Raw genomic sequence first — 494,918 nt, 5'->3', positions numbered from 1 at the left:
ACACCTCCCGGCGCGCCCCGGACAGCGGGGGGAGGCGGCCGGAACGCCCCCGCCTCGGGACGGGCGGGCGCCAGGCCGGGGCTGAGGGGGAGGTGCGGCGCATGGCCCGGCCCCCAGCGACCCTGCGCGGGCGAGGGCCGGCGGCCACCATGGAGAGCTCCGTGGGGCCGGCCCGGCTGGGGAGCGGTGCTGGGGGGGGGCGAAGCCCTCACTTCCCAGCGCAGAGCGAGGGGCCGCGCCCGGCCCTCAGCGGGCGCCAGCACCGTAGAAAGGGGCCCAGAGGGAGGAGGAAAGAGGAGCTCCCCCTCAGTAAGAATCTGAGCACAGCTTGGGGCGAACTCCCAGTGACAGATAATTCAGCCAAACGTCTCTGCCTGCTCCCTGGAGCTGAACAAGAGTGAACCAAAGAGCATGGATGGCCCTGGGTACGGCGGCAGAAACTGCCCCGCTCATCCCCCAGAGCTGCGCAGGCTGGCAGGGGGGCAGAGCGTCCCTTCCATCGCAGCCCTTATGTTCTACACAAACCAACAGCGAAGTTCAGATGCGTTATTTGTACCGAGCTGTGCAATCTATTCCACATAATAAACCAGGAAGTTAAGAAAGGCCATTCAGAAGTACTGGTTTCCAGCAAGGTCTTGGTTCTTGCCCCATTAGGGTCCAAGGCAAAAGGATGACACCGAGATAAGGATCTGCCATGCTTAAGCAAAAACACATTGAAATTGACACATTACCCAAGTGCTTGGATTAACCTTGCCTTTTTTATTTTACAACCAAGACAGTACAAACAAGAAACTTTGAATGAAACATTGCATAAAAACACTCAAGGAAGCAAACGAAATTTTTAAGGGAATAAGAATTATAAACCCTTGGGGTATTTATAGTATGCATGCAACTCCAAATTTTTGGAAAAACAGAATTCTAGTAATTCCAGGCCCACAAGTAGAATGTGTGCATGCATGCAAAAAGAGAACTGGGATACATTAGAGTATCATGGAAAAAAATACTGGATGACTATTTTGGATGTAATTGCTAAGCTTTCCAGCAGCAGGAATTACTCCTTTATACCACATGTTCTGCACATGTCTGTCATTGTACAATCAGTTTAAAGGGCCTGGTTTTTAAACAGGACAAAAATTATTTTTCTTCAATAGCAAGGATGTGTATCATTTCAGTGTATGCAGGGTGAGCACAGGATAGGAAGGGCATAAAGCAAATATCACTCCTTCTGATTTTAACGTTACCTTAAAGTAGATCTGCTGAAACAAGAAGCAGGGGGAATTAATTCAGTCTTTTATTTAAAATCAGGAGGAGCCCAGTAATAAATGCAGCATGAATTTCTGACAGCATGAAACAGCAGACTCCCATATTATAAAGAATTCATTTATCCATACATTTCCAAACACACAGGGAGCCAGAGACCTTCCTGAGTGTTGTCAGGAATCTCCTCTTCACCTCACCTGAAGTGCAGTTGCAAGAGAGATGCCTTACTTATTTGAATTGTTCTCTTCTCCCAGGAGCCTGCAGCCACATTCCCTGGGGTGTGAAGTAAAAGGGGCTGATGCAGTCAGAATGCTCATTGAGGAAAAAGCACAGCATAATATTATTTTGTTATGATGCTGTGCCAGAAGGGGACATTATCAGCCTCTCTGCAGCATGCCTAGTGCCCTGCAGGCTGAAACACTTCCAGTTACATCTAGGCATTACCTGAAGAAAAGGCACATATGGAAGAAATCTTGCTGGGTTTGCTCCCCCAATACATCAGGTTGATATGAAAAATAGTATTATGTCTCCCTACAAATCACACATCCTAAAAGCATTAAAATTATTTTCTTACCGTTTTCATTGATAAAAACAGCTAGAAAAAGAATCTGGCTAGCACAGTTACCTTGGCATTTTAATTCCATTTTTCTGACATATTCTATATTAGCTCATTAAAATGCTAAGCCTGTGTGATTCTCATTAGGACAATACAAAAATCTTCATTAGGCAGAAGTATGTAGTTGTCTCTCTCCCTTAGCCCTTTACTGAAGCTTTTCCATGGGGTCTCTCAATCTGCTACAGACTCTGGAAGGGACACTCACAGGGTCCCAATTTGGTGAACCTCATGGCAAAGGCAAAGATGACTGGTTTGATACATCTTGTTTTCAACAAATGAAACATCTGCCACCAGCACCACAAGTAGCATTATGACTGCAGGAACTTCAGAACACAATTACAAACAGAAACACAGCCTTGCAGGTAGAAGGCAGTGTGCCTTTATAATCCTGTGAGTTTCCCACAAGTGCCAAACAAATCTGAAAAGCAGAGCCATGTTTTACTTCCTGTTCAGCTTTGCCACCAAGTGGCCATTCCATTCCTTGGAATGGAATGGGAAAGAAAGGGATAGGGAAAGGAGAAAAGAGAAACAATCTGATAAATGCCTATTCTGATGGGATATTCCAAACCATTACCTACCTGCTAGCACTGAACCACTTGCTGAACAACTTGCTTTCATAATGAAAAAACAGTTCAGCAGGAGAAACGCATGGAATAACCAAACTAATCCATCTTCTTCTACAGCATGGGGAATGGGACCATTTGGGATGCAGATACCTGATTTCCTTCTGCTCCATCTCAAGGCAGTACCCACTGAAGCAGCATGCAAGAGCTGTTTGAACAAAAGGTGCTATGTTAAACCTTGACTGTTCTGACACTTCCCCTGATGGAGGGCTGCAAACTACAGTAGTAGTATATAGCAGCACCTACATTTTAGTTAATCATTGCCCCAGACAGGTGCTGCTTATTGCATTTCAAGCAGAAAGAAATCAGACATAAGAATGATTATGTGAAATTTTGTAGCCATCTCATCCAGCAGGGCAGATATCAGAACAGTATCTTCTGACTCGAACAGCGACATACCTTAAAAACTGGCACAATGTCCCAGAATCATCTAATTACCCAACAAGAACTTTTTGAAAACTAAGAAGGAAATTGATTCACAGGAGAGAGAGATATATTCCAGATCCCAAGAGAAAGATGCACAGAACAAATCTTGCAAAGATAAACCAGGTCTGAGAGGGGAAGACGTGATATGAGCAGGAGAGTAAGATGAAGACAAAACTTTTAAGATGTTCCATTTCATTGACTCTCACTAGTGACTGTCTGAAGCTGTCCTTTCCTAAACACCATAAATGGATCTGAGGTTGGTTTTGAGGCAGTAGGACTGCCTCAAAACAAGGCACATATTATTTTAAATATATCTTGACATAGTGCTGCACTGAGTTTCAATATCAACACTTGAAAGCTTTCTTTTAAGAGGGCACAAGGCTTCCCTGCTGTACCAAGTCAGCTATTTTATGTCAAATCTTATTATCTGTAACACAGAAGCATTTTTCAGAAAGGTTGAAAGCATTGTCTTAAGTCATTATCACTGCAATACTCCAGCTGCCAATGTCATCCAATACTGAGAAGCTGCATTGACTTCAAAAGAGAAAAAACAAAACCAAATTATTACTGGGTTAACCTTGATTTTTAAATTTTTTATATATATATATATATACACGATAGTGGTTGTATATTGTGTATATATATACTAGATAGTACTAGTATATTGTATATGCTGGTTTATTGTGTGTGTGTATATATATATATATTAGACAGTCCTGGTATAAAATTACAAGCTACTTTACTCTTACAGTGCATCCTGTTCCACTTTCTCCCTGCACACATATCCCTCATTGCCTGACCAACTCTGTGAAGGGGCTGAGGAAGTACAGACTACATTAAAAAAGTTAGTCAAGGCCACAGGCATTACTTGCACCATACCAGAACTGTAAAAAAAAAGGATAAAGCAACCCGACTCCACAATTTTAGGTAATTTCCACATACCAAATCCTACCAGACACATATTTGATTTAAATTTCACACCTCCAGAGTGATGGTACCTCAAACCCTTCCTTAGGTTCCTCAAAACATCACTTTCTCTGCTTAAAGCATTCCTTCCCCTGCCCTTATTATCTAGTTCAAACTTTCTCTTCCTTAGCCTTAAGCAATTGCTCTTTCTCCTACCATCTGAGACCAACCAATTCCCTCTCTTCATTTACCTTACTACCTTAATGATATTAATAGACTATTAATAGTCACCTCTACTCACTCTAAAAATTGAGTTCACTCTGCTTTTTGCTGTCCTCCTTTGTGTTCTCTCATTTCCTCAGTGCCTCCACAAGCAAGAGACTTAACTGACAAAGTACTCATGGTAAGCAGGTCTATGTATAGGAGCTTGCAAAAACCCCCCAAACTTACTACTGCTCTGTAACAGGAACTATGATAGAAAACAGTGTGAGATATGTTTTACTGTGTTTTTTAACTTTGTCGTCCATGAACATGTCCTACAGATCAGAGAAATACCATTAATCAATTTTAAAGGAAAGTGTCAGGAAATCAATTTTTAAGGAAAGTGTCACAAAAACCAGATATGACAACTCAGTTGCTGAAGAGTTCATGCACTCTTTTCTCACAAATGCACCCAACCATCGAGACTGTGAGGTGAAAGTGCAACTATGTTTTCAGCCTACCTCTCTGCATCTTTGAAACCAAACACCATGAAGTACTAATAAGAATTAACTGTTAAATTAGGATTGGATAGGGTTGAAGAAAATGTTCAACAAAAAATTACCTTCATAATTGGGCAACCCTGAGGTCATAAAAATGAATGCCTAAAAGGATCTCTCAAGGATATATCAAAATATCCACATAAACATTTAAAAGCTCTTCCATGTATTTTGTCCCTGTAATAAGTTAATAGACAATTCTGAAACCACTGGAGAGATGTGGGCTTCCCCCCAACCCACCAGGAGACATCATTCCATGAGAAGTCATCACAATTTTATTTTCATACCTGTACCTCTGAGCTCTTTACATGAATTACAACCTTGTGTTCAAATCAGCAGCTGACTGATCAGTCAAGGCTCCCACACAGACATCTTCTTCTCTCTCTTCAGAGGAGTATGGTGTCAAAAACCTGGCTTGATTCATCTGCTACATTAAATAGCTTTTTTTACGCCTCGAAGGACGGTTCTTCAAAACCAGTCTACAGCACTGAAATGGCTGTTTAATGTCAACTGAGATTTTTTTAATCTATCTGGAGAAACTAATTGAATTTCAAAAAAAAAGGTAATGTATGCATTATTTCATCCTATTAGGAACAATTAATACATAGTGCCATGAACAACTGGTTATTTCTTTTTAAATATACTTTTAAATACATATCTGATTTCTGAAAACTTGTAGCTGAGTTAACAGTAATGTAGGATTAACTTCCATTTGATTGACATATTTTAGATCTTAAACAAAAGTCAGTCTTAACCTTCACAGAGATACTGTGTTAACATGCTCGTGCTTTAAGGTGCTTTCAGTAATTTAAGGCTACCTCAAATAGTTTTTTTTCTTTTTTTGTAAGCAGCAAAACTTCTATGCTTGGAGCTCCCTCAATTGACAGTCACATAATAATTAAACTGGTATAAATTTTGAGTAAAACCCTGGAAGGATAGCTAACCCTAGACTGTCATCAAAATAACTTCTTCACTACTCAGGCAAAATTAAAATTTAGCAATGTGAAAATATTCTTATGGTTATTACTGAAGTACAGCTTATTGTATTCACTTTTCTCATGTGTTCCTATTTTAAATTATTTTGATTAGTGATACATACACACATTAAACTTCTTAAGCCTGTGATTAAGTGGTGAATCATCTGGGACTGGGCCAGCCAAAACTTAAGATAATCCTCTTCCAACAAACCTAATATAAGTTAGTTTACAAACAGACACTTGACCTTCTTATTCATGAGTATATTCAGTGTTTACTCACTCAAGAAAAACAATTTTATTGATGCCAATAAGGAAGTTTGTGTTTCTTCAGCAGAACTTTTCCATTTGTATCTGCTTCCACAAACATGCTAGTGAAAATATCAGTGCTCTCAAGTGACTCGATAGCTGGTCTTAGCATTTTTCCATTAATGAAAAAGCAATCTTAAAAACCTTTCCAAGTTACACTGCTTTGGTTTTAAAGAATAAAAAAAATTCACTCAATGAGCTAGAGGAATGATGCAGATAGCAAGAGAATTAAAAATTGATCTAACATGCTTTTTCTAAAACATTTTCTGAAACTTTAAAGGTTATGCCATCAGCTATGTAATGTATTCTTCAGTAATGGTGAAGAATTAGACTTTAAAAAGCCATATAGACACATAACTAGACTTGAGAAGATTCTGGACTATGCAGTGATAAAATGCTAGAGGCAAGAAGGACAGATGGATGAAAATATATTTTTGCTTTTTACCAGCCACAGTGCTGAACAAGAGACAGCACAGTGGTAGGAGACTCCAGAACACACCTAACTTCAGTGAGGTGTTTGTAAATCCCAAGCACGTTTTTATCCTTGTCCAAGCTCACACAATCACTGACTTGTCCTACACTGTTTGTCCAATGTCTGTGTATACATACAGCAGCAGTACCTAAGTGCTTCTGCACAGTTTCATTTACCACAGCAGGAACATCACCAAAGACTGCTCCAAAGAACATTCCCTATTCTCTCCATCAGTCAATCGTCCTTTCTCAAAAGCTTCAGCACCCCATTGCTGCTGAGGACCATCTCTGTACAGGAATCTAACCACTGAAAGAAGGAAGGAAAATTTAGACTGATTACTGAGTGTTCCTTAAAAAGGCACACATCTGAGCGAAGATATGCACACATTTCCCTTCATTCTGCCTTTTTCACCTATCCATCTGTTCCTTCCTATTCCAATCCACCCTTTCTTTTCCTTTCCTCCTTCACTTCTCCCTATCCCTCGGCCCTACCCCTCTCCCTATGTAAGATTAGATCCAAACCCTTAATGAATTCCAGTATTCTGGAATCCTGCTTATACTTTCTATGTCCTACCCAACCACCACTGCTAAGTCCATTCCAACAACGTTAACAATCAGGGGAAATTATCAGTAAGACAGTTCCTTCCCTCTTCCCAAATCTTAATGTGGGTGCAGTAGCCTTTCTTAAGAAGAAACAGGCACTTCCCTTCTTGAAAGCAGAGCACATTCTGGTTAACTCCCAAGTGCTGCACACTCCATTTGAGCACATGTGCTGCTCAGCAGGTCTAAATATGATTTCCACAAACAGCAGGTACAAACTTGGTTGCCTTTGAGAGAAGGAACTGTGCTAGGTAGTTCCTTTTCCAAACACAGAAGGATCATACTTGCATAACTTTGCTGCTGCTAGAACACCAAGTCACTCTTCATTTTATTATTGCCTTCATTTGCTCCCTACCCAAGGTCTAAATGTGTATTACAAACAGAATGAATGGTCATAGAAATACAGGGAGAAAGAATTTTATATTTAGGAGAACTGACATTCACTTACTTTAAAAAGGTCAATTTAAGTATGTATGGCATTCATGTCATTTAATTCCATCCAATAACATACTCTTCAGCCAGGGACAAAGAAAAAGGTTATATTGCATCAAAGCTTACAAACTGTTAACTCTTAAGAATTTTAAATAGCTGCTGAATTCCTGTAGGAACCCCCTCCTCACCCTTCCTATAGGCAACAGTGAACTTTAATAAGCTATTAAATTACTACATAACTGATTTTTGTATGGTATAAATATCACAGAAAAGACAAGTTAGTCAAAAGAATTACAAAGTAAATATTATCTTACTGACCTTACTAAAATTTGCAGGCACAAGCTGAATCTGAAGTAACAGTATTTTTCCAGTCTCACACTTGATCCCATGTTAAATATATTGCTGAATGTACTCCACTTTGTTTCTCTTCAGATGTACTAATATACTGCTTGGTATGGGCCCAGTTTTTCCTTTTAAGGCCTCTGGTTAACTTCATACAAAGCAACTGATATACAAAGGACAGTTTTTAAAAACAGTTTTGAAACCTGGTAGCTAGAACTGTAACGGAATAAAGACAACAGGTCTCTTTAAAAAACCCACTTGTTACTACTGATTATTTTAATAAATTCCGTCAATTCAGAATCATTCTGCAGGGCTTTATGTAAGTATACTTCCATTCTTCCCTGGTCACAAGAACCTGAGAAAGCTAAGCATGCACATTGTCTCCAGTTGCAGAAGTTTCATACTTTATATTGATTCTTGAAGCGATGACTTTGTACTTGGGCAGCTTGTTTTCTTAGATTACCCTGTTATTCACAGGGCAGTGATGGGGCAGAGCAGGGCAGCACTTCCACCAGCACTGGCACCACCACAGCTCCAGCCCTGTTCCCAACAGAACCATGTACCAGGACAAGCATGGAACAGATCCCCCCCTCCATGCTTCTGAACACCTCATAACCACCACACCTGAAAGCATCTGCAGAAGCAGGAGTGCAAGCGAGATTAAAATGACACTTCTCTCCACACCAATAATTTCTAATGATTTTTCTGTAGATCTGCATATACTACCATCCTGTACAGATGTAGTAGTTTTTCTTAAAACAAGTAGTCAGTCTCAATATACTTTTTGAAGGACACTTAATAATTGTTCATCATGAGGAGAAACTTAAGTGCTAATGTAATAGTGCATTAAGTAATAATGAAACACATCAAGTTCTGAGTCAAAATTAGGCATGTCCTCCAATCTAAGTCTTTATTACATAAACTTAGTTAATGCACTAGAATAAACAACTTACTTACGTTTGTTCATGTGTAAGAAAATTAATCAGAAGTTCCCAGCCAACTGAAAAGTAAGGCTAAACAGAAAAGAAACCTCAAACACAGACAGGTGAATAGAACTATTTTCATAGATTTATTTGAAAAATACTTACAAAAGCAAGTATGCTTGACACTAAAATAGTTAAACTTATTCTGTGTTTACATTGGTGTAGTTAAGCGTGCAGCATTAACAGTCTTTTCTGTTTGAAGCATCATTAGTTTGCTTTAAAGAAGTGGAGAAAATTGGGGTTTACTGTGAACAATGTCTCCCTGTCACTTCCTCTGCAGCAACTACAGCTGTGATCTCTGTATGAGATCTCAGAACATTGAAAACTGTGCTTGCTTTACCAACTACCACCTGCCAAGTGCAGATTTACTGGAACCTGGAAGGCGGGTCAGGTTTTTTTCCCTTGGAAGGAACAGGAGAGAGGAAGGAGAAGAAAACAAAAGGATTGGTTTCTTTTTTGTGAAGAATTTACCAAAGCTACATTTCATGAAAAAGAGTCCTTAAAAATGTCCTTTTGTTAGTTGCCATCTTCCTTCAAAACGTGTGCACACTTCTGAACTTACCCGTAAGCGAATTACCATTCCTATAGCACTTGTTTGCTAGGAGAGGCCAGGACTAGAATAGATAAGATTCCCCATCCAAACAGCAGTTCAGTAGTGTCAGAAACAAAATACAGTGCAATTAGTTTCCACATACTGTACAGCTACATCTTAAGACAAAACTGGCACAGATACTGTTCGAAAGAGTCTCCTGTCTCCATGCAATCCACACTCTGGCAACAACCATAGTCCACAGAGTGGTGTACATGGGCACGTGGAGTGAATGGGATCTCACCAGCCATTATTTTGCATGGTGCCAGTAGCTGCTGCAGCTCGAGCCAGCGTATTTCTGTGTGCCTTGGAAGCAGAAGAAAAAGTTCCATCCACCACATGCACTGGCAGCATTCGCCTTCTGCCAGGCTGAGGGGTGTAGCTGCTGTCTCGCCAGTCTTCTTCTGGAGGCATATCTACTCTCCTTGGACCCGGGGCCTTCACACAAGAGGGGGGCACAGGGCAACCTTGAGAAGCACCGGGATCCCAAGAAGGCTCACGTGGTATTCTTAAAGTGCTGTAGTCTGTGCTGGCTGTCAGTCTGCAACCGATGGCATGAGATTCATGCACGTGATGTTGTGAAGGCTGCTGGAGGAAGCTTTCCTGTAAGCCCTTGCCTGGCTGGCCAGCATGTTTCCCCCAGAGCATTGTTCGCTTATCTGGTAACGTGGCTGTTTGTGCAGCAGGGTAACTTGTGTTCAGCAAACGGCCAGACACACTCGATGCTCCACCTCCTAAATGCAAATTAACAAGAGGCTTTTGCCCCAGGGAGAGGGTGCCTTTGGGTACACAAGGGAGACTCCCATAGCTCAGTGCCACACCTGGGTAGTCTTCACCTTGGAAAGCTTCACCCCTGTCAGGCACAACCAGAAGTTTCTGGATGATGTTCTTCTGATCTCCTGAAATAAATTTTTTAAAAAAGGTTTGTTTAGTTATAATTTTTGTTTCATCCTCTCTGAACTATCAACTGTGGCCAGCAGGTGACAGAAGAACAATGAAATCACTAGTACATCCAGTTACTGGCTGACATGCAATTCTGAATAGAAGCTAGCTGTACCTTTTCCAGCATTCATTTTCCTCACTGCATTTCCTCTCCTTATCCTACTTCAGCTGCTGTCACAGATTTCTTTATTAGCCCCTTGTTTCATAATAGAGGAGCCCAACAAAGTATTCCAAGGGTGGTAGATCAAACTGGTTTTGATGCTGTCACAGGAAAATAATTCTCATGCAGGAAGTAGTTATTTCTACTGGCACACGTGTGATTTGTGGGAATGTGGAAGTACTCTTATACATGGAAACAAGGTGGTGGGTCTTACTACTACTTTAACATTAAAGAAAATAACTCATAAAAATATTTACATGACTTTGTATAAAGCCATCATAATGTTTCCATAAAGGTTATTGGCTTTGGTTATGCACAGTTAGCACAGAACCACAGAAAAATTCTGAAAGACAGAGAAGAAAAAACATGATTTGTCCTTCCAGACTTCTGGAGGAATTCAGGCAGATAGTGAAGCTCCATTATGAAAGACAAGAACTGAGGAGCTTGTACTTCAGCAATATTTCTGATCATGAAGAAGGATGAAAAGTCCTGTGATTATTACCTGACAGTTTACGTGCCTTGCCCACCATGCTGGGCATCAGTACATCATGGGGTGGGTGCTGCACCTGGTTTGGGTTGTGCTGGGGATCAAAGGGAAATACAGGAGGATCATGGGGGAAAGGAAGGGAAGTGGAGCTGGAAGAACGGTGGCTGGTGTCCACTGGCATTTTCCTCGTATTTGGTGCTTCCTTTTGTAAAATGAGAAAGGAGAAGAACAGAACATAAAATGATGAGTAAACACAGAGTTGGGTTGAAACAAGCAAAGGTGGTGTTGATCCAAGGAAGAAAGGGATGAGTCACTGGAACAAAAACATGCATCTGCATGTGAAAAAGACAGACAGACAAAAATTGCATCAATCCAGTAAGGCTCTTACTGAAGTGGTGGGCTACATAGGATCATTAGACTGGAATTGTAACAAAAAGAAAAAGCCAAAACAAACACAAACCACTCCTGGGGGTTTGGCTGACAAACTGAATACACAAAACTATGTCAGGCCAGTCAGCATTGGAAATGGCATGCTACACAAGCCATGAAATACAGTATTGCTGATTCGTCCTTTCTATTTTCTACCAGGCTTTACTGAAAGCTCCGATTCCAGGCTGTGAACAGATTTACCTGTCACAGCTGAAGTATTTCCCTGTGCTGTACCATTTGCCTCTATTAGGAGATAGCTACCCCAAAAAGCAGGGATGGCTGAATGGCACAACACCAAACCATCACAGACTTGAGCGCAGTGCCTTACTTGAAACAGACCACCATCCTACTGGCTGCTTGTGTTGTGGGGATAGAAACCTTGGCAGAAAGAGGGGGTCTTGGACAGCTAGAGGTTTGTAATTGCTTCTGCCAGCACTTCCAGGTATGTCAGAGCCCCTAACTAAAGCATGCTGATGAGCAAATTCGTCAAGTTCGAAATATACTTAGTTTATGGTACACAGCAGAGAGGTGCAAGTGGAGCAACCTGTCGAACTAACTGATCTTGCAACTGAGACTCTTCTATACATGTTACACAGTTGGTTTCAAACAGAAGTTTGAGTAGAGTTTGCAAAAAATTCAGTCCAAGCCAAAACTTGACATTATATCTAGCATGTTGCTAAACACTGTTATTCTTTTTCTGACACTTGAAAATTGCATCTAAGACTACTTAACAGAAAGGTCAAAGAAAAGATCAATCCCCTTACTTTTATTTATTTTCTGTACGTAACTGTCTGTACGTAACTGCACCAAGTCTTGAACTGCATCCCCTTCAATGTTTACTTTTATTCTCTAAAAATGCTACTTGCTTAATAAACTCACAAGAGAGCAGAAACTTCCCTATTGGAACTGGTGCGTTTTTGAAATTATAGGTGTATGAGAAGCTTTCTTGAAAATACTTTACGTCAACTGAAAAAAGTGCTTATACTAGTTGTTTCTGCATACTGACAAGTAATGTCAGCTGACATGCCTATGAGCTGCAGCAGCCACCACTCTGCAATGATACCTGAAAAAGACAGCTTTGCTACGTACATAAAAGTTCATTCTTCTTCCAAAAACAGAACAAAAAAGACAGGCTATTATCATGGCTTATTACTGAGTTGTCTTCTGTCTTGTTTGTTAACTACTAAATGAAGACAAAGAAAACAGCAACCCTACACACAGATGATAGCTCTTTGGAAAGCTGCACATCATTCTACTTACAAAACTGTGAGAAGAGACCAAGGTCTCTTCTCTGTTAGAGATAACTGTCCCGCTGAGACTGCGAGCAATGCGACGGAAATTCTCTGCACTGTATGTTTCCTCCTCTTCTGGTTCCCTGCTATGTTCTCTGGTATATGTGACCTGCAGACAATAACCCACATTTCAGACAAGGTTTTTCATAACATCAATCTCGTACAATAATTATAGGCAACAGATGAATAGAAATATAATGGAGCAAATTTCAATGATATTTAATGATCTTTTCTTTCCTAAAGTCCTTCAGTCAGGTACTACTTTGAAAACTTAAGATAAATGGGTTTGTTTGGATCTGCTGATTAAAAGTATTATTCCTTGTAGTATTTCTTACCTTAGTAAATATACAGAGATTGATTTGACTAAATGAGATACATTCTTTTGTAAGTATCTAGAGCCAGAACAAAATGTCTTTAGTGGGATGAATCCACCTAAAGGACTGACTGCTTCTACAGGCATCACTGCCCCTGGAGAGATAATCATGGCTGCAGCTGACAGTCATCTTATGATACTACATACTACAGTCTTCTCATAACAAAAAAAAAAAATAATCTAGGATTATGTGATGAATGCTGGAAGCTTGTTAATCTTATGCTACCAAGGGAAATGTTGATTCCACCTTTCCTTTCTTTTGCTCTATAAAGGCAATTTTGAGCTCCCTTTAACAAGTACAGAGATATTACAGGAAATGCCATTTCCCCTTGAAAATTCTTTCATGTCTTCATATACAGGCAGTGATATGTAACTGCCAGTTATTTCAACAGCTTCTTCCCAGGAAAAAATGAGAAAGAATGTTCTCCCACTCTGAGGTGACTAACTACCAACTGTAGCAAATACCAAATTATCACCCACTTTAAAAATATGTAGTGACACAGTGGAAAAAAAAAAGAGCCTGTGCCCCTGCAAGTGGCAAAATTAAGAAGTAGTTATCATCAGCTGTGATGAAAGGGAATTCATGTCACTAAGTTGAAAGAGACTAGATCTTAATGTTTTCAGGAGTGTCTTCCTCCAAGCCAGAATTTAGATCATTTGACTGCATGCAGCATGAGTCACTCATATTTTAGCTAGTTAATCCTGAGCTAGACTGCACTTAAAATTCTAACATTAATTCAATGACCCCAGTATCTTTTTCATAACGTACTTCACTTATCCCACTGTAAATTCTTTCTTGCACAGGGCGAGCCCTTCCCCCTCTAGTACATCTTAAGTACCAAAGTGTCACCTTGGAGACAGAAGAGACACTGGATCCACACAGACTGCGCTCGATCTCCGCCGTTGGGGTTTTGGACAGACCCATGCCAGCTGCAGCAGGCAGCTTCCTCACACCCGGGTTCACAGAGACTGGCAAGGAAAACACTGATTAAATTCAACCCCTGATTGCATGTTATGGCACATTTCTGACTACCTCAGGTTGACTCCAGCAAAGACAGAAGGACTATACACACAGAACAAGAAGTCACAGATCCTTGGAACATGAATACATCAGCTAACACCCAACATTTCAGGGGGAGACAGTCTATCAGGATACTACGCCTACTTCCCTGGCCATTCTGCAGGCTTCAGGGGAGCAGTTAATTGAACTATTTAAGATTTAAATGATTTAACTGCACACCAACACCTGCCTGATACAGAGGTGAGATTGTTTAGAGGACCCAAGAAGACAGAAAATCAGCTACTGGAAGGAAGTTACCTAAAGTTATTTGGGATAAAAAAGTCAGTCTCAGGTTCCCTCCCCACACATTCATCTGCTCCTTCCCATTCCGTGCTACAGTTTCTCAGCCATTTGCTGTGCTGGTTAAATAGTTAAAGGTGTTATTTTAACTAGGATTGCTACAATTCACTTCAGTGCAATCCCCATCAACCAGTGGCAATCCTAAACTTCCTCATGGAATAGACAGATCAATGGCCTAATTTAAACTGGTCACAGGGAGTTAGTGCCTCTAAAAAGGAAGAAAGGTGATATGCTGATAACACCACCTTTTGTGCATTGAGGTGGTTGCATTTGGCTTGGCTTTAACTGTGCTGTAAAGCCCCTCTAATGAAACAGAGGCATTTCAACAAGATTCTGACTGAAAAGGTCTAACAAAAGCAGTGGATATAGGTCAAACTTTCAACAGCATTTGAAAATTAATATATAATCCAAGTTAAAAGAAAGAGCAGTCCTAGACCTAGGACTAGGTCTAAAAAAAAAAAAAACAGGTGAATTTCCTCCAGTTCATCACAGGAGATGCACTGATTCAAACTTTTCAGTTTTATACAGAATTTGCAGAACTTAGGAAAAAACAACTGAAAGTTACAGCAAACCAGAAGATCTTAAATACAAACTTCACTTTAGAAGAATATCCCTATCTCATACCATATATGTGGTGGGAAAATAGGCAAGAAAAGTCAGCATAAGAAATGGGTCATTTGATGACAGCTCTGAAACTCCAGCTACCACTAGAGCAACTGGGCTTTATGCTGGTAGATTTCCAGGAAGAACTTCCAAAATCAGTCAGCTACGTAGGTATATATAAGACCTTCTGATTCAAGCCCATGCAAGACAGTATCTGCAAAGTTGTGAAGTCAGATCCTGACTAACTCTGAAAGTAAACCAAAAGGACAACAAATGGTAAATGACATTTCAATGTCTTAACTGATCTGCAAGTGGACTGCAAGGCATGAGAGTTCCAGAGAAAACTCAAGCTGCTCAACAAAAACCTGCTCAAGACTTTACTGCAGTACTCACTCTGGTCACAGCCAGGTCTGACATTGTCAGGAATGATGGGGGCTCCACTGCCACGGCTGCAGGGCAGGGGAAAACCTGTCCTGTGTATTCACTGCAATATACATCATACATGTACAGCTATGTCTGTGTCACTTTGGTACCCATCCAATTTCAGGCTGCCTTGTATTTAACCAGAAAATTCATAGCTTTAACGCTATGACACAGATTATAAAGAAATTTGCTTCACTTGTGTAGCAGAGAAACAAGGTTGCCCTATCTCACACAGGAGATTAGATCAGCTTAAGTGGAACCAGACTGCTGTCATCAGACACTAATTGAATGTCTCCAGCAACAGCTGGATCTCCTCACTGATGGAATCTGCTCATTTTCTTTTGGCACCAACTAATCCACAAGGTCTCATGGATCCTCATGTACCTTTAGTGCTGCTTTCACAAGTAACTTTCCAGAACTTAAAGCAGTCAGTCCTTAGCAAAACACAGATTCAACTCTCAGATCTTGATAAACTTTTAAAAGTTATTTTCTTGAACCAGATACAGACCAAATTTTCAATTACAATACAATCAGTTAAAATTCACCAGTGTGCAGAACATTAGCATCAGGGATAGAAACAGTTTAATACATTCCAGAGGGGGTGCAGGACTTTCAAACAGCAAAATTCATTAGCCTAACATAAGCAGCTAGCTCTCTACTTGAAAACAAGATCAATTATTTCTAGGTTGCTCTTAACAGATGTTTGCCATGATCAACAGCTACTCTGCAGCCACCCCAGGCAGTGCTATCACACTGCTTTCTCTAGTTAGCTGGAACATTTCCAGAGTCTACAGCCTCAATTTTTCTGCATCTGTGCACAAATTAATACCCATTTAACTAAATTGACTGGAAAACACATCTTCACCTACACTGGAGTACATAGGCAGGTCAACCAAGAAAAACAACTGCATCATTCTTACCTGATTGGTCAAATGGATACCTAGCACTGTCCTGTCTTCCCAAGAAAGGCCTAGTGGCCTGAGATGCCTGCAGACTAGTCTGATAGAGGGATTCCAGTTCTGAGAGCTCCTGCTCTGTGTCTTGATTCCACTCTGGATGCAGGTGCACTGGGATCCTGCTCAAGTCATCTCCAACTGCTCTCTGATCAGAAAGGAGTGGACTCCTCCCAGGTACAGGAAGCCATTCAGTATTCTTATTAGCCTTCTGAGAACTGTAATACCTAGTAACATTATTCACCCAACGGTCCACAGGCATAGAGGCAACCATGCTACTAGCAGCTCCATCATCCACCTCTTTCATTCCTCCATCATGACAGTGCCTTTCAACGTAGGGTACAGGGTCTGCTATATTCTGTCCACCTCTTCTACACAGTTCTTCACCGTGAGAACAAAAACTCACAGAAGCAACATGTTGGGCACTAAAACCCTTCAAAGAAACTACCCCGTCCCTAATATCCACAGTTGAGTGTAATTTTTCAGAAGACTGGTTTTTATTTTCTTGGTTTTGATGGATTAACTGTCTGTAACCAGAAGATGAATGGTTGATGAAAGATTTTTGTGTTAACTTTGGAGACTTCTCATCCTGACACACTGCAGTAATCCAGTCTTTTTCACGAGTACCTTTTCTCTGGGAGACTGCATGCATTTTCTGAAACTGCTCTGCCAAGGAGCGAACATGTCCCTTTGTACTAAAAGCCTCAGATTTACAACCGTCTGCTGTGCCATATTCACCCTGTGAGGGAAATAAAATCTCCTGGCTGTTTGCTCTGTAGTACTTATTTTTCTGCAAAGGATCCGAGGAGCACTGCTGTGTAGGGGATGAAGTTGCAGGGGTTATTGCATGGTAGGCCCCTACAAGATCAATGCTGGGCCGCACTGGAGAGCTTGCAAGTTTGGAACAAGGACTGTGCTGGCTGTCCTTTTCAGGAGATGCTGCTTGTGGTGGATGTGGACAGGGAAACAGTGTAGGCAAAGACCCAGAGTTTACTGTGTTAGCCTTGGATTGGTACTGAGGTGTGAGAACAGGCATTATGTTATGAACCTCTTCTAACTTGCTGCTACTGCAGCAGTCCCTATAGTCTTTGAGCCCTGTGGCTGTCGTGTCAGCAAATTCCCCACTCTTGTGGGCTCCATTCTCAGTTCTTGCAGAGCCCTCTGCTAACCCTTGCCTATAGGGAAAAGAGGGAACTTGGTCATGAAAATCAGCAGAAGCAGACTGGAAGTTTGGAGAAATCCTGTTGGATGGATTGCATTCAGAAGGGGGCAAGGAGGAAGACTCTGGATATAATGATGAGTGCAATTCATGGCAGGAAGCAGGTGGGTGGAAGAAAGAACTGGACCCAAATTCCACTTCTTTGTTGGGTTCCAGTGGTACCTCCTGGCTCAGCAGTACTTGGAGCGGGCCAGTCTGTTCACTAAAACACACAGAAGAGTAAATGATTAGCAGTAGTCATTGCTTATGTTATTCCTAGGGTACAGACCCTGCACTGGCTGACATACAGCTCAACACACTTTGCTCACTGTATTCTGATGAAGACTTTGCATTAATTCACTAGACATATTGTTAGTCCTTTGCTTCTAACTTTGTTTTCCTACTCTAGCAATCTGGCTCCATTTCATATTTTTAAGAGCATTTTGCTACAATTAGGCTTTATATGAAGTACTCTTGTACAGCACCAAAGGCATTTCAACCAGTACACTGAGTATGTGAGAAAGGATAATTGTAAGAAGAGTAAGAATAGCATTTATATAAAATAAAGTAACTGTTTTCCACAGTAACATCTTAGATATCTTTTAAAATGCTTTGGGCAGGTTTGTGATCTGAACTGACAGTATTTCTGTAAGGTCCCCTCTCTCTCAGCAACTTCATGAAGAATGACTTGACAAATTGAAGAACAGGTTGAAATTTTTCTCATATCATTTTATAGTCTAATTTTTTGAGCTATTTATCTAAAACATTAAATAAAGTTCAAGCTAAATACGTAACTGTTACTCTGCAATAATTTGTATCCTTAGCATACTTCTGGAAAATAATGTTCATTCTTTTAAGTGCCAATGCAAGACAGTTATATTCTTGAGTCATACATGTCCCTGGCATTTTTCTGCATTCAGTTAGCATTTTAATATACAGACAGAACAAGCAGTAGTAAGTCCACAGCCTATGAGAAAATGATAGGCTCCAGCATAAAATTTAAGGCAACTGTAAAATTACTGCTTTGTTTCCTCCTTGAGATGGAGGAAATGAAAGTTGCATGGAATGAAAGTTATCATGAAGACCTAGTTGATGTGTGCAGCAATAGAATATTATTTGTGAGGAACTGCAAACCTTGTACTGTCTACAATGTTATTTAAATCAAGGCTGGAGTACAGAACTCTGGCCATGAATAAGGTTTCTTTTTCCTTGACTGAAATATTAACATTCAGTTGGATATAACATTTTGCAAAATTAACACTCTTTTCACAGAGCAGCCGTGAGTTTAGCACTAGCAAAACTAGTTAAGAAAGTGCTTTTCATTTTCTTAGAATCTGCCAAAATGCCTAATTTGAGCTCTACGTTTCTCCTGTAAGAGAGAATATAATGGACCCCTGATTGACAACAAGATCAGCTTTCATTACATGTAATTCAGGTACTGCAGGAAAAGAAAAGAATGTTATGAACTATAGCCTGGCAGGTGTGCAAATTAGCTGGGTTTGGATATAGCTGTACTCTGCATCTTACAGAAAGGAACAGAAAAATTATTCTGATCTGAGATTTTATCTAAGCTTCTGGTAATACAACATGTTAGAAAGGGGAGAGGGAAAAAAAGTAACAGTTCAAGAAATACCCTAGAAATTGGATAGGAATGTTCTAGTGCTAGGAGGGAATGGCATGGGAAGAAAGAAGGATTAAGCTGCATGCTAAAGACAGTAGGAAGAAAGGATCAGGTATAGCAGAGAGTTAATTATGCTGTAGTTAAAGTCAGTATGGAAGAAAGAATCATGAAGAGACACTGAGGAGGGCTGATAAGCCAGGCTACAGGATGCTAGGAAGCACAGAAAGAAAATGAAGAATGATGGAGTAGTCAAGGTGACAGGATCAGGATCTGGATTCAAGAGTTGTACCAGTGCACCACGAGAGAAGTGGACTAGAAAGAAAAGATCTGTCTACTTGACAGTTTTCAAACTACAGAGCACTAAATGCACTTGCTGATATTCCCAACATAAAACCAACTATAGCAGAATTTTGACTGCAGTACAGTCTTTTACTGAGTCCTGAAACTGCTCCTGATTATAAACAGTCACATTTTATCCTAACGAATCCCCATTTTTTTAGCCAGATTATTGTCTATTGTATTTTTCCCTTGGTGCATGAGACATCAGTGCTGCCAGGCACTGACTGCTACAATTCTGTGTCACAGATCACATTATGAACACATGCACATTGGACTATTCTATACAGGCTGGGAGAAAGGGTGGTGGGGAGGGGGAAAAATGGAGTAGTTGACTGTTTTACAATAGGATTTAAGCCAGAGAAGAAAAGAACAGGTGTAACACAGTAGGACTCGGACTATCTGGGGAATAGACATAGTTTGCTATTTCCTTGCAGACTGCACAGCTCAGAGATGCAGCCCAGGCGAGGTGCTCGCACTACCTTGTAGACTGGGCCAAGGTGCCCTGGGCTGGGGGGCAGGCCGGCGGAGGCAGCGGCTGCGGTGGCTGTTGGTGCTGCATGCGATCCTGGAGGCTCCGGGCTTTTCGGATACTGATTTGCAGCTTCTTATCGACTAGGGCTCTGCTGTGAGTGCTAGCGCTGGCATCATGCATGGCAAGTCTTAGTTTAGCTAAAATGCAAAAGAAAACATAGCAGAAAACTAACAGAAAAAAGGAATAAAATTGAAAAAGAAAAAAAAAAGAAAAAATGCAGCAGGAACAAAAAACATGGACCATGCAAATACTGCCACAAAAGAATTCACAAGGCTGCTACTGTTTCCATTAATGCACATTCAGCTTAGCCAGGTGTACAAACACATTAATTGAAACTAAACCAAAATAAAATAAAAACAATATCCTTGTTTTAGCCCAATTTCTCATCCCTTCACATAGGCTCTTTCCAGCCCTACTACAATGATGCTTCATTCTGTCATGTACTCTTCTCCTGCATCCTCCATACCTGGGACTCCCTTTGTGTGCAGGAATATCCAGCAGGGATTTGAGATTCCTTGCTGGAAAGAAAGCTAATAGAGCTGTCACTACAGCTGTATGCTGCACCCTTTATTCTGCATTCCATAAAAGCCAATTTCTAAATGAAAACAGCACAGGAGCTACTCACCCTGTCTGCAGCCATTCTACACAGACAGAGGGGAGCATGGGGTGAGACAGCCAGCCAGTCATAATGGAAAAACACCAAAAATAAAATGAAATCATACAGCACACATTCTCAAAGGTCACAATGCATTTAAGCACTTCAATGTCCTAATGCTTTTTTCTTCATGAAAGTTAAAGTACAGCATAGTTCACTTCTGCTAATCCAGAATACTCTAGAGTGGGCTACCATTTTCTTCCTATGCTACACCCTCCATGAAAAACAGAGGAGCTTAATGGCCTTTGCAGTTTGGCTGATGATGGAGAAAAATTGTGAGGACTGAGTGGGAAGGGGAACCATCTACTAGGTGCTTGTTGAAACATAACAGCACCAAAAAGGGCACATCAGCACCCCAGTGCTGTTACTTCCTCAGCACTGGAGAGAACAACAAAATGAATGTAAACATGAAAAAACAGAGATGAAGAGGAATAGTACTAAAACCCCCAAATGGGAATGCTTATAAAAATGAGAAATTCTGTCCATCTGCATGCTCCTAAAGAGCAGCTGGACACCCATATCATGACCTGACCACTGACTGTGATGTGGTGTTTCAGACTCTATTCCACATTAGTAAACAGTCAAAGCGCAGTAGCTCAGGCGGTTAAGGTTACTTACATATAGCTTCGTTACAGAGAGCCAAAGCTGCAGCACAATCTCCCTTCTGCTCCTGATTCAGCGACTCTTCAAAGATTGAGTCTGCCTCCTGCATCGACTTCTCAAAGCCATCACTCCTCCCTGCAAATGGGCAGCACCCTTCATTTTGGTTTCATTATTGCAGAGCCCTCACTTACCCTCATCCCATTTGTGATCACCAAATCCTTCCACACACGGATTCTTGCAGAGGCTGTGCGTATCCCAGACTGCAGCACCTAACCTTTCCTAAGCAGAAGTACCTCTTGAGCACCTTGATATGCTTGACATCCACACAGTAAAACAATGTGAAATGGATTTTTTTCCCTCAAATTTTCTTTAGTTGAGAGAGATGTACTGGCTTATTCTACTATTTTCAACACTTTAAGTCAGTATAAAAGACAGTACAGACATAGAACAGAGTCAGTTCAAATGACTTCTGTCAAGAAGGAATTAAACTGAATTTAGAACAAAATCTAAACCAAAATATATCAGTAAAAGAAATACTGCAGATTAGGATTTTTTCATTGTATGTTGAGTATCCTGACAAAATCCATCTTGTCTCCTCTTCATCAAAATGGAAACAAACTGAAACAACTAACATGGCTGGGGAAGAAATCTCAGAGTTGACTGTGAACATAAATGCCTGCATGAAATACTTCTATAAACGAGTTTAGTGCATACATTTAATGCTGTAAATCAGAATATAAAAACCCAACAGTCTTGCAACTTGAAAAACAAGGTGGTGGAAACTGAGAAGAAAGGGACAACTGTCAAGAATTCCTTTTGCAACAATTTGGAAAACAGTGCTGGAGAAGAGAAGGATAAATCATTTTGGACACAAAAAGAAACTGCATCCTGGCATCATAACATCCATTTCTGAGAGGAAGAAATGCCCAAACTATTCTGTCTGTGCCACCTATTAGGCATTAGCAAATCATGCACTAAAATGTAAACATTCGAATGAGGCAGGGAAAATAGAAAATAAAACTTGACTGTTTAGGGCTGGGTCTTTTTTAATGGAACATCTCTGTCATTGTGGCAGAGAACGTGAGTACCTTGGTCACCCAACAATAAATTACATTCTCTCAATCTGCATAACACAAGCTGTGGCCTGACCTGCTCTCTAACATTGCTGTGCACAGATGTAAATACAAACTCTTTTACCATAAATCCCAAAGAATCTGCATTAAAAGCTAGTGCTGGAGAGAGAAGTGAGAGTTGTTAGAGCAGTAAGTTAATCAAGCAGCACCTTCAGCTTCAAAATCAAGGCAACTGAGGCTTGTAATCAAGGGCAGAATACTAAAGTTAGCCTTCTTTGCATGAATTTAGCAGTTTTCTTGAGGGGAAAATGAGTCACAAGTGTTCTGGAGTTCTGCATACCAGCAAGCCTTCCAGGCAGTCCAGCAGTCTGTTAAACTATTATATCTCTGACTGGGGTGAGGAAAGACTTAAAAGGAATAAAGAAAGACGTCCCTAGATCTCAAGTCAATGCATCTGAACTCCTCAAACATTCTACTAAATTCTTTTTCGATTAAGCATCAGTCTAGTTTACTTTCTTTTCAAGAAAAAAAAAGCAATCTTTGCTTCCATCAACTAATAAAATAGATCAAAAAGAGGGGTAAAGTATCAGAGAATATGCTGTTTTCTTTCATGCAGGAGAAGCAGAGAAGACAACATGCTCAGCAACAGAGGTTTACTTTTCAATTTTTAAATCACTGGCATTTATGTTACAAAAGTAAACACTATACTAATAGAAAAATATATTCGTCTACTCTGGTACATCAGAATTTTTCACCTGGTTACCAGCAGGCCATAGTAGGACTCTAAAATATAACTAATGGTCAGCAAAAATTATACAAACATTCCCAGTCAGACATTCTCATGGAGAGCATATTGTTCAGCTGCCACTGGCACAGTGTCCTTCTGCCTGCTGAGCAGTTGGCATGGCTGTAGGTTGCAAAGCACAGTTGGGATCGTGTCCAAAACTGGCACTGCTGTGGGCTGCCCCTCTCCTTCCTCTCCTTGAGCAGCAAACCAGCAACCTCAACTCCTTTCTACATCAGGTCGGAGGATGCAGCATGGGGATGCCAGGAGGCCTGGAAACACAGGATACCACAGCAGGACTGCCCTGATCATATATACATTTGTTGGGCCATTGCCCAGGTGTTCACCCTTCTTGGTTCTGCTCACCCTCCAACAATCCCCAGTTAAGTGTTTCAGCAGGTTTCAAGGTTCACTCTTGACTGGGTCAGTGTACTTTATCCCACCTTTCTCCTGAATCCTCTTACTGGGTAATAGAGATTCAGGACTAAAACAAAGTATTACATATAAATCTTATCATGTTCCCTCTGCTCCAGCTGCATCCTTCCAATTAAATCTGTTTTGCTGCCACCTCCTGCCAGAAAGATGAGGAGTCATGGAAAAGACCATCAAACTTAGTATTTGGTTTTTAATTTTTTAAAAATTCTTTTTCCGTAGCAAAGATGAGCAACCTAAACCCAGCTCAGATTTTCAATTAGATCCAGCCAGAGTATTTGTCCCGACACCTGTGCCGTGGGTACACAGGCAGGCAGGGAGAAAGACTGCAAAGCACAAGGGCAGGAACAAGTAGAATTGCTCAGGGCTGCGTAAGTACTAAATTCAAGCAGAAACAGAACACTGGTTTATATTAATCACCTCTGCTGCAGGTGAAGCTGAGGTGCCTGAAAGGTAAAAACAGCCCTGCTCATTCCAACATGCTGGTTAGAGACTTACAGCTAAATTAAGGTATCAATACTATCAACAGTGTATATCACTGAAAAAATGGAAAAATGCAGATATATTAAGAATATCTCTACAGTACTTTGTTTTTTCATTTAAGAAGAAATTTGGTCAAAATACCAGGTTTTTGACTTTCTCCAGGTTTGAAATGGACAGTATTTCACTTCCTGAAGGTACAAAACTGTAATGGGGGTGGATGTGGCGAGAGACACACACACACACATATATGATTAAATCAGGAAATTACATTCCAAGGTTCAAAAATCTTTAGTACTACCATCTTGTAAAATGTACTGCATTCCAAGGTTACCCTGATTCTGAAGTTCATCTAGATCCATGAACCTGCTGGGACGGGGATTAAAGCCCATTGCTGCCTCCATTTCCTTTTCTCTTTTTCTGCGTAGTTCTTGCTCATGTGCTCTCCTTGCCACCTCTTCTTGCAATTCATCCAGCTCACTCTTTAAAGGAACAAAGATGTCTCCACCTTCAAAACAAACAAACAATGCTTTTGATAGCTACATATGTTAAAGTATCCCTTAAAAGACAAGGCAATATTACTGGAGAATTAAACTAACATTAGGTAATAACAGTTGGAGACCACAGAATTGTAAAACATAAATTTTGTTTTGTTAAGTTTTACTTATAAAAATACAGTATTGCTTCAAGCTCCCCTGCAGCACAGCCCATGGATTCACTGACTCACAAAAACAGCATACAGAACCAGTGGAAGAAATAACCCTAAGCTGATGATGAAATCTTGAGGCTTCTTACTGTGTTTATAACTTGTAAATAAAGCTATGTCAAATTAGCCAGATCACTAGCTCATGGAAGTTAAATGGATTCCAATGAGATATTTTTCATCTAACTGCATGAAGTGGATGAAAATGGGAGGAAAATAAAGCACCTCAATATCCTGCACAACAGAAATCCATCAGTTCTCATTCTCATTGCAACTATTACTGGTATTCAGAAAGTGTCTCCCCTGCTGCCTTTCCTTCCCTCTCTGGAATAAAGTATTTGCTTAGAATGACATATAAGCAGAAAACCTTAGCCTCAGCCCAAAAAGCTTGTAAAAGAACATTCACAATTCTAACAGTTTTGAATTTTATACAGAATTACAAACTGGTTTTCAGGACTCTACTAAGTTATGAGCTATGCTTGGGATCGTTTTTTTGACAGATAGCAGAATATTGAGTTATAAGAAAGAATACAAAAAATAGCTCTATTTTATCATTTAAGTCAATACACAAAAGACATGCCAGAGCAACATGATCAAAGGAATAGTCCAACAATGTCTTCTGAAATCCCCTTTGGTAAATCTTAGAATTATTTCTTGTAAAACTGTTATGTTCTTCAAAGTTGCTTCTCCCTTTCCTTATAATTTCCCTATGAACACAAACATCCAGAAAGTAAAGAACAACTTGATACATTTCACCTTGCATAACCACCCCTACAAAGTGTATCTTACCATTTCCCATGGTGTGTGGGCTGTTTGTCCAGCTCCCAATTGATGAAGCCGACTCCACTTCCAAGATGCTGCTACTGTGAGACTTTGGGATGCTGCGCCAAGCAGGAACAAAGCCACCTGCTCTCTTCATATGAACATCCCTCCAAGAAGAGAGTAATTATAGTTTACCATTTGAATAATTTATCCAGGAGAAATTGTATCTATCTTTTTTGTATTCACACAAACATATACTCGCATTTTAATCTAATTTTAAAAGAAGTCTACCATAAGAAAATCTTGGGAGAAACAGGAGAAGGGAAAGTTAACAAGGAGGACAGAAATTCTATTCTCCTTCATAAGATGATGCAATTCATATTAAAACTGTGGTCCAGGAGTTGTTCAGAACAGATTCTTAAATATTGTTTATTGGCCATAAACAGTGCCACTTTCTGATTACCTGAAGCTTCTGAAGTAATGGAAAAAAACACACTACTATTGATTTTTACATACAAATATAGCAAATATGTCTGAAAACAAAGATTTCTATATGAGGCTACTGACTTCTCATTTTGTACAAGGTGTCTATGAATCAATGGTTTAATGGAAACAAAAAGGACTATGAGCTACTCAAAGCACAAGCTTTTAAATCACAGACTATGGGTACAACTATTTCAGATGCATCACTTTAGATCACATTTCTTGCTCATTCAAGCCCCGTTTTTTTCTCTGCTCACCAGCAGTAAGTTATCAATACACTGAGAAGAACAGGTTCCCATTTCCCTACTATTTATCCCCTGTCCCAGTACAGCTGTATTTAAAACTAGGGCCACTGTTTTGCAAAATGTTCTGTACCATCATGTAACTACAAAAAAGAAATCAAGACTTCAATCATTCCAAACATGAATTTTGTTGAAATGTACCTGTGGGTGCTTGAGCTTTCAGACAAGGGCATGTCCAGGCTAACTGGGCTGTTGCTGTTGCGCTCACTGCTTTCATAGCCAGACTCCATCCTCTGTATTAGATGAGGATGCTGATCCACCACAGGGTGCTGGGTGCCCCGGCCCAGCACACCACGCTTGTATCTGACATTTGACTGGCTTGACCTTGTTTCGTGAGCAGTGTGCTCCTTCACCTCATTCTCACTAAGTTCTTTACCTGTCAAGATAAACAATACAGCTTGCTAAAAGACCTAAGCTTCAACACCAGCAAAACATCCATATACGTTAGCTTCTCAACTATGTTTCAATCAGAAGCATCATCCTTAATTTTGTGTAAAACCTGCAATATTAAGCAAGAAAATGCAATACTTTTACAGCTTTCCTAGTTATTTTAAGCAATAACCTGTTCACAAATTTATCTTTGAATCTTTCCCCTTAACTATAACTTACCATATTCCCCCTGAGGTAACAATTAAGTCTGGAATGAAAATCCTTTCTTCCACATAGTAATTTTTATTTGTACAAGATAATTTTACAGTATATCCAATTGCATTTCCATTACTCTGTCATATTGATTTCAGATGCTCTCATTTTTTACACTATTTATTTTGCTATTTATGATTTGTTGTGGCTTATACAGAGGACAGGAAAACTTGGTTTTTTTTAAGTTCTCCCTTATACATTTAATGGTCTTTCCACTTAATTCTTGTTTGCGTCCCTTCCTTCCCTGGAGGTGTGCTCTCTTCCCCTTCACCTTCCCTTTACATTTCTCTTTAGGCTTCCCAATTCTTTTCAATTGTCAAAACCAGCAAAGTCTCCATGTACAAGCTACATGGCTGTAAAATCTTCCCAGATAAATCGTCACTGACTTCCAGGCTGTTGTCTTCACAACAAGACCTCTGCACTGATACACAAAAGGTACTTTCTGTACCATACTGTGAGCCATCAAGTAAAAATACATGATGAGCCAGAGGAAAAACCAGAGCAATACAAAAGCTCACTCCAAAGGACGAACTTGAGACACTCAGTAATATAGCCTGTGTCCTATTTAAGCAGGGTAGATGGTATTGTTTCCCTTCATTTTTCCTTAGACAGGAAACATAGGGCACAGAAACCAAACAGAATTACCACACATGCAGTATGAATACCCACACAGGATTTAGTCTTCACAGACATGACTCACCACTGACCTGAATTCCATGTTCAAATTTCCACTTCCCACACATTCTGAAGTAAATCTTCTCAAAACTCTTACCTGCTTCTTCAGAGAAAGGGCTAAGCTGAGTGTAGCCACAATGTTTCCTCTTGTCTTTACTGAAGATGCTGTCTATATTCAGAGACTCTCTTTTGGGTCTCCACGTTGGCCGGTACCTGCTAGATGAACTGGATTTAGACTCACTGCTGGTACTCTCCACTTCCCAGTCTCGAGTGTGTGCAGGCAGGCTTTTTGAGGGTCGTGTTTCTGCCTGATCCACACTATTCCCTCCACGAGGGGAGTTCTGGATGGTTTGGGAAATCTGCTGTGGTCTGCTGTGGATCATATTGCTCACTGTCTCTTTAAATTCTCTCAGTCTGCTGGTGCTGCTGGATGGTTTGGGGGCAGTTCTGGGGGCTTGTTTCTCCTTCAAGGTTTCCCCTGCAGTTTGTAGAGACAGCAAAAGCCACAAAAATAACTTCAATTAAACTAGCAGCCCTACTTGCAGCATCTTCATGCAGACTTTGAGAAGTGCAATCCAAAACAACAAAATTATAATATAAAATCCAATATTCTCTAAACAAACATCCAACCAAAACAGAACTAAACATCAAAAAGCAAAGAGAGGACTAAATAAAGACAAAAATGGAAGAAACAATGAGGGAAATACACGTACACACTGAGAACATTAAAAACATTCAGAAAGATACTGATATTTAAAATAAAGTAACATCTCTTGCCTTCACTATGGTATCCTGATGACTGAGCCTCATCTCCTTTCCGCCTAGACCGGCTAGAACTCCTCTTGCGGTCTGCCAGCGAGCCCTTCTTTGAAACATGCCTCTGATTGCACTCACTGTCAGTCAGGTGGCCTGGAAGGAGAAAGAACACAGCAGAGATGACAAGAGCCTTCAGATCAAGTGCTCACTGTGCTAAGAGCATCAAGACTCTTGCTCCTTAGGAAGTGCAGACACTCCAACACTAACTGGCAAGTTTAGGTAATTTTTGTATCCATAAGTTTTTGGTTTCATCTTGGAGAGGATGTTCCATTTTTAAGGTAATAAAAGAACAATACAGCCCCTCCAATAGTTAATGACAGCTTATCCAAATGCCGAGGAAAAGGTTTACTCTGCTTTGTCTTCTAATAGTCTAAGGACATCACTTTCTTGCTGTCAGTTTTAATGACCATGAACATGAAACTCTTGAGGACAGCTGCCAGACATTACTCTGTTGAATAAAGACTCAAACACATGAACAAGTTACCATCTAAGAATAAATTACTGCACATCATCAACTGCTCTGCACTAACTATTCATCTCTTTGCCTCTAGCAAACACTAAGTAATCTGAGTTAGCCTAGTCTACAGTGAAGAAGCCTCACCTGGCTCTCAAGGGCCAAGCCAGCTAATTCACATCTGCACAAGCTAAGAGCACACCCACAAACTATGAACATGGATCAGCTGACACATAACACTCTCTTCTTACAGCTTAAGCGCCTGAGTGCCAGTATTTTCTCTTCAACACAATTTACTCCCCATTTCCTCACATCAAGTGGGAATTAAGACTATTTGACATCACAAGTTTTCTGTATTGCCTTTGCTCAGTTCTATGGTTCTCACACAGTCACAGTCCTAAACCTGCAAGCACAAACACACACATGGCTTTACTCACGTGAGTGGTCCCAAGCAGAGATGCAGGATAAGAAGGGAATTTATGATAAGCTACAAGGACTTTTTTCTAGCCTTTATATCGCAAACTTCTACCCCGCATAGGATGATAGGAAATGAAAATCCCTAACAGCAAGTAGTGGTCTAACAGCCACCAGACTGCATAGCTGGCCCTCCTGAACCTTCTCCCTGTTCTAGAGATTAGCATCAAAATCAACAATATTAAAAGCAGATCCTACATATAAAATTGTACCAGCAACAGTTAAAAAAACAATTCACCACAACTACAATTGCTACAAAGATACTACAATAAATGAGTAGGAAAGAATCCAAACAATAAAAAGCAAGCTACACAAGTCTCACTTTTCATTTGCAAAGACAAAAGTGATTTTGTGACCAAATTTTTAAGAAACAAGCACACTACATAAAAGAAATTAAGGAAGCAAAAGAGAAACGTTGGCAACAAAGATAAAAGATGTGTAGCATTTTGGTAACTGAACATAAGTCTGTGCTTTGATGGATTTTTTTTCCCCTTCACAGCATGGACTGCCACTATCTTTCAGGAACTCCAACAACAATATTATCCTTACAGTGGCTCCCCTCAAGACAGAAGAGAGTGATGTTTCATTTCATCATGCACAACTTCTCTAGTTAAACATTCCAACCTGATAAAGATTGTTCAATTAGCCTCCTTAACTACCATGAGAGAAATTATTTTACAGTATTTAGTGCTACATGCACTAAGTGAAGGTTTGCATTGAATAAAGCCCAGCTCAGTCTTTTAGAATGAAGGCTGCTAGCTTTGCATTAATATTTTCTTCTCCTTTCAAAGACTGCAAATACTGTCCCATTGTCATCAGGCATTTAATAGCCATGGAGGAGATGTAAAGAATCAGAAGTCCATAGGACACAGGCTTTATTGTCTTTATCTGGACACTCTGAAACAAAGACTAAATCCAACATAATGCATGTTAATAGGAATTAAAATCTCAAGAATATCAGCTAGCACTCAACACTCACATTTTAAAATTCAAAATTTTAAATTTTTAAAATTTAAAATTTAAAATTTTTTAAAATAACAATCCAGCACTTTTGAGTGCCTAACGATGCTTAAAAGTTGTCTCTTGATGGATGTATAATTTAAACACTTCATCTTCTAGACTTGGGATGGCTTCACAAGCAAACAGCAACATTCAAAGGAAAAGTTTGGTTTTGTAGGAGTTGTGCATGTGTCTAGGAGCATGTCAGAGAAGGAAATGAAATCAAATGGGTTAAGACAGAACACCCTCTACTCCCTCCCCCTGAAATCTCAGTTGCCTGAATACGCACATTTTTCTCAGCAGCACAGGTGGGTAGGAGCAAAGAGAGGGCTTGTGCAGCCACTCTTCTGCCCCCATTCTGAAGTACCCAGGAGCCTGAGGACATGCAACCCAATGGTGCAGCTTCCCTGGAGGATGATGTGGGATAGGGTCCATAACTTTCTGGGCTGGAGTAGTGGGTAAATGGCCATTAAATGAAGAATCCTGCTCTTGCCCAGAAGGATTCAGTTGACAGGTCAGTGTGGACGGCTTCTTTATAGCCCCACGGATCACCATTTGATGACAGAGCACTTGTATTAGTTGGCAGACTGACTTTTTTTGGAAAGGTAGTGGGTAGGTAAAAAAAGAGGGGAAATGCCCAGACAGGTGGTTAGCTAAGGGGACAGACTGACTATAGCTAAGGCTGAATCAGGGAAGATAAGGACAACTGAATTTAGGTGGAGAAATGGGCTAAACTGAAGGGAATAACACAGGATAGAATCAATAGGAGAAGAAAGAAAAAGAAAGGACAAAGTCACTAAGAATGACAGAACAAAAGGTTACATGCTGAACTTCATGCTTACATGTTTGTGACCATCCCCTTTACTCTCCTTTTCTGCCAACTTCTGCATGGCAAGTTTTGCAGCCAGGAACTTAATCCAATAAAATCTGTGCCATTTTTGCAGACTATTTAAAAAGTATACCACTATCTCTTTCAATTTTCTCTTCTTTGTACTCCAAAGACAAACATACGTTTTGTTTCCACATCACTCAATTTCTGTTCCAACTTTCTTTTCTTTCTCACACCCTACCTAAGACTATGACTGGTCCCTACAGCACTAAGTATTTGCTAAAACACTGGAAAGATTGTTGGGCTATTTTAAACTGTGTATTACAGTTACTCAGACTTCTGATGAAGAATTAAAGAATACTAAATAAAATGAACTTGAAACATTGTTTTCAGATTTTGATGTACCATAGATTTTTACAAATGAACCAATTACGCTACAAAAGAGGAACAATTTTACCCAAAAAAAAAAGACAAAGCAGTCTGACAGCTTTGACACTCTGGTGCAAGCTAACAACTGCTGATTCTACTCTTAGTTCTTCTTAGAAAATCTATTTATGGCACAATAAAGTAACTTTTCAAACAGAAATAGCAGATCCTATTTCTGATGCTACAGAAGTCTGACCTTAACTTATGCACTACTTTTTTAGAAGTGATGTTAGAAGTTACTGCATGCAGAAACAGGCTGACTGTGGACATTGGCCATCAATAATTGAGGAGATTAAGTCTTTAGACTTCCAGTTAACCTCTTTTCAACTAAGGAGTGTGAAGGCAGACTGTTCAGCTGCCCAAAGGAACATATATACAGACTGTATTCTCACTGGATATTCACTGGAAGCTTAACTTACTTCCATGGCACAGGCAGGAAATTATCTTATGCTCCTCACTGGTGCAGTAAATACTACTAGCACTCACTTACACCAAGTCCTTAGTTCCCAAGTATGAGGGACTCTGGTGATAAAAGCACCTTTTCCACACAGCTGCAACTCCTGAAATGAAGTAACTGCCCAGAGATGAGTAAGCAGCACACACGACAATTACCAAACCCTACAACAGGGCCATGCAGACTCCAACTCACAGAATTATGTAACAGAGCAGGCAGTACTGTGGATAACAGAAAAACAAATCTGTAAATGCTTGTCTGGCTAGACACAGGTCTACAGCAGCCAAAAAGACTTTCAAATCATGGGGGTTTTTTGGTGAATGCCAACTGTTTATTACAAATCAAAAACTCAGGATATTAAACACTGTTCACTATTCTGTCAAAGGTTGTGTGTATATACAGAGATATTTTCAACTGGAATCCACTGCAGTCATCTTATCTAGTGACAACGATCACACACAGATGTAATGGTGTCTGCTACCTGTGTCCCTGCTGCTTTGTGAAGCGGCATCATTCTCCACATTGTAGATGACTGTGCCCTGGGAGTCAGAGGAGAAGTGACTGACCACAGACTCATGGTGTGCCTGTTTGTAAGGATAGCTGTCTGTAGAGGAATCTGTCCGGGTATCACTCGAGATGGAAGGTTCTCTCCCTGGAGAAAAATATAATGTCAAATTTCAATCTTTTTCTGCTATTATAAAAGTCAAGAAAGACTAAGAAAAGAGAGCAGGAGCAACTATACAGAAGTTAACAGAAAAACAGAATACCAAAGATATCAACTCAGATTCAAGAACATCAGAAATTATGGGAAAAGCCTGCTCCTTTGGAAGCAGGGAGACAGTGTTATTCCTTCTAAAAACCTGTTTCTTTCTTCCTCTTTTCTACGTCCAAGTTTATAAAACCTTTTTAATATGCAAAATTAAACTACATCAATTGAACTGCAAAGTACACATTAGTACCATACTGAAATTATTGTTCAATTTCAACACTGTTGAGTGCAACTACAATATGAAACACTGCTTTGGGGAAAGCAAAAAATAATTACTCAAGTACAAAATATTAATAAGTGTAACAACAACATCATGTTATAATCATTCACGGGTTTCATCTATTACAACTCAAAAGCTATCTGGTATAAACTTTGTAGTGAAATACTTTTATCTAAAGCAAAGTAACCTACTCCTTCTCAAGAAGCCAGCATTGATCCCCTACTGTAAAGTACAAAACATCATGATTCAGTTTCAATACAGTAATACTTGAACTCCTGAGAGAAGGTGAAAAGGGCAATCTCCTTCCTCCACTTTCACTAAATAAAAGTAAAAAATCTGAACAGTTTGAAGACTGTAGCTAATTTTACATATGTGGTGTATATGTATACACTCCTTAATACACTGGATATTATTTTCATACTCATTTCTCCGTAGAAAAATTAAAGAAGAAAAAAATACAATAAAGAAGGAAGTTGTTCTTAGGTTTAACTGCAAACGCTGACCTTGAAGGCACTTTGTATTTTTGGTGAGAACAAGCCCTGCAGTAAATGTCCTATTTAAGGACAGTTCAGATCTTTTGAAGTCAGAAACTGCAGTTATTGAAGTCATCAGTTAGTGTTCCTTTCTACATCCAAATCATACCAGGTCCTTCACTTAAGCCCATCCCCCAATTTCTTTCTCCAAACTTTTTTGGAAAAGATTGCTATCCAAACAATTAACAGTGTTAAACCAAGAGAGAGGTTCACAGATAAAACACTGGAAATCCTCTTCAGAATTCCTGATCAGCTTTAACAAGCAGCAAAGAGCCCTACTGACAATAATACTCTCCAAAGAAGGAAAACATTTCGCATGCCACATTCCAGGGTGCAGGTACAAGGCACAGAGCCCACGTGCTTACCTGAGTCCTCGCTGTCATAGCAAGTCCTGCTATATTGCTGTAATTCCACCTGAGGGGGCAAGTCTTGTGTTGACACTGGAGTTCCTCTTGGATCTGCATAGAGCAGCAGCAAAGGCTGATAGTGACCTTTAATGCACTTTGTCACAACATCTTTCCATTTTGGACCAATCTGAATTGACAAGCAGGAAAAAAAAAAAAAAAAAAAGTTTTTGTCATAATTTTCTATAACAAGTTCTTTTTTCCCCCCCATCACAATTCTTTCAGAGTTTGATTTTCCACTGACATACTTTAACTCTTTCTATACCCAGCATTGACCTGGACTCAGCAAGAAAACTCCTGAGCCAACCTAATTAAAATCCAGGTATTCATCATCCTGTGGCTAAATTGATTACAATTCCTGCTAAAAGCACAATTACAAAAATAATCATTCCCTTTCAGATGTTTTTTCCATAAAAAACTTTTCATCTTCTGGGATGTTCTAACTTTGCATCAACCAAAAAGCAGAATTTTTAATGAACAAAATGACAATAAAGATACTAGAACAATAAATTCAAGTCAAAGCTAAATACTTCAAGTGTGTAAATCTTTCTGCTGTGACAGAACCTCTGTTAGCACTAGTAGGCCAGGCAGTTAATTCACATAGTAATACTAATCTCAAAAATCTTCCCCATGTACTAATACAGGTTTCACCTGATAAACTGAACATTTACTCCAACAAATTTGCTCCATACATGAGTATTCTACTAAAGCACTGCAGTACCTATCCTTGTAAATTTTTCTGCTAAGAAGTACGACTGAATATATGCATTAACAGGTTTTCACCCATTGACACTGTGTTTGGCATGACTACAGGAGAAAATTTTCCTCTCTCACCTTTGTGATTCCATGACTAGAAGGAAAAAAGGAGAGTGGTATGAAATAATGCCAAACAATCTAATAGGTTATAATGTCCTGCCAAGATCTCAGCACTGGTGTCTTTAATGTCAAGGACCTCATGCTTGGTGAAAAGGCTAAAAAAAAGCACTAACAGGAGAGCGGAAAATTTGTTCTTGGCAGCAAGCACTAGGGAAGATTGGCATGTAGACACTCAAGCAGAGTTCAACAACAGGCACTAAACAGCTATACTGCTTGTCAGCAAGGGAAAGAGATGGGTGTTAGCTGTATGCACAAGCAACTGTACATTTTCAAACAAAAGCATAAACACAAGACTGGGAGCCAACAAAACAGAACTAATAATAGGGTTTCTGAGATTCCTGCTGTGCTTTTCTAAAAAAATATTTCACTTTGCTGAGAAAAAAAGGAGTAACAAATTTGTGGATCTTGAGTGGAAAATCAGCAGAAAACCCTCTCAAAATCTGTAGAAAACAGAATGGATTTACACACAAGCAGCTAACAAATTTCCAAAAGAGTGTTTTCCTAAACATTTTTTTCTCACCTCTTTGACATGAGCATCATCAAAGTACATCCACTTGCGGATTTTAGTCTGGAAGAAGAAGGTTGAATAGTGTTTTCCATAGTAACAGATCATTCCCACCAAATACAGCTCCGAGTGTTTTGCTCTGTCATCAGTTACTCTGAAGAAAAGCTTCAAGAAGGGAGGTAAAAAAAAACAGAAGGAGGAATTAATAAAGTGCTCAGAATTTTACATACTGCTTTACGTTCAAAGACCTTGAAGTACTATAGAAAGGTGTCAGGCTTTTATTTCAAAAGATAGAGAAAACAAAGCAATAAGTAAGTAATCATACAATGTTTAAGTAAACTCAAGAGACCAGAAATGGATTCTGACCAACTCCCCAGATGCTCATAAATTGAGCTGGACTTGGAGTATGTGTATACTTGAAGGAAGACATTTACAACAATGATAAAATACCTGTTACATAATTGGAATGTGGTTCTATTTAGAAAATTTGTATTCTGTGTCATGCTTGCTGATTATATCAAATACTGTTTAAAACATTCATTCCTTTTTGCAGAAACAAGGCAGTTTAGACAGTAAACAGCCTGGCATTTATGCTGACTTCAGCAAGGGCTATCCACAATTTAGCAATTTAGCAATTAGAATTTAAGATGCTAACACATAAAAGATGATCTGAAGACATCAGCAGATCGAAAGAATTCAGCACACAGGAAAAAAAGAAGTCTTTTCTATTTAACTGAATTTTGTTAATTTAAATTGCACAGCTCTTATGCTTTAGTGCACTACTGCTTTACTACATAAAGACCACACTGCTTCATAACCACATTTCCATCAGCTCACACTGATTCTGGTACACTATGCACTGGACAATGCTTTTTTTTTTTTAAACATAATGTGTATATATATATTAACTATTTTATCTGGTATCTCAATGCTACAGTAAGACACAGTTACAGTTTGGCGTACCAATAATTCAGCTCTAAAGCATCAGTTAATGCAGAATAAGTGAACCCTCCAGAGAATCCTATTTAATTCAGTCTGTCATTCAATCACACAGTGGCAGCCACCACCTCTTAGAGACTGTTCAGTCACAAATAACTCTTTAGTGTTATGACCACATATTTCACCAAAAAGAAAAGCTAAAGGTAAAAAAACAAACCAACCCCAAAGACACTAAACTACATTTTGTCTTCAAAAGAAACAGAAATAAACTTCTGTTCTTTAAAATGAAAGAGCACATATGTATTTTCATAGAAATAGCACAACCGTGATCCAGAATTTCCTTTCACTTGAAAGTATTTTTAGGGTTTCAGACATTTCAGAAACTCAAGAATATATAGTTCACAGGTTTTTGTAAGGCTTTCAGAGGCAGGTCAGATCCTTGGTTCTGCCCTCTATTCCTCTTTTTTATGGACCCCAAAAAGGTGAAGATGGAGACTTTATATTTTTCTCCATTTGCTACTGTAGACTACCATGAAAAAGACAGTCTTTGTAAGTAGTGCCAAAATAAAAAAAACTCACATCTCCCAGTTTAAGGCAAGTTCCCAGACTGTGAATCACATCCTCAGCCAGATCAGAGTGGTCTGAGTCCCAAACCAAGCCAATGGTGATGATCTGTGGTGAGTTCATCAGCACACGACGAATACGGATCTTTTCCCCACAGTTACTCTGAGCACATAAATAAAACAAGACACTGAATATCATTCTTTGCTTATTATAATGTTAGGGCAAGGCACTGACAAGTATAAGTCTCAGAATTACAGCTTGCAAAGAGGAGGTGGTGAAACACAGCAGATATGCTCAGTGCCAAGGCAGGAGCTTCTCATGTCATAGATGAGATGTGCTATCAAGACTACCCTGCATTCTCAAGCTTTGAAGTGAACACTGCCAATTCTTCCTCCTGCTATTGATAATGATTAAAACATAGAGTGCAAAACCAAGCTTATTTAAAAAAAAGTAAGTAAACATACATGAAAGATCCCAGTAACATTCTTAGGAATTGGACAGAAAGGTCACTTTTAATCTGAATCTCAGATTAAAAATTGTATGTACAGAGACTGATGGCTTATATGACAATGTCAGGAAAAATTTTCTGCTCTGCTGAAAAAGCAGAAGTAATCCTGCTTTGCTGTTAAATTTGAGTGTTTCTACATGGTACCTCAAACATCCCATCTTAGACAGTATAGTTAGGTTAGTATTTGTATAAATACAAGAACAGCAACTGAAAGATGAGGAGAGTAAGAGTCATTTTAATAATGCAAAGGAGTAATACAATTATTTTTTCCTGTTTTGATTTTTCTTCCCATTTTTAATAAGTACTAGTGCACTTTCCAGGAGAGAGGGGTGTCAATGATGCAGTGGAGTGGGGGGGGACACAACAGAAACTATGACAAAGTCCATTCGCAACATTCATTTTTTTCCCTGAGGCACACTACAAAGGTACCCCTATAAAATGACAAGAAAAAAAAACCCCTTTTCATATTGAGAATCACTTCTCTTGTCTACAGAGTCCAGTTTCACAACTGGATATAATAATTTCTGAACACTAAAACCAGGGAAGAGATCACAAAACACCTCTTCCCCACAGCAATTTAGAAAATTTAATCAGAATTTCATTCCCAAATATCACTGAGTGAAAAAATTAAAAACTAAAAAAAAAAAAAAAACTGTAAAGGACTCTGATGTTTAAATGTAGATGTGAGGTTTTAATATTAAGCTGACTTTTTCACACATATTTTGAAAGAGTCATTTAAAGTACAAGCAATTCTGTTTATTACCTCCCAACCTATCTTACTCTCAAATTGTCTTCTTTGCTTCAGCATTTTCAGCATGACAACTGGAACACAGCATCCTGATAAAAAGCTTCCTTAGCATAACTTTGAGGCCACACTTAGCTAAATCTCAATAGAATTTTTTTTTTTTAGTATAAAAAGAACAGGACAGCAAATGCCAGTATACAATTTTATCCAACTGATTATTTCACAGTCAAAGAGCAGTTTGCCCTGACCAAGAATGTATTTCTATGAAGTTTCACCTTCTTCAGTTATTAAATAGCTGGACTCATACGCACCTTTTAAATGATAATAAAATATCTTAATTTCTTTACTTAGATAAGTAAGCCACTATTCACCAATATTAAAAAGTATATATTTCAATGGAGACTTTAACTGAAGGTTTCAGTTATAAATTGAGAGGGGAACCAGGAATAAAATGGAAATACTTACTCTGGCCCCAGGGACCAGGTACACAAGCCCTCCTGGTAAAGCTAATGCACCAAAGAGTAGCATTACATGAAGCTGCAACTCTGCAGCTGTTTCCTGCCCTACCTATTCATCAACATGTAAAAAAAGTTTGATGTTAACTCTTTTTGCATATTTATTAAAAGGCAGAGCAAGACAGTGAATTCTTTAGAAATCTAGCACTTATGATATACATAGAAAATAACTGTCTATTCCTGTCTTTAATACTTGTAGTTGCAGCACCCATCATCACTAAGCTTTCCCTTCCTTCACTGAGTACCTGTGAGATACTGAAGTCACACCCAAAGAGAACCAAGGCTACTCACTGGACAGTTCCGCAGGTCCCCCATGGTGCTGGCATTCTGCAGGAGCTCTCCAAACATATCTGGAGTTGGCTTCTCCCGCCTCTCCAGCATACAAATAGCTTGATTGCTTCAGTATAGACAACATATGAAGTTTAATGAAGTTTAATAATAAAATAAAAACACAAACCTACACTAATCTTAATTTTTTTTAAGTTAAGAAACTTACAACACAGCACACTTTTTATATTTAATATTGTAGTACAGAAAAAAACCACACAGTTAATTCTGAATTATTCCATCTTCCACAAAAATACTGCATAAAGAAACAAGCAGAACTCGAAATAGAAATAGATTGTTTGGTTTAAATTTTGTATCTTAAAAGAAAATTTAAGCATTTTGATAAATATTTGGTTTCATAATGAAATATTTGCTTCAAAATGTGCTTCCTTCAATAAGCACAATTACAGTAAAGTAGCACAGAAAGATACATTCTGAATAAAATTAAAATTACAAACAAAAAATAGCACAGTACCCAATTTATTTCACTGTCCAAGTTGAAAGAAAGATATGTAGACAAGAGTATTAGTGCTCAAAGCATGTTCAAGCTTAAAATGGTTTCAGAGTTGAATAAATATATTAGTATGTATTGGTATTTCTAAAATAACGCATGACTTAAGATCTACTGTGATATTTCCTAAAAAATACTGAATGCCATTTACATAACTATTCTGCCCTTTTTCTAATAAATAATATTCTGATATACAGTGTCTGCTGGAACCTAATGAAAATCTGCAGCTCGATGGAACAGCAGGCAGCAGCCACAAGGGGGATGCTTCACAATACTCTTGGCACACAGGTAAAGTGGTGCGACCTAAGAGATCTGCACGTGAAGAGCAACTAGCAGCTTTCATGACAATTTTTTCTGTAACTACAGATATCACTGTAGCTACATGTCTCACATGCCAGACATAAAACAAAGAGAAGTTCTAATCCCAATAAAGATTTCAAGACAGAAACAACAGATTCCTGCCTCAATCAGATTTAAAACAGCTTTTAACTGAGCAGCCATCTACTCAAAGAAGACTTCTCCAGCATCATTTCAAACAATCTGCTACAGACTTAGTGCTCATACTCTGTGCACCGCCTTTAATGAAAGGTTACAGTGACCAGGGAAGCTCCCCCGTAACTAGATTAAACAAGAGCTATATATTCATCCAAGGAAAGAGGATTTGAGGAACTACAGGCTGGTCAGACTCACTCCACCACCTGGGGCATGACAGGCTAAATCAATCCCCTTGGAAATCAGCCCCATGCATGTGAGGGATAAGGTGAGTCAGAGCAGTCAGCACAGATATACCAAGGGCAAACCACGTCTGACCTCCAGTGAGAGCTTCCCCTTCTGCATCTTGCCCTAATTATTGGGAAACTGCCCTGGTCACCATGAGGGAGGAAAACACCTTCCAGTTCAGAACTGCAACAGGCAGCCCAGAGAAGTAATGGAATTTTTGTCCTTTAACTTTCAAAATTCAGCTGCACACAACCCCAAGCAGCCTAATTTAGCTTTTAAGTTAGCCCTGCTTTAAACAGGAGGATGGAGTAGATGTCCAAAGGTCCCTTTGAACATAATTTTTTTGTTGTTTTTCTTACCCGTCTTCTTAAATCAACTGCTCACACATTAAAGTCTTTCAAAATGTACATGTGTCCTTGCTACTACAGTTGTCAAGACTCGGAATCATAAACAAGCAGACACACTGATCCATGCCTAAACTACCATCTTCTGCTTCACTAAATCCTCATGTTCTTTATCACAGTTATCAAAGCTCTGCCAACTTTGAACAAATCATGTTCTAGACATTTAATCAATAAAGATCCAACAGCAATACCAGGACAGGAGGAGTGAAAAAAAGAAAAAAAAAAAAGAGTCCGAGGGGGAGGATACCTGTGAAAAACTCAACTCACCAGAGAGAAGTTGTGGAAATATAATGTACCATCTGGATGAAAGGTAATGGGTCAGAGGTGGCACCACAACTGGTACAAACACACTAAAGAGAAAAAAAATGTAATACATTTACAAGATTAAACAGGTATTTCCACTGCAACACTTCTGCCTGTACGTTTCTTTACTGTGGCAATGCATGTTTTAGAAATGAAAACATAAAACTTGAGAACTGGCCCTTGGCATAAAGCACCTATCTTTACCTCACCTGTTCAAATAAAGTCATTGCAAACTTCTGGTGGGAAACACAGTGTGGTGCAGTGCAAATGTCTTCCTTTGTCTCATCTGCAATGTGGAAGTGAATCCGCATTAACAGGTTTTCCTAGCCAAAGGAAGAAAGGAAAAAAATGCATTAGATAATTTCAACTGCAGACAAAAGTTAAGATATAAACCACAAAGCATGCCAGATGAAACAATGTTACAGACAGAAGGCTCCTGCAAATTCATAAAAGTTACTTCAAAAACAAAGAAGTTGGTATTTCTTGGATAAAAAAGGAAATGTCCTCCTTCTGATTTGAAATGCTGGATGAGGTAACCATTTATTTTATTTAATAGCACTGATGAAGACTCTGCTGCTGATTTTTCTGTCCAGTTCTCAAGCATCCATGGATAAGACCAAATGTAACAGAGTACCTTTGCAGTTTTAAAAATCACTGGATTGACACTAGCTTCTTGTCAACACAAAATAAATTAACTTCTACATTCCATGAGAGCTTTGAAATATGTCACATCCTGCCACATCTACATTCTATCAAAAAGGGGGAGAACTAATAAATGAAGAGGCAGACTAAATTCTGTATTAAACAAAAGGACTGAACATTTCCTAGAAATTAATTCATACAACTGCATCTGTTTTAAAGTTCCCAGAAATCCTTGTCCCAAGACCTTTTCTCCTCCCACTGTTGCCAACATTAATCTGTGGATGCCGGGAATCTCTTGACAACTCTTCCGGCAGAACACTTTTCACTCACATTACTAGCTGCCTGGGTGTTTTATAGGCCTGCAACAAATAGGTCAAGATTAATTATTTGGAAAAACAGCTCTAACATTATACAATTTCCCTTGAAAAATTTTCCTGTGGAAATGCAATTTCAGAAAAACTGGCAAATAAAATGTCCTTTCACCCTTTTGTGGGGATCCTTAAAACTACAATCCTTGATCATTCTTTTAGTGTAATTTTTTCATAATTCACATCTAAAGCACACTGTAGAGGGCAAGCAGTACACATGCAAAATAAACTGTAAAAACAGTTACCAATGCTATTACCATTTCCAAATCGTTAGTCTGGATCTCTCAGTACACTTTCCCAGGCCAGACATGCAAAGTCTGTTGCAATTTAGGAAAAGGAGAAATTGAGGGGGGGGAAAAAAAAAGGTGAAAAAAAAAAATCAGGGAAGATTGGGTAGTGGTGGGCCACATCTCTGCCTGCCAAACCATCTTTCAGTCATACTCACAAAACATTCAGCAGCATCATCCATGATGCCCAGCTGGAAGCGTTGCTCATCCTGAAATGTCTTTGCAAGAGCAGTGCGCAGGGCATCAGAAGGCAGTACCTTCTCACTGCTACATTGAAACTGGTTGAATATACCCTAGTAAAAAACCAGAAAGATAGTTAAGTTACTGCATTTTTCAAAATATGACTCAATTTATCTGAAAACAAACAGCAAACATTTAACTGGTTTGGATCCTGCAACACAGAGATACTTGTACAGTACACAGATTACAAGAAAAATCCTAAAAGTTTCTCCTTTGAAATCATACGCACCTTTGCGTATTTCTTCCTTTCCTTTCACATATACAAGAGAGGGTTAGGAATTTAGGATGAAATTTCCCTCAGTGTCAATCCCCCCTGGATCTATTTGTCTTTCTCCAAATCTGATTCCTGAAGCAATGAACACCAAAACATCATGGTTTTTATTTCTGTCTCTCTGTCTCAATTTAACTTTCTCACTTCCAGCTTACCCATGCCACCTTGTTCCCTCTTTTAAGCAACATCTCTAGACCTTAAACAGCCACAACTTGATACTTGCACACTTGAAGAAATTTACCTTTCCTAAGTCCAAGTGGGTAAGAATTAGATGACTTATGTATCAGCATGCAGGAGGGAAAAGGCACGACGTGGATAGGAATGGCAGCTCCTATGTACAGCCAGCTGTTCACTTGCTGCCATAAACCTGCATTTTCATAACTGTAACTCACACTTGGGTAACAACCATTTGCAAGGATGAGTAGCTCTAAAAAGACACATTATTTTCTGAAGTGTGGGTTATATGCATGGAGGTTCCGTACATATTCCCAACTGATTAAACACCCACATTTATTTTGTGTGCTTGCGTGCACGTGTGTGAAATATCCAAAACATCATCTGAACAGTTAACTTTCACTGTGCCCTTCCTACAAAAACAGGAACATAATTCTGTATGCAAGATCGTCAGTCTAAGTAAAAAACTTCTAGTCCTTATTTTAATACAAGACAACTCTCCATCACCACTGTGCTCTACTTTCTACCTCATTTCATATGACAAGCAACCATCTTCATCAGTGTCAATCTCAAAATTCTGCCTGTCCTTTCCTATAAAACTGTCCTTATAACTTCTCTAAAGACTGTGGAAAAGCTGAATTCATACTGCAAGAGAGGAAAAAGTAATCAGCAGTCTGCTTTTCTGCCTTCTAAACTTGATGAGGAAAAAAATCCAAGTGTTTTTCCTGTTTGATTTTCTTTCAGACCTAGATTAATCTGAAGTGATTCACATTTCATGTAGCACTTTTAATTACAGAAACCTTCTCCCCAACATACCTAGGATCTACAGTAACTGAAAATAATCTAAATCTCTCTCTCCTTAAACAATTTTTACTTGTTTCTCATCAGGAAACGAGAAGGTAAGCTAGGAGGTTTGCCAAATGGTATAATCTTGTCTGTTTTGAGGAAGCTGGAAAAAGTGCCAAGCACAGCTGTCACTGCACAGACAGCAAACCAACCTCCATTGGCCCCTGCCATTTCTGCTCATAGGAATGGTACAATTTATAGTGTTGGCATAATCTAAAATAGATGTAATATGCCTATCTCTCTTTACTGCAACTTTTATTTTGGTGGTCCTCAAGGTGCTCACTGATGTAAAACAGCCCATTGTGCTGAAGCCCACAGCTCTTCTATTATTGTCTTTATAGAGTATTACAGAATCATGAGAAAAGGGTAAAGAAGAGAAAGCCATGAGGCAGTATCATACTTCAGGAACTACAGACAAAACCCCCCTCAGTTATCTTTTATATATACATACATAAAACAGAAAGAACAACGAAGTGTTTGCACTTAAACTTGACTGCCATTTCTGTCACTCTGATAATTGAGCAAGTTTCATGTTTCATTAGTGAATTTTCTCATTTCAGTGACCCTTAAAAAAAAAGACAGTGAAACGTAACTCCACCCTGCTTCACATTTTTCATTAAACAATTTAAGAGCACTCCAAAATATTTAAAACTGAGCTTCAGAAATGTGTTTATTCTATTTATTCAATCTCACTTAATAGATCTGAGACTCTTGTCTAGCAACTGGGTCCACAACCTCACTACCCTGAGCTGATGGGCAGGAGCTGGTTTGCTTCAATGAGAGCCCTGAAATGGCTTTGCACTCCTGGGGAGTGAGAAACAATGCAGGCTCTAAATTAAGTAAAAGGAGAAGCAAACAAGGAAACTGAAACTCTTCTTTTAAACTTCTATCTTTAAAGAAACAGTATACTTACCATGGAACAAAAAACAATTAAGCAATGTCAATTCTGTGAAGAATGCAAAAGTCAGGATGTACCAGATCCCAATATTACATGGAAGAATGCTTCCTCAAATTTGTGACGACATAGCACACAAGGGTATACAGTCTTATTTGGATTACAAAAGAGGAACAAAATCTTAAAACCAGTGAGCAATTGTGCATTTTAATCTAATAAAGATCAAATCTTATTATGGCATTGCACAGTACATTTTAGAGCACACTGGAACCCAGTGCTTGTAGGAAGTCCCAAAACCATCTCAAATGGAATCAAAAGCACTTTAAACACAAGGGAGTTTGGTTTTTCTTAGGTTTCAGTCACTGGGGCTGGGTTGGGGTGTTGAGGGGAAGATGGGGTTGTTGGGGTTGATTCCCCTTTCTTTTTCAAGATAGGTTCTTTGCTCCCCTTCAGAACAAGTCTATCTTGTCTCTCAACCTTAGAGGGACAGGTGTGGCATTTCCTGCAATTTCATCACTTCACATGATCTAAGTCAGATCACCCTGCTTAATTTAAGGACTTGCCTGTGAGTGATACTGTTAACTGCTCAAACACTGGTTCCCTACACAGGTATGAAAGCCAGCTGGGTGCAGACCAGGAAAGCACTCCTCATTCTGCCCCAGGGGTTCTCACAGCACCTTTCTCCTAAGGGACTAGGGAACATGAGAACTTCATAAATTAAACATTCAAACTTCATTCTCCTCCGAAAACTTCAACTGCTTCTGAAACTGAAGATGGTGGAAATCCCATCAGTGTACTCACTGCACTGATGATCTCTTTCAATGACTACATTCCACCACAAATGAGCGTGTCCCTAACAGTGGCAACAATAAGAATGGACACTGCTAAAAGCCCCATGAAACTGAAAACAGGTAAAACATAAGAAACTTTGCATTAACTAAAATCTAGAAGGCAGAACAAAAAAAGAATTAGCTTAACATAAAATCTAAGAATTACTAATACTGTATTAAAAGCAGTACTTTGATTTCTACACTGAGGACCAAATAGTTCTTGGCATGTTGGTCAGTCTGCAAGCTAAGACAGAACAGTGTGAGCAAGGGATTTTTCAGATAGGAAGTCTGTGTTCTGGTTATACTGCATTCCTGTGAGAGGTCTATGAGAGGAAAAGAAGCCTATCTCCCTTCACATCCCTTCCCTACAGCTCTTCATAAGCCTGGAAAGGCTAGCAGAGAATAAATGAGGAAGCACATGTGTTCTTTAAGACCAATAAATTTGCTAAGTCCTCCTAGTTGCATATAGTCCTTCCCCAAATACTAAGATCGACTACATTTTTATCTTCCACCAGCTTGCTCTCAGATGGGTCCAGACCCAGAACTTCCTTGACCACCTCACACTATCAATTGTAGAACCTCACTTCATTTTTTATTATTCAGAAGGCTTTTTCATAGTTTTTTAACTGAAGGCTTCATATGCTTTCTAGTAGTACACAGCTGGGCCTCTGACACACATCAGAATAAAGTCTTGCAGCCAGTGGGCTTCCACAATAAGGTACTCCACTTTGGGAACCGTGGGAGTGGGGATCAGTATGAACTTTCTAGAAGTATATTGATCAAGGATCAAATAAAGGAAAACAACCTAAGTTTTGAGACAAGGTTTATTTATCATGTAGCACTTCAAGAAACCTCGAAGATCTTTCGGAACACTAAAATTCACATGCATGATCATAAACCAAGCTTTTTCCACCTGGTTTAGAGATTAAAGATAGCAAGTACTTTAAATTAATCCATGGGATTGACATGCACTCTTGGGAGTTCTTTTAAAGATCTGAAAGTTGCCCCCTACTGTAGTTAACAAGATCTGCCCCCAATTATCTTTAATAGTGTTTGGAATCAACTTCCTCCCTAGGAAAGAAATATTCCATTTATTTGGGGTAAAATGACATCTGCAGTGTATAACTAACCATACTGATGAAACAAACCAAACTTATACACATTGAACATGTGCTTTTTAATCAAGCATGCAAACGTAGGCTGACATAAGAATAAATTGATGGGTGAAGACAATAGGGAACAGCTACTGAATCAGAACAGTGTTTATGCACTGTAATTTTGAGTTGTGTCCTTGGCAGCTTTCTGGGAACTAACCCTTCCAGAATTACACAGAAGCTTCTTCTGTATAGGGGTATCACTGCAGCTGATATCCCTATACAGAAGAATACCCTAGTGGTAGGGTATTTCGAAGAATAAAACATGTTCCCCTCACCTTAGTATTCCCTATACTAATCAATTGTTTCTGGCTTTTGATGATAGGATTTTTGTTTGCCTAATCTTTTTAAGCTTTCTCTCCATTTCAACCGCATGCCTTTCTCACCCTGCTCAGTGCACCTTTTTTTTCTTGCCTGTAGTACCTAATATCTCATTCAGAACGTCACACTCTCCCAGTGAAGCCTCATACTCAGTACAATAACCTATTTCAAATGGTCTGCTAAAAATGACTTTTCTCCTACCTAAACACATCAGCCTCCACCCAACATTATTTCCACTAGCTCACATTTCTTCCCCACATTTCCTCATGTTATATTCACCTTCAAGGTTGCCACAAATTCCACATCTGTTTGGTTTTGTGTCTTTTGATCTCTTTTCAAACCTCCAAGTCTGGTAACAATCAACCTAGATTTCCATTTATTCCCTTCTTTTTATGTATCTTCCATTTGTACTCACACTGTACCCTGAATATTAAGATCAGGTCCCCAGTAGAGACTGCCAAGTCAGGCACTCCTGGCTACTACCAAAATCAAGTAAAAATAATACTTTCCACAAGTGTTGTTTAGGAAGGTGGCAGGAAAAGAAATTCAAATCATAGAATGTGCACATCTACTACGTAACAATTAATTAACTGCTTGATCAAGATCAAAACAGACAATTGTTATTTGAAAGCTTCAATTACCAGTTTATTAACTCAGGGAACTGTACTTGCTGCTAGTTTATTTGGCAGGCAGTTAACTGCAAGTGTCAACAGATGAAAAACGTTCAAACAATAAAAGTAATTATTTTATGTATTTTGAATACTATTTTACCTGAAATACTACTGTCATTAGAAAAAAGCATAAAACAAGAGGATGCAATCTTTGCAACCAACTTATTATGGTCTCAACCACATGATGAACATTTCATAATAAATCACTCAATTTCAAGCAAGTGGCTTATGAAAATCAACTATAGTCATTCCACTTGATTAAAGCGCTGTAAAACTGTTCTCCATTTTCATCTTAAACAACATCATCTCTACACAGAAAATTCACATTCTTCCTGCTTTTGTTGCACATGACAAAACAATAGAAAAGACCAGTCCTATTAGAATGGATCAATCAATAGAACATTCTTCTTTGTGACCTACAAAAAACACTCTGTCCTGTATCCTGGCACTATGGAGCTCCCAGTACAATCCCTGGAAGGAGAACAAACTCTCTGTGGCATGCTCAGTACAGTGGACGGATTTCCCCCTTCCTACCCTCTTCCAGCTGTGATAAACACCAAAGCAAAGTCATGCTGAAAAAAAAGGAAAATAAAACAAATCATAGTAGACTTCAGCATAAATAATAAATCAAAAAGCTGTTCCAGTGTTATGGCAGGCAAACCACATAGTGGTAAGGACAGCTTGTGTATTGAAAAAAATACTTAAATAATGCCACATTTTAAGGAGCAGCGTTTGGGGTTCCAGCACAGAATCTGCAACTCTCCTTTTTTATAGCTGTTGATGCAAGGTAACTTCCAAATAACCAAGGAACGCATATCTGGAATGATTTCAAGGTTCATTTTCTAGCTACATAAATACAGTCAGGTAGCACATCAAGTTTTAAAATTACGTCAAGAATTTTTGAAATGGAAGTCTTCAATGTGGTACAAAAATAAAAAGTGATTTGATCCGGTATGACATCAGTGTCCTGTGATCCCATATTTGAAGTTACAAGTAATATTTAGAGAGCTAACTGAGCATTTACAGTAAATACTGCGCATGACATCCAAATGCCTAGAAACAGTTGCAACAAGACAAGAAAGTGTGGAAAAAATACAATTTCTTCAGTGTTATTCCATGGCTAAATTTAGCTTAGAGAAGACTATCTTCCTCTAGAGTCAAAAGGAAGAGGGTGTCACCTTCAGAGCAGGAGAAGAGCATGAACCATCTCTATACAACACAGATGGTGTCAGGTATGCTGTGAAAGGACCCTGAAGTGAAGAGGGGAACATGACAGGTTCCTCCGCACAAGTATTGTCCCTTTCCCAGGCCAGGCTGGAATCTGATTGTCAGGTATGCTGTGAAAGGACCCTGAAGTGAAGAGGGGAACATGACATAGGCTCCTCCGCACAAGTATTGTCCCCTTCCCAGGCCAGGCTGGAATCTGAACATGCCAGCATGCTCTGAAAAAGGGTGAACATGTCCTGCCTCCACCTTGCTTGGTTTGGACAAGTGTTTTGGGCAGATCCACCTGACAGCATGCAAGGCTAATTACCTCTCCCCAGACCCTAATAGGAGATTTTCGCATGGTATAGAGCTCCAAATTCTGGTGTTCCCACTGGATCCAGCCACTTCTTCTCCCTCATCTTAGCAAAGCCTAAGGCAAGATTCAAGAAAAAGAGGATGTCAAAGACCTGGAGGCTAACCCAGCATTACTCTGGCAGGACAATAGTTAAAGGCTTCCAGAGCAGAAAGGGGCAGGGGAAGAGATGGGCACAGAAGGGAGGGGATGACCCTGCTGCCCTGGAACACACAACATGCTCTTGGTGATGCTTGTAGCATTAGGTGCACATTAAGCTCCCACTTGTCTTATAGAAGTTTACACATAACATGTACCAGACAGACTTTTACAGGAGGAAGAAAATAGAGCAATTTGAAAACACTGATCCAGAGGGCAGCAGAGAACGAGTAAACACCTCCAACAGCCTTTTCCCCCCACTTCTAACGCCTGCTTAAGGAGTCTGTGAAGATGAATGTGACCATCTCCATGGTTTGGGGCTGTCCCTTGTGAATACCTCTACCTTTTCACCTGCTTTCAACCAAGGTAGCTAAGACTTCTGATGCCCAGAGGTTTTTTTGGGGATTGAGGGGAGGTTTGCACCCCCAATTTCACTTAGAGTCAAGTAACAGCCCTTATAACTCACCTTTATAATAGTATTTAGCTTGATAACAACACAAAAAGGGGGTTGGGGGAACTTCAAATACTTATGTACACACATCAACATTTTACACAAGATAAGAAAAGTGAAAGCTTGGCACAATACTACCCAGAGAGTTTCTGGAACAGGCTTTGGTAGGACACACAGTGATCTCCCATGAAGAACAGACTGCACATACAGTAGATGCTAACTTTTTCATTTGGATCCAGTTGGAATCTATTTACTTTTCAAGTTTTGGTTACTGCCCACACTCATAAATAATTGTCTAGGTAATTCTTCAATTGCTTATGTGTTCTTTAGAGTTTTTGTGAGCTCTAGGAATTCTGCAAACAACCAGATGCAAGTTTCCCAAAATGTGCAAAAGTAGTAGAGGATTTGGTGCAATATTATTGTTTTATTGGAAATTAAGGGTTGTAACAACTGCCAGCTAGCAACATTATTGCTAAGAACTTCAGGTTAAAAAAAACCAAACAAAACCAAAAACACACACACAAAATCTTTGCAGGTATCTGAGAGTGAAAAGAGACAGCAGCAAATTTTTCAAAAGCTGCTTAATTTGAAAAATAAACATATGGCTGCATGCATAGAATTTGTGAATTCTGCCACACCACCTGTCATTTCCAAGTTTATAATAGCACACTACACACTTCAAGACATCAAAAACAAGGATTTTACCAACAAAACTAAACATTCTTTGACCCAATGTCTGCTTTTAATACATATATTCCAGAGATCCTGTCATCTTCCAGGTTTCCTGTAGTGCTTTCCCTCTCATTCCGGTACTGCTAATCCACATGCATCTTTGTCTGCAGTTCACCTTTCATGACCAGTACCACAAAGGTTCATCCTCTCCTTTTTCCTGTAATACTCTTTCACATCCCTCTCCCTCTTTTCCAGTATTCTATACAGAAAGGCTTTTAACTGTTATCTTCATATTAAAACCTGGACTCTAGTGCAGAGTTGAGAGCCTGCTTTCATTCACGGCAGAACCTGTCTGATCTCCTGGTATTTCCTTGATCATGCTTTTCAGTTAAACCCCAGAATGGCAAAAGCTTACATTCATGGTAAATTCCTAAATCCTTTTCTTTCTGACCTCATCTTGGCTAACAAAGTATACCAACAATCACTTGACATTACTTGAGGGCAGGATCCAAAAAATACCTTTAAATTATCCCACTGAACTTCATGAACTCAATCCAGATCATGACCAAGTCTTGGCATTCCCCTTTAAAGAAGGGGATATATTTAATACTCCATCTTTTCTGTGTCTGAAGAGCTGTATCTCACTTTGGATGCACTACCTTGCTCCTAACCCACTGTTACATCCTCTTCTGATGACACTGCTGTAAATATCATCCTGTCTCATTATTTCAATAGATAGGTCTTGAGACAAATTTCCCCTCAAAAAAAGATAAACTCTCTTACTTCATGCTTTAGTAGTCTCCCCTTTGCTGTTCATTTGCCCCGGAAAACTCCTCAACAACAGCCCAAAAGCTCACTAGATAATTCATTTCAAGCCTGTCTCTACCAGAGCACCTGTGACGTTACTTAACAGCAGCAAGACAGCTGTTATACCATAAATATTGTCTGGGAACATCAGACTATCTTAGTTTAAACCTGCACTCTCTATTTTACCATTTTTGACATGCTGTCTCGTCATTTTCATTACTATACACAGAATTCATAACACAAATTATCCCACAATTAGTTTATACATTTAGTTGGATTTTACAACGCATTTATGACCAAAGAAGACATTTAAGTCTCAGTTTCAGAAAGGAAAAATCACTGCTCAGGAAGATTAAAACTAGGTATTTTCATCATGTTTGCATCATGCACATTTCTCCTGCAAAAAGCGAGGGGTTTGAGCTAGCAGAATTTAGAAAGGAGGTCACAAAAAAACCCCAGAATGCAACAAATTAATTGATAGAGACAAACAGAGACACAGGGTTGCACAATTTACTCAAGTACATAGCAATACTCTAAATCAGAGCTAGCATCTAGATCTTACTGTCCAGGCAGCCTCTATGACAGCCAGTTATTGAATCTGCAGCTACAAACAGAATTGATGTTTTTTTTAAAACAGAGACTACAAAGAGCTGAGCCATTTAATGCAGACATCAATATTTACAGCAGAAAATAGCCTTTTAGTCTTACATAATCAACAGTTTTGAACAGAAAAGCTTAGCTAAATGGCCTTCCCCATCCTGACATTTAAAGTAGTTCTGAAAGGAAAGGTAAGTGTTGATGAGCACACTGACTGTGTATGGTATTATATTTGTATGCCAAATGATAAACTGGAAAAAATAAAGCAAACTTATATTTTACTGCCTGAACTAATGGAGACTCACAATGACCTGCACACCATTAAGAAGAGTCCTTGTACCTGAAATTTTACCAACACATTTGAACACATTTTAGAAACTGGATCTTGGACCACTAGCTATCACATTCACCTTATTCTCATACACTTTCAGGTGCAAGTTTGATTATAAACATTAATTAAATATCATAAATATTTCTGCTCAAATTTTTAAAAAATGGTTTTCAATGTATTTCTAACTTTTACCTTAAGAGCACAGAAGATGCAAGAATCACCCATACATTTGTGCGTTGTGATCTGCCGAAAACTGCGGCGAAAAATGTCCAGGTGCCAGAGAACCTGAAACAGAAAAGGGGGCACAGCCAACTTTATGAATATATAACATAAAATATTGCATAAGCTTCTGATTAAACTGCATATGCTGAATAATCCAAGAAGTCTACCAATGTCATCAGTGATCACCTTCAAAAGGGATGTCTTTTATCTAACTGCAAGTTGATATTTTCAACTTTCTTCTTTAGCTGCAACCTTCACATGCCAATTTACAGTGTGACCTTCCTCTGAATTTCTTGCCATGTGCTTTTAGATCACAGAACTCACTTCTTCATCCATGTGGCTGTGCTGGCTTAAACAGCACCTGCTCTGACTGCTCCACTGCGCTGGCACCAGGGCCGGCCACCGAGCAACTGCACCATGAAGCCGAGCAGAGCTGCCGAGGACACCCCCTGGACTGATGGGGATGAAACTCATCCCTTCTTCCAATTCTACACAGTTTTCTTGTTCCCAGCAGAAAGCCCAAGTGATGAAGAAATGGAGCACCAACAGCATATACATAAATGAGTTAGTGCAACAGAAAACAGGAGAACACTAAAATCCGTTATGCCCAACATTAACGTTACTAAGTGTCCTGACAGGCCATGATTACTAACCCTAGCCTGTTAGGGCAGTTACATCTTCCTCTCAGGAGAATTATGGTGGTAATACCAGGTGTGTGAATAGGTAGGGTCATAGCACAGGAAAGCAAGCAGGCTTTTACGTGTTCTGCTAGCAACAGTGAGAGGTGACATCTGCTCTAATAGCACCATGTTTTTTTATGCTTCAGTTTTACCACTAAACCTGTGCACTCCTGGGAAGTTATTCAAATTTGTATCTGTAAAATAGCAATAATATCCATGTCTGAGGTGTTCTACAGAGAGCTCTTTATGTATAAATGTGGTCAGCACTGCTATTTCAGCTCTAACTAACAGTAACTGGACTTTCCAGCAAACCTCAGTCACCAGCCTTCCTGAAGGCAGAAGTCTGGACTGAAAGAAGCCCTGACCTAAATCACGTCCTACCAGGTTCCGGACAGAGCAGCAAGGTCCAGGCTGACATGTGACTGGCTAAATGCTTCATTAGCACAAACAGAGGAGCCAATCTTCTTATTTTCTGATGAATTTGCCTTGATGAACTGGCTAGAAAAAAATTAGCACCCTGGCAAAAAAACCTAGTTTCAAGAAGTGATTCCAAATGGAACAATTTGTTATTTAAACCACAGTAATATGTAATATTCAGTAAACACACTTTTAAATATAATCTGTAAGTTTCCCAAAAAATTCATAATTGCTATAGCTATATTTATAGTCGAACTATCCCTGTACTTAAGGCCTGGGAGGAAACATAAGCCTTGAGAACATCTGATTACACACAAGCATTCCTGAAGAACTACTGCAGACTTTACAAAAGGACAAAAAAATTATGTTTAGGAATGAGTCCAATTTTTTTATATAATTGCCTTTGGAGTATAGCTTGAATGTTTATACAAAATTGTAAGACTGAGGAGCAACAAACATTCAAGAGCATTTCATACTAATTGTTAAAAAATTAGGATAAACCCCAGAAGTACGTATTTTAAGAAATAATTACCATCTTGCCTTTTTTGTTTAATTCAGCTCTGATTGTAAGTACTTTCAGTATCCTATCTCTCTTCAGCTTTAGAAGAAAAGGGCTTCTGTAGCAGATTAAAGACCAGGTCATATGCTTTCATCTCCACGTATGGTATGCAGCTGGTATTAGGATCTACTTAGTCCAGACCTAGGTTCACTAACTCAGTATTAGGAAGCAGCTGGTCATTACACCTTACAGCTTAATAAAAGTAATTGATACAGAACATCACTAGAAACTTCTCTTTGCCCTGTCATTCCTAACATATTAAGCCTACTGAGGGTCACAGATATATATATATGTATTATTTGCACTAGGGCTATATAGAAGCCTGAAGTTAGTTGAGAAGTTGATTGTGCCCATGGAAAAAAAACTAAAGAGAAGTCAAATCCATAGTGATACAGTCTGTTCTGCACAGACAAGTCATATGAAGGGATGGAAACTGACGTGAAGGGGTTTTAAGCCCTGCTGCCAAAATGACTGAATCTCAACCATCAGATTTTCAAAGCATCTAAATGGTGACAACACCTCTATAGCAGTGATATCACTCCACTGAATTTGGCATCAGTAAAGGTTTTCCTTCTAAATTAAAAGGCAAACACCCAGTCATTTAAACTAAGCTACACAGCAACAGCCAGAAAGAAAACTGAGCTACATAAAATGGATCTTGTATAGTTATTATCAAACCTTGACTAGTTCAACAAAAAAGTTAAGTTTACTTTTAAGGAGTATGCATTCTGCAAGCTATGCAATATCCTATTATTTTAAAACACATTACATATACTGTGTATATTTTTAGCTTTGGTTGACATTCTACAAGCTTACACAAACAAGACATTCAAGTAAATTATGACTGTGCAAATGCTATTGAATTCACTAGGAAAACCTGAAAATTCAAAAGCTGTTCAATAACTCAATCTGCTTTTCCAAATGTAGCTTTATTCTATCTAGGCCCATCAACAGTTATGTACTCGAGTTCAGCTATATTTGTTGCAAGTGCCTAGGAAAATACTGCAACAGAGGGCAAAACCAGAACCATTCTTTATTCTGTGCTCTTACCTGTAGCGCACTATTCAGGAAGCAACTGTTCTGTCCTGGTTCATTGCTGAGACCTTTACTGGGTGCTATTGAGGTGGTATTTCGTGGAGTAAACATGCCCTGTACATTGCCCCGACCCACAGAAAAGTAATTTCTTTTCCAAGACATTTTCCAGTTTCGGCTGTAGAAAATGCAGGTTTAGGCTGGCAGATTATTTGACTTGATCAGATGCTTCCCTTCAAAAAATTTGAAACTGGAACAACAGTCTTCCTTAAACTATAGTTTAAACAGTATTTATCCTTTTGCCAGGACTCAAGGAGCTTGCTTCTTTTAAATCCAGCCTGGGATGTTATTCTTCATTTGCTGCTTATGCATGCAAAAACCTCCTTTAAAAGCAGCCACATAGAACATTTGCAAAGGGATTGAATCCATGGTTGTGCAAGTTCATGTTAAGCTGCTTCTCCCTTTTCCAAATAGGCAGCAACTTTAGAGAACAAATGGCAAATCAAGGAGGTCGCAGACTCAGGACGAGAAAAACAACTTCCTCCCACAGCCCCAAAAACGCAGCTTCTGTAATCCTTCTATAATCCTCCAGAAGAACACGGGAAAAATCCAATTAGTAGGGGTGCAAAGAAACCAAAACACAACCTTGGTAGCTCGCTTTCAGTTACATGTGTCTTGGGTAATGAAAGAGACATTAGCCTCACAAGGGAAAAAGAAGTAACTCCAGAACTTGAGAGCGAAGAGCTTTAAAGAAGGAAGACGTCTCCGACACAGTTCTTCTAATTCTGCATGCGATCTTTAGAAATTTCTTCTCCCGATCCTCCTTTTGCAATCGGAATGCCCAGCCGTGCCAGAAAGCTTGAGAGAGAAAAATAATCAAAGGCTTGCGTCATTTAATTACTCTCTTGGTTTTGTGGTGTTCTGCCAAGACCAGTGTTGCCTCACCTCCCACAATACACTGAATCTTCAGAGACAAAGCAAAAAATATAAACGTTCCTCCACCCAAAAAATAAAATAATACGGAAAAGAACAGAGGATTCTGAGAAAAGCATGTAAGAACAAGGAAGTTTGGAGTACATTGGCACGGTTAAGAAGGAAACCAGATTAAAAAAATAAACCACAACACTCAAGTAAACCCCATGGCAATAATCAAACATATCCTTTACAATCCTGTAGCATTATTTTTTTTTTAGTATCTTATTCATTCAGTTACAGGAGGATCTGTGGTTCTATGAATACATGCTAGCACATTCTCCACCCTAGAACTGGGATTTTGCACCAAACGTGGAAGGCACACGTCATCCGTGACCAGGCAACCCGCTGCACTCTCCAGAAAAAGAACGGTCTCCAAACTTCCTTCATCAGAAACTATGTGTACCTCTAAGATACTACTTAATCTAGGTACATGGGATATATGATGTCTTATAAAAGGCACGGAAACTTCAGGAGAAGCCAGATCAATTATTCAACACAAAGTGCTCTTCCCACCACAAGTTCACTTTTTCCCTCATCTACAAGAATCTGGAAAAAAAGATTTAAGAAATTCCTAGAAACAGGAACTAGAAGATTCATGACAATACATTTTTTTAAAGTTCTCTCAAGTGTAGTCCACCCATTTTTACAGAAATTTGCATAGTATTTTCCAGGGACTTTCCCAATGACATCTAGAATTCTACCACTTTTGATACACATAACAACAATTGAAATTACCTATTAGGGCTAGTATGAGCAAGATGACTCTAATCCAAATGTACTTAAGTATTAATTGCAGCATGAAGTCACTACAAAATAGATATATGTAGGGTTTGTACATCAGCAAAAATTAACTGAGAGTATAATACCCTACAAAGATACCCTGGGTATCCATGAAGGCATGTTCTTCATCTTCCACACAACTATAAATTCTTCATCTCCTGTCAAAACACAGAGAACTTCCTAAATACCTCCAAATGTGTTACAGCAGCCTAACACATTCCCTTCTAGTAATATTTCATTTGTACTTCTGTTAAACTCATTCTACAAATATTAATGAAGTCTCAGCACTGCTGTAAGGCAGGCAAATATCTTCTCACAGATGAGTAGTCCTGGTTGCCAGTGTGCCATGCAAAATTTCAGACATGCTTGCAAGCCTCCAGGCACCGACCATTACCCTGCTCGTTGCACAACATTCCTGTGTGCTGAACTAATACAGGAGTCATTTCAAAGCAATTTCAGTCTCAGGCCCCTTTCTTTGCTCAACCCCTTAATGAGCCATGAGCCAACCATACTGTGTGAGCTATTTAGGGATCAATTTAGGGTCTCTGTAAAGCAACATCACTTGCAATAGGTGCAGTGGCTAAGCCTGTGTGCCACAGACAGCAGTGCTGAGTTAACAAACCAAGACAGGCAGGCTCTGTGCTGCCTCGCAAAAACCACTGAGCCAAACACTGTCTTCTTTCCAAAGCACCTACAAACAAAGAAAAATACAATCCAAAACATGCCCAAGACACAACTGAGAGCTGCACCTATTCAGTGGACTTCAAAACAAGACTCTGCTCTCAAAATGGACTGCAAAACTAACTTTTGAACAAGTTTTGAGCAAAGCTACATCAGATATGACAAAGTGAATACATTTTTTCAAGTTTATTTTTATTGTCTCGGAACAAAATTCAGGACTAGAGGTTCACAGTTCACCTGCCATTGCAGCAAGACTACTTCAAGCTGGCCAGAACCCTTACAGTAACCATGTAAGCTTAACCCCTGCACTGCATCTGCTCAGGCTTAGCAGAACTGACTTCCTACCACCATGACTGCTCACAGGAGCACGTTCAGTTTGCTCATTTGGCTACATGGCCTTTGCAAAGCTAAGAACAAGCAAATAACACTTAAGCTGGTAACCACCCAGTTAGGACAAAACCAGATCTCCAGACCACACCTTTGCACTGTGCCAACCTCTAAAAAACTTACCATGAAATACAACTCAAATAAACATTATACAAATTTTTAATAAGGAGTAAATAAAATATTAAAAATAGATAAAGAACATATAACAAAAAGAGCCAACCCAACATTCTAGATCTTCCTGCTGCTTTGTAGCAGCTTCCTTCGGGAAGGTGGGAGGGCTGCCAGCCACAGACAGGCTCAGCAGATGAGAGAGGCACAGGCATCACTGCAGCAGCAACAGCCCCAGAGCAAAGCTGGCCATGGTTCAGCACACAATTCTGGCCTGAAGAAATCAGAGTCTGTCCTTTGACAGCAGAGCACAACACTCTACAAGAAGCACTACAGAAGATGTCAAGACCCTGTTTATCCCCATATTCCCTTGCTAAATCAATCACACAGAAACTTAACATCTCAAGTTGCATCCTTTATTCTCTGACAAGGTCCCGCTATCATTGTTCATTTTTGGGGGGGAGGAGGAGGGGTGTGTGAAATGTAACACATCTCTTCCACTGCAGTCTCATGTCACCAAACATTTTAGGCTATTGCTTGAACCCCCATCCCAAGCACGTGGGTGAATTAGAACAACCCTGTTTAGGAACAAATATGCTTCCATATAAGCACTAGGCGTGGCTGAAACCACCAATTAAGTATTTATCACACTATTAAATAAAAGCAGAGGTCTGGAATTTAGTGCTTATCACTCATGTTTCTGTTCTGTGTTTTGAAAGTTTTGTCAAAGTAAATGCTTCAATGTGTGAATGTGTCTGATTTTAGAACAGACTTCTTTCCCCCAGTATCCTATCACCTATTCTGTGGTAGGGAGTAGATTAATGGTTTTGAGAGCAAATCATGCATTCACATGCTGCAACACCTCTGAAACCTAAAGAGGTGAGAAACACCTTTGAAATCAAGATCTTTTGATAACAAAAAAAGACAGACTTGTCCAAGACAATGGATGTTGTTGAAAGTTTTCACCCAGATGGCTCCTGAGTTTGACTCTTTCAGTGAAGAGACGCAAGAATAATCCCATGGCTGTTCTCAGATAGATGGAAAGTTTGTAGAAATAGAGGCTTGAGAACACACTTTCTCTATGTACTTGCAATAGTGGAAGTATTTGTGAATTTCTGCAGGGATTAAATTATGTTTACTTGCAGAAATATCAATATTACAGTCTTCATTTAGTTTAGACATCCCAAAAGATAGACAGCTTTGCAAGTCAGTTTAAATTCAATCTTGACAGTAATAAAATAAACCAGAGGGGTGGAAAAACTTCCCAATACCAAATACCCATCAGTCTGGATGAAGAAAACAGTGAAGAGGGCAGTGACCTGACAGAAGCAAAAGAACATGATTTCCTCCTCCTGAGGATGCCTCTTCTTTTTGAGATTCTTAGCCAGCCAGAAATACGAGACAGATGCATTTGCTCACCTAGACAATAAAGTGCAACTACAAAAAGGTAGATTTACATTCATCTCTGTTGCCAAGAATTTTTTCACAGTACAAATGGGACAACAGAGGGGGAAAAAATTCTGCTTTATGCATGCATTTCTCTATGCATTCTGTTGCCAAGAATTTTTTCACAGTACAAATGGGACAACAGAGGGGAAAAAAATATGCTTTATGCATGCATTTCTCAGCCTTGATGGCTCTGCTGGGAGAAAGGGGCAGGGAAAAGTCTGTAATACTTTTGCTGTCAGGCTTGCACCCATCTGCCAGTTTTCCTCTTAAATGAGCAACCTCATTACCTGGCTCTGTGCTACTTGTGCCTACTGGGTGGAACCAGGAACTGGAACTGACAGCACCTCACAGTACCACTGGTGCCCACAACAGACTCATACTGGCCTTCCTTGTTTTCCATGTGCTACTGCACAATTCTCAGTCCCTGAAGTGTTGTAAAGACAAAGCTTTGAGTACCAGAGACTGTAGGCTAACTTCTCAGAGCCTTTTTGGAAAATAGAGTTTGCTAAGGTTATGATAAATACTCTTTCAGACACCAAAGAAATCCTTCCATCTACTGGAAGCAAATTATACGAATGTCTGGCTATAAAGTGGCTGATAAAGACAATCAAAATGATCCTGGAGTGAAGACTAAAAACACGCTTTCCAAATCCATGGATGTACTTCTTCAGAAGTACTGATACAGCAAGCCTGATCAAACACTACAGGTTTCTCCAGAAGACACAGCGAGGCCATTTCTGAGAGACCACCTCAAGATAATGCAAACAAAACCAGAAAAGACTAGACAGAACAGCAAGCAAAACTAGCACAACAAACATTATTTCTGGTCACTACCACTGTATCAATACACCCTATCAACCAACAGAAGAAACTGTAGTCAAAATACTGATGGGTAAATCATCTTTTAGGAATGCATTTCCCCAGTGTGGGAATGTTGCCATTTCTATAGATAACTCAATGCTTCTACAGTCATAGGAAGAAAAAAAATGAACAATTTTATGAAGAAATAATATGTTTTTATACCAAATTTTCAAGCCAACAACCAAAAAACCATGAAACATGAAAACCAACCCACTCAACATTCCTGTTAATTCCTCAGACCAACAAAAGGCATGGAGAGAACACATTCAGCAGAAACACTCCAAAGTGAGACTCTCTAAGCTGCTGGGGTCAAGTATAGCTTTACACAGCGTGAAAACACTCTTTACAGCAAAACATTCTCCAACTTCTCATCCAAAATGCTTGTAGGTTTTATAAAACTCTGGTGGACTGCCCCTTAAAGCAGTGTAATGAAATCTTGCAAACACTTACCTAATCTGAATCATTTGATTTTAAGCCTGACAGTCAGCCAAACCTATTTAAAGAGCATCTTTCACAGTTAAGGAAAAAAACAACCAAAAAAAAAAAAGAAAAAACCAAAAAAAACCCCCAACCACCAAAACCCAGCAGAACGCCATCAGCTTTGAAATGCAGAAGATTCTCCTCCAGGGTTACAGTCTTAACAGTCTTTTCTGAAGCCCTTTCTGAAATAAGGACATCAGCTGATAAACACCTGTGTTCTGTGCTGACAACCACACAGACTTTTGTTCGGAAAAGTATGTCACTTATCCTATACAGCTATTGAGACAGTAAGGTAGCTGTGCCCAGACTTTCATAAAACAGTTAAGAAGACTCAAAATATCTAGCTGCCTCCCAAATAATGAGAGGAGCTATTAAAACCCATTTGGTAAGGAGCTCCAGTACAACATGACAATTATTCAAAGGCAATTTATAATTAAAAATAAATTAAAAGTCCAAATACAACTCTCAATACCTAAAGCCAGCATTACAGTCTTTTCTGATCAACAATGACTTAACCTGTAAGATGATTTACAAGTTTCTAGAGTAAAGCATATCTTCTTAAAGACAGCAATTGATGAAAGCACAATATAAAATAAAGGAGTAATACAGGGCTTCTGTTCAAAGACAAACAACAAGGGAGTGGAGGGCAGACCTAAAGATGCAACTGCCACATTATTTACTTTCTGTGGGACTTATTGCCAAAACACATTTTGCTCCCCAGATAATGGTTCTACTGACAGAAAAAACATTATATTAATAACCATGGATCTCATGCATCTTGGTACTTTCAGCACATGAATTTGCCGTGGAGGTTACAGGGAATGAAGGCAGACAAGCCCACTGGTTTTTATTGCCAGCTGGGGGCTATGTACAAATCACCAACAGGGTGGGACTTCTGAGGAACACATCTTGAGCTGTTTTATTTTCCAGCATCAGTCTCATGACATGGTTATGACAATGGGAAGATGCCATCAGCTCACATCCTAGGCAGCAGACCTAGAACTTAATGTTGCAACTTACTTTATAAGTTTTTTGACCAATCACACAAAGTAAAAGTATACTGACAGTTGTTCCATCCAATCACTATAAGCACACGTACCTTTGGTTAAAACAACGCTTGCTTATTTTGAATACAATACCTGTTTGTAAGCCTTAAAACACAATGGACAGAGCTCCATTATTAAGCTTAGAACTTCCTAATATCTTGCTAGATATACTTTTCTGCACCTCAGGGAGTTATTCTAGCCAAGTGTTAATACACAGACCATTGTTCTATTTGTCCTTTCTTTTCTACATCTTACATAATTTTTCTGCTGAACTATCTTATGGCTACTGCTTAGCTCTAATCACAGTTCTGCTGTCTCTGAGGCCTGACTTTTGCAGCTTTCCCAAAACCCTCTGATTTTATGAATTCCCACAATTTTACTTCCAAAATCCTTTGGAAGCAGCAGCCAGCTCTATGCTACACAACCCTGTTGTATCAGCAACTTTTCTCTGACACTTGGAGAGGCAAGGAATATATATAAAATTAAGAAAGTCTGCCCAGTCCTAAGTAAACTCAAACTCTTTCAAAACCATCTGCATTCCTTTCAAATCTACCCTGCACAGTTGTTCAACTCTAAGACCGCTGTACATGATAATAAAAGCCTACATTTTAACTCACTTGGATTTCCAAAGTGCTTATCCTCAAGTTTTCTATTACTTTCTATATGAAATATACGTTTATTCTCCCAAGCTTATATTTAAAGAAACACTCTACCTCACCCCAGGCTGGTGCTGGAAATTTCTCAAGAAAGAAGGGTAGAGTGAAACCAGCTTTTCATCCCACTCTACATGGAACTTGTGGAATTTGGATAAATGGAAAAACACAGCAGCTTCAAATGTTATGCAATTGCTCAAAAGTAGTTAAATATCACTAATCAATCACATGTAACACAGGAAAACATGACAAACAGGCAGCTGTCAGCCCTCTGGTGAAATGGAAGTTTCTGGTTTGACGCAAGCAAGAGCTCAGCCAGGCTCTTGCTACCAGTTACTCTCTTCCCAAATCTTTACCTCGACTTTCCAGAGCAGAGCTTCAAGATTCATTTAGTATTTGATTCAGTCTCCAGATATAAACATTTTGATTGCAAAATTCTGTATTTTACAGCCATCAGCTATTGCCAAATGCTTTCAAGGCCCATTTTCATATGGCACTTTATTAACAAACTATCTCATCTCCCTTCACAGCTAACACCACTGATCCAGAAAAAAAAAGGGATTTGTACTCTGGCTTGTGAATCGCAGGCTAACAGTAACTTAAGAGCCCTAAAAGATTTCAGAAGTAGTCTTCAGCAGTATTCAACAACATATGGCTTAATGACTGGTAGCTTTTAAAATCCTACAATCCTGCTGCCATTCTTTTCCCGACCTTGCAGATTTTCACTGCTGAACAGAAAAATTCTTCCTCATCTGTAACTGCTACCTTGTTATAACTCTGAGTTCTCCCATCAATCTTCACACCCCTTTCTCTTCGCTTAAAACAGAAGTCAGTAGCAATCAACTCCCAAACCATACGCTGTTCACATTACAGCACCACAAACCCCTCTATTTCATTAAACTCTCTTATAAACCAATGATTTCTGATACTTTTGAATGTGGAAATACACACACATCCATACAGAATAACAACCACACAAGAATCATTTTTTGCAGGAAAACAGGCAAACAGAAGAAGTCCGTCCCCATTAGTACTTTTGATTTCAAAGGAAACACAACAAAGATTAAGCAAAGGCAGCAACACACTGAGAGTAGCAACAAACTGAGATCAAACAGATGGACGGCGTTTGGGTGGAAAAACAGGTTGATGTTTTTGATGTGCTAAGAATCTCAAAGTCAAATACTGCAATGCACTGTTCTTTCCTGGTAGTGCTCAAGGGGAAAGATGACATCCAGGGCAGAAATCAGTTTCCTCAACACATGCACATAATGGACCTTTTGATAACACTGGCTAGTGAAAACTTCCACAGAGGTGGGCAGACAATTCCCACCTCCCTTGTGATCAACAGCTGGGGCCAGATAATGTATTTGTTAGTACCATAAAAGCATTTATTTCTTCCTTCTTTGCTCTGGACAGTATTTGGTATTAAAATAATAATTCTAGATGAAAGTATTAGTTCATTGTAGTTTGTGTTTTATCTATACCACGATTATCATGTACCAAGACAGATTGTAACTCTCAGGTTCTTGACAGACTAATAGCACACCAAGGTGCAAAATTAAAGCAGTACAGGAGAACTCACAAAAACAGAGTAAAGGCAGAGTGAGCAGCAGTTTATGATGCCTTTGCTGAGTCCCAGTATTAAATGCTTACATCATTTTTTTCCTGTTTTGCTAAAACTGACAAGCAGAAGGAGCACTGCTGCACTGCAGAACATTATATAGATTCATACTTCACATAAAAATATAAAGCAAATGCTCTCAGCATGCACAACATGCTGATTATTCCTCTTTTTTAAGCAATCATCTGTGCTGTATAGCTATAAATAACATTTCAGCAGAATCACGAGTGTGCACACACATGCACAAGCTGAGTTTAAGATCATTACTATGTAGTTTTAGAGGAATAAGTATAACTAATAAGAACAGGGAAACTCATTTTTTATTCATTTGGCTCTGTATTGAGAAGCATTTGCTGTGAAACTCACTGAAGGCTACAAAACTTGAGCAGGAAAAACACTTGCACACACCACAAGAAAAAGCTTACTTAATCAGAACATCCCATATCCAACAGCAGCTAATAGCATATGGAAGAATAAAACAAGCAGGTTGGGGGAAACATGCTATGACACCTAACACCTCACCAACAACTACCCATGCTTGGAACAGACAAGCATGGGTAGTGGAACTACACAACTAGGAGGCCAGCAGACGAAAACTTCTGATCAATGCATTTAGGGAAAGATTGTCCCTGCAAGCTGATGGGCTGGGTCCTGTCCTTTTCTGAGTATGAAGCAAATAGACATAGCCATACCTCAAGGCTTTTCAACCCAAACTAGCAAATAGTGTTTATAATATGCTGCCATGGCCTCCCTGCAGCTCCTGCAGCCCACAACTAGACCAGCCAACAGCCATGGGCACACTGTGCTTCTCCCCAGCTGCAGACTCAGTCCATCACAGACCTTAAAAAGTAAAGAGCCATTTTGCAGGGTTCTGTGAGTTTTGAGAAAAAAGAGGATAATAACTTAATGCACAACAATCCTGAATTCACAGTTAAATATCAAATATAGGCAAAGTCATGAAATCGTTCTTACAAACACAGCAAAGGAACCCTTGTGTAAGAGGATGTTGAGCTACGTCCATTACTTGACATTTTACTTTCATTGAGAAGCCCCTTACAAACAGATAAATTGCTTGAATTCTTCTGGTATAAAACATCTTCTAAAGATAGTAAAAAAAAAGCCTTAAAGTCAAGTTTAACAGATCTCACAATGTGAAAGAATAGATGGCTAAAACAGGCAAAGGATACTTTCTTTGTCAAACATTTCAGAAACTCAAACACTAGAGAATATGCCTAGTACACAAAAATGAAAGCTTCATGTGTGCAGACTGTTGTACAAATACGTTTTCTGAAATATGTATCTTTTATTTTATGTTAGAACTAATAATAAGGTGAAGCCATGAGATTGCATATGAACTTCCACAAAAATCTGGCCTCACTGAATTCAAAATACAAATACAATTTTTAAATTATGATTCAAAAGACTTGGTTCTCTAAGTCTTAACAGACATCACCGTAAGAAACTAATTACATGCTGACTTAAACTTATAAACTTTCCAAGATTTTAAAATATTAAAATCTGTAAGTAATGTGCTGGGGAAGAAAAACCCAAACAAACTACTGTTCATTTTATAAGATGCAGAAACAATGACACAATTTCCTTCTATCAAAACCAAGCTTATGGAGATGATGCTATTGTTTTCATTCAGAAAGGTTGTTTTATCTTCACTAGAAAAGTACTGTGAAACTACCAAATGCAAAAGGGATTATTTTGTGTCCTGCTGTGGCCTGGAGAGATCCACAAAGCATGAAAGAGACTCTTGTTAAGCACAAGCAGGCTCTGTCCTAATGGGTCATAGAAGCAGAAGCTGTGCAAATGCAGTATAATACAAGCTGAACAGATCAGTTGGGTGTTGGGGTAAGAAAAAGAAGAATGATGTCAACAGCTTTGATTTTTTTTTTTCTCTGCCTGGCAATGAAATGGCCCAACTGAGTGACACCAGAAGCTCCCTACAAAAAACCCACCAAAAAACCCCAAACCCATCCAAACAAAAAACCCAAATCCCCCTACCTCCACAAAAAAACCAAAACATCTCCCAGACAGAAAAAAACCCAAGCCCCAGGAAGCACTCAAGAGGAAGTATATACCCTGAAAGGGGCCTTTCCAAATTATTTGTGTGTTGCTCATGGGCAGAAAAAGATCATGAAGAGACAGGTCACAAAAGCTCTTTTCTTAGCAACTGAAGAAACCTGTTAAAGATAAAATAAAAACAATTCTGAAGGTGCCCAGGAAAGTTATAATACATTTAACCAACTAGTACATGTGGAAAGGAAAACACCTCTAATGAAACTCCATGCTGTTATTTTAAAACAGACTGACAAGGAGCAAATTTTAGGATATGTACACATGCTTTCATACACAAAAAGGAGGCCTGTCCTGACAGGACTGCAAAGTACCCAGCCAACAACAAATATTAAAGCCACTAATTTCAACACTGAAAGAGTACCTAGAAAAAACTGCAGTCTAGCTCAACATCAGACAATAAGATATCAACCTGCATGGTAAAAAAAAGTACGCTTTTAGAGATTCAGTTTAATTCCTTTCAGCAGTAATTCAACTTTTTCAATGCTTCTGTGGGTCTGAGCTCCACAAACAAAAAAAAAAAGCAGCTACTTCTGTTACTCTCCCAAATCTGATCTTGCATTGGCTGAAATCACTTGTGAAACTAAACACAACCCACATACCCTTTAAATAGGGACTCCCAGGAGTGCTGCAATGTTAAGCGCAAAGGATTAAGCAGCTTCTGGCTTAGTCCAGCACAGAACACATGAAATTTAGAAAGCACAGCTTCCTAAACTTCTGTCTTCTATTCTGTGTACTCGGTTCATCCTTCTTCTTCTGCCACAGAGAAAGAATGCCCAGCCTACAATGATGTGTGCCACTCCCTAAGCAAAGTACCTCGGGGAACAGCACTGGAGCACAGAGAAGCTTTGGGGAAAGGTCTCAGGCAAGAGACAACAGCAGCTTTAGGGGTTCTTCCACTCCATCACACACAGTAGGAAACAGGAAAGTAACTGGGTCTCAGGATGATAACATTTATGTAAGCATTTGGTTTCTGGCTTCTAATTATGGGTGCCATACTTTAAAGTGCGGCTATGCCATGTAACACCCCTGGGGCAGGGGTAGTCCCTGTCCTGCCCTCGTGGGGAGGTACCAATGCTGTTCAAAGATGAAAGCTCCAGGGATTGTGTGGTATGGCTGTCTTAGCACAAAATTGCCAGTAAGACATTTGGGGCCATTCAGTGACTGACAGGCTGGGCAAGTGAGACATAGTTGGTAACAGGAAACTTGCACACAAGCCTATTTCCATTTTGTCTTCCCCAGATTTTTAATTTTTTTTCTTTTTAAAAAAGTAACATTTCTATTACTATTTAAATAAAATATAGCTTTTCTGATGTTAAAATACTTTCAGTCTTTGGGGAACTCACCAGAGCAGAAGGGTTAGGCACATCCATCACAAAAACTGTGGAGGACTCCATACCCTGCCATGGCAATCTAAAATGGTCCCTAAGGCTTGCTTCCTCCTGCAGGCTCCCGTACAGGTTATACACCCACCACTCCCTACACTGGGATCCCCTAGAGCTGGTCACAGGACAGAATCTTCACCTTCCAGTTGCAAAGCAGTCACATGTTGCCCACACCTTCTCTTGCCAAATCCTGTTAGTGCAAGACCAGCTGATATTGCTCCAGGCTCGCTTCTACAAGCATTGTAAGGCTGTACAATAGAACTTGTTTTCCCCAGAATTCCCCAGACAATATGCTGGCAAACATAAGAAGCTGCTGAAGAGATGCAACTGTTGCGTTAGCAACTTGAGGCAGAAAAAAACTCAGATCCAGAACAGCAGCAAGGCAATAAAAGGACAAAATCAAACACTGTCCTGTTTTAAAGTCCTCTCCCCCCAGAATAACTGGGCTTCAAGGAACAATCACCAGACATCTCAGAAAGCAACATCTGTAACAGCTATCCTTATCAAGAAGGGTGAACACACCACAATGGTATTTTCAGTTATTACACCATGACTTTTTTTGAGAAATCATTTACAAAATTCTCCTTCAATACTAGACAAAAGCATTCAGACACACTGTTACTATAATCATTATTCATTGCTTAACCAGCGTTACAAGTCTTATATAGCACTTCCTTACACACACACCTGTAAAGGAAACAGGAAAAAATAAGAATTTTTTATCCAGATTAAGAGTCTATGCATCCTTCCTCTGTGATTAAAAAAAATAAATCATGCACACATGTGCGTGCACACGTGCAAGTAAGTGGATGATCTGGAAAAATCTTACATTTCTCATCCATCAGAACTGAGCTCACTCCATTTAAAGTTAAACTGTTCTGAGCTTGAGTGAAAAGGTACAGTATTAGAGGCATTTTCTTTGCTAGACTGAAATAAAGTTTCTCCAGCTTTTCAGCATTCTCATTTTTTCCCAGTACACCTAAGTTCTCCAATTCCAATAGACTCTGGCAACCCAGGTACTCAGCAATTTAGCTCAGCAATAGCCTCTTGTGAAATCATGTACATGAGATGCTCCAGAGAAAGTCTGTATAAATATGTATGGCATTACACATCATTTAAAAAGACTATTAATATGACTGTAATCTGGTCTCACATCTTAATCTGTGTCAACTTCTAGGAGAAGCATCAAGGGAATAATATCAGTTGGAACATGGTGGAGTTGAAAAACTGTCATACGAAAAAACATTTTCCAAATGCATTTGTTTATTTTGCTTCTTAATTATGTTTATGTCTACTCAAAGGGGCAGTATGAGCATTAGTATTTCTCTAACACATTGCTTTAACTCTACCCAACCATTCCCCCTTCCCATGGTAAATCAGTCTCCCTGCACTCCCTTCTAAGGGCCCTCAAGTCTAGCATAATATTGACTTCCACGTTTCTAAGTGCATTATTAAATCCTGCCCCAAGTTTATGGTCCCAGTCTTCAACCAGCCATTAGTTACATTATAAAGCAAGTGCTTCTGTTTTCTCTCCCTCAGAGAAGATGGAAACGTACCAAAAACATCTAAAAATCTATCTGGTTATCCTCCAAATCACTCCTTTCCTGCCAAGCACACAGAGAAGCTCAGCAGCAAAGCAGCAGGTGTGCCAAAACCATTGTTCAACCTGACAGCCACCACAGTCTGCTTCCTTCACTCCACAGGCTGTTTGTCATGTTTCTCTGGCCTTAAACAGAGAACTCTTTAACCTGGAATCATCCTGTTTGGGTTTTTAAGATACCTAAAACTCTTGAGACCACTGTCATAACCTACAGACATAACTCCGTCATAAATTAACAACTTCAGAAAACACAAACTTCTGTATATCCACTGCAACACTTCTCCATCAAAAAACTCCAAGAGGTTTCTGAACTGTCAGTCATAATAATAGTAATAAAAAAGCCTATGGCTTCTCTAACTCCCATGAAATACAGTGTTCTAGAAAGAGGATGTATAATCTCAGACAACCTCTGAGAGGAACCTTATTAAATTAACCAAATGAAGCCAAAATCTTGGGGCCACCATAGCAGAGTGAAGAGGGCACTTCTCCCTCCACATGAGTACTCTGGGGCAGGCAGTTCACACTTAGGCTCACAGAAGCATATTCAGCTCACAAAATTAGCACATTTGGAGAGATAGCAAGGGGGGAGGAGGGGGTTTGCTTTATGTCCTACTATGTTAGTGACCTGAATCAGCTTATCAAGAAGTCATAGTTAGGGCAAGGACACTGGGACTTCATCTTCCAGGTACGGATCAGTTGAATCCTGCCTCTGAAGACTATAATCAATGTCTTTGTTTTCTAAGGAATGTCTTCTCAGGCAGCCTAAACAGACAAGAATTACAATCTGGAATGCATTAGAACAGGCAGAATGTTTATTATACTGAATGTCAAGTATTGGAACTGATACACAGATTATTCCCCTTTCCTTCACCCTCTGTGATGACAAAGTCTAGATCAGGATTTATAATTTTGTGGAATTAGAACTTCTGCTTAGTGTCACCAAATATATCAAAATAGTGTGAGGGGTTTTGTTTCTTTTTTTTCAAATCTAGAAATTTAAACAAATACATACTTTTTGCTAAGCTGAACTGCAAAAAGTATGAAACAGTAGTGACAGACTTCAAACAATCACAAAACTATTACTATTTTTGGAAACAAGACGCTTAATAGAAGGCGGGGGATCAGGAAAACATAAAGCAAGTTGACTTTTATAAATCAGCACATTAAAATAATATAAAAGCTCTGCATGTGTTTAGTACCTCATTTCATTATCAATTTTCTTACACAGGATCCAAGAAGGAGAGGGAAGGAAAACCACATCTAACTTATCAAAAAAGCAGTCTGGAGCACTTCTGACTGAGTAATTCTTATACCGTAAAATAAGTGGGATGGGAAATGAACTGCCAACATCCTTTCCAGCTGTAACAATTGATATGGTGAGAAGAGATTCTGACACGTTTTATCTTCAAATTTATCATGGATACTATTAGACAGAAAAAGTTATGGTATGGTAGAGCAGAGGCAGCTTATGTCTTAGAAAGTACCCTTCACAGAGGCAGAACATCATAAACAAAGTGCATACATATGAAACACCATTAGCTAGCAGGACTGGAACTCTGAAAAGCAAACTATTAACTAACTGAAGCAGTATTCTTTCTTTGTATCTTAGAAACAAAAGCCAGCCACATTGAAAAGCAGAATTTTCTATCTTTCAGTACCATATGTAGGAGAGAATTCCTATGACAACCTGAATTCAATCAAAACAGTCACATCACAGTGGAGGTGATGTTGAATTAAAAATCAGAAAGACCTACCTTCAGAAGCTGCTTTCTATTTATTGTGTGAACTCCACACTGGTATCACAACAGAAGCTGGAGAACAGAATGAGTTAGGAAAACTGAGGACTCCCTGTGAGAGTAACTGCTCTGATTAATACTTGCACTGAAAAATTATTTAAGGGAGGAGGAAAGAGCTAGAATAGCATGGGAGGGGATAACCTGCTGTTCAAACAATAGGAAGCTGTTAAAACAAAAAAACAAGGGCCTCCCTAAGCACAGGAAAGTCTCATTCAAAAAGCATTGCCCCCACTGCCACCTACCAGGCAGGCAGCTCTGACAACAGAGATAAGGCCAGAGGCCCAGCCCTGCTCACAGACACAACCCCCTCGGACACAGGGCCAGGCAAGGAGGAGGAAGGTTTTCCAAACCCTTTTATAAGAGAGACAGACTGGGGGCAGAGGAGGGGAGACAGAGCTGCAAGGGCTGACTTCATTTTACAGCAGCTGCCTGCCTGTGCAAGGCAGGGCTCCCCTCAGTGTGACAAGTGAGCTGGAGAGGTTCCTGCAGACTCTGCAGTTAAATGTCAATGATTGTTTTCTTGTAGAAGAAATTGATAACCAGGAGCAACATGTCACCGTTTAACAGAAAAAAATGGAAAGGACTCATAAGATAGATTCAGTTTTGGTCCCTCCGTTTACAGCCCTGCAGTTTCAATACAAACTTAAAAGCAGCTTTTCAAAGAACAATTATTGCAGGACACTTCCTGGAACCATCCCCAAAGCCAATGATAAAGATCACGGAAAAAAGAAGTTTGTTCAGAAAAACTGCTTCCTATCCCCAAAACCTCCCATAAGCTCAGCATTAGCAATACTACACAATTCTTCCCAGACACTCCTACAGTACAGCTCCAGGACAGGGCTGCCATCTGCATTCAGCATCAATTTGTTCTTCTAACACGGTCACGTTTACAGCACAAACAGGGAGACTTACTGTACATCCAAGACCAAAATAGCTGTAGAGAAGGCTTTGGTTATGTTACCAAAAAAAAACCCCAAACCAATGCACACCATTGTCTTGCTGCCCCAGCACAATATAATGCTAAGAGAATCAGACTGAAACATAATAATGCTTTGGACATACAAGGAATTGAAGATACTATCCCCACTGGGACCATTTACCTAATAGAAACAAACAATGCAAAAAGGAAGCATTTGGAATACAATTAAACTGGTTTGCCTTAAGAACAATTTAGTCTTGCAGGATAGAAGGGGCAGAGCCAAGTTTTAACCATGTCTTTCCATAATGACAGACTTTTGGAGGGACAAAAATAGGAGAACAAGAAAGGAAAAATATAGCAAAAGCACAATAGTCGAAGCAGTTTTAACCTCATGATGCTTCTACACAACTTTAAGATTTAGTGTGAACAAATTTGAAATAAAGTAATTTTCTGAAGTGCACTGACAGTGCCGTAATTGTGAACAAAAACCAGTCCAATGTTCAGTAATCATGCTGGGCTCAAAATCTCCTCCACAGCTGTGCGTGGTTAAAGCAGCATGTTAACTCTGTAGCACTCTTTCCTCAAACAGCTTGTTTCAAGGAAGCCAAATCACTTAAAAACACAGTTTGCAACACCAACACAGACTTGTGCCAGGCAAAAGCAATATGCCAAACCTCATTTTTAGCATACAGAAAGAGTGACCAAGTCTTCCAGGTGTCTCACACTATTTCTTGGATCTGCGTGTTTATTCTCAAATATCTGTAGAATTTTACCAAGAGTAAAGTGGCTTGTTTCCACAAAACAATGACCCAAGGTTGGTAAGCACCCTTGCAGAGAAAACACTGGTCTCTACACTCCTTTAGTCCTCCTCCTTCCAAAGCACAAAGCATTTGCCTTTCCTCCTCAGACACAGAGACCACATACATCCCCCATGACTCCACTGACCTCCTTGATGAGGTGATGCTGGCCAATGCCCACAAAAGGGCAAAAGTATCTAAATCAGTAACATCAAGAGCTTTGTGGTGCTGATGTTTGCAAATTCCTATTTGCTTCATCCTCAGTTTCCATAATTTTAGAACTCGTTTGCAGCTTTTTGATAAAGTGCTTCAGTGTCCACACATACCTGAGTAACTGCAAGAAATATGGATCCAATTGTGGAAATTTTCAAACACTTGCTTTGACATAATTTTGCACAGTCCCTCAGCATGTGGATAGTGGAGACTACCAGTTACCTGTCTAAACAATAATGAGTTCTTCAACACTTCAGTGCATGAAGAAAGCATAAAAACTATTTCTAAATCTTCCCTTGAAAGCAAGATCAGTTCTGTTTCCATCACAGAAAACCCTTATCGTCCTTTGCTGCTGTATGATTCTAAAAATTAAAACTTTTTAGAATCATACAGCAGCAAAGGACAATAAGGGTTTTACTACTAAAACAAATCCCTCTGCATTAGACAGAAAATAGGAGCTCACTCTGGGCTGGTGAGGGTCAGACAGTTCAAACAGCAAGCAGGGCTCCATGCCTTGAGCAGAAGCAGGGGGACAGGTCCCCAGCTGAAGAACTACAGTGCTACTGCACTCACAAAAGAAAACTCTGCCAAACATACCAGCTAAGAATCTGACTCACTGCCACAAAACTAAGACAGAATTCAGAGCAATTACCTCACTTCTGCACAGAACAGGAAGAAAGGGGGGGGTGGGAAATCATTTCAACTCTTCTAACATTTCATCTAAATTAGTACAGCACAGCAACCCTCAAACTGTTCTGGTCAAGTACTGCAACCCTCAGGGCAACTGGGAGAGCAATGGTAGCAATTATCCAGCCATCCACACAGCTACCTCAGACAGAACTGAGGCAGGAAAACGAGGCAAGCTAAATCAACAGAGACAAGCCCAAAATCTCTGCCTTCCTTACTTTTTTGCTTTGGTTCAGACATCAGCAATCTGAAGCAAATGTATTTGCAAATAACCCCATCTGTTAGAAGCATGCATGCCAACAGCATACCTTCACAGCTGGCAAGATAAAGAGAGATAGCCAAGAAAAATGAAAAAAGTGTAAGTTAAAAAAAAAAGAAAAAGCATAGATGACAGAGCTGAAACAACCATTCTCTTAAGACTGAGAAGAGTTCTTTTCCAAATGTCTGCAGTCATATGATTTTGGCTTCCTTCTGCTTTTGCAGATCTTTTAGCTTCCTACCTAGCAAAGGCTATGCTAGCCCTTCCCTTCACCTTCATATAATTACCCACCACAGCACTCCCACTCATAGAGCTGTAAATGCCAGCACACTTAGTACAGTTTAAATACCCTAAGTTTGTCTACATGGAGAAGTTTGTCAGGAATAAATGCTACATGGTAAAGATTAAGTTTCTTGACTGCCAACAAAAAAGTTGGCTGCAGAAGATCCTGCTAAACTTTCACAGAGCAGTTCTAACTATTCTCATCTGATGCTCTGCAGGTGGCAACCAGTATAGGACCACATTACAAATTGCCTCATGAAAATTATGTGGGTTAAAAATAACCAGAAGATAGAAGTATGAAGTGGGCTACTTTTATAATTTCAGTTATTCAGAATACAGAGTAGTCCTGCAGTATGCACATGTAACTGGCACAACACAGATCAGCAAACTACAGAGGGGTACAGGACCACAGAAACAGTAGTTACAGTTTCTTTATGAGCTTTGTCACCAAAGCCAAGACACCATGCAGATGCACTAGCCACTAATTTCTAGCACAGGTACCTTACAGTATGTTTTATGATACAGCTGTGCCAAGCTGACAGCTGCTACCAGGGCGGATCTGCTCACCATCACGCGCCCGTTCCACTCCCCTTATGCTAACACTGCTAAGTTTGCAAAATGACGTGGAAAGGACAGCAAAAAACAGTTGGCAAAAAACAACTCTATCAATGGAAATTTTATTTTTTCATTAGCCTTCTCACTCAAAAGCAGGAAAGTAGGCCGGGTGAACAATGCTTTTGACAGTGGCCTGTAGTTAGATCCTCCTACCCAGATAACAAAGCTGCCCCTCCATCTGCAGTCAGATGGCTGCGCGGCAATCGGGAACACAGACGGAAGGCGCAGTTTCATTTAACTCAGGGAAACAGCAGACTCTGTCAGTCTGTGTACTTTCCCTGGCCTCACACTCCCACTGCTTTCAAGAACTGCACTGAGCTGTGAGCCACTTGCAGGAGCCACTTCAACCAAGAGCTGAACAGGGAGAGAGGAGGAGGCCCCAGCCCAGACCCAGCCACCTGCCCTGCCCTGTCGTTGAGCAGCCACAATGAAGCTTCACTCCAGGAGAGATCAGTTCAAAACAACTGATGCAAATTAATCCCCCCGGTTAACCTTTTCTAGCCTCTTTCTTTTGAGTAAGTATATTCTTCTGGGACACTAGTTTTTAACTTGGAGAATGCATCCCCTGGACTTTTAAGAAGTCTGAAAACAGATGTTTGCCCTCTTCACTGAAAACCTCTGAGGTCAAAAAAGTTAATTCTGTGGATAGAAAGCATTGACCATCAACAATTTCTTTTCTGGGGTCTGAGGAGGGTGAAGAAGGTGGGTTAAGAAAGAGAAGCTCATGTTGCCACATCAGCAGTGCAATTTTCAAGACGATGGAAAAAAGACCAAAAAAATGTAACAACAGTCTTAACAAACTTTAGGGCAATGTGTTCAAACATATTGGGCAAATACATATGCTGTACTCAGCTGACCTTTTCCACATGGCATGACAACTGTTTAAATAAGGTCTGGGGAGTGGGGAGGCACAACAAAATCTTGCTTTTACTTCATCAACATAACCTTAAAATCAAATGGACTCATATTAAAAAAAAAAAAACATTCTGTTTTCTCTTACCATGCAAGTTACTTTTTTATTAAAGTCAGGTAACTCAGAGCTATTTAAATAGCTTGTAAATTACAAGATGAGCAAAAATGTTTTTGCCTTTTCTCATATAAAAGAATAACCAAACCAAGCATAGTGCTGTTTTGGTAGCTACCAAAAGAGAATCAGAAATATTTTTCAAGACTACTCAGGCACTGACTAATGTGAGGACAAAGCTTTTACGCCCCCACTTTCCTTCAGCCTCCCAACTGCTCATTCTCATCCTTGTGCAACCCTTCAACATGGCAACACAGCAACCTGGTCAGGGTAAACAGCAGCCAGGTGGAAAGACAGGCCAGGGTGGTTTGAAGTCAGATCTGTTCCTCAATGTTCCCTACATAGCCTCCACAAGCATTTTCTGTGGAGCAACTTGGGGTGCTAGAACCAGTTAAATTAGTTTAGACTACATCTGTTCAAATAAAACCTAAACTAGCTTCAAAAACAAGCTTGGGAGCAATGAAGTGGAAACAGTTTCTTCATAGGTGAAGTCCAGTCATTGCTATCAAGAGTACTGTTGTCATAATTCCATTACAAACCTTATACTTGACAAACTAATCTGGCTCATTTATAATCTTAAGAGTAAAAAGTTGGTATATGCACTCAATATTTTCCCCTTAACTGATAAAAGCTATTTTATTTCTTATGTTTATGTCCTACAAGGCAGAGTGCTTCTCATCGAAACTAGTCTTTCTTTTGGCAGATGATTCAAACAAACAAAAAAAAAATACTAGGAGAAAAACTAAGTGCTAATACTCTCAGCACATTACTATGAACATATCCTGCCAGCAATTTGACTTTCTACATCTAGGAACTCCTAAGAGTGACTCAAACTAGTTTTACCTGTAGCACTGGGAAGTCTCGAAGACTACAAAAGCCAGGGCTTAAAAGTTACCAAAGACAAGCAAGAATCTAAATACCACTCTTTACCACAGAGGTAACACCACAAATACCACAAATAACTGCACTTCTTGTTTCTACTACCCTCCCAAAACCACCACAAAAATAAGACAAGCAATTCTACTGCATACTTACTCCCAGTGACTGCCAAACACAGAGCACTGCGCTTAATCCATCCTGCTTTTTGTGACTTCCACCTCAGTAAGTGGACCCAAGCCAAAAGAATGTTTTATAAATACCCTATCAAAAAGGGAAGGCAAAAGGTCTTCTTGACTGCAAGTAAGACACCAGGTTATAGATGCCTGTTAATCAAGCAAAGCACTAAGTTAAATTTCTTGGTCAAAGCATAAGCACATTCTTTGAGTGACTGTGATGCCATGCTGTGTTCAAAGCAAGTCTCCTGTCACCTCTGCAGCTGGCAAAGACACACATACAGAGTTTTATGCCTTAAGAGGCGTGGTACAAAAATAATTTTCCTGTAGAAAAAGGAATTTCCTTATTAATATGATCACAGGTTATTGAGGAATTAATTTGACTAAGTTTGACTAAGTCAGGAATCAGGAAACTTTTCCTACATAAAGCACACATATGGCACAGAACCAGCATAAGCGGAGTGATAAATCTGTATCCATTTTTCCTACACTAGTCAAGAACTTCCATAATTTTGTGACCCTAAATTGCAGCACACAATCTGTAAACCTTGAATCTTAGCAATACTGTGATACTTGACAAAACACTTGCAAGAAGTCTTGAGAAAGGAAATTGTGCAAGTTTGTTTCACCTGCCTGCATCAAATAAAACCAATGCTTTTCAGCCTCTTATCTGACACAAAAAGGAGATGACAGGTTGAAGGTGTAAGATTCACTTTGGAAAATATCTTGCATCACTGTGAAACCCAAATGAAAGTAAGCTTGGCTGAATTACTTTATTTTTGTATCACTTAACAGAAAAACAAGATCACAAAGCCACAGTAATAGAGAAGGTGATGAGACTCGTAAAATATTCTCTTCCACAATTTCACATTCTGCATTAATTATTTTTCTGTTCTATTTTTGTCCTATGACTGAACCTTGGCAGACTGATATGCAGTCAGGATGTACATATATAGCATGGAACTCCCAAGAGCATTTAAATCCATGCCACGACACTGATGAGCTGAAAACAAAAGTCAATGCCACACATGATTCCAGGAATCCTCCCAGTCACTATGGGGGAATTAGTATCTTAAACCAACTTTTATTTGCAATTCATAAAACTAAGTCCTCTATGAAAATAAGCCATTAGAAAGAAGACGGGAAGTAATACAATTCTTGAATCAGCTTTCTTTTCACCTCAAAATATTTTCTAATGATTTCATCAGAACAGCCATTACTTCTTAAAATTTCAAGCACCTAAAAAAGCTGTTGCAGATGGTTACATTTCAGTGACTTTTTCAACAGTATACACAATCACATCTCATGATGGCTATTGTTTATTTCACAGCCAGTGAAATTAAACTGGCTTAAGATGCTCAGTGTGAACAAGAAGGGTAAGAAATAAGTGATGACATGCAGAGGAAACAGTAAGCCACTTGCCAAAAATCTATGGAAAGTCACATTTGTTATAGTAATAGGTGCTGTAATGAAAAAATACACTTAAAAGTTAAAGAGATTTTCAGGTAGAAAAGTAATTGACCAGATTGCACCCTGTGGACTAATCCTGCTATGCCCTGGATTACCTACTTGTTCACCTTAGCCTGGTGTCCCATGGAACATCCCACTGGACTACAGGCCTGCTTCTGACACAACACCCATACTGTCTGCATAAATAGGAGAGGAAAAAAAAGAAAAAAGAGTAGTAAACACTAGCATAATGTGTCATTCACTCTGTTTCCTCTCCCCGAGGTGTAAGGCACACATGAAGAGCAAGTATACATTAACAGACCTAAAGACTCCACCGGTCTTAAAGCATGCCAGATTAACATATTCATCCCTTTAAAAAGCCCACTGTTAATATGTCATTTGGGATGATGCATTTTCCAGGACAAAGGCCATCGGGGCTGATCTATCTATGCAGGATGCCCTCTACAAAGACCAATACAGAATACCAAGTAGTATATAAACATCAGCAGCTAAATTTAGAGAGCAAAAACATCACCCATTGAATACTGATTAGACTGAAATGCTATCAAGACAATAGAAAAAGAAACCTGCAGAATGATGGATTCAGAGGTATGCATTCAAAACCAAAAATAGCACAACTCTTAGCATATACATACATCCATACAAGTAATTTTGTTTATTTAAACAAAGACTTACTCCAGAACCCTGCTCTGCAAGATCAGAAGAGACTAAATCTACTTTGGAATCTAATGCAAAAAATTCGATGTGGTAGAGATGGGCATTTCCAAATCAGGACTTCAAAGGGAAGTCTTAGCCTACATTTTTAGCATAAGAATGCCCAAGAGACTTTTCTCTAGTTCTTAAGAACCATGCCTGCTAAACCCATGTTTTACTTGGTCACATCCTTCTGCTACCCAGAAAATTACAGAGGTCCTCCTGCCAACTTTATCTTCACATGATGATTCCCCTGAGCAGGGAATTTTTTTCTTTATTTCTGCCAATTTTAACTTATCTGGTGAAAAGTGAACATATTAGGCAAAAATTAGAACTACAGATATAGAAGTCTATTTATCATGAAGATTAAATGAATGTTCAAAGAAAGGTTTCAATGACTCCCCTCACCTTATAAAGAAAAAAAATCCCAACCAACCAACAAAAAATACAAAACCAAAACCCTGAAACAAAGCTACAAGCAATCCTTTGCCTTTCTTCTCCAGAACCAGCAAACACAATTCCTATGTATACAAATAATCAGGCGCTGTAAATTCCACACGGGCTTACACATTCCCACCTAACTGGCAGAAGGTCTAGTCTCTTTTCCATACAGGGGGGATATAATCTTCCACTGGCAAGGGAGGAAGAGCAGCTCTGTGACATCTGACATCCCTTCTCTGGTCCCAACCCGAACGTTTGGATTTGCCTTAATTTACCCAAGTATAAAGAGTGGAATTTCGCGCAGCACTTTCCATCAAGGACAGTAGGTACACAGCACAATTCATCATCATGGAAAACACAATCCACTAAGGCAGTATCTGCTGCTCACTTACCAGCTAAGCAACAGTTTAAACAAGCAAATACAAATGAAACATACAACACGATGGATGGCCGTATTACAATAAATAAATAAATAAATAAATAAAAAGACCCAGTTAAATCTGCAAACAATTAAACACCCCGCACACAGCACATTTTTCCCACCTAGGCTGCTGACGGAGAAAAGCTTTCAGGTGCTTGTCGGGCAGGCAGCCCCACAGCAGCCGAGCCGACACCTGCTGCAGCGGCCCCGCACCGGGACCCTTCCCGACCCTCCCCGCCGCTCCCGGCGCTCCCGGCCCGCGCGGCCCCGCGCGCTCTCCGCCGCCCCGCGCACGTGCGCAGCCGCCGCCGCCCCGTCCCGCGGCGCGGGCAGCGCGAGCGGGAGCCGCGGTCCCGCCCCATGACGTCATCGCTCCGGCCGCGCACCTGATCCCGGCAGGTCGCGCCTTAAAGGGGCCGCTGCGGCCGCAGCGCTCGGCGAGCAGCGCGCTTGCCCCGCAGGGCACGCCGTGCGCCCCGCGGCCTCCCGCGCCTCCCCGCACCGCCCAGACACCCTTCGGCCGCGCCCTGCCCTCGGACGCCTGCAGCCCTCCTCCCCGGAAAGAACTACCGCAGGGTGCCGATTATGGAAATAATCTGGGCGAGCAAACCACTCACCTGGTGGATTTTAGCAACACACCTCAAATCCTTTCCCATTGCTCCCACAGCTCTTTTTAAGAGGCGGCCGTGGCCACAGTAGGATGTGCCTCCGATTCTTCCCATGCAAGAATCCAAAGAGCTACAGTTTCTAAGAACATGAAGGCCACAGCTTTCCTCTTTTAGCCCAGAAGCACAACAGCAGCTTGCCCATTCTCAGCAGCATGTTCAGAACCAGACACTGAACAAGAACTGCTGCATTTCTGCCAGGAGAAACCAGCCAATGTAACATGGTACAAAACTGATAACCACTTAGTTTGTATCATCAACAAACAAGACACTCAAAATGCAATTGGGGCAAATCAAACTTATCACTGTCCTCTTCCCTAATCAAAATCAATTGTCCTTTTACCATGCTCAGTGATCCTCTGTACTAAGGAAATTTGCTGGAGGACAAGAGACCTTTAAATCAGTATCTGCATCACTTCAACTCAAGGCAGGCAAATAACATGAAATGGGGAAGAGAGGATAATGAAATGGAAGATACAAATACTAAAAGTTCCTACTCAAAACACAAATTTGAACAGAAACATGGCAGTTTCTATACTGCCATCCTTCTTATTTCTATCTACACACATCTATTTATATCCTATTTATATCTAATCCATACAGAAAAATACTATTATTACATAGCCAGACATGAAAACACTCTCACCTAAACCTCAAAGAAGTTGCTGGAAATCTCAAGGTGCAAGCACTTTTTGAATTCTCTCAGTACTGTTATCAGCCACCAGTCTAGACAGTCCACCAGGATTAACCATAATCTCTTCCAACTTTCAGGGCAACTTCATGCAAATGAATTCATCACTGTCTGCTCCAATTCCTCATCTCTAAATGGACAAATGACACTTACTATCCTAATTCTCACGCATGCTCGCAGGGATAGTTCCTCCTTGTAGATATCAAAAATGAAGTAATAATAGAGCACAGTGTCACTCATCCTCCAACTAGTATCAAAAACCTTTATTTAGCCTTCAACAGCTGTTTCCAAATAATTATTTGATTCTGCAAAAGTTCCCCTTTATCTTTGTTTCTGTGTATGGGTTCCATCAACAATTACACCAGCACTCATCAAAAACTGTGTTGGCCATTGGAAGTGCAGCATTCAGAAAAGAGGAGAGACAATTCTGCTGTGCATATGGGAACAGGCTGAATTGTACTTCAACAAAATGTATTACAACCTCATACATAAGCTTTTGCCTCTTGCTTTGTTAATAAGGAGATACCATAAATATACACGTAATCAGATACTTCAATTCCATTCAACTCTTGTTTTCCCTTACAGAGATTACGGCTCCCCCCCGCCATGACATTTGTAGGCACCCAGATGTCCAAAACCATTTTCTTTATGTTTAGACCCCTTTCTTTCCCCCCACCCCCATTTCCCTGAGTACTTATAAAATCTGTGTTTCTACTCTAGTGAGCTTAGTTGCCTAAGATTACTATACTAAATAATCCAGACTATTTTCCAGAAAATGATGAATGTGATACGGCATGTTTTCTAAAATAGAATTTCACTTTCATACTAATCTCAGATTGCATGTAGACAGAAGTTATACAATCTTATTTTATTTAGTTACTTTAAAAAAAGTAAATGCTTAATGCTTCTAGAACTAAGGCATCTCATCCCTTCAGCTCCCTCGGCTATTATTCAAATGTGAACATGTTTTGCTTTTTATCTTTCATTCTAAGTTGAGAAAGTGTGTGGAACAATCTAAACAGTTATACTACACTAGAATTAAAAAACTCTACTTATTGTCAAAAGCTAGGTTGCCAGTTCATTAGTGCTAGTTTCAATTCAGCACCTCATTTGCTAAAATTTTAGTGGCAAATACATAGTGGGATTTTATTTTAAAGTGTACAGACTTAAATATTGATAACAATAAATGTGGAATTTAAATACACTCAAATACACTTTCCCCTAAATAAAAGTAGCTTTAATCAGTTTAAAATGTAATATTAAAAAAATCCCTTGTTTGATTGTTATCCATCCTGTTTGGTATCTTTTTGATCACTGAGCTCCCCCCCTTAGAGAGATGTCTGTGCAACTTCAATTGGAGCCTGGAAGTCAGCTCTTCACAGCAGACTATTGTCTGAGACATGTTTGCAGGGCTATTGCTTATCCACACTATTGTGTTGCCTTCCTGTTGCCTTTCCCTAGAACTATTAAATTAAACCAACATATTTACACATATTACCATCCAACACAGATATCCCACTCATAGTGTTGAATAAGCAAGACTGAATAAGTAAAATTGCAGCTCAGTTCTGTCTTACACAGTGAAATCATGACAAAATCACTTCTGAACTTTATTTTATGTATGGAACATTGGATTTTTACCCACATTTCAATGGTTTAAATAAATTTAGTGTACATGTAGTCCTCTAAATAAATTTATGTCACTTCGGAGCACTTAAGCTACTAAGTTTCTACTGTAACATGAACTTCATTTACTTCTGTTGCAACAAGATAATTCAAACTGCGCTTTACAATGAAAGGGGCTGCAGCTGTCTTACTAAATTTCAAGTTTGGATTGTAATTCTGCTACAGAGTCTTCAAAACACCACACCTTATGCTTATAAATAAAGCTTCTATTATGCTTTATGTTATCCTACAAAGAGACAAACACTAGGTACTATGACATCCAAAAGCCTAATCCAGCATTCTGCACTGAGCAGCATTCTTCCTCTATCAAATAAAGCAAAGCAAAAGTAATTTTTGTTGGTCCAAAGTTAATTATCTTCATTAAGTCAAGCACAGAAAGTACAACATGATGCAACATAAACAGTAGGTAAGACAGGTCTGTGCTTCCTCAGTAGATTTGCAAATGCAGCTAAACAAGGAACTCCAGCGCCAGAAACCTACATTATTTAAGGCATGTACATTCCAGGTCTAAAAAAAATAAAGGCATGAGTTTTCTGATCTGCCTACAGATTTCAAAAACAATAGATAAGCTACAACATGAAATTATCCATTGATGAGCAGCCTTTGCTGCCGTAAATTTCATTCCAACCATGCAAGGGAAAAGCAGCTCTTGCGTCCTAACCTCAGGCACTGGCATCAGCTCAGCTCCAGCTCAGCAGCATCACAGCACTCCTAAACCCCAGGCCTTCTTAAGTGCATCATGTGAATCACACCAAATGCTGGTTTGGCCTCCTACACCCAGTACTTAGAGCTGGTTGATGAGGCTGCAACATCCTGCAAGTTCCATACTACGGCATCTCTTTATTACACATCCCTCCTACGTAGCAGTCTTACCCTCCAGTTCCAGTGGCAGATGCTATTGGCATTCTCTCTGAGCCTTAGTATTTGGGGTATATTTTTCAAAGATTATTTTATCACTGAGTCTTCATGGACAATAACTGTCTTTGTTTGCATTCCACTACAGTAAGGGTCCTCCTGTTTATTCCTAGTATTGATATCACATACTAGATTCATACAGCTAACTCTATATTTTCTACTTTAAAGCAAGAGTTTCTGGCTCTAGTGGTTAAAAAATATACCATTAAAATATGGCCAGAGCTTGAAAAAGCACCAATCTGTGAGTTTTCCACATAGATTTGTCTGGAAATTTGAAAGCTGATTATGAATATTTAAATAATCAATGTCAACAGTAACTTTTCTTGCAGATAATATGGACACAAACATCCATCTAGGAAAGCAAGGTATGTGATGCAGTAAAAATAATAACAGCACTTAGCCCAAAACAGTAGCAGAGGAGAGAGAGAGAGGAGTTCAAATGATCCCCCCAAAACCAAAACAATTTTTTTCAAGTCACCCTGATCCTTTCTGCAATATAAAAAAATCTCCACCTCTTAAAAGCTCCAGAGTGTCTCCCTGCAGGATGCTGTACTCCTAATGCTTCCAGACCATACATCTGCCCTGTGTGTAAAGACTGCCCATGGGAGAAAGGAAGGGAAATATTAGGCAAAAACATAAATTGAAAAGACCTCTTACTAAGTTATTAGAGAGAAGGAATACTGAAATGCTGGTATTTCCTTCACATTTACTTAAACAAAAAGCTCCATTAAAAAGCGCTTGGAGCTGTGACAAATTCCATTCTCAGGCGCAAAATTCAGGTTTGGCTGGCTACACTGTACACAGGCTGCTGGCTTTGACTCACAAAATCTCTCTGAGCAAACAGAAACTAAAAATGCTAAGTAAGGTAATTTCCAACTGTGATGATTAAAGACACGTATTCCAGGGTATAACAATGCAAATAGAGACTCGAAGTATACTAACAACATATGTTACACCCCCAGGTAACTGAAGCTTGTATTCATTTCTTGGTGGAGAAATAGACAATGGAAACTGGGAAAGATTTTATAAACAAAACAATTACCAACAGTACACTCCTTGTTTTCATATGCTAATAATTCGTCCAGTACCCAGAGTGCTGGAGAAACAACTGAAGTCATTAAGAAAATGAGAAAGAAATAAAAGTTAACTACTGACAGGCTTGTTAAGGGCCCTTGAAAAGGAAATAAGAGCTGAAAATCTTGTGTGGTACAACTCTTACTTGCATAGCGAGACATCAACAAATAAAAAGATGAGGCTACTGAATTAGAGGACGTTAGAATTCAAAGGACTGGCAATATGGAGACTGATTGCATCACAATTTTGTCAAGTGCATACTGTCAAAGGGTAAATTGTTTCCATGTACAAAGTGTTAATTTTTTACTCAGGAACATTCCAAAGGCTATACGTACTGTTCATCAATCTTAAAATAATGTTGTTCAAAAAACAGCTAAATAAAATTCTTGAGGAGAAAGAACAGTCAGCTATCACAGCAACCGGTCCTTTGTTCATGATGAGACCTAAGCTATGGGTTTTGCAACATTTCAAGATCACTCATCTTACCCTTTTTCTCATGGATGGGCTTTATAGCAAACAACTTTTTACCTTCCTGAAATTGCCTACCACATATACACAAAATTATGCCTTCTGGCTCTCTTTTTGTCACTTGCACACTCACTCCTCTCCCCAGTTCAAATTATTTCAGTCTTTCTAAATTAGGACTCATTTTCTAGACCTCAAATTATTTGATTACTCTTCTCCCAAACTCTGCTCAGGTGAACTCTATTTCATTAAGACATTTGCCCTAGTGAGATGCAACACTTCAACAGAGGACTTACTCATGGATAAAGAAAAAAACAAAAAAAGATTGTTCTGTATCTTTTTATCCCTTATAAATTAAAGGCCTATAACATCAGGAATTCTGGAGAATTATCATCTAATCACTTGTTCCCTACAGTCTAATTCTGTATTCATGATTTCTGTTAAGTGTAGAACTTCAATCTGTCACTATTTATCTCCTAAGATTTTTTAAAATTTCTCAAACTAATTTTGTGCTCATAAAATTGTGTCCTATGTATATATATTCCCTCCAAGTTTCACGGGCATTTTTAGTGAATCAATTTTGTAAGCACACTCTCTATTCTATCATCAAGGTCATTAACAAGAAGATTGAAATGAAGCAGAATGAGTACAGACCCAACAGACCGTGGCAGATCCGCATTCAATACAACCATTTCATTCTGACAGACGATCATTAGTAACCACCTACTAGGCACAGTCATCCACCAAGTCTTGCTCCTACTCTACAAGAGTTTCTTTCAGGTCACATTTCTTCCCTTGTTTGCAGTATTATAGCAAGAAACACTGCCAAAGAACTCGCTAACATAAAAAATACTAACAGGCACACTTTACTTGTCAATTCCCTGGCCTTATTGTCATGTTACAGAAGAAAATTAGACTGGCATGACTATTTACTCTTCCTAAATTCATCATGCTTGTGCCTCACGTTCCTGTTGTCTCCCTGAGGCTTATACTTTTTGCAAGAATTTGTTCAAAATGTGGAAGACAGGAGACAGGAAATTATAGACCTTTGCTCTCTTTACATTTGCAAGTGTTCCAGCATCTCAAAGGGCAGCTAGCTGTACTGAGATAGCTTCCATCACTTTTTTTTTTCCTTAGCCAGTCAAAGGATGCATGTCATCAGGATCCAGCCTAATAAATAACCTACCCCAGTAGGTTTTGCATTCTAAAAAGTACATGTTTTATTTCCTCCTTGTTCTAACTGCTGCTCACTTATACTCCTCTTTTGGTTATGCTTTAAGGCTATTTCCATAGTTCTTACTTCTAGTCCATCTGACAAAACCGTGTGGCCTATGAAACCCCCTAACTGCAGAGCCATGGCTCTGCGGCTGCTGGGAGGGACTGCGGTGAGTGCAGCCCAGTGGGCAGCGATGCTCCGGGGCAGCCCCAGGCTGTGCAGCCCCCCGAAAGCTCGGGACACGGCCCTGCAGAAGGAAGGGGCACCCCCAGTGCAGGAGGCTGCACTAAGGCAGGAACACAGGCAGAGCTCTGCAATCCACTCAACAACCACACCAGCGAGGGGAGGACGATTACCAGATCGTTTGCTTCATATTAGCGTGGTTTCTGTGCCCATTGTGAAATCTGTCTCTACAGCCAGCCGGAGCTGGGTTGGATGGGACACACACACACAGTACTTTGTTCACAAAATTCATGCACATACACTGAACAAGGGATTGCAGATCAAAAAAAACCCACCAGGATTAAGCCTGACACAAATGATCCTGCAGATACGACGGCTCTCTGTGTTGAGAGCCCAGAATACAAACCCAGCAACCCTTCTGTACATTTCTACATTGCTGTACTATTACTTTTAAAACGTTAGTAATTTGATGTCCTTGCCCAAAATTAAACTGCATATAATACCCTTATTATAGTACGTGTATATGTGGCAGTTTAAGATGTGAATATTTGATTACATTATTTTAAAATAGCAACAAAGAACAGGAAGAAAAAAGTTTAAAATACATGAGTTAAAGATAACTAACACCTATGTTTTCTTAAGTGTATTGTAGGTTATTCACCATGCACCCAAATTGTTTATTTCCTTTTCAGAAGAATTATACAATGATTACATAAAACTGAAAAACTGTTCATTATCTTTCACATACACTAAGCATATCCATAGCCTTCTAGCCCTTCCTTTCATTGAAGTTTAATCTTCCCAAAAATATCAGAGACCAAAACAAGCAAGATAGCGTAATACAACTGCAAATTACTAAAAATACTTAGGATGCAAAAGTATCTACAAAATTAATTAGTTCGCCTAAGATTATCCAAAATTCATCTGACACATTGTATAATGTTATGACAATACTTTATAAAACAGCAGAGCAAAATCTAACAAGGTTAACATCAGAAGAAAAATAATAAAAATATTATTTGTGTAGGTGAATGTAGCAAATGAATGCTTAGCTGTTGTGGAGTATCTGACAGCATTTCATTAAAGTGCAAAAACTAATGTTTTTGAAAGGGACAAAACTACCATCACAGACATGCCTGCTTTATCCCCCCCAGAAGGAAAAGGGTAAAACACTGATTTATCATGACTTAACAAGCTACTGACCACCAGCTGAACTCCATTAACCGACTAATGTATTTCTAGTCCAATTACCCGAGAAGCAAAACAACTTAGTATAAACCACCAGTGAATTAACTATATATATTCTCAGTGGAATCTCAGACAATGTAACAAAAGAAAATTTACATCGAAACTCATCAGTCACTAATTTACATCTTATTTCATTTTTCCTGAAGAGATAAAGTAGTTTACAAGTACAAATATTCAGGTTTCAACTGGTGGGATTTCAGAGAAGGATTTTGTTTGTTTGTTTATTTGCTTTTTTACTATAGGCACACTAAAGAATTAATGTTTGGAAGGCAGAAAAAATGTTACAAATTATATTACTCTTGAACACTAATATTAATCACTAATCACAACTAAATCACTAATGGGATAGCATTTTACTGGCCAATTTGAAGTGGGCTGGCATTCAGTATATTTTGGAACAGATATTAAATACTAACTGTTTCATTTTTCTTTTACATGAAGTAGATTGATTACTAGTTTCCATAACAATCATTTCAGCTTAGAGCTCAATAACTTAATGTGTTTAGGAAAATTTTCATCATAAGAGGCACATTACCTTGCAGACTTTGTACTGCTGCCTCATATATGTGACAGCTATTGATAGAAAAACATCACACTGATACATGATCCTAATATTACCCTTAAACTTGGAAAGAAGTAAGAACTCTCTCCTATTTAGTTCACTGTCTGCTACATGATAGCATGTGAATACAACACATCTGCTATATTCACATTCACACTGGAGAAATATTTAGTTTAATAATTCTTTTAACATAATTTGAACAGTTAGTACAGTCTGTATTTACAGTGCTTGTTTAAGCTTAGTTTTAGCTGCAAGCTCAGTTGCATCCTGTCTACATGGTCAGGATCCATAACAAGAAATAATTACTGCTGATTACTGTCCAGAGAAAGCCTGTTCTGTAAAGGTGATCTTTGTAATTAAATCTAATTTTTGTCTCTTGTGCATAGGTATGTACACAAGTTACACTAGCAAAATGATTTGCTAACTCAAAAGAATTAATTGTAATGTTTCATTATGCTACTTCACACATCCTCCAAGAATTTCCACCCCAGTAGAACGTAACAGATTTCAGAACTATTTCTGTAAGAAGACAGACAGTTCAAGATCTGGTTCCTCCTCTCACTGAACTGGGAATGTGACAGCACCGGAACAGCCAGAACACCCAAATTTTATTCCGAGTTTTACACTAACATCTCCTGACAAGCCAAGTCTCTGTGCCCATCAATTCTGGCTACTTATGATATGATGCCAAAGTTAATTTTGTTGAAATATCTGCATTGAAAGACTTAAAGCAGAATTCCAGTAAAAAAGAAAAGCTAAACCACATGTCTAGAACTGAGTTCACCAGGATTAATCTGAATTTTCAAACAGTAAAAAGAATTCTGCCTGCTTATGTAGCAAAGACAAGAAATACATCTTTAACCCCTTGCTTGTCAGAGGAAGCCTTGTTTGTGGATGTCCCTCACAAGCAGCAAAGGAGTGGTGCCATATAAAGCAGTTGACCCTGACTACAACACATGCATTACCATGCCTGGGTAACAGCTACATGCAATTTGACAGGGAAGGCTGGAATGGATACTGATGTAATAAGTACTGAGTAGAAACTAATGCAGTAGTGGCCCAGTTCTCATTCCTCTAAAATTTTAACTGTCATCATCTTTTCCACAGTGCCAGCCCACCAACAGCTACTATTTGAATGAATAAGCTAAATATAAAGACATTATTGAAGCAAAATAAATTGTGCATACCTCTTTCTTAAGTATTTACCAGTCCACCAACCTCCTCTCATTTGTATTTGCTTCCCCTTTGATAGATGAACAGCTTTGCAACTTAAAAACTGGCTGTAAAACCTGCAATGAGCAAACTCAGTATTAAGGCTCACAAATGTCTGAAATCAAAACACCTGACTCAAGTTCTTCTGAATTTTCCATTGTATTTTAATTCTCCTTACTGCAAAGAATACAGAAGAGCTGAGTAAGCAAGTGATGTCACTAGACTTTACAAGAGGTAGAAATTGCATGAAGTGTAAAGATGCAATGCACATCAATTTATTTCCCAATTACTTATATAATAGATATTGTAGCTTTTTGTTATTACATCTTGCAAATTACACCATTTTAAACATGCATTCTAATACTTTGCTTAGAAATTCTACTTGATTATCTACTAGGCAGAGTTATATTTCTAATTATAACATAACTTAACTTGCAATGAAGTGACACATAAAATTTATGTCATTCATAACACAAAGCTTTCAGTATTGGTGTCCTGGGTGTATCCTGAAATCCAAAGGTACCAGTAAACATATCTTCCTGTTATGCCACTCAATAGGAATAAAAAGCTCACAAGGCTGAAATTTAAAGAACCTAAGAAATCAGGACTGATTCCAGCTGTAAACACGTCTGCAATTCCAGTCAGGGGTTGCTGCCTAAGGCAGCAACAGCCACTGAAATCACAGAAATTTCCTCCTCGTAGAAACTTCTGTCTGCAAGAAAGAGGCTACTCTAGTTGTGGAAGCAGAACTGACATCATTAAAAAAGAGACAAATCCTGCTCTACATTATCTTAGTCTAAATTCCAAATAATTTTGGCACCACCAGTATGCATTTAAAAAATCTTAGTGCAACAGAGGAAAAATTTCCCTAACAACTCTTTTCTCTTTTAAAGAATCTCCAAAGCAATTCTGCCATGAAAATATACAAAGTATACTCCAGCACAGATTTCTTTATAAAAATGTCAAATGGATTTTTGGCAGTGATAATTTTCCTACTTCAACTTTCAATTTTCAAAATCATGATTTCAAAGACCTCAATATGCAAATGGGATAAGCTGTGACATTAAGTCCAGGCAAACTTAGAGGAAGGCACTAGATGTGGACTGCATTTCCCAAAGAACATGCAGATGATGTGCAAACACACACATGCTTCAACCTCTGTCCCCACATTCAGAAATCAAGACATTTAAGTGAATGCCTTTTGCCTTTGAGGCAGAAGAACATTATTTTCCCCACTCTAAAGTCAGCTGGATAATTATACCCTGCAAGTAGTGCTAAACACTTAAAGGAATTACTAAGTAATTAGACTTTGCAGGTGTGCCATTTATTTTGTAAAGCCCAAACAGGAGAAAAAAGTTGACACAAACACTTGTTTGACCATTAGCTTTCCTGGGAATTTCTGACTAACACCGATAGTTACAAGCGTCCATGTTTCAAAAGGCAGAATTCCAGTGATTGGCTTTGTCTAGACTTATCTATGTAGTGTTACATCAATATTACTATGTTTCTCTCAGGTCAATAATAAAATCCTTTGTGAAACTGACTGAAAAACCACAATGACCTACATACCAGCTACTGTTGCAAACACACTTTTTGTTCAAGGAGTACATGGTGCTACTTTTTCTATTTCTTCTGAGGAGGTAAACTGCTTCGGAGAGGAAAAGTTAAGGACAGCATTATTAAGGACAGCACTGGTAACTAAGAGTCTTCATTCTGTCCTGAGTTAGGGCACCCAGGAAAAATAACATAAAAATGCTGGCCTTCATTAAAGGAGACTGAGGGTTTATCAAAATCTAGAATTTTTCCACAACCTCTTTAGAGCAGCCCAGAGTTGGCCTTCACTAGTTCTTAACGGATTCAAAATCATGATCACTGTTTCTCATTTATATGGGAATATTATCAGTCGATGGAAAATTCCTTTGGTAAGCAGCCAAGGCAACTTCTCCCCACCCTGACAAAGAAAAAATAAACATATTTTAAAACCCACACAAACCAAACCAGTTGATATTAATAAAAAGGGGGAGAATTGAAGGTTCTTTATTTCATTTGACACCCTTTTCCTTTATATTCAGTAGCTGTCTGGATTTTTATTTTTTTAAGAAAAAACAATGTTGGCAGAATTAAAACTGCATGACTACACACCTAAATAATAGAGTGGGCAGAGGAAGAAAAATTCAAACACTAATTTATGTGCTAAAATGCTATTCATTGCCTATAGTCATCATGTGGGAGGACAGATACCGGATCATTATTGGGGAAAGTAAGGGGCAAGATATTTTTTAACTGTTTTTCAGTTTGTACCACCTGTGTGCAGTCCAAAACAAGCAACTGGATCTCACTTTGGCATTCACAGCAGAAAGCACTGCCATCACCTCTTTCTATCAAAGTGATTTGGCAAAGCAGACCAGCAATGCAGAACATCCCCACACAGCACCAGCAGCTCTGCTGGGGCAGGCAGGCCCTCCACCTGGAGATCTCCTCAAAAATACGCACATGAAAATCAACTGTTTGATCTTCATCCTACACCAAAAGATAACATTAGAATCAAAGCTGAGTATTTAAAACAAAAGTGACCTGATTTAAGTCTAGGACCAGTTTTATAAAAAAAAAATACTATTAGATAGAGAAACAAGACTTCTTTCTCCCTGTTGTAACCTAAATCAGCTATTAACTTCTTCATAAAATGCCATTAGTTATACTTATAGGCATAAATTATTAATGTTTCTATATTTTTTCCTATCTCATGACAACTTCGACTCTGAAGTCAAAAGCATTGTTTACGGTCTCAAAAAAATCTCCCATAGAGATTATTTTTTAAATCTAAATGCATGTGTTTTGTCTTATCAAAGAATCAAAAGTAACTGACAATGCTATTCTTGAAAAACATTTATGCAGTTCAGTCTGCTCAACAGCTGACAGCAATTTAACAAAATTTCTTTTTGGCCTCCTTCTTTGTTTATATCAGTAAGAAAAGGAAAAAAAAATAAAAAAGGAAACCAAACACATTTAGTTGCAGCAACTATCTCAGCAACAGGCACATTATACAATGCCTTGGTGACTTCCTGCTTAGGAACCCTACCAAACTCTTCAGGCACATCTGAAATTTTGTCTGTTTTATTAGAAGAAAAAATGTGCTGGCTCCCTTGCTCTAATTCTTCTTGCCTGCATAACATCCAAGTTATGCTATGTCTTACTCATAATTAGAACTTGTTCTGAATATTATACAATGTGTGAGAAAAATCTGTTTCTTGTACAAAAATTAATGTTTGTTTAGTCAAGGTCCTGAATAATTTATCAAAATTTAGAACAAAGAATTTCATTGTTTGGTTAAGTCCTCTTAGGAAAATGGCTTAACCTAGACTAAATCTTCACAGAAATATTCTTTAAGGCAGGAGTTAATCTGTCCTCACTGATTACCAAGACAGTTGGACAGCAATTTGCTGCACTCCCTTTCCCCCTGAGCTGGTGCCTCAAATTCTCCAGTCTCATGTGATGCCATTCTTACCAAAGGAATTCATTGAACACTCCAAATGAACAGCTCATGCATTAAGAAGAAAGAATGCTGAAAATGAGTGTGAGCAACAAGTACATCAGAGCCACAGAATAATTGAGGCTAGAAAGGATCCCAGAGGAGGTTTATCACCGAACCTCACACCAAAACCACGACTAAGAGGTCAGATCAGGTTGCTCTGGGGCTTTATCCAGTTGGGACTTAAAATCCTCTAGGGACGTAGACTGGATTGCCTCTCATTCAAATGCATGGCTGTCAATGGAGTGGGGGAAAATATCCTCTTTACCAACAGTCAGAACCTTTCCTGTTTTAATTTATGTCCATAAATTGATAACACACTTCACATGCTTCCTGACGAAAGTTCCCAAGTCATATTTATGAGTGATTATCACAAACCAAATGAAAACATTGTTTTGATTGGACAAGTGAAGACATTTTTATATCCCATTTAAAGCAGAGACATATTGGCAATCCCATACCAGCTCAACAGGCTGGCATTACACAGAACGACTGAAAATTTAGTATGCAGAAAATAAGAAAAAAACACTCACAATTCTCAGAATTCACCTCAAGAACAGTATTTCAATTGTTTTCTTGAAGTAACAATCAAAATTTGAGTGCTATTAATACTCAAGACCATTTCCAAGTACAGATGAATATCATAAACATAAACATTCAAAGATGGATATCATAATTTATTTACAACTTGGGATAAGGATGGCATTTTGTATATATGTCATTACTCAAATTAACTCCTGATAAGCTGGGATAGGAAGGAAGAAAGCCAAGGAACAACCTGGAATATTGTTGCACATTTTTTACTGATACCATTAACCTGAAGTGGGACAGTAGAGATACCGGGGAAGAGCTACACCTAAGACAACCATTTTCAGACCTACCAGAGACAGCTATGTTTTAGTATTGTTCTACTTCAAATAAGTTAATATTTTATGTTTTCTGTAAAGAAAACCCAAATTTAATAATCCAAATATTTTTAAACAGTTTAAGATTGATTAGAAGTCTAATTTTAGGCTTTGGATTCTTGTTCAAACAACTTTAAATATTTTTTTATTTATTATGCATACATGAGATAAAATATATCAAAGGTTAAAGTTTATTGACAAATGGCATATCAATTCTAACTCCTGTACAAGCAGTACACACATTCCTTATCAGAAGAAAAAGAACAAAACAAGTTTGTAATCAATACCTGAAGTATTGTATTTCAGATTTTGGTAGGGTTTGGAAGAGAAAACATGGAAAATGTTTCAGTTGAGCATGACACTGCAATAGTCATACATTTTCCATGTTTCCTCTCCCAAACCCTACCAAAATCTCAACTGTTCCTTTGCAGAATAATCCTGAAAAATAAGATTTTCCCAGTACTGTCGCTTTTGTCTAGAAATGTTTCTGCAGCTATGCAATCAGAAAAAGCAACTTCAAATTGAAAATGTCCCTCTTTATCCCTGAGCCTGAAAAATTCTCTGTTCTCGTGAAGATAACAAGATTCTACCATCTTCTGCCTGTGGTTGCTGCTGGCTCCTACCAGGCAAGAATTGAATACAGTGGAATTGCCCAGGTACCTTTCCAGGCTCCAGCTGCAATATCAGACAAACAGGCTGAGGAGAATCCATCATCACATGCAGAAATTAACAGAGGAAAACATAATGGGTAAGTGGTAAATATCTTCATTTATGTGATAATTATACAGCTGACTATCACTGCTACAATTATTAACAACAATATGCGGACTAATTGAAGAAATACATCACTAAATTAATTGAACTACCTTTCTATCTCTCCCAAAAATGAAGAGCCCTTAAAGAAAACACATTTGCACAACAGAAGATATTTCTTAAAAGACGGCTATTTCCATAATAAACTTACAGTCTTAAACCAAGCTAGTTTTTGCTGACAGGAGAGATTCTCTCCTTCTCCATCCTCTCCTGAAGCAATGCATTTTAAGAGAAGTATCTAAAGTGAAGTTTTAAAAAGCTTCCTTGAAAAATCCGTGGAAGTTGGCCGTCTTCAAGAATTTAAACAAATTAGGAATATCATGACAACACCACTTAAATGAAAACAGCAACATTGCCAAACTCACACCACAGCATTTTTTCCTGATTTGCTTTGAGAAAAATAAATAAATCTCTATTTAAAATCTATCAAGCATCCATAATCAAAGAACCCTAAAGTCTTTGCTGGCAACACCTTTTTTTAACATACTTCAAAAGTATTTACATAAAGTCCCCAGATATCATCAGTTACAAGTACTGCACAGATTGTTGTGGTGTCCTTAACAGACATCAGCGAGAGTGCTGCAGTGTACTATCCCAATGTTTATGAAGTTTTGCTGTCTGTTCATTAGCACACTTCAGATGCAGCACAACCAAAAAGTTTTAATGAACAGGAAGAGTAAAAAAAAAATCTAATCTTTTTTCTCTTTTGTTTTCCCTCCCCTTCCCCTACACCATGACCTATTTTCTTGAATAACATGCAGATCTACTGAGGACATTAACCTGTTTCCATGTCACAGCAACAGCCCATGTATGAACATGCTGAGATGCATTAGCTGTTGTTTATTGATCCATTTATAAGTTCATTGTACTGGGAATACAAACTGTGGGATTATAAAGTCTCTGCTATCCTCTGCTTTGTGACACACTTTACTGATTAACTATTCCCCAGAACACATTTATTTCCATGTTTTGTGGAAATACTTACAGAAGATTCCTCCTCTTCAAACAGTCTCCCACATCTGAGTCACTCTTACATATTTTTAGTCCATTCATTATTTTCAAAACTCAAAATGTAATAAACCACATATCATTTTTTAAAAACTAAACCATGTGAACTACATCCACCAAACAATATCTACTACAAATACTGATTTACATTTACCAAGTATGAGAAATAAACAAGCAGATAGGATAAAAAACAAACTTGATTCCCTGTAGGCTTCTCATATGTGAACTCTTCCCACTACACACACGACATGCTGCATGTACCTCTGCATAACTGTTGGTGAGCCAAAATGTCCCATCAAAAAAGCATAATAGTCAAGACACTAATGTGTGACCATTGGTTATGACAGTTCATCCTACCTGCTTCTACCTTTGAACCAGTAGTTAGTTACTGCTTATTTGTAAAGCACATATTCAAACCTGCTCTTTTGTGCCAGTTTATGGCACTACATTGTTTATACCATCTAGCAAGCTTGACTACATTCTAAAAACAGGTATCTACAATAAATCCACATTCACTGCTTCAATTTAAATAGGATGGGAAAACAGCTGAAGTTTAACTGCCTGAATTTTCAGAGTTGTAAAAGACAAAAGAGAAAAGCAGTTCCAAAAGCCGGACTTCTAGCCTTCAAATTCAAGGACTGCATGCTTGATCAAATCCACACATCAAATCAATTATGGCAGAATGTAAAAAGCCATAGCCTTCAAATTCAAGGACTGCATGCTTGATCAAATCCACACATCAATTATGGCAGAATGTAAAAAGCTGGAGTTTATTGCAAAATAATTAAAAGATCACCAGGGTTCATGTTCTGTCACACTTTTACAGACAACCACAATTCAATGAAGTCTTATCTGCATTAAAAATAAAAAAAAACAAAACCAAAACCACAAAACAAAAACCACCCAAAGGAAAATAAAACAAAACCAAAAAAAGGCATAGTTTCAGGTTTGGAGAGATAGTTGAAAGAGGGAAGCATTCATAAATTGTATCTATGAGTTTCAAAACCCTAATTTCTACAGTTCTCAAAAACCCATAAGGATTCAGATATTTTGCTTTCAATAACAGAACTCTTGGAAGATGACGGCAGTGCCATCAAAGGTGTGGGGGAAAAATTACAAGAGACACAGCTCATGTCCTGTCTACTAGAAATTGCTATGCAAAAAGGAAAATACTGCCCCAAGAGGGATGATGATGCTCTATAGAGGGAGAAAACAAATTGAACCAAGGATACATCACACAGCATAATCATATACCTTGTTTCACTAGTAACTTGGCAGTAATTTTTTTTTTTGTTGCCCACATATGACCAAAACAAGTTTCCTACTAATACCTTTTGAATCAGTTGGCCAATTTTCAACATTTTGAAATAAAACCCCAAGAGATCTCAAAAATAACTTATGTTCCTATAAACTACATGAAAATTAATGGCTGGTAGTGGAAAAAGACCTAATTTTCTCTCACAGTGAGGGGAAAGTATGAAATTCACCTCTTTATATTTCATTTGGCAGCAGATCAATCTGTTCAGAAACAGCAGTGTCTGATATGAAGTTGATATGAAGTCAAATGAGATTAAGGATTGGAGGAGAAGGGATAAAGAGATAAAAAGACAATCCAAACAGATATAAAAGTTAATTTTATTATTTCTGTAGCTCACAGAAACTGTGACTTGTAGACAGTAACTCAATAGCCTTAGAAACTAAGAATCACTTGCCCAAGTATTTACATTTGTTGACCTCCTCCTGCTCACTAGGTTGCCTAGGAACATCTTACCTCAGAATGAATGGGAAAATAGTTTATGAGCCTGTCTGGGCATTTCAAATTATTTTTTAATCTATTTTATTAAATCCATTCAAATGGTTTTCCATTACGCTTTTTTACAGCATTCAAGATACTCAATGAAAAAAAAAGTAGAGGAGTAATAAAGATAATATACTCTGAAAAGGCTTTCATAGATAAATACCAACTTGGATACAACATGCAGAAGTGTTGGAGGGATGACTCAGCTCCTAATGATATTTTAAGTTCATTTTCTTAGCAGTAGCCTGATGTTGTCAATAACTCCCAGTAGGCTACTTAGAGCTGTAGATTCATTTTCCCATTAATGGCAGCAAAAGGTTCTTTGTTAATGGTTTTAGGATAATGCTGGGTTTTGCCATATGGCAGGATTTGTATGAGGGCTTCTCATGAAAAGCCAGAGAGTGTAAGAAATTGTTACTATATTTAACTGCAGTGTCCTCACATGCACAGCAGACAACTGGAATGGACACTGTTCTAATATTTACAAGTGCAAACAATGCTCAATATTTACTGCATGTTCTGTTTAAGAGGACTACAGGGACCTTAAACAAGAGAACATATGGATAGATCAGAGGATTCGTAATACAATACTGAGCTTTTCACCTCTAGGTCATTGGTTCAAATCTAAACTGGTTGGTAATGAAGGCAAGCTATTATCATCTGACAGCCCTGGCCTTTGCAAATTGATTTGTCAGGCTCAGTCCTGCTCTCATCAAGCTCAAAATTCACAACATCAATTTGCATCTCTGAAAACAACCCCAGCAACATAACAAAAAAATGAACAAAGAGAAGTAATCTCTTCCTCCTCAGATACTATCTCCAGACCAGAGTCTCTGGAGAGTGCCAGAGCAACACTGCAAATTATAGCACTAGTAGCACAATACATCATTCTGTGGAGAAAAGTTACTTCTGACTCTCAGATACCCAATTATGATTTCCTCCGTACAAGTACAAAGCTTTCAGAGGTTTCATTAATAAAGAAAAGACAAGAAAGAAGAGACCAATATGCAGGTCTTAAAGCTGAAATTTCACAGTCTTGCTTAAAGATCTCTTCAGATACCTTGTTCAAAGGTGTGTTTCTTAAGGTTGAAGGTTTTGAAGAAAATGGTCACAGTACTCTATAAAAAGAATATCAAATTTACCTTCCACATTGTTATGGTGTATTTGTAGTCAAAATGTTTAAACACCACTTGCAGCAGCAACATTGTATTCTGTTACTTGAAGACAGCTTTAATTCAGAAACGGATTTATTTACAAGTTATCATGAATAATACTAGAGAAGCCATATTTATACAGTATTTCTTCAAAATCATGATAGACAGAAAAAGTATGGATTATGCTATAACAGTACATCATTTTCCACATGCTTTCATAATTTGAACAAAAATGGTCTTAAGCTTGAAAACCACATCCAGCCCTTTTCTTTGCCTCTTACTAGTTTGGGAGCAATCACAAGAAACACTCAGCAGGTACCACAATCCTCCATTTTACTAAGCAATCACTGCTACAGGACTGAATAGACACACCAACTTTTAACGCAGCACCTTTAAGATCACCTTTACATCAGAAACTTAGGGCACTAGACAACAAAATCTACTGAAAGTTTTACACTCTATGAACATGAAATATTACTCCTAATATCTGAGATTGCAACAGAACACATACAACTCACAAATGTTGGAAAATATCAAAAAAGTAAGAGCCTCTTGCAGGTTCCTGGGTTTTTACTAAGGTGCTGATACACTGAAGTTTTTCCTTTCTTTTCCAATAACTCCAGATATAAAACAGTTGCTGTAACTTCAGGAAAGGCCCAACAGGTTAATTCCCAGCTGAATGACTGTATATAGGTTCTGCAAGCTGAGCAATCAAGCTGTGTACAGACTACTGCTATAAAACCAGAGTAGCACAGCCAAGCCATATCCAAACATTAGACCCACAGTGTCCCACGGGCAGTGGCTGGGGAGATGCACCCAAACCCAACCTCCCCCTGTCCCAGAACAAGAAACCCCATGCATGAAGTGACATAACAGAAAAAGAGAGAAACAAACTGCACACTAAACTTGTATGTCAAGGGACACAATAAGAGACCAACTACACTGTGACATTTGTCTTCTACACCAGGAGAAAGCTCCTCCCAGCAGTGTCACACACAGAGCAAAGGCCTAGGGGATGGGGCTGCCTACAGATGAAGGGAAGAAGGCAAAATCACCCTTGCACACCCTAAGGACTGGGGATTGCCTATTACTTGACTTGCAATTAACAGAACCAAGAGAGATCCAAGCAAGCCAATCAAAATTCTCTGACAGTCAGTAATAACATTTCATGCTTTTCCTCTCTGCCATCAAGCACTGCGTATCTTTTCTGGGGAATGACCTTCAGTGACAGAATATAAGATGTGCCTGCAGCCACTACAGACAGAAAATAGATAAATTTAAAAGCAAACAAGAAGTATTTCAGAGAACAAATTAAAATAAAGTGTTTGAATAAATGTGTGTGGAACATATGTCAGGAAACTAAAGGATGTATAAGGTATTCAGAAGGCTGCAAGAGGAAAAATGAAAATACTAATAAGCTCTACAGGTATCAACAGATATGTTAATTATAAGATAGTTTTGTTGGTTCTGAAGTTAGGTAAGCAGTTAAAAAAAAACAAGCAAAACAAAAACAAACAACAGCTGTGACTTTAACTTATTCTTTCATCCCCTTACCTCAGGTTTGTTTTTTTTTTTTAATTTTATATCATCTGTTGCAATTTGCACAGTTAGACCAAAAGTGATTCTGGACAGCCACAACTGTTCTTTACATAGGTATGTTTATAGAGTCCTGAAACTCAATGAGCCTCTCAAAGTAAGAAACTTTTCGAAGCTCCACAAACAGGGAAATAAACACACTTTCTCTTCTATGCACTGTCCATGAAAACTCGCCTAAGCACACTTAATCCCTAATAACATCCCCAAGACTAGACAGAGAAGGATTTAAATTCCCATTATCCTTTTTAACGAACTTGTGACTACAGTCTCAAAATAGACACTTAAACCAGAATTGAGAGAAGAACTGGCATATTTCTTACCTGCAATGCCTGAAAGAAATGAAATGTAAAAGAATGTTTTACAGCTGCCTCCAAAACTTCTAAATTCTCTGGGATAACTGTAAGTTTGTCTGCACTGGACAAATCAGGCACACCCTTACTCCTCACTGCACCCCAAGAACATTGGGGCAAAAGACTTCATAGGTGACATTACCAGGTGAGAAGGAAACAAATGAGAAAAAAAAAACAAAGCTCCTATTTAATTCAGCCTGAATGATATGCAGCATGCTTAATTAGATATAGTTTTTATTAGGTGATGGAATAGAACTGACAAATTATCCTATCAAATTAAACTGTTATTATTTCTATCACTTCCTAAATGACAACAGTTTTCAACAGGCTGACAAATATTTTTCAGCTCACAAGACATTTTTCTAATTATTTTTAAAAGCTGTCACATTCAAGACATGTGTTACCTCAGCAGCTGAGTTCTCAGCACAGCAGCACCTTCCTTCACTCTGGAAGCAAACACAAGACTATCTATGCTGCTGCTGTTTTCCAAAACTGCTACTCAGTGTCAAGCATCTCACAGCACAAAATCTTTCCGTTGTAGATTTTTTTCAAGTCTGAAAAGTAGCACAAGCTTAGAGAAATTTTTTTCAGTACACATGTTTTTCTTTCAAGCTGGATGAAAAATACACAGCTAATTTCCCTCCTTTTTCATACGCATTTTTTTCCATGATTAAAACCCTCAGAATTTGTTCTGAAATCTGAAAAGCTTTTTCTATTTTTTTAACACACAATCAGCCATTACAATACCCACAAGAAGTTCACGTAGCTGAAAGACCAGAAAGCCATTGTGCCTGCAACTTTTTGAAAGCAGAGGGTGTATATTGTTATGGTTTCTATTTATGGCTGTAATCCTCATGAATGTCCACTCGTAATCCTTCCACTCAAAGAAAGATTTCAAGAGAAATCCGACTCTGGCAAAGCAAAGAGCTTCTGCTTTCTTTTAAAAAAGGGGGTTGAAAAGCACATGGTTTTGCCTACCTGGGACCAACATAGTCAATTAAATACTGAGGACGTTCTTCCAACCAACAGCAGCTCCCAAGCAAGTTTAACTTTTGACGGCAGCGGATTATTAACCAAGACAATACAACATCCTGGGTTAGTAACCAAGATACTACAACACTCCTTATTCTTTCAAAGACCCCCGCTAACAAAATACCTTTCTAGCCTCTAGCATTCTCTTTTCCCCGTACCTGCTACTCCTTGTCTCTTCTGGGGGCGAGCAGAGCAGAGGGGCCGTGCCCTGGCAGTCCCGCCGGAGGCCGGGCCGGGCCTGGGGCCGGTCCCGCACGGACCCCGCCGCGGCCCGGCCGACGCGGGCGGGGGCTGCGCCACAGCGCAGAGCGGGGGTCTCTCTCCGCCGCCGAGGATCCGGCCACAGGGTCAAGCAGCCCGTGCGCAGCTGGGTCTGGCCGCGGCTTCCCCCGAGGGGCCCGGACGGGAGGAGACCAATGCCCGCGCCCCGGGAGCGGCTTCAGCCCCACCTGCACCCGCGCACGACTCCCGCCGGGCGCTCATCCCCCGCTGCCATAGCTACGGGCAGCCGCGCCGCCCGCCTCTCGCGAGAGCCGCCATCTTCCCGCGAGAGCCGCGGGCGGCGCCGGCGGCGGGCGCCTCCTGTGGCGAGAGGGCTGAGGGAGCGCGGGGCGGGCGCGGCTCTGCCCGCCGGGACACACCGGGAACACCGGGACTGCCGGCCGGGACACACCGGGAACACCGGGACTGCCGGCCGGGACACACCGGGACTGCCCGCCGGGACACACCGGGGCTGCCGGCCGGGACACAGCGGGACTGCCCGCAAAGCCTGGCCGCTGCCGGCTGCGCAACACGCCTGGAGGAAACAGACGCGCTCATGTCCAGCAACAGTTCGCTTGTCGTTCATGTGAGCTGAGTTAGCTGACAGGCTAGAGCCAAGACATGGGATGTTCAACACCATGCGTTCTTCAGGTTGTGAATTAGACCATCTCAGGATGAGGGGAAATTGAGTAAGATGTTTTAGAAATTTGTAGTGTGATTTTCTGAATACTAGACAACGTGTAAAATTACTATAAATCTCGCATTCCCTGAACTGTGTCAACTGTACATTGCAATCTCTGATTTTCCTGTCACCAGTGTAGATTTACAGTAATATTAACTCTGGTGTAATGGTGTTGATGTAATCTTGGTGACACCCAAGAAATGCTTTTCAAGCCCTTGGAAATAAATAGATACTTCCCTATGAATCATGCACATAGAGAGAATCTGAGGATAACTGTGGTGACCACAATTCCATGACCAGCTGGTACCTCAGTGATACCTGGGTAAACAACAATAGTAGTTACTCAGAAACATGAAGATGTCAGGGCTAATACATTTTCTTTTCTGCTCTTTTATTTCTAGTGTTCCCAGAATCTGAGAGATACAGCTTTTGTAACAATTCTTAGAGAAGTGCCACCACCTCTGTAAGTGTACAGGAAGTTCTTTCTATTTAATTGTTGAGGCCATTTTTGCATAAAAGCAGTGAGTTGATGCATAATGTTCTGTATCTAAAAGATGTATGCCAAAATTTCTGCTTCCGATAATTCAGGTATCCTGTTAGTGGTGTACCAGATGACAAAGTGTGCCTGGGGAACTGGGACTGTTGTTTGTTCTGCCTAGAGCAAACAAAGCATAGAGTCTGTGAACATGCATCTGCAATAGTGTTCATGCTGCTGTTAATATGGCATCGCTAGCACCACTAAAAATAAAAGAAGGTTTGTGCATTTGGAAGAACATTTGTTTACTTGTGTCTTCTCATCCCATTTCAGTCTCTTGCTCTGGGAATCTAACCAACCATAGTGGAAAAAAGAGCAAATGAGGAAGGCCTCAAGCCTCTCTTAGGGACCAAAGATAATTAACAGGAACATTTAGAGGGAGAGTAGATATAATGAAGCCCTGAATATGTGCTAGCTTCAGGCCCATGAAAGTATGGCTGTTTTTGTAATAGAATATAGAACTAATTGCATGTCTGAGGCAGGCACTGTGGGGTTTGACTGCAGCACTCCTCAGTGTAATTGAATTTGTGTAGCATCTGTGAGCAGGGGAGGTCCAGTGCCACAAGGCCCAGAGGGTGTCCTTAGGCAGCCCAGTGAAAGTTTCTTGGTTGTTTGTCCCTCCTTCCAGGGACCACTTTGTTTTCCCCACAGTGAACGATGTATGATGGGATTGTTGCTTAAAGCAGAAGTTCTCCCAGTAAGAACACAGAGTCCTTATTTACCCTTTTGTGTAGAGGGGTGTTTTGGAGCAGGAGTGCACCATTGCTTAGCTTTTTCAGCTTTTTCACTGCTCTTCATGTCCTCCTTGTATGCTTTTCTTCTCCCTAGCTGCAAATACAGGAACCTGGAGTAAAACAATGATGTCTGAGCCTGGGAAGAGGTGAGACCTTTGTCAGCCTTCTGTAGTACAATTACACTGTCTCTGTCTGAATTTCTAGAAATTATTTGCTCCCAGTAAGCCCTGTTACAAGAACCAGGAAGAATAACTATTTTGATTTGGCACCTGAAGAATTTATAACCATAAATTAATAGAGCTTGTATGTTTATTTGTTCACTTTGGATTTTTGAAAGGCAAATGTTTGTTTTCATTCTGGCTTGAGCTATACATAACTTCTTTGATCCTTTTTTTTGAAAAGCATAGTCTGCAAATTTATTTGTATCAATTCTCTCTGAAAGTATTTGTTAAATGAAAAACAGACTTTTAGAACTAAAACTGCACAAAACATTTTATGTTTCTTTTATTCTCAATCAAAAGATCAAAATAAACACACAAAAAAGAACCCTGCAGGTTTTCTTTAATATAGTTGGACAATATGCTTTAAAAATTTTTATATAAATAATGTTTCTAAAAATTATAATTAAAAATCAAAGTAAGAGTTTATATTTGAGAATTTGTTTATTAAGCTGACTGAAGTTTAGGTTGCATTTTAAAAGCACTGCTTCAGGGTTGTTTATGTAGTTCTCTTCCCTTTACTGCTTGTCTTAATTAACACAAAATATATCTGAGCAAGTACTTGTACTCCTTAAAGCTTCATGTAAGTTGTACTGCAAGCAGAAGATGATCATCAGAGAGATAACACTTACTGTGTGCTAAATACTTAGAGAGCAAGAACATAAAGGCACTGCTAATTAATTACATTAACTGAAGAGACTTTTACTAGTAGATATATGATTATAATTAGTATCATTAATAATGTTTCAAATTCCACATACTCTCAATTCACAAAACTTTGAGAGTTCCACCAAATGTGTGCAATCTTGCTTCTGTGTCTGCCTGCAAGTTCTTGATTATCTGTGGGCCTGCTCAGGCACATCTGCAAGACAGAATAGGCAACTTGTCTAAATTAGTTTATAACCTGCAATTGGGCCATAGATGAGATTGCATATAAATGTCTCAGTGTGCTGTGAGCCAGCAGGATGGCTTGAAAACTTCTCATACTGAATCGAGAGAGACTCTTCTATGTGCTGCTGGTGGGCAGCAGTGGCCCCTGTAAATGGCCAGAGCGGTGTTAACAGCATTGCTGTGCCAAGGGGCAGTCCTTTATGATCACATCTGTAGCACTCTTCTGTGGAAGAGAGCTCATACTTGCAGACCAGCTAGTTAGGGGGAAAAAAACCTCAGTGCAGTGTATGTTCAAGCCTTGTGCCACAAAACTGCTTCCCATGGAGGGATGGCCACGCGCAGACCTCTGCTCCATAACAGAAATGCCATGGGCAGTCTGGTGCCTGCCATCTTGTAATAAGAAAAATGAATACATTTTATATAGTCACAGTATGGTTAAAAAAAAAAAAAAAAGTCAAAAAGGCAAAGCACATATTCTCTTAACAGCCTGAAACTCTCCGAGATTTTATTTCAGAGAGAGTAAGTCTGATGCCAAAGCCATCTCTTCTAAATGACCTGTCAATGATCTGTCAAACTGTTCCCTTTGATTAGGGAATACATTGCAGTCAAATGAAAGGTTTTCTGCACAACACAGAGAATCAGGCTAACTGTGCTGCTGCTTGCCGAATATTTATGCTATCAGCTATAACTTCAGGCAAAGTTTTAAAACATCTGAGACCATATTTCTGGATAATAAGGCTGAGATTTTTTGTAATGCTTTTTTTAACATTAAAATGTGGGCACTGTTTTTTAATGCATTTTTAGCATGGCTTGGGTTCTTTATCATAGAATTTGTCTTCATGAGGAACATATCAAAGTTTAGAAATTGTAAAATAGTATTACTAGAAATAACAGTGTAAATAACTAAAAATGTGAGAGCTTCTTTTTTTTTTTTTTGAGTGAAAGATCTGAATGTCACTAAATTCTATGCAATCCATTTTTCAAGGGTGAGCCCCTCCTGGTTGAATGGATTTTTAGCTGTTGTTCCATGGAGTATAAGCTTGATATCCAGTATATCCTATATAAGGGACCTGTGGCCTTTTCAAGAGGATGAGCTCAATAATTTGTTCTTTTTTATCTCTATGATGATCCTGCTTAAAAGCAGATGACTGACTTTCCATTCTGTAGCTATTCTACTATGTGGGAGAAAATCCACTGTAATTAAAGCTAATAAAATCCTCTAATTCCCAATATAAACATTTCTCTGACATAGACAATTCTCCTGAGTCTACATCACAGCCCAAGGAAAACAAAGAACAGGAGCTGTTTCTTACTTCCTTTTAAATATCTGATTATTATGGACAAACTTCTGCCCTGATTAACAGTAGCTGAAAGCCTTACTCAAAGTAATTATTTTTGGGACAGAATTTGGATTACTGATTTTTTTCTCACTTGTAATGTTACTTTGCATAATGGCTAAACTAGCATGTAATTTAGGCTGTGTAAACAACAAGACAATAGTTGTCTGAATTGTTCTACAACATGTAGTGTTGTATTTTTCATTTTGTAGTAGAAACAAAAGCACATAAATCCTGCTTGACAGGATTTGAGATTGAAAGTGCACTGGCAAAATAAGAACTATGTGCCTTATTAAGCAAATGTACCAAAACTGAGGCAACAGCTTACAAGTATGGATTACAGGAGTATTATTAATACTTTTCAGTGATGCAGTACTAATTCCAAGGGCATTGCAACGTCTATCTCCATTTATGGTTTGGGTTAATGGGATGTGTTGACAAAACCCCTTGTCCAACAGTACATTGTGAACCAGACAGAGCTTTGGGTACATGCCCAGCCCTTTAGCACCTGCGGGATTGTGCTGCTTTCCTCGTACCTGGGAGCTTTGAGACTACACCACCCACCAGAGAGCACTGTGCTATTTCTGCATGTCTTCCTTACCTGTCTCTGTGTGTTTAAGGACCTATTTTATTCAATCTTTTTTTCCTGTGATACAGGATACAGAACTCAAGTGGTTGTTGTGATTCTGCTGGAATTCCCAAACATTTTGCTGTCGTTGTCCTGTGTGCACCCTGTGTGCAGCCCTTCCTTGACCTGACTAACCTCATCTGGGACCTTTATCCCACTTATGGCTCAGAAATCTCTTTTAAGCTCAGACCCAGTCCTGGGGTCCTTTGTGTGAGCGATGTTGTTGAGGTGCTGGCCTGGACTCTTGTCTCTTGGGTGGACCTGAGACCTGTGCTGTGATTGTCTGGGGCAGCCCCTTCTCGGAGCAGCCAGTCCTCTCTGCACCTTGACATTCCTTAACTGGAATACCTGCTGCTGGAAATACATCGTGACATCTGCCTACCCAGCTATCTCGTTTCTGATATTCCTGACATATTCATCCAAAAGCATAATGTATTTCACTTTTTAAAAAAAAACCCATGTAATTCTATATTGCAAAAGGATAAAGTCTGTGTCAGAAAAGGGGGGGCAATAAACGGCTTATTTATTGGGAGAATATTTTGTTTAACGTCACTTTGTTTTCTCTGAAATTTCCTCTGACTTTCTGAATTTCTAGCTTTGTCATTGTGGATTGGATTATTGTATTAAAGTACTTCTGAACTGAAAAAGAAATCCATCCTCCTTAATTACAATGCAATGAAAAAGCTAAATTGATTTAAAATATTGGAAAACAGCAACTTTATCTCCAAACAGAGCTTTTTCATTTTTGTTGAAATGTTCTCCAGATCAAAGTAGCACCTTAATATTTTTAAGTTGAGTCACAGAATTGAGTTATGGATACCTCTTAATAATAGGATATATAATAAATGTTCTTTAGCCATTGCTAAAGAACATTTAGCAATGCTTATTATTAGCATAATTTTACAGAGATCTCACAGTAGCCCTGTCAGTAGCTTTATAGAGGCGTGTAATAAAACCAACCACATAAGTATCCCAACAGAATAAAAATCAAATATGTGGCTGCAGGATTTTCTAGACAAGGAGGAAAAACTCCTAAATTAAAAGTACTTCAGTGGAAGCTGTCCCCATGAATAAGCTGTTCAGCCCTGCTTACAGGAGGAAATGTTGAGGCACCAGAACAGAATTCCAGACCTGTCTCCAAGCAGGAATTCTTTAGTGGTTTTCCACAGCACCTGCCTTTCTTCCTATTTGTGTGGCATTGCAGAAACTGCTGCAAGAAATGGAATAGACTTTCATGGTGTGTATTTGAATAAGTAATGCACTGTGGTAGATGTCAAATTAGCTCTGTTGTTATTAAAGAATTTGTTTTCTTGCTCTGTCAGTATGGGCAAGCTACCTTACTTGGGTGTGCCTCTGTTGCTTCCCAACCTGTTAACTTTATGTCCACTGTAAAAAAAAAAGAAGGAAAAAAATAACCAAAAACTGTTTAAGCTGTCACCTAGTTTATACTCTGGAGAACTGGGGAATCTTAGGTGACAGTGAAATACTTTAAGCTGTTTGTTTTGCTGACAGGCTGACTTTCTATTTAATTTCTGATGTTGTTCTAATTTCCTCTCAAAGTCATCATCCTTCCCCATCACTTTGGCAGTATTTTTCCAAGCCATCTGGATGTATATGGATCTTATGACCATCCCCATCAGTCCCTGATCTTTTGTCCCAGGATAATAGTCTCATTGTGAGATTGAAACTTTTGTTATTGCTAATCCCCAAATTCTTTCAGCAGCACTTTTTATGGAGAAAACACAAAAGCTGTTTTTCATCTTGGTGTTTTATTTTTTGTTAACACATGACAAAACAGATTTATTATCAATCATACAGGCAGCATGTAGCATTGCTAAACAGAAAAACACTTCCTTAGTCTTGGCCTCTTACATGCTGGTGAATAAAAAGCTCCTTTTTTTCAAACTGTGTCTGATTTAGATTAACAATACAGTGAAGAGAAGTTTAGAACCTGCTTGGGACTTTCTTGGCTACAGGCAAAAGAAAAAAGAGCTGACAGAACTAGAGTTGCACTTTTCCACTCCTTACTATCAACTTGCATATAGAAAGGGCTGACAAAAAAGGGAAGGTCTTGGCAGTGGGGATTTACAACTCTTCTGTTTCACCACTCACTGGCACATTGACTGCAGTCTGGTACTCTGAGAAGTCTCCTGACGGCATCCAAGGTATTGGGGTTCTGTTGAAGGAGGGTCTTTTGCTGAAATTTTGATTATATATCATGAGAGATTCTGGAAGCAAAGGGCAGATATCAAACTGAGGCACTTTGAAGGTCATCCGTTTGGCTGCTTTTTCAAAACCTCCGTAAGGCATGGCAGTCCTGGCATAGGGGAATGCATGGAGTTAGCAAACAGAGCATAGGTAAACAACAGGATTTATAAAATAAACAGTCAAAGTTATCAAGATTCTAAATCTTGCTACTGTTGCAGTTGGCCAACACATCCTTCATGAGAACATATTTGTATCCATTGCCTATGTACTAAAAATTATGTAAACACACACCTATGCTGCTGTGCACTTCCTTCACTCTTGTTGCATCAGTCTCCATCAAACCATACACCTTTTACACCTGGGGTTAGTTTTCTGTACATGTATCAGGCAGAGACTGCATTATTGCAGAAATGAGTGGCATGTGGGTTTGTTCTTGGCACTGATGACCTGAGGCTATGGAGGTGGATGGCAAAATTGTATAGAGAGGTTAACAAAAAATTGTTGCTGCCCTAGAAATATTTGTAAAACTTTCAGTGCTTATCAGAAACAGCAGAAACATCCTGATTTGTATATGAAGTGCTGTGAAGTATATAGCTGCTGATCATAAGTATTTTTCATGACCTCTTGGACTTCAAAGGGTTGCAGTAAAAAACGGTGGCAAACTACATCTCCTGGTCAAATGGGGAGAGAAAGAGAGGCAAATAGGATTAAAGTCCTCTTATCCAACTGCATTGGTTTTCTGTGCATAGTCTGAATTTAAATCTCTAGCTCTTAACATATTTTGTCTTTGTAGTCTTCCAAACATTTCATCCACTGGAGACTATGCTAAGTAAAATGAAGTGCAGCTAAAACTTATTTACAGTGCACAAGGCAGGAGGGCTATGGTCAGCATTATTGTGTTTCCTCTTGCTGAATAAGCTGCATTGAATATCTAAGAAGACTTACCGGTTAAAAGACTTGTAGTGGGGGAAATCAGCTTTGGGGCTGTATGACAGTAAGTCCGTGGAGAACTGACTTTTGTCCTCAGGGCTGATACCCATCGCTCGTTCCCAAGGGGAAATGTAAGTTTTAAATATAGTAACTTTTTTGCCTCCTGACTTCCCATCTGTAAACAGAGGAAGGTAAAGCAGTCTAGTTAGATGGCACTCTAACTGCATTGTGCTTCTGTATTCTGCTACTGAAGCTGAGGCACCAGCTTTGTTTCCAGATTCTGTAACTCCTACATCAATACAAGCTTTTGTGGTTAGATTTCTGTTTTAAAAAGATGATCATATACCACTTCTGTTCTTATCCACAAAAGCAGATAGTACCATAGTCTAAAGCCACTCATCCAGGAATTTGCATTAAAACATGTATTTGGAATTTTTCATTCTTCTTTTTGGTTGGTCATACAGAACAAACCACAGTCCTCACCTCATCATCTCTTCCACTAATAGGAGGGAAGCTTTATATGAGGAAAAATGCAAATAATTTCTTCATTTACTTTATTTTCTGTCAGATCATAGCAGACATGACACGGCATTTTCTTTGTGATTGCATGAACAGACATTCATCTTTTTCCCCTTCTGAACTGGGATGTTAGAGACAAGTTTGTCTCAATCACCTCAGGATGGCTAAAAGCAGTTTGCAAATATTATGTGGTATCTTACTTCAAGTTAAAATCCTATCAGTGAGTAGAGCTGCACTTTGTTGTAAAGTCAGACACTTGATTGCTAGAAATTTTAGATTAGCTTCTAGCTGCTCCATTAGGCAAATGAGTTTAGACAAGGGATTTCATTCTGCATTTCCCTTCCCTTCCCTTCCCTTCCCTTCCCTTCCCTTCCCTTCCCTTCCCTTCCCTTCCCTTCCCAAGCTGTGTATACCACCTTGCTAGTAAGAGTATGTTTTGTATTGATATGTAGCACACTTATAATATTTTCCTCCTTCATAAACCTTAAAACTCCTGAGCAATGACATCTGCTTAGCTTGATTAGGGCAGATGAGAGTAATAGATTAATGGAGAGAGACACTCTGGTGCCTTCTTGGTGCTACATTTTGTGTAGAAAACAAATCCTCATGAAGTAAGTGGCAAAGAATGAACACTATTATCTGAATATTTCTTCTTTATCACACCTCCTTTGTCTGTCTTGCTCATTTCAAGCCATGCCAAGTCCTGGGTTTCCCTGCTTTCAGAGAATTGCAGACATTTACAAGAATTTCATTTTCATTTAAAAAAATAAATACAACTGCTCCCCCCTTTTTTGTGAAGTATTTAAGCTAAGCAGTTTACCAGCAAATTGATTGCTAGAGTTGAAACATAAAAGCAGCTGGGATCTGTCTCTGCAGTGAAAGCTATAGGATCGTATTAATCCTCCTCCCTGAACACATGATAACAATGAAGAAAAATCTCCTGTAAGAAAACTATATGAGTCTATACAGATTGCTTTTTCACAGGAAACGTACAAGCTGATTTTGATATAAAATGCAAATTATTCCAGAATGTAAATGAAAAAACTTGGATTTTACAAGTCATTCATTTGGTTACTCAAGGCAGTTATTCCTGGTTCCCAAGCAAATATGATTTTTTTTTTTTTTGGGTAAAAACCTATAGGGACTGTTAAAGTTATGATATCATCTGCATATTCTTATACTAGGTATTTGTTTCTAGAGATTTCTGGCCAAACTAAACAGAAGATGAAATCAGGCAAAGACTTAATTGAATTAAAACTACTTTTACTCATAAAGATATTGCCTCAGTGGCCCAGTGGTGTTTACGAGATAACTTCTAGAAATATTGCTGTTCCTTTCTGGAGATTATCCAAAAAATGTTCTTTGTTTTGGTAGAAGCTTGGATTTGAAATCAGGGCTCGGGTATTCAAGTCTGATACTCAGATCAGACTACTGATCTAAAGAGTTAATACCAGTCTCTCCAGTAGTGATCAGTGTGAACCCCTTGAAAGGAAGGAGTGCCACACTGGCCTGGCATAGCTGTACTGGCCTACTGCTCTACCAGCCTCGGGAGCTCAGCACATAAGTTTTCCTGAAATTCTGTTGCCCTGTCAAGGAAGGTATTTCTGCCTCCTGCCTGTGGTTGAGCAACATAGAAACATGCAAACAAAACCATCAAACTCAAAGCAGTTCAACTCTTCTAGGTGTTACACTGGAACTTTGTTTGGAAGAATCCAAGATTAATTTGCTTTTCCTTAAGAGTAGGCTTGGCATGTGGCCTGATAGCTTTAGTTTCTTATTCTCGCAGAGAGACACTTGCCTTTGTCAGTACCATTGCCTCCTTCTCCACCAGTTCCAGATGACTTCCCTGCATGCTCCCCTTCACCATCTCCAGCACCTGCTCTGCTTCCAGGCCTGGGAGGGACCCCGGGCTGCTGCTGCGTACTGGAGCCGTGCTGCCCAGCTGCCATTCCTCCTACCATCCGCCCATGGGCATAGCCATGGGCATCTTCCCCATAACTCCCTCCTGGTGGGATGAACTTCTGGAAGTGATCCTAGGGGAGGAGAAAAGAGTGTGGTTGAATCTGTTACAGGACATGGTGTATTCGTGTTTGTAGGGCTGGGTCCCAGAACGTGAACTCCTGAGTCTCTGTGATCTGACCAGTTTCTCTTACAAAACCAGTAGCAGAACCTCATGTGAGTTATTCCCTTTATTCAGTATAGCAGCAGCTGTGGAACAGCAGAAGTGGCAATGGAAGCACATTTGCTTCATAGTCATTTTATGTGATCAGGGTGTTGTTGTCCCCAGCAATGATGACTATGAAATAGAGGAGGAGGGGAAAGGAAATTTAGCTTTTGCCAGAGCAAGCAGAAGTCCAAACAGAGATAACATTGCTAACCTGTGGGAAACCAAGCTGGGCAAGAAAGTGTTTTCATGTCAAAGTTAACATAACCCCAGCTCAATTACAGTGTGGGAATTAAGTGTTACAAGCCACCAGAACAGCAGGGTATCTGTGACAACACAAAAGCCAGGGAGATATCTGCCTTTTAGCCTGTTTTCTGTGTATGTGAAGATCTGCTTGGGGAGGAGTATTTACATGTTGAGAAAAACTGAAGAAAATAGCAGCCTGGGAAAACAGAAAATACTTCCTGGAGACCACAAGAGGGAAATGACAAAAAGGAAGAATTTTGTTTATAGCAGTATGTGAATTACCAAACCAAATCTAACCAGTGACAGAGTAAGAAAGAAAGAAAGTTGTATCCATCAATAAAATTAGGTTGGTCTTATTTGCAGACCATTCACTCTTCCTTGGTCAGGCTAGAAGGCACAGTCTCTGCAGTATATAGTAAAAGAGCAAACAATTCATGCAGGATTTATTGACTTTGTGGTGTACATTTTGGCACGATATCCTGTCTTTGCACACAAAAACTTTCATAAATGCTTGTGTGGAATACAAACTGATATAGTATGTTTAGAAAAATGCTTCACATATTGTTCATAGGTGACATCAAAACTTGGCTCCTATCAGACTTTAAAAGGTACCTCTTGTGTAGTGCAGCCCACACAGCTATATAATACATGTAACCTGGGTTATATATCACATATAGTCTTTCCTGTTGGACTGGGAGATTGGCTGTTAGATGCACAAAGATGCAACAAATACACATGAATTAACTGAATGAATCTCTGGTTCCTCATACTGCGAGTCTACCTGTATAAATTAATCTCAGGCCTGAGAGATGGCTCTCAAAGGGTTAAGGCTTTCTCAGGGCTCTTACACCTAGCACAGTTTAGCAAAAAGAAGCTTTCCAGGCTGTAAACAGGCTTCCAAGGCCAGCTGTTCAGTCAGCTAAAAATAGTCAAGAAGTGAAAACCCCACAAGGCTCAAGGCAGAATTAGCTAACCCTCTGCTCCCTGTGTCTCCCACAACAGTGTCCAGGGTTTCACAGCAGGTCACCAGGCTGCAGCCCAGGCAGGCAGCCAGCTGCAGGCTGAAGTGGCAGAGCTGGTGCCCCCAGGGCCTTTAGGGACTGTCTGTCCTCCTAGCTGCAGGGAGTTCCCTTTTTAGGAACACAGGAGATAATGTTCCCGTGAATGTCAGGAAGCACGAGAGGGGAGAGGATTGTGAGCATTAAGCTGTACACAGGAGCTAACTGGGCAATCTGCTCAATTATGTGTGGCAGCTCTGTAGCTGTAAAAAGGCAAACTGAAAAAGGGTATTTTGAGGGTTAGGGGTCAGAAAGAGGTTATTTTCAAAATGTCAATATATATGCAAGGGTAATGCTTCTACTGATCTGCTCACTACTTTCAAAACAGAATTTGTATCTGTTTTCCTTCAAGTTTCACCCATGCTGTGTGCCCTTTCTGAGAATTAAATGCTTATGTCTCCTTTCCTGTGGTTACTTACATGCCTCTCCTGCGAGAGCAAAAAAAAGTCACAAAGCATCAGCATAGCATGAGCTGCAGTAAAATGGACTGTTCTGTTTCTGCTCACAGCAGTATTTGATGTGACTAGGGAGAAGCATCATTGTCATCTGGTGTTATTTTAAATTAAGGTATTATCACTAAGTAGGAATGAAGTTTCTCTGGAACAGAAGGTCTGTATCAGGAAAGCCACTCCTAAATCTTATTTAGCTGCAAATTAAATTAGTTTGATTTGCCTTAAGCTAGTTCATCATTCTTCATGGGCCTGCTGAGAAAACATCTGATCTGCCAAAAGCAGGCAACTCTATTCAGATAGGAAACACATGTTTTCCATGCAACACCCCAGTTTACTCACCTAGAACAAAAATATAATTTTCTTTAGTTTTGGTCACCACAATTGTTTGTCTTGTCAAATTAACATGAAGCAAAGGGAAAATAATTTTTTGAAAGATCTTCCAAGCCAGTGGAGCTCAGGAATGACAGCCTCAAGCAGGAGTCTCAACATAATCAAAGCTGCACAGGCACAGCTTTGTCTCCAGTACTTGGAGCACATCTCTGGTCAGAGTTTTAGAGTGGAGTTTTAGAGTTTTGGAGCTCACACTTGAGGAGAATGCATGACGTGGGCCACTGATAACAGCATGTGGAACTTCTACATATATGCATATTCACATTATAAAACCAGCCTCTCAGTTAGAATTGATTGACTGTGTTGGTGGGAGTTCCAGGAGAGAAGTCCAGGAATGTCAGTTGAGATGGCTGACAACCTTCTCCTGTTGGCTCTGGGGACAGATCACAAGGCTCCTCCTGTCTGTGCATTGTTGGAGGCAGTGGATATTATCAGTCCCAGGGCGTCCCTAAATCCACTCTAATAAGAGAACACTTGTTGCAAGTTCATGTGATGGGTCCCCTGGGCTGGCTAAACAAATTGGGCTCATGTCTTTGAAGTCATTAGTGCTAGCAAGCGCCTGCTCTTGCAGGCTGAGTGCTTAGATGGACAAATTCTGAATTCTCTAGAGCATGTGCCTAATAAAAACTAGATAATGAAAGATGATCCAACTAATGGAGCTGAGATCTCTATGTATCTCAAGGCCCTGACGTCACTGCAGGCAGTCCCCGGGAGAGACACTGTGTGCTCCCCTTCAGCTCCTTGCTGTGCCCTAAAGAAAATGATTGAGGCCACCAAATGTGTTTCTATTTCCACCTCACTGATAAAGAGCTCCCCAAATGTTTGATGCCTATGCAGTTACTAACACTTCTGAAGTTACTGGACTGCGTCGTCTCCGTGGCAGCCACTCAAATGCTCCTTAATGGCTGGATGGGAGATTTAAAATTCAGACACTTGGAGAGTCTCATAGACTGCCTGCTGTTTTTATCAAAGCGTGGGCCTCAGTCCTTCATTTGGAATTGCATAGCCTTAAACCTATGACTCATTTTTTAAAAAAGGGTGAAAATAAGAAGCTGTAGAAGCTTCTTACATTTTTTTTAAACTTGCTACCTCGAGAGGCACAGTAGATTGAGCTCCCGCTTTCTATTTCCAGGTCCATCTCTGACTTGCTGTGTAATCTTAGACAAAATATTTTTTGCCTCCGTGCCTGAATTTATCCATCTAAATAACAGGAATTTTTATCTAATGCTACCCAAAATTAGATATATCTTATTTGTATATTTTATATCATCTTTGCCACATTTTCTTCGTGGATGAAAGAAATTGTGTTTCAGAATTTTGGTCCAGAGTTTTCTCACAGTGCACCAACAAATTGTTGTGGAAAATAAAAGGCTCTTTTTTTTCTGTTACTCTGCTTTTTCCACACCAGTCACTTCTTGAATAAGAATGCATTGGCCTCCATGTTCACTCTTACACAGCTTTGGGTACAGTGGGGCCTCTAGGTTTTCTGCACCAATCCAGCTCCAGTGCAGCAAGGCTCATTTTGTTAAAGTTACAATCTCACTCAGCTCGCTCCACTTAGGTCATAACCTGAAAATTGTATCTTAGCCTGCAATTATCCTGTACTATTTGATTAAGAGGTTTAACATTGTATACAGAACAGAACTCCTAGAAAAATTATTTTCCTAACATTTCCTCCTTAACCTTACCTCCACTGATCTTGATTGATATTCATCTAAGTACATTAAAAGTCATACAGAGGCATCACTGCATGCTGTGTAATAAACCAAGGAGCTGCATGATAACCTTTCTCCATCATTGTTTTCCTTCAGACACTGTATCATGCCTGGCTATTCATCATGTAAGATCTCGGAGGCAGGTTGGTGGTGTACTGCTGTCTGCTGTGAAGCAGCACTTTTGGTTTGTAACATAATCACTTCCATTTTCTTCCTGCTACTTCCTCCTGCTTTGAGTTCTTGTCCAGCACTGAAGAGTACTGAGTGACTCCTGCCATTATCCAGAAGAGCAGTAATCCAATTCTTTAGACTTCTTAGATTTTGTTTCACAGTTGCTATCAGCTTAAAAGAGACCTCTTGACCTGACGTCCAGCAGAAATTGCCAACACATTTTAGTTTGTTTTCATACAAGCTTTGCCATGACTGGAAACTGCATTTATTTTAACTTGTGGATGAGTATAAGAAAGCACCAAGCTGGGGGTTTTGGTTGTGGGTTGATGTGGTTTTTGAGGTACTACTGCTCATAATTGTCTCTTTAGATATTGGTTAATTTACCTTCCTAATTGTTTTAAGATCTGATAATAAAACATAAAAAGGAAGGGGGGAAAAGGAAGGTCTCCTACACGTAACCCAAATCAAGCCACAGGTTTTGACTAGCAGAAGGACCATATTTAAGGATTCTTACTGGAAGAAAGAGTAATGGCAACACCCAAGACACATAACTATGGCTTTTTTTCAGTTTCTCCTTAATGCCTGCCAGCCAGGAGTTAGAAAGTTTCCACTTGATGAGAGCAAGCTCTTACACTGAGGTTCAAAAGCAGAGGTGGGATGTTGAAAGGAGTTAGGGCGATAATGAGTGAGGCTGCAGGGCTAAGAAATACTGTTTCACATGATCTAAATGTGTTTGAGGCCAAACAAATTTAGCATTATGAAGGAAAGGTCTATGAACTGCTGATCTATTAACTGCTGAACAGTGAAGTGGGATTTAGGAGATCCAAAGACAAGACTGAGACCCTATCTGTGATTTTGGGTGACTCATTAATCTACCCCATGTTTCAGTTTCACTGTTAAAAAATAAATGTAGTGATTTCCCTCATTCTCTAGATGGCCGGAGGATACAGTAATAGAGCACACAGCAAGATAGGGTTTCGTCATGGCCTTTAGTCAGTAATAAATTATATCTTGCAGCTCCACAATGAAGTTGAAAATATCCTCTGAGACATGGAGATAATCACAGTTCCCGTGGGTGGCACAGCCTGGGGTGAGGAGAAGAAATCCTACATCCTACTAGAGAGGGCTCAGAAGAGCCCAGCTTTTCCAGTGCAACACCAAACAAGGAGGATGTTGCCCAAATTCTCCCTGTTTGGCATGATATTGGTGTCAAACTCACCTCTCCCTAAAACCTTCCCCTTGTACTGTATATTTGCAAGCAAAGAGAGTCACAGTATTGAAAACAGCTCTACAGTAGGTAGTGCATTTCATTTTTCTCATGTTAGGAATGGTCAGTTCTTTTGTTTAAACTGGGGGTTTAGCTACCATTTGTCTTTAACTGGGTGGGTAGAGCTGCAGCAGTGGCAGAGTGACAGGTTTTCACTTTTGCATGGAGCTGTCTGACATTCATGTGCACACAGTATGCATGTTTCCTCTGCTACAAGTAAGGAGAGTGATCTGATTGTCCAGTGTGGATTTTTGGCTGGAGGAGAGAAGCAGAAGGGTGGGTCAATGACACATGACTGCTGAGATCTTCTCCCTTGTGTGGAAGGTTTATGGCTACAGCACAGGCTATTCTGGAACCCCTTATATGGTTTGGATTTGTTTTTAATAACCTTTCTCTTTGTGTGTTTTTATATTACATTATCTTGCTGGTAAATTTCTTTTGTGGGAAAGAAACAGTCCATACTCCATTCCAGACCTGCCTTGCCCTGCTTTCTTAGGTGTGTCCTGAGAATATTTTAAAACAAGACAGTTAAGAAATCTGTGATATAAAAACAGAAAACACACCATCAGCTTCAAATTCCTTCTTTGTCCCACAGCCTCAAAGACACAAGAACTTCTTTGGGATGGGGAGCAAAGGACATGGGAAGTTAGTTGGGAGAGGGAAGTAACTGGGTGTAGCAGTAGGACTTCTTACTCTGCCATTATCTTCCTCACACAGTTATCTTTTGTTTAAGCTTTCTTTTCTGCATCTGCCTTTGAGCAAATAGAGCAGCAAGAAAGGAAAGGAAAAGAAAGCTAATCACATACTGCAATCAAAAGGACTTTTGGATGAAAGTTATTTGGTGCTAAGGTCAGGCACTGTCCTGATGGTTTGGAAGATAACAGGCCACAGATCTGTGGCCTTTACCTGCTCAAGAGCACCCAGCTCTCAGAGACAATGACTCAGGTGCTGTGATTGCTCAGCTTTTCTTAATGGTCTGACTGCAGCAAAGCTGCTCACTCGTGCTGCCTGCAGTGATGAGAACAGTTACCCACAAAGGCAGTGGATGCAAGCAGCGAGCTCGTGGAGCAGCCAGAAAACAGGAACAATTATGTTTTGGTCTTGCTAAACTGACCCCAAGCGAGGGCTGCAGGGCAGACCGAAGTCTTCCTGCACTGACCAGTGGAGTTTTGTTATCTGTTGTCTCTCCATGGATGTGGAGAGAAGACCTCTAAGCAAATCATGGAGGATTTAAAGCAGAATGCCAGCTGGTTTGGAGACCATGCCGTGGTTCTCCTACAGCAAAGCAAAAAAGAAAATCCTAGCTTTTTAGAGTATTTTCTAACCCCCAACTACATTTCCCCATGGCACAGGATCTTAACAGTCATGCTGAAAGATCTTGGGTGCAGATGTGTTCTTAAAAAAGAGAGATCCACTACAGAAAGGATATGGAGTGAAAGTCAGGCACAGATTAATAAACAAAGTAGGAAAAGCTGCTAACAAAAGAGAAGCAATTGTCATCAGCATTTGTAATGTTAGTCATGAAATGACTGTGCATGTCCAGTCTTGAGTCAGTTTGTCACAACTTTTTTGTTTTGAATTGTTCTGATTGGACATTCTTTAGTGACACCCTCAAATTTTTGACACTTTGGACTCTAGCCTTTTTATTCCATCAATTTATTATTTTCTCACTTCTCACTGCAGCAGGTTCTCACATATGAACTTGGCCCTCATATGTTTTAGAAACTCTGAGGTTGCTGAGTATTTGTAAAAACAGCATGCATTTCTCTAGGATATTCATCTGTGGATTCCAAAGTTCAATATAGCATTCATTCTCACATTCTTTCTAGGAGATAATTGACTGAAGGAATTAACTACCTAAAGCACAAAGAGATGAAGAAACTGACCAAAGTTTAACATCACAGATATGCTTGTTACATCTCTGGTCTCCCTCATCTGTAATCTTACTGTTTAATTTTAACTTTTATTTGTTAGGCATCTTTCCACATTCTGATTTTCAAGCTGTCATTTCTAGAAGTTAATTGCAGATATTTTCTTATTGCTGCTTTTAAAAACATCAGAGTGCTAAAAGCTAGTGTGTTTTGGTTTGTCAAAATGTTTTCTTCAGCTTAACTTTTATTGTTTTCCTTTAATTTCCTTGGACTGGAAAATAGATGCCATAAAGGGATAAAATGTCAGCAAACCAACTTTAAAGAACATCAGAAGATGAGGTGGTACATCAAAATGCATATGAACCTTAAACATTTTCTATTTGTTTTACTGAATTCTGATAATCATGTGAATAGACTTTCATTTGTAAAAGTTTTGGTGTCTTCAAAAGACTACACCTGCAACTAGCTGTAGAAGGGAGTTTAAATAACAGTTCTAATGCAGGGGGAAAGGGAAAAGAAAATGAATGTCAGTATTTATATACCATATCTGAAAGGAAAATGTTTTAGAGGAAAACAAACTGGGCTTCTAGCAAATTCACTGAAAATATTTCAGAGTCTGGTTAGACTTGTGGGAAGCTCACTTGTGGAACTTGCAGATATTAGCAGAGGACTCTGTCCAGCAGAAAGCATAAAAGTATCCTAGACTAAAAATAGCACTGGTCTACTGGAGCTGGATGGATCATTGCCATCATGCAAAGAAGATATGGAATGGGTACAAAACCAATTAGCCCTGCCCTGAGTTCTGAACACTTGCCAAACATGCAGCCTTCCTTCATCACTCAGTACTGAATTTTGTCATGCTTCTGTATATGTGATACTAAATATTTGCCAGAGGAGACTAATGCTGCTGCCAAAAGGAAATAAAACTTGTGTATTTATGTAATTTTGTTTTCTTCTTTCACTGCTTTGCTAGTAGACCCTCCCTACCCCCTGCCCACACACATTAAAACAGAAGAGAGCTTGGGCACACTCCATTCCTGTTTTCCCTGTGTATGGAGTAGCATTTTAGTCCTAATCTTCAACTTACCACAGAATTGTCAGTGAAGGCATCAGGGTTATTCTCATAAATGAACTTCTCCACTCTTAGCTGACGTAATTTGAACATCTTTGATCCTTTATTAGTGAGGAGAGAAAGCTCTTCGAGCATCACATCTCTGGGGATGCTGATCTTCTTCCCCAGGTTCAGCTTGGACACCTCTTGTGGCATAGCTACAAAACATATACAGTGGGACACTTCAGGAAGTACTCTGAGCTATGTCTTTTGTCTGTTGCCTCCTAGCATCAGAAACTACTACTACATCACTGCTTCCTAGTAGTGACTTCAAGCACCCAAATTATCGTCTCAATTAAGATTTTAGGACATTATCTATGCGCCAAGTTTTTACATTGATGGCACTTTGGATATAGATCTTTGGTATTTACTCTGAGCTGTTATCAAGGCAAATCTACAGAGAGAAGTTGCATGGTGCAGCTAGATGGGTGTCTGCCACATCTGAAGCATCTCAGTCAGTGCAGCAGAATTTCTTGGTGCAGCCTCAAATGACTACTTTTCCAAACCTCTAAAACCTTCCTCATGCTGTCAAAAGTAAAGAAAGGATAAGGACATCACGCCTATTTACAAGTTACCCTACCCAGTACACACATATTCTGTAGAAAGAAAACTGTTAGTTCCAGGTTATATTCTTTCTGGTCTATTAACTTTAAGAGATTTTGTCTTTTTCAGCTAATGAGTGCTGGAATCAAAGAAGGTCTCTCACACAGAGAGAAAACAAGTATGAAAGAAAGGTTGTAAGAGAGAGAACAACATAAAATATATCTAGGCACTGCAGTATTGACACCTGTAAAAGATCATGTTTTCTGTCCATTTACACTGATGTGCTTCCAAATTAACGCTGCAGGAGAATACAAGTTTTCAGAGTGCAATCTCAGTCGACTTTTGGCCTGAGTGTGTGCAATGCTTTTCAGCTGTAAGATAGAAAATGTGACGTGGTTGAAGGCTGGGCTTCAGTAAAATTTGTGGCTCTGCCTCCTGGTATGCTCACTGCATGTCTTGCTTTGGGAGTTCAGTTAGATAAGGTGTGAAATTTTAAAGGTTGAAATTCAAGTTGAAATCCAAACAATTCTTACATGTGCAGTTTTGCATATCTTACCTTCATGTGTCAGCTTCCCAATGAGTTTAGTGGACTTTTTCCTTTTAACAGGAGCAGGAGTCCCTGCAAGGGGCATTCCCACAAAGGGTTCTCTGCTTTGCTCTAAACACACAAGGAAATGGAGAATGAAACACTGGAAATTTATTTCTTGCCTCTCTTTTAGTTGCCATCTACAGGTAAAAGATACATAGCCTTTCTTTTACACACAGGTTCTTTTCTATCCCTTCCCCATGATGGAGCCAGTGGAAGGTATCATCCCATACAGGATGTCATCATCAGGCCATTCTGGGGTTCTCTGGAGACTCAGCACTCTGACAAAATATGGCAGCAGATCCCAGCAGAAGCATTGCCAAGGTGCCCTATAGCACTGTCATCCAAAAGAGGCAATTTAATTGCAACAAGGCAGTCTCCCAGAATCCTCATGTGTTGTAGGGATACTCTCTTATCATCTTGTGCTGCAGTAACAGGATGTCACTTGGAAAATTTTCTCTTTGATGCAATGTTATAACAACATGCAGTTATCATTAGATGGTTATATATACTTTTGGATAAAGATTTGAGGTCTGTGCATGGGTTATTTGGAGCACTTTGCATCATGTGTGCTTCTGGTTTGGATATTTTGAGAGTCCTTTTAGAATGGGAATTCAGAAAGTCACTAGACTGCAAGTTTAGAAGGGAAAAAAAAAAAAGAAACAAAACAAAATTCTAAGCATTTCTGTCTTTTATGACTGCTACTGTTTTGTTACCGAAGGGCTGAAGGAGGAAGGCACAGGAAAACCTGTTAAAAGTTGTTCACCCAATTTTTTTAAGTCACTTGCATCTATATCTTATGTATTGATCTTATCTGATACCATTTTGAAGGGGGAAAGAGGAGAAGAGGGAGATTTCTTCTGGTACAGTGTTCCCCATCTCTGTCCCCAGATAGGATGAGAGATCTGAACTGCAAAATCAGGCAAAATCAGGGAAAATCAGGAGCAATCTCAGCAATTCCATTTTAGGCAGCTTTTGAGAGTTCTTCTTGGGGGTTATTACACATAATGTAAGTAGAGCAAATGTCTTGCCTTCACTTCAGCACTGTCCATGCCCAAACAACAGCATATAGGGCAGAGATCTCCACTTAATATTATGCAATACAATACAAAGAAAAATGGGCAAACACCCATTGACTTCAGCTGCAGCAGTAACTACCACCTCTGTCCTTGTGGTTCTTTGTACTTTACTTGCTTAAGATTTCACAACTGAAAAACTTTGAACTATGAGTTATATTTTAAAACTAGCAAGCAAACACCTGTAACTGGAAGTTTGTATACTCTCTTCTGACCAAGACATTTTTATCTCCTGTGTATTCTGAAGTATCATTCCACCATTACTTATTTTGCAACATAATTTTATGTGATGGAGTTGTGATAATTGTTAAAAGAAGCCCAGCCACAGCAAAACAGTGCCAATCACATTGGCAGATACTTCCTTGGATAGCTTTTCTTTGAGATTTGCAAGTTTTTCCTTTTACTGAGATGCTGCCTGCATAAACGTTCACGTCATAAACGAGCCCATCCTGGGGTATTCCCAAAGCAAGTGTGAGCAGGTGCAGCCATGATGCACACGCTGCACATTCTCTTTAAGCAGCCAGACATCTGCTTGGCTGTATAAAAAAAGCAGGCCCTGCTTGACAGGAAAGGGGCAATGCTGCCAGGAAACAGCAGAGGTGAGAGGTTAGGCCCATCTGATGGGTCCTAGAATTCTCAAAACAGAGAGAAATCATCTGTATGCCACAAGCACGGATTTCCTGGGGCAAGGCAGAAAGGAACAGACACAGTGTAAAGCTGTGCTCCTTGCACTAGTTCCCAAGCAGCAGGGAGGACAAGTCTACCCCATTCTTTACTAATCCAGCAGGACTGAAGATTGAAAAACCCACTGCATGCAATTGGTCCAGCATAAGGAAAGGGACAGCAGTCTCTCACTATGAACAGGGTCCAGAGTTACATGGTACTACTGCTCTCTCAGCCCTCCCAGAAGCTGCTGGAGCCTCAAACCCCATTCTCCTCACTGTGTCAAACACAAAGCCAGGGCTTTTTTTCCTCAGCTCTGTCCCATTGTTCAATTCCTCTGTCTTTTTGTGCACTGATCTTTGCAGCAGTCATTGGTGCTGCAAGCCAAACCAGTCTTTACTTCTCCAGCACCTGCACTATTTTGCTGCCCAGTCAACTCACCTCAGGTTTGCAGTGCCAGGCTCAGACCAGCTCACACACCTGCCCCAGAGCTCGGCAGTGCTGCTTCCTCCCAGCCTGTCCCTGGGTGCTGCCTGGGGAGGCTTGTCCAGCAGCCCCACTCTCCCAGGGTGCCTGGGTGCAGGGGAGCTCTGCCCAGCACAAAGTGCTGATGCAAAGTGCTGTGAATTTGACTCCTGAAGGCTGCTCGCACAGGCATCCTGCAGTTATTAATAGCCAAAGGCCCAGAGGGCAGAGTCTCAGATAGCACTGCTGCCATCCCTGAGGAGAGCAAAAGAAAAGGTTGCACCTCAGGTCTCCTGCAGTCACTGTCTCAATGTCCAGGAAGGCACTCCATAGGCAGCTCATGTCTTCCTCCTCTTTATTCAAACAAACATGCAGTTCCTCTTCCTCCTCCTCCTCTTATAGATTCTTGATGCAATTCATAAAACCTTGTCAATGTCCTGTTTGTCAGTAATGCCTCAAAAGCTATCTTGAGTCTTGCTCTGTTTTACACCCTCCTTCTGTCCCTTAATCATTCATCCCAGTGTCCTCTAGGCTGTCATACATATTTCCTAAAATGCTTCAGAAAATACAGAAGCAAAATAATGGTATGCATGAAACAAGAAGTAGTAGGAAAAAACACAAAGTCTAGAAAGCTATTTACAGAATTCTAGGAAGTAGGTATTTAATATGTATGGGAAACCTAACTGAACCAAAGAGCAAGGAAATTAATTTCCTGATTAATGACATAAATAGGGTTGATAGCCTGCAGCTTTGTACATTCAAATAACTCACCTTAACTGCTGTTCATTATGAGGTGACTCTCCCTCTTTTTCCTGCCTGCCCAACCGGGTTCTGGTTTTAGGATGAAGAAAACATATCTTATTTTACTGGAGTACTCAAAGATGAACATTCCTTTCAGTTTCTGAATAAGGCAAAAATCCTCCAGAAAACATTGTCTTACTATTTCGCATTGGAAGATTGAATCCCTACTGGATCAAATTCAAGTTGTCCATTGAATAATCCTAGAGTCTAGTGAAGAGAAGAAAACCCAAAACACAGTTGTGATTATAGTAGAAAATCATTTGCACAGAGAATTGCAAGCAAAGTTGATATGACATCAGGAGATAGCCACTTTCCTTTTTTCCCACACTTTGCTGTTGCTTTTTCCTGCACCAAATGCATATCAAACTGTGCAGTGTGATAACTGGGTTGAAAGCACTATGTGTTAATCCCCAGTACTGTTAAGAAGGTCCTGTAGAAGCCTGCTGTAACATTCCTATGGGCAATAGGAAAACAGCTTTTATATCCTGCTTGGAGTTAGGGCACATATGGCATTCTCCTGGCCTAAAGTTTCCCATTTTCCTCTTGCTTGCATCCATATAACCACAATGTATACCTTGCATTGTGCCTATTTCACAGCTCTGATTCTCCCTCATTTATATCTACTGTGACAGCATGGTGTACACTTTCCACTGCCCACGAGAGCACTGCATCCTTCACTGAGCTGGGATGAGACACCAGAGTGTGATGTCCAGCCTAGATCCTGCCCTCACACTCCCATGCCAGTGATTCAGGAGCAAATCCCTGGAGCAGTTCCAGTGTAAAATAAGCACAATTAAACTGTAAACACCCACTGCCTGCTCTGGGCACCATCACAGAGCTTCATGCCTGGTGAAGGCATTTACATCTGCACAAAGCTGGAGGGTGTCAAATGCTACTGTCACAGCTGACCATCTGTCCACACATCACACCCACTGTGCACAAGTGCAGGTGGCCCTAGAGGAGTGGGTCTCTTGGTGCTGCCAAGCCCTGCTCACTGCAGATTGTACAAGCAGGAGTGTTTTTCTCACCCTGTTAATTCTGGATTGGTTTAGTACCGTGCTTGACTTTTGGCCAGAGTGCCCAGTGTCTGCTGCAACGTCCAGTTGTGCTCCTTGAGATGCTGCTCTCCTATTCAAATTCCTGTGCTCTGAACACTCATTCATCATTTATCAAGGGAGACACCGCCTGCCACAAGGTGCTGGCATATGGGGGAACAGTGAGAACAAACACAATGTGCTGCTTTATTGCTTAAAATCAGAGCCCTTTGCCTCTCCTTTCCCAAAAGCATGAGGTAAGTTACCTCTAAATTTAAGCTTCTAGCTCCATTTTGATAATCATCTGAGGAATTAATGTGATTTATATCATCAGGTGAGAAGTTGAGAAATGCAGCTACCATTATATGGCACCTTTTTGCAGTAACTAGGCTGATGCTAAACTCTGCCTCCTCTCTACTTGCTTCCAGCAGCTGTTTTCAGGCCACTCTATAGCTGTTGTTTTATTTCTCCAGTCATCTCCTGGGCCTTCTTGAGCACAAATTACACCTTAGGGAACAGTTTGGGAACAGTTTATGCCAGCTGGATATCATGTGGGAACCTGATGGATTTTGAGGCATGGTGTAGCTCCAAAAGATTATGTAGCAGGGAAGTATGTGATTGCTCTTCTCTGTCACATGACCTGGTGCCCCTCTGCTTCCTCCCACCCCAGGCAGCTGCAGAGAGAGAAGCTGAGCATACTGGAGGGAGCAGAGTGCCCCATGGTAATTGGAAGTGAGCAGGAAATAGATGAGATCCCTCTTATAGAACTCAAGAGAGAGTAGGGAAAAGCAATAGCAAGATGAAGAGAAGGCATGCTGTGTCAGGATCTCAATCAGACTGTGAGCAGGCATGCCCTGCAATTAGGGCCAGGAACAAGGCACTGACAGTTCAGGGTGAGCCAGCTCCAGGAGACAACAGTCTGCTGTGGATCCCCAGCCCAAAGGGCAAGAGGCAGGCAGAGTCAGGGTCAAGGCCAAGGATGCTAAAGTCCAGATTTAAGGAGTGATGGGAACTATAGTCTGATGGGAACAAAACATTTGTTTGCCTAGTCAAGGTCTCATGTGAGGAGTATATATATACCAGGTGAGAAATAGGACCTTAGAGTGCATCTGGAAGGAACTGAATGGAGCCTGAGCCCTGAACCTGTTAGTATGGCACCAGGATTTATAGGGTGATTTGTATAAAGCACTCTTGTGTCTGACACTTAAGCACCAAGACACACCTTAAACTGAGATTCTCACCTCCTACTCTACTTCAAATAAAATTATATGTCTTTATTTTCAGTTACCACACTGAGATCTAAATCCTGCTCATTTCTCCTTTCTGTACAGTTTCTCCTGAGACATAGGAATGTCTAGTTCACAAGTCTATAAATGTCAATTGGGGGTCTAGCAGAGACTTCACTTGTGTCCTGCCACGGTGCCAGGTTCAGGAGATCAATGGCTTTTTTGCACTGGAATATTGTAACAATCTGCTATCCCCAATAACAATAATGCAATGAACTCAGAAGAAGATATCTGTTATCTTACTGTTATCCTACCCATTCATACTAGTCAGTGCTAAGGGTTTTAAATCACTACAAGCTGTGCTTAAGATGGTTTAGTTCTGTTTAAGGAAGGGTTTACCTGGACTGTGGTGTGGTTTGGTGGCCAAATTCAATCCTTGCTTAAGTACATTTACATTAAGGAATTTACATTAATGCCAGTGGGGTAGTATATGTGCTGCCTGTAGGACTTTTCACCACTTCAGAGTTTATAATCACACAAGAAACTGTCTTTATCTCACTGTGGCCACCTTCCTCTTCCCAAATATACCTTTCATTTAAGTGATCTGAGGAACAGCCTAAACCAAGCTTTGCTTTCTCTGACATGTGTCTTCAAAATTAATTTATGTTCGCTCTACATTCTTGTACACCTAATTTCAAATGGTCTAACTTCAAGTTGTCAATGCCTACAAAATTATTTAAAGAGTAGCATGTGAAATCTGCCTTATTATGCTGCTAGATGGACACAAGCAGTACTTCAGTGAAGCATCAGCAGCAGAGCTGTGTCCAGAGCACATTTTGATCATGTAGAAGTCAGGAAAACAGCATCAGTCTTCACCACTTCAATTTTTCCAAGATGGAGAATTAAACCTTGCCCTTGCTCTTCTTTTTCCCTCATGCCCAGGACTGATTTTTGTTGAAAGTATTCATAAACAGCAGATTGCAACATGATTCAACCTGTTCTGAAAAAAAGTTGCGAAACTCTTGATTTGGTGCTTTTTACCTGGTTATTGTTATGGTGATGATGATGATGATGATGATGATGATGATGAAATAAATATAACTTTTGTTATTGTAAAATATTTAATGTGTTCTTAACCCATTCCAGTTTACACAGACATCAGAGAAACCTGTAGCACCAAAATAGGAGAATAAATATAACTTTTGTTATTGTAAAATATTTAATGTGTTCTTAACCCGGTCCAGTTTACACGGACATCAGAGAAACCTGTACACCAAAATAGGATAAATAGTGAATGCCACGCTCTTTTGTGCCATTGAGTGGGCTTAATGCACGATAACACATAGGACTGGGACAGAAACACGTAGGATTTGACCACAGAGCTGGGTGTGTGTGGAAATAGCTGCCGTTCCCGTGTTTGTCTGCCTGACCCAGGAATTCCCTCCAAGCTGCAGCAAACCCCTCGCTGCCAAAACTCTCTGGTATGAGCCTGACCTTCTCCTGTGGTATGTGGGACTGAGCAACACCATATGTGAACGTCAAAAGAGGATAGATTAGGAAGAAAGGACTTCCTAAGATTTTAAACCCTGTAGACTTAACACCACATCAGGCGAATGCCAAAGGCCCAGGTAACTCAGAGCAGAGCAGTGGCAACACCTAGTGGTCGCTGAAGCTGTAGGTCTGAGCTGTCGGGGAGTGAATAGCCTTGTCTTTCCTGTATGCCTCGTGCTCCCCTGCTGTGCTCTTTGCTGCACATTCTCCTTCCATCGGGTGGGGTTGTTTGGGGGTAGATATCTCCGCTAGACACCTTGCTATTTTCTGGTTTTAACTTCTCTCTAAGATGGGTGCTGAGGGCCAGGTTAATCCCTGGGCTCCTGCACAGCTGCTCAGTAATCCTTTGGCTTGGCAGGCTCCTGTTGCACCTTTCAAAGTCTGTTTGTCTGGCTCCTTCTGACATGATCTGCTCTGAGAGGAAATGACTCTCACTTGAGAAGGTTACAGAGGTTAACAGGGAATTTAATTAAGAGCCCTAGATACAGCAGCCGTCCTGCAATGTGTCAAACCATCTGGAGCAGCTCATAATCCTACTATGTCAGATTTATTAAGCAAAACAAGATGCAGTCCTAATCTGCAGCCTGTGCATCTGTATACTCACTTTTCTGGGGGCTGTGCCTCTGGTTGGACAGAAGCTTAGGTTGGGCATCAGCAAACATTGCTGCCCTTTTCTGCATTTTCTGATGACAAGTCAATCAGAAATATGCTGGATATTCCTACAACCTTCCTCTGGGCCACTGCAAAAGGAAGTTCTCCTTGCAATTAATCTGACAAACATCCACAAAATTATATTTGGACAAATGTCCAGGACCTGCAGTCTAATCCTACAGTTGATCCCAGAGTCTTTTGCAGTGCTTAGGAATTGCTATCTGTGAGTGAGATATGTCTGGGAAAGGAAACCTGCTAACACTTGTCCTAAACTGAACACAATGAACCTCTTAGGACCCAGAAACCGAATAGGCTTTAACATGAATTGGGTTAAGTTAATTTGGAGCCAGAGAATACAATGGGATATATTTGATTTTCTGACTGACTTGTTTGATATCTTGTTTAATATTAAATTTAATTGTTCAGTGTGAGTTTATATTTGTATTTATCAGAGCTGATCAACTTCCACTGATACTGGATTTACAAGCAGAGGGTAGGGTTTAGGTTAGAACAGGCTGAGGGGCAGTGATGGAGCAGGCCAGCTCAGGCTGGTCCACAAATATCTTCAACCTGTCAGTGAGTGAGTGTTTTATAGTCTGTAGTACCAAAGTTTTGGATCTCACTTAAGGTTTTGCTTGCAAAGCAAAATTTTAATGTATAGAGGCTTTCAGTCCAGCCTAGGTGTTTTTATTGCTGAGATATCCCATCCTTTCTTGAACTCCTTATCTTCTCTTGTCCTTAGCAATTTGTAGTAGGTAGTGCTGAATACATGGGCTGTACACATAGCAATTCCTCCCGGGTGCAAAGCAAAGAAAGTGACAAAATGCCACATGTAAAGTGCATATCACAAGTTTATTTCTCTGCACAAACAAATAGAAAGTGATTGTAAATTGGAAAAAAAAAAAGACAAAACAGAAAAGGAAAAAAGGTGTTTCCATAAACAAAGATGCCAACTCTGTTAATCTGGGGTCACTTCTTTCACCAGACAGAGCACTGCTGCTGGGCTCCCATTTTCAGAGCACTGATGGGTCTCTTCAGGGTTTAGTAGGCGTGCTGGATATTTAGCAGAAAGGGAGCATATTCTTTATGAGGAACAAATTTGCCTCACACTGTGCTCATGTCTGGTGTCAGTGACTCCTCATCACACCAGTCTCTTCTGAGGTGCTTCCTCCCAGCTGCTGCAGGATCTTGAGGTTATCTCTGGTAAGTGTTCCCATATATTGAGAGGGAAGGGACTGTTACTTCTGAAGCAAAGATAAAACCCCCGAGTTGCCATATCTGCAATGTGTAGCCTGCAGCATGCTAGAGAGGAGGGATGAGAGGCAGTTTTAAATCAGAGCCCATGAAGACATCTTCAAATACTTAACAAGGGAACACTGGGGTTTGGCCTACCAGCTTATAACTTAGCATGTGGGAGCTAAAACTTGTCAAACAACTGTTTATGTCTGTGCTTGTTCAACAGCTGAGGAATTAGACATTTGGAAAGGCTCAAGACAAGCTTAAATTTCAAAAGTATTCCTTGTAACCTCACCTGTGACCTTTCTAACAGTCCAGCCACAGTATTTTCATGAGCAAACATTAACAGAGCTGCTTAAAGCCAGCAGTAGATCAGTTTTCTTCTTTTAAACTTAACAGATGCATCCCAGTATTATTTCTCATCTCATGCTACTTGCAGCTACAGGCTTTATTTGGGATACACCATGAGCACTGTAGGCCTCATCTGCAACAGCGTCTCCTTCTGCAGATCAGTCCTGTGTCAGCATAGGATCCAGAAAAGTTTATGAGGGGCTGAAATCCATTAAACTACTTTGGTTTTGCTTCTAAACATAGCTTTGAAACAAGGATGTAAGTAAAATGCAGGATTCCCAGCCTCCTGGCTATTTTCCTTGCTCTTATATTTAATATTTGTTCTCCAGTCAAACCTAGAATTTTCATTTTCTGCCCATTTCTTATCAGAAATGATGGGGCAAATGCATTTATTCCACTCACTTGGATCATGATATCTAACATTGAATGGTGTTTGGCAATCAGACCTCAGCAGAAACCATTGTCTCCCAGAAATCTGGAGTGGGATCACTAAAATACTAAACCCATGCAATCTCCCTTACATACTAAGGCCAGACTTCTCTATTTTTCCCGTGGCAAAATGAATTTCCTGAGACTGTCAGGCCCTGAGAGCACTTAACTTTAGGGGCCTGAGGGAAAGGGATACTGGAGTAAGATTCAGACTTTCTGAGGTTGTTTCTTGACTGCAGAATTATGTTGAGCACCCTTCCTCTGGTCCACACAACCCCTCTCTACACCTGAGTTTGGTAATGCATTCAGCCTGGGCTAGCTTCTCTGTCTAAGGCTAATGGCTTGAATCACTAGCCAGGGACAGACAACACTCCACAAGGTGAGAGACAAAGCTTTTGGAGCACTGCTACTTCTTGAGTTCCTTCGTAGAGCTTTCCTAGATAAAATAGAAGATTCCTCCCTCCATGTTTGGGAAGAGTCACAGAGGTTCAGTTTGCACACAGGTTTGTTTGGTTGGTTGGTTTGGTTTTTTTAATTTTTTTTTTAACTTTTTTTATCCTTTTTTTTTTTTTTTTCAGAAACACTGGCAATGCAATGCAGTACAGGATGAGTGAGAAAGCAATAATCTGTTTTATAGTATGGCTGCTCCCCTTCACTGGAGCTAAATGGATTCCGGTGATCTGAATTAACTCTGCAGTGATGATTTCTCCTAAGACATCCTCTCTGGGGCTTTTCAGGGACACAGTCTCCTCATAATTCAGGTTGGCTGCTCCTATGTGATGCAACCAGATGCAGCATCTCTTCTGACTCAGCCTCACCTTTGTCCATTAATCTAAGGTATTCCCATGGCTTTTCTTACAATCCTCTCCCACCGTTGATAGTGTGCCAAATAAGGTGTAAGTTCTGTCCTCCTCTCTTCCCAGCATGCTCATGATATGTTTCAGGGCCACTAGGAATGTGCACTGCAAACACAGGCGTGCAAAAAGTCCAGCCAGAGTGTGAAGGATTCGAAGGCAGAATTGTGAATTACTTCTCCTTGTCTCTCATTCTCTCCCTCCCAAGCTTGTCCAGGATCAGAGGTGCTGGCTAGGTGTTCCAGCCTTCTTTTTCTTCATAGGAGAACACACATGAAAAATCTCCAGGTTCTCACAGACAAAGACTTTCAGGCCTCCAAGAAAAAGTAGAGCCCCAGCTATCATGAAAAGGCTACACATCATAAGCTCTTGCTGTGCACAGGAGGGTTGGCTTAGATTTAATATAAAACAACACTAGCTGCACTGCATACAGATGGTTTCAGACCCACTTGCATTCCTTTTTTCCCCCAGAACCTACACTTTTGTATATGCAAAGTTTGTGCTCAGTCCAGTCAGAAAATGGCTACTGCTTGAAGCAGAAGTGCAAGTCTAATGAGAGGGAGACTTGTCTCAAGGGAGACAGGGCTTTGAGACCCTCCTTCCACCTCCTGTACACATTCCTCTGGGTTTTGCAAAAGCCTAGGCAACCCTGACCCAGAAAGAGGTGGCAAACCCTATCCCTGCAGCTGGGGCATCTGCTGTGTTTGGAGCCAGTGCTACAGCAGTAATGTTTTCTTGGTGTACTTGTGGGATCGCACTGGAAAAGTGGCTGCTGACAAAGGAGGATCACAAGCAGAAAGTAAATGGCTGGGGTGTGTAAACCAGAGTACAGATGACATGCACATACACATGCACAGTCCCTACTGAAATGCTGAATTCTTCCTTGGGAAGGCAGTGCTTTCTTCCTGTATGCCTGCAGTGTAGAGATTAAGTTGGGGGCTAGCCTGGGACATTCAAGGAATAACCAGTACTGTTTCCCCAGCATCACCAGCAAACTGAACCCTGTATATGTGTATGAGTGCAGCTCCTCTGGGATTCTCAGACCACTTCAGTTTTTACCAAATAGACCCCACAATAATACCTAAGTCATTTTGTATGAAGTTTTACTTGTGACTTTCTGTTTTCCCGACCTCCACTTCCATGCTGAGAATGTCTGTAAAAGCCCTCTGTTTTCCCCTCATCACAAAGCTTTCAGTAAGTTTTATGTCATGACCCATTTCTAATCTAGCCCCACTTCTGTCCTAAACTAAATAAAAAGATCATGAACAAATGCATATTCAGTCCTGCCTCGTTTTAAAGCCAACTGTACCTCTTCCCATGCAATCCACCTTTCTACTTACAGCATCCATATCCTATTCAGTGGGACTGATGCTGCAGGGCCTTTCTTTGTGCCAACCAGACACTGCCTGAGCTTAACTTTGACTTTGTGTATCCTCAAAAATGGATACTTCCTTCTGCAGTTCCTGCAGCTGGTGATAGCCCCATCAGGTGCCCTCAAAGCCCCTCTTGGGCAAACTATTTCCAGACCTGACAGTGGTGATTACTACCAGCTAGAATAATTCTCCTTTTTACTCCCAGCGCTGGTGACTGGAGGAACAGGCACACATGGGCACTCTCAGGCACAGGCCACACTGCCCACATGTTCATGGTCAAACACCACTGCTCACTCTGCTCTCTTGCCTTTTTTCCCATGAGGGAATTCTGGGAGAAATGTCCCAGGTGAGGCCCCACTTGTCCTTTCACTCCCTGCTGAGTGTTGCTGTGTGCACACACAAGTGAATGTGTACAGACTGGGAGGATCAGAGAAGAACAGTCTCATGGGAAAGCTGGGGCTTCTGCTCTGTAATCCCACCTCTCACCCTTTCTTCCTGGAAAGCTCTTGCCTCCTACTTTCCTTTCATACAGGGGTGACTCCAAAGCCCTTAGGAAAGGAAAACTACTGCTTCATGTGTGTCTCCATGTGAGATAATTTCTGCCATTCACCCCCTCTGGAGGTGGGTTTTACTGCTGTGTACGAGTTCCCAGTCTTTGTGTACCACACACGTGCCCTCTCTCCACATTCTTCCTCCTACTGTAGCCACAGCCAGTAAGCCTTTCCATGAAGCATCCCATCTGAGACCAAAGGGAGGCTGGGGAAGGGAGTGGTGCAGAAGGGCAGTAATTTTTTTGAGGTTTTTTTTCTTCATTTTGTGTCACTCATCCCAATGTACTGAGCTGACATGAAAGACAAAACAAGCACTATCTCTGCGGGGCCACAGACAGGATGGGAGGGGTGCCTGCCTCAGTGATGGCCAAAACTTGGCCTCCACACATTGGCCTGCATGCCTGTTCTTGCTGCAGAGAATTTGGGCCTGGCCACCTGAAACCGAGAGGCAGAGGCTGAGTTTGGAGGAGGTCCCTGTCCCACCTGTCCAGGCTCTGGGGAGCTCTGATATGGCTTAGGGGAGGGGCTGAGCTCCACCTGGAAGGGTGCTGGTGTAGCAGGGGCAGAAGAAGCCATTTCTGTTCTCCACAATGGCTCATCCAGCGTGGTGGCTGAGCGGGGCACAAGCACAGTGGGTGCCAGGCTGCTGGAGGCTGGCATGGGAGCCGGAGTGGAGAAGCGACGAATCTCCTGGGTCTTGGCTATTTTCACAGGGACCTGCTTGGCTGCCGTGAAGGATGAGCTAGCCTGTGGGGTTGGCTGACCAGGAGTATTCTGAGTGCTGGGGCTGGGGGGATCCCCAAAACAGAACATGGCTGACTTCAATTGATAGGGCTGGTGGCGCATTAAATCAATGACCTTGATCCCTGATTTCTGGCCAGGTGCCTTTTTCACTTTGCTCTCTGCTTTGCTAGCCTGAGATTTGCTGGCTGCCAGGGGATAGAAAGGGGAATGCATTGGGTTGTAAGCTATGGGAGGGGGAGCTCGGATGTTGGGTGAATATTTCCAGCATGAGGGTAGAGAAGGGGATGGAGAGGGGGTCCTGGGCTTGTAGTCTGGCTTCGGTGTTGTTTCTACCACAAATTTGTCCATGCGGCTCTGGCGTTTGGCAAAGAGCTCTGCCCCCTTGCCTTTAAGCTGAGGCATGTCCTGGGCCCCATTTACCAATCCAGCATCTTGCTGAGGCTTGGGGGCCACTGGAGGTGGGGTCTTGAACTTGCGGCCTGAGGACTGCATGAAGTTGCAGGCCTCAGCACCCAGGCTGAGGAAGTCCTCCTCAGGCCCAGACTCAAAGCCTGCCGCAGGGTGGTCACCCTTTGGCTTCTCATCCAGGTTCTGCACCAGAGACAGGAGCTCAGGGTTGGGTGAATTCTTCTTCTTCTCCTCAATCTTACTGAACATGGGTTTTTTGTTGCCCCGTCGGCGAGCCTCCTGCAGGATGCCTGTGCGGGGAGCTGGCACAGCAATCCTCTGCTCCCTGGAGGTTAAGGGCTCTGAAGGAGGTCGTGGCATTGCTGGAGTGATGGCAGGAGAAGGCTGTTTTGGCACAGGGGAACTGCTTCTCATGTGCTGTGATGGTGCTGGACTAATATACAATGAAGAAGAGGCTGTTCCAGGGACTCGTGGCTGGGATGCTGCGGAGGCCATATCCCCTCCTGGCTTTGAGGGAGCTGACAGAAAGATAGAGGTGGTGGATGTCCGGGCAGTGTTGGCAGAAGGCTTGACCTCTGAAGCGCCTCCTCCCACTTTTGGCTGTGACTCCAGTGGTGATGTTGGTCTTCCTGGTGCAGGAATATACAGAGATGTGGAGGAGCTGACTGGACCACGCTGTGTTGGCACTGGTGCATTGGCCGGTGTTCCTGGAACCAGAGGTGAGAAAGGAGGAACCACTGTGCTTTGCCCACCCAGATTTTCAGTGGGTTTTTTGGGTGCAGGTGGCCTAAAGATGACAGAGGATGTTGCTGGACGCTGGCCAGAAAAGCCAGGAGTAAAGGGCCGTGCAGACCTGTTGAACATGCTTGTTGAACTTGCAGTGAAGGAGTCAGGGGTGCTTGGGGGAGGAGGGAAGAAAGTGGGGCTGGGGGCAGTCAGGAGCTGAGTGGGGACAGTGGCTGGCTGCTTGCTGGGCACTTGCACAGCTTCCAGGTGGATGCTGAGGGGCACATTGTCTGCCTTCTCTGGCACAGGCATATCTCCGTTCACTGTGCCCTGCTTTGGCTGGGCAGCTGGGGCAAGCTCTGGGCTCTTCTGCACTGGAGTTTTCTCGACTGTGTACTTCCCAGCCCGTTCCCTCTGCTGCTCAAATAATCGTGCTCCTTTACCTGAGGCCTCACTCAAACCTTTTTGCTTCTCTTCCTTCTGTTCAGAGTCAGATTTGGATTTTTCAATGTCTAGGTAAGTGTTGTCCCAGTCTGAGTGATTAGTTAGGCTTCGGGCATCAGAGAAACCTTCCTCATCAAATTCAGACTCACTAGTTGGAAAAACTCCGTCTTCCTCCTCGTAGGAGCGGTCTTCATCAACACTGCCAAAGCTTACCAATGTATACTTCTTAGCCCTCTGCCTGCGTTTCTTAAACATCAGCACCCCTTTGGAGTGGGGGTTGGGTGCATCTGTCAGCAGGGATGCAATGGTTCTGCACTTGGTTTTGGCTTCTTTCACATTCTTCTCCTGGATGCTTTCGTGGCGGTGGAGCTCTGAAAGAGATGGAAAGAGGCACTCTGAGAGATCAGAAAAGGTTGGGTGGGCAAAGGTGGACAGTGAAATGCCTATAGGTGCTCTAGTGCACGTAAGAGGAAACACATCCCTTGCCCTTCTTTTTCATTCCACTTTTGCTGGTTATATAAACTGTCTTTATAAACGGTGTCTTTATAAACTGTTGGTAGAAAATCAGGAGCAGTTTTCTCTTTCCCTGCAAACACAATGCAAGAAGTCAATGCAGGTGTGGGGAGGGAGCTCCTCCCACTCTGATGGCCAGTCTAAGTTTCCTCATTAGACCTGGAATTTCCTATTTCTGAAGCATGTGAACAAGAGACCCTGATGTTTTTGTAGTGCTTGCCCTTGCTTGTGGAAATTTTTACCATTTATTTATCACCCTGAAGGAGGAGCCCTGCTTTCTGTTCCTTCTACCATATAGAGGATTGCATGTGTGCAAAAGGAGAGGTGCTCTGCAGGCACAGCAGGGCTGCTCCTGATCTAAGCCCTGCAATGTCAGCTACAGTCAGTGTTGTGCAGCAGCATTGTGTGTAGGGCTGCTTGCTCTGCAGCAGCCCTGCCACTTCAGGAGGCAAAGGAAGAATGATTTCATCCTTGCTGCAGTCTCTTCCCTGTGCTCCATGCCTGGCAAGAAAGAAGAGTATTTGCTCCAGAGTAAGAATCCCAGATCCCCACAACTGATCAGCCAAACCAGAAGGAAATCCACTTAGACAGGCTTACTTGGAAAAGACACTACCTGTTGGGACATGGGCATAAAAGTGTGGGATAATAATTTTCCACCTGCTCTGTGGTCAGTAAAGCCCCAGGGAGGAACATTGCATCCTCTGTCTTTGTGTGCAGGGAAAGCAGGTAGTGAACAAGATTCAATAGTAAAACCAGATCTCTCTGCCCTATTGAAAGTATGGACATGCCTTGAATCACTGTTGAAGTGACAGAAGTCAGCACTAGCCTTGCACAGAAAAAAAGCCCCACATACCTAAACAAGACTAATTTGTGATGCCTTTTGTTTCACCCTTTTCCATTGTCTTTTTCCCAACATGAGAGCACACATGAAACAACCATCCACTGCACATATCTAATAATTTGTCAAAAAAACCACCTTGTCCAGCCCTTACATTCCCAAGAGAGATGTAATAAATTCTGTTGTGCTTAAGGGAGAGGAGAGGAGAGGAGAGGAGAGGAGAGGAGAGAGCTGCAATGCAGTGCTGAGGGATGATGTTAGCTCAAGAGAGCTGCTCAGTCCTCTCAGGATCTCACTTCTGATCATTTTATCACAAAGCACTCATTCAATGTGAACCTGTTAATGTCACAGAGTCACTCGTAGTGAGAGACAGGGTGCTTAGTTTGCCTGAGGGCTGCAGTCTCCCAAAACCTTTCTAGTCTACACAATTGTGGCATCATCATTCAATACTGAATCAGTGTAACCACAGCAGAAAGAGATGCTCTTTCCCACCCAATGCTGAAAATAAAGTGTTGATTTGCAAAGCAGTCATCCTTCCAGGAAGCTCTCAAAGTTTGCAGCCTGTCCATAGCACATGCTGCTGCTTTGGGATTTCAGCAAGGAGAATTCTGTGGTTTGAGATCACATCATGTGGATGCACAGTCCATTTAGTGTTCTTCAGGGCAGTCACAGACTTGCCTTCAAAGACCTGCTCTCCATGGTAGAAACAAACTACAGTCCCTGAAGGTCTGCCCATTTCATTTACAAATCTGCATGCCTGGGTCTCTGGGGGTTGTTGACAATGGAGAAAATAAGGGAAGCTGCTACAAACAATCTTACTAAAAGCTATACCTCACCTGGTGGTATTTTGCTTCTAAGTTTACAAGGAGAAAGAGCAGCACCACAGAATCTTAGTCAAGTGCAGAATATGGAAACTCTGGCTGAGTGACTCAGAGGAGGATTTCTAGCATCAGGAGCTACCAGATAGGGAGCAACACCATTCAAAGGGATGTCTGCACAGCCCTTTCTGACAGCAGACTGCCATGGAAGTGCCAACTCTAAACTCTGGGCTAGCAAATACTGGCAGAGAAAATGTAACAGAAGTTGGTCTTGGCTTTAACTCCACCAGCCTGTAGTCCTAGCTCAGCATTAGGATTCATGTACCACTTCCCTAGAAAGTTGCTCTGAACTGTCCTGTGCTCTAAAGGAGCTGGCAAATGGGGCCCTCTGGGACTGCTTCTCACCTCCCTTTCTTCTTCCTACCTTTCTCCTCATCAAAGGCTAAAGCACACGACTAATTACACCAGTTCTCCCCACAGAAAAATGGTCATGCTATTCAAGCTACAATCTTCCATAACAGTTTAAGAAAAAACAGGAAGAAAAATCTTCCTCAGATTACTTGTAGAAGGTAAAGAGCAAGAATTAAATCAGAATAGGCAAAAGAATGGGGTAAGGAGAGTAGACTTAAAAAAGTAGAGGAAAGGAGAGAAGGAAGAAAGAAGAGAAGAGAAGAGAAGAGAAGAGGAAAAGAAAAGAAAAAGAAAAGATTTGTACCTGCATAAGGCTGATCCAAGCTTGAGAAAGTAGAGTCCAGACCTGGAGAACTGGGCATGTCACAAAGCCCATTTAATTCACAACTCCCCATAAACAGAAAGAGAGACAAGGAGAGACGAGCAAAGCAAAGCTCTTCTGGAGCAGAACCAAAACTCTGAGATGTCCAAGCTCTTTGCTATCAGCCCACAAGCCTTTTAAAGCCTCTCTTTTGTCTCGTAGGCTTTGCTGCTGAAAGCCATGAGGTCACTTAGTCTATTTTTGTCTTCATAGCTTCATCACTGAGCAGTGTGATGGACATTGTCACCTGGCACTTAAACTTATTCTATCCCCCTCCCTGTACTCCCTGTATGGAGAAACTCCTATTTTTTATTTTTAAATAAGCAAATATACTCAATATTATCACAGCTTCAATGGTGCACGCTTTAGGCTAGAAAGGTGCAGGCTTCAAGTTAGTGTTACCAATGCCTCAATGTCCAGCATTTCTGTGCCAAAGAGCCCTTCAGAGAGATAAAACTAACACAGTGTGCATGTCCAACATGGAGAGGCAGAAGAAACCTGCACAGAAGAAAAATAACTTCCCTTGCCTGAAACTCTCAGAGAGCGCTCAGCTCCAGGTAAAGAGGAAGAAAAGAGAGAGCAGGGGCTTTCCTGTGTATATCAGTTTTCTTCCATGTCTGAGGAGAGCCAGTCCATGATTCAGTTTCTGTTGTGTACACAACTGAGGAACATTTAACAGAGGAGCATTAGGATTCTGGATGCCTGCAGTAAAGTTGTTTAGCTGAATTAAACCAGCAGAGGCTGTTACCTACACTGAAAGCATGGTTGTGCCCAGGGAGGATGACAGTGTTTGGAAACCAGGGAGTGGTGTTTTGGCAGCACCATTCAGAGCTCCAGCACAGGAGACTGAGAGGTGTTGAAAGATAAGATGCTGATAGTGAGGACTGTGTTGGATGGGAAGGAAGGGAATAGATGGTGCTGGGAAGTCTGCAGATCTCTGCAGTTGTGGCCTGCTCAGCATCTCTTCACACTTTGTCTAGGTCCTGTCTTACCACTCCTTTCTGTGCTCAAGCAATAGCTCCGGTGAGACAATCCCAGAGCTGTGGCCAAGGGACACCCTCCCATGACTCTCCCTCCCAGCAGCCCCAGCCTTAGCAATTCTGCAGCCTTGGCAGACCATTTCCAGTGTTAGAGAGAGTGGAAAAACAAAGGTCTGACCATACAAGCTGAAATCCAGCAGCCATCACTGCACACCAAGAAGACAACTCCCACAAGGGAACACTGCTGTACAGAGACCTGTCGTGTCATACAGAGGCTCTTAGAGCAAGAGCAATGAAAGTGGCTCAGTCTCTTCTTTGATGAATATTTACACATATTGGGATATATGTATATATATGTCTCTTTGGGGAAACCTTGTAATATTGATACATACCACTGAAATGAAAATACAGCTCTGTCTCTTGTAAGAACATTCAAATGGAATAGATAAAAGAGTAAAAGGAAGGGCTATAAAACTCCCATAAATTCTGTTAACTTTTCGTTAACTTCTAAAGCACTTATTTCATGTATACACTGAATTTTGTTGGAAAAAATCCACAAAAAGGAAAAATTTCTATTAAGCAAAGTCTATGGAAGTTTTCCTCTTAACTAAGTTTCACTTCAGTAGAAGTGTTGAAAAGTACAAATCTTTTCAAGATCAGACTTCATTAAAAGAAGGCATTTTAATGCCCAGGCAAGCTACTGAACAAGCAGGCTTACATGAGGTCAGATACTGTTCATGTTCTCTACAAAACAAAAAATGGTAAATTTTATTACCAAAACCAAATTCTAGCCATTACTATAAAAAATAAGGTACTCTTGAACAAGCAGGCTTACATGAGGTCAGATACTGTTCATGTTCTCTACGAAACAAAAAATGGTAAATTTTATTACCAAGACCGAATTCTAGAAAAGCCATTACTATAAAAAATAAGGTACTCTGCTACTGCTAGAGATAAAGAGCCTGTTCCTCTCCGATGAAATGCTACTTGTCAACTGCTTTTTTCATATGCGGTCACCTCGAATTTTGCTTCCAGCTATTTATGTTAGACAAAGTCATTTTTCCATGGCTAACGTTGCAAATATCTCAGTAAGTCATTAGAGGCTACAGACATCTCATACTTTACATACCTGAAGTCCTTTCAAAATGAGATTTGGATAGGTTATATTGACCTTCTGAGTATTTCCCTGTTGAAAGTTTCAACCTTTAAAGCTTTGATCAGTATTTAAATTGCAAACAGTTAAGCAGAGGAGTATATATTCTTTTCCCTCAAAGTAAAGCTAAAACTCTTGGAATAGGAAATATTTGTCATTCTTGGATATTTGCACACTTCTATCACATAACCTGTGCATAATATAAAACACAGATATGGCTTCAGTTCCAATTTAGGATGCTACAGACAAATGCTGCAGTCCTACTCAAGTCTGCAACACTTTAGCATGTATCTGAGGTTAAATAGTTAAAATACTTGTCAAACCAGTATTTCTTCTTAAATGGCTAGTGATTTTAAGTGTGCCAGTGAAATACTGCCCCACTGCAATCTCCTGGTTTTGGAAAAACAAAAAGAAATAGGCTTTTCTGAAGGTAAGTTAACAGCCCAGGGGAAAAAAACACGCCCATTCATTTTGTAGATTTTTGAGCATTCTTAGCCATACTGCTATTGGAGAGCTCTGCTAGGCAGAGAGGGTGTAGAGACATCACTGTGCATGGCTGCAATATTGTAGTCTCATGGTATCCTGCTGGAGACTTGAATAGCTTGTTCATTCAAAAAAATCTCTCAGCTGGGTGATAGTTTGCTCTTCTTTCTGAGCTGGATGGAAAAGTAAGTGCAAAAGTGCAAAAGATAGCACACATGGCCAGTTTCTCTGTGCTGACAGCTCACACCTGGGCCCTGGATATTCCCTACATAGCCTTCTCCTAAAGGAGAACTTTCTTTTGCCAGGACAGCACTTGTTGAATGTACCAGTGAATCTGTCTTTTGCAGTTTTAGCCCAATTTCCTGTGAAAGGTTTATGCAGTCAATGCTGCACGTCTTTTGATCTTACCCATTTCATGCTCCATTTGATTCCATTTGCTAATTTTAAGAGTCTGAAGTCACAAAGATACAATGCTCCTACAAGTTTACATGGAAATAGGAGGCTCAGCAGAGGAGAGACACCTCACCATAAGAAGTGAGAAGCCTGAGTGCAGTCTTAATTAGGCATCAAAAACTGAAGAACACATACACACAAATGCTTTCTCATTTTGAATGTGAGAGACAGACAGATTTGCATTTACTAGACATGAGAGAATGAGATATCAAATACAAAACATCAATTAAAAGGATGCCAGGATCTGCTAAGTCTGCTGCTTACAAAGTTGATGTCTGACAGCAGGATACCACTGATTGATCACATCTTTGTCTTTCTGTCTATCCAACATCTACTCCAGTAATACAGACAAGTATATGTTCACCATCTCACTATGTGGACTTGATTAATCCACTTGCCATATAGTCTCATTAACCAGTTGATTTTAGTCATTTTCTGCAACTATTCAAGCTCCTGCTACGTTAAAAATTCTAGCCTTTCATGAGACAATTGTATATCTTCCATGTGTCATCTGCCAATTAATACACAGCAATCTCCACTGAATCCCTGTGACACCCATTACAAATGGTATTATTGCTATTTCCTGTTACTGCTTGCTAGGTACAACACCCAAGAGAAACAGCCACATTTACAAAGCTTCACTAGCAAGAATTAGCATCTGAAAAAAGCAGATAGGAAGACAATAGTGGTGTACCTGGGAACACTTTTGAGCTCCTCAGTCCAGGTAACCCCCTTCCCTCCCCTGTGTCCCCCACACACCTGGGTTTCTCTGGGAAGAAAAACCAGAGAGAAGCTGCAAGGTGTCTCAGCTACGTTCCAGATCTGAGTAACAGCAGTTTTGGGGCTGTGGTGTGCCCCACAGTACATGCTGCTTGTTCCGTCTAGATGCAGCCAGAGGATAAGATCCACTGACAGAAGAGAAGAGGGTTGGGATTTTTTATCATCTGTCTCCTTGCCAGTCATATAACATTGAGGTGGAGAGGACCTTTGATTGACGTTAGTGTTTAAAGCTCTGTGGGTGAAAATATAGAGGTAGTCCTGTTAGATTCAGAGGCCAGTGAAACACTACTACCAATTTAGCCAGTTAGCTCATCTGACATCATGAACCATTAATAGTGATGTTTTCTGTTCTATTCTTAGCCAATTGTGTGGTCACCTTACGGTAGTCTTATCTCATCCATATTTCTCTCATTGGAAAAGTCTTGTGGAACTGTATCAAGTATATTATAGAAGTCAGTATATACTGTGTTCATGTTATTCTTTCAGCCATGAAGTCTTATCTTACTGAGCAGGTCAAAGACTCTTTCTACTTTTTATTAGTCCATGTTGATTTTACTTTTCATTTTGTTTTCTGCAAATATGCACAAAAAAAATTACTTCATTTACCTAATTGAAGGTAAATGATTATTTTTTCTTATTGTCACAGCCTATGTCTGCTGTAAGGGTATATTATTGGTCTTTTTCCCTGAGACTCTTCTCATTTTTCCAAGGTACTTGGCAAGGACTGAGGACCATTCTGATACAAGTTTCATTAATTCCTTACATTTGACCTCTACAGAGAAGCTGACTGAGCCTTTTCTTTCAGTATAGTCAGTGTATCAAGATATGCTGAATCTACTCACCCCTGTTTCTGCTCCTCTTTCTTTCTGCAAAGAGTGAGATTCTTAGTTCATGTAAGTGATAGATACTGATGACAGTAAAGCTTTACACATTTCCCAGCAAACTGATGTCCCTTCCTACAGTGGGTTTAAGTGAACCTGAAGAACAAATATTAGCCAGGTTGACAGCTTTCTCCTTCCTAGCTATAATTTTCTCTCACTTCTCTTGAGTAATGGCTGTTGTTTAATCACTTCTTGTCAAAGTCCTTTTATACCTCACCCTTTTATGCCTCTCCCTCATCCATCACTACCACTTTGTCTCAAAAACATTTCAGTGCTGTCCCTGAGCAGACTTGTCCATACCTTGTCAGCAACCTTGTCCCATATCACTTTCAGAACTGATGGAAACAACTGGATGGGGAAAGGTACTCCTGTTGTCTGTTTGCATTACAAATTCTTTCAACTAATATGTCAGAACCCTGGAATCTAAAACTACCAGCTTGATTAAGACAGTCTGTGGGGTTATACGTATAGCTGTTTCAGTGTGATTATTGCTTTAATCACCTCTGTGATCTGAGCTATTGGCAAAATTTTGATTTAATGACATTGTTTCCCATCAGCCTTACACAATCTAAGTCAGAGTAGAAGTGCATGTGCAAGGCCAGGCTATGTTAACTTAACATATGGGACAACACAGTCTGAAAAATCACTAACTGGGGCTCTGCAAGGACCATGGAAGTGTCAGCTTGGAAGCAAACTCTGACAGTGCTTCACAAGCAGCAGGATGATGAATGACCTCTGATCATGTCTGAGGAACTGTGACCCAGAGTCAGAGTCCCTGTGCTGACAATAATTACATAGAAGTAATGTCTGAGTAACTGATAGTTTTAAAAAGGTGCTTCAAATGATATCTCATACAGTAGAAATACCAGGACAAATGAGAGTCCACACCTTTTCATTTCAGGGATCACATAGTTTTCCTCCATACATCTTTAAATGCTAAAGATCTCTCCCCTCCTAGAGAATATTAGCTGCAGCTAACACATGTTCAGCTAAATTTGTGTCTCTGTCAGGCTCTGGGGCAGCAGGATTGCAGTGAGGTGTAAAGGTAGAGCACAGCAGAGCTCTATCAGCTTTACTTCCAGTGCTGCAACCCACAACATCCTCATTGAAATGCTGGACAAGAGTGATGCCTGAGGGAATGATTCTGGAGGTCTCCAGTAAGAATACCTGAGGAAGATGGCAAATTACTTGTGACAATTATGAGATGACTCAAGAAGGAATGAAAAATTCATCCACACTAGCTGAGACAGGCAATAAGACAGTAGTTTATAATCTGGCTTCTGCCCCGTTAGTATATCAGCCTGAAAATATTACCTCTGCTTTCCACAGAAGGACGTAAACTGAAGGAACAAGATCCAAAAATTCATCCACACTAGCTGAGACAGGCAATAAGACAGTAGTTTATAATCTGGCTTCTGCCCCGTTAGTATATCAGCCTGAAAATATTATCTGCTTTCCATAGAAGGACATAAACTGAAGGAACAAGATCAAATGTTGTACTCAACCCTTAAGGTGGAGAAAGAGGGCTCTAGATGCCTGGTGTTTATCTCTCTAGTCTTTAATAAATGCCTTCCAAGTGGCAGAGAATTCTAAGATGAATGACAGTTATGAAGTATTTATTTTCCTAAACAAACACATACAACTAAACTGCTACTGGAGTGTATGCAAACTGATTTCCCAAGCGGAAGCAATTTGCAGTTTCATGCGTGCTGAAATGAGATCAGTCTCTCCATCTGTGATTCAACCATGGAAGCGATTGTCCTTGTTTTCCAAATGGCTGGCTGCTCACTGAGTGGCAAGGGCCAAGGGTGATTCAGCATGGCTTCACACTGCTAGGAACAGACTTCTGTAAGATCAATAGTTCAGGCAACTAATTTTAATCTCCTGATATAAGCAGATTGCTTTTCTATTTTACTTTAAAGCACGTAGGATGCAGTAGTAGTAGGCTATTATCCTAAACCCATTGGTCTAGACTGCAGTGAATGACAAAACCAGTTAGTCTAACAGTCACATGACTGTGGTCATTAGAGTTACAACTGTCAAACAGAGTTTGACAGTCATTAGAGTTACAACTGTTTCTATTTGGCTGAAAGCCAAATAGAAAATGTGGTGCAATAACTTCAAACTGCCATTCAGATACTTCACCTTGTTCTATACCAGTTGTAACGGGCTGAGAGATGGCTTGCTGCACTCACCCCCTCTGCAGAGAAATGTGGCTGCAGTCACTCTTAGAAGAGGTAATCTCTATGACCTGCTGATGAATAGGCCACTTATTTATAAGCATCCTATCTTTCCAAGTGATGCTGCTGTACATCCGCTTTAAACAAGAAGGATTTCCTTTTCTGATATGGAATGTAGTAACTTTGATGACTCTGCACAGGCAGCCAGGCCCATATAAAGCAGAGGAGGAAATTTCCCCACCCAGTTTTCCCTCCCTTCCTCTACCATACATGGAGAGGCTCTTGAATCCTAGGAACTAAAAATAGTTCAGCAGATAAGTTTAAATTAAGATATTTTGAAGCACTTCTTTCTCTGACACTGTGTGATAGCAAGTTAGGAATAGACTGCTGTCCTGGAATGTCTATCCTATTTCCAGTTGTGAGAAAGGTTGAGCCTTTTGTCCTGTGAGATGATTCAGGATGGGGTGAAAATACAGTGCACCTCAGAGAGCACAAGTGGCTGAGAAGAAGCAACTGTGGCTACAGATGAATCCCAAGCCTCCAAAGGTGGGGTGAGAAGAGAAAGACTGCAGAACCTATGGAAAACCAAAAAACCTCACTTGCAATTACTTGTGACAACTATAGTCTGATTCTCCCTGCCACAAGCTCCCACTTTCTGCTAACCTCCTGAAACTGATGTAAAGTTTTTAATTTGTATTTTCTGTATAGAGATAGGAAGTAAAGAACAAAGCTACTGAAAACCCAAGAGCTGACAGCAGTACCAGTGTTACTGAGATCCTTGCAGGGCAACAGAGCAGTGAAGAATGTCAGTTGCCACTCTTGGTGATGTGCAAAAGAATTATTATGTATCTCTGTTCTTTTTTTGGGATTTCAGTTATTCATATAGAAGTTTGATGGTTCTAAATACTCATCTAGAAATAATGTACCTTCAGTTCTGTTTGCTTGAGGTGCAGGGAGTAGTGGGAAAGGAAGACAGTCTCTGGAGCTTAAAAATTACAGTGAAAAGTTAGAAAGAATTAAAACAAAGGATAAGAGAAATACCCCCAAAACTGAAGTAAACATCAGAGCAGACATGAGAAAGTAGTACATTCTAGAAAGAAAGGATAAGGAACCATATGGGGAACAGTCCCAGCAAAACAAAAATCAGTTTTTCACATTCTTGTCATGCAGGGATGGGAGAAGAAGGCTGTGGCAAGGCAAGGAGGGTGTATTAGCAGATGCACTGGGAATATATTTAAATAGTGTTTCAAAAGGCAGCCATCTGCATAGGTATTCACAATGGCTCTCAAATGTCTCCTGCCTGTATATCGATACTTAGGCTCTCACAACTGATAGTCCAAGTCACTTCCTGAAGCTAACACAGGTTTTAAAACCCTGCCTGACTTCTAAACCATTATTTCACATTCCTGTTTAGCAAAACCCAGGAGTGTCTGTGTCCCAGAGTAGGCTACTGTGGATATTGCTAAGGAAAAGCAGAGCTTTAAATGCTGCTGTCTTCATGGGAGCCTCGAGCAGCAGTAGGAGCTGGAGCAATGCTAGCCCAGACATCCTGACCAAGGCTACACCTTTCTGGCAAGAGATGCTCTACCATGTCCTCCCATGCCAGTCCAAGCAGCCTCCCATGGAGCCAGTGCAGCTCAGCAGTCCCCCATCCTCCAGCTGTGTTTATACCTGTGTTTATTCTAGGTATAGGTGTTCTTTAGCTCTGTTCACCACGTAATGAACACCTTCCATCCCTCTTCCTTACTTGCTTGCTTCCCTCACAGTCACTGGCTGCTGAACTGGACTTCTGGTTTAATGGCTGGTCTGCTCCAGCAGGATCAGGATGTAGAATTTTGCCTTCTCATTTACTGATAAGATCCCTAACGCAAGAAAAGACCCTGTGAGTTACCATCCCTGGCAGAGTAACTCCGACAGAAGGACACCCCTGGCCAAACATAAACCAAAAAGAGGGTGAGCAGTGAAGGAGTGATAGGAGAATAAAATATTACCTCAGTCTGCAGTGCTTCTGGGAACCCTAACTCCAGCTGGCAATATTGTTGCATCATCTCCTGCCATGGGATATTATCTTGCCATCAGAAATGCTCTGAATTAAATACATAGTTTTTCTGGGATCCCTCTGTACTGATGCCGTCCATGGAAATAAGTCTTGATGTAAAGCAATTGCTCTTCTACTGCTAGGACTATCGGGTGGCAGGGAGCAGCTGAACATGCCTTTCTCAACATTCACCTCATGCCTGTACATTATTCAGAGGGGGAAAAAATAGCTTCATCTTTAGGGAGCCTGAAATTGCTGATTTCTTTCCTATCCTAAGGAAAATGAGAGCTAAAGACTAGGAAGAAGTAGAACAAGGCATCAGGTCAGGTGCACTGCCCAGCAGAGCAAGACATAAGGGACCCAAGTGAGCCTCCCCTCTAACAGTGGAAAGAGCAGTAGGACAGTGCCCTGTCTGAAGGAAGCACCTAGGTTTGAAAGTTACCTCTACAGGACTCCTTAGGCAGAACAGATAAAAAAATATTTACCCCAAGGATAAAATAGAGGTTTAATAATTGCCTTGCAGTATTATCTGTCCTGGGTAAAATGTCTAGCATTTGAAGCAGCGGATCAGAAGTTAGAATCCATGTTTTCTTTCTGATTCAGTCTAGTAACTTTTCTGTGTCTCTGTTTTCCATTCTGTCACTTTTTTAAAGTCACTTTTTAAAAACCTGCTTTATTTTCAGGCTCAGAGAAATGTAGTGAGTTATAGTACACTAAGGCATATATATGAAAATAAGTTTATGATTACCTTGTTTTTACTATTACTAGATAGATCACAACTGTGAAATCAGATAACACTTTGTTCTGCCCTCATGTTTTTGCTTTAAATACTTTATGTGTAGCAGAAATCAGGAAAGATACCCACAATCAAGGTCACTTCAGGTCCATCACCCATATACTACACTACATTTTTCAGTACTTTATTCCACATGGAAAGGTCTTGACTATCAGGGATGGCACTACAAGGAACTGTTTCAAGAGCTAATTTACTGTCTCCTGCCTGTCCTTGCTGGCAACCCTCCACTGCCAACACCTAAAAAATTACAAATTCTACCTGAACTGACCAGCTGCTACTAGCCAGACCTGGGCATTCTTGCTGGAGTGAGTGCCTGCAGGGAAAGTTGATGTAGAAGAGTCCCTCCCTGAGATGGACAGGGTGAGAGAAATAAATCAGTTTCTGACAAGACTCTTTTGCAGCTACAAATTATCTTTCATCATCCTTGATTGTGTAATACTGCATGCCTCTGTGTCCATGGAGAGCTGAAGTGAACAGAGGGCTCCTTGGGAGCCTCTTGAAATGAGTGTTCTGTGCTTAACACACAGGTAGCTAAGGAGCAAACTGAGCTTCCATAAGATCTCTGGAAAGCCAGGGAAATTTAACCTCCAAGATATTTCCTGACACCATCATGTCACCTGAGTCTTCTTAGCCCAAAGTGTTGAAGAAACCAATGACATACATCCTTTTTCCAGCACATAGAGGTACTACAGCACATCTGGTTGAATGGCTGCTGCCTCTGTGAGTGACTCCCAGACCCCTGGCCCCAGATCCTTTATCTTATCTGTTTCTTAGGATGCCTTGGGTGAGGTATACCCCAGGGCCAAAGCTGCAGCAGGAAGCCCTGGTCTCTGCAGGTCTGATTTGACTCCTTTGTAAGCTAGAGGAGCTAACCCACCTGGCATTTGCAGGAATCAGACTTTTGGAAGGAGAATCCAGCCCAAGAAAAAGGCATGGGTGAATGGCAGTTTAGAGGACTTACTGGCCTGCTTAGCTTTCTCTGTATAAGTGGTGGTTAGGTCTTCATCAATGGGATGTTCCACTGGCCCCACCATGGGGATGAGATGGCGTTCTGCTCGGATAGCCTTGGTGGCGTGGGGCAGGAGCATTGCCTCTGGAGAAGGCTCCCGTCCCTCTGCTGACGGCAGCCGCAGCTGTCCCTCGCTGTCTGAGAACGGAGTGTCTGTGCGACTGCCCGGCAGGCAGACAATCTCCCTCTTGGCCACCCCGCTGGAGCTGGCCAGCTCTGCCCCTCCCTGCGCAGCAGCCTCCGGCATGCTCTCGTAGCCACTCTGTTCAGACAGGGACACCTCGTCCTGAGGTGCATCCGCCCGGCCGGTGGTGCTGTCAGGTGGGGAGCGTGGGCTCTTCCTGCGAGCGCGGCGGTGCTTCTCCTGCGCCACATTGTCAGCATCGCTGTCTGTCTCGCCGTAGTAGGCCTCGCTGTCCGGTGGGGACGTGAGGCTCTCCAGGTGCCTCTGTGACCTCCATGCCTGTGAGGGCTGTGTGGTGGTGGCTGGGGCTCCTGCTGGTTCAGAGCTGAGTAACTGTGCTGAGGGGGTGGGCGCAGATGGTGGAGAGAGCACTCGCTGCCCTGGAGAAGGGGAACGCTGGAGCCACGGGCCAGTCTGGTCCCCACCAACTATCCTGTGGGGAGAAGGAAAAGTGGTAAGCAAGATTTGGTTTGTGCAGCTAAACTGGAAGGAAACCCTGGAGTGAGAGAGGGCTATGGACTGGGACAGTGTTACAGGTGTTTTTCAGGTGGTACAGACACCTGAAGTGTAGACACCAAGGACACACTTATCTCTGACATCAGCTATGTGCTCTCATTCTGATTTTCTGCTTCACAGCTCTATGGAAACCAGGTGCTAAACATTCAAAAATCAGAACACCCTAAAACCATAAAAAAATCTACCAAGCTTAATCAGCTCCCCAGGCATTTCTCTTGGAGAGGTGAATCCTGCATAGCAAGCATTCCCCAGGACAGTGAGACCTACCCTTCAGCCTGCAGCTTGTCAGCAGAGAACGGCTGGTGCTCAGCCAGAAGATTTCCTATTATTACACTGCACTCCAGCTGCTCCTGCAGCTGAGCCTGTGTCAGAGCTGCAGATCCAGGCACCCCCAAACTGCTTTAGTTCAGACTGGGCTCCCAAGAAGTCAGTGCTATTTGTTTGCTCTGACCTCTCTGTGGGAGTAAATAGCAAATACTTAGGATATAAGGCCCAAGTGTTTTTTGGGGATAGGACTATGGTATCCAGTGGTAGGAGACCACTCTAATATTTAGCCTGCTCACTGTGGTGGGGCTGCTTCACAAGCTATCAGACCTGGGTTTTGACAACCATATGCAGTCATGCTGGCCAGCCCAATCCATGGTGGCATTTGCCTTTGGTTTAGACATAGCAATTTCAAGCCTCTAAGACGTGGAGGGATGACTGGAGTAGGTGCCAGACAGACTGGGGCAGTTAACCCTGCTGCTGGCTTCCAGAGGGAAGGAGAATTGGCTGTGGTGACAGAAAAAGAGCCCATTCTATCTTACCTCTCCTCAAGAGTGAGTCTGAATTTCCACAGCAGTTTGACTCCAGCCCACACAGATGGAGCTGGGAACTTGTTCCTTCTTTGTCAGACTCACCAGGGCTTATAAGAGCTATAAAGTAGTCCTAAGTATTTGCCTTCTGAACAAGCATAGCATGAAGCCAGGTAGACAGCACTGCCACTGTAAAGCTGTGCAACTGATGACTTGGATCCCAATTCGAAACTGAAAAATTTTTATTTATGTCAAATGCAAACTTTTGTGGAAGCTAAGGGTGGGAGAATTTCTTTGGCAGTTTATTTTTTTAATACTATTTGCCATTATGAAATCCCACTGGGGATCAACCTCAACATTCCACAAGCAAAACAGAACAGTCCCTCTTCTTCTTTAAACAATTGATCAGGTAACTGAGAAGCATAACTTTTTGTAAGCGAGTTTCTCTTGTTCTGTATTGTCAGGTCAATATCTCTCCCTTCCTCTTTTTCTGAAATACACACACTCCAGAGTCATCCAGGTACCTCTCCTTTCTGAACAGGAGTGATTGGTGTTTTCTCTGTGAACGTAAAGATGAAGTAGGAATAGACATGTGATCAAGAAAGCAACATTTGATGATTTCTCCACTACTCCAAATAAAGACAACTGATTTCATTATTTCCAAACCATTCAGTGTTGGCTCCATCCAGAAGGATGCAAGAAGCCTGCCTTTGTCACTTTGTTAATTCAAAGTGTGCTGATCTTGACCGATTAAAATTTGCCCAGGCACCTGTTTGCTGCAGATAGGCTCCAATGGTGCGAGATGAGGCCTTGGCAGGGGACCAGGAGCTATTCTGGACACCTTGTACAGAACTTACCCATCCCACTTACTCACAGTTAGGGTAGAGAGTGAGCACGTCAGAAGGCACCAGCACTTTTTCTGAAACCAAGGGGAAGATCCTACATGCTCAGGCTTTCCTTCTCTGAGCACTGCCCACCTCTGCTCCTGCTTTACAGATGACAGCAACCAGCATGGCTGTCCTTTCTCACAGTGCTCTCTCTGTCTTTTCAGGACTGTAGAAGATCACATATCCCAGCCCCCTTCACCAAGGCCTGATTTTCTGAGGGTGACTTCTGTTTAGGCAGTAGTGTGGACTAGCTAGAACCTCACACAGCTTTGCTGCCTTCACCTTTATAGGATTATTCATTTGTAGCTTGGGCTGCATCCAGCATGCACTGACGCACTGGGTTAACTTAGCACAGGGAGGACAAGGAACCTTACTGGTACTATTTTTTGTCCATAAATTTGAGCCTGATCTCCAGTATTCCCCTGAACTAGAGACTGGCACAGATATTTCTTCCTATAAAAAAGGGGCCTAGCCACATACCTCTCATCTTTGTGGGAGTCAGTATACAGACTGTTGGACTACAACAGCCCACTGTAAGACAGGGCAAAACATTGAGATGTCAACATGTTAGCCAGGTTAGGACATGGGTAAGTCCTCCTAGTACACCTTGCAGTATGGTGAAACCAAAGGCTTCCTGACTGTCTTGTTTCTGCTGGATGTGGACAGCTGCTGTACTGGATGAAAGCACCCTACTGCCTGCACTGTCACAGCACTGGCACTTGGGAGCAGGTTACCTTTTCACACGGATGTTGAGCATGCCATTGGAGGAATCGATGATCTGCATGGCATTAGCATGGGACAGACCAGCACATGACTTCCCATTGATAGATACTAGAACATCATTTTCCCACAGGCCTCCACGGCACGCTTTGCTTCTCTTTCGAATCTGAAAAAGCAGGAGAGAGGATAAGTATGATGGGAAGAACAGCAGCTATTTAGTTTAGTTGCTGGCCCTTCTATTGCTCCATTTTTCACAGAACAAAATAAGGCCTAAGACTACTGTGCTGACAGAATGGAGTTGGATGAGCCCTGTCTATGCCTTTTGGTCTCTGTATCCCTGTTAATTCGAAGAATCACTCTGCTGAGCATAGGCCTGAACTGATCACCAACCCCGTTCAAGTTCTTTAGTGCAGATGAAAGACTCAAAAATATCCACATGATCTTCTCCTCTTGTTCCCTGTCTCCTAAGTTGGTTAGGGAGTCTGTCTTTCAGAGAACAGACTATGCCTGCACATGTCCATGTGTCCTTCTGCATGCCTCTACTGTACTTCCTTGGTATGATTCCTGACTCATGCAGAGCCTCTGCAAGCACCATCCTCAGGGAAGCTGACACTGGGGAGAGGTGGTGGTTCAGAGGCATATTCTGGTGTTAAGCATTCCTGTTCCAATGGCTTTGGTCAGTGTATTTCTGGACATCTGCATCAGGCTATGTGGTGTCCTATTACACAAGTGTAAACTTGGAATAAATCTTTAGCCTTAACAGGAGTTGTGCAAGATATGCATTGCTTTATCTGAGAAGGGAGTCAGAGTCACTGGCTCCAGGCAAGCTCCTAGATCTGTCCTCTCATGGCCATCTTGCACCAAGTGTTTACTCTCTGTTTTATTCCATCATCCATCAGTTAAACTTCTTACCAACTCAGCCTAGCCTTTCTGCTAGGGCAAGCAAGAAAGCAAACCAAATGCCCACTCAGCCAAAAACCACTGACCTCTCCCATACAGGCAAGCAATGGGGCTACTCTTGTAGGACAGCTTGGCACCCATAACGTACTCATTTTTCACATAAAAGAGTAGCCAGGTAAAATCACTGGGTCAGAGCAAGTCAGAAACAAGGTAGCATTACACTCTATTTGTAGATTCTTCTACAATATTTCTTCAGATCTTGCAGTTAAGTGGAAGATAAATCAGTGCAGAGCTATTTAACAAAGGGTGCAGTGAACAGATTTTGTCAGATCCCTGCAGAGAAATAATACTCAACAGGGCACCTTTGTCCCTATCTCACAGCCTTGCTGCTTGACCCACCAGACTCATCTCTAAAGTTACTTTGCCCACACTCTCATGGCAGCTTCATGAAAGACAAGTGAATGTGGAAGGATTGCTGCCCTGTCATTGTGTTTGCAGAAGCAGCAGGGGAGCAGGAGGGGAGAGAGCTGGATCCCTAAGGAAGTCCCATGGCCTGATTGCCTGGCCTTAGTGGCCCAGGCCCCCTGCACCTATGGGGTGTGTGAGCGCCTTGGGCTTGGCCCTCCTGGCCTGTGCTGAGCAGACAAGAGCAACACTCCTCCCAGGTCAGCCTGTCAGCAGGACTGAGAGGTGTTGGGGAAGAAGATGGAAAGAGAAGGGCTATGCTTCAAGTTGTTTTTGTGTTCACTGGTACTTTATCACTCTGTAGCCTTTCCAACTTGACCCCAAATCCTGCCTGCATGCTTAAAATAGGGACTGGCTCATCCCAGCTGCCACATCCATCAGCCTGTGTCATTTTAGTCCTTTATTTCCCTCCTTGTTAATATAAGCCTGGAATGAGCATGTGTAGGTCTGTAATGAACTACTGCTGAAGAACCACGGTTACAGTATAAATGCTGCTTCCTGCTACTTCATCCAAATGCAGCTGTTAGCTGAGAAGGTAAAGAAGACACATTTTCCAGTGCTGACTACTGACACAACAGCTAATGAAAAGAGTTAGGATGTTGAAAAGAGGTTAAAAGGAGGATTTCCCAGTATTCCCCAAAAGACCAGCTGCTGCTCCATAGCCAAGTACTTGGTACTTAGCACTGGATGGGAACATACTTGCTGAGTATCTCTCCCAGTTGTAAAGTGAGGGGATTGGGGGTTGAAGGCTGTCAGCAGGTGCTCAGAGCATTCCTCACATCCCATGGTATTCCTCCCTGCTCACTGGAACCAAGGATGTAGGCTGATGACCAGCCAGAACAGCAACAGTAAAACTTCCTGCAATTCTCTAGTTCCTCAGAGACTTTGCAGGCAACTGTTTGGAGTTCCCAGGCAGGAAGGATGGGGCTGTGCCCCCAGCACTGCCTGATGCTGTTTCAGGTACCTTTATTCCAGAGAAGACTGGTGGGCCTCAAGCAGGCCATGTGGGCTGATAATCATGAGCAGGCAAATCTTGCCTGTGCTCAAATCTTACTGGACTGACAGAAAGCATATGCACTAAAGCAACTATTGGTATTTCAGTGCTCTACAGTCCAGGAGGGACTTTTCCATGTCTTCATTCCTTTCTGGGAAAACAGGACCAGGTCTCTTCCAGTGCAGGAAGAGACCTATAGAGTCTGAAAGTAGCATATGTCTGGCTCAATCTTCCACAGATTTATAAACCCTCACTGGAAGTTTATGAATTTGCTCCTGGGATCAGAGGGAAATGAACTATCCACAGCTTCATTTTTACACCAAACCACTACCCCACTGCATTTGCCAGGGAGGAAGGCAAAGGGGTTAAACACAGAAGAGGATTGTGCAGAGAAAGAAAGACAGGACAGGACTTAATCCAAAGCTACAACAGCAAGGTGCAGTGTGCTGAAGGCTGCAGAGCTTCTGGACAGAGACCAACCTAAGCCTGCCAGTTTTTATATGACTCACAGTCCCTACTGTGCTGTAGAGACTCTAATGACAACCCATAACCTGCTCATCTTGAGTACAGCGAGAGCAGCACTGAGCCTTTGAGGCCCCAGGCCAGGGTGGCTGCCCAGTCCAAAAGCCAGGCTCCCTGCCCATCCTGAAGGTCAGACTGCCCTCAGGATCAGCCACTTGCTCCCCATGTCCAAAAGATGCCCTCTCCTGGGCATCCAGTGAGCCACATGAAGTGTCACTAACAGGGAGCTTCTGCTTAAGCTGCAGAAATCTTGGAAGGTGTCACCCAACAGCTGTTCTGAAAAGGTGGGAAAAGTTGGAAAAAGTGGTGTTTCAAAGAAAAAACTCTGCTTGCTGTAACACATACCTGAAGAGCTTTCTTGTGCAAATGAGAAGCAGCACTGACAGACTCTGACAAGTGGTAAGGGTTGGCCCCAGACCTGGCCCTGGGGGATTGCATTGTCCATCTTTCTAACACATACCGGTGAGGATTGACCTCTCCTTTTGTGTGAGGAGCCCCACAAATTCTGTGAGCCTCTTGTAACTGACTGTTAGACTTTCCACTCCATGCCTCAGTAGACACACTCTCCCAAGGCATATTCACATCAAGGTATGTCCTGTATAGATTTCAGATGGGTTTAGGAAATCCCAGTTTCAGTCTTTGGATTTATGCTACTGGAAATACAAATCAGTGTGAAAAACTGGAACACATTTATTCAGAAAATTGTCCATCTCCCTGCCCTCTCAGCAGGAGATCTGTAGTGACAAAAGAGCTCTTGTCAGAGAGGTTTGGGTATCTGCAGTACATATGTACATGCACATACACACATGTTTTCTTTCATTACTTTGCCTGCTTCCTCCCATTGATCATGTTCAATCAGACAGAAGGGAAAGGACAGAGGCAGCTGAGATGGAAAAAAAAAAAAGGGAAAAGAGTAAGGCACCAATTGAGAAGGAAAGGAATAAGAAGAGGTGGTGAAAGGAAGGTCAGTGCTAGGAGAGGCCAGGAAGGCCAGGGTTGAGATCAGGCTTTAGCAGTACAGTACAGGTTTCCTTGTACAACCCTAGGCAGACAAAAGGACATGCTGATTGTTGACGTGTCTTGGGGAATTCAGCCTAGCTTTCAGGAACAGAATGCAAGAGAGGAGAGGGTCAGATGCAACTTGGCAGCATCTGTCCTTCAGTAGGGACTATATTTAGATAGTGGTATGTGGGGGCTGAACACATGCTGGGATGCTAAGAATAGAGTAATCCCGATAGTAACTCAGTGGCTTCACATCTTGCCTCAGTACAGCCCAGGGAATGTGTCTTGAAACTTTGCAACCACTCTCCCTGCTGGCCAGCCCTCCTTCTTTGTAATGAAGTAGGCTGTGGGTAAATAGAAGTGGTTTGCAGTGTAGGCTCATCTCACCCATCTCTCCCCTTGCCTTCCCATGCCACCTCCCACTTCCTCTCACTGGGAGAGCTCAGCCTATAATGTAGGAAGATAAATTTTATTATCAGTCTTCACCTAATCTCCTACAATCTTTCCAGCAGAAACCTAGCAGCCTCAGTCCAAGTCAGAGTTTAATACTGAATACAATTCACCTTCCCACCCAATGCCCTTCCACTCTCTGATTGCATCTCTCAATGAGCCATCCCCTTCCCCCAGAAGCTAGAGTGACATGGGCTCCAATACTCCATACAACCTGACAGTGTTTAAATTTTATTCCCAGCCTTCTGTGGTATGCAATCCTGTGACAGGGTTCTCACAGAGAGATAACAAATTACTTTTTGTGGTATAAAGCATTACTAAAATGGAATGACTCAAGCAAGAGCCAACCAGCATGTGGGCCTGCTCCTCCTAGAACTTCCTGCTCAGCTGAACCACAAACAGAGCAGTGGTTAGATGCAAAAGCAGAAACAAACACCCTCCATCTCTTCTTCTTTCTGAAGATGTGTATTCATACAATTTTACTTTTTGGGCCAGTTTGGTTTTTATCCAAGGCCAGGGTTTACTCTTTTTGTGTAAGGAAGGATACTGATGTGGCTAGAGTAAGGAGATGGCTAGAGGGGGTAGATGGCTACAGTGGGTAGATGGCTACAGTGGGATTCAGAAGACCTGGATAATTTTTTGTGTGACCTTGGAGAAGACACTCAGACTGTGAGCCATAAAAGGCAGGAGCCTGGAAACCAGGACATTTTCCAACAGTCTTTCTTTATCTCAGTTGCCTACCTGAACATAGAGATCCAGTGAGATACTTTCCCTATGCCTTATCTATTAAGTAGCAAATAACATCACATCTTCACGTCAATGCCATGTTTTTATTGGAAGCTATTTTACAGGAGAATATCCATAATAATTACACTAAGCATTACAACTACACAGGAAGTTATTTCCAGTAATTTCCTGATGAAACATCGTGTTCCTTCTTTAGAGATGAACTGGAAGACTTGCCTCTTGGTAAAGTAGGCCCACTGTCCCTACAGAGCTACTTCACAGGTCATCCATGGTGGAACTTAATTAGAGAGTCTTTATATAAAAAAAGAGGGAAGAGAACACATATTTTGTAGGATGGACACAGCAAGGGAGAGTGATGAAAAGATGTATCTTAAGTGGTAGGACAGACTTGGGTGGCTTCTGAGCAAGGGGTTTAACAATGAGAGCTGGTAGTGGATGAGGATCCTAGTGCTGCTCAGTTGGTTAAGTACATGACAGACTACAGTAAAATATGTTACTGCCTAGAGTGTACTGGTGCAAGAATGAAAGAACAAGTTCTTAGATGCACTAGATTTAATTCTGACTTGTGCCAGGGGATACAAACTGATATAAAACAAACACAAACAATCAGGGACTGTTGACTGTTGGTTTTCTCCCTCTGTCAGTTTTCCCTTACTGAAATGAAGTGCCTTAAAATTAATTTTTTGTTGTGGTTTTACAAGAGAGGGAAGAGAAAAACAACCTCAAACAATCCACCTTCTTTTCCTAAGCAAAAAATTTAGCACAAGTGTCATTGTGGGGAGCAAGTTTCTAGCCAGAGGTGGCTCCAGGTAGATAAAAAGAGGCAGAATCTCCATAGCTATTTGTTACTTGATGGTAAATCAGCTGAAAAGTAATTGAAATGTAATATCAATGACAAAGAATAATGCCACATGTACTAGAATAGAAACTAAAAGTACTTGATAAGCATTTTACCCTCAACAGAGTAAGCAGCAAGATATCAAGTGTTTTTTATATGAAGCAAGGATTCAGAAAAAACAGATATATTTGTCAAATATTTGTACCAGGTCCCACATTTAGGAGCTGTGAGAAAAGCAACTGAATGTTCAGAAAAAACATGCTTATACATGTCCCATGCAAGTCCTTTTTCTAGAAACTCATCCTGGTTTGTGTGCCATAAAAGATTTTGGGATCTAAACCTAATGAAATTGAAGCTCATAAGCAAGCCTAGCAACCAAAATGTCTTTCTACAGGTCCAGGCACTGAACTGGGAGAGGAGGAAGGAAAGATGCTTGAACACAGGGTAGGGTAATCCAGAGACATGGCTTCAGTCCTCCAGAACAAGGTGTTCCCAGCCCTCACACCGTGTGCTGATACTGCGCTCTAAGGGGCCGTGAGCATTCACAGCCCTGAATAAAAACCCTTCTCAAAACAGAAGGCTCTTTTCAGCTGCTACTAATTGTTGAACAGCAACAGTCTTAAGTAAATTATGCTTCCACAGTATTTATACTGAGAGAGGGCAAATTAGATGAAATTATTTCAATAGAATGAGGGTCACTTTGGTTTGCAAAACAATATTGAACACAGCATCCATAATATTGCAAGAGTGGGTTATTGCACCAAAAGACAGCACTCACTAACTCAAAGGCAGCCTCTCAGCAACAGTCTGAGGAGGATAAGCACCATTGCTCTGTGGCAGCAAGGACAGGATCAGCCACAAGTACGGATTAAAGTACTCCATTCACTTGAAGGATCTAGGGCACTTAGGTACAGAGATCTTCCCATTGCCTTGCAGTATCTTTGTAGTCATCTTGTAGGTATGAATGTACATCAAAAACCAGGCTCAGCCTCCACAGATGTATTCAGTAGTTCTAGCCAGTAGAGGCTGAATAATATCAGTGAATAAACCTGAGCTCTGGAGTACAACTACTGTGGTAAAATGTTGAAATTATCCTAGGCACATCTTTGGCTGAGATTGGCTATTGCTGTCCTGAACAATTCCCAGGCACAGTCTGAGAGCTAGAACAGACCATTCCCAGAGCCACTGCCTATGGGCATGTGGCCATTTTGTTTGGAAGAATAGAAAATGTTAATTGCTGGGCTTCATTACACTCTGTAGCAGCTGGCATGAGTGCCAGAGAATGGTCCCAGGTACATTTAATGCACCAGGTATAGATGGTGCACGTATGGTTTCACTGCAACTTCTCATCAAGAGATTCTTGCAGACCCTCGGAAAGTTCCACTCTCTGTGCTCCCTCACTAGCAGCCAAACACAGCACCTGCCTAAGTGCCAACAGGCCATAAAATATGTCCAGGACTTCTCCCAAAGCAGCTTGAGGCACTCCAAAAACAGCATTAGTGACTGCTACAGACTAGCAGTGCTTTTTTAGGTGTGACAATAAACATTTGTGAAAACAGATGAAGAACGGGCTGCCCACTGAAAAGGGGAGAGGAAGAAAAGGTGCTCACAAATCTGGAAGCCATCAGGCCTATTTGGGTTAGAGCTGGCACCTCCAGCAGGAATAATGTCACGTGAGCATAGGAGAATGGCACACAGCAGCCAGGCTGTGTGTCACAGGGAGCAGTGACATGGCAAACAGGCAGCAAGGATATCTTGCAGAGGAGAGAGCAGAAACAGTGAATTATCAGCAGAGAACCATAAAGAGAAAACTGGGAATATGTGGGAAAGAGCTAAAAAGGAGGTTGTGATGAACTGCTCTTAAAAAAAAAAAAAATAAATTTGGTTTTAGAACCAATACAATCCTGTGTTACTGCTTCCCCTAACAGTTCCCCTAATATTGCTGCAGAGTATTTGCACGGAACAGCCAACTGAAAGGAGTCTCTTGAGCTACCAGGGCCAATCCTCTGTAGTTTTCAGAGGCCATATTGTTTACTCCAGTTCATAAACTGACTCAAAAGATTTTCAATTCTTTTTCTAGATTGGAAAGTCATTGCTGAACCTTCCTGGTTAGTTGTTCTGGGCTGTCAATCCTGTCACCTATATTTGAATAGTGTTGCTGGTATTTGCTCAACATCTACTTGAAGATTGCAGTCACCTCTTTCAATATATTGCTAGTGAAATAAGCCTTCTCTCCTTCCTCCTTTTCTATGGCTGCTCTATCTTACATTTATTTTCCTTGAAAGGAGCTGATTCTTTAAGTATAGTATTTCCAGTGAATTCCTCCTTGTGCATTAGACACTAATATCAACACCTTCCTATCTCTGTTAGACATGTCTACCTGAGGCTCATTTGTTTATGTTTGCCTTTTTTTTTTCCAGAGATTCATAATTTTGCTAGTTTTAAAGATTTTCAATTCTTTTTCTAGATTGGAAAGTCATTGCTGAACCTTCCTGGTTAGTTGTTCTGGGCTGTCAATCCTGTCACCTATATTTGAATAGTGTTGCTGGTATTTGCTCAACATCTACTTGAAGATTGCAGTCACCTCTTTCAATATATTGCTAGTGAAATAAGCCTTCTCTCCTTCCTCCTTTTCTATGGCTGCTCTATCTTACATTTATTTTCCTTGAAAGGAGCTGATTCTTTAAGTATAGTATTTCCAGTGAATTCCTCCTTGTGCATTAGACACTAATATCAACACCTTCCTATCTCTGTTAGACATGTCTACCTGAGGCTCATTTGTTTATGTTTGCCTTTTTTTTTTTTTTCAGAGATTCATAATTTTGCTGGCTTATTATTGGCGATGCACTAATATGCCCAGGTCCTTTGCCTCTACTACCAGCACCAGCTGTAAAGATTCAGTTTCCTCTATTTTGTCAGTATTACTAGTACTTGTGCTAGAGGTAGAAGTGCCTTCCTTGCTTTTTATAGAAAGTAATCATGTTTGCCCCTCATTGAATAAATCTAGTTTTGTAGCAGGATCCCTAAAGTCAGGTTTGCATGTACTTGCACTATCCTAAAACTGTCCTGTTCATCTTCATAAAAATTATTTCCGTAATATAATTTCATGCTAGGTTTCTACTTTGGTTGATTAATACCATTAGTGCTCACAACTTCTCTCAGACTAGCTATTTTACATTTTGTTTTGTTTCTAAAGCATTTGATGCATGTATCCTTACAGAAAAGAAATCCTCCAGGAACCTGACAGTATTGTTCTCCCTTAATCTCTTTACAGAATGGGTTAACTTTCTCATCAGTTACAGCTACATGTGAGGACCATGTACTTTTCCTCAGCATTCTAAAATAAAATTTTACCATCTATGGATACTTTTTGCTTCTTGTGTTTATGCTTGTTCTCTTTCTTTCCTAAAGACTGTTTCTGGTCAAAGATTTCTTGTGTTGTGTTGTCATTTGCACCACAGCTACTGAGCCAGACCAAATCAGCTTTATTTTGTTGAGGGGTAGTGTAAACTCCCACTAGAGTTTAACTGCTTCATTAGGTAAGAGGTAAAAGATACATTAGGAATCACAATAAGCCAATATGAATCCAGAGTAGCTCAACTGCTTTCACTTAGAAGGACATTGCTGTAACTAAGAACAAAATTAAGATTGTCCTTTGCTTTTTGTCTTCTCTAGTCTTTTTTTGTCCCTCTTTATTTGTTTCTCTAGTTCTCAGTATTCCTATCCTTTCTAATTTCTGCAGAATTATTCTGAATATATCAACAGAAATGTCCTCTGTTGATGTTTCATCGTGCTGTGTATCTGCTTGCTGAGCATATCAATGTCTGCTTTTCTTTCAGCTTACTCATTACAGTGTGATACTTTAATACAACTCTCATTGAAAAGTCATCTATTCTTTCTCACTGAAGGCTCCCCAGACACAAGTTTTCTTACGTTTATTTTTTGGTCTCACTCTCTACTCTTATAGTATCTGTTTTTATGAGATTAATTATTAAGTCCCTCTTTATTTGTTTCTCTAGTTCTCAATATTCCTATCTGTTGGTATGCCTTTCAAATACACATCAGTATGGTAGCCTTCAGATTCACATTAGGCAATTTTAGCACCTGGACACTGCAAATTATTGTTTTGGTGGAACAAAAGAGTCAGTATGTGCTCTTGTAGGCAAGTTTAAAATGAAAGGAATAGACATTTGCAGTTACAGATCTGGAACCATATAATCATTTGGTGTTAATGCTAGCATTTCAATCTTTCTTGTGCTTTTTCCTCAGTATCCACTTGGCACTGCTGGAAGAAGCAATGTTCTGATCCCAAGGCTGGTTTGTCCCCATAAGTTTACTTGAACACAGAATTAGTTATCATAGTTATCATAGAATCATAAAATGGTTGGAAGGCCTCTTAAAGATCATCTTGTTCTGACTCCCCTTGCCACGGGCAGGGCACCTTCCACTAGACCAGGCTGCTCAGAGCCCATCCAATCTGGTCTTGAACACTCCCAGGGATGGGGCACCCACTTCTCTGGGCAACCAGCTCCAGTGCCTCACTACATCTAATCTAAATCTCTCCTCTCTCAGTTTAAGATAATCCCCCCTTATCCTATCAGTATCTATCCATCTAAAACATATCTCTCCCTCTTTTTTATAAGTTCCCTTCAGGTACTGGAAGGCCACAAGGAGGTCTACCCAGAGCCTTTTCCAAGCTGAACAATCCCAACTCTTTCAGACTGTCTTCACAGGAGAGCTGCTCCATCCCTTGGATCATCTAGATCCTCTAGATCCTAGGAATTACACGTTTCCTGCACTGAGAACCCCAGAGGTTTATGCAGTGCTCCAAGTGGGCAGAGGAGCAGAATCTCCTCCTTCCACCTGCTAGCCACTCCTCTTTGGGTACAGCTCAGGATGCTGTTGGCCTTCTGAGCTGTCAGGGCACATTGCAGGCTTGTGCCCAGCTGTATCCAGCCCAAGAGACTGTCCACAAGGATGTAATTCCAGCATCATTCTCCAGGTGTGTCCCTGAACCCATAAGCCACAGGCAGTTATTGAATGGCACAGAAGCTCTGTGGCAGCTGCATCCAGCATGTGAAGATAGAGCTGCTTTTCTACCCCTTTGTGGCAGCTGGATTGAGGTTTAGAATTGATCCCTTGCTTGGAGAAACAGTTGAAACTACAGCTATGCATCCTTTTACCCCTAGAAAAATGGGTTCACACCCCACTTCCACCATGTTTATGTACTTTATTTTGTTACAGCCAGTTGAATACTTTGCACTAGAAAACAGTTTCAAATGCATATATTCACTGTACATTTTGTGTTAAATGCAATTTGAAAAAAGCCAATAATTTAAGCCATCCTTGTGAACACCTTATGAGAGCAAAACCAATTAGAGTCCCCACGGAAAGGAAAGGAAAGGAAAGGAAAGGAAAGGAAAGGAAAGGAAAGGAAAGGAAAGGAAAGGAAAGGAAAGGAAAGGAAAGGAAAGGAAAGGAAAAAGGAACCATGCAGCACACCCAAAAAATTTTCAGGAAAACAAAAAAAAAGATACCAAGAACAGCAGTCAGTGATTAATTTTATCCTAATATCCATAAAAAGAAACAATAAAAATATTATGGTGATGTAAACTTTAGAAATCATAACGGCAAGAAGACTATGAACTGTGTACATGGGTCATGTAAGATGAGGAATTGTGAAGGGCTTTGTGATACAGCAAGAGCGACTCAAGCAGGAAATCCCACTTAGTGCAACCTTTACTCTTTGGAATGCCTAGTTGCCTGGTGTTATCAAATCTTCATTAGGAAATCACATAAGACTTAGGCAGGTAAGGTACGAGTTATTCAGAAACAATTTTCTGTTTATCTATAGGGTAAACCACTAGGACTACCAATTTTTAGATACTTCCCAGGGCATGCTGATACCCACCTGAGGGGAAAGGGTTTCCCTCCACATTGCATTACACAAAAATTAGATGCATTGCGAAATTTACAACTTCCTCTGAAATACTTGCAGGAAACACAAAGGAAGCAGGAAGCAGGACAAGAGGTGACTCTTAACCTGGTTTGGCTTGGCAAATCCAGCATTTCTACCAAAGTACAACATGTATCATTTACATATAATGCATTTGTTATACTTGATTAATTTCCCAAATTAACTTTTTATCACTTATTCATCATTTGACTCAGCATCCAAAGGTAAGCATCTTTCCTTTGTGTTACTACTATGACTTTCTAGCCTAGAAGTTGAAATTGTCTATAATGACAGCACTGGAATCTCTGAACACAAACAGTGTCCACTCAGTTATCTCCTGGCACCAATCAGCTATTCATGGCTGTATGCTCCATCACATGACACCTGGCAGTTTATTCTCTTCTAAGCAGGTTGCATTCAGATATGATCTTCCTGAGTACCTGGTAAGGACCATCCATTCTTTGCAGACTATTTAATTGGTGTTGCCTTTGAGATAATATGTAGGGTCATTGGATGCTATTAAATTCTGGGTGATAATAGACAAAAAAGATAATTATAAAATTAAAATCCTGCCTAAAGAATGATGTATACTTTGAGCCTCAAATGGATTTGTATCAATTATACTTTCCATAATTATTTTTTAATGCAATATCCAAGTATTGCAAAATTATTTATATTTGTTTTCCTAGACTTAAAGTACAGCACCCAATTCTGGGTAAAAGCTGCTACTAGTTAATACCTTCCTGCAAGTGCTACTAATCCTTGAGCAATATTCCATTCACCTTAAGGTGCAACTTAGCCTGGGTAATGACTAGTTCCTCCTGTTCAATCCTGAGTAATCTTTATAGACACTCACAATCTCCTCCCTCTTCAGTACCAGTTTCTTATCCACTGAGGGAAAAACAAGAGTCAAAATAATCTTAGACCATGCAGACTTAATGTAGCCCCTGAAAATTCCATCTTCCTAAGAACCACTGATGCCAGACATCTGTTTAAAGGATATTGATTCTTTCTTTTTAACCTGAAACTCTATGAGTTTGTGCAGAAGTTGTTTTTGTGGAGAAAAATCACCTTTCCCTATATAAGAATCATTCACTTCAAGGCCAAGCTATGGGATTGCAAACAATTTGGCAGAAGTTACAAGCACTACGTGATCTGGGGTGAGCCAATTGACACAGAACATTTAATTTCGAAATTCTGTCAGAGGCATGGTCTGCTTAAGGAAACAGAAGGAGCTGGGCAGAGCACTTTTTCAGTTCTGCTGCTGGGTGCTTTCCAGTGAGATATCCCAAGATATCATTGTGTCAAGGCTAATGCAGCTGTCTTGAGCTTAATAAAGAGGATCTTTTCCCCCTAGTTTTCAATCTATTCAGTAGTCTTTCTGAAAAGACAACAGTAACAGCTGTTTATCAAAAGTAGTGCAACACAAGGTTCATGTTTATTCGGTTTTTTTAATCTCCCATTCAAACAACTGTTTTTCTTTAATTCTTGAAATTAAACCAGTACTTGCTGCATAGAGTATCACAAATATTCATTTCAGACAGTGCTGAAAAACTTTCACCAACAGAAGAGGCACTAAGAAATGTACATCTCTTTTGAAAGCTGGAATATAGTAATGAAGTGTTAGGGACAGTTGAATTAAAAGTATGGCTTTTACTGCTTCAATTTATTTTTCTTTAGTTGGATGTCTTACATGGTTATTGAAGTTTCCATATTTGAGCCCTTTTCCCTGCACTGTCACTATGGTTATAGCTCTGCTGACAACTCAGGAGAGCTGTACAGCCTACAAAGCATCTGAGCTGTACAGACCTGCACTGGAGCAGATCTTCACCTGACACTTGTCTCTACCTCAATTGCATCTGTTCCAGGACCCACAGCCCACCTCACACCCTGCTTCAGCACACCACCCAATTTTTCCTTTTAAGATCTGCTGCCATGGGAAGGAGTTCCTGATTCCTTGGCAGTAGTGAAAGATGCCCAACTCATTAGGGATATCTTAGTTCAGCAGAACAACCTTGCTCTCACAGTTTGCACCTCAGGGTCCTACCTTTGATACTTGAAGGGGTCTTTTCTGCTCTGAACCCCCTTGCAGGCGGAAGCCCCAGGGGGCACCTCCAGACAGAGTGATGAGCATTTCTTCTTCAGCTCCCATGATTTCTGTGCTTTAGATATTTTGTCTTCACAACTTCAGTACAGACTCCAGTTCTTAACAGGCAGAATCTTCTATTCCCATATTCACAATTCACACCACCACTCTCCAGTCCCCACAAGGCCCTCTGCTCACTTTCTCCTTGAAGTTCTCACACACACACACAAGTTGAGACTGTCAAGCCCAGCCTTCACTGCTCTTCTGAACTCTCAGCTGCTGCTCTGCCTATGATTAGACATTTGATTCTGCCCTTGGTAAGGGGCCAGAGTTGTCCTACACACGTGTCATGTCAATCTCACCCTCTGTGCCCCCCCGCATACATGATGGATGTCTCACCGGAACGTGGCTCAAAATAGCACACCTCCTGTCTCTCCAGAGCTTTGTCTGACACTCTTAAAGCTGGAAGCATTTCAGTAAAAATTTTATTTCCACTTAGCATTCCAAATGCAAATCTTAGAGTCACTCAGTACTCAGGATCCATTAGTTTGAGTTTCAGGCAAGGATGTGTCACAGGCACAAACTTGTACAAATCAGGTGATAGCACCTGACCCTGTGAATTGAACAAAACCAGCTTGCAATTAATGTGCTCTCCACTTCTATTTTCTCCATGCAGCTAGTGTCATTACACAGCAGCACTATGTGCCTGTCCCAAAAGCCACAGGCAGACTACAGAGGTGCAGTGCTCCCTCTGCAGCGTGCTGCTCCCTGACATCCCCTACATCCACTCGTAATACTAGACACTGGGACCAGAATAGCTGGGATTAGCTACACACACAGGATTCACAGTTCTCTGCAGGGCACTGCTTACATAGACTCAATGGCCAAGAGAGCCCAACCAGGTCATAGAATCAGAGAATCAGAGCATCAGAGAATCAGAGAATAGTTTGGCTTAGAAGGAGCTTTCAAGGATCACCTAGCCCAATCTACTTGCAATGAACAGGGACATTTTCAACTGTATCAGATTGCTCAGAGCCCAGTCCAATGTGACCTTCAGTGTTTCCAGGGATGGGGCATCTGCCACCACTCTGGGCAGCCTGTTACAGTGCTTCACCAGCTTGGTAGCAGAAATTTTTTTCTTTCTATCTAGTCTAAATCTACCCTCTTTTCATTTAAAACCATTTGTTTTATAACTATAAGCCCTTTGTCTTATAACTATAAGCCCTACTAAAAAGTCTGTCTCTAGCTTTCTTAACAGCCTCCTTTAAGTATTGAAAGACCACAATAAGGTCTTCTCAAAACCTTCTTCAGGCTGAACAACCCCAACTCTCTCAGCCTTTCTTAGTAAGAGAAGCCTTCATCCCTCTGAGCATTTTCTTGGCCTCCCTCTGGACCTGCTCCAATGGGTTTATATCTTTCCTGTACTGAGGATCTCTGGATGGGATCTCACTAGAGTGGAGCAGAGTCTTTCAGTGGTTTTTCTTTAGGATCATGACAGACACAACCTTCTAGCCCTCCCAAGCCAGGGAGTTACATAAGAATTAAAGTCCATGTTCCCCCTTTCCCAGAAGGTATAAACTATAGTTTTCTGTTAAGGTCCTGAGGACAAGCTTACCCTTACCTCTTCCTTATTCTGCATGTGCTTAGTTCTCAGTGACTAATAGCCTAATGCTGTAACATCCAGAGGATGTACTTTTGCGGTGATGCCATTGCTTGGTTGCCAGTACTACAGCAACATTCATCCAGTGCCATTGCATATTGCTGGTGGGCACAAACCAACACAATCACAGAATCATCAGGATTGGAAGAGACCTTTGAGATCAAGTCCAACCATCCACCCAGCCCTACCACTGTGACCCCTCAACCACTAAATCAGATCACCCAGCACCACATTCTGATGCCTCTTAAACACCTCTGGGTTGGTGACTCCACCACATTCCTGGGCAACCTAGTCCACTGTCTGACCACTCTAACAGTGAAAATGTTTCTAATATCTAATCTGACTCTCCTGTCTCAGCTTTAGACCATTTCCTTTTGTCCTCTGTAGCCACAGAAGAGACCAGTCCCCACTTCACAGCAATCTCCTTTCAGGCAGTTGTAGAGGACGATGAGATGCCCCATGAGCATCCTCTTCTTGAGACAAAACAATCCTAGGACCCTCACCCATTCCTATAAGACAAGTTTCCTAGACCTTTCACAAGCTTTTGCTCTGGAACGCTCCAGCACCTCAGTGCCTCTTCTGAAGTGAGAGGGCCAGTAAGGTCTGCAGAAGGCAGTACTTGAGCTGTGGCCTCAGCAGTGCCGAGTACGGAGGGACCATCACTCCGCTGTCGTTAGCGGGGAGTGAACAACTCTGCACCTTGGTGCAGAACTGGCCCTGTCGCTCCCCTGTCGCGGTCTGTCAAGGCCGCTGGTGCGACAGGCGGCCGAGGGCACCGTGCTCAATGGTGGCCGCGCTCAGCGGCGTTCGGCTGTGCCGCGCGTACGCCGCAGCCGCCCGTGCGGACAGCGCTGCTTTGGGCCGCGCGAGAAGCAGCCCCGTGTCCCTCCCCCGCGGCCGCCTCCCGCCCCAGCCCGGACGTCAGCGGCCGGAGCCTCCCAGCGCCTGCGCCGCATCCGGGCCCCGGCGGGCGGAGCGCGGACGTGGCAGCGACAGGCGGGGAGCGGCGGGCGGGGAGCGGCGGGGCAGGAGCCGGAAGTGGGCCCGGCAGTGGCGGCAGCGGCGGTGAGTGAGGCCTGAGGGGGCTCCGGGTGGCCGGGCCCACCGGGCCCGGCCGGGGCCCGGAGCCCGGAGCCGAGGCGGTGCCGCCGCTGCCGCCGCTGCCGCTTCCTCCTCCGCCGAGGCCCGGTGGCGCCCGGTCGGGTGATTCGTCGGGCCCACCGTGCTGCGCCACGGGAGGCTCCGCAGAGCCCCGGGGCTCCCCGGAATGCGCCCGGGCGGGAGCGTCAGCATCGCCCGCGGCCCGGCCGGTGCCGGCGGCCTGCGGGGCCGGCCGGCTGTCGGCGGGCCTGCACTTCCAGTGCCTGGGCTGCCCCGGGAGACCCGTCGGTGTCCCGGCGTGGCGCGGCGACACCCGGCGGCTCCGAGTCGGGCCGTCGGTCCGGCACAGAGAAGCGAGTGCTTCTTTTTGGTCGGGGTGCGCCGCGAGTCGGATACCCCTCTCTGCAACCTCTCTAATCTCCTGTAATCCGCGGATCCTTCCCCTGGCGTTTGTGCTGTGCTGTTCGCGCTTTCATTCATTCGAGCTTTGCAAAGGATGGTCATTCCTGGCGGAGATCTGGTGGCTGAGATTGGTTGGATTTGGTAGTAAAACGTAGTGGTTGTGTGGCCGTGAAAAAAGGAAAAAGGAAAGTAAAGGAGATGGCATGATCGAAATACCAGTGTAGTCTTGAAAAGGTGGTTATGCAAGATGGGACTCTTGCTTTCTATGTAGATGGTGCTTTAAATGTGTTTTCTGTTGTTGGAATTTGCTTTCACTCTTTCTGAGAAATGCTTTTGAGGGAGTACAATGAAGCTTAGTTTCCTTTAGTTCGTTTGGCTTTTTTTTTGGAATGCACTGATCTCTGAGAGGGACTGCAAAGCACTCCAAACTGGGCTGTAGTTCTTTTTAAACTTACTGGCTAAAGGAAGTGCTTGCTGGGGTGTAAAAGAATTACACCTATGTCAGAAGTTATCCACAGGCATTAATGTTTGTACTGTTGTTGAAAATACAGATTTTTTTTCCCCCCAGTTTGGTACTGAGTTGATTGTTAGCTATTAATGTGATAATTCCTTGAAAATAATTCTAGATCTGTTTCTGTTACAGGATTATGTAGTTGACTTTACCAAATGTTATGAGGAATGTTGGACAGAAATCACTATCTGAGGCAAAACATGCAAATGCTTTTTTGTTGTTTTTTACAGGCAGTGTAAAATCACATCACTGAAATGGGACATGACTACTGATTTTGTTCTAAAATCTTTGTTCTTTATTATGTGAAGTTTTTGTGAGTAAATTTAGGGAACTCTGGCTTTAACATTGTTTTTTTCTTTCCCACAACCTTCTCCTAGAGTAGGTGTTCCAGTTGTGGTTATGTATATTTCAATCTGTGAACAGATTGAAATATACGTAACCAAAAACTTCCAAGCTTTCCTCTCTAAAGGAGACTTACTTTCCATCACATATATTCACTCTGTGAAAACATAAATATTTCTATCCATTTTCATGTGGAACAGGTTCTTGCTAATGGAACTACCCTTTTTGGCTTGAAGCTGTGCCATTCAGGATTCTTTTGTTGGTGTAGACAGTATGATGAGGATATCAATATAAAGAATATGTAATTGCTTCTTAATATGCTGTCACACTCACTCCAGGTTTTCATTTCATGCCTGAAAGCTGACTTATAAAAGTCAACAGCTATTTAAAAGATTATTTCTTTGATGAGTGGTTTGGTGCTTGTACTTCTTTGAATGTTTTTTCCTGCTGTGGTAGGATTATGTTATCTTCCTGTAACACTTATTATCAGAAGGAGGGTCAAAAATCAAAGGAAGAATTGATGGTTGGCTAGAGAAGGGCAAGGTGCAGAGTCACCAACAATAATCGACAACAAGGTCTCTGCAGAAGAGAGGTGCATGTTTCTTGTTCTTTAGATTTGAAAAGATGTGTTAGAGATGAATTGTGAAGATAAAACTTGTTTTTATATGTTCAGCAAGATTCATTGTTAACACAGAAAGCATTAAAAGGCAGTGTAAACTGGCAGTAGGTGTTAGGAAAAGCTAATTGTGATCTTTTTTTGTTTCTTGCAAGTGATGGAAATTGTGTCGTGTATTTGTGGAGAGGAAGTCAGAGCACAGAGATGGCAAGTTTTACAATGTATGTGAAGAAAACTTGCTTTTTAGTCTTATTCTGTAGATTCCCTTTCTTCCTTCTGGCCTTTTCCCTAAATTTGGAACTGTTCATGTAACTTTTTCTAATCCATTATGCTTGTGCAAGAGTCACAAAAATTATTCAGATTACTTCACTCATTGTAACGTACATCCACATGTGTGTGGAGGTAGCTAGGAAACAGAGATCCTTTGCTGTGGTTTTGTTGATGCTGTATTGTCAGTGACTTTTGCCTCCATGGGGTTGCTCTTTAGAAGCCATGCTCATAGCAGAGCGTTTTTCAAATCTTTTCTTACTTAGGGCTTTATTGCAGTGATAGAGACGTGAATCAGTCCCACCAGGAGACTTGAGTCAACAAATTATAAAAGGTTCTTGAAGTAGAAATCTGGTGGTGATGGCAGGGGTTGGAAGTATTGGTAGTTTTAAGGTTAGGTCGAGACTAAGCAGGGTTTTTTTTATTCAGTTTTTAATCACTTTCACTCTTGTAACTTGTGTACTGTATTGCACCTTGCCCAGGATGATGAATCAGCCTAACAAAACTGGGTTTAATGTGGCCTTCTTTAGAGTAATATGGAAGTGATCACACCTTAGATTCACTTTGAAAACTGTGTCTTACACTTTTTGTGAATTGTTAAAAAAAATGTTTCTGGCAGTAACTCAAAATGCTTAGATGAAGAAGATGTTACCTGTGGTGTAACAGGTTGAGAATCCACACAGGCAGGAAGAGAGAGTGCCATGTATTACAGCAGATTGGAGTGGATTCCAGTATTGCCATTTGGGTTGATTTGGACAAAGTGTGGGAGGCATTTGTTACAGTGGCCTGTGAGCTTACAGATTAGTTGGCAGTTTCTGACTTCTAGGAGATGAGTTTCTTTTACGAGATTTCCTACAGAAAAAAAAAACAAAAAACAGCCAGTAATTTTTTATATGTGAAAAGAACCAAGTTTTTACGAGATTTCCTAAAGAAAAAAAAAAAAAACCACCCAGTAATTTTTTATATCTGAAAAGAACCAAGGGTTCCATGAGTGCTCGTAGAAGACCTAGTCAAGCTGTCAGTGAAACAAAAGCAAGGATATTTCCCTTTCTGAAGGGTGTTCTTAGCTCCAGAGTCAGGTCTCTGTAAGAATAGCAAAACCTTGCTGCTTCCAGAAAGTTGCAGAACAGAAACATTAAAAGTAGTTTAGGCAATACTCTGAATTACTGGTGCTCTCCTTCTATCCCATCTTCTGGAAATAGTTTTGATTTTTGTGTTAAATATTTCCTTCGTGGCCATGTGGTTGACTTGAGTTGTGTATTTTTTTGTTGTTGTTGTAGGTTCGTTTTTTTAAAGTATCAGTCCTCTCTGAAGTTGGAACAAACAGGCTTTTTCTTTCTCTGGGTCTAGTACAAGAGGCAATAGCACCTTTCTGAAGGAAAATAATTTTGTGTATGCCTTTCCTTTAGAAAATTAACAAGAACTGATGAGATCAAGCTTTTCACTTTCAAAAGGGAGTTAACAGTGAATGCAGACTATAAAAAATTATGAATATGAAGTTTTCAGTGATTTGGGAGATTTGCTCATTGAAATGAGCTCATATGAATCACTAGATTTTTTTAAAGCTTGTCATAAAAACTTCACTGTGGTCTGATTTGTTTGGATACTAAGTAATCTTGAAGCTATTTAGATATTCAGCACCTCCTACATTATTCCTGTGTATTTTCCTCCCATCAGTTCATTACTGATCTTCACTGCTTTTCTGTCTTGTACAACACCCTTCTCGTGTAATTGTAGCTTTGTAACTGTGTTGACCAAAACTTCATGGTCAGCTGCGTTTATACAGAGGAATAGAAAATGGTATAGAGTGATTGCTTCCTGCTTTGCAGGAAAATTGTTTATGGTAATGATCACTTCTCATAGGATTTTTTTCTCTAGCATCAGTCCTGCTTATTTGAGCATTGTATTGTAACTGCTGAGTAGTAATATGGTCTTCAACACCATGTGTCAGTATTATGTTTGGCTTAGTTTTGGTAATGTGTTGCTTCATGCAAAGAAGTATCCTCAGCATTTTTATCCAGTGAAATGGCCTGTTATCTCCATTTCTCTCTGGCTGATATATGTATTATTTCTGTCATTCTCCATACCCCAGCCACCCTTCATGTCATAAGACAGAGCATGAAATTCTCCCTTTCTCCATATCTCTTCAAGTGACCAGGTTCTAATTTACAGAGAGATGTTTTCTGAGTGGAAAAAAAATGAATGTTTGGTACAAATAACTTGTACTGGGGAAGAGGGAAAACAGATTCACTCAGTGACAACTGTCTTCCACCTTCTCAGAGGCAAATACTCTTGGTCCTGCCTTATGGTATTTCAGTGATGAGCAAGTGTGCCACAAACCTTATGTTCAGAGCATGTTGACCACCAAAACAATGAAGCAGCCTTGTCTGCAGCTTCAGCACTGGCCTTGTTCCTAAGTCTCCCTACTTGACCCTCTGCCAGTGTAGACCAACCATCAGCTTGTGCTGTGGTGGAGGTGAACGTGTGCTGGCTGGCACATGGGTTAACTAAAGGTCTGAGGTGTATTTACCTTTCAGTTGGGACACTGAAATAGAACCATCTTGTTTGTGCAGCTACTTTTTCCACAAAAAATTTTTCTGTGTAAGATGTGCATTAAATCAGCTTACCTCTCAGTTTTGGTATTGAGGAGAGAGCAACAAGCTACAGATCCACTTGCTCAGGCAGGAAATACTGATACTCACATGAGGGAGGGAAGGCTGAAAAGGGAATAGTAAAAGATCATCAGGTGAGATTATTGAGTGTACACTCGCAGCAGTAAGTCAGAAGTGGTTTACAAGGGATGTGCTTGAATTCATATTCTATTGTGCTTTAGAAAAACAGGAGAAAAAACATTAAAGATTCATCTTCTGCTCTGTAGTAATTCCTAGTTCGAACATTAGATCTGTTCAGGGATTTCTGTAGGTCTAACTTGTGAAAAGTGTCTTAGTGGTTATAGCTCAGGAGCTATCCTGTGGAATACTGCTGCTCCTCTCTCTGGAGGAGAGACCTGTTTGCAGGAGCAGTGACTAGAAGCTAGGTTTCTCATGTGCAATCCAGTAAGCAGAGGCAGAAAGAAGAGAGCATAGCCCTCCTTCCTTGTCAGAAAGCCCTGCCCAGATGTTCCAAGATGTGCAGGTAGAGGAGTCCTCCCAATGTGTTCTGCCTTGCCTGCACTCCCACCTTTGCAGGAGGCACTCTCTTGCTTTGCTGTTCATACAGAACAGGAGGTGATGAGTCTGTCATTCCAGTGTGGTCACACTGATTGCCTGCCTGGGCAGTAAGAGGTTAACCTTTCAGGGAACTTGGGAAGGGAGCAGGTCCCAAAGTCCAGACTTCCTGGCCACATGGCTGCTCAGGTTAGACTGTTTTGCAGAACTAAGTCAAAGGTAGTGTGGGAAACCAGAATTTTTTAGAGATTACATGTTATAAACGTGACAGTAAGAGAGTAATCATTTTTAAAACCACTGCGGGCTGATGAAAAATTGTCATGCTCTTGTAAGTTGTTGCAAATGACATGTTAACTTTCAAGAGCAAATTACCTTTAAATATTTAAGAGGAGATCTTTTTCTAAACAAAATCCCTGTCTTTACCTTTATACAGTTTGGAGAATAAAAATGTAAAACTTCATTTATTTCCTTTCATAAAAGTTTAAAATCTAATTTCAGAGTAAGTGTTAGTATTGATATTTGTCATGTTTACTAGCTGTAGGAGGTTAAATGTAGTTTTATGTTTTGTGCTAGTTTCTTTTGTAAGTAATTAAATCTCTCTGTTATTATATATATTTTTCCCTTTATGGTATGTATGAAAGAATTTCTTCATGTGGATGATTCTTACAGAGCTGTAGTTCTTCCAGTGGCTTTGCTGTACAACTGTGGTGTCAGTGGCTGGAATAATTCTTTAGCATCATACTTTTGGTGATGTGAAGCACCAGCCTTAGCATTGTTTGGCATGTGGTAATCAGTGTAGGCAAATCATTTTGGAGCTTTGATACCTGATTGAGTTAAGCTGCAGATTCCTGGTCAGGCTTTGCTTCTGGTGGCTGTTGCACCTGTGTCTCCTGTGTGTTGAGATTTACTTTGTAGCTCTAATGCACAAGTTCGTAGTAGAGTTTGGAGAAAAATGTGAGGGCAACATTAGTCATTTATTTTACTTTTGCTTTGCATTTTTATATGAACTGGTGCTTTTTAGTGAATAATTTAATTGCCCTAAACATGCTTCTTTAGTGTTAGTGTAGGTAGTCTTAGCTGAAGAGGCTGACAGTGACATGGAATGTCCAAAGAAGTATAGGTGATGCAAAATATTCTTACGAGAAACACACCATGAGGGAATCTCCTGCCCCTGCAGTCATCTCCTCGATTCTCCACAAATGAAAGTCACCATGGATTATCTACCTGCTTGCTGTTGTAAAAATTGCCCTTTGGTTTGGAGTCTTACAATAACAGTTCTGCTTTTCTTGTTATAAAGCTAGTCCATTTCTTTATACGGTTAGTTAGGGGAGTTGGGAATCTGTCTGTTGAGCAAGATTTCTTGCAAAAGGTTGATAAGAAATATCTCTCCTGTCTGTGACACTCTGTTTCAGGTCTTACACTGCGGTAAAACTCCTTTAGTGCCATCTTTGCTTATAGTTACTTTTCATTTTTAACACCTTTCATAGGTGAAAATTTTGCTTTTTGAATATCTTTGTTTTCTGAAATGTGTGTACATAGCAAGGACTTTAAATCATCTATTGCTAAAAAAATAAGGCTATAGCCCCCTATGCTGGTCCTGTTCTGGATTCTATCAAAAACTTCAAGCTGCTGCCTTTGTGGATGGTGCAGCTTCCTGCTTGTAATGAGGAAACGTGATCGAGTAAACTGACACAGAGGTGACAGCTGAACTTGTTCAGTGTTATTGAAGTGTTATGTTAAGGGATCACTCATCTATATAATGAAATCTATTTTCTGTTGGTCTGATTCTGTGAAGTGGAAGTAATTCTAAAGGTTTCTCAGGAAGCTTGATAGTAATCTGCTATGGAATGGCAAATTATGATATTTCTGTCTAAGGTGATGATCACAGGTCTAACCAGGACAAAATGCTGACTAAGTTGACTAGAAAACATAGTTTCTGAAAGTGCTGTTTTATATAGCTCTTGTAAAACATTTATCTGACTTGCTGTGCAAGAGTAAGTTATCATTAATGTTTTCGCTTCCAGGTATCTTAAGATCTCTCACTTATTTGAAAACAGTAGGGAAGCTGACCAGTTTGGTTTTATATCTGCTTAAAGTCATTTTTCCCCCCCTTTTTGCAGGTGAGGTTAGGTTGGGGATGTGAATACAATGAGTGTAAACCAGCAAGCTCACACGGGGCCTCCTTATGGGCAACCTCAGCCTGGATATCAGGGATACCAGCAGCCTGCCTACGGAGGACAGTCATTGCCAGGGGCTCCTCAGGCGCAGTATGGAGCTTATAATGGGCCGATGCCAGGATATCAACAGCCAGTCCCTCCACAAGGTACTGCTCAGTCAATACTTACTGATTGATAACCTGTGAATGATGGCGTGCGTGGAATTTTTGCTGTATGCTTCACAATGTCCTATTGCTATATATAATATCCTATTGTAAGTCTTTGGCTTTTGTTGTGGTAGTGATTATCTTTTTTTTCTCTGTGTAATTTGCATGATGCTAAAAATCATGTCGTCCCATATTCTGAGGATATTGCGCTGTCTCTTGTCCAGTTTAGTAGGGTTTACTCTTCTTTATGTCTCTAATTCTGAGGATATTGTGCTGTCTCTTGTCCAGTTTAGTAGGGTTTACTCTTCTTTTGGTAGCTCATAAAATTAAGATGTTGAGAAACAGCCTGCTTTGTTCTCTATGTCCATGTCCCTATGTTACTGAAGCACCTGACTAGAAGAGTCTCCCTGATGAGGTTATGTTGAGAGGCAGCAGTTAGGGACTGTAACAGATTTATATTGAAACTGCCTTACATTATTATATAGAAAGATCTGCACTCATCCTGGAAGATTGACATACAACTCTATGCAGAAAGTGTATTTCAAGCTATTTTCTCTAATGTCTCTGAATTTGATAATAAGTTTGTGGACATGGGATAAGCTAATGTATTCTAGAATTTCACTGATTCTGCAGGATCCTATCCATTGTTATTTTTGTCTGTTAAAAAAATAAAAGTAATTCAACTATTATTTTCCTGTTTTCAAAAGAAAATCTGACTTTTATTAAAGAACTTTTTGAGTCTTGGTTTTCAATTATGTTAATTGCTTTGGGAAATCAATAGTGACTTTAACATTTGAAATGTAGAGGAGAAAATACTATTGCTTTGAATAGAAGTGTGTGCCTTCTCAGATCACAGGGATGAATTCAGTTTTGCTAAAATTCGCACAACATGAACTTTAAAATATTTGTTTAGGTTTCAGATAGGTGTTCTAAGGTGATTAGGACTGTGCTGGTCATGCTAATTGTCTCTGTACTATTCCCCCCTGCAAGTACATCCTCAGTCTTTTACAACTTCTCACATTTTGACCCAGACTCAATGAGAAGGATAGAACAATTGAAGTGCCTCTAGTTGCCTTGAAACTAACAGAAGTGGGGGACTGGAATTTGGGTGCTGAATAATTGCACTGTTGGATTTTTGTCTAGAGTTAGTAGAGTAGCATAGCAAAAGAGTTAAGTGTAGTGTGCTAAAGAATAGGTCATTCAGGTGCTCCATCTTCCTTTTCTTTCCTTAATCCTCTTCCTCCCATGCTGTCAATAAATCTCTTCTAACAGCACCTTTAATCGGAGAGTTTTGAACTAATTTCACAGGAGTGAAGTTTCACAATTTCCTGTGAAAGTAATGAAAATCATCTCTGAGGGAGGAAAGAAACACTGCTTCCTGGGAGAGCAGAGTTAGAGCTCAGCCACTGAGCGAGCGCTCTGTGTCTGACAGCTCGCTGTAGCCAGCGACTGAATCGTGTTTTCTGGCCGGTGGAACAATGGGGAGAAATTGGACTTGCTTTAGTGAGGGAGAGAAGGGGATTCAAGGAGAACAAAAATTACCACTGATTTGGAAAAGTTGCATCAGTGCAGCTCTTTATAGAAAGAGGCTTTAGCTATAAACAATGTGAAGAATGATTAGGGTATTTGTGAAAAGAAACTGATGAGCATCTTCTATCAGATACTTCAAGAATTTTCAGACTTCACAAGCCTTAAAAGCATTGCTTCTTAAGGGAATTAACTTTTTTTTCTAGACTATTTATGGTTTACCTTTTTTCATTTTGGGACAGCTGAGTAAGGACATACCTAGATACCTTGATAACATTCATATAAACTTGTGCAGATTAAAAATGCAGATTTTGTGCCAGTAATGATTGAAAGGTGGTGTGAGACTGAGGGCAACAAGGTGGTCTCATTTGAACAACAAGACTGTATTGCACTACTCAAGTAATATCTCATATATTTTATTGTTAATTTTATTGTTATTATCAAGCAAAGGCCATCCACAGTTTGTGGAGATTTTTTCCCATCTTTTTTTCTGCAACCATCATTCCTGGACTTAGGCTGTATTAAGGAAATCTCAGTTGTCAGGCTGTGCATTTTGGACCTGCTGTTTAGGATTCCTATCTTTAGAAGAAAGAAATGTAAAATTCAGAGCCTTATACAACAGCTAGAGGTTGACCTGTCAGTGGCTGCTGAGTATGAAATCCCTGTGGAAGAGGAAGTCAAAGGAATAACCCATTATCAGAGACATAGAGAGGTTATAGTAAAAATAGTGACAGTTATCCTTTCCAGCACCACCTCGAACACATTATGTTTACTGCAAGTCTTTGTGGCAAGACCTATTGTAGCTGCATAATAGAGAGGAGAGAGAATTAATTTCAGAGGCAGAAATTTAGGAAGCACTGAGGGGTAAAGGAAAACTGCCGATGTTATTCTGTAATTTCAAAGTAGTTGTCCTAGGGATTTATTTTTAAAATAACAGTAAAATTGCTTGGGGGGCTGAGTGGAGAAATGTTGGGAGTCGATACAATCTTTAGTCAGGGAGTGTTTTACTACTGATTTATGTGACAAACCCTGACTCCAACTAAGTGGAATCATGGGAATGCTATGGCAGTGGTGATTGTCTTTTTTGAGGACCAGAAGTGGAGTGCTGTGGTGCTAGCTGAAAGCAGCTGCTTCCTGCTATGAGACTATTGAAAGAACCAGGACAATTTTGTCCCAGTCCTTTAGTCAGTCTATTGGTTTCCTTCAGATGAGGTTATGCAGATAAAAGTGCAAGCACAATTATCTGAATACCAGTAACCTTTAGGCTGTAGATTGTTTTACATAGGCTTGCTTTATGAAAATGTTGACACTTGTGTAAAGACTGCATTTGTAATATGTTGTGCATGGTAGAAGAGAACAAGCTTAAGGAACAAGGTAGATGACACGACACTTGTGTAAAGACTGCATTTGTAATATGTTGTGCATGGTAGAAGAGAGGGAGTGAAGCTTAAGGAACAAGGTAGATGACATGAATTTTGTGTATGAGATATTTTCTGGACTGCAGACTGTCCTTAGCATTGGAAAGGCTGTCTCTCAGTGCTTTCTCTCAGGCTTGATTTACTGGTGTATTCTGTCTTTCCAGGTTATTTTCCTTCCTTGGGGTTTCCTTCGAAGGGCTCTCCTGTATCTCTCAACTCTGACACTTCTTCTCTTGCACCTAATTTCATAGGTAAATAGTGTCCTTTCTGTGGGAGTGTTTGTGCTGTGTCACTTCTTCTGTGCCAAGTTCCCATTTAATATGGATACTTATCTCAAAGGTTGGGTACCTGATTGTTCAGGCAGAGGTGGGTGGGACATTTCCCAATCTATTTGTAGGCAGCATTCCAGAAGCATAAATAGGATATGAAGAAATAACTGTAGTAGAAATCCCTTATGCATGCAGATTCATAGATAAAACTTGACTTGTGACTAATGTTTTCTGAAGTCTGATTTTAAAACCTGAATTGACCCATTCAGGCTCTGTCAGGTGCAATCCTTAGTTTAAAGGAACTCCATCTCATCCTTGAGAGGGAAGGTGAGGTTTGATATGATAGCATTGCAAAGAAGTGAAAAATCTCTGCAAACTACCAGGAGATGGTTACTGGAAATCATGAGATTTGTGGAACTTTTGCTTTTGTTTAAGGGGAAAAAAAAGTCTTTAACTTCTTTGACTATACTTAGAATCCAAGTATATGTTCAGAATAATTACTTTTCCAAAAACTATGGCTTGAAGAAGGAAATATCTTTTTGCAACTGGCAATCAAAATATAAGAATTAGAAATGCTGCCAGAAACTGTATTGTACTTTTCCTTTTATCAAACTAGTGGTATTTTGGAAGAGCTATTTCTGGAGGTGTTGATTTGTTTAGAAGGGTGTCAGAAGACAACCATATAGGCTCAGGGCTATTTCCCATTTTGCTGTAATGAGTAAGAACATCACAAAGATGTTGAGGATTTGTCAAGATTAATGAATCTTAGGCTAATAAACCACTAGATACATATACCTGTTCTGGTTATTTCTTTTTCAGTGAATGTTTGAGGGGTCTGTAGTAGGTGTGACAGAAGTATATCTATGATGAGAACTAGGAAAAAATACTTACAAAGGTTTTTCTAAAGTAAGCACATATTTGTCAAATGATATGTCTGTTAAATTTGAGGGTGGAGGAATTTAACTTCATGTGTATTAAAATAGTGTGTAGGGTCCCTCCAGAAACTGGATTAAATGTACCTTCAAAGACAAAAGATAAGAAGGCCAAACAGTTTACATGTACTATCAAAGGAAATGCACTGGAAAAATAGATGAGAGGTATCACAAAAGAAATTCAAAAGAAGTAACATACAAATAGTTGGAGATCAGGAAGTGCTTAGCCAGAGGAGCAGTAAGATGAAGGTGCTGTAAGAGTAGTTTAGAAAAGATGAGATTAATGAGATATAAGTATATAAAAATAATGAATGTCTTTAGGAGTAATTAAATCCTGTCTCAAAATGAAGAACAGGTGAAAGTTTAGTAATAAATAAAGAAACCCAAGAAATTATCAGTTATTCATACAAGGTCAAATTCCTTCCTTGACTTTACATCCCCAGGTTTGCTAAGAATTGGATGTAGTAGATAAGATAAAATATATGAGTTGAAACCTCATGCTTTAGGGTATAAATGGTACTGTAGAATTGAGAAATGGCTCCCCTTATTTCCTATTTTGTAATGATTCCTCACAAGAAGGTTTCAGAATCCCTTTGAAACTTGCCATGCCAGTCACTATGAGAGTGACATGACAATGTGTATGTGTGGGCCTGGTCTCACGGGGCAGTTTTAGTCACCTGTACTTAATGATACCCTATATATGTGAAATAGGTTCCCTAGTGGTTAACAGGCATGGTCAATTGTTCTAATTACCAGCATTGTTAGTATAGTTTTATTAAAAGGGGAGTTTATATTCTCTTTTTTGGAAGTAAACCTGCAGTTAGTCTGCTGGTATTGTATCCAACATTTTGTGGTCTGTGGAAAGACTGGTTTCTAAGGCAAATATATTTGGGCTGTGACAACCATCTCAGTCTGAAAGATGGGAAAGCATTTGTGTTAGCTTCCAAGCTTGAGGGGCTGGAGGGAATGGTCTGTGGTGGCCCCCATTATGCTAGATATAAATGCAGTAAGTCTTGCAGTTTTTCAAAACAGAATCTGCTTGCGTAGCCTGCTTACCTTTGAGGTAGGGAAAACTCACCTGTAATGGACATTAGATTCCACTGAATACTCTTGGTTTAGATAAAAATAATTGGACTTGGAGTGGAAAGGATTCAATACCTTACTGACAAGATATTTTTTTTTCTTCATAAAAGATGAAGTTGTCTTTTGAAGACCTTCCACAGCACATATTTTCTGCTTGATCTGTGTGGAGATGGTAACTAGTGACACTGGCTAAAAATATTTGAGCATAAATTATTTGTTGCTCATGGAATATTGTTATAGAAATTCTGCAGATGAATTTTTCATGGTAGCTGGTTCAAGCCCTTGTTTCTATAATTTGTGATATTTTAATTTTTTTCCCTTATGTTTGTAGGTTCATTAAGAGCCCCACCAACATCTGGAGCTCCTCCTCCTCCAGCCTCTGGAGCATCTCATCCTTCTGGCCATGTGGCATACAGTCAATTTGAACATGGAGATGTGCAGAATGGAATTCCAGCCTCAGCAGCTCCAATGCAGAGGTGCATATGAGAAGAGTGAATTGTAATAAAATTCCACCTTGGTAGACACTTGCTAGGTCTAGACTTCTTAGATCTAAATCAAACTAAGTTCTTTGGGGTTTTGTAGGATATTGACTTTTTTCATTGTTATTGTTTTGGAGCAATGTTTTGCCACAGGGATATTCATTTGACAGTGAGTATATGTGGAGATTAAAAACTTGTGAAAGGATGTGAACAAATGTCAGTGACTGATGAAAACATCTCCTCCTCCTAAGACATTCTTTGTGGTTTTCATTTTCCCCTAAAAAAAATCGGTTGCATCCACACAACTGTAGTATATGTTTATTGGCAGTGTGAAATGATCTCTGGAGCATGTGGCAGTCTTTACTGAATAATTTCTTAGTATTGGTTCTGGGCCCTCTTCTGTCCCTTATGAATCCTTGAGTTACTGTCATCCAAGGCTGTTGAACATCTTTTCCAGAAAGATACTGCCATAACCTCTGTGGTGAAAGTGACAATAGTCCTGGCGAGTTCAAATGTTTTGAGTGGCAGAATGTTCTTACATAGCTGTGCAGGCCTTACTGTTGCTCACCCTGTAGACTCTATGCAGCGTCTCTGATTTGTTGCGATAACTGAAATGGAATTAATAAAAATACACAATTTTTATTTTAAGAGCTAATAGATTTTTTTTTTGTTTGATGAAAGGGATTCAGATGCATGCAGAATATGTATTTTTTTTCCAAAACTGAGCTACAGTGTTTCATGTAAATATCTGAGAACCCAGATAGTGTTTATGTGCTAAAACAATTTTAAAAGGCACAGGGAATTGTAACTTGTATAATGAGGAATCAGCTCAGTTTGTCATCTTCCCTCTCAGGCCACCTGCTTCTCAGCCGTTTCTGCCAGGCTCAGCACCCACGCCTGTCAGCCAGATGTCTACCTTCCAGCAATATGGGCCCCCCCAAGCCAGCGTGCAGCAGCTCAGGAATCACATGGCAGGGATGACAATTGGCTGTACTGCAGCCTCTGCTCCTCCCCCAGCTGGACTGGGCTATGGTAAGGTTTCCTGGCTACTGAAGTATGCTATTGATTTTCATTTTTGCTAGTAATTTCATAATAGATTTTTTCTTGTCAGTGATTCATTACCATATGGTTATGGGAATTCTCTGGGTGTTTGTATCTGCCAAAGTAAACAGTAGTTTTCTTAACTAATAAAGTCATAATTGGGGAAAACAGGACTGAGACTGTTGTAGGGAGCAGTGCTGGCACTGCTGGACATGAATAACAAAGGAGAGTAGTAACATTGGTCCTTGGCTAGGTGACTTGTGAAACACAGTTGACCCCTGAGTCACCTGTTGGAGACTCTACATGTCTTGCCACTTTTGTACAGCAGCCCAGTCAAAAAAAAAAAAGGAAAAAGGGCCCTGTAAATCCTGTAAATGTAAATCACAAAGGGCTGAAAGTACTCTGAATGATTGTGTATAGGGCTCTGCTAGAAGTCAAGAAGACACTCAAACAGTAGAAACTGAGTAAACAGTAGAAACTGAATTTACATACTTTGTTCTATGGTATTAGTTCTACAGTCTCATTGCTGTAGATTCGGGGACTTTTTAAATTGAAGACTAGAGTTTTGTCTTTATGTGTAAACTGGTCTGACTATTTAAAAATTGTTTTGCTAAAGTACTTTTTAACAAGGATCTCGTAAGATAGATTTTCTAGGAAAACTAGGAATAAGTAGGGCTTACAGATTTCCTTGGCCATTTGGCAGCATGTTTGTCAAAAATTATTCTCAGAAGTAGGACAGTCCTGCATACAAATGTTGCTATTTTCATGCTATTAAAACCACAAAGCTCAAAACCATTCTTGATCTACAGGCTCCCACTGAGTGTGGAGTTTAAGACAGAAACTTAGTTCAGAAAGTCTGTGGATAGACTTGTGGTGGTTCATGTTTTGTGTATTCCTGACTTTGCCCTTTTTTTCTGGCCCTGAATCCTGAAATGTATTCTGATTATGTAAAATACGTAGCTCAGACTTTGAGAGAGAAGGCAATGAAAGAATTATTGAGTTTCAGATCCACTGAAGGAATTTCAGCTCTCTGTTCAATCTAGGAGAATGGTCATTTAGGGTTTGTCTCTGCTAGCACTGATAAGTTCATCTGGAGATGAGAAAGTTGTAGATTTACTGAGGTGATCTGGAGCAAATGGGGTTTTTTTGTATCTTAATTGTCTTGAGGATAGAAGAAAATGATGTTACATCTTTTTTTTTCTTACCGGGTCCCCCAGCATCGGTTCCTCCAGTCTCAGGAAGCTTTAGTGCAACAGGATCTGGTCTCTACACACCTTCCAGTGGGAGCCAAGGACCCCCTCTTACCAGTGTGTCTCAGGGGCTTCCTTTGGCACAGCCTCCGTTTCCTGGTCAGACAATACCAACTCAGCGCCTGCCTGCTCAAGTTCCTGGTTTTACCCCACCTCCTCCTTCTACAGGGGTTGGACCTTCCTCTTACCCTCCTACCACAGGTGCTCCAAGGCCACCTGCCATGCCAGGCCCACCACTGCCTGGGCAGACAGTTGCTGGACCACCATCATCCCAGCCTAATCATGTTTCCTCACCACCACCTCCATCAACTATGGCAGGGCTTCACCCTGGGCCTCCCATGAGTGGTCTCCATGGACCACCTCCTCCCACTCATCCTCCTCAGCCAGGATACCAAATGCAGCAGAATGGTGAGTATTCCCAGTATAGGAATTTTAAGTTAAGTATTCTCTGTATGCTGCAAACTGAGAACTAGATTTCACATTGTCACTTGTGGGCTCCTGGCTGCACATTAAAATTTCCCTCTTGTTTCCCTGTGCTCATGTCTCTGAGGTAATATTGTGTGTCATTCTAAGGTATTTTATAATACCAATTTTAATCAGATTAATGTAACTTAAAGAATTCTAGCTTGCTTGGCCAAAAAACTGTTTAGCAATTAGTACCATAATACTAATCAGAATTTTATTATGGACTCCAGTTTGATGTCTGCAACTTCATCTGTTCAAAAATTGGAAATACTGAAAAGCCTTGTTTTATCTTCTTTAAATTTGTGGCTGCTGTACATATGCGGTGTGTGTGAAAGGAGTTGTTAAACATTGAAAAAGGAGTTGCTATGTTTTCTCCTTTAATTTGCATAACCATATTTTTTTCTCTTGTAGAAGCTTGCACATCTTAAATGTACTTAAAAGTAAGACCAGTTAAGCTTTCTGAATGAAAACCAGTCTTGGCTGGTTTTTAATCAATAACACTTAGAGATAGCTGGCATAAAGTAATCATGTGCAAATGTTAGGACTGAGAATCCCATCCCCCATGCAGTTTTGCACAGCTGGACAGGTAAATTACTTTAAAATATTTGTTCAAATTCCTATGAACTGTAAAAATACTAATGGGTTAAATCATGCTGTTACTCTGTAAGTGACTAGAATTGTCTAAAATAATATGAAATGGCTTCAGGTAGTTACAAAACAAAAGAGAAAATCACACGTTAGCCTATTACTGTAATTTCAAACAAGCCAAAACTGCCCAAGGGAACTCCTTGCATATCTTTAATTTGAAGAATTAGGGATCGTCCACTAGCTCATTTGGCTGTTCTGTGTGCATTTTCCATTAGACAGTTCTGCAGGTAAATAGTCATAGTGCATGATCTTAATGTGCATTGTAATCAACAATTAGAAGCTCTAAAACTTTTACAGTAGTGTGCTGGCTTGGGCTGAGCTGGAGCTAATAGAGTTCAGACTAAAAGCCTCTGTTTCCTTAAGTCTAGTTTTGTGGACTGTATCTATCAGTTTCTTGGATTGTTGACAGAAATCTACCAGTCTAAGCTGACCACTGTAATAAATATGCTTAATCACAATTAACTGAAAGGCACCTGACTTTCATTTTCTTGAGGGTTTTTTTTTAAAATAATAGCAGGAAATGGGGGAAGTGCCAAATGAAGAAATTCCTGGTATTAAGGCACTGTTTGATTTTTATGTTCTTTTCTTGCTAAGGTTCCTTTGGACAGATGAGGGGTCCCCAGCCAAACTATGGAGGAGCCTATCCAGGAGCACCAAATTATGGAAGTCCACCTGGACCACCACCTCCACCAAAACGCTTGGATCCAGATTCCATTCCTAGCCCTGTAAGCTTACTTGTTCTTACCAGTGTCAACTCTTCTGTAGTGTCTTTGCATAAGACAACTGACAAAGACCAAAGCTGAAAACAGGTTTCTCGTTCCAAGGAACATCAGTGTGTTTTCCTGTTTAAGTTTCTCTCTTCTATCCACCTTCAGTGTTCTGTGATGAATAAGCCCAGAGGCAGTATTTTTCTTGGTGACGAAAGAAAGGCACTGCATATGGAAATCACTGCTCTAATTCCTCAGGTCTTTTTCTGTACTGTGTTATCTTTTGACGATCCTTGAGGGCTTTGATTAAACATGCTTCTCCATTTCTGGATTCTTGCATAATGACTTTCCAAGGTGAACTAATTTTGGATTTTGAGGCGATAGTCTGTGAACTGTGTGATCTATGTTTAAAGTATGGTTAGTAGGAGGTGATTGTAGTGCTTTTCCTATAATGTGTCAAAAAGCTGGTTTATGGTTTTTTTTGGGTCATGAAGTCATGATGGTACATCAGTCAAATATGGACAGCTTCTGAAACTGGGATTGTCTTTCAGAGTGGAGGTTCTGAGACAGGATAAGCAGTTATATGTAATGGTTACCAATGTTGAGTAGTATTAAGCCTGGTGGTGTTATTGCCACTAGTCTACAGTGCTGTTCCTTCCACTGCTCTTGATGCTGTTTCAAAACTATGAAATAATGTAGTCTTGAGTTAGATTAGAACTGATGTTATTCAGAAGGTACTTCTTTTTAAAAAAGGTTACCTATTTAGATTCCAGGTTTATGTAAAGGTTACTACTGGATTTTTTCATAGTATATTAAGTCTTTAATTGCTTGTCTGCCTCTCTTTTCTTCCACTAAATGAAATCTCAAGTGGCTTGTGTCAGTTGCCTTCATGTTAGCATGTTCTTAAAGCATAAATCCTCAGTTTCTAACCAAAATTAGCAGGTGAGCCACTGCCTTCATTAGCAAGGTGTTCAGAGCCAAGCCCAATATCCTGGCAAGACTGGTTTTGGGATCAGTGTATGCTGCAGATGCTGATGTGTCCTGTTGCATGAACCAGTATCTAAATGTATCTAATTCCAGTGCTACAGGTTTGGGTAGAAAGAAGTAACACTGTTACTTTTTGGTTTATTATTCTCTTTTTTTTTTTTTACACTCTTATTTCTTATAAAAAAAAAGCAACTTAATGAGCTGCCACCCCAGCAGAAACCCAGGCACAGAATAGATCCAGATGCAATTCCTAGTCCAGTAAGTGCTGTATATATGTCAGTTGTAGTCTGTGTGTTGGTGACCATCTGTGCATGCCTGAAACCTGAACTTCACCTTGCTAACCCTCCATCATTAATCTTTTACCCTTTCCTTGCTGTCTTCTGCTTGCCTTATCAAAATGAGTAACATTACACCACATGAGGCTGTTAAAATCTACTGTGATGAATGGTGAGGCAATAGAAAGCAGTGTTTCAGAAACAGATCATGAAGAATGTCTCCCCTTCACTTTCTCTGATCTTTAGGCTATTGCCTTCATCAGATTCCAGCTGGCATTTTCAGTGTAAGCCAGTTGTGTAATTGCCCATACAAGGTGTGTCTCATGTCAGCATGCACACAGCATGAGCTATTGTAGCCATGTTTTCTACTGTGTTTTGATCAGAATTTGATTACTGTTTCTTGCTGATATACCAGTACTGGGTCAGTGCTCTGGAGTTCTAAAATTGCAGATAAACTAGAGTTTTTTTAATGGTAATTCCTGATACAAATCTTCTCGTATGAGGCATGGGGAGCCATAAACATTCTCTCATTATCTGTGCTCATGCATAACCATTAAATTTTGAATTTGAAAATTTAATGTTTATGTTGGAGAATCTTATCTAAAGAAAGAAAAAAAGAAAAAAGCAGCTACCTTTTGGGTTGGAAGACAAAAAAAAAAACCCAAAAAAAAACTTTTTGGTTTTTGTTACCCTGTGTCACTTCTTCCTCATGCAGTCAAAGTTCATAATTTAACAGGTACCAATGGTGAGATCACCAATGTCAGTCACCCTGTAAACTTTTGTAATGGGACTAGATTTATTCTAGAGTAGTCACTGAAGCTGTGGGAGGCATTCTGCTTGCAATCTGTAGTGAGAGGGTGGAAGTTCTGCCAAAGAAACTTCAGAATTTACTCTAGGCAAGGGCAGGTGTGTTTGATGGGAAAATAATAGCAGAAGAATGATTGCTAGCTTTAATTCTTTCATTCAGTCACCACTAAGGAAATTTAGTTTGAACTGTGCACAGCTACAAAGGTCAGTGAATATTTTAGTTAAGGCAAACTATTTAATACATTTCCGTTATCTTAAGCAAATTTGCAGTTGTGAAGAATTTGAAATACCAAGAAATTTAAGATTTTTATAGGCTTTGAAGTTTGATTCATTGACAAGTCTATTGAAATTTCACTTTCCACATTTGCAGAATTCAAATCACAAACCCTTGAGCACCACAAAGTAATGAAGACTTCCACCTGAGCTTGCAAGCCATCTGTCTTTAGGCCAGAGTTACAGTGGTTAGAAATAAAGGCATACTATAAAAACAGTGAGACCATAATGGAAAGAAAAAGTCAGGTTACCTCTAGGGCTTCAGCTTGAGGCTTACAGAAGCTTCTAATTCTTACTTGCCTAGAACTGTACAGGGGAATACTACCAAAAATTCCTTTATTGATCTGAGTTTGACTTTTATGAGTTCAGGTCAGACTTGAAAACACAACATATGCTACTACTTAAAATACTTGGGGAAAAATACTATTTGCAGCTTGTAATTTATTGTTAGTCAATAAGTACTATTTGAAATCAAACTGAGAGGTGACTGCTTGACAAAATTTACTTGCACTTCCTATTTTTAGAGATAGTAATGTTTGCCTCAGGTCCCCTTTTTACTGCCTTAGAGATTTTTTATTTTACTTATTTTACTTTGAAACCAAGCCTCCACATAATAACATGGTATTTTCCATCACAGATTCAAGTGATTGAAGATGACAGAAATAACCGTGGGTCAGAACCATTTGTCACTGGAGTGAGAGGGCAGGTCCCGCCTCTTGTTACTACAAATTTCTTGGTCAAGGATCAAGGTAAACTACTTTTCTTTTCCTAAACAAACAAACAAAACACAAAGAGTCAGTAACTGTACAGAACTGTATCTTTAAAGGAAATGTGTTTTACCAGCAGAAGCTTAGCTTCAAGTCCTGTGTTGATTTGATCTCAGTTTCGATCCTCCTGATTGTTCAGTAGCTAGTGACCAATTTGCAGGTAAAAAATGTTTTCCAAGGCAGATAACAAGGACCAGCATTAGCAGAGATATCAGAAAGCAGAAAATGAAGCCTCTTCTTAGAGCTTTATAAAAAACATTTAAGAACTGAAATCTACTAGCAACATGATTAGAATTGGACTGGCAACTGTGTTTTTTAAAATTAAGAGGGATGTAAATTGGTCTGTGGGCTCTGTAGAGAAAAGATATTTCATATTTTAATTGCCGACACTTTTTTTGAGTTTCAAAGTTCCAGAAAAAACTTGAGAATCTGATACTATAATCAAGTATTTTTTTCCTCAGCCCAAATTACAAAACAAAACAATAGAAATGTTTGAGTAGATTTTTATGTCTACATTATGTTTTAGTCTGTGAATATATGAAACAGAAATGCTTTTTTGTAGCTTTAGGTTGACAGGGAGTCAAGCTATTTGTTTTAAGGTCTTTTATTATATATAGTTAATCATGAAGAGGTATGTTATTGGGAATTCAAGTTTTCCATAGGTTAAAACTGAATAAAAAGCCCATAGTGTCTGTGGCTTAACAACACAACTTAAGGTATCTTTGTGTCGGTTCTTGAATATGAACTCAATTTGTACTGAAATTTGTGGGGCTTTTTTATTTGTTCCCAGGTAATGCAAGCCCCCGCTACATCAGATGCACATCTTACAATATTCCCTGCACGTCTGACATGGCCAAACAATCCCAAGTCCCCCTGGCTGCTGTCATAAAGCCGCTGGCTACTCTGCCACCAGAGGAGGTGAGAGCCGTGCTAGAGTTACGTGTGCCATGTGCACGCTCAGGTGGCAGCATTTAACAGAGGTGTTTAGAAGGCATGTTGAGGTGATGAAGTCCAGGTAAACATTGATTCTCCAACAGGTATGCAATAGATATCTGTAAAGAGGAAAAATATTGTGTTCAAAACATTTAGTGTTTTGACTGCCATGATAATTTCAGCTTTTTTGCAGTAGCTGTCAAGCACTGTGATTAAGTGACCAAAATACTAGGATGGTCACAGAGGCATACACTTCCAGCTGATCTCAGTTTCTTTCTTAGTCTAACGTATTTAAATGTTTGCTAATCATAGGTATTAAGTCTTTTCTAGAATGCCATTTGTGAAATTGGATGATAATGTATGGAACAGCACTGGTTTGGCTGTCTAATATGCATGTATATACATAGCATTGTGTGGGATGACAGCACAACACTAACTACTGAGCACTGCTGGGCTGTGCTTGTATTTCTGCCCTTTCTCTCTCAGCACTTATTTCCTTCTAGGTGTAACCTGTGGCTGTTGAGCCTTTTACCCACTCGTGTTTGGTTGCTGAGAGCATGAACGCTCAGAGACTTTTACAGAGTTTAACATTTTTTTAAGTAGTCTAAATATTCTGGATATTGTGTAGCCTTAGCCTGCTTGGAGCTGTGACATGAAGACAAAAGGGCTTGTTGAATTTGAATGCATAGGTCTGCAGTGTTCTGTGCCCTGTTAAACCTAAGTGTAGCATCGGCTGAGGAAAACAATTTCCTCTGGTCTTTTAAGGGTGTTTTTCTCCTGTTGCATTTCATTAGTGTCCCTAAACTATGGTTTGAGTTTTAAAAACTGGTTTATGATAAAACTGATCTGTGGCTGAAGTTTAAAAGGACCGCAATAGGAGAATAAGGTCTTACTTGAGAAACTTGGAGTCTTGTAGAAGTACACATTTTTAGAGACACTTTACAAAGAATAGTTGTTTGGTCTCCTGGCGTATTTATACTTCAAACAAACACTTGGAAAATTGCTCTGGAGACCAGTCATCTTCTAGTATTTGGAAGTTCTTAATGGTAAGGGCAAACTCACTCTGGAGGGGCCCTTCCAACAGATGAAGACTCAGCTGTTCAGAGCAGCAGGACTGTAAATAGAGCTAAAGCTTTGCATAAAAGAAAGGATAAATGTTTCATGAAAATAATATCTTACAAAACTGAAGCATTCAGATAAATTTAGGATGTATAAAAATTGAGCCAAATCCAGCCTGGTTGCCAAATCCAGGACCTTTGCCCAATGTTATGTGCTGTTCAGAAAACCAAGCTTGAGGCTTTGGAAAGAAGTATCTCTTGTCTTCTGGGAGTAAGTGGTTAATGACAAGTTATGTATTGTGCTGCCTGTTTCCAGCACCCTGGTAGTTTGTTTACATGTTACAGAAGGAGAGGCTGAGGAAAAGAAAATTGTGTTAGTTGTCTTGAAGTACAGTACCAACATTGCGTGCCAGTCAGGAAAATTGAAAATTTGCTTCCTCTGAAGAGGTCAGCCTGGGCTATAAGAAATGAGAAATGTGGGCTGCAAAACCATTGTAGTGTCATTAAATAATTGGTGGGGTTGAATAAAAAGACAACACATGTGTGGCATGAAGATGAAAGTGACTGGAGCATTTGCTCATCATTCTGCTCAATGAATATGTTGTCTCTTAAACATAATCATAAATTTAGGGTAACTGAGAGAATTAACACCAGACGCCTTTATTGGCAGAAAATTTTAAAACAAGTAGTTACATGTTTGAGCTAAGTTCTTAGCTTAGTGTGTAAACACAGGTACTTTGCAGCTTATGACTTGTATGAGTTCTGTCTCAATTGTTTTCGAGTGCTTCCCCCTCGTTCTGATATTGAGAAGCTGCAGAAGTTGGCAAGTATCTTATTCTAGTTTCGGTGCAAAAAGAACATGATAAGTAATAGTTCAAAAATGGTGCCACTATATAACAGTTTTGAGGATTTGCTGTACAATGGGGTCAATACACTAAGACCTTGTGGTTATAATGTACTTCATGATGGAGTTCCAAATAAGTCTTACCAGATGGAATTTTTTGAGGTAGATACTCTATATTCTGGAATATATGGAATGCAATGACTTGCTTTGCTTTTGTCAAAAAGCTTGCTTTTTATAAGGGAAGAGATAAGAGGTGAAGAGTCACTTTCAGTCTTTTGTGTTCACTTGGGATACATCTGGTGGTGCAATGTGGTCGTGATCTTCCAACAAGCTACTGGCTAGGTGGGATAGCCCATTAAGGACTCTAGCCCTCAAAATACTGCTGTGCTAGAGCTTGAATTGAAAAGCAGTTAAATACTTGTTCAGGCTTCCCACATCCCCTGCACTCTCTCCCACAGCTGCCAAATGCTAAATCCTATGCACTGTACAGGAAGATAGAAATGACTACTCAATGCAAAGCTTAAAGCTTTCTCATCATCATGAAACCTTTCTTTTCATGGTTTTTTTCTCTTGCTTCCACAGACCCTTCCTTATTTGGTAGACCACGGAGAGTCCGGTCCTGTCCGATGTAATAGGTGCAAAGCTTACATGTGCCCTTTTATGCAATTCATAGAAGGTGGAAGGAGGTTCCAGTGTTGTTTCTGCAGCTGTGTCACTGAAGGTAAGCTTTCTTCTGGAAATGCCTCTCTGGGCTCTACTGGAAAGGTCTTTGGAAAGATGCAGGCAAATAAGTCTTTATCATGTTATGATCATTTATAATGAGTGCTGTCATTTAGTATGTGTCTAGTCTTGTAAAAATTATTGGAAGGCATGTTCAGTGTTCAGTTATGAAATTGTGTTCAAAAAGGTGCTCATGCGTGGTAGTATTGTAGCACATTTTTAAATGAGATATTTGTAGCATAATGCCTGGTGGTTTAAAAGTCTCTTGTATGTTCTTAGGATATTTCAAAAGTATGGGGTTTTTTAACAGGCTGAGATATACATCTAGTCAGTAGCATGGACTAGGATTTTTTCTTTTCTCATAAAGCATTTTTTTGTCTTACTAACACTCCTTTGAGATGAGATTGCAGTTAGATCTGCTACAGCTGAATAAGAGTGTTTAGTAAAGGCCAGTTAATATTGCTCTTCTAAATGAGTACAAAACATGCTTCCTTTTAAGCAGAAGTCACAATGAGCTGCTCATAGCATGACATTTGCAGATTTGTTTTGAAGGCACAGTGGAAAGTAAGGTACAAGAAACCTATGTTTTCAGTGTTCCATTTGGTAGCACTGATGGGTTTTAATGGACTGTTCTTACCACCTCAGTTATGCTGTACAACTGTTTGTACTAACCAAAATGGGGATTAGAAATGGCCAAGTTTAAAAAACAATTTTGTCTGGTGATTTTCTGCCTGCATACACTCCCTGTCCTGCTTACTCAGCAGCTGTGTGAAGGGCTATACCTGTAACAATTGAGCAGAGGCAGAAAAGGGAGGGATGCTGAGATACTGCTGATGAAAGCAATACTGTAGAAACACAATGTAGTTGTACCTAAAACTAAATAACAATTTTTGTTTTATCTGCAAATACCATGAGGTATTTCTTCTTTGCAATACCAAATTAACTTGTATAGGATGTATACTTGGAGACAAGAGTGATAAAAGCTTATATATAGTCTTAATGATATCACTTTGTTTTCTTTTGAACTCTTGAAACTTGGAATGTTTAGAATAGTTTAAATGTGGTGAATAATGTCATTCCAGGTAATCTCATTTTAATCTCCCCTGGGGCTGTATAGACAGCTGTACAGAGCTATATAGACAGCTATGGCTGGAATAAATTTTGTCACCTGAGCAGGTGTGCAGGAGGGAGTGTCTGTCATGGTAGTTCTTGGGGCACAAGGGAAATGCTTTGTTTCTGCAGCTGAGTTTTGTAAGCAAAATATAGCTTAACTCCCATTTTATTTTCTTATGCCTTGTACCAGCACAAAAGTACTTGGTTCTGAGCATGTGGTTACACTTCTGTTCCTCCTTAATCCACTGTAAGAAGTACTTTGTCTATTCTGATAAAAAGATTATGGGAGTCTCTGCACGTGAGAGTGCCTGGAGGCTTCACTCTTGTGCAGCGCAAGAAGGGAAGGAAAAACTAACTTATATAGCAAAATAAAGAGCTCAGTGTTTTAGTAAGCTTGACTTGAGTCAGTAATGCTGTAGCCTGTAGTTTGCCTCAAATTCTCTTTAGAGTAATTTGTTCCTACTTATAAGGGATGATTATATTTTTTTTACTAGATCCTTCAGAATAATCCTAAAAGTGTATTGTAGTGATGTTTCTAATATGAAATGTAAAATGAAATGGAAAGGAGATTCAAGAACAATATAACAGTAACTGTACTGTGTGCTGTCTGGTACATGAGACAAACTGGAATAAGTTTGTATTGTTTTGCTTTAAGATATTCTTAAATTGCATTAATATTTTTAGTACTTGTGTGCTAGCCCAGAGTGCTAGTTCACTTTCCTGGAGTTTTGTTTGAAACAGTTGTTGTCATGTTGGCTCTCTAGGTACAGTGTTTACTATGGGCATATTACTGAACTTAATGATTTTTCCTTTCCCAGTTCCACCTCACTACTTCCAACATTTGGATCATACTGGAAAGCGAGTAGATTTCTATGACCGACCTGAGTTATCACTGGGGTCATACGAGTTTCTAGCAACAGTTGACTATTGCAAGGTACAGTAGTCAGTTTTTATTGCTGTATTTATTTTGCTTTTAAGTAAAAAGACTGTTTTCTTGAGAGTAAGAAAGACATGAATTGTCTGGGGCTGATTTCTAGCTGGCAGAGGTAATTAGCAGCATTAATCCAGCCCACTTTATTGTGTAAAATAACATGCTTGTTTGCTTACTGACAAAACCAGTGGAGGTCCTGATCACACATGATGTAATATAATTTAGTAGCTGTCTCTATAATTTTTTTTCTGGAGCTATATAAGCAGCTATAGCTGCACTTACCTTAGGAATTCTGCAGAAGGGATTCTTGTGCAGTAGTCCTTGGCAGAAGAAGGAATTGTAGGAGAGGTTCAATGCAAGTACAATAGTAATCGTGCAATGTGCCACCTGTTCCACAAGGCACAGACCTTACCTATTCAGTTTCAAATCCAGCCATAGTGATTAAAAGCACAAGAATAGTGTGGAAATGTATTTTTCATAGCTGCTTTGCTTTTAAATTAAAGATTTAAATAATAATTAACTTCTAAAGAATAGGGAAAATATGTGCAAGGTATTTATTAAAGCAACTTATATCTCTGCTGAAATATTATGCTGAGAAAATAGATGCCTAAATGTTGCGAGTTGATACTGGTTGCCTTCTAATGCCTCTGCTTTACTTTGAGTTAAGACAAAAAGTCCAATTATTTTCTAACATGACAACTCTGGTCATGGTCCAAAGTCTTGAGAACTGGCAGAAATCTTCCCTATCTACTTTTCCAATGTAGCTTATTCATGTAAATAGATTATTTAGTTATAAGCGTTCTTCTCTGATCAATGTAAAGTCAGTCTAGGGCAGTTAATACCAGTCCATTTCAATCATAGTATGATTACATGTGTGTTAGTTGGAAAGGGATAGGAGAGTGAGCTGAAGAAATAACTGCTGCTCATGGTTACAGACGTGCATGAAAGCAGCTAAGCTTTAACCAGCATTGATCTGTCTGTGTTATGGAGCTGTTACGTGAGCTGCATGACATGGCAATAGTGTGATTTCTTCCCTCTCTTCCACAGAATAACAAGTTTCCTAGTCCACCTGCTTTCATTTTTATGATTGATGTGTCTTACAATGCTGTGAAGAGTGGCTTAGTGAGGCTAATATGTGAAGAATTAAAGTCACTCCTAGATTATCTGCCCAGGTAGGTATATTGTGACCTACTGTAGTCAGTGCAAGTGGGGGATGCTGTTATTTTTTTCTCTTTAAAAGATGCTAGAAGTTTAAAAATTACTTGATAATCCTGTCAAGCTTTTCTTTAGAAAACGGCCAAGCAGAGCATCTTTCTTGATACCCTTATTGATGAAAATAAATTCTACTTCCTTGCATTTTTCCCTTAATGTGTTTGTTACCTGTAATGGTTTATCTGTCTTCTTGGATGTGAAGGCAAGTCTGTCTCTTCCAGGGAAGGGAACATGGAGGAATCAGCCATTCGAGTAGGCTTTGTCACCTACAACAAAGTTTTACACTTCTACAACGTGAAGAGCTCACTGGCACAGCCACAAATGATGGTGGTCTCAGATGTGGCAGATATGTTTGTGCCACTCCTTGATGGTTTTCTGGTGAATGTGAATGAGTCCAGGACGGTTATTACCAGGTAATATAAATTGATTTACAATGTGTGTAGTAAAATACTCGTTTGATAAATTCAAATGCTTTTTCAGTGCTTAATTGTCATGTTAAGTCACTCCATGTATTTTAACTTACTATACTCTTTGAGATTAATCTGGCACAGTAGGATGGGGAAATGGAAGGGCTAAGGGATTATTTGGCTCATAGTCCAGCTTGGCAGGAAATGTATATAAGGTGAATTAGTGCAGAAGGGCATTTCTGGGGAGAAAAAAAGGAAAAACAAACAAATAAAATCCAAGCCAAAAAACCAAAGCAAAACAAAAAACCCCCACCTAAAATAAAGCCACAACAAAACACAACCAGGATGATGTAGAGTGAGAGCTGTAAAATACTGAATCACTGCCTTTAAGTCAACTGCTAAATAACTGCAAACTGAGACAACAGGGGTGTCCAATTTTGGTTCTGTGGAGAAAACAGAATAAGTGGAATAGAGAAGATAAAATCTAAAAGGAAAGAAAGAATCTAGCAAAGTTTTGGCAAACTGTTTATCATGGTACTTGAACTGTAGTTAATCTATGGTGTGTAGCTAACTACATTTTTGGGAAATAGACCTGGAATTACATGTATTTGGAGAAAATTTCTAGCCTGCTTTTTAATGCATTACACAAGCCTTAATACAAAACTGTGGATTAAACCAATAATCTGTGAGTAGTACACAAGTTGCTTAGCAAACAGAGGCCAAATGTCACCAGTATTTCCTAGGAATTCACTTACCTGTGTATATTGGAATACAATAAAAGATAAGAAATACAGAAGAGCTGTGGAATAGGCATCAGTTGGGGCTGTGCAGAAGGCACTGAGGATATAGATGAGAGAAGCCAATGGAGAACAGTACAGCATTTTTTTCACAGATGAGATGCCAAGTACTGTAAAAGTTATGCAAATTTACAGATATGTTAGGGACTTCTGTTTAAACCACTTCACTCCTATAAATCATCCACTACCACTGTGTGGCTTTTCTTATTAAATGGGATCTTGAATTGCTCTTTTTTTTTCTTGTTCTTTGCTAGTTTGCTGGATCAGATTCCAGAAATGTTTGCAGACACGAGAGAAACAGAAACTGTTTTTGCACCTGTGATTCAAGCAGGGCTGGAGGCACTGAAGGTTAGTAAATGCATTTCTATGACAAATTGTTTCAGCCAAGTACTCTGAAATTCATATTCTGCTAACACACACTAATAAGACAATTCTAAAGATTTTGTAAGCTCATTGTAGTGAATGCACTGCATGTAGAGAGTATTTGGCTCATTGTTGAAGTGCATGAACCTTCTGTTTTGTTCAGCTATCTCTATGTTCTTTACCCAATTCTTTTCTAAATATTTTTTTCAAAGTGCAAGAACATGGCTTACTCTCAGTTGTCTGTCTAGGTTTTACCTTAAACAGTTTATAGAACCTACAGGAAAAATAAAACCCTCCAGCATTAAAAAACAGGTGCTGAAGTCTATTAAGTCTCATGGAGGTGTTCTGTAGTTTGGTGTCTTTTTAATCCTGTACTCTGGTAGAATCTTAAATAAAAGGAGAGAATGTCATCTGTTGAAGTTGCCTGCAGCAATGTGCTAACCAAACAAACTTTTCCTAAAGTTTTGCCATTCTTGTACTTCATCCAGACATAATTACATGCATGGTTTAACTCTGATTTGCATCTACTGATGAAATTGATTGCCTATGTGACCTCACTCCAAACTGGTGACACAGCTCTGTTTGTCTGTCACATCAGTCAGCGAATCATTTTTGTTGGAAGAGACTTTTATGATAAGCCCAACCTTTAACTCAGTACTGCCAAATCCTCCACTAAGTCATGTTCCTATGTGACACTTCTGCACATCTTTCAAATACCTCCAGGGATGCTAACTCCACCACTTCCCTGGGCAGCCTGTTCCAGGCCTTGACAACCATTTCCAAGAAGAAGTTTTTCCCAATATCGAATCTAAAACTCCCCTGCTGCAACTTGAAGCCATTTGCTCTTGTCCTATCTCATATTACGTGGGAGAAGAGGCTGACTCCCACCTGACTACAACCTCCTTTCAGGTAGTTGTAGAGAGCAAGGAGATCTCCTCTGAGCCTCCTTTTTTCCAGGCTGGACAGCCTGAGTTCTCTCACTCACTCCTCAGCAAGAATTGTGCTCCAGACCCTTAACCAGCTCCATAGCCCTTCTCTGAACATGCTACAGCATCTCAGTCCTTCAGTCCTTGTAGTGAAGGGCCCACAACATCAAGGTGTAGCCTCACCAGTGCTGAGTACAGGGGGAATGATCCTTAAAAGTCTTTCTTAAACTCAGTTTTTGTTATAATTGTTCAATCAAGAAATAGTAAAAATTGCTAATTGACTTTTTACATACTGCATGTGTCAGAGAAAATAACACATTAAACATTAGCTAATGTTGGCATAAGGTGTTGATTTAAAATTACTGATCGGTTGAGGCTCAGATTACAAAATTCTTTGCCATTTCTGTGACTTTTTTCCACAAATCCAGTAGCTGCAAATCAGGGAAGAAGACAGTGCAACACATTTGCACAAAACCTTTTGTATCTGGGTCCTGCTCTGTCTCCTTGGAGAAAGTCCTTTTCTCCCTGCTGTGGCATTAACACAAATCCAGTAGAACTCAAACTTGCTCTTCTATAAATGACCAGTAATTTGTGCTCTCTTCCTTGGACGCCAGTCACATAACCAAGTCACAGTGAGCCTGAGTATCTGGTAGAATCCCCCTGACATTAGAAGAGTGATGAGGTTGCTTGAATGTTTGTTCTTGAATCACAGCTTCCCTTATAATTTTTGTAAGTGTTTCTGACCTCTGTTATTGCACTCACTTTCCTGCAGGCTGCTGAGTGTGCTGGCAAGCTCTTCATTTTCCACACCTCTCTGCCCATCGCAGAGGCTCCAGGGAAGTTAAAGAACAGAGATGACAGGAAACTGATCAACACAGATAAGGAGAAGGTAATAATGGTTTGCATAATCCTTACATAAGGGTGTATATTTTGCATTTTATGGAATAAAATAACTCAAACAGTATTAAAAAAATTACAAGGATAGCACATACTATAATTGTCCAAGCTAATATCTTTTAACATTCCAATTTTATCTTCTGTTCCCAAGCAGTGGTATGGATTCTTGACATCATAAGGACAGCTCTAGTCTGAGAACAAGAAGAGTTAGCTCTAGATTATTACAGAGGGTATAATACCAAAATCTGGGTTAAAGTAAATATGCTGAATTTACAATTAAAGCAAAATGTGTAGTCATTTTCATCATAATTAACAGTTCTTCAAAGGCAGAGTCAGGGAGAACTTAGATGATTCTACTTTCCCTGAAGAAAGACGTAAAGTATATGAGTACTGGCTGGGATTATAAACTGGATCTCACTTTCCTTTTCCTACACAAAATTCTGATGTCATCTCTGATTTCCTTTCTTAGACATTGTTTCAACCACAGACAAGCTTTTACAACAACTTGGCCAAGGACTGTGTGGCCCAGGGCTGCTGCGTGGATCTGTTCCTGTTTCCAAACCAGTATTTGGATGTGGCCACGCTGGGTGTGGTACCTTACCAGACAGGAGGCTCCATTTATAAGTATGCCTATTTCCAGGTAGGAGTGACAGTGACTCTGACTGATCCAAGTAAGAATTATTGTTTAGCTGAGAGTTCTTTTTTTCTTAGTGGGAATCATAGCGAAGAAATACTTCTTTGGAAGTAACTGGCTACTTAAATTTCAAGATAATCAGCAAAATTATTTGGTAGCTTTGTGTTTTTATACAAACATCTGTTAATAACAGAACCCAACAGGAAGAACTAGGCTGTTACCTCTTAGCACAATGTTTTGTCAGCAGGCCACTGGGCCTGGTATCAGTGACTTCTAAAGACCACAGGAGGAAGTATCTGGTTTTAAATTACTTTATGGTTTATGAAGCCAGTCTGATTTATGAAAGTGTGAAACTTCAACTACTGCTTGCCTTCTAGCTGGAGACAGACCAGTACAGATTCCTGAATGACTTGAGAAGGGATGTCCAGAAAGAAGTGGGATTTGATGCTGTAATGAGAGTGCGCACAAGCACAGGTGGGTGTTAGCATGAAGGAATCTTAATGAATTGACCACTTCAAGCATGTTTCATGGGAAGAAAGAAATCTTCCCGTAATTTAAAACACATGCTGACTAGGCTATCCCAAAAGCTCTGCTAAAGCTTTGGAATTCTAAGACTGTAGTTGAGACTGCAAAGATCCCTACTGAAATCTGTCAGGATGAACTTGGTGTGAGGGTCAAAAGGCTGGCTGTCTTGGTATTCTGTTGAAAATGGTGGTTCATGTTGGATTTTTCCCTCTTTTAGGTATTAGAGCAACGGACTTTTTTGGAGCTTTCTATATGAGCAACACAACTGATGTAGAAATGGCAGGTCTGGACTGTGATAAAACAATAACTGTGGAATTCAAGCATGATGATAAATTAAGTGAAGATAGTGGTGCACTGCTTCAGGTGAGGGGGGAGGCTTTGTAGAAGAAGTTAGTTGGCAATTGAACTGAATTATTAGACACTTCTTCAAGGAATTGTTTGTTCTTTCTTTCTGCATCTTGCCATACCCTTCCAGCATACTTGTTCTGAGGGTAACCTAGACTGCTTCAAACCACACTCCTGTTTTCTAAGACCAGGTCCCTTAATACAGCTGCTAAAATTGCTGCTTGTTATCTTTCATTGACCCTGATTCTTAGCATGTACTTTTAGCTTGTCGTCCAAGTCTTTTACGTAGTTACCTTATTTGTTTTTGCATTTGAGTCCTAGCTTTTAATAAAGTATATTCTAACCCTCTCCTTCCTGTTGTAGCAGGGCCTCATTTCTGTGTCTCCTGCATTTTTGTCTCCTGCAGTGTGCTCTGCTGTATACAAGCTGTGCAGGACAGCGACGACTCCGCATTCACAATCTGTCCTTGAACTGCTGCACGCAGCTTGCTGACCTCTATCGGAACTGTGAGACTGACACTCTCATCAACTACTTGGCTAAGTATGGTAAGGGGAAATATGCAAACCAGAATTGCAGCCTTTAACTGCTGCTAAAACGCCTGTTTTGTCTCCCAGTGACACCTGTTTATTCTTCCTGCTTCAAACATCAGGAGGCAGTTCTGATACTTCAGTCAGTTATGGGAAAGAGCATAGAGCTCTGATTGTATTGCTGCTTAGGACGAGAGGTACAGATGGAGGGTGTAGGCTTATTCTTCATACAAATTATTTTCCAAATGTTTCTAATAACAGTTTGTATTGCCAGCTGTCTGAATTCATCCTTCTATTTATTTTTGGGCTGTTCTAGTTCATTCCTTAACTGTTGCAGAATTTTGCTTACACAATATGAAATGGTGGCCCTTGTTCATAGATATGAGTTAAATGTCATACACTTGGGCACTGTACCCTGTACCCCTTCTAGATTGCAGTAAAAGCCTAGAAATCCAACAGAGATTGAGGGTTGTGTATGTTTATTGCCATTAAAATTAAGGAAACAGTCAATTTTCAGACCATTAATGTAAAATGGCCAGTCTATAAAAGGAGTTTTTACAGAGCCCCATACTTTCAATTATGATCAGTATATTTTAAGTACATAGGAGATAGAGAGTTCAAGATTGTGTCATAAAAGGGAGTAAATGGGCTTCTTCAGGTTTTCAATAGGAATATATTGTCATTTTCCTGCAAGTTTGAAGAGGGAAGAATAAGGCTTCCATAAACAATAGGTGTTGAGATTTCCTTTGTGGAAGTAGTGTTGGGGTTTTGCTGTTCTTGAGCAGTCACTTGACAGTAGTCCCTCTCTGTCCTCTGTCTGTGCAGCATATCGTGGAGTCCTGAGCAGTCCAGTGAAGACTGTACGAGATGCACTGATCAACCAGTGTGCCCAGATCCTAGCCTGCTATCGGAAGAACTGTGCTAGTCCCTCTTCTGCTGGCCAGGTAAACTCCAGTGCTTTCACTTGAATCCCAGGCCTGGAAATTAAAAAGTGATGGCTGCTTCTTCTTACTTAGCCTGCTCAAAAAAAGTCAATTCCTTTCCTCAGCAGAAGTTTGCAAAGAGGAGACTCAGGAAACTAGATACACTACTACAAGTAAAACTATAGTTGAGAATGGCTTCTTGGGCATCTGTCTGGAGCCCAGGGAGCACTGCCTGCCTCAGGGAAAGGTTTTATGTTTCTTTTACAGTCCATGATATAAGTAGACTATCAGCTTTCACTCCTCATGGCTGTACCACGCTTTGTTGATTCATGCAAGTCTCATTTTGTCAAACATAAGCTTATTCAGCAAGACAGCTGACCAGTTTCTGTCTGCTTGTGACTTTTAGCTCATCCTCCCCGAATGCATGAAGCTGCTTCCTGTCTACTTGAACTGTGTGTTGAAGAGTGATGTTCTTCAGCCCGGCCCAGAGGTCACAACCGATGACCGTGCCTACATCCGTCAGTTAGTGACATCCATGGACGTGGCTGAAACAAATGTTTTCTTCTATCCCAGGCTTTTGCCCCTGGTGAGTAATTCAAGATCTGCTTAGCACTTGAGGCTTGCTGTTGTCTCACTGACTCATCTTAAGGACTGGCATTTATATTTTAGTGAGGGAAAGATTTGAGAAGTATTTGGGGATCTGCCATCTGTTGGGATATTTAATTTCATTTTGCTCAACATTACTGCACCTTGTGAATTTCCTGGGGGATACTTTTTTCCTGAGCTGTAAGCATATGACTAGTGACAAAGAAGACACTTTCGACCCTTTCATAGTCTTTTTAAAAAGTCCTAAAGTTTACAACTTTCTACAGTAATTTTCATTTGCTGTTCTGACTTTTCATTACCATAGTTGCTGGAATAACACTAAAAACTAATTACATTCCTACTCCAGGAGGTGATATTTGAGCTTGAGTCTTTTCACAGAAGCCTTGTGTTCTCTTTTGCTGACCAAGAGTCTCTGCTTCTGTGTCACTTTGAGTAAGAAAACTAAGGAAAATGCTACTTCAGTCACAATTGCAGTCTTGAGAGTCCTTGAAATTAGAGAATCATTGGTGTTTTCATGGCAGAAATTTTCAAGACTTCCTAAGACGTTCTTGTTTTATAACTTTTATTTTACATTAATTTTTATTTCCCTTTAAAACAGACCAAAGCAGATGTTGACAGTGATTCCTTGCCAGCAGCCATTCGGAACTCCGAGGAGCGTCTCTCCAAGGGTGACATCTACCTGCTGGAGAATGGGCTGAACATCTTTGTGTGGGTGGGAGTCAACGTGCAGCAAAGCCTGATCCAGAACCTCTTCGGAGTGTCATCCTTCAGTCAAATTAGCAATGCCTTGGTGAGCTGGATGGCAGTGTGGGAGCTAGAGTGTGGTAGTCACCCAAAACTTAAAACAACGAGAAAGCCAGTAGAAAAAATAGCATTTCATTCTTCATAATAGAAATGAGAGAAGCACAGATGTGTGAAACTAGTAGGAATGTTGATAGTCTGGGCATGTCAGGCATGCTTTTGCCTAGGTTTATTTGACAAGTCATATCATTAACAGTGAAGAGAACAGTTGATATCTAAATTGAAAAAATAATTGACCTCTAATTCTGATTTCATGTTATATTTTCTTCTAAGTAGTTGAAGTCAAAGAGATTGTATGCTAATAGAGGTAGATATTTCTCTGCCCTTTTACAGTATGCCTAAATTGCTGACTTGTGTTTAACATTGCTCTACTTCCCAAGACTAATGGGGATTGGATATCTTTCATTCCAGAGTACTCTGCCAGTCTTGGAAAACCCCTTCTCAAAGAAAGTGCAATCTATTGTTGATATGCTTCAAGGGCAGAGATCCCGCTACATGAAGGTAAAAATGTGCCCCATTTACTGCTTTAAATCCCCTTCCCTCTTAGTAGAGTCAGGTGATGATGCCTGATGCTGCAGTCCTGAACATACTCTTCCCAATCTCATAAATGTTATTCCAAGTTTTCAAGAATCTGAAAACAAATTTCACTAGTTTTGGAGTTTTGTGCTTACCATAGTTCCAAAGCTTCCTTTTTTCAGACCTATTACAATACACTACTATATGAACTACATATATGGTATTTTCCTTCTGTTTAGAAAGGATTGAGGCTTAACCCAGCTGAGTTACAGAAGTCAAAGCACATAAGCCATATATGCTGTCATTCTGGCTGACTATCTTTGGAGTTTTGAGCATTTAGCTTTTTGCTCTATTTTCCCCATGAAGACTAATTCTAATAGCTACTCAGTGTTGGTTTTTTCTTGTTTTGTTTGGTTTCTTGTAGTTGATAATTGTGAAGCAAGAAGATAAGCTGGAAATGCTGTTCAAACACTTCCTAGTGGAGGACAAGAGCCTGAGTGGGGGGGCTTCATATGTGGACTTCCTGTGTCACATGCACAAGGAGATTCGGCAGCTACTGAGCTAGAGGAGTGAGTGGTGCTAGAACTCAGCAGTGACATTTCAGTCTCCACTAATGACCTGATCGGAAGGCCCAGCGCCCTCAAAAAGGACAACATAGAAATCTGTACAATTCCATGATTTTTAATACACATTGCATTAGCAGAAATCCTTTCAACCTTTCCCAATCCCATATGAGAGATGAAATATTTTCCTGGTGAGGGCTTAAAAAAAAAAAAAGGCCTTTGATACCAGGTCTTTTATTTGCATCTAAATTGTTTCCTGTGCTTGGCAGGAGTTCACCCCCCACCCCCCCCCATGCTCGCTAATCCTGTTGTAATGAATGTAGGGTTTTTTTCAGTTCACTGTACATGATTCAACATTGGGTGAAAAAGCGATAACTCTTCAAAACTTCTGGTAGCTGCTGTGCATTTGTGTGGGTGTGTGTGCATGCTCCAAGTGTGAAGAGGATGCACAGGTGGGGAGGGCAAGAGGCAGGTCAGGTGATGGGAGCTGGAGCAGCCAAACATTTCATGTCTCCTTTAAAGAGGGAAACATGATCTGTCAGAGCACAGATGTATCATGTGGCTGTCCAAACCAGAAAGCCATGAAACATGAAATGAGTGGTAAGGCAGGAGGCAGCAGGACAAACTTCTCTCCACAATCTTGCCCGTACTGAGTTGCTGTGCAGAACTGTAATGGAGTAATCAGTAGTTAAGTGGGCAAAAATCAACAGCTTCTGAACAGTGTAGGGGTAGAGACGGTACTTCCTGTTGACCTGTGTGGTGACTCCTTTCCTTCTCATTGCACGGCTCTGTATTGTCCTCCTCAATCCATGTTCCATGACCTCTCCTGCAGAGTTTACCTGTCTGTCAGATGGTGGTGGGAACAAAAGCTTCTTAACCTTAAGCAGAAAATACTTTTAACAAGGTGACGAGGGACTGTGTAGGAACTGAATGATAAGGAAGTGGCCATTTTCAACCATATTTTTTGTGAATCATAGCCAACAAGCAGGAATTTGATTTATACTGACATGAATTTGAGATTGCTTTGTACCCTGGAACACAAGGAAGGGGATACAAAACCTTAAGATTTAGACTGTATTGTAATAGGTATTGCAAGTACCTGATTTCGGCTATTGACAGCACCTGGGCCGTAGCAGAGAGTTTCATTACTGGATGTTTATACCCTCTACATTCTGTCTACTGATCAGCTTGCACAAAACCTTTTATAAGCTTGTTTGTTAAACTAAAATACCTCAGACAGATTAATCCATCCACTTTGGCTGCTCTGCTGCTCCATTTTGCAAGGGTGGATGAGAAGACTCCTGTGAAGAGGGAGCTAGTGTAATCAAATTCAGCATTCTAAGGGCTTTGTTTATTCACTTTTGAAAGGGGGCTTATATATTTTAACTTGAACACTTAACAGGTGTTCTTCCAGTACCCAGGAGTTTAAGCTACCAATAGCACTAAAAGTGAAAGGAAGAATGTGGATGGATTAGAGAACATGCTATCTGGGCTTGATATTTCATAGGAAAGTCCTTGTTAAGATCAGAAAAATATCTGGCTGTGGTTTTAGTTCCATATCCTGTAGCATGTATATAAATCCATTTTTCTTCTAATGCTGCTAGTTTGTCTTCCCTCCCATCACTACACAGAAAGGGGAACATGAAAATTGTAATGTAGAAACTCTTTCAAGATGTAGTTGACAGAACTTTCAGCGGTTTTGTATGAATGTGGCTGTCTTTTTACTCCACGTACTGCCTCCAACCAAAAAATCTAGAGGATTTTTAATTAGAGGGGAAAAAAAGAACTTCCCAGGAATATAATGCACAGCAACCACAGACTTCCACAAATACTAATTTCTAGTATTAATATTGGGGGGTGTGGGGGTGGAAATGAAATCATGAATGAACCTTTCATTTTCTTCACTTGTTTTTCCAATGCATCTTTTAATTTGTAAAGAAATAAAAATATATTAAGATGTATTTTATGTCATTGTTAGTAAATAAACACTGCTTATTTTTCCAAACCCTGTATTTTGCAGGAGGGGGGGAAATGGGAAGGGCTGAAGTCTAGCTCATTGATCCTTTACAATCCAATCTTCTACTAACCAGTAGAAGAAAGTCCAGTCTTTCTTTTTTTGTCGTTGTTGTTGTTCACACTGAATGATAAGAAATTCAACAAGAGTCAACAGACAAAAGGTACTGTTTAATCTCAGTGTTCCTTTATTTAGGTGATTGGTTTTTGACTTTCTGCTCTGTCTGAACTTCAATTTCAAAAAGAAATTCCCTTTTTGCTGACACAGATTGAGTCATTGACTGCGTGGGGGGTTTTTTGGTCTACTTAGGCAAATATTGCCCTTACCTTGTGCCAATGTCAAGTCAGTGACTTCAGCAGTCTTAAAAGAGCTCATATTTCAGAGTTAAGGGTACCTGGATGAATTGGTTGGGGAGGTTTTTTGGTTGGTGGTTTTTTGGGATTTTTTTTGGGTTGGGTTGTAGGTTTTTTTGCTGGGAGTGTTGCTAATTGCAAAAATAAAATTCAGAGTGAACTGGCAGTGTTATCTTGACTGTACCCGTGAATATTGCTGTTGTACAGTTTGCTGATAGCCTTATAACAAATCTGTATGAAAGCACAAGACAATCATTGCTAAATATCCAATAATGCTAAATTTGCTGTCACGTATTTTTGAGATTCCTCTCCTGTAGAATGTACACTATGTCCAGAATCTGCCACAGAACTGGTGTCATAATGATGGGCCTTGTGGATCTTGTACATGAATCATGTGGAGTAAATTGTGCAGCACATTCTGATGCTTGTGGAAATTGCTGTGCAGAGCCCATGTCTGTTCCCTTCTCCCCGGCCCAGGTGGAGGACACTGTGCTGCTGCTGGAGCAGGCCCAAGCAGTGTCTACACCTAACTTTTCAAAGGAAAGGAAAACTATTCCCTCCTTAACTTGTTTCTAACACAGCTGAAAGTACTTCTTTGCCTTGTGTCCATACTAACTAATGTCCTGTATTATAACTGATAATTCATAAATATCATATTGTCTCTTAAGAAGTTAATGTGAAGCTTTTAGCAATTGTGTAAATGAGCAACTGAGTGGTAATTCTAGAAAATATGGCTGTTGGATTTACATAGTGTAGCCCAAGCCACTTTCCCATTTACAGAATATTTTAATACTGTAGGAATTATTCAAGGTTTGTATAGAAAAGCAGCTTTCAAGGGAGCATTAAAATTACCTGTAGATATTAAAAAAAAAGAAAAAAAAAACCCGAACCAACAACCAAAAACCTAAACACAAGATTTCTGTTAGTAAAAGGTGTTTTCTGTTCCCTCCCTTTATGGTCTCCAACAGGAGCTGAGCTGGGGGCTCTTTCTTGTACCAGCTGCCCGCTTGCTTGGTCCGGGAGCCCTCTGCAGGTGCGGTCGGTCGCGGCGTGCTGTGCCTTGGGGAACAGCTCGGCGGCTCTTTCTTGTACCAGCTGCCCGCTTGCTTGGTCCGGGAGCCCTCTCTGCAGGTGCGGTCGGTCGCGGGGTGCTGTGCCTTGGGGAACAGCTCGGTTCTGTCGCTGCCAGCCGCAGGTACCGCGGGGGCCGCTGTTGGCGCAGAGGGATGCAGGAGGTGGAGGCAGCGAGGCTCTCCGCAGCTTCAGCCATTGTACAGTGGCGTTGGGAGGGAGCTGCGAGCAGGTCTCCTCGCCGGGCCGCTGCAGCCAGGCTGCCGCCCGAGCAGGGCTACGCGTCGCTGCCGCTCCGAGCCACCTCGAAGGCGCACTGAGAGTCCGAGCCGAGAGGGCCGGGGCAGGCGGTGCCGCTCCCGCCCGGCCCCGTGACGGCACCGCCGGGGGCGGCGGGCCTGTGGGTGACGCTGGCGCTGGCCTGGGGCGCGGCGGTGGCTCTGGCCGCGGAGGAGCCGGCCGAGCCGTGCGGGGCCGAGGGGTGGGCGCAGGACGCCGTCCCGCCGGGCGCGGCCTTCGTCGCCGCCGCCTCGTACCGTGGGCCTGGCAACAACGACACGCGGAGCAACAAGGCGCTGCCCATCCTGCTGTGGTGGAGCGGGAGCCTCTTCCCGCACTTTCCCGGCGACACGGAGCGCATCGACTGCCCCCGCGGCTCCTGCCTCGTCACCCGGAGCCGGCGGGTGGCCCGGCACCGCCGCACCAAGGCGCTCATCTTCTACGGCACCGACTTCAGGGCGTACGAGGCGCCGCTGCCCCGCCTGCCCCACCAGACCTGGGCGCTCTTCCACGAGGAGTCCCCCATGAACAACTACGTGCTCTCGCACTCGCCCGGCATCCGGCTCTTCAACTACACGGCCACCTTCCGCCGGGAGTCCGACTACCCGCTGACGCTGCAGTGGCTGCCCGGCACCGCGTACCTGCGGGCCCCGGCCGTGCCCCTGGCCGAGAAGGACGCGTGGCGGCGGAGGGGCTACGGCCCGGTGCTGTACATGCAGTCCCACTGCGATGTGCCCTCGGACCGGGACCGCTACGTGCGGGAGCTCATGAAGTACATCCAGGTAGGTGCGCTGAGCGCGTGGGAAGCTGTGGATTGGTGCTGCTGTCGGAGCTGGGAACGCCTGGCTGCTCCCCTCTACCGCCTCGTTTTAATGGGGTTTGTTTGTCCTTGTTTTTAGCCGAGACACGAATCATAACGGGATGCATGCTGACTACAAGCTGGACAGAAAAACTAGTTGTATTCCTTCCCAAAGCGTGATCTAGACTGCACCGCATGTCAGTAGGTAGGCCTGATGCAGATGGTAGATGTGGAGTTGGCCACGCTCGGGATCACTCACAAGCTGGGCAAAGCCTGAATAAGTTCGGTCTTGTGGATCAAGTGCTAGAAGTTGCTGAAATCTCTTTGAAGTTAGTATAGAGGAAGGCTGTCCCTTTACAAGGCTCGCTCTCGTTTGAAAGTACAGGAGTGAAGTTAAAAGGCAGGTTGCTCTGTTGTGAGAATCTGCTCCTTACCTGCGCTGTGGTAGGAGCATGTTGTTTCTATGATGGCTTGTACTGCTATGGTACAGCTGATGGTGAGTAACTTCATAAAGTAAAATAATGTTTCTTCCAAGCAGGAAAAAAGCATACTGCATTTTTTTTCTCTTAAAAAGTTAAAAGGATATTAGATTGATTAAAAAAAAAATCTGGTGTTAGACTTTACCAGAGACTTTTTTGTTCTCGTGGTTTCTGTTGTTTCTATTGGTCGTGATTCAGTTATTGTGTAAGGTCGTTGTGTACTGAGTAGTGAAGCAAAGGCAAAAGAATTTTTTAAAAATTACTGTCTTCTCAAAGTATGGTGCAGGTTTCAGCTCAAGCATGTTGTCTTGTATTTTTAGACAGTATTCTTTTAGCTCCCTGTATCAATTTTTCTCAGTCTAACAAATGGAAAAATTCTGTCAGCTTGCTGAGACTGGCTGGAATTCCATGTAATGCTTGGAAAAGCACTATATCTCTTAAATAGAAAGGTCTAACAAATGGAAAAATTCTGTCAGCTTGCTGAGACTGGCTGGAACTCTGTGTAATAACTGCTTGGAAAAGCACTGTATCTCTTACGTAGAATGTTTAAATTGACATAAGAGTCAAATACTGTTCTTTACTTGTCAGTTCCTGATGTATCCAGTAATAAATACACTTTTGGGTGGCATCTGCATGTTCCCCTCACCCCTCAGTCTGTAGAGTGGCTTATGTTGCTTTTGAAACTCAGCACTTGGTTTTCTCTAAAGCTTGTAGAACTTGGACTCTAGGAATAGTCTCAAGGGAAGGACCTTGGAGTGAAAATTAAGCTCAATTAACGTAGCTATGAGCTGATCCAAGTTAGGAATTTCACAAGAACTACAAGGTCTGAAAACAAGTTCCAGGGAAACAAATCACTTTGTAAAGATGCTGTTTGTTATTTTAGGTTGACTCCTATGGTAAATGCCTGCATAACCGTGAGCTCCCCAGTGAGCGACTGAGAGACACTTCTACAGCCACTACAGAAGATTCTGAATTTATGACTTTTATTGCCAGGTACAAGTTCCATCTGGCCTTGGAGAATGCCATATGTGACGACTACATGACAGAGAAGCTGTGGCGTCCCATGCACTTGGGTGCTGTCCCAGTGTACCGAGGCTCCCCAGCGGTGCGGGACTGGATGCCAAACAACCTCTCCATCATTCTTATAGATGATTTTGACAGCCCCCAAGAGCTGGCAAAGTATCTTGATTTTCTGGACAAGAATGGAGAGGAATATTTGAAGTATCTAGAGTATAAAAACACCGGTGGAATCAAAAACCAGTTCTTGCTAGAGAGCTTGGAGAAGCGAGAGTGGGGTGTGAATGACATGACTCTGCCCAATTACCTGAATGGCTTCGAGTGTTTCATCTGTGACAAAGAGAACACCCGGGTCAAAGAGGAGCAGGAACACAAGAAGTCTCGTGGAAAAATTCCAGCTCCCAGACCTCATATAGCTCAGTTCAAGCACATGGGGTGTCCTATGCCAACCCCCGGGTTTGGAAGTGTTGAAGACCTCTCTGGTGGAGACAGGTAATGTGCTAACATTTTGCTTTTTGAAGGGAAAAAAGCTTCGAGTAGTAGAACTGTAACTTAATAATGCTTTGTACTTAAAGGAGTTCTTGTTGCTTCTCCAGTTACATTTTGTATTAGGTCTTGTGGGTGGTGTAGGGGGTCCTGTTAATGCTGTGTAGCGCTGAACAAGAGGCTTGGGCAGTGGTGCTAGCAGTTAAAGTGGAGTGTGACACTCAGAATATTCTGTTAAAACGCTCTGTTATCTCAGGCAGTGGGGTATCCTTTGTCTACCTTAGCCTCTTTGCTTGAGGGAGGGATACTTTTCAGCACAGTGATGGTAAAGCTTGGCAGCCCCCAGGCAAAGGCAGCTCTGTGCCTCCTTACAAAGTACTGCGTTAAGAATGAGGTTGCCAATGTTCACTCCAGGCCCGGTTGACTCCTGTAGACTTCAGAGCAGAAATTAGGCTCACCCAGAATACAAGACTTGATGCTGTTTTGTGTGATAAAACTGGCTGTGTTCAAGGATGCCATCCCACTTATTTAGGAGAAAGACTGTGCAGGAGAGAAAATAGACTGAGCAGCTCTTGTCCCTTGTTTTCTGTTGGTTGAGTGATCTACTGGAGCTTTTTTATAGTAATGCCTTTTCTCAGTCTCGGTAGCAAAATGGCTTTTTTCTTTGTAGTGTGCTGTGCAGCACTCTACTCTATAGGGTTCATAGGAGGTCAGACTCCATGGGTTTTCTGTTTGAGCATCAGGTGGCAGTAGAGAAGTACCTGTGAAGGCACACACAGAGTTGCTGCCAGTGCCACGTGCAGGCTCAGGTGCTTCCATCATTCTTCACAGAGGTCTTCAGCAGGGAGTTTTGAACAGCTGGTCCGTAATTCAAGCTACAGTTTCATCCCAGGGAAGTTTCCGTGTCTCACGGTTACCCTCCCCATCTGCAGGCATGAGAAGTGTCTGGAAAAATTGTTCAGGGGAAGCTTTTACATTCACTGCTATTTACTTTGTAAAGATATGTGTCCATAGTGTCCAAGGCATGATTGTGGGCATCTCCTGTGAAATACAGTAGTTTCTATCTGATAAGTGTATAAGTTTTACCTGTTTTTATTTGCAAAATGGAACATGATTACTTATAATTCTAACTGGTGTAACAATAGCATAAAATTGCCATCAAAACATTAGCTAAGCATGCCCATATTTTTGTCTGAGTTTGACAGTAGTGTTATTTAACGGTGTTATCAATTTAGATGAATGCCTACTGAGCCAGTCTATGGAGTGTTTTGTTAGTTTAGAAAAACATTGTGGAAAAATGATGCAGATCTAGTGGGGATACAAGTGATAGACTAAATGCAACATGCAAGGTCTGACTATAAACACACACTGCAACTTGTGGTTCTGGAGCCTTCTGAACTCAGAGGACAACAAAGGAGTTTACATTAGTGCATATACCCAATTACAGTAAGGTTACACTACACATTTGCATGCTCTGCAACCCTTATTCCCAGATGTAATTTGTTTTTAGAGTCGATAGATATGCTGAATAGTCAGAATGCTGCTGCAATCAGAATCTCTCTTTGTGTAGGTATGTGTAGCTGGAGCACTATTACATCTTTAGCTGTATGTGGGGAGATGTGGTTTCTTAATCCTTATGCTTGCAGCTTCACTGGTATTTGGATTGCTGGGTTTCACACCCAAGTAAGCTTAAGGAAAAAAGCTGTAGAACAAGCAGTTGTATGTGTCACATTGTGGTTAATCACTGCAATCTACTCTCAAAATAATATAAGTACTCTGTGATAGATTTTATTTTAATAGAAGTTTTTATTCTCTACAATTAGTAATTTAGTCTCTGTAGTTAACGTGACAGTATATGCTGATATTTCTAGAATGTTGTAAAGCTAACAGTGAACTTATATTTGCTACAGAGAATTTTCAAAGCAAGTTTCTTTAAATGACTCTGAGCACAGTGGCACACTAACAACATACTTGGTTATGACCATCTCTGGGCCTATTTTCATCTTAAGGGAAAGAAAAATATGGTTTCAGTGCTGTTACAGCTGCAGACTAATTTGGGTTATGTAATTGTGATGTTGTCTCTTTTTTGTTTCAGTTGGAAAGAAATGTGGCTGCAGGATTATTGGCAAAGCCTTGATCAGGGTGAGGCCCTCACTGCTATGATTCATCGCAATGAGTCTCATCAGGGAAGATTTTGGGACTACATGCATGAGATTTTTCTTAAGAGGACAAGGCAACACTGACCCATCTTTGTAAGAGCTTGGTTTGAAAATTGCATTGAAAGTTGAGACTGTGAGTTCTTACTCACTTCAATTGTTTGCCTTGAAAAAACAAACCCAAAAAACTCTCACAGAGACAATTTTTTCTGGTGCACAAAGTGAGTAAGTTTCTGTTATGATTGGATTTCAGCAGTGGAATTGTTAGTAACTGCTTTGGTTTGAGTTTCAGCTCTGTGGTGTGAAGCCACTCCTGGCTTGCAGGCGTCAACATGTGGGGCAAAAGGAATTTACTTTCCTTTTGCATTTGCTGTACTTATATTGTGTCTTACATGACTTTAGGCTCTTGCTAAGTGCCATAAGTTATTTCAGGGACTTTTTAAGTCTTCAGAATATTAGTAGTTTTTTAAAGTATTTTATCAATCACATATTCTCTTCATTAAGATGTACTTTTAGTTGCTAGTAATAAATGGCTTTTCCAGTGAAGGAATTACAAAAGACACATCTGTGAAGAGCAATTGTGCCTTATGAAATTGCTGCAATAAAGTCTCTTCTCCCCAAGTAACATGCCTCAAATACTCCTCCTTTTCAAGCTAAATAACTGAATAGCTGAATAACTGTGGGGAGGTGACTTAACTCTCTGCCTATTTTTTCTCTTTTGATGACTTAGCAGATCCTATATACAATGGGATGGGAGAACAAATTATTTAAGTTTCAACTTCCAACAAGATATTTCACACCAGAAAATGTATTATCTGTTATTGTGTAGAACAAAATAAAATTCTATACTTTGTTTCTTTTAAGTTTCCATCAAATCTGAAATCTGTAATCTCAATTTACTAATTTATCTCCTTAATGCTAGCAATTCAGAGGCCTTGGATGTTTTCCTTTTGAGTATGTGCAGCTTTCTGCAAAGACAAATACATTTTCACAATGGTGCCTTTCCAGTGGTCCCTGCAGTTTGGATACAAGTCTTGAAGTCTGTATGCTGAAATGGGTGATCAGAGCCAGGTGCACTGAGATGGTTTTGTATCTCTACCACCTTTAACACGTTGTGATCCTGGTCTGCAACCAGTGCCTGAGTGACAACATGTGGATTGATCTTTCTTTCTGCATAGCCTGTATTGCTTATAGGTATAAATAAACTCCACTGTTCCTTGCCATAGTGGGTATCTTCCTGAAATAATTGATCTTGCAGTGGGGGGAAACTAATTAATTCAGGGCCAAAAGTTCAAACGCACAGGCAAATATGGCCACACTGCAGTGATGTCTCTGATGGTGTAATGCTATTTTATTTCTCCATTTCCCCTCCTTCAGAAGTTAACTACTGACTAAAGAGCCAGAGTTTCTGTGCTTAAGACAGTTTGTTGGTAATGAAAGTCTACAGTCTGTTGTGTAATTTGATTTTGTAAGGCAGTTTATGCATTGCTATGGGAAGTCTGATGTCTGTCAGTAAAAGTTAGGAACAGCAGTGACTCTACATTCTCTCCCTAATTACATTACTGTCTATTGCTTAGTGCTGTGTGGGTCACTTAATATCTTTTTCTTTTCTCTCAAATTCCCCTTCATAATGTTATAGATATGGGATTACAGGTATAATATCAGTATAGGTAATGATCATCTCAAAGTCTGCCTCTCAGGTGACATAACAATATTGCCATTTTAAAATCAGGGCACCTTGACAGCAAAGTCTTCAGACCCATGATCATCACTGTATTTTTTAAAATGTAGAAAATGCATACTGTGTACATTATTGTCACCTAATTGTTTTTAGGAGAAGAGCGGCTTTTTATCTGTCTTGTCTGATAGTGAAGATCACTCATCTCAAGTGATTCTCCAGCTAAAATGCATTTATCAGTTTAAGTTCCTTTTTCAGTTATTCAGGAGACATTAATACCTAAGAGAATATATCTTAGTTAATTGTTAAACTGGATTACTCAAATCAGATTAAAAATTACAGATGTGTATTCAGGATTGAAGAGCCCACTTGCTTGAGAAGTAAATTAAGATAAAACAAATTATGGCTGCTTTAGTTCTGAATATTGACTTCTACTAAACAAGTTAATGATATTTAGGTAAATTGTTTGAATTAATGCCTTCAGTTACTTCATTTCATGTTTCTGTATAGAAAATAATTCAGTCTTCTTTAACTGCATTCTCTTAATTAGCTATATCTCAAAACACTTTGTTATTCAAATGTTTGGTGGAATAGACAGGAGAAATTGTAATCTTGCTTTTTGTACTAAACATATACAGTAAGAACCAGGTGCTACCACATGCTATTTTTCCTATTTTATCCTGTAATTTTAGCAGATTTTTCAGAAGTGCAGCATTCATAATACTTTCCAGGTCTTTAATATAATGTATCTACTGTTGCCAAAATTAGACACGCCACATTTCATGCACTGTCCCTACAGGAGTGACAGGAGGCAGTACCAGTGCAAGTCCGTGCATCAGCACCTGCTTAGTCCTTGGTGAGTGATGTCCAAAGGCCCATTTTGTCTTCCTGCTCAGCAACATGAGCATGTTTCTCAGCTAACAGTAGCACTGAAGATATGGTGGTACAAGCTGAGTAGTAGCTAGCAAAGTAGGTAAAAACTTCTTCCTTGGAGCCCTGATTTGTTCATTAGCCATTTCACAACCAAGTATTCCTTCACCACTATATACTTCCTGTACTCAGTATATTACAATCAACAGCCAACAAGGTTATTCTGTTAGTCCTGCAGGGTTTCTTTGTTGCTTTGCTCTGTCTGTATTACAGAAGGCTGTTGCTTTGAGCTTGATGGCTGTTGCCAAGCTGACCATTCTGATTGTCGTCTCTCTTCTTAAAGAAGAAGGAGTACAGATCTGAAAATAACTTCATTACAAATATTCTATGGATTTTGTCTGGTTTTCAAAGTATACCTTCCAGTTTGTAGTTGAGTCACAAGTCATTTGATAGCTTTCTTTTCTGAGTTTTTAGTGTCTTCATAGGTTTAACTGTTTTTTACAGTCTTAGATGTAGTGAACTTCTCAAAAGATAATGAGTATCAGCTACCACTCTTAGCTGTGAAGCTCACCCAAGCCTTGTTTCTTTTGTATCTGCAGTGATTTTTTTTCTGTAGTCATAGATCATACTGGCTTTCATCTCCTGTATGTCACAATACTTCCATGATTTATAAACTGTGTGTCTGTGGCCTCTACTAATATAGTAAATTTATTTCACTTTTGATGTATGGTGTGCAAGAATTAAGGCTGGAATATTTATTCAGTGCATAGTTTGTGTAGCTGCCAGGCAAACTGCAGGGACAGGAGAGGTGGGAATCCTGCCCAGCTGGATAAAGAGTTGTGGTTGCAGTTGTGTTCGATGCTGCTGACCGACCTTCACAGCATCTACTGCTCTGCACAGCAAGGACTACAAAATGTTGAGTAAACATTTTGCCATGGCTTTGCTTTCATTCTCTCCTGTTATTTGGAGGAAACAGGAGGAGAAGCTGGGTCTCATACCCTTGAAGAGTTTGCAATTAATTTACTTAATAATGCATTTGAAAGGATTGCTGTTCTATACTGGCAATGTGTACTGCCAGTCGTAGCCAAAGTGAATTCAATTTACCCTCCTAGCTGTGTTTCTACTAATGCAAGCATCTGAATGCAGACAAGGAAGAAGGTCACTACAGCATTATTATTTTGGAAAGTTTCCGGATTTCTGTTCTTGGCTAACTGGATTTCTCACTGCTTTAAATCCAAACCAGCAAGATGGTGGCTGAATGTCATCACTCATATCGTGACTACTGGAAGTCTACGTGATACTCAGACTGAACATGATAGTCAACATTTATCTTAATAATGTTCTTACAGTGCAGGTACTCATATTCATAAAAACTGAGATTAGTAAGGAATTAATAAGGAAAGGTACCAAACATTGAAGATATTTATCTGTGTAAGTGCTTTGACAGGATCCTGCAGACTAGGGTGAGTGGCTGTACTGCTTGTCATGCATTGTGCCTGTTTACTGTGTGACTAGAGGGAGGCTTTCAAAGCTGTCAGGATAGCTTTATTCACTAGCATTACTGTTCTAAAAATAAATATCTCCTCATTACTGCTCACATGAAACACCAGTAGACTCTATTAATGCTGTGTCTCGGCATTGACTTGACAAGCTAGAATAAATTTATGCTCTCTGAGAGGTGAGAGATGAGAAACAAATAACTGACTGAAGGTTAAAAATCTAGCAGTCCAAGGCATTGCATTGATTGGGCAAGCCCCAGTTCTCATTCTTCTGCCAAAACTCTGATACCACATGTTGCATATTTTTTCAGTTAGAAGATGATTATTTTATTTACTGAACTATTAGTCTGCATTTTCTGTCCTTTAGCAAGGACTGCAATTTCCAGGAAGCATATAACCTCACTGAAGAATATTGATTTTATCCCTAACATTATGATTTCTAGAACTCAAAGGAGTTCAGAAATAGTTGCCTTTTCTTATTTCAGGCACTGCAGTAATTTTCAAACTGAAAGATCTCTGGGTCCTCTCTAATGGTGAGTAGAATGAGATCCAAGCAACAGTGGATGTATAGGTTTAGAGGAGAAGGAGAATGAGCTGCTTTCTCTGGAAATGGTCTGCAAAGTGCAGCAGCAGCTGGAGAATCAGTAGAAATGGCCCTCTTGCATTTTGATTGAGGGTCGCTTTAAGTGGTGTGGAAGAACAACTTCTAAAGGACTGGGGACAGGATAAATTGACCATCAGTTTTAACAGGCATTGCTGTGTTAGACAAGCAGCCATCTGCCTCGCTTACTGTCCTGCCATACACACTCTTCAGCAATAGTCCCAAGAGAGCCACTCCCTTAATCATTAGTTGTCATCTATTTGGTTGTATTTAATTAAGGTTATTGAGGGATCTCCAGGCACCTTCTGGGAAGTTGTATTAATTGGAAACCTACAGGGTGCCAGGTTCCTTCATTCTGCCTAGAGACCAGAGACCTCTACTGACAGGCTGAAATTAATCAGAGATAAAATCCTTTTAGTGATATGACCAACTGAGCCAAAGCCTACATCAGGCTTTAACAAACTGTACTTCTCTTTATGGTCCATTGTCTCAGAGCTGGCAGTGAGAGATCTATGGCCCTGCAGAGGGATTAGGAAGGATAGAGAGGAGTGGAGCTACAGGATTTGTTCCAGAACTCTGACACCACTATCATCTTCATTTGTGTGCTGTTAAATACATTTTTTACTGCAGAAAAGACCCATTTAATGTGCAATGTCTCAGCTAGAGATGGTTCTGGGGATCTTGGAATGGATCAGAACAGATGATAATACTTTGTGGCATCTCTGAGCAAATAAGGAGGCACAGGTAATTTGCAGTGGAAATGGGCTGAGTTTCCTAGATCCTGGGGATTAGGGATGGCAGCTCAGAACTACTCAGGCTGACAGGAAAATGCAGGGCAGCTGATCTGCTTGAGATAGCACAGGATAAGGGTTGGTGTGGGAGTTGGGATGGGGTGTGACACATCCAGTTGTGAGTGCATGAATACACTGTGCTGATAAGAGCATTAAGTACTAATACAGTCCAAACACAATAGCTCAGCAGGCAGGAGTTAAGTCTGACCCACCTGGAATCTTAGCAAACTGGTTGCTTTCATTGCTAAAGTTGAAGTGGAAGTGCTTTACATTTTAAGGCACCTCTAATTAAGTTAGTTTAAGGAGGTCAGGGTGAGAGAGAGGAGAATCAAGTGTGGTTGGTGAGGGCATTATGAACTGGTATGGTGCATTCAGGATAAGTTTGTATGAATATAGTGGAATTTACCTGAAAGCTGGATCCAGGCAGTCAAAAGGACACGGATATCAACTCTATTCTTTTCTGCCAATACAACAGATTTCTTAGCCTCATCCCTTAACTGATTTTTAGATAGTGTCTGGACATTTTAATAACTACACCAGAAAGTAAAGAATACATGATGTAATTTCTCATCTCTTAAAGAGGTATTTAAGAAAGCAGTGTCATTTTAAAGGATGTATTTTATCACAGCATTGCTAGCATTGCTTTTAATTGTGGCATAGCATTTACTGTAGCATCATATGTGACCCTTATTCAGTTGTGATATATATTCCTTTCAAATCTAATATTAGTAGTTTAAACTCTATGGTTCATTTTGGTTTTGACCAGCTGAAACACAAGCTAGGATTCAGCTTTAGATGTGTCGATACAAGAAAAATATTGTAAATGCTAATTAGTGAAAGCTAAAGTTTTACATGGTTTTTATAGTTGTACATTCAAGATTCACAGTAAAACATCTCTGGGGTTCACTGTTGAGGGAATTTAGTTTCTGAGTGTCCCTATAAAGTCAGCACTTCTGTCCCACCCTTTAGTGACTTGGTGCTATCAGCTGTACAAAATACAGGCTGTAGAGACATTTGGCTATTCAATAACACAGCCTTTTTGTAGTTCTGCATTCTTCCTTAAAATTAATGTGTAATATTAAAAAATACTGTTTAATAATAAAACTGTGTCCTGCTACGGACATCTCTGCATGGTGTGTGCAGACACCATCATGTACCTTATTCTGTCTGACTGGGAATCTCTTATGCTGAGGCTCCAATACGGGACTGATGCCAAAAAATTAGTTCTATTGCAGACAGCAGTAACTTACAGGAAGCTATTACAATTCTCCTTGTGTAGTTTGCCTTTCTCTTTCCTAGCCTCCCCTCCTCCCCCACCTCATTTTTCTTGCAATTACTTAAATGAGAGATCAGCTTTTGAAGGTGAAAGGACCTGAAGGTGCTGCCACCATTAACTAATATAATTTGGAAAAAGGGAGGCTGATTTACAGGGAGTGCAGTTCAGCTTTTATATCCCAGTACGTTTGTCTTTCCTTGTTACTGTTTCTTGCCCATCTAGTTAGACATTGCAGGGGGCAAATGCAGCAGGGAAAGGTGGGTAGCTAGCAGTAGGGTAGGAAGGGTAGCTAGAAGAGGCAGAACCAAGAATAGCTGAACCTCACATGAATGGGAATACTGAAATGTATTTCATGTCCCTGTCTGGGATTTTTAAAGTCTGTTGTTCAGAGTTGTACAGTGCAAGCCCTCTGGCCTAATTTGAAGGTGTCAGCCTGTTTTCTTCCTTCTCTACTGGTAGTCAAGCTCAGAGCTTGTTTCCTGTCTTTTCAGAAAAAAATGGGAATAGAGAAACATCCTGCTTACCAAAATATTTCAGAATTTCCAGAAAGTGTTTGAATTTGGACCTTAAGAGATGAAAATGCACTACCAGAAGAAAACTGAAAATAATATATTTTGTTTACTTAAACATGTCTTCTTATACTCTTTAATTTGGACTCTAAGTATATACTATTTTAAAAGTAACACAAAAATAATTATATAATTGGATATACCAGGATTTATTGCTAGCAGATGCAGTAAATTCTAGTAACCATATTGAGAATAGTGTGGTATAGGTTTGGTGATGTTTAGCTCAAGTTAACAGAATTTCTGAAGTCTCTAACTTCTTGACTAGGCAAAGGGGTGTGCTTTGGGTTTTATATCTAGGAGGTTGAATATTTTTTAATCCAAATCAGTCTCCTGTGGGAAAAAAAATTGCAAAGAAAAGCATTTTTGATTTAGTCTTCTGAATATGGTCAGAGGACTTCAGCTGTTCCTGATACAGTGGTAAAATGGCATATTCAGGAACTGCTCCATGACAAGGATCTGAGTGCTTTGTGTCCCCAGTGTTCAGTGTCTAACTCCTCAGTTTTGTGCATCTACCTTGTCCCTCCTGCTGTGCAGAGACTTGTTTGTATCCCAGCCCTTGGAATGCTCCTGTGCCTTCTGTACTGCCTGCCTTTTTCTGCTGGGGACATAAGCACTCCTGAACCTGCCAGATTCCAGGACCTAGGGAAGAAACTTCTGGGAATGAGAGGTGTTTCCACCACTGAGGCTGTGGGAACAATGCTACCATTTTGGAAGCAGCAGTTTCAGTATCTTCTTGGAAGGAACAGTAGGAACAGGGGAGATCCAGCAGTAATGGATGGAAATGAAGGGCTAAGTGATGAGAGTTTAAAGCACCAAGAGTTTCCATACAGCTGCAGAAGAACTGGAGAAGAGACAAGTGAGAGGGACCTCATCCATGTCTGTAGTATCTGAGGGGAGAGCATCAAAGGGATGGAGGGATCCAGGCTCTTCTCTGTGGTGCTGCGCAACAGGACAAGAGGCAATGGGCAGAAGCTGATGCACAGGAAATTCCACCTGAACACGAATAATAGCTTTAGTGTGCAGGTGACCGAGCACTGGAACAGCCCAGAGAGGCTCTGGAGCCTCCCTCGTTGGAGATACTCCATGAGCGTCTGGATGCAATCCTGCAATGTGCTCTGGGACCCTGCTTGAGCACAGATGACCCACTGTGATCCTTTCGAGCCTCGCCCATTCTGCGACTCCTTTAATCCCATCTGAATTACTTGAGCCAATCATGAGGAGGGTTAGCTCCTTCCTTCGCTGTTTTTGCCGCGGAAGGAGCTGTGGGCGGCAGGCTGCCGGGCCGTGCGGAAGCTGAGGGGCGTTGCTCGGTGCCGTCCTTGGCCCGGCGGGGGGCAGGGGCGGGCAGGCGGCTGCGCCTCAGGCCCCGCGCGGACATGGCGGCGCCCGCGTACCCGGCCTGGGTGACGCGCTGGGTGTCGGGGCAGTGGCGGAACAAGAAGCGGCCCCCGGCGCTCCGCCCGCCCCGGACACTGGCGCTGGCCGACAAGGTGGCGAACCGCCGGGAGCAGTCGACAGGTGAGCTGCCGGCGGCGGGGAGCGGTGGCCCGGGAGGGGCCGCGCTGCCGGCAGAGCTCGGCGGCGCCTTGTGCTCCGCAGGGCGAGAGGGGAGCGCCGGGCTGGGCCATGGAATTCCTTCTGTGGGCAGGATCGCTTCCTCACTCTGCAACCCTGAGTTTGGGTCGTATGTGAGTCAGACACGCTGCATCGTAGCATTGCCTTTACCTTAAAAATTCAGTCAGATGCTGGATGGCTGCAGCGATTTGCTTTCTGTTAGCAGCAACTTCTCTGCCCAAAGCAAAGCTGGGATTTTCAGTTAGGCATTTTCCCAATTTCTTTGGAGCTTTATGCACTGTGGGGGCTGTTTGCATGAAATCCCAAACACCTGAGATGCCTGCTTGTGTCTTTCCCTTCTAGAGGCAACGTGCATTACGGAGATGTCAGTAATGATGGCCTGCTGGAAACAGAATGACTTCAACGACGCGCCCTGTGCCGAGGAGATCAGGATGTTCTATGACTGCGTGGCAAAGGCAGAAGTAATTAAGGCCTCTTTTATGTTCCTAAAGGCTAGTAGTAGGGAAGGAGAAAGCCTCCAGTCATTTTTTGTGTGCGAGTAAGAATTTGATTGTGACCCATTTGAGCAACTAAGAGCCATGAAAACTGGTGAAGGATCTAGAGGCTCCTACACGGAGGGGCTGACGTAGCTGGGGTTGTTTAGTCTGGAAAAGAGGCTCAAGGGAGACCTTATTGCTTTTTACAATTATCAGATGGGGGTCAGCCTTTTGTCCCAGGCAACTGGTGATGTGACAAGAGGACATAACCTTGAGCTGTGCCAGGAGAGGTTCAGGCTGGACATCAGGAAGAACTTTTTTACTAAAAGGGGACAGAAGCATTGGAACAGGCTGGCCTGGGAGGTGCTGGTCACCATCCCTGGTGGCATTCAGTAAATGACTGGACATGTCAGTGCCATGGTCTAGTTGGCAAGGTGGCCATTGGTCAAAGGTTGGACTCAATCTTGGAGGTCTTTTCCAACCTGTTTCTGACTTTGAGGGCCAGACATTTTTGAAGAATAAATTTCATATTGCTTGAAAATTAGAGGTTTCTGATATTATGTATTAACATATTATAATAATACTATATTATAAGCTTGAAATAAAATAATTTTCAAAATAGACTAAAGGTAAGTATATGTACTAAACTTGTCCTTAAACTGGTTTCAGGTTTCCATTTTCTTTCAGTAACAGTGTTGTCATTTAAATAGTTATTTACTGTTGCTGTTTGACAGCATAAGTAAAAAATTATTCACAGTTTATTTGGTAGATGACAAAGAAGCAAACAAAGACAAAATATAACAGAAAGTAAAAAGAAAAAATCGGGGTTGTTACCAGAAGTTTATGTCATTGTTAACTAAGAATATGGAAGGATATAATCTTCACAAGATGCCAGTCATTAATTGGTGTCATTTAAAGGTCATCAGCTTGTGATTATTGAGCCAAGAGCTATGGTAAGTGTTCCTTAAAGAAACAGCATTTTTCTAAAAGAAACATCCCTGTACAATTAGTAATAGTCTCTGGGAATGATCGTCAACTCTGCAAATAAACAGCGGTAAATATTTTGAGTTTTTCTTTTCTCTTTCAGAAAGAGCGCAAGAATCAAAATGAGGACACCCTGTCATCCAAGGGAAATTTGCCTTCAAGCAAAGTGAACAAGCTCCTGAAGAGGTTTCCTCAGATCACACGTTACGTATAATGTACTTTATGAAAGAGACTGTGGACAAGCAATTAACGTTGGGGTCTTGGTCAAAAAAAAGGAAAGTCGAGTTAAGTGATTTTTTGATTCAAGTGGTGCATGGATCTTGACCCTGCTTTTGATTCCAGGACAAAAACCACCCATCTTGAGTATCAGCTGATTCTGTTCACGAGACTCTTGGGTCTTGCAGTGTTAGGATTTCTGCGGTGTGTTGTTCAGCTTGCCTACCCAGGTCCTGTTAAATAAAACCTTCTAGGCATTCATGTAAATGCATTTCCTAACAGGGCATGACTTCTCCACGTGCAAGCTTCTTGCCCAGCTCTGGAGCTGCTGTCAGAATGTGTTTGGGCTCAAACACTGAGCCAAGCTAAAATTAGTAATGATAGTAGTAATTGATGGTATGATGGTTCATACTCTTACATGAGTGTATTCACAATCTGGTGCCTCTTGAAATTTTTTGAATTTCCACTGCTGTAAAAAAAAGGCTGTAAAATTTACAAAAAATCTCCAGCAAAATACCTTGTTCCTACATAATACATTGGTAAGTATCAAATATAACTTTAACATGGAAGCTTGTGATTTAGCTTGTGATTTGCAGGTGGGACAAGTATGGTGCCACATAAGTTTGATTATTTTGTCTGTACTGTAATAAAGCAAGACTGGTGTTTGACTTGGGCAACTCAATCTACAACAAAATTTTTTCATTGTTTTTTGGTAAAAAAAAAAAAACAAACTAAAAGGGGGAGAGAAAGTTAAAGCAGGGATTGATAATTGAAATAATTTAATTCATTTCTAGTTTTGATTGTGGGGAGAGAGGGGTGGTTTCCACTGCAGTGCCACAAAACTGCAGGCCGGTTCTTGGGAACAGTACCTGATTGGGTTGAAAAATGCAGTGTCTTGGAGAACTGATGTTAGAACCATTTATATCAGTAATTCTTTTGGGTGTGTAGAAGCAGAATAAGAGGAGAGTCAGGCACTCACATACTGTGTGGTTACCCATGGGTGGCTGTAGAGTTTGCTGGAGCTGAGTCCTCTGGAGCCCCAGGCTGATACCTGTTCATCACAAAAATTTTAGTCAGGTGCAGGCTTTCAAGTTACTGAAGCAACATTCTCTTAGTGGTTAATTACAGTGGCTCATTAGTGGATAATCCAGGGTAGCTTATTCTTTTGTTGGTATTATGACATAATTGGGTCTTTTAGAGGACTTGGGGTCAGCAAGAACACAATATCCACATCTGAGTTCAGGAAAGCACTTTGGTTCTGTGGAATTGTGCGTTTTCTGTCCAGAAGACATTGTTAAAATTAATGCTATTTGCTGTTCCTTCGTTTCTGGAGGATATAAACTAGATTGGGAGTGAGGAACTGATTCACCTCTGTTGATGGTGATTTTTCTTCATATTAAAACTTGGAATAAAAGTTTTATGCATCTCTTAAGATAGCACCTGTGCTGAATGTACCAAATTCTAGTGTCTGTGAGGAGCAGTCTTATATAAGAGGCTGTAACAGAGACACTTAATACCTTTTTCTATTTTTACTTTTGAAATTTTGCACAGCTCCCTCTAATCTGAACAGCTGTTTTTGCATTGCACTGCTTCATGGTGAGCTTCACAAATTCAGTTGTTTGGGGTTTTGTCTAACCTTTTATATGTCTACTATAAGCTTGAAATTACTATGCTAAGGTTTTCCAATCATTTTGTTTGAGAGGAAGTAAGCCATGCTTTTCAGGTGCACCCAGGTTTTACAGTGCTCCCTTTACAAATACTTGAGCAATTCTTTTGCTTTTGTTGTAACCAAAAACCCTCCAGTTACTGATTGTCCTTGGCAATTTCAGCTGCTGGCCATTTTCTGCCTCTCACCATTAAGCTTGTATTAGTGTTTAAATGCATTTTGTGACATGCTCCTATTGAGGGTCACTCCATTAATAGTTCATGTGTGTACCCACAGGGAACAACGCTGTTCTTTCTGACTTGGGGTTTGTACCACCTCATGATGCTGTTGCTGGGGGATAAGGAAAAATGTTCTGGTGTGGAACACACTGGTTAAGAATGTTGCTGCAGAGACCTGTATGCGATTGCGTGGTGAGGAAAGAATTAAACAAAAGCTGACTAGCTGTTCTACCCTCCTAAGTCGGATTTACAGGATTTAAGCAGATCTGCTGGAATTCCTTGATCTTATTCCTGTACCTTATAGCTTGACTATTATACCAGCTCTGGCTATGATTGCTGTTAACTACTCCTTTTAGGCTTTCATTGTGGAGGTGGCATTAATATTTCAGCTGGTCCTGATGAACAGTTGTCCTGCCAGTTCAGGAGAAATAGGTTGAATTCCAGAGAGCCAGGGACATTTTACAAGATGGCATTTCTTGTTCAGAAGGGTCGGTACAGAAAAATTGGCAAAATCAAGACAGACTCTGTGGGGAATCATAGACTTCCTGTAATAGAACTATGCATATATGGGGTGAGAAGGACTACTGTTAAACAGTAGATTTAGATTTTTACAGCTACTTCAAATTTCCCTATACAAGAAAGTTTAGAATGTTTTACCTTATCTGTAGATACATTACTGATCTAAACTGCTATAGTTATATTGGTATAATTCCCTTTTAGGTCTTCCTCTCCACCTTGGAGAGTAGTCATGAGAGGCTTTTGAGAATCTGAGATCCACCTCTCTCAAGGAATGTCATTACGTGTGTGAGAAAAACTAGGGGACTCTTGGTAAGAAGGAAATGGTTCCAAAACAGTACCTGCCAGAGAGGAGACAACTGCAAAACCCACTGTATCTTCCCAGTTCATTATTCTTCCAGAAAGCGAATACAGGCTTGGACTTCTGTTGCTTTTGGTGTAGTGGTCTGTGTTTCCTTTAAAATTCCTTTTATCTATTAAATCACTTTTTTAAGGAAGACTTTGCCTTGACAGGGAAGCAACTTAGAAGGTAGCATGAGAGAAATCCAGTGCAGGCTTCTGCTAGAGGTGTTAAACCCTGTGTGTCAGAGGCCTGAACAGGGAGACTCTCATGGGATGGAGTTCTGAATGAGCATCAACAGCCTCTAGTAAGGAGCTAGTTTCTCTGAATGCTAATAGAATTTCTGTTCTTGTTTCCAGTATGTCCTTTCCTTGTGTGTTCAGTGGAGGAAGTGGTTCTAACACAGTCCCATATTTTTATTTTGTTCTGCTCCTTTGTGCTACTGCTGCCTGAGAGTTTAGTGGGATGTAGTATCTAAGCTATTTCCATCCCCTGCTGCCCTGATCGTCTGCCTCCCTGACTATGAGGATAGAGGAGATTTGCTCCTAATTAACTGAGTGTAATTCTTGGCCAAATCCACTCCAGAAACAGCTTCTTTTTACCACTTAGTGACTCCTGTAAAAGATCCAGCACGGAGAGAAATTTCCTTGCCTTTGATGAGTGACTGAGGATGAGGCAACACAAAACTGTCACTTGAAGTGAGTAATGGGCAAAAGTGAAGGAAGAAAGAAAAGAGGCTTTTTGTCAAGTCAGTAGATTTTTAGCAGCCTGTTCCTTGTTTTTATGCTGAAGGTGTCTTTGGAAGTGCTACTCAGCAGACTTGGCCAGAAGTGAGCTCATTTCTAAAGGTGACCTTCATGTTTCATGCTGTAGAACACCACGAGTTCATTGCTCCAAAATCAGAATATAAGAAATGCCCATTAGACTGAGCAGAGAAGCAGCACAAGGAATGTGTAAAAAAGTATTTCCAAGACTGAACAGCTTCAAATTAACAAATTGCCTTCTTAGATTTAGCAGTATTTACAGCTTGTAGCCTTGAAACCTAATTCCTATGAAGGACCAGCAAGTTGAAAACACTAAAAACCCCCATGGGGTGGGATTGTTCATGGTAATACAATAATGATTAACCCTCTGGAAAGCATCCTAGCCAATTGAGAAAAAATATAGCCCAAGGTCAAGGAGACGCTTGATGGCAAAGTTCTGTGGTGGCAATACCCATGATGGCAAGACACAGGGCTGAAAATTGGGAGCACCCTGGAGAGGGCTGTGCCACCTGTGGATTTTCCGGGGGAGATCTGGAAGCTGCTTAATGCAGAGTTTGCTGGGTCCCATTTACCTGGGTTCAAATCTGAGGAGAGCTGACCTCGGGAAGCTGCAAGCTGCTAATCGAGGAGGCAGCGGTGGGGGGGATAAAGTCCAGATTCCTTCCAAGAAGTCTAATCTCTGGCAAATGTACGCGCACACGCCGTTGCCTTTCCCAGTTGTTGCTGGGGGCTTTGCAATAGGACGCAGCCCCAGCTCCTTGCCGTGCTGCAGCCTCTGTGCCTTGGGAAGAGGGGGAAAGGAGCTGGGGAAGGAGCCTTGCAGGAGAGGAGCGGAGCGGGCGCTGGCCCCGCCGCCGGGCACAAGGGGCGGGGAGGCGGAGGCTGGCGCTGCGAGCAGCGCGTACCTGGAGCACGGGAGGCTGTGGAGAGGAGGGGACAGCGGCGTGAGGAGAGGGCTGAGGGCTGTGCCCCACCGCTTGTGCTCGCCTCCGCCCGTCTTCCAGTGTGCTAGCGAAATTCGGGGACACGTTCTGTTCCCTTATTTCTCTCCTCTCTTCTTCCCCTTTCTGAAGAGAAGAATTAATGAGAAGAGATGGGGAGAGGAACGGGAAAGTGAAATTCTAAGATGCTGCGGGGAACTTTGATCCCTTTCCTCACATCCCTTTCCCTGCGCAGAAATGGCAAAGGCAGCCCGCTCCCCCCGGTGCGGAGCGGCTAGCGTGGGAAAGCAGAGCCTGGCAGCTGAACGAGAATGTGATGCCTGAAGAACCTTCTGCTCACTTTGTACGAGGGATGGAAATCTCCAAAATACTCGGGCTCCTGGTAGAGCTCTCAAGTTTGCTATCCTGTCTCAGATGTGTGGAGGTAAGAAAAGGTTGGTTTTCTATCTGCTTGTAAGTCACATGGCTCTTTTAATATCCTCACTGTAAGTGGATCTTGTTATTACTTAAATATGTTTCTTAGAGCATTTAGGCAGCTGTGGTCTCTGGGAAGGACTGGGGGCTTGGGGAGAGATTTGTTTCATTGTGCATATAACTTCAGAAAAAGAAATAAACCAGGAAAGCAGAATACACAAGGGCTTGCAGATGCTTTGGCTTGGGTTTCCAGTGTTTCTCAGGCACTGCGGTGACCTTGGCAGGAAAGATCCTTTATTTCTGTTCTTTGCTGATTGTCTCTCTTGCTTGTGGACAGATGATTTATAGCTGCACAGACCTGGGACAATGCCTGCAGCATAGGCTGTTTGCACTGAATTTAATTGGTGGCGATGGTCAGCGTTGGGGTATTTTGGAAGCTGCTACAGAAACTGACAGAAACTAATTTTTCATTAGAAGGGAAGTTAATTACTTGGATTGAAGTACTTTTGTTTATGGTCCAAGAAGAGCAGGTTCAGTCTCTCATATATATCCTGTTATTAGTCTGACCCATCCTTGTATCACTGGCAGGCTTACATGTGTCTGCAGGTGTGCACTAAAAGCTAGGGACTGAGGGACCTGGATTGTGGTGCAGTCACAAAAGTACAGCTTAGCTCACTTTCTACTCTCTGCAAATAGCTTTCAGATCCTCAGGTAAGTCCTTCAGTGTAGTTGGTCCAGAAACCCTTATGTGGGCTTGCAACAGCCTGATACATGCAGATAGATGAATTTTTTGCCTGAAAAGGGTTTTTCTGTGTATCTCTTTCACATATGAACCTGAGATCTGATCTGCTACTACTGAACCGTGTCAGGAGTTCGTCTTCCATATGCAGTATCCATTCTGACTTCTGGGAAGTGATGCTGGAGGTTGGCCATGGTTGTCAGCACCTTCTGGATCATATTCATAAGCTTGATTTGAAAATTATATCTGACATGAATAGGTGTTGTTCTTGTCAGGCTTCTGTGGGAATTACCTCTGCTAATTCCAGAAGTGGATTTGGTTTAATTCCAAATTTAACTGTTCCTATTTTCCAGGAAGAGGTGAAACTGAGAGAAGCAAAATGAAGAAAACCACAACCATTACCAATAGCTAGTATCCTTTAGCTGCACATCTCTGCTCTGTGAATTACAACTCTTTCTTCATATTAAAGTATTAGAAATGTTCATTTAGAATGTTTTGAAACAAATTAAACTACAAGGAGCTAGCAGAAGCATGTACAGTTTCTTCTTTTCACTCTGAGTCTGTGAAGGTCTTATACTTGCTTGCCCATCATGTAGCGATGTTGAGTGGAGATCTCTATCTGTCAGCCTACAGTCCCATTACAACCACAAAAAGACCTGCCTGTAAGAGGAAATGCAGTTTTGGGGCCAGACAGGATGCTAGAATTCTGAGGACTTTGTTTCATATTTTTTGGTCTTGGCTTTTTAACCCCATTTCGATAATAACACCATAGGCCATATCATATTTTCAAGTATTAAAAACAAAATCCTCAAAAGGCCTTGGATTTTCTTCCTTGGATGTTTCCCACTTTATACATGGATGTTTATTACCATTTTAACAGGTATTCTCAGGGCATCATCCTGTCACTCAAGTAGAGAAATATCTGCTACTATAGCTGTAGATGACTTGCCCTATAAACAGTGAGAGAATGAGTAGTTATTATTTTTCTTACTGATAATAATGATTTTCTTCTAGATTTCCTTTACATAGGCATATCACTCAGACTTCCGACTCTGTTGATAAAAAAACAAGCAGAGCCCAGTAATGCAGTGCTTAGATCAAGAGTAAATCTCTGCAGGCCAGCAGCTATTCATTTTGTTGCAAGTGGACCGAGCTATGATTGTATTTGAAGAGGAGCAATGGGGAGACCAGGGGAGAGACTGGTTACTGGGGTGTGTTTGCCTGAAGCTGAGCTGCTTTTAGGACATGCCCATGTTTATTTCATTGGATAATCATCTCTGCTTTTGCTGTTTCTTTTCCCAGGCTTTCCTGGGATCCAAGCCCAACCAAAACCACTTGCAGAGTGCAGGTAAGAACAAGAAGTTATTAATTCAGTCATTGGGCAGGCTCTTTCCTCCAGTGGTGATCTGAGACCATAGGCACGATGAACCACTGCTACCTGGCCTTCTTCCTTTCTTTTCATCACTTCTTCAATCTTTTCTCTTGTCCCAATGCCTGTTTATCTCCTTCACCAACATTGCCAGACTACATCTGTTCCTTCATGTTGAATGCTCTTGCAGCTCCCTGCTCCTCCCACATGTTCTTTTCATTTAATCTCTTCCTTTGCCTTGTTCTTTTTTGCATGCTTACCTTTTCTCTGCTCTAATAACTACTGAATTCTCAGACACCCTCTCTGAGGGTCCCAATTGATGCCACACATATGATTTGTTTGCCAGGCATTGACTTCCAACTGCTTCTCATTTTTGCGCCTTGCATTTGACCTTCAGCTGTCACTTACCCCCTCTGGGCCTGACTGTGGCTAGAAGGCAAATGCCATGATGCAAAATTACTTTGTACCCTTGCTCTTTGCCCCAGGTGCAGAAGGGTTTTCTGAAAGTGTTGGCTTCTTTCTGTTTACTTAGTGAATAGAGCTGTAAAAGTCTCTTTCTCAGTCTATCCTTCCCATGTTATGGACTCTATAAAGTCCACAAAACCTGGGTGTTTTTTTCCCACTTCGTTATTTCAGTGCCATGAATGGAGAGTTTTCTCCTTTGTGAAGGACCATAATAAATTAATTATTGGGTATTTCTACACTGGATATTTTACATGGGCACTGAAACATTGGTACCTGCACTTCCCACAAAATAAATTCCCTTTCTCTTCCAATATATTAGCCAAGCTCAGATAAGTCAGTGATCTGCTCATGTGTATTAGGGAACATACATGCAATGAAATACAGTGTCATTTCCCACCTTCCTGCTTTGTACAGTTCTGCTCCAAAGTGAGTACATATATTGCATGTACAGTAATGGGAACCAGTTCAAATTTTCATGTTTGGGCCCTAAGTTAACACTCTTCAAAGGTCTGTCTAGTCAGTTCATTGGTTCAGATCAATTTGTGGTTTAGACAGTGAGTATTATGAATATTCTTTGAGCAGCACCTTGAAGAGCGATAGAGTTTGAATCAAGCAAGCAGCAGCTGAGACTGCAGACACCAGGGGTATTTCTCATAACCATGTTGTGTCCCATGTTGTCTGAGCTTTGGTGTGGTGCCTTAGGTGATGCTAACCCTCCCTTCCTGTGCCCAGCGCCCAGCGTGTGTGCTGTGGGCCCTCTCGGGTACTACAACGGCTCGCTGGCGGTCACCGAGGCCGGGGCACAGTGTCTCAGCTGGGCAGAGTTCCCTGATTACATTCAGCAGTACCCAGACCGCGGCCTGGGGGACCACAACTTCTGCAGGAACCCAGACGGGGGAACAACGCCCTGGTGCTTCTACAGGCTTGTGTCAGGGGCCATTGGCTGGGCCAACTGTGACTGTAACCAAGGTAAGGGCTGTGCTGCCTCAGGGCTCAAGCCAGCCGTGTGTGCTGCACAGACTTGCAAGGGGCAGGTGGAACACCCTGTGAAAAAAGCACTGTACAAAGACTGTTCCAAATTGTTGAAATAATTAATACTAGAGGCTAGCCTGTGTGGGAGAAGAACGTCTGTATATAGTAGGGGGTGGATTTAAGCTGCTGTAGCTGTAATGCCTTGTATAGATGTTTTATTCTCATACAAGGAGACTTCTTTTTTTTTCTACTGCTAACTTATGCCACTTTGGAAACAGTTTCAGTTATGTAGAAAACAACCCACTTCTGCCCCTTTATGGTCCACATCAGAGCATTCCTCTGATGTAAGTGTAGCAGTTCAAATATAAACTTCTTTAATATAAAATCTTCTGTGGCAAGGCAGGTCATTGGCTTGTGTTAAATTTCCTCAGTGCTGGCAGAAGGACTACTGTTTACTTTGAGGCAAGCAAGGAGCTGAGCTCTCTCAATGGATTGGCTGCTGTGCAGCATTTTTGAAAATATCCTGTTTTCTGACCTTCCTTGCTTTTCCTGCATTTTGCAGAACAGTTTAATAAATGAATTGACAGTCTTTTCCCTTGCTAGTGGATGTGCTTTCAAAGATGGCTTCATTAAAGGGAAGAATATAAGTGCAGTGGTGCTGTGTGCCTGCAGTGAGGTGCTGCAGACAGGTGTGTACTTCTGCAAGTAAATAACTGAGTGAGGAGATGTCCTTTCTAAACAGTGGTAAAATTTTTAGTGGGCTGGGAATTGAAAGGGTATTTACACTGGCACTTCCTTTTCTTAGAGAATTTAAAGAGGATTCATCTGTTGTTACTGAACATCTCACTGTAGCAACAGAGTCATGCAGGTGAAGCAGTTGATGGAAATAGATCAGTGGAGTTTCAGAAGTAATTAGATAGATTTACACACACCCTTTGAAGACAGCATGTAAAATCATCCCCATTCCACAGAAGGAGAATCCAAGAGCTTTTGCAGAAGCCAAATTTCCTGCTGGTGTTACCATGGATTTGAAAAGATCATAATAACAACCATCCTCCCAAGCAGCCATTGCTGGAACTGGGAACGTGCACATCCCACACCCTTTCATGCACATCACTTTAGTGCCAGCACAGGTAAAACAGGGATGAAAGAAGCCAAGTGCAGTTCAGCTCAGCTACTTGCAAAGTCCAAGACTTGCTGGTCTGAACCTTCTATCAGCAGATAGCAGCTGGTTTTTGGTTGGTTTTTTTTCTCCTTTGGAAGGTGCTGTGCGGTTGGCTGAAGACAGTAGTGTGGAGCTGTACTTCAATGGACTCTGGGGTACCATCTGTGCTGACCACTGGACTGACTGGGATGCCAGTGTTGTCTGCAGGCAACTTGGTCTCAGGTGGGAACCTCAGTCTGGTTGTCAGAGGTACATACTCATGTGACTTTTGAAAGAGCAGCCTCTGTGGTTACAGTCCCTCTGGCACAGTGTGTTGGCTGGCAGAAAGGAGTTTGTTTTGTGGTATGATTTCCCACTTACCAGGGTCCTTTTGTACTGTTTTCTTTCTGTGGCTATCCCCAACCCAATCAGCATTTGCAAGAATTTTTTCAAACAATAGTTTCTGCTTTATGCTCCAGGCTGTGAAGACTGAGCTGTGAGATCACATTCCCTTTTTATGATCATCAGCTGGCGTTACTTTAGTGCTCTAACAGAAATTTTAGGAGTATGAACTCTCTGGGTATCTGGGATTTGGACATTCAAACTTCCAAACAGCAAGGAGATAAGGTCCACAGAGAGGGAAGGTGATTCAGATAGTTTGGTGTTTGAGTCTATTGATGGGTTTGTTCATTGCTTTCAAACAAGAGTGCCATTTCTGACTACACCAACTCCTCTGCCGTAGGTGGGCACATAAAAGGATTAGGAAGTGCTGTGTGCTTGCTTGTGCTTTCCCATTAGATTGTAAATGGGCACCCCTTTATGCACTTCCAATTAACTGGGCACACCAGGATGTGAAATGCCACAACTGGACTGGAGAGTCACAACAGTGGAAGGAACTTGTAAATGAAGCCATGCTGTGGCATTTCATTGCTCTGTTGCATCCTCTGTACCAGTGAGATTGGCACAGCTGGGAAGAAGAGTCATTCTGGACCATGGCCTGTTCCCCTGCACCTGCAGTCAGCAAACTGCCATGGAGATGAGGAAGCCCTGCTGCAGTGTGGCTATCAGGAAGCTCTGTCAGGACCTTGTAACCAGGGGAGTGCTGTGGTAACCTGTGTTCCTCCAGAAGGTAAATCTCCAGGGAAAGATCTCAATCTCCCAAAGACGGCTGATGCTTATGACCACATCCCCTTTTTATCAAGCCAGGTTTTTGTCTGCAGGCAGAAAACTCCTGGTCACTACAGCAGTCAATTAAGGAGACAGCTCTGGACCAGCAGTACCCCACTCAGGGGCTGCAGTCATGGGTACTTGTGGGGGTCTAGAAGGGAGGATGTGATAAGAGAGCATCACGAGAGCTCCTCTAGCTAGAGAATGATTCTACACCCTAAACTGCTGGATGTGCTTTGTCTCTGTCTTGTTCTGTTGTGCTCTCTTTCCCTTTCTTGAAGCACAGGTGTAGGTGCCCCACTTCGTATAGTTGGGGGGAAGGAGAGCTTTGAAGGGCGAGTGGAGGTTTACCATGATGGCAAGTGGGGAACCATCTGTGATGATCAGTGGGACGACCGGGATGCTGAAGTAGTCTGTAGACAGCTGGGACTCAGGTAATTTCCTTGCTGTATGTCATGGAGCAGTAGTAGAAGTAGGCAGAATGAAGAACATGAGAGCGTGTCCCTTCATTGTCCCTTTACTGCCCTTCACAGCCCTTCCTGTAGGAGATATACAGAAACTCTGGGAAACATGATTCTGGACTGATCATCCTATGAAGGGATTTTGTACCCCCATTATTTTCAATGTTATGGATTTGTGCTGTGTAAAAAAAAAAAAAAAGAAAAAAAAGGTACATTCCTGACTCAAGATTGTTTGTGTTTACCCTTGTTCATCATTTTTGCATACGTCCTGATACAAACCTTGTTGGGCTCAATGACAACTTGTAATGGTGATTTCCATATGTGAACTGCAGCTGCTTACTTGGTTAAGTTTAAACACATCTAGTTTCACTGGCTGCCCTTATCCTCTTCAGACAGGAAAGCAAGAGAAACCACCTCATTCTTCTGTGTACCATTCAATGCTTAACATGGGAGCTGTTGTATACTGAGCATTCTTGAAAATCACATCAGTACAGGATTATTTAAAATAGATTGTTCAAATTTGAGATCCCTCAATCTTTAGGAGTTTTGCCTGTTATAAGATTGTAACTGAGACTGATGTTACATCATTGTCTGCAGAAGTCTGAACTGTTTGTGTTGTAGTAACATTTTTGTTATTTGCTGGAAGGGCTCATTACAAACTTTCCAATAATGTATTTCACTTAACAGTTGGCAACTCCACTGTGTCAAAAATACAGATGATCTATGGGAAGATAATGACCCAGCATAGGAGAGTCCCTGTGCAAGGCAGAATCTGAGCACACAAGACTGTGGCCTTCCTTACTGAGCATACATGTCTGTAATGTTTACAGTGGGACTCCAAAAGCCTTGTCATGGGCTCACTATGGACAGGGATCTGGCCCAATCCTGCTGGATGAAGTGCAGTGCTCAGGGAATGAACTCTCCCTTGATCAGTGCAAGAAGAGTGACTGGGGACAGCAAAACTGTGACCACATTGAAGATGCTGGGGTCTCCTGTGACCCTTTCACAGGTACAGATGTACAGCTCTGTCAGATGCAGTCGGTCTCACCTCCACATTACTCAGCTTGCTCAGCAGGTAAGGCCCTGCTTCAGGATCCTGAACAGCTTCCATATATGGCTGCCATAAGGGCTGCTGGATGTGGAGGCAGAGAGTAAGGGAATGGATCAGAGGCAGACTTGGTGATGTTCCTACGGTTTTGCTCAGGTAGTGTGGAAAGGCTGAAATGAATCCTCCCTTGACAGATGGGTGTGTTTGGAAGTGATGTTTGTATTTTGAGTACCCACAGACATCTGTCTCTTTTGTTTCTTTCACTCGTGGGGGGTACAGAGACCTAGCCGTGGTGCACAGGCTGTTTCTTTTCTCCCCTGCTGAGGGCTGCCCCTTCCTTCTCCCACCCCCTGCAGAGGGCACGGTCCGGCTGGCTGGCGGCCGCAGCCCCAGCGAAGGCAGGGTGGAAGTTTACTACAATGGAGACTGGGGCACGGTGTGCGACGATGGCTGGACAGACCTCGGCGCCCAAGTGGTCTGCAGGCAGCTGGGCTTCAGGTATGACTGAGAGTGTGCAGTGTCTGTGCTTCCTAATTTCAAGGATTAGATTCCATCACCCTTCACTGGGATAGGCTGGATCTTAATCCTTCAACGCTGTCTTTGTTAGAAGGCTTATTACCATTATGCAACTTAGGAAAAAAAGATTAATAGGTATCCACATCCTTTCCAAAGGGCAAAAATAAATCTATAATTTCTTGCCTCAGCCTGTTTTGAAAGCAGATAACAGGCTTAATACTGTCCATATGAACCCCTCAGCAAAGTCCAAGAATCTTTTTTAATGCTCCTTAATTTTGCAGGTGTCACTTCTGCTCTGTCAGTAAAAGGATATCACCTATCTGCTCCAAATGTATCACCCTCAATAGCTGAACAAAGACCATTAGGGCAAAAAAGAGTAGTAATAGGGATTTTCAGCCCATTGCTGAGCTGTCATCCCTTCAGGTAGGAGTTTGGGAAAGATTTAAAATCAGGATACTCTTGGCTTTGAGCTAGTAAAATGGGGTTATGTGGATTTTTTTAACATGATTAGGGTCTTTTAAAATTTCAACTTTATAGATGAAAGAAAGACTGTAATACATTATTTCCTTTGAGTTCAGCTACATACTATCTTTTAGAGCCTCAAAGTTTGCAGCTTTCTGCAGTTCAATTCCAGGTAGCTGTTTCCTATAAAAAGAAGTAGAATTACTTAAATGTCAACATTTTTGACGCCTCCTGCCAGCCCCTCCTCAAACTGATGTACCTGCTATAACTGCAAAGCAGCCTCTGCTGGCCCTCTGTGCTTTTGACCGTGCCTTTGACCAAACACGAGAAAATGGACTGGTCTGAGAGGCCCCTCTGAAAACCGAAGCTGGCGGGATGTGAGGGTGCTTGGTTGTCACACTCTGTGTCCACTGAGTGGTTTAGGTCAGGAGGCCACCAGTACCATGGTTAAGTGGGGGAGTTTCTCTTTGGATCTGAGCTTTGGTCCTTCTGTGGCACTTAGAGTTTCAATGTTATTTTCTGTTTCCTTCCTCTAGTGGTCCTGCTGCTCTGGCCTCTGAAGGAGACTATGCTGCTGGCCAAGGCTTCATCTTACTGGATGATGTGGCATGTGTGGGGACAGAGCTGTCTCTCCTGGACTGTCCCCACAGCAACTGGGGGCAGCATGACTGCTCCCATGCTGAGGATCTGGGAGTCCGCTGTTCCCCAGAAAGCAACACGGTCATGGATGGCAGCCTGGGTAACTCACCTTGCTCTTGCCCTGAACAGTGGGAAAGTTTCACCTTCTGGTCTATTCCCTTGGAAGCTCTGGCAGATGTGGGAGTTTTCCCTGTGCTGTTTCAACAAGAAGTATGCTTTTTGAGGAGGAATGAGCCCTGGCTGAGTTGGGGCAGAACCACAAATCTGTGGCTCCACCAGACCTACTATCAGACCAGCATATAAATGGAAACTGGAGAGAGTTTTATTGGCAGTCTCTGAAACAAACCTCAGGGTCTGAGGGACAGTGGCTGCCTTTGTGTGCCATTGCTCAAGGGAACCCTTCAACTAGACCTTTTAGGAAACTTGGGTGTGGTTACATTAGTGCCACATCTTGCCAAGACAGGAGGATTTCAGATGCAAAGGGTTGCTGTTTGCACTCCTTTGTGTGGATGGCAAAATTCTAATTCAAATTGTGAAAGTATTTCAAGTTAGTATAATTTCTTAATTTATATAATGCCTCACGCTCTCCCCTTTCCTTACTACAGGAGACTTTCCAGTTTGTCAGACATTTGTTAGTGAAATAGTTGGCATCCAACATTTTTGTTTTTCCTGGATGTAGAACCTTTCTCTTGCTTAGAATCATGTAGTAGTTTTACAATTCAATGGATTTTTTTCCCAGGCATGTTTAAGCTTGTCTAACTCTTGGCTTAGGAGTTAATAACTTTCTTTCTGTTCTTGTTCTTCTCTTTACTCAGCTTTCAGAGTATGATCCACTTATGATTTCCAGTATGTATTAAATAAATTAGTATGTATATAGTCTTCTGATTCAGCACAGAGGTAAAATGTCTTCATATAGACACACTTCTTTCTTTTTTTTTCTTCCCCCCCCCCCTTTTTTTTTTCTTTTTGTTTTAAGCTTACTGATATCTGGGATTAATAATTTTCCATAGAACCCAAGTTCTGGACACCTGACCCCTCTGGTTATTTGGATTGCAGCAGCCCATGTGTTTTGTCCTTCAGGGCCTCCCGTGCGGCTGGTGGATGGAGAGAGCAGCAAGGAGGGCCGGGTTGAGGTATTGCTGAACGGGCAGTGGGGCAGTGTCTGTGACGATGACTGGACAGACAGAGATGCTGCAGTGGTTTGCAGGCAACTGGGATTTAGGTAAGAGCTGTGCTACAGGCATCTTCCAGGCAGAAACAGCTCTCAGGAGCACTTCTGGACTTGTTTCTGGGGGCTTAGTTTTGGAACAGCCAGATATGCTTGAGGGAGTAGGTTGCTCTTCTCATTCTACTACTGTCTGTGTGTGGAGTGACACATAAATATTATTCCACTTAAAATGCACTGGTGCCTCAGGTTCACTTGGCTCCTGCTCACTGCAGATTAGCCACCTTCTCTCTAATTGCAGTGGTACAGCAAAAGCCAGGGCAATGGCTTATTTTGGTGAAGGCCATGGGCCCATCCATCTGGACAACATAGAATGCAGTGGCATGGAGCACACCCTGGGGCAATGTGCCACACCTGACACCAGGATTCACAGCTGCTGGCACAGTGAGGATGCTGGGGTGATCTGTGACTATGTGGAAGAAAAGATCCAAGATATCAGGAGAACAGGTGACATTCCCATTTCTTCTATGCAGGAATCTGGAGCTCTGGTTTAGAATTTCTGCATGCTTTTGTGGTTTTTCCCTGTCATTCTTGTCTTCGGCTGAAACTTAACCTACAAAATAAGCATGTCCTGTCCTGCACCTCCTATGTTTTTCTTGTTTTCAATGTATCTTCTTAGAAGCACAGAGTGTTCCAAATTAGTCTGAGGAGCTCCACCCATGTCAGGCCTTTGAGACTGCAGAATTTCCCCACAGCCAAGTCACCATATACTTCCTTAGAACAGCACCCATAAGCAACCTTTGGGGTTTAGAGTACTGAGGAAGTATAAGTATAGGTCCCGCTCTTGGCGTGAGACTACAGAGACTTCAGGTAATCACCTCCAGTGAAATTAAGGAAACCTGGGGGATCAAATGTTCTATGAATTCCATAGGCACAGCACAACACAGTCAATTACCTTGAGGATTAATGCCCTCAGAGAAGCTGAATGGCATTTGGCTCTGTGACAGCAATGCTGATACTTAAGGTGAAGGTCCCTACCCAGCGGCTCTAACTTTGCCATGCAGGTCCAGAGTCTGGTGTGTGTGGGATGCGCCTGCTTCATCGTCGCAAGAAAAGGATCATAGGTGGAAACAAGTCTCTGAGGTACTACTTTGTAATTGCTGAGTCAGACTGGTTCCAGCTTTCCTTCAGGCTCTGGAAATAGCTTGGCAGATGCTGACTACATTAATGCATTTTCACTGGTGATTTTTGAACTTGGTTTAAACCAGTATCTAGGGAAGAATGCAAGCCAGCTGAGCTCAGATGAGACAGTGGATGGGAAAAGAGGAAAATGGCCCCCAGGTGTGTGAGACCACTTATTCCCATTTGTTCTTCAGAGGCAGTTGGCCATGGCAGGCCTCACTGCGGCTGAAGGGTTTTCGTCGAGATACTCGTCTGCTGTGCGGAGCAACGCTGATCAGCAGCTGCTGGGTGGTGACTGCAGCCCACTGCTTCAAAAGGTGTGTTTGGGAGTGGGGAGCCCCAAGGAATACTCAATGATGGACAAGATAACCTCATACAAATTTATCCTCCTAGCCCAGTGGAACTACACGAGCAAAGTTTCTAAAGATCTTCAGGTTATGATGTGTGATCTTGGGGTACTTATGGAGACAACTCAGTACATACTTGCTTTTTCCCTCACTGCTTACACCTGGCCTCTTAACTCTGAGGCTTTACAGCGTAAAGGGAAACAGCATTTTGACATTTTAAGTGCTTTAAGGAATTGTGAACAGGTCGGTTCACAAGCCTGTTGCAACTATATTAATAATTTTTATCAGAACAAAAGCTCTGTGCCTGGTAGACAGTGATTTGGGACACCAAATCTGCTAAAGAGGTCCCACAGTCCTGCAGCTGGAATTGTTTTACCACTGTGGTGTAAGGATGTGGTTCAGTCTCATAGCAACTGAGACTTGTGTAAGTCTGCTTTCCTTTAGCAGGAGTATTGAGATCTTGAGTGTGATTTTCTCCAGGTTTGGTGCTGATGTGCGGCGCTACCTCCTGCGCGTGGGCGATTACCACACAGGTGTGAAGGATGAGTTTGAGAGGGAGCTGCCTGTGGAGCGGATTGTCCTCCACAGGAACTACTGGGCTGGCAGCAATGATAATGACATAGCCCTGGTCCGGATGCGGGGCAGAGAAGGGCACTGTCTCTCCTTCAATCACCACGTTCTGCCCGTCTGCCTGCCTGACAGGAGAGAGAGGTCTGACATCAACAGGCAAGCCTGCATCATCTCTGGCTGGGGAGACACAGGTGAGTGGTGGGGCTTTGAGAGGCAAGAGAGGTGAGGAAGTTTGCCTTCAGAAGCCTATATGGGCAATTAATTTATGTCAATTCAAGGCTATGTTCTCACTGCTCCCATTGTCTGTGCCAGTACATGGTGCTACGGAATAGGAAGAATAGGAAGATGAGCTGGGTTTTGTGCTATTGCATTTTCATCTGATTTTGAGTCTTATTGAGTCTGCTCAAAATTGGTGAAAGCTTTGGTTTCCATAGCATCCCTCTGAAGCTGTGGGAGAGACCAATGCTGCCATCTGGCCACAGTCCTCTCTTTCTTCCCATTTCTACACATGTGTTTGCCCACAGTAGACCCCTAAGGGAGCAGCCTGTGCAGAGCTGCTATACCAAGCCTGTGAGAGGCCTCCATGTTTCCATGGCCTGCCTTCTTCATGGTACTGTCAAAGTGAAGTGAGAGCTTAGAGATAGAAGGAGCTCTCAGTGATAAATCTCTCTTGGACTACTTTGCTTAATCTCCATGTGTATTTCTGCAAGGACAGATGGACTCTGAGTCTGGTTTCTGCCCTGGGTTCAAGACAGCCTGGACCTGTCCCCTTTGAGCATATGTGAAGTGAAGCTTCCTAGATAAAAGGGAGCATGGAGGCCTTTCTGGGGCTGCTATGACTGGAGAAAAGCCATACGTTTAGAAAGGTTTCCTGCCAAAAGCCCCAGGAGCTCATCTGCTGATTTTGGACTTGCCCGTCCTCCTCAGCTGTTTCCCCAGCTATTACCGCAGCTTTTAACTGCAAGTACATATCTGCCTTTGGAGTCCAGTTGTGCCAGTTGCACGTGTCACTTCAGGATGTTTGGGGTGGATCAAGGAGCAACTTAGCCATGTAACTACCTTAAGTTGTACTGGAGCTTAGTGGCTAGAATCCTTCCCACGCACCAAACGCTGCTTTCTCAATGAGGAGCAGTTACCTACTACCTTGTGAACTTACATAAACCTTGGGCACAGAGAGGTCATACTCTAATATAGCATATTAGCCTTATGTTCTGAGCAACCCTGGGCTAATAAAGAGATGGGATCAAATAAACTCAAGTCTGGCCAAAGATGAAGGGAATTCCCTTTGAATAATATTTGAATGCCTCTGAAACATCTTCTAAAACTTCTCTGAGGACTGAGCACTTAACATATACTACTACATTTATTTTCTTGAGAAAACACTGTCCTTGCTTTACTGAGGAGGAAATTGAGATTTGGAGAGGTGAGATAAATTGAACAAGGTTCAAGTTACTTGTTGACAGACTCAGGAGTAAGACTCATCCTTTGATCTAACCTTTTTCTACAACCCTCTTCCCCACATCTTTGATCTTAGAGCTCTTTTTTTGTGGTCTGGCTTGGCCTCACTGTTTTCTGAAGTTCTTGTGGTTTCAGAGATGCTGAGCTCAGCCTATTTCTGTGCTGCAGACTTGACAAGAAATGTGTAGGTGTCTGGTTGCACTGTTGCACCAGGTCACTACTGTTGCCTGTATGTGAATCAGTCTGGCTGGTCTGTTTTATTCCAGGGAAGTCCTATTCCAGAACCCTGCTGCAGGGGGTGGTGCCCCTTCTCCCACGGGAAGACTGTGAGGCTCGTTACGGGCGGAAGTTCACCAACCGCATGATTTGTGCTGGGAACCTCTCTGAAGATAAACGGGTGGACAGCTGTCAGGGTGACAGTGGAGGGCCACTCATGTGTCAGAGATCAAATGGACGCTGGATCATTTTGGGCATCACTTCCTGGGGGTATGGCTGTGGTCGGAAGGATTCGCCCGGTGTGTACACAAAGGTCAGCAAATTCGTACCCTGGATCAAGAAAGTGACCAAGCTGAAATGAAAATGACTGAGCCCTTGGAATTTCAGCACGTGGTCCTTTTGCCCTGCAGCAGCAGAAGGCTGTGGCTTCTGGTCTGTGACTGATGGAGATTTTGACATTGGACATTGGCAAAAGATTTTAATGTAGAATTGGAAGGAAAAGAGTTATGACTGATTCTTTAAAGTTTTTGGTTTCACTTTAGTCTGTAATCTGTAAGCAGAGAAAGCAGGTGCACAGTGGTAACAATGATCAGTATATGTTGCTCTAAATATCTGAATCCTTTAATGCAATCACACTTATTCCTTTGCCCTGGCCCACAGAAATGGTAGAAGTAGAGAGATACCTACTGCTGCAAATCTATTCATGGTTGTATGTTTGGACAGTTGAAACATGCCACAAGGAGAGGTGAGATGCTTGGAAGATGGCACTAGGTGCTGGCATAGTGGAAATCTTCAGATTTTTTTTCATAACAGCTCTCTTCAGTTCCAGGAATCAGAAGATTTGACCTGAGTTGAGGAACAGACCAACAGTTGGGTTTTTTAGCTTCCCTGATATGTCTCTAGGGGGAACCTTTTCTCTTCTGAATAGTAGGTCTGCTCCCATAGGATCCTTTTCAAGTGTCTGCCTAGACTAAGAGATGCTTGTCCCTCCTGCTGTAATCCTTTGTCACATTTCCAGCTGCCAGATGCTGTGGTTTTATTGCTGCTTTTTTGCTATAGTAGTTTGTGTGTGTGGTTGGGCTTTTTTTTACTTCCCCTAAATAGCATCTTCTAGCATCAGTTGGTGTGAGAGGCAGTAGCTTTCTTGCCCTCATGATTACTATGAAGAACTTAAAAGGCTGACCTCAAGTGGCTGAATAGACATGTCATTTCTTTTAAATCCAAATGTAATGTTAATCTCAAACATTCAGGCATTGAATCATGATTTAACAGCACTATGGGGACTTCCTACTGGTCTCTTATTCATCATAGTTATTAGCTGCCCTTTGTTTGTGCTGCTAGTCTTTAGTATTTCTGTGTTCACAGTTTTCCATGAAACATGGAATTACTCCTGGCGTACAGATACACCTCAAGCAAATTACTCACTCCTTGTGAAAAACAGTAAGTGTGCTGCTAAGCATCCCACTTTGGTGAAGTGTGTCCTATTCTTGAGACCTCTGGGCATGCTTCCTTTTTTCTCTTATTTGCACTCTTTCCGTTGCTCTCAGTGGGCGTAAACTGGATTAACTCGAGGGTATGCAAGCACTATTATCAAGCTGTAGTTCTCAGCCTGAACAGATACAATGCTGAGAGAAAGCAGGGGTTACTGAATATTACAATTTCTTCCTTCTGTTTCAATCCAAACAAATGAACAGAATTCCTTCTTATGCCTTAAGCACTTTTTAAAGTTAATATATTATTCTTGAGTAGTAAAAAAAATATAAGTAGACAGAAGGGCTAAGTGCCTTAATAACTGTGCAGTGCAGCATCTTCTCACTGTGTACAGATAAAGCAGAGAGGAGACAGGTCTGTGCAGGAGGAGGAGTAAAAAGCTTTGATGTATAACCAAGGGCTTAAATGTGGAGGATTAATACAGAATGGGACACGTGGAACTTGTGCCAGATGTGCATGTTTTGGGTAGGCAGTAACTGGGTCAGGCACTGACCTGCTGTCTGAAAGGTTTGCACTCAGGGCATTGAGGTGTTCAGTATCTAGATATTACCAATGCAAGAACAGAAGGCAGAGCACAGTCTCTGGATTAGCAATGTCAAATTACAGGGCAAGTGGTGACAGAATCCTAGAAATTGCCTTGGATTCAAGAAGTACTGATTGCCTAAAGCTTTAATTTGTCTTCTATAAATTAGCTTAATGTAGAGGTGCTGACCTGACTAGGTGGCTGATTTTTGTGTGTGAAGGCTAAACTCTATAGTTTCATTTACCCTATCCAGGTATTATAGGATAGTTGGACTACCAGTGTTGCAATGCACTTTTCTAAAATCCTGCTTGCAAACTTTATTTTAATGGCGAATTGTTAGAATTTTTAAAACATGCAATGTCAGGAACCCTGCAAACTGGCCTTTGAGACAAATCTGATCTGTTTGTGCCTCTTCTCGAGGTGCTGAATGTCTTCAGCAGAGCTTTGTGCTGATAACCCTGTTTAAAATGCCAGACTTGTTCCCTTGGCACCACTGTGCTTGGCTCCAATGGCCAAGTTGTCCTATGGCTCCTGGAAGAGTCTCTAAAATGCAAGCTGCAGACTGCTCCTTGTCTCCCAGGCATTAAAATGCCAAGAGGACTGAGGGAAATTATGTCACAGACCTCTCATCTTGTGGGGGATTAAATGCCAAGTTCTGTACTGGCAGGAGCAGTACCTGTCTGGGAAAAATGGAGGGATTTGACTTTTACCTTCAGCTTCCCCTAAGCCAGCATACTACAGCAGCTCAAATGGAGTTTCTGTGCCTTGAATGCTGCCACAGCTCTAGTTTTACCTGATTTGATCTTTCAGTTTATACCCATAACCCCAACAGGGATAGAAACACCCAAAGGATGACACTGTGAGGTTATTTCCCTAACCTTACTTAGCAAGTGGCCATTCAGGAGTTGGCATAAATTACCATGTAACACAAGTGAGATGTGGGCCTGGCATTGTCTTCTGAAATTCCCATGTTCTAGTTTAAAATATTTCTTTCTCCTAGATCTTGTCACTATGAAAGCTGTGAGAATCCTTGTAATTACACCCTTTGAGTGCTGCATGAGCCAGGAGGAGGGAAGGAAGTATCCAATCTCTTTTGCCTGCTTTTATACCTTGCTGGTGCTGTAGGTGAGCCTGTCAGTACTCTCCTACATTGACCAGGCCTGTTTCAGGACACAGCTGTTGCTCTTCACTGTTTAACCTGGGACTGTGGCCCAAACCAAACTCATGTGCTTTGCCACTGAGGCTTACTGGAACTGCCTGGTTGGATGAACAGCACGCAGTCACCCTAGGACTGTATTCTGTAATGTTGGACAGCAGCAGATGTTTCAAAGGATAGTATGTGTGAGTTGTGCTGAACAAGTTTTAACAACCTTTCTTTCTGGGGAATTTTGTTCTTGACCCATTTAAATTAATTACTTGCATTACTATTATCTTATTATAATAGCAATGCAAGTAATATTATTATAATATTATCATTAAAAATGGAAGTACAAATACTTGATCCTCTAGGTGCTGTACAAACACTGTGCACTATTCTTCTGTCATTCTTTTTTTTTCCCTAAAGTGTAAGATTTTCTATTCCTAACTTTTAAAACCTATTTAATGTAACCAGCCTTCATCTTCCATATAAATGTTTAAATTTTTTTATTTTAATCTAACTAAGCTTTCAATCCTAGTATTTTCTGGCAATGAAAACCATTATAATTTTATTCTCCATAGCACATAATTTCTTTTTATGGTTCCGGAATTAATTGCCTTTTGTTTTCATTAAGTACCATCTGTCCTTGTGTTCTCAGCCACGAGAGGAAATAAGGGGCCTGGCTTTATATTCTCTGTTATACATTTTTCTAGAGATAGTTCCTTTTCTAAGGCTGTGGCTTCTCTCTCTCTTCAATCCAAACTGTCAAGGTGTCTCATAACATGCTGACTGTCTCTCTGTCTTCTCTTTCTGATGGATCTTTAAACTTTGGTAAACAACTGAATGCACTTTGCCAGGGGAGGCTGTATCCCCTGCTGATTATTTGAGTACAGTTTTCTATAGCAGGCAATTCTGTAAGTGATTTCAGTGCTGTGTCTGTATGCTGGAGCTAGTTTTAAACTTGCTAGTGTGGTCTTGGTGGCAGCCTTGCTTCAAGGGGATGAAAACCCATTGAGGTTAGCTCCCCATGTGTCTCAGGTAGGTGCAGCAGTCCCACCAAGCTCACAGAAATTGTTGTAGGTCTGTCTGAGGAGCTCTGGGCAGGGAGCACCTGGAGAGCTGTGTAGAGCTTTCCCTGTGCTGACAGACATGGAGGGCTGAGACTGTCCACCTTCACAGCACTAGTCCTTTGGACAAGGCTAATGCATGTGCACTGCTTCCAGGAGCTGAGAGCTCAGTCAGTGTTGCTGGTGGCTGCACTGTGCCACATGGATGCTCTGAGAGAACTTTCCATAGCAGAGTTGGCACATCATGGTTCTGTGAGAAAGGGAACTTCACTGTGAGTGGCTAGGAGCATTGGCAGGGGTAGAAACATGGCTATGGTAAGGATCTGAGGAGCAGCTCTTAGTGCTGCTCCTATCCCTCTTTGAGAGAATACTGCAGTCCTCCAAAGGCTGCCCCAGTGCTCCAAAGGCTGCCTCAGTACTGGGGTCTTCCTGCCCTGCAGTGCCTGCAGTGGTACTATCTCAAACCTGTTCATACTTTGGCGACCTGAAGCTGGATTAAAGATTTATCACTTTCTTGTGGCTGAACACTGTTCTGATGATTTCTATGAATTATGTTCTATGCTGTAATTACTCAGGCAGCTGTTTATTAACCTGGACATAATGTCAATTATCCTTGTAATCTCTGTAAACCTGTAGCAGAAAATAACAATCAGTTTCTCTAAGGTATGACTGGAGGCATTGGTGAGGAACAAGAAAAGTGGGCATTTGCTATCTCAGGGGTAATAGAGGTACATCTGCCTTTTGTCTGTCTTCCTTCTTTCTGAAGCCTGTATCCTGAAGACTTTTCACCCCAAAAGAGCTGCAGTGATTCATCAACCACTTGAAGAGAGATTTTTATGTGTATATTTGGCAATCAGATGAAAACTTCAGAGAGATGAAACTACACAGTGGTATTTAACACTATTTTGATACACTCACTGGGAGTTTCTTACAGTTAGAGAGAACAGAATCACCTCTGGTGGTAACCAAGTTGGGACTACTCCTTGTAGAACAAGGCAACTTGAGCTGGTCTAATGCACATCTCCTGGGCTGCGTTTTCCCTTGTTTGGAAAATTATTTAATTTTCCACATCAGAAACTTATTTGTGTAGTAGCCCACTCAAGTCCTATTAAAATCCTGTTCTACTAAGGGCTGAGTACCTCTGAAATCAGTCAAGTGCCAAAGCTGTTATGTCCCCCGGATCACCACCAATGGCTCACAAGGTATGCCAATAAATGGATTATACTGTGACTGTGTGGGGCTCTGTCTTATATTTAATAAAAGAATCTGTTCCAAGGGCAGATTTTTTTTTTTTCAGCACTGAGTTAATTAAATATTTCTATTAACATTACTTTTTTAGAAGCTTCAAAATGGTAAAGCATGTCACAAAGTCAGCATCACATTAGCTGCCATTCCAGTGAAAGGCAACAATTCTTCAAATGTCACATTTTTGCCATTTGGAACAGGTAAAGAGCAGGTCAGCTCGTTGCATTTAAAAAGTTCACAGGCTTTAATACATCAGCTTTCTAATTTGTTGTTAAAGGTGATCTTCCTATACAAACTTGTTCTGCATGACTTAGTCTCCTTTTAGTCTACAATTCATGTGTCATCACTCTTGAGAGTCAAAGCCAGCCTCTGGAAAAGTGGAAGTGGGAAAATTTTTGAGTGAGCCATTGGTTCAAGAACACTGTTATACTCTACCCATGCTGCCCCACTGCTGAAACCTGAATTTCTGTAAAAAAAGTTTGTTTTGAAACATGGTCCAGCTCCTTGCAAGGTCTGCAATGACTTTTCCAAGTCATTAGGGTCAGACTGAAGCTCGGTGTAGCTGATGCCTTCAGACTCCAAGAGTTATAGTGTGTAAGTACTGACTCCAGCCTGCTGTTGGAAACCAACATGCACTCACTGAAGAAAGAACTGAAAGAACTGCTTGTAGTTAACACTTTCCTCACTTCATGTCTGCTTTTGGGATTTTCTACACCTACCTACATTTCCCTTCTTGCTTGAGCAAAACTGGGAAGTGGAGTTCAGGCATTTCAGCTGGTCTTCCATGGGTCAGCAGGCACAGTTTCATCACATCAGTCCTGCAGGGCTCTTCTGTAGTCACTGCCTGGAAAAGAAACAATGTTGAAGCTGTGATTAAGGTTACAAGTCTGTCAAATATAATTTTGTATTACAGCACTTGACTACTGCCTTCCTGAGGTGAAAAGGCTGGGGAGGATTGTATGGCAGGACCTTACTTGTTTCAGATGGGCTACTCTTAAGACATCTTTGGATTTTGAAACTGAAATATGAATGAGGAGAAAACTGAGCTTTACTCCATGTGGTTTTCTAACTAGGATAGCTACCACATTAATTGGGAGAGAGGAAGAAGGGCACTGAGGTATCACCACTGACAAAAAAAAATCTTACTTGGGTAAAATTTCCTCTTACTAGTGGAGGGAGAGAGGATACTGCTCAAATTGCCTTGGTTTGCTGGGCTGAGTCCTGTGCTGTTCTTAAACTGGTCTGTTTAGAACAGGTCCCTGGCATTGGTAGGAGGTTTCTATGGAATTCTGTTTATGTGAAAAAGTGAAAAGAGGAAGCAGAGCCAGCAAAATATGGATGGTCCAGCTGGAGTAATTTATGTTTAGAAAACCTTTGGATTTAAGATGTGCTGATGGAGGACAGGTGTAGGACAGACAAATTCCTCAAGTGCACCATTTGATCTTCTCCTCCCTGCTTTTCAAATCCCACACATTCTGCCAGAAATAAAAGGCACTGTTCTCTTTGCAGATTTTCAAAACTAGCCTGTCACCTGAAAGGAAGAACCAACTTCTTTGGATCAGCTTTACTAATGAGAAGCTGTGAAGCTGTGTTGCTCTGTCAGCTAAGCAGAAGGCCTTGTGTCTCCTATCCTTTTGTATCTGCAGTGGCTTTCATGCATGCATCAGGTCAGCTAAGGGCTGAGCTGGGAACAGGGGGAACTCAGTGCTGGGCTCATGTTCAGTTGCTGCCCAACAGAAGAAACAAGCAGGCAGGAATTAAACTTTCAGCAAGTTAATAGTGTTGGGAAGCATGTGCTGAGGATGTTTTGGTTCCCAGCCCCTGGCAGCCCTAGGGCTCAGGAGCCAGCAGCAGGTACTGCCAAAGGTACTGTCTCCTGTGTGCCCACCTGCCAGCCTGCACGGCGCCCTCCTCACTGCACAGACTGCAGATTTACTGTGCAATGTGAGTGGACAACTCAGCTGAAACCACTGCAGAAGTTTATACTCTTCTGCCACTTTCATCTTGGAAACAGGACACAACTACTTCAAACAACAACGAAACCCTTTTTTTGCAATTTAACTAATCTGCTCTGTGAAACCAGAGCTGTATGAAAAGAACATGTGCTTCTAAAGGTTAGTTCCTTGCTCTTTTTCCCCCTCCCCACTCGCACGTACAGGCTTGCTGCAGGTAAAGTAGGATTATAACCTCTGATTGTGGGATTCTAGAGCCAGTAACCAAACATACCAGAGGAAAGCTCCTTTGCTTCAGGTTTACTATTTTGTTATCTCTTGCAAGACTAAGAAGCAGATTCTGTTATTCTACACAATTATACTGAAGTCTCAATAGAAAGCCTTTTAACTCCCCATATGCTTAAGCCACAGCTAGGTTGATTAAGACTTGAAAAATCTTTATTTTCCTGCAAGGCTTGTCTTCAAGTTACATGGGTTTAACAATTTGGTTAAACTGATGCAACTTTGTGGTTGAAACTTAGGAATGATGTACTATTTAAATCAGATGCCTCTGTCTAGATGAGTCAGGGATAACCACACACAAGATTCCTGAAGAAATAAGCAAAACGTGCCACTACTCACTAAATTCCTACTACTATTATATTTAACCATCCTAAATAAATACTAAATTTAACACTAAAGCTAAAATTAACATTAAATTTAACATTAATTAAATTTAACATTAAATTAAAGCTAAATTTAACACTAAAGGTGATGACAGAATGACACAAAATTAGTTATCTTCCCCAAGAAGACATGTGAAATAATTACACTGGGGAATGCATTAAAGTTTTGGATAGGAAGTTTTATAGGATCATGTCACAGCATTTTGCAGGAACATGGCTGAAAATGAAGATCTGACTAAAAAAGCTGGTAGCCTTTGAGGCAGTGAACAGAACAACCACTGTCAGCACCTCCTAAGGGTCAATCACCTGCCTAGAGAAGAGAGATGAAAATAGAAGCAGCAGGTTTAATCTGAGAATCTCCAAGTCTGATAAAGAAGGAGCCTGTTGACAAAACCACTTAGCCAAGGTATGCTTGCACATGTTGCAGAGCTGTGTATGTTGGCCTTGGCATGAACAAATGGGTTTCCTATATTCCCTAACAGTTATCCTTCACTCACCAGCTGACTCTACCCTCAAAAACAAATACAAAAACCTGTCTTCTGCAGCAAAGCTGTGTTAAGGGTCAGCTACTGCAGCACCTGTTATTTTTAATTACCAATTTTGATTTCTAAAATTGTAGACTGTTAGAGGAGTGTCACATTTATCAATTTTCCTTGATTATTTTTTGATGAACTGAAAAGAATTGCTAGTTAGCTCTCTAGACAAACAGACTCTACTCTCTCTAGACAAACAGAGTGATCAATTGCTGAGTTTCCATAAAGGATGTATCTAGCCTGCTCTCTGGACAAAGGAGAGAGCTATTATACTGCTTTCACAATCTTTTCACACTGGCTAAGAAAATGTCCAAATGTGATACTGACAGAGAAAAAAGAGGACTTGCAGGGTAGTAGTTGTTTCCTTTCCCCTCTGCAAAATGGAGAACATTTCAGTTCCCTTTAGCTTGGTGCTTTTATCTGTGAATGTATAGTGCATATTAGACCCTGCCAGACTGTCAGCTTTGGTAATGGCAGAAGAAGTGTGAAAACAAAAACAAATGCTCCTGCAGGTTAGTGTGAAAGGAAGAGGAAAATATATTTGTATCCTGTGAAATACAAGATGCCAGACAACATATGCTCAGTAATCCTTGTAGGCAATATTATCTGTAAATGCCATCTTCTCTTTCTGAAGAGTAGCAGTTATGTTCCTACATGAGGTCTTAGCCATAATTGCTGTCTCCTGCTGTAGAACAGTAATTTTAGCAGCTGTTGCACAGTGTTTCCCTACTGACTCTATTTTCCATGTACGTATGTACCAGTCACCTATCTCACAAGTGGTGAATTTAGTTCTGAATAAGGCTTTATTCAGGCATGTGTTCATATTCTCTAAGATCCCACAGACACCATCTTCAACAACATCAGTTCAAAGGCTTCTGTGGCAAGGATTAGTCAAAGATTGGAAAATGCTCAATCCAGATGGGGGAAATTTAGCTTGCAATACCTCAGGACACCTTTGCTTCCAGCTTCCTGGTATGCATTGTCTGGAAAAGCTTTGTGCATCTTGTACAGCCATTTCCCTGGTCAGAAGCAGAGCAAGGAGCAATGAGCTGTGTGCTGTCCCTTCTTTTGTGCTAAAACAGTTATTTGCTCCATCTGTTGTACAGGCCTAATGTTTTGAAATAAATAATGGTGGCTGGTTGTTATGTCTGTGGAGATGTTTAATATCTGTTATTAATTATCATTAGTTATTAATTAAGCGATCAGCATAGCATGAAACAGTGATCATCTAGGAGGAACGGAACTTTTGGCAATTTGCCACAGTGCCACAGTTCTAGAGCACAAAAATCTATTACTCTGCACATGCAATATATTATTAGACACAAAGCCATATGTGTGCTTTAAGAATTTGCCTTTGCTTGTCATTTCTGAGTGCATTATTGCATGCAAAGAGACAATGAAACCTTTGTGGAGTCAGAATGGAGCTGAACAGCTGGGTCCCACTGCACTTGCAGTGAAAATCTCTAGAGTGCTGTACTTTGTTATTGAGTCTGTACTAGATTCAAGCCATTGCAAGGATGTGTTTTGCTTTCCATGCAATAAGAAACAAAAACCATGCTGGATATGACTTGCAGTGCAGCACACGACTCAGCAGTGAAAAACAAACACTTCTGAGGTGCAATGCAGACTCTCATTGACTTTTAGTCTCCAGTGAGAGCCTAAGACAGGAAACAAATGTAAATGTTGCAAGGCTGCAACATTTAGGGTAGGCGTGTGCACTCGTGTCTGTCTCCTACAGAATGTTGCATTCTGAAAATCGTCTGCATTCTCAGTCAGCAGCAGAGTGCTGAACAGCAATTTCCTTTTTCTGAAACAGGAAAAGAAAAAACTACATCCCTGCAAGCCAGGAAGCATCTTACTGGCAACCTTGTCATTTCTGCAGGATTTCTTACTGAATTTCTTTCTTCCTAGCAGAACACTGCTGAAATTGTCAGATATTATTTTCCACAGTCTCTAGTTTTTGTCTGTTGGGAGATCCACAAGGGGAAACACATGCCTGTCTCATGCAATAAGTTGGCTGGGAAAAAACATGGAAGAGTGTTTATGAACTTATGTGCCTTTCCAAGCCATGAGGACAAGGAGAAGTGAAGCCCTCACACCTGCACTCCCTCATGTTGGCCAGGGCAGCAACACAGCCAGGCCTGGTCTGCACAAGGGAGGAGACACATTTTTACAGGGGCTTGAAAAGCACTTCAAGATGAAAGTGTAAATGTTCACTCTGCTTTGCTTGTCTCATTATTTTCACCACCTCTTCCATGCTTTCAGCCTGTGATGTTTAAGAAAGTGAAAGCAAGATTTCTTTGAAAATCTCCATAACTTGTGGTATCCCAAAGCTGGAAGAAGGAGGAATGGGAGTGAGGATTGTTACAATTTAATGGAATCAAACACAATGTACTGAAGCCCCCTTATAACTAGTACTGTCTAATATTCCTCCTGTCCTCTGCCCTTTCTGGATGCAATGTGTATTCTCTACTGGAATTAGGTAAAATCTAACAGTGCTGTGTTGCTCATAATGTTGTCAAAAGATATTGGTGAGCAGCATCAGCCTTATGGCACCACTGTGTTTCCCTGCCCATTTCTGTCATTTCAAGTGCCACAACATCTGAGTCAGGGTGCTAAATTTTACCTGTAGTTACCTCTTCACTCCTTGGACACAACACATTTAATTTCTTTTTTTCCCATTTCTTTTTCCCCATGAAAATACTCTTCAAAATTTCTGCACAAACACAGGGAGGGAGGTGTAGGTCCAGCCGTTTGGCTTACATGTACTCCAAGAGCAAACTTATCCTTTGGTGCTTAACCAGCCAACTCTCAATGGAGCAATGAACTAGAAGAACTCCAAGTAACTGAATTCTAGGGAAAAAAACCCAAAAAACCAAAAAGATCACCTCTGCTGCTTTCAGAGTGGGCAGGATAGGAAGCCCTTAGCTAGCCAATGCAATGGACCTGGCAGGTGAGTTATCTCCTCTGTCTGAGTTTTGGAGTTGTTCAGACCCCAGCAGCCGCTCAGAGCCCTCGTTCCCCCGGGCCTGAGAGCGAGGGGCTCTCTCGGCCGAAGGAAAGGGTCACTGCACTGGAACGGGACTTATCCAGCCACGGTCTCCTCATTTATTTCCTTTTTTCTCTTTGATCTTCTTTACTGTTGTTTTTCTTCTTTAAAAAAAAATTTGTTACTGAGAACCCGTATATTTCTTTCAGTTCCAATCCGATGATCACAGCTGAGTGATTTCTACCTCACGCATTCATCCTCGGTGCGTTCGGGGGCAACCCCCCCACTTCAGCACAACTAGCGTTCTCCCGCTGCCGCTCTCCGGCGGCGCGGGCAGGCACCACACCCAGGCCTTTGTTCTGTCGCCGCAAGCGGCCCGCTGGCGGTGCGGCGGCGGGCAGGCTCCGGCCGAGCCGGGCCCGTCCCCGGGGACCGCGGGCTCCCTCCCCTCAGGGCCCGGCCCGCCCGGCCTGCCCCGCGCGGCGGAAGCCGGAAGCGCGGCGGCGGAAGCGGCGCTCAGCTGGCGGGGGGTGTCGCAGGTGAAGCTGGGAAGCGCGGAGCCATCTTGGTGCCCGCGCCGGGCAGGGACGGGACCCGCCGGGGCCTGAGGCCGGAGCCGCCGCCTGCCCGCCCGCGCCGCTGCCGGTGCCGGTGCCCGTGACGAGCAGCCGGGAGGTCGCGCCGCCCCTCCGCGGGCGCTCCGGCCCCAGCGGGCTGTTCCTAAGCCCCCGGCAGCGGCAGGGAAGTTGTTCCCCCCTGCCCCCGCCGGTGCCCCTGCCCACCCTCCCCTCGGTTCCTGCGCCGGGAGTGAGACAAGCACAACCTCAGGGAGACCCGGCCCTGCGCACAGACACCGGCGGCCCCCCGCGGCAGCTCCGGAGGAGGAATCCGGCCCCTTCCCTCGTCCTGCAGCGCCGGCAGCCTTCGGACCCTGCGTGTGCCCGGCACGCAGCTGTCCCGCCTGGAGGCAGCTCTCACCGACTAACCGGCCCCCTCCGCCTCAAGTACATTCTGTGGACATAAGCATTTTTTAACTTTTTAAGGAACTTTTTTTTTTTCTCTCCCATGGAATTTTTACCAGCTGGCCCTTAGTTATTTCCTGCTTCTCCCATCTCAGACAGCGCTGACTTTGTTTTTTCCTGGTAATGTAGTATGGGGATCAAATCAAATCCGAGATTTTAAGTATTGCAAGAGCCCTCAAGTCCGTTCACCTGTTAAAAGTGAGCAGTGCTGTTCTTGTCTTTCTTCTTTTTCCCCCACGTCGGATGTGATGGAACTCATGTTCGCAGAGTGGGAGGACGGGGAGAGGTTTTCATTTGAAGACTCTGATCGCTTTGAGGAAGACTCTCTTTGTTCCTTCATCTCTGAGGCAGAGAGCCTTTGCCAGAACTGGAGAGGATGGAGGAAGCAATCGGCTGGACCCAATTCCCCCACTGTCAAAATGAAAGGTAAGGTGACCCGGTTTAATTGGGATGCTCTTTGGATTCGTGGAAGTTGTGGGGCAAGGGGGGATGGTAGGTGAGGAGATCTGCAGAAGGAAGTCAGAGCAGCAGAGAGAACTCCTATGTATGATTCATTGTTGGGATGATTTTTGTCCAAAGATTGAAACTCTAAGTTCACCGGGGTTCTTAAGACAATGCTATCTTTTAGGTGAGTTTTCACCTGTGTGCACTCGTAGCATTGTGGTGCTGCTCTTCTGAGTAGGTTCTGTGGGATTGTTCTGGGAAATCTGAAAACTGTTTTCTGTAAACAAACTGCAGACTTGGCTGCGAATGACTGCAAAGGTTCCCACAGGCTTTGACTGAAGTCCTCTAAGGATTCATAGAGGTTTTTGTTACTTCTGTAAAGCTACTCATGTAAAGCCATGTAAGCCATCATTGTATAGAGCAGTCCATTTTCCTTGTCTGATTCTTGGCATTTCTCCTTTTTCTAGTAAATTAGGTCTTTCTTTTGCAATAGTGGAGCAAGAGGGCCTTACCACTGTCGCAAAGAAGTCAGCAAACAGCAGTGTGCCTACTTCAAGAGTTGTTTTATTTCCTTTCTGCTGATAGTAATTTATATTTAATAGCAGACAGCAAAATAGGTAACATTAACAAATGAATTTTATTTTTTGCATTTGCTTGATTTTTTTTTTCTTTTTAACAAAACTTGATTTCTCTATTATTCTCCTGCATTGTGACCCTGGAATTCAGGTGATGTTTGCACTAAGCAGAGCCAGATACACAGTTAACACAAATTACACAAACTCCTTCTACTTTTCCTTTATCTCCTGTTTCTTTAGGCCAGTGTCAGTACTTTTTCTGATCTTTAACCATCACCTGCCTCATTGATATCTCCCTATCTAGAACTGTACAACTTTACTCTCTTCTGAATATTGCCCTTACATGAACAGAGAATGCAATTTATATTGAATTGAGTTGGAATCTGGCCATGCTGTGCTATGGACAAATGTTCAATTTTCACTGGTTTAGTACCATAAAGTACACTTTGCATTAACCATAGACTTTCCAGAGCAGATGAAATTTTAAATTCTGCTGCTGTAAAGAAAGGGAAATGTGTAGGCATTTTTAAAATCTGTAAGTCGTGAGATGTAGAAGTAAGCATTGTGCATGGGGCAAAGCATATACATATATATTTATCTCATGTTTTGCATTAAGTCTTGTTGCACATGTTAGCTTGCTGGAAAGGAGCTGCATTTTTAAAAACACACTGGTGTGGAAATAAAGACATCTTTAGTTTGGCAGAGATGTATGGAATTGGTTTGCATGGCTCTGCAAGTCAGACTGATGTTTGCAAAGGTGATTTTTTTTCCCCAACTTCTAGATGCTTTTAGCCAACTTTTCTCCACTGGCTCAGTGTATGAGTGCATGTTCTTCTGGCTCTTGACCTAGTTCCTTGAGCTCTCTTGACCGAATTAAATCAAGCAGCAGTTGCTCTCTCTGCTGACACCCACTTGTTGCATTAAAAGGAAAAGACACTTCAGTGGATAGGGCATACTGGCAATCTACATACTCTTTTCTGACATGTAAAACAGAATCACTCACATTGCTGTGATTATTGCAATTATTTACACGATATTGAGATGTTGCTGTTCTGGGTTCTGCAGACTTGCATAGGCAAAACTTTTATTGCTTACACTTGGTTCATATATTTCAGGTTTTATTAGACACCTAATTCCTTTGTGTGAGAATCTTATTTTAACAGGAGGGGCATTTTGAAAGGATACTGTTACCTCCTTTAAGGCTCTTGCTGGCAATTCCCAGGCCCTGGTCAGAGTTATTTTTAGAAGAATATTAATGTGGATTTGCGGCCTAAATAATTATTTATTCACCCTGTGAAGTTACATATGATACTACTGATGTGGAACACTTGCAGGTGCTTTACTGTACACAGTTGTGTTGCCAGAAAGTCTGGTTTGACATGAGATCTGTCATTGTCTGCAATCTCCTTGGACTTCAGAACTCCTGTACCAATTTTGCCGTTTTTAATACCTCTTCTTGACAGTGTTTTTGAGTCAGAAAACACAAAACTTGCTGGGTCCTGAGGTTGTTGCTCATAGTGAGTAATTTCAAATATGATAATTCAAAATTGAGCTGTGTTTTTATTTCCACAGTTTGCCATTTTACTATGCAAACAAAAAGTGAGGTTAAACACTAGGTTATTCTGTTAAATGCTAAGAGGAAGCAAGAGGAACTATATTCTGTTAGTCTTTTCCTCCAGTTTGGAGCTCAGCCTGTGTTTTGGTGTGGAATTAGTTAGACGAGTTATGTAATAGAAAGGATATCTAGCTTCTTCAATTGTTTTCAGTTTGTCCTTTTAAGTGTCTAATTCTTTTTTAATTGATTCAAAGAGAATTCCCCTAAGACTGATGAAAGATCTGTTGGCTGTCTCTTAAACAAACAAACTACCTGCACACAGGTGCTTTCTTACTTTTTGCAAAAGAATTCCCCTAAGACTGATGAAAGATCTGTTGGCTGTCTCTTAAACAAACAAAGAAACTACCTGCACACAGGTAGTTATGGCTTTCTTACTTTTTGCAAGTTTTTCTTTTCTTCTTGGGTATCTTTAATATTACTGCCATGCTTATTGGAGATTTCATAATAAGGCTTGGGTTAGCTTGTTGCAAATATACACAGTATTCACTACAGAGGATTGCCAAAAAGATGAGTTATTCACTTGTTTGTGAATCACCCCATTGGTTTGCTTAGAAAGGCAATGGAAGGGGGAGAGAAATGTTTGAGTTTCTCTAATATAATCCTTGGAACTGATTTCTTTATAAAATCAGGTATCTTCAGTAGTTACATCAGAAAAATAGAATTGCAATTGGTTAATTTTTCTCACATTTGATTTATGCTATTATAATCTTCCTATACTACACTCTTGAAAGGACTTTTCTCCTTATGTGTAGAATTGCCAACGTGGAGAATGAATGCATTGTGTCCACTTCATGGATGCCCTTAGGTTTTGAAACTACTCTTAATCTCCACTAATTCACCTGCACTGAAATCCTGGAGGACTGCTGTCAGTTTTGGGAGTACTGGGAGTACTGGGAGTCCTGTCGTGATTTGGAATGTTTGTTTTTACGAATGCCCTTGTTCTCTTTGCTCGCTTTACCCCTTGTGTTGTTAGTTTTGAATGGTGTAATGCTTCTAACTGATATTTGGCCAGTCATTACCTGTATACATCACTGATTAGAGGCTTTCACTGCACAGACAGAGGATTCTGCTCTGAAGTTCAAGTGAATGGATATTTGAAAGTACAGTGTCCTTGCAGTGTGTTCAGAACTATCTGGTTCTTAGAGTTGGTTTGTAACTCCAACTCTTTTTCTTACATATCAAGTTACATTCCACCAATTTGTTACCCATCTACTGAAAAATGCCCCCACCTGCCTTTTCTGCACTTTTCTGGACAGTCTGTTCTTTCCCAGGAGCCATTATGATCCTCTCATGCCTTTCTCACTTTTTAAAGCAGTTGTATTTTTCATTGGTAATTGAAGTAAGTGTAGTCTTTCTGCAGATGTTTAAACATCTAATGTTATCTTCACATAAGTATTTTTGTGATAGAATTTGTAAGAATAAATGTTCAAAGTACACTCATTATCTCTTCAAACCCACGGTGCCTTTGTTTCTTCCTGAAAGCTTCTAAGCTCTTTCCCACCCTTAGTCTTTTGTTTCACAGTTTCTGAAGCATAAATATTTACCAAACATTTAGGAAGCTGGCATTAATACCTCTAGGATTGTTAAATAGTGCCTTCACAATATATTTACTAATTTTATTAATTCATGGTAGATTTGGTTGGAAGTGTGCTGATGAGTTGTGTTGAATCTCTATCCAGTAGGCAGCTAGTGAGAAAACTTGACTTTTTTCCTTTCCTTTACTGTAAACTTGAACTATTATATACTGTATTGCAGAACCCCCTCAGATTTGACTAAGAAATGATGCAGGTAGTGCTCTCTTGGAAAATATTCTCATGATCCAGCCCCAGACAGTTTTTGTTCTTTCAAGCTGTTAGGAGCACCCACAATGTGAAGTTGTGAGCACAGTGCCTCTAAACTACAAGCTGTACAGAGAAAATCATTGGCAGAGAATATACAGAGCCTGAAGTGAAGATATGATCAGTTCAGACAGCAGAGTCTGAGCAGTGTCTATGCTGGTAAAATAACAGTGACTGATTTTCATTAATTTCTACAGGAAAAGAATAAATGGTGTAGAGAGCACTGTTTCTTCCTCAGGATTGCCACTAACTAAGAAATTCAAGTTAATCCTTGTTCAAGCAGTAACTTCAGAAAACAGCAGAAGGAATATTTAGTCTCTTTCAAATTCATACTGTGTGCTCTTCAGACTCTTGGTATTATCAGAGAAGAATCCTGGTATCGTCCCAAAGTGAGTCCACTCTTTGAGCCTAGTGGAGCTTGAAATAGAGACTCTGGTTTGCTGCTGTTTTGTTACTGGCCATTATTGTATATTACAACTGATTTTTTTTTTTTCCTGCTTTGTTTGTGCCTCTGCTGTGAAGAGGGAGATTTTGTAGTCAGCTCACACTTCTGGGAGGTACGGGTGTAATAAGGGTTCAAGTTTGATCTAGACTCTGAATTGTGCTCTGCCTTTGTTTCCTATCCCTTTCTTTATCTCCCCCTCTCCCTGTTAGGGATTTTTTTTCCTGAGTTGATGAGTTCACAAAGTGATGGGAAGTTTCAAGAAACCAGGCAGGCTTGTTCAATAGGTGCTGTCCTAGCTTCATGAATTGTGCTGGGCTCTTGTACATTCTGTGCTCCTCTTGCTCTGGTTTGATTTTGCTTCTAGTTCTAGTATGGTGAAATGATCAGTGTGTTTGAAGACCTAGCAATTAAGTACGATTTAATATGCAAGTCTACAATTTTGGAGTTCCAGTTCAGTCTGAGGAACAGCAACAAATTCATAGCATACCCTATATGCAGAAAAATAACACTTTCTGTACAGTCTATATTTCTTTAGTGAGGAAGGAAGAAATGAGAAGTCAACTGATCAAACTTAGGAAAGTCTGTTTAGAGGTATTAATATAGCCAGAGTAAAAATCAATCAGCATATGAGTTGTGGGAGTAGAACTCACATCACTCATGTTGACTTGTGGCCAGACCCCTTTTTTTTTGCTCTCTGAATTCAACCTCTGTTTTGCAGTCTTTTAAACAAGCACACAAAACCCCTCTTCTCTCTCTCTCCCCCAGCAATACCTTTGAGGGAACAGAAATGGACACCAGTGATTTGAACAGTATCTCGTATGCCAGTTACAAACCAGGAGCAAAGAGCATCTCCTCTTAAATATTCTGTGTCCTAGGTAATATACAGTACTTTGTTCCAGAGGAAAAAAAGGAATGTACAATTTCAAAAGATGTTTGCATACTTTAATGAATTTTTGGAGTAAGTGTTTGTCTATTTAGAATATCAATAATTGATTTGGAAGCTTTTGTTTGTTTGTTTTTGTATAAGAAGCTTTACAAGGAATCAAAGCCTATTTATTCTTTGGTCCTTAAAATTGAATCATGTCTTTGCAATTTCATTGCTCGTTTTAGACCAACAACTTTTTGTCTTAGCTATCAAGTGTAAGAGTGTAAAGCAGTTATAAGACTAATATAAAATAGTGTCATGGCTAGAAGTTATTTTTTTTCAACTTAATGCACTTTATGTGTATTAAGCACTTTCTTCCCTCTTCCTGGTTTGTAATAGCCTTCCAAACCCTTCAAAAGTAAGATTCAAAGGACATAGTTGTCAACTAGCTAAAATATTACATTTAGAATTTTATTTTTTAAACATTATATCCAGTGGTGCATAATGTACAAAATATTTGAAATGCTGATTGTAATTTCAAAATAACATGTGACACATTTTTAAATTGCCTCCTCTGAAGCTGTGTAGTCTTGAGCAGTTAAGTGTAAGATTACCAATCAGAAGATTCTCATTCTTCTCACAGTTTGTGTGTTCTTTGATGCATCTTTTCTTCTTTGTTTCTTTTTTATTTCTGGCAAGGCTGTGGGTAGTTGTGTAGCATTTTTAACAGAAAAGACTGAAAGTGATATCTTTGACCACATTTCCACATGTGCTTTAAACATTATAGGAAAGGCTTGAGGAAACTTTGCTGTTTTGATTATTTTTAGCTCATCTATATTTGCTTCCATACAGCTGGAAATGTGCTGCTTTGAATAGAGTAAAACAAAGGAGCTGTCAGGTTGCAATATACCTATTAATTAAAATCTTCTGGAATTATGTGTTTTGAGAAAAGTGATGCTGTGAAAAGTACCTGGTTTAATAAAATAGTCCTTCTATGATGAATCATTATTAGTGTATCTAGATTGCTGTAAGAAAAAAATTAAGAAAAATGAAGTTGTCAGTATTTAGCAGTATCAATTAGGCAAAAGCTGAACATATGTAAGCTGGAAAAAGCTTGTGTTGATTTTTTGTATTTACGTTAATCTCTGCTGGTCTGAGAAAAAAAAAAAATTGGAAGTTAAGACATTCTCTTTCCATAGGAGGAGGAAACCTGAAAAGATTGCAGGAGTAGTGTCTGTAAACAAAATCTTAATATTCTCATTCGGCTGCTGCAAGTAGGGGCACCTGAGTATTATTTCTTGGTGTCTCAGTGATTTTTTTGCCTTTCTTTTGTCTTCTAGGCTTATGTTGTGACTCTGAGACATATAGGAGGGCTTTCATGCTTCTTTCTCGTGTGGGATAGAAATTGGCCTGTAAAAGAAAAGGAAAGGATAAATTGATAAGATGGAGGGAGGAAGAAAAATATCCTTCCTCAGAAGAAATCCTGTCCTTTTGTGAGAGAGAAGCTGGATGCTGGAGGAGAGAATGTAGTTAACAGAAGGAAGAAGAGGGACCTCAGAGGCCAAATACAATACAAAAAAATAAGTCCACCTTTTTTTGCAAAAATATAAATAGATAGCATGGTAAAAGAAATATTACCCAGAATTTATCTGCAAGTAGTCTTTACAGGGAGGCATCCTGGAGGTACTTATTTTCTCCCAAGTTAAGACATTTATTGGTGACTTACTGCAGCAGTGGGCAGGAGTCACTGGGCCACTGAGTCTGCCTTCTTCCTTTGATCAGAGAGATGAAAAATTTCAGCAGATGGTCATCGTTCTTTGCTATCCAGAATTACTGGTAAACATGAATAATTCATTGATGGAGACTTGAACATGAAAACACCAATCTTTTAAAATGCAGTTAGTATTGCTTGTACCCCAAACCCCCCACAGATAAACTAGTGGAAAAAGTTAAGTGTGGCTTTTCTGTTCATTAGAATTGAGATCTCTAAAGATGCTACTTTGAGCATGTCTCCCCAGTCAGAAGGGCACAAAAAGTGAGTCAACCTTAAAATAAAAGTAGTCAAGGTACCATCTAGACTCTTTCTTAGAAATATTCATTAAAGTGATGCCCGTGTGCGTTAGAGCCATTCTTGATGGCATCTTGTCAATGTGTGTGACCAAATGAGATTCTTGGTTGAAGTACAGAAAAGTTTCTGAACCTGTGAATGTTGGGTATTGTATGGCCTTATGGAATCTGTCTGTGTCTTGTTTCAGGTTTCTTGTTCTCTGCATATGCTCCCACTTGCCTGACTTTGTGTATCACTAGTTGTCATTCTTGAGACTGATTCTTCTTGTGACTGATTTTGATTTTCTTTTTAATATTCCTGCACTGGAATTCTTATCACATCTGTCTCATCCTTTGGAGAGTGCACCAACATGAAGTCTTGTTAATCCATGCTCAAGGCTAATTTATTAGCCTAATGATGGCTTGAAGGCCCAAGTTCCATGCTTTTAGGAAATGATTGCTGATTAAAAATACTTGGTCAGAGTTTGACATTGAAGCTTCATGGTTGTCCTGCAGGTAGTATGTAATTAATAGGTGTACAAATAAAATTATTATTTTTCTGAGAAGCTAATACATTTGTGAAGCCTATAGGGTGTCATTTAGCAATTCTCCTGAGCTCTTTACAGATCCTATTGCGTATTGCTTATAATTTAATTTCTTGCCTCATATTTAAGTTAGTGAATGCTGAGGTGGGAGGAAAAAAGAAATATAACTGGTAAATTTGTTTACCAGAGGTCCAGGACAAAATACTTGTAACTTAGGCCTTTTATGCATGTCTTGCAGAGAAGGTTGTATTTGACCTAAAATGTCTTAAAGTTTCATTGACTACTTGCTTGCATTTAAAGCAGTAGTGCATGGGGTCAGCTAAGCTGCTTATCCTTCTAAAGGACAGGGAATTGTTTTGCCTGTCTAGTAATGAACAGGAGCTGTGTTCTGTGGACATTTTCAGAAGACAGTTGACTTTGCTTCAGTCTTGTGATGTTGGGGAGATCTTGGGAGCTATTATTCATTTCCCTAGCCAAATTCATGCAATGGACTGCAGTTAATCAGTGCCTCACAGTTTTCCAGGGATGCTTTAGGTGTTAATTTTGTGCACTGAAAATAACAGACATGCTTGTAACTAACCCTTCTTCTGTAAACATTCTGTAGATGCCTTCTTGCTTCATATGTGCCTTTGTACCCAGTTTTGTTTTACCCATTTTGTTCTCCCTCCAGGTGATGTGAGGGAAATGGAAGGGAGTTTATTTCGTGTTAGAAGAGGGACTTTCTGCAGCTGTAGGTTATTAACGTATGATCACATGAATACCTTGAGTGGGAGAAAATGTAATTGCTAGGGGCTGAGAGCTCAAGGCAGGCTGGGTGCCGCCAAAATTGGAAGCTCGTGTCAGACAGGGGTTCAGACAGGCTGGGACTGCTCTGCTGTGCCTTGGAACTGCTGTGGGAGAGCCTGGAGCTGAAGGACATTGCTGACTGAGCTCTGTAACCTCACATAAAGCTTGAGGTTAGATTTTTAAGAAACCAAAGGAGAGAGAAGGGAGTTAGGTAAGATTTTTTTCAAAATAATTTAGATATCCTACTTCTTGTATTTATGAAATAGATATTTAAACCTCTGTTGGTTTCCAGTTGGTGATATACTTCTAGTTTCTGACAGTTGTTGAATTATTTTTCTTTTACTCTAGAGGTGAGAATGCCTTATCCTTTACTCTTTTCAGATGATAACTTTCCCATCAGCCCCATAAAAATTAGCCTCATGTCACTCTGATATATTCAGTAAATGCAGCTCTTTAGTGTTTGCCAATGCATTTATTTGGAGGCCAGGTGATACTGTTCTGGCATTTATTTAGACACTTGAAAAAAGCTGGTTAGAAATTAATTTTGCATATTATACTTAAGGATGGCTACTAAGGAATGGTGCTGTAGAGAACAGCACAATAAATAGTGGAGGTTGCATGGTGTTTTGTATGACTTCCTTTTGTGTCTGAAAACATACCAATACTTTTTGATAGAGATTGATTCTCAGCTGTGGTGAAGTCAGATTTTGGTTTATATTTGTGTTCTGTCATCTACAATCAGAAAAATATTTGTAGCTTTTTTTTGGTTGTAGGCCACTGGAGAGAATCTTGAATTCTGAGCTTTTGAAATACCTTGTGTGGGGCAGGAGTGGGAATAACTGGTAATAGTGAGCCTTGCTTTCAGAAGGCAGGAACTGTTTGATGTCTGTGCTCTGAATGCACAATCCTGGTTGTGCAGAATTCTTTCTGTACAGGGTGAGAGAGCAAGGAGTAACAGTGCAGGGGAAATGACTTGCCTGAAGCTAATCTGCTTTATCAGCTCTAGACTTATTTTGGATGCAAGCTGCCCAATTTGTCATGAAACCTTGGCCAGCACTGGCATGAATGCTGTGTTTTGTAGCACTGTCTGTCTTGCTTTACAAAAATCTGCTGTTTATTTTAGGATTTCTAGCAGCTGTCAGTTGCTTGCCCAGGCTGCTCTTTTTATGAAATGAATTTAATTTTTTAGGGAAGGAAATGGAAAGGTTTGAAATAATAATTTTCTTATCTGAATTTTCAGAGGAGATTGTCAAGAGCAGATGTTTTCTGTGGGTGTATTGTATGCCTTTGCAACAAAATCTTGAAACCTTAGGCAGAACATCCTTGAGTAGGATCTTAGGACTTCAAGTTAGTGTTGGAGGAATGTCCTGGTGTTTCTGTCCTGAAGTCATTGAAACAAATAATGGATTTTTTCCCTCCCCTCCTCAAACATAGTCTTTGTTACCAAATGTAACTTGTAGCTTTCTACATTTTCCTTGAACTATAGTTCTGAAGGTGGTTAAAATGCGGTCTTTGTTGTAGAGATCTGGTTTCTAATGTAGTAAGAATGTTGTAGTTATGATGCTTTAAGGATGTAACGAAGAGAGCTTTTGTAAGAGAAGAGGAGGAATCTGTTCTTCAGCCAGCTGACCTTCAGAGTGCAAAAGGTGTTCAGACATTGCCCCTCTTTAAATACTTAGTGTGTTAGAAATCTTAATGTTGGATTAAACAGACATCATGCATCTTCTGAGTTTTAGTTGTCTGGTCAGTTATTGCTTACCATTGTAAAACCTAACCAGCTTTCTTTTTTCTAGGGCTTTTTTTGTCTCATGAAGTCAATGAAGGTGTTACCAGGAGTTGGCATGACCCTGGAATGCTTAAAGACATAACTTTAAAAATAATGAACTAAAGATCAAATAGTTGTAAATCGGTCTAATATTGAAACGGCGGGAATTGTGCTGTGTGGCATTCTTCCTCTGTTAGGTGCTCAGGTTCATTTGCAAAAACTGTTTTGAGGTGCAGTCTCTCTGATTCATGTTAACACAGTGCTAATGTCGTTTCTCCACAGGCAAGCAAAGTTAAGTCAGTTGGTTTTCAGTTGTGGGATTTTTTAACTCTGTATACATACAGAGAGTGAATGTAGAAAACCATAGTGAAGTGGGTTTGTCAGAAATGTGCAGAAGGGAACTGCAAGCCTTAACAGGTTTAAAACTACTGACACTTGAAAAAATCCCCCACCCACTCAGTCCTCTAAACCTGCAATCATTTGTATTCTGCAATTCTACAGGGCTTGTGTGCTAATAAAATACAAGTATTGTTTTTCTGATACTTTAATGTATATTAAGGCCTGTCTTATAGAAGGAACTAATTATAGCTTCCTAAACTATCTTAATCTTGGAGGCAGAAGCCATGATTCTGGGCAGTATGTATATGCTGCCAGCCAATAATATACTTCTCTCATTTGAAGGGAAATCCAAATCCAGCAACCAAAGATAATTTGAGCCATGAGATATTTTGACTTACACATATGAGCTGTTTGTGATGTAGTGTTAAGCAGTTTTCAGAAATTGAATTCAGATTAAATTTGACTCTGCTATGGCTTTTGCTGCAGGTAGCAGAGACTTTGTGGGTGAATTGGACACCCTCCTATGATAAAATGACCCCTTTTCCACTGGGTTACAAAAACTGCCATTCCTAAAATGTTGTGATGTCTGTAATGGAATTTGTGTAGTAACAGCGCTACAGTTTGTCAGTTAAGTGTGAGGTTTCCTACTCTGGACTGTAATCTGCCCATCTGGGATCTGTTTTTTTAATGGTTTGTGGCTATGAATCTCATCAGTGTTATCCAGTAGATGCTAATGAAAAAATTATGTTGCTTATTCATCTTTTCAACTGTTTTGTACATAAAAATGTCATTGTGTGGCTTAGGGCTGATGTAGGCCTCCCCCAAATTATTTTTGCTTTCAACATGGTCTTACAACTCTCCATTTGCAGCTCATTGACATAATTTTCAATGTCACTTTACTGCTGCAAAATGTTTATGTGATCAGACAGAGTTGCATAACTCTCGCTGAGGAAATAAGAGATATAAGAACGTCTTGTAAACACAGATCCCATTAGGGTTTTAGTGCTGTTAGTAAGCTTACGGGGGTAGTAGCAATGGAGAAGGAAAAAGATAAAAGCAAATAAGAGAAGCAGATTTGTCCATAAATTAAAAAAAGCCCAAATTTTTAATTGAGAGTTCTGTACTATTTACAGGTGGTAAGAAGGCTAATGTGCATATTTAATGAGTGAATTGCATAGACAGAAAAATAAAACCAAATAATCCTGCTAGTTTCTTGTTTGGTTTCTTTTTGTGAACAAATTAGTGTACCTGTGATTCACAGTGACTCTTGCTTTGTTCTCTGGAGTGTTTTGCTAATTTGTTGATCACTTAGTTCTCTCTATGAATATATATTTTGATTATTTTAAAAAGTGTGCTTATGTGTGTGTATATATAAATACTTTCATTCTTCCATGATGAGAATATCATCCTGCCATACAAGCCTCTTGGATAAAACCATATTTTTGGGGTTTTTCCTGTGGCTAATTGCCTGAAATACTTGAGGGTTGCATTACAATGTCCTGTCCTTGCTGCTTTTGCTAGATCATTTGTTTAGTTGTGTTTGAGTATGTGGATATTTTAAAAGTACAGAAACATTGAGAGAAAACAAAACCAAGGGAGCCCTCGGGTCAGAATATTCCCTCTAGTCTGTGTTCTGAGCAAGGTTGATTAACCAGCAGTAGCATTTGTAGCATCCTATCTCCATCACTTGATCCCTGTTCTTGTCTTGTCTAACCCTCTTGATCTGTCACTGTGAAAAACTCGCACGGATGAATTCCACCGAAGGCTGTTGTTCTCCATTTGTTGTTGCAGCTGGCTTTGTGAATGCTGAGGTGTTTTGCAGAGAATTTGTTTGGAGTGTGAGAAACAAGTAGCTGAAATTTTATTGTAGTTTGGTACAGCAAGTATTTCAGTGTAAAGAAGTTGCTTATTTTCTTAGGATTGATGCTGCACAAATAGTTGGGGAATCAGGAGCCTGCATCTTTGCATTAACTTCCTTAATCTGTAAAAGAAAAACTTCTACTTTTTAGCAATACTGTGGTTTGCTTGGTTTTTCTAACAAAGGAATGTTGTGGGTTTTTTCCCTTTGTACAAAATGGCATGGAATTATTAATCTGAAGCAGGGGAATTGAAAGCAGCTAATTGAAGACAGCTGGGAGTCAGTATTTGAATATTGCCTTGTGTCTTGTGGTTTTCAGATGCTTCATTCTGCATGTAGTCAAGCTGGACTATGACTGGGTGCAGATGCAGCTCCCTGTGTCCATTCAGCTGCCAGGTTCTGATGCAGGAGGGTCTCTGTTCAGCTTCAGGGTCTTCACCCCTCAGCTTGCCTGTTGGTTTTGTGCTCTTGTGTTGTATTTGGGAGGAAAAAGTGGTGCCCCTTCTTGGTGTCTGCTCAGTCCTTGTGTCTGCTGGGCTGCTTTAAGAACCCAGCATCTCCAGCTGAGCTGAAGCAGTCTGTGATGTGTGCTCTCTTAGAACACCACTGAGACCAGCTGTGTGATTTGAAGAGATCATATGCAGCTGAGAGATTGATGATCTTTTGAAGAGAAATTAATCCCTGGTTATAAGTATCTGAATACTGTCCTGAAAGAGGGCATCTTGAGTTGTGTTTTCTTCATTATCTACAGGGCTTCTTTGGATGGTCTACTCTCAGCATATGTGTAGCTAATCTGTCTTTTGCTCTATGGTGTAGCTTCAGAGCTGCTCCAGCAGCTCATCTGTGAGCCTTTACAATGGATGTTTCTTATGATGTTCAATTTAATTGCATTTTTCTGTTCCAAATCCTCTCTCCCCTAGCTTGGACCCATGTTGGTATGGGTGTTTTAAAGGTAAATAGTTCAATTGTTTTCAGTGCTTGTATGTTACCTCTCTTTCTTTCATGTATTTAAATTTATGTTGGTTGTTTCAGTTGCGTTTTTATGTTAAGTATTTAGTTTTCTTCTGGAGCTTGGTGGTTGTGGTTCAGTACTTCCTGTGTTCTGTGTCTTACAGGCACAGAGTAGCTGAAAAATCTCTTCCACTTAGGTGGAGAACATTTCCTTTATCTCTTTGAAAACATAGCTGTTCTGTTTGTGACTGGACTATGAACCTTAATTTAATTGTACTTAGTCTAATTTACTCCCAAGACTGTAATACCAAGACTATTCAAGGATGCTCTTAATATTCCATCATCTGTATGGATTGTGTACTAGTGCATTATAGATGGGCTGTGATTTTTAATAATGTTGCCTGAAATTTGGGAAATTGTATAGTAAGTATTCACTACTCATCTCACAAGTCTGTGCTTGAAAGCCTCAGAGCAGCAAGCAGACACAAATGTGTCTTGTGACCCTTACTGCTTATGTAGGCTGCAAGGATGTTAGTTGAACCCTTCTGATATTCCCTTTTAGTTGACTTTGTAGGGCTGGAACGTAACGAGGCAAAAAGTTAGTGTGATAGAAAACCAGCCATGGTGGTGTGTCTGTGACCCATTAATCAGTTCTGCTCTTAATGAACACCTCTTTGAAGAGGGAACTAAAATTCATGTGCCTTGTGGATGGAGCTTTGCATGAGAAATACCTTTAAAGGAAGAGAAAGTATCTTATTTTCAGACTCTTGCAAAATGCTTCTGGTACATACTATGTAGTTTATCTGCAGTTCAGAGATGGATTTTGTCTATTTTTAATAGACATGCTTTTTATAAGATCTTGATTATATGGTAAAATGGAAGAAGAAAAAGAAGTATGAATGGCCTAAATGCCTTGGAAGTAATTTATTTACAGTAACAAGTACATCTTTAATTAAAAGGCTTATGTTTAATTTTGCAATGTTCACCTTGGTTTACTTGGTTCAGCTGTTTAAAAAATACATTCACAGCATTCACCCTCAACTATTACAGAGTTCAAGACAAAGGTGGTGTTTTCTGATATTTCTTGCCAGGTCTGAGCCCTGAAGGACTGTATTTCTCTGGCATCTAGTTCTTAAAGACATCAACTCAGAATAAATTTCTAGGGAAAAAAAAGGGCAAGAGAATAAACTAAAACCAACAGCAGGATTTTAGAAAGAAATGTACAGAAAACAGTAAAAAACCAAATATTTTTAAAGAGTTTGTTTATGTATGTTATGATTAAATGCAATGCTTCCTCTGCTTGCCTGTTTGAGAATTCTCAGCACATTTTGGTTTTAAGTGATATCGGAGACAGTGTATCACTGACTTAATCCAAGGGACATTTTACTGACAGGAAGTTAAATTAAACAAGCAGAAATCCTGTACATGCATTCTACAGCAACAGTTTTATGTTTGTACATGGGAAATCCTGTAAAAAGCAATGTGTTATTTACTATTTTTAAAATGAGATTTGTAAACCAGATTTTGTAACACCCCCCCATACATTGTTCACCAGTCAAGATTGAACTCTACATTTCCTCTTAGCTTTACTGTTCTCACTAGCTTTTGATATCACAGGTGATTCACTTAATTGTCTTCATCTTTTTGTTCTGTGTGCAGTTATATTACTTTGTTACATTTAGGAGTGAAGCCAGTGAGACGGATGAGGCAAAAGGTCAGATGGGGACCAGGGATTGCTGTAAAACCAAAGCTGTAGACTCATCTCTTAAAAGATAATGTAGTCTAAGATACCATTTTTCTAAAGTTAGGGAAAGCAATGTATCCTGTCTTTGTACTGGGTCTTCTCTTGCTGTGAGTTTTGTTCACTTGCATTTGCTTTCATTCACTTGTATGTGTACTTTACTTTTAGAATGTGTATAAAATGAAAGTAACTCAGTGGAAGTAACCTGATAACAGATACATTCAGTGTTTAGCCCAGTTGTTTTTTCTTTGTGGTGTTTTAATTCTCATGGTCCCTGTTCTGCTGATTATTCCAGCTGTTTCTTCTCTGTTTTTCGGTTACTGTGCTGAAGGAATACTGCTGCATCATTCTGAACATGATCTGTTTTTATGAGTAATTGTTGGCTGCACCTTATTACAGCCTACTCTCTAATTGGAAAGGTTAAGCAACTGCTACACATTCATGTCTGTGTCATAAGTCCTGCTGGCACAGAAGTTGTCCTGCTGGTGAAAATGCAGGTTTGTGTGCGCAGCTTGTGTTGGCTGTTTTGGGGTCAGGTGTTTTGTTGTTGTTGTTCCAGCAGGAATAATTACATCTGTGCTAAAGTTTCAGCTTTTACAAAATGACTACAAACATCAAACCTGTAATTCATCTAAAACAGTAGCAAAAGGGGTAGGATAGTCCTTATCAAAGCTGCATGTTGTGTGGCGGTAAATAATGAGGGGTGATTTATTCAGCATGGTTCAGATATGCTTGGTCTTGCATTTTAGTTAGGAGATATAGGTTACATGGCTTCTCAAAATCAAAAATCCCTTCCAGACCTGGGTTTTCTTAGTCATTTAGCCTATGAGAATAGTTTCAGGTTGCTTTTGCTTTACTTGTGACTCTATTTTTTCAAGATTTGAAATGTGCTTTTTCTTCTGGTTCGGTCATGTCTGCTTCCAAGAGTGGTTCCAAATAGTGATTCTTGCTAGTTTTGCTCACAATTTAAAATTCTCTTCTCCCTTGGGTAGTTTTATCTCAATAATTTGACTTCATTGCTGTTTAATTTTTTTAATATTAATTTTTCATTCTTCCTTTCTATACTTATTTTTGCTTTATGAGTGAAGCTGTGGTGCTTTCTCCTTTACTTTTTTAGCAGACTTCCTTTTTTCTTCTTTGCTAAAATATTTATTATAGAACCTGGGATTACCTTTTGTCTGCTTTATTGATATGGGTGGGTGTGAATCTACCTACAAGTAGGTATAAATCCACCAATCCAAGATTTGTGTATCCAGAAATAAACTTCTTGAATAGATCTCTCTTTGTTTGGGACTCAGATGAGAGTATTTGAAGTCTGATTTTAGCACCAAAGTAGGACTGTCCAGCTGACTTTACAGGAGGAAGAAGGAAAAAGACCCTCTAATACTGCTCTGAGCCATATGGCAGGTGGGGTTGTCTCACCTTGGCTGCACAGGACTACCTCCTTAAAACTTAGGGCAGTTTAACTTCCTAATTTTGGCATTTACGTGTGTGCCATGGTAGCTATTGTGAATTCACTCACCCTTGGAGTATGATTGACAAATTGTTTTCTACTTTTCAGTTAATTTCTACTAATTTTTCCATCTCTTTTTCCTTATTGAAAATTCTGTACTTTAGAATGGTGCGTGGCCTTACGAGTAAGATGGTTGCTTTTTCCCCTCCAGGTTTTACTGCCTTTGCATTTTCCCGAGATGTTTCAGCTGTGTGCTCTGAGTTGTGCTACATAATTGGCCACCTGTCTTCTGCTCATCACTGCTAGCACAGTACAGCTGATGAATCAGTTAATGGGCTCAGTGCACAGTCAGCCTTACCTTACTTCACTTTGTACAGATATTAGTCAAGCTGCCTGACTTGTGCTGGAGCAGATGAGGTCTCATGTTGTAGTATTTCTAATCTAAGCTTCATACCCAGCACCAGATCTTTATGAAAATGAGTGGTAAAAAGGAATACCATCTGAGCTGAAGGCTTGCAGCTCTCGAAAGTATGTACAGGTGTTTGAGTCACTACTGAAGTCATGTTATAAGCCTTTTACCTTGCAGAGGTTGTTTAGGTGTTACCTCTCTTCTAGTATTGTGTAGTGAAGTAATTGAATAGATTACCTGTATAGAAGAAATGCATTTTAAACCATGCAAAATACCTCTCATTGCTCAGAGTAATTTCAAGTATGAAAGTGCCTCAATTTGGACTTTCTGTGGTATCTGCTACTACTGTAGCTGCAGGAATTATATTAATTTGACTATGTTGCACTAATTAGAAACAGTACACTTTTTAGGGACTAATTAAAAGCAGTATATTTTTAGTGACTTGATGAAAGCTTTACACCTGTTTTTACACCTGTTGTCAAAAGTGTAAATGAAATTACTTTTCTGCTAAAAGCTTATCTGCTATCTGTAGAGAAAGGGGCACATCTTTTTCCGATTTCACTCGTTTTATAATCTGCTTCTCTCACATTTGTTGAAGGGATTATAGCACTGTAAAATAGAGACTGGATCTATAACACAGAGTAAAAATCACTGGTGGTGGAGAAGCAACCCTGATGGTAGAAGACTGACTCTGTCTGGGAGAAGGGAATAGTGATTATGGAATCTAATTTCACTGCAAAAAAAAATCCTAAATGCGGATGTTTGAAAACTGTGGGGTTTTTTTCCCATATTTATGTAGTCCTTTCATTTGTGGGGTCTGCTCAGTGCTGGGGGAGATGTTGGCTGCTTTGCTGTGTGCATGCACTTTCAAAGCCCTCTCCTGTCCTGTCTTTCCCAGCTGCTGGGACTGGAGGGCATCTCTAGGCAGAGGGTGAGAAAGTGCTTACCCACATCAGGGCTCAAGTTTTCCTTTGATATGCTGTCTGGAGGCTGGTGTGGAGGGAAAGCTGAAGGCCAGATTGGTTTACATCCTGGCTTCCAGTGGTGTTTTAGTGGCTGGTGAGGGAGGTGAAGAGACTTAACATCAAATATCTGAATTAATTAGGGGTTTAGCATCTGGGTTTGGAAGACGGGGGAACCAAGGCTGCTGTAGTGATGGGTCAGGAGGTGATCTCAGTAAAGCAGGGATGTATGTACTTGCAGATACAAATCTGGCATTTTGTATAAAATGTAATCCGGGTCAGAGCAAAGCAGAAACATGAGGGTTCTATAGCCTGATGATAAGAAATCTCCATCTGCTGGTAAAAACATAAAAAACATGGTCAAGCAGGTAAAAACAAGGAGTTAGTTTGGTAGAAAGGTGATAGTTAAATATATTTATATAAAGCTCTTACTGCCTTAAGATCCTCATGAGCTTTGTGTAGTCAGTACTGCACTGACACATGAATTCCCAGTTGCTTCTCTAAAGAACTTGAAGTATCAAGGCAGATACCATATAAAAGGTGGTGGTGAAGGAAATAAACCAACAAGTACTAATTGAAATTAAAATCTTGTAAATAGGTGAGTACTGAATATTGTCCAAAAAAGTGAATACTAAGATTCCTGGATAACCATTCCATTGCTACTTGGGCATATATGTTGTACTAATTCTTTGTGTATACTACTGGAATTCGCAGGATGTCGCTGCCACATTGTAACAGAAATGTGTGAAAAATACTTGGTTACCTTAAGTATTTCTAAACAATGTCAGTTTTGTCAGGAGACTAACTGCTAGGCTGATGGAGCTCTTTTGGCCAAGGACTGTTTTTTTGGGGGGGGATTTGTGCCTGTGCCCTGAGTGGCTGAAAACAAACATGGAGTTGAAAGACTTCAAAACTCTTAAAAAGATTTCTGTGCTGACTTTTACTATCCATGAAAAATGGTCTTCAAGATGGTGAGATAAAAGAGGAGGTAGAAGAGCTCCCTGCTTTGACCTCTTTAGCCTCTCACAAGTTTTGTTCTCTGAATGGCTAATTGTGTTTTGTTTCTTGTCTTTCTAGATGGGCTGGTGATCCCATTGGTGGAACTCTCTGCAAAACAGGTTGCATTTCACATTCCATTTGAGGTGGTGGAGAAAGTTTATCCTCCAGTGCCTGAACAGCTGCAGCTTCGAATCGCCTTCTGGAGTTTCCCAGAAAATGAGGAGGATATCAGGTAATAAACACTATTTCTTTTTCGCTGATGCTTAAGAAAAAGTTTTGTTCATTTGAGGAGAATCATTGTCCTTTTGATGTCCTGTATATTTGGTGCTTCTGTGGCTCTTATGTGCCTTTTGTAATACATGGATAGATTACTGTGGGATATGCTGTGATGTGGGGTTTTATTCTGGGGTGAACTGCCTTGCATATGTGCCAGGAGAACCATGGAGATGTCTAGGTTCTGTGTGTAAAGGATGACAAAATAAATGCATCCTTTAATTTGGCTAACAGTAGGCTAGCTTGTGGAGTTTTGTCCTTATGTTAGTCTTACAAAGTCATCTTTCCAATTTGAGCCTGTTGCTGGAGTCAGAGCTTTAACTGGGTTCAGAAATTATCAAAGAGAGCTTGCTCAGTGTGCTGTACAATCCTTTTTTTTTGTGTAAATAGGAGAACCAGAATTTGCTGAATACATCAGTGATCAGAGTTGATATAGTCAGATGACTATATTTCTTATGTTTCCACATTAACTATGTGACTACATAGTCAAAGATTTTCTGCTTTTAGATTTATTTCTAAGCTTTGCTCAAAGTTTTATAGGAGGTCTACCCATGTAACTGTGCATTCAGAATTTTGTTGCAAAGTAGTGATACTACACTCTTTTAGAATGAATCTTGCTGGAAGTTCTTGGATATGTTTGTCTAAGGTTCAGGTATCAGGTGGGGGAGGTGGTGTCAGAAGTGCTGATGTAAGATCACCTGCTAGGGAATAGAGCAAGCCAGCTGGTTGTACATGCTCATTATTCTGATGAGCACAGATATAAAAAAAACCTCACAAGAGCATGCAGATAATTAGTCTAGAAGGAGTTTTTTCTGTGGCATGCTAACATTAGACCCTGAACTATACTATACTATATGAAGGCTTCATTTTAGACTATGAATGAATTTGTATTTCAGAGCCTTAGGTGGAAATTCCTAAAACTGCTGGTGGCTATACACAAACCCAGTTAGGAAAGACTAATGATTTCTGTGGTTGAATTGTAACATTGAAATGGCAGGAGACTTGGTATTCAAAATAGCAAGGGTTTTCAAAAGCCATGTCAGCAAAGAGGATAATACTGTGAAATTTCTCAAAGCAGAGTGATCCTGACACATTCTGTTGGTGTCTTGCAGGTTGTACTCATGCTTGGCAAATGGCAGTGCAGATGAGTTCCAGCGAGGGGAGCAGCTCTTCCGGGTGAGGGCTGTCAAAGACCCTCTCCAGATAGGTAAGAAAGTGCAGCTCCACGTTTCTAGATATTCAGAGTTCCAGAATCACATCTGCAATGGGACAGCAGTGCTATGACCATGTCTCAAAACAAGCTTGTCTGGCATCTTAGCTGAAACTCCTACCAAACGTATTCTTTACAATGTGTTAAGCTAAATGCTGTGTTTTATTTTGGCCTCAGTCAGCTCAGCTGTGAAATGGACTGATGTGTCTTAGCATTTTCCAAAAAACTGTATAGAATACCTGTTTCTCCATAATGCTTAAATTCTTCATTGCTAGAGAGAACTTGACTTTCTAGTTGTCTGATCAAATGGTCAATGCCTAAATTGCCTGTATGGCACAGAGGAAGTTTGCAAAGTTTATTCTTGTAACAAAAGAGTTTTATTAATTGTATAGTATTTTGGCAGATGGACATCCTTCTTGTTGGTCAGTGGGTTTTATAGCTTCTACTATGATGTTCTTTTTATGTTTTTTGGCTATAGAAGGTAATCTTATCTATACAAAGAATTGGACTCTGGATTTTTCATTAAATCCTTTGAAGCAAAGAAGAGTATTGAGGTATCTTTTTCAGTGGCAGCTGTTTGACCAGAAGGCATTATGTAAAATAAAGGTACTACTAGTATGTCAAGGTGGGCCGGGTCAATCCCGTGCAGATTTTTTTTCTGCAAGTGTGAGCTTCAGAATCAGCATATTATTTGGCATGTGGGAACTGAGCCTGTTCTAATAAGAAAAATGATAATATAAAAGACTCTATAATGTTAAGGAAGAAGTTTAGGAAATTTCTTATATTTTCATGTGATGAGGGATAGAGACTTCTGTGGGCCTGTTTAGTTACTAGAACTAGTAACTAGTAGCTAGTAACTAAAGAGTTAAATACTTAACTCTTAGTGATGAGGGAAATAAATAAATTTAGGTAAAGAGCCCTCAGAAAGTGAATAAAAGGGACATGTACTATAAAGGTTTGGGGAGACCAAAGAGAGAAAGAGATGGCCTTTGAGATATGCAAACTGCAAGAGGCTGATGAGCTGTTACCTGAATACAGGGTAAAGCTTCTAAAAGGGTATTACCTAGTCCAGTGTTCACTGTGATAGCAATAGCAACAATTCTTGGTAATGGGAGTGAAGTGGTTCTTTGTACTTAAGTCAGATTGAGTTAAAACTCCCTCACACAGTGTCAGTGAGACCAGATAGTAATTTTGGAATGTCAGCATTGATTTGGAAATTTTGCTAAATAGGATTAAATTGACTTTTGAGGTCATTAATAGTCTTCCAATGTTGTGAGTGAAATGCTGAGAGAGGCCTCAAAGGAATCTGCTAAACTTGAGGGAGCCAAATATTTGAGGCAGAGAAAATGAGTTGAAAAGCAGCCTCCTGAAATTCAATAATTCCTGGCAATTTGAGAGTAGAAAAGAGCAAAATATTTGATAGACAATAAAAGACTGTGGTCAGCACTCGTTTCAGTAATACATTAAAAAGGTGATGAGGTGTAAAGCAATGTACACAAACAAAGGGAATATTAATGCAAAACCTGTGTCTGGGGGAGCAGAAGAGTAGGGAAAAAGAAGAGGTGGTAAGTGATACAGGGGAAAAACTTCTCAAGTACACATAGAAGCAACTGTGATTCTTGACAAAGGATTATGTGTGTGTGGAAGGGAAGGAAGAAACTTTGTTTAAATAGTAAGATTGCCTTGTCCTTAGGAGAGGAACTGTATCTAATCATGGGGGTTATTTTCTCCATGAATAGCAGCCCGGAAGCTGCGCAGCAGAGATGGGGTGAATATATTTTCAGTTGTCCACTCCAAGTGATTTTAAGTTGTGTAGTTGCAGTATTGAGTTCTATACACTGACAAATGGGAGAAGAAACATAAGAAATGAAGCAGCCCTTGAGCGGGCAATTGATTTGGAGAGGGATTGAGGAGTGCATTGATACTGTGTTCAGTAGGAAAAATCTTGACTTGTGCTCTTCTTGTCCCATTTCCCTTTGTAGTCTAAGATTTTTTTTTAAGCATTAATAATTTTAGTCATTTTGTCTGCATGCATATCCTTACCTGTGATTTCTGAACAGTAGCACCTCTTCACTACATTCCAAACCCCCAATGTTTTACAGCTTTCTGCTGTATATACACATGGAATTGGCTTTTGTAGAGCTCCTCCCTCCATTCTCTTTGTAGCAGTCACATACCCACATTGTTGCACTGAAGACATTACTGCTGTTCTTAAACAGATGTGTTGTGGATTTCAGGGACTTCTTTTTTATCATAGTTTCTTTTTAACAGATGAGGAAGGCCGCAGTGGGTTCAGTTTGGATTCTAACTTGGCTTCTCCTTCAATAGTGTCTGTACTTTTTAGAGGTTCTCCTGTCTTGGTTTAAAACAAGCTAACTGTCCAAAATTGCCTTCTATGTAAAAGCTTTTGTTCAGCTCTTGTTTTCCCCTTTTTTTCCCCCAAATTTCCTGAATTCTAAGCAGAGGTGTGTGTTTTCTGTTACTGTTGTGGGGGCATCAGAACTGCCTCTACAACAGTAACAGAACAGTTATGAAGAAAGCCATGTTGTAATGAATTCATGTGGAACTTGGGGACATGATTTAGTGGTGAATGTGGCAGTGCCAGGTTAATGCTTAGGTAAATGATCCTAGGGGTCTTTTCCAACCTCAAAGATTCTGTGATTCTTTTAATTTTTTCTGGTAAAAGAAACCATTACTTGTAATCCAGATTGCCTTCCTCATAGTTTCCCGTGCAGTCCCACAAATAATTGTTAAGTACAGCAAGATTGGTGTTGCAAACTAATTAACTGCAGGACTGCTTGAATCAGCATTGTGCCAGACATGTTTGTCAAGCTACAGATTGATTTAAAGCTTGTGGTATGTCATGTTAAACTCCTTAAATTTTGTCTTGTTTTGTAAGTGTTTTTCCCTTGTTGCATTATCATTTAACTGTCTTCATATACAAAGAAGAATGTCAGGGTAGGGGCTTGGTAAGAGCATTTAGCTGGAATCTAGTCTTCTCTAACATCTTTTGTGTTTCTTTTGTTGCAGTGTAACAGAATTGCTGCAATTCCGACTCAGGAAATGCTTAATTTGCTTATTTGAAAGTCAGAGCATTACTCTTGAGTTGTTTTTAGTATGACAGAAGGACTAGCTGAACTGTTTGGGTTGTATTAACCAAATGTGGAACATAAATTAGAACTGTATCTGGTAATAAGCAGTGCAGTAATTTTGTGTGAATGCCTTCTTTTGTTTTGAATCTGTTCCAATTGCTAAAATGGCTGAAGAATTTGGGTGGCATTATGTGTACTAATCAAAATAATCACTCACATCAGGGAGAGGATTTGAATTGTGGTGAACAGGACAAATAGAAAGGTTAAGCAAGGTAAAAGCAAATTTGTGTTGGTATGGGGATTATATTTTGAGGAGGAAATGATGCACATTATTTTAAATTGAATAAATTTAGTAGGTCATGTGCACTCCTGGACACCACTTTTATGACAATTTTTATGATCTCACGCTATCATAATAAAAACTTAGTCATATGGATTTATAATCTACTTCCTTGACCTTATGATGGAAAAGCTATTTTCTGTCCCAAGCCATATTTTTCCACTTAAGGTAGACTTAAGGACTGAAGTTTGGTTATAACTTTTGTGTCCTGGTGCTTTCTCTGCTTCACAAAAACTGAATTCCAGATTAGCAGAAAGGTTCTGAGGCTGATACTCATTTCTGTAGAGGGTTACTAACTTCTGATAGGCACCTTCAAGACAGGTGCAAGATCCATGCTTGTGCAGGCCTTTGCCTGATCATACATGTCCCTCTGGATGAGCAACATCTCCAGAGAAAGCTGAATTATGAGTACAACTCATAAGCACTTTATGAGTTTACATGAAGCTAAGCCTTCTTAAAATCCTTTGTCATAATTTATTTGTTTATGGTCACTGATTAATGGGGCTAGATTCAAGTGTTATTTCTAAAAATTTCTCCTTTCCATTGTTTTAGTCTAAGTAAGAGGTTTTGTTTATTTTTTTCTGAGGTCATGATTTGTAAAAAAGGGATATTAACGAAATTGCCAGGAGGTGCATAATTGGTGACAAATGGGTAATTTGTGAAGCCACAAAGTGAAAGTAAGTGTTCAGGTTAAGTGTTGCCTTCTTTAGTTGACTGTGAAATTGTGATAATTGATTGACTTGGAAGTAATTCCAAACAAGTCACCTGGCCTTTTCTGCACTGCTGCCAGAGTTAGCACAGAAGTTATGCCTAAAATGTGTATGTATAGTCATAAGCTTTGACCCTGTAAAGAAAACCTGACCATTTTCAGGGATGACTATATTCAGTTCTGCTTTTCTCTGTTAAATAATAAGATAAATTAATTAACGTATTAAAATCTGGTATGTTGGAGTCTCTTACAACAAATTATACTTCTCTGCTAATGTTTAGGCATAGTTGGTTGGGAAGAAAGAGGTACTGGAGACTCTAGATGCACATCCATCCTTACATGGATTCCATTTTTTTTCAGTGTTTAAATAGCATATACCTGTATTTCTGTGCTGGCTAAACCTTTTCCCCAAATACCTGAAGAGTAACTTTGCACTTGTGAATTTCCCCAGGTTTCCATCTGAGTGCCACTGTGGTTCCCCCGCAGATGGTGCCCCCCAAGGGCGCGTACAACGTGGCGGTGATGTTTGACCGGTGCCGGATCACGTCGTGCAGCTGCACCTGCGGCGCGGGGGCCAAGTGGTGCGCTCACGTCGTGGCGCTCTGCCTCTTCCGCATCCACAATGTAGGCATCCCGCCCGCCTCTGCCCTGCCCTCCTCCTGCTCACGCCTCAGTACTGCTCTGTGCAGCACACGCTCTCTTCAGGGAAATGGTTCCTGACGCTCCTTTTGGTTACAGATTGTGCAAATGTCTGCTCGCAGTTGTGGGCTGCAGGGTGAATGGTCTGAGGCCCTAAACTGCAGACAGTCTTTGGTAATGGGCAGATTTCTAAGGGTACATACTGAGTGCTTTATCGCCCCTTCCTATTTCTCATTTAAATGCTACTCATTATTTCTTCATCTCTCAAAAGAGTGGAAGGGCACGAATAGTCTTTTATTAAAAATCTTTGTAAGTACAGGGTTTGAAAGCTCACTCTTTATGTTGTTTGATCAGAGTGCAGAAGGAAAGTAATTTTGATCACTGTTGGCCTTTATGTTCACCAGTTCATTTTAACACTTATTGAGCTGTCATTTTGACTTGAAGATTTCAAGCAGTCAGGTTAATGTTTTTATTTGACTGCTTTTATTCTATGTGGCCTTCCACAGAGCAAAAAGTAGGCATTTTATATCCTAACCAACTTCAGTTGAAAATGTGTAGAATCAACCAGTTGAGGGTTTGGTCTTGCATACAGTTGGATTTCTTCTATTTTGGGAAGCTGAGAAGCTTCCCAAAAAGAAGAACAAAGAGAAGAACAAAGGATCAAGTTTTGATGATTGAAAGGAACAGAAGATTTTCTGCTGTCACAAAACATTTTGCAGTTAACGTGCTTATGATCATGAGCGTCATCATGAGCAAGAACTCTAGATTCTGTAATAAGTTCTAATAACCTGCTGAAGCTTGTTAGTATTTCACAATGGACAAATGTAATTGTCTTAAATTTATTCTTGTGAAATCATCAGAATATTGGTATACTTTCTGTACTTAGGACTGGAGAGCTGGCAAAAAAGGGTTTCTGCTTTGAATTCTTAGTTTGAGTTTTAAAAGGTGGATATGGAGAATGAGGCTAAAAACCAAATTGTCATTTATGTTATTTACACTCAAAGTTTGGACCCTGTGTAAAATAAAAATCATTCTTGTGCCTCCAATCCTTTCTCCACCTGAAAAGTGACAATGAAAATACTTTTGTGTTTGTATAAACTGACACTAGCAAGTTACAAATGAAGGTATATTGCTTTATATAGACAAGACAATATCAGAAGTGTCCTTTACTATCAAACTGCTCTTGACTGTGTAGGGTTAAATTTTGAGTGGGACATTTTTGTTACGTAGAGTGAAAAAGGTTAAGAAGCTAGTGGTGAGGTTTTTTATAATCTAATTTGTTCTAAGATATGGAAAGAGATTTTTAGACTGAATTAAGATACTCTAAAGAGATAAATGAGATGGTGGTGATTCTGTGAAACAGTCCCCCACAGAGCTGGTTCGTTTGCCAGAAGCTTAAGGGATAATGTCCTATTTTAGTGGTTTGTTTGTGAAGTCTCTGCCAGTATTTGTGCAATTGCTAGCAACAACAGATCTTAAGCACAGCTGTTACATCAGTTTCCTTGAAAAAAAACCCTTAAAACCAGTTTCTATAAAGCCTTGACAGCTTATTTGCATCTTATCTGCAACACACTACATAATTTCAGAGAAAAAATAATTGGCCATCAAGACCAAGCATGGTATGCATCAGCATAGCAAGTGTTTGTGACACTTCATCAGTTCGGTGGACACAGCTTCATTAATAGTAGTTTGTGTCTCCTTTTCTTTCTTCAGGCCTCTGCAGTGTGCTTACGAGCACCTGTTTCTGAGTCTTTGTCTCGGCTACAAAGAGACCAGTTGCAAAAATTTGCTCAGTACCTAATCAGTGAACTTCCACAACAGGTAAGTGGGGACTGTCATCTGACTGGCAACTTGTTAAATGCAGTTATCTTTATTCTGGGTCAATTTATGTGATGTCTTTTGTTGCAAAATAACCAGTTGTGCTATTCAGTTGTGAGCTGCTGGGAAGGGATTCAGTTCTTGCTTTTCAGTTTTGCTATTCTATTATTTGACAATTGTCTGTTGCCTGGTGAAAGATCAGAAGTGTCTTAAAAGGAGAAAAGAGTGGTGGCTATCCATATCAGCATGAATATATACAGAGCTTGTGAAAGATCAAACACAGTAAATCAGTTCATGATTGTTGAAAATTTAGGTCAGCCCAAATCAGCTTGTTTCTTTTTTGTATGTTTGGTTAGCTAAGTGGAGAGAACTACCCAAATAAAGTATTGTATGTGCCTTAAGTGGGCATTTTCTAATGCATCTAACTGGTAACCTTTTGACTTCCCCCAGTGTAGCTTCTTGATGATTCATAAAAATCATTCAGTATAATAGACATGACCTTTTTTTAGTCAAAGGCTAAGTCTGCTCTCTCATTCCTTAAATATCTGTGTTATTCAGGGTCAGGTCATTTGTATCATCTGCCTAAAATGTTTGCACAAAATAGACAAGAGTACCCAAGTGATTGTGAAACAGCTGCTTTAAAATTACAAGGGCTTGGAAACTTTTTTATGCTGGTTCAGCTAAAGGAGATTGAGAAAAACTGACCTGCATGGGTATCTGTCACATTTCAGCAGTGCATTTGTAACACACTCCACTTAAGTAGGAGTTAGATTACTGGAAGCATGTGCCTAAAATTCATCTTATGGTACCATGCTTAGGACACTAAGAAATTCTGTTGCTAAAACATCCTATAAATTTCCTACAGAAATACTAATCTTCTTATGAGAGGAAGTAGAGGAATTGTATAATATGAAAGCGATAAAAAATACTACTTTTTTTTTTTCTGAGAGATGAGTGCCAGTAGTGTGTGCTTCTTGCTGCATTACACAGCAGGCAAAGCTTTTTTTCCCTCTCCTCAGACTAAGCTTTATGGGACAGTCTGGTGCTTAGTAGGGGAGGGCTTTGAAAGGCTAGGAGTGGTAATAGTTGTTTCCTGAATGGCATGTGAATTGGGATGTTTGCTTTTAGGTATTCTGTGTCTGTCTGCTCCTTTCTGCAGGGTTTATTTTTCCTTTGGTCATGTGTATCAGCTGTGCATCAGGGACATCTGATTAATTAATTATTGCAATTTTGTCAGATAATCTGATGAATGCTGCCCAACAGAAAAGTTTGGGGTTTATTGGAAGATATGTCTTAACCTATGTTGTGTAATTCCTTTAAAAAGGCAAGGCATAGCCCAAATTCTTTCAACAGTCTTATTCCTGGTCTTGAAGATTTCTGTGTGGAGATAGATACTCTAATTCCTTGGAACTCTGTATTTTGACTACATGATGTAGAATTAGAGTGGGCTGTACACGTGATTTTATTTTATCCTTATTTCCAGTTTGTGAATGACATGGTACAGTATTATAATGCTGAATTACTTTCATGTGTAAGGGAACGATGGTTTGTAGGATGGCTTTTCAGAATCTCTGTAGAAAGTGTTTTCTGTATCTAGGAAAATCATGGAAAAGCAGCTGGAATTAATTTCCTCGTTCTTCACTCAAGAGCTATTTCCCCTTATTAAGCCAGTATTCCTATTCCAATTAAGCATGAATATCTTAGTGAAAATGACTGAAGAAGAGTCACTGCAGGTCCCTGGTACTTCAGCCTTAAGGTGTGACACTGCTGAGACCTGTGAATTTTCTTGAAATATGTAGTAGTGGGAAAATGGTACAAAATAGCTTAATGCTGAATCTGTTTCTTTAGCTGATTGAAATGCAGAAAATATCCTTATGAAGGGTTTTTTTCATCCATCTGTTTGAGATGTAGCTGTAGTATTTGCAAATACAGGTGTACTGAATGTGCTTTTCTTTACAGTAGGAGTGATCTTTTACCTCAGCTGTTGTATGGAGCGGTGGGGCATATCAGACATTCTGTTGCAAGTAATTTTAATCCCAATTATGTGGATTAACAATTTGCCTGTTCTGTGCATACATACTAAAGGCTAAATGGATCTACACTTTTCAGACTTAGTGTGGGGGAGAAAACTCTTTCTACTGTGTATTTTTCTTTCAGAAATAGCATTTTAAGGGTATATCTACATAGGATTTTACAATCAGTGTGAAACTTCTCTGCTTATACTCTGAGCTAGTCCGGAAGCTATGATTAGTTTAGTGCTGAAATTGCATTCATCTACTACTGAATCCCTTTGCTAACTGGATGGTAAATAAGCTAAAGTCTGCCCCAAAAATTATGTGTACATGTATTTTATAGTCTGCTCCCGTTTGCTTGTATTTCAGAGAAATTATTTAGGAGCAAGAAGTAAAGATCTTTCAAAGTGCAGGAAAATGGTGACCTTGACAGCAATGACTTCCCTAACTCTCAAAATTAGTTGCAGTATCACTTTCTGTAGGCTTCTATTCCTCAAGAAATGAGGGAGGAGTTAATAAGTTGTGATGCTTTTGCTTACTTATTAGGGTGTGACCTTAGCAGAAAGTGAGCCTTTCCTGGGCTGTGAGAGAGCAGTCACAGCTGGTGGTTGTTGTGTGATCTTTAGCACCCTCTGTCGTCCTTTCTGAAAACGTAGAGCTCTGTATTCTATACTCCTGAAATTGCCAGTGTGCTTCAGTCATGGTCTTTGGCTGGGTGTAGCAGGATAAGAAATACTGTGTATATTGAAAGTTTGCTTCGTGTTTTCAGATTCTTCCAACAGCTCAGCGATTGCTGGATGAGTTGTTATCTTCTCAGTCTACTGCCATCAACACAGTGTGTGGAGCCCCAGGTGATTTTAATACTTCTTATTTCAGCAATCTGTATCACAGATAGGAAAAGAATGATTCCATTGCTTCAGGTTTCTGAACTGATCTGTTACCTGGTAGCTTGGATTGCAGATGGAAATAGAAGAAAAGGGATGAGTATTGGCACCTACATGTATATATGGCACAACAACAGGAACCTCAGAGAACATCAGGCAATGCACTTTCTAAAAAAGTGTTTTTCTTTTTAATTTGGTATTAAATACAGACTGTTGGGAATATCAGTTGGAGGGGATGTCTCCCAATTTCCTGCTTAAAACTGGACTATTTGCAACGCTAGACCGGGTTAGCTGGGATTTGGGGTAGCTTACCTAAGAGTTGATTACCAGAGATGTTAGAGCATTCCTATTATAGTGCTGCATTACCTTTCTGGTCAAGAAGAATCTGCTAATTTCATGTTGTTAATGTTGAAGGTAATGTTATGGTAACATTTTAAGAAAATTCTGGATATGGTGTTCAGCAGTGGGTGCAATAACTTGGGTAGCACTGCCTGTGTACTCTGTGGTTGGGCACATGAAGTATCTTCAAAGCTTGCAGACTGTAAATGTGGTTTTTATTTGTAAGATCCCACTGCTGGACCTTCTGCATCAGATCAAAGCACCTGGTACTTAGATGAATCTACTCTGAGTGACAACATAAAGAAAACCCTTCATAAATTCTGTGGACCCACTCCTGTTGTTTTCAGGTAAGCTGTTTCCTGTTGAAGGGAAAATGGACATTCATGTGATCTGTAAATTCATTCACCATATAGCCTATATGCTTTGGACTGAAAGATGCTCAGTTTCATGGTTGCTCTTCTGGACTGTATTTTTGTGTAGCTTCTGCAGTGTTATTTCAGTAGAGCAGACTGTATTTGCACAGTATTTTGCTTGTGTGGTGTTCTTTAGCTCATTATACATTCTGTCTTTTAGGTTACTTGTGTCTGTGCCATTGAAGGGCAAATATATTTCTGGATGTACATTATACTCAGGATTTTCTGTGATTCTGCTTGATTTAATTTTTTTCCATGTTCTTCTGCTTTATGTACAGTGATGTGAATTCAATGTATTTGTCTTCCACTGAGCCACCAGCTGCTGCTGAGTGGGCTTGTCTGCGGCGTCCCCTGCGAGGAAGGGAACCTGAAGGGATCTGGAACTTGCTTTCCATTGTGCGGGAGATGTTTAAGAGACGGGATAGCAATGCAGCTCCTTTGCTGGAGATTCTGACTGACCAGTGTCTCAACTATGAGCAGGTATCTCTTTGCTTGGAGCGGGGGGATGTTTTGGGCAACCAGGCAGAGCCAGTAACTGGTGCTTTGTGTCTATACAACCCATAGCTGAATACAATTATTTTAATAGCCTGTGTGTGTTGTAGGAGGTGCTTCTCCATACTAAAAGGATATTACAGTTTGCTCTTGCTCTGGTTTAGTGATGTCCTGGTAACACTGTATTCCCCAAATGCCTCAATTCTTCTAACATGAATATGTAGAGTTTGAGTTCTTTTGTTCAGCATATTTGATTTGATTTCTTCCTAATCAAGGTGATTTATTTTACAGTTGTTCTGTTTCAGTTTTTTTTTTAACAAAGCACATCATGTATGAGCTGTCATGTTGATAAAAACTAAATATATATGTTGTGTGATGGAATCTCAGATTCTTTTGTTATCTTTACTGAAGATATATTTGGGTGGATTAAAGCAGTACTTTTTTTTTTATTTGTTAAAATAATATTAGAAGAAAAGATTTCTTTTGGTAGTTCAGGACTTTGACCTCAGTTTCTAATACAAACTGTGGTGTAAGTTTCCTTATTGCTCCATCCCATATCTACTCGACTTTAAGCAAGGGAAAGAAAATGCTCCGTTTATCACATTTGTTTACTTTTTCTTTCCAAGTGTGAAAACCTCTGGGAAGTGAATGTCCTGTGAGTGTTTTGTTCTCTGGGCATGTGCCTTGTAAATAGAGAATTTTGAGGCCTTGAGCTCTCACAAACCAATACTGCTTTAATGGTCATACTTATTTTGGAGTCAAAGGAAAACCTGGTTAACTACAGATCCCATTTCCTTGGGATTATGAGATAGAGTGAGAGCAGGGGGTGAGATGTTGGCCCCAGCACAGCTCCACTGAACTCTTTCTGCTGCAGATAACTGGCTGGTGGTACAGCGTGCGAACGTCCGCGTCACACAGCAGTGCCAGCGGGCACACGGGACGCAGCAGTGGCCAGTCAGAAGTAGCTGCTCATGCTTGTGCAAGCATGTGTGATGAGATGGTGGTTCTTTGGAGGCTGGCTGTCCTCGACCCAACTATTAGTCCACAGAGGTGAGCACCAGAATCAGTTCCTGTCTCTCTTTAATTTCTGTGATACTCAACCACACTAAAGACTTTCGTCATGTAGATTTCTTGTGTTTGTATCATTACCTCAATTCAACCATTAGTCCTTCTGGACTATGTGCTCTGTAACATTCAAAGCACTGTAATTACTTTAATTGCTATTGCTGCTTACTTTTAGCAACATCAAGTAGTGTGACTAATTTCTTTTCTGAGCGTTCTTTCTTACATATGGGTGTAATTCTACATTTTAGTGTCCCAGTGGAGAACATTTGAGTGATAGCACCAGCTACCAATTAATTTTAAAGGTTTCTATATTTAACCATTCAGCAATTTAATGAAATTCTGTTTAGCCCAGTCATTCACTATTGTGTATTTCGAGATGAGCCAGCTCTTACTTTCTGTGCTCTTAGGGAGTTTGTTCTCTGCAGTGTATTAGTAAACAGTGTCACCAGTGTATGATTTTGAGTGTTTTCCATTGTCTGAGAAAAAATTGTTTGGCTTCTGCAGATTTTTAAACCATATTGTACTCTGGCAAGTCACTGCCATCCTAATTTAACACCATCTTTATTTAGCACCAGTTAAATAGCAGAGGAGGTACTGAGAGCTCCTGTTGAGATACTGTGGTTGACATCGTAATAGTTTGTTTTGTACATCTTGTCTACAGAGTGTGGTGTATAAAATGGATTAGTTTAATGTACTATAAATTCTCAGAAGTTTCTCAGAAAAAGTGACAACAGGATGGTAATTTCAGAACAATTACATGTTAACAGGATTTTCTTTCTCTGGATTGTGTAACATTAATAAAATGCCCTATGGAGGGCATATTAACGACACTAAAATGAATGCAGTTTCTACCTTGTACAGTTTACAATATGAAGTAGCTAAGTATAGGAGTTGAAGACAAAAACTGTAGCAAACTGGGAATGAGGCTTAAAATAAACACAAACATCAATCAAATCACACAGAAAAAGCATAAAGTATTTAAATAACGTATGAAGCATAAAGTATTAATGACGTACGAAGCATAAAGTATTTTAATAACGTATGAAGTTGTGCTATCTATATTCACATTTGCATTATTTGATGCAGTTCAGATTTGCTCAGATCTCCTGCTCAAGCTAATGAATAATTGAAATGCTCCTGCTTGATTACCTATTCTCTTGGTGTTTGAATAGTCTCCAAGGACCCTGTTCTTGTGCTTCCCAGTCCTTACAGTGAGTCACAAGGAGACTTCACAGATTCTCATCCTTATGTTCCCCTTCCCAAGTAGTTCCTGCTCCTATTTCCTTCTGAAAATCATGTTCTTAACCAGTATGTTTCCTGGTTAATTACTTTCTTGAGTGGACAAATTAAGTAATCCATTTCATTTAGTCCCTTTTGTCCCAGTACCATTTGCACCTAAATTAGGTCACCTCAATTTTTACTTTGTTTTCTTGTCCTTTTACTTTTGGTAGGAAATCTGATAGGATTTAAGTGTTGGGATTATATATCAGAAATGTGTGGCAGAAACAGAATGGCTGTTGATTCAGACGTGGTGAAATCTCTAGAAATTTATTTTTAATTGGATCACCATTTAGACATTTTGCTCAAGTGTGTAGGCCCTCTGTGAGATTTGGAGTTGGAAATTGCAGAACTATTATGTTCTTCCCATAGTAATAGGAGGGCATGGGACTAACTGTGTAACATGAGTCTATGTAGTCCTGCCAGCTTGCTGCTTCTTCAGAGTTACTTGAACATCAATTATTGCTGTCCCTATGGTTTGCAACAGTTTGTTCTCCTGAGGACAGCCCACTAAAGCTTAAATTAAGTTGTTGGACTCTATATAGGTACATTAGGGTAAAAAGGAAAATGCCTGGGAGGGAGATTAGATGGTCCTGTCTGTCATTGTGCTTCCCTGGGTAGGCTATTTAGGTTGTACTTGTTCATGTCTTAACTGGAGTTATTCACAGGGCTGTTTCACAGCTGCTGCAAACTGTTTTATGAGTGTTTCCAAGGGCAGTTCCCCATGGAACTGAGACTGACTCTGAGACTCATCTCACTCATCTGGGACTTCTGAGACTCAAATCACTAACACCTTACTTAAGGCAGATGAGCAAACAGGGCAGACAGCGTTTTATTTTAAACCTCCCAGTTTGTGTTGTGCTTTCATGTTGGTGATATTCTTTTGTTTCTGGATCATGAACCTGATCTGAAAATGTTCTGATCTGAACCTGTCTAGAACCCAGTTGTTAATTTATCTGTTTGCTTTTTTCAGCCTGTCTTCTTATTGGTGCTGCCTGTATTTAGCATTAACTTAATTCAGCAGATGATGTCTCTGGCCAAAGGAAGGAAATGTTCTGTGGGTTAAGTAGTAGTTTGTTGCAGGTGCTTTTTGTGTCTGCTTCCTAATATGTCCCCTTTCTTCTCTTAGGCGCAGGGATCTTTGCTCACAGCTCAGACAGTGGCAGCTGAAAGTCATAGATAATGTTAAGAGAGGTCAGCACAAGAAATCACTGGAGAAGCTCTTCCAAGGTTTCAAGCCAGCTGTAGAAGCCTGTTACTTCAACTGGGAGGAAGCTTATCCCATTCCTGGGATTACGTATAGCAGCACTGACAAGAAGAACTCGTTCTGTTGGGTAAAGGCCATCCAGCAGAGGAGCTGCCGGTTGCAGTGTGTGGAAAGTGCCTGTGAGGCTGGTAGGACCCACGGCCAGGAGCCTGGGGGACCGTGTCTGCAGCCTGGGGACAGGCTGCGGCCCTCGCCCCAGGAGCCAGCGGTTCGTCCAAAAGAGCTCACTGGAAAGAGGAAAGTTGTCTCTGAAACACCGCAGAGGGTTCTCAGACGGCTCTCGGCAGAAGGGGATAAAGCTGTCTATAAGACTGCAGTGAGCAAAGCAAAGTTGCCAGTGAGCAAAGGCTTGACCAGTAAACACAGTGGGAAACGCCGTATGAGCAGTGAGGACAGCTCTCTGGAGCCAGACTTGGCAGAGATGAGCCTGGATGACAGCAGCTTGGCACTGGGAGCAGAAGCCAGCAATACCTTCAGTTTTGCAGAAAGTCCGCTGAGCAGGAGCTACAGGGATGCCTTTGAGGAGGATGGTGGAGTGTACTTCTCTGAGGGACCAGAGCCTACTCTCAGGAGCAGTTCCATGGCCAAGAAACCCCCCAAGGATCCTGTGGGGGAGATGGGTAGTGGTGATGATGACCTGCCTTCTGCGGATGAGAACTCTGGTGGTGTGAGTCTGAAGCCAGAGGAAATGGGAGAGAACGGTGCAGCAGGAGGAGGGGATGATGGAGAAGAGGAAGATGATTACCAGGTGTACTATCTGAATCCACAAGAGGTAGCCAAGGAAGATGATGACAAAGCCGAAGGGGGAATTGAAGAGGAGCAGGATATATTTGCTGGTATCAAGCCTCTGGAACAGGAGAACCGGATGGAGGTAAGTTGAATCTAGTTCAAAATGCTGTTTTGCAGTTTTGTGTTGTATAAATCATGGTCTCACCACGTTCATAGCTGTCACACTTAACCTAGGATATTGTTAAATCATGTGCTTAATTACAATGTTGTGATAACTGTCGTAAGATATCTACAAGCTTAATGCAGTGGTAGCATATGTCTGCTTCCCACAAGCTTGATTCCCTATTTCTGTGCTAACTGCAAGCGTGTCCCAGTTCTAGTTAGTCCCATCTCACACTCCAGGATTTACAAATGTAGACAAAACAGTGTGTGCTTTTCACCTAGTCTAACCCTTGAAAATTATCTGAAATTAAGGCATGCTCAGCAAGAAAAGCTTAAATTCAACCATTTGGAAAGGAGAAACAGTCTAAATAAACTGTGTCTTATTCCGGTAGTAACCACAAAATGTGCTTAGAGATTGCACCTATATAACCAAGCAGCCAAATGGCAATGCATGGAAATAGTAATAGTTTGAAGTTTAGTATTTTTTGAGCTATTCTCTGATCTCACAGCACTTGGAGAAAGGATGGGACTTAATAATGTAAGAAAAGGCTTTTTAGGGGAGTGCTTCAAGGAGCGGTGGTGAAGGACTAGGCAAGGAGGACTGAGAATACCTGCTGCTGAAATTAGTAGTTAATTGTACTTGCAGTCTTTGTGATAAGTGGTTTGAGCAGGCTGATTCCAGGCCGGGTAGTGTGGTTTGAACATGACCATTTGTTCCTTCTTGCAGATCCTGTTTGCCTGTGCAGAGGCACTGTACGCACACGGATACAGTAATGAGGCTTGCCGCTTGACTGTAGAGCTTGCCAGGGACCTGCTGGCCAACCCTCCAGATCTCAAAGTGGAGCAGCCACCAACTAAGGTAGAGAGATGGCAGCAACCATCAGTAGTCTTGATGTTAGTGCAGCTCTGTGCAGGTGATCCTGTTTCTTGTGATTCTCTCCAAAACCTTAGTCTCCTATTTCATAATGTCCATCACTGGAAATGTTCGTAGTTTTGCGTTTCAGAATAAGAGACTTGGACATAAGCATAAACTTCTGGAAAATCAGTTGCAGTGACACTAAGTAGTGTTTGTTGTGTAGAAGGGTTCCTTTGGAAGGGATAGGCGTGTGACATCTGCCTGCACAGCATCAGTCCAATGGGGAACATGTGTCTTTTCCACAGGCCGGCTCTTTCACTGTGTTGTGCTGGGGTGACATAGGGGGAAGCAATGATGTTCAGTGGTAACCACTGAAATTTGAGATTCCTCAGCAGAAGGAGCAAAATCTAAATGAATTTTATTCTTTCTCCTGTCTGTAATTACTGCAAAGGATAAGAGGACAAGCATAGAGTCATTTAGGATGTTTAGGAAAGTGTCCTGTGACAAATTCCTCCTCAAACAGGGCAAGAAGAACAAGGTGTCAACCAGCAAGCAGACATGGATGGCAACCAACACCTTGTCTAAAGCAGCTTTCTTGCTGACTGTCTTGAGTGAGCGGCTGGAGTACCATAACTTGGCCTTCCGAATAGGAATGTTTGCTCTGGAGCTGCAGAGACCACCTGCCTCTACCAAGGCTCTGGAGGTAATTAAATATCTCAAAAAGACAGTATCCATAAATGTTGTTCTCTTGGAATGTGTTTGCTGACATGGTTTAAATTTCAGTGCCTGAAGTTTGGTTGTGCTTTTATATGTTTTCTTAAAATGTTTGCAATAGAACTAAATCAGTTGAGTGCATATCCCATTAAGACATGTTGATCTCCTAAAAAAATTATTAGCAATATCACTTCAGCTGTTGTTACCTTCATTGATAGGAAGCTCAGACCTCAAGTGTCAACAGGTCTTTGATTTCACATGAGGCTATAGGTCTGAAAATATTTAAATGAGTACAAAATTTTTAATGAATGTATTATTTGGGTAAAAAAGGCCTAGTTCTTATCTTAAATATGTTTTCATTTTGCTTTGCTAACGTGGGGAAAACAAAGTCATTTGTAAATATCCATATTTGTCCATATTTGCGTCAGTGAAATGGTTTGAAAGTTATTCCTTAGGGTGAATTGGTGCAATTGTTATGTGTTTGAAAATTGTTGCTTTTGCTGATACCTCGTTCACTGGCAATCAAGCATATGCACTGTACAAGCATATTATTTTGGACACTCCTTGATTACTATGAGGATTCCTGTTTTGAAAAAAGTGTCCAGTGAAGACCATGTCTCTGTGATTTACAGCTACCTTGCTTTTCACTGCAGGGTTGTTCAGTCCCTTAGAGTGTGTATTGTTGCTAGTTATCCACCAACTACAATTATTACACTAATTATCTGTACTTCTTATAGTCTGATTAGAAGATTATAAGTTTGGCAGTCACTTGCTACCTTAAAGAAAACTATTGTTTTCCATGTTAAGAATGGAGAGAATACAGACACAGAGCAGTGAAATGTCTTCATCCTGATGGCATGTGTGCTGCAACTGTACCCGTTCTTCTGTTAATCAGTCTCTGGTGTCTCAAATGGGTGTATCACTTAACATAGCATCCTTTCTTCCTACAATTACAAGTAACCACCTTTTCCACTGGCCTATCCAGTCACATACTTCTGCTGATGTTCTTATGAGAGCTGATGCATTTTTTCTGTATGCAGCTGAAAAATGATCATTTTATTTTAAAAATTTGTTTATAAATATGAAGCAAGACTGTCATTAGATTTGAAAACCTGTTTTCATTGTGGAGAGAATTGTAATGGTGGCTAGGCTGGTAAGCATTGCCATCATTTAATAAACTAATAAAAACTATTGCTGTAATTTATGTATAGGGGAGAATGATCTATGTCCCACAGAGGAGTGTGCTGTTGACAGCTTTTATTCTCTTTCCTTGTGGATACTACCAGGTGAAGCTGGCTTATCAGGAATCTGAGATTGCAGCCCTCTTGAAGAAGATTCCCTTGGGCACCAATGAGATGAACACTATTCGAGGAAGAGCTGAAGAGCTGCGAGAAGGGACCTTGTGTGATTACCGTCCTGTCCTGCCTCTGATGTTGGCAAGCTTTATATTTGATGTCCTGTGCACTCCAGGTACTGACAACATTGGCCTGAGCGTGTGCAGGGCATATTCTGAGATGCCAGGTCTTGAGGGATTTTCAAAGAGAAAATGTCTTCTGTATAAGAAGAACCAAAGTTTAATTCTTCATATGCTGTTGCTTGCACTTGCCTCTACATTGTTTCAAAGATATTTTGTTCCCTGGTGGAACAGTTTCTCCTTCTGCCTACATTTGAAAACAACTGCACACTTAAGACATTTCAGCACTCTGTGTGTTTGTAAAATAGTTATGAATTACTGACTTTACTGCTTTTATCTGTTCCCTGGTGGAACAGTTTCTCCTTCTGCCTACATTTGAAAACAACTGCACACTTAAGACATTTCAGCACTCTATGTGTGTTTGTAAAATAGTTATAAATTACTGACTTTACTGCTTTTATGCTGGTTATATTCAGAGGAAACTAATGTAAATCTAGAATATAAAAAGAACACAGCAACCTGGGATTAGAAGACTGACTTGGCAATATACTGGTTTGGAGCCTTCTGAGGTTAGAGAGAGAAATGGCAAGAAAACCCTGTAAGGTGCTATGGTCTTGAAACTGATATGAAGCTAAGAATAGGACCACAGCAAAAAGCTCTGCAAATTCAGAAAGCTCTCAGAAATGTCTTTTGCTTTGAAGCCTTAGCTTTGAAAGATGAACACTAATTCTCTTGTCTTCTTTCAGTGGTTTCTCCTACAGGCTCTAGACCCCCAAGCCGTAACTGGAATAATGAAATGCCTGGAGATGAAGAGCTTGGTTTTGAGGCAGCTGTTGCTGCTCTTGGTAAGAATCTTTCACAAGGAAAGTCTGCCTTCATCCATGTTCTGCATGCTTTCCCATTTTGAATGGCGGGAATTCATTCCAGTTTGGTGCAGAAATAGAAGTGTTTGCAGAGTTTGACAACCAGATGCAGGATTCTACATGCCAGGGTTGAGGTATCATTGCAAAGCTGTGAAAAAATGGAAGGAGAACACTGGATAAGAACTCAGTGTTTAGGTAGTAACATGAATTTTAGCTTTCTGCTTGCTCTTTTGTCAGGAAATATGTATTGCCTGGACTTCAGTGGAAATGGACAGTTTCAGAGAACAAAAGGCAATAATTTTTTAAGAGATTAGACAATGATAGTGAAAGATTAAAAGAAACGTTATCATATCATTGAGGATCTCAGCATTGTACTGAATTCTTGCCTCGTTTGCTTCAACAAAGCAGTGATTGTATACATGTTGACAATACTGTATGCATGTTTTAAAGCAGTATGCAAAAAGAAATGGATTAGACAAGACCTGTTGTTTGTTGCCTCATTTCTGAAAGAAAGAGGAGGAGTTTTTTATGGTGTTGGAATGCTGGCTGGTAGCATCTGCAGAAGCAAAAGATTTGTTTCAAGATAGAGTTGTAGGCTTGCCTGGACTCTTCCTGTAACCTTTTAGTATCTGGTTGTTCTGACAGTTGTGGCCAACTTAGTATTCTAGGGACAGACTGCAGCTTCTGTTTATTCATGGCCTCTTTTTGAAGGTTTTTGAAGAAATATTTTTTTGCCTGTAACAGTGAAGCGATTAAAGCAGTCTGAAGTATAGACAGCTCTCAGGATGTAGTGTAGTCCCATGAGCTCACTTGTCTCTTCATGCTCTGTTTTATGGGCTGCAGGTATGAAAACAACTGTCAGTGAAGCAGAACATCCTCTGTTGTGTGAAGGGACACGAAGGGAGAAAGGGGATCTGGCACTAGCCCTGATGATCACTTACAAGGATGATCAGTCTAAGCTGAAGAAGGTGAGTTTCCCTTTGAAAGGGGAAAAGGAGAAGGAAGGTTTGGGTTTTGATGGATTTGATAGTTTTGCCAGTGAGTATAAGTTGCTGTGTCACATATTGATGTTTTACAAGCTGTGTTGTGGTATTTGTATTCATCCACTGCTGCAAAATTGTGCAGAGTGTGTTGCCCTGGGAGAGGCACTCTTTCCAGAGATTTCTTAAGATCCAGTCAGGAGATGTGTTGTCACTGCTTTTATTGCTAAGACAAGTCCACTCCTAAGGGGTTTTGGTATGCAGTCTGTGTGTGGTATGGAATTGCATATGTTTTGCTGCAGTGATATTGGTTTGCAGAACAGTATAGCTAGCAAAAGCTGTTTCTTAACCTCTCACCTCTTTGATATATTAGTTCAGTACACCTGTCTTAATTTCCTATGCAAGAGAGAGAGTAAAACTCTGCCTCTCCACCCCAAAGGAAGAAAAAAAAATATTGAAAACTGCTGAAGCTTCAGAAAGGATTTTATTAATCTTTTATATTCAGAAATCCTCCTACACAGCAAGAACTACATTATTAGTGTCTTTTTGTCTCCTAAAAGAGAAGCATTTTTCCTATAGTCTTCTCCAGGGAATAACAGAGATGCTGTGATATCAATCATGTATGCATAAATGATCTGTCAGATTTGTGGTGTTGATTAAATGTGAGAACAAACAGTAGAAGTGGACAAACACAAAAGTGGAAAATGTTACTGCAGGCCAGTATAAAGCAGTTTCTCTACTGGCTTTGCCCATTTCTCAGTAATGTATGACAGGATTTTTTGAATGGTAAGTGTGGAATTTTTGTGACTTAAAGAACATCTGTCAGAACTAAATTTAGAATTCTCCATTCTGTTCTTGATTTACCAGAATTGCTTATTTTTTGTGAGTTTTGGGTCTTTCACTTGAAACAGCCACTGGCTTTACTTGAAAAGTGTAATATTACCGAGTCTTTGCTTCCTCAAGTAATGCAGACCACATGGCTCTCAACTGTGCATTGCATTGCTCTTTGGTGCAGGAAGATGATGCATATTTTCTAGAAAATAAGCATTTTCTTTTTTTCTCCAACAGATAAAATTTGTTGTCCACCAGGAAGTTGATTTGGTATTTTACCTCTTTGTCTTAGTGTAATGCCTGGTCTCTTACCCTTCTGCTGAGTGCCTTCTTTTTTTTCCCCCTTATTGTTGAAGATTTTAGACAAGCTCCTGGACAGAGAGAGTCAAACTCACAAACCACAGACGCTGAGTTCTTTCTACTCATCCAGCAAGCCTGCAGTTGCCAATCAAAAATCTCCTTCCAAACATGCTGCCCAGTCTGCTGCAGCTATCCAGCAGCTTCCAGGGACTTCTGTCACTCAGCAAGCTGCTGTAAGCACTGCAGTCCAGAGCAGTCCTGAGAACTTTGTGGAGAAGAGTACACAGGGTAAGAAGTGTTTTGTAACAGCTTTGCTAAAATTTTCCATAGTTACAGCCCATTTTCCAAATCTTGAGTTAAATGTTCTTGGCCTAGTGTCAGATGATTTGAAAGAAGACTGCTCATAAATATAATTCATTTTATTAAAATCCTTTATCTTTTGATGCTTGTATCTTTTAAATGGCCTTGTCTGATTCTAGAGATACAGAAACAAGATGATGTTTACGTTGTCACTGTTCTGTTTAGCAGAGAGCTCTCAGAGGTCCCCCTGTGAGCCAGCTGCAGAGGCCACTGTTTTGAAACAAGAGGGAAAGGTCCCCAGTCGTCTGGCCCTTGGAAACCGAGGTGGATACAATGGGAGATGCTGGGGTTCACCTGTCAGGCAGAAGAAGAAACACACAGGTGGGAATGGACTAGCTCATACAGCATCTAGTGCTCTCTTAGGCAGTCTGCTGGGGTGTACCCAAGAAAGCCAGAGAAGAGCTTTTTACAAGGACACCTAGTGATATGACAAAGGATAACAGCTTTAAACTGAAAAATGGGAGATTCAGATTGGACATTAGGAGTAAGTTCTTTATTGTAAGGGTCATGAGGCTCTGAACAGGTTGCACAGAGAAGTGGTGCATTGCCCCATCCCTGGGAGTTCAAGACCAGGTTGGATGGGACTTGGAGAAACCTGTTCTATGACTCTGGGATTTTACTTGTCAGCCTTTCCAGTACAACAGAAGCAGCTGAGTATCTCTGAGGTGTTTGACATGGACAAATAAGACTTGCTCCATAAGTTTCCTGCCTTTCTTGAACCAGTTATGTTCTGTGTGATGGATTAGATACCTGGAGCTCAATGACTGCTGACTCTAGAAGTGCAGCACTGTGCTCCTGGACCAGAAACAAATTCAGAGAAGCTGCTGCCTCTCTACACTTCTCTTGGGAAGGATATAAGTTAGAGGCAGAGAATGTGAAGTTTGTGCAGCATGTATCTGAAGGGTTTTTTTCCTATTTGTATAATCTGTGGAACTTGACCTTGTAAGTGCATTTGCTTCTTGTTATTATACTCTGCCACAAAAGTTGGCAGGTGGAACGAGGGGCTGTGATGGTGTGAAGGGGGAATAAAGATACCTTGTTCTTGGGCTTTTCTGCATTTTAATGCAAGAATTACAAAATGTCACTGATGTCTGTGGCCAAATTGATTTGATTTAATCTCTCTCAATTTACAATGAATGCCTGTCAGCCCTAAGGCAGTCACTGACATAACTGATCTTAGCTGGTACTTCAGGTGATACAGTTCAGAATTTACCTTCCTGCATTGTATTTACCAACCCTGGTGACATTACATTTCTGTGTTGGTTCTGGTGTTGTAGGCATGGCTAGTATTGACAGCAGTGCTCCTGAAACCACCTCTGACAGTTCTCCAACACTCAGTCGGCGTCCTCTACGTGGGGGCTGGGCAACAACATCCTGGGGCAGAGGACAGGACAGTGACAGCATCAGCAGTTCTTCAAGTGATTCACTGGGATCTTCCTCTTCCAGTGGCAGTAGGAGAGCTAGTGGGGGAGCCCGTGCAAAGACTGTGGAAGTTGGCAGGTAATGAATAATTGCAGTGCACAGAGGCAGCCTCTACGCCAGGGGCATGGCATGTGTGCACTGGGAAATACTTTATGGGGAAAATTTGCTTTGTTTCCTCTGGACCCTAAAGACAGGAGCTCCAGCTGGCAAACTTGGGGTACTTATCTGAAAGATTCCTCTGTCTTTCTTCTAGGTACAAAGGGAGGCGGCTGGAGAGCCATGCTCCTCATGTCCCAAACCAGCCCTCAGAGGCAGCTGCTCACTTCTACTTTGAATTGGCCAAGACAGTCCTTATCAAAGCAGGTGGAAACAGCAGTACCTCTATCTTCACCCACCCTTCCTCCAGTGGTGGGCACCAGGGACCACACCGCAACCTTCACCTCTGCGCCTTTGAGATTGGGCTGTATGCACTAGGGCTGCACAACTTCGTGTCTCCCAACTGGCTCTCTCGAACTTACTCCTCGCATGTCTCTTGGATCACAGGTTACAGCAAAACTTTATTGGGAGGCTAACTTTTGGGTAGGAAGTGGGGTAGGGAGGCAAGCTTGTTCTTGGAAGTGGTAATACTGGTGTGCTGTAGGAGCCATGTGAGCAGCTCACACAGCTGCAGTAGTTGCTGATCAGCAGTGATTTACACAGCGGTGGTTACTTTGGCCCGGAAAGTTCTTATGACCTGTTTCTTGTTTGTACTACAACATGCTTCAGTCTAAAAAGCCCACTTCTCATACAGAGACTGGTCTTTATCTCTCCTTCAGAAGTGTGCTGAAGGGACAGACATTTGTCAAGTCTGAACATGCTCTCTGGTTGTGTTCAGTTTTCACTTTCCTCTTTCTTCTGACTGCACCCATACCTACTACCTATCCATATGGCTTTTAGATGTATAAAAAACACACCTTCAAAAATTCATGTTTTCCCAACATGAATTAATAGTCTGACAGTCCAGACTGGTTTGTGGGTACACTCCTTCAGAAGTGTGCTGAAGGGACAGACATTTCAAGTCTGAATATGCTCTCTAGCTGCGTTCAGTTTTCACTTTCCTCTTCCTTCTCGTTGCACCCATACCTACTGCCTATCCATATGGCTTTTAGAGGCCTAAAAAACACACCTTCGAAAATTCATGTTTTCCTGACATGAATTAATAGACTGACATTCCAGACTGGTTTATGGGTACTAAAATCACCTATAGCAAGTACTTTTTGCTACTTGCAATGCATTTTAGCTTAAGTAAGGTGTCCTCACTCACCACTTGCTCATTGAGGGCTCTTGTTGGGTCCTGTGTTTTGAGAGGAAGCACATAAATTTGATGTGAACCTTAAGGGAAGTAACTGGGCTGTGTCACTGCTGCTGAAGGAAGTGAAGAGTGCACCTGCTGTTGAAAGAAAGCTGACTGTAACTGCGCTGGGCATACAGTGGTGTGAGAGTCTCTCTCACTCTTCTTCTTAGGGCAGGCCATGGAGATTGGTAGCGCAGCCTTGAACATCTTAGTGGAGTGTTGGGATGGACATCTAACTCCCCCAGAGGTGGCATCATTGGCAGACAGAGCTTCGCGGGCCAGAGACTCCAACATGGTGCGGGCAGCTGCTGAACTGGCACTCAGCTGCCTGCCTCATGCCCATGCCCTGAACCCAAACGAGATCCAGAGGGCTCTGGTGCAGTGTAAGGAACAGGTGAGCATCATGTGGCAGCTGCTAGTGGAGACTGATTGCTAGCATCAAGGATGTGCTGTTGTTACCTGTGCTACTGCCCGGCCTTAATCCCAGTTCTCTGGATTTCCTATGTTTCATGAATAACACTGGTTATTCTGCTGCATAGCATCTGTCTGGTCCCCATAGTATTAAGTCATTTTAGAGTGCCTTGTACTTCTCCCCTCTTGTAGTTTTTCCTTCTTGTGTTTCTCATTTTACATTCTTAACTTCTTTTGTTTCACTGCTCCCAGGACAACCTGATGCTGGAAAAGGCCTGCATGGCAGTAGAAGAGGCAGCTAAAGGAGGTGGCGTATATCCAGAAGTCCTCTTTGAAGTAGCTCATCAGTGGTACTGGCTTTATGAACAGACTGTTGGTGGGACCCCAGCCCAGAGAGAAGGTGCCACTGGCTGCAGTGCCGGTGGCGCGCGGGCCGCGTCCGAAGCAGCGCGTGGCTTGGCAGACAGCCGGGTGACCTCGGAGCCGACCACAGTGACAGTGGCAGCTGCAGTAACTGCAGCAGCAACCGTCATGCCAGTGATCTCTGTGGGGTCAACCATGTACCAGCAGCACACGGTGGCAGGGCCAGCAATGGCACATACACACACGCAGGGTCTCCACCCTTACACCACCCTTCAGACTCACATCCCCTGTAATCCCCAGTATATCGGACACACGATCCAGCACATGCCGCGCCCAGCTGTCTTCCCGGTCCCTGGCTCGGCGTACCCACAGGTGAGTTCTGGCTGTGCCTTGTTCATTTACTGTGACCTTGTGTGGCTGCTTCTGGAGGAGTATGTTGGAGTGCAGAGAGCATGGGGCTCAGACCTGTCATGATTTGAAATCAGGTCTCTCTTTCTGCTCTCAGTTGCCAGTTGGTGACTTATTTTGGCCCTCCAGCTCAGCATTTGCACAATAAAGAGCCTTTTGTAGCTGTGTTTAAAGTCTCAAGAGAATATAAAATATAATTCATCAGTAGTTCTTAATTTCTGTTGCTCTGTAGTTTCTCAGAAGGCACTGGACAGAAAGCTTGTTTTCTTGAGAGCTTGCAGGCTAAATAGAGACTATGCTGGGAAAGCCAAATAAAAGTTATTTTAACCTTTGACTATTTTTGAAGGTCTTGGAGTGGTTTTCTGCAAAATGATTAGGTTTTTTTAAAGGAGGAGGAGCAAGCAGATGTAATGCTCATGCAGTACAAGTTTCTGCCTTTGCTTCCTTCAGATTGGACTGTTCAAGCTCTGGGGCTTGTGTGGGGACATGATGTTTTGAATTGCTTCTAAGTGATCACGTGAAGTAGGCACGACTGTTGTGTCCCTTCTGTTGCAGGGTGTCCATCCAGCATTCATAGGGGCGCAGTACCCTTACTCAGTGACGGCACCGTCCCTGGCAGCTACAGCAGTGTCCTTCCCTGGCGTGCCCGTCCCCTCCATGACGCAGATTGCGGTGCATCCCTATCACAGTGAGACGGGACTGTCGCTGTCTTCCAATGTAGCACGTAAGTTACAGCTCTGGGCTGGGGAGCAGAGGTTTCTTTACTGTCTCTTAGCTGTTCCCCAGTGAGGTCCTGTTCTTTATTTATTACAAGTGGAATGAGGGTTTCTGCACTGGAAAGTTCTGGCCCACCATTCTAAGGGTGGTGTGCATGCTCAGGGGTACTGGGGTTCCCAAGGGGGCCTGATACAGCTAGCAGAGAGGAACTTGTGTTCAGCTGAATTTCCAGTATGAGATTGTTTTGGCCTCAAGACTAAATCATGTTTGGAGCCCTTGTGGTCTTTATGACATCTCACCTGTAAAAGCTTAATTCCTGCTCTCCTTGAGGCAAGGTGAGCATAGAGATCCTGAGCAGACTCATGTAATTCTCTTGGGTCAGGTGAACAGAGTGCAGGAAGCAGGCAGACTTCTGCTACAGAAGCACTACTAAATGTCTTTTCCTGCCTGAAAGGATTGGAGGCAGCTAGTGCCCAGATGTGGAGCTATCAGAGATGATGTTTTGTCAAGAGTCATGTCAATAGCATTTGGAATGGTTGCTCATGTGTTATGCTGGGGCTCAAGTGATGGTGAAAATCCATGAAGTAGTGTGTAGCACTGGGACAACAGATGTTGACTGGATTGTGGACATGCTGTCATTGCCCTGGAGTTCTGCACCAGTGGGTCGCACTTGACCCCAATCTCTGCTAACCCCTCATTGGAGAGGCTGTAATGTTTCCCTGTTTTCAGTGTGTTGCAACTCACCAGGTGCTGGAAGACTGGTATGTGGAAAAATACTGAAGAGTTGTGTTGATCTCCTTCATATTCAGAGTATCTGGAGAGTAATTTGAGTTATTTTTTATCCTGTATTTTGGTGCTAAAAAGCTACCACAAAAGCAAATAAAATTCAGTGTGTTGCAACTCACCAGGTGCTGGAAGACTGGTATGTGGAAAAATACTGAAGAGTTGTGTTGATCTCCTTCATATTCAGAGTATCTGGAGAGTAATTTGAGTTATTTTTTTATCCTGTATTTTGGTACGAAAAAAGCTACCACAAAAACAAATAAAACAGTCTTGAAGGCCTTAGGATATGATAGCTGCCAGCCTTAGTCACAATCTGATGCTGTGAGTTTTCATTGTGAGAAACCATTTCTGTACTCCTCCAAAGAGTTATGAATCTTCCAGAAGTGCTAATTCACCCTAGAACACTTAAACTAGCGAAAGGAGAAAACAACCCCACCCTTTCCAGTTGCCATTGTTTACAGCTTCCATAAACTTATTTTCATTTCTTACAATGCTGTTTCACTGTTCCTGAAGTGCAGAATCATGTGGTGATGCCTGAGCTCTGGCAATAATTTACCTCAATCTTACGGGTTTTTCTCCTTGGCCAGACTTCAAATGCAGTATGAATTTTGCCCTGCTTTGTGTGTTGTCTGGCACGCTGTGCCTCCTTGGTTGAGGGGTTAGACAGGTCTTTCCTGGGGGCTGTATTGCTCTCAGGTATTTAACTGTTCACTAGCAAACATGGAGGGGGAAATAAAAAGGAACTTACAGCATTGCTCAAGCTGATGTAGTAGCATCACAGAGAAACTGTGAAATAAGGGTAACAGTTTGCACACACCTAATGGCATCTGTGCTCTGGATTTCTCAAGCAAACCTTGCTTCTTACTCTTTGTACTTTTCTTGAGAGGGACAGGTAAATTTGAGTTGTGTAAGAGTGCAGCTTAGTGATTCAGTGTTTGCTGCTGTCCATACAAGTTTAGGTGGTACCTTCTTACTCTTTGTACTTTTCTTGAGAGGGACAGGTAAATTTGAGTTGTGTAAGTTGCAGCTTAGTGATTCAGTGTTTGCCGCTGTCCGTACAAGTTTAGGTGGTAAAATGCAATGGATTTGTATTTGAAACCTGTCACTTCCCTTCAATTTGCTCATACTAGTTAAGTGTCTGAAGGTGACAACTTCTCAAGTCTCCTTGCTGTTTTTTACTGTTGATACATGCTGTCAGGGTGTGCAGGGACTGTTTTTCCAGGGATTGGAGGTCAGCCTCCAGTAACAGCCTTCCTGAACTGAGTGACAGCTGTTGTACAGCTGAAGTGGAAGAACCTTGCATTGTTGGACTTGATCTTTGAGTGACTTAATTCTGTTCCTGCTCAGTAACTTTCCTAGCAGTTTCTCATCAGGTATAGACATACCCATGATTGTTTCCTTGGACAAGAAATCAGAACCAAACATTTTGTTTAATAATAGCAAATGCCTTCGAATCAACATACATGTTTACAAGTAAAACATGGATTTTGTGCATGTTAACAAGATACTGCAGAAGAAATAGACACACATGTAACGACCCTGTCAGGCCCACCTTGCAAACAGAATAGAGCTATTCCTGACCCATTGTATTTCAGTTGTAAGCCTGTGGGTTTTGGTTGCTTTATTGTTCTGTTTAGGGGAATATAACCCTACACTGGCAGGGTGCAGTCAGGTGAAGGAGATGATGTCCCAAGTAAACCTTCTTTTAGGCTGGTGCTGGGTCCTAATGCTGCTGTTTTGCTCTCTTCAGTAGGCAGTGTCCATGCAGGATCAACGTTCCCAGCGATTCAGGGTGCTTCCTTGACAACTCTGTCCTCACAGCCCAACTCCCTTGTCACGGGGGGTTTTCCTGCCGAGGATGAGCAGCACAGTCAGCCTGTGAGCCCCCAGGGTCTGCACTACCTCCACTCTGCATACCGAGTTGGTAAGGATGGCCAAGTGGGTTTCTGTAGTCCCCTTGAGAGGGATTCAGGGCAAGGCTGCAGGTTTTCACTGTCAATTTGGCTGCTGCACCTGTTGGGGGTGAATGCACCTGAGGGACATGGGAAAAGCAAGTTGATGATCAGATGTGGAGTTTAAAAATGAAGGTAAAGCTTCAAAATACTGGACAATTACTTTTCAGGACCATCAGAGCAGAAAAGAAAGCTAAATGGGTTTAAAGCTGACAAGAGTCTTGCCTTTCAGCAGATGTACATAAAGGAGCCTGAATAGGGCTCCAAGGATGTGACTGTGCAAGTTGTGACTATATGATAAAACGATATTTGACTCCTACTGCTCAGGGATGGGGAGGGCACACCTCTAGTTTAATACCAGCTGAGTCTTCAGATGCACAAAGGAAGTGCCCTGTGCCTCTCCAGTTATTTGTTAAAGATAGATGCAGAGGGAACTTATATTTAGTGAAGAGTGGGTATGTAATTAGCATTCCTTTCCCAGTCACACTGGTTATGAGAAAATAAAGAGTGTCTGCCTGAATTGCCATTGGAACAAGGATAGCAGTCTTGGGTTTGGGATTAAGCTTAGATTGCAGTAAGCTACTGCAGTAGTAAGTAGTAAGCTACTTATATGGACTCATGGTTCAACCCAGTGGATACTTAACGTAGGATAAGGAAGCCTCTAAAATAAGCAGAGGAAGAGAAACAAGAAAATGGAAGGAAAACTTGACTTTTTTTTGAAAGCTAGAATAAAGAGTACTTCAGTTAGGTAGAAAGGCATGCAGGTGTAGTTTAAGATATCAGTGGTACATGGCATGCCATGAAGCATGTTGAATAACCTGAATAAGAGAGAGGCACAGGCAGGGAAGATGGCCTGGAAGATCAGGATGTGGCACATGTTGGTATTTGAATACTGTTTAAATGCGTGGATTTGTCTGAAGAGCTGTAATGGCATAAGTGAAATGTTTGCAGATTGGCAATACTGCAGCTCAGTGGTAGCCTGTTGTCTTTGCTGCAGAGCAGGCTGGTTTGGGTAGCTTCTCTGTTGCAAAATTTAGATCAAAAGCTTTGCTTTCAGGACATCTCTTGTAGTGCAGCCTTTGGGGCTCTCTGCTTAATGCTGCCGTGGGTGCTTGAGTGTCTCTTTGCAGCTCTGGTGAGGGGTGATGGCTGTGCAGGTTTCCCAGCCTGGAGCAGCAGATCCAGATGTTCTTGCAGATAGTTGCTGTGCTGGCAGGCTCCAAGGCTGGCCTTTTGTTTCTGTCTGGACTCTGCAGCTGTGGAATTGTCTGCTGGTGGAGGGCAGGCCAGTCAGGCTGTGTTACTGTAGTGAGTGAAATGCTAGACTTAGCCTAACTGGGCAGAAGTGCTGCTTGACTGTGGCTGCCCCTTTCTCACAGGGATGCTGGCTCTGGAGATGCTCGGCCGAAGAGCTCACAACGACCATCCCAACAACTTCTCCCGCAGCCCGCCCTACACTGAGGATGTAAAGTGGCTCCTTGGGTTAGCTGCAAAGTTAGGTAAGGCTCAGAGCAGTACTTAACAGAAATCCACTTGCTGGGATTTGGCCATGGTGGGAAAAAGCTCTTGAAGGAGTGAAACTTCAAGGATTGGGTGAGCCTCATATCAGTGCCATTCCTGAGAGAAGATCCCTACTGCTCTTTTATCCATTCATTTGTCCCATTTTTGGGTTCTGTAGGCATGCTGTTGAATTTTGAGTCACTGGATGAAGTACATGAGATTGGACAGGGTTCAGAGCTTGTATCTCTTCTATTCTATAATATAGATTCTTTCTTTTCTGTTTGCACTATATTGTAGGTATTCCTCTTATGTATATTTATACCTTCTGTGAAGACTTTCTATAGCAATAGGTGCTCAAAACACCTGTTTTTGGGGGGGTTGCTTGTTTTTACTTCCATTTTGCTCTTGGATCTTTTTTGTCAGCTCACTTTCTAAATTCTTTCATAAGCAGTAAGAACTAAAAAAATCTTTACAAACAGCCTGTTTAGTGGCACAGCTTCTGCTGCTCCTGCTGGCAGAGCTCCACTGTAGGAAGTGATGTGGAGAAGCTTGACCTATGTCTACAGCCTCCTTAAAGCCTGAGTGCTGAGGCATCTAGGTGCTTCCTTGGTGGGCAGTCAGGAAACAATGGAGAACGTACAGTGTTATCCTTGTCTTTCTAGTAACCTTGCCACATTAGTTTCCTTTCACATCTCCTTTAAAGAAAAGTGAATTTGGGAACACCAGTAACTGAGGTGGTATCTGGTCTCTCCTCAAACCTGATGGATATAGCAGAATCTTCTCTGTCCCCTGAGTTTGCTAGACTGTCTCCCTCAAGCCTGCTGGAGGGTGCAGTACATGGAGAAGGTGGTGCTCCAGATCCAGGTTCTTGCTGTGAAGTGTGATTTCTTGTGTGTCTGTTACCTTAGCACTGTTGTTCTGACTTCCTCCTGTGCAGGTGTAAACTACGTGCATCAGTTTTGCGTTGGTGCTGCCAAGGGGGTGCTGAGCCCTTTTGTGCTCCAGGAGATCATCATGGAAGCTCTACAGAGGCTCAACCCTGCCCATGTGCACAACCACCTGCGTACCCCAGCCTTCCACCAGCTGGTGCAGAGGTGCCAGCAGGCCTATATGCAGGTAAAGTGTGGTTTATCTTCCTGCCAGTCAGAGCTGCCAGGCCATTGCCTGCCTGGGCGGTGCTGCCTGTGTGTGCATGTGCAGAGGGGACGGGCCTTGGGCACTGGGAGCTGACGTGGTCCATTTCCTGATGCAGCCTTTTCCCTCAGCAGGGACTGGAGTAGATATCATGTGCCTGTATGGGGGCTGCATGCAAAGGAACTCACTGTACTGCTTCTGCCAAGGCCTTCCACCTCCTGTGCTCTTCCATGAAGGCTGGGGTGGTTGTGTTCTTCCTCACTCCAAATGCTACGTGTACCTTTTAACTTCTGAACTTTCTTTATGTTTTCAAGCCTCATGTCCACCCCTGTCCCTAGCCCATCCTTTTTACTTTCTTGTTAGTAGTAGCCTGTTTTCCCCTCCTCATAAAGTCCTGGCATGGCTGTCTGGTGTGCCAGTGCTGACACCAACAGTGGAAATGCCTTGATCAGCTACCAGCACAGATATCCCAGGCTTTGCTGAAACGAGTGTTTCAGTGAGCCAGCTGGAATACCAAAGCTGCCTGTTCTTTAAAACGGTGCAATCAGGACACCTCACATACACCTGCTTCTCTTGAATAAATCACCAAAGGGTGATTCTGCAGCCATATTGTCCAGATTGGATTAGCTGTTCTATCACCCTAGATGGTATTTTTGAGACATGACAGCTTCTTCATTTGACCTTGAAAGCTAAGCCTGTTTTGGGGCCTTCTTTGGGAAGCTGATAGAAGTTACAGTGTAAAAAGTCTAGAGATATTTTGTAGCAATTTAGTGTAAACTTTACTCAGCCCACGTCCCTTAGCAAAGTGACCAGGCTGGGTGTAACCTGCAGAATGAAAGGTTGTGAGGAGTGGATGCTGGTGGGATAGAATATTACCTGGCCCTTTAGTGCTGTACTATGGCCCATGACACAGAGGACACTTGCTGATGCTGTGTGCTGCATTTTGCTGCTCTGAGGAGCTAGAGATATTTTGTAGCAATTTAGTGTAAACTTTACTCAGCCCACATCCCTTAGCAAAGTGACCAGGCTGGGTGTAACCTGCAGAATGAAAGGTTGTGAGGGTTGGAGGCTGGTGGGGTAGAATATTAGTGCTCATGACATAGAGGACACTTGCTGATGCTGTGTGCTGCATTTTGCTGCTCTGAGGAGCACTGCCCTGGGGTGTGCTGGGTGTAGGACACAGCACTGCTGCTTTTGAGGCACTCTTCTCTGTCAGAGCAGTGAGTCTTGGCACCACTGGTGGGTAACAGGACCGTGTGGCCCATTGCTCTGGGAGCTCAGTCTCCTGAGTTTCACTAGCAGGACAGTGATGAGCAAATGCCTTAAGGCTCTTTCCCTTTTCCCATGCAGTACATCCACCATCGGCTGATCCATCTCACTCCAGCTGACTACGATGACTTTGTGAATGCCATCCGCAGCGCCAGAAGCGCCTTCTGCCTGACTCCCATGGGCATGATGCAGTTTAATGATATTCTCCAGAACCTAAAGCGCAGCAAGCAGACAAAGGAGCTGTGGCAAAGGGTCTCTCTGGAAATGACCACCTTCTCACCATGACATCAGGTGGAGCTCCACGGACACACAACCCTTTGCCCAACATAGTTGTAGTTCCATTTACACCATCCTTCCTTCTGGTGTCTTTTTTATTTTAGTTTTAACTTGTTGGAAACCACTGATCTGATGTATTTATACCATGACATTCCTCTCCAGCACTGTTGCGTGTTGGCGCTCTGCTTTGCTCGCTCTTCCTCCTCCTTCTCAGTGGGCTGCAGGCTTGAGAAGCATCAGGAAATGAGAAGGAAGTTGAGCTGGCTGCCCTGTGGTGTAGTCACCGCTTTTTTCCCTGAGCCCTGGGAGGCTGTTCTGCGAGCAGTTTGCAGTGTGATTGCGCACATGTTAGAGGGGTTGGGGATTCTGTCTGAAATATTTATTTTGGCATTTATAAATATGTAAACTTTTTTTTTTTTTGTATGGGCTTCTCTTACTCCACACACCATCTCCTTTTGGAGAGTGGCTGGAACTGCTGTGCACAGTGAGTGCTCCCTCCATCCCTTTCAGCAACTCCTGGTGAGAGAAGCTGAGACTGGAGTAGCAGGGCCAGGGCCACCTCTGCAGCTGCTGAGGACAGAGGCTGGAGCTCGGGCAGCAAGTCCTTGACTGCACTGAGCTGCCTGGAGACTGCCAGAAGTGCTTGAGCTCTTTCTCAGGAGTGTCCCTCACTGGGCACTGCTGGCTCATAGAATGTTTTGATCCTGGTTGTTACAAGTTGTACAATCCTGTTTCTTTTGGCTGGGGTATTACTCTCCTGTAATCACTTTCTTATCCCTCGTCTCTTCTCGTTTCCTGATTAAACACTTGTTTTCTTAGACTGACTCTCTTCTCTCTTCTATGATGTTGGCAGTCTGAAGGAGCTGGCCAGCTGTGTGTCATGGGAGCTCCTGTGAGCCTTGGTAGGTGACTGCTGTGCTCTGGGGAGCAGCAATCCAGCACAAGCTGGGGCCCAGAGGTTTCCTGCCTGGTACTGCTCTGACAGTGACCTGCCTCTGCAGAGGCTAAGGTACATGCTTGATGGGTATTGGGAGTTGGTGGTAAGCCTGGGATATTCTTCTTACAGTTCTGTCAGTCACTGGGTTCCTTTTCTAGCCTTGATACTGTGTGATAATGCAGAGCCTTGTATTTCCCCAGTATTGTGCAGAACACCAGCTGCTCCCATGTATTTAGAGAGCTATTTGGTGGACTATGAAAGATATCTAGTAGGGATGATGTTGCAGAAAATTGAATTTAGATAGCTTAAGTGTATAAGCACATACATTTCAGGGCTTTTAAAGTGGAAGTTAAATGACTCATGGATGCTAAGAATCCCATTTCTCAGCAGTAATGTATTTTGCTTCTTACTTGGGTTTAGCCAATGAGTTTTCATTTCTGCAAGTTAGAAATATGTGCCTGTTTGACATTTTCAATGACACTCTTAAAGAATAAAGTAAATCATAGGCACAGGGCAAGAGAGATGAACAGGCTCTTTGGGTTTGGCTTTGTGTACTGCACAGGCCAGAGAGTATGGCTTAGGTTCCTCTACTTCTGATTGTGCAACAGTAACTATTTAAAGATGTCCTTCTAGCTCCTTGTGTTCCTCCATAAGGTGTCTAGTTGCATGCTAACTAGAAATGCAGATGATCGTAATAATGGGTCAGGCTCTGTGTTTTTTAAAATGCAGTCTGTTACTTGGCAAAACTTTTGGATTTGACTGGAGAGCACAGCCTAATGATGTGTGGAAGGTTTGGGCTCCTAGAACACTTTCTGTGCTCTGGTTCTTGCATGTTCAGAACTGTGAAAGGAGCATAGAGAAAAATGAGTTGTCTAATAAAGTCTAATCTTTTCTAATGCTATAGGGGAAAATCTGTGGAAGAGAAGGGAGCATGTTTTAGAAGGAAAGAACCAGAAGGGAAATGGGTAAAAGAGCTGAATATTAAGTATCAGGAGCAGAAGTGACTTGTAGCATTAAGGATTTGGATTGAATAGGGAAATGAAATGTCAGAGCTTCATCTGTGATGTTGATTGGAAAAATACGCTTACACCCTGAGCAGGAGAGTTGTCAGTCCACTGTGTGTGGTAATTTGTTGTTGTTCCTGAGCCAAGTCCCATGAAATATATCTGAGCAGGGACAGAAGAAAGTGAGGAAAGAGAGGATGATGTTTTTTATTGCCATTTGGCTGTGAGGTTATTGAGGTATTTTTCCTTTATAAGAGATGGGATGTGCCCTGATGGGGGGCTCATTCATTTCCTGTTAAAAAAGAACAATTATTACCCACTGCAGTCTTGTTAGTCAGTCAGTATTCCAGGAGTGGGAAAAATGTATTGGCTTAGAAGTTCTGAAAAGACATTTCAGAAGAAGACCTCTGAAAGAGGTTGCAGGCAACTCAAATTTCCTTTGACTTTCAGTTAACATGTGTTTTTTCAGTTAACACATGTTTTTTACTCACTTGGAGTAAATGTTCTTTAGGACTTTCCCAGCAACACATGAAGTGTCTCCATCTCTGGACATGTTCACCTATTACTGTCTTTCTTGCCTGTGAAAATTTTCTTTTGGAGGCACTTTCCAGGAATATGAGTTAACAGAACAGTATTTGCCTTTGAACTTCAGTGTCTTTACAGCCCATGAACAAGGTGAGTTTGAGCTGCCCTGTAATGAAATGACGTGCCTGGCAACAGGTATGGCTGTAATTAGCTGAAAAGCCCCCTACCTAGTTTTGTTTACAGTCCTTACTATTTATTTGGGATTTTTATTTTGGTTTTTGGAGAGTTATTCAGAACTAGTCTTCTGGAGAGATGTTGAAACTTAAGTTTTAAATTTTTTTTTTGCTTGGGTTTGGTTTTTATCAAGCCTGGAGCTGTGGTACTTTGGAGCAGAATACAGCTTTCACTTCCCAGCTTATTTAGGCAGCAGCTTGGCTATTGCTACACAGTGCTGGAGTGCTCTGTGGAGCCTTGGAAACCTCAGTCAGTGGAAATGGGGTAAGCATTGAAGTACCCAGGAAGTTCTTCACCACCTCTTGGTCAAAGTTGTCAGCTGTAATAAAATGGCATAAATTTAGAATAGTTTTCTATAAGAGGCAGAAAAGTTGTAGTTTTCTTACCTAGACATTAAGAGACGGGCAGCATATAAAAATGAATTTTTCAGGATGTGACTGGGAGGAGAATGTGCCAAAAGAGATATGTTCTCACAGTAGTCTGCTACTACTTTTTTTTTTTCCTTTTTCTTTTTCCCCTTCCCTTTTTTCAAACTGAGGTGCAGAAAGTAAAAGGTTGGGCCATCAGGACTTGTCAGCATTTGCTTACCATGACTGTCGTAGTTTTCTTTTAAACCCTTTTAAACCATAGACCAAATGGCTCTCAACTACAGTTTATTTAAGATATTTTGTGGTTTCTCTTTCTGTGCCTGAATTTAAGTGCCATTGACCATGATTATGGTGAAGGCAGGGTCTTTTGGTTGGTGGTTTCTTAGGGTTTTTTTTGTTTTGTTTTGTTTTTTTTTAACTGCCTCCCCCTCACTATCTCTTTGCCCCCAGCATAATTCAAATGTAACTTTTGAACTTATTTCTGCTTCCAGTTTCCATTTTAAGGGTATTTGTATTTGCACTTGGGGCAGGATGGTGGACACACCTCTCCCAAAGTAGCATTAATTTGTGGAAGCTGGAAGTGCAGCTGGGGCTGTTCTGGGTGAGGGTTTTCACTTGAGCTGAGGACTGGTGAGTGCTCTCCCTGAGGGCACCATGCAGATGAACTGTGTGTGCTGTCAGGAGCTGCCATTATTGAACAGTGTTTCTGCTTCTTGTAAAGACTGATTGTGCTCTGTAAACAAGGGACTTTTTACCTTGAGGGCATTGTCTGCTCCCAGTTACAGTACTCATAACTACTCAGTGCTGTCCAGGCTGTACTGCACAATTCCTTTTTTGCCATGAAGGAGTTGTGAGTTTTAAGGGGAAAATAGTGGAAATGCATTAAATCTAGTACATATCTGGTATATGTACATAGCATGCATTGTAAACAGGGACTGGGTCCCTGACAATTCCTTCCACGTCCTATTACATTGCCTCATTTAAGTCAGCCAAGAACTTTTTCTCTAAGTCCTGAAAAGCACATTTTCCAGTGATGTGGGGTTATGGTCCAGCCTGATTTATGATCCTGTCACTGTAAGTGACACAACCACGAGCTGGATTCTGACTGCTGCAATGGTGTCACCACTATGGACCTGCTGGTGGAGATGAGAAAGGTGAGAAACCAAGTCTTGGAAGAAAGCCTCTTTTTAAAGCTAAAAATATATTCTTTATTTCTACATAGACTAGTGGAGATGAGTGTCAGGAATACTTTTTGTAGCAAAACAGCCTGCTAAGTGTTTCAGAGGTGAATATTACTTGGTTTGGTGTGCTTTTTAACCCCCACCAGCCTTTAAGAAAAAAGGAACACACAAACTGATAAATGGAGAGAAGGTACCGGTGTTCCATCTGTGTTCTGCTATGTGATGGGGGATGAGATTCCTGGATTGAGGCAGCCTGAAAACACTTGTACATGTTGGCTGCTACTGTGGTGGTGTCTTGTGTGCAGCTGCACCATGGCAGCCAGGAGTCCCTCAGGATTCAGCATTGTTTGATTCATTTGGCACATTTGGACCTATTTATCGTACTTTTCTGGCCATGTTACTAATGATACAGCAAAATGATAGCAAGGAATCAAAGGTTTTCTTTTTTCTTTTTTTTTTTTCCTGCAGGTGTAGGACTGTTGCCAGCTGAGTGTAAGGGCTGAAAAACATCAGGATGAGGTTGATCAAGTGGCTTGTTAGATTCCTGTGTGTTTGTGTTAGATTCTGACTTCCAGGAGCTGCAGGTTTCTGTGAGGAATATTTGTCTTTGCAATGCTGTCATCCAATGAAAATTGCAATTTTCATTGATCAGCTTTTTGTGTAGAATTGATACATGCTGCCACCTACAGAGAAACTCTCCAGTTCCCTTAGAAGGTCTTCACCCTCTAGTTGAGATTCATGCCAGTGTTTCCTGAATGTTGTGCTGACTAGAAAGAGGCAGCAGACAACTTTTAAGTATGTTCCTGATTGAATTTCTGAGGTGGTTTACAAGCACAAGCTACAAAGAGATGCCTATTGTTATTTTGCCAGTTTTCACCTTTCATGCACCTGGCTGTAAGAATCACATGGCCTTCTGATTCCTGGGTCAAATTACTCCTATTTAAATAGGAGTTGCCTCAGACTAAAGTTGTTTTTTTTTTTAATACATTACCAAAAAAAACCCTTAAGGTCCTGTTTCGTGCTTATCATTTTCCTTTGTCTTAGAAGTGAACTGGTTACCATGAACTTCTGCCACGCAGCAGTAAGGCAAGAAGGTGAGGTTTGTTTCTACTCTGGAAGTGTGAGGATCTGGAATGTTTTAGTGCCAAATGGATCAGTATCTAGCACTCAGTGTCCCTCACTAAAAAAGATTGGTGTTGTTGGCTTTTTGATATCACAGAGCTTCTGATATTATACATGCTTCTCTTAGGAGGCAGTGTTTGGTTCCACAGCTTTGAAGAGATGTCTGGAACACAGGTAGCTTCTGCATTCTGTCAGAGAAAGGTAGCAGATTTCAAAACAGCTCTTCATCAGGTAAGGCCATCCTGTATTTAGAGCTGACCATAGCAGGTGCTTTGTTTGTCATTGGCATAAGCAGAAAGAACTAGTGCAGTACAGAAATTAAGCAACCAGGGGAGGGAAGAAATAATGAGACTCCACAGTTGCCATTTGCTACCTTGAGTGACAAACTATTACCAGTAAAGTAACACTGACTTACTGAGCCCCTCCCACTGTTTATTCCTCATACACATTTATTTTTACTGGGCCTCTCCTCAAAGATGTACCATAGTCTGAGGTAAAGCACAAAGTGATTGTGTGACAATCTATCATGAATTAAGAGCAGGAAAACATTTAAGGGAGCAGCACAATCCTTGGTCCTGGGATCCTCCACCTCCTGTGGCAGCATGTGAAAATGCCTTGCTGCTGCCAGGGTTATTTGTGAAGTGTCTGGTGGAGGGAGAGCTGTGGGACTGTTTTACAATGCTCTCACAAACATGACTACTCAAACCATGTTTTCCTTCCAGTTTTTACTGTAAGGGCTGCTGTGCCAGGCACACCTGGACAGGAGGGACAGAGCCAAACTCTGCTATGGCAGACGCAGCAGCTGGAAACAACTGCAGGAGCCAAGAATGGCCCCAAAGTCACCACTGTTGCAAACCAGTAAGAATGAATCTCAAGCTCCAGGCTGGCTACAAGCTGTAGCACACTGCTTCTACCTTGTTTCAAATGTAAGTCAAACACCACTGTTGCCTTTCCAAATACCAGCTTTAAGGCCTAGAGGAGGATTTCCAGTTTTTCTTATCTTGTACCAGTGTAGGGGCCATGACACCACTCCAAATCATCACAAAGAAGAAAAATAAGTAGTACATTTATTGAATCTCCACTTACTACTACTTCTAGCCTTTATTGAGACACATGTGCTCAGCTTCGAGAGCCAAGAATTTCTTCATTATCATTCAATGTGAATGATGCTATACATGAATCAAGTGCAGGAAGTTAGGCTTTTCTCTCTTAACAGGATTGAGAGAGGGGTTTCTAGTCTTTCCATCAGTTTTTTGGCTGCACAAAATAACCCTTTCCAAGGGCACATGAAATAAAATACTATATTGCATACTATATACATTTACATACAATGGTAAATGCACCATTCATTCTGAAATACACAATACCTAAGGCTCAATGGAAAAGCTCAGTTGAAGCAACTTCTCTGGATGACAGAGAAGTGGCTTGTGACAGTTGTGGAAGTTTCCATAACTTCATGTGGATCCTGCCCCTCTGCAGCACTCTCCAAGGACCACCTGTGCCTGGGAAGGAGGGGTCAAAGAAAATATATACAACCAAGATGGAGGATTTTCTCTGAGAATAATTATCCAGTAACTGCAGGAGGAGACAAAGTACCTTAGTGTACTTACTTTACCATACGCAGAAACCCCTTTTAGGCATAGAAATCCACTTCTGGTGCAAAGCCGTCCCTTAACAATACTTACTTTTAACTGTTTTTTTTTTCATTTTCTCCTTGGACTGTGAGTGTGCAAGAAGATTAAAACAATGCTAGCAACTGGACTATGTGGTAGGGGCGCTGGAACTGTTGGATTTTTTTTTAAGCTGATCAGACATGGGGAACTGAATTGCCTGCTTTCAGCTGTAACATCAGCCTTATTTTACAATACCTGAGCTTTGCCTCCCCCCCACTGCTGTGCTGCACTTACACACACTTCCCAAGTGCTCTACAGGGACATTACTGCTCCTTGGTTATCTTTTGAAATGTCTTTAGTCCCTGCAGAGAAATACTTGCAACTTTGCCACATGTGGCAAACCTTTTCTCTAAGATTACAAAGCAATTCATTGACCAGAGTCACCAGACACTGTATCACACCCCAGGCACAGCAGATAAGGAGAAACAAGGTTACCTGTCCCTCCCTGTCCTCGCAGTCCCCACCATCCCCACGCAGTGGCACTGTAAGCAGTGGGCATGGGCAGGAGCAAGGCGTTCTTGGACCTCACGGTGCGAAACAGACTATGGATAAAAGCTGGGCTTCACTGCACTAGATTCCCCTTTTATTAGGCTGCTGCTCTTTTCTCAGCAGTGGGCTCAATTGTCTCCCTTCTTCAGCCTTTACTTCTGGGCTCAGAGGAGTAATAGATTAACTCCAGCTCGTGCCTGTTTCATAGACTGAGAAAAGTAATTTAAAAATACACAAAGTCTTAACTCTGCTCCCTCCCCTGCTCTAAGAAGGGCAGGCATTTCAAATCCTTCCTGTAAGTAAAAGTTGAATTGTAGTAGCACACCATTAATACTCAAGAATGTGACCTGCACTCTATGCCCCAAGGCAGTGTCAGGGCAGCAGCCCTTTCCAAGGGTGGGGCAAGACTCCACATGCACATTCTCTGCTCCTTTGTCCAGTTGTTTTGGCTTGACAGGAGATGGCATCATAGCACAGGTTGGAGCACCACACATCCCAATGGCACTGGGGGCCGGGGAGTCCCTCTCAGCTCCAGCTGGAGTTTTGCAGTTCCTCTCGGAGCCAGGTTGGAAGGGGCTGCCCCAGCCTGTTCATCAGCTTGGATAATTCAATGTTGTGCTCCCGGTAGAAGTCTCTTAGAAAGAGCCGTGACTGTGTGGAAGAAAAAGACCACATCAGCATGAAAGATGTTACCCTCACCACATGCTCCACAGGTCATCCAGGACAGATGGTAGGAAAATCCATGAGGGTTTGCTGGGATGTTTCTACTTCTCTTGTTGCCAAGAGATGTGAGACAGCTACTCACCAAGGAATCCATATCAGGATATTTCCTTCCTTTACTCTTTCCTAGGCATTTAGTCTTTCCTCCATCTAGCAGCTGGCACCAAAATCCTTTTGCTTCATCAAATCTGAAAAAGACATTTATCTTTGAAAGATACAGCCACATACCAAATTAGCAGCATAGTTATTTTATTTTCAGTGCTTTACCTATTTATTTTGTGATATTTGTTCCTTGGATTTTTTTAGCACTGGACTACTTTGACAAGAAATCTATTACAGACATGATGGTTTCAGCTTTGTGCAAATTTCAGATGTAATATGGTTACACAATTTGTCTGTTCAGCTGAGGGGAAAGATAATAATCCATTTTTTTGTGTATGTAAATTATTTTAAATCTCCTCACTATAGTTGAGTATTAGAGAATCCCCTGACTGTTTATAAAGAGTCAAGTGTTTCTTTTCAGGCATGAGGCAATGCTGGGAACCATGTCTCAATCTGGCCTGGTCTGTCCCTTCAGCTGGCCGAAGGTGAGCTTGAGGTTTGAGCAAGTTCCCTGAGGAAACTGGAGGCAAGCTGACAAATCCCATTTATTTTCTGATCCTGGCTGAGGGGTACCAGCAGTACCTCTGCCTCTGCTCATTCACCATCAGCACATGTGCCGCAGCAAGTGAAGCTTTCAAGTAACCTGACATTTCTCTAAATCTGCTCCCCCCTGAGGAGCTGTGTGCTACCCCTTTGGAAACAGCTGTAGGGGGAGAACTGAATTACTTGTCCTCTCTTTACTGTGAAAGAAAAGGGCAACTGTTCTGTGTCTACATGCATGCATCCCCACCCACCATCCCACCACAGCTGGCATAGGCTGTGACAGCAGAGAAGATGTGAAAACAGGTTTCAGCTGCAAAGAACCATACGCAGCATCTTCAGTGGGCTTGCAGAGTTTCCACTGAACACTGGTGTGGCCACAGTACACCTTCAACAGCACTTAATGTAGTCACATTAACTGTACATGCAGTGTGGGCAAGAGTCACGGCTCAGTAACATCCTGTAAATGTAGCAGGGGGATGGTGCCTCTGCTAATGCTCCCTCAGACAGCTCTAGGCACCTGTCAAATCCACATCATCTCTAATAACAGGCTCTTCACCTCAAAACTGTGCAGTGTGGCCCTAATCTCCATCTGGGTGAAGATATGAGCAGATTGTCACACATTTTTTTATCATACCTCCTTTACTTTTTACAGATACAGGTATAACAGAAAGCATAAGGAGTGCTAGTAATTCCAGCACCTTTTCTGAAATACAAAGACCAAATGGAAAAAACATCATAGTTACTGCATAAACAACTGCATTCTTCTCCATTACAGTGTCAGAACCTTGTCCTTCCCCTATAATTTCAGGAAACACCAAGGTGTGATTCCAGTCTCCACAAAGCATCTCATGCTATCTGAATCTAATTTTAGGGTTAGGCATAACTGTGAAATCTTGGCAGATCTTGTGATCAGAGACAAAAAAATATTCTTTCAATGACGGGCGTCCTGGCTGAGAAAGCATCCTCCCCAAATGGAGTTATTTCCCTACCTGAGGGCCTGGGTGTAGTTAAAGAGTGGCGTAACTCCCAAGAACTTCTGGATGTTGTCCATTACAGAGGCAGGGTTGTGTCTCAGCTCCTGACCATCCACAATGAGAAGCTGAAAAGAGAACAGTTGCCTTAGCCTCTGCCAGCTTGTGCTGACTGACACCTGTGAGCGTTCTCCATCTCCAGCTGCCCTGGCCTGTGTGTACAGGCAGCCAAAATCTGTCTGTTCTAGAACAACACAGTGGGGGGATGTAGCCCATTTGTCACCAGAGATAGAGAAGTTATGGGCCACAAATACCATATAACAGTACATCATGACAGGCTTGCTTAATAAAGTTGTCTTTGGCCAAATGCCCTGTAACTAAGCGCGAGGGCCCAGGAGCAGCATGTACAGATTGTCTCTGGAAACCCTTTTTTTTTTTTGGGCTGTCACCAGCCATTGTGCTAGGTATTCTCCTGTTGCATGTCTCATAGACAATGAACAACATTTGTGCTAATAATTATCTACTCCAAAAAACAGAACGGAGCAATAGTCACATGAACTGAAGACTGACCTGCAGTAAGAACAAGGAGGTGTGTGTTTGGCTCCATCATTACACACAGCAATAACCTCCAGGAATAGTAAGGCAATGAGATACAAGCCTAAGAATACTTTACCATGTCTCTTTTAGTCTTGACAGATCTGTCATGTACAGTTCAGGCTCTGCTGTTTTGGCAGAGAATAAGAGACCAAATGGATTTGGTCTCTTATTTGGAGATTACGGACTGTCTTAAGAATAACCCCAGCCACAGAAAGAACTTGAAAAAACGTATCCTGACTCACAGTAATCACATATATCTCTATACAGACAAAGACAGATAGACATATAGACAGATAGATAGATAGATAGCTATCTTAGACAGTTTAGAAACCTCTTCAGAATTTAGAGACCAAAACAGTCTACACTATCTATTCATTTGCATTTTTGCAAATTTATACACAAAACACTGAATCCTGACATCTCTGCAGTGAACTTTCCCTTCAGCAGACAGCTAAAGGCTTCACAACATGGGAACTAACAAGAGGCAGAGTCCACAAGCCTCTCTGTAACGCAACAAAACCACAGCAAGTGGCTCAAGACCTTTTGAGCCTGAAGAGGGTCACTGGACTGCAAGCTGCCAAGATGAAAGGAAGGGAGTGCTAACATTGCTGTTTTTGCTGAAATTCCCAGTACTGTGGAGCTTTCTAGGAGATCGTGGTATCCTCGTGCACTCATTTCCTTTTACAAATGCAATAAAGTGCAAAATTGGAGTATTCAAGTTTGATTTCTTACCCACTCATAACAGGAGAAAGGAAGTAGTGGCTTTTGTTCCAAAAGACAAGAAAGAAGGTAAAATTAAAATTATGGGGGCAGCACATGCTCATGAATCAGTTTGCTCCCCTCTCCTCTACACTAAACGTGCAAGGGGCTCCAGAAGAAGCTCTCCTACCTGCCCAGAGGGGTAGTACGTCAGCCAGCGCTCCAGGTGAGTGGAATACCAGCCGGGGAACAGGCATCGGCTCTGCAGGTTGCGCAGCTCCTGCGGGGCCTGGGACTTTGCAGAGATCACTTGGTAGAAGGTGTAATTGAGCGCCACAGGGTCGTTGTGAGCACGCTGGTGCTGAAAAACACAAGCTGAATTCAGCAGCAGGAACACGATTCTGCCTTGTGCAGACCCCGATGACTCAGCACAGCCACCCACCAATGCCTCTGTACATGAATCTGTCCACGCCCTGCAGGGAACCTGCCTCCTCCAGGGAAGCACATCCATGGGCTTTCTTCCTCCCCCTGCTGAAATATCTCTGTGGCCCTTACCCCGGCACAGCACAGGGAAGTTACCTGATACCATGAATAGGCTCGGTCAGCAGGGTTGATCAGAACAGTAATGATTTTGGCTCGAGGCAGCAGGGCTGCACCACGTTTTGGTACCACCTCTGTGTCAAAGTAATTGGCACTCTTCTCAAACATGAAGTCTGTGCTGGCATTAGAAGGAATGGGAAAGAATTCCATGTACCTGCCAAACAGATGGGATGCTGGTGAGCAGCATGGCCCAACAAGAAAAGCCACAGCCCCATGATGCCCTTACTCCTCTTCAACAGACACAGCTACAAGAAAATTGCACCTCTCCAGTAATGCAAAGGAGTGCAGACATAGCAGAGGCGTGATTCAAAAAGTGGTGGTGGCACATGGCAAAGAAAGTTGAGAAATGATACAAGGTAAGAAAGTATTTTGCTGAGAGTGTGTTCCCCAAGTCCCTGGGCAGTGGAAGGAAAAACCTGAGGGCAAGGTCCCAATTGCAAGCTTTAGTAGGGAAGACATTTTTACAAAAGTCAGAACTGTCTGCCTGCCTTGTCACCAACCACTCACTTAAACCTGTCTAAAGCATTTGTCTCTTTGTACCTCAGTCCCTAGCTGAGGTACAGGGTAAAGAGCTCTGCCCTGTCTCACAGGAGCTTGTTGAATGAGTAACATGGATACTGTAAGATATTTGATTAACAGGGTAAGAGGGTAAGGCAGGCAGGGGACTGTGAAGCACTGGAAAGCTGATGTGTGCAAATCTAAGCTGTACAACAAACACAAATTCCGTGTTAAATACAAAGATTCTACCCTGCACGTGATGCCACACTTAGATCAATCTGGAGGACTTTCCCAGGGGATGTGCACAGAAGCCATCACTTTCTATCCTTTCAGCTAGTGCAACTGCTCTGTAGTGCTTGTCCTCTGTGAGCTCTGCTCAAGGACTAACCATCTTCCAGTGTCTTTTCAAAAGTCCCCTAAATGATTAGAGAAGTCCATTTCCCACAACTCGTGGGTAAAAAAAATCCCAGAATGTCTTTGTGCCACACAGCCAGCCCTCAGAGCCACACACAAGGGAGGCCAGGGCCACTGTCAGCCAAAGCTACTGCTTTGACTAAGAAACACCTTTAAACTTTCTCTCCCTAGAAACACAGTGGCATAATAGTGTCATGGTGATGCTAGAATTTGCCTGCCAGGTGGAAACTTCTACATGTAAACACCAAGGTATACATGTGGATACTGGAGTCAGCACAAGGAGCACAGTGGCGGTTCTAAGTGTCAAGGCCTGAGAACAATAGCAGGGAGGTTTTCCCCTCCAGTATAATGTGTTTTAACTTTGAAACCATGAAGAACTTTGTAATGAGAACACTGCTGTCTGTTTTACATGTCAAAGTAAAAGTAACTTCATGACAGCAGTGCATTCAACAAAGACTTGCTGAATTTTTAAAGCTAAATCATACCTACAACTCTCCTGGAGAAGAGTCAGTAAAATGAGAAACTACTTGCGCTGCTCCTGGGACTACACAGCTGGGTTACCAGGAAAACAGAAAGCATGCACTGAACAATGCAGGAAAACAGCTGTTCAGAAACAGAGAAGCTGCTAAGGGGGATGAGGCAGACATACAGAGAGACTTGGGAGAAGGCAACATGTGTGCACCATATCACAGAAGAACATGTGTCAGATCTCTTACCAATCAATTCCTTTGTGATAGTTGGGGCCATTAAAAAACTGGATCTCCTCAAAGGTGGAAGGACTTGGGAAGTTACTGGTGACAGCTGGATGCATGGTCAAGAAGAAGTGCACAGCTGTTGTGCCTGCAACAGGAACCAGTTAATGGGACCTGGGTCACACATAATGCTTTGGCTGAATTAAAGGCTTACCTACACTGCAAGAAACAGCTCCCAGATGGGCACACTCCTCTGCTTTGTAGCTGACCAACCCCGTAACTCATGCAGGTTACAACCGCAGTGACACCAAGCACTACTCAGTCAAGTTCAATCCACGTTTGAAATCGTGCAGCCGATTTGAATTGCCTCCTTTACAAGGCATCTGCCACCCACGCCAGCTACTCCCATGCCAGTGGCACAGCCACACCGTCAAGTGGCAGGATGCAAACCTGCCACATGAGAGGTGGCCTGGGCAGGAGGTGTGCTAGAGACTACATTAGTGTCCTGGGGTGAGAACTCCACCAGAGATGCCTTGTCCTGCCTTTGCTGCAAATGTTTCTCTTTACCCCACTCTTACTGAGCCACCTGCAACTAGCCTGGGTCACGATACAGGAGGGTTCATGCTGCACACACACCATCAGAGCTTCCCAGTGACAGCCAGGGGACAGCAGCTCTCCTGGGACAAGCTTTTCCAAGTCCAGGATCACCACTTGCTGTGGATTGTTGGTACTGCTATTGCACTGCATTACACAGAAAGCCAAGGCTTGAAGACTTGGCTTAGCTGAAGAGATTTTGCTCTCTTCAGCCTAGAAAGGACCTCATCAGTACAGTGTATACAGTTATGTCACTGCCAACCACAATGCCAAAGCAGTTAAAAGGTGGTGACAGAGATCAGACAAAGGAGTTTCTCTCCCTCCCAATGACAGTGACATGGAGCATGCAGTGGGTACACAGATCTGCAGCAATAAAAGCACTAGGGGACATTCATTGTAACGTTTGCTAAGTGTGTGTGCTTAGTCCTGCTGACAGCCTGTTTGTGACACACTAAGGTCACAGGTTCTCTGAGCTTACATGGAAAGCCAAAACAGTTTGGGCAAGCCAAGCACAGTGCCAGGGAGGAAGAGTACTGACAAAGTGCAAAGGGCAGCCATACAGATCTACAGCACGGACCTTTCCAGCTCTCTGCAAGAGTGAGATGGAAGCCACAGTCTGTATAACAATATTCACGTTACCAGTTTTCTGAGGTCCCACGATGAGGAACTTGGGGAGTCGATCACATGTTTTCTCTTTCGACCAGATATCCTTGTGCCTTTTATCATCACAGGGATTCTGTAGCACAAATGATGAGATTAAGCATTACCACAGAAGGTAATGGCAAGGGGAGGAAAAGCTGGAAGGGCCAGTCCTCTTGGGAAAATGCTATTAGCATATGAAGAACACTTCAGAGCCACACTGCTGCTCTGCCAGGCATCAAGTGTTAAGTAAAAACACCGGGGACTATTTTCAAAAGCTCCAGTGACACGGGATCCAAAGTCCCTCTGAGAGTGTTAACCACAGGCCTTGTCCTATGTAGCCATACTGGGCTGGGCCACCGTGACAGCACAGCTCAGCATCTGTGAACTTCTGGCAGACAGACAACTCTATCACCTTCAGTTAATTTCATCTGCTCATTACCATGCAGAGAGCTGCTGCACTGGGATAAAATGGAATAAGCGTGTTTTTATTTAATGAACATGAATTCTGCAGTGTGAAATTACTTTGAGATTAATCACATTAACATGCCTGCAAGCTCCTCCAGCACCAAACAGGGCTCTTACTTGCACACTTTACATTTCACAGCAGCTTGCTCTAATACAAGCCCTTTAATGACTAAATGCCTGCAAGCTGGCCCCTGGTCATGTATGACAGTCAATCCCTGTCCCTACGCTCACACTGTGACCGTGTCCTACTGCTCCTACTCCCCATCCCTTCCACCTTGCCATTTGCCACAGGCAGCCTGAAGCCACAAAAGTTAAACCTAAAAGCTTTATGCTTTACCCCTCTGCACTCTGGATCAGCAGTCTTGCTACACTTCAAATGTGGGATACACATCTTACAAAATCACTAGGAGCAGTAAAAGCTGCCTTCTCACCTGCCACAAGGGATTCTTCTCCTGTGGGAAGATTTCAAAGTACTTTTTTGCAAGTTGGACTGGAGGCAATGTTTGCAGGCGAAGGTTGGTCCAGCACTGCACAAACTTGACCAGGCTCTCAAAAGTGTACAATCCCAGACGGTCATTCCCATAGTTGGATAGGTGTGTCATGAAGATGCTGATCTGAAAATAAAAAGACATGGGATGCTGGTAAATCAGGTAACAGAACTCCTTCTGCCTAGCTTGATTCCATGGTCAGCAAGAAGCTGTTCACAACTCAGACTGTCTTGGCTGACAAACATCCATCTGTCAGGAAACAGTGCTTGGAAGACAAGAAGAACTCAGGAGAGGAGAGTCACAAACCTCTCAGTAATCCTTGGGAATGGTGCAGGGTCATGATAACAGTTTCAAAATGCCATTCAAGTGGCTCTAGGACATTTTGGTGAACGAGGCTTAGTCAGTAACTCCCTACTAGTCAAAAACCTTGCAAAGCCTCTTTCATGGGAAAACAGGGGCTTCCATTTTCTTCCCCAAGGCACAACCAGGGCAACCTCTTGAGCTGCAGAGTCTGCTACAGCAGGGCAGCAGGCCAGAGAGGGGGTACCACACTGCAGGCCAGGCCACACAGCACAGGGATGGTTGTCACAGGAGTCCTTCCTGGGCCCACAGCCCATCAGCTTTCATTCTCTTTGGAGTTGACATCTCAAATGTAAAGGAACAACTGGCAACTCCCACTTTAAAAAATAAACTGGGTGTCTGGGGATCTGACAGGGACTGCAAACAGACACTGCAGTAGGATATTGTCCTAGAAACAGACACCAGCTGGTACGTTTTAGCCTGCAAGAACCTTCAGCACAGGTAGCCCCTGAAAACTATCCTCCCAAGCTTTAACATCCTTGGGCAAAGTGGCACTCAACAGCCATGGCAGCTGTCTCAGGAGGTTGTGCACTATCTCTGTTGTGCCAAGCCATCTCTTCCCTCAAGCAGATACAGGAAACTCCTGTCAGTTTTTCAGTATTTTAACTTTTGGAAAAGAACACGAAAGACTCTTGTCAGCTTAACTCTAGTGTGTGGTTTTGATATGTCCCATGGAATTCAGTAACATGCTCTTAACACAACAGCACTTTGCCAGACACACACCTTGGCTAGAAGTTAGAAAAACAGAAGCAGAACACTGAGGCCAGTGGAGGAATGGCTGATTTAGCACTCCTTGCCCAGTGTCTGCAAGTGCAGGGACAGAAAACGGCCTCAGTCACAGCAGGGGTACCACTGCTGCACAGTCCTGGGTTCAATTCTGGTGACACCAGGTAAGGTCAGGAGGCAATGACAGGCTTCCCTGGCAGGGGGCAGGAATGGCTTTCCCACTCACAGTGGGAAAAGAGCAAAATGGGGAAGCAGGAGACAGATGGTCTTGGGATGAAGACATTTGCTGGCACTGAGCAAGTCTGAATTCAGTTTTCTGCCCAGTGTCACCATGGGCTGGTCTCAGCAAGAGAAGAGGTACTGATAGAAAGTAGCTCTTTGTATGAAAGACTGTATGAAACAAATCTAATTCTGTCCATAAGGTGCTCACAACCCAGCATCTTTGGGTAGGCAACATAAAACACTGGTAGGACTCTGGGACACATGAAAAGTAAGTGGAGATCAAGATTTATCATGTTTGTCTGCCTGAGAGTTTTTCACTTCTGGTTCCCTACTGAGCTGACAGAGAGGCTCTGGCAGACAGGCTCTGGCACCTACACTTCAAAGAGCAGCATGTGCTCAGTGCTCTTATGTAAGGAGGATGTGCTAAATACAACACAGAGCAGAGGACAGAAAGATCTGTGTAACTGCAAGGCATGGTGGCAGAAGGATGCATCTCATGTTGTATTTTGCCCCTTTCTGGGAGACATCAGGGAGGTTCTGTGACAGCAAAATATGCCTCATCCCTTTGACTTGCTGATGAAATACAGAGAGGAAAAATTTGCTGCATGAAGAGTCTGTCTCACTGGCACAAATCAAATACTGCAGCAGGAAGGACAAAGGAGACCACCTGGGACCCCTTCAAGACTTCCAAAAAATAAACCAGCCTGCATGTGCTCCAAGTCAGCAACTGTGTCTCAAGACTGACTACATTTGGTAAAATGGCTCACACAGCCAGTTAAATGGTCATGCTACCACCTGCAAACGGTCACAAGCAACTGGATTTGGAAGAAGAAAAGGCAAACCCAGCTGATGAGCCATTTCCCTGGACTTTTGAGTGTGCAGTCACAGCCTGTAACATGTGCACTGTTTAACAAGGCCTGGCAGCCTGCTCTGCCCCATCACAGCTACTGCTGCCAGAACAGCTCCAAGCACTGCTTCTGACATAAGCTACACTCAAGGGCCATCTCCTTGCCTCCCTCCCATCCACACCCACTGACTGCAGACTGACTTGGAAGTAACACCCCCCTCCTCTCCCCTCCCTTCTACTGTCAGTGTGCTGTGATTTCCCTTCTTTCACACTGAGGAAAGATGAAAGCAAAGGTCCCAGAGAGCCTAGCATACAGAAACAGAAGGGTATGAGCACCCTTGCAATAGCAGCAGCTGTGGGCACAGCAGTAACCAGCCTGCTCAGTGTGAGCAGAAGTGTTTGTGAGAAACAATCAGCCTGTGCTCAGGATCAACAGCTATTCTGACATCAGACCTTGTTCACTAGTCAGAAGATCAAACATCTCCTGTTTGCACTGTGGAGCTAATCATACACATACAGGCTTGGAGATTCCTCCACGTCACTTAATGGGAGCTGGAAGCACCAGAAAGGACTGGAAAAAGCTGCTACGGATCACTGCTGGGGCTGCAGAGCTGGCCAGCTTTCTATCAGGCCCCTGAGATGGCTCTATCAGCAAGGGGAGGAATGCAAGGTCTGAGTCACTGTGCAAACACCAGAGGAGCTTAGAGCACAGCACTCTGCTTGGACACAGAGAAATGCTACACTGCCAAAGGGAAGCAGAAGTGTAAACATGGGAAGCATCCGAAGGTGCCTGAAAGAGTTTTAAGTCACCATGAAGAGCCAACAGTAAATCTGGCAAATAAGCTCATCCTGTACCAGAACACAATTTTCCTAAATTGTTTTTGGATCAAATTGCCACCAGATTACTGCCAGCTGGTTTGACCATCACATTTTATCAGTAAATTCTAATGGGTATTTCTAGATACTATATTTCTATTAATTCTTTGGCAGGGCCTCCTAGATCAGTAAAGATCTCTGGATTACAGCTTAGCAACTGGTTTTCCAGGAGAAGCCTATAGCCTGTACTTTCACAGAGGCTGTTTCTGCTTGCTTCAAGATTTGACAATTACAGAGTGGGGCAAATTGCAATTCACCCAGCAGATGGGAACACAGGCCCAGAAAAGAAATTGTCAAGAGAAAAAAGCAGTTTCTTCCCATCTGACTGATCACTCCGTACGTAATGCAAAGAACAACCTCCTCCTTACTCCAGACTTTTATCTGGAGTAAGCAGGAAGGCTTGGCTGTGGTGTGTAAAGAAACAATTCTGTCTCAGGCAATAATGCAAAGAACAACCTCCTCCTTACTCCAGACTTTTATCTGGAGTAAGCAGGAAGGTTTGGTTGTGGTGTGTAAAGAAAACAATTCTGTCTCAGGCAATAGGGACAGAAGGCTGGCTTCCAGACCTGAAAGTACAACCTCCTACAGCTTTTTAGCTGGGGCTGTCATAGACCCGTAGCTCTTTGCAGATCCTCCACAGGCCAGAGCTGGTCACAGGCTAACCTTCAGTAACACCAGGCCTGTCTGTAAACCACAGCCTGTCTGCCTGGTGCACCCAGAGCACACTGTGAGGGTTTTTTAACTGTCTGTTCTACTAAACACTAGAAAAAGCAAGAGACAAAGGAAAAATTAAGGTCATTGATGGAAAAATCTGATTTTTCTGATTTGCTGGTCTTCTGCAGCCTAGACCAAAAGTGGCTAAAGCTGCACATTCAACCCTGCAATCAAGGTGCAAAAGAAAGAGGGAATGAAAGAAAGCATCGTGGTGAACAGAGCCACTGGTGTTACATGAAAAAACCCCACAAACACGTACTCAAGGACTGGCACTGGTACTCCAGGGTTCCCCCCTAGGAAACCAGCTAGAACCAACATACTTTCTCTCAGATCTGCCTGCATGGCTCCTTGTCCATACTCAGGCACTGGTGGAAAAGATGTATAAAGGAGAAGGAAGTGGTAGAAATGTGGAAGTCGTAAGAAGAGATTAAGCATTATTATATTCAGGAGTAACTACAAAGACAGACATTCTAAAATGATTGTATAAACTTTGCAAAGCAATGGCTATTCAGAGAAATGGAAGACAAGCATCTGTGGGTCAAATCAGCTTTATAAGAAAGAAATTCAGGTGGGGAACTGAGAAATTTACTGTTTGAACAAAAACAGCAGCATATCTTCCTGCTGCAGCTAATAAGCAGAAATAGGAATGTGATCTGTGACTGGAAAGGGCTACCAAACTTCATGTCTTAATTCTATCCATTCAGAATTTTCTAAAAATGACCAGGTTTCTTTGTGTTTCTTGCCTCCTAGTACACCATCCCAGCCTCAGTGGGAAGGGAGAACACTCATGTGATTTACAGTCCACAGTTCTAAGAAGGGACTGCAGGTTGTTGAAGGTTCTACATTTGCTTAGTGGCTCAACAGAACTGTCAAGTAGTGAAAGAAAAAGAAACACCTCTCTTAGACCCATATCTCACAAAAAAGCCTTAGTGTAACAGCTATATCACAAAAGCAGAACACAGAAATAATTTCAAGTTGTTTGCATACTGAAAGAAAGGGGAGTAGGCTTCATAATGAAAGCCCAGCAAAAGCAATTATTGTGAACAGAACTCATCATTAAGCCAAGGGAGAAGCCAGCAGGAAGCAGATGTGCATGGAACAGAAGGAGGCAAGGCACATCTCACGTGTGATTCATGGAGACAGAGCAGCCCAGGTAAGACCCCCTGTGCTGTGGCCCATGGTCAGCATGTCACCCTGGCTGGTTTCTGTCTGCTCAGGGTTGCAGCCCTTGACACACTCAATACTGATGCTCCCTTGGCAGCGTGTAAAGCAAAGCACCATTACCCAGTAAGCACTTCCTTGGACCTCCATTTCACATCTCCTTAGCAAAACACTGGAGATACCCACACTGTGATGGAGGTGACACAATCTCAACAATATCTAGTCCTTTCCAATATCAGGCACATAAGCTGGGACAGCTGTGCACAAATTCCCCTTTCAGATGAACTTACTGGGTTCAGAAGCACCGTCAGGAAGAGTTCACCACCACGAATGCTCTTGTCCAACTCCTTTGAGCCACCAGGATATTCATTATAGAAGATAGTGTGAGTAAAAAGACCACAGGTCTGTCGAGGCAGAACCTGGCAATATCAGAAAAAAGCAAAGTTAGACAAGAGGCAGATGCAGCAGCATCTGTGTGAGAATGAGTCAAAGCAGCACTTTATGGATCAATATAAAGAGTAAAGGGTGTAAGTGACATAGGTGCAGAGGACTCTTGCTATTCCTCTCTGCAAACCACTTAACTCATCACACTGCAAACAAGCCACTGGGATTTCAGTTCAGTCTGGATGGGCTTGGTTTAGCTCTCCATTCATACTGACCCCTGAATTGTTCTGAAAAACACAGAACTGACCTTAGCCAAGTTTTTCTTCTTTGCCTCACTTACGGATTTTGGAAACACTGGTGATATTAAGATTAATGTCTCTGATGCAGGTCATGAGAAGACCATTCCCTGGGCAGGCAAGTGGGCTGTGCTGTGCTCACCATGATTCCATTATGGATGAATCCACGCCGGTACCGGGCAGGCCGTAGGTGTGGGTATTCCTCTGTGCTTGTTACTTGGATGCTCCAAACAGATTTCCATGCCTCATAGAGCTGTGTGTGGACAGGATAAACTCCAGAGTGATGGGGGGCTACAGCATAGCCCAAGTCTGTGGGAATCCCATGCTCCTGGAAGCAGAATATACAGCTTGATAATTCGGTATTTAACTAATAGCCTTAATAAGGATCATATTTAGCAACAGCATCCAAATTGGAGCAAGATGACAGAGGAACATGAAAACTCTCTGGACTGGGAAACCTGAAATACTGCTCGTACTTCTGCCTTTATGCATCTGTAGAAATAGAAGGGCGATTCTGTACCAACAAGGACATTCAGCACTGGTAACAGCTGCTGTAAGAATGGTGTTGTAGCTTGCAGCTGTGACAGATCAGATTAATGCAGGACCCTCAGGTAAGGCTCCCTGGTTACTACAAACTAATCAATGCTGTTAAGTGACACATCTCATTCCCACAATGCCTAGATGTGAGTCACTAGAGAAGAACAAAATTTCCTTAACTGATATAAAGAAAAGGAAGATGACTGGGATCTGTATTTTCTCTAGCAATTCAAAGAAAAGCAGGCAAGGAACAAGAGACTATTGCAGGTGAAGAGATGGGGCCTGGTACTACATTAAAATGACACGAAATTTCTGAATTTCTTGGGTTTTAATTCCACTACATGGTTCTGGTAACCGTATAAATGATGACAGCTCTGCCCTGGTGGTGTATGATAAAACCAGAGCCCCTAAATGAAGCAATAACCTTTTCTGACTGCTAGCCTGTTTTATGTTAAATATGTGTAATTGTGTTCTGTGCTTTGTCTCTCTTTGCAAAAGACTGCATTGTTATTTAACCAGGAAAAGGAGGAGCCTAAATTGTTTCTATAATGCTGTGACTGTGCTCTGCATTCATGATCATTCCTAATCTATGTATGTCACAGGAACACAAGACAGCAGCCTGTTATTCCCAAGGGGATTAACATCAAAAGAACCAAACTAGAGGTGAAGAGGACATTTCTTTTCAGTGAAACATGTATGCTATATTCAACTCAGAGCTGTAAGAACTAAACAGACATTGTTCCATCAATGCAGGATGTTCAAGGCTTCCCCCTCCTCTGCCAAAACCCAGGGAATTTCCTCTGTGCTTCCTAGATAAGTAACTTCCTTTGACATTGTCTGGAAGACCAGAAGAAGGGCTGTTAGCAGACATTTTATACTACCAACCAGGTGACTTCCTTACAGAACCATACTAAATAAGGATGGAGAAGGAAATGCTTGCTCACTGCCAGAGTTTGTAAATTAATTGCATTTGGATGGCAATGCTACAAGTTCACACCTCAGGAAACAAGAGCCTTGGGATTTGCACCCTGGAATGTAGCAGAGGTGCCTGGGGCCATGCAGGTGTTGGGAAATATTTCCCATGGAACAGGCAGGCATGTGAATGGTGTTTCTTGCCTCAAGACAAGCAGGAGCTACACATCAATTTGAACTTCCAGAACTGCCTTGCTTAAATGCAGCTGAAATACTAGATTAGTATTGGGTTCAGTGTGGTCCAAACAGCTATTCCAGGAGAAAAATGTTTAAGGATTAGCACTGTAAAGTAAATAAACTGCAATGCTCCCTACCACAGCAAACTGCTTGTTCAGCTTCATCTGCTCAGCCAACACAGTGACATTGTGGAAAAGATGAGGCTGCATGTGACTCCACATGTGAGGGAACCACCAGAACTCTTTCCTGTGCTTGAGCAGCATGTCGTCCCCTTCATCTTCCTCATCTGTACCTATAGAAAGCAGAAAAGGAAGTGCAAAATCAAAAGGCAGAAGAGGGGCTCAATGTTTAAAAGCAGTGGCTAAGCCCCTTCCAACAGTCATGCTCTCTCTAGTGCATTACACACGACACACACCCCAAGGTGCTGAGACAAACGAGTGTCAGGGGCTTACCTGTGTGGTAGAATTTCCCTGAGAAGCCCAGGTTGAAGGTGAAATTTGGGACTAAAGTTCTCAGCTTACTCTGAGTACTCAGTAAAGCCTGTTTGAACAAAAGGAAAAAGAAATGTTCACATTCATATTTTTTCCTCTGTAACATGTCTTTGTGTTCTACTGGTGCCCAGTTGAGTCTGAAGAGGTATCACAGATGATGGGGCTTAGGCATTGTTTCCCTTGCAGTGGAGCAGAGCAGGTAAGTGCTCCTCATACAGAGCCTTTACTTGAAGTAGTTCTGCTGTACTAAATAATGCCTCTTTAAAACCAAGGTCAGATCATGCCCTCCACTCCAATGTGAGGGACCCTGAGTGTCTGTCCTAAGGGAAAAGGACAATAAATCTCACTTGAAAGCAATAGATTCACTACAGGTTCAGCCTCAATGCTCCCTTCCTCACCCATGTTGGCTGGGACTTGGCTAATGAAACTCTGCCCCTTCTCAGTCTACGTGCTAGTGAAAAGGAGGATGGGGCAGCCTGTGGTACACAGATGAAGGAAAATATAATGAACAGTAACTAAGTGATCCAAAGGGAGGGGGTTTTTATTTAGAGAGGAAAGGTGGATTCTCAGAACTACCCATGCAATGAGTCCTGCCACAGCAGAGAGGTTTCCCTGACTTTGTGCTCCCTTGAAAGTGCCAAAATTTTGTAGCAGAAAAAGTTTCCTGGATTCTGGGAAGAAAACCTGGGAAAGCCAACATGCACAATCCTTGCATCTCCTACAGGTCCTCTTATGCTCAGTTGTGATTATTTTAAATGTCCCAAGTAATTGGTTTTACCAAAGGGAAGGCGCCTTGTACCACGAACCTCAGGGGCCAGCAGGGTACAGAGTAAGACAGCACACAGCCTTGACAGAAAAAACCCAACCAAAAACCAAACCCCAGAGGCTCAGTGTGTCACAGACAAGTAGGACACAAATTAATTCTAGTCAAATTTCTTCTGCTGGAAAACGATAAAAAGAGAGCAGCTGTGAGATGAACACTCTGCTGCTACCTGTATCCTTTGGGGAATTGTCACCAGTGCATCTCCCTCTGGGAGAATTCCCAAGCAAACAGGGGATGGCAGGAGGGCTGTTGGCAGGTGACAGACTCAGTCCTTGTCTGGGCTATTTAGATTTTAATAGCTTTTCTCAGAAAGCAATGGATCCGTGGCTGCACCAAGGTGAAGGGGATGACCTCTCAACAGCAGACTTTAGTTGGATGCAATCACACAGGAAACATGGAATGTAACTCTGGGGAAAGCACGCAGACCTACCAAACTGTGTAGGGAAGATGGACAGATCTTCCTGTATCAGCTGCCCTTGCCCAAGCCCAAGGAGCACAGAACAGCACTGCAAGGTGCCCTCACACAGCTCACACTCCACAGGCACTGTTTGGGTGCACCACTCCCTCAGCAGTGAACGTGCACTCACAAAGGCAGACTCTCATTCCATGGAGGTGCCTTGACAGCAACTTCTTATGGATAACCTGACAAATCACTGCTGCCACTGATATATCAAACCAGTGTTAACCAACCACTGGTCATCACATTAATTTAAAAATGGCTTCTATAATTCACTTCAATCCCCCATTCACCTCAAACATATGCTGAGTGGTTTTACATTGCCACGGCAGGATGGGAGCACAGACAGATTACATGTGCAGTGTTACAAGACAAGCTCAATGCTTCTCTTTGAGGGAACCAAGCTTTCAGACTTTTCCCTACAGACACACTTCACTGCCTGTTCCTCATTCCCACATCCATGCAACACTGATGCCAAAAGCAGCCTGGGACAAATTTCAAAGATTTCAGCTTTTAAATGGCCACTTGCCTACCACATCTTTACATCAGTCCCCACCCAAGAACAGTAATTTGATAAATGCAAGGCATGTGACATCTCCAGAACCTATCACAAATATAGACAGTGCTTTTAAAAAGTGACATGACAGCAAAACTGATGGCTGAAGCCTACTTTGCAGTACAAGACCCAGAACAGGCAATGGGAGGTCAAGTTCCCTTTATGTAGCCCAGCAAGACACTGGGACTCACCCCACACTTCAGGGAGCACAGACTAAGAGCTGTGCATCTCTCCTCAGAAAAACATCTCTCTGTCCAGATGATGGTTTACAAGATCACTTCAAATTTGGGACCAGCACCTTGAACACATCACCCAGTAATTCAGACAGGAAAGTGTCACTTTCTTTTCTTTTCTTTCTCCAGAGCTGTCCCAAGCCCCAACATTTCCCTCTGCTGCCCTGAAAGGCACATCCAGTTCCCCAAGCTTGAGTAGGAAAGTGGTGGGAGGAAAGACAGCGGTTAAGAGGCTTAGCATTCCTCTACACAGAAAGAGATTTAAAGCCTGGCTGGGGTTACCATGACAACACATCTGTCTGAGAATAAATCCCAAAAAGCCCTGCTCCAGCAGGCTGCAATCCTTTGTGTCTGGGGAAGGAACAGGGAGGAACTATGGGGGCCCCAGAAATTCAGAGACTGTGGAGTCCTATGAAGTCCTGCTTTCTGGCAAGTTTATTGTTAATCGTGTGCCATCCCTTGGTGATGCTGGCTCCGTGTCACAGTCACAGCTGTAAGGTGGCACAGCACAGGTTTGAAGAAATGGCTTTCCCCTGAACAGGATAAAGGAGACTAAGGTGCCAATATGTGAACATTTGTTTCAACACCTTATGCATTCCATGTTCCCTGATTCCACACTGGTTCCAAGAGGTCTGTAAGGTGCAATAATGCAGGTGTGGGAACAGGCTGGAAGATGGCACTTCCCTCTGCACTCTTTCATAAAGTAAGATGAATATGAGAGTACTAACCATATCTAACTTCAAGTGGTACTTCTTTTGTATCCATAATATGCTCTAAGACTCAAACAAAAGGCAATCAGGAGTTGTGGAGCAGGCTACCCCTTCAGAGAGAAAACAGCCAGCCAGATGTGAACAGATCTTCATTTGTATATTTAAGAAGTTCAGTTGCTCACATGGGATGAGAGGGCTAGAATTTAAACTATCTCCCACCTCTAAAAGGGAGACTTCATTCCCCTAAAAAACTGCCCCTCGATCCATCCAAGTATCTCTTTTTATCTGTTTTTGTATTTTATTGTTATCTTTTGTTCCAAAAAGCCTTCCAAGATACAACTGCCTACTAACTAGCCAGAACAGCCCCTGCCCCAGCTATGCTCCCTGCTAAAGCTCTGGAAGGCTCACCCCAGCAAGGCACTGATGGGGTCCCCAAAGAGATTCCCAGCACTGGCCACAGGAATTCTAAAACCACATCAAGGCCAGACCTGCTTCACGCTTGTCACATCAGAGCATTCACTGCCATGCACAACCTGTATTTTTGGAGGCCTTTAGTACTTAACTGTGGCAGCCATGGTGCTGGCCCAAGTGACAGAAAACCACATTCCAAGGCACATTTCTGGACACAATGGTAAAAATGTCTAAGCTTCGCTCTGATGTTCAATGCCCATCATTTTTAAAAGGGCTTTTTAATAATATCAAATTACAATAAATATTTACTTCTAAGCAAATGTTAGGGGAAAACCATTTAAAAATGTGCCTTTTGTTGCGGATTAAAAATCTGTATCTCACTGACAGATCTGAAAATATTTCCTCTACTGTCACTACAAGCTCTTGATGTCATCCAAGGAAAATAAAATCTCTCCTCATTCTAGGAGTGAGGAAGAAATCAGGGAAAGGCACAGCACTCTGACTGTATTGGGAGCTTCTTTAGGGCCAAATCCTTTTCTAAGATAACAGGGTGTCCTTGGCATTGGAGCAATACAGGGCTAAATCTTAATGCAACTCTGCTTTTTAAGCTAAGAAATTTTTTACTTTCCAAAGTGTTTGCGGAGAATTTAGCTGTTTTACACAAACCCTAAATGTCACCTATCTCAGCTCCCCCTAACAAGAGGCAAAAGAAAATAGGGAAATAAGGCTGAGAATCAGATGCTCAGAAAAGAAGAAAACATGACTCTAAGAAAATACATGGGCAAATGAAGAGAAAGAGATGATTAAAAAATAGAGGAAGAAAGCTGAGTGCTTTTGCAGCCTCTTCTCAATGCTCATGCAAATCATACCAGGAACATGTGGCAGAACACCGTCTTGGCAGATACTGCCCCAGGCAGCGTGCTCTTGAGAGGAGCTCTGCAGTTTTCTTACCAGCCAGCAGTAGCACTGGCAGAGCTCAAAACAACACTGGCAAAAAAGAAAGCTCTCATGGTACTGGTATGTCTACCTCCCCTACAGTCTTAGAATCAGGGAGTTAAAAATTGCTGAGTACTTCAATTGCAGGTAAGATCGTCCTCTGTGATTTAGAAAGGCAAGAGTTGGCTGACAGTCACCCTCACTAGGTTCTCTCTTCTGCACCCTCACCATTCATAATCCAAAATGAAATTACTGTCCTTGGTTTTCACTTAGCTTGCTCTCAGACTCACTTGCAATGATTGTACACTATTTATGGCCTTGCAGAGATTACCAGCAAAAGAGGCAAAAACTCATCTACTTAATCTTCTTTCCTCATACCTAAAGATGACCAGAAAGGATCACAAAAGCCAGATCCTTTTGCATTAGAAACGGCTTGTCTTTGTTGGCCAGTTCCATGGAGGTTTGGTAAATTCCAAGGATTATGATTTTAGAAGAGACTGAATGTGGAATAAATTGAGAAGAGAAGGGATTCTCTGAGATTTAGTTTTGTTAATTATGTGCAGCTCAAATCTCTGGTAAACTCTATAAAGGAAAAACATTTTCTTTGTGCAACTTCCAACTGTTCCACTTCTATTGAGGACTGCAAGCTCCTGCCTGCTGCAGCCTTTCAGCAGAAACAGGAACTCAAGGGTTATCATCTTTAAAGTAAAAGCAAGCACAATTCCTTTTTTTTCTTGTTAAAGAAGAAAGCTATTCAGCTCCCCTTTAAGCATCACAAATAAAAACATTTCTCTTGTGTAAGACATGTACTATGGGCATGCATTTGATCAAATTATATTCAGTGCTTTCTTTTAATAGTCGTTTTGTCTGGGAAGGTCTCTGAATGTGGACCCGCATATGGCAAAGAGGCTCACTGGGACAGCAGAGCCAATTTTATACCTTCACACAACATCCAGTCTTCAAACCACTACCCTGACCACTGTAATCTAAGCTTTGAGATAAGGAGCTGTGTGTTGAGATATCAGCCCTGAAACAGAGCTTTCATATAAAAGGCCAAAGGAAATGCCAGCTGTTCTGTTGCTATTATATCCCCTTCTCTCCCCATGGTGAGAGACTATCAAAAAATCCATGTAGTTATTTCTCGCTTTTAAAAAATAAAAATTCATTAACCTCACATGGCTTTGCAATCAGAGAGCTTCTTTTAAATGGATAAATCTGGGTTTTATCTGCTTTGCCTGAGATTCTCTGCTTACTGATCACAGATTATTCCTCCATTTCACCCTGTTAAAACCCAAACAAAGCATCTTTTGGAATAATCTTGTCTGGGTTTGTTTTTAACATCACTAGTGAGCAGCCTTTGGTCCCAAGAGCTTTGGCCACCTATCCGGCCTTCCCACATGGGTCTGTAGCCTGCACAATCACCACAGGAGGTGAGAATCTCTGAATCTCCGCTGGTTTGGACTAATGGATGTAAGACCTTCTTGGGACCAAGAGAAGATTGTGATCCTTCACAAAAGGAAAACAAGAAAAAAAAATTCTCTTTCAGAACATTTCAACACTTCAAAGCACAGGGACATTGAAGTGAAACGAAGAAAATTTTAGCCTTTTCCTTAAATACTACATACAAAACATAACATCTTGAAGTCCTAAAACCTTGGAGATGAACTAAGACATATGTGCATGGATGCATAAAACTTGTAGAAAAGGGGGCAAGACTCCTAGGGAGGTGGAAGAGGGCTTTTGGGAACATGCAACAGACAAGGTTTGGATAAGGAGCCAAACCTGTATGACACTATTCTTCTTACACCTTTGCCTCATGTATTTTGTGCCTTCAATGTAAGTTTAAAAGCTGCTTCACCTTGAAGTTGTTTTAGAAACATGCTAAAGCAGTTACTGGCACAAGCTTACCCCATCATGGCTGCTGCAATCCAGGACTCACCTGAGGGCAAGTGGTGAATGGGAATCCAGAGTTTGTACCTATGGACAACCTCAGCACAGCTGAGAAACAGGCAGTGCACCTCCCTCAATGGCTACAAACCACAACTGATGGGGAACATACAATGGGGAGTCCTTGGCTCCACGAAGCATCACATGCACATGGATCACAGACTTAAAAGAACACTTCATCATTACTTTCAAGGACACACCAGGCAGTGCACCTCCCTCAATGGCTACAAACCACAACTGATGTGGAACATACAAAGGGGAGTCCTTGGCTCCATGAAGCATCACATGCACATGGATCAGAGACTTAAAGGAACACTTCATTACTTTCAAGGACACAGAGAATCAGAAGGAGCACTTAAGTTTGTTACCTTTTTCCTACCTTTTTTTATCTTTGCCTGTCTCAGTTCCCTCTCCTCCACAAAATCTGTCTCTTACCCATAACCTTTCCTAACAGGTCACTGTATGATTCCAGGAACTGCCAAGGAAAGCAAACCACAGAGCTGGCATGTCTCTTTTTTTCAGTCATGAGGCCACAGAAATGGTTCTCATGAAGGCTTGGTCTGACCATGTTCTCTGGTGAATTTGCTGATATTCCCTCAGGGATGAGAGTTGCTGCTGGCAGACATGAGGAGGGTGCAAAGGGTAAGAGAAAACCCTTCCTTTCCCAATTTAGTTGCGTGTTGAAAAGCTAGATGGCTAAAATATAGACTGTATGAGTTGACACTGCATGGACTGGCCCACACTTTTACAATATAATATATACAGCTTATACATATCACAAATAATAATAAATACATTCTTCTGTTCTGTTCTAACAAAACTTGCTTTTTCCTCTTGAACAGCAGAGTTTAGAGCTACAAATAGGCTGGTATAGGAAACGTGCATATACTTGTTCCTTACATCAAAGAGGAGACAGGATAGACCACCAGAGGCATCTTCCTCTTAAACTGAGAAAGGTCAGCTCCTAAAGTGCTCCATTTAAACCAGGTAAAATGTTGAGAGCATCACACACAGTGCCTCAGCATTATTGCAGGCTAATTCTCTGTATGAGTACGACTGCAGCAATCAATGCTTTCCCTCAAATTAAATGCCATCTTGACTTTCCCAGTACACACACACACACACACACCAGAAATCTGTCTAGAACCTCTGGAGGTATCTACTCTAGGATTTTACCTCTACATCAGACACTTTCATGCGAGTGCCTTCTTTTCCCACAAATATATCATCGATGTCAACAAGGATATAGCGATCAAGCGTCAGACAGAGGCGTTTGCCAGTCAAGTAGGCAATGGCATCCACAAAAATGAGTTTGTGCAGCCAAAAATTGAGGTTATTGCCGAAGAGAACCCGCTGGATCCCATCATGCAGACCCAGGTCCTGCATCACTGTAGCATGCAATGCTTTGTGAGTGGCCAAGTGAGGAATGGACTCTGAGGATTTCGTGCTGGCCAACAGCACTGGCTCATAGGTGCTGTGGTTTGACTGAAACACAGTCCAGTCATCACCAGGCAGAGGACCCTGCTCCACCTCATTAGCCCGGGTGACATAGAGCAGGGGAGCACTAGGATTGATGTGATAGTCCCGCAGCCCCAAGTTGGAATGTAGGAAAAGGGGGAAACCCTTGAGCTGTGCGCTGAGCAGGCTGTTCTCATTGGCTTTGAAAAAGCCTATAATTCCCACTCCATACTCTACACAGTATTTGTCTAGCAGCTCTCGGTTCCAAGCATCTAGATTCACATATTTAAGGATGTTCTCATAGATAATTAGAGCATAGCGTCCTCTATCTTTGTCTGTCAGGGTGGGCATATCCCCTTTGCCAGGGGCGATCTCTGTCCTGTATTTGAACCGGCTGGATTCCAGGATGGCCACAATTTCCTGCCCAAGCTGGGAGTAAATGCTTTCCACAAAGACGAGCACCACAGGATCTGTGCGCGAGGTGTCCACGGACTTCGTGAGCCTCCAGCTGGCTTGCGGCGGGATCAAGATGCGGTGCTGGCTGCTGCAGTCACTGAAGGGCAGGGGTGGCGGCTCCTTGATTTTGGGACTGTTAGTGACGTAATAAGCCAGGATGCACATGGAGATCAGGCTGAAGGCAATGAGCAGCAGGATCAATCTGTGGAGCTCCAGCTGTCGCACGTGCCGCACCACTTTCCACAGCTGAATCATGGTGAGGCGGGTGGCTCACCCCTCCTCACGCGCCGGGCCCACGTCGCGCTTGCAATCTCCAGTGGCGCCGTGGCAGTGCCCAGCAGCAGCTCACAAAAAAGAAAGTGCAGCTGCAGAGAGAGAAAAAGCTAAAGCAAACAGCTACAAGGCGAGACTCCCAGAGATCTGCCATTTATCTCAGGTAACCATGGCCCTCAATTCCCATCGCTCTTTTGTGTGCTTCCTCGGGCTCCTCTCCTCTCACTCAGAAGTCTCTGGAAAAACAAGGTTTCCAGAATCTCGTCTCCAGTAGCAAATCAGTCTGTCATTCTGTGCACAAGCAGTTTCAGCTCAGCCTTCCCATGTGTCCTGTTTCTCATTTAGGTGTTTCACATTCACATGATGGCACCTTCTCTTTGCATCCTGCAATTTAAAAAGAAAAAGTCAATTCTCAGTATGACTCCAGCATTTAACAGGCCCGAGATGAAATGACAGGACTAGAGGGTGATAGGGTGGCAGCATCACTTGCCCATCAGCAGGTCTGGTCCCTGGAAGTGTCACATCCCATTTGTGTGGCAGCGTGACAGAACAACCAAAGAGCCTTTGGAAGAAAGGTCCTGATAGTGCACAGCAATTCAACATTCGCCTTGGGTGAGATTCTCATACACTACAGCAAACAGAGCCAAGTACCTGGCCTTCCCCCAGCTTTCTACAAGCCACTGAACAGAAAACGCAAAACCCTTTTATTCTAGCCTATATTTCAAAGCTAACAAGAGGAGGAGAGAGCACTCTCTGTCCCTATTTGTCCTAGAAACTCACTTTCTTCCAGAGGTCACAAAACACAGCTCTGGAGAGGCATCATCCCTCAGGCAGCACAGAGGGCAGGGGACACAGGCACCCACACACTGCACACTTAAAGGCTGCCAGCTGATTCAGTGGCAGTTGGAGATGAAACATCTCCTGAAACCTTCATCGCCTTCTCTCATATGCCACTGAAGAACATGAAGCCAGTTTTAAATCACCAACAGCAAAAAATAAATTTGGGTTGGTCTCAAATACATGAAAGCCTCTTGTTCTCTCACCTCCTGCTTTGTGTTCATGGCAGCAGACTATTTCACCATATGTTACTATGTTTCCAGGAAAAGTGCCTAACAAAGCCAACAAATAACAAATAATCCAAAACAAACACCAGTGAAAATAACTAAATTTCTACTTTGTTTAAAAATAAAGTAAAACTCACAATGGAGACTTCTCTCCCCCACCAGCAGAGCGACTTGCCCATAGCAATACACTGGTGCCTTTTGCTGGAACACAAGCACATTTTTGGGGCACACCTGCTGCCTCTCCCACAACAATGCAAGAGCACCTCACCAATGCCAGATGCTGCTCACCAAATCAGTCATGCTCATGATGACTTCTCTGTAAAAATTAAATCACCTTTTTTCTTTCAAACACTTTTTTAGTGAACCCCCCCAACTCCTGCAGATGTGCTCCACCACATACAGACCCTCTAACCACCCGCTCAACTGGCACAGCTTGCAACACTAGTAGGCATCAGAAAGAAATAGTAAATAACATTACTAAAAGAGGTCTTCATCCTTTCTCCATTCCTCCTATTTTTGAGCTTTTCTGTTACTACCATTCTGATATAACAAAGAATATGAGAAGACTAGTCTGTGTATGAGTTTAAGGCATACATAAGTTTCTTATATAGTAAAGCCAGGGGTTTCTAACAACCAGCTCCACCAGAAAAGGAACTACTTGTGAGACAGACGCTTATTTCGTAATGTGTATTGCTAGATGGAAAAAAGTCCTGAGTCTGGGAAAAGATCAGTTCATAGATGAGGCCAAAAGTCCCACTCTGAAGACTCCCATCAGGCTGTTTTCCAAACTGTTGGCGCAGCGTGAAGCAGAGACAAAAACCACAAACAGATTTTATATGAAGAGATATAATACTGCTAACTTTATGACAGCAGATGGAAGAGAGTCAGAGTGCTCTTTACACAAGCCTTATGATGATCATTAAGTATTACCTCAAACAACGCCTCTGCTATAAGCTCAGCAGAGCAGGGACTGGTTTGTGTAGCGCACAATGAAACCTTAGCCCTGATGTGGTTTTCAGAATAGTTGTAGACTATCAATGTAAAGTATATCACACAAATAATTTTCCACTGGAGAAACTGAGACATGGCAAAACTTACTGAAGATTGCACTGCAACACAGCAGATGGATCAGGATTTGTGGTAAAATTATCCTTATTCCCAAGATTCCAAATGGATTGGTGTCTCCATTCCCAAATGGCCCTCTGTAATGACAGAGCTGGCTTTGGAAATCCAGCTCAGTCAGCAACAATAAGCTGTGTTTTCTTCATCACAGACAACTTATCATCTTTCAGTTTTGTCTCTACATACTGTTAACTTTTTACTGGAAAAAGGACAGGGGAGAGAAAGTGAGAAATAACTATGTAAAGATGTAAAAACCAGAAATTGTATAGTTTTTTCTTTTTCTTGCTACTGATTTTGAATATATGATTCCCTGGACAGAGCATAGAACATGACTTCTCAAGTCAAGTTCAGTCCCTGTAATACACCAGGAATTCAAATGTATCACCATAGTACCCAAAAGCATGTGCAACCTTCCAAATGCAGCCAGGAAAACAGCCTTTCCACCTCCACAACAAGCCCTTCCCATCTCACTGACTCCAATGGGAAGATCCCAATGTTACCACCTTCCTGCTTGGCATTGCAGCTTCCAAGCTGCAGAGAGGCAGAAGCTGGCAGAGGCAGAATTCAGCAGGGCAGAGAGGGATAATAGAGAAACATACAAAGAATTCTGTAGCTTTTTTATAAGGTGAATTCCTTGTAAGACAGATTAATGGATGGCTCCATGCATATCACAATGCTGCAGGTATGAGAAGTGATCTTCATTCTACTCCTCTGCAACAAATTCATGCTGAACACTCCATTCAGATTCCAATAATAGTCAATTTTGATCGAGAAACATGAAAATTCCAAGTTATTGCTTTCCCAAATAACTCACTTTTGCTTTTCAATCCCACCAAATAAAACAGGAACATAAAAACTATTTTGGGATTAAAGATTCCATGCATATCACAATGCTGCAGGTATGAGAAGTGATCTTCATTCTACTCCTGTGCAACAAATTCATGCTGAACACTCCATTCAGATTCCAATAATAGTCAATTTTGATGGAGAAACCTGAAAATTCCAAGTTATTGCCTTCCCACTTTTGCTTTCCAATCCCACCAAATAAAAAAGAAACATAAAAACTATTTTGGAATTAAAGATCCACTATCTTAACATGTATTAGACACAAAGTTGTTTTTGCAGGAGAAAACGTAAAGAGGAATTCAGGAGCCTAAGTGTTCTATGAGAAAACTATTTTGGGATTAAAGATCCACTATCTTAACATGTATTAGACACAATGTTGTTTTTGTGGGAGAAAACATAAAGAGGAATTCAGGAGCCTAAGTGTTACTTCTATGAATTTCCAAGCAAGTGTTTCTGAGGTAGAATTTATAATCTAAACACCAGGGTAATGGTAAGAAAATCAAGACAATGTTGATTTATGCAAAAGCCTGGCAATGTTCTACTTTTACAACTCTTCATCCCCAAAGCATCAACATGGAAAACACTTCTCTTGCCTGGTTGGACTCATTCATCTCTCCAACTTAATTTAACTTTTGAACTGGCTCTGTTTTGTAAACAACTGTAGCTTCAGTTTCCCAGTTATAAGTTTGAAGATGAAAATCACAGGACAACTGGATTATTCCATAATAAGAAAGAAACCAGAGTTTAAGCTAGGCTGCCACACCTGCAGTGCCCAGCTGAGGGGCACCAGGCAGAAGAACCCCCTTTGCTGGGCGCTTGTGAATCACAGCAGTGTTTTGATAACAATGATTCCATTCAAGCCTCTAGCGAAGCTCCCAAACAAGCCCCCATTTGTTACAAGGGTGAGCTCAAAAAAGCAAAATAAAAAAAAAGGGCCTGTATCAGATTGCTGCTCAAGAATCTGTCAGCTCCGATCTCTTTAACAAGGCTTCACAGCCAGAGGGCACGCCAGCTGGCACAGGATCCATTTCTTTCTTTGGGGACTGCATCAGCTGGTTTAGGTTCAAACTAAAAGAGAAAAAAAACCAACAAACAAATACACTGAATAAAATTCATATTACAAGGTGAGAGAACTGTCAAAAACTAGTCATACCCGAAAAGCTGAGAAATATCTATACTGGTGAAAGAAAAGAAAAAAGAAGTATTACAGTGAAAATTATTCCTTCTTAAAGGAAAATTAAATACCTGTGTCCTCTTTTGACATCAAACTCCTGGGAATCTAACACCACAAAAAAACCAGGTTTCTAGATCAATTGAGGTCCACTCTGAACTCCTGCCAGGACTGCCTCAGTGTGAACTCAGGGAGGTGGCAGTCACAATGCACAGCAAGAATGTTCAGAGGTGCAAGGACGCAGGCTCAGCAGGCACCCATCCTGCCAGGAGAGCATCTCTAGATCAGAGAGCATCAGCTGTAAGGTCAGATATCCCACAGATCACCAGCATTAAGACAAAGGCTTCATCAAACTTAAATGTTCTGTTTCCTAATGATATACAGTGTTAATGTGAAACATAAACTGCTTTTTGAATTATCACCGGCTAAACCACATAGCAACTGATGTGATATGAAAGCAAGATAACAACCCCAACCCTGTGGTTTTAACATCTGATCTCCAGATATTTCCAGTGCTTGGAAATGATTGTGGGAGATCAGTACAAATACTCAGATCAGCACTTACCCAAAACCACTGACCAGAATATGAGTATTTGGAGCTTCTGGTACATTCATGCCAAGGCACATGGAAGATACTGGGTATCATCTGATACCTTTATCAAGAACTGTCAGTGCATTCCTAGCTGAGCTACAGAAGGTCTTACCACCCAAACCCCAGTGTCACCAGTACATTTCCCCAGCCCTTTTCATTATTCATAATATAATCTCTCTGTCTGGAATGCACAGCAGCAAGATCTTGCCTTGTCCACAATAGCTCTATTTCAGAGGCCTTTCTTTTGCACTTCCTGTGAGATGGTTGTTGCCTTGGGCCCCAGGGAGACTGCAGTAATTGAGTTACACAGTAATCAGAGAAGGAATCTGATTGATTTTCCAACCCATTCCACTTTAATGGTGTCATCAAGACACAAAATTCCTCATTAGTCTGCTCCACTTTGAGACACCACAGCCCCTCTCTTTGTTTGTGGTGGTAGCTGTATGCCAGACCTCCAGGTAGAGCCTGTCTCTCACAAAGATGGGTAACCTGGTAAGCAGTGTCAGCAAAGCACAGCAAGCCACACAGTATTAGTAGACAGCTCAGGAGAATGAATGCTGCTTGTATTTCACATATTGGGTAAAAAAATATTGTGAAAATTACATCCACATTGCAATGAAATTGCCATGCTCATTTTTGGGCTCTGGCCATGTGTTTCAGCTAACATGCACTGCCAGTCAAATCCTGCCATGAGAGACTGCCTAAGGAATACAAAATTCAGATCAAAGACACAAGAAACACTAATAGTGCCCATGCTGCTCTGACAGACAGGGCTGCAGCCTCCAGCCAGCTCTGTGTTTTGCTTGGGCAAGTCCCCATGCAGGGAAAAGCCTCTCAGTACAGACCCGTGCTGAGCCAGAAAGCTGCCAGCTGGTCAGCAGGCCTGACATGTGCCAGTCTGATGGAAGAGAAGACCTGTGTGATGAAGTAATAATTATTTTAATTCTTTTATTATCATCCCTAGACAGGTAAGTATCTTCACACCTTCTGCAAGATCAACAAACTGCAGTCCATGCTAAAGAGATCTGCATGCACTCCTCTCACCCCAGCCTGGTGGAAACCCAACTGCAGCTGTGAATTTACCCTTGTGCCAGTGCAATGAGGTCTGAAGACAACGTGAAGGCAGAGATCTTGGAGAGGCCGGCTCCAGGCAAGCTTTGCAGAGGGCTGCACAGAGATCCCACGACTCCTGAGAGCTTCTTGGTGTTTGGGCACATAATAGATACCTTTGTTTGCAGCAGATCTTTGTTCCCTTGCTCTTTAATATTACAAAAAGAAATAAACAATAGGTTTACTCCTTCACATGCCAGTGACAGTGGCATGGCCCAGCATTGCCTGTTAGCAACCTTCTTCTGAAAACAAAAAAGTCCTCTTCATAAGAGCTTCCAGGAAATCTTGTTTTCAGCTCCCTGCCTTCTCCCCATCATAATACACTCACTGCTTAGGGTCATTACAACTGACCTTATTTTCCAAAGCAAGGGAATTTCAGACTTTTACACTAGGGTATTCCCTCAAGTTAAATGTCAGAACCACAAAGAGATCCCAGGACTCCTGTGAGCTTCTTGGTGTTTGGGCACATAATAGATACCTTTGTCTGTAGCAGATCTTTGTTCCCTTGCTCTTTTATATTACAAAAAGAAATAAACAACAGGTTTATTTCTTTTTGTAATATAAAAATGACAAGCCTCAACAAGTTTCACAGCCTCAGCATAGGACAAATTTGGGAACGGAAGACGGTTTGGTGTCTTGTATTTTCAGCCTGCTTAAAGAGTGGATCTGCAAATAAGGAATCTAAAGAATTGTTAAAAAAACAAATAAAATTTCAGCTTTCATCAGTCACTGATGCTGCTTGGTAGAAATAATATGTAGCTTGGCAGCAGCACACCTCTACTGAAATGAAAAAGAAAGACAACAGGTACTGTAGCAGCGCAAGTGCTCACACAAGTCAGAGCTTTCCACCAGGTAAGGGGAAATGAAAAAGAAAGACAACAGGTACTGTAGCAGCGCAAGATCTGCAAAAGCAGATCTTTTTTCCCTTGCTCTTTTATATTACAAAAAGAAATAAACAACAGGTTTACTCCTTCATATGCCAGTGACAGTGGCATGGTCCAGCATTGCCCATTAGCAACCAGCCCCTTCCCCTGAAAACAAAAAGGTCCTCCTCATAAGAGCTCTGGGAATGCACAGGTCTCTGTAATGCAACTGCTCACCGGAGAGAAAGGAGACACTTTCCTCAGATATAACTGAAGGGAAGTATCCATTGCTTCATTTCATGTAGTACTGACCCTTTCAAGTCTAGGGATCAGGCCACCAGAAGCAGTTTCATTCTGGCCATACCTCTCCTTCTGTTTTGTGCCTTTCCTGACACATAAGTCTGTGCCCACTCTGACCCTAACCCTTTTCCCACAGCAGAGGATAATAAGACAGCAGCTCCTCTCTGCACCCAGACACACAGAGCTGTGGGACAGAGAGCCAGAGACAGTGCAGGCTAGAGCCTGGCAACACAAAGGCAGTCCAAGCTGCTCTACAGTCCCCCCAGGTGGAAAGCAAATCTTCAGTCACCCAGAAGGAAGGGAATACACCATCTTCAGCCTCCTGCTTTTATCAGGAATCAACACGTATGCTCTATCATGGCAGAACATCTCCAGCTTAGCTGTGGGAACAGGAAATAAATGTAGTTCCTTCCGCATTAGATATGGACAAGAATCACATTTCCATTCTCTCATGCTCCTTGCTTATCACAGTTCAGATCAACTATTCTGCTGCAGAAAGCAGAACATCTTCTCTGGTGATTTCTCCTAAGTAACTTAATCAAGTGGGGAAATACAGTCAAACTGGGAACCCCAAAAAAATTCAGTGTCAGCCAGAGTTGAAGTGTCTTAATATAGAATGTATATTATGAAAATTTATCTGCAATTGTTATGAAAGCAGCATAACCACTCTTCCTATGAGGGCTTAGAAAATTTTATCTTAGTTAACAAGAGGCCGATCTTCTATATTCAGTTGCTTCCTCCTGTCACATAACACATAGGAGATAATCCTTTACAATCAGTTTTATCTAGGAATGATGGCATTAGGGAACAGGTTTAATACCATGACACTGAAAGTTTATCCAAACTGACACCAGAAGTATGCTCTATCAAATCTTAAAACCTCAGGAAAGCTCATGAGCACAAGAGCTCACCTGTTCTAGTGTATTTGCACTAAAATGCAGGGTCACAATCTGCTGGGCTCATAAAAGAACATGTTCCCTAGCTGTGTACAGCAGCACCCTCCTACCTGCCTTCAACTGAGATGTTCTACTCACAAAATCTCCACCCAGCCAGTTCATGGCATATCTCCCAGCCTGTGCAGTATCTAATTATCCAGTTTTCTTAGGGTGATTGAAATAAGTAAGTCTCTTGGACTCAGAAAACAAAATATTTGCATTTTAGTTGGCTTGTCTATTGCAAGACAGCTCTTAACACAATGCAACTCCTGTTAAAATAAAAAAAAAGAGTCAAAAGTGATATAAGCAAACTATAAATCTGGCCAGGCAAAAAGAGTAAAAAAAAAAAAAAACAACAATGGGAAGAAAAGTAAAATGAGTGAAAAAGGCATGAATTGAAGATTACCCAGGCTGGGTGAGACAATGGTTTGGAGGCCTGGTTTTTACAATACAGGAGGAAATCCAAAGTGCTCTACTGCCCTCTCCAAGCCTTCACGGCCATCTGGGCAATGAAAAGTCATTATTTGCTTTTTCACAAGCATCATGGCAGACACAGATCTCAACGGGGGCACTGCACCCACCAACAGCCTCTGAATGCCCTGACCAGCCTCCACTTCCTGAGCTGTGAGCTGCCCTGAGATTAGGGCAGACCCAAACCGTGCTACAAGTGTGCTCTGCCTTGCTGACCTGACTGACTGCTGTGCTCACCTGGTGACTGGGGCCCAGGCTGGACCTGGCACCCATCACTGCTGCCTCTGTAGCTGTGCTCCTGGGGTGCTGCTGCTGAGGAGCTGCCTGTGCCAGCACAGGGTGGATGGAGCCCCTGCACGGTGGGGCGAGGCAGCTCCAGCCCAGGCAGGTCCCTCTGGCCCTGACAGACCCCTCAGCAGCTTCACACACTGCTACTGTTCCATAGACAAAGGATGTGTAAGAGACAGGAGGGCAGAGACTGCTAGAGAAACAGGGTGATAGAAAGCTGTGACTATTGTTAGACTTCCCTGTCTTCATGTGGGTGGGATTATTTAATTTTCTCTCAAACCATCTGTGTTTGCAGTTGTTACAAAATCGCAGGCAATGCACACTTATTTCCATACCTTACACTATGCCATGCTCGCTACATAAACAACAATAATTCCAACCCCATACCTTCTGTTTCCCCTTGTTTCTAACTTGTTTTTAGATAATCAGCCCACAAAAAATAAACTCTTTTGAAAATACATACATCTCAAAGATATTAATTTTAAACTGCACTGTAATTACATGCCACTAGCTTTTAGTCTCTCTCCCATTTTCTAGACTTAATTACTAGAGTGGGTGCTATATTCTTACATTTTTAATTAGTCTACTGTTTACAAGTAGGATTTTTTCTGCTATGAAGTACTGCATCCTTAAAATATTCATTCATGCAGAATTAAGTCCAGGACCTCATTAACACCTTAATTAACAGTACCCAGGACAACTCAGGAAAAAAGCTGCCATATTTGCAATCAAATCTACCCTCTGATAAAACTGAAGTTTTGTCAGGAAAGCTCAAGAGTTTTGAGCAAAATATAGATCTCTGTTCTGGACTACAGCTGAAGCAAAACTGATCCGAGTATCGAAAACTGCAAGGTGCCCAATTATAGGTTTCGTAGCATAACTTGCTATCTTGGGGACTCTTCCCCCAAATTTACAGGTAGTAGTAAAATGCCCAATGAAATGCAATCAATTACTGAAAACTGGATTAGTTTTTTATTATTAACATGGAAACTGTTTATATGCTGAAGCATGATTTTTTTTTTCCATGAAGAAATGAAATATTAAGTTTACTTATAGTTTCTGATAATAAAAAACACATTTAACCTTTGAGTCAAAATAATGGAGTTAGTCCGCACCATTTTGCAAGTTTTTAGAAGTATTTACAGGATAAAACAATTATAAAACTATTTCTGTTTCACATGTAGCAGTAAGAGACATGGGTAGATGATATCAGAAGTAGGACTTAAGAAAAAAAGAAGCATTCAGAACACTGATGATCATGAAACTTAGTCCAACACAACATTAATGTTTTCAGGGATTCTTTGGCTTTCTTAATAAATTTTCCGCTTAATTCAAATAGATGAACTGAAAACAGAACATCTCAATGTAAAAAAAAAAAAAAAACCAACCAAAAAAACCAACAGTGATTCAATGGCCTTATTTCAGTTGGAATAGAAAGAAGAGAATTGCCAGAAAAGAAAAATTCTCTCCAAGTAGAAATGTGCATCTGTCTGTCTGGTGAGGTCCTCAGTAGGACAGAGAGCACACTTCCTTCAGTCTAGTCTGGTACAGCATATTCAGTCTGTAAAATGCATTGCAGAAAGCACAGCAACTTGATCCACCACTTGCATACAACAACATCATCACTTACCAACATGTATTTCTACTAGTATGGTGGGTCTTGTGCTTGTTTTTGTGGAAAGACTTGTTCCACAAAGAAAGAGACACAAAATGGTTTAAAAACAGTAAGCAGATCCATCTTGTGCCTGCCTCTGGGAGCTTGTCCATGCTAGGGAATACCAGCCATGGCAGCAGGATTACCACTGCAGTGACTGTGCAATGACAGGAGTACTGCTGAGCACCACCAGGTTTCCCCAGAGCCCTGTGTTTCCTACTGTCAATTCCTGCAGGTTGATCAACACAGGCTAGCTGATGGCACCTGCTGTAATACAGACACTACTCCTCACAACCTGGCAACTACTCTAAGATAAAATGTGGCTGCTCTTTAACAGCACACAGAAAATAGCAAACTATATGAAAAATTATGCACTCAAAATGTGAAGGGGAATTCATTACTAATCACTGTACGAAGATCTAATGCAAACAATACTCAAAATAGTGGCAAATAAACTCCTTTATCTTGCTATATGTACTATCTCACATTAAGAAACATGACCCAGAACATGGATATAAGAAAGGAAGGATACAAAAGACAGACAATTAGTCAAGTAAAAAACTTGGGAATGACTGCTGGAAGAAAAGGGTTCACAAGAGCAGAGCAAGGGAGGGAGGGTTTGGCAGCAGAGACTGGGAAACTGTCCCAGGAATAGGAGGCAGCATGAAACAAAATGCAAAACATAACCCTAACAGTAGTCAGAGCAGTAAAAGCAGCCATGGGCTGAGGCTGGTGCCAAGCAGAAAGGTGGGGTGGGAGCCATGTTGTGGCAGTTCTGTGCTCCCCTTGGCATGCCTTTTGCAGCTGCAGCCTGCATGGAGCTCTGGGCTTTGCTGTTTTCAGAACCCTAACCCTAGGTGTAACCCTAACCCTAGGCAGAGCAGTAAAAGCAGCCATGGGCTGAGGCTGGTGCCAAGCAGAAAGGTGGGGGGGGAGCCATGTTGTGGCAGTTCTGTGCTCCCCTTGGCATGCCTTTTGCAGCTGCAGTGTGCCCGGAGCCCTGGGCTTTGTGGTTTTCAAAACCCTAACCCTAGGGGAGTAGGAGGAAGAGATAATTGGAGGAATGCACAGCATGTCAGAGGGGAGTAAGAGAAAATGACAGCTCACATTGCTTAAGGAGGTGGAAATGTAGTGCCTAAAGACAGAATTTTCCTAAGACATTAGGACTAGCTTCCCTGCATTTAAAAAAAACCCATAGTTTGTCTAATAACCAAAACAAGCATGGTCTAAAAGGCTTAACAACTCACCTTCAAATTCCACCAGAAACAGGGCAGCATGCTTACAGCTTACGCATTTAATGCTGATAGAGGAGGGCTCATACAGTCTGGACCTCTGAAATTCACCATGTCACACAATACTCCAGACACACTGCAACATTACTGCATCCATACCCTAAAGGCACTACTGGTTTGGTTGTGAAAAACCTAACATGCTTGCTGTACTTACTGCATTCATCCCTTTCCTTTGTCCAGAACAAAGCTTTCTGGAGCAACGGAAGGCCAGAGCTACATTATGGCAGTAAAGTCACCTCAACTACATTCCAACAGTGCTTTCTGCCCTTTCAATGGTCAACCATGTCCCACACAGAGACAAAAGTGGTATTAGCTAGCTGACAGCTAGAGAGATTACCTGCATTAAAGAATAATCCCAAGAAACATTATAAATGCTGAAATTTCATCATTAATGTTGAAATCCCAAGTTCAAATGTGCTAATTGATTTCACTGAAGTAACAGATACTTTATAGTTTTCAGATCACTTAACACTATATCTTGTGTGGATGTGATGGGAGAGAAACTGCATTCTGTATTCAAGTAATTCAAACTCAACTTTGCAGCAACACTATTACTAAATAATTAATGCTTTCTCATAGCCTCAGATTAGATTAACACTATACTTCCAGACATGATGTTTTCCTCCTTTTTCTACTCAATAGTGCTGAAAATCAGAGAGCAAAGGCAGTCTGGATCCCAACTCTGAAGTTTTCTACCTTCTTCTTCTTTGCAGACAAAACATAATAAATAATTTTTAGCTAGACAGCAACTTCGAAGAGCTATGTTACTAAAATATACATAATGATAAATATATTTTAAAATTTTACACATTAATTTTAGAAATAAAATAATGAAATTAATTTTAACTCTAATGATTTGGTCTACTTAACTCTCACATAATTTGGTAGCTAGAATATAGAATTATAGAATACAGAATTATAGCTAGAATATAGAATATAGTCACCATATTTCTATATGGTATACAGAAATATAAAGGTTAAACTTTTACGGAAGACATGCTGTTTTCTTACACAACAAAGAAATTAAGCCTGTAAAATTCAGTCTTCATTATGAATCTGGGTTAGTCTTTCTGCAGTAATTTGAAATGCTTTGACTTTGTCCCCACTCTCCTGTGAAGTGCTAAGTGGCTTGCAGAATATCTGTGATTGCAAGCGTTAACAGAAAGCACATTCAGAGGACCTGCTGACATCTTGGTACCTATAGCAAGAATCCTGCCCCAGTGGTTTTGTGTTCATTTTTGCCCATATTCTTCACTGCTTGCCTGAATTTTTCCAACCAATTTAGCTGACACGACCAGGCAGCATCATGAAGCAGCTGCCTGCCACTGGATGCAACCCAGCCTCCTCCCTGTGTGCCAGGTGCCAGCTTTGCTGCCTGACCTCCCCTCAGCTGAGAGGGGCATGGAGAGCTGTGCAAACTCACCAGTATCACCCCACCCCTCCCAGGAGGGCAGACCTGATCATCGTTCTCTTCCTCAGCCACACAAGGTGGCAGTTTGACAAATGCACTGGTCATTTCAGCTTCAGGACACCCAGGGACATGGCCCTTGGTCTCACGCCCTGGTGTCCCTGTGCTCAGCCAGGCTGTCCCTGGGCAGCAGTGCCACAGGCTGTGGGTAAGGGTTATCAAGTTTTCTGCTACCCTCACTCAGCTCCTCCTCAGAGTTAAGACAGGGTGACTGTTTTCTAATTCCTGCATACATAAACTAAGGACCCAATTTTTGTCCTCTCATCCGAATGCCAATTTCCCAAAGCATTCAGAGAGGAAGACTCCACAGATGAGCTACAGGCAAGGATCCTGTGTTCAAGAGACCAACATTAGGAGCTGCCAGAGAAACTTCAGTGCCCTGTTTGGTTTCTGTCTTTCTGTTCTTCCTCTTTTACAAGAACAAAAGGACAAGCAGCATTATCACAGGAGATGAGACTGGGTGGGACATTAAAATCCTAAATTTGTCTTTGTGCACTGGTCCATAAACAGCAGAAATTGGTTCAAAGAATCTTTGAGACAGTGAGAATTCTTTATGTACTCTCTGGGAGTGAGCCAGACATCGTCCTAAATGCCAGGGAATTCAAGGGTAAGGCTGACTTCAGTCCTTTACTCCACTTTTACCTTGATGTGGTTACACATTCCGGAACTCCATCCGGAAAATGGGAATCACATTACACAATGATACTGAGCATCAATGCCTGTACAGCACTTTGTGAATGTATCAGAATGAATTGGTATCCTGGTGTTACCTGGGTAAAACACAAACTTCAAAACAGTGATAAGGGTGGGACTGCCACCACTTGCTGCTCTACTGCAAACATTCCAGGGAACCAGATCTGAGACAGACAGAAAGTCAAAAATTCTCCATGAGTTCTCAAATAGCAGAAGATCTGTAACTCAGCTTGGTTTGCTGACAACATAAAGGCTGCTCCATGAAAATTCTCTTCCCTTCCACTGCATTTTCCAGGCTATCATATATTTCTTTTCCTTCACTGCTGTTATTTGCATTGAAACGGGAATCACATTCATTCAACAAGAGCCACCTTGGAGGTTAAACTACAGGCAGTGACATTTAATTTATTGAAAAGGGGGAAGACAGAGTTTATTTTAGGTCAAACTGCTTATATGAAGAATCACCTTGGACTCTGCAAATACTCTGCTATGAATACAAATAAAGAGGACATATGAGTCCTCTCATACGTTTTTATGGGAGAGTTCCACTTACCCCACAATGCTAAACAGAGTAGTCCACCAACTGATGTAGCATCTGCTGGATGAATCAATGCCATGAATGCTTCCACCTCAGAAGTAACACTATCTTCTACCCTCTGCTCCTTATAGAAATACAAACCAAACAAGTGGGAGACTCTGGAGGTTTGTATTATGTGCTCTCCCACACTCCCCATCTCTCTCCCCAGGAAGACTCTTTGGCCTTTACACAAATATATTCTGCATTTGAATTTTCAGTATCAAAATAATTTACTTTTTCTGAAATGAAGCACACAATATAAAGTGGTCACTAAGCACTACAAAAAGGCTGAAAAGCTACAACACACTAAAGTAGAGAGAGGTAAATGTTTCCATTTGGGTTTTTTCAGTTCCAAAAAGGAGGGTCTCTGCATAATCTCAGCTCATATAAGGGGTATGAAAAAGCAAGACTACACTATGTTCATACAATACCTAATGCCACAGCCTTTTGTTTGGAAGAAGGCATCACATTGACTGAAAGCAGCTTTTCAAATAGAAAGCTACAAAACCAAATTCCTTTGAGGAATATTTTGCATTAAAAATGGCTTCATAGTTGCAGCGAAATATTCCAGCACCAGCCATATTCTAAGAACAATGTGTGCTCCCTCTCCACAAGTCCCTGGGCTGGGCTTGCTGACTCTATAGTGAGTTTGTTATTGCTCTAAGAGAGCATTAGATAATGAAGAGCTCAGAGTTTTCCTTTCACTTCATGCCTGGGCTCATCATAATGTGTGCAAGCAGGCTCAGTCTGCAGACCTTCCTTCTTTACATCTTCCCCCTCCTATTTTCCAGCAACCCAACATTTTTCACAAATGAGCACTATCAAGTGTTTCTTTTGAAACAAGGTTAAGAAATCACCTTCTTTAGAGCGTTGCAGAGAATAAGACAAAGTTCCCAGCTTTCAAACATAGCTGAATGCTTTTACTACTGCACCAGGCGACTCCATCATGAAGCATCAGAAAACAGGCGCCCCACAGAGTGAGAACTGCTCTAATACCTGCTCCTGTCCAGCTCTGCTCTACAAGCGGCACTTCACCCTGCTGGAAGAAAAATTCAGCAAGGTCCAGGTGTGAAAGGAGGTACAGCAACAGGGACATGTCTGTGTCCCAAGTGGTAACACCAGGCTGAACAGGGGCCTTGCAATGTGAGCTTAACTGTGCCTTGAGGCAAAGGGCTGCTGTGTTCCTGAAACACCTCTGACATACTGCAGCATTTTACTGTGCCTAACGTGGTTCTTGCACAGGAAGGACAGCAGTAGGGTTAATAAGGGTACATCTAAGGTGAACAGTTAATACAGCATTTCAAATGGTTTAAAAAAATAGAGAAAGTTTATATTGAAAGATCATTTGTATTTTTTAGTAATTTCCTTCATCAAAGCTGAAAAGCCACATGGGAAGCTGTCTGACAATTCCAGCAGTGAAGTGAGATCCAAGATTTTTGAGTTAGCAGCAACCCTTCAACAGGGTTCATTGGCTCTCTTTTGGTTAAGCACTCCTATCAAAATATGCCTTTTCTTTATATCTTCGGGATTCTTGAACAGGATGGCTTATGGAAAGGCCACATCCTAAAACAATATGGAAAAAAACTCACTGCAATTTTATCTAACCTGAAGTATATGACATCACTTAAACAGAGACCATCACCCTTCCTCATCCTTTATGAGCTGAATTTGGGGAGTGAAGGGGAAGGGTAGAGAAGGTAATTGCAAACTGTGTCTCCTCTTCCACACAGCCACATTCCCGAGGGCAGGTTTTAGATAGCAAGAGCTACATCTACACTGTTGCTTACAATGCAGGCTAACCACCTAACTTATATTTGTCACTTTAAGATGAAAAACCAAAGACCATTAAGAAAAGAGGCCTTGTGAAAAGTCTCAAGTCTATACTCCAGGCCATGCTTTTGCTTTCTACATCTGCAGCGTCTGGTCAAATTTCAGAAGCATCTGTACTATCGACATGAATGTGACTGGTTAATAAAAGAATATTTTCAAAGACCCAAATTCTGTTTAATGTGCCTCGACCAGGAGAATGGCAGCTACATGTCAGCTCGAAGATCAAGAAGTTTCTTAATGACCAGAAAAACCCTCAGTCTTCCAAGTGAATCTTTTTTCTTGAGAAACTAAAAAGATAATGGAAATCAAACGCACTGTTAACCAACGGATCATAACTTACTAGTCTGTGGTTAAAGGAAAAAGAATATCTATAAAAATTTCCATTTCTAAGCTTTCATCTTGCTAAATATTAACTAAGCAGAACTAGCTTTGCCCTTGAGATGCAAATGAGAATTTGGATTGCTGTGTGACAAAACACTAATAATTGTGATTTAGTCCTCAGAAAAGATATAAGGCATCATCTGATTTTTTAAATGTTCTCTGTAATGGGTCTGATCTTTACAGTGATTTCATCAATTGCCAATATTGCTGATATCTCTTCATCTACCAGTCTGGTAGCCAAGACATAAATGACAATGAAGGTTCAAGGAAGTATCTATTTATAGTGCATCATGAGCAGTAGCCTAGGCAAAGGCATGCACAGCTACAACCACCTTCCCTGTGCTACTCAAGTGCATTAATGAGCCACCAATTCATCACAGGCCAGATTTCATCCTCCTCCAGCACATTTCAGAACCTGAATTTGACCCAGCAGCAAGGTTAGATGCAGAGACATTCTGTGAGGAGAGAAAAGGGGAGCAGGGGGAGGCAGAGAAGAAGGAACTAACAAAGAGCTTAATGAGCAAGGAGCTATAGCAGGCATATCAGTATGAGATACAAGCCCTGCCAACTCCACTTAGTGTACTGCCTAATACAGTCACTGAATAGCAGCTCCTCCATCCTCCTCTCAAAGCATTGTCCTTGCAGATAATGACTGGTTAACAAGCAGTCAAACAGCAAGGCATGAAAGAAAACAGTGTTTTCTTGTAACAACCTAGGTAGCACTTAGACAAGGAATAGTGAAGATAGGCACAAAGATTCAAATTCCTACCTTTAAAAGTGAAATCCTTACATGCAGTTACTCTATCCAAAGGGGTCAGAGAGTCAGCAACCCAAGGAAAAGCCAAATGGAAAGCAAGAAAGCCTGAGAGCTGGTCTTCACAAAAATCATACAGTGAGCTGGCCTTTCTGGGGAAGGGCAGCTGGGCTGCACAGTTGGTAGATGGCTAAACCATTAGTACCAGTGGCTGCCTTCCCTTTGCTCAGTGTTGCCAAAATCTCTCACATGTTGTGAGCCTAAGGATGCTGTAATTTTAAGCACAGGCAAATGGAGAAAAATGTAAATAGATTCATGCTACTAAAAAGAGCACATTAGTGCTGAGCATAAGCACCATTAAAGACTAGCAGCTACACCATTCTGCAGCTACAGGTAGGTGGTGGGCAAAGCACAGTCCCACATAAACAGTCCAAAAGCACAGCTCCCTTCCCCCCAGAAACTATCTTGCCTTGCAGCTCTTCTCTGAAAAGCTTCCCTGTCACTCCCTGAAATCTCAGGAACAATGAGAGGAAAGTAAGGAAGATGGGTGCAAAGGAAAGCATGGTCCATTGCTCAGCTTCTCATGGCACACGGCAGATTCGAGATGCTCCTCAGGGTGGGAACAGCTCCATTCCTTCCTCCTGTTACACACTGTGCATCGAATCACGGTGGGGCGTTGAGCTCCGTTTGCACGGCAGACAATGGGATCTGGCAGCAGTTCAAAGACATTTATAGCAAAGTGACTGAACAAGCTCACTGCTGGCGCAGGCAGCGAGGAGCAGAGCGCCCCACTTTCCTCCCTGCCACTACTCAGGCTGCAAAGGCAGGTGCTGCAGCATGGGCAGCCAGCTCTCCTTTTGTTCCAGTGGCAAGAAGATCAAGGAGGAAACTGGAAAGGTACCACCACCAAGAACAGCAGCACCTAAAGCCACATCAATAAGGTAGAGGGAGGTGGGGAGTGAGTGGGGGAAGAGGGAGAGGGAGGCAGAGAAGAGAGAGGCTGGCAGGCAGAGGGAGAGCAAGCAGGCAGGCAAAGAGGGAGAGCAAAAAAAGGGAGCCCACAGACAGCAGTGCCTGGCACCCTGACAGCCTGCTGCCAGAGTTCATCTTCTGAAGCTGTCACGGGTTTATGGATGCTTCTAGACTGACAAGCTGACAAGATGAGAGAAACTACACTCAGAAAATGTATTTGGCAGCAGTAAATTGCTTCTCTTGCTCTAATGTGGTTTGCAGTTTCACTCAGGGAGCTGATCTCATTTGGGGCGGTGCAGGGAGCAAATCAACTGTGTATATTCAGACACTATTATTGGAATCTGGAGACTGGAATAAATCTACAGAGGGACAAAGAAAAATCACCTTCTTGTGCACCACTAATAAAAAATTAACATGTTAAAAGAACAAATACATAAATCTCAGATTATGCTCTGTCCCTGTGTAAGCGCTTTTGGTAGCAATGGTTGGGGGGTGGGGCAGGAGCTAAACTCTGGCACAAGAGGGGCTCTCTACTTCAAAAGGTAACAGGAAACGGTGCTGTAAGAAGTGGAGGCAGGAAAGGAGGCACTTCCTACCACAGCAGAATACTCTGCTCTTCAAAGATGCAATGCCCCAGGTATGCTCAAAGTTGTATCCTTTCCCAGTCAGGGTTTGGGAGTAGAGGGTTTTCAGACAGGATGACATACTAGCACATATCTCTAGAGGAGTTCCTATGACAGGAGCTGACAGTGCACAGCCAACACTTCTGTAGTAAGACAGGGTGACCTTAATGCAATGGAATGTTACAGGGCAGTAGAGAGCACTCTGGAAGAGGTCTGGATCTCACTGATTCATCATGTTATAAAGTGAAAAAAACACCTCCTTAAAATTTTATCCTGACAATAACAAACTAAAAACTAAAATCAGAAACAAGGGTCAAGTACCAGGCTCTTGGGCTTACCTACTATGATTTAACCTGCTTTTGTAGAATGCCCAGCTTTAAGGTCTGCCTCAAAGATATTTCCTATTGTCTCATTGTTTTGGCAGGACCAAAAATTAAAAAACCTGGAAGGTAAGGTAGAAAATGTTTTAAAATGTTTATTAAGAGTAAATTAATTTCCTTTTGAATTAACAATAAAACTCATTCAGAATAGGCACACAACAGGTATTCTTTCTGCCCTACAGTGGCACAAAGATTTGCTCAGTGTTTTTTAATCCTAGAAGATATATTACAAAAACATTATATTACCTTATATTACAAAAAAAAAGCACAAATTCTTCATTCATTTTTTTAATATGAAAACTGAAAAAAGCACTGAAGTCTTTCAGAAAGGAAAGCACACAACCACAAAGATATTTATTGCTAAGCGGTGAATAAAAGACGAGGTGCTGAGGGATAAGGATTACACACATAAAACTAGAGCTGCTGTTCTAATCAATCAATGAAAGATAAATGGAAGTTGAGCACCTTTGAAAAATGCTCTTTCCACATCTAAGAGAGGAGACAATTCTCTGTTTTGCCTTATTAAAAAAAAAAATCACATCTCACATACATGTCATGCTACAATGCAGCACTACGAATCTGCAAGCCTCTTTGTGAACTGCAGATGGATAATGCTGACAAATTTTCATAGTATCATAACCTAAAACCATTAAATTTTTTAGCTTCCATGTATGCCAGTAAACAAACCCTTTCCATTCAAGCTGCAGTATGCAAACAGCAGATGTTGGAAATCTCTTGATACTCCACTAATCAGAAAGACGACAGAAAATTCTGACTCCACACAACAAAGAACCAGTTTTTAGAATAACTGAGATTTTCATGATAGGTTTCCACCATACACTTAATACACCTTTCTCCAGTCTCCAGTGTTTTACAGAGATTCAGGCTTACTGAACACTTGCTGGTAATCTTTTCTATATCTATTAGTTTAAAAAATATTAGAAAGTATGGTTTATGATGAAGTGCCAAGTAAGAATTATGAACACAAGTTCTTCAGTCACACACACACACACCCCATCCCCAGTCTACCCTGTTCAAAGATCTTGTCCCCCAGGGCTCTGTCCACCATCTCACTAATTCAATTTACCATATTTACAGCTGGAGACAACACAAAGGGTATAATGTAGCCAGTACCATAAATCTTGAAATTCTCACTGAAGCCAGTGAAGACCAAACACATTTGTGTGTAAATTCCCATGAAAAAATACCAGCAAAGATAGATTACTATTGAGGTACTTAAATAGTGCACTTACTAACTGAAAAAAAATTATTTACTTTGAGTTTCTTCATTCTTCCTCACCCAAATATTGAGACAGAATATATATTACCTTAACTCTTTTAAAAAAGATACTGGGGCACAATTCAGATTTTCTAGGGATCACCCAGAGAGAAGGTAAAACTTCTCATACACCTTAGCAGCTGTGGAAGGGATAGAAGATTCAAGGATGCACTTAACCCAGCCAATATCTGCTTGTTAACAGAAGAACAGTTTACTCTCCTGAATTTCCTCTTTAACTAAGGATAACAGAGATCCACCCCAAAGCATAAGGAAGACTATGATTAAACCCCACAAGAGTTTATTACCTTAACAAGCCATGAGAACACTTCCAGAACGGAGGTGGGGATTGGACTGAGAAAGGAGACTGACTTTGCAGACTTGAGTAGGTACAATCCCTTCAGCTTCAATCAACTCACTTTATTTGCATGTATTTTGGTAAATTTCTAGCTGGCATGAATGTTCATGTCGCCAATGGTGAAATCTACCCTACCTGAAATTCAATCAAATATACAGCTATGTCATATTATCTTTTTTTTTCTCCTGGCACTGAAATAGAAAACAAGAGTCGTTCTTGAAAAGGTCCTTGCCATTCTGGTTGTAGTTGATGTTGGAATTTAGAGGGGAAACAAAACAAAGCAAAACAAACAGCAAAAGGTTTGTATCTCAAAAACACACCTCTGTCTCTAACAGCAAGAGACAAGTGAACCACTATCCACCCCATTTGGAATGAACGCCTATCCAGCGAGGCTACAATTTCTGAAGCCAGAATAAATATGTGAATGAAAGCGCTTTTCTTTTCCTACAGTGAAACAAAGAGGCTTTGTTATTGGTATCAGTTTATAATTAAAATTTGTGTGAGATGACAGTAGAGGGAACAAGCAACCTTTCATCCCACTAAGGAACAAAAGGTGTCAGTACCTGAGGGCACCATCAGCCTTTGATGACATGGACTACTCTCAAGTGGACCTCCATGCACTCCCTTTGCACCCTGCTTTAAGGCTGGGCCTGGCCCCCTGCTCTCTACCTGAGCTTTGCTGCAGGAATACCTGTCTGCAGCCCTGCTCTGACTTCATCTCCTGCATTGACAAAGATCCCTCATATACATGGCGTAACTTGAACCCAGTTCTCTTTGGCCCCCTACCTGAGCTTTGCTGCAGGAATACCTGTCTGCAGCCCTGCTCTGGCTTCATCTCCTGCATTGACTTAGGCTGTAGGAAGCTCTTCTTCTGGAAAGATCCCTCGTATACATGGTGTAACTTGAACCCAGTTCTCTTTGGCCCTCTCTCCTGGGTGGCCTTTGGACCCATGCTGCTGCTTGGTCTCCAGCCATGACTTCAACTCCTGGATGGAACCTCATTGCTCCATCTCACCTGGGAGAGTCAACAAATCCTGCCACCAGCAGCCAGCTCTGCCTGCCACGCTCAGACCTGTGGAACTGTGCCCCATCAGTGGTGGCACTGCTGCACTGGGGTCACCCTTGCCTTCTGACTTGCCCCAGCTCCTAGCTCATGCTGTACCCTCACAAGAGGCTGGTGCATAGTGGTTGCAGGAACAAATTTAAAATTCAATGGAAGCAATATTCATCTCTTAACTGTCAACTGCCCAGGTCTTTTCTGGGAAGCCCTCCAAGTTGTCCATAATCAAAACCTAAGTTGATTTCTGAAGCCTTTAACATGGCCTTCAGACAGACCTTGGCAGTTTGGTGTGGGCCTTGGACCAACAACTTTAATACCAGATACAGAAAATAAAATCTGAGAGACCAACAGAATTTTGTAATATATTAAGCACATGAATCATTTTGTGAAAGAAGGTGAAAGAAAGGAAGAATATGCATCTACATTTATAGAAGAAAACCTAACAATAACGTGTTACTTTTCATCTTCCATGTTAAGGGAGGGGGAAAGCTCTTAATGTATTGAATGCAGCATTCCCCAACCATGATATTCATTTAAAATGCATGATGAATAAGGTAAAAAGGGTCAGAGTTAAGCCACTCAATTGACAAACAGATGATACATCCCAAAGGGAGGAACATGCCCCCACAAAGCACCCTAAGTCATGCCTTTCTGCTTTGTAATTAATTTTTTTTTCTGTTCAGCTGTGCTCACATTTCTTATCTCACAGATCTCCAAGGCCCACTTGGGGATGAAGTAAGCTTATATGGAGGAAAGGATAAAGAGGTTAGTGGTATGGCTATGCAGGTTGCTAGTCTTACATGCTCTTTACACTTCACAGGGCTTATAATTTCAGATAGTTAATTAATTTTTGTATTAATCCTTAACACTTGACATACTCATCTTCAGCAACAGCCAATCCTTAAAAATGATGTAAATTGTAACGAGCAAAAATCCACTATGAATGTGCCAGTTCTCAAACTTCAGATCAATAAGCTAATTAAAATGTTTTCTAGTGCTGTCCAAGCACTAGAATTCACCCCCATTGAATACATATGGCACAGTGTCATGAAGACACACCATTCAAATAAACTAGCACACCTCTGGAGGTGTTTCGATGACAGCACCTCTTTGATAATATTAGGTCAATTCCACAAAGTTTCAAAGGAACTGGTTTACTGCAACCTGCTCCAGACATGAAGAACTGGTGACTGCAAAGGTGACTGACCTGGCAGACAAATCCTTATTAGAACCAACTAACAAAACAGACACAGTTAGGAACCAGAAAAAGTTAAAATATAATAGAAAACAAGTTAGTTGCCCCTCTATTTCTGCTACAACTGAACAGAGCTGAGATATCTCACAGGAAAATAAAGACTTTTGGGAAAATAAATGTCTTTTGAAAAGTATGCTACAGGCATTTTGGCACGCACTTTCTGTAATTTAACTGTGGGATATTACTGGCATAGGCAGGAAGCATTAAGATATTAGTCTTAAGCAGTAAGTATTGCTAAGGATGAACTAACCATGTACTAGTACAAGAAAAGCCTAAATTCCATTTTTAAATTAATAATAATAGCTTAAATTTTCCAATAACTCTGCTTTTATGTAGAGTGAAATGGATTCTGCATGGACTACCTGGCTATGTGTTCTAACTGCATGGTCCCCTTTTCATCTCCTATAATTTCTCCATTTCTGCTTTCCCATTTTCTCCCCTTTGTGTCAATGAAATCAGTGGTGCAGTAGCAATTTACTGTGGCTCTGCCTTAAGTCAAACATTGCTCTCCCTTTGCTCCTCTAGCCATGATGTCACATATACATTGACACTAGTAGAACACATGAAGCATTCCATTAATATTTTGACTCTTTCACTTATTATAAATATCTATCAGTTTCACAAGTGAAAATTACATTAAATGTCTCTGGAAGTACATCACTATTCAAGCTGAGTAGAATGCTAATGTGGTCACTATACTCATTCTACTCCATGTCAAATTTTTGTATAACTTATTCTTTTTAAAATCTTGAGTTTGCAAACTTAGCTGCAGCTTCTTCTACCAGTTTACGCTTCACAAGAATGTACTGCAAGTAGAAAAACACATGTATCACACATTTCAAGTTATTTTTGTTCCTTTACTAGTCTCTCTGCAAATGTCACCTGCAAAACTGATAGAAAGTTTACAGGAGACATGATTTAGTATTTGAATCACACTGGAATGATAACAGGGCCACACCAAGTATATAGGTCATACCTCTCTTCCCAGATCCTTTTATCTAACTAAGGCCTAAGGACTCTTGTCTACGTGTCTCTAGAAAACTCAGGGTAAGGGTTGTGAAAAAGCATAAAGCTGCAGCATGAGTGGCTGTCAAAAGAAAGTGGGACCTGTGTGGAAATCAGCCCGGGAAGAAATCTTTCATTTGACAGCAGTATCAGAGCCTTAACAGGAAAATTCAGGTAAAGTTCAGCTTCTGGTTGACATACAAAGGAATTTAGTATTGTAGCATGTGTAGGGCCCAGAGAGCCCAAAGTCCTTGTTTCAGCATATCCACCTTTCCTCAACACCTCAGGTACAGTACACTGGAACTCAGCACTAAGCACCAGCTCTGCCATCTCCCTTCTATAAACCCAGGCTACTTGCCTAAGTCATGAGCTGTTCCATCCTCCCTTCTCTGCCCCCTGATTTTCTGCACAGTTAAATCCATAGGGTCTACTTATATAAATCTGAGAAATCCATACAGCACTTTTTAAGGCATGAGAAATTATTTCAATCAGATTGGGTCAGCACACATACAGAACTAAATCATCTCTGTTCTTTCCAAGAAAAAAATCTAAGAACCTTTCACTGTACCACATCATCCATCTTTCTACTGCACTGATTGTAGGAACCTCCATTACTAAAACAGGATTAACACTTTTGTAAGTATATTAGCACCTGAAAATTATAAATATTACAGGAGGTTGAATCTCTGCAAGTTTTCTGTCAACTTGGCAGAACAGTGCTTTTTTTTGCTACATTAAGAGTGCAGTATTCAAACATATATACTAAATTAACTCCACAAGAATAACCTTCCCTCACTATTCATCCAAACAGAAGTGGGGGGGGGAAGCAGGACTCCTTTCCTCCAGCACAGAATTTTGACCAATCCAGTATTTCTATTTTTAATTTTTAATTACATTTATGATATTTCCTGTGGGTTTAAGTCATGAATGCAGTTCCAGTATGCTGGGAGCAACATAAATAGTTATTCCCAAAGGGTTCTTACAGCTGTTATGCACGGGTCAGAGATTCTGTGAAACGCAACATCTGAAACTTTAAAAGCTTTTTAGCCCACATCCTTCCCATTTCTTTTCAAAGGCAGAGTTAATGGATAATGAATGACATGGCCCCAAATTTTGCCCAGAAGGTATGGAAGTCGTAACTCCATCTAAATAAAGTCAGCAGTAAGCAACCACCCAGTCCTATCACAGCATCACAGTCCCAGCACTGCATCAGAAATTCCTTCCTGATCTAAATTAACTCATCTGCCACTTTATGCTGACAACTGTGCAACTGAAGACCAGAGACAAGAAATTTTTTCCTCTGCAACTCTTTATAGAGGGATGAAAGAAGAGTGCAACTTCACACTGCAGCAAAATAGTCTAGTCTCCTCCTAATCCATGTCTCTCTTCTGACATGAGACTGCTCAGAAGGACTGGAGGCCTTCTCCTGACCAAATCTGAATATGTCAGTCCATAAAAATGCAAAAGATTGTGCACCTACCTTTGATCACCGTGTGGTGAAGGAAAATACTCATCAGTTGCTTCACTCAGGAACAAGGTTCTGTTTTAAAATAAATAAAGAGACAAAACAAAATTAAAAACAATCTTTCCCTCTCCCTCTTCCCTAACGTTAGCCTTCAGCAGTGTTGGTAAACATTTACTTAGCAGGAGCACCTTGCTCTCCACAACCAAGGTAATGATTACATTACACTACACAGGGCATGAGGACAGGCTGGGGCCATGACAACAGCCATGCTGGCAATGACTAGACAATGGCACAAGGATGCACTGCTGCAAGCTCAACTGTGCAGTGAGAAAGAGGGGGCAAGATGAGAAAGGAAAAATGCAGGGGGGAAATATCCCCCCAGTTAACAAACCAGGAACCTGGATTTAGAACCACCAATGAAAAAGAGTTCACAGAACAAGCAAATTCAGTATGAGCTGAGAGAACTGGAAATGCCAGCACAATCTGAATGGGATTTCTCACACCTGTTCATTAATATTGTTGTCTTTGAAACAACCAACAAAGCAAACTATAAGATGCTACCCTCTTTTTTCTTAGCCACAGCTAAATCAATTCAGTAAAACTTCAATGGTGTGACAAAGTCTGTGTAGTCTATTCCCAAAGCCTTCAAAATTAGGCGTAGTGTGAAATAAAAACAAGCCACCCCAAGGAGGGAGTCACACCCTCCTCCACACCTCTGCCTGGCTGGCGATCACAGGGAGGGAAGTACTTAGTGAAGCCAAGTGAAGCTCAGGAAATGTGTGTGTACACACACACACACACTGAGATGGGCACACAGAGCAGCTGGCCAGGGAGGGCATCTCTAGAGTCACTACCACCCCGAGGGAGGGCACAGGCAAGACTGCTATAATTTCACTATACCTGTTGGACAGCCTCTGAAGTCAGATCTTTCACATCAGGTACCTCTGTAGCCTTCCAGTTCACACAGACCCTGATTGAGCAAAAATTCTGACCTTTGAGTTTCCAACAATCTTTAATATCTCTACAGCCAATTACTAAACAAGAACCACACTTGCTCTGCCTGTAAATATAATGAAGCACACCCAGCTCTCTGCCTTCCTCACATAATTACAAGAGCAAAAGTTTCTCCTTTTTCCTGGTTAGATAAAAATTAGTTTAGTTAAAAAAAAAAACACCTATCCTTCTGCAGGACGCAATTTTTCTCTTTTCTTTTGATCTATAATTCTTATCTTCCTTAACTAAATAGTTTGAGAAGGCAGAATAAGAAGCCCTGCATGCCTGGCCTCCACAGATCCCAAAACACCAGGGTAAACATCAGAACAGCCAGATGAAACCACAAAACAACTAAACTACAGAAGATGTGAATGTTTGATTTCACTGTAAAAAGAATAGACAACTAAAGAAATGGTTTTTTCACAGTACAATCCTGTGAGAGTCATTGAGAAAAATAGTCAAATTAGGAAGTTAATTATTAGCAGAATTTATAAAATTTTACCCTCGTGGTAGTTGGTAAGACCCACACAAGCAGATACACCAACATCCAGCTACCAGCATTTAACAGAAGTTTCCCATAGGGATTGGTTCTCTGTTTCACTGCGAAATATCTTGCACTCTCTGGTGTAAACTATTACCAAAGTGCTGATTTGGAACAAGATACAGTATCACTGATCTAGTTGATTTTACTTTCCAGAATACAGAAAACTTGAAAAAAACCAAAAGGATTAGCAGATAGCAAATGCAGGGAGACACTCAGAGAGGAACACAAGTTTCAAATAATTTTGTTTTCAGCTTTTAAAAATGCAACTTATCCCTGCTTGCAGAAACTCAGAAAACTTATAGGAAGGAGGTGAAGAAACTGCTCTTTGCGCCAGCTTTCCACTAAGGCATGTCAAAACAGATACAAATAGAAAAGCAACAGAGCCTGGTAAGAAGGGGGCAGAGTTTAATGCTAGCTGAATGGTGTAACAGGGAATTTAAACTGAATGCAATAATTGATAAGTGATTAAATACAAAGGACAGAGCAATATTACCAACCAGACAGAAAAATCTGTCAGTAGAATGAGACTGGAATTGGCCAAATCTGATTTCACAACAAGATTTATTTTACAGAACCTCAAATTAAAGGAGCAGTTTAAAGCAACATGAAAGGGATGACAATGCTGTCATTTTCACAGAAAGCCAAGTGAGGTGGCAAAAAACTTACCTAATGATTTCCCTCCTCCATACATACTCTTGCGCCTATGTCACCCCTGAGAAGCAAACAGATCTGTATGTTTGCAAAGCCCTCAGCACAAAGTGTACATTACCACCATTATCAACAGCTGCTTAATACCAGCTCCCAAATGCTGAACAGAAGAGGCAACCCCACATTTCATCTCTAGGCATCAAAGCGTTTACTAATGGGAACGAAACTCTACCTGGCACATAATTAAAAGTGATTTTGGAAGGATGTCATTAACTCTAGAAGCATCATATCTTTTCCCATGTTTGTATTTACTTGCAAATTTACCAGCCATAACAGTGGAGTGGGAAAGCTCAGGAGCTTGTGTGCCAGCCAGGCGGGCTCCTGCAGGAGCTCCTGTTAGTCAGGGTGTGCACCGTACAGAGACTCAATAAGCAGTGACATTTGTATTCCTGACAGTTTTATTTCTTCAAACACCAGTCACACTGGAAGTTTCACTTTAGTTTTTTACTCCAGAATAAAAGCCAAATCTCAGTATAACAGATGCTGTCTGGAAATCCCATGACACGTATGAGAGCACGTGTGTGGTCCCCCTTCACCATTACAAGATAAAACAGCTTTCAGGAAAATGAGAAGAGTGCTTGGTTTTTTTAAGCATAAAGACCTTAATATTTACACTAATCAAATATAACAGGGTCCTCTTAGTCAGAAGAACAGTATTCACACGGGAGCCCAACCAGGCAGAACTATTTTCCCGTGAAGATCTTATCCTCAGTCTGGGCAAACAACCTAAGTCACACTAGCCAGACAAGAGTTCTACCCTGTACGTCTCTGTAGTAATTACACCAAAGAAACATGACTGTCCTTAGCTTAAAAATATTAATCATTTTAAAAGCCCAAAGCACAGTGAAAACATATAATGATAAAACATACACGGGGAAAAGAGCATATAGCTTGATATAGTCAAAATATACAAATATTTACAGGAATATGAGAAGAGAAAGAAATACAGAAAAAGAGAGTAGGATACAGAATAGAAAGCCCTACTTACCAATGGTAGAAATTTTAATTAATTTCTGCAAAAAAATAGAATTAGAATAAAAACCACAGCCACCTAAGGTCTTTATTTCTTCAATAAATACTTTATAAGAATTGTGCAGTTTTACAGTTCAAAGCTGCAAAAAGATGAGCAAAGACAGGGTTGGTTTTCTAGTGGTTATAGGAAGTAAGTATGGATGGACTGCAGCAATCAACCTGGAGAAAAGGAAAATATACATAGAGAAGGAGAAGAGGAAAGACAAAGCTATCTGGGAATGAGTGAAACCAAGCAACAATGATCAGAAAATATTACTGTCAGAAACTGCAAATGCTCAAGAAAAAGGACCATGCAGAAAACTGCATTCACTGCCAGAATCTCCAAACAAGTGAAAGAAATTGAAACTAGGCAGCACAGATATACTTGAAATAGTTAATTAAGGACATCGGACAACAAAACACATGAATACATTTACCTTAACATGTTTTTATTTGACACTACACCTGAAATACTGCATCCAGCTCTGGAATATCCCGTACAGGAAGGACATCAACCTGTTGGAGCAAGTCCAAAAGGTGGGGGACCACCAAGATGTTTAGAGGGATGGAGCACTTTGCTATGAGCAAAATCTAAGAAAATTGGGACTGTTCAGCCTGAAAAAGAGAAGATTTGGGGTGACCTAATTGTAGTCTTCTGGTACCTGAAGGAAGTCCATAAGAAACATGGAGAGAGATACTTAAAGGGCATGTAATGACAAGACATGGGGGCATGGCTTCAAACAAAGTAGGTTTAGATTAGATAGTAGGAGGAAATTCTTTACTGTGAGAGTGGTGAGGCATTGGAACAGGCTGCTCAGAGAGGTTGGGGATGTCCCATCCTTGGAAGTGTTCAAGGCCAGGTTGGATGGGGCCCTGAGCAACCTGGTCTAACGGAAGGCGTCCCTGTCCATGGCAGAGGGGTTGGAATGAGATGATCTTTGAGGCCCCTTCCATTCTGTGATTCCATGATAGTTCCTCTATTACTCATTCACATACATCCAGCAGAATTGGTTTAGGAAGGGAAATGTTTTCTGAGACACACCGAACCTCTCAAGCGAATTTGTATTTTTCACAAGAGAAAGCAGTCTAATTTTCAAAGTTCTAGATCTGATTCCTTAAATTCCTTCTCTCCCTCTTGTATGAGGGTTGTCTTCAACGTATTTCACCAGCAAAATTTTCACAACAGAAGAAAAAGGCAGAGCCATCTGATGAAGGAGAAACATCAAGGTCACAGTACCCAGCCTGCCAGAGCTCAAGAAGTGTCTGGCTAACATTCTCAGGCCCTATGATGTGATTCTTGGGGCTCTCCTGTGCAGGGCCAGGAGTTGGACTTCGATTATATTTGTGGGTCCCTTCCAACTCAGAATATTTCAAGGTTTTATGATCACTTTGATAATGTTAAGCAAATGGTTTAGCACAGTTCATCATTCATCCATGCCCTATTTCAGATCTTGCATGTGCTTTCGGGGCATTGCCTTGCCTGTACACAAAGGAAAGGATTCCACCCTAAGAGCCTGTTCTTGGCATGAAGGGCAGGAGGCCCAGGCCCTCTCTGCCATCAGCATGACTGTGCCTGCTTGCAACCATGCTGCTCTGAAATGCCCACGACCCCAACTGCTTCATCAGTCTGATTTTCAGAAAGGCCAATGCAAGCAGTGAAGTGTTAAAAGAGTAATGCTGTCTTTGCCTCTGCCCTTTTCTCTCCTGCTATCAGCTTAGCTGTATGCCACTGGACAAGCAAAAAAGCAAACCAACTGCAATTAAGGTCAATGGGGAAAAAGCTATCAGTAGCCTTCTTCCCAGTGCTGCAACTTAGCAGCTAAAATCATGCTACTTTTGTGAGAAGAAATTTGTAAAGAAAGGGGGAATGACTACAACATTACGAAAAGATCTCTCCCAGTTCTCATTTGTTCTTGCTCTCATCGGGTGGTAGGAAGGAAGAGCCTTCTCAGCTGATTAAACTCCATTGCTACTCTTCCCTCTTCCCCTCCACTCCCACCCTTTGTTTGTGACTGTTCCTTAACCAGCAAAGAAGAGTCTTGAAGAAGGATCAACTATGATTTATGTATTAGATAGATAAATCTTGACTGACTGTCAGTTTCCATCCTGCCACAGAGCCACTGCCTCCTGGCAGCAATGCTGTAATTAAGTTGATGGCATTGAGTATTCTCTGAATTACTGGGTTAAAGTAGTACAGCACTGTATGTAAACCTTTCACCCCATTCAGATAATTTAAACAATTCTGCTAATGGCTTGTTTAGGCTAATCCTCCTCAAAGCATTCCAAATTAAGAGCACCCAAAAGGACCAAAGACACCAAGTTTGGTACTTGTCTTTCCCTGCTCCCAGTAAACCATGGCTCACACAGTCAAACCAATGCCTTATCCCTCTGCACCTGCATTGCTATCTTAAGAAAAATAGCATTAAAAAAGTAGCAAACAAATAACCAGATTTATGAAAGACAATCAAGTGTTATGTTTCTAGACAGCCTGAAAACACCTAGGTGCCCAAATCCCACAGGAATGAACTCAATGTCAACCAAAATCTATGTAAAGGTTTTGTACCTAAATGGTAACCACCAGTGAAGCTGACAGCTACCATGGAGAATTTGAAGAGGAAGAGAATTACTTGCTTCTCTCATTTTATTCTTCTATTAAATAAAGAAAACTAAGCCAGAAGCCTGTCAACTTTATGTTTTTCCTTTATCACTGTCAATATTTGATCTGGACAGTGTTGCCTCTTCAGGCTGCTTACGCTTACTTTTATCTCTGTCTTTTAACATAAATTATGTGCACTCCACATTGCAGAGTAGATTCCTCCAATATCTCACATGCTGCTGGAAGAAGTATAAACAGCTCCTTGCTTAACCTCGTGCATGGGCCTATAACGATATGAATCTGCAATTCTAAATTATGACTCACCCCCCACTAAGAAATGAATCCAAACTAGATTAACATTGTTCATTTTTATAAAGGAGGAAACCAATAAAGCCAAAAATCTATACACAAATATAACATATAAAACACATTTGGTATGATGACAAAGACACGCTGCAATAAAGAAAATGGAGTTTTGCCCATAATTCAATGTAAATCTGCTGTTTAAGCAACTTTCTTCATATGCACTTTGAAGTTCATAGTAGTAACCTCCAAGATGCCCAGAAAGTGGCAATACCAGAGCTGGCTGTACAGAAAATAATGTATAATAAAAATAAATACTCAATCCAATAAACCAAGTAAAAAAAAAAGATAGTTTTCCTGTATACAAACACACAGAGCTGAATGAAATCCAAATCTGGAAGGATAAGTATAGTATCTTGAAGCAAGATACTATAAATTGGGCAAGACTTGTTGCAGATTGCCTGCATCCACACCTGTTTTATTTCAATACATGGAGTAGAGAAAACAGGTTAAAAAAAAAAATCATGCTTTTAGGGGAGTGAAGGGAAAGAAGAAATTAAAACTTCCTACCCAATTACTTTTTACGTGCTTCCTTAGTGTTCAGCCCCAAATTCAGCTCAGCCAATGCTCAGAAACAGACATATCTTCAGAATTTTCCTCACATTTCAAGAATTATAGCCTTCTTTCTCTTTCCACAGAGTCTTCTCAAACTCTGCTCCTCACTGCTACTACTTTACAAAATGCCCAAATACCTGACTGCTGATGATTAAGACTGCAGGTGCAGTCAGTTGATGAGGAATACACAAATGTTGAACAGACTGTTCCCTCCTCCCTTGGGGCTCCCAATTGTCACTGAGATGGACTGTATAAATGCTCAAACCATCACCAAACCTTCCCACATATGGAAACAGATACCTGATCCACCCAGAGAAGTCTCCACTACCATACATGCTTGTTTGGGAAGTATATTTAAATACACTATTTTACTCTATCATTCCTTTATGTTTTCTGACTTGCAGAGGTAAAACAATCTGCTGCACATACCTATTTTGAAAGACTACAAATGATGCAGTTGCTTCATTTGTTCAGCTGCAGTTACTGTACATTACGCCTGGCAAAAAAAAAAATCTTTGCATAAATCAGTAATCATGAGACAATAATACAGATTATGGCTACTGAGAGAGCATGCCAGAACAATCTGAGGACAGCATTATCAATTCTTTCAATGCTAAAGGTACAAGGACTTGGCTGCATAATTTTACTTGATTTTTTTAAAGTCAATAATCCGACTGTGGTTGAATTGTAAGGAAGAATGGCATCTGAAAAAAAGATGATCAACCAACCTGAGTTCAAGGAACACCACAAATGCTTTGAGATTAGCAGTCAGAAAAGCCTGCAGATTCTCTAGGACACTGGGTAATGAACAGGGAGAAGTGTCAGTACTTACAGACTGACTCATGGAAACACAACTAAAGCAGCTCTGTGTGGCATTGTTTGAGAGCCACTGACCCAGAAAGGCACTAAAGTAAAGCTGTACATAACACTCCCAGTGCAGGCAGCACTCAGCTCTGTGCTGTTCTACCGGAAGGGAAACACTGCATGAAGCTCCACTATTTCATAGTTCACATAAACAGCTAAAGGAGCTTTTGTGCTTGCAATGAAATGAAAATTTCTGCTCACCTTCTTAATTTCCTTTCATATCTCAAATTAAAAGCTCTCTGCTGCCATCCTTCTTTCTCTTCTCCTGTCTTATTCTATCTTTTCACAGTAATTCTGAGTCAATCAGATTAAATTCCCTGTGTTTTCATTCAAACATCTGACTTTCCTGGCTTCACTGGAATCTCAGCAAAGGCCCCCCTCCCACTCCCCTCATCCCAAAACATTGAGGCATGCACAACTTTCCCTGAGCATCATTTCGGAATAAGGCCACGCTTGTGTTTTTAAGAGAGGCATCCAGCCAGCTGGAGGTTTCTTTATGGCTTCACTAAGTGAAAAGCCTTTTAGACTTGTAGTCTGAGCCAAAACCTTGACCTACCATGCCCTTGTGGGGCCAACAACATTCTTCCACCACTTGAGAAAGTACATGAACTGTCAGTTTGGGCAATGGGTTCAGGCACATGGTGGGATTCTTGGGGTGTCCTGCACAGAGACAGGAGTTGGACTCATTGATCCCGATGGGTCCCCTCTAAGTCAGCATATTCTGCTATTTTATGGTTTTATGACTCTGTGCAAAAATCATGCAACATGCTAAGTGAGTATTGTCACTGTATGATACTATCAGTGTTTCAGTAGAAAAAACACAGAAAGGTCCATGTGCAGGGCAAATAGTTTTTAAGACTGAATCAACTCTGCTCCATTTTAAGGCAGTTAGAAAAAATATTCTAAAGCAGAAGATTCAGTCTGAGTTTCAAAAGACATTCAAGTGTCAGTGTGAGAATCTGATCAAATGCTTGTCAGAACCATCAGAAGCATTTCCACTGAATTGAACAAGCGCTGGGTCGGGATCTATATTTGTTATGTCAGTGTTTATATCTGTACAGTTACAGATATAAACACCATGCTGTACACTACTATACTAATTTTTTTTTGCGTGTAATTGTCTAAGCATTACACGTGAATCACAGCAAAGGGCTGGGTCTTTTTAATAATATTAAAAAATTCCTTCTCCTTTGGGACCCAGCCATAACCCATTTTTATCTCTGTAATAACATAGATTTTCATCTCACTAATCTTCTTCCATCCTCAATACAAAAAGAGAATTTGCAAAGTGGATGACTAACCAACCCCCTTTCAGTTAAGCATCACTCTGCTTAGGTGTTTTGACACTCCTAAGCTATATTTTTCTACTCATTTTTTTGAAAATGCATGTTCCTTTTGTTTCCCTAGATTTACAACAGACAAAGCCAGAGACAATGCTCCACTTGAGTTACCTCATAAATCAGCAAAAACATAAGGGGAAACTGCCTTTTCCATCTTAGAATTTGCAAACAGAAACTTGTCCAGCCTTAGAAAACAAACCATCTTGCTGGTGAACTGCATAACCCTCACACTGTCCTGAACACACCCACACTCCCACAAACTAAGGCACCTGCAGATTGTAAGACTTTTCATGGGAAACAGTTCTTTTCTCATTCCTTCCCTTCATTCTTAACTACCAGTCTAACCCGAATTCTTAAACCAAAGGAAAATAATTTCCCAAATGCCAACACTTAAACCACTTTGTACTTCCAACCACCATTTTCACCGGGCAAAGGCTCTGCTATCTCACCCTCACCAAGACTCAAGTTGACTCAACTGTCAAAAGAAAAACAGAACTGTTCAAACACAACAGCATTTAAGCCTTCTGTCAACAGAATAGCAGAGCTCTCCCTAGAACAGGCTAAGTATAGTTTTTTTCTGATCTACAGGACAGCAAAACTGAGGAAGAGAACACAAGCTTGAACATTTACCATGTCAGCAGCAGAACTGGGTACCTGAGGACACAGGAACCAGGAACAGAGTTCACAGGCTCTAACCATTGCCTTTTTGCCTCTGGAACACTATTTTGTGTCCAACCAGAGCATTCCCCTAATTTTCTGTCTCCCATGGAACACAGGCCATGTTCTCTGAGGTTCCTGGCATAGGCCAGAGCTGGGACTGTGATGCTCTCAGGGTTGTATTTTCCAAGTGTCATCCTGTATCACCACAAATATTAAATATCCAACATTCAAAATAGGCCACCTCATCAAGTGTTTACCAAAGGGAAAAGGCAGATTTTGATGAAAAAAAATAATTTCCCACTAAAAATCAGTTCCTTCCTTTCTCTTCCTAGCACCTTCTTTCCTATTCCAGCTCATCCTCGGTTTTAATAGTTTCCCTACCAAAGAACATCCCACACTGCATCACAAAATTTAGAAAAAAATTTCTGCATCAAGAAAATTAATACCTTCTTACCTAGAACAGCACAAGTAGTTCTAATAAAATCAGATTTTAGAGGTTATCAGAGCCATCTTTTCCCATTTTCAATGGCAGCTGGATGACAGTTTTGTCTCTTTTGCTGCCTTTCTTGTCTATCTCTGCAGGACTCAAGCTAATAAAGCTTCCCATTAACGAAATGACTATGCCAAGGTACTGGCAGATGGTCCTATGTTCCAAGCACATCTTCCCATTCCCTCCCTCCCAGAAGTCCTAATCTATACATGGTGTAATCGCCACAAAAACATATGCTCCCTGACAGAGAGCTTCCCTTCCATTATCTCTGTACTCCAGGGGATTGCCCCTGAAACCTCAGTGACACAAAGCAACTCCCTTCCTACTCAAGTCTCAGTTTCCTATATGCCTGAATACACATTCAGCAGGTCATGGCTGAAGTACCTGTACAAGGCTAAAAATCCATATTAATCTGTCCATGATACTGCCTATAGCTAAGTCCATTTCTAAGTGAAATGCACGTACATAAATCAATACTTTTTTTTATTAAAGTAATATATAGCTTTAAATGATATTTCTTACCTATAGCTAAGTCCATTTCTAAGTGAAATGCACATACATAAATCAATACTTTTTTTATTAAAGCAATATATAGCTTTAAATGATATTTCTTAAGTGCAACACTTTGTTACTGCTTTACTTACAGGTTCCTAATAACAGTGCACGAGCCTTTCTCAAAGACAAAAGCCATAAAGGGTAATTTATTACATTGGTTACCAGGAAATCTCTTGAGCAACACTTTCACTTAAGTGCTGAGTCAGTTACTAATTGGGTATCTCATATATCTTAAAATAATCTGTTTGTTTCATCTGCTGGCTCCCTCTCCCCCATCAATTTAATCAGATTATTGTGATTGATGAATTCATTAATATGGTCATTGTATCCTGAGAGCAGAGAAACTTCTACAGAGAAAGTTTCAGGAAGGAAGAGCGAATATCTCCCTTTTGCACACACAGATAACTTCATGCAGAGGAACAAAAGAATGCTATCAGTTCCCCAGCTGTGGGCAGGGCTGCACAAAGGATATTTCTAGACACTTAGGATCACTGTGGCTGGCTCTGTTGGAGCCCCTCAGAGAAGATGAGGATATGATGGGAACAGACAGGTCACCATGATATGAAGGGTTGTTTTAGCTCTCAAAATTGACTCCAAACCTTCTGAAACTTCATTTCTTTACAGAGGATCAGAAAATTTTTATTGTCAGTTCTTCTCTGCATTTAATCCCAACAGTACTGAATAAATTTTCCACACTGCAGATAGGGAAAAACCCCTAACAGAAAGTAGAAAAGCTTCTCTTTATCTTTGCTGCTTCCTTCTCAACTTCAAGCTCAAAGTCTTCAAAGTAAGACCTTTTCTCATACCTCCTAACACCTCAAGTCACTGATTGTCATAGGGAATAACTTCAGCTTAGTAACTCCAAAACTATCTACCTTACAAAAGGTGAAAGCTTGTTCATTTTCAAGTGAAACAAAAACAAATAGGTCTAATGCAGGCAACAGTGGACAGGAAAAAAACAGTAAGAAATATTCGTCAGCCAGGAGTAAAGATAAGATAATTATGTTTCTGTACCTATTGTCATTCAAAAAAATAAGGAAGCCAAAACACTTCGATAGCACATTTCTCCAATCTTCCCAAACACTAAAGAAAAGGAAAAAAGTAAAGAATTTGACACTTACCAGGAAAACCAGTAACTAAAGAAAAAGATGCAAGAGCACTGCTCAAGTTCCCAGGAGCCACCACCTCAGGAGCTGAGGAAGATGATATAAATGACCTCCACCTGTGCTTACTAGATGGCTGAAACTGTATTCACTCTCCCTTGAGCTGTAATTTTATATCTTTCTAAAAACTTCAGAAACCAGATGAAAAACATATATCTTAAAAACATCATAAGACACTGAATTTCTAATGAAGAAATCTAGACTCTACCTTCTGCTGTCTGTCAGAGCAACAACCAAAGTGACACTAAGCATTTGAAGATCAAAAAGGCTCTTGGTGAGTATTTCTTAAGTGAAGAATTTGGATGAGGATTACTTTGGGAGGATAGCCAGTCTGATAAACAGCAGCAAGCAAACAGGACAAGCTACTTGTTGCAGGCAGAAATGCACAACAGGCTTCCAGAAACTAACCGAAACTAACCACACCATACATAATTAAAGCAATTTATTACAGTTACATGGCTTCACACATTTGGAAACGCATTTTCCCATTCTTAGGCTGGGAGAAGCGTGCTTATTCATGAAAACTGAAAGGAAACACATAGTAAACAGTTTTGAAAAATTCAAGAACAAAGTGTGAGAATGGAACATTTGATATGGCATTATCTTGCAAATGTCTCCAAATTCCTCTCTGGTCACTGTGTGGGCAGCACATTCCCAGGACAGAGAGCAGGGTAGGCGGGAGAAAAGGGACTGTAAAGCTATTCATGAACAGAATTTCGTCTTTTCCCGCTGAGGTTCACTAGGGACCTAGTGGAGCTGTCGGGAGGAGGGAGGGCAAGGGTTGTTTCCCTCAGGAAGCGAGGGCACAGGGGCCGGCACACGGAGCCTCGAGGAGGCCGAGGCAGGAGGCCCGCGCCACTCCCGGCCCGCAGAGCCTTCCATCGCTCCGCAATCGCTTCTGGACGTGCCGAGCTCAATCCTTCATGAGCAAAGTTCATCCATCACAGTGGAGTTCTTACAAAACAGCCAGCCCTTTCCCCATCCCCCGCACAAATACAAAAATAAAAGTCTCATCGCCTAGAGTTCCCCTGTCCCCAGCAAAGCTCAGGGATGCAGACAGTGAGACCCCGCACTCGCTGCTGTGCTGACAAACGAGGCCCACGGCCCCGATGGCAGCAGAATCAGGTCACCACATGTCATCGCTCACCTTGCTGCTGCAAGCACTGGGGCCATCCTGCATCTCCCTGCTCCAGGAAACACCAGAAAATGCCCCAGCACGCAGCACATTAATTTTGACTGCTTAGAATGCTGGTAGAAATAGAAATGCAGGCTTTGCACTCTCTAGGGAAGGACTCTGCCCAGTATTTTGCTTCCAAGCATCTTCTGCCAGCAGATGCTGCTTTCCCCCATTGAGCAGTACCCTCCGTGGCACAGGGCAGCTCTATAACCCAGGCAACGTCAGAAAGCAAGGTCTGTCTGGAGCTCTGAACACCAGGACACATTTTGAAGCTGTGGTATGAAATAACATGCAATAGCTGACCAGGGGATGAGAAGCCCTGAGTACGTAGCAGACAGCTACTAGTACAGGCTGCCTATGGACAGAACAGCACTGAATAGAGCCCACAAGGCAGGGGGCAAAGGAAAAGGTGGGGGAAACACAGCTGGAGAATCCTGATAACTGGTTTGTCTGCGCAGCCCATCGTTACTCCAGGTACCCCTCACAGCTGAGGGACATGGAAATCAGAGTCTGTGAAACAGACCTGGCCCCTTTAAAAATGTTCTCCCTGTGAGAGACAGAAGATGCATTCATACATGGTAGACTGCAAAATGGTAAAAGTGAGTGTTTGGGGTCTTCTGAGTTCAGGGTTAATTTCTGTCCCATTTTCAGATCAGTAACATCTGGGGCTCAAGAGGCTGATGTAGGATGAAGAATGATATAAAAGAGAGAGAAAATTACTCTGCCATGCAAGAAGAGAGCGATCTAACAAACAGAACTGAAATGAAATAGAATGACAGAAGTCAACAGGCTGCAATCACAGTGGGCTACAAACCAGCATACATCACACTAATGAGGCAGGAAAAGATTTGTCATACGCAGAGGATTACAGAGAGTCTAATAAAAACATTTTCTATTAGGAGAAAAACAGAACCCGATTCATATGGAAACAACTTTCATATCATACAAATCATGGTACAAAATACAGAACAGAAATTCAGAAAGAATGGAGCGTAACACTAATGTAAAACAAGCTGTTTGATAAAATCATAATACTGATGAACAGAAAATACAACTATTTGAACTAATCAAACATAACAGTAGATTTCAAAGATTTGAAGTCACAAATGCTGTACTCTAAAGATACAGAAATGGTAGTGCAATGAGTTTTTGATTAATAAATCTGACTTCTGTAGTTTACAAATGAGTTCAAATGAAGGACTTGGGCTTTTGTGCTCTATTCATGCAGCATCCAAAACAGCTAGCACCTGACCTGTAGAGGACTCTATGCACTTTGGCAATACAAACAAACTGTAATCCAAACAGTAATTTCATATGTACATGTATTTCTCTCAGAAGAATTTAATTATGCAGAGGAAACATGAGGACACATTATATTTAAGCAAAGTTTTAAACAGTGAAAATTATAACCACTCATACTTCTTGTTGAACAGGGTCATAAATGAATTACTAGCTCAAAAAAAGAGGAAAAACCAGACAGCTTAATGAAGGTCCACTGTATACTCAATAAAAAGTGACAATAAAAATACACATTAAGTTATATTCAGATGCATAACAAACTAAGAGATGAGTAGTACAAGAACTAACATGTGCATTCCACTGTGAAACCCTGTTCAGTTCTCACCACTTGATCCTAAAACAACAGAAGAACATTGAAGTAATGGATTGAAATTACTAATTGACAATAACAAAGGAAACCATCTAAAGTCTGTTGGGGTTTTTTTGGTTGTTGTTTTATTTTTTTGTTTTCTAAAATCCAACATGTGTTTAAGAAGCGCATGAAAAAATCCTCAACAGTCAAGAGGAGAGGCTGGTCAGATTAAGAGCTATTAATTTGGTTTCTTAATAAAAGAACAAGGGAATACTAATGCTACTCAGGGCAAAAATGTGAGTAATTTGAGATTATATAGTTACACATCATACACAATTATCCTGTAGTGCTTACTGTAGCATTACACTGATGTTAAGAGAATTATAAAACATATTTGTAAGTAGAATACTTGATTTAGAACAATAAACACCAATCAGAAAAAGAATAAATACATCCATTTCAAGGAAAAACATAACAGCAAACACCTAGGATAAATATAATATAATAATTTTCTATAGAAGGTATTTCTTAAACAGAGCTATTGTTGACAAAGGAAAGACTTGGAATCTTGATGGACAGGTGCTCTGATCCACTAAGGAAAATGGAAAAGACACACTAGCAGCAATTTAATCTTCAGAAAAAACCACATAAATTATATCAGTATAGCTAGAGTGATAAAAAGTCTTATGAAATGTGCCACAGAAAGGCAGAAGAAAGATCTTCTAGTTTAAGCTTAAGAAAAGAGACAACAGAAAGACATACAGTCAAAGCTGCAACAGAAGGTAAGATAACAGTAATCAACAATACTGGGCCAATCTTTTTAAAATCAAAGAGGTTTTGTATGCATTTTGAGCATTTCTAGATATCTTTCAAATATGATTTAAGGATCAAAACCCATAAATATGAAGGACAGACCACTGTTGGTCCTGCAGCAAATATGAGCAGAGAGAAAACAGAATTTTTGTTGTGTGCCACATGCTGTTTACCAGTAGTGTGGGTGGCTGGTGTCAGGCAGGAACAGCTTAAGGAGAAAAAAAAAAGCCACTGAAATACCACCAGCAAGAAAAGAAGCATTCTAACCCTCTGCTCTCATGTTTTAATCTTTTCAACTATTTAAGCTTCATAAAGACAAAGTGATCTTGCAGGTAGTTTGTTCCATCACTTGTGGTTACTTTTCTCACCTAAAGTGACTAAGTGGCACCATGTCTTATGGTCTCAGGGTACCTCAAGTGCTGGCTGCCCCAACAGGAAGAATGGAAACCCCGGGGCACTTAAGGACCACATTCAGACACACATATCTGAACATGGTGGGCAGAGCTTGTGTTGGTGACAAGGTCCATGACAATCCCAAGCAAGGAGAAGGACAGAACAGGTCCAAGGGTCACCCAAGTGTTGAGTTCATAGCAAAGGAGATGGAGCCAAGGACTGAACAAGACCATGGGAGGAAACAAGGCTGGAGACAGAAGAGGAGACAGGCACACCCCACCATGCCACTCAGGCTGGGACTGCAGGCTGAGGCTTGAGCTGGAAGAATTCCCTGAACTCCTGGGGAAACAAGGGCACAGGTAGAGGGCCAGAATGAAGATTTCAGGACATTGGTGCCTTCAGGGCTGATGCTTAGCTGCTTTCTGCAACCTCTGAGTGCAAGAAACAACTGAGAACATCTGAAGGAACAGACAGATGATGTGCCAAAGATCAAGGGTGGCTTATATCACACATTCTGCTGTCCCCATGGGAATATACAGAAAATTACAGATCTCTGAGGTTTTTTTTATATTCCTGTAATTTTATTTATATTCCTGGGAATATAAATAAAATTACAGATATTTGAGAGCAGTTTTCTTACAAATTATGTAAACATATTCCCACCAAAGAGGGTGGGGGAGGATAGGAGGTGTAGGGGGTTGGGAAATACTTTCCCATTTCACCTGCACTGGAGTGCTCTTCTGTAATTGCTTGTTCAACCCATACTGGCCTCTTTATACCAGTGCAGTCTCCACTCAACTATATCTTAAAAGGTCTGAAGCAGCATTTTGCCTGCAGCAATCACCACCCCAAGTGCTCTAACCACTCTTGACAATGGGCGAGGCTCTGCTAGTGTGTCTCACAGCCTCCCCAAACACAGCTCAGGGAAGGGGAGCCTCACCTGCAAGAGAAGGCACTCCTGGAAGTTAGAAAGGGAAGAGCGAGGAGGTGTGACATGAGCAGAAAATAGCAAACCTAAAGAGAAGATAAAATCTTGTGGACTAATTCCTTCCACATGAGCAGTGCTGGGCTTGTCTACATCGATACTGTTCTTTAAAGTTTCCTCTGTTTCAGTGCTGCCAGTGCCCGCAGGTGCTGACGCGTGAAGCGCCGCTCTGGACCCGTTTCCCAGGCACAGCCATCATTACGCCTCTCTGCTGCTTCAAATGGGAGATAGCTGTTCCTCTCTGTCCTGGGATTTCCTTGCTTTAAAACACTTGACAAGCACGGTTTAAAATTTAAAACCGTAAAAACACGCTTCTCTGCATGTTGGAGGAAAAATCCAGGCTCAAGGGTATAATTTCATACATTCAGTTAAGTCATGAAGAAAGGTAGTGTGGATGCCGAAAAAAACCAGCCTTCTGTGATTTGTTGAGGTTTGCCAAGTAAAACTACAAACATTGAACTCACGGTTAAAAATCATACACCTAGTTTTTTTGGTCAAGTAGCTTAAAAACATAAAAGTACACAAAGTTGTCAGCAATGTTCAGCTAACAGTTACAACACACTGACCTCTACCTTAACTCACATGGCTCCAACTTCAAAGCCTGCTTAAAACTATTTAAATACCAACATTCTTAAACATAGCAGACATGCTGCACACTCAAATGGAGCCAGCATGCTGCATGTGAAATCCAGTTTCTGCAGTTCCTCCCCCTTATTTCCCAGGCTAAGCTTACCTGTTCTCCAGAGCAGGAGTTTCCTGTTACATTTCTGACCGAGAACAGTGGTGTTTCCCTGCTCTATCACCCTCAGACTACTGCTTTTTATTTCCCTGCCATGGGCTGACCCTGGCTGGATGCCAGGTGCTCACCAAAACTGCTCTATTGCTCCCCTCCTCAGCTGAACTGGGAGAGCAAATATAATGAAAGGCCCGTGGGTCGAGATAAGGACAGGGAAATCACTCACCAATTACTGTCACAGGCAAAACAGACTCGACTTGGGGGAAAAATGAGTTTCATTTATTACCAGTCAAATCAGACTTGGATAATGAGAAATAAAACCTTATCTTAAAAACACCTTCCTTCTTTCCAGGTTTCACTTTATTCCTGATTTTCTCTACATCCCCCCAGCAGTGCACAGTGAAGGGGAACAGGGGCTGCAGTCAGTGCATCATCACACATCACCTCTGCTGCTCCTTCCTCCTCATGGGGAGGACTCCTCACACTCTTCCCCTGCTCCAGCACAGGGTTCCCTCACTTGAGACAGTCCTCTACCAACTTCTCCAAGGTGAATCCTTCCCACAGGAAGCAAGAACTACTCCAGCATGGGACCCTTCCAGAGAGTGCAGTCCTTCAGGAACAGAGGGGTTCCCTATGGGGTCCCAAGTCCTGCCAGCAAAGCTGCTCCAGCATGGGCTCCTCCCCATGGGGCCACAGCCCTGCCAGGAGCCTGCTCCAGCACAGGCTTCCCTTGGGGCCACAGCTTCCTTTGGACACATCTACCTGCTCCACTGTGGGGATCTCCACAGGCTCCAGGTGGATGTCTGCTCCACCATGGACCTCCATGGGCTGTGGGGGGATGGCTGCCTCTCCATGGTCTTCACCTGGGGCTGCAGTGGAATCTCCACCCCAGCAGCTGGAGCACCTCCTGCCCTCCTTGTGCAAGGACCCTGATGTCTACAGAGCTGTTCCTCTCACTTGTCACTCCCTCACAGGCTGCAAGTGCTGCTGCACAGAGAAACTTTTACCTCTCCTTAATTCCTTTATCCCAGAGGTGTTACCACCATCTCTGATGGGCTCAGCCTTGGCCAGTAGCAGGCTCATCTTAGTACCAGCTGGTGTTGGATCCATCAGACAGAGGGAAAGCTTATAATACCTTCTCACAGACACCAGCCCTGTAGCCCTCCCACTACCAGAACCATGCTGTGAAAACCCCATAGATTCCCTTTTTGCTAACTGCAGTGAAGACTAGCACAGAGCTTCTTTGTTTCAAGTGAGAAGTTTGCACCCTTGCCCCAGTGGCTCTGCAGGTGCCCTTTCAGCTGTGGATGGGGAGGAACCAAAGGCTGCACTGAAATTCCAATGTGGCTCTCCTGCTGTACACCTGGCAGTGTACAGAGACCTCCTGCTACGACTGACTGAGCACGAAGGGCACTGGGGAGTCCACCTTGTGCCATTAGAGAGGCTGTAACACTACAGAGATTTCTTTAAATAAGAAACATACAAGGAGTCTGAAAGTATTACTTACAGAAGGACAAAACAAAACTGGAATTTTTGCAATCATTCACAAAATTAACCAAGAATAGAGCTCTTGTAAAAGCTTGTGTCTCATAAGATGATAGCCAAGCAGTAGGAAAGCCTGATCTGCTAAAGCCCTTCAACACAGACTTTCTGGAACTTCCAGCATCTTTTCCACTGCATTTATTTTTGATTCTATGTCTTGAAGGACACTGGAGCAAAAACACCACATCAAGAAAATTATCTGCCATCAGCAGTGATTATAAGGAAATGCCATAGTTGAACCAATGTAAAAAAAGAGTTTAACTGCTTAAGTACAAATGCTTAACATACTTTGAGCAGAACTTCCAACACAGCTTCTCAGTCGTCACTTGAAGGCTCCCATTAGTAACACTTGGATCTCCAGAACACTCTGCTGATATCTGCTGGCAAAAGAAATGTTTAGTAGCCTGAACATTGTCCAAGGGGTAAAACTGCAACAGCTCATTTCAGATGCAGCTATGAGGCTGCAAAATCAAGAGCACAATCCCAGAGCAGCAATCTTCACAAGAATGTTGTTTTGTTTTTTAAACTCTTCTCCTTTCTGTCTTTTAAGGGTCCTGGGTGCAGTTATGATACTCAAACTAGGACTAATCACTATGTGCCCTGTATCATTTTCCCCTTGGTCCTTACTGCTGTGGCTCAAACATTTTTACCTTCTCTTGAGAACCAGAGCATAGAGAGATAGACTGTTCACAGAGACCTTTTATTCCAGACTGCTGGACTCCAACACACAGTCTTCTAATCAAATTATTTTCATGACTTATGTCAAGTCAAAAATGTATTAAATTCTTGGCTTCAACAAAACCAGAACTACTCTCTCCAGTCTAGAAGACACATACATTCAAAGGTAAAATTATCAGAACTGACTTTTAACTAAAAGCCTTAGACCTTGTGCTTCTAAGTAATAATCTGTTCTCAAAAATATTACCCGTGAACACAGTTTTCTTTAAGGATGAAAGAAAAAGGAGGAATCTAGATTTAAAGATTGTGTGAGCACATGGGGAAATAGGTATTCTGTGCTTACAAATTAATCAGTGTTTGGCACAAGTATTGCATTTTTCCATGTGTTATCTCTCTTGCCTCCAAAGGAATATATTTTAGTTCTATCAACAAAAGGTACATACAGCAGGTTGAAATTATACATCTTAAAGTTTACACACCAGCAAAGGACTCCTGTATACTGTCACCTTCTCCACTCTACCCTCAGTGTAACTCTTAGTCCCTGAGTGAGGTCATTCTCCACTAGTCTGCAACAATCTGTTCTACATTCTGGATGCTTGTAGTGAAACCTCAGAAGAGGGAACAGGCCTCAGCTAGGGAACAGACAGGGAGTAAAAGCTGGATGTGAGAGACCACTCCAGCACTAATACCCCAGATCAATTACCAATATAGATCCACTGCATTAAAAATCTCCTGTTTCTGAGCCCTTTCTAAAAGCCCCCTTGAGCATGCAGTCCTAATGTACATAATGATGGGATAAAAAAATTGTAGGAAGGACATGAGGAAGAAAAAAAACCTAAACATAAGGAGGTTACCTAAGAGAAGGTAAATGTATTCAGATGAACAATCACGAGCACAGTAAAATCTACAGACTCAAGCAGGAATTCAGATACAGGTTTCTGGTACCTGATCATGGAATCATTGAGAAGTCTCAGTTACTTCTGTCAGCCTTAACACACAGAAGCCTGCTACAGCAAATCTTTCCATAATATAACTGGAAATATTAGAGTAGTAGTTTATTTTGCAGCTTGGAGTTATACCTTCTTTTGAAACTTAGAAGAGGTACTTTGATGAGGAAGGCTAAGGCAGGAAGGGACGCCAGGCATTGCATATAGGTTCAAGTGGTCTTCCTACTGGTTTATTGCAGGGTACTCCTGCTTGAGCACTTTGAGATCAGTTCGGAGCTGAAAGCAGTTTTTCCCTCTCTCAGACATGCTTCTGTTCCCTCAACACATGGTAAAAATTGCCTTGGCAAGAAACTAACCATGTATCACTATAGGGTTAACTTCCTTTTACCTTCTACTTCTACACTTGAGTGCAGAGCGCTCAGCTTGACTAAAAGCTTAAAGGCCATGAATAATATAAGAGAACTCCACTGGGAGAACCCCTAATGCCTCAGAAAGCTTCACTAGATCTCACAGTTCAGTTTTCACTTGCCATATCCTTCATTTCCCTTAAATGCTACTGTACCAGCATTAAATCCAACTCGGAGCTCCATCATTTAGCACCTCCCCAGCAGCAGTGCAGCCAGCAGATTACAGAGGCTTCGGGATCAAAGGGGGGCCAGGAGGGCTGGGCTCTGCAGCCTCCTGGCTATGCCACCCAGCTCCTCCACCTTCTCAGACGGTTGTTAATTGCTCCTCAGATTTAACTTTTGCCTTCAGCACTGGAATATTAATCCTTCGTTTAAGCAAAACCACTAAATCCGCCTTTGAGTTACAGAGAAACCTAACAAATTCAAGAAATCATTTTCATGTTTGGAAAATGTAGTCTTTGCTTTTGAGGTTGGCTGAAATCCAAGTGAAGTGTTCACCTTGTAACATAGCATGGACATCAGCATTACAAGATGACCCATGAAACATTAAACTTGGGAAAATCTGCCAATAAAATGAGTTGTGGTTACAAGAAAACCCAGACAGGTGCACGCAGGGGGGAAAGGCGAGTCTGAATGTTATCTGATGAGCCACAAACTTGATACATCACACATCTATGAAATTACATATAGTTCATAATTGAATCATTCCAAATCAAATCAGGAAAACAGAACCAGAATTACAGGAAATACTGGGAATCTTAGGCAAATTGCCTTCAGTGTCTGCACTCAGTTATGCTATCTGTAAAATACAATCGATAAACACAACCATTAAGGAAATGCAAAATGTAGTAAGTCTAATTCTTAAGCAAAAAAAATTAGGCAGGTACTTGTTAGGTCTCATGTGTCAGGTATCTGCTTTGCACTACACTGCAACTATAATCCAATTTCTGAATACTGAAAAGGCTGGAAAATGGGAGATGGAAAAGCACATTATAAGCAAACAATTTAAACACTGAAAAATCCTTAGCTTTGCATATTCACAATTATGATTTGTATTAGCTTTTCCTGCACACACAAACTGAAGTAACAAAATACACAAAAACAAACTGTGAGGCCTAAAGGAGGAATGTCTTAACTCACAGTTATGAAGTAACACAGCACACAGAAAAAAAATGTCCTCTGGATTTCAGTGTTTGGTTAAGCCTACATGACTTAAGTGATTTAAATGATGCTGCAGGTAGTCACCAAAGAATGACTGAAGGCAAAGATGAGAAATCACAAGTATTTTCTGTGGTTATAATTTGAAAACAAATTGAACAAAAAAAAAGAGGATTGAAGAGCACTGATGAAAAGCATTACTTAAAAAATAGTTTGAAGCTGTGATTTGAAGTCCTTTCATATAGAGAGACCCCCAGAAGGTTAACTCAAACCTTCTTCTGCAAGCTATGGAAACTCAGTTTTGTGTTAGAAATCACTAGACAACTACATTGAGCTCAACATTAAAAATTGTGATACCAGACATCTGCTGGAATTGTAAAATGTCCTCTAGCTATTTAAAAATCTATAAATTTTCTTTGGCCATTGTATCATCTAACACATTTTCCCAATATCATACATGGCTGTGTGAAATGCTTTGAAATGAAAGATGCTATGCAAGTGCCAAATGCTACAGCGATACACTAACTTAATTTGGACATGCTCCAGCATCTCATGTCAAGAGTGAGCTCATGTTAGAGTGAGTTCCTTTATTGAGACATCTGCTAGGAAACCAATTTAGCCAAATCAGAGTGTGTGATAATGAGTGCTGTTTAATCAAGACAGTATTAACATAAATTTTAACTTGTGTCAAGCAGCTTAATAGCAAATTACTGAATGTTAAACAGACATGGAATTTTTTTACTCTGCTCTTTTAATAAGCAAATTCTTGAGTAAACTAAAGTGCACACTTTCTTCAGTGTTCAGTCAAAAAGAGCTAGATACAACCCAAAAGAATTGAAGTGAATCAATGCAAGACCTGCAATCATAAACTTATTTTTAATTTAAAAAAGCTTCAGTACTGGAATGCTCTTCATCTTTTAACTAAATGTAAGATTTTTAACAGCAGAAGTACATCCAGATGTGCTTACAATGAAAATGTAATAAAATGTATTTTTATTAATTTCTGGCTTTTATATGTATATGACATTTCTGATTTGGACAGTTAATCATGAACAGCTTTAACATTTTAGATGGATAAGCATTATATCAACAAGTGCATTTTTGGCCTTAGAAATGTAAAGACAGCTATAAACAATGTGCCTTTCCAAGATAACCCCAGATCATTTGGTTTCATATATTAGCTGTTTGTTTTCCCAGTCAACACATTCACTTACTGTTTGTCAGAGAGAAATAACAAAAACTTCTGGCATCCTGACTCAAAACTGTTAGGCACTAAAATACTGATGGTAAGGAACCGCAACACATATCAAGCAGAAGTCTCTACTGCAAAAGCCATAACATAGTGACAGATATTGCTTAAGATATTCACTCTTAAAGGAATGGAGATTCCCAAATATAATTGACTTGTCTGGATTTTAAATTATTCCATGATATAGTGGGTCAGTGAGTGTGTTAAAAAGCAGAGCAGCACTTACAGCAATGCTCCCTAGAACATGCAGTTCCTAAGAAAGAGGAGTAAAGGAAAAAAAAAAAATCACAGGGTACAGCTCAGTACCACAAATTTTATGTTCTGCATGTCAGTGAGTGTGTTAAAAAGCAGAGCAGCACTTACAGCAATGCTCCCTAGAACACGCAGTTCCTAAGAAAGGGAAGAGGAGTAAAGGGGAAAAAAAAAAAAATCACAGGGACCAGCTCAGTAATACAAATTTTATGTTCTGCAGGAAAAGATGACAGCTTATTTTTTAAGACAAGCATACTGGCAAGGACGCAAAATGAAAGTTGAAAAAAATAAAACAATTGTTTTTAGGGTTGCATTAGGCACCCTTATAAGAGGAGACTGCTTTCTAAACTGGTGGAAAAAACCAACCCCAGCAAGAGACTGGTATCAAGCCACATGTTTCTGTTCTCACCCCCCTTTAAATAGTAAGAAAAGGGGCAGATCTATGGAACTCTTTCAAAAATTGAAAGCTTCTTAGTCCTCCACGCTGCAGCAGATGTTGAGATAGACATGTGTACTTGTTTGAAAGAAGTGCCTCAATACTCACAGCAAGTACCATACCCAAGAGATGGCATAACATCTACATCCTACTTCAGTGGAGCAAGTGAATCTCTTCCCCACAGTGCTAGGACAAACTCTGTGACAAAGAGTTTTAATGTCACACACACACATGAAGTATCCAAGGGCGGGGGACAGAAGGAACACGTGGTTTCATAGAACACATGAACACATGCATGAAGTGGATGTGGGTTCTAAAGGATTACAAGAGCACATTCAAAGGGTTATGATGACAGTCACTAATGACCCAGACCTTTCATCTGCAGAGCTTAGAAAGAGCCGTGACTTTTGAAACAATCATGTTATCAGCACTAAAGCCACAGTTAAGTTAGACTCATTACTTCCACTGTCACTTCATAATTACATTGTCTCTGCCAAGAGTCACACTCTCCCCATCCTACTCCTTCCACTCTTCACCTGTGCAAACCAAAATCTCAGCAGAGAACAAGAGGGCCAAGCTTTTCCACCTATCTAATTCTCAAGGCAACAGTCACCTTGAGAGGAGAAAAAAAAGGAAAGTGTGCTGTTGCTGTGGAAACAGTATGAGAGCACAGAAATACTCCTATTAGATCAAGTACCTCTTGGAGGACCAGGCACACCTCTGAACAGTTACTTGAACTTCCCCCAGCATGCGTGAAGGGTTAGGACAGGGAACCCAGTCAGGCTGGATGTCTCCACCATCACCCAGATTTCAGATCTGAATAGCTTTTCAAATGTGAGTTCCTTGCTATTCTTGATGAAAACAACTACCACTGTCTGAAGGCCCTAAACTGAGAAGTGGATAAATTGCACAGCCATCTTAAATTCTTGAGAGATGTATTAGTACAGAATACAGGATACGATGTTTAACAGAGAACTGCAGAAATGCCTGGGCCTGATCCAAAGGTATACAGGCTGAATTCAAAAGCAATGCTGATGAGTGGTAGAAAAGAAAATAAACCTACACTCCCCAACAGAATTCTTCCGTTCCTTGTTCCCTAAAAAATGAAAGGGAATAAATAGAATGTGATCGTGTCATTATAGATGACATGATAATTAACACTCAAAAATGTCTAAACTAAGACCATGTAGGTGAACACAATATCAGACTAGTCTAATCTGAGTGCCTTGAATTTAAAATCACTCATGTACAAACCTATAGCTTTATTCCTCTCTCCGTTCCCTTTGAGGTCCCTTAACCAAACTACTACATGAACACTGAGACTGCAAGAATCTAATGCAAATCAGACAGAGCAATGTAGTTAAAAACAGTGTTAATGAGAACATCATAGACACAAAAGCCCTCCAGGTTTTCAAGAAGTGAGAAATTGCCAGGTGTCAGTATCCAAACTCCTGGTTTTACCAAAGATTAGTAAAAACAGCAATCAGAGGCAATTTGATAGTCTAAACCACTAATTTTGTGAGGACATTTCAAACACCAGACAAAGAGAACAGGGAATTGGAGCAGGTTATAAGTTTGTTTATAAACACTGCAATGCTACCAGACATTAATCCCCACAATTGCATCTTCTACCTTCTCTTCTCATCTCTGCAAAACATCTCATATTAAAAGAAACTAGACCACTGGCAAGCTAGAATAATGATTTATTTCATAAGGGTGTTGTGAAGCTTAATTCATGTTTGTAAAGCCCTTTGTATTGTGCCTTTCATCTACTGTGGGAAGCTCACAGCATTATCAATAAGGTCTTTCCTACAGTAGAAGGGCTTTGCTAAAATAGCTATACTAGCAAATCTGCCTAGTTAAGATGTGGTTTACACAGGCAAAAAAGTTATTTTGATAAAACAGCTAATATCAGTTCCCTGACAAAAACATTCTACACTAGCAGAAGCATACTTCTGGTGGTATCTAACTGAACCTAGCATAGGATATTGTACATCAACTAAGGGTGATTTCTGCACAATCTTAGCAAAACAGTGATGCTGAAAAATTCTGAGGGCAACATATTGTGGAGAATGCAAATGAAGGGTGTGTATTTATGACTTTCACACTACCAAGCATCTGTGTTCATTTATTCATGTGAACAAGCTAGAAGCAAAGGCCTCTGTAAACAGATCCTGTTAGCAGCAAATGCATATGACTTTACTATTTTATACAAAATAATTGAGGGAATAAAGACAAAGCCTTGCTCAGATATATTCTGCCAAACAGAAAAGAACAGAGTATTAACAGCACTAGAATGAATGCCTAGAAACTACTTACACAACTCCAAAGAACAAAGACTGCAGTACAAGAAACTAATTCATGTGATCGTCCTTTTGAACTGTGCTGTTATTATTATTTTCCATTCAAACCCCCAGTTTTCTCACTCAAGTTTAAAACAACAGTAAATATCCAACTGTTATTTGTTTCCTAACAAGGGTGGAGAGGCATCATTATGCCACGTTCCCAAATGACTACTTGCCATTTTTCTAGACATGCTTGACCTTATTCTGAGCTGCTTAGGGTGGCAGCCTGAAGCTACCAGCAGTAGTGCATCTGCATTTTGCCTTTCAACATTTTCTCTTCTTGCTAGAAGCCTGTAGCAGATCTTATCACCTAAGGGCTTGCTTAGACAGGGAAAGGAAACTCATCTGTTTCACAACTCTGGAAGGCAATTCTCTGGTGGACACCTGTATTTATTTTAGAAAGGCATCACTCTGTATCCATGTGCAATAGCATATAATTTTCCAATATCCAACCGACAAAAGTAATGCTCTAAAGTGTAAGACTTTTGCAGAGTCATATTTCAAAACCGTGGTGGGTTACAAAGCAGCTAAACATTATTCCACAAACTACTATGGAGTAGACATGTTCAAATCTGGAATGGAGATCCAAATCCAAAGACAGGAATTGCCATATTTGACAATACTTATTTTGCATGAGAAGGATGCCAAAATTTAAGCAGGTATATTTAGCTGCTTTCCACTGAAAAGTAAAGCCAAAACTACTTTAAAGCAAAACTAACAATCTTCTGCTATTGAGACAAATTAGAAAAAACTAACTACGGTAAATTAATCAGTAACCCATTATTTACTGACCTAGCACTGTAGAATACACAGCCCACATACCAGCACTACCTGATGTGCTGTTTTATTCCACCTAGAATTCATTTATGTGGCCTCAGAAATGATAAGCATAATAATAAGCAGCAATTTATAATTGCTGCATGTTCTTTCAGTCACTGATGCAGCTGCCTATATAGCATAAGAACAACACTGACCTAAAAAAACAGGCATGGCAATTCTGGACTAGGGTTAAAAACATCAAGGTTCAATCTTTTTGCAGAGTTGCTAAGATACACACCAAAGCTACAGCACCAAAAGGCTGGGACCACTTGCTTCCTGAGATATACTTTCTTGTCATGAGAGTGTTAAAAAAAAGCTGGACCATGTTTTCTTTTTCCACTATCATAGATTTTGCATGTAAGCAGCTGATCCTAATCAGTGAGTTTGATATTAACACCTCACATGACAAATTTTTTTGTCACAGAGTTGTTTCAAAGACACATGACATTTGACTTTAAGACAAATGTCTATAATGACATTTTCCTCACCAGCTCTGAGCCATAGACCAGACAGCACTCAATTTGCTGTACCTACAGAAAAACAACCATGCAGCCTTACATGCTTTAGAAGGCTTGGATGAAAATGAAGAAGAGAATATAGATGGCCATTAGACAGTGATTACACTTGCAGCTGGAAAAGTTAATTCTTGCCTTTGGGATACTCAGCAGGAAAACCTAAGGTTAACCATCTTTCAGTACAAGGCTATCTTGCCCCTCTGTTTCTTCCCATCCAACTCACTTCTCTGTTTTAGCTCTTTCCCATCCATTCTTAACTGTGAGCTCTCTTGAGCCTTTGACTACACTTGGCTGATCCCTGCATTTCTTCCCAGGAGGAGAAGTCAAGGGGAACTTGAAGGTTTCAGCATGTAATCTTGTGCATGCCTTGGGTCCTGCCTGCACAGCTGGCTCCCTTGCTGTGTACGTCCTGGCAGCCAAGTTTGCTAAAGCACTGGAAACCAAAACCTAGGAGCAAGTACATAGAGGCTGAGGCCAGGCTTCTCACTGAAAGGTCACCTACTCTGAAACACCCTTCTATCACTGACAAAGATATTCCACATTTATCATTCTCAAGTTCGAGTACACTTCAAGGCCAGCTTAATTTCTCTTAAGCAACAACAGAAGAAAAGAAATACACTCAGGCTGAGGCTTTTTCCCACCTAGTTTTCTGGACTTTGTAAGTGGTTCAAAGTTTCTGCAGGAGTAGAAATGATATCTGAAGGGTAGAAACAACAGTTACTCAGCATGATCAGCTGTTCTTTCCCACACTTACACACAAAGCCACAACCACAAAAGAAATGCAGTTAAATTATGAGGAGCTCACTTCTATTGAGACACCTAAAGCACCCTGAACAGTATGGGAAGACTGAGAGTATACATTTTCATCAAGCCCAAGCTGTTGCTTTTGACCTTTAATATCATTCATGATTTGTGTTCCAAACCACTAAGAATGGGAAAAAGTCTAGGACAGGTTAAAGATTTAGCCAGTAAAGAGCATGCATATCTCAGTGATGAACTTCCTATTTCTAATAGGATGGAAGTTCACCAGCTTTCAGAGCATGCTGGGGCCCCTGGACTCAGACTTTATGGGATGATGGCAGGAAGGAGAATTACAGAAGGAAAAAAGATATAATTTTTTGATATGTAGATTTTGTACCTCTTGAACAATCCATATAGAATAAGTTTAGAATTAGATATAACAGTACCTAAAGATATTTATTGTAAAGATATACACACAAGTTTGAGAACAATAGGCAGAACTGAAGACGTACTAATTCTGCACAAAGAGCTGAAGTACAATCAAAATGCAGACATTCTTGCATAGTAAGTATGATTTAAAAAGTCAACCACAAATACATAATGAAATGCTTTCTTTATTCTTTTGCAGTAAAGAAAGCAAAGAGATAACATTTAGAAAATTAATTGCCTTTTGGTGTCTGAGAAACAGCACAGAATTTCCAACTTGTCCTTATTTTAGTGTATGTCTGTACTTTAATGTAATAAACGTGGGTGCTGTTCTAGTGCTCCTTTTACAAAGTAATAGTCACTTCCCAGCTGAAAATGAGTCTGAAAAAAGTTCTCTTAAGATTGAACATGCAAGACTAAAATGCAGGTTCTTCCTCCACCAAAATGTTAACACTTTCCACACCACTTTTTCAAAAGATTTTACTTATAAATTCTTTCATAAGCAGTTTTTCGTTAAATAGCTGTAAAGCAAACAGTTGAAGAACAAAATGGCATGATGTGTGTTACACGTCTCCCCACTTTCCAGAGATTATCAGCGCCAGTGTCTCATACAGAAGAGTATTTCTAAACAAGCAAACCCATTATACCAAAATCTGAAAATTATCTAATAATAGCTGATCCTATCTTAATTTTAGAATCCTAAGATTTGAAAACATAAATTTTTAAAAAATCCAAAACCAAACCAACACCGCAATCCTGGATAAATTTCATATAATAATCTGAATGGTTCTACTGTCTCCTTCGTCACGCTAAAGTTTGCTTTGTTGTTGTTTTCATCTTTCCTTTTAAAACAGCCTCCTGCAGCTCTGAGCTAAAAATCTTCCTGGACTTTCTATGTGACAGCTGCAGTATCTTAGCCATCTGTTTAATTTATATTTGCTAATGCAGCTCCTGCTGTTTTCAACTGACAGGTTTTTTCTCTCTTATTACCCCCACACGGGAAATCATAGCACTTGCCAAACTTTCTCTGCAGTCTCAGATGTCAAATCAAGTCTGGTGACAAAAGGTGATGAATGAGGCTCCTATACACCTCCCTTTTATGTTTTTTGGGGTTTTGTTGCTGTTTTTGGGAGAGTTTCTTAATTATGGAAATTGTAAGGGGTTTTTGTTATTTCTTTAAAGAATAATTATAAGCAAAAAGGAAGCAGTACAGAAACAAAGAGCATCAAGGGAAATCATACTCCCTTACTCTCAACATGGTAATTCTGTAGAAAGGTTGAGGCTGGGGGGAACTCCAAGATACTCTCTAGAGCACATTTTACATTCCATATTCAGTCACTAAAGCCCTGATTCAATCAGTCATCTATGGTCACTTACCAAGCTCACGGTTTGTCTGATTATTGACTTTCCCTCACTTGCAACCAACATGCCTCCTAACTTTTCTGGAGTGCTCTGGATCTCAGAAGTATTCAGAAGTCAAAGGCAAGTGATGGAGCCCTATGGTTCAGCATGTTGCAATGCCCTTACTGCCATCCTGTAAAGCTCCTGCAGGAAGGTGCAGTGCCCACATTCCCTGTGCTATTCAGAGACACTGGATAAAAGGACCAACCGACTCCTGAAACAGCTGTCAGCCTTATACAGCAAGCACAGATGTTACTGTCCCTGCAACTCCCCTGGGGCATGCTAACAAGAAGATTAAAGAGTCTTTCGCTGCTGAAAAGTAACATCAGGTTTAACACAAAACTTGGCAATTTAATATAGATACCCTCGTCCTGGGTAAAAGTGCTTCAGCTGAATCCCAGTGAGCTCTGCAGTACCTGTCCGAGGGATGCGACACTCCTCTGTTACAAGGAGCACATTTCAGTGGCCAGCCCCAGCCCAGAAACAGGTACTCACATTAAACACAAAGAAATCAAACCCAGAAAGTGTAACCACTCTTCCTTTCTAAATTCCCCCTTTCAAAATAACTTTATTAACTGAAGAGACACGTAGAAACATAAAATGAGCACTTGCCAAAGGGCTGGAAGATGTGTGCTTTCTGATGGGTGCCAGAGAGAGCCCTGCACAGTAGCTGAGAATGAGTTAGCAGGGATACATGTTTGAGGGAATATTTCGGAGACAAGAAGTCATAATCTCTTATTGCCACTGCTCCCAGAAGGTGATGATGAGAAAATAAATGTAGTGTTCTGAAACAGTAGAGTTTGCTTCAGCTCCCAACATCAAAGCCACTCATTGGACTGAAGTTGTGACAGCTCCCTATCTTGTGCAGAATCATCCCACTGAGCTCTGGAGGGTAAAATCACTTGAAGCAAAATGAATGCTTCTGCTTTTGAACGTACAGCAAGCTAGTGCCAAAAATAACTACAGGTGCACTCTGGAGAAGGTTACTGCTTCGTCTTAATATCCCCTGAATATCATCATACTCAGGTACTCCTTGAATAATTGTACTACAAAAATTTGATCTCTGAAGAGCATACTGGACAAAACAGAAAAGCTAAAAAGAAAAACCCTTAGACCTAATATACTAATAGCTACAGCACACATGAGGACATATTACTTTTCTACCCAGGAGATTCTGCCCAAGAGCCAGACAAGTAAACTCTTAATTTGCAATCTGTATCTCAGTATTTTCATCTGAAAATATAGATGCATGTATAAGGATATGCTGATGTACGTAAATGCTAATGTGCTTCACCACAGTACTATTAGAAGGTAGATAGAATTTGTGCTGGGTATCTAGCCTAACACTTTTATAACTCAGTGCCAATACCAACAGGGAAAAGAAGTAATTTCTAAGAGTATACAGGCCTGAATACCTAAAGAGTCACTAGTCAGCTTGATTACTTGTACTTTATGACATTTCAGAAGTAACACAATAAAGGAAGTGTAAAGATTAAATTAGAACTAAGTACTTTATTCTTACCTTGGTCAGACACCACTTGATAGACCATAGAGCACTAGCACACTAACTTGGTTTTCCACTGTCCAAGAATACTGAGGGATGGGAATAGCCAGATAAGCAGGAAACCTGAACACACAAACCCTGCTGCAAAGAGGCCAAAGCCCTGTGCCCTTGCACCATGTTTTGCAGCACTCCAGGTTCTGAGACAATTCAGCTGAGGGACAAAGGCAGCCCCATAAGAAACCCCATCTGAGAAATCTCTCAGAGCAGAAGAGATCACAGTACATACTCTTTCACCAGTTATCCCTCCCAAAGCCGCTGCTGTCATCAGCTCCATAGCTCCATGGCTCTAAGTCTTGCAGAGCCAGAACTTTAGTCTAAATCTGTGAGTTGTGGATCCCATATGGCTCCCGAATGCTCCTCCAGCACCTTCAAAGCCAGCTTCCCAGCATCCCATGTTTCAGAAGCACAAAACAGAGACACCAGCAGCAGCTCTGAGCAAAGCTGGCGAGGGCTCTGCAGGTGACTAGCTCAGGGTCTGAGCCACACATAAACCTATGTATTGCTTCCAGATCTGAGCCCAGGATTTCAGTATGGATAATTTGTTACCCGAATAATGTATCCATGGAGAAGTAAAGCGAATTTCTGTGTCTACAAAGTAATTCTAAGGTAAGAAATTAACCTATCAAGCTACCAAAGGTTATTTGCAATATTTCCCACATAATGTTTAAAACCCTGTCCTCTAAAGCTTTGCCTGAGTATATTCTTCTTCACTTGACAGTATCCTCAGGCATTCCCCAAGAACCACTTCTGCAAAGAGTGCATAAAGATTATACCTCAAGGAAATCCAACTTAACTCTCTAGGCTGTACCATATATGCAAGCCATATACCAGGTTAAGCATGACTGCCATAGACAGTATTTCAAAACCAAACCACTACAGACATTAAAACTCACTACCCTGAACTGTAACTCTGCCCTCTAACAAGGAGGTCAGAGCCTTCCCCAAAAATGTTAATGCTAGTTTACTTTAAGTAGAGATGCAACAGCCTTCAACAAACTCCAACAAATTTTAAAGTTTCACCTCCAGAAAAATGAGTTTTGTTGTTTATCTGCACTTTAGGTGTCTAGATTTAAAATGTAAAGGCAAGTACAGCTGCTCACAGCTGATAAGGCCTCATGCTTCTGGCATTTATTTATTTCCATGAGCCACAGTAACAAACCCATCTATTTTAAACAACTGAAGCAACTCTTGGATAAAATATGGAAATAGGAAGATGGGACTAGAAGCAACCTCCTTTACTGTATAAATCCACTTATGCACCATAAATCAAGAAAAAACACTTCTGCGTGAAGGTAATAAACGATCCATACTGTCTGTCAAGATCAACTGCCAAAGTAGTGTCTCAACAACAATTTCCAAGTTAGGGCACGAGAGCAACTCCTGATGACATCTTGTTGGTTCTCATTTGAACATGGGGCCAGCAACCCCACCAATGCAGTTAATGTTTTCTGGCTGAGGTCACTAACATTTGGTTTGTGTACACACAGCTTCTGCTGCTCAGTGCTGCACAGGAACAAAGGCATTGCAGGATGTCACAGGGCAGCACGGGTTTAGTGTTTGTGATTAACCTCACGCAATGCCTGATTTGTGGGGCTGCAAAACACAGATGGAAACTCAAGTCTGAGATTCCATGAAATGAGAAGAGGTAGTCAGTCCTATCAGGCAAAGTCTAAGAGAGAGCAAATAATGAGAGGAGACAGAAGAGGGTGGAACAGAAGTGTGCTTCCACCTATGGCTGTGCCAGCTTGGCCCAGGCTTGACCTGGCTCCTGCAGACGATACCCAGCCCAGCTGAGTTTGAAAACTCACATCACAACTCAATACACAGTTATTGTACCACAACAAGACACAGCTTGTATACTGCAGCTTGTCTGTACTCATCTGCAACATAATACTGGGTTAGGGTTAGGCTCTACTTGGTTATCCAAAAGTGGAGGGTTAAGAGCTTCACGGTACAGCTCTGCAAGGAGCATAAAGCAATTTTAGTGGCTGCCAGTAAAAGAGGTGGACCCACATCCCTGGCTATTCATAGCACACTGATCCAAATAACCAATCCACCAAAGATTTATTATCAATCAGCTAGACTTCTGAGCTTATCAAATGCACCCTACAACTCCCTGACTGCAGGAGCTGAAGACAGAAATGTTGTAACTGTGGCAGATGAGAGCAACACTGAGCTTTCTGAGAGAAGCAACTGAGATGACCTCTCACAAAACAGTATCTTCATTATACAGACTACAGGGGAAGGCAGGAGATTAAAAGGCTGGTTAAAGAATGCCCTAGTCCATTAGACAGTCATTTTTCATGTGTGTGTCTTGTCCTGTATGTCAAGAATCACTATGGAACTGAAATACTGGTTATTTCCATATAGACTTCTAAACTCTAAACTGGCAACAAACTTTGAACGTGTTCTAGGATTCAAAACCCTGAACAAGACTGAAACACAAACAGCATTTTCAAGAGCTCTCCCTAGCATGCCCTCCTGTTTCTTCTACAGTATCTCTCTGCTATGAAAAATGTTAACTTTAATTTAAAACAGCAACCAATACTAGTTTCAAATATCCTTTCCCCTGCTTCTTTCCTACCTTTTGCCCTACTGATAGAATAACAATCCAGTATCAGAGCCAGGGAAGAGCACTGCAGAGCCCAGAGAAGATAACCAGACTGGCTGGAGAGGGATGCATTGGAGTTGAGTGCTACAGCTCTGGAACAAGACTAAAGGAGAGGATTTCACAGGAACAAATCTGAAAAAGCCAGCAACTGGCTGTGAGGCACAGGCTACACAAATCCACTCAAATACAAGGGGCATCTCTCATGTTGCACCCAAATTTGACTCCATCTCACAAAGTTTGCGGTTCTTGGTCTTCACAGTAAACTGACATCAACACTTCATCAGAAATCCAAGGTTAGAGAAAATAATATTTACATTACAGCGATCAATCCCATTTCTTGTCATGCCTTCTGTGCTTTATTTTGTTTTGCAGTTTTTAATTTGAATTTTGTGTTGTGAATTTGGGTTATGGCCAAGACAACAAGAACTTTAATTGCTATGCATAATATAAAGTAAATAAAATAAATTGAAAATTCTTATCTCTCAGAAGCAAACACTCTTAGATGTTGTTAGATAATGCCAGCACCAACACTGTGTGCCTGATGCTTAGGCAAAAAAAATTTAAAATCAGTCTCAGACACCGACCATATTAGTTTGATACCAGACTTATGCCATATGTGACAAAGTGACTTGGACATGGATTACAGGCAAAAGCATACACAGCAGTACCTGAAACTGTCCCTTTTTTTCCCAGTCAAAACCTCACAACTATTTAGTAGTTATTCAAATATCCCCTTCCTTGATGAGCACTAATACTGCACATCTGAGTCTTTCAGCTAGCAGCCACATGGTTTGTGAAGCAGCCACTTGGCCAGGTGAGGAGAAATGATAGCCTGTTGTGCTGGTCTAGCACCAAAACACATTTCATCCACCTGAAAATTGTTCTTTTACAACCAGTACACTAGAAAATAATTTAGATACCTGATGATTTAGATTTTAATGTTCTTACTGTGGATATAGCCATCAAAATTCCTACTGCCTCTCATTCCTCACACACTTAATATGCTGATTTAATTATAAGCCTGTAATTCAGTTTACATTTTACAGAAGGCAAAAGGTAAGGAGATTCCAGTAAATGACACTTGAGATAACAGAATGAATTAGTAGAGAGCACAATGTTCATTCTTTGCATATATACCAGCCTATTATAAAGGGCTTAAAAATTCACTCAAACAGAACAGGTAGGAAGCCTTGGCAAAAGCCAAACTAAAATTAATTTTCCAGATTTTAAGGTTATAAAGGTAACCTACAAGTACAAATCAGTGAAGACCTGTCTTTGTAAACCCATGGACAGATAGCTTCAGTCTGCTGCTTGATCAGGTTTTTCTCCCCAGCTGCCCTGAACAAAGCTTTGCCCATACTCACTGACTGGGGCACCAGGCAGCAGGGGCAGGAGTGGAGCTGAAGCAAATGAGGTCAGTTCCATGCTGCACTGCCTGGGAAAGCACTGGAGGGAAACTCAGGCACTGATCACTAAGGAAAAAGTGAAATAAAACATGTAGCAAGCAGAAAGAGGTTTAGAGATGGATTGTTCTATAGCTGCCCACACCTAAATAGCAAGGACAAGATAAAAAAAATACAAGTTCTGGCTACCATTAAGATAAAAAAGGAAGACAGGAAAAAGGAATCAAACAACTCTGAATCTAAAAAGATTGGGACATGAGAATTTTTCCAAGAATAATTTAACAAAAGACCAGATGGAATGAAGCAGCAATATGTCTAATTACAAGTTTATTAAATCAGTCAAATTCTCCTCAGAGAAAACATGAAAATCAAAAGACCCCAATCAACTTGGTGACAGGAAAGGAGGAATTTCAGAAGGCAAAGTGAATTTAAATACATCCATGTTGAAAACTGGAAGAACTGGAAAAAAGATCTTTTTCAAGAGATTGAATCCTGTCAGTAATACTCAGAAAAAATTTTGACAATCTCTAAAATTATTAGCATAACAATCCTCACAGAGGGTGAGAGAAAGATTTGGGATTTTATCTCATGTAAACCCATAAGCTGCTAGGAGTAGATTTTTTCATAAAGAAGATAATACTGAATCAAAAAAACTCCACCAGGTTAACAGAATAAATGGAAATACACATGTAAGCTTTGATGCTGATGCTGTTGCTTCTCACTCAAAATCACCACGTTAAAACAGATGCTCACTCTTTCCCCATCCCTTACAAATGGTAACATGAAGCTGAGTTCCTATCAGGAAGCTAATCCCAAAGTGCATTCTCTGTCCCAATGGACTTCCCCTTTTTTCTTCTCTTTAACACTTTACCTCAACTCCATCCAATATGTGTGATGTATTTATGGTAGAAAAAAGCTGCTTCAGTAGTACATTTTTGAAAATCTATTTTTTTCTGCAGTAGCCCAGTCAACCAGGAAACCAAAGCCTTGCATATTACCATATATTATCTTGTATGACTGAAGGTCACAAGCAGTCAAACCCTCTGTGTGCACATCCCTCTAGGAAATCCCAAGCTCTAGGAACAAAAATTCTACTACAATCTCTAGAATAAACTACTTGAGGAACTGGATGGTACATTCATACGTATTTCATATACATGTATTTATTTTGTATGTACTGACATACACACATGCCTTTCTGATGCAGGAGTCAAAAATTCCCTTCTAGCACACCAGTGGCCAAACAGCAAACATGCCAGCACTTTGGAAGCGGCTTGCACAACAGGAAAAGCAATTGCACAGTAGGAAAACTCCAACAGGGAGACAACAATCCAACAACAAACAGGACATAAAGCATCACACGGAAAGTGAACTCTTGAGGAGCAAAGACAGATGCAAAAGCTGTTGGTGGTAGCATGGAGAGATGTATTGTTAGCAACTTTAGGAATACATAGAAGGCATGGAAATATTTATCAGTGCAAGGTACTGAAAAGATGTATTGAAAGAAAGTTCACAATCACTTATCAAACACAGATGTTTAAAATCACCCAGGACAAACTTTCACATGTGATCTCAAAAACATTGAAATGCCACCTATTAAGGTATACCACCAGTATTAATCCTTATGCTGGTGCAGTCCTGACACAGCAGGTTTTAGCAGAAAATTCACAGAAATATCTTCTCTCAACAATGATATGTTTGTAAAATACTTCTACTTGGAAGCAATGTCAAAATTTAAAGTCATAACATTTACTTTTACTTCCAGATGCAAAATCCATACATCTATTAAACAATGCCAGGTATACACTTCTCCCAAGCCATCACTACTATGTGGCCATTAGTCAAAACAACCCCTTCTTTAAAAAGGGTAGGCTTAAGCCTTTCAGCATAGGCTAAACATTTTTCTGACACTCTCTAAAACTACAGTTATCTTGTACGAAGAGTAATAAATAACAACAAAACAAATGTTTTCGGTATCATTTTACAGAGCTATCATTTTAATTTTTCTGCTTTGCAGCCTCATTTCTTGCATGTCAACAGTACCCTCCAACTCATATTTCAACCCTGGGCCTGTCAATATCCACAATTCCACATATTTGTTATTAAAAGGTACCTCATTCAGAAATCTGTTTTGACACTGCACTACTGATGCCACACGTACACAGTTCGTTCATACAGGAACTATTAGAATCCCACCAAACACAGAGACCCCTGCTAACTTCAGCATCACAGCCAGGAAACCACCCAAGTCGGACTGCAGCAAAGAAATTCCATTTCTGATGTGACATGGATGCAGATAAAGAAGCATATATGAGAGGAACAAATTATGCCAGAGCATTTATTGTATTCATCCATTCCTTACCTTCCCCTTTACATTGCAGAGGTTACCTCAGCCCTTGAAGCACAGTCATAAGCAGCAACAGGTTTCATATGAGAATTCTTTTTTCCCTGGGTGCTCTGGGGAAGCAAGAACATTCACTCAAGTGAGCATTCATGCCTCAGTCAGCTTGAGGACAAGGCTCTGCACCGAAGCCCTTAAGACCTTCTCACGGCTGCTGATTTCATCCACAAACTGAAAGAGCATCTCAGCAGGACACTGCCAGCCTCCTTTTCAGCTCCCACTCACTGATTGCCAGTCTCTGGCAAGTGAAATGTCAAGAAACAGGCAGGGGCGGTGTTTGGAGAAGGAGGGATAAGAGATTCTCACCATCCATCAACCTCAAAACCTATTCAGCCGACAACTTGAATGGAACAGGCATTTCATTCTCCATGGTAACAAGAGATGGAAGGAGGTTGGGAAAAAGAAGGAGAGAGTACAGACCCGGGAAAATCCAATGTTGAAGACGCAGGGAAACTTGCAAACTTTGCAATTTCTCTTTGCTGTGAAAGTTGCACGCAGAAGAGAGAAAAGCCCTTTCCCTGCCTGCACGGTCTGAGACAAGCTGTCCCCTGGCCATGATGAGGTGTCTTTTCTGCAAGCAGCGTACTGATGTAGGGGGAGGAAATCCCTTATCCTGCACCAATCCTAGAGAGAGCAAAGACAAATGCCTTCTGAACACTGGAGATTTGGGAAAAATGCAGATTATTGCCCCCCAGAAAAAAGAACTGTCTGAAAGGGAAAAGATACTGCCATTCCCTGCACAGTACTTCTTGTCTACAGATCAAAGCCACTGATGCCGATTCAGTCTGTGTGCCAGCGCTGACCACAACCGGAGTGGAGGATTAACATCACTCTTTTTGTCTGCTTTGCATCTTATGTGGAAGAAAATGTTTGTTACTTCTGTTATGCCAAACAACTTAGATGCACAGATAAAAACAAGGAATTTATTTATTCCTTTCCAAGGCACACCAAAACGAAGCATGGAAGCAGACGAACTTAAAATTCGGGCAGCACCTTTGCCAGCCTCAAGGGATCTCATGGTAAGTCAGTTCTTATTAACATTTCAGGCCTGGCCATCTTCTGAACTTTTTTTCCTGCTATTTTGCATTCATAACTTGAGCTGTCACAGCCAGAATGTGCACAACAGGGAAATTACATTTGGATTCATGCACGTTTGTGTTCCAAGCTGGCCCCATGCAGCTACTGAAAAGAGTCTCTGGCTAAAGTACTTATGCAAGATAACCCAACAAAGGACTGAAAAGCTCTGCAAATCCTGGCTGCTGCCATCTTATTTTTTCTCAGTTTTGTACACTGATTCTTTCCTGAAGAACACATTTAAATCTCTCTCCCCCCATCCAAACCCACCACCTCTCAAGTTGGACTTTGCTCTCATTTTTATATTGCATATGGGACATGCTGTTGGTATGATACTTTTTTTATAACTTATATTATTATCTATACAGAGATTTTTTTGTTAAAGGTGACCTGCAGAGTTGTTTTGAGTTCTTTCAGTAGTCCCTATGTATAAACAAATATGCCTCAGATCATAGTTTTTTTTTTAATGATGAGTTTTTCTTCATGTACTCATTTGAATTTTAGATGGCAACTTTCAACTTCTTATGTAGGGCTTTACCACTGATGACAATGCAACCCATAAGGCATGTGGACACACAAGCCTGCCCACTGAATTTCAGCCTTTATTCTCACTAATAATTTCAAAGCCACATGAATACGTTCTTGCTTTTGAAAATCACTTTCCTCCTCTGAAAAAATTGTTTTATTTTCTCCTTTGTCTTCCATGACTGACCAAAACAGAACCTCAGCAGGAACAATCCTACAGTCACTTGCCACTTGTTCCCCAAATTATCTTCCTGAGACAGTCTTCTCCTTAGGCAAAGGAGGGCACATTTACCTTTTGAAATGTACTTCAGGTCATAGCTTAGAGCTATTTTCCTTTTTTTTTCCTGAAGACTTTAGCAAGAAAATAGAAATGAGACTGCTCCATTCTCACTTTCACAGCTAAAGCCAACTAATGTGGGAATGGCACACACCTTGGCTGGAAGATGTCAGCCTCCTACAACTCTATATCAGCAAATAAATGCTGTTAAATGCACTTGCATGATCAGATGAATTCAGTTCTTTTCAGCTAGTTTTGAAGATACTTCAGAATTCCAAGGAGATATTTCCAGCCCATTTAAAATATATTCTATCGACATCTATTAAGATGAGGGTATTTAACACAGAAAGTTTTTTGTGTTCTTTTCACAGAACAATCTCAGAGTACTTTGTTATTTTGCTTTGTTACGGGAGAACAAAAAGGAAAGAATGTATTTTTGCCAACTGCCATAAAAGCAGAATCATCTTCCCTGAACTTGCTGCTCACTGCATTTCACCTTGATCCTCTTGAAGGTTTGAAAGCATTGTTGTTTATCTGGAGCTCAGGGAAAGGGATTTTCTTTCTCTCTGAAGTTGATTCTAATGTAGTTCAAAGAGTTGTCATCTATTAACATTATCCACTTGTCTTCCTATGATTCAAAAACTATACCCTTAGAAATGAAGAGCTTTCCCAAATCTGTTCTAGCAGCATGCTTTAGGCAAGAAAGAAGACACTGACAATGTTACCAATATTCAGAGAGGTGACAAAAACCAGACCAAGAGCATAGAGTCGTACCAACCACAGTGCCCACTGTGCGCTCCTTTTCAGCCACCAGACGGGAAATGTTGATGTGCCTCACCAAGGGCATACACAGAGATACACATTTTGGAAACAAATCTACTATGAATTGGCTAAAACTAGTATCTCAAAAGGCACCCTACCAAGAGGTACTGAAGTGAAGGGTGAAGCATGCCCACACAGAATCAAGGCCTTATCCAGCTTCCAAACCAGAAGAATAAACAGTACAGTACAGCCAAGATTCAAAGGACTGCCCACCATGTGTGCCTGCCAGGCCATAATAAAAGCTGAAATGCATCAATAGCTTCAGGCTGGCTGAGAACAAAACTGACTTGAGTTCTGATCAAGTTTGGTGGTCTCCACACAGCTCTTGCATTACAGAAGCTACCATCTCTACTGACAGCAATTTTACAGAGAAGTGAACCAGTGGTGAACCTCACTGGGGCAGCACTGGCAGCAGCACACCACAGCATCCTGAACTGCACCTGCCCGGGTAACAAATGGTTTCTGGGAATAAAAAAGGCAAAAAAACATGACTGGAAAGCATACAAAAATCATCAAGACCTCAAAAAATTCTGAGAACAGCACTTGGGAAAGCCAAAGCATCTTGGTTTAAATTGAAAACCATGGCTGAAATACCGCCGAGCTGAAATACCTCAGAGATATCAATAGTGATATCTCTGAAATCACTATTCTCAATGGAAGTGATTTCAAGGTAGGAATAAGTACAGACAGAGTACACAGACCTAATGATACAGTGTGTGTGCCATCAGTAAAAGAACATACTGTGCCACTGAATTACTGAATTACCAGGCCTTTCCCACTGCAGACACACCACCCCAAAACAGGAGAGGTGGACTTCATGCATGCAATTTTATCAAAACATATTTCTCTAATAAGCAAAATTACATTAACCCAACAGTTTCCTATTTTCAAGTGTGCCACAAAATTAATCGAAGATAAGACTTTAAGAAAAAGCTCTTTAAAAGAATCAGCATTATTCACTACAGAGGTGGAGACTGACATTTTAACCTACTTGAGGTTATTTTTTTTAATTAGTCAGTGTTTTAAAAACTTTTCATAAAATAGGAACCCACCACTACTTTATAAACAAAAAGAATAAATGCAAAATCCTTCACATCACAGGAGTTTCATGTTTCATAAGAGACAAAGTGCAAATGAAGTCTAGAGACTGCTAGATTGCTGACAATTTGTTTAGCAAATGCCATCTAAACCAGCACGCAAAGTCACCTCAATCTGTTACCCAAGAACTTGCAACAGCAGTAAATGTTAATGACACATGGCAAGGTAAAAGCTATCAGCCAGGGAAGGAACAGCTTTTAGGAGAGCATTAGAGGCTTGTATGTTTTGAATTCTAAAATTTTGTATCTGCAGGAAAGGTTTTCAGTATTTCACATGCAAACACTTTCATGCAAATAAATACATTTTCCTCCAAACTAAAAGAGTTTACAAGGGCACAATTAGCAGTTTTCACTGAGTATAAATCAGACAGCTGCCTGTAATTGGAACCAGGAGCAAAAGATGTGTAAGAGATGTTTTCTTCCTTGCAGATGTTTGCCCAAGATCTAAGGAAAAGTTCTACTTCAAGAAATTAATATAATACTATATAAATCTACATGGTCTGTGGCTTTATAATGTATATTTACATGTGAATAGTTAGTTTTGGTTTAAGTTTTTGGGGTTTTTTTTCATTGCAAATTTCCTTTTGGATTTCATCTATTTCATAAAAGATTAAAACAGCTACAAAGATGCAGCAAGGCAAATTAAGCTCACTGTGATACCTCTGCAAATAAAGCTACCTTTTAACAAGCAGCAGAGGGGTCAACACCAATGAATCAGTACTAACTGCTATCACTAGCAGTGCAAGAAAGAAAAACACTACCCCTTCATTCCAATGGGGATCAGAATAATTTAAACCTGCAAGTTTGAAGAAACTAAATATGAAGAAACCAAATAAGTTTCACATGACAGAGGCATGTCTAAATGTCTACTTCTGTCTACATATCATAATGCTACTGAAATACAAGTGATGTCCAATATATGCTTGGGACACAGGACACTGCTTAAGACAAAGCACTAAGCAATGCCTTAAAACTTCATCAGCGAAAATAATACAAAAACAATGGGCTGGGGATTTTTTTGGATGGGGAGCAGTGGGGGCATAGAGATAACGCCCACTAACTAATCTTTTTTTTCCACTAAGTCAGCATTTCAACAGCTCAAGTATCTATAAATGAACCAGTCTATTGAGAAAAAAATTAAATTTGTATCATTCTGCAAATAAGAGGACATTTTTAAGAACAGATGATACTATTTTCTTCAGCCTTTCTGCAACAATGAACTGCTCCCATGATTTCTAAACCACTTCCCTGTTCTACACAGTGACCCCAGTTGTAAAAAACAGGGAAATTTCCCCTTCCTTCAGGTCAATGGAAAACCAGAATCACTTTTCAACAAGCTGATCAGAACACTGCAGATAAATATAAAGAAGAACCATAAATGGCATATTTTCAGGCACACCACTCCCAAGACACCAAAATGACAGAAGCAGCAGCTGAGGTACTAATGCAGATGTGACCTAAGAGGCCTCAGGCACAGATAACCAACCAACCTCTGCAACTTAAAAAGGAACACAAACTCCCAGCTGCTGGCTTCTCTTCCCCAGTGAAATAAGATGTAACACATATTCAGTTTACAGTATGATGCCACATTTTGGCTGGAAGGCATAAGAGATATGAATTTAACAACGTGTTAAATTGGAGTGTAGCACCTGTGTCTTGCTACCAGCCTGCTTGATTTCCCCAGGGCTGGAGGATGTGCCTGCCACCTGGAGATGGGCAGCACAGCCTGACTTCTTCTTTCTAAGCTCCTTCTAGAACTACCTGGGCACAAGCTCCCCAGCCTGACCACAGGTCCTAGGCATGGCACAGGGTGGGCAGGAGACGCATGCTTTGAATCACAGAATCATTTGGTTGGAAAAGACCTTTAAGATGCAGTCCAACTCAAACTAGCACTGCCAGGTACACCTAAACCAAACCATGAGGCAGACCTGGCAGTCCCTAAGTGCCACATCTACACATAGTTTAAATACCTCCAGGTATGGTGATTCAACCAGAATGCTAACCATTGATTCACAGAAAAAAGTTACCCCGAATGAAAATATTTGACATGATTTACAAGCCTCTCTCACATTCTCTCCTGTCTGTAATGAAAATATTTGACATGATTTACAAGCCTCTCTCACATTCTCTCCTCTCATGTCTGCCTGATGTAAGAACAGCAGGCATATATTGTATGTCAGGCAACTGCTTCAAGTGACCGCACCACGGGAAGAGGCATCGACACCAACGACAAAAGAGAATGTTAGGGAAGCTTGTGTCTCCTACAAAATGCTTTGAAAAAACCCCTCTCTGTTGCAGCATGGACTCTAAACAAATATGCCTACATTCTCTCAAGGTATCTTACTTTCAAATGCAAATAATATGATGCGTAATGAAAGGGAATAAAGCCTTGTTCCCAGAATATAAAATGAAACAAGTAACTGAATTTACCAAAGGACAAAAGAAGGTTGAAGCTCTCACTAATGGCTTTGTATCTGATTTTTAATACTAAAAGCTTCCTGCGCTTCATTTATGAATTTGGAAGGGAAAAATTTTGAAACAAAAGTATGTAACACATTTTCCCACAGGCATATTGACTTCTACCTTTCCTGTGAAAATAATCCACACATTTCAGTTTTCTGCATTTCAAGATTTGATCATCTTTTGGAGCAGCAAGAAAGGAGAAAAACACTCATATTACCTAGATTAACCTTGTGCTCACTACTTCCCCACACAAATAAATGCCAAAATAGCAAGCCAAATCTTTCCTCTCTGACCTCCAAGTAAGTACTACTGCTTGAAAAAATATATCCTGTTACTGCTTGAAAAAAATCTACTGTATTCCCACCCCCTCAAACCATTCCTCTGTAAAACAGTTCATCTTAAAAATACAGTGCTGTCACCTTCCTTTTTCAGGTTTTTGCCATTGCTGTCACTATGGAAACAATCAGATCATCAGATATGTCAGTAAGCACGATTTATAAAATACAAAAGTACCAAAGGTAGATATTCTACATAAAACCCAATCAAGACAAAATTAGCGTGCTAGCAAGGTAACATTGGCTTTAAAGAACTTTCAATTTCATATGATTTCCTAGAGCAATGCTGCAATGAGCTACAGCCAAGGAGAGAGCTGCCAGCACAGCATCATGCATGAAGTCACACAGCCAAAGGCTGCAACAAACCCCAGGACAAAGGGCTGTAATCAGCCCTTTGCCATCCATTCAAAATGCAAAAATCCTACAGTAAAGGGAATTCAGTATATCCCCAAAACATTACACCAACATAAGAAATGTGGCAAGACATACAGATATTTGTTTCTCTGAGACTTAGAAATAAATTAAGGAAGTTAAGGAAGACCCTTTCAGTTTGTTTTGCCTGTATCTCAATATCAATTCAGTCATATTCCCCTCTGTTCATCGCCTTTGTTCACATCTGCATCAGAAGCAAAGCTGAAGCAAATTACTCACAGCTTCCCAACCAAAGATTTAAAGCAGTTCTTAGAGAAACATCAGTTATAGAGCTTGGCTGGGCAGCTATTCTGTTGAGTTGTAGTTTCAGCAGTGCAAAAGCAGAGTGCTTATTATTGCTGTAAGATGGGGTTCATCCAAACCTGTATGTGCAGAAGATGCATTTTTTCCCTGCTCCCAAAGCTCAGGATATACTTCACTTTGACATGTTGACTCAATTATAGCACTTGGGAGCCTCAAGAGAACAAACACAGCTTTTTGAGACACCTCCCTCTCTACACTCACATTCTCCCTGTGCTTATTTAGAAGCTCACTGCCTTTTGTCATCACACTATTCTCTCATATGTTACACTGATGCACCTACCCGCTTCACATTGCTGCTTTTCCTCACCTCTACTGTCTTGGAAAGTAAGCAACTACCATACTTCAAATTCAGCTACTGAAGTTACAACACAGAAAACAAAAGCAAGAGGGACCTCTTTTTCTGACAAGATAAAATATTTCAGCTCAAGAAAAAAGAGCAAGAAAACAGGTCAAACACAAGAGTCACAGAGCACCAGGAGCAGACATGAAGCTGTAAACTGCTTTTAAAACATTGTGGAGCCAAAAAAATAAATGTGAACTTTTCTTAATAATGACATGGCAAACAGTAAGCTCCAGGTGCCATTTCAGGTTGGGAAGACAATCTGCCAACTAATCAGTGCTGCACAGCTGACTCTGAGACTGCTTGCTGCCTTTAAGACTTCCGCACGTTTTTTGCCTTTGATGCTGCATCACATACAGCAAAGTCCCTTATATTCAGAGCCCCCCAAGTGGCTCAATAAAAGAAACAGTCTACAGTATTCTTGTCTTAAAAGCTCTGGTTTTGACTGGCTAGCTTGATAAAAGATGGAAGTTTATCAGATTATTCACTTTTTAACACAGGACGAGCCACTTAGGACAGCAGTTGAGGTACTCTGAGACGGAGATAGTCCCTTCCTCACTTGAAACATATGCTTTTGATTCCTAATTTCCAAAACATAACATTACATGCTTTATCTAAGATTTCCTCTATTAGACTGCAGAAGTCAGATGGAATGAATTCAGACAGCAGCTGCAAGGAGAGACTGAAGGAATTGGAATTCTGAACTATTAAGAGGGCAAGGAAGAAGTTATAAATACATAACTGAGTGAAAAGATAGAGGACAAAGTAAGATAAATTTAGTAAGTCTTTTGTGGGAGATCCCCTTCCACAAAAAGCTTCTAGAAACAGAGTGAATTTTGATGCAGTTTCCCTGCAGTTAATTACATTAGTTCACAAAATCAGGAAACTGTAAGGTAGTACAGAGGAAAATTCAGAGCTGGAGTTTATGTTGTTCAAATATTGGACAATGGTGCAAGTTTATATCTATCTGGCTCTTTTTTTCCTCTTTTCCCTCAATCGTGCATGCCTGAGGGGTTCCAAACACCCTGTGCTGAAGCATTCAATACTTCAAAAAGGTTAGAATTGTATTTATCTGGTACTGTGGTACCTCTCATTTGTATATGTAGCTCTTTGCCCCCGCTTGTTTTGCACCCTTTCCTAGGCTTTAAAGTGACTAGAAAACACTGTATGTTGAAGCCTGGGTAACAAGCAGTATCTACACAATATTTTCAGTATTATCAGCTACTGTACATTCCTAAACACAATTTCTAGTACATTTCTAAGAGCATAAATAGGTTACTCCAATCAGTCTCATATTAATTACAACATGTCCTCTAGCACAGACTGCTCTTAGGACTCTGAACAACCACCAAGGCAATGCCACACCATCAACATGAAAAAATCCAAGTGATTAGCATAAAGAACTTTTGCATGTACTGCAGGACTTCCACAGAATTGAACATGTCACTGAAATCAGCAGTGGAGCTCATTACAAAATTCCTTGTCATATACAGGAGCTTCTACTCTTCAGGTATTTAGAAAGAAAGCTAAAGACACAGCAAATTCAGGTAAACTTTTTCTGAATAAGAAGCCTACACCACGATTTAAGGTACTTGTTGGTACTTGAGTTTACTACATGCTGACTTCCTAGCTGTAAAATGCCTGATTTTACCTTTTGTCAGTGCATTCATGGAAAGAAGTCTTCAGTCAACACATGAAACTCTTGCCCTATACATGCCTTCAGAATAACTCTATTTCTGTTTCTCTTTTTCCCTGTGATGGTGGATGTAACAAAACCCCCCTGTTTCTACCAGAGAGTAAAACAAGTACTTTGTAATAATAGAGAGGAGTACCCTGAAAGGGTCCTTAACCTCACTATGAATACCATGCTCTGTAAACTTGATTTGGCAAACCTGTAGAAACAGAGGAGTTTTACTATCTGTGATTCCATTGAAAAAGACAGAATTATTGCTTATAAAAGGATAGACAACAGAAGCAAATATAGAGCTGCAGAGGAGAAAGCAATCCTGCTTAATGGAAAAATACATCTGAAGTCTGAAATATATACACATTTAATCTTCTTGGGCTGTTCTTGCTTAGTATACCCAGAAAATAAAACTGTATCTATTACTTCTTCCCTTCTTTGCTTACTGATTAGTGAACTGAATATCATCTTCTTACTCTGGGTTCTAGGAGCTTTCTTCTAATAGATTAATGACAATAGAAAAGCCACAACATTGAATAACAAGCACCTGCTATTTTCTTGGACTCGCATGCATTTTCTAACAGCACCCTGAACCAGAAAATACTCTTCATACACATGCCCAAGGTTCACATGCATTATAATCGAGTTCCAAGAGTTCAGCCATCCCCTCCTGAGCTTGCTTCCAATATTCTGATACTCTGTAACAGAGCATGAAGAAGGCAAATAAGTTTCAGAAGACCTGTTTATTTTGGAAACTGACAGTGATTCCCAGTCACCTAACAGCTGTCTTCAAAGAAAACAAACAAAATTCAAAGGCTCCTATTGATTCTGGAAGAATTAGTGTGGTTCACTAGCCAGCACTTAATACTGCTGACATCCAAACATAGCTCTATAGGAGTCCAGCAGGAATCACACACTATAAGAACAACTGTCAAAATCAACATGCAAAAACCACATCCCCATTTTATGTGGTACACTCCACTTATTCCTAATATCCTTCCATATTACCATAAGATAACCTGCTTGGTAGAAATGTCAAGTGGCAAAAAAGACAGGATAAAATGTAACTTTACACCCAGTAAATAAATTAATTCTATGAATGATTTACATTGATGACATTTGTGCCCTTTTTCTTTGGCATAAATAAAGTAGCTACCCTGCTGAGAAAACAGAACGTCTAAATCCAAATGAAGTTTGCCATCCATTCAGAGAAAGAATAAGATGACAATCATGTGCCACAGATTTATCACATATTTAATGCAGTTCTGGAAATAGGAGGATGTCAGCAATAAGAACAGTGGAAGAAGCTAGACAAAACAAAAGGAAACACCTGAAAGCATGACTATTGGCAAGGAGTTATTCCCAAGGAAAAGCTGAGGAAGTAAGGACAGCATTTCTCAGCATTTTTTCAGACCCAACACACATTCAAAGCTACTACTTTGAATATGGACTCTCCCTCCTGCTCTTGCTGGTTCATGGGAAATTTCATCTCTGCCAAACAAATCAAGGGAAACTGAACTGCAGATTCCATTAACTTGAACTCTGAGACAGCAGCTCGGCTACTGTGAGTCACTGACAGCTGGGAACAATCCTGCCAGCCTGGGAGAGACACCAAATTCAGTGCAATATCCATCCTCATGCACTCAAATCCACAATAGCCAGCACATCTGAAAGGAATCACAAGGATACTACTGCTTGCTGGAGAGGGAGATGTGTGGTTGAAAAAGATTCCTCAGCAGGAAGGGTCTGCTTCAGGCAGCAGTAAACCTATGTACATACAACCACTTCCAAATCATCTGTTCTCTTGGTACGGAAAAGGAAGCGAAAATGCAGTGTGTTAATTAAGGATTCCAAAGATCCCTCTACAGATTCTACATGTATCAAAAAAGATATTCAAGCCTTCCTGCATCACGAATCAAAGCACAAAGAAACAGATACCACTGAACAGGAGGGATGAGCAATCAGCTTCTTTCGTACCTGAAACTACATTGCTAAATCCAGAGATATTTGTATCTCTGGTCTCATCAAGCTGTCTGATTAAAAAATCTGGCTTGTGCATTATATATTGCTTTTGTAGCAGCACGAAGTCCCTGCACATCTACAGTTCAGCCAGTTACATGGATATGGCAGAGGGCAAAGAGTAACTCATTTAGAAGGGTGAGAGAAATGACAAGAGGAAAGAAGCAACTCGATGCAGATTCCTTAGACTACATATTTTATAAAAGCATCAAACTGGGAAATAAAATTAAGGGAGTTTGCTTGGGATGGGGGAAGGTTTGCCTCTTTTTAAGAAATCCATGTTTTCTAGAGGACAAGCACAAAAACACATGGCTCATCAGTAACTGCCCTTACAGTTTTCTTCAACATACAAGATTTACCTGATGTTAGGGCCTTGTTGGCAACAGCAAGCTTTAGAAGAAAAAAACCCAAAATGCTATTTCAAACTCAGCTCAGTTGTATCACTAAGTCTCACATGATTTAGCCACTAACGGCAGAAAGACCAAAAATGCTTAGCCTCAAGAGTACCATGGTAATTGCTAAACTCAACCTTATTAGAAACGATTATTCTCTACAAGTCCCCAGGTACAGAGAATTATTCTTTATGATTATTTAATAAAATTACAGTTTCATAACTGTAACTTCTTCCTGGACAGATCCTTACATCTACCTGCCACCTCTTAAATTAAACTTATTTCTTGCTTGCTTGATAATCTTTCTTGATATTGTATTTGTCATGACTGCATCTCACCACTTCCCGACAGAGGAAACATTGCAAACCAAATGGAATTTTAAATTCAATGCATAGTGTCATGTCAAATGCCAGCCAGGGACACATTTCTGCCACACAGAAGTGTCTTCTGGAGTTCTATGCAGTAAGCTACTGATTTTAGTGTCCTTCAGTTAGGAGACTGTAAGAGTCCTTGGTCAGATAGGTTCTTCTCATTGAAATCACAGAGCAAGATAACCACAGAACAAGACAAATTTATCTTGCTTTACCAGACAAATTTATCTATACAGAAATGAGGAGGAGGATCTTGCCTTGCCTTTCATGATTTCAAAGATACATCCTGAAATTGGGTTGATGGTTAATGCAGTCTCATGGAAAACAGAGGAATATAGACATTACAATATCACATATTTACTTTCATCTACCCTTCTTCAGAATACTAATAACTTCCTATTAAAAAAAAGTTTTGTTTATTTCCTATAAACTAAATCTGACACTCCCCTTAGTCACTGCACTTCACGTGCCTGGCACACACAGTATTTTACTGACTGAAGGGGAAGATTTTGTTCCTTTCATCTACCCCTTTTCAGAATACTAATAACTTCCTATTAAAAAAAAGAGTTTTGTTTATTTCCTATAAACTAAATTTGACACTCCCCTCAGTCACTGCACTTTACGTGCCTGGCACACACAGTATTTCACTGACTGAAGGGGAAGATTTTAAAAAACTCCTGGTAAGTACTCACAGCAGAGCAATGCCATTAAATTTATTCCCCATCTTATGAACAGTCTTGTAGCTTTGATAAAAGTCTGTTCAGTTAATGCTCAGGTATCTCGGCTTTTTGATGCAGTAAACATAGAATCTTATGAGAAATTCACACAACCACGTAGGAAACAGGTAGTCATGCATGCTCCTCAGCCATCCCTTCCCTGCAGATTACAGGCTGAGTATTGTATTTGTATCATTCATTTTCAGGGTCTCAGAGATTTCTCTAGCTCTAAATTCAGATCTGTTCAAGAGATGAAACATGCCTACCTTTCAGCTTCTCTGGCTTCCAGTGCTGCAGAATGCCACACAATTTACACTAAACCAGTCTCACAGTGTGTTTTGATGGCTGACGCTTGCAATTTTATGAGCTGGTGGATTAGACTTTTTCCATTGCAAACCTAGATACAGTTTAAGGTGACAGGTTTGGCAAGTCTGGATTTATCAGTTCCTCTGAACATAAACCTGCATCAAAGAGGATGGAAGTTAAGCACTCACCTTTTCAGCAGTGCCTTTGTTCAGAAGCCAACACACAGAGCAAAGTCAACAATGCCTGGCTTACAAGCACACCCTCCAGCTGGGGAAAAAAACCAGAATGGGTCTAGATTAGAGATACACAGGAAAGAAAGATCAAAGAGTACTTTATTTTATACACATATGAAGAGCATTGCACACAGGCTGTTCAACCAACTGCTTTGTTCTAAACAGAAAATATTCAACAACACAATGCACACACTATTGTGGCTCCCTAAAAATATGTCAAGCAAAAGCAAAGGCAGTATTTCTCAATCATGGAAACCAACCCCCAATACATAAAATGAAAAGCAGGAAGAGAAAAAATATGCCAAGAACCCCTTGGTTTGTTTTAAGAGTTAACAGTCCACCAGGCAAGAGAGGTCCAACGTCCTTGACTGTAACTGCCAGAGAACTTGGCCTTAAATTTCACATAACTACATTTCTTCATAATGAGAAAGTTAAAACATGCCCCCATAGGAAGTCCTCAATACCAGAGCTCAGACAGCAACTGAAATTATTGTGCAGACTGCATAATAGCAGAGTCACAGAATATTCTGAGCTGGAAGAGATCCACAAGGATGGTTGAGTCCAGCTCTTAACTGAATGGTCACACAGGATCAAACCCACAGCCTTGGTGCCATTAGCACCATGCTCTGACCACCTGAGCTGATCCTGGGGATATCTACAGACCATGTGTAGAAATGAAACTGAGCAATATAAATTGCTGTCTCATAGTTGTGCTTGAAAACAAAGGGACATCCCCAGACTGGTACGCTTTCCAAATTCTTTAAATAATCTCCTCAAATTAATTCCAGCTTACAGGAATCATGCAGCAAATGCTAAGCACAGGCAAGTCCTTCCTCCCCCAAGTCAGGGTCTGGGGCAGCAGCTCCGTGTGATGACTCCTACTGTCCACCACACACAGCTCTGGTGTGGTGGAAGTACTCCTACTTCCACCACACCAGAGCCCAGCAGGCGCCTGGCACCTACCCAGAGAAGTTACTGAGGGGAGCAGTGAACCTGAACACATTTTACTATTTACCTATGGCACCAGGCAAACAGAGCAGCTTAGGGCTGCTCCCTATCCTTTCAGATGCAGCCAAACTGACTTTCTGAATGGAATTTTTAAATGCACTTTATTTCATTAATGAAAAATTCTCTGCTGCCTTCCTCTACATTAAAAAGGTGTAAGTCCTGTTCATACCATCCCATCGTGTGCAGGTGGCCACACATAACACAAACAGCAATTCACAATCCAGGTGCTCCCTTAACATTCTCCACTAGATGCAAACAGGAACAAACCAGTGCAACTAGACCTCTATATCTGGTACTAGTTTGCTCCCATTTATCTGCAGCTACAGCCTTTAAGCAGAATGTAGCAAGACACCATTCTCAAAAAATCATTCCTGAAGCTTACTCGCCTCTCTTCTCCCCTTATACCCTTTTCATACCATTTGCCCAAGTGCTCCTTTTTAAAACACTTTTTTCCTGAAGAAAGGCAGTATCTAAGACTGGTATGCAATCATGTAGATTTGAATCAGCAGGAAGTATTATGGAGGCAATATTAAAGAGTTAAGAGAGTCTGCCAACTTGTCCTAATACCTCAAAAGCAAGCATAAATTAAATGGGTAAAAGATTTCCAAATTGTTTAATCTATTTTCATTAGAAAACTGGGTCTTTGATGTTAGATTATTTCCTGACTATTTCTATCAGTCTTCTGTATTATATATTTGTTTTTATATATTTGTTCTTCCAGTCTTTCCTTTGGGCAGACTATTCCATACTTCAATATATTTTATAACCTCATTCCCTCGTTTCTAGTTATGCTCCTTCTCACTTTACTCATTTAATTAGTTTATATCTTTCAAGTATGCACCTTTCAAATATTTGTAGACTCTTATCACATCTCTCAGCTACACTTCTGGTAATCATATAGCCCAGGAAGGCATGTGTGCCTGTAGGTCCCCTGGTCTGTACTCCTTTGCCATTAGTCCCTCCAATCTCTTCAGTTCATTTACATCTATCTAAAAACAAGAAGTTTGGGCCTGGAACAACTTGCAAGTTAACTCTAACAGTTGTTCAAGAAGGAACTTCTCTTTAATTTTTGTAACTCAAAAATGTATTAATTTACCACTTGCTACCATGACACATCTGTAAACTGATTTATCTGCTGTGCAGCTATTCACTCCAAATATATCTGGTGCTTGAAAAACTAGTGCTTTTCCAGTTTCACTCCTTCCCTGGAGCACACACAAACACATTTCTTGTTAAACCTTTTTGACTGAATTCTCCCCAGTACCTCCCCACAAGTGGGAAGTACTTTATTTTTATGTTCTCCAATTAGTTCTACCATCTCTTGTTCCTCTGTTAGTGTCTTTATAGTTAATTCACTTCTAACATTTGGCATCTTACAAGTTTAGAAAGACCCCAGCCTCTAATAAATGTGTAAAACCATATATTTTTCAGTAAGATACAACAATACAATGACTCCACATGGCTAAATGGAGTATTTTTCAGCACTACCATGTTTACATTTCTGTGACTTCCTGTTGAGAATTTCCTACTTTCAGCCTAAATTATCGAATGCAAAAGACCAAAACACACAATCTGATGTCTCTTAAGCCAGTTACGATACACAGTCATGCCAGGGGTGCTGTTAGAAGGCAGCAGCTGTCTCCCTTCCCTTCCCCACACATTAACCAGCAGCACGTTGCCTTTCTCGTGCCACCACAGCCCTGTGGTGAGCCAGGTTACTTTTCTGTTTGAGATTCAGTGCATTGTGCATCTGCACAAATTACGCAGGGACAGGAGAGTGGGACTGTGTGAGAACTTCCACCACAGAAAATGTCCTTTGGGTCCTGTACTGAATTCCCACTTTTAAGCATCACTTTTGCATCAGAAAGTAAGCCTGACATCCTGGAAGTGGGAAGTCTGCAAAAACCCAAAGACTTCTCAGAAACAAACAGAAGGAGAATCCTTAAGACCATGTGAACAAACACTGAAGTTTTCTGCATACTTGAGGGGACAAGATGAATTGAACACAAGGTAGATCTGTTAAGGAGCTGAATTCTTTCAAGGATTAGAAAAAACTTGATGGAGTGAAGGAATACAAAAACACATTGTTTATTGGAACTTTCTCAGAAGATTTGGTCGAGTCCTTCACAAAGGGCTACTCAAATCACTGTGAAGGCAAGAAGAACAAAGTACTGTCACAAGCAGGAAACTGGCAAAAAGAAATGAAACAAGAATCACTGATCAGTTTTGAGCATGGAAGAAGGGTAATTGCGGAGTTCTCAAGAACCTGGATCTATTTTTTTCAGGTTGTTATTAAATAATTGCAAAAGAAAGCAAAAACAAATAAAATTTCATCTGGACCCAACTTTGAGTGAGGTGAGTTGAATACACAGAATAATGTACATTATATAAGGAAATTCTAACAGAGAGAACTCTTGGGCAGTCTGAGATGATAGCAACAAAGAAAAAGAAACAAACACCAGAAAGAGAGGTCTTTAATTATGAGCTATAAATTTCCTGTCATTACTCTGTAAGAATTTATGTTGTCTGTCAATGAAAACAGTCATGTGATCAGCACTGTAAAAAAAGTAAACAAGATATTTAGAAAAAAACACCCTTTATATATATTAGCATTCTCTGGCATACACTTTCTAAACCTACACCTTCACCTTGAATGCATTTAAGTCCAGCTTGACTGAAGCAATATTTAGCAGAAAGAAAAATCCTCAAGAAAATTCAATGAAAATTATCAGGGCAAAGAATATGCCTAAAATTAAAGGGAAATTACACAGAAACCATTTCAGTATCCTTGAAATCACAGACAACAGGCTTGGAATCAGTGACACCTAAAGCATTTTCACATTTGCCTGTTATCTCTGCTAGTATCCTCCAGGATAGAGTATGCCTGGTTTCTAGGCAATCCAGTCTACTGCTTAACTGCTGGCACTGTTGGAAAGCTTTTCCTGAATTCTAATTATACAATTTACACTCTTTACTTCTGGGCTGAGAGAATAGGAGAGAATTTTTTTCTTTTTCTCTTTGCAGCACACTTTAAAATTTTTACATTATTATAACTCCTCTAGCCTGAATAATTCTGATTGTTCCATTCTCTGCTGGTAGGTCATGTTTTCTTTGCCATTAGTTTCTCCTGAGCTACTTTCAGTTGGCCCTCATCTTTCATCTTTCCTCAAATATGGTGTGCAAAAATATCTGCAGCGGGTCATTGTTCCAGAACACAGTAAGGAGAAAGACTAAAACATTCCTACATGATTTGAGTTCAGACTGGAGCAATCCAGGTCGGTTTCTTCCATTGATCAATTTTCCATAACACAAAAAATAAAGATTCTATCACTTCCTCCAAGACAACAGACTGGGTACTAAGAACAGAACAGCGTACTGCACACATCACTTCTATGACTGGATACAGCATTCTCTTCTCCTTTTTTTATTTCTCATCAGTGCATTCTATGCCTCAAAGTAAGCCAGAAAGGAGACTGGATGTTAAAATAAAACAATAATGACATCAAAGAAACAAACTAATGAAATGACAGACAGCAATCTTTCTTTAATGTATTTGTGCATGGATATATGACATCTGAAAGCCATCACACAGTAATTATGACAACACTTAAAAATATCACCTACTGTAAAAAACAGGAAACAGTTTTGTGACCAAACTGTTGAAAAAACTTTGTATAACTTGTTTCAACTATATTCTCACTTCTATTTACATTACAGCACATACCAAAAGGCTTCAGCTAAGGTTAGGCTCCTTGCATATTATGTACCCACCCAAACACACAGCTACCCTTTTTACAAGGGCATGTAGTTATAGGACTTGGAGGAATGGCTTTAAACTGAAAGAAGGCAGGTTTTACTTAGGAAGAAATTGTTTACTATGAGGGTGGTGGGACACAGCAATACATCATCCAGAGAAGCTGCAGATGCCCCATCCTGGAAGTGTTCAAGCCAGGCTGGATTGGCTTTGAGCAACCTGGGTAGTGGAAAACTGTCCCTGGTCATGGCAGGAGTGCTAGTAACTAGATAAGGTCTCTTCCAACCAAAACCACTAGGATTCTAACAGTATCTGTATATGTAATCAGATTTCTGTATGCCTAACAAAGGACAGACGCTGTACCACATCCTTTTCAAAAGAAATGGATACAGCACACAAACAGAACAGAATTATTATCCAAATTTTACACAAACAGAACTGAGACGGCAATAAAGTGAATTACCAAAGTTCACATGAAAAGCAGAGCAAGAGGCCTAGATGCTATTTTCTAATCACAGTTACAAGCTCATTAACCACAAAACAATCCTCCTCTCCTCTCCCTTATCACCCAATAACACACACGTGTGACGCCTGTGCCCAACTCTCATTCACAGTAATAGTGGAGGTTGAACAATATGCAACAGTTCTCCAAAAGAAAGCAGGAAATATTTTCTTTATTTACCATCCTGCATTTAGGAAGCCAATATCACTATTCTCATTCTTTCTTCTTCCCCTAAGTTCATGCCAGTTCATACCAAAGGCCTACACAAGCAGGGTTTAAGTAAAAAGCTCATTTCACAACTGATGAAAGCAGGAATTCTGTCACTGCAGTACACCTCCAGCACTGGTTGTTAAATCAGGAGAACTAAAAAATTGCTTTAGTTTCTTCACTCTTAAAACTACAGTATGATGGAGTGCTACACCAAAACAGCTGGAAAGAGAAAAATCTCACCTTAAGTTAGAGTGCAGACTTTAAGAAATAAAGGAATCACTGAAAAAAAAGCAAGCCACAGACATTTTCATCTACACTTGAAAAAAACAATGCAAAAATGGCTAAGAGTGTATCAGAAGTGAGTATGTGTTTTTATTAAGAAAATCAGAAATGCTGCAGGAAATGATGGAAAAGCAAAGAGCTAAACCAGAAGCTAGGTTAGAAAGGAACATCTCCCCAGAGCTTTAACAAATCAATCACAAGACTCTAGGGAGATGTTAAAAAACAAGGGGCTTTTGTAGCATTTTTAATACTCCTTTATGTGACACAGTGCATATATTTACCAAGAAGAGTAATGCAGTATGCAGAAACTAAAAATACAATTGCATACTGGAACAAGTTCAGGAGACACAACAGCATTTTATCAGACACACAAAGGTAACAGACCACAGAAGGGTACAAATGATGTGAGAAAAACTGATAAGGGTATATTTCAAAGAACAGGGAAGAAATCACAGAGAAAGAACTGAGAAAATATCACTCAGGTTACACTTGCAGCTTAGTGAAAAGGCTAATGCAGCATTAGAGCAAAGCACAATCTGCAACAAGCAAGCAAAAGAGTCATGTGGCTATCCCAGTATCCCAGCTCTGGCTATTCCAGTGTCCCGGCTCTGGCTATCCCAGTGCCCCGGCCTGACCCCACAGATTTCCCTGCCCCACACATTTCTTGCCCCATAGATTGATCCCATTAAGATTCCTAATTATGAAACAGAAATAAAATACACCCAGACAAATATTTTAGTGCATGACCAGATTCTGCTTTGAATTTTTGCCATCAAGCAATGACTTAGAGTCATCATTAAGGGAACATTTGGTTAGCAAATTTCATTATTAATCTTTAATTAGATTCAGCAACTAAGGTTCATCACTGATATATCAGCATGGTGGGTACATAGGAAAAACATAACTGGGTACTTCTATGACCTACTTTGTTCACTTCATATTAATGATATCTTTCTAATCACTTTATGTTTGTATCCAGGCAACAGGACCAACCATGCATGTAAGAGATCATGATACTATTAATATATCTTTAAGCTGGGGCAGATGACAAATTTTTAGAGAGGCAATGAAGAGTTCCAGGCCTCATTTCCCCACCAACTACAAAAAACCTGCCTCCAAATCCAAAAACCATCCTACTCACCCCCCAGATTATACACTCTGCTGCAATAAGCAGCAAACTACTCCCATCATGTGAATTATCATGCAATAAGCACCAGTTCCACTTCTATTATGTGATACAATTACTTGCAGAGGATGGAAAAGTATCAGCCAAAGTTAGCAAGAAATAGGTAATTGAGACAATTCATGAACTCCTCCACCTGCTCTCCAGAATCTGCAGAATCCTGAGGAAAAGGAGGAGGACCATGGCCAGGTGAACTTTGTTGCTGCCATGAACCTGATCTGCTGTCCAGCCTTCTCACCTTTAAGTGAAATATTAGAGTTCTTGTCCTCATCCTGTGTCTCTTACAGAGCTTGCAAACTTGTGACATCAGAATGATTTACAGAAGACTCCTCCCAGTAAGACAGGCAACGCATGCAAACAGTTAAAGGCAATGGGACGTTCTGGCTCATGGCAGAAAGAGTAGCACACCGACCTCTGCTAAATACAGTATCCCTCCCCTCTCTCCAAAAGCAATGCCTGGATGCTATTAATACCACAAGATGAAACTCAGCTGTATAAATAAAACCCCTCATTTCAGCTATGTCTTCGTCATCTCTCTGGCATCCACCACTGTCTCTTCACAACAAAACTCTCAGGAGGACCTACAGTGCAGAGGTTTTTGCTCGAGTACACTGGACAGGAATGCAAGCCTGGTTTTATTATCTCCTCTTGGTAACTTAACATTTATGAACAATTAGGTTGGAATTAAAGAAAAAAACATATCAAAGCCCGAAGTTCATTAGGAAGTACTCGAGTAAGTATTTGCAAATCAGCATGATCTAAAATGGAAACATACTGTCTGGAAGTCAAGGGGACACTGCATGCTCTTTCAAGAGACACTCTGACATGCTGGATGACCTCAAGTACATCACTTATCTCTCCCACATTAAAAAATATCTCCTCAAATGACCTTGCTAGGTAGCTCACTTTGAGAATTAAAAAATAAATACACTGTAAATCCTCCTATTATTATTACTGCTGTTACTATGGGGGCTAGAACTGTCGTCAGTGAGCAGGCAGGACATAATTTAATTTTCTTTAAATATTTATTATGCGACAGCATAGCCATCTGTTTAACATTCACTATATTTAGTTTCTGTCTTAAAAAACAGAAGGAAAGAAAATACTGGCTTTTGACTTTCACTTCCACATATGCACTAATACATGGCCAATATCCTCTCAACTGTAGTATCCAAGAAATTGCAGGGAAGCAGAAAGAATTTCAAGCTTGGATGAAAACAATTCCAACCACAAATTTATTCTCCAGGATTAAAAAATAGAGAATATCTAGTTTTAGCAGTGTATATTTTGACTTCAGCATTGTGAAGGCAAAACAGGATATGAAGGAAAATAGTGGGACAAGAAGACATAGATGGCAATAAAGCGCTGTGCAAAATATGCTAAAAGAGGAGAGACAAACTATCACATATCTATACAAAATAGTAACTTCTCAATAGCATTAGTTTCTCTCCAGTAGATTATAATAAAAAACATCATTCCTAAGTAACAGTTGCTACCCAAAGGTGCCTTTGGCATCTAAAGGTATTCTGTTTGGACCCTTCTACGAAAAGGCTTCTCTTTTCCCTGTTTGCACTGTGTTCTTCCAGCAGTCTGTATACAAAACTCTTTTAACACGTCAAACCACTGGGACTTTGTAATAATACAAGTCAAGAAGGTAGAAAAGAATCTAAACTAATCAACATACACTGAATGAATTTTTAAGTAAGGAAAACTAAAAACTAGAAAACATCAGTTAAATGCACGCATCCCATTTTAGGCTTTCCCATTCCCGTATCTACTATTCCAAGGCTGAGACCATGAACCCCTCCCAACACACCTCAGTTCCTGGCAGCAGCACACCTTACCAAGCCACTCCTGGTCCACCACTGCAATTCCAACACACAGAGCTCAGCCCTGACTGGGAGTACACCCTAATTTTCTAGGGCTATTTATAAACTGTGATAGCACATCAGGTCAGTCATGCCTGAGAGGCCAGTATCTGACATCACAACAAAAAAGGGCACGGAGCTCAAGCCAAGAAACTCCAGCATAAAGGTGAAAAAGCATAAGCCAGACACACAAATGCAAAAAAATGCCCAAAACTATAATGCCTGTATTGTTTAAACAGCTTATTTTCAGATCTTCTATTGCTGACAATAGAAACAACATTGTCCTGTTTTTATACAGCCAAAAGATAACACGCTGTAATGGTGGCACACTGGTGTCATTAATTTACTGGCACTTGATGATTGAATGGATAACAAACAGCTCCCATACACAGTACCAGTAATTTGACCTTCAACTACAGATGTGACCTTCTGTTCATAAACTGCAGTTTCCAAATACACAAAGCAAATGATTTTTTTTTAAAACTGTGTCGAATAAACCAGTAAGGATATGAATATTACCTTTTTGTCAAAAAAAACAAAAAACAAAAAAAAACCAAACTCAAACAGAAGCCTAATCACTTAGGAGAGGCAGCAACTGCTTTGGAAATATTTTTGTGTTTGTGACCAGCACAGAAGATCACTTAGAACTCACACTCCTGTGGAGCAAGGGTTGAGCACTGGCACAGGCCTGTAACCTCTCCTCGGTTTCTCAACAAGGACAAAGGTTTAGACAAACACAACAGCACAGACTTCTGTCTAAAATGAGCTAACACTGGACTTGGTTTAAATTGAACATGGTGGGAGAATAGTTGAAGATGTGCCATTGCCTGATCCATTCAAATAACAACTAGGTCTACAGTTCTTGAGCACATTACAAAAAAAAAAAGGGGGAAAACCGCCTCCCCTCGAACTACATTTTTTCTCAATCCTGTCAAAACTCTGCATTTATTTTTAGTGTTAATCTGCAATACAGAATACATTTCTACCAAATATTTTATCACCAGTGTAATAATCTGAATTTAACACCTTGTTTTAAATGGGATATTTGTAATTGCTTTGTGACCTGACAAGAATCACAGCTATTCAAAACACTTGAAAAATACAGGACATAAGAAACTCATACTGAATTTGGCCTAAAACTCATTCACATCAGTTCCTACAACCTGTACTATCCAGCTCCAGGTATTTCAAAGACTAGCAGAAGAAAGCCTTAAAGACAAATTTGCAAAATAGGAATAAGAAAAACTAGTCCTTATTATTCTTTATACTTATAGATATCTGGAGCTCAAGGAAGCTGTCCAGAAGACCTTAAAAAGTGTTTTCATTTGCAGGATTTTTCTATATAACTGACATATAAATATCAGATTACTTTTGACCCTACATATTTTTAACCTCAATGATGTACTGTAGCAATACAATCCACATATTAATTTGTGTACTGAGTGAAATATATTTCCTTTGGCCAGAACTGAATTTGTTATTTCCCAGTGAAACTGACAGTCTTCCTTTCTGACGACAGCAAGGTATCTCCAACTAAGCCACTACTTCAAACAAAAAATCGTCAATATCCCTTTTACAAGAAGAAACAATTTCACAAATAGAAATGACTCTGCAATCACAGTAATTCATAATGACGCTGCAATCAGTGCATGCACTGCACATTCTCTGCCTATGTTTCTCAACAGCAGGATTACCCTTCATGTGCCCCTGCACTAAGGCTTGAAGGGCAGAGCTCAGAGCACCTTCCTCACAGCTCAACATCCAGGCCTAGGAACAGGACCAGCAATACCATTAGCACAAGGAGTGATGACAAATACAAATCTTTCTGAGCATGTCAGCACAGCTGTGGCATACCAGAAAGATTCATGCCTCCCTTGATGGTTGGAACAGCTGTATGAATTAGCCATTCACTGGAGTGCTGCTCTTTTGAACTTGCCTTTATATATGATTCCTACCTGCAAAATGTCAAGTTTGAAGCAGCTGGTGTCCTCATGATGTTGTTTAATAAAAATCTGAGGTAGCACATACAAAAAGCAGCCAAACAACACATAAACATTGAGATTACTCAATTACATGACAGAAAAAAAGAAGTACGATTAATAACCCACTTGAGATTCCAATACAGTAATTTGATCTCTTCATCCACCACAAACTGTTAGAACAGCTAAGTAAAGCATTTTCTTACACTTTTTAGTGTCATGAACTGGATCTTCTGTCCTGATCTGGCCAGAACTACTTAGAGCAGCAAAAGCCAAACCTCACCAGTGTGCTGGCTGGCTTCCTCTCCATCATCTGAAAACCTGGACAGGAACCATGTGACCCTGTCCCCTGTTAAAAAGTCTCACATAGCCATTAACTCATCCCTTGCAATTAACGGTGCCCCTGAAATAGATTAAATATCTTGCTATCCATCTTCAAAGGTACTTTTACTTGATTTCAGCTTTTCTTGTATTGACAATTCAAAAACATGGCTAGATATCTAAGTACTGCTAAAGAGATCTAGTATTATCTCCCTGATGTTAGCCATCGGGGTTTTACTTGGGTCAAATAATCTTTCCATTTTTTAGAAGAACAATTCCAGATTCAACAGTTTTCAAAATATTAAAGGATGTCTCTGATAGGCCTAGTGATGAGATCACTCGCACTGCTGGATTCCAAAAGGTCAATTAATACCAGAAGATAGAAAACAACCCTCAATCTGTAGCATGCTTTCTTCCTTACAGTAATTACAATAAAGCACATATAGATGGTAGAATTAAATGAACATGTTTTGAAAAATTAAAATTCTTCCACTGTATTTTTATGATTCATGCAAGTTAGAACTTGATTTATTTAAGAGGGACATACCACGGTTGCTCAAACAAAATTAATTCTGGTATGTTCTAATGTTTGTCCTCAGCACCTTCTGAATGTGGTAGTGTACATCCATACACATGCCTCTATATGTGTCCCTCCTCCTGTCTACAACTCCCACATTAAAGCAAAATCCTGAATGACAAACTCCACTACAAAAGTATCCCACTGGTATCACACGGGCTGAGCAATCATCTGATAAGCCACAGGGGCATCTGGAGCTAACTGGAAGTTATAGCAACTATATGTGGTTGTTCTCAGGGTGGAAGAACTACAGAACTGAAGGTTCATTGCCAAAAGGTTTTAGGTATTCTCTGACAGCCAGGTCTTCAGATTCAGAGACCTACCAGGCAGATGGTACAAAGTTTTGTATCTGCTCTCCTATCTGCATCTTAGCGACTTTGTCTTCCTTTCTCCACCAAAACCTGTCTTGTCCATGTAACCTTCTCACATTCCTCATGCCAACTTGCCTGTCCTCTCTGGCCATCTGTCAATTCCCTGCCTAATGTTTCTCTTTTGGCAACTGAACTTTCCTGAGATAAAGCTTCTCTTTAGAAGCCCCACGGTGCAAAGCACTCCCCATGACACAATAAACAGCTCTTCTACCCAGAAATGAACTCCTTTAGAAAATGTAGTTTTTTACTGAAACTGACTTTTGGGTCTCCTTCTGACAGCTGATATCTTTCTCCAAAACAACACAGCAGAATGGCCAATATCTGTAAACTACCTTAGATCTCATGGAAACAGAAGAAAACCATCACAGTTGGCTCTATAAACAGTGCAGTCAGGAAGCACTCTTACAGAAACTGCCACGTCAGGTATCACAGCTGGGTGGCAACTGGTTTGTCATCTCTGGCACAGGGCCCTCCAGTCCCAGAACCATTCAGTAAAACAGCAGCTGGCACACAAAGATCAGAAATATCAATATTGATTAAAATTACATTCCAATGTCAAAATTTTAAAGCCATGTGAAATTTTCGTACCACTGGACCTTGGGGGAAAAGAAGCAAAGCTGGCTTTCCAAAAAGGTTTCTGATCTCCTGGAAAGTACAAATTGGTAATGCTGTAAAAGCCAACATCACAGCAAGAAGGAAGTCTGCCTTCTGCAGGTGCTCTCAACCTCACACACACAGCCCCCCCTTTTCTTACAAACCATCTGAGTGCAAATGCTCAGGAAGAACAGGAATTCTTAACAGGGTGACACACTTCACTGGAGTTAGAAGTAGATGAATATGGTAGAGATAATCTTATGACTGCCTGGCTCTTGGAAGGGCCAGGGGGCTCTGATGAATGTATTTATTGCTGTAATCTTGAGCCAAATGCCTAAGGGTGACTGCTACATCAAATCCTCTAAAGCCTGAGAAAACAGATAATCCATTGTTTAAAGATTTTAACTAAAAAAGACCAAGGTTGCAAAGCCTCAGGCAGAAAGAACAATGAAACACTAGACAGGAGAACACTTTGCACTAGTTTGCTGCCCACATACTGCTGTGCTTTGCACATTATACAAGAAATAGCAGCAACTGGACCTTTATATTAAGAAAGAGCTTTTACACAAGAAGGTAAAGAAACAGGATTCCTCTGCCCAGTCTTATAGCTACCTGCTCCCAGATGCACTATACACCAAAGGTTTTAAACCATAGCAGTGATTAGTTATGCCCAGTATAAGTTACATTAGACAGGCACAGAATTTTTACAGCACTTGGCACTGCCAATGAATAAAAGGCCTCAAGATGAATATTTAATATTGTACCACTCAAAAAAGTCAGTAGTCATGTGCAACCTCTGCAGCTAGCACATTTAAAGCATGACTGTGCTGGGCTAGCAGTGTAAGGGCAATGCTGACCTCGTGCAAGAGGCTTGCCAAGCCAAAAAAATGCATTGTTTAACTTGCTCCCCAGGAGAGACACAATATATCTGAGCAACTGTAACAGGGGGAAAAGTATTGCACTCACTGCTCTCAAGGACTGCTTCCTAGAATTTGTCATTTCCAAACCCAATAATAATTAACCAGTATTTCTAAGAATTTTTGTGTGACACTTTCTCATCATTATTTAAGATGATCTTGGGTGACAGTGATAGGACACAGAATGTTCTGCACCAGTATTACCAACTCAAAGTTAGATTCAGATCAGTATTAGTCAAAACTCATTTCTCCTTTTTGCTTCTATTCCACACTGATTTCTGCAGTCTCAGTGAAGCCAGCCTTACAAGCAGAAAAAAAGGGATAAGAAGTCTCCTCACATTCACAGGATTTCACTGCAGTAGCCAGCTTGTTCCCATAACTTTACATGAAAAATCCCCCCAATGCACATTTCTTCCTGCATCTCCTTTCTTTTCCTTCAAGACAGGTGGAATCAAGCTAGGTAAGATTTTCTAAAAAGTATTACCTAAGGATAATTAATTTTATGAAATTTAAATTTTAAGACTTGAGTGTTATAACCTAATGTCTGTGCATGCAAGGTTTCAGTATTTCATTTGGCTGGGAGCTCTCTCATGTTACTCTGGCTATCATGAAAGTCCTGGCATTTGTGCTCAAGCACTGCAACCACTTCCTCAGCTCTGTCAGCAGTTCCATGGCTGCACTGGAAGACACTCGTGGTAAAAGGTCATGACTGCAAATAAGGATGGAGCTCCATAGAGCCCCAGGAAAAGTTACAGTATCTCAACAGAGAGCAGCCAGCAGAGACTGTGTAACACCAGTGTGAAAGAGCTGCAAAGACAGAACAAAAGGAGCAGCACCCTCAAAGCTCACTTTCAAGCTTAGTGTTACGCACCCCATCCCAGAAGACCAAACATGAGGTTTCTAAATCACTAACCCATGAAGACCAAATAACATCTGTATCCCCACCAAATGCTCTCTGCAGATAAAGCCTAGTGACAGGAAAAACCAGAATCTTGCATTTGTGGTTTACACCCTAGAGCTGTATGAAGACATGTTTGGCTGTATTTTTATTCTTTCTACATTTTTAGAAGTGGTCAGTATACTTTAAGACCAAAGAGTTTACAGACATACCCTTCAAGAAAAGCCTGGCTTCCAGTGCAGACACTGTATCAGTTTCCACTGCCCTGTCTCCCAGCACTGCCTGGAGCTGATCTTCACCCTTGCACAGGATGCATTTCAGGAAGATATAATTGCAGGAAGGGGAAGGGGCCTGAGCACTCCCAGCAATTTCAGTTCTCAAAGATCTGTCCAGAATAGTATCATGGGACAAACTGTCTCAGCAAGGGTGCTAGAAAAAATTGTTGAGGAAAACACAGAAATATTGCTATTGTTTGTTTGGGGTTTTTTTGTTTATTTTTGGGTTTGGGTTTTTTTCCAACAAAATATGGAAAAAACCAAGCCCAAGATTAATTCCATAGAAACATAACTAGTTTTCTGACATAACATGACATGTTGTTCTGGCAAATTGCACAGGACCATAAAGATAATACAGCACAGCTCATCAGAGAAGCTGGGAAGTCTTAGAGTAGGTGCAAAAAGAAAAAAAAAAGTGCAGAACCTGTGAACTCAGGGCTGGTCTGCGCCTTGATCAAAATGACTACTTTGCTTTTCCTCAGGATCCATTTTCATCAGAAACTACTATTGCTATTACTTTTTCAATCATACCCCTTACAAGAAATCAGCGAAATAAAAATTAATCCAGGGTCCAATTAGAAGTGAAAAAGAACAGGCAGCAATAAAGGACTGCAGTTACTGGCTCTCAGTCTCCTCAGCGTGCAGCTTGGCTTTTATTCTGCCGCTTGTTTCAGAGTTTCTCATGACCACTGTTAGTTAAGGCTAACCCAGATTTAAAAACTTTGCATGACTGATGCAGAGAAAAGTAGCACAAGACTCCTCTTCAGCTTACACCATGTGAAGCTGTACCGAGGTGACCATCTGGCATGTCTTTGGGTGGTCACTCCTCTCCCCCAAAGACAGCTGCCCTGGCATGCCATCAATTCATCTTATCCTCAAGGTACTCCACAGTGTGCCACTGCAAGAGCATTTGAGCCTGACTGGGTTTCTTACAGTAACATTTTCCCTTCTGGAGAATGATAACATAGCAAAAAAGGAGGTTTGTTTTGTTCTGTTATTTTAATTTCCACATGAGTTTCCTGATCCTCCTTGCAGAGTTCTTGCACCAACACAGAGAAGCACCACTGCAGGACTGGATTGCTCTCCTCAGCAGTAGTATCAGTCTAAATGCAACCAAGAGGAGTATGTTCAAAGGGCATCTTCACCCTGTTTTCATTTAGCAATAGGAAAATGCTAGGACTAACACAAAAATAATTATACCATATCTCTACTACATGCAAGAGTTAACAACCCCAGAGAAACCTTATGCTCAACACCAACTGCAATTATGACAATCCCTGAACACCAGTTTGCTCTTAACCTGCCCACATACACAACTCAAGACCAAAAAGAACTTTCAGGCTCTGCCTGCTACCACAGGCACTGCAGCATTGCGTGTGGTTAGTGAGGAATTTGTATTTATAAGTAATGCTGGGAAAGGCAAACATCAATATTTTGTTTGAGGCAAAGCAAGTTTTCCTGCAGAAAACTTTGTGTTTACATGTTTATGTGGACGTGGGCCATGGAAACACACCCTGTTCCATGCACAGGATACCAAAATATAGATGTGAGCACATGATAACAGCACGTTTTCATGATAGCCTTGACTCAGGAAAGTAGGCTCATTCATATCATGCTTTGATACAATAGAATCAGAAAAAGGACCAGATCAGAAAAAGGAACATAAAGGAAGGATATGGATAGAAGTCTCCAGACAAAACTAAATCAGGAGACAGTGACAGATCTCTGCTTATGAGGAAGATGATTATGACTCAGCCATAAGTAAAGCACATGCATTTTGAGCTTCAGTATCACTGAGTGAAGCCAGAGCATTTAATTAAAAATAAAAACAAAGAAATTGCAACAAATTAAATACATTATTTGTAACCAAAATGGGGGGCAGGGGAAAGCTGAATGTTTCAGAACTGTTCTGGACAATAGATCAGACATGTGGAGACTAGCAATTTATGCCAGGCTTCAGTGCTGAAATGAATCTGTCTCCTCACAACTGCTGGACTGGGCCAGGATCCCACTGAAAAGGCAGGTTTAACACTGCAATATGTTAAACATCCTTCTCCTGAAAGTGGATTCACACAGCTGATGAAACAGGGAGCTGCAGCAGCCCTCACACACATACACTCTGTGTTGATCAATGCAACATCTACACTAGTTTCTGTCTGCTCTTTTTAATACCTCTGCAGCCCTCAATAAATGGAGGACAAGCAGTTTTTCAACAGTTAGGTGATGATGACTTCAGTTCTGTAGCTCCATTGCCGAGACAAAGGATGCCACTTCAAAGACATCTCTATACTTGAAACTGACCTACACACAGGTGATGTCCAGAAAATAAACACAAAAAAACCATGGGTGATGACAGATTCAAGAGGATGACATTTTAAGGGGTCAGGCAAAACACCAAATTTTTCTCCATTGAAATTTCTGCCTTTTATTAAATTGCACAAGAGTTTCCAGTCTTGCTGTGCTCCTTGTTCATCTTGAGCTGTTAAATATTAAGAGATATTCAACTTGCTGTGAAATTAATTCATCTCAGTCATGCTATGTGCCATTGTGTTGGGCCACTCCAAACCTGACCTCACCATTTGGTCAAGGCTAAGCTTCCAGCAGTGCAAAACCCAGACTATGCAGGAGAGAAACCGGTCTCTTTAAAGAAAAAAAATCACTGGGCAGTACCTGACACTTTGTCATTCTCCTCACTTAAGTCAACTACAATCTCTGCAGCTAGATTTTGAATCAAAGACCCACCCATGATTTGGTCTGACTTCTCTGGGACAGGATGGGTGTCCAGGAGCACAGTAAGGTCCTGGTTAGCACTTACAATGGAATCCTTTGCTGTTGAATAACTTAACCACAGAGGCAAGGGCAAAGACAATCAGCAGCTGTAGAACAAGCCGTAACAGTCAGCACTTAAACAAACTTTCAGAAATAAAGTGTGAGTGGTACAGAATCCCCATATCAACATGAGCTTAAAAAGAAAAATGTACTAAAAAATGTTCTAAATATGAGAAAGGTAGTTAAGATCAGAAGAGACAAATTTATGTAATTAATACTGATGATATTAAAAACGCTACACTGAAAAGCAGTCCAGGATTACAAACAAGTTAGTTGTCACTCTGGAAGGTGTTCAACTCAGCTTCTGCTCAGATACTTATCCTGCTGACATTCTCTACATCTGGAGTGACTTTCTCAGTTTTTAATATATTCAGTGGAAAAGCAAAAAAGAACTTCCAGCAAGTGATTCACCTCAATAAATGTGGACATCTACTTTAGGGTAGTTTTAGAAATTAACAGTGCCCTAACATACCCTTAACACAAGGGGAACTTACAGTGCCCAGCTCAGATGTGGACACTTGAGCTGTATTTACATACTATATTTTCACATGGAATCAGATAAGTCCAACTTGCATCATCCAAGAGAAGCCAGATCTGACTGCTTTAAAAGACCTTTGTGATACAAAATTTTCCATTTCCATTCAAAGCACCAGTAAGGGATGAAGAGCTAATGCAAAGTCATTCAGTAAGAGGTTCTTAAAACAAAAATAGACATTTGTAAATGTTCTGTGGTTCTTCTAACCTTTCTGAAGTAAATCTCAAGTTTCTCTGCTTTTCTAAACTGAGCTCAACTATTCACAATGTAGAACAGCTAAGGTCTATCATTCCACTGTTTCCTTTGAGGAATTAATAGCAAAGTGATTGAAAATGTAAGAGTTGAGATCTGATGAAGAGCTCTAAAAACCCACGTGCAAGCTCTGATTTTACTTCAGAAGTACTGCCAAGCAAATTAGCATTAATTAGAGACAAGCTTAAAGACCAATAAAATATTAGGCTAATGGAATCATCTGGAACCGTAGAACTAAATACGATCAAAGGAAAACAAGTTGCTCCATCAGCTAATCTAATGGTCCTGACACAGCAGCCTCCCAGCACAGACCACTCAGAGGAGTGTGATATTCTTGGAGAGCCCCTAACACAGAACTGAAGGATGTACGAGACTGGAGAAACAAAGGCAAGAGTAAGGACAGGGTTGTATGCTTTCAGAGACTGACCAGATGGCAGACCAGAACTGCAAAAAGAGATTAAGTAGGGATAAAATTGTCATTTTGCTGTCCCTCTTTCCTCCTTCCTTCTTCCATCAGTTATGCCAACCCAGCTCCCAATCCAACAGCTGAATGCAGAGAAAAAACATATCAATAAATAAAATCAGCAGTGATCCGTGTCTCTGGGGAGGGCTATGAGTTGCTGGTGTGCCATCTAACACATGCAGCTTTATGACCTATTCTCTCCCCAGCCATGGAAACCCCCCCTGAGGAGGCATCCTCTTCTTGTGAGCTACTGTACTGGCATGGGGAGGTAAGAGAGCAGGGCACAGACTCTGCTGTCTCTTGCTTTACAGAGAATGCCCTGGACAATCTTTTCTACTAACGGAGGTATTTCTAAAAAGGGAAAAAAAATTCAGAATAATACAGTATTGAGAGAAAACAGATTAGTACTAGTGCAGTACAACTGTATCCCACACTCCCTCACTTCCATTCCACACTCAAAACGTGACAAAATGCTGTAGATATTAAGTGCAGAGTGAGACACTCAAAGCACAGGGACTACCAGCACTAGGACCTGCACAAGCCCTGTACACAGAGCAAAGGACAAAATGTATCTCTCCTTCTTCTACCTCCTTTGATTTTGGAGAAAAAAATATGAACGCTGGTATCTGACTGCTGTTACTTTTAATGCATAACTTCTTAATTTGTACTTAATGACAAATATAAAGTTCACTTAATGGAAAGAAGCAGACACTATCACAGACTAAGTTAAGGTGGTAACATTTCAGCCTGAGAAGAGCTGCAAGTACTGTTGATACTCCACATCTGCAACCCCAGCAGGAAGAACAGTTGTGGTTAAACACAGCTACAAACACATTTGGAAGAGACAGGTATTTCCAAACACCTTCTTGGTGTCGCTAGTACATAAGCAAGTGCTGCATGAAGCTGTCCTTTTTTTTTTTTACTATTTATTTTCCTTGACAAATTTAAAAGCAGACTGAGTCTATATGGAGAGGGTGTGTGCCCATCCCTTCTCCTTGCTTGAAGAGTTTGGGCAGCTTTAGAAAACAAGCAAACAGCAAATCCCACTTCTGTGAAAACAGATCTTGTTACACTGCCCAGCATACGCCACAAATATTTTGAGAAGGTCCAAACTGCACTTACAATCTTACCTAACCCTCACATTCATTGTTAAATCAGTTAGCTTACTAAAAAATATTAGAGCAGCCAAGAATGTGATGGAGGGTATCTTCCTGGTGCAGAAGATTAATTCATCACTCATGTCTAGAGAGTTCTACTGCATTTTTAACAGAGCACATATGGATTGAGTCTAGTGATCTATATAATTTCCTTTCAGGATATGGGTCTATATTGAAAAACAGTCCCCAAACAGCAACTGTCAGAGGACAAAGACCTTCAAAAATCATTACGCAGGAAGAACAGGTAGGGCTCTGATCTGTCCACTCCACTAAATCTTTCATTGGTGATTTAAGATATAACTATGCTTCACAGCTCTACAGGAGATTCCAGCTTCCAGAGCAGCATCAGCAAAGCAAAAGGTCTGTCTGTACCTTCAGTGATGCACCACACAGTCTGCCATCTCCAGCAGCTGAGGCAGAGGCACATGGTTCTTTCTGATTTTACTGTAGTGGGAAAATTGCCAGTGTAAAAGCAGAGGGTACAGCTCAAAAAAAGAAAAAACCCAGACTGAGACTTTCAGAGCTGATGTCAGAAGACCCAGCGATCAGGCAGGAGCTGCACAGCGCACGGTGCCTGCAGACTGCGCTGCTACAGGCCAGAGGTGAAGTGCCTCAGCACAGGCATAATGAAATGCAGAGCTTCACCTCCTCGCATTATGTTCAATTAACCAAAGCAACCGTGTTCAGCAAAGTCACAGGGAATTTTCCAAAGACAGCTAATGTTGCTTTGGGCCTTCTAAAAATACACTCCCAGGACCTGCCTTTCACCACTCCTGTGCTGCTCAAAGCCTGTCATCAGAAAACAGCAGCAACTTGGATGTATTTGCCTTGAAACAAAGAGATTGGAAAGACAGCTAGAAAGGAAAAAATTGAACTCAAAGACCACTGCATCAGCAAAGCAAGAATAAGACTAGAGAAGCAGAGAGAGCAAACAGGAGCATTCATCCCAATTATCTCCAGAATCCAGGACAAACCCTGCACTCATGCCCAGTGCCGCCACCACTGACTGTCTGTGTGCTGCTGCTGCAGCGTCACTGCCTTACACCCACAAACTCCACTGCAGCTGCCTGTTGAGCTGGAAATTTGATACACTGCAAAGGCTGCTGACAGCCAGAGGCTGCTCCCTTGTCTATAAAATATCCTGTAATAAATTACATTACAGATTGGGGAAAAGGATTCGGAAGAGCGAGAATTAAAACACAACCTTATGAGAGCTAAATGAGACCAATTAAAGGAGATTTGCTACGAGTGCTGAGGGATTTTGACCTGAGCTGTAATCAGGGATGGATATGCATTCCTTTAAAACAGGAAAATGAGCAAGAGATCATGTGTAAACAACTCTGCCAATTAAAATGAAATGGATTATCTTATCTGTGCAGCTCTGCTCAGAGAATCACGACATACTCCAGATATACCTCAGAGAGATCTGAGACAGTCATTCAGTCCTCTGAAACAAGGCTCAGTGATGGGGAGATAGGCTGTGGTTCAGGACACATCGAAATCTTAGCTGCCTTTGGTTATTTCCCCTTCCCCCATTTAAAAAAAAACCAAACAAACATGGAATTACAAATGTAAATGCAAAAGTAGGCTCAAACTATTTTTACCAGGCCCCTACATGAATTCTGATGCAGATCAGACTGAAGGTTAGGCACAACAGTGAAATATGCTTTATGTAAAATCCATGCAGCAGATCCCACCATTGCTGCACTACTAGATGTTGCTGGGAGACCCAGCTTGTCCGGGCACACGCTCACATCCTGATAGACAATCACATATATCATACCATACCTCAAAACACGGACTCTCAATTTTTCTGTATCACAATCTCATTTTGCTGCCAGATTGCCCCCCACTCTCCATTCTGAGAATCCATACCCAAAAGCAAAAGTAATTTCTGCAACTGGAGCAAAAAATTTAATATGGACAGATGTACCACTACTCCTGCTCTGTGTCCTTGCTCGCAGCTCATTCCGAGCTGTAACTTTTTTTGAAAATTCCAGTTCTTCATAGTTCATATATACATGCAAAAACACAGTTTTACAAAGAATGAAGAAATACTGAAACAGGAGAAGACCCATTACAAAACCTTGTTCAAGAAGCAACAAGGAAAACATTACCATGTGCTTAGGGAAGAACAAAAACTAAAAGGGAAGAACAAGCAAAGAGAGGAATTCAGGATAAGGAAGAAAAATTTAAGAAGCAGCAACTGAACAAGATAATAACTGTAAGAGATATGTACTTGTTCACAACTGCTGACAGCAGAAAGTTTTTAGACCATTTTATGCTGGTTGCCAGACTTAAGTATACAGATTTTCCACTGGCTCAAAACTGGTCTACTGGAGTCTGGCTGGTTTTGGAACCGACAATCTCAACACACCACAATCACTTTTGTACAGGGTGAAAAACAAACTAAAATGCCTTTCTATGTCCATTCTGTCAGCAGATCAGTGATCTCAGTACCATGAAAACAGCTGCACTGGGAAGCCAAAAGAAGAAATACTGCACAGATGCACTGTGGACAGAGCGCCTCAGGTGTCTTTGTGCAGCAGTTCCACAGGGATCTACAGCAGTTCTTTGGGATCACTGTCCAGGTGCCGAGCCAGCTCACATGGGCAATGTCAGCACATGTAGGCACCCAGGCCAATGAATTATTGGGGCTGATGCTAAGCTTCTCATTTTTTCTGGCTCTTTGGGTGTTTTTGTACATGATGTGTCCCTTCATACCGCCATCATCCAAAACTTCCCAGCCCAGTTACCAAAGATAATTGACTGCACATAACCTGAACAATCCATCAGAAGTTTCTAGCTTACCTTTGCCACAAAGGACAAAGTTACATTTCCTAATGAGAAATGCACAATTAACAACTCTGAATACTTCTTTGGCAAAACTGGTCATGAACGATCCCAGTGTGGAGTAGCTTAACTTGTGGCTGAATTCAGAGGTCTGACATTTGCTCACTTCTAATTCAGGCAACACCGTTTACTTACTCTTGCATAAGCAAACAGAGATGTCTCGTGCTTTTATTTATCACTTCACCTCTGTAAAAATGTTTTAACAACTAAAATATGATGAGAAATACTACAGGAACGATTCCTCACATTCCACTAGCTTTCTCTATGTAATTATGTTGTGTCTTTGCAATACCACAACTGTTACCCACGGCTGGCCTGCTCCGAGCGCAGCCCCCAGAGAGCAGCGTGTGCAGCACGGGCAGTGCAGCCGCAGCCTCGCCACGGGGACCGGAGCATCCCCTGTCCCGGTACACGCCGGCCACCTGGGCGCCGGTCCCGCCGTACTCGGCAACCCCGCCGCCCGAACACGACGCCGTGGGGTAAACAAAGCTGGAGCGAGGCCGGGAGCGCAGCTCCGGCCCAGGACCCCGCTCCGCCCGCGGCCGGGGCACAGGGGGCTCCGAGGGGCGGCAGCCGCGATGGGGCAGGGGCTGCCGCTCCCAGCCGCGTGTCGGGGGCCCAGCACCGGACAAAAGCAGCCGCGAAAGGCTGCGAAACCTTCGGCCCCGGGCACGGCCGGCAGCGGAGCACCGTGCTGGGGCACGGGTCCCCCGGAGTGGGCTCCGGCGGGGTCCCCCGGCCGCACAGGTGGCTCCGGGGAGGGGGGCAGCGTCCTCCGCACCGCCCCGGCCCGGCCCCCCCGCCTCCTCCCACGCTCCGGCCGCCCCTCGCAGACCGCCCCCACCCGCGACCATCGCCCCCGGCCGGCACAACTTCCCCCGGCCCGGCCAGCGCCGCTCGCTCAGCCCCGCCGCCCTCCGAGCCGCACCGGGCTGGGCCGCCAGCACCGCGCTGCCCTCCTCCTCCTCCACCTCACCTGCCGCACGGAGGCCCCGCCGAGCGGGCAGGGCACGGGTCCCGGAGGGAAAGCGGACGGGCGTCCCCCGGCCGGCGCCGCCGCGGCCCGGCGCTGCCCGGCACGGCTGCGGCCGCCGCGCTCCCGGCAGCGTGGAAGGCGTGGGATGCCCAGGAAAGCCGTAGGTAGAGATTGCCACTGCTGTGACATCGCCGGCAGCAGCCTCCCGAGAAACACAAACACGCACGGTGCAATTTGCTGCGTTAAAGCGGTGGAGGAAATTGTAGCAGGAAGCCAGAATGGGTTGTGAAGCCACATCACAGAAACATTTATTCTCAGGGGAGGCTGGAGGAGTGGACAGTAGTCCCGGAGTGCTATTACACGGTCCTGCTTTTGGATCTGCTGTGGAGAAAGAACCCACCACCCTGCAGAGAGCGAACATTTGGGACAAGTTAACATGACTGGGACCTGGAGCAGTCAAAAGGGACAGAAAAAAAAAAAGAGAAAGCAAAGGGAAAGCAGGTGTTCGGGGAATAAGGCCTCATGTTGGCAAAGTACTGCTTCCCATCCTGCTGTCAGAGGATTGCTGGCACCTTGTGAATAACTCTCAGAAAACCCTCAAAAAGGCAATGCAATATGTATATTTGCTGTACAGGAACATGCTCCTCTATTAAAAAGTTTGAAAAGCTCAAAAATCATGGTTTATGGACATATTTATAGAGGATTTTTAATCTTCAGCTAATCAATTTGCACCTGAAGTACTGATCAGACTTCTGCAAGCCTGCTAAGCCCATGTTAGCAGGTGAATCAAATAACTGAAGAAAAGCAGACAAAGCTATGAGCAATCATATCTTAGCATGCTTCAAAAGCCTGTTCTGCCTCTGGCTGACAGCACCCCCACCTCAGCAGAGGTGGATGAGGCAGCTGCTCCCACCACCTGCAGTCCCATCACACAGGTCTGTGCTGCCAAAATACCCAGCAGCACATATTTTAACACGTGATTGCATTTCTGTTGAGTTAATCCGAACACGTGCCACAGTGTCACATCAGATTAATATCGTCCTCCTGCCGTCCCAAAGCTAGCGTGGCAGCAACAGGTGATGCCCAGTCTGCCGCAGACCTTACACTTTCCAAAACAGCTGATCAAATCTGAGCCAAGAGAGGGACTATGTGGCAGCTCAGAACTTTGTGTCATGTGCTTGTAGCATTTATCATCCAGTACTACATTCTGTGAAATGGGATTTACCATTTCAAAGTACAATTTGATAGTCTGGTTTAAAAAAAAAATTCTGAGGGAGGGAAATCAGTGACAGGAGGGTATGTTGTACACTATAGTTTGCTATACAGGCACAAGAGCATCGAGTTAAAACTCTAGTTAAATGTGCCACGGAAGAAGCTACCCCAAAATATGCCCCATCTCTCCAAATCCCTGCTCAAACCACCAGCACAGAATTCACCTGCTTTCCTTCTCATTTCACCACAAAACAACTCTCCATCCCACTGTCCTCACTGCCCTTCCAGCTACCTCATATGTAACTTTCTCTGCTCACTTGCAAGACACCTTCAACCCCATCTTGCATCTCTGCTCTCTTCCTCACACTCCAAAGCACTCTGAGTGCTTGGCTTTGTGACTCCCATCTTCCAAGTTATCATATTGCTCTGTGCCTACCTCACTCAGCATGTGCTATCCCTGGCAACATTGCACTTCACTGAGGCAATTTCTCTTTCTTAAGGTCACATAAACCATCTTTCCCTGGATGTTCCATTTAATGGCTCAGGCCTGCTTCTTCCTAAAGGGAAAGTCGAATTAGAAGACTAAGTGTCTTGCTGTTTCTGTTGAGGCTCAATATAGTCTTTGTAATAGGTATGGAAGATTTTTACTGATATTATAACAGATTAGAAGGTGTTAAAACTATAACTTTTATATAAAATATACCACATATAAAACAATTTCAGCATTAATACTTTTTGGAATGAACAAGACTGAAATCTGTTTACAATTCTTAAAAACATTTAAGACTATACCAAGTTTGGGCCTTTTTTATACAAGAAAAATATGCTAAATCTAAAGCAATGAATTTCAAATGTCACTTTAATAGAACATATCCTTTTTTGTAGAAGTAATTGTTTTCAGTTTATTTTGAACTAGACACGTAGCAAGAAACAAACAAACAAATGCTTTCTGGAACAGGAACAACCATACGGCAGTAGCACCGCTCTGACTACTGATGTAACCTACAGCAGGTTCCAATGTAAACAAGCCTCTGAAGCACAGCCCTGGTGCCATTTTTGCAGGCTGTCCTCCGTTGGTATGAGCACTACTCTTTCCCACAGAAGCATGAAGGAGAAATAAACCATGATGAGACAGTATTTCATTGCAAGTACTGGCCAAAACCCAAGTCTGCCAACATGCAGTCGTATGATGCATTAACAAAATGGTTTTCTGTGAATAAATGTCATCCTGCCCACCCATTCATAGATAATTATGGTAAAATTGTATAAATTGAAACAAATTAGGCACAACCACCTTTCCCTCTCCCCCATCCACCAGTGCTTTAGAGGACCCTCCTGTAGCACAAGAGACTTTCAGAATGAGATTTTATTAACTTAATTACATCCATTCTTTCCTTGTAGCCTGTAGTCTGCCTTAAAAACCATGAACGTATGCATTTTTGTTTTCTAATATTTGGTAAGTACATAAGAAATTGGCTTAAAATTCTTTAGAGTACTAAACACCAACCAGTAAATTCCTATTCCTTACCAGCAGGCAAAGAGGACATTCTGGCAGGTGAGGAGCTCTCAGGCGTTAAGGATCTCAAGGGAAAAATTCATAATCCTCCATTCAAGCCGCTTTAAGTGCCCCCAAAGGATCACCTTTCTCTACTCTTAAATAAATGTATACCAAACCCAAATAAACAAGCATTCCAGGTGCATTAATCTGCAGTCCCAAACCTTTCAAATTCTCAGGCAAAAAAAAAATCACCTGTGATGTGTAGCAGCAATACCACCTTAGCTTCTCTACAGCACTGCTCATCAGTCTCTTACAGTGGTTTCTACAGAGGTCAGGTTTATCATCTGCATGGCCAATTGGAAAGCTGAAGCACAGAACACACACCTGGCTTATCTGCAGTCACCCTGCAAAGCCATAGCAAACCCAAAATCAGATCACAAATCCAATCATCAGTCAAATGCTCTGTTTGTTTTTCTATGTTATCAATTACACATAAGTAAGAGGTAACAATTTTCATAATAAAATCGGAAGGATATTGACATTCAGGGTCCAGTTCTGCTCACACTACTCCCCACATCTCATAGATACTATAAGCATAGGAGCATCCTGCCAGGCCTTTGTGCCACTAGCCCAGCAAGTGAGAGCAGAGCAATCCCAGTTTAAAAGGAAATCTACTTGGGCATAAATAAAGGCTAACATCAATTACAAGTCTTCCACAGAGTAATCCACCTATGTATACAATTGTGCATGTACTTAAATTGGAAGGAAATTTAAAAAACCATGCTCAGACACTCATCTTTGGTAGGAAGATGGAAAAACTTCATCTAATAGGATGAAAACATTTTAAACAGCTATAGCATACTGGGAAGTAAGGTTCTGGGAATATCCCTGTTTGATAGTTCAACACTGGAGGTATTACAATGCAGGGAAGTACCATTCCTAATCCCTGCTGTCAGCTAGAACATAAGACATAAAACAGGTCCCATATATATGCTACAATAAATATTCTTCGCGTGAGTCTGACTATTTTGCTTTCAACAAGTGTTTAAATTACTCTTATCCTGGTTAAAAGAGTTACTAAAAAAAGTGGGATATCAGCACTAATTTTATGAGTACCTTCCTAATGCTTATCAGCTCATACTGCAACATATTTTCAAAGATCATCAAGACAGGATAAACTACTTCAGGAGAAAACCTTACCTGATGAATGCTCCTGGCTCATATGTCAGAAATAAGAGCAGAACGTCTCTTTGCTACTGAAATAGCAGGAGCCATTTCTTCTGGGCACGAACAGATTGCCTTTAGTCCCAGTAAAATGGACTATAAAACTCTTACCTTCTCCCTTCAAACACTAAGGACGATTTTTTCCCTCCTGTTTCATCAGGCAGCAAAAGTAATCATCTCTCTAAGCAGCAACAGCTGACACCTATTTACTGGGTAATTGCTGCAGTTAAAGGGGATTAAGCACAATGAACTCGCTTCCAGTGATAAGGCAGAGCCACCCCCTCCCCTTTGCCGCACTTCCCACACACCTGGGAAGAGCTCAGGGGAATGGAGGCCAGCCAGGCCTGCCAGCTGGGGGGGGCTCAAGCTGCCTAGAGCCCCTTTGCTGCAGCCAGTGCCAAGAGGAGATGCGTGTGCCCGCACAATCGCAGCAGTACCTGTGCCAGACACAAGGCCAGTGGGTGGCACGGACGCCGAGAAGCCCCGGCGCGTCTCCGGCCCACACGGGCGCGCTGGGCAGGGGCTCGGCAGAGGCTGAGCGAGGGCAGCACCCGCGGCAGCCTCACGGCTCCGCCACCTGCCCGCACGAGCAGCTGAGATCTGCAAGGTGGGAAATAACAGAAACGGCAGAGCAGCAAAACCTGAGCGGAACAAAGCCTACCTCATGGGGCATACATGAAATGCTAACAAGAGGCAGTATAAAAACAAAAGTTAAAGCCAACTAACTTTTAACTTAAGAAATGATGCTTACACTGCTAGACCTGACAAGTTCTGTGCCTCTACAGAAGCATCCAAGCTAGGACACAAAATACACTAGCTGACATGTTTGCATGCTTACACCAGGCAAACCAAATAGCAAGACAGATTCTCCCAAAAGAAACATAAATATTGGTGAGGAAAACAAAGACCAGGAAAGGAAGGGATAGCACAGATTTGTCAAGGATCAGGCTATTGGGGAAAAAAAGCAGAATTTTCCTGTTACCCCTGGTCTGTCAGGGAAATGCCACAAAGGTAATTTTAACAGGTTCTGTCATCCTTTTGTTTTTAATGTTAGTATTCTTCCCTCCCCCCTTTTAAGCATCATACCACTTAACTTTTTAAACATTACATTTTTAAATGACACAGGAAAAAAACCTCCTCTGTCAATTGATTTTTATTCCAGAAGTACCAATTTCATATTGTTCAGGAGAATAATGTGACACTCCAAACTTTACACTGTTTAAATGTTATTTTATTAAATATCTTCAGTTCAAGGTTTCATTGTAACAAAGCTATGAAGGTTCTACCAACATTCAGACCAAACAAACAAACACTAGCTAACTTTAATTATTTCTATATCATGCAAAAATTCTGCATCAAATGCCTTCCATTTCCTGTTTAAAATGTGATATTTATAATATATATTATATAGATGCTTACATTAGCCCCATAAGAGAACATTAAGAATGCTAAAGGTGTACAGCTGTGTTTGATAATGGCCATACCAAGCGAAGGTTCTCATTAACTTAAAAGGAAACAAAACAAAAAAAAATCCATAAGAGTTTGTCTCCAAGACTGTGCAAAAACAAAACAAAAAAAACCCAACAGTTCTGTTCTTTTAAAATTTTCTCTGAAAGATGCATATACTTAATACAGAGGGTTCTCTTTTTTAACTATTAATAATTATCAGGTAAAGAGACAAGGAAGATCAGACCGAAAGAAGGCATGCATAATGTTTTGTATTTATCTTTTTTAAGTGGCATAACTGTAATCTGTTTGCTTTCTTTGTGGCTTAAAAATTTTCTGAATGAATTATCAAGGCTTTTCACTTTTCCACTTCAAGTCACTGTCTCAAAAATGTTTTTGAAATAATAAAATCTAGTGTTTGCCCCCCCATGGGTTCAATCCCCTCTTCACTCCTCCGCTGGGATAGCAGAGGGAGGAAGAAAAGGGTGTTTGCTCAAATAAACCTGGGAAGTGTGGATGGTCTTTTCCTTCACCAGTGGTTAGCTGATGTAAGCCTGGTGTGGGATAGCTCCTCTCCAATAAAGGGAGCAGAGCGCTATCTGCTGCAAAGTGACAGCTCCGCTTTGTGCAACAGCTTTTATTTTCTGCATTTTATTGAATAAGGATTAAAATTCCAAATTCTCTTTCTTCTCTTCTGTAGTCTGCTGAAAGATTGCTACACACTTAGTACGCTGTCATGGAAATAATTTTAACTCTCTCCAGAGATCCAAAAAAATTACTAGGGGTAGATAAATTCAGGTAAAAGTCCACTCCAACTTCTGCAAGTGATGCCTTCCCTTGGTCAAGACAAATCCCATCAGGCCCGCCAGAAAGGCCATTTTCTTCTTGGGGCTAGGCTCCCTCCTTGGTAAGGTCAACAAAACATTTCCATATCTCCCACCCAATGAATAAAGGAACTGAACTCCTTTTGCAGCAAAGAAAAGAAAGGAAGATGAATTGGCCCAAAGGATGAACATCAGATCACGTGTTCATTCCCTTTCCCCTCTGCTTCACGAGGTATCCTCTAACACCCAGAGGCAACACGGGGTGCGGGGTGGCCTGGATTCCTTCAGCTACAGCTTTTGAGGTTCTGATCTGACAGTTTTCTGTGTTACAACATCACTGTAAAAAATAGAAAAATTACCCAAATAAACACTAGGAAACATGACACTTACAAACATCAGATGGGTTAGTGGTGGGGAGAAGCACCTGGCTGGGGCTGCTGGCTCCCACTGCTATTTTACTGGAGACCAACAAATCATACAGGAGGGCCAGGTAACCCCTTTAATTCTACGGGTGCATATATTTCAGTATAAAAAACACACGCTATTTATGCCTCATATAGGAGTGTATGTGCAAGTTTTCATGAAGAACATAACACTAAGTTTTTTGTCTGCTTCCTAAGGAACATGTGTTCTGCAGCACTGTGGATCCCAACTATGCTACTAAAAAGAAAAAAAATAGAAAATCCCTTACAAATACCCTCTTCCTCTAAAATCTCTGCTCTTAATGAAATGTTTTTTTATTTTGTTAAATTAAATAAGCTGGCTTCAAAACTCCATGTTTGTCCAGGTAGTGGCTGTTTCTAAAACCAGTATCACTAAAGAGCGAGCTTCTATTCAAGTTAATTAATTGGGTTAATAATGGGTTACTTAAACCCATTTTTAAATCCCTACTTCCATCTTTAGTTTTAAATCAACATTCCATTTTGTTTTTTCTTAAAAAAAAAAAAAAAGAAACAAAAAAAGGAAAAAAAAGAGAAAAGTCTGTTTTGGGATCCAGCAGCCGAGCAACCAGGTCTCCATAGCGTTCTTGCTGTGCAGAAATCGAAGAAGAAACAGGCTGAAGTCAGACTGCTGGGCAACAGGAAGAGAAGCACCTCCTCTCTCTTGAACCCCAGTCTTCACACTGGCTCCTCTGGGGTCTCCTTGCCACCTCTCACCGACTGTAGTTGCAGCACAGCCCAAATGGGGTATTAGCTTCCACCATCTCTTTGTGGAGCACAGTTCAGCCATCCGCTGTTTAAGCCGCCTCCTTTCTTGCTCTCCCTCTCTCCTTCTCTCCTTCACTTTTGCTTTCCCCCTCACTTCATTTCTGAAAGATGTTCTGGCTGCTGCCACTTTCTTAGCCCTGGGGGAGGGGGCATGTTGGATAATCTGTCATTTATTTAGCATTATTCCTGTTTTTTTATTATTTTATACAAACAACATGTCTTTTTTTTTTTTAGATTTAAAAACACCTTCGTACAGCAGAAACAGACACGATGGATCCATGGAAAACAACAGAAAGGCAGTGCCCGGAGCATCAGATGCATGCAGGGTTTCGTGCATTTGGCTGCTGCCTGTTTTTAATTTGTATTTATTTTTTTAATGTCAAAACAGACATGACCGTTGCTGTCACTCAGGCACTCCAGAGCTGCTTGCTAAGAAGATATTGCCCTCCAGCTGAGTATCTCCACAAGTTGCTGCAGTCAGGAAGAGGTAGTGTCCACCCAGAAAGGAGAGGGGAGAACAGGATGGAAGATGGAAGGAAATAAAGGCATACATTAGCTGCACACAATTAACAAAACATGTTTTGTTAGGTTAATTATTTGGTGTAGGTAAAAACTCCTAACACAACACAAACTAGGGCTCATGAGGAGATCTCTGAAGGTAAGAGGCACTCACTTCCCCTCCCAGGTGGCTGAGAGTGCCAGTGAAAATTAAGTAATTGCTAATATGTATTATATGCTGCTTCAGAGCAGCCCTGAGCCCACCCTCTCACAGCCATGACCCAGAAGCTGAAGTTTCCTAAGGAGTGCTCAGAGGCTCTGGTGCTAAGGAACATTTTCTTCTTCACTTTCTATTGGCTTTTACCTTGAACTGAAAGATAATTCTATTTTTCTTAGGATTTTTATTTTTCAAATCTTCAGTAATTTTGCCTCTGAACTTACTTAATATTTAAACAAATGTATGAGCTTCTCTGCAGTTTTGTGAAATTGTAGCCCTAGTGACTGCTTTTAGCAAAGAGCCTTCCTAGTTAACCCTCATGTGCCATATTACTGGATTTATTTTGATCAGTTTTAAGTCTGGGTTTTTTCATGTCTGTTTAGCATTATCCCATCATGAAAGTATAGGCAGACCCTTCTTTCTACCATTTCTTAGTTTGCAAATCTTTGCAGAATCTCCCTTATAAGTCTTCTCCCTTCTTGGTTCAGACCCTTCTTTCTACCATTTCTTAGTTTGCAAATCTTTGCAGAATCTCCCTTCTCCCTTCTTGGTTTCCACTCTCTCCTTACATGGAAGTCCTCTGATTAACATCAAACTTCTTTTCCTGCTGCAGTTTCCTTTTGAGATGATTACCCAGAACTGAACTCTGCCTTCCAGGTGAGAAGAAACCACTAATTTCTATTTAAGTATTCTTACTCACCTCATTCATTCTTCATCCTTAGCTTTCACTGCACATGGGATAACACTACTCCAAAATTATTCAGTGCATTCAGATGGGGACTGCTCACACTGATCCCATTTGTAATTGCTTGTGGATATACCTCCTTCAGAGCCCAGAAATGCATGCAAATACTTCAACTTCTATTAGTTTACAGGGTATTTTTAAATATTGTTTTAACCAACATTTTGTGGTTTGGAAATACCTTCTGCTCTGCAGTTTTCAGAAACCCTCCAGCACATACTTTTGGAGGGCTTCAGCATTTCTACAGCCAAGAAACATACCTCTTCTGCAGCAGACTTTCCACTCCTAAATTTCCTCAGAAGTTCTAGGCATAGCCACTGAGCCATACTGATCTTTAATTTAATAATTTCTTCTGCATCTTTTTTTGGACAGATGTCTCTTTTAACATTTCTGTGATGAAATCTGATACAAGTTTTTTTTTGTTTTCCTGCAAAGGATTTTTCCTTCTCACTGCCTTACTCCCTGGAAATTCAGCTGACTTTCCAGCTCCCTTGAAAGCTTCCCTGCTTCTGGTGCCCCCAGCTGGCTTCTGCTTTTCAAATTCCATCTGTGACCTCTGCAGCTTGCTTGTGATAGTTCACATTCCTTCCCATTGCCTTCAGTAGGGTTGAATACCTCAGAACACATGAATACAAACTGCTCTTGGCTTAGTACCAAGTTGTTCACAGAACTAGGACTCAAGTAGCAACTACACTTGAGTGGCTCATCCTTAAATGACCACATTAAAAAAAGGCTGCCTCCCAGTTGGAAATATTTGTTGTGTTTGCCCTTAAATAGAAAATACTTAGTAAAAAGGTCCTAAGATTAGGAAACTTTGGGCTATAAAATGAATGTAACATATATTTCAGCATAAAACAAAAGGCAGCAGACTTTCTACCCCTAATTAAAAGAGAGTGCTAAGGCAATAAATGAGAATGCCTTAGTGCTGAGAAGTAATTGGATCTGATGTCCTTCAGGAGCAAGCAACAATCATTTCATCATGACATATTTTAGAGCCAAAGTTTCTTCCAATTATGAATTGTGGCAAGTTAATTGGGGGACATTTAAATCCTCTGATATTACTGTTTGTTTAGATTCTTTTCTCCTCTGAGTTTTCTCAACATGGTACATTAAATACTTTTTGCTTATCAGAAAATCAGTAGTAAAATTTATATGAATACACCCTTACCCCTTATGACACAGAAATTGTTCTGTATGGATTCTACAATATCCTTTCTAGAAGATGACATAATCATCAAAAAAGTCCTCTGAAATGACTCCCAGCATGGAAAGGTAGATGTGAAAGGGCCAACCTGTGCACAGCATGAGATACTCTTCCTCTCTGCTCCAGATAAGCCGTTTGTCCAAGCACAGACCTGAGCACCTGGGAGGAAGCACAGCTGCTACAAGGATACCTATGCCCAGGAACAGCTGTCTGGCACATGACTCCCATTTGTCAGGAGTGGCAGATAACCCTACTGAATCCAGAGGACAGGACTTAAAGGAACACCATCTACAAGCCAAAGTTTTCAGCCCTACAGACAATTAAATATGGTTCTCTCACAGCCAGCTAAATAGCCTTGAATGCTGAATTCCCACAAAGAGCACCTCAGCTGTGTGTGTGATGTACTCCTTCCCTGAGAGTCCATACCCGTATTTGATCCTCACTGGAGAGGTGCTGCAGGAGCTCCAGAGCAGTGGTAGTGGACATTGAGCCACTTGCCATCTCGGCGGTGCCACACACGGGTCTCCTCCGACTGCGTGGTGCGGGGCCGGCCTTGGCCGTCGATGTACTGCGTCAGGCGGATGTACGCGATGCAGGCGGCGTCCTCCCCGATGACGTGGACGTGGGGGTTCAGGATGGTCGTGTGGATCGGCTTGCTGTTCTTCGACAGTACTGCCAGGACACGCAAAACCATCAGGTTCAGTTTACAACTAAGAAGGAACAGCGTCCCGCATTCTCCGACCTCTTCTATATTCTACTCACCTTTTACTGGATTCTGGAATACCACAAAAATTGGTCCTGCCATTTTTCAGGCAAAATCCAAGAAATTCTTACCCCTATCATCTGTTGTTCTCCTTAGGAACTGCACACTTACTGCCAGGAATCCCCTGGCCCCTTTGCCCCCACTTCCTCTGCTGCTGTGTCTTCAGTTATGGGGAAAGACCTTTCACTTACAGAATATCGTTGCAAAGGAGTCAGTAATCAGGAGATCTTTAAGCTAGGACAGCATTAAATATGAACAAACCTCAGAGAAGTGTTAAAATCGCTCCATAAATAGGCTGTTGAAAGAGACAAAGTCCCTGCATACTTAGAGAACTACATATTGCCCATACTAAGGACCTTGGCCTAACCCTCAAAATGAAACAGATTGAACAGTTCAGGATTTAAATTACAATTATCTCATCCTGTGGAGACATCCAGGAAGGGAGACAAATCCCATGGTATAAATGATAGCATTTCTCCCAACTCTTTCCTGCCCCAGGCTGACAAGGTGACTCTTGTCTATGTAAAAGGTTCATTAGGTGTTAGAGAGCTGAAACCAACCAGGGAAAACTCAAAGCGAAAGCATCTTTATGCCTGACCATCCAGTATCTCTACCCCAAACATACATGTTGCTTCCACCAAAATCTGATCATTTTTTCCATTTTCATATCAGTAAGAAGTCCAGTGAGTCAAACTTTTAAAGCTCCTGCAGTCCATGCCAGGTACAAAACATTTCCACCTGGCAGATTGTATGCCTAGAGTGAAGGGATGTGGGGGTTAGAATTGAAATTGGTGCTGAACAGGCTTTTTGACAGAAAGGCTGCTGGCTTTTATGAATGCATCATAACCCAAGCACAATCAAGTTCCTGCATATTCTGATAACCAGTAAAAACAAGGCAAATTTTCCTCCCCAAAGGTGACATAAAGGAAGAGTAGAGAGAAAGGGGTTGGAGTTACCAAATCTACCCACTCACAGTTTTCAAAGTAAAACTTATGGAAATCCATTCCTTCAACCAGATTCCCCAGTGCTTCAGGTTCAAATGAGGTCAAGCCAGGATCACAGATTTTTCTGCAAAGAAAAGCAGCACAGGTTTACAGTTTGCATTTGAGCCCAAGAGCTATTCACACAGTGAAGTGCTGGTATGCCATTTGACTCACACCCTCTGTCCACCTAACTACATCTCCCTAATCCAAGAATTAAGTTCCTGGAGACTCAGCCCTACTGTAACTCAAGGAGCCAACTAGATGGCATTTCACATAAAATAAATTTCTAGGTTACTGACTTTCCTTTTATTCTTTTTCTGCACTTCTCATTGCCCTCCCCTGTACTTTTCTTACAAACCCAGGACATTTTCCAGTTGTTGCTCCTGTTGCTGTTTGCTACCTGACTTGATATTCATTTAGAGCTCTACTACTCCATGGCTTACTCCTAACTAATGTAGGCTAAGAAGGATAAAACCTTTTACCATCCCTGACTGTGTGACAGCTCCTCATACCCGTGAGCCAGAGCATCACTTGCACACAAACTGATAAACAATCTGTCAGAAAGCATCTCTACTTACGTATAAGCCTCAAAATCTCCATTGTTGATGGCCTCTATCAGCTGCTCTGTTATCTTAATGATCTCTTGCTTACGCACTGTGAACGAGAAGAAAGAGCAATTTAGCTGTGCTGAAGAGTTCAGTAGAAATATGAGGTGAGTGGGTGCTTCCTACAAGCAGTTTGTAGAGCACCATTAGTCTAGATCTTATAGGATGCTGCTCCCTGCATTCTGAAGATATGCAGTTAAGACAGTCATCCACATGAAAGTAGGGGGGCAGTGGTATGAAAGGGAAATGGTGATCCCATAATGCAGGGAGAAAGGAAATAAAGAGACCATATTAATTTTTTTTCTTCTAGAAAGGTCTAAGGCACCAGAGGTGTCTCCTGAATGACAGCCAGAGTTGCTTCTGGGGAGTCTGACTCATGAATACCAATGGCCCTGCCCACGTGAAGTAGTTGTCCGGCAGCTTAAGATGTGGAAAACCTTCAGCACAGTAGCCATATACAAATGGCCACCACACAGATCAAGCCAACTGGAAAGAGTCTCCCAACAACTTGCCTATCACCATCATCAACACCTCATTATTGTGAATGCTGCAAACAAACAACTGGGACATGTAGGGATGGCTTCTGCAAGCTAGAAAGATGACGGCAGCAGGATGGATGGGTTGGATGAGCAGGTCCTAGCTATGTCTGAGAGTGCACACTGTTCCTCAGGCAGTTAGCTTCTGCCAATCCCTGTGGCACAATTCTTTACAGCTCTGACAGCACTGCCATTAAGCCAGCCCAGCACACTGGACTTCAAGATGAATGAAGACAAGGGCTGCCTGTCTCCTGTTGTTTGGCCCCATCTGGCCAGCACCTCTGCACTCTCTTCTCTTGGTTCCCCTCAGCAGATTGCCCAGGCCCCATCCCCTCTGCAGTCTTCCAACATCCATGCTGGTCTCAAGAGTTAATAACATTTACAAAGTTTCAATTAGGTCTGCTAAACAACACAGTCCTATTCTATGACTACTATGTGTACCATACCTATGCCTGAGCCTACATGCACAACCTCACATATCTTCAGCCTTCCCCACGCCCGTAGGTAGACACCTCTGCACATTATACAGGCATTTAAGAGGTTCTCTAGCATTCTTTTCAATGCTTTCAGATAATATACAATTCATACACTAGAAGTGCCATTCTTGCGCCCTTCAGCATTTAAAATATAGGTGTCTGAAATGAAACCAGTCCCCTGACTGTTCTCCCTTTGGGCCCTGAAAAATTTGGGACTTCTGGGAAGTCTCACGTAGGCATCTTAGATGCCTATCATTAAGGGGATGGTATTTAAATCCAACCTATCACCTTTAGATGTTCAAGTCAGGAAAGCTGAATTCCATTCTAAATGCCAGAAGATGCTACTCTGAACTGCTCTCCCCCTTGCCCATGCACCTCATCCCACCATTGGTAAATGCAGTCAAAGAGCAACAAGATAATAATCTAACTGGCTATGAAAGATGTCCGTACCCACTCTGGAAATCAGTTAAGAGAATTTTACTACTGAGCCACCCTCAGAAACCCCTCAGACAGGGGACATCTGGCTCATAACAATAAGGTGGTTGGTTTTACTATGCAGGCTGTATACACTTCCACAAGTGAAAAGATGTACACAGGGAATAGGTCAAAACAATACAGTGGGCTATGCCCGTTGTGAAAAATGTCTCTACAAGCAAATTGTCTGGGATTATTTTCACATGAAGAAGGGCCACTTGTTGGACCTCCAAACCATGCACCACCAATGTCCAGAAGATGGAGTGCATGGGAGAGGCTGCATTTAGGGATGAGTGAGGGTCACAGTCAGGGTGTGCTGGCTCATCTTAAGGAAATTTGCATCACCGTCCAAGATGCCGTGATGCAGTGCCATCAGGCCTGTCCTTCAACACTAGTCCATCCCATCAGACCATGCTTGTCTCCTGGCATTCACTACATGTCCCGAGCTTGAAGCGGCACACGGGAGGTGACCACTCTGTCCGAAGGACAGAGAGCCTCGGGATGTCCAGGGGACGGCACTCCCAATGAATCCGCGGGTCCTCCAAACTGGCACGGCAGAGGCACAAGCGGGAGGCATGCACCAGCACGGTCATCGAGCGCGGCCCGCGGCTGCTCCACCCTGCTCTGTGCGGGCGCAGGAGGCAGCCCCGCCACAGCAGCTACACGGCCGGCCGGGGAGTGCTGCGGGCGCGTTCAGCGAGCACCGCTCGGGGCCGGGGCAGAGCTGGGGCCGGGGCAGAGCTGGGGCCGGGATGTGCCTCCCTCGCGGGGCGGGGCGGCGGCCGCGGGCAGCCCGGGCTGAGGGCGGCCCGGGCTGAGGGCGGGGCAGGACTGGCTCAGGGCGACCCGGGACAGGCTGAGGGCGGCACAGGCTGAAGGCGGCCCGGCACAGGCTGAGGGCGGCCCGGGCTGGGCTGGCCGCCGCTCCCCTCAGGCGGCTCCTGCGGCCGCGCCGCCGGCGGCAGCGATGGCGCCAGCTCGGAGCGCCCGGCCCCGGCAGGCTCGGACGGACGGGATGAGGGGCAGGGGAGGAGAGAGGAGGGAACTTTACATCTAGGGTAACTAGCATGAGTTGCACTACTCCACTACTGCTACCCAGCTGCTAACTTACACGGTGCTCGGTTAAGTACAAAAGGAACTACTGGAGTTAGCAAAGGCTCCGACCGAGCACGCTCTAACTCCAATGTCTGCCCTGGGCTGTCCCAGGCATGGAGCTTCTCTTCACAAGACTGTGTAGCTGCAAAACAAATGTAAGCGTTAAAATAATAAACAGACAAAAAATTAGAAAGTAAAATAAAAACCAACAAAGAAGTACAGACACACACAGCCCCGGCCCCAGTCAGCACAGAGACACATCCACATCCCAATGACTTCTACCTGCTCTCCTGCCTCTGTCACATCACTGGGGCCAGACACTGCTTGGCAGGGGCCACCCGGGCACTGGTGCAAAAAGCACAGCAGGAATTGCACCAATGCTGGAGGAAGTTTGAGGGCGACCTAAAACAGTGGTCGGAGTAGTGACAGAGCAGCACAAGGGCAAGTACAAGATGGGGTTAAAGAAAGTAGGGATATCCAAATCACTGCACATCTCAACTGGGAGGGAAGTGAAGTAGGAGAACACTGACCCACTTGGCAGAGAAGTGATTCAGCACTCCTCAGTGCACCAAGCAGGGCCTTGCTATGAGCAAGAGGAAGGAATTAATAAGAGAGCAGTGATGAACAGCTCACAGCAAAAGGACTTCTGAAGAGATCATTTCCCTTCCATTCTGTCTAGGCAAAACACCTTTTCCATTGCACCTTTGACCAGCACTCTGACATCCTTTGAGCTACTTCATACTTTGAGCTACTAACAGAGATGCTCCAACTGCTGCATCATGAGATACTGGTGCTGTGTGTAGAAAACCAGGGAAATACGACAGGAAGAGACAGAAAAGGACACGCCTGGTTCTTCCTTCCTAGACTGACCTGAACAGAATCAAATATTCCAGATGTTCCCAGCTCACACTAAAGATCCTTCTACTATTACTTTAAAGTCAGGCATGTCTGTGCATATGTCTGTGTCTAGTACAGTATGTCTGTGTAGGAGAAAGGCTGTGAATTCCACCTAGATTTTCTCCAACCTAATAGCTTTTTTCATATGTATTTTTAAGAGTTTTTCAGCCACAGGCTCCTCTACAGAGCTAGCAAGTTCAGGAGACATCGGGCAGAACGTACCACAACTCATAGACTAACCATAGTACCAGCTAACTGAGCTAAAGAAAAACACACAAGGTAAAGCTCATGACACACAAATGCTCTTCAGGGCCAACATTATCCCAGGATTTTCACTCAAAGCACCTGATAATGGATTCAAAAATACTTTGGGGTCTTTCAAGACCCACAGCTTCCCTTTCAGAGCACCTTAAAGTAGTCTGAAAAAACTGGGTTTTGTTCCTGTGGTACTTCTGAGCACCATCCATGTCAGAAGCCCTCAGAAGTTATGAGGAGTGAGACTGAATTCAGTCTCATGCATCCCCTCCATAAGCACATAAGCAGACCTGCACCACTGACCCATTCACCACAAGGAAAACTAAGAGATGCAGTGACTTGCCCAAGGAAACCCCAAAAGGCAGTGTCTCTGCAGAGTACTCCACATCTCACCCAGATGAAAGCAAGGGAATGAAATTAGCTAGGATGAGGTTCTGGTTTTTGTTTTGTTTTTTGTTTTTTTTCAGAAAGGGAAGGAAATGTTTGGAAAATTTCAGTGTGCAAAGGAGGGTATTTTGCAGGAAGGGAGATGATTTCTTTGTATTCTGGAACACTGAAAATGGAAAATCAACATTTTGGAAGGAAGTTGAGGAAAGGAAAAATCTTAGGTAAGGAGAAATGGGAAGGGTGGAGGAAGGGGTGAGAAAAAGATGCTGTGAAGCACTGCACCCCTGGACTTACTGGCTGAGAAACAGAGAGAAAGCTGGGACTGCATGGACTCAGTCTGTGTTTTGCTCTCACTGTGCCTCCGTCCTTCAAGCACTGAGCTGCCGTCCCCGGTGGAGAGAGGGGGAGCTAGCATGGCAGGGAATTAAAACACAAACACAAACAAAACACGCAAGTTCAGTAAATAAAAAAAGAGAAAGTAAATAGGAGAACATTAAAGAAACCACAATGCTGGGCACAAAACATGCAGGAGTATCCTCCAGGGCAAAGCCAAGTAGACAGCTCGACAACATGAACCTGCTGTGCAATTTAGAATGACACAAGGGCAGGGGGGTGGAGGAAGAACGACGACACACACTGCCTTTAGCCCCACCACAGTGGAAACAACATATCCCTGAGGCAACTGTCCCTGATGCATAAAGATAACATCGCCTACAGCACAGCAGAACTGATCTGTGTATCCTGGCATCTATTTAAAACAAGAAGCTGGCAGAGGAACTGCACAAGCACTTCCCTTTTCCCAGAGTCATGGCTATGCAGATCACTGAGAACTTCAACACTCCCAACCCTTTTGGTCTACTTAGTGTTGCTCAAGTGCTTGCTTATCTTAAAATGGGGAAGGGCAGGAATGGAAAAAGAACACTGGTGAACACAGCTACACTTAAAACTGGAGAACTAAAATTACCAGAGCTGGCCACAGCACAAACCACTACTGTGCAAACTCTTTCCATCCCAATCACCATTCAAATGCTCCCTTCTATTAAAATCATAACAAAATTTTCTAACCTCTGCCAAATAAAACAAACCACAGTTTTGATCTGTAGCAATGTACCCCTATACAACTCTGTACACTGACCAGCTGCCTTCCTTCCTACCCACCTTCTGTTCCAGTCCTACACTTCTTTTCCTTGCAGCATTTGTATTCCTGACTTACAACACCCGTTGGCTCAGCTAGCTCAACATGGAACCTCTCCAGAATAAAAAGTGCCACAGGAGATAAGGTTCTGGACAAACACCTGTTCTGGATGGCTATCCAGAAGAGATGATAAATCAAATTTATTACTGCACTATGAAACCCACCCAGTTCCTGTCACTCAAAGCTAGGTTCTTAAACCACAGCTTACTCTTTGGCAAAAAGGTGGGAGCTAGAACACTGTCATGTAATGAGGCCAGGTCTTATCTGAAACCATCTGTATTGCAGAACTCGTTCACTCACTGGCATGTGTTTCTGCTCCCTGTGATTCCTCAGAAGAGGAGCCAGGAGCTTGTGACAAGCCATGAGAAAAGCATCAGGAATTACCCCACTGACAGAGGTGACATTGCTGCTACATCACAGGGTCAGCACTGATTTTTCCCTGGATATGTGACTCAGATGAACTACAGGGAGAACGAGAATACCTCTGCCTCAAAATGCAAGTTATTAACACTTTTGTCTTAGCATGCAAACTACCTTCACCCATCCCAAACTTGTTGATTCAGGAAAATGCCTGCTCATCCTTTTTTTAGGGAGGTGAGGCAAAAAATAGCTGCTCAAACACCATGAGCAGATATGGAACCTGGAGCTACTTCATTTAAAGAGTTTTACAAGCACAGGATATTTATTATATGGTCACTGAAAGGCATAAAATCTCAGCCTCTCCCTCTACTGATATCTCAGTCAAGGACAACAGGCTGAGAATGATCTTCATCTTAAAAAAAAAATAGACCCAAAGAGAAAAAATAACACGGAGTCTTTGCATGTCACAAAAGATATTCCCAGAAAGGGGTGAAAAGGGAGTCTGTGTACAACAGAGAGGTTTCAACTCTCTGTAATCTACAGGGAAGCAGAAAAACACAAGCAGAGTTCAAACCTCAAGGGACTGGTAGAGATTTTCCACACCTAGAAATGGACTGGAGATGAACAGATTATGATATATGCAAGAAAAGAATTCCAGCTCTGAGACAAAAACAAATTAGCTCAGTGTTTATATATCACAGAGGCCAAGTCAGACGGCTCCCCAGTGCATGGTCCCACTGTGACAGGAATGACAGCGTCATGGCAAATTTATGAACTGAGTCAGACACAGAAATCTGGGAAGCTAGTTCAAGGCAATGATTGAATCTCTAAAATCCCTTGCCTACACTTAGCTGTATTAGAAATTACAGGCAAAATACCTACCTTTCAGATCCTCATCTTCAGTTGTGGTGTTACAGCTCTCTGTGGAACCCTGCACGGCAGAACAGAGCATTACCAGGCATCAGCAGTTGGGAGAATGAGCAAATAGTTTTATTTCTTAGTGAAGAAAGATGGGGAAAAGCACAAATCGTTGGCAGGGATGGAAAGGAGAGGATGATACAAGGAAGATTTGAATGTAAGCAGGCCAAATACAAAGCATAACATAACAGCATCTCTGCTCAGCTTTTGCATGTTCGAGCTCTTAACCCAGAACTTTTACAAGTGTGGAAGTTACCAAACTCTGTCAAATTAAATCTAACAAGAGTTGCTTCTGTTTGGAAGAATAGCCACAAGAAGCTACAGAAGGGCTCCTAGGCTTTCTCAGAGGAAGTGTCCGTTTGCAGGAAAAAAAAATTGCCTAAGTGCCTATATCTCCTCTTCCATCCCACATATGAAAGAGAGTGGTGGTTGTACACCACAATAGGAAAGATGTGTTGCTATCTGAACAGTTGTCTTTACTCAACCTCTTTCAGAGATCCACAGCCATGTAACACAACCCTCCTAGTCTATTGTCAGCAGTACTCAGGAGCATGCTACAAACCAGACATTGGAAAGGTAGAAACTGAATTAAGACATGAAGACAAGAACAAGAGAGAAGCAGAGGTTTTTCTGACAACACTCCCATCCCTTACCTTTATGCCATCTGTAGCATTATGGACAACAGTTGTTTGAGGCTCCTAGGAAAGGATGGAAGAATCATTAAACTCTAGTTCCAAAGCATTCTCTAATTTACTTTCACTCCCCAGCAAGTGGAGAAAAGGTGACTGACAAGTCAAATCAAATCACAAGCTCCAAACAGCACACGTGTGCCTGCGTGCGTGCGCACACACTTCCTGCGCAGCTTTCACTAAGAGAGAGGCTGCACTAAAAGCTACAGTCACAAGGAGACAAAGCCCCCAGCTCCCCTGCAACTGCCCCTAATTCCCAATTCGCTTCCAGTGAACCAGGCTGCCACAGACACCAGGGGGCAACCAAGCAGCCAGTCTGCACCCTCTGCAGCCGTTAATGAGGCAATGACCCCTCAGCAGCATCTTCACTGGAAAATGCTTCAGAAGAGGAGAGGGGGAAGAAAGGATAATACTGGGCTGGGGCCTTTGTCTCCCAGTTTTTGGAAGGTGTTTCTGAGTATTTTACCCTAAAAAAGGGACATTCATAATTTCCATAATAAAAATAGGATGAGCCAGACCACCTCAATGCCTCAGAGGAGTTGCTAAGGAACTGTGAAAAAAGGCACATTTTTCTAAAAGTCTCTGAAATTAGCTCCAATTTCAATAATAGCCATATTTAATAATTTAGAAAGGCTCTCCCAATATCAAAAGCATAATGAAAAACTAGTGAAAGGAAAGCAGAAAATTATGAAGTGTCCCAAGAATCCTTCATTCTACAACAAAAAAACTCCAACACCAAACCCCACCCTCCCATGCCCCAAAAATGCCAAATCCAACTCTCCAGAGACAGACAACAAAGAGCAGCTACCAGGCCTATGGGTGCTAACTAGCTCCTGCTCATCCCTTCATTAACAGGACAAGACTTCAGGATCTTGCACCATCTCCTCCCACTGCTGTTGTTCCTGCTGGGTGGCTCAGCAAGGGCATCAGGGACAGTGCTGGGCAGTGCTGTACACTCACCCATCTGCCTCTGCCACCCGCTGCACTGCTGCCTGATCTTCCATGGGCACTGAGGCAGGCCACACACCCAAGCTGTGCCATTCAATGTACTTGGCAGGGGCACTGTACTGGCACTGTAGAGCTTGCACACAGGCCAAACAGAAAGTGTCAGCCCAGCAAGTCAGTGAGCTGCAGGAGATCAGCCACTCAACTGAGCAGGCCAAATAGGCCAGCAAAGGATTCTTCTAAAAACCCTTTGTCTGCCCTTTCTTCTTTGGTGTCCTGAAGTCCATCCTCCATTTCCTGAATGTTGGAGAGTGGATGGAGCTTGACACTCTGTTCTTCAAAACCATCCTCCCCAAAGCCAGCAGGAACAGTTGAACAGGACACACAGAACTATATAGGGGTGGCACACGGGGAAGTCCAGGCAAGCTGCGATCCCCACATCCAACCACAGCTCTGCTCAGCACCCCCATCCCAAAGCCTGTGAGGCTGTGATCAGGCCCCACAGTAGCACAGGGACACAGACAGAACGAAGCCAAAACATAAGCTGAAACAGAGTGGCACAAGCAGCACTCGGGAAGGGGTTGGGAGGAGAAGGGGAGAGGACAGAATCAAAATGAAACCAAACAGGAAAAAAAAATAGTGGTTGGGGAAGATACCATGGACGTCTGCACTGGGGGTGTTTCTTTTGCAGTGCTTACTATACTGGTTTTGTTGTTGCTCTGTGGCTGAGACAGAAAAACATGGTTTTAGTTCCCATGCTGGGCAGCAGAGGCAGCAAGAAAATGACAGTATTGCTTCAATCCCAACCATCTCCTCAGACCCTCCCCTCCCCACAAGCTCAATCACCAAGAAGAGAGAGGAAGGAGGAGTGCTACCCCAGTTGCTGGACATCATTCTTCCCCCAGAGGCAACAGAAGTTGTACAGATGTACCAAAATTCAAATGCAAATGGACTGCTAGAGCTATAAGGAAGGAAAACAGAAGGCAAAAAGGCAGCAGCCCAAAGGGGTGGGGAGAATCCTGCAACGAACACTAACAAAAAATATCTGGTGAAGGAAAATGAGACACGGCAGCTGTCCTGAGAGAAAAGACTACAGAAGTGAAGAACACACAGTAGTCATGGTCTCAAACAGGGCACAAATGGGAGTCAAGTCTGAGGTGTCCCAAAGTGTACAGAAACAGTTCGAGGTATGTGATAATGCTGAGAGTTCCAGGGAATCTAGTGAGCCAAGTAAGGTCAGCCCTAGAAAAGGTAGAGAAAGGGTAACGTATAATATGTTGTATCCCTGCTGTAACCTGAACAAAGAGACTTCAGGACCAAAACATTGAAAGGAATGGGATTGGGACATAAGGAAAAGGCCATATAGTTCCACAAGTAGGAAGGTCTCTGGATGGTGCCCAGCAGGTTTTCATCTTTCCCCTCTTCACACTCTCTTGTAGCTGTGGCAGAAGAATAAAATCTCCGTATTCTGCATTCATACAGCACAACAGTGAGGCCATCACCAGCTTGCTGAAAAGAATAATCCCATCAAGTCATGTATGTCAGGAATGAACCAAGTCTGTGTTTGTAGGAAGCCAAACCTATCCATAAGTACAGGGTTCCTAGCCCACAAATCCAGCCCACCTGTGATCCCCACCCCAGGCTATGTCTCTTTTGCTGCTAGACACCAGCAGCAAGGTCAAAATTGTCTCTGCAGGAGCCTCGCTCACACTCCTGCGTTTACAGATCAGGGCCCCCGATGGGAGCTCACAGTAGTGTGCCCTCGAGTGGCTCTCAATCCCACTCAGGGAGTGCAAACTCATACTGCAAAACATCAGGCCCTCATCACCACACCACAAACACCACAAAGAATGGAGAAGTCAAATGCTAAGATGGAAAACATCTGCCAAAGGTATAATTATGTTAACCAGTGACAGATCTTATAAGACCGAGACTTAAAAAACATCTACTAACACTTCGGCTTTTCTTCACAAGCAACAGGTCTTGGCTTTACTATCCCTTTTGGAGAGGGAAGAGGAGAAACAAAAGAGGAAGATGGGGCAGGTGGAGGAGGGAGAAAGTAGAAGAGAGAGAGGCAGAAATGAACTCTTTAGAATCTAGTCTGTGGGAAAAAAAACCTTCAAACATTTACACTCAAACTTCAACCTAAGAAAGGAGAAATATCACAGAAATTATGGTTTGCTGCCTCTTTCTATACATTCCTGCATTGTCCTAAGACACTGGCCTTCCAAGAGTTTTGTTTTATGCATGTATTTCCAGCCTGATGGCCGAAGAGATGACAGGTCATTGTGGATGTCAAAGAGGAGCAGATCAACCTGAAAAAGTTAATCCCAAGCTATTTTGTGGCACAAACACAAACTTCTGACAATGGTCCACCTGTCCACACAGCACTGAGGCTCTTGTACTTCTTCAGAAACAGTGATCCTAATGCAGAGATCTATCTTCCAAACCTGTTCCAGTGAGAGTAAGGTAAGCAACTTTTCTTAGTCCACTGGGATAAGAAAATAAAATAGCATGGAAGAAGCTAGTGGAAAAATAATTCCACTGTTTTGGAAGGCTTTATAACTAAGGCCAAATGAGAAAAAAACCCAACAAAACAACCAAAACCTAAACAATATCCATGAAGCCACTGTTCCAAATTAAAAGTTGACAACAGCCTGTTAGGAGTGTTATGTTGCCTTATGAAGTGCAAAGCCCCACATACTCAAAGCACACAGCCTACCCTCAGTCTGCACTGAGCACCCAGCTCACCCACGATATTCTTCCCCAGCCAGTGGGCTGAAGAAAACGAGTATCATGTTTGCTAGTCCAGAATTGGATAGCATTTTACTACAGGATAGTGTCCCAATTAAATTAGAGTCAGCTTAGCCTGCATGTTTTTCATACTCCTTCTCAGGTGAAGGACGGCATCTGACATGTTGAGCTTCCTGCACACACTCATGTCATGTGGCCGTCTAACCACGTGCTTTTCCCTGGAAGAAGCTAGCCTTTCCTTCCCAGAGGTGCAGGCAGCACAGCCAACTCTTACCCCTCTTCACCCCTGCTGCCAGCCAACATCCGTCACTGGCCAGGGTACAATCCTTGGTCATTCTGTACAACTCAAGTTAAAAGAAGCCCATTCACCTAAAAAGGTGCTAGGACCTTCTTAAGATCTGTAACATGATTCATTTTGACATAGCAGTTGGCAACAATTCCTGAGCTCGACAAGAGACAGACAGACAGACAGGCACGAGCAACACAGAGGGTGCAAGAGAAAGAAAACAGACCAGTGCTCATACCGTAGGGACACACACACAGAGCCAACTAAAAGAAACTAACTACCAACCATGGGCTGTCTCTGGTTATTCAGCCACTTTCACTGCTTCCATGTTTTCAGAGGCTGATGCTTACATGGTTTACATATCCCAGCTGCTTTAAAACAATATGCAAAGGGAATTTAAGTATTGCTGGCAGTGGGCAAATTTAAGTATTGCTGGCAGAAGGGCAAGAAAGGCACAGTGAACTTCTGCCCCGCACAAAGGCAAGGCTGGTGAAAAGTTAGTCACTCATTTCAGATTTTCAAAGCAGTACTTTGGAATTACTTTTTTTGTGGGTTTTTTTTACACAGTTTTAAGGTGTCATTGAAAGAGGAAGAGGAGAAATATCTCCCAGGTAGTAATGCAAAAACAATTATTCTGCTGTCTTGATACTGTAACGTTCCCACTTCTATCTGAAATGGGGGAAATATTTTTGTTATTTTTCTGTGCATAGCAGATAATAAAATAACTAATTATTGTCCTTTGGTTACTGTTCGTATCTTGGTCTCAAAGTGTGTCATTGGGCTGTGTATGACTTCTGACAATATGACACTGGCCAATTTCCTCTTTGGACCCTTGAGAGTGGATTTGACTATTTTCTGAACAAATTCTATAAATGCCAAACACCTTGATGGATGAGAAAGGAAATGAACAGGAGAGGGGGGGCAGTTACTGGGTATTTGGTCATGCTGGGATACATAAACAAGGTCAGGGACAAAAGGAAGTTTTGGATTATAAAGGCTCTGAACAAATCTTTTCAGTAAGTATGCTAAAAAAAAGAAATGACTGGCAGCTGTGAACTGCCCAGTGGTGCTGTGCCCACACATTTCATCTGAACGGTGGAGCCCCATCACTCTCTGCCACATTTGGAGTGACTCCCAGTTTGTTCTACACTGCAAGACTCCTATCAAGGATGACAGCACCAACACCAGGCAAAGCACCTGTTCCTCTTTTGGCACCTCTGCAACAGAATGACAAAGCCTCCTGTCCAGGCAAGGCACACACCTGCTCTGCTGAGCCCAGGAGAACCACTGCCTTTTTCATTTCACACTCAGAGCTGGCAAAGTCAAACTGAGTTGCCAGCAGCTGGATTTTCTGCACAAAATGGGAGCTGTATGTGGCCAGAGGATCACAGAGCCCTTTTGGTGAGGACATGGACCCCTGAGTGCACACTGACCCCCCCTGCCACCCCCTTGCACGGACATGCTATGTAGGGTGATGAGCACAAGCCGAGCGTGCATGGCATGGAAAATGGCGGAGGCACGAATCGCAGGCAGCTTACGGGAGGTGCTCACCATCAAATGCACACTGGAGCTCGACTTCCTTTTCTGGACACACCATTGAGAGAGGGAAAGAGAAGGGAAGAGAGGAGATGAGAAGAAAAGCACAGAAACTATTCACACATTAGTGTGCCAGCAAGGGCCCCCCTGCCGATAATGCTCCCCTGAGGCAGGTACAAGCAGCAGCAGAAATGCACAGACACGGAAAAAAGGAACAGAGAGAGAAGTCACCATTAAAACACACGACTACACACCAGGGGAAAGGGCAGGGCTGAAGAGCCCCATCCCCTCAAACACTGAGGTCAGAATATAGGTGCCCCACACACTGATATAAGGGGAGAAGAAGAGAGAGCAATATATATGCACAAGATGTGGGGTATAAGGGGGTCTCTCTGTGCTCTCGCACCTCAGAGAATGGGGCAGCTTCTCCAGCCAAACTGAAGAGGTAGGCAGAAAACCCCTGCATGTTCACATTTGGAGAATGCAGAGGTGTGTTTGCAACTCAAATTAGAGGGTAGGGAGGAGGCCACAGCAGAAAGGCACACGCAGGGACTAAAGAAAGAAAGGGAACTTGTGTGCATAGCATGGGGAGGAGAAAGGCTCTCTCACATAAAATTTGGGCCTGATTGGAGAGGTGCACTAATGCTCAAACATGAAAGACAGAAGCACTCAATCAGTCAGAACACTTTGCACTCTCATATATTGGGAGAAGAACAAACAGGTTCAAACACTACTCAACCTTCTTGGACTCTACTCTTGTTCAATGGCATCTTCAGTCATCTTCAAAGACATCTTCACACCAAATTGCACTCTCCAGTAAATGAGGCTCAGCACGCACTTCACTCCTCTTTCACTAAACTCTCAGTGTCATCCAGTTCAAGCTGAGCCTGGCAGGTCTTCCAGCATTACATTGCTATGCCTTCCCCTTGCTGTCTCCATGCACATTTTCCATCTGCCCTTTTCCTTTGGTACTATCTAGGCTGTTCTCTGCTGCTTCCTACAGCCTAGCCCACAGAGTGGTACAGGATAGCACAGCTCACGTCAGTCAAAACCCACGATGGCGTGGGCTCAGGTCTGCAGCTCTGGACTCCTGCACACTACCACAGCACCCCCTGGAGCAGCCTGTGAACACAGAACAGGCCACGGAGTTGTAGCTCCACACTTCATACACTTGCTGAGCCTTCACAGCTCTTACCTTGCATATTGCCTTCATCCCTGCTATCCTCACAGCAGAGCTCAAGCACACACACACACACACTGGCATGTGTTTTAAAGCAGAAATGCCCATGTTCACCTCATTCCACAGAACCACATTCCTAATCACGCCACGCAGTCCACAGTCACACAGCCACTGCATGGACAGACTCAAACTAGCAAAGCTTCTGCCTCATCTGATCTTTAATTCCAGAACAGACTCTGATCTGTTCACCATTTGGCTCACAAATCTTCCATTTCATGGAGGCATAACACAGGGCTCATCATTACATGGTTTACAATGGTCCTCTCATGTCTTTCAGGACAATTTAGCTTCTCCACAGGCTTTTCCTCAAGCTGGAACTAAAATAGCATCTACTACCAGTGCATGAATATAACTCTTAGACTGCCATCAACCCAGAGAAAACCTTGTACCCCATCACAACAGGGAATTTTTAACCGGGAAAAGTGGAAATTCACAACAATGAAAAACTACTGTTTTTACTTTTAAGGTATCCTGTAAGTTGCAGCAGACAAAAAGAAACTATATGGATACTATTGTCTCTAAGAAAGACAATCTTATTTGAAATTCATACAGACTTCCAGAAAGTTACAAAAGAAAAAACGGACAGAAAATGTTAAGATACAAGCAAAAGGTTCAATAGGAAAAGAATCAACAAAGGCATGCAGAAAACAAACATCCTCCTACACAGAGGCACAAGTAACACTGACACAGGAGGAAACAGAACCCTCTACAGATCAGAACTTTAAATCAGAGTACAAGCTACATTTAAAACAGTGTTAGTCTATTACAGGGCATGATGTAGTGTAGAAATCCCAGAAAGCACATTATTACTGGCTACTATAATAACATGGAGAAGAAAAGCTAGATTGGCAGTATGAAAAGGGCAGGGAGTGAGGTCTGTGTTATGACCAGAGCATGAAAATACTGCTAAAACACAAGACAGGTTAGATAATGCCAACATGAGGCAGTGGCAGTAAGTTCTAAAGCATCAACATTTATTAAGTCAAATCATATACAATCAAGTTACTAAACAAGATCAATCTCCCAGTACATCTTAAGAGCTGCATCAGAACCATCTATTGTTACCTTCCCAAGGTGACTAGCTGAGTGAGCAAAGCTTTTTGTTCTTCTTGTAATGTGACTGCAACTTAGCGAAGTAAATAAGAGAACAAAAGTTTAATTATAGAGTTCTCTTTCCCTTCTATAACACAGAACACTCTAAGAACTACTAGGGAGAGCAGAGATGTTGCAGGGAAAGAAAAAAAATTGTTAAAAGCATCACAGCCTGGTAAAGTACCTCACAGATCACTTTAAGGGTTTCCCTACACCTGAGTGATTCTCCCAAGCAGTACAGACAACAAACCTAGGGATGAGTGTTTGTTAAAGTTCTATTTTTGTTATGTGTGTGAATTTTAGGTGTTCATCTCTCAAAGAGGAGCAGATTCTCTGCAGTGAAACTTAAGTTTTGCTTTAGGTAACAATAACAGAAGTCAGCAGGTGACAGAAGACAATCTGAAGAATCACTTTCTCTTCAGCATGGCAGCAATGCTAGAAATGGTGAGCATAAATCAGTCCACAGCACATACCAAAACATACTATAAGAAGTAGAGTGGTTCCAGGCAAGGTCCCATTTACAGTCCTGGGAACTTAACATGGCTATTTTATTTTTATGACAGCTTTCTGTATTTCCATCTTCTACATGCAGTTCTCCCCCAGTCTGACACTGACAGTATTTATGTAAAAATATCATGCTTGAAGCAATTAATATTCCTATGGAGAGTATAATCATTTCAGAACTTAAGGTAGGAAAAAAATGTTGAACTAAAAGCAGATCATCATAGTGAGAGTCATCTTGAACCAGCAAATTTGAGGTCCTATTTCTACTTCTGCTTCAACACTTTTTGTGTGATGCTGAGCAAATTTAATCTTTGTCAATCCATCTTCTCTCTTGCCCTTTTGTCAGCTTGTCTATTTAAATTGTAAGCTAAGAGGCAGGGATTTTCTGCTTAGCCACCACTAGCTAAGCACACCAGACCCTTGATCTCAGTTGGTTTTTTCCAGGCATTACAACAATGCAATGAAAAACTGACTGCATCAAAGATGGATATAATGTGCTACTGGATGTCAGCACTTAAACAGATCTAAAGCACTCCCCAGGTGTCTTGCATAACACAGTTCAGCACAAAACTCTGCTGCTCAGATGAACTTGGCTTCTCCCTGTTTAGCTTCAACATAAACAATCTTTAAACAGTATGGCTTTAAGATTATAACAAGTCCAGATACAGAGATAGGAGCATTAACTCCTGTTGGTCACTGTGTGAATGTTACTTACCCTTGCAGATTTTATAGGTTCCTTTACCTTGCTACTGTGCCTTCTCTGTTTAAGGCATGCTTTCAGCAACTGCTTCCCAGCAGCCATGCCAGTTTACAGAGCATCCTTCCTTCCCCACATACTCTTTACTGGGCAAAGGGCAGGGAAAGTGGTACACATCAGGCATAAAATGTACACTTACTGCAATATTCCTCACAAACAGCAGAACAAATGATACTTGGTACCTCTTTGCAGTTATGTAACATATAGGGCAGATTTTAGAACATTAACCTTGTTAAACCAAATGAATGGATTTTTCCTCTTTCAGCTGAGCTATTCAGCTTTTATTGGGAAAGAAAACAGAGTGCATGTGGCAGAAAGACAAGGTAGAAAATCAAGAGACTTGGCAGAGCATTGCAAGTTAATGCCGTTAAAATCTCCTGCATCCCACAGCATGCTCCACAATTTACTATCTACAAAGTGTTACAGTGGGCCTGAGGAACATTATTGATATAATTTTGTAAATCCTAGTCACAAACCCAAGTGGTCAGAAGTAAAGAAGAACAAAAAAAAAAGAAACTGACAAAGAGCTTAGAGAAGGACCAATTAAAAAACAATTACCATTACATGCTTAACTGAAAATAAGACTTTGTGCATTAAAAAATTCTGATTATAGAAATGGGTCTTACAGGCCCTGCTAGAACTGGAAGCACACACAACCTCTCACATCAGCAGGAAGTGAAATACCCCTTTGGAAAAAAGGGAACACAACTCTTTGAAGTGCTACGCAGAGGAAAAAAAAAATCAGCAGTAGGACTGTAACACTCACTACAGGGAGCCCAGATCCTGACAAGCTTAGAGGAAGGACACTCAGCATAAAGTGTCCTTAATCTTCATCCAGGTCTTTACCCCAGCCCACTCCTTAACCCCTCTCACCTTGCAGTATATAGCAATTCCAGATTAGAGTCAGAAAAGGGGAACAAGAAAGCAAAAAAATCTGATTTGAAAGTATCTAAAGTAAAATTTTAAATGGCAGATGCACAATGTTGCTCATAAATTTAGAATCTTAAAAAAATACCTGGGACCTACAGTGATGACCACAAGATATCTGGTATGTTACAGGGGCTCTGCAACTCCTCACTCAGTATCTTCTAGCCTCACTTTCTGGATTTGAAAGCAGAAAACCACATTCCTTGGGGATAAAACCTGGGCCTTCCTGCTGCTACTCCAACAGCTTGGATCCAAATTCTGCTTGAAGAAAGTGAGTGCAGCACTACAAAGGTTTGGTGAGCAGGCAGAATTTAAGATTCAAGGCAGTTTAAATCATTCATTATTTAAGATAATGGAAAAGTTCTCAAGTGCCAAGCTGATGAAATATCTACCAATTAGCAGAATTAGTACTTGAAATAGAAGCAACAGTGCAAAATTAAAACCAGGAATGCTTCAAATAAAATTTGGAAAGGAATTTGCTGAAGAGAGCAGTCACATCTATGGAAATTTATCAAAACAACCCCAGTGTGGACAAACTAGTATTGGAATTTTTTTAAAAAAATTTTCTTTCCTGTCCTCCCCTCCTGATTTAAACTTCTCCCACTGCCTTCCAAAAGGGTCTGATCCAAGTAAAATGCATGCATCCTCATTGCTTTAGTGCTAAATTTTCTTCAGTGAAGGATGAGAGCTTATTGCTAGAGAAACAATAATTGTGCATTTTTTTTTTAGTATCAGCTCAACAAAACTCATGCTCAGATCACACATATGACTATCAAATCATTTCTCTCTCATTTATGCTAAGTCAGCAAGTACATGCTGTACCTTGCATCAGAAATTCACCAACATAAATTTTCATGGAGTTATTGCAAATAAAACTCCAGAAAGATGTATATGTCTCACTCAAGCTTGTGTAATACTATCTAATAGAAATTCCTCCTATCCTTGTCAAACAATGCAGAATTCTAGCACAGTCAGCTCTCAATACCAGCCAAAAAAAGGGAAAGTTACCTCCAACAGAAAGTAAATTAACAAAAACTGGTGCTGCTTTTTTCTCAGTGTCTTCAAAGCCATTAAGTTTTACTCTAGTGTAATAATCTATTTGTGGAAGAAATAGTCTTTCAATTCTTATCTACTTTGTGGATATCTGTGACAACAGTCTTAGGGTGCATAGTCACCCTGCATCAGATAAAATCAATGAAGAAACTGAAACATATTTTCTCTCAAATCTCCACAAAGAGCTGGTTTCCAAGAAGGTTGTAAGAGACAAACAGAAAACTCTACAATCAAACAAACAAGTGCTCTTATCAGGAGGAAACATGAGAAACAGCCTGACCAGATGGTATGTGGTCAGCAGCAGACTCCAGTTAGAACTGCAGCATGCAGTGCTTGCTCTAAACCTACACTGGATGTAGAATAATTTATATAGGAAGTGGGAGTGAAAAGGATACCACAAAGCTGAAAATCTGGTTGGTGCTCAAGCCATGGTATTTGTGCTCTGCACTACTGCAATAGGCAGAAAATCAGTGTTTGCCACAAGTAAGACCAGATGTTGTTACCTCAAACAGACACTGCCACAAGTTGTTTGTCAGAACTGTACAGGCTGAGAAAGTGAGTGGAGCTAAAATTACAAGTTTCCTGCATAAGGAGCAACATGTGACAAGTATGCTGGTCACAATGGTGAGGCCACCAACCAAACAGTGACCAGCACCAAGACTGTCCTCAGCAGCCAAAGGGTCAGTACTGCTCCAACAAGCAAATGGACATGGTAAAATACTACACTTCAAAGGGGATGCAGCACCATTACAGTATGGCAAGGAAAGAGATAAGAATGTAGACACAGAAATCCTACAATAGAAGTGTTAAGGATGTCCTACTAACACAAACAGACTATTACACACTCTATGTCTTGTCCAAGCTTAGCACTGGGGGAAAACAACTTGTACTTTTAAAAGTCTGTATTATTGAATAGAAGAGTAGCTCAAAACAGGAGCTTTAGTAAGAAAAACATTATTTGTTTCTGAGTCTTTAACACTTACAGAAATGAGGACTCAAAATTCAAACCTGAAGATAGACACTATTTAGGGAAAATGGGAAGCTTAAACACCTCTCCTGGGGGCCCTCAGCCCAGGGTGAACACGAGCAATGCACCTCATGGACAACGCCGAGGTTCACACTGCAAAGCCAGACTGCTGTAACACTTTGGAGGGAGGAAGCTGCATGGACTCCTGACTGCAGGTCTCCAGTGTTCTGCAGAAGCAGTGGTTTCCAGAGGACAACCTCATTCACCATGAACAGAGAATGCTATGCTCTCTATGTACATGTCACTTTATCAGAGTATTTAATTACACATATGAGGAGCAACATGTACTGCAAAGGGATGAAGAAAAGTAAATCCAGAATTATCCTTTTCAGAGAGGAAGACATTGTGTACTCCATGAACCAAACACCACAAGCTTTCTATGGAACTGGAAGGTTCTAATGTACAGGGTCTCTTTGTAACTACACTACTAGGAAGTTGTGCCTCAAGATTTATGTGTACATCCTTTGTCCATTTTTAGAATATTTTAACCCAAGATGTAAAACTCTCTGAAAGCTTTTTAGAAATCAAGAATCCTCAGAAGAAAGCCATTTTTTTTTGGTAGATAGGTGACAAAACTTTGTAGACTTGTTGATATCTGCTGTTTTTCCAATTACTTCTCCCCCGCCTCATTGGGATTTTGAAGCAAGCACCTGTTGGTTCTCATTTCACAACATTAGGGATAATCCATTCTTATTCCACTGGAATTCTATTCTAATGGTTTAAATATCAACAGATGCAACAACTCTAACACACTTGCTGTATTAGTATGCATGTGTTCAATGCATGTCTGTACAAGAGGCAGGCTGGTGCAATGGCCAAAAGCTCACTTTTGCAGGCACATATCAAAGATAAGAATCCTAGGGCAGGAACAGCATTTTCACAGAGCATTTTGATCAAAAAATGAACTATCCCCAAAACCTGGATGTCAATAGGGCAGAATACTGCAGAACTGTAAGAATGCATGTTTTATTAGAGCGGACCCGAAAACAAACACAACTCTTCTGAAAACACCTCTTTTTCCAGCAGCCTGCTTGTACTGTGAGCCCTCAGGGAGCAAAGCCTCATTAAAATGGAAAAGGGCTCAGAGATCAGGAGAGAATAAGTGTGCTGGTCCTACAGTGTGAATGTCAGCCCCCCAGCACAGGGAGAATGAAGAGTGCCCACAGTGCTAAACCAGGAGATGAACTGTTGCACCTAATAGCTGTGGAGAAAGGTATGACTTCAAAGGAAAATGCAAGCAAATAAACCCAATTCTTCTTTTCCATGTGGAGGACAACTATCCTTCAGAACAGTTAGGGGAGGACCATGCTCTAGCCTGTAATTGTCTCTCCTCCAGTATCAGACAACAAAGGGCTGCTGCCTGCAACAGCAGGGCCTTAGCAAGGGCCTGTGTGACCTCCAGAAATAAATGATGACCATGCAACACAAAGACTAACATTGAAGTGGGGAAAACATAATTCCCTTCAGAAGGGAACAGGAGAGTGCCTCAACTTCAGGCACATGAATTGAACTTTTAACACATTCTTCAGTTTCCGTTCTGTCCAAACATGAACATTTGGAGGCTCCTCCTTCCCCATCCTTCTTCCCAGCTCAGCCTTCAGCATCTGTCCAAGTGAGCAGACCAAGAAACTTCCATGGGGTCTGCTGGCTGTATCACCAGTCACTCACAATTGCTCTGTGCAATTTTCACAGTCAGAAGCACTGAACAGAACAGACTAATCAGAGGCATGTGTAACAACTGAGCAAGTCCTTGGTCTTTCTAATCCAGTGCTGACCAGTTTTCCATACATCACAGAAAGGGGAAAGGGAATTCCTGCTGCTGCAACAGTGTACCTAGCTAGTTATGCATGTAAGGAGCACTAAGATCCCACCCAGGGTTATATAACAAGACACTGATTATAGCAATCCAGGCCACAGGGCTGTGGTTTTACCCTGGAAAGGGACAGGCAGCAGGGAAACTGGCTGCCTTCTGTTCAGATGGTGGGAAAGACAGTGAAATGGCAAAGCAAGAACTTACCTTCACTCCATCTGACTTCTTGTTCAGCAGGCTTTTGGCAGCTGTGGAGAAAAGCAGAAGCAGATCAGATTTTGGTTTCAAGACTATCTTCTCTCTCTCTCTCTCCCCCTGCCCAGCTTCCCTCAAAAATGCACAAAACTTCAGAAGGACAACCACCCTGCTAATTCCTCCCTAGCAGCAAGAGACCTGGAAAACAGGACAAGTCACTCATCAAAGTCATCCTGATAGTAGAGGGTCATCTATCCTATCTATTGTTCACCTATTCAGGCAAAATACTACCACTTTCACCACCTCAAATGGAAAGACCAAGTCTGAAATGGTAATTTAGAGTTTTCTGTCATCCCCCAGTCACACACTGTGACCCCACCCAGAAGTGTCAGCAGTTACAGGTGGAAAATAAACCTGTCTAATTTTTGCAACAGGATAAAGGCTGCACCTGTAAGTACAGCCATTCACATAACAGATGTGGTTTATAAAGGGGGTGCTGATAATACAGAAGATTTTTAATTACTGTTATTCACAGTTTCTCTGGGGATAGCTGGATAGCTAAAAGAAAGGGACTGAAAAAGTGCAAAAGGCAGCATCTGAAAACTGTTAAAAGGAAGAATGGCAAAAGAGACAGGGAACTAGGGTGAATTTCTTCATTGAAAGAAAGATGCTCTGCTGTGCTCAACGTGAACAACTGGAAGAGCCAATGAAACTGAGAGAATGATAAGCACACACATAGAGCCCACAACAAGTGCCTGGCAGAAGGCATACTTGGGACTGATGAAGGAGCTGCTTCATCGATTACAGCAGAGTGGTACATTAACTGTGACTGTCAGCAGCAAGATCCCATCTCCAACAGATACAAACCATTTCTTGTCTACTTATGAAGAATGTATTCAGTTGTATCAACTTCTGTAAAGAGCATGCAAGACAGCTATTGTACCAACACATGCTGTGGCTCTCCTAAGCAGCTAGCTTCTGGGTCTGGGCACCTGGGGTTTAGGTGCAGCAAAGATGAGGCCTAGAGAAAAGGCAAGTCCTAAGACAATGCTGACATGACTGTTGAAATTCCCAAAGGCATACTGACCAACTGCACAGAGTGCTCATTCTCTCTAGAAACAGCAACATTAGGCAAAAAAGGTTTTTGCAATACTTAATCAACTGTTCAAATTTTATGTCAACCACATTTTCCACTCTGCCTTCTCCACAAGACCCTACAGACATGGATGAACTACACAATATTAGCTGAGTTGGTGCAAATGACTAGAGCATCTCCTCCCAACAAAGAGGTGGCAGCCCATATAAGCTTACTAGAATCTTTGAATTGGTTTCCTAATTTTACTCTCTAATGCAAGTATAAAGCTAGATTACATTTTTGATTTCCTTCTAGCTCTCAGAAGCCAAGAACATTGGAAGAACCTCATGCAGAGGTTTTCTGAATGTGATGTGCCAAAACACAGTGTTCCAATGTGCACACACGAAGGTGGGCAAAGCAACTCATCCACCCTGCAACAGTCTCTTTTCTGAGTGTACACATATTAAAGCATTGCAAGACTGCAAGACAAATAAGTTCTTGCCACCTTCAAGACATGACAAAGGCTAGCTTGATTCTACATGCAAGTGAGAAGGAGAACAATGTGACTATGGGGTCAAAAGGGGTCTAGCATTCATACCACACATGCATGAAGGCATCTCACACAACAACTGCTGAAAACAAGAAACTGTTACGGCCTTACAACACTTCAGAAGGAGTAAAGGATTCTGCAATTTAACAAATACGCCAAATGGGACATCCTTGAAGTGGGAAAAAAAAAACCAAAACAAACCACCATCAGAGAAGCAAAATAGTACCACCATATGTTCTGGGAACATCCCAGAGACAAGCAGGGAAGCAACATTTTTCACACTTTCTGCAGTTTTCCCACAACCTCACATTTGTCTTTGTGGACAGAAGACAGCTAAAATCACGTTCTACAACATTAGAGCAAGTTCAGCTCAGAGTCCCTCCATGCAGCCCAGCACTATGTAATGTTGATCCATGTTCCCTGCCTGTCCAGCCTCCTTCCCTGACTGCATCTCTGCATGGCACACACTGCTCTCCCACTGGCCTGACAGCACCCCAGTACTGTAGAAAGAAACTTGGTCTGTGGTGTATTTGGTTCATGCACCACACTGTGTTTATAAAGAGCTGGAGAGCCCAGGAAATGCATTTACACACAAAGATGACTCAGACACCTCTGACAGCAGGGAAGCATGCAGGTCTACCCACAGATCAACCTGTACAAATTACAAGACACAAGTAAAAGGGGATGCAAGAGGAATTTCTGAACAAGCAACAGACAAGACTTCCTGTAACAATAATCCTTTTAGAAGATAGTCAGTTAAGCAAAGAGACAACAGGAGGGGAATATCCAAAGACACATGCAGGCAGATTCTTTACTGTTCCTGAAACAGTCTTGTACCAATGCTCTAGTCTTCCAGGTGTGAGATGCTAGGAGTAATTTCTTCTGTCTTTCCCATTTCCTCTACATGTTAAAGGGATTAAATTCCCTCTTCTCTTAACTTCTAGAATAAAGAAACGTGAAACCACATGCTGCTAACCCAGTAACTTAAAAACACAATTCTGTTCCTGGCTTAACAAGTCACTCTTCAGCTAAACTCTGAAGAAAAACACAAAAGGCCTCTCCTGCACATACCCCTCCCTCTTCCCAAATCTTTCAGTTCTGGCATCCATAGTAAATAGCCTGGGCTCTGGACCATGCTCCTGGCATAAACACAAATCCCTAATGCTGAACTCATCAGCAATAAACACCAGACACTCTAGATGTACCAGAGCCAAGGGGTGACTGAAGAGGAAATACTCCCTCCAAAGACAGCCACGGATAGTGTTTTCCCCACTGCCAGCCCCACTCCTCTTCCAGAGAGCAACCCTTCATCCAGCCTGTCCTCAACTGCCAAAACTCAATTACATTTCTCACTTCAGTTAAGTTTCCAGAGAATTCTTTTTAGGGATGCAGGAAAAACACTGAGGCTGCTTTTTTAAGTCTGACTAACTTATGATGCTAGTCTAACAAACAAGCCAAGTTCTGGCTTCTAAACACAAGCATTTATATCTGAAGAATTCTGGACTTTACTGAGACTTCATAAAATAAAAATTGTATCATACCAACACAGACTGCCCAATGAAACACAGTTGCAGCTCATTCTCATATTCTCAGTTCAAAGAAAGTAATATTAACTATTTCTCAACTTGATGTCACTTCTGGGGTCACCACAAAGGAGCCAACAGTCAGTGTACAGTCATAAGAAGCACTTTTGGCTACCATCACACACAATAACCATGAATGCAGTGTCACTTCAAGAATATTTTATTAAGGACAAACACCACAATAGAAATATTCCCAGAGCTTTCCTGAGCCTTAGAGAGAGGAACGTAGAAGTAGAAGGAATTATTCTAATAATTTACATCAACTTTTGATGATAAATTAGACTCTCTGGCTATAGTGATAAGCAATTAAATGCAGTAATGAAATCTGTATCACTCTAGGAAGTTGCAAATGGAAGTTACTAACTGAAATCCACTACTTTGGCAGGTCCACACTGTAGCAGTTGAGCACCATTCACTGAAACCCTTACTGTTTCTTAAGAGATTTAGTAGATACAGAGAAAACACTTAAAAACAACTTAATCTTTCATTAAATGTGACCTCATCTTCTGCTTGGAAAATGTGGTTTCCAGTGACGTTACACTTATTTAGTCAAAGTTCTACAACTACCTTAATCATTTTTTCCCCCTCCATATTTTCATACCTTTGGATTCCTACCAGGAGATAAAAATTTCTGGTCCTGAATCAATATCTACCTAACATAACACAGTAGAAACTTCACATATATTACACATTTCAGTTAAAGAAAAGAACTCAAATTTCAACCTGAGTCTAGATATATATGTATATGCACACACACACGCACAAAATAGCAAAAATTCAGTTTCACACTTCTGGAAGGGACCTATAACAAGACAGCTAAATATTTCAGTACCACTTCAGTATTTGTATTATTTCCTCTTTCTTGCTCTTTAGTCAGTTAAAAAAAAATTGTCTCTGTACTTGGTACACTAAATATAAACAGGCATATTCAGGCCTTCTTTACTTAGTTAAGAAAGAACTCTGCTCCTCAAATCTGCCTCCAAGTCTCTCTCAACCTCACCTATCTAGCCAAAAACTCAAACCTGCACATTGGAGTGTTAATAAGGATGTGTAAGAGACATGTAACGAATTCCAGTTATTGTCACACTCTGCCACAATAGCTCCCTCACAAAACTGACTTGAGCAAGCAGTGACAACCCAGAAGAAAGCTCAACACTAGTTAAAAATAGAGTTTTCAGGCATAAGGCTTAATTACCTGCAATGTCTGCCTTAGGATCGATTTTGAACACAGGACTTGTGCTGAATCACGTGACAGAAATTAATTTCATAGTGTGAAAGCTTGCTGAACAGCTCCCCAAATTAACAGTTGCAATCCATTTAGGAAAACAGTACTAAGAATTTCACATAGGCCACTTGTAAGTTGTGCATAAAGATCGGCTTACAGAGAAAAGCCACTTCTCAGCATTTTGTGATGCTCCTCCTGGCATCATGGCTGCTCCTAAGAGGAAAACCAGGTTTTTTCCATCCTTTCACTCAGTTATAGTAAGCCTGTTTACAGAGTTTTATCTACATAAATGAGTCCATGCACCCTTAAATATAGCAGGAGTCTTTAAAAACCTTGCCAACTCTCTTCTAGTAATAAATTTACATTTACTTCTCAGAAGATGATTTAGGGTTTTTTTGCACATGATCTAATCAGTTGATTTACTGACTGCACTTCTGTATTCTGTAAGTGAATGCAGATCAGATCAGTGTTTGCTTGGATCATCTGAACATCCAAAGCCCCAGGTGAACACCCAAGTAACCCTGTGTATACCCTGGTGTGACCTAACAATTCTACAGCAAAATTTAGATTGCATTGTTCTCTCTTGCAGCTGAATGAACACTTTACCAGAGTGTGGAGAGAAGCTACAAATCCCTTATTGTAACCAGGTTTCATCTTCCCGACTTATGCTGAAAGGAGTGCAACTGTACCTGCTTTTAACAAATAGCCTACAGCTGGCCTGAGATGCAATCTTCTAAAAAGAACCACAAACAGCCAATATTAAATGGCTGAATATATCATAACTGGGGAAAGGAACCAGATATCCTTTAACTTAACTGGCCTGGGGCAAAAGGCACACAGCAAGCAACAAATGACTCACAAACGAACAGAAGCTTTTTTTTCTTTGTAAAAAGCAAGAATTTTTGATGAGCTAAAAAGGGAGAGAGAATACTGCTACAGATTCTTTAGGACTACAATTTGTCACAGGCCTATAGAGAGAAAGAGCTCCATACTACAAATGTGACACAGGAGATAGTAATGACAATGAGATTAAAGGAGTCTTCTCATATTTCCTGCAGATAGTACAGTCGTGCCTAATTAATTGATACTGAGGTCACATGAGCCTCTGTTTTCCTCTTTGTTCAAAACATATACTAAAGAAGCTTTTAGGAGACCTCATCCCCAGGCATGAAGAAGCTTCCCTCTCTTCATAAATCTAGCTCCCTCGCTGCTGGGAATGGGATTTTTAAAAATCCACAAAATAGTGTCACCCAATTAGAGAAAAATAAAAAAACCCTTAAGGGCTTTAGGGAAAGAAAGAAATATTATTGCAGAACCCTTCAAGTCTGAGGTCGACCTAAAGTTCCCACACAAACTTTTAAACTTATTACTTTTAGTTAGCATGCATTAATTCCTTAATTTCAGCAGATGTATCTACTTCAACTAGCTAACTAGAAAACCCAAGTAAATTTAAAAATAATTACAATTTTAAAAAGGCAAGCTCATATTACACATAGTCCTGCAAAGCAAAAAGGAGTAGATGATCTCATCCCTCTAAAAACACATAAAAAGGTACGAAATTGCTGCTCCTGACAGAGGTTTTGCATCTAAATTCACAACATCTCTCTCTGGACAGTTTTTCATGATTGTCTCATACTTGGAATCACAGTTTATATTCAAAACAGAACCCAGTGACACTGCAAACCCTGCACTCACTATGGGCCACCTAGGATTTCCTTTTCTTCAGCTGTTAACTGAAGTGGATCCAGCAGCTTCAGCCCCTGACACAGAGAAGAATGAGTAGAGCAAGCTTTTTTCTCCTCAGTACTAGCTCAGGGATTAAGTGGATGTACAGGTCACACACCATTAAGGAGAACCCTTCTCTCTGGCATTTCATGTACTCAAAATCATACCCATAAGAGATTTTCTCACCCAAGCACTTCTGCAGCTTCATTAGAAGTGACAACATTCACAGACTAAAATTAATCTAAAACTTCTGTTTATAAAAAAAAAAAAAAACAACCAAAAAACCAAAAAAAACCCTGACTATTTCAGAATCATCAATTAAGTGAAATGAAGATGAGCCATGTAAATAGAACAAAAACAGTTCACACCAGCAGAAAGCTCAGGAAAATGTTTAGCTCTGTACAGGCCTATGGAAGTCCTGTCATTGTGCCATAGCTCCTCAAACAGTTATTTCAGAATCAATCTCAGAAAACAGTATAGAATTTTAAAGTCCTGTAGTAGCACAACTGTGGGACAGATGAATGGATAAAATTACTCTGTCCCTCTAAGGCCAAACTATGAGAAATGCAGAAAAAAGAAATTGCTGCAGTCACAAGTAATGCTGCCATATTGGCACAGGTCTACTTGAAAGCAAGAACCAAGAAAAAAATGTTTGGATGTTGGTGAGGGCTGGCCCTTAATTGTAGCATAATTTCACATAATTAGTTTTTTTTTACATCACCATACAGAAGGTGATTCTTCAGAAGATGAACCATACTGCCTTGAGTTCACAGAAGAATGTATGCATGAATGTGCACTTTGCGTGCCGGGATGATCATTTCACAGAGGTTTTCATTCCAATTACAAGTTTATTCTAAGAACATCCAGAATATAAGTATTGGTATCCACCATTAGTAAATGGCCAGATGAAATCAATACACTTCCATCATCACATAATCCACATAGCAGACTTCCACTTGAAAGCAGCTGTAATCAGGTGCAATAAAAATCTGACTCATGCATTCAATGACTGCTCTTTTAAAAGAGAAAGAAAATTACAAAGAGGGTAAAGAAAACAAAGATCCCATAAACCAAAAGCACTTAAAAATAGAGGTTTTGCACCCAAATGAAAATGAACACAGATAAGACTGCGTCACCTAGGTGTGCTGAGCCAAGACAGCAATCTTCCAAAAAGCATGGATTTACATGTTGAGATTTGCATTTTCAGTAAATGCACTACGTAATGCAGTTGGGTGGGAGCCAGACTACCAGCTATTAAATTTAAAAGGATGAAAACCACTTCTGAGACGCCAAGAAGGAAAACTAATAGCCAGACACTTCAGACCCATTTTTGATGAGTCAAAGTAATACAATACCCAAATAGCTCCTGTCCCTATTCTCAACAATATTACTTCCCTGTCCCTGTCCCAAGTCTGAAGGAAACACTCCTACCTAATAAGAGCTCTTCACTCCTGGTTTATGATGGGAAAGCTAATCATATCACTTAGAATTTCTCACAAGTAATTTGCTAATAAAATATAATGAGACAATTATGGAAGCTGACTTAGATGGGAAAGCTAATCATATCACTTAGAATTTCTCACAAGTAATTTGCTAATAAAATATGAGACAGTTATGGAAGCTGACTTGACTTCTGTTTTGTACCAGACTACAATACCATGTGCTCCTCTCCAAACAAATAATTTCCTATTTCACACTGGTCACCAGCTCAGGCAAAGTGACCACCATTACACCATGATGAACTGAAACCATGTTTCCTCCCCTCCTACTTGACCCCAAAATAGTTAAAATATTCTCCAGTTCACTCACACAAAACACAGCCAAGGAAGGGATGGAGCATTGAGGACTTACCTGAAAAATTCCGAGACACAAGCATCGTTGTGAGGATTGCACCCTGTGAGGAAGACAAAGCAGGGATAACAGAAAGTGCCACTTGAGAAAGAGGCTGGGCTGACCCATGGAGGACACAATGCATCAGTTACCAATGCAGACATATACCACTGGTAGCCTGAAGACCCCCAGTGTATCCAAGCTTCCCACGTGTGCCTCTTAGGCCCTACAAGGGACCACTGACAGTCCTGCCTTTCTAGAGCAGCAGGCAGGATGCCAGGGAAATCTGATGCCAGGCAGGATAGCCTAGGAAATCTGAAAGGGCACTAAGAATTAAACACATAGCTGCTTCCTAAATTTCACAAAGCAGAAATGTGCATAGGCCAGAGGCTTTGCCCCAGCTGCAGGCAACTGATAACACTAGTACTGGAAGGTGCAGAGTGTTCAGAACTAAAGTCCCAGAACTGCCTGCTCTATTTCAACTCATCGGCAGAAACTAGAAGGGATGAATATGTAGCAGAGAAGGCATGGGAAGCTTAGAGCTTAGAGAAAGAAACTACCCTGCTCCTCAGTACACTACTCCAGTGCCCTGTACTGGAGGATCACATTAGGTACTTCTCTAACACTGTGCTAGTCATGAAAAAAATTATTGCTGCTAGGAAGGCACTAACCTCAAATTCAGAGAGCTAAAATCAAACCTAAAGTGAATTAAAATGTACTTACCTTTAGCTTCCTTCTAGCATTGAACTTTCTCAAGCATTCCACAGTCTCCTGCCTGTGCATCATTGATGCGACAGTGGATCGTTGCTGAAAAACAGGAACAGCAGAAGATCAAGAACATACCCATAGAAATCAGCCAGGGAAGCTCATTCCATTTGCACACAATCAACACATTCAGGCTGGCATGGCCAAGCCTCTCACCACTGCACGGATGCAAAGCACTGCAACTGGTTCATAACCTGAGCACTTCCATCAAGACACATTAAATCAAGATGGGCTATGACAGGACTGCACCCAAGAAACTGATGACTGAGGTAAAGGTGAGAATCAGTGCTCCCTGCCTTTCAGGCACACACAAGATTTAAGATAGTATGAAGACAAAGCCAAATGAACAAGCACACCCATGGGGAACTGAGTTAGAGGCACTACAGAAAAGACCTGGGCTGCATTAGTTACAGTTTGAAAGGGAAATTTCAAGCAGTAAGGGAATACTTGTGAGCAGCAGCCTTCCTGGACATGGCAATCCCCTGAATGTAAGAGGCTGACTAGCAGAGGCCTTGGCATCTTTGTATCAGTATTGCAGAAACAGATTCTCAGCATGTAAGAGAAAAGATAATGTATTTCTATTGTACCAATGGAAAAAATGAGCATAATCTCTATGCAGTGATGCACATCTATCATCCAAAGCAGACTGGGATGCCATCAGCTGCAAAAAGACAAAAGACAACTTCCCAGAAGTGTTGCAGCCACTTAGACCACAAGAGGAAATCAGAGACTGTTACTGCCAAGCATTTAGAGCACATGAGGAAGCCAGGACTGATGCCAAAGTAGCTGTTGCTCTTGCATAGACCCACAAGTCTGAATTCCCTTTATGAGGAGAGTGGGTGAATTTCTAACCTAGCAGATAAGTGTGAACAAAGTCTCCACTAACTTTCTCTTGCTTGGAAAAAATTCTGCAATACCCAGAAGAACTGTAAACTGTGTGTATATTCAGCTAGTTTCGTGGGAAGTCTCTGCTTTGATCCTATTGTCAAAGCTGGTCACCTATTGCAGTACACATGGCAGTGTGTGGGGAGAATGTAGCCAAAGTGTCCTCAAACAACTCTGGTGGTCACTGTTCCTTCAGCCTCTTCAGGAGAGACAGTGATGTCCAGTTGTTCAATGTGTGCTTACAAGAATCAGGACACATACTTCAGAAGTTCAGTGATGCTAAGACACTCAGTGTCTCAGATAAACTTTTAAACTTTTTCAGATTTCCTACAACATTTACTTTAGAGGAGCCATACATATCCAGAAAAAAAACAGATGTTGTGCACACAGGGACTGCAAAGCAAAGGGAAACAACAGCCTTGACAGGAGGCAGTTTCAGTGAGCGGCTGACATGGCTGGGAAGTGAAATCAGACTCTCCCTAGCTCAGAGGAGGAAAGCTGCCACAGGGAGTGGGCTATCATAATACAACTTTGGCTACAGGCATTGGGAGGAAAGTTTAATACACAGGAACTTGATTATAAGCATGCAAGGAGGAAAAAAAAAAAGATATGCAGTCTCAGCTAGTGTGAAGTTTTGACTTCCAACGAACTTGCATCATTTTACAGCAGATGCTCCTGTTAGACAGATGTTCACATAATTAACTTTAAATTGCTATCTGTTGATTTGTGGTACAAGGACACCACCACCACAGTTTCTCAAGAACAAATGAGCAAAGGAGCACACTAGATCCATCCCAGAAGTATACTGTGGTATTACCAGAGCATCTGGTAAGACTTAGGTCAAACTATTTCATCCTGCAGAGATAAAAGTGCATCACTGCTGCCCTCCCCTACACCCACACCCAGCTGTGTTCTGGGATTTCCTTGCCAACTTTGCAAAAGATGAAAAATACTTATGTGTGAGGTCTGGCAAGGCAGAAACTACATACACAGAACAGCAAAAGATTTTTTGCTGATTTCAAGTTTACAGCCAGTTAAGATGCAGCATAGCAGAAATGTCCCATATATTGCCAAGGTGCTATGCCATAAACTGAAGCAGAGATTAAGAAAAAAATGGTCCTAAAATTTTTGTCTGATGCCAAACTCCATTTGACATTTTAGATGCTATGGATTGGAAAAGATGTGGGGAAAAAACCAGAAACTGTGGGCACTGACAAAATTCTAAAAGCATAAGGGATTTTTTTTTTACTAATGTGGAAATAAAGCACCACAACATGACAAAGCTGGCTTGTTGAAGGTCAGTATCCAAAAAAAAAATAATCTTGAAATATTTGAAATTGTAGCAAGGGGTGGAATGTGGTGGTTTTTCCACCACTGAAATATACTGTGTCCTTCAAGGCAAACCTGTAGTAAGGAGAACACTTACACAGACCCATGGGTGTTTGAGAGCCTGGTCAGCCGTGATGCGCTTCGCTGGGTTTATTGTCAGCATCTGGTTGATCAAATTCTTGGCTTCGGGAGTCACAGTGTCCCACTCAGGTGATGGGAACTAAAAGAGGAAGAAGGAACAGATGATGAACTGAATAGAAATATCTTCTACTAGCAGAAGAGATTCTCCCCTGCTACACAGCTAAATTGCAGCCTTTGCCCTTTTGATACCAGGGCTAACACATTTGCAAAACCCACCAATTTTTGTGAAAACTCACACTGAACAAAAATCATCCAGAATCCAACAAATGAATGGTACCAGACAGCAGGACACACCTGTACCATTCACCAGACATAAGTAAGAAGATTAAGAGTTTAAAAGCCTTTTAGGAATCACTCAGACCTTTGAATTTCTTTCACACTCAACAGTTTCAAAAGTCAAGTCACAGATCTTTTTAACTGAGTTCTTACATGAAAAACACAGGCATTATCTTTTTTTACCCCACCTGTCTCTTTCTACAGCATGCTAAAAGCTCTAACAGCTTATGAAAAATCACAAACAGTTAACTACAGCAAAACTGCATGAAAGCAAAACCCACTAACAGGGAACATCCCATCAGGTACACTTTTCCCACCATAAAACACAATATCCTGGAACAATACCAGTCACTTGGGTGTAGCAACCCACCAGCAAGCTGTTAGCAACCACCTACCATACCAAGATCTTTACTTGGGGGGCAAGAGAGATGTAACAGTGGATGGGAATACAGAAGCATGAAAACAAAGAAAAGAATTTTAAGTATTTCAGCTGCTCATCACCCATGAGGGGTAACTGCTTTCTGCTATAATTCTAGCAATGATAAAGATGAGGTATTTACACCATCCTGTAAAGGCTTGCATGTGGTGTGGACGACAGCATGCTGAGATTAAATCCTATGAATCTACTGTACAAATACAGGTGAACTTCAGAACACAAATATGCTGTTGGGGTGAAGCTCTCTGTCTTTAAGTGGGAGAAAAAAATGGATTTATCCTGAAAACATTTCCTTACAGTACTACATAATTTAGAAAAAGTTCATTCCACCTTTTTTTCTCATGCTTTTTTATCACTTTACTCAGTTGGGTCATAACAATACACCTGCCATATTTGATTTGCATATAATCTCACTTCTGCATTTGCAGGCATCACTAAGGCATTAAACAATTTGTTCTGCAAGCATTGCACAAGGATACTCAAAAATCATGATACTGAAGTTTCAAGCAAGGATACTTTTCCCACACCTGAACTCTGAAGTGTTCATGGTAATGTCTTGCAAAACCCCTACTCAACACAAAGAAAAAAAAAAATAATAATAAAAAAATCACTGTTTTTACTGTTGCCACTTACTGTCTGGTCAAGGGAGAACAACAGACTGGTCATGTGCCTACAGGCCCCTTGGTGCTGGGTAAGGACACCAGGAAGAGGTGTATCAGTAAAATGCAATAGTTTTCTATCAGGCAAAATGAGGGGAGAATCTAGTGAAATTTGTTCACTATAGATAAGAATTCAAAAACAATAGATGGGTAAGAAGGAATCAGACACTTCACTTTTTATGACTTACAGAAAGAGGTATTGAATCCCTGAAGTGCTTTGAAAATCCCCATTGATATAATTAGTGCAAAAATGCTTCAAATATGAACAAGCAACACAAAAACTGGAGGAGCAGCAAGGCAAGAGAACACAAGTCCATATAAGACTATCAGGTACAAAGATATCACTTTGCTTTCACTCAGGAAAGCCACAGAGCCAGGACACAGGCAGACTTTTGCTCTCACCAGTACAGCTGCTCTCATGGTCTCAAGCACAGAAGCTGGGAGGTAACCAGCAGAAGGAGTCCAGGCAGAGCCCTCACCTTTTGGGGTTTTATTTTTGTTTAATACAAACCACAAGACAGCCTACAAAAAGAACTCCCCAACTTCCTCTTGGTATTCATACCCACAGGCTTTGAGCTAGGATTTCCAGAAGTTCCTTCTTCCCTCTCAAGTCTCTCCTTACATGGAAGAATTTACGTCAAACATTAAAGCTGTGGTACTCAAACTACATTTTATTCCACCTTTGCTTCCCTCAGTACTAACCTCCTTGCTATTCCACTTTCAGACTCTTTTTACACCTCAGTTTTGCCATGCTCTAAGAAGTTTTCCATGATCTGCTTGGCTTTTTACCAGAGCCTCCGACCCAATCCACCACGCTGATCCCCACCACAAAGCCACCCCTCCAATGGTCCCCCACCATTCAGTCTTCTCAGTGGGCTCCATGCTTTCCATGGACTATGGCACAGAGGAGCAAAAGACCATGACTGAAGCTATTATATTACAGAATACATCCCCATACTTTTGATTAGGCCTTGACAAAGACAAGCTTCTTCATTCTATCTTCCCTCTACTCCACTGACAGTATCAGCATTACTGGAAGACACCATTTCCCACCCTCTGCATTTCCCTAACAAGTATCAATGTTCTAGTGCCCACTGTGATGCTTTCCCTTCATATCCCCTCAGCAGCCCCAGACAGGACTGTATCCCAGGCAGTGAAGACAACGAGGTGTACGAGCACATCAAAGGTCACTTGGCACAGAAGCTTGGGCCTGCTGCAGGACGCCAGGTAAGATAATGCCATGTTTTGGATGGCTTCTACACCCATGCAGGTACTCAGCAAGAAAGTGCCCTTACGTCATAGGCTCCGGCTTTGATCTGCTGATAGAGTTTGTGCTGATCTTCATCCCAAAAGGGAGGGTACCCCACTAGTAATATGTACAGAATCACTCCTGGGAGGGAGAGACACAGATACACTATGGTTAGGCTAATATGCCATTTATTCCTTCAGCCCCTCTTCCTTCCCTTTTGACAGTCCCCAAGGCAATGATTGCTTTATATATTCATTTGCCATCATACTTAGCCTTCTGAGATAGCAAAACACAGTACAAATCTGTCATCTGCTAGACCTCACCCTGGCCCTTCATGTTCAGCTCTTAACATCAGTGTCAGGAGCTAGAATGAGCTGCATAATTCCTTCTACCCTCCTCTGACTACCATGACTGGTGAGCCACAACTCCCAGCTGCTCTCAGAGTAAGATGAAGCCACATCTCTTAAGGTTCCTGGGCAGCAAGGGACGTTTTAGGAAGGACTCTGTTTTTAGATGCTTACTGTGCATGGTGTTGGGACAAAAATGACACTGACAAAGCTGACACTCCTGGCCTGCAGAGAACCAGTTAGTCCATGTCAGGCAACACTGATATCACAAATCTTTAAACTTATCTGTCCCAGATACATTAACACTTATTTCTTTTCTTTTAAAAAAAGTCATCCCTCTTCAGTATTTAATCTTCTACATAGTTAGTGTAATAGGTAATTGCTACAGTTATCTAAACAACTGACTCTGCAAAGCATAGACAGGTCCTATCTCTCGAGTCTCAAATATCTGATAGATGGCCCAAGGAAAAGATTAGGAACCAGAATCAAATGAGTTCCGGCTCCAGTATTCATTCCATCTACACAAGGTGCTCATCCTCAATTGTGCCTTCATGTCTCCACCTAATAAGAAGGAGCACTGTGCACCCTTCCCAGCAACAGGCCACAAGGAATCACTCTTTTACATGGAATGATGTTGTTTAAGTGTAAAACATTTTGTCAAATCTTACCACATGCCCATATATCCACTGGTTTTCCATAAGGATCTTTTCTTAAGACTTCAGGGGAGAGGTAGCCTGGAGTACCAGCAAACCCTGCCAGAAAATGGATGACATGAAGTACTTAGAGTACCCAAGCAGAAGAGAGCTTGCCATATCACAAAATCCACTAATGGTAACTAACAAATTCCCAAACCTGTCTCTCCCGCCCTTCATCTCTTATTTGCTAGAGCTGTCTCTTGGTAAACCAACAAAGAGGCAAGAAACCCCAAAATAAAACAGAAAATCAGATGGGATTCATTGCCTGTGTATTGCAAGAAAAACAGACAAGTAAGAGGGACCATGTCAACCAACTGGGCACAAACTTGTATGCCAGGCCTTATATAATTGTTACATATAATGGCTTGGAGTTTGAAAACACAAGACACAGATGGGACACATCTGATTGCCAAGTGGTATGGGGAGACCAGAAGAAGTCATTTTTCCAGAATCTCTGCAGCATTGCAGAGTATCAGAACTGATTTTTAGCCTGAAAAGGTCTCATTTCTACTTATGTTTTAACTAAACAAATATATGGTCAGATCCAAATGTGCTTGAGGAAGGCTAGGTCAAATGCATTTCTGTAAAGTGACCAAACAAAATTCCAGATGTCTACACTTGTGAGCAGTAGGAAACTTCAGATCAGGGTCTAAACTTAGCAGCTGCATTCCTCTCTGACACTACCATCTACCATAAACTGAGAAGAAAAATAGAGAAACACGTAGCCATTTTTTCTGTCTTTCTTTATTAGTTTTTCCTCTATTGCACCTAGGCTTGAGCCTAAAACCCAGAGGCTGTCATGCTTGGCAAAGAAACAGCCAAATACAGAGAAGTGTGCTGGAAGAGCTGAGAGAAAGTACTCAGGAGGCTGCAACTCAACCAGCCACCCGAAAACAGGGGAGTAAAGCTGGGAAAGCTCAAACAGTCTTACCAAACCAGGCCTGCTGCTCTCCCTGGACTTCTATAGCCAGTCCGAAGTCAGCCAGTTTGACAGCAGCACCCTTACATTTACTCGCTAGTAGTAAATTCTCAGGCTGAGGAGAAGAAAGAAAAAAGAGAGTAAGAATGAAAGACTGACATCCTTGTTAAAACATCTCACCTAGTATTCACATTACGAAACTGCACCTGCTGACTGAAGTTAGCATGCAGTACTAAACCTGTTCAGATGAAGACACAGCAACAAATGGCCTTTACCTAGAGTGGCAGAAAATTGTCAAGTCTAACACAAATCCTCTGGCTCCTCCGTGGGAGACGGAGCCTCTTCCAACCCAGCCCATACATTACATGCTGACACCAGAGGGCACTGGCAGTACAGCTCCTGCAGCACTTAAGCCAAAACTCTATTCTGCCCTTCTCAAAGAGGATAACTGGGGGGAGGGGAAAGGGAAGTGGGGGAAGAAGGGAGGGACAATGCAGGAGATACAATCTGCAGTGATGTTTCTCCCCTTGAACATTAGACAGTCCCCAAGGCACTGAAAAAGTAAATATGATGCTAATAAGGGCTGCCAAACACACTGCTGTAATGTGGGAAGGCATCATCTGGCTAGGCAGTAGTTTTCATCCCTTACAGAAAAAGCCTCAGCCTCAAACTGGCATAAGCAGCACAGCAGTGAGTATTCTTGTAAGCAATTTTTTCATGCTATGCATTTACAGCACCATAAAATATTCTGTCTTGCTACTGCTGCCATCACCTATATAAGAA

General features: G+C 41.4%; 10 protein-coding genes and 3 long non-coding RNA genes across 49 annotated transcripts in view; 6 read left to right on the top strand and 7 right to left on the bottom strand.

The window, feature by feature from the left end:
• Positions 1-8,763: 8,763 nt before the first annotated feature.
• USP54 (ubiquitin specific peptidase 54) lies at positions 8,764-102,456 on the bottom strand. 11 transcript variants are annotated; one of them, XM_039727332.1, is made up of 24 exons: positions 102,112-102,456; positions 89,744-89,845; positions 55,093-55,932; positions 52,357-52,449; positions 42,346-42,480; positions 41,100-41,213; positions 40,855-40,937; positions 38,917-39,022; positions 36,873-37,019; positions 35,370-35,519; positions 33,935-34,103; positions 32,529-32,699; positions 28,373-28,504; positions 27,693-28,073; positions 26,420-26,654; positions 25,521-25,660; positions 24,363-24,536; positions 21,275-21,394; positions 19,949-20,138; positions 16,279-17,732; positions 13,823-13,941; positions 12,568-12,708; positions 10,894-11,080; positions 8,764-10,188 (listed from the first exon to the last, which is right to left on the bottom strand). In XM_039727332.1, exons 3-24 carry the CDS (start codon positions 55,237-55,239, stop codon positions 9,530-9,532), a joined length of 5,247 nt encoding a protein of 1,748 aa, XP_039583266.1. In that variant the 5' UTR covers positions 55,240-55,932; positions 89,744-89,845; positions 102,112-102,456; the 3' UTR covers positions 8,764-9,529. The 11 variants fall into 11 exon arrangements, 10 of the variants coding, with proteins under 10 accessions (XP_039583266.1, XP_039583265.1, XP_039583264.1 ...); XM_039727331.1 differs by lacking the exon at positions 89,744-89,845; XM_039727330.1 differs by lacking the exons at positions 89,744-89,845; positions 102,112-102,456 and adding an exon at positions 79,974-80,147.
• Positions 102,457-102,528: 72 nt separating this feature from the next.
• Positions 102,529-108,874, top strand: LOC120510937. 2 transcript variants are annotated; one of them, XR_005629629.1, is made up of 4 exons: positions 102,529-102,800; positions 103,298-103,359; positions 104,260-104,311; positions 107,269-108,874. It is a non-coding gene; the product is annotated as an uncharacterized LOC120510937 (long non-coding RNA). The 2 variants fall into 2 exon arrangements; XR_005629628.1 differs by having other exon boundaries at positions 102,529-102,903.
• Positions 108,875-108,991: 117 nt separating this feature from the next.
• MYOZ1 (myozenin 1) lies at positions 108,992-124,814 on the bottom strand. 2 transcript variants are annotated; one of them, XM_039727346.1, is made up of 6 exons: positions 124,651-124,758; positions 122,441-122,542; positions 121,318-121,499; positions 112,695-112,929; positions 110,393-110,552; positions 108,992-109,556 (listed from the first exon to the last, which is right to left on the bottom strand). In XM_039727346.1, the coding sequence occupies exons 2-6, from the start codon at positions 122,514-122,516 to the stop codon at positions 109,325-109,327; spliced, it is 885 nt and encodes a 294-aa protein (XP_039583280.1). In that variant the 5' UTR covers positions 122,517-122,542; positions 124,651-124,758; the 3' UTR covers positions 108,992-109,324. The 2 variants fall into 2 exon arrangements, with proteins under 2 accessions (XP_039583280.1, XP_039583281.1); XM_039727347.1 differs by lacking the exon at positions 122,441-122,542 and having other exon boundaries at positions 124,651-124,814.
• Positions 124,815-130,773: 5,959 nt separating this feature from the next.
• On the bottom strand, positions 130,774-168,086 carry SYNPO2L (synaptopodin 2 like). The gene is made up of 4 exons (XM_039727329.1): positions 167,770-168,086; positions 153,863-154,014; positions 150,700-151,364; positions 130,774-137,424 (listed from the first exon to the last, which is right to left on the bottom strand). The coding sequence occupies exons 1-4, from the start codon at positions 167,872-167,874 to the stop codon at positions 135,089-135,091; spliced, it is 3,258 nt and encodes a 1,085-aa protein (XP_039583263.1). The 5' UTR covers positions 167,875-168,086; the 3' UTR covers positions 130,774-135,088.
• Positions 168,087-170,472: 2,386 nt separating this feature from the next.
• SEC24C (SEC24 homolog C, COPII coat complex component) lies at positions 170,473-208,771 on the top strand. Of its 5 annotated transcripts, none has more exons than XM_039727356.1 (25): positions 170,473-170,533; positions 177,995-178,197; positions 181,307-181,393; positions 183,758-183,902; positions 184,759-184,937; positions 186,398-186,604; positions 187,904-188,034; positions 189,193-189,261; positions 190,996-191,107; positions 191,916-192,043; positions 194,543-194,681; positions 196,612-196,727; positions 197,772-197,896; positions 198,158-198,349; positions 199,395-199,488; positions 201,202-201,318; positions 201,796-201,966; positions 202,338-202,434; positions 202,703-202,848; positions 203,237-203,375; positions 204,183-204,301; positions 204,687-204,866; positions 205,485-205,676; positions 206,099-206,188; positions 206,628-208,771. In XM_039727356.1, the coding sequence occupies exons 2-25, from the start codon at positions 178,023-178,025 to the stop codon at positions 206,766-206,768; spliced, it is 3,291 nt and encodes a 1,096-aa protein (XP_039583290.1). In that variant the 5' UTR covers positions 170,473-170,533; positions 177,995-178,022; the 3' UTR covers positions 206,769-208,771. The 5 variants fall into 5 exon arrangements, with proteins under 5 accessions (XP_039583290.1, XP_039583289.1, XP_039583286.1 ...); XM_039727355.1 differs by having other exon boundaries at positions 186,365-186,604; XM_039727352.1 differs by having other exon boundaries at positions 186,164-186,604.
• Positions 208,772-210,539: 1,768 nt separating this feature from the next.
• FUT11 (fucosyltransferase 11) lies at positions 210,540-216,645 on the top strand. Its single transcript, XM_039727359.1, has 3 exons — positions 210,540-211,265; positions 212,645-213,270; positions 215,360-216,645. The coding sequence occupies exons 1-3, from the start codon at positions 211,008-211,010 to the stop codon at positions 215,505-215,507; spliced, it is 1,032 nt and encodes a 343-aa protein (XP_039583293.1). The 5' UTR covers positions 210,540-211,007; the 3' UTR covers positions 215,508-216,645.
• Positions 216,646-224,025: 7,380 nt separating this feature from the next.
• CHCHD1 (coiled-coil-helix-coiled-coil-helix domain containing 1) lies at positions 224,026-226,649 on the top strand. Its single transcript, XM_039727360.1, has 3 exons — positions 224,026-224,222; positions 224,622-224,740; positions 225,843-226,649. The coding sequence occupies exons 1-3, from the start codon at positions 224,081-224,083 to the stop codon at positions 225,951-225,953; spliced, it is 372 nt and encodes a 123-aa protein (XP_039583294.1). The 5' UTR covers positions 224,026-224,080; the 3' UTR covers positions 225,954-226,649.
• On the bottom strand, positions 225,870-256,853 carry LOC120510944. 3 transcript variants are annotated; one of them, XR_005629632.1, is made up of 3 exons: positions 256,237-256,851; positions 250,918-251,042; positions 225,870-227,006 (listed from the first exon to the last, which is right to left on the bottom strand). It is a non-coding gene; the product is annotated as an uncharacterized LOC120510944 (long non-coding RNA). The 3 variants fall into 3 exon arrangements; XR_005629633.1 differs by lacking the exon at positions 225,870-227,006 and adding an exon at positions 245,447-245,580 and having other exon boundaries at positions 256,237-256,853; XR_005629634.1 differs by lacking the exon at positions 225,870-227,006 and adding an exon at positions 245,457-245,580 and having other exon boundaries at positions 250,922-251,042; positions 256,237-256,853.
• On the top strand, positions 230,045-245,228 carry LOC120510941 (neurotrypsin-like). Its single transcript, XM_039727357.1, has 15 exons — positions 230,045-230,824; positions 232,856-232,901; positions 234,120-234,356; positions 235,623-235,746; positions 236,457-236,632; positions 236,957-237,104; positions 237,962-238,140; positions 238,536-238,677; positions 239,694-239,896; positions 240,877-241,018; positions 241,263-241,468; positions 242,026-242,104; positions 242,338-242,460; positions 242,971-243,251; positions 244,785-245,228. The coding sequence occupies exons 1-15, from the start codon at positions 230,717-230,719 to the stop codon at positions 245,093-245,095; spliced, it is 2,505 nt and encodes an 834-aa protein (XP_039583291.1). The 5' UTR covers positions 230,045-230,716; the 3' UTR covers positions 245,096-245,228.
• An 84-nt stretch (positions 256,854-256,937) lies between the features above and the next one.
• Positions 256,938-312,423, top strand: ZSWIM8 (zinc finger SWIM-type containing 8). Of its 3 annotated transcripts, none has more exons than XM_039727262.1 (26): positions 256,938-257,785; positions 277,074-277,227; positions 278,381-278,475; positions 283,071-283,243; positions 284,972-285,079; positions 287,858-287,939; positions 288,538-288,658; positions 289,003-289,204; positions 290,091-290,266; positions 292,689-293,697; positions 294,445-294,576; positions 295,097-295,276; positions 296,574-296,757; positions 297,448-297,546; positions 298,408-298,532; positions 299,732-299,963; positions 300,204-300,356; positions 301,313-301,535; positions 301,711-302,000; positions 302,961-303,184; positions 303,454-303,936; positions 304,528-304,696; positions 307,223-307,396; positions 308,804-308,923; positions 309,862-310,040; positions 311,409-312,423. In XM_039727262.1, the coding sequence occupies exons 1-26, from the start codon at positions 257,608-257,610 to the stop codon at positions 311,610-311,612; spliced, it is 5,469 nt and encodes a 1,822-aa protein (XP_039583196.1). In that variant the 5' UTR covers positions 256,938-257,607; the 3' UTR covers positions 311,613-312,423. The 3 variants fall into 3 exon arrangements, with proteins under 3 accessions (XP_039583196.1, XP_039583195.1, XP_039583197.1); XM_039727261.1 differs by having other exon boundaries at positions 300,201-300,356; XM_039727263.1 differs by lacking the exons at positions 307,223-307,396; positions 308,804-308,923 and having other exon boundaries at positions 300,201-300,356.
• A 5,597-nt stretch (positions 312,424-318,020) lies between these two features.
• NDST2 (N-deacetylase and N-sulfotransferase 2) lies at positions 318,021-444,717 on the bottom strand. 7 transcript variants are annotated; one of them, XM_039727267.1, is made up of 18 exons: positions 444,615-444,717; positions 420,766-420,844; positions 388,357-388,445; positions 371,193-371,238; positions 369,005-369,064; positions 342,174-343,568; positions 334,886-334,973; positions 334,571-334,725; positions 332,890-333,075; positions 332,358-332,486; positions 327,105-327,287; positions 326,206-326,302; positions 324,997-325,120; positions 323,348-323,522; positions 322,959-323,129; positions 321,491-321,600; positions 319,942-320,044; positions 318,021-319,787 (listed from the first exon to the last, which is right to left on the bottom strand). In XM_039727267.1, exons 6-18 carry the CDS (start codon positions 343,164-343,166, stop codon positions 319,662-319,664), a joined length of 2,640 nt encoding a protein of 879 aa, XP_039583201.1. In that variant the 5' UTR covers positions 343,167-343,568; positions 369,005-369,064; positions 371,193-371,238; positions 388,357-388,445; positions 420,766-420,844; positions 444,615-444,717; the 3' UTR covers positions 318,021-319,661. The 7 variants fall into 7 exon arrangements, with proteins under 7 accessions (XP_039583201.1, XP_039583198.1, XP_039583200.1 ...); XM_039727264.1 differs by lacking the exon at positions 371,193-371,238; XM_039727266.1 differs by lacking the exons at positions 371,193-371,238; positions 388,357-388,445.
• Positions 444,718-446,808: 2,091 nt separating this feature from the next.
• LOC120510912 lies at positions 446,809-448,733 on the bottom strand. Its single transcript, XR_005629621.1, has 3 exons — positions 448,660-448,733; positions 447,577-447,728; positions 446,809-446,911 (listed from the first exon to the last, which is right to left on the bottom strand). It is a non-coding gene; the product is annotated as an uncharacterized LOC120510912 (long non-coding RNA).
• Positions 448,734-449,757: 1,024 nt separating this feature from the next.
• Positions 449,758-494,918, bottom strand: part of CAMK2G (calcium/calmodulin dependent protein kinase II gamma) — a 119,402-nt gene continuing 74,241 nt past the window's right edge. The window contains exons 7-23 of one of the 11 annotated variants that reach the window (XM_039727299.1): positions 494,148-494,250; positions 493,190-493,273; positions 492,221-492,315; positions 489,511-489,633; positions 487,158-487,241; positions 486,456-486,498; positions 478,459-478,499; positions 469,857-469,889; positions 465,922-465,990; positions 464,285-464,329; positions 463,596-463,644; positions 461,453-461,566; positions 459,636-459,761; positions 457,012-457,087; positions 456,424-456,518; positions 455,114-455,359; positions 449,758-452,497 (exon numbers count right to left, since the gene is read on the bottom strand). In XM_039727299.1, coding sequence (XP_039583233.1) covers positions 455,127-455,359; positions 456,424-456,518; positions 457,012-457,087; positions 459,636-459,761; positions 461,453-461,566; positions 463,596-463,644; positions 464,285-464,329; positions 465,922-465,990; positions 469,857-469,889; positions 478,459-478,499; positions 486,456-486,498; positions 487,158-487,241; positions 489,511-489,633; positions 492,221-492,315; positions 493,190-493,273; positions 494,148-494,250 — 1,413 coding nt within the window. In that variant the 3' untranslated portion in view covers positions 449,758-452,497; positions 455,114-455,126. The other 10 variants (XM_039727289.1, XM_039727288.1, XM_039727290.1 and 7 more) reach the window with 10 other exon arrangements.

This window comes from Passer montanus, unplaced genomic scaffold (genome assembly GCF_014805655.1).
Source record: "Passer montanus isolate IOZ18808 unplaced genomic scaffold, ASM1480565v1 scaffold61, whole genome shotgun sequence".
Classification (NCBI taxonomy): Eukaryota; Metazoa; Chordata; class Aves; order Passeriformes; family Passeridae; genus Passer; species Passer montanus.
Note: the sequence above shows the minus strand (reverse complement) of the source record. Positions and strands in the feature narration are given on the sequence as shown.

Excerpts from the sequence above, each read along its gene's own strand:
- SEC24C (XM_039727352.1), top strand. The coding sequence starts at position 178,023 with ATGAGTGTAAACCAGCAAGCTCACACGGGGCCTCCTTATGGGCAACCT. Across the intron at positions 199,489-201,201 it reads CAGGGCTGGAGGCACTGAAG|GCTGCTGAGTGTGCTGGCAA; the intron begins GTTAGTAAATGC and ends ACTTTCCTGCAG. Across the intron at positions 203,376-204,182 it reads CAACTACTTGGCTAAGTATG|CATATCGTGGAGTCCTGAGC; the intron begins GTAAGGGGAAAT and ends CTGTCTGTGCAG.
- MYOZ1 (XM_039727346.1), bottom strand. The coding sequence starts at position 122,516 with ATGCCCCTTGCAGGGACTCCTGCTCCTGTTAAAAGGAAAAAGTCCACT. Across the intron at positions 121,500-122,440 it reads TGGGAAGCTGACACATGAAG|CTATGCCACAAGAGGTGTCC; the intron begins GTAAGATATGCA and ends TATGTTTTGTAG. Across the intron at positions 112,930-121,317 it reads CCTTCACTGACAATTCTGTG|GATCACTTCCAGAAGTTCAT; the intron begins GTAAGTTGAAGA and ends CTCCTCCCCTAG.
- FUT11 (XM_039727359.1), top strand. The coding sequence starts at position 211,008 with ATGAACAACTACGTGCTCTCGCACTCGCCCGGCATCCGGCTCTTCAAC. Across the intron at positions 211,266-212,644 it reads AGCTCATGAAGTACATCCAG|GTTGACTCCTATGGTAAATG; the intron begins GTAGGTGCGCTG and ends TTGTTATTTTAG. Across the intron at positions 213,271-215,359 it reads GACCTCTCTGGTGGAGACAG|TTGGAAAGAAATGTGGCTGC; the intron begins GTAATGTGCTAA and ends TTTTTGTTTCAG.
- ZSWIM8 (XM_039727261.1), top strand. The coding sequence starts at position 257,608 with ATGGAACTCATGTTCGCAGAGTGGGAGGACGGGGAGAGGTTTTCATTT. Across the intron at positions 287,940-288,537 it reads CACAGTGTGTGGAGCCCCAG|ATCCCACTGCTGGACCTTCT; the intron begins GTGATTTTAATA and ends TTTATTTGTAAG. Across the intron at positions 298,533-299,731 it reads ATCAGTCTAAGCTGAAGAAG|ATTTTAGACAAGCTCCTGGA; the intron begins GTGAGTTTCCCT and ends TTATTGTTGAAG.
- SYNPO2L (XM_039727329.1), bottom strand. The coding sequence starts at position 167,874 with ATGGGAGCTGAAGAAGAAATGCTCATCACTCTGTCTGGAGGTGCCCCC. Across the intron at positions 151,365-153,862 it reads CTCAACATCCGTGTGAAAAG|GATAGTTGGTGGGGACCAGA; the intron begins GTAACCTGCTCC and ends TTCTCCCCACAG. Across the intron at positions 137,425-150,699 it reads AGAGAAAGCTAAGCAGGCCA|AGCTCCACCGCCACGAAAGC; the intron begins GTAAGTCCTCTA and ends CATCTCTTTCAG.
- USP54 (XM_039727332.1), bottom strand. The coding sequence starts at position 55,239 with ATGTCTTGGAAAAGAAATTACTTTTCTGTGGGTCGGGGCAATGTACAG. Across the intron at positions 39,023-40,854 it reads ATTTCCACAACTTCTCTCTG|CAATCAAGCTATTTGTATGC; the intron begins GTGAGTTGAGTT and ends TCTATACTGAAG. Across the intron at positions 13,942-16,278 it reads GTATCCATTTGACCAATCAG|TCTCTGTGAACCCGGGTGTG; the intron begins GTAAGAATGATG and ends TTTCCTTGCCAG.
- LOC120510941 (XM_039727357.1), top strand. The coding sequence starts at position 230,717 with ATGCCTGAAGAACCTTCTGCTCACTTTGTACGAGGGATGGAAATCTCC. Across the intron at positions 234,357-235,622 it reads CAACTGTGACTGTAACCAAG|GTGCTGTGCGGTTGGCTGAA; the intron begins GTAAGGGCTGTG and ends CTCCTTTGGAAG. Across the intron at positions 237,105-237,961 it reads TGTAGACAGCTGGGACTCAG|TGGGACTCCAAAAGCCTTGT; the intron begins GTAATTTCCTTG and ends TAATGTTTACAG.
- NDST2 (XM_039727267.1), bottom strand. The coding sequence starts at position 343,166 with ATGATTCAGCTGTGGAAAGTGGTGCGGCACGTGCGACAGCTGGAGCTC. Across the intron at positions 327,288-332,357 it reads TGACGGTGCTTCTGAACCCA|ATCAGCATCTTCATGACACA; the intron begins GTAAGTTCATCT and ends TTTTATTTTCAG. Across the intron at positions 325,121-326,205 it reads CGTGGGACCTCAGAAAACTG|GCACAACAGCTGTGCACTTC; the intron begins GTAACGTGAATA and ends TTCCTGTTGCAG.
- CHCHD1 (XM_039727360.1), top strand. The coding sequence starts at position 224,081 with ATGGCGGCGCCCGCGTACCCGGCCTGGGTGACGCGCTGGGTGTCGGGG. Across the intron at positions 224,223-224,621 it reads CCGCCGGGAGCAGTCGACAG|AGGCAACGTGCATTACGGAG; the intron begins GTGAGCTGCCGG and ends TTTCCCTTCTAG. Across the intron at positions 224,741-225,842 it reads ACTGCGTGGCAAAGGCAGAA|AAAGAGCGCAAGAATCAAAA; the intron begins GTAATTAAGGCC and ends TTTCTCTTTCAG.